This window comes from Bacillus rossius, chromosome 8 (assembly GCF_032445375.1).
Source record: "Bacillus rossius redtenbacheri isolate Brsri chromosome 8, Brsri_v3, whole genome shotgun sequence".
NCBI classification, from domain to species: domain Eukaryota; kingdom Metazoa; phylum Arthropoda; class Insecta; order Phasmatodea; family Bacillidae; genus Bacillus; species Bacillus rossius.
The window spans coordinates 39,950,536-40,425,690 of NC_086336.1; the positions used below are offsets into that span (position 1 = coordinate 39,950,536).

Here is a 475,155-nt window from a genome sequence, read left to right on the forward strand (position 1 = left end):
CGGAATCGGGTATATCACGGGTCAAACCATGTCCCCCAGTCAGAAATGAATAATAATAATGGAATAAATGGTTGACAGCCGATTATGATAATTTTGCGTTGTAACTAACAAACTAAGCATCGGGCAGAAAAAAGCCTAGGCGTAGAAAATGTCCGCAGTAAAATTCTAAACAAGATATCTCCGTACATTATTCCTCTATCTTGTAGGGTTTTCAAATTATGGTCCAATCCAGCCCAGTGATATTTTCTGAAACACTAGTTCTTAACGTCGCTTTATCTCACAAATGAAGCATCGGACAGGGGACCTGATAAAGCCCACCGTCCAGTGACATTATCCAGCGTGACTCGGCTGGGGATTGATGTTGGATAGGCTTGGTTGTCGGCAAGCGCTGGGTAGGGAGAGGCGAGCCGAGAATATGGAGAGAGGTAGAGATTAGAGCGGGCAGAAACTTGACGAGGGGGAGTGGGGGAGGGAATGTGTTCACGCAGCACACAGGCAGAGCATGAGTCACTTGACTGAGCAGCGTCGCTGCGTACAAGGCAAAATCAGGTAGTCCGGTGTTTAAAATTCCACTCCAGAATCTTAATTGGTACTTTACTGGACATCTGTATATAAATGTTTTGTTACAACTTAAACCTACAGACGTAATATTATTGGGTAATTCATTGTATTATACAAGTTCATCTTTTTACTTTGGTATAATGTTTTAACATTAAATAGTAAAGTAAATCGGCTAGCGTATTTTTAATCTTTGCCCAGGAATTCCCAGTGGTCCAATATTTACTTGAACCATACTGTACCACTTTTGCCGTGAGGTAGTAAACAAGTCCCGGAAATGTTTATGTGTAGCGGTCTCCCGACCTTTAAACAGAGGCTGGGGAATATAACACTTGCCGATCCGAGCCACACACACTCAGCAACTCGACACAGCTTTTGGTGAAATAAGTAAAGACAAAGTTTAACACGGTTTTTAATACGGTGTCACTGATTGCACTAAAATTAAATTGGCGCAATTTTTGTTTCCCACATGTGACCATTTATAATTTACTGTAAGCATGGGTAATAAAGTTTAACCACTTGACACGAAAGACGATTCTTTATTTTTTATTGTACGAATGCTAGAATCGTTTTTTTCCTGTATCTGCGGCCTGCTTCTACAAAAGACAAGCTATCTGTAAGTAAATCTAGAATTTTTATTTTGTCAATCAAACTCGGTACTTTGCGATTCATATTCGGTTTGAAGTATCACTACGGCCTTTCTTTTTAGAAGACTTTGACCACAGAATCGTGTGTAACCGCACACACTGCGCTTACTTTGTTACGGACACTGACGAAGCAGATACTGTGGCTAACACCACGAGACTGGCAGCAGCAGCTTGTGTGCCGCACGTGTGTATGGCGGCGTGTGGCGCGCTCGTAGGCCGTGCGACAAACTGTGCGCGGCACGCGGAAAAATAAAAACAATTCAACATTTAATATTTATCTTTAAAATTTATTATTTTTATTTTTTCACCCGTGTTTAGTGGAAACTGCGGATGCAAAGTCCGCACAAAGGCGGGCTGTCTATACTGTGCGTGCTTGCCGACCTATTAGAACACAGGCGGTGTTTTATGCCTTTTGACCTTGGTCACATCGAAACATCGCGGTTATGCAACAACGCGGGTAAAAGTTATGTCCCCCGACAACCGCGTTAAATAGGGAGTGTACTGTATCAAGTATACTATCTTTGGTTTTAACATTGAAGTTGTTTACATAGCTTGGTGAGTCCACTGGTACAAAGCTCGAACATTGTTAAGTGCTAAAATGAGATTTCCTGCTTATAACGTTTTCCTGCTTATAATGTTTTTTTCTTGTGCTCCCTTGAAAAACATTATTACAGGGTTCTACTGTATTCGATTTGATTCGCAAAGGCCTACTCGTTTTCAGGGGAGTACTAAAAGACTTTCTCACCTTTTATTTTTATTTAGGTACGTCATGAAAAATGAAGAGGGAATTTTTATTTTGCGCATGCACCATGCAATGAATTTTCACAGATGAAAAAAAAGCAACATACGAATAAAAATTATATACCTATGTGATTTTAAATCTTATACTTTAGTGATTGATTTTTAATACTGGTCCATATTGTTAAAAACATTTATTGTGAATATTAGTGATATAAATTGTGTTCATAAACTTTTTCATGCCAGAACACCCTGCGGTGTTGTAAAGTCTGTTCTCATTAGTGTATAGTGAAATTCCATTACAACGTACTTCAGAATAACGTATCTTTCAGTTCAACGTATGATTTTAAATTTCCGCTCAAAACACCAATGTAAATAATTTAAAAATATTTCACTTAAACATTAAAAACGTATCCTACCTTTCAATACAATGACCATTCTTTTCCAGTTACGTATCAGGAAAATTTTACATAATTGTTTTTTGCGCAGGAGTTCTTTAATATAAATGTACATTATGATTAATTTTTATTGCTTTCAAGAATCGTTAACAACTATAAAACATAAACAAACAATGTCTCAACGATTCATAGAATCATAGTTCAGTATAACGTGCCATTCTTCCTCCTCCATGGATCACACACTTTAGTGCACGAGACGATCTAAACAATCGATTGCTGTCTCGCCCCTCTTCAAGACTTGTTTTTAGCTGCACCAGCTTTTGGTTATTTGTAGAGCAGGTTTTAAAAGTTTTTATTAACGCAGATACAAACGTTAAATAAAAATTATATTTCAACTTATATACGTAATAGAAAATCCAATGTTAATTTATGCAGGTTAAGTTTTGAACTTTTTGTGTCACAACATGGCTGACACGCTTTAATTGTGTTGCCAAGAAGATTTGGAATGTCGCCTGGCACAGCCATGCTCGCGACGCGCGCTACTAGTGCGGCGCTATGGTTATCTATGGATGCGAGGTTTGTTTATGTTTACGTTTGACGTGTCGCGAGGCAAACAATATTGTTGATTGAATATTTTAATCAGGGATGATGGCCAAAAAGATAAAAAGAAACTCAAGCAGTTCACATTGAAGGAGAAATGCAGACGTGCCACTATCATTTTGTTTGGTGCTCACTACACTATCAACAATAATAAAAGATCGCTAAAAAGTTATTAAAATTTATGAACAGTCATCTTTACCTGCTGGTCGCAAGAGACTTCGCCTTTTTTTTTAATTTTTGTTGTTTTACAAATATTTGCTTCCAAGCTAATGTAACATTTGATCCCCTACTACTTTATTTTTAAAAATTCAAAAATACTATGTTTTAAAGGTAAATATATAGACTTTCAGAATAAAGTACTTTCATTACTAAGTATAAAAGTTGGGGCTTTATTGATGTACTTTATAATGAGATTTTACTGTATATTTTTAAGGCCAATGCAACAGCCATTTACCTTTATTAAAAACTGTATAAATTATTATGAATCAGACATTAAATTTTTCTAAAAACATGAACGAGTACACATTTTTTATTAGTCACACAGCAGTATTTGTGCTGGAAAATCACAAACATCAAAATTTCTTTGATAGAAAAATTTAGCAGGGCCGTAAAAATATTTATTTTACCACCAACAAACCATACTCAATTTTCCCTTTGTATTCCAACTTTTTTGGCACATGACTCATAGCAATTGCATCTGTTGGCAATGTGAGAGAAGAAAAGAAATTGTCAAATAGAGTAGCGACTTTCTCCCTCTTACGGCTAATCGCCGGCAATTCTTAACACATGTCACATTCCTTACATCTCCTGGGGAGGTTTGCCAGTAAACAGTGCTCAAAAATGGCATAAATGACAAAAGTTCGTAGGCCGAGCAGTTTCTTCTCAACTCTGTACAAACAAATAATCCCATAAGGCTTTAAAAAAATTCACTGGTTTCTTGCACTAAAATGTACAGTATATTTAAATGAATTTGTTTTATTTCAACTGCACATGTTTTAGAAAAAATAACCAAGAACCAGACACCTGGCGACATCGTCAACATAGCAAACACAGCTTGATATGGCCAGTGACACCTGAGATGCTTGTGTAGCAAACATCGTGAAAATAGCAAGTATAGCGTCCTGTGTGGCAATAGCTGATATGGCTATTTTTGTTTGTCCTATTCATTCTACCAAGGCGTCATAAGCTGAGAAGAGGTTTACCAATAATTGATTTACTATAAATTAAAAGACTGTACTTGCCGAACACACTTGGGAATGCGAGGTAGTAACTTGCGTGATTAAGTTTTCAGCCCAGGAATATTGTATTGTGTGTTTAAATTTGAACAGAATATGATCTACGTGCCTCCTGGATTTAATAATGAAGTCCTGGGCGCAATGGACAAGGGCACAAAAAACCCATTGTAGTCTCAGGTGAATATGGAGCCTCTATTCTTACCTGGGCGTCATTAAGGTTCAGCTTCCGAGTGTCATTGATGCCCCAGATGCGTGCTGCCAGACGACGAGCTCCAACTCTACTGGTAGCCCTGGCCTCGAGCGTACACAAAATTTCATTTCTTTTCCCACTGTGAGCTCTCAAATTCTTTCCATTTGTTGGTCGAAATATTTTTTTGACGTGACGTCTAATAAATTGATGAATGCCGGCTGCACGCACGAAAAAGTGTCTTGTTACGCACATTGTCCCATTACACTGTGTCCCGTTACGCTCATTGTACGCTTGCGCCACATTTATCTCTCTTCCATCGATTTGACTTTTTCAAGGCACATTAAACTTGAAACACTCCCATTCGTTTCCTACTTTTCCTATCATCATCCTATCCTTAACAGAATAACACAGATTGGAAGAAGTTAAATAGCAAACATGTATTAAAGTTATAGTTAAAATAATCCCTTCGTTAAAGTAATAAACATATTTGAATTAATGAGTGCAAATAAAAGTAAATTTATCAATTAAATTGTAGATTTCATTTGACTCCTCCTTTGTATCCATACAAAATAGTGATAGTTCAATAAAAATGATTCAATTTTATTCATAAAAGTATGCAATAATTTATCAATGTTTTGTTATGACATCATGTTAAACTATCGTCCATAAACCGACTTTAAAGATAACCAATTTTTTTAAGAATTTTTTTTTAAGGGGGTATACACCCCCTGGGTATACCCCTGGTCCTGGGACTGCATGCATTTGCTGCTACATTCTTTTGCGTGGTCAATGTTGTTACCACGCTTGTCAGACCATTTTATTGGTCCCAACTGATAACATAGCAGCCAAAACATAAGCGAGTGCACAGTTGGCCATGTGCAATACTGTGCGAAATCAGTTACAATTGAAACAATACAGTTAATATTAGAAAAAGGTGCACTTGTCCAGTTGGGCTCATTAGTAGGCCTGTGCAAAGCTTTGACTACGCAAATCAATTGAAGCTCTTTTAATTTGATTTCCCCAGGAAATTTGCTATTCGTTTTATATGAAGATTCATTGTGATGCAAAGTTTCGTGTCTGATGTGAAGCTAGGTGTTTGTTGTGAAGCTTTAAAACATAGAAGCCTAATATTCGCTCATGAAAATACTTATCTTTGTGTGTGTTATGTATGTTTTGCACAAATAGAGTTGGGTATTTAAAAAATATATATGGCATTGAGGGTTGCTTTTATAATACTCAATATTAATATAATGCATGTTTAGTTTGTAATTTTTATTTAATAGTGCACACTTGATTAATCACGTTAATTATTTCAAACAGTACAAACATTAAAATATTTTAACCTCAATCCAGTATTTTATAAAATAAGTGTAATACAGCATTGCTGAGAACAATATTCACAATGTGATTTGACTTTGTGAATATTTTAAAAAATTCATTATAATTTGCTTTGCATCAAAAATCTAGTATTTGCACAGACCTAATCATTAGTAAATAAAAAAAAAAAACATTCACTAATTGGAAATATGCTAAACAAGAATTAAGACCCCATGAAAAGCTTGTTTGCTGTCCCAGAAGTTTGTTTCTGTGTTTGAAAATAAGTCAGATGATCATATTCAACTGAACACCCAACTGAAAAAAAAAATATATGTAGAGAGAAGCTTACTCCCATTGTTATCACTATTTTGTTTTGTGGACGAGAGGGTTTACCTCTGAGAGGGCACAAGGATTATGTAAATAATGATGGTAAATTTAGGGTAAAGTTAAGATTCAGAACTGAAGCAGGAGATGTAACATTGAAAATCCATCTTGACAATGCAAGTGCAAATGCAGCTTACCAAAGCAAAGGTATTCCGAATGAGATTACTGATGGGGCTAGTGATTTGGTGTGCAAATGAATTGTGCAGAGCATAAACAACTCTCACTATTTCAGTATCGTGGCATATGAAACTGCTGATGTTTCTGGAACGGAGAAGTTTGCAGTTTGTGCTTGCTATGTTGATAAAGACAAAACAGGCGATTTCATAGTTCCTGAGGATTTTCTCAAGATTTGTTCCTATGTTTGATCTTTGCAAACCTGCTTTGGCTAATGTTTTAAAAGAAAACCTAATTTGGAGTTAAATTTGAACAATAATAACGGATTGGGTTTTGATGGAGCTGCTAATACGAGTGGCAAATTTAATGGTTGTGCAGCAATTTACATTCATTGTGCTAACTATTCGTTAAATTTAGCTTTGAGTCATTCATGTACATACTGTCTCTGCAATCAAGAACTGTTTAGGCAACATAAACAAAATAAAATTTTTCATAACTTCACCGAAGAGGGTAAAGGTTTTGAGGACAGTATTGCAGGTTGATGCTAAGGCAAGAACAATAAGACTATGAAATTCTGCGAGACTTGGTGCGTAGAGAGACTGAGATCTTCTTATTTGTAGAATTTTTTCCTCTCATTTTCATTTCTGGCAGTCATACCAATATTCTGGTTCCTATGGTTGTTGCAAGCAATATTTTTGAATGTCAAATAGTTTAGCCAGTCTTCTGCAGCCAAAAGCAGATGGAGCTTAACAGATGTGTTCAGTTGTACAATTTTGCAAAATGTGCTGGAGTTACACTGCAGATTTCAAGAACTACAGGAAGACAAACACATTCCTGAAGACATTTCCGTGAATGGCCGGGATTACCCACTACGGGAAAGGAGCAGACTGTACAGCCAGCGACTCAACGGCAAGTATCGGGCGGTGGAAAATACCTGAATGTCTACATGGTCCAATGGCTTTGGGTGGAGGAAACTTTGTAGGAGGGTGTTGAGCCCAGTGGTGGAGGAAATGCTACTGGAAACTCAGCATGGTGGGAGGAATTGCAGCTCCCACCATTATTGGTGTGAGGCTGAAGATGAACGACCTCAGTAAGGCTCACATTCAGATAGTAGCAAGCATGGATGACATCTTTTAGTGGCTGCTACACTGCTTGGACACAGTCACATCAGCCTGATGAAGGACACAACAGGCCTAGTAAGCTGGCGACCAAAATTATAATTCTACTGGAGCAAATAAAGTGAGATGCCGGATGGCTAAACCTGGAAAAAGACTCAAGCTACAATTAGGGACATTGAATATTAGTACTCTTACAGAGAGGATAAGAGTAAATTGTGGATTATATGACAAATAGGAGGTTAGATGTTTTTGATCTGAAATAAACAAAGTGGAGAAGTAGTGGGCAGATGGAACTGAGAGATGGCTATAAGCTATATTGGATTAAAAATGATGAGGGGAGGAGAAACGGAGTAGGCCTGGTAGTGGAGGTAGAAGGCATCAGTGACCGGATTATAAAAATGATATTGTGTGGCAAAAGAAAGAAACTGGAGGTGTTCTACGTGTATGCTGCATAGCCGAGGAGAAGTTTCAAGAAGAACTGGAGAAACAATTGGGCAGAGAATGGCAGATAGTAATGGGAGATCTTAAAACACATGTGGGCAAAGATAGAAAAGGTTTTGAGGAAGTTTTAGGAAGTAAAGGGTGGGGAGAAAGAAACAATGAAGGTAAGAAGTTGCTGGAATTATGTGCAAGAAATGGAATGAAGGTTGGGAACAGTTGATACAGGAAAATGAGACATACATGATAACGAGATACATTTGAGGTGGTGAATATAAATCCATCATAGATTACTCACTGCTGGAAAAAAATGTTAATCAGCAAATTAAAAATATTAAAGTGACACCAAGTGTGGCCATTGGTGGGGACCACAGGTTGTTAGTAGCAGACTCAAAAGAACTGGACATGCAAAAAGGAAGTAACCCAAATAAAGAGAAGAAAATAAGGGTGTGGAGACTGAAGAATGAAGAGGAGAGACAGAAATATATAAGGAAGGTAAAGAATTACCTTCCCACGGATGAGATACAAGGTTCGAGAAAGACTGGTAAAGGTTTAAGAAATACCTGGTAGGAGTTGCAGAGGAGATGTGTGGAAGAACAAGCAATATAAAGAAATAGAAGGGAGCATGGTGGAATGAGAGATCAAGCGAAGCAGTGAAGGAGAAGGATGCCTTAAGAATATGGTTTAAAAGCAGGTGATGTTCCAATACAGAAAAGGAGTAGGTATAAGGAAAAGAAAAGAGAAGCAAAGAAAGTGGTAGAAGAGGAGAGAAAAAAATGGATGCAAAAATGGACAGAGATGCTAGAAAAATGATTGAGTGAGATCACTTTTGATGTGCTACTCTGCAAAGGTATACGAGAAGATCTTAGAAAAGAAGATAAGGAAGGGCATGACAGGAAAATGGTGTGGGGAGCAGCATGGGTTCAGAGAGGGAAGGTCTACCATAGGCATGATTTTGCCATACAACATGGACAGAAGATAAGAATTTTGGAAAGATCTAGTAATGATATTCCTGGATGTGGAGAAGGCATACGACAGTGTAAAATGACTGTGTTTGGCAAACTATGAAAGAAGCTGGGATTAAAGAAGAATTAATAAGTAGAGTGAAGAGTATATACAAGGAAAAAAGAAGCAGTGTGAGAACTGGAAGAGGGATGACGAAGTTGTTAAATAAGCCAACAGAGTGAAGCAGGGTAGTCATTGACCCCATTGCTATTTATAAGTGTTAGAAAGAATTACAAAGATAGTGGAAGAAAATACCGTAGAAGGAAAGATGAAGGCCATGCTATTGCTGAAGATTTGATGGTGTGGGGAGAAAAGGAAGGTAAGGTGCAAGAGCAACTAATGGCAAGTGAGGAAGTGAGGAAATATGGTATGAGATTCAGCACTAAAAAAAGTGAAGTGATGGTCATGACAAGGAACAATAATGCAGTTAGAAGATGCATTGAATTAGATGGTGTTGAGTAAAAACAGGTATAAATCCTCAAGCATCTAGGACGTATAATGGAAGGAGGGGGCAAAACGAGGAAATTGTAAGGAGATGCATTCTACAGGTATGTGAGAGATTTGGTATGGAAGAGGGAGGTGCCATTAACAATGCAAACAGCAGTTGTACAATACCAACTATGTGCCCTGTGCCATTAATTTGTAAATTCGACACAATATATTTTAAATTTTTATTATGATTTTAAATTTTTGTGTGGAAATTTTATTTGCTCTACTATAGTGTAATTTTAATATGTTAGTCCGGTGTACTCCTCTGAGTTAAACTTTGTCTCAGTGCCCTGAAGCCCCTTTCCCATCGGCGTATCGGATATTCTGCTGGCCTAATCACTGACTGGCAGACCGCTTACCATTTCCCCTGCCTTCAGTCACGCCTCAAGCCTGTAATATTATTTCCCTTCGTGACCCTAACTGCCTAAGCAAGCCTGTAGCTTGCAGGCGACCAGTTCGCAGAGACGAGCTGAGATTCGCCTTTTTCATCACGTCGTAGTGTTATATTCGCCCCTCTGTAGCCACGACGGGGCGTAGTTTTCCATCAGCGTTGCATTTTACCCCACCTCCCCCCCTTCTCAGTTCCAAGTAAGACCAATGACCGGTCGTAACCCCCTGGACACCAGTGACCGTTCTCAAGGTCTTCTCGCAAAAGCGAGTGCGCCAAAACTGATCACAAGCGCTTCCTAGCGGCCAAGTCGCGAACTTCTCCGCTTGCCTACCCTATAGGGCACCAGAGAGCAGCACCGCTCTCCCTTGAGTTATATGGACACCCGGCGCGAGTCGATTCTTTTCAACTCAGCCGCCTCCGACAGAGTTCTCTACGGTCGCCCAGTGTGGCCAACTTCAAGACTCCTGCTAGAGTTTTTTTTCCGCCCGCGTTCGGGCAAGTTCGGTATTTTTCGGCGGGCCACACACCCCCCCTTCCACCTGTTAGAGCCGGTGGGCACTTTTTAATTACGAGACGCCGTTTACCGCGAGACAGATCAACTCGCGTCGCGGCTGCAGACAGACCTCCATCGAGTATCGGCGAATCGGGTAGATTTCATCCGACCGTTAACGAATATGTAGTCGCCTTGTATAAGGGATGCTATCCCTCAAGTCCATTTTAGTAGATTAGTCTGTCTGCATAGTTTAGTTATTTGCCTTAGAAATTTTTCTCTTTGAAATTTATTATTATGAAGAAATCATCCGCGTCCTGCCGCGCAATTCGCGAGCTCCCGAGCCTGGCTGACTCCACGACTGCAGCGTGCTGGGCAACTCCCCTGTTTTGGTGAGTGATAATTCGCGAACCCTCCTTTTTCCCTTTAAATTTTTTTTCCGGGCATTTTCTGCCCCATAGACTGCCTGTATACCAGTTCTAATCAGTTTTGATTTGGACTGTTGCAGACAGGGTTCGATGACCGGGAGAAATTGATGCTCTCATCTCGTGGCCTCCCCCCCTTCCCTGTTCCGTGGGAAGAAACATTAGAAGAAACTTTTCTACCACCCGAAGTGATCGTTTGAAGACCCCGGGTGGTAATGTAAATTCAACATTTCCCCCTTACCGAGCTACGAACTATCTTAAGCGGACGACCAACCCACCAGTGACCAGTGTTTTTCCCAAGGAAAATGTAAAACAAATAGAACTTATTATCAATGTAATCATCGGATCCATCCAACTTTGGGTGTAAAACTCATAATGCAAATGTTTATAGTTCAAACTAAAAATGTAAATTATTCTCAGTAAGCCGGGCCGGCCCCAATTTCGTGTTCCTTTTGTTAATCTTGGAAAATTGTTAAATCTTTTGTATGTATGTTAAAATAATTGAAACATGATATACATCAGGGCAAATAAAACAGGGAAACTATAGATCAAGTTAATCGTGTAGTTTTTATTTTATTGATTATAACGATCCCCCAACTTCCCCTTTGCTTGTTACAGGAAGTTCCTAAATTGTGTTTGTTCCCACCTCGTGTCGCCTCTGGTAAATCATTTCATTTAACGTATTTTTTTTTTCCAGCTTGTTTCCAAGGCTCTTTTAATTAATTCCAAATAATTCTATTTTGAGGCACGAGGGGTGTTACAGCCCATAGTCACTTATGGAGCAGAGACTTGGACTGTAGGTATGCAAGATGCTGGGAAGATCAAAGCAAAAGGAATGAAGTATGTTGGCAGTTACGAGGCGAAGCAGGTTCAGGAATGAAATGGTGCAAGTAAGAGCAGTACAGGACTTGAATGAGTCATTGAAAAAGCAAGAATGAGATGGTGGGGCCATGTCCAGTGAATTGGAAAAGAGAGGCTGCCTAGGTAAATGATGGAGTTGGAACACACAGGAAGAAAACCTCAAGGAAGACCAAGGAGGTGATGGGAAGAGCAGACAGTTAATGGAGTGCAGGAGAGAGGAGAATTCTGGAATACTGTGAATGAGTAATGAGAATGAGGACTAATGGAGACACATAGGAAAATGGAGGCATTCAAAATTGCTGACCAGCCCACAGGCTGGAAGTAGCTGATGATGATGATGATTATTCCTGAAGAGTATTTTAGGTTGTTAGATTTTCTTCCCTTCATTGACTATTTCATCAGCTAACTCAAGGATAGATTTTTAAACCATAAATTTATTCTAAAATCAATGCACTCTTTGCTGCCTAATTAACATAGTGCAAACTACAGACAAAGAATTACATGCTGTCACGGATGCTGCTGTTAACCATTGGCCGTATGATACTGATGTATCACCAAAGTCAATTTTAATGAGCTAAAAATGTGGAGAAGAAATTTCCATTACATTACATTACATTACATAAAGACTTTCACCTTGTGCCGTCTGATTTTATTTCATCCCTCAACATGCACAGTGACATTTTCCCCTGCATTCACATGCTGCTGAAACTGTTTAGTACAACACCAGTAACCATAGCAATGCCAGAATGTTTCTTTTCTACGCTGCATTATTTTAAGACATATTTAAGGAGCATAATGGGGACAGATCGATTAAATGGGCTGGCACTATTGTTTGTACACCTATCCCTCACTTAGCTCGACTAATTCATTCCTAAAAATGCTAGTGTTATTCGAAATCACGTATTTTGAAGCATTAGTTTCCATAAACAGCAAGGCGAATTTATTTAATGTGTTCCAAAATTGTGTAGGAAAATATACTTTATGTAATATAAATGCGTTGAATAACACTCAACTATAAATATGTCACACAATTTATCTTTATATGCATCCCATCGCACTTTGTACTATGACAAATACGACGCAGCGTAACGGGAGACGTGGTTATGTACTTTATCATCAGTCGGTTGGCTGACTTGCCCGCCCGGGCGTGACCTTCAATTCACGTTGTGTACCTTTCCAAAACATCCTTTACTGACAGTGAAACCGATATTACTGTCCGGAGTTACATTTTAATTTTTCAAACATTATAGTACTTATTCGCGTATCACCACCTGGTTCACACCACTCCTGTCAGGCCAATGATTATTTTTTTCATTGCAACATTCATTTAACAACCTTTTCTACGTGAATCATATGTTCATTTCTGTTCCGGTATCTAATGTCAAATATATTCCCGCTAGTACAACCAACAGCATCAGACTTATATAAACACTAGATAATGCCCGGCATGCGTTGCAATGCCTCAATCAATTTTTTAAACGTATACTAAGCATCTCTCTTTATCTCTATAATTCTATATCTCTCTATGTATATCTCTATAACTCTCTATCTTTCTATTTATATCTCTATCTCTATATATCTTTCTACATATATATATATCTCTATATATCTTTCTAGCGGACCCGACAGACATTGTCCTGCCCAAATGTACATATGGCGGTAAGTATTTCTACGCTGGACATTTTGTATCTTCTCATTATACATACCCCTCCTCTTGGGCACGCCACTGCCGTTACCAAAAACCTTTCCCATGTTTACGCAGAAGGCAACAACAATGCAAAAGCCCGTTGCCATGGAGGCTAATTATCAACAATGCTTAGTGTTTTTGCTTTTAAAGCGTGTTTTTTTAGTTTTTTCTTAACTCAGAATCGAGATAAAATATCCAATTGTGAATATAAACCATCCTCGAATCCCCGTGAACTCACACAAAAAATTTCATCAAAATCGGTCCAGCTGTCTAGGAGGAGTTCAGTAACATACACACGCACACAAGAAATATATATATATTGTTACGATCGCGCTTGGCTGCAGTGCATGGCATCGCCGCACTCGTTCGGCCTGTCTGCGCCCCCTTCCACCCGCATCCTCTCCCTGGTATCTCGTGTCATACTATCTCGCTACATCCTGACCGTCGCAGCGCGCACCTGCCTCAGATCGGGTTACTTAAAAGAGGCCGCACTGCGGAATAAAATGACTCAGACGCCTTTATCGGCGTTCTTAGAGCAGCCACCGCGTCCTTCGAGGACTCACGATGCGTTTCTGGGCATTTCGACGGCGAAGGTCGCGCGATATCTCGGAGACATGCCCGATTGTTCTGGATGGGAACCCAAGGGCTATTTAAGGAGGTTGGGCCGACCTTCGAGTCAGAGTCAGAGAGAGAGTCTGAGTGGGGAGTTCTCCCGCGGCGGAGTTTCCGGGCGATAGTGCCGCAGGTGCGGCAGAGTGGCGAAGTCCTTGGACGAAGGTTCCAGGGCAGGGAGTGAGTGAGTTCAGTGGAGTCGGGAGTTTCCGGGCGATAGAGTCGCGGGCGCGGCGGAGTCCCGAGTGAAGTGGCGAGCGAGTCGCCGAGTGGGATCTCGGCAAAGGGTGTGACGGCGGCGGCGGAGTGCGGCGACGGAGTCCCGCGGCGGAGACCCACGAGGGGTGCTGCGGCGAGAGTTGCGCCGGAAGTGCGGCCCAGCGAGGTGTGTGAAACGAGTGACTGGGGAATTGACATTTCTTTACGTGTAATTAATTATCTGCCAATTTAGAAGATTATTTGTAAGTGGCAAGTAGTAGTAATAAATAAAACTGTGTGTGTGGAATAAAATCTATTAATTGGGCTATCCTTACGAACCCGCAGGGAAATCGTAACATTTTGGTGTCAGAAGTGGGATAGCCCTATTTATTAGATTTAGGATTAGATTTAAGAAATTTAAAATTAAAATAATAATAGAATTACCTTTTTCTAGAATAAAGTTAGTATTAGGAATTGTAGGTAGTTAAGCACATAGGTGATAAATAGTGTAGTGATAGAACAATAGTGACAGCGAAAGACTAATAGTGTATGTTGACAAGAAAGATGGCTGCTGACAAGTTGGAAAACATAGTGGCTTTCTTGGCCGAAATGAATAATAAAATTGATAAAGGTCAGGAATAACTGAAGAATGAAATGAAGAGTAACAGGGAAGAAATGAAGAATGGCCAGGAGAAAATGGAGAATAGGCTGGACGAGATGAAGAGTAGCCAGGAAGAAATGAAGAATGAAATGAAGAGTAACAGGGAAGAAATAAAGAATGGCCAGGAGAAAATGGAGAATAGGCTGGACGAGATGAAGAGTAGCCAGGAAGAAATGAAGAATGAAATGAAGAATAGCCAGGAGAAAATGGAGAATAGGCTGGACGAGATGAAGAGTAGCCAGGAAGAAATTAAGAATGAAATGAAGAGTGGCCAGGAAAAAATGAAGAATAAGATTGATAATTGCCAAGAAGAGATGAAAAAGAAGATCGATGAAACCAGCAACCAGTTGGAAGGCAAAGTACAGTGTTTAGAGCAACATGTGGCAGAACATGAAGAACTAGTAGCACAACAGCTGGCCCAACTCGAGCACACCACAGAACAGCGAATATCAGCGGTAACCGAAGAATGGCATCGGATGCTAAAGGATGCTACATGTGCTACGAAACGAAGCAGTTATTCTGGAGATGTGAAGGTGGAAGCCGCAACCTGTCATTCAAAGTTCAAGCCACCCACCTTCGATGGCCAAACCTCGTGGGCTGTCTACAGAAGACAGTTTGAAGCAGCTTCTGAGGTAAATGGCTGGGACGAGGAGGAGAAGGCTACAGCACTCATCCTGGCCCTGCGAGGACCTCCACTCGAGCTGCTTCAGACCATACCAGTACCAGAGCAGAAGAACTATGCGGTACTGGTGGAAGCTCTCGAGCTAAGGTATGGCGACCGACACATGGGCGAGGTATACAGAACAGCCCTGAAGACACGTCAGCAGCGGCCCTCAGAAACATTCCAGGAATTCGAGGCAGACATCGAGCGTCTTGTGTACCTCGCTTACCCAGATGCACCAACAGAATTTCGACAACAGCTGGCAACCAGTGCATTTATAGACGGGATCAGAGATGCAGAAGTACAGCAGACTCTTCGTTTGGCCCGGCACAAGAAGAGCTGCGATGCCTTGGTCCATGCCTTAGAAATTGAAGCGGCACGCAGTGCTTCAAGAAACACCAGCATTAGGACAAGGAGAACTGGACTGGAGCCATATACTGAAGGAAATGCCAGAAACAACACTAATGAAGGAGATATCATCAGGGCATTGAAGAAGTTGCTAAATGATTCTCCGGGTACCCAGGCCCGAAGAGTAGGACGCCCACGGTGCTTTGTCTGCCAAGAATTAGGACACATCCAGCGGGAATGCCCGACACACAAGAAGACATCACAGAAAGAAGACAAGCGAGAAGAACAGGGAAACGGGCAGTAGCTGGTGTGAGGGGGCACACGCCAGCTCTACGGGAAATGGTAGCCCCTAGGGTTTTCCCAGTATCCTTACTTCGCAGAGGTCAGGACAGTTTGTTGCTTAATGGATGGATCAATGGTAGACAGTGTTTACTCACTGTTGACACAGGGGCATCAGTGTCTATCATCCGCTCAGACCTTGTGAGTAGGGACAAACTGAAGAGAACACCCATTCCATACAGGCTTAAAACAGCCACTGGGGACACTGCACCAGTGCATGGATGGTTGGAATCGGAAGTAAGGATTGGGACTTGGACATTACCACAGAAATTTCTTGTTGCCGATATCACTGATGAAGTAATTCTAGGAGTGGACATAATGAATCAGTATGGATTTGTTATTGACATGGAGGGACAGGTACTGCGTATAAAAGGGGAAGAGGTGGCTTTGTTTACCCCTGATCAATTGGAAGTTCCTGTAATGCAGGTAGTAGTTAGCGAATCTGTGTCAATTCCAGCAAACCATGAGCAGATTGTAGCTGCTAGAATAATGGGAGACCCTAGGGGCAACATGAGCTACCTGATTGAGCCGGATATGACTTTAGGATTGGAGAAGCTCCTGATTGCTCGAAGCATTGCTAAGGTCGGCGAGGTTGTACCAGTCAGGGTAGCCAACCTTGATTCGCGAACGAGGGTTCTGAAACAGGGAGACCCAATAGCTAGCTGTGAACCAGTCTCTTGGGTAGGCCTGTGTGAGTCTTCTTCACCTAGCATACATACCGAGCAGAGACTTAATCCTAATTTAGAACAGTTATTGGAGCGAAGCCAAGATAATCTGACAAGTGAAGAGATGGAAGAAGTTACTTCTTTCCTGTTGAGAAATCAAGATGTTTTTTCCTTAGGGGACACTGACCTTGGAAGAACCAGCATCGTGTATCACCGCATTAACACTGGCGATACCGAACCAATCCGACAAGCACAACGGCGACTTCCTCTAGCGAAACAGGAAGAGGCAGAGAAGATGATTGCAAGTATGATGGAGGGTGGTGTCATAGAGCCTTCTGCAAGTCCTTGGGCTTCCCCAGTCGTTCTGGTAGCGAAGAAGGATGGCCAACTGAGGTTCTGTGTGGATTACCGGAAGCTGAATGATGTCACCAAAAAGGACAGCTACCCCCTCCCACGTATCGATGACACTTGACACACTCTTTGGCACCAGATGGTTCTCTACGCTGGACCTAAAGAGTGGTTACTGGCAAGTGTAGCTGCACCCCAAGGATAAAGAGAAGACTGCTTTCTCAACAGGAAGTGGGCTGTTTCAGTTTACTGTGTTACCATTCGGATTATGTAATGCACCCGCAACCTTTGAGAGATTGATGGAACTTGTGCTGCATGGCTTGACTTGGAAAACATGTCTAGTGTACCTGGACGACATTATTGTGGTGGGAAATACTGTAAAGGAGCATTTAAAGAACCAGGACGTATTTGACAGGCTTCGCCATGCACAGCTCAAGTTAAGTCCTAAGAAGTGCTTCTTGTTTCAACATGAGGTAACATTCCTCGGACATATTGTATCACAGGTTGGGGTCCGAACAGACCCTGAGAAGATCCGGTCTGTAAAGGAGTGGCCACGGCCTGAAAACAAGCATGATGTATGGAGCTTCTTGGGTCTCTGTATCTACTATAGGAGGTTTGTACCTGGGTTCGCAGCCATTGCAAAGCCTCTGCATGAGCTGACCGAGGAAAGGAGGCAATTTCTGTGGACGCCAACATGCGAGACTTCCTTTCAAGACCTCAAGAAAGCCCTGTGTACAAGCCCTATTCTCGCCTATCCCCGTCAACATGGAGACTATATCCTTGACACAGATGCAAGTGGAAGGGGGTTGGGAGCTGTACTTTCCCAAGTCCAGGATGGGAATGAAAGAGTCATAGCATACTACAGTAAAGTTTTGTCTAAGCCTGAAAGTAACTATTGTGTCACAAGAAGAGAACTTCTGGCTGTAGTAAAATCCTTCCGACATTTCCACAAATATCTGTATGGTAGGAGATTCCTTTTACGAACTGACCATGCTGCACTTAAGTGGCTGTTACAGTTCAAGAATCCAGAGGGACAACTTGCTAGGTGGATTGAACAGATACAGCAATATGATTGTAAGATTGAACACAGGAAGGGCCGAATTCATAGCAATGCCGATGCTCTTTCTCGAAGACCTTGCAAGGTAGACTGCAACCACTGCAAAAGAGCAGAGGAAAATGAGGGAATCGAAGATATTCGGCGAACTACTATAACAAACGGTGAAGACAAATGGGACAATGCCAGCTTGAAATCGGCTCAGCATCAAGACCCTGACCTGGGACCCATTATAAGCTGGATGGAAAAGGGTACTGGACGTCCATCATGGCAGGAGGTATCTAGTGACCGAAAGGAAGTGAAGGCTTATTGGGCACAATGGGATTCTTTAAGGCTTGTGGATGGGCTGCTGATGAGGGCATGGGAAAGTCCAAATGGAAAAGTAGTTAAGATGCAACTATTACTTCCAAGGAGTCTAGTAGCAGAGGTGTTGAAAGAAATCCACGATGGTACTTCTGGCGGACACCTAGGAATTAACAAAACTCTGGGTAAGACCCACCTACGCTACTATTGGTTGAAATGTCGCCAGGACGTGGAGGCATGGTGTAGAAAATGCGAAACATGCTCGGCTAGGAAAAGACCACAACATTGTAGTCGCGGAATAATGCAAGCCTATAATGTGGGAGCTCCATTTGAAAGGATAGCAATCGACATCGCTGGGCCATTCCCCAAGACTAAAGATGGTAACCGGTATATTCTGGTAGTGATGGATTACTTCAGTAAGTGGCCAGAGGCGTATGCACTTCCCAACCAGGAGGCTACCACCATTGCAGATACACTAGTCAACAACTTCATTTGTAGATTTGGGGTACCAATGGAGCTTCACTCAGACCAAGGCCGCAACTTCGAGTCCACAGTGTTTCAGGAGGTGTGCCGGTTACTAGGCATAAATAAAACCAGGACTACAGCCCTACATCCTCAGTCGGATGGCATGGTGGAAAGGTTCAACCGAACTCTAGAGGAACACCTTGCCAAGGTCGTGGCCGAACATCAGCAAGATTGGGATCAACATATTCAGTTATTCCTAATGGCTTATAGGGCTGCCATTCATGACTCGACAGGGCAGACTCCTGCAAGTATTGTATTTGGACAGGAGTTGAGGCTACCCTGTGACATCAAGTTCGGTCATCCTCACCAAGAGTCGACCAGCACTACCGACTATGTCAATCGCTTGGAGGAACGAATGACATTTATACATGACGAAGCCCGTAGGAACCTCCGAATAGCGACAAACCGAATGAAGACAAGGTACGACATGAAGGCTAACTCGGCAGGATATCACGAAGGCGATTTAGTGTGGCTGTATAACCCTCAGCGAAGGAAGGGCAGGTGTCCTAAGCTTCAAAAAGCATGGGAAGGCCCGTATGAAGTATTGAAACGGCTAAATGATGTGGTGTACCGTATCCAGAGGGGGAAAAGAGGACGAATGAAAGTGGTGCATCTAGACCGATTGAAGGGATATGCGGGAAGAAATGAATTACCTGTTCGGGACGAACAGGTTTAAGGAGGGGGCAATGTTACGATCGCGCTTGGCTGCAGTGCATGGCATCGCCGCACTCGTTCGGCCTGTCTGCGCCCCCTTCCACCCGCATCCTCTCCCTGGTATCTCGTGTCATACTATCTCGCTACATCCTGACCGTCGCAGCGCGCACCTGCCTCAGATCGGGTTACTTAAAAGAGGCCGCACTGCGGAATAAAATGACTCAGACGCCTTTATCGGCGTTCTTAGAGCAGCCACCGCGTCCTTCGAGGACTCACGATGCGTTTCTGGGCATTTCGACGGCGAAGGTCGCGCGATATCTCGGAGACATGCCCGATTGTTCTGGATGGGAACCCAAGGGCTATTTAAGGAGGTTGGGCCGACCTTCGAGTCAGAGTCAGAGAGAGAGTCTGAGTGGGGAGTTCTCCCGCGGCGGAGTTTCCGGGCGATAGTGCCGCAGGTGCGGCAGAGTGGCGAAGTCCTTGGACGAAGGTTCCAGGGCAGGGAGTGAGTGAGTTCAGTGGAGTCGGGAGTTTCCGGGCGATAGAGTCGCGGGCGCGGCGGAGTCCCGAGTGAAGTGGCGAGCGAGTCGCCGAGTGGGATCTCGGCGAAGGGTGTGACGGCGGCGGCGGAGTGCGGCGACGGAGTCCCGCGGCGGAGACCCACGAGGGGTGCTGCGGTGAGAGTTGCGCCGGAAGTGCGGCCCAGCGAGGTGTGTGAAACGAGTGACTGGGGAATTGACATTTCTTTACGTGTAATTAATTATCTGCCAATTTAGAAGATTATTTGTAAGTGGCAAGTAGTAGTAATAAATAAAACTGTGTGTGTGGAATAAAATCTATTAATTGGGCTATCCTTACGAACCCGCAGGGAAATCGTAACATTTTGGTGTCAGAAGTGGGATAGCCCTATTTATTAGATTTAGGATTAGATTTAAGAAATTTAAAATTAAAATAATAATAGAATTACCTTTTTCTAGAATAAAGTTAGTATTAGGAATTGTAGGTAGTTAAGCACATAGGTGATAAATAGTGTAGTGATAGAACAATAGTGACAGCGAAAGACTAATAGTGTATGTTGACAAGAAAGATGGCTGCTGACAAGTTGGAAAACATAGTGGCTTTCTTGGCCGAAATGAATAATAAAATTGATAAAGGTCAGGAATAACTGAAGAATGAAATGAAGAGTAACAGGGAAGAAATGAAGAATGGCCAGGAGAAAATGGAGAATAGGCTGGACGAGATGAAGAGTAGCCAGGAAGAAATGAAGAATGAAATGAAGAGTAACAGGGAAGAAATAAAGAATGGCCAGGAGAAAATGGAGAATAGGCTGGACGAGATGAAGAGTAGCCAGGAAGAAATGAAGAATGAAATGAAGAATAGCCAGGAGAAAATGGAGAATAGGCTGGACGAGATGAAGAGTAGCCAGGAAGAAATTAAGAATGAAATGAAGAGTGGCCAGGAAGAAATGAAGAATAAAATTGATAATTGCCAAGAAGAGATGAAAAAGAAGATCGATGAAACCAGCAACCAGTTGGAAGGCAAAGTACAGTGTTTAGAGCAACATGTGGCAGAACATGAAGAACTAGTAGCACAACAGCTGGCCCAACTCGAGCACACCACAGAACAGCGAATATCAGCGGTAACCGAAGAATGGCGTCGGATGCTAAAGGATGCTACATGTGCTACGAAACGAAGCAGTTATTCTGGAGATGTGAAGGTGGAAGCCGCAACCTGTCATTCAAAGTTCAAGCCACCCACCTTCGATGGCCAAACCTCGTGGGCTGTCTACAGAAGACAGTTTGAAGCAGCTTCTGAGGTAAATGGCTGGGACGAGGAGGAGAAGGCTACAGCACTCATCCTGGCCCTGCGAGGACCTCCACTCGAGCTGCTTCAGACCATACCAGTACCAGAGCAGAAGAACTATGCGGTACTGGTGGAAGCTCTCGAGCTAAGGTATGGCGACCGACACATGGGCGAGGTATACAGAACAGCCCTGAAGACACGTCAGCAGCGGCCCTCAGAAACATTCCAGGAATTCGAGGCAGACATCGAGCGTCTTGTGTACCTCGCTTACCCAGATGCACCAACAGAATTTCGACAACAGCTGGCAACCAGTGCATTTATAGACGGGATCAGAGATGCAGAAGTACAGCAGACTCTTCGTTTGGCCCGGCACAAGAAGAGCTGCGATGCCTTGGTCCATGCCTTAGAAATTGAAGCGGCACGCAGTGCTTCAAGAAACACCAGCATTAGGACAAGGAGAACTGGACTGGAGCCATATACTGAAGGAAATGCCAGAAACAACACTAATGAAGGAGATATCATCAGGGCATTGAAGAAGTTGCTAAATGATTCTCCGGGTACCCAGGCCCGAAGAGTAGGACGCCCACGGTGCTTTGTCTGCCAAGAATTAGGACACATCCAGCGGGAATGCCCGACACACAAGAAGACATCACAGAAAGAAGACAAGCGAGAAGAACAGGGAAACGGGCAGTAGCTGGTGTGAGGGGGCACACGCCAGCTCTACGGGAAATGGTAGCCCCTAGGGTTTTCCCAGTATCCTTACTTCGCAGAGGTCAGGACAGTTTGTTGCTTAATGGATGGATCAATGGTAGACAGTGTTTACTCACTGTTGACACAGGGGCATCAGTGTCTATCATCCGCTCAGACCTTGTGAGTAGGGACAAACTGAAGAGAACACCCATTCCATACAGGCTTAAAACAGCCACTGGGGACACTGCACCAGTGCATGGATGGTTGGAATCGGAAGGATTGGGACTTGGACATTACCACAGAAATTTCTTGTTGCCGATATCACTGATGAAGTAATTCTAGGAGTGGACATAATGAATCAGTATGGATTTGTTATTGACATGGAGGGACAGGTACTGCGTATAAAAGGGGAAGAGGTGGCTTTGTTTACCCCTGATCAATTGGAAGTTCCTGTAATGCAGGTAGTAGTTAGCGAATCTGTGTCAATTCCAGCAAACCATGAGCAGATTGTAGCTGCTAGAATAATGGGAGACCCTAGGGGCAACATGAGCTACCTGATTGAGCCGGATATGACTTTAGGATTGGAGAAGCTCCTGATTGCTCGAAGCATTGCTAAGGTCGGCGAGGTTGTACCAGTCAGGGTAGCCAACCTTGATTCGCGAACGAGGGTTCTGAAACAGGGAGACCCAATAGCTAGCTGTGAACCAGTCTCTTGGGTAGGCCTGTGTGAGTCTTCTTCACCTAGCATACATACCGAGCAGAGACTTAATCCTAATTTAGACAGTTATTGGAGCGAAGCCAAGATAATCTGACAAGTGAAGAGATGGAAGAAGTTACTTCTTTCCTGTTGAGAAATCAAGATGTTTTTTCCTTAGGGGACACTGACCTTGGAAGAACCAGCATCGTGTATCACCGCATTAACACTGGCGATACCGAACCAATCCGACAAGCACAACGGCGACTTCCTCTAGCGAAACAGGAAGAGGCAGAGAAGATGATTGCAAGTATGATGGAGGGTGGTGTCATAGAGCCTTCTGCAAGTCCTTGGGCTTCCCCAGTCGTTCTGGTAGCGAAGAAGGATGGCCAACTGAGGTTCTGTGTGGATTACCGGAAGCTGAATGATGTCACCAAAAAGGACAGCTACCCCCTCCCACGTATCGATGACACACTTGACACACTCTTTGGCACCAGATGGTTCTCTACGCTGGACCTAAAGAGTGGTTACTGGCAAGTGGAGCTGCACCCCAAGGATAAAGAGAAGACTGCTTTCTCAACAGGAAGTGGGCTGTTTCAGTTTACTGTGTTACCATTCGGATTATGTAATGCACCCGCAACCTTTGAGAGATTGATGGAACTTGTGCTGCATGGCTTGACTTGGAAAACATGTCTAGTGTACCTGGACGACATTATTGTGGTGGGAAATACTGTAAAGGAGCATTTAAAGAACCTCCAGGACGTATTTGACAGGCTTCGCCATGCACAGCTCAAGTTAAGTCCTAAGAAGTGCTTCTTGTTTCAACATGAGGTAACATTCCTCGGACATATTGTATCACAGGTTGGGGTCCGAACAGACCCTGAGAAGATCCGGTCTGTAAAGGAGTGGCCACGGCCTGAAAACAAGCATGATGTAAGGAGCTTCTTGGGTCTCTGTATCTACTATAGGAGGTTTGTACCTGGGTTCGCAGCCATTGCAAAGCCTCTGCATGAGCTGACCGAGGAAAGGAGGCAATTTCTGTGGACGCCAACATGCGAGACTTCCTTTCAAGACCTCAAGAAAGCCCTGTGTACAAGCCCTATTCTCGCCTATCCCCGTCAACATGGAGACTATATCCTTGACACAGATGCAAGTGGAAGGGGGTTGGGAGCTGTACTTTCCCAAGTCCAGGATGGGAATGAAAGAGTCATAGCATACTACAGTAAAGTTTTGTCTAAGCCTGAAAGTAACTATTGTGTCACAAGAAGAGAACTTCTGGCTGTAGTAAAATCCTTCCGACATTTCCACAAATATCTGTATGGTAGGAGATTCCTTTTACGAACTGACCATGCTGCACTTAAGTGGCTGTTACAGTTCAAGAATCCAGAGGGACAACTTGCTAGGTGGATTGAACAGATACAGCAATATGATTGTAAGATTGAACACAGGAAGGGCCGAATTCATAGCAATGCCGATGCTCTTTCTCGAAGACCTTGCAAGGTAGACTGCAACCACTGCAAAAGAGCAGAGGAAAATGAGGGAATCGAAGATATTCGGCGAACTACTATAACAAACGGTGAAGACAAATGGGACAATGCCAGCTTGAAATCGGCTCAGCATCAAGACCCTGACCTGGGACCCATTATAAGCTGGATGGAAAAGGGTACTGGACGTCCATCATGGCAGGAGGTATCTAGTGACCGAAGGGAAGTGAAGGCTTATTCGGCACAATGGGATTCTTTAAGGCTTGTGGATGGGCTGCTGATGAGGGCATGGGAAAGTCCAAATGGAAAAGTAGTTAAGATGCAACTATTACTTCCAAAGAGTCTAGTAGCAGAGGTGTTGAAAGAAATCCACGATGGTACTTCTGGCGGACACCTAGGAATTAACAAAACTCTGGGTAAGACCCGCCTACGCTACTATTGGTTGAAATGTCGCCAGGACGTGGAGGCATGGTGTAGAAAATGCGAAACATGCTCGGCTAGGAAAAGACCACAACATTGTAGTCGCGGAAAAATGCAAGCCTATAATGTGGGAGCTCCATTTGAAAGGATAGCAATCGACATCGCTGGGCCATTCCCCAAGACTAAAGATGGTAACCGGTATATTCTGGTAGTGATGGATTACTTCAGTAAGTGGCCAGAGGCGTATGCACTTCCCAACCAGGAGGCTACCACCATTGCAGATACACTAGTCAACAACTTCATTTGTAGATTTGGGGTACCAATGGAGCTTCACTCAGACCAAGGCCGCAACTTCGAGTCCACAGTGTTTCAGGAGGTGTGCCGGTTACTAGGCATAAATAAAACCAGGACTACAGCCCTACATCCTCAGTCGGATGGCATGGTGGAAAGGTTCAACCGAACTCTAGAGGAACACCTTGCCAAGGTCGTGGCCGAACATCAGCAAGATTGGGATCAACATATTCAGTTATTCCTAATGGCTTATAGGGCTGCCATTCATGACTCGACAGGGCAGACTCCTGCAAGTATTGTATTTGGACAGGAGTTGAGGCTACCCTGTGACATCAAGTTCGGTCATCCTCACCAAGAGTCGACCAGCACTACCGACTATGTCAATCGCTTGGAGGAACGAATGACATTTATACATGACGAAGCCCGTAGGAACCTCCGAATAGCGACAAACCGAATGAAGACAAGGTACGACATGAAGGCTAACTCGGCAGGATATCACGAAGGCGATTTAGTGTGGCTGTATAACCCTCAGCGAAGGAAGGGCAGGTGTCCTAAGCTTCAAAAAGCATGGGAAGGCCCGTATGAAGTATTGAAACGGCTAAATGATGTGGTGTACCGTATCCAGAGGGGGAAAAGAGGACGAATGAAAGTGGTGCATCTAGACCGATTGAAGGGATATGGTTTAAGGAGGGGGCAATGTTACGATCGCGCTTGGCTGCAGTGCATGGCATCGCCGCACTCGTTCGGCCTGTCTGCGCCCCCTTCCACCCGCATCCTCTCCCTGGTATCTCGTGTCATACTATCTCGCTACATCCTGACCGTCGCAGCGCGCACCTGCCTCAGATCGGGTTACTTAAAAGAGGCCGCACTGCGGAATAAAATGACTCAGACGCCTTTATCGGCGTTCTTAGAGCAGCCACCGCGTCCTTCGAGGACTCACGATGCGTTTCTGGGCATTTCGACGGCGAAGGTCGCGCGATATCTCGGAGACATGCCCGATTGTTCTGGATGGGAACCCAAGGGCTATTTAAGGAGGTTGGGCCGACCTTCGAGTCAGAGTCAGAGAGAGAGTCTGAGTGGGGAGTTCTCCCGCGGCGGAGTTTCCGGGCGATAGTGCCGCAGGTGCGGCAGAGTGGCGAAGTCCTTGGACGAAGGTTCCAGGGCAGGGAGTGAGTGAGTTCAGTGGAGTCGGGAGTTTCCGGGCGATAGAGTCGCGGGCGCGGCGGAGTCCCGAGTGAAGTGGCGAGCGAGTCGCCGAGTGGGATCTCGGCGAAGGGTGTGACGGCGGCGGCGGAGTGCGGCGACGGAGTCCCGCGGCGGAGACCCACGAGGGGTGCTGCGGTGAGAGTTGCGCCGGAAGTGCGGCCCAGCGAGGTGTGTGAAACGAGTGACTGGGGAATTGACATTTCTTTACGTGTAATTAATTATCTGCCAATTTAGAAGATTATTTGTAAGTGGCAAGTAGTAGTAATAAATAAAACTGTGTGTGTGGAATAAAATCTATTAATTGGGCTATCCTTACGAACCCGCAGGGAAATCGTAACAATATATATATATATATAAAGACTAGATAATGCCCGGCATGCGTTGCAATGCCTCAATCAATTTTTTAAACGTATACTAAGCATCTCTCTTTATCTCTATAATTCTCTATCTCTCTATGTATATCTCTATAACTCTCTCTATCTTTCTATTTATATCTCTATCTCTATATATCTTTCTACATATATATATCTCTATATATATTTCTAGCGGACCCGACAGACATTGTCCTGCCCAAATGTACATATGGCGGTAAGTATTTCTACGCTGGACATTTTGTATCTTCTCATTATACATACCCCTCCTCTTGGGCACGCCACTGCCGTTACCAAAAACCTTTCCCAGAAGGCAACAACAATGCAAAAGCCCGTTGCCATGGAGGCTAATTATCAACAATGCTTAGTGTTTTTGCTTTTAAAGCGTGTTTTTTTAGTTTTTTCTTAACTCAGAATCGAGATAAAATATCCAATTGTGAATCTAAACCATCCTCGAATCCCCGTGAACTCACACAAAAAATTTCATCAAAATCGGTCCAGCCGTCTAGGAGGAGTTCAGTGACACACACACACGCACACAAGAAATATATATATAAAGATTTGGTAAGAGTCCCTATTTCGTACGATTATGCGCACAGTTGACTTGCTTAAAATTAAAACTAAAGTGCGACCAACATAAGCGTGGCCTTCATGATAATCTGCGTGCCGAAATACTTCTAGTTTTGTCTCAAATACTTGAACACGATGCATTATAAGTTTATGAGTGATCAAGCACGTACAGTTACCGGCAGCTGAATGGGCAGATGTTGCTTTTGTTTGAGTGAATTCCCTGCCACTGGCTAGACTGAGCTCACGGCCCGGTCTGTGGCCAGGAGACAACGGTATGGCACGGCGGCATACGCGCAGACGTAAAAACGCTTGGTCCTTTACACTCCATAGCCGCAATTTAACTTGCCATAGCTGATGTTTGTACAACAGCCGATAGCGTAGACAGACCTGCGAGCGCATCTCTTCCCCCTTGTTTGGCTAACTGTATCCCACAACACATCTGTTGTTTACAGAAGTTGAAACAGACTTTTTTTTTTCTGCCGAGATTTTGTGCTAACTGAAATTTACAGATGTGCTATTCAAGACGGGGACACTAAAATTCACATCACGCTAAATGAATCCGTGCAATCTGAAGACGTTCTAAGTGAGGGATAGGTGTACATAAAAAAGTATAAATAAACGCATGTGAAGTACTAGACAAGATGTTTAGAAAGCAGCATCGCTTACACTTTCCTCTGTTAGGACCAAATGTGTACTTTTCGTCATTATTAACAAAGATTTTTAAATACACAGTTAAAATTTTAAAAAAAATTTTCACCTCTCACCCACTCGACAAAAATTCCTGTATCTGTCACTGCCTGTTGCTGTGTGTAAATTTAATGCCGCTTCTTCACACTAAGCCTAACTTATTTTGGATTCTCGACTGAGGAAGAGGAAAATATTTTATAGATGTGTGTATATAAAAAATGATCAAATTTTTTTTATGACATCCTGAAAAATTATGTTGTATACATAAATCAATACATGAAACTTTTTTTTAACCTTATTTAATATTATGAATTGTAAAAAAAATTCCCATTTTCTATTATTATTTATGAATCTTATGGTTATGATGGAATATATTGAACAGCTAAATAAACAATCCCAAAATGTAATGGACTCTTTAGCGGCAACTTTATTCTTATATCACAAAATTTATTGTCACATTTTCTGACACTTAGTAATATACAACATCAAAATTATTAAGAAAATATATATACATCTAATTACAACAACAAACTGTGTTTGATGCAAAAAAAAAATTTTGTGTAACAATAACGTTACCAGTACTCAACAATTTACATTTGCATTAAAATTCATTGCTTCTGAATAATGTAACAATTTCAGTGCTATACAAATATGGCAATTATCAATCACTATCAATATAATAGTATTCATATTTATTTATCTCTTAAAACTATTTTAAATTGGACAAATAATACTATAAAAAGCTTAAATGGCAGTCAAATAACAATCATATGTTAAGTACAAAATAAACATTTGGTAGCTGCTAACTAGCATATAAACACTTGTAGATTCTTCTAACAATGGGTAATATGTATAGTGATATGTCATGGCAAATAATTAAGGTATTTGTAAAATAAGACATTTAAAGTAGTTTAACTTTTATTCTAATATGGCAATATTATACGGAGCTATAGCAAACCTTGTGAAAGTAAATGTTTTCTTGTGCTGAATAGCACATTGTACTAAAGGTTATTTCAAAATAATCATAAATGTAAAATTGTTATAGTTATCTTTAAAAAACCACCGAGAGAACTTAACGTTAAATTGCTCTGTGAAATTTTTTTTTTTTTTTTTTTTGTGACGTGAATGGTTGACGAAAAGAAAACTGGGTTTGGTTAACCATGTGCAGCATTATACATTAGGAACTACAAGGCAAGTTCTCTCCTGTTCTTATATAAAGTGGGTTGGGCTTCAAATGTGCTGTGCACGTGAAACATAGGCTTTGATAACAATGGAATGGTACATGGTCTGCCATGGTTTTGCTTTAAACAAAGTTCAGGAATGTAATGTATTTTTAACATGTTTTACAATTATTATTTAAACTGTGTAGATAGTTACCAATAGTTCAGTCACATATATGGATAGGAAAACCACAACTACAGAAATTAAAATTGTAGGGCATCATAACTTCAATTCATTTGCACAATTATTACATAATGAGGCAGAACGTTCATTTCAAATAGACGTGGGTATTGTACTCTGAATGAAAAAACAGCATAATGATTGGTGTGATGGTTTAAACAAACCTGGATACATGGTTGTTTTCTAAGAAACTATTTTCTTGAGAGAAATCTGAAACTATCTGGATGACTTGCACTTTCCATTCCCTCAAGATAGTTCTACATATGACTGAGTACAAACAACATAACAATGTACTTGGAATACTGAGATTACAATAAATGTTTTTTTCCCTCTTTAATTACGAGCATAATGCAGTCTACCTGGAGACCCAAACATGCACATTGATATGATTGTACAGGTTAATTAATATCTGGCATTATTAACCTTTTATCACAAAACAAAAACCACGCAACGTATTGTAAAGCAAAGAACATGGCCATAAAAGAAAAAAAATTACAAAGAAGTTCTTGTAAGTGTGTGTCAAACATTTAAACACAAAATAATAATTTTTTGTACTGACCTTCTTATAGCCATGTTCTTGTCTTGGCAATGCACAGTGTGAGATTTGTTTGAATGTGATATTCTGAAAAATAGTTTAATTGTGCTAAATAATATTTAACATGTAAAACCTTATCCCAGCAGATGGCTGGGTTTCCATGTAGGCAGTTTATTTATGTAGTGTGTTGTCAGCTCTGATATTTAACTAAAACAGAAAGCTCTGAAAAATACAAGTGATCCTTCGAAAACACCAACACAAAACTCTGCACTCGTACTGAACAAGTGCATTGGAGTTTAGAGGTTCAGTTGTGTTACTGTGTTTACCCGGGGAGCAACGAGTATAGTAAACACATCTGATACAACACAGCACAAAGGTTTCAGTCAAACACTTGATCACAACAGTCAACAGATCAACATACCAATGTAAAAGAAAAATATTTGTGACGTAAATTTCGATGGTTTTTGAATTATTCAGTAAAGCTTAAAATTACTACTTAAAATATTGGTCTAAGAGATCACTCTAGGTTTAAATAATTCTATACTACAATCTCAAAAAGACAATTTTTACGGGAGGTTAATTTTAACCAAAGTAACTGCGTCTATGAATTCACAGACTTTGTCATTGCTCTGAGCAACTTCATTTATAATGTTATGAAATAAATTTAAATCTTACAAAAAATAAATAACATGAAATATAAAAAAACTCAATTTATAAATTACATTTCAAGACCTCTTAAATTTTAAACAGTGAAAATTAAAATAATGCTGTAGATATTTTATTGACTGCAGTATTGTCAACTACAGGATTAAAATTTTCAAGAATGTACACTTTATGGATGAAATACATAATTTCAAAACCTACTTATGATATTCTATCAAAATGTTGAAAAATTTCTAAGAAAGATCTTCTGAGCAACTGTTGCAGAAAATTATTATAGTATATGTAATGTAATTGTAACATTAATAATATTAGTTGATTGAATATGAAAGTCACAATGTCATTACATGGCATTAGAATGATTCAGCTTTACGTTAAATACATGAAGAAGTTTGAGATAACTGTACAAAATATTTTTCATAAGAATAAAAGTACTGGAAGCACAGCTAGGTAACAGACAAAAAATGTTTGGCACTTTTTCTCTGTCATGAGAACAGATAAAGATTTTACAGAGAATTCAGTCATTTTGTACCACTAGCATACACGAAAATTTACCAAACATTTTGGTTTGTAAAGCTGTAAACCTGGTTGACACAGAGAGTTCTATCACAAAGTTCTGTCACAAGAGTGAACGATAGTTACGTTGTGAAAGTATCTGTTTCGATGTGCATAAAAGACTTCTGCTCAATGGTTAATGGGGTGTCGCTTACTTTGTGGCAAAAATGGTTTCATTGTCATAATAGCAACAAAAAAAAACCATAAGGGAAAGATTTGTATATCAGTTTGTTAAAAAGAGCACAATGCAGCATAAGAAGCCAACTATTAGACACACTAATCAACATGGAATGTGTGTTCAGGCAAAGTACACAAACATGATAATGTGGAGCATTCTCACGAGTATGTACTCTCTCAACTAAATAACTCAACATGATGTCAGAAGTGCACGTGTACTGTTATTAGAACAAGAACAGAGGTAGAGCCAGCTGTTTTTTTGGTACCAACTCACATTTTATGACCATCAAAGCTTTTAAAAATAGGAGATGGGGAAGGGGGCTATCAACTCATTTTTGCCACCTGGATCCACCACTATGCAAGATGAGAGTATTGTGATAGTATCAAAAACAATAGTAATTATCGCCATGTCAACGAGGCTTTAGAAATACCATGAAACATGTATTTCACAGCTCACACTGTGCAATAAAAGGGGACTGCAGATCGCTGGACTGGCGGGCTAGGTGTGCTTCAGGGAGAAGTGTACGACGTCTCCCTGCAGCTTGCCGATGACGTGTCTGACCCAGCCCTTGCCCCCTCCCGTGCCGCCGTCCTCCACCACCCTGACCTCCACCACCGTGGATGCAGCGGAGTGCTGGGAGCTGGTGTCGTCCTCCCGCGATGCCTTCCAGCGCTCCAGCTCGCGCCGCCTCTCGCGCACGGAGCTGCTGATGCCCTCCAGCCCCCGCACCAGCCGCTCCTCGGGCCGCAGCCGCGGGGGCTTCGCGGGCACCGGGGGCCGCACCTTGCGAGGCTTGTCGGCCGCCGCATCTTCCTGGTCGCTGAACACCGCCGAGTCCCTCAGCGCGTCCGTCTCCATCAGCGACTCGATGGCCTCGAACGACCTCTCGTAGTAGCTGTCTGCCGACCCGTCGCTCACGTTGAAGTCTTCCGAGCTCGGCGAGGCGGACATCATGCTTGACGGAGGGAGACACGTCTCGCTCTGCGGTGGGGTCGTTCTGCGGCAAACATCCGCATTCTGTGCTGAAGATTTATCTCCTTCGCTGGAGGACCAGGTGGGAACGTAAGACTTGAAATTCATGTCCGAGGTCGTCTTCTGCCCTATGTTCGGAAAGAGGATGCGAGGATTGGCGTAGTCTGAACAATGTGCGATTCGAGCACCGAGGCTAGAGCTCCCTTGTTTGTAGATGGGGAGCTGAGAGTTGTGAGTGGCGGGTGTTGCGAGGTTGGGAGTGTTGTAAATCTCTTCCGTCTCGTCGCCCACGAGATTCCGAATACGCTGCCGCAACATGTTGCCGTACTGGCGAGCGAAAGCGTGCACGAACTTGCTCGCTCGCCTTTCCCGCCGCAAGATCTTTTCTCTCTCCGTTTCCGCATCGAGGGTTTCCGAACTCGCCCGCAAACTTGCCAACTTGCTACTCACGCTCGATATCATGTATTTTAATGATATGCTAGGTCTGTAGATTTTGTAGTCGGGATGGACGTTTAGCTCGTCCAGGCTACGGTTGGGAGTTGTTGCGTATTCAGTCGTACTATCCTCTTCTGTCGTGTCTCCGTGAAGAGGGAACCTGTTTCGAGTGTGCGCTGTGTTACTTTGTTCGATGTAACGCTCAATATCGTCAAAGTTTATCTCCTGAGGTTTGTCCGAGGCGATCGTGAAAGGCCTGTCCGAGCATGGTTTCCCATCTCTGGTCAGCAGCCGAGGCCTGAAACTAGATCTATCTGTCTCGTTGCCCACCTGAAAGCTGCGAGGCAGGGACCCGGACTTTTGAGTGGACACCGCCAGGTGCTCTCCTTGTTGTTTCAGCCACACCGCCGGCAAGTTGGGACTCAGCACCCGCGGGGGAACACTTGGAGGCAGCTTGTCACCTTCAACTGCGTTCGCCAGGACCTGGATCTCCTCCTGCTGCTTGCGGACTGTCTCCCAGATGCGCTCCAGATTGTCATAGTTTCCGAAACCCTCCTGCTCTTCATTCTCAAGTCTCGATTGATTTTGGACCCAAATGCTACTCTTCCTTTCTTCGTCTGCATTTAATATGGCATCTCCTACAAGTGCATCTGCAGATTTAGTGCTTCGAAGAACACAAGGTGAATGTTTCTGTCCTGGAACTTGCAGCAATGCATTTTGGCTCTGCCTGTGGTACATTAACGTGACATAGTCGCCATCACTTTCTGGATGAAATTCATTTCGCCTCGAGGAGAGAATTTTATGTTCATTACGCAACAGTCTCATGTGGGCATGACGATGGGCTCGATAAGCTGGCCCTTGCAAACTGCAAGGAGCAGGAGATGGTGGAGCGAATGTTTCGTACAGACCCTCGTCATCATCACTGGTCTCGTCCTTAGAGAGCTTGCTCACGCCTGGAGGAACCCAGCGACTCCTCTGATTCAAGTGACGCTGCTGCCTCTTGAGGATCTTCTGGAACTCTAAGTTCTCCATCAGCAGTTGGCCTACGATATCTTCGAGTGTTTTCGATTCATCGCCAGCCTCTGCTATATTTTCCTTACTTTCTGCCAACTCGCCATCACTTTCAGCAGCAACCTGTAATCCCGGCGAGATGTCCACATTGCTATTTGCATTCTCCTCTCCTGGGCCGCGATCTGGTGGTATTTCTGGCGACGCGAGACCTGCTTCGACGTTGAGAGTCCCGTCGTCGTGAGCTATGCTCAGTTTGCTGTGATCTAGAGACGGCGAGGCCGGGGCAGAACTCGTGTAACAGCCTGGCTCGGACTTGCGCCTCCAGCTACCAAACCTCTCCTGAAACAAAAGCAAAACATATGACACATGGCAGTAATCACGTGTGTTCATGTACAGTACTTCCTCGATTAACGAACTTTTTTTATAACAGACACAATATTTTGTTGCCTTTTATTTGGTTAATAGCACTCTTTACTGTGGACATGTCCGCGTCGCAACTTATGAATGATTTGGGTTGGTACTACTTGAATAGTCTGTATCTACATTCATGTCATATCTAAGTGCTGCACTGTGCATGCCCGTGAATAATTCTTGCACGCATGCATAATGGTTATTGAAGGACGACAGAACTGTTTGGAAAGATTGTCGGCGTCTCTTTTCTTCCGCACCTGTAAAAAAAGGAGGTTAAGACGCAGGGCTAATCTTTACGATCCACGTGGCAAAGAAAATAACAGCCAACTCATCCCTTCCACCGGCCCATGCATTCTGTTATGACAATTGAATCTGTGCAGGTCGTTCGCTGCATTGCTGGACGGTGATGTACACAAGCCATTCTATTCCAATTTTGTTTTTAACTAGCCATTGGTCCTTCATTATACAGGCTCTGTATGTTCGCAGTATTTTTACCCAAAGTAAAAAACGAAACAGATTAAGATATTATTAAAGTTTGTTTCGTTCAGTGAAATCTAATAATGTAAGCGTTTATTTCTATGTAACTTATTGTTTGTCAGATTTAGGCTTAGCGTATATGTTGTTTGATAATGTCTATGCAACAGGCTGGCCCTGCTGCTACTCCATCAAAGGCATGTGAGGGGACACTGCCACTTGTCACGTGCTCTCACTCACTTCCTCGTGTTCATTTTCTCACCCTCGCTCTTGTCAAAGTCACCGGACTAATCTGTTTACAAACTTTACGCTTGCTTCATCTAGTTGACAAAGTTTCAATTTTTTGGCTGTGCTACGATGTGTTGACAACCCTTACCACCACCCTGCAATTACGAGCCGGCAGTAAAGTTTTTACGTCAAAGGTTAATTTAATAAGATTATAAGTCATTTATTACATACCGTATTTGGTTGCATTTATAACTGTCAAATATGTAATCAGAAGTTTGTTATGTATATTTAGACAGTCAAAAATAAAAGCAGCATTTTTTAAAGGTCTGGGAACATACATAACCTGGTACATTAACATTTTTTCTTATAAAGAAAGTAATTTGATTAATGCACCTTTTTCTTACTGGACCATTTCCAGGAATGTAATAGGTCTGTAATTCCAGGACTTACTGGAAATTATTACTTTTGATTATTAAGAACATCAGTGTCAGCCGTAGACTTTCTGGTTGCAATTTAACATCAGAGTTTTAATGTTGAGGACACAAATAAGCTGGGTGTTATAATGCAGTACTGGATTAGTTTATCCTATGAATGCTACTGGGTTATAAATTTGTTTTACTGACTTTCTGATTGTAATTATTTCAAAGCAAAACTTGTTTGGCTAGATGCATGTATGAGCCAAGCTGACCTTATATACATGACACACATTGAAATGTTTCTGCCGAGAGTGATAACATGATCACAAGCATGGTCACCTAACAGTCAGAGAATAATGCACGTCTTCAGTATGAAAGATGAAGCCATAAAACCACCCAGCCTGTCAAAATGACAAAATTAATTGTTCAGAATGGAACGATACCACATGTCAATATTTACATTGTAGTAGAAACATATCAATCAATCCCTTTAATCCAAACTGTGCACACCTTGTGCTATTTTCTGGGAAAAATTAAATTTATTAAATGGTTCTGAGTGGCACGTTCCCTTGGTAGGTACATCGCTCACAAGCACTCACCTTAATTTTGATCGGGGTGGAGCTGGGCTCTCTGCTCTGACTGCGGTCGCAACTGCTGCTGGAAGCTCGCCGCTCACGCCTGTCCGCATCGGACTGCACACAAGTACACACGCTTACACAACAGTTGGAATTTAATTTATGATCACTGTCAACAAATTTCCAGGTTAAACATACAAATATGTTGGTTTTGATCAGCTAGTTTCTTTCATGGATAACTATATGTTTGTCTGTCTATAGCAGGGAATGTTTGAATCAGTTCAGAAATAGTAGTAAAAAAAAGTAGTAGTATACTCAAAAATATTGAAATAAATCAGTCTCAGTAAAATAAAACATATAATTTTGTTATCTCATCTTATACAACTTGGGTACCTATCCTTACACTTTTCTGTACTTTATATTGCATTTCTTTTGTTGGAAATTAGCAATATTTAAATATCAGTTTTTTATTATTATTCTTCAAAAGAGTTGTTTCTCAGGTAAAAATATTAAATAAGTATCAACCTAAGCAAAGCATATTGCTAGATAAATCATAAATTTTAAAGACAGTTTGGCCTCACCAAAAAATAATACACTTTTCACCTAACCCTCTCTTCCATAACACCACAAAATTTTTATTTATAAGTGAGATACTGAATAGTAACTTCATAAATATTTCTTGAGGTTTTCCCACAAGTGCTGGAAGGGGCAAGATACAGGAGGCTGGGGGTGACTGCAGAGTGACCTGGCTTGGGAGAAACAGGTTCAGAGAGTGGTAGAAAAAGGGGAGAGAAGTGAGGTGCCTGGGGGAACTCTGAAAGGAACAGGAAGAAGGGCAAATAAAAAGCATACTTGACCTTTGCTCCAGCATGCAGCAGCGATTTGGGACCTGTATCTAGTGACGGAATTAAAAGAGTTGGAGAAGATACAGCGCAGTGAGATATGTGATGAAAGCCACCAAACATTTTATGAGTAACTTAAGTTTTTATATTTAAAAAAAAAGGAAGGGGGAATTATTTATGTACTTCTCTTGAAAAGTATTCAAGCAAAAGACTTTGTACTAATCTGAGCAATTAATTTAAAATGAAATCCCATTTGGGTAAATCCAAAGCAAAGCATTAAAATGCCAGGGTTGGACAAATCCACAATACATGCGCTGAAGTTGATGGGTAATGGTTTGGTTGCCAAATGCTGGGAGACGATGCCACTCCTTGCCGTCCGCCGCGGTCTCGTGTTCGAGGTCGGGCGCAGGTCCTAGTAAGGTGGCTGGCTTTCTTAGAGATTTCTGTTCCGGGAGGGCGCCAGGCTAGCTCGGTGTCTAACCGTGTGATGGTCATGGGTTCGTTGCCCCAGCGTGGCCCGCTAGAACCGTCGGTGGTGATGGAATTTGTTTCCTGATTAGGTTGGGTTGTTTAGGTTAATTTACATACACTGTTCTGGTTGTTCTACGGGTCGCACGTCGCGCACGGGAGGTGCGGGGTGGACGTTTTATTGTTCACGATTTACACTGGTTCATTACATTGGGCGCGAGGTCTACTCGGCGGTACATGACTGCCAGTGAGGCGTCGGAACACGTAGAAGTTTTGATTACACTATTATTACAATTACACTTGACAAAACGGCACCCTGTGGTGCTCTTACGTACACGATTACACTCCACACGTTATCTGAGAGGGACACCTGCGTGCCTCTAAGTGTGTTTACTTATTAAGCCCTCACGCCAGTCGCAGTTGAGGGAGAGTGTTCGATTAGTATCGGCTAATCTCGTAATCGGTAAATTGCGACGCGCGGGCCCACCTGTGTGGACCGCGGCTCGCTACTAAATTAAAAACACTTCTAAGCTTGTAGCCTGTGCCTGTGCACTGGGCGATTAATTAAAGTTCTGGGGTGGCGGGAGACGGCCCGTACCGTATACTGCACGGCCCCACGTAATGCTTTGTGTGGGGCGTGTTAAATTTACGCGGCTGGGTTAGGCCCTACACCGGAAAAAGGACCGGGCGCACACGGGGAGTATTTAAAAAAACGTTTTGGTTGTGACTATAATTACCAGATGGACGTTCAGTGAAACAAAGAAATGCTGGCTCCCTGTGGGACGTGCGTCCGTCCCGGTCCGCGAGTCGCGCTGTACTGGCATCTGGCCCTGGCGCGAGGGGAGGGGTGAGCTCCCTGTCGCGCCAGAGTTTCTAAAGTTCCGTTATTCGTAAAAAATTACATTAATAATAAAAAGCAAGTGGCTCTAAATTCATACAATAAAACTTAATGATTAACTTAATATCTATACATGTTTTAGAATTGACATTTAATAAGTTTGTCTAAAATAAGTTTGAATATTAGAGTCAAGCTGGAGACTGTCTGTTTCTTGATAACTACTCCAGTGGCGAATGATAATGCTAATTTGGGGCAGTTTGCGTTACGTCCCACATTTCACTACTGAATTTAGGCTGAAGGCCGCAAGGGTTGCACTCACAGCTGTTTTAGTAGAAAGCTACAGGTGAGTGACCCGGGCACTCCTACGTCGCACTCTATTAGTTAGGGGCTTTTGTTTGTTTCTGATTACTTTATTATTGTGTGGGGAATTTTGTAGGCACGGGGAGTGCGTTGCATGTGTAATTAAAATGGTTCGCTATTCTCTACCTTGGGCTGCGGTCCGCTCACTTGACTCAGGTGGGCCATGGCTAGGGGTGCTTTCCGTTAGCGGAGCCGAGTACTGGCGGGTGCAGGTCGGGCTTTGGGGTGGCCTTCGGCCGTACGATGTCATCCTCACCTTGCCAACATTCCTGGCCTCGGACTTCCTACTGCGGTGCAGCCTGTTCCGCAGGCCTGTCTCCGACTTCCTGCGCTGTCGCTCCTGCTTCCTCTTCTCCAGGTACTCTGGCGCAGAGTGTTGTCGCTTCGGAGTGCTCTTCTCCGCCATTATCTCATCTGAAACGAGAGCAATGCTACTGTGGCCTCCCCTCACACCGCTCCCAACTGGAGAATATATTATGCTTTTAGCCTCGTAGACAGGGGCCAAAATCTGTAGGGGCCAGCGGAATTAACCCCCCCTTCACAGTTACGATTTTGCAAGCGGGGTGGGATTTACGCCCATGCGAGTAGAGATGACCTCTGTCCACAAGTCACAAATGTCCCCTGTTCCATACTACCAGTTGTATTCATGAGCTAGACTGCTATCTTATTAAAGATGACGACGGGTGTGACCTTGCATACATCACTACACGGATGAAGTATTTATTTGTCCAGCTGTGGGATACCCACACCATCGCATTAAGTTTGCGTTGTGGTAAAAGGTTCAAAAGACTGTACTTTATGGAAGTGACTGTTATTGAGAATATAAATTTTGATTCCTACTTATCAACACAATGAAATTATTTGTTCCCAGACCATTAGTTTCTCCAGATGACCTGGATACATGGATATAATGCAAGCCAGGTGCTACGACTTTACAGCATGCTGCATTACCGTCAGTGCGGCTCTGCCCCAGCTCCATGACGAGCTGACGAGCATGCGACGGGATCACCACGTTGTAGTTCTCCAGTATCACTCGCTTCAACTGGAGCGTCCACTCCCGCTTCTGCTCCAAGTTGCGGGCCTGCAGACATTCCCCACTCGCCGTCAGCAACCTTGGTATCCATCACCGCACATCTGTACAACTCAGCCCACAAACCTGTGAAATGCCCGCTCATGGGATGCAAGAAACCATTCATTCTGACAACATGTTGGTATCAGGCGATTTCATGGTATAAACTGGTAATTAATCAAAAAATGGATTTAAATGCACTTAGGCAAAAAAAAAATACTTTTCAAATACTGATGCATTACATTAACTTACAATCTACTTACATCCATTAAATGTGCTTACAAACATTTTTACAAGAAAAAAAGTTTAGTCAAACCATAAGCACAAGCTGGTGCGGAATATGGTTCCTTTGCTAAAACCATACTAGTGTGTGACAGATGGCATTTACAAACAATTTCAAGGCAATTAGAGGAGAAAAAACATGATGTCATTGGCAACCTTAATTTAATTAGCACAACTTTTAATGTGAGCAGTGCAGGGTAGTTATTAGGAAAACATAACAGTGCTTCACAGCAGCGCAGAGTGCTTTGACCATTCAAAGTGCTACCCACCCACACAAGACACAGTGGCACATGTGAAAATCCTTCTCAGGGGAGAATGAAGAGTTAAAAAATAACAGTACAAAAAAACACTCCACTGGCTATTACTGATTTAAGTCTTAAACTTTAGGAACTTATGCCAACAGTATCTACGAAGAGAAACACTGGCTCTGAATGCCGTTGTAGCAAGTATTTGAAGTTAGTAAAATTGGTCACATCCTCCCAGTGCAGAGAAAGACTACAAGCAATTAACAGATAGATTACAGGGATTAAGCACTTAAAAACCGACCAAAGTGTTGCTAGGCTGTGTTAGGCTGAGGTGGTGTAGGAACTACGGCTGAGAAAGCATCCACAAAAGCGTGAACAAGAGGTTCTGCACAACGAATGAATGACCCAAAACACAACTCCAGTTACCTGTAACGTGTACTGCACACGAGGATTGTCGAACGGGATGGCGTGGAAGCTGAACGGTTCCCCAGGTACGCTCTCTATCAGCATCAAGTTTGAGCACTGCAAGCACACAAACACATTATAGAAAATACAAAAACAAAATTAATTACAGTAGAGTCCCGCTGATCCAGACCCTGTCCGAATCACTGAAAGTCCGGATTAAACTAAATTTACTTTAAGTTGCATGTAATACAAGTTTTATATGGGTAAAACTATAAACATTTATGGTTTTTTTTTTCATACATAAAATTTTTCCTACTTCTTAATTTTATTTTTAATACTAATGTAAACATAAAACTAAGATTGTACCTACTCCCGTCCAGATTAATTGGATGTCCAGATGAGCAGGGTCTGGATTAGCAAGACTCTACTCTACAAGTTGCTACACAATGAGATTGTCAGCACATTTTGGTACGACAATGTGTACTAATTTTTATTTAGCAGTTCCCGTGTAAAATCACTTCAGTGCAACAACCTGGGCTGACTGCAATTTTCACAAGATAGCATCACAATATAAAGGTAGGGTGTTTGCAGTACACGGTTATGTGCAGATATATTTAATGTGACAGTATAGTCAAGGTTAATGTAGGCTCTGAACTACTTGGGTACCTGACGTGAACATAAGGAAGGATGATGGGGGTGATGTACCCCTCCTTCCAAAGTTATGAAAATATTTTATATATTTTGATGAAAAGGTGTTATTTATGGTGATGCGGGTTGAACTGTCACAACATCTGAAACAACAAGCTATACAGGAAGTGACTATGTTGAGACTGATAATGTTGACAGTCCAAGCACCCCTTATTGTTGACGTTACGTTTTTTTAAATAACAAAATTTTTATTTTTTTAATTTTTTTGCCCCCCCCCCCCCCCCCCCCCCCCCCCCCCCGCACCCAAAAAAAATGTATCCGCCACTGTTTGCTGTTTGGTACTGATCAAGTACTCATAAACAGTTATGCTGTACGGTAAGCGCATATGACTGACCCTTGCAACAAAAGTGATTCTTCAGCCGGCACTGCCACAGCTGGCCTTTTGAAAATTTTACAGACTCTACTAAAATAAGTTTTATTCTTCCTCATTTTAGTTTGTCCATCCCTTGAACTCCAACCTACAACTGCTAGTAAACTTCAGCAACATTTTGCTAAACTAAGTTCAGTGTCTTTATTTGTGAATGGTACAGGCATGTTCTTCCACTTCATGTACACATAATATTTGTTCATATAATCTAGCTCGTGCTAATAAATTCAGCACACTAATCCCTAGCTATTAATGCAAAATGAAAAATTATTCAACAGATAAATTTCATTTTTGCAATGTAAATATGGTACACACATTAAATTCAATTCATTAAAATTACTTTAGATAAACCAAAACCTCTGTAAAATAATGTTTCATGATTGTAAGGAGATAGTAATTTATATTTATAGCTTTCAAACATCAATAAAAGACAAATCTGCACAAATATGATTAACAACTTTAATTCACAAACATATGACATTTTGCCTTGAAGTTCCTCATATTCATGTACATCAAATAACAATCATATCAAACCCAAACTATTTATATAGGTACAGTAAACTCCCGGTATATCGCGCCTCGATTGATCGCGGAATCGGGTATATCGCGGGTCAAACCATGTCCCCCAGTCAGAAATGAATAATAATAATGGAATAAATGGTTGACAGCCGATTAGGATAATTTTGCGTTGTAACTAACAAACTAAGCATCGGGCAGAAAAAAGCCTAGGCGTAGAAAATGTCCGCAGTAAAATTCTAAACAAGATATCTCCGTACATTATTCCTCTATCTTGTAGGGTTTTCAAATTATGGTCCAATCCAGCCCAGTGATATTTTCTGAAACACTAGTTCTTAACGTCGTTTTATCTCACAAATGAAGCATTGGACAGGGGACCTGATAAAGCCCACCGTCCAGCGACATCCAGCGTGACTCGGCTGGGGATTGATGTTGGATAGGCTTGGTTGTCGGCAAGCGCGGGGTAGGGAGAGGCGAGCCGAGAATATGGAGAGAGGTAGAGATTAGAGCGGGCAGAATCACGAGGGGGAGTGGGGGAGGGAATGTGTTCACGCAGCACACAGGCAGAGCATGAGTCACTTGACTGAGCAGCGTCGCTGCGTACAAGGCAAAATCAGGTAGTCCGGTGTTTAAAATTCCACTCCAGAATCTTAATTGGTACTTTACTGGACATCTGTATATAAATGTTTTGTTACAACTTAAACCTACAAACGTAATATTATTGGGTAATTCATTGTATTATACAAGTTCATCTTTTTACTTTGGTATAATGTTTTAACATTAAATAGTAAAGTAAATCGGCTAGCGTATTTTTAATCTTTGCCCAGGAATTCCCAGTGGTCCAATATTTACGTGAACCATACTGTACCACTTTTGCCGTGAGGTAGTAAACAAGTCCCGGAAATGTTTATGTGTAGCGGTCTCTCGACCTTTAACCAGAGGCTGGGGAATATAACACTTGCCGATCCGAGCCACACACACTCAGCAACTCGACACAGCGTTTGGTGAAATAAGTAAAGACAAAGTTTAACACGGTTTTTAATACGGCGTCACTGATTGCGCTAAAATTAAATTGGCGCAATTTTTGTTTCCCACATGTGACCATTTATAATTTACTGTAAGTATGGATAATAAAGTTTAACCACTTGACACGATAGACGATTCTTTATTTTTTATTGTACGAATGCTAGAATCGTTTTTTTCCTGTATCTGCGGCCTGCTTCTACAAAAGACAAGCTATCTGTAAGTAAATATAGAATTTTTATTTTGTCAATCAAACTCGGTACTTTGCGATTCATATTCGGTTTGAAGTATCACTACGGCCTTTCTTTTTAGAAGACTTTGACCACAGAATCGTGTGTAACCGCACACACTGCACTTACTTTGTTACGGACACTGACGAAGCAGATACTGTGGCTAACACCACGAGACTGGCAGCAGCAGCTTGTGTGCCGCACATGTGTATGGCGGCGTGTGGCGCGCTCGTAGGCCGTGCGACAAACTGTGCGCGGCACGCGGAAAAATATAAACAATTCAACATTTAATATTTATCTTTAAAATTTATTATTTTACTTTTTTCACCCGTGTTTAATGAAAACTACGGATGCAAAGTCCGCACAAAGGCCGTCTATACTGTGCGTGCTTGCCGACCTATTAGAACACAGGCGGTGTTTTATGCCTTTTGACCTTGGTCACATCGAAACATCGCGGTTATGCAACAACGCGGGTAAAAGTTATGTCCCCCGACGACCGCGTTAAATAGGGAGTGTACGTAGTATAATGCAGTAAGTGTTTCAAGATTATACACACCTTGCAAATAGTTGATAAACCTACAGTGATATCTTAGGGACAGTATAGAAAGTATCAAGTAAAGGGGATTAAAGAAGCAAGTCTTACCATGATGTGAGCCTTGTAGCCCAAGGTAGCTTCTTCCTTCTTCTTCGTGATGAGAAGCATCTTGTCGAAGAGAAAGACATGCCGCAGTGCTTTCGCCCCAGACATCCGGAACGTTCCCTCCGCACACAGCTCCCCGAACGTTGTCAGATCTTCGCCCTGCCACGTGCACACACAACCACCTATGGTGCAGTAGTGTTATAACATACGCATGTTGCAACATACACAGGCTTCCCTGAAAACAGTAATGATTAGAGCCACAATTACTTTCTTGTCGCTTCAGGCTGGACCTTTACTAAAGAGTGGCCAACCATCAGGGCCCGCATCAGCACGTTCTCATTTTCTTTTTCCTTGTCTGCCCAGTTTTCTGTGACAATGTGGACTTTTTTTATAATGCTGTGTGGGAAAGGATTTTTTGATTCAGGAAATTTTCGGATGGGAAAAATATTTTTTCGCGGGAAATGGGAACGGGATCATTTTTTGTATATTGTAAAATATTTTTTTATTTAATATCCTTCACCATAGTAAAATATAAATTAGGCTTAGGGCTAGTTGGAGAGTATGGGCAAAGCAGTTTAATATTCCTGCCATTGTCAGTTTAAGAAGGTCTCAGTCATAATTTCAATAAGTTCGTCACCGATTGCAGCAGCTGTGCGACTTCCCGAGAAACAAACACATCCCAAACAATACTTGGACACCGCAAAGTTTTCAACAAAATGGCATGTAACTGCCATGTAGGCATCATTGCTGTGTGATGTCCACGAATCACATGAGGCGGACATAGAAGTGATGGTAGCATTAGCAACAGCCTTAGAAATGTTGTTCAACAGTTTTGCTTGCACTGAATTGTACAAACGAGGTACAACTGACCTAGAAAAAGTTGTACGCGATGGAACTTTGTAAAAGGGCTGTGCAAATTGTAAAATTTTCTTGAAGTGCACATTATCCACAACATTGTAGGGCACCACAGAACCAGCAATCCACTCTCCACTTCACTCCCAAAATCATTTGGAATTACTCGTTCATCTAGTGATAATTAAGAATGCACTTGGTTGCAACAAAAACAAGCCGCGGCGTATTTAGAACACATTCAAGGGAGGGGTGCACAGTAGGTTCCTATTTTGTTCAAAATTTTATTCCAGCCATATAAAATTCAATTTTTCCCTAGAAAACAATGAAAGTTTCCAACCATTACCTATTTAACACCCATTTTACCATAAATTATATTATTTAATAATAAAAAATTACACTTCAGGGCACACTGCGGAGCTTCAGTATTTACTTACTGACTTCTAGTTTAAGGTAGGGAGAGAGGCCCTGGCCCTCAGAGAGAAGCCAACCTGGAACTTTAATTTTGACGATGATTTTACTAATTGTCTTAAAAAAAATTGTCATCCTTTCCTGATAAATTACACTCAGGTTGGTTTTATGACTGCTTATGATCAAATTCCATGTAAATTATGCCATTATATGATGCAATAATCTCTAATCAATAATGCAATATCTTTACACACTTATTACAATTTAATTCTTCCGTTTCCAATATACATAAATGTTTCATATTTTTCACAGAAAACTGGACAAACACGAAAAATGAAACTGTAATCACGCTGCCGCGAGCCCTGAGCAGGTTACCAGCTTGCCCAACTCTGGAGCCGCGTCTGTGTGTGTACATTTCCTTAATATTCACGTTACATTTTCAACCTTTCAGAAATAACCAATTTTTGATGTTATGTTATGTTATACTTCTCAGAATTAACATTCAAAATTGAGCTTTTTTTTGTTTGTCTCCCAGCATTTATTCTTTTGGAAAAGAGGGGGGAAAGGGGGGGCACATGCTGCTTCTACCGCCTCCTTAAATACCACCCCTGAAGACAAGGTGTACCAACCTCCCAGCCGTAGAGGAGAGACTGTATCTCCTGCACTCGGATGGCGTGCTCGTGTCGCCGCTTCATGTTGTTGATGTGGTGAGCGATGCCCGTCATGGCCGCCAGCGCATCCACGATGTCCGAGTAGCCTGCTGCTTCCCCCGAGGAGTTCTTCACGATGTTCTGAAGCAACCACAGAAACACAATCCCTTTAGCAGTTCAGCCCGCAAACGGTGTGGATAGCTTCAGAAGAAACCCGGAGTTTTAAAAACTGCTCAAAATATTGAATGGGGTCCATTTACCAAACACATTTAAGAATACACTGATGGCAGATGAGTAGTTCTGTTTACGTATTTAGTTTTATACTGTATTTTTTTAAGAGTAAGAACAGCTAATATGCATGCTTTCAGAACACGTTTTAGGTATGAAACACCGGTTACAGACTCTTCAAAGCACTCAAGGGACTTGAGGTACACATTTTATCTTCATTTCTCCGCCATATAATTTTATGGTTACTGCTCAAATCTCATAGTTGCCCTCTGCATGACGAGATGACTGCGCGCCAATCCACAGTATTGTGCTTAGAGGCGATACCGCGCAAGAAGCATCAGCAAGCGACACTCATATCATCCCTCACTAACACAAATACCCCTTTACTAGACGTGCCCCACAACAGTTAGTATTATTCTTGAAGCAAAGAATTTGCCAGTTCACAGAAAAAAACTGGTAGGATCAAATTAGCGAACCAATTTGTTTTATACTCAAGCTGAGTATCTCGATGAAAATGAGGTGGTCATTGTAGAAACAGCAACACAAAATTATAAAAAAACAGAAGTATTGGGGAAGGAAACTGCCATGGTCTATCATTATAAAGAACCATATAAAACCAAAATCAGGTTGTCGAGTCCGGAATTAAAAATCAGATCCTCTGGAATGTGAGTTTAGTGTCTTCACCACTGAGCCTCTGTGCTTCATGCAAACAGATATGTTAGCCACAAGTGAAAATTCTACAGACATTAAATTACTCATTAATAAGGATTTTTTTTTTTCCTTTTTAATTAATGACACATCATCAGCAATGGCTCCTTAGAGACATATTTGACTCCATTGGAAACTGAACCTGGATCACCTTGATAGGAGGGAAGTGATATGGCAACTAAACCATCAAGAACACTTTTCAATAATTATGAAAGCACTTTTACATTTACAAAATGTTTGTGATTTCTATACAATAAGTATGGATCAGAAAAGTATTTCAATATCAGATACAAAAAAAATTGTATCTCTGACACAATAGCATAAACATTTCCAGCATTGTCAGCATATTTCACATAAGAAAATAGTTTTGCCATTTTAAATTGCAAATCTTACTGTATGTACACTGTTCTAAAGTAAATTCTTCAAGACATACGTCATTTCTGGTTTTCACTGCATGTTATAGAGAAATCACAAGAATATTAAAGAAAGATGAATACAAATCTCAAAGAAAAAAAAAAAACAAGTAAAAATTTGCCGATGTAAATTGTTAAATTCATAGACAGCACCGAGAATAATATATAAGGAATTAGTCAGAAAAATATCAAGGCACAGATGAACATAAGTGGAGTGACAACGAGGAGACAGTTGGAAAAAACAGCAACAAACAGGCAAACCCAATGATGAAACAGAAACACATAATTGGACATATAGTGAAAACAAACAGTGGCGTATGCCCATAAAAATGTTTAAAATAAATGTTCTCCACAGAAAGAAACATTCAAAGAGTGTAAAAATGCTTCAAACCTAACATACTAATATTTTCAAAGAGTAAGTATTTGGCCCGCATGTAACTGGCACAGCAAGGCAACAGGGATATAGGTACATCCAACTGTGACGACGGCAGGCATACAATAGTGATCTGAGAGTACTCCAAAAATATTCAATTTTCATGAATAATATATTTGATTTAACGTTTTAAATCATATGTAAATTTTTTAAATTGTTTGTTACAAAAAAAATTACTGGAAAAAAAATGTAACATGTATGTATGAGAGGCTAAGGTGATATATTGATAAAATTAGATTTGTTTTCTGTAAAGTTCACACTTTTTTTTTATATTCAACATATAACATGTCAGTGATTTATGATTTAAATTTATAAATAATACTATATTTTATGTATGTATCAGTTATTTATTTGATTTATTTATTTATTTGTAATATGCCTACCAACAGTTTTAAAACTGAAGGGGTAGGCACAGCATAGACAAAAAAAAACAATATAGATAAAATGACAATACAAAAAAGACACAAACACAGATAACACAACATACACAAATATAAATTATCTAAAAGATTCAAGCAGTAACATTTGCCATTACAACATACAGAGTGATTTACTACACAAAAAAAAAACTACAGTATAATATAAATTAGACAACTACTAATGTATGGATAAATAAATATGAGTAAATAAAGTCAAATTCAGATCTAATTACAGTTAAAAGTTATTGGAACAATAAAGAATACTGTATCATAAAAAACTAATTGTAAAGTAAGATTCTGATACTCATGTTCCACTAAACTGCAAGTTCATTCTATTAAAGTTTGAAATTAATCTATAAATAAGATCATTGTTCTTGTGTAGGGTACACAGAGAAGATAACAGGTGATTACTAAATTGGGGGACTCTCAAACCAGTATTCATAAGGACATAGTTTTATTTTATTTTAAAGTTATAACATTTTTGAACAAAAAAAAAGCATCTATTTGAATTCTACGATCAGAAAGGGGAGTTACCTAAGTGTTGGTTGGGAAGATTCTTTGTATTATTTAATTTAATTATTTTGTTTTGAATACTTTCTATTTTATTACAATCTGTTGTAGGTATTAATATTATTCCAAATAATAGAGCAATATTCTGTTTTGGTTATAATTAAAGCAAAAAAAAAAAGCGATACGATTGAATCAGAATTATTAGCATAAAAAGTAATGTTTTTATTTCTTTAATACAAATAGGTTGTAGAGCTTTTCAAGTTATTTAGATTATAGTTATAATTGATTGGGTTAAGTTTTCTAGTGAAGGAAATTCTCTTAGTTTTATTAGTATTAAGAGTAACCACATTTCTAGTACACCAATTAATAACGTGAATAATGTCATTTTGGATTAGAATGTAATCATTTGGTGAAGTAATTTTCAGGTAATTTCTAAGGTTATCTGCAAAAAGAATGCCTGTTGAGTGATTGAGAACATTGGTGATGTCATTAAAAAAAAGATGTTTAAAAGAGTGGTGAAAGTGTATCGTTTTTTAGTCCATTAGATTTTGTTTCTATTATTTCAAAATTTCACTAGTTTGTGAAAATTATAAAAACAACAGTACATGTTGTTACTTCGTTTGTAGAGTTTATGGAAATTTTTCTTTTATTTCAAAACTTGAATTAATTTGTTAGAAAATCAAGCAGAATGTTTAGGTTTTTTTTGTTAATATAAAGCTGTTTATATTACCATTAATACAAGTGTATAAATGATCAACGAGCTCATTGACATCATTACATTTATAAAAATTCTGCCAATCATGGTTTTTAATTGAATGAAAATTGCCATTTTTATAATTTCTTAGCACAGAAGATATGTTAATAATACGAGGGAAATTGTCTACTGTTATGTTGATGGCTAAAGCTGGATGATACATATCTTCGTTAATAAGCACTTATACAGTATACGTAACAGTACATGTAGAAATATTAGATAAACTGAGTTCTAAAAGATTTTGCATTGGCTTAGTATTATTGTATTGAATAAGACAGAGACTTGAAGTAAAGCTGAGTAAGAACTGAGCCTTTGAATGTGATGGTGGATGATATTGTCAATATTATTATTTGACCAATTGACTCCAGGAACGTTAAAATCATCTAGTACAAACAAATTATCTTGACAGGTGACAAGTTTATCTTCAAGTGTCTCAAAATAGACTTGGTATGTATAAGAAGTTACTTTAGGAGGTAAGTAAATATTGCCGAGAGCGAGAAAATTGGAAGGTGAGATTTTGTTTCTAAGCCAAACATCTTCAAATTCCTGGGAAATCAATATTATCATTAGGTTGAACAGATAACAATTTATATTTTTTAACAGCAATTAAAGCACTGCAAAGTAAGTAGAGAGTTCCTGTCATTTCTAAAAAAAATAAGGTATTGGTGTGTGAAATAATGTGAGTTAATACTGTTTTTGTTGAACCACATTTCTGTGAGACAGATAATGTCATTAGTGGAGTTAATAAGGTTTTCAAAGAATTCTAGAGATTTTGTTCAAAGTCCCCTGGTGTTTTCGTTAAGTAATTACCCAATCTCTGCTAGAGGACTGCACTGAAGGACACTAAAATGCTCCTCCTGGCACCGGGGATGAAGTAGAGGCAATCATACTGGTAGAAGGATTCTCTGGTAGAGGATATTCACTGGTAATGGAAGGTTTGGAGGTCGCGTTGCTAGCATATTAGGCTCCTTAGTGATTAAGACATTGCTGGCTATTTGGTCCGGATGGAGTTGCCCATAAGAAGGACTTATAAGACATCCATTCAGCCAGAAAACAAATATTGTTTAATCCGTCAAAATCCACTTCCAAGACGAAAACATGGGAAAATGCACACGTGCTGAATTTCGTACAAAGTTTCGTCACTTTAATTTGAGCTATGTTAACTTCCTGTGAAATGTAGTCAATAATTTATTTTTTCTCGTACGTTTCGGTTCAAAACGCGTGACAAATAGGGCTATAGTCTTTTTTTGTGGATTGGTTTAGAGACTGTTTTTAAAGTAGAGATATTTCTAATTCCAACATTAATTGGTGTTTTATTTCGGTCTTGAACACGTTTCAAACTTCAAAATTTAACTGTATGCCCCTTTTTTTTTTTTTTTTTTTAATTTTCCTACATTTTACACATCTCTGTTATGGTGCCATGTATATTCCTCTTTTTTTTTTTTTTTTGCTGTATTTTGGATCAATTGTTCCTGCACTCCCGTGTGAAGTGCGGGGAGTACCTGCAGCAGCAGGTGGTACTTGAGGATCCGCTGGACGGGCTTGAGCAGGTAGGAGCCGAGCGGCAGGGTGTGGCGCAGGCTGGACTGCCTCTCCCTGAAGCAGCACACCGTGGCCTCCTGCCTCATCAGCTCCGTGAGCACCGACACCGTCCTGCAACACAGCACCGCCGCGTGAACCCCCGCTCCACGTCTACCTCCATCACACACACCCTGTACTTGTTAAGGGCCCGGTATAGTCAGAGGTGTACACGTGTTGGTGAGGCGTCCTAGGATATATTTTTTGGGGGGGACTTCAATTGATTTAGTTGTTGAGGAATATCCATCCCCTGGAAAAAAAAAACCGGGGGCTGCGGGGGTCCTCCCCCGGGAAAATTTGGGGTTCGAAGGTGCAAAAAGGTGGTTTTTAGGCATTTTTCTTTCCTAAATATTCTAATTATAGTTGGTTGCAATTATTAATTTATTTTTTCCAAAAAAATGTTTTCAGAGAACAAATTTGTAAAAACACAGTTAATATATCTGTATTCGGTATCGGACCTGATTTTGATTTCACACGAAGATCGAATTAAAAAGTGCTCACATTACCCCGATTGGACTAAATGCATCATGCGCAACATTATATGGCATAGAAATTAAGGTAAATGTGCAATGCAAGTCTATTAAGTGCTTTCAAGAATCTATACCGGTTGTTTCATGCCCAAAAATTACTATGAAAACACGCCTTTTAGGCATTTTAACTATTCTAAAATTACACTTTAAAAACTTAAACCGAAATCAAAAGTATTTTTCGGCCCTCAGAAGATAATTCTTAAATGCTTTACGTAAACAGACCCCACTCGGACATCTTGAGAAGTTTTGAAATCCCGTTGTTTTTCCCGAAGCTCTGCGCACCGTATGATAGGTAGCCTACCACAGATTTACAAAAAAAAAAAACTATGGGGAAACATTTTTTCAGCGCAGAATCATTGTCTCTGCGTTTTGCTGACTTATCCGACTTTATTATGTGTTGGCGATAGTATTTCAGACTGAAAATAGGTTTCAAATACTTAATTAAGGTTTTAAAATACTTAATTTAAAGTTTTTTTTATTGGGTCCTTAGACTTAGTGCTGTATACCACTATAAAAAGTATAGCGTGTAGGTTTAAATGATTACAGTAAATAGTACATTTTAACCAATAAAAAAATGACTTAGCATATTATTTCTCCAAGGTACAGAGTTGTACTGCAAGAGAATGGAAGGAAGGTTCTGATGGTTGAAAGCATTTAAAAAAAAATGAATGTGTGTACATACTTACAAATATGTTCACACGGGCAACAAAACGAGTGTGTGTGTGTGTGTGTGTGTGTGTGTGTATGCGTGTATGTGTCTACACATACACACAAACACAAATATTAAACAATTTAAAATAAATTGCCATCAAATGTAACACTTGATGTACCTGTTTACTAGTGCCGTATCAAGTTATGGTGTTTGTGTTGTTTTCTCATACATATACACACACACACATACACAAAATTGCAGTACTAGTTAGTCAGGCACATCAAGTATTACAGTGGTTGCACAGAACTGTTTCAAATATCGCACCAATGAGTTATGGCAACATGAACTGAGCAGCTCGCGATGCACACCTGGGGTAGTTGGTGCAGTACTGGGTGTACACGGAGAAGCCGGCGTTGTTGCCCACGAACACCCGCGCCACCCGCGCCGGGTCCAGTCCGCACAGCTCCAGCTCCCTCAAGAAGCCACTGCAAGCAACAACGGGCCGACCACCGGAGTCAGCGACTGTCCTTCCCTTCCCTTCCCTTCCCTTCCCTTCCCGACACCCACACTCCGCACATCACCAGTCTCCCGAAGAACAAAGCCTGTCAGAATTCAAGCCAGAGATGCATGGGGGGCTACGCAGGAAGGCGAGACGGAGGAGTAACTGTTCTCCCCCTCAAAAAAAAAAAAAAAAAAAAAAAAAAAAAACTATTATTTCCACTAAAAAAAAATTTAAACAATTTGAAAGTAACCACAGAGAAAAGTGTTTTTATCATCCTCTCTCTCTCTCTCTCTCTCTCTCTCTCTCCCCCCCCCCACCCCCAAATGAAATTCTGTGTAAGCTCCTGATGAGGTGACCCTGAACTCACATTCCAGAGGGACCTGGGTTCGAATTCCGGTTCAGCCATCACGATTTCTGTTTTCAATGGTTTTCCCAATATCACTACACGCCTTGGTCTATTTTTAGTTGCCCGAAACCCCTTGTTTATACAGTTGTATGTTGAACCGTCTCCAACTACCTCCCTGTCGACACACGTTTTAACACAAGTTGGAAAAATTATTTTTTAGCATTTCTGTTAACAGCAATTTTTAATAACAAACACTATTCAAGAGACCATTAAAGAAATGTGTGTAAATATACACGACATGAAAATTACCAGGCCAATCTGTACAGAATTGCTGCAATTCGTGTGCTAACAGTAGAGACGTACATGAGAAAAACTCAAACAATCACGAAACACAGACGATCTTCGATGTTTTAACACACTGCTACTTACAAAATTGTTTTGCTAAAAATACACGTTCCTTCACAAATTAGGAACAAGTTCAAAGTTTATAAAATATGAACATAACAAATATTCGAATATTTAGTGATTCTTGCACTAGAAAAGATTAATTCAGAACAGCCGATGTCTGATTTTGGCTTGTTTTTCCGTGTGTTTGTGAATTCATCTTTCTTGTCCATTCTTGTGGTTTCTCTATTACAGATTTTTTTTTTACCTTCTTGAATAGGCGACCCCTTTACAATTTAGAAATAGTCTGGCGACCCCCCAGACTTAATGCCCCGTTCTGAATGCCGACTATGGATTTCCATGATGCAGTCCTTGATTCCGAGCGATACAACTAACGCAAAGAGAATATAACGCTACGCTAGAATTATGCGATCTTTGTAAACGATATTGGCGATGTGCGATCTGTCTAACAACTGACAGACAACTGTCAAACAACTGACAGTTATTTCAAACGTGCTTAGCAAAGAGTATATAACGCTGGGGCTAAGGTTACATTAAAAAAGTTTATTATAAAGGTAGTCGTTAAGTTTTCTTAAATTTTCTAAGTTTCTGCGCAATTTTTTTTTTTTTAATGTAAGAACCTTACCTGAACCTGGAATAAAACTATTCCAGTGATTTTAAAAACTACATATTTAACTGTCTTTCTGTTGAGACCTAAATATCGATCGAAAAACCAATTGTACTGTGCAAATAAGTCGCGAGAGCCCTGCAAATAGTGACTTTACCGCGAGGTTGACGCGGGAGGCGGGAGGTGGGAAACAGGAGACGGGGAGCGGGAGACAAGTGGCGCCACCCACTTTTGTTTCTGTCAGTTGTCCGAGTGCGCCAACAAACACGGACGTTATTGTATTGTCTTTGCACTTTGCTCCGCGCGAGCATAACATGGGAACAAGTTTCTCAAAAGATCGCAGCCCTCCACGTCTGGACAAGTTGCAGCGACGGAAGCAGGGGGCGAATATTTATTCTGTGCAAGCAGTGTAAGCAGTGCTTACAATTTAAAAGCATAGTATACATGTTTGATGGAACTAAAAGCTTTATTAAGTGGCTCGTTTCAACTATACGCGCTTCACTGGCGAAGAGACAAGTCACTCCAATACCACGTCTGTCTCGTCAATTCTTACTCTTCGCGATCTTTGATTGTAATTACTGGACACCCCTCTACAGCGGAGGGCTTGCCCTGCGCGGCAGCGAGCTCCCGTCGTGGACACCCCTCAGCACTACTCCTCTTGAATACAGGCGGCTTTGAACTCTTATTGGCCAGACCGTCACCCCCCACTCTCGAGTGCGCGTGCCAGAGGGTGGGTGGAGGTTCGTTCAGACTGGGCATCCCGTTACCAACCGCCTGGATGTCGACAACCCAGCTGTACACGCTGCAAGCATTCTGCTTCCCGCTTGCAGCCAGTACTGGCCGACTGGAAATTTGAGACCAAGACAGGAGGAGGAAACATTATCCTCCAGTTTTTTTTTTTTTTTTTGGTGCCGTACAGTGATATTAGAAATGTTGTGTTTAAATGCAAGATCTAATAAACACATCGAGAAAAAAGTTTTTAAGAACTTTATTTTCGTGTAGTTTAAAAAATGGCGTATGCAGCTCGATTCTTGTAATTATAGTAGTTTGTTGACGTAAATGCTAGTAGTAAGCTTGTAATTTTTAGTAATTTACGTAAGGACGGTTTGATTCTATGCTTACACATGCACTGTATCTACGCCTCGCCACTGGACGGAAGTGAATCAAAACGTAAAATTAAAAAAATAATTAAAAACGACAATTAATTGAAATACGGGTTTACTGTCGTGAATAATAAACCTCAATGTGTAATTTGCGGCGATGCATTATCACGTGAAAGTATGAAACCATCAAAGCTTATGCTGGATTTCTTTGAACGTAAGCTAAAAAACCTTTCACCAGCAGCAAAATACTATGATTCAGGTAACCAAACCAAAAATAGCATTGTTATTTGGTGATTGAAAACATTATTTTTATTTCTCAGTTATTTATTTTTCAGATTTTTTGCATGTTTTTAGGCAACCAGTGTCAACGAAAACGCATTGTTAGCTACAGAGTTGCATACAGAGTTGCATACCGAGTTGCTAAAGCAGGGAAGCCGCATACAGTTGCCGAAAATATTATTTTGCCAGTTGAAATTATGTTAGTTACGCAGGAGGCCAGCAAGCTAAGAAGCACGCCACTTTCTGACAATACTATTGAACGCAGAATAAACGATATGGTCAGTAACATTCGAGAACAAGTAGTCGAGAAATAAAAGAAGAGTCCACATTTTGCTTTGCAGTTTGACGAATCTACTGATGTTTCAGATTGTGCGCAGTATGTGATACTAGTGCGCTTTGAAGCAAATGAAAGTATCACAGAATACATTTTATTTTGCAGAGCACTTCCTGCAAACACTACAGGTCAGTGTTTGTACATTTTTTAGAAAGCACTCGCAACTACGAGACTGATTGGACAAAATGTTTCGCCATTTGTAGCGATGGCGCTAAAGCTATGACTGGACAAAAAAAAAAGCGGACTCGTTGCGAAATTAAAATCAATAATGCCAAATGTCTCATGGACACACTGCTTTCTCAATCGACAAGCTCTGTCAGCCAAAGTTTTACCCCTTCTGATTTTAATGGCGTGCTTAAAGAGTGATCAAAATTGTGAACTCTATTAAAGGTGAAGCCTTGCAAACCAGACTGTTCAGAATCATTTGTGAAGACATGGGTTCGCTCCATAAAAATCTCCTTTATCAAACAGAGGTCAAGTAGCTATCCAAAAGAAAGGTATTGACAACAGTTCTAGAACTGAAAGCTGAATTGTTAATGTTTTTACAAGATGCTCATCTGAATATGCAAATTATTTATGTGACACTGTTTGGCTCCTAAAATTAGCATTCTTTCTGGGTTTTTTTTTTGAGCCACCAGAATATTTTAAACAACGACCTCTAACGGAGAGAAGAAAACACTGTAACAGCTAAGGATAAAATCAAAGGATTCCTCGTAAAACTTCGTTTGTGGTCAACATCTTTGCAATATAATCTCTGTGTGTGTGTATTTCCCTTGTGTTCAGAAGATTGTCGAAGAAACTGCAATGGACCAAACGTTGGTAAGTTCTCACATTCCTTGCATGATACAGAACTTGCATAATTTGGAAGAGAAACTATTAAATTATTTTCCAGAACTGGACTTCGAAGCTGACAATGGGCATAGATGGATACTAAATCCTTTCTTGAATGTGTCAGTACAACTGGCTGTTCTAAACACGAAGATGAACGAAAATCTTAGCAGAAAATTTAATAAATTGTTGGTATATCTGTTATTAACTAAAGGAATTTAAAAAGTAAGATGACTTATTGGTAACGTTGCTTCTGTACCACGAAATAATTTTTGTCGTACATGCCTGAAAACCAAAAAAGTATTTTCGTGGCAGTTTAGTTTGAAGTTTTCTAGGTTTGTAATAAGTAAACAAAAAAACGAATTGACTGAATGTACCAAATGTCTACAGCAATGAAACTTTATTTTTACGGTAGCATTATGCAATCAGTAAGTAATAATGGCAACTTCCTAACCAATCGAACTTTTACCTAAGTGGTGGCTACAAGGAAGAAGCTCCTTTTGAAGGGCTGAAGTCTCCCACCTCCCTTCTATATTCTTTATATCTGGCTTGATCTGTACTAATTAATAACTGCAAGGAAGGCAATAGCAGGAGGAAGATACTACACGGTGTCAGACTCTCACTGAAGCAGAGCCAGGAGGAAATGTTGGCAGCCTAGCCGTGTGCTCTGAGGGTGTGAGGAGGCGCAGGATCACCTGTTGAAGTTGTAAATGTCCTCAATGTTGCTGAACAGGTCAGCCAGTTGCTTCTCGGAGACGGGGCAGTCCGCTGCTGAACGCCACCTGCGCAGGTAGCCCTGCAACCAACACGCGAGAGCTGGTCCACATTGTCCGCGAAGAAAACGGGCAAAGCAAAACAAGTCTGAGGACCATTAGTTCTAATTTTTCACCATTCGCATATTGGCAGTCGGAAGCGCCAAAAAGTTACTTCAGCTGCACTTTCCCAAAAAGTAGAAGAAATGTACAATTAGTTGGCTATTTTTTTATTTTGGTGAAATAGTAAACCATGTTACTTTACTGCTAATGTGTAAAATATTTAAAAAAATATGCTTTACCTAGCAAAGAAAACATTGAATCTTTTTTTTTGTTAAGCAAAGGGCACTTTTAGTACACAAATAAGCATTTATAAAGAGCACAAAAAAAAATTCAATTTTAAATATTCGTCAAAATTCTGGTAATTTTAACATATACCTACCAACCAAGGGCAGGTCCATAATGAAGGTCAGGGGAGGGCCAAATTATATTTTCTAATACTATTTTACTGAATTTTGAATTGAAATCTTTAGTAGCCAACATTTTATTTTAAGGTTCAAAAACGTCCTATTATCCATAGCACTGCAGTAAAATATTACTCAAGTAAGTTTGGAAAACTATGATTAAGAACTGAGAAAAAAATATGAAAATTATTCCAGGGTTTAGGGAGGGGCCATGCCCAACCCTCCCCCCCCCCCCCCCCCCCCACAATTCTCAACCCGGTACCCACCAGTGCTACTAACAGTAGTCGAATGTAAAGTTTCCGAACAATACATCTTAAGATCTGCATGAGCTACGTAAAAACTGATGAAATCGCTTCAAGGCGACGATGAGAAGAGAGGAAACAGCGCGCACCTCGATGATCTGCTGCAGATCGTGCACGTAGACTCTCTCGGTCTCGACGACCTCCATCACGATGCGGTCCATGTAGCTGAGGTGGGGGTCGCAGCAGCGAGGCCTGGCCGGCGGCGGGCACGAGGAACTGACGTTGCTGCAGGGACTGTACACGCCGCTGTCCCCGGAGCCTGCAACAGTAACACCTGCATAGTAGGCAAAGGTGCCCACCCCCCAAAAAACTATGACTCACCCCCCCCCCCCCTAACCTAATGATGCGCCCCCCCCCCCCGAAATTTTTTTATGCTATTTTCTCAATTATTTACTCAATTATTTTATAATATTATACTTTTTTAGTATTATATTTTATCATATTTTGCATTAATTAAAACTTATTTTCTAATAATAATTTTGGTCATATCAGGTTATATTTCCATCCTGAACCTACAGATGCCAAACTGCTTTTGTTGAGGAAAGTGCGGGGTTGCCAATTTGATTTACAAGATCCCTTTCAATTATCAAAGCACCAGAAACGTATTTTCACATTAGAAGCTATAATTATGTAAATAATATATACATTTTTCTCGTCTTTTAACCACCCCCCCCCCCCCCCCCTGAAATTTTAATGACGCAGTCTGCGTCGTTACCCCCCCCTTGTGGGCATCCCTGTAGTAGGTACCACGCAGCTAGTAGTTTGTCAGTGAAAACAGAACACACCGTGCAACGAAGTATTACATTTTTCGAGAAAACTCAACATATGAAATAAGTTTAAATCAGAAATCAACTATACGAAGATATGCTCAGAAAGAGTACACGTCGTTTTGCCTAAAGTCATTTAGCCTAAAATGTTCTTTAGGCAAAATGACTTTAGGCAAAACGATTTTAGGCAAAACGACGCGCCCCCCTGAGAAACACACACACAAAAAAAATTGTATGTAACATTAATAATTATTCTCATCCTGTGAATGCTGACGTCATTAAGTTTGCCAAAAGTTATGTCGTGTGGTTTCTTCGTGCCGTAAAATTAAATATTACATTACTTTATAACACAAGCTGAGGCTAAGGCTTAAAAAAAATTGAAGCCAAATGGCAGACCATACAACCTGTGAAACCACACAGGGCTGTCAACAGTTACCAAGTCCCTGGAGGAAAATAATTTCGTCGGCCCCTCTTAATCATCAACTTTTCAAACCTCCAAAATTAAAATTTTAAAAATTTCGGACATTCAAATATTACCATGGCCGTAGCTGTTTATGTGATCGGAAGGTATCGCATAATTGTTAAAGTTTCCATTTCATTATACCAGCAATATAATTATACTACATAAGTATAAACTCATGAGTTAAAAAATATCATGAATCATTACCGGGCCCCCTGATGCATGGGCCCTCCACCCCTCAATCTCTCGACAGCCCAGAACCCAGAAAGAAGACCCTTACGCCAATGAGATAACAACACGCCCAAGGCACGCGCTATTATAATTGCGCCGGAACCAAGGTGGTGTTGTCTTCCTTTTCGGCATGTACAACTTCAATGCCATTACCGAGCTCCATCAGTCTTCTGACGCGTGTCAATGTTTAATCTCAAACATCCTTGTACCCCCTAACAACTGTTAAAAAAATTGTCTTACGAAATCGGTTGAATCGTGTACAAATAGTTTACAGCATTATAACATTAATTTTTGCAAACGTTTTTGTGCTAAATCTATACATATAAAACAAAGTCGGGTTCCACTCGTGACTATATCATCCTGTGGACTAGGCTGTTCCACGCTGATAACGGAATGCCGAGAGACCTGCCGCCCACCACCAGTGACGCAGGGGTCGTTACCACAACACCGAAATACCACAACGCCGAAATACCACAACGCCGAACGTACAATAACGCCGAATACCATAACGCCGAATACCATAACGCCGAATACCATAACGCCGATTACCATAACGCCGAATGCCAAATTGACCGCAACGCCGACAGCTAGAAAACTGTTGTGTACCACAACGCCGAAATACAGTAACGCCGAAAAATGTAGATGCGGGGAAGGGGGGGGGCACAGGAGCAAAATAAAAAAACAACTGAATGAATTTTTGTACCTAACCTAACCTAACTTTTGTGGCAGTCCTGCAATGACATTTTTCGGCGTTAATGTATTTCAGCGTTGTGGTAATTCGGCGTTGTGGTACACAGCAGTTTTCTAGCTGTCGGCGTTGTAGTCAATTTGGCATTCGGCGTTATGGTTTTCGGCGTTATTGTACGTTCGGCGTTGTGGTACACAGAAGTTTTCTAGCTGTCGGCGTTGTAGTCAATTTGGCATTCGGCGTTATTGTACGTTCGGCGTTGTGGTATTTCGGCGTTGTGGTGCGTCCCCGTGACGCAGCTGTGTCCCGGCGCCAGCGCGCCAGTGACGTCACCCACGATGCACATGCAGTGACGCAGTCTGCGGCCGGCCGTTCCGTCGCCGATGATTCACCGCGGAGGATTCACCGGCAGAATCGAGGCCCGCCAAGTCAGCGGTGCACGCGTGTTGGCGAGGCGGGATGATAGGGGCGATGCTCGCGCGGTGTCGCCTCTAGTCTTCTCGTCGTGCATGGGATCTGACCGGTAACCATAGTAGATGAAGGTGTGATGCAAAACCCTCGAGTGCTTAAAAGAATCTGCACCTACCTGCCTAGAGTTTCATGGCTGAAAATTATTCTGAAAACCTGCGTTTTAACCATTTTCGCTCTTTTAAAAATACATTTTAAAAACGAAACTACGAACCGCCCTCAGCACACCATGCTAGCCGTCACCTTTATGTTCCTCTACCTTTCCTTATCCGTGCGTGTCATCATTTTAAATGCCTCATTTCACGCCTTTAACTACAGCGGTAAATCAACGTAATTTCGTTCATAATTAGTGGTCATTTAGTTTTTACACTTCACTTTTTTTCCTTCGTTGATTTTTTTCACGAGCGAAGTTGAAAACGCCCAGAAATATGAAAGTTTTCAAAATTCGTCTGAATAGAAGTCTTTATTTTCTTCCAGTTTAAGCTCATACACTGACACAATCATTCGGGGAGAGATAAAGGGGGTAAAAATTAGTGTATGATAGAAAATTCCTGAGGAATTACGTTTGGAAGCCGTGCATTTGTCAGGGAACTTGCATTAAATGCGTATCTTCACTCGACATATATATATCCCAGTCGGCTACGTTAAGCAGTTTTTAGATAGCTTGATTTTTTTTCTGAAGCTCTGCACGTCGTGTGGTGTCCGGGTAGGCGCACTGCGATAAAAATCACTAGTGACAAGTAAATATGTGACGTGCACTACAATAAAGCAATTGAACTCTGTACGTTGTTGTTTACATTTATCATACGAAATAACAGCTTATAAAATGGAGTCCATGTCAAAATAAGTCACCAAGGACATTTTGAAACTTAAATAAGTAAGCTGGGCTCACAATGATTCGTCACATACGTTCGTTTCCCGTCCGTCAACATCCGTGACCTCAAGCCAATCATAAGGCCCAGAAAATTCCATTCGCCCGCCCGTCCAAAGCTTCCCAAGCTTTAAATTTCGACGGACGGACAGATAGACGGATGGATGAGATTATAACGAACGAAATGTTTGCAAGGTACTACCGGAAACTTTTATTATCTTGAAATGTTTTGATTTTGGTTTATTTGTGTAGCTGCTTCCATTACACGTTTTTAACTTACGTTTGATCACATTTTTAAGTTTGATATTTGAAATGTACGGTAAATCGAAAAAAAAAAAATTATTAGAGGGAAAAAATTAAGTTTAATGATTTATAAGTGCTTAACTTACATGATCATCAATCGTAATGTTCACAATTCAAGACTTCCAGCATCAAAATTTAAAATGATAATGTCGGACGTACGGAGTGTTGTGAATCGCTCGGCTTTCTGACGGACCTACGGGAGGCGGGCGGATCGAAGGATCACTGAGAGTCCAGCTTTACTGATGCCATGCTATTAACGACATAACAAAGCATAAATGTTTTTATGTGTGACAGCTTAGCTCTTGTAATACGGCATTTGGTAGGAAACATTTCGTGAATTGAAAGGAAGTCACATGGAACGGAAACGTGTCACCATTGTGCTGCCATCTGTGGCATATGGGGGCGAACAGAAATTCACGAAGCCAAAATTAAACTTATAGTATTAACTGTTTAATGAATTTTACCAAGACTGGCAGAACTTTTTTATAAAATCCTTGTCGAAAACCAGGTCCAAAGCCGGTGTTTAGTATTTTTTTTCAAATCTGTTTCGCTTTCATCGGAACCGTTTCAATGTATAGTTTAACATTTCCCTCTGCAAAATCACGATTCAATAGTCGACTTAGCTGCTCCGGCAGATAATTCTAGTGGAGGGTGCGGAAACTACGTGTGGTTCGCTATTGAAAACACAATATGCTTATATTTATCACGCTCGGCATTCTTTTTAAGAATCCTGCGTTAAAATATGTGTCCGAGTTTCGTATTATAAGAGTGCATTTGCAACATAAGAACATAATGATTTTGCTCGTTACCGAGGTTAGATGTTGCACATTTCTGGCGAGTACTCAAAGACTCGCCCACATTTTTTTTTGTACTTGACGTCTGATCGACAGCGCAAAGAAACAAAGGAATAAAGAGCCGTGTGACAGGTAGGTTCGCCCTACAGCTCTGTGTGTGAGGCCGCAACTGCAACGCTGCAGTGGAGTCGGAGGCAGGCGGGCAGCGGAGGAAGGAAAAGGCGCGAGGGACGAAAGCGAAGCTCCCAGCTTTTGTCAGATGGCACCGTCTCTGGTTATTGCAGGCAGGAAGGAACCGCTCTAAAAATAGACGCAGACGCCTAATCTGTTCCTTGCGTCTGACCGAAATGCACGCGGAGGAAAAAAACGAAAGCACGGCAAAAAAAAAAATCACCCGCGCGTGTAAAGCAGGATGTGCCGTCTACACACGCGATGCAAGTGGAAGCTGCGCTCATGGAGCCACCAGAATCCAGGAAGCTCTTCGATTCTCTCTTTTTTTTTTAAAGTGAAACTTCTTAAAAGCGCGATGAGAATACAATTTAACGGGCCGAATTTTTATGCAACGTTTTCGTGAAACATTGATGTGAAAATTTCTGACGCGAAAAGGACAGAGAATAGGAACTTGGACACAGAGATATAAAGAGAGCACGACATTGCTGGGCTCACTTTCGTTCTACTCTCTGTGCGATGATTCGTTCTTCGGCACATATATATATATATATATATATATATATATATATATATATATATATATAAAACCGAGATGGATGAACGAAATAATAAGACAGAAAATGTACGCATGCGCTTTTTTCAGAAAATAGATATAGATATCCCATACAATCAGCTGTGAGTGCCTTCAATATGATATTCGCTACCTTATTACACCTTGCTATTATATTTGCGCTCACGTTCCTCCTTGTTCAACCAGCAGCGCATAGAGAGCTGTTGAGACAGTCCCTTTATTTCCCGCATAGATAGCGCTAACTGTTATGAATTTCATATTTCGTTCAGAGTTTTGGCAGAATTGTTTGAAGAAACACAAACACGCACAGTTTTTCTTCATGGTGAGAGTATTTCAACCGTGAATAATATTATTTTGTTAATTAATCATTATTTGAAAATTGTCTTCTCTCTTTCTCTCTCTCTCTTTCTCTCTCTCTCTTTCTCTCTCTCTCTCTCTCTTTCTGCCGAGTCGAGGTTTGAACTGCCAAAGAAGTTTCACTTCTATCACGTGTTACACGCGCTCTTTTTTCTTGTTCACACCAAACGCGCAAGAAACGTCAGACCATTGTTGCCGGAAACATCTCGTAAATTGCTGTTTCAAACACTCTTTACCACGCAGAGATATCAAAGTATGTAGTAGATCAACACACCATTCCGTTACGTAGCGCAATGAGCCGGCGTGATGATAGCAACCCCGAACTGGCATTCCGGAGTTCGAGTACCGACACGGCCAACCTGATCTCTTGTCGACGGCTTCCCGAAATAACTCCAGGCGTTCCTTACTAACTCCCGTGGCCGAGTCATTTCTCAAATTTCTATACAAATTGTGTTGCGATTGTCTCTACTAACCTCGCAGTCTATGACATGTTGGCTGATCATATACATATATATGACTCCCACACATATCTAGCGGGGAAAACCGTGGCCCAAATCTCTTGCAAAACGAAAACTCTCTGATAAACCCCCCACTCCACCCCCCATTTTCACTTCTGGCTCTTCCCCCCCCCCCCCCCCCCCACAAACAAACACACTCTTTTTCAACAGGTGACCCTCTTTCACTGATGGCAGTGAGTCGGCAATGCCTCTGCCTCTACCTCTACCATCTACCTATGCACATTCTTCCTCACTAATTATTACAAAGGGACATTTTCTTTTCGGAGAGGAGTGGCGTAATGTTCGCCACGAAAGAAAGTGGGCTTATAATTTAATTACCTCGGTAATTTTTTCAAGCTTCGCAGCAGTAGAAATAATTAGGTTTACAGTTTTCCTCTTGCCCCTTTTACACTTTCCAAAGCATTCGCTGGGTCCAACGTGTAATTAAAGGGGGGAAAAAAAAAATTACCAACAACTACTTTCACTGCAGGTACGAGGGAATAATAACATGTGCTCCCAGGGGCACCAAAATGTTTTTACAGTTCGCTGCTAGCTTGCATGAATTATTTACAGGAACTACGCGAACTCAGGACTTTTTGAAGCACAAGGGAAGGGGTTCTCGGTGGTCGCAGTCGCTGCCGGGGGTCCGACTTGACTGAAGTTACTTTGCAATTTAGATTCTGAATTTTGTCATTTAAATAATTTCTGTGTTCTTTTACTGGCGCGCGCTAGGAATACACAGTAGTTATATTGCGCTCTGCAACATCCGTAACATTTTTTTCAATGATGCGCTAATCACTGAAAGCAATAAGTAAGCAAGAAACTCTTCATTTAGGCACGGCATCAGGCACCATTTGGTCAAAGTCACCTCAGGGTGGAACAGTGCGCGTGGAAAGAGCTGTGGTCCAAGATACCATTATCGTTTCGGTTTTAATACACTGTGTCCATAAAATAATGTCCCAGTTATAAATTTTAATAGTATAAACTGTAAGCGTTATAGTGTGTTGTTTCGTCACAATTACAGAGTAACTCAAAACAGTTTTAGATAAGCGCATGCGCTAGTACTGCTTTGTTGTTTTCTCGCTTGCAAAGCCACCTACGCAAAATGGCGACTCCTGATCTTTATTTCCCTAACTAGTAGAGGGTGAACCTGTAAACTTTATTTGGCAACATTGTAATCTCTTTGTACGAGATTGGTTGAACGTCGAAGTCCCTGACCGTTAGATTTGTCGTAATGGTATAGACAACAGAGCTCTTTTTCGCTGGCCTCCACGTTTGCCTGACACAACGCCATGCGATTTTTTTTTCTTTGGGGCTTTATAAAAGATCGTCTCTACATTCCGCCGCTACATAATGATTTGCCAGAGTTTACAGAATTGAAGAGACTACTGCTTACATTACCCCGGACTTGTAAATCAAAGTATGGGAAGAATTGGACTTTCGGTTGGATATGTGCCGTATAACTAAATATGCACACGTATTAAACATACGTAAGAAAAACTAGTTTAGATTACCTTCGATTTGAGGTATGATTTGTTGTAAATAGTCTACATTAAGCTGATATAATATACCATTAAAACTGTGACATTATTTTATGGACACCCTGTACTCTACTGCACATGGTTACGCTTACAACAATTATACACTTATGTCTGATCAAACAATCGATGAGCTAACATGACCCACGTGACTTGAGACAATTATGAACCTTTAGCGCTTCCGTTTCCTTTAATTAATTAATTGTTGTTGATTTGAAATATTTACATAGTCGACAGCCAGTTAATTTCAGGCACTGTCACACAAAGCCGCTGACCGGAGATATCGGGTGAAGAACCAGCACAGTCTACTCTATGAGCCAGACCATCAATCGAATGGAGTGATATAGAGAAAAACGTGAACAAAACTGAAATCATAGACTGGGGTGAGGTTCGAGCCCGGGTTCTTAAGGCTCGGTCTACCACGTCATGTTTTTTTTTCTTTCGATTTTTCGTCATTAATATTATTTAAGGACTATTCCTAAAATTTTAACTCGATACATCTCTTATTTGATGTTTTGTTCATCCACGCTAATGATGATAATTATTACAAAGACTTGCGCGACACCCATGATATTACACTAAGTGAATACCTGTTGAAAGAAAAATGTGAGCGTGTATTTCAGTACTCGCCAGTGATCTGCAAACATCTCACCTCGGTTAACGAGCAAATTATGTGTTCTCGTCTTGTTCTTGTTGCAAATAAATTTATCATACGAAACTCGGAAACGAAATTTAAGTTGGAATTCTTTAAGATAATAACGAGCGCAAATAAACTGATAAATAAAATAAGTCGCTTTTCAAATAACAAAATTTTATGGATGCCAATAACACACGTACATGTCGCGCCCGCCGCTAGAATTCGCTGCTTGAATCGTAAACGTTGCTCGCCACCATCAAACGAAGACAGCAGTTGGCAGCACGAAACAATAGGAAAATTTAAACTATTTGAAACTAATCCGATAAAAACCCTGCTTTGGACCCGATTTTCGACGAAGAAGTTTATTAAAATACAGCCCATCTTGTAAAAATGCAATAAAGTTTCCGTTATACTTCAATGACATTAATGAAATATTAACCTGAAACAATCTAAAACACATATCATAGCACTCAGTATCTGTTTGTATGTATTTTTTTTGTTTTTACTTAAATTAGTGAAATCAGTCTTTAAACATTTCATACAAACAAACATTAAGCTTATTAAGCTGATTCAACATTTTTTAATTATAATGTTATTTTAAAAAGTAAAAAAAAAAAGACTGACAAGATCTGAACCACGCCCCTTGAGGTTACCAAGCGCCTGCTCTACCGCTGCGCTAATACGCCTCTTAGAGAATGTTTTTAGGAGAATATGTATTGTAAGCATTGTAATGACAGTTTTCTTAGGCATTTTAAAACTTGTAATTACTTTTTACTATGACTATTTTAGTTCACCAAATATATTCCAGGGTAGTTTCATCATCATAAAGTTTTGTTTGGCACCTCTCTCTCTATTATATATATATATATATATACATACCTAAAATAAAAGTAAATACAAAAATAAACAAAAATAATATGTTATGGGACCGAGCCTAAAGAGACCTTCTACCCGTGCACACATGCGGTGTACAAAGCTAGATTTGTAAACGACTCAAGATATAAAGAGTGGTGTCTGTTTACGAAAAAAGATTTAAGAATACGCTGAGGGTGGATGAGTAGTTCTGTTTCCGTATTTCGATTTCAACCTGTATTCATAGGAGAGTGAAAGGGGATAAAACGCAGGTTTCCAGAATAATCTTTAAGCATGAAACATCCGGTACCGACTCTTGAAAACACTCAATGGATTTCCGTTTACACATTAATCTCCATTTCTACGTCACACAATGTGATGATTACGTACCGCTCAAAAAATCACAGTTGCCCTACGCATGACGGGAAGACTGCGAGCCAGTCCACAGCCTTGGAGCTTAGAGGCGATACCGCGCTAGAAGCACCAGCGAGCGTCGCACTTATCATCCCGCCTCACTAACACAAATACACCCCTGACTAAGCGGGCATTTAAGAAACAGTTCAGTGTATTATTACGGCGCCACCTTTCGCTGTAATTTTTTTTTGTCAATTGCATTATTAGCTGGCGTTCGTACGCGTACAACGAGACAAATAAACAAAACCTATATTTTACGCGCGCGAAAAACTTGCACAGTGTATTCCTAAAAAGGTGTAGACTCATCGTAAGAATGAATACATTCATTTTCTTACGTACTCGGTCCTGCTTTTTTTTATCTTTACCGTGAACGAAGCTCAAGTGCCTTGTTGACTTCAGTTCCCCTGCAGTGACATGTTCACGACATGCTAGTTGTTATAAAATATGAGCGCTCCGTCCCTGGCTTCTGACCATGCTGATACAAGGTTCCATTTGGCGCCAATTGCTTCATCGGAACAACCGCCGACAAAAAGATGAAAAATTATGTTGGGGGGGAGGGGAGACAGGGCGTAAACGGCGACAGGAAAAAACAGCATAGAAAACTTATTAAATAAACATCAAGGCGAATATGGATGTAATAAAGGTAAAATACTTCTGTGAAGATCTTAACACGGGAAACAATTATTTAATATCAACATAATGTTTGCTCCATAATAAGAGCTTTTTCGATAGACATATATATATATATATATACACACACACGCGCGCGCGCGCGTAAGTTTTGATAAAACGCTAAGCAGGTATAGGGTACACTTACGAGGATTATTAAAATTTAACAAATAAAATCCCTGTTGATAACGCACACTGAATGTGAAGTTTAAACAATTAATTAATTAATTGAAGCTTAGCGTTGTCGACAACGTCATTAGCAACGATAACATGTAAATCGATGAAAAAATTAGAAGGGAAAACAGGAGTACCCCAAAGAACCTACCGCCAGATGGCAACGTCCACCACGTTTCCCACTTGCGAAATAATTCTGGTTGAAACCTGCCGACAATCGAACCCCAATCGCTTTTCTGTTGATGCCTCGAAGACTGAAACGATATGGTCTACATTCTATCATATGAATACACTACCTACGTAATAACGAGAAAGTGAACACGAGACAACTTCGTTATGAAGTCAAAAGGTGACAGCAGGCAGGCAGTTTGAGCACATTTAATTCGTCTGTAAAGAAAAACTGGAAAAAGCGATGTATCGAGAAAATCGATATAAGACTTTTAAAAGCATGCAATCATATTTATTTCCGCTGTCCCTTCCGCAATTTACATAATATTTTTATTTAGTTTCAAAGATAGCAGCTTACTCACTTGGTTCGATTTAAAAACCTGTTACGATGAACCACTACAATGTACTGAGACGATGGTGAGACGGCACTCAAAATCTCGATAAGTGAATTAGTAGTATATAACTGTTCCTCCGTGGCCAGGTTCCAGGCTGTGATGAGTGGTACCGACCGAACCTCTGACATCACGTCCGACCTCTGATGTTACAGCCGACATGACATCAAGTATGCCATCTTGGATTGTGAAGTCACGGCGACCATCTTAAATTACCTAGACCTTACCCTTGGACCTTGACCCCGGAAGACATTTTGAATCCACCATCTTGGAACCACCATATTTGATTTTGCCATTTATTAATTTAACACTTTAGTATGTGTATTTTTACATATACACCAAATGCGTAATACAACACAGAAATTAATGAACAACTTATGAAATTAATAAAATAACTTCACTATTTTAACCGTGGTCTGTAGTAAAATTTGGGTTTTCGAAAACCAATCTGTGTATTGCCGTCACGCGCGATAGAAGTGAAACTTCCCATTTGAACGATAAAACAGAGTATTGAGTAATCCACTTAACTACACAATGAAGGTCGCACCTGAAGTTGCCAAATGTAACAAACATGACGATTAACCTGAAAAGAGTCTTGCATTTGAATGACTTTCCACTTTATTCGTTATTGCCCCCTCCCCTTATCAATCACTACCAAAAAACTCCTGAGAGTTGCACTTTTCGTTACGCTCTTATAATTATGAGTTATCGTTTCCAAAATGTAATTTTTAAATCACTAACAAAATATAGCATTATTACACATTTGTACATGTCATTTTACGAGTTTCCTCCCCACCCCCTCCCCCAATAATCTTTGAGCTGATGCTCCGGACGTTTCAATCGAATGTTTATCGAACCAAAACAAAAACAAAACAAAAAACCTTGAGCGAGTCTTTCAGTAGTTACCAGTGTAGTGTAAACATCTAACCTAAGTAACAGTAAATTAATGTGTTCTCATGTTGTTCATATTGAAAATAAACTTACAAAACGAAACTAGGTCACGAAATTTAAAGTAGAATTCTTTAAAATAATGCCGAGCGTGATAAACGTACTTATTAATAAAATATTATCTTCTCAAGTACATGCCAAAATTTCTAGAAGCGAAACACACACTTACTTTCTGAGTCAGCCGCTAGAATTCGCTGTCTGACACGTAAACGTTTCTTGCCACCATCTTACGCAGACAGCAGCACGAAACAAACGGGAATTTTAAACTATTAGAGATAGCTCCAACTAAAGCGAAAAAGTCTTGAAAAAATCCTTAACCCCGGCTTCGGACATGACATTCGACAAGGAATTTTATTAAAGTGCTGTCCATCTTGTTAAAATTCACTAAACAGTTAATTTTATAGAGTTTCCCTACTCTTTGTAAGTTATACTTATATGGCATTACTAAAATATTAACCTTAAACATTTTGGAACGCGTATTATAACAGTAGGTAGGCCTATATGTTTGTATATTTGTGTTTGCTTAAACGATTGAAATCAGTCTGTAAATACTACCTACAAACAATCTTTAACCTTAATGAGCTGATTAAACAATATTATAAAATATTATTAAAGTATAGTGTGATTTAAATAGTAAAAAAAATTCCAGTGACGAGATAAGAACTATGTCCTTTGACGTAAACAAGAGCGCGCTCTACCGCTGTGCTAGTAATACTATTGATAATGTAGCATGAGAATATATAATATCATTCTAATTCCAGTTTTCTTAGGTGTTTTAAAACTTCGGATTATTTTTTACCATGGCCATTTTAGTTTACCGAATATATTCACTACCATAAAGTTTCATCTGGCACACCAATACGGTTGGCATGTCTCCTGACGTTTACGAAAGTGCCTATATACAGGTTTATTTTTTCTACACGTGGGTCCGCCATCTTTGTGTCAATTTCCGTTCATCGTCTTCCGTTCCATTCACGAAATGACTCGTACCAAACGCCATATACCAAAAGCTAAGATGTTTACACGTAAAAAAAAAAAACGTCCGCAGTGCCCCCGGGAGCGCGGGCGACGGGCGAACAGCCATGACCCAATTTCGGGACGCCCAGGTTGTTTGGGCGAGAGACAATAGAAATGAACTTCGACTCGGAGAGATAACAATCTGGAGACGCTAGACGCCGACACACAACACCCGGCTCGCGACCAACAAGCGTGGTCCTTGATCCGTCAAGCCCGAACCCACGCTTCAGTGTGCCGCTCGACGTGGGGCGTAACTCCCAGGGGCCAGCCAACCCCCCCTTCCCCCCACTCCTGGAGTAAAGAAACCCGTAACTTACGGGAGACTGCCTGCACTTGCAAAAGGGTGACTGTGAAACGGGTTTGATGTCGAAACTATGTCTAAACGGAGAGGAGAAACTTTCTGTACATTTTTAAGTTGGTTATTGCACGCATTTAGGTCCAAATATGGGCAGTATACAACATGCAAGCTCCGAATTCAGAGATAACGTGTCGGTTAAGGCCCCCGCCTACCCGGGCACACACACGGTGCGCAGAGCTTCAGGAAAAACAACGCGCTTTCAATACTACTCAAGATATCCGAGTGGGGTCTGCTTACGAAAAGCATTTAAGAGTTCACTGAGGGCCGAAAAGTACTTTTGATTTCCGATTAAGTTTTGAAACTATATTTTTAGAAAAGTTAAAATTGCTAAAAACGCACGTTTTCAGAGTAATTTTTAAGCGTAAAACAACCAGTACAGATTCTTGAAATAACTTAAGGCTAAGATCCTTAGTTTTGCAGCCTCCAAGAAAATTATTTCTCCCATGAATATCGTAGTAGATAAAAAAATTAATAAACAGTAGAATTGTAAATAAAACTTTGAATTTTGTAAATATGATGATGAAAATTTTCTCAAAAAATTCTTTCTTATTTAATTTTAATTTAGAAATTTTCAAAACTAAATATTAGGTATATATTTAAACTGTACACGGCTGTTACTTTGCACACAACTTAAAGGAGGTACAATGAACAATTCTTCGGTTTAATTTTTTTAATACAACGTACAGAATTTAAATAATCTGAGTACAAAATATTGTGATTTAACTGTCACTTGCCGCTGATGAAAGGAACGAGTTCAACAGTTTGCCGCTAGAGCTCCGGTTGGTTCCGAGTTTACTCACTAGATGCCTCGAATATCGCAGGAGTTCAGGCGGGAATATTATCGCTTCGAAACGGTCAAAACACAACACTAGTATCAGCAATAGTAAGTGGACGTGTATTTAAAATGAAGCACAGCAGGAAATGGAAAGAAGCCCATCGACGCCAACTTGAGTAAGTATTTTTATGTACTTGTTCTACATTGTAATCACATATTGTATTTTTTTTTCCCCCGGAAAAGTAATTCCAGTCCATTCATATGTATATATTTATGTTATATATATTTATATTATTAGCCGTTTTATTGGTTTAGAGTTTAAAGAATTTATTAATTTATAACTAGCGGTAATTTTTTTTTTAAATAATTACATTACCCTTTTCTTGTACATACTGTGTTGGTGTTAAAATCAATGGCATTATATTAAAAATCCCTTTCGCCCGTATATTTTGTAGTATTTATTTATTTGATAAAGGTTTGAGATAGTATTTAGAATTTTTATAAAAAATTAAGACGTATATATTATATAGCGTAGTTACTCAAACAATGATTTTTTTTTTTGTTATTTCACCCATTGCAGTGATGCTTGGTTATATAAAAATTTAAAAATATGAATATTCTTTTAATGTGATACATGTTTCCTAGTAACTGCAACACCTCAAATTAAATAACAAATTGATATAGCAATGAAAGAGATTGTGTTTATTCAATATTTCCCCATAGTTTTTTGCTATAGCGAAAATTAAGGATAACTCTGCAATGATTGGGTGTATCTAAAATTGTTTCAGACAAAATTTTTTGATAACGTTTATAAGATTTACAAACAGTTAGAACATATTCGATGGTGTGCCTACTAAGGGAGCAATGATTTTTTTTTTGTCAATTCCTGTTTAACCCCTGCAAAAATGGTTCGTCTAATCAAAAATTGTTTCCGACAAAAGATTTAGTTAAAAAATTACAAGGTTTTTGAAGAATTATAACGGATTCGATAGTATGCAATAATAAGAGAGTTACGATTTTTTTGGTCCGAAACACTTAAATTTTTACACCCCTTGCAGTTATGGTTGGTCGTATCAAAAACTTATTCAGACAAAAGTTCTTCCTATTTTTTCCTTTAAGCTTTATGTTCACACGGATGCGATATGCATCATATTATGGAAGTTGTTGCGATTTTTCTGTTAAAAAAAACCTTCCCCATTTCTACCCCTATGGACTGATTTTGTCCATTGACGAACTCGATCGAGATTTTCCATTACTTGATTTTATGTATCAGTTTGGAATTGATGTGCGAAAAATTACGGCAGTTATCGTGTTCATAAAATTGTGATATATATATATATATACATACATATACATATAACTTTAGAACTGATGATGGTTATGGGTTTCTTGGACTATGAAACGTAAAACTACATAAAATCTTTCAGGAAGTCGCACCGCTGCGCTGGTACGTTGAAAATTCTATATTTTTTTTAATGATTTTTCCTTGCGTATTTGAAATTTTCTAAAGAAAGTAATGTAAGGAATAAGAATTAGATACAAAATGCACGTTTTATATGCCATAAAAAAACATTGGTGTGCTAAAACAAAATGAATGCAAACAAAACAAATATCGTAGCAGGACTGTATTTGATACGGGGGAGTTTAGACTAGGAAATCAAATTTGTATAAATGAGTGCATACGTATTAGTCCGCGGCAATTATTATATAGTTATCGATGGTTTTCATGCATTCTACGCGGCACAAACATATTATGAATTTTTAAACTTAAGTACTTACTTAAAAATTCCATTTGAGTTGTAACTGTTCGTTCTAACCTGGGAAATACAACCTAAATGACAAGACAAATCATATTACATGTCGTACATCGTTCCATTAAGTCAAAGTTTATAGTATATTCCTATAACAAATGCGTATATAAAATACAGTATATAATGCACTAAAAACAAGCAGGCCATTTAGAAAAATTTTATTTTCTGTTGACAGTTTACGTGCACAAAAACATAACATTTAATCGTCTCTGGCACGTTATGAGATTAAGTTTATTTTAGATACTTCCTCTTTCGAAAAAAACAAACAAACAATTTCGTCACATACTGTTTTTTTCTTCTGATTCCAGCAATCCTTCAACTCATTGTCTTACAGAATACCAACATTTCATTACAAGTTTTTCGCTGAAATGGCCCATTATTAAATTAAATCTTGACTAATTTTATTAAAAAAATATTTAACCATAATCACGATGATATCCGTGTATGTAAACAGTTACGTAACACTACAAATGTGAAAATGTACCCACACACAAACGAAATTTCGTTTTGTAGCATAAAGATTAATACAGTAGATAAATATTTTTCAAGTTTAGTTTTGTAATATTTACTTTTTATTTCCGAAGGTACAACTACTGTTTGCAAAAATAATGAAAAAAAATTAAGTACTATTAAAGAGCATCTACAGGTTTAAAATTTGCCAAATGTAATACTATATGAATTCTGAGCAACATATTAAGTTATTGACAACATCTTTTATAGTTACGTAAAATTCAGTAACATGCTAAAGGTGGTTCAGAATAGAATTCAAAATTCCAAAGACAGTTTAAGCATTTTTAAATACAAATGCGTAATTAATCACATAAAAAACATGTTAGACATTTTACCGTGCCACCTATTGGTCGAAACTTATGCTATAATGTGTAGTAAATAAATCAAAATTTCCGCAAAAATTGCTATAAGTGCACCCAGAAAAAACCTTAAACAATTCGAGAGTAAAATCAACAAACAAAAACCACTTAACTCAGAAATATTTTAAAAAATATTACAGATGAAAATAGACAACAGAGAGATTAATGATTAATGGACTAAATCTAGGCAAACAGCAGATGAATCACAAAAAAAAGAAGGGGGGGGGGACAGGCTATTTTTAATTAAATAGTTTCCTTTAAATAAATTTTTAATAAATCTTAAACTAGCAAACTTAATGAATATTAAAGCAAAGGCAAATTAAAATTCTTTAACTACTCTAATGAATTATATTATTTCACTTAGGCTTGCAACATTAGCGAGAAAAAAGAAGAAGCTGGGGTTGACACAGAACCCTCTGCCTGCTGGTGATGGTCCTGCAACACCAACCTTGCCAGAGAGCCCAGGCGGTGAAAGTTCGGTCCCCACAGTGCCAGATGTAACCACCATGGCGTCTTCAGTGGCGGCGTGTACATCACGCAACACTGATGACAGTACACATACTCTGTCCGATGACTATCAAGGGTAAGCTTTACACTTACATATCTTGTTTGTGATATGACAGGTAAATTTAGAATTCATGTGATAATACTCATATGAATAAAAATTATTGTATGGGCTATGTTTCTTAAAAGGGAATAACTCTTCTAGGAATGATGACCTTCCTCCGCTGATAGTGGTTTACGAGCCTCCATTGCCACAGACAGATCCGGGACTCAGTATGTTAGAGGGTCGAATGATGGTTGACGTTCGTCACTTCATGGTGCAATGCCGTCTTCTGGAGAGACACAGGTAAAAATTGTTTTATGTAAAATTGAGTTATTTAGATTTTTTTCCACTACTGTTTACCGCCTTCTGAACGTTTAACCGGCTGGAAGGTTGAAAATTCTTCTACAAACTTATTGACTTCATTAGTTAGTAAGTAAATAGGATAGATATGTAACAATACCGATTTAAATTAATAAATGTTGAAAATAAAAGGAAAATATATTTGAGCCATATTGACGAGGAGAGATAAATAGCCAATGTAATCACAGCTAACGCATATATCGAGTGAACTGTGGTGGAGCTACTTACTAACGTAGTAAGCCTTTATTCGATAAGAGGTTAAACACTATAGTGGAAAAAAAATTGCACACCATATAAAATTTTCATCGGGGAAAGATGGACTTTTGCCCCAACAAACAAAAAAAATAATTACTATGCTAAAAAATTACAGGGTTCCATTTTTATCGTATAGTTTTACACTAAGCAATGCAAAGTTGAATTGCAGTACGAACAATATTATGTTTTTCTTTTAATTTCATACTTTTGGCAGCCGCGCAAAGGAACCCCCCTGCGCGCCGAGCGGACCAGCCGCCTACGGCCACTTCCTCCCGTAATTATTTAGTTATGTATATAACGATACAAAAATAAGGGCCAATCTCTCGATGCTGTCGTTCAACAATGGATTTTTCACTACCCAAGCATTTATTGTATCACTAACCCCTAGCAGTTACACATTTTCGTTAGTTATACAAGTTCGTTAGAAACACAATTACAAGGCAGTGGCGATTCTTTTTTTTTTTTTGCTTTTGGGGTCTGTAAAATTTTGTTTGTAAACAAATATTGGCCAGAAAGAATTATATATTTTTCAATTTAACTTCCGCTACATTATTTGCAACTATAAATGATCATAGAAACATAAGTTCCACGTGCGCGCACACACAACAAGTGAAATGAGGAGTTTTAGCAAATAAACATTGAGGTAATTTTCCAAAATACAATTTTAAAGACCTTTATACTGTGTTCTTACATTTGCAGTTAGATTTATTTAAATTCTTTGGCAAATGTTACAATTTAAAAACTTTGTTTAAGTATGTCCAGTTATTTTTTTAGGTAATTTTATTTGTTACAAGAAACCGAAGACCTTGCTGAAGTAAAATTATTATGTATAGAAATTGTGTTTAAATGGGTGTGTAATACTTAGATGAAATTGATACAGAATTATATGAAATAAAATTCTATTGTTTTACCAGCCTTTGAGCTTTCTGGCTGACGTGAAATTGTTATAATTAAACTTAGGGCCTAAATTTAGAATTGCTCGAATATGCAAAAAGTAATTCACTCGCTCACAGAATGGCCTATACAAATTCCAACCCACTGTCAAAAGGGCTGGAAACTTTAAATTTGGGTCGCAGCCTCAATGATGAAAGTGGGAAAAGTACCAATTTTTATTTTCTAATTACTAAAAAAATAAAATTAAAAAGTAGGCACGCACCTTTAAAATCGGTGTATACCTTCTTTCGGAAGAACGTTGTTGCAGAAATTTTTTAAGAAACATAGTAAAAGGAACAAGATAAATATATTTTTTAATAATTTAAAAACGTAATATTCTAATTGTGCATATTCTTGTTACTTATAAGAAGATAGCATCATAACATTTGCACGCTTGGCTTACGACAGTTGGACGTGCCAACGTGTCTGCCGATATGGCGATAGTACCTATCTGTTCTACGAGTAAGTAACATTTTAATACCTCAACGTAAATATCCAATTTATTTTTTATTAATTTTTTATTATTAATTTTTTGGAGGTGAAGACGATGACGATCGAAATAGTGTTTTACTATACCATGATGTGTAAGAGGGCAAATGCGCGAATAAATGTGGCCATGGCCACATGGCTTCTTGCAGCACAGTGAAATGCAAATGAAAATTGTATCCTTTTCTTGAACAACATTTCAGACTTACATTAAAATAGCATAATTTTTAAGCATGTAAAATGTATATCTGTTCGAGCCATGTCACAATTATTTTTTTATTTAATTGTGACATGCACATCAACAGTTTGGGAAAACTGTAGTGGTGTGCATGTTATTATATTGATAAGTACAAAGATAAAGAAGCTTCTGTTCATATTCAAAAATTAGCGAACCTACTGGCATGTAAGTTTATCTCTTTCATTTTATTCTGTTCACATGTCACTCGACAGAGCTCAGGAGCTGCTAAGATTATTGTGTATGGTGAAACGAGGTAACACCCGTACTGATAACATGACCACCTTACCTCAGTGCACTTCAACGTACATTTACGTATATATAGAATAATCTTTTATCACAAAGAGTCGGGCAGATCTTTCAGGATTCACTGCAAGCTATTTATGTTCGATTTTAACGACAGTAGTTTGGATGTATGCAATATTATGCTGTTAGAGCAGTTGTATGAAATTAATAAAATCACAACCTAACAGCTTGAGTACCAATGTATAGCAATAGTTATAGCTAAATTGCCGATGCTAGTAAAAAATTGTCTTGTTTATTGTGTGAAAGCCAAACGGGTAACAAATGTTTTTGGGAGATGTTACCAGAAATTATTATTATGTTGGTTTTACAGGTGTCCCATTTCATCTTCAGGAACATATTTTCTGGAAAGTGTCAACAGGTACGGTCTGCTGACAAATTTTAAATTTAAGTGCACTCACTGCAATCAAGAGCAGCAGTTCAAATCTGAGCCTGTGGAATGCCTTCCAGTGGGAAGAAAAAGAAAATGCAAAATCGATACCAACTTAGATATCAACGATAAGATTGTTTGGGGCGCAATTTCGGTTGGTCTAGGCTACGGACCATTGTATGAACTATTGTCACTAATTGATATGCATCCTATGAGCCCGGGTTGCTTTTCTTATCACGAGAACAGAATCGGAGAGCACTGGAAGGCAATGTTGCAGAAGGAAATGGAAGATGCTGCACTGGAAGAGTTCTCTATGGCGAAAGATGATGGACGCATCTGTATGGTTGGAAATGAGGAATATGCTTGGACCATAGGAATTTTGGATGGAGGTTGGAGCCAAAGATCCTATGGTCATAGGTATTCTGCTAAGTCTGGATGTGCTATAATAATTGGCTTCTACACTAAGAAATTGTTATTCCTTGGTGTGAGAAACAAATATTGTACCGCATGCATTCGGAGCGAACAGATGGAAAAGGAACCCACGCCTCACCTGTGTTTCCGGAACTGGACTGATTCTTCCACTGCAATGGAGGCAGACATTATAGTGGAAGGTTTCCGGTTCTGTGAAGCCAAGTACAAACTTCAATTTAAGAAGTTTGTTGGTGATGGGGATTCAAGTGTGCATGCAGCCATAGTTGCAAATGTTTCGTACGGAAGAGATGTTGAAAAGATTGAATGTGCTAACCATGTCGTGAAGAATCTCAAAAAGAATCTTTATGCCATAGCCAAGGGCATCCATATGCGGCATCTCAGCCAGTCGAAAATCAAAGCCCTCTGTCGCTGTGCAAGAGGTTGTATCAGCAACTGTGGGGGTGATGCTATGCTACTTCAATCAACACTTCTAAATGTGCCCAACCATGTGTTTGGAGACCATAAGTTATGCAATTTAGATGTGTGTGAGAGAGCTGGTAAAACAGCAAATCCCTGCAGTTATGACGCATTGCCTCGTGAATTGATTGTGGGAATCAAACAAGCTTTTGACCGAGTGAGAGCAAAGTCACAAGCACTTGTAATGGATCTCACAACCAACCAAGCAGAAATGTACATGTCATTAGTTGCAAGGATGGCTGGCGGTAAGCAGATAAACCGTTCACAGCAGGGGTCTTACAGCCGTAGGGCTACTGCTGCTGGTTTGTCTTTCCAACTTCGCTACAAATGGCATGGACAAACTATGAAGGCGATCACAGGTCACAGCCCTGGAGTGACTGTGAAGCGATTAATGGCAAAAAGACAGAAACAGCAGGCGAACTGTAGGCGAAGGTTGGATATGAATCCGCATGTACCACGGAAATCGGAATCATTTAAACCACAGGGTGATAAGAGCTATGGTCCTCATGCAACTCAGCCTCCAGCTTCTGGTCTTGAACTAGAAATTCTGACTGAGTCTGTGATGAGAAGCATAGAGCTTACAGTGCAAGAAAGGAATGATCTGGAGGTGCAGACACGAGATCAAGGAAGCAGTCAGTTGTGGATGAAGGAGCGGAGAAAACGAGTCACTGCTTCCTTTTTCGGACGTGTCTGTAAAATGAGGGAAAATACTTCGTGTAAAGTGACAGTGGAAGCGATTGTGTACAGTCGTGTATTGGAGAATGCTGCCACAATACATGGTCTAGCAAACGAGCGCATAGCTGTCGCTTTATACGAAGAACAAACAGGCCATACTGTTAAACAATGTGGTCTCTTCGTTGACCTTCAGCATTGCTTTCTTGCAGCTTCTCCTGATGGTTTAGTTGATGAAGATGGTTTGGTGGAGGTGAAATGTCCATACTCTGCAAGGGAACTTAACCCTTTAGATGCAGCAATGCAGCTGAAAACGTTCTTTTGCAGAGTTGTCGACGGCGAGCTTTGCTTGAATCGCTCTCACAATTACTACTATCAAGTGCAAGGGCAATTACACATCACACGAAGAAAGTGGTGTGATTTTGTCGTTTGGACAACGAAAGGCATTTCAATAGAAAGAATTGTGAGAGATGATTGTTTCTGGCTTGAGAAAATGGAGTCAAAATTGTTGCGATTTTTTAACAACTGCTTGTTGCCAGAGCTTGCTGATCCATGTCGTCCCAGGGGACAACCGATTCGTGAGCCAGAATATATTATACAGGCACAAGAAAGTCGTTCAAAGAAACGCAAAATTTCAGATGTGTGAATTTTGAGAGACAGAAATTGTGTGGCTGACGAGAACTCTTTTTTTTAATTTGATACAGTGATGCTTTATATCTGATAAAAAAATTCTAATTATTGTTTACTTCTCATGCTTGTACAAATTGAACAGTACTGTAAATGTATTTGATGACATAAGCAATAGTAAGTTATTAGCTGATATTGAATACAAACATTTTTTTTTCATGACTACAAAAAATAAGGTTCTCTGGTTGGCGAGTGATTATTTTATACTAATGTCAAAAAGATGTTATCGGGAAAAAATAAATGAAGTTATTTTATACCACTGATTCACTACCCATAAAATCAAACTGTAACGTCTTTGCAACTAGTATCTCATACAATAAATATATAACATATTCGTGCTTCATTTTGCATAAAAATAAAACACATATATAATATCGGGAGACAGCCTTGAAAATCGTGCATATCACCAACATGGCCAATCAGACTCACAGTCATGTTTACGATAGCAAGACAGCTAGCAAACCAGTTCAGTTTATATGCAGTTTAACTGAAAAATTTATTCAATATTTTCGGGGTGGTTTTACGCTCAAAATTAATACAAAACCAAATCAGCAATCCTTGTATTATCATTTATAATACTACAAAATATCTTCCATTTCCTTCGAATTGTATTGAGCACTAAAATATTGATTTACTTTTGGCCCAGATTTTATTCGACGATACTCTGTAGAGTTTAGCTTGTTTGCATTCTTTATTTATTAGGTTTAAATCATGGCCAAATTTATTGAAGTGTAACACAAATTATATATTTGTGTGTGCCTGGTTAGGAATTTGTATGATGTACTTACTAGAAAAACTATGTCATATCAGTGTAATAGTTGTACCCTTACAAGCGTTGAATATTTATGAAACATTTTATTTCTTTTGTTTTTAAAGCCGCAGACTTGTATTTTATTTATTGCATTTAGACAACAACATGCGTCCGTGTTTTCTACATTGCACGCTCTGTAATATTTTGAATGTTATAGTAATTTTTGCTTTTTAAAATCTGTGATTTATGTGCAGTAGAATGATTTGTAATTTATGATTATTTCTTTTCATATTTTTAATGAGCCATTTGCTAATATTATATACACTTCTCCATTTATTATAATAAACACATATTCCATTATTGGAATTATTTCAGAATGGGAATCACAAGACTACAAAAACTATTCTCCTGCATAAGAAAGGTGATAATACCAGTAAAGAAAATTATCGTCCGAGAGCAATTATGTCTTATATTTAGGGACACCTGTATTTCGCTAATACATTTCGTGTCAAGGTATTTAACAAAACACTGTAGATTTTTCTTGTAATTATTGGCTGTGGTCGGTGAAGGCTGTTTTCCCGCACTTGACGGGGCCAATGAGGACGTAGTTACCGTACTGCTGCACGCCCGCAATTCGCCAAACCTCTAAGAAAAAAAAGCTACAGTTATGTGTGAAATAGCCTGACACGAGATGTATTCACGAAATACAGGTGTCCTTAATTATATCGAAAAATATTTGAACATTGTATGATAATTTTAAGTATGAAAAGTACAAAATACTTTCAAATTTAATACATGGTTTTACATCAACTCTAAGCACTAAAACCCATACTGCTTATTATCTACAAAATAAATCTATACACGGCAACTGATTATGAATCAGATGAGTTTTTTTTATAAAGCATCTAAGGCCTTGATTGTATAAATATATTGTTGGATAAATTAACTAAACTAGGAATACTATAAAATGCCACAAAAATAGAAGAGTTTGATCTCAATGACATAAAGCATAATTTATCTATTTAGCACAGCCTGTATAATTGCTTCCCCATTGTCAAGACTAAAATTAAAAAAACTGCGAAAGAAGCAGTATAAAATATCTATCTCATTATCTTTGCGGGTGACTCAAATATCATACAAACAAAACGAAACGCAAGAAAGCATATTTTAAACACTGTAAATAACTTAGATTTTAAATAAAAGGATAATAATCAGTATGTAAAATTTAGTTTTAACGATGAGTTGTAAACAGAACATCAAACATATATCATAGGTGTTACTGCGAACAGAGAACTCTCACAAACAATACAATTCCTTTCTGCGCAACCTGCAAGCTCCGGTACCTTCTGTAAAAAAAATATATAAATGTAAAACTTTTCCGGAAGTCGTACCATGGTAATGACTAAAATATGTAGCCTTACTTCTAAATCTAATTATCTAGAGAACAAATTGTATTACATTATTTTCATGATTTAAACGGTAGCAAAATTAACACCTACATACGAACAGAAGTTTGCTCTTTTATTCATTTTTTTAGTTACGTGATAATTTTTTTGAGTTATAAAGAAATCCAACTTAAACAGTAAAAAAGAAAGGCTTTTAATGAAAAAACCTACTCAGTCATTATAGATAACTGTTCAAACCATTTAAGATTCATCCTGTTACATAAATTTTTATATTCATATACATCTAATGTATACACATATCAGAAAAAAGGCAATAAATTCATATTAACTTCATTATCAAACTATAATAAAACACAAAATACACTTGCAGAGAACCACCAAATATATTGCGTAAGTGTTTCTGCAATGAGTTAAACTTTAAAATTGACTTTATTATTTCAAAAAAATAATTTAAAACTCCAAGCAAATGTAAGAACACGTCTTCTAGATATAATGTAAGATTATAATGCCGTGTCCGAATTCGCCTGAAGAATATACTTGTAGATACTTTGGAAGTGACTTTGCAAGACTGTCAGAAATGGACGTGAAGTATGTATGCTATGCAATACGCAAGTAAATGAGTCTGTGTAATTCTCGCGTACTTGAAGTTGAAAATACTTCTTCATTTGAAATATTTTTGGTCATATTTTATATATCATTTAAATAATTTAAGAGGACGTAAAATAAATATAATTTATTTTGTATTTTACTGGTATCTATAAATAAATTGACAAAATTAATTTATGTATATGGATGTTTAAAACGAAGTTTCAACAAACACATGTACATATTTAGCCTACAGATCGTTACTACAAAACAAAAGTACAATAATAATGTATGTTGCCGTAAATTCACGTGACAGCGATGAAGTGTTAAAAAAAAAAAGGACTAATTTCACATGCGTTTAAAAATAAAATCTAAACATCCTTTTCGGCTGGCTAAACATTGAACTTATCCGGATTCGTTAAAGGCAAGTGAAGTACGTAAGGTTGCAAACATGTAACTGCATTACTTTCTGATTAATTTTAATAAAATTATGCATATATCCAAAAAATGTTCAGTTAAAATTAGTATTGTATTGTATTGTATTTTATTTTATTGTATTGGTGTTTGTATCTGGGTATATTTTATTGTGTGTTTAAGATTTATTGACTTTTGTGCCTCATGTACTTTTGGTGAAAAATGAAAATGTAATTATGTATTATTATCAGGGCCCAAAGCAAAACTATTTGTTCGTTGGCCGAAAATGAAATGTAGTTATACTTGTATATCTAAGAAAAATATTTGTATTTTGTATGAATGTAAGTATTTTATTATGTAAATTTTTATTACTTACAAATATTTCGTACTCATAATATCTAGTTTCCATTTGTCTTAAGACATAATAAAATGATATACTAAGCAAAAAATGTTTATTGGTTCGCAATTTTTCATTGTTACAATATTTTAAAATGAAAAATTTGCTATTCAGCAATATCAACTTCTAAAACGTGAGTAAAAATTATCATTAAATTATATCAATGGAATATTAATTGCATTAGTATTCCTTGCTCCTAATCACTTACTCTGGTTGATTACCTTCCTTATAACCTCAGTGATCTCGTAATTTATGTACACCTTTTTCCCACTAAGACGATTCAGGTGCAGATTCTGGAGCAGTGTTTTTTTTTTATGTACGGATGTGCCAATAAATCCATCAGTTTGGTGGTGGTGTTGGGGGGGGGGGGGGGGATAATACTACTCTTAAAATATCACTTTATCTGTATGCACGATAAAATATCCTTGGTTAGCTCCCTCCGAAATATTCTTATACAACCTATGACGTGTAGCCTACTCCTTAGATATTTTAAAACACGTTTGATTGCGTAGAGAAGGCGATTCTTCGAGTATGTGACCCTTTCATAATTAAATTATTATTATTATTATTAGTTACAACTGATGTTTATTTCGAGCCTCTTTGACATCCAGTTCATACATAAAAAACGAACTACCAGTGATGCTTGACGTCACCAGTAGGGATAGCGTGAAGGAGCTCCTCATTTCGCCAGACGCGACTGGCATACACAAGTATTTATATTGCAATAATAAATTACTAAATGATAGTTTAATTTTCGAAAATATGATTATATTTTTTACAAGAAGTACGAATGCCAGGACATTTACTAATAACGTTTTTAAACATCACATATAAAAAAAAAGTGTAATCAAAAGCCACAGGTCAGCTAAAAAAGCAAACAAAAACTTTTTTCTAGCTCTAGCCTCATGTATACATACATAAAAACATAATACATTTAAAACACTAAAATTAATGCAATAACCTGCAATATTTTGAAGACAGATATTCAGCTACAAAAAATTATCCGATAGTATAAAAAGTTCGCCTGTATATATATATATATATATATATATATAGTTGCACAGAAAAATACAGTTCTAATCAGATATCAATATAGCAAATAATACCGTTTTGCAACATAAAGTCATGCTATTAGATGGTCAACGTTCAACTGTTTGTATAATACACATACGCACACACCTGTGACAAAATGTGGAAAAAAAAAAATAATTTTGTAGAAGCGCAAAACCTTTGTAGTACTCAGTTAAAAATTATTATTTTTTTTTACAGGGGCAGGAAAACTACATTACTGGCCAGTTTATTTGAATGTAGTGGTTAGCTGTGAACGTGCGTTCTTGCAAAAGAGACCAAATCTGACAGTTTTGGCCACATAATCACCGCAGTAAAACATACAATTTGTATATCGTATATGTGTAGTGCACCAAATTAATATTTATTATAATTACCTTGGGTTGCACTCGGTTACGTACAGGTTTCTAACTGAAATGTACCAAAAATAGTAATATTTATTCTGTATTCCCTTGCGCTTTGTTGAGGATCGAGTAGTCTTGAGTGGGTGTGGTGGAAAGGGACAGAATGGCAAAGGGATTGGAAATCTAAATGCTCGCCGAGGCAGAGTACACTCTTCCCCCACCCCCCTCTTCCAGACCTGTCGTAAACATGACACCCCGCTGGGAGATAAGAATTCTGAGAACAGCGTCCTCTTTCCCCCCCCCCCCCCCCCCCGCAATCCTTTTTCAGCGCGTCACTACATCGTTCAGCCGTACTACTAGTGCGCTCTGTTGAGGACAAAGATAACTACGCGTGTCTTTGCCAGCTCGCGAGAAACTCAGGATCTTTTACACCTTTATCTTCATTTCTGGGCCATATAATGTTACGGTCACCGCTCAAATTTCACAGTTATCCTGTGACGACGAGAAGACTGCGCGCCGGTTCAGAGCCTTGCGCTTAGAGGCTATATCGCGCTAGAAGCACCAGCGAGCGTCGCGCTTATCATCCCGCCTCACTAACACACATACACCCCTGACGAGGCGGGCCCCTTAACTCCACCCCCCTGGAAATCCCTCCACCCCCAACCCCATCACCCTTGCCACTCACTGCCGTCGTCATAAGCAACCACAGAGGCTCAGCAGAATTATTTACGTGAGGGAATTGTAAAAATATATAAATTTTAAAAAAATTCACGCCATCAAGGGGTTTGGATTTCTGCATTATCATTCTTAACACGCGTCACTTTCCTGTGTATTTTGTGGTTCACCGGTGTTGCAACAGCTCACTTTGTTATCACTCAAAATAACATACATTCTCACCGAAATCCCGCATGTATTGACATAACTTCTGGGAAGGGATACATCCCGAACTATCTATCTCCCCCCCCCCCCCCCCTTGCGGCCGCCACTAAGGTTCAGCTAGAGTCTCTGTAATTTCTAAAAAAAAAAAAAAAAATAGTACCAACAGTGCATTTCCCAAGTGTCACTTGCAAAGGTTCTCACAACGTTTGTTTACGATCACTGACAAGCAGGGACGCAAGCAGGAGGGAAATTAGAGGGGTATATCCTCCTCTCCCCCCCCCCCCCCCCGATTTTAAAACATTCTATTACTCCCCCCAACAAAATAATTTGAAAGCAAACGGCGGGCAAAGTGGTTCTGCGAACGCTCCTGCTGACAGCCGCATGAAAGTTGTTTACAAATAGAGTTGGCAGAGCAACAGCAGCAGAAGGATACGTGGCAGACCCCTCGCGAGGCCTTCGAGGACTGCCGAGTGTGAGACACTACAGCCGAGCCCAGCCCAGACCACGGGCTCGCTCGCCGTGACTGGGGCATGTCCCGCCACACAAAACAACACGCCTCATCATTTTATATAGAACAAAGTAACACATTTCAATGCGTAAATTATGTTTCCAATTTTCTACAGATGAGAGTTGTGATTCTATAGAGTGTCTCTCTTTTGGTTTGCAGTACGGAGGAAATGGCACGTATGTACTGTAAATTATATAAAGTTTTAATTTATTTTAAAATTTTAATATATTTTTTTTATATTTTTAGGCTACAAAATAGTGTACTGAAGTGTCATTACAGTTGTATTTATTGTGAAAACACCAGTTCAATACTAAACGCCCATCACTTTCACACGAGATACTATTTGTAACAGCCTATAACTATTATTAACAGTAGGTATTCCATCAAATCATGTGCTATGCTGGAACAGAGCTCAACAGACATTAGGAAAGGATACAGATGTAGCATTAGCCTTCAGAAGTGAAGCCTTTTTTTACCCATTTTTTATGATTTTCACATACCAATATGGCAGGCGTTTGTTTATATTTGTATGACCTGCTTTTACTAACGACTGTAGTTAAGCTGTTCGGAAGAAAATTAAATAAAAATATTACTGGTTAGTATGTTTTTATATATGAAAAGTCCAAAATGAATCATAATAATACAAATATAATAAATGATATGAGTTGAAATTTTCTCCATATTTAACCTCCAGCACAGTTAGAGCATATACATTTGTAAACAAACGACCGCCATAATGGTACGTGTAGTACAATGAAATTCCCCTTTCCTATTGGCTTCACTTCCCCCCCCCCCCTCTAGAATCGGACCTTATGCTCCATCTGCATGTTTCCCTAATCTCTGGAGCCAAAATGTTAATATTAATTTGTGAAAAATAAAGTTGTTGACAAAGGCATATGAAACCAGGATGGCAACATTCGGTTCTGTCTACTTGGAATGAAGAAGATATATTTTGTTTTTGAAGAAATCCTACATGAAGATGCATTATTTCCCAAATACTAATTTAAAATTTCACTTTACAGCATACTCTATTTGAGAATTTTCTATTAAAAAGGTTTCACGAACTTCCAGAAACGAAATTTTTATGAAAAATGGCAAAGTTGTGTCAAAATTTTGTGATATATTTCTGGCATTAGCGCTAGTAACAGAAATCGTGTATTGGGAATGGAGAGTGAATGTTCTTACATGGCGAACTAATGACGGGACACGCTATAGTGATCACGATGCTCAGATGTCAAAATTACACAGCAAGGTAAAACAAGAAGAGGGTGGTGGTGGTGTTAGTTGTTGATAATAAGCATAACATACAAGATACAATGGCCCGCAATGGTAAGTCGTTAGATTAGCGCTCTCGGGAGGTCCCGTGTTGGAATCCCGCTGCACCCATCCATATTTCTGCAGTGTCAGTCCTATTGGAGGGGCGTTAGGGGCGATCCGCCCCTAAAAGAAACATTATCCATAGATCAAGATCGCATGCTTTCGCGGTCATTGTCTGAAGTAGCTTGGCTTCTGGGTTGTAGCAGCGTCCAAGGCGAATATATCGCCGACGTTTCGGTTGACGTTGCAGTCGCCATCAACAGGATAGAGTTACCAGTCAAGCTACTTCACAATCCATAGATGACCAAAAAATAGAAAATAGCTGGAGGTATGACAAAAAATCTAACCCTGACCGCATCCAACTTGAGATGTAAAAATTTATCATTTTATATTCTTAGTACTACTCTGCTGTGCATAAATTTGTTTACCTTAATTAATCTAAAACAATTAGATAAAACCGTTGTCATGTAATGTAGCTTTGTAAAGAATTCTTGAAATAGGTTTAGAATTTTTCGAGGTCTTCGGACAGCCTAACAAAAAACCTCACTCTCTTTTTTAATATTTTACAGGTATGATGTTCAGTTGCTTTGTGCTTATGTTTCACCAAACATAAACCAAAATGGCAAGAAATCAGATGGACAGGGATTGGAAGCGTTTGTTTACAGTAAAAGTTATAACATATTTAAGATAAATAATTACTAAATTAAAACAATTATTAAATTTTGTAATATTGTCCCTGACTATTTAAAGATTTGCCCATTCCTTCACTAGGTCATGGGCGACTATATTCCCAGTTCCTATTAGGCTTCTTGGAGAGTATAATGTGTTGTTTTATATTCTTTTTTTGTCTGATTTGATACATTCATTACATTTTCTGTATGATTATATATTTGCCATCATTTAAGTTTTCTCTTTTTAATGTTTTGTGGACATTAAAGTACACAAGGGAAAAAAACCTCATGACTTGATGTAAGTTTTTGGACATACGCCATTGCTAAGAACTTTTCCAACTTCCTCAGAGAAATATGCATACCGGGTCCATACCGGGCATTGATATTATCTTTGAAAGATTTGTGCAATGGGAGTGCATGACTTGATGTAAGTTTTTGGACATACGCCATTGCTAAGTTCTTAGCAAATGACTTGATGTAAGTTTTTGGACATACGCAATTGCTAAGTTCTTAGCAATGGCGTATGTCCAAAAACTTACATCAAGTCATGCACTCCCATTGCACAAATCTTTCAAAGATAATAAAAAAAACTCATGTTTTAAATTAAATAATGTAATTATATTAGTTAGTGGTTACGTCAGGGGTCCAAGGGTCAGGGATGTGTTTGTGTCAGTGAGGCGGGATGTTCGTTAGTTAGTCTGAGCGGTAATGGAACATTATATGGCCTTGGATATGAAGATTGATGTGTAATTCAAGTCCCATGGGTGCTTTCAATAAAAAAAAAACATGTACCGGATGATTGAAAACACGCGTTCACTGTTGACGGAAACACACAGACCTCACTAGGACATTGCTCAGGTGGTGGGTGGGGCGCACGGCCCCTGACGGAGGATGGAGGGGGGGGGGGGTTACGTCACACAGAGGGCAGCAGTGTGCTCGGGGCGCGTCTCCGCGATGGCTGGGCGGGATAGGCGGCGCGCACAGGCCGGCGCCTTGTGCTGCCGCGCCGCGGCCGGTCGCGCAGATACCATCGACCTTGCGGCCCCACCCTTCTCCCAACCCCACTAGCTCCACCCCTCCTCCCTCACGTTCCCAGGGAAGGATATATCAGCTGCATTTCATTTCAACTATACGGGCTCGTGTTCTTTAAATGATTTCCGCCAGGGGCGCAACAACTAAATTTTCAAAAGGGTGGGGGGATATACCTTTTTATAAAGAATCATCGATCCCCCCTATTGAAGCGGGGGATCCGGGGGTCCCCCCCCCCCCCGGGAAAATTTGTATTGAAAGGTGAAAAATGGTGCTATTTAAGCAGTTTTATTATCTAAAAATTGATTACACAGCACTTTCTTTGCCCCCGTTTGCCCCCACTTCAATGTTTCAGGAGGGGGGGGGTGGGGGGGGCAAAATACTCTTGCTCCCCCCCCCCCCATGTTGTTGCGTTGCGCACCTGGTTCCCACAGTGGGGAATTTTGATTTAACACAATTTTTTTTGGGACATACGCCATCGCAGTTTTACACTGTTTTGTCGTGGGGGGAAAAATCGAGACTGCGAAATGATAAATAAAAAAAAAACCAACGATGAATCTAAGCAGGTATTACGAACAACACGACGACGACAGCACCGACGAACACGGGAGGTTTCCTATGACGACAACAGTTCCAGGAACTGAGTCCTGAACAGGCTGAGTCCGAATTCGACCGACTAACTTCAGCTGCAGATTTCACCACGATTAAATGAGTTGGAAACATACATACGACTTAAGAGGCCGTGTCACAAATTTGCGCTCCTATCTATATCAATGTTATTTTAAAAGGCAGTTTTTCTCAAAGTCTATAAGAGGTAGGGGCCGGAAATTTTGCCTACTGAAAGTATACAATACATTTAACATAACCGCTTTTTTCAAATTTAGTTATCATATCATATATTATTTCTGTGATGAAAATAATATTATCAATATTTTGATTTGTCCAGATACATTGAAATTTTGCTTATATTTATAATTATTTAGCAAAAACTGAAAACGCCATTGAAATGTATTGCACATTACCTTTCGATCAGTGTCTTCATGATCATGATGGGTTTATAAACCTGGGTGTAATCAAGTCTTTAACTATTACATGACAACATTTATACTTAATAATTTGGAGATATGCCTTTTCTATCCTCAGCCCCTGAGCTTTTACTATCTGGTCTGGCGACCGACCTGACACTCTTCAACCACCCCAGGGGTCTCCGATTGCACATCTTATCAAAAAAAAAAAGCTGTTCGTTCATTTGTTTTTGTGTTCGAGCGAAGGTTTACTTCTCCATAAGTGCCACAGACTTCACACATTTATGCCAAGGGAATATTCCGCTGATGTGACGCCATACGAATGTATTATTTGCGACCATACAACTTTTTTGTTTGTCATCGGGAAAATGACGCCGCAGTTTGATTTTTTGTGGTGATATAAAATAAATTTTCTTGCTAGGGAATGTTCATTTTGAATTGAGCATTTTCAAATGTCAGCGTAGAATATGCTTATCTGCCCATTTTGTTTCTTTCCATAATAATGAGTAAAGTTAACATTGTCATAGACATTTTATTATATTCGTTTGCCGTCCAAGTACAAATATCACACTATATCGCACGTAATTATATTTTTTACTAATTTGTTAGTTGTCATTTTATTTAAGTTATAAATAACAGTAATAAAAATTATTTTTTAATAGTCCAGAATAGAGATTGAGTTATTATTCATTTAATAGGGGTTTAAAATATGGTACTACATACATATTTATATTATCTTGTTGTCTTCTTTGTAACTTTACTGGAAGAATGGCATTTGGTATGTATGTTAACTCACAATGAAAATACTTCAGAAGTACTCAATTAACAGTGAACAACCTAGGGCCTATACTAATTTCATTATGTTCATGAAATATAATTGATATTACTAATAATGAACTGTATGTGTTTTGCGTAGAGATATCGTACGAACTGTATGTGGTACAGACCAACATTAGCTAAGACTCTGTAAATAAGTAATTTCAGTTAATGTGTAGAGAATATTAAAAGTTAGAAATAATGATATATATATAAAACAATGCAGAGTTATCAGCATAAAAATAGAAGTTGTTTTTACGTAGCGCCTACTGGAATGTATATTTTGTGTTGAATTATGTGGTATGATTAGTATTCTCTTATTGTAAGTGTGTTTTGTTAAAATCTTATAAAACATCACTTACTGTTCAAGGATTTTCATTTTTTTTGTGATGATCTTACTTAAACAAGTTTTAATTATATTACACATGTATATTTTAAAATCATTTTAATGTATACTTATAGAATTGTAATAGGCTTTATACGGACTCTCACGATGCATGTGAGCATCTATAATTAATAGAGACCGGAAAAATTCGCGGATTCATTAGGCGATAGGCTAGAAATCAAATACATATACCTTTTAGATGATTTTGCTATTGGCTTACTGTTCATCTGGACGAATCTCAACCAATTATAAAACACCAACCAAAGATGGATCGAATCACAGACAAACAAGCTGAGACGACTAACAAGTCAGCAGCAAATGAACTGCCGTTATTTGCCCGAGTGTACAGGGGAATGTGCAGTCTATCCTGAAGGCCGTCGAAACCGCGAATTTTTCCGGTCCCTAATCTACATCAATATTATGGCCGTTTCACAAGATCAAATATTTATTGAATTCAATCTTTTGCATTCATTGTACATGATTTTCGATATGTACATTGAATTCAATACAAATTGAAGATGTTACTCAACTAAGCTTATTCTTATTAACTTATAAGTATTTTGTTTGTTCAGTACATAAAAGTAAAAGATTCGTTATTATTTAAATAATGAGCATCTTTAAGCAATAACGTTTTCAAAATATTTACATAAACATAATGGAATATATTTTTTAAATACTTTATATCTACGATCACATCAACGGCAGTATTATGTAATCAATGAGGTAATGAAATATCTTGAAAGGATATTTTCTTCTCTGTAAAGTAAATTTGTAATGCAGCCCTCTTAATGTTAGTCTTGTGAGTTATTTCGTCTTCTAATATGCTACAGCAATGTATAAAATTAAGTTTTGTTAGTTTTTTTAGTCTTGTGTAATGTTAAAGTGTAATGTGATAAATTCAATAATTTTTTTGTAAGTTCGTATTCATAAAGGTAGGCTACATATCGTATTAAGATAAATAGTAATATTTGTAAATTTAAATTCTTTGAAACAACGTCGATAAGAGGTTCACCTACCTCTGTTAAACTGTATGATGGTGCATTGTAAAAAATTAGGTAGTCTGACTTAAGTGAGATTGTATTTAGATTGTGTGTGATGCATATGCAATATATAAGCATATGCATTTATGTTATTATCCTTTTAAAACGTTACATGATGAATTTCGTATACTTTTTAATGTCAACTAACATTATTTTTCACGGACTATTACATCCAGATAAAGAATAATTACCACATGTTTGAAGATTAATTGTATTCCGATACGTTTAAAGTATTAAAATTTTTAGTTTTAGTTTTAGATACGACTCATACTACATTTGTTAAAGTGAGGTTTCTTGATTCTGAATCCCTGCATCCGCAATTTCCTAGTGAGCCGCCGGTCAGATTGTCATCCTCTCAGATTGTCGAGGAACCAGATACATTTTTCGTCGAGTAAACTCGAGCTGTCAACCTTCCCACTAATCCTGTGATAAGGGTATAGTAGCTTTATCACGCGCTGCGGCTACAGTTCCTTCGGTTGAAAAAGCCACTAAATCTCACTGTTAAAAGAGAGAACTTCTAGAGCAGAATATTGGAAATAAACATTTACTGACACGGCCTCTTAAGTCTGAAGTGCTTCCCAAGTCTGACACGCGTCTTTGAATCTGGAGCTGAACATTTTTTTTAATTGTAAACAATAGAGAACGTATTTTGAGATAGAATAATAAGCGTCTGAATGATGTATAACTGAACAAAGTTATAAAACCACCACGAATTTGGTCGCTAACGTAAAATTATTTCATTGAAATAATTGGGGGATAACCCCTTTATTTTTCACATATTTTTGTAGCGTGTTACTACCACAAAGCGTGGGGTTCTTGATATCAGTTGTCTTCAATTTTCTGTCACTAGTGTCTATTCGTTATGATAGAGTGATTATTTATATGGAAGAAGAGATAACCCTGCGCTTTATTTCAACAGAATTATGTTATACAGAGTTGTGGTACATCCTATTCCTGTTGAACAAATTGCTTGAATTTAAATTTTTTTTTTTTACTTTCGATTTCATACAACAATAAAAGATTGTTTCTCAGTTTTTAATATTTTTTGTTTACTGTTTAGTTCACATTGTAATAGTTTTTTATAAATGATGTTCTTACTTTTGTTATTATTTATTATTGTGTGGTACCATAGAACCTCCTCCTCTATTAAAGTGGTTGAATTCCAACAAAAACTCCTCCGCGCAGCGCGACTTCTGGACAGTCCACACAGAGATGCTCGAGGCACGGTCAGTGAGGCGGGACGATAAGGTCGACGCTCGATGGTGCTTCTAGCGCGGTGTCGCTCTAAGCGCAAGGCTCTGAACTGGCACGCAGTCTTCTCGTCGCGCACAAGGTAAACGTATATCATTATATAGCGGTGAAATAAAGATAAAGGTGCAAGGCAAGTCCCTTGAAGGTAAAAAAAAAAAAAAACCTTTACCGTGTTTTTCATGCCTGAAAAATATCACGATAACACGCTTTTTAGGTATTTTCACTTTCATAAAAATTTAGTTTACGAAAACAACTACTTATCCGCCGTCGGTGAATCAATACTTTTCGTAAACAGACACTACTCGAATATGTTTGTTTTTTTTAAAAAAAAAGCTCTGCACACCGTTATATACGCCCAGGTAGGAGCCATTACAGGCTCAGGCATACGCCATGTATTTGAAGGCTATTCCTGCAAATGTATCGCAACAGCATTCTAACAGTTTACGTTTCACCTCAAACTACGCCTACATACAATTACTATCAGCTACCAGTTATAGCTGTAAAAGAAAAACAAGCAAATATTCGGAAATAGAGTTTAGTAAATACCTGGTGAGACAATTTGTGACCCACCAACAAACGCAAGAGAACTATAGGAATACATTTACAGGAGAATCGCTTGATTAATAGTAATGCCAAATTTTTCAACCACGTTTACAAAATACTTTTTATAACAGTGTACCTATTGTTTATGTTTGTCCAGTCCAAGACTGTTGCTGCCCGACTGACGCTTCAATGATTCCAGATCGTAGATTCGTTTAGAATATGTCGTTGTTGGTTAAATACAGCCTATGTATAGCCTGTGCCATGCTACTTGTCTTCAATTTGACAGTTCTCGAAGAGCAGTACCAGAGAAAGCATCACATCATGTTTGTTGACAGAACAACCGTGTCAGAAGCATGGATACGTACAAGGTGGTCGAAAGAGAGCAGTCTGGAAGGGGGAGGGAGGGTTGGCGAATCAGTTTCGAGATTGGAAATATAATTCATACGTAACCTTTTAAAGTTATGCAATAAAGGAAGATCACACAGTTATGGCCACAATAAAGTTTACGGGTATTTGGATTTTTTTACAATTGTAAATATTGAAAAGTTTTACAACAAACAACATTTTTCTCTCGACGACCCTGGATACGTATATCATTTTAAAAGTACGGTGGGGCAAAGGGACGCACTTAAGGGGAGATTAGAGTAAACGGGTCAGCAACTAGGGCAAGTAACACGAACGATTACACAGGACCCACGTGTGGCAACATACACCCGTAAATATTCCCTTTCGCGAACATAGGGGGATTAACTAAGCGTATTGGTGTGCCAAAGTAAACTTTATGGCAGTGAAACTATCCTGAAATAAATTTTGTAATCTTGTATAGGTTCTAAAAATACCAATAATTTATTAGCCAGGAAAATTGTGTTGGAACAAACAAGGCGTGAAACATATTTTACATTTTGTTGGTTATCTATAGCATTATTAACGCGGCGAAATCTTAATTAAAAGTTGGCAGTGCAATAGATACATTAAAACAAAATTAACCCCCAAAAATTTTTAAAACACACATAATAACACTAAGAATATGTACGTATATTTGTTTTTGCTTCGAGTTAAAACGATCTGTAGATAAATACTTCCCACAAACAAGCCTTAAACTTACTGAGCTGATTAAACAGCAAAAATCAGTAATAATCTGATCATGAAATTATCGGCGTCGAATATATGTAGACTAACAATTTCTTTAGTCTCTACAGTATGACGAACACTACGCTATCTCTACATTTCAATAAAAACTAATGATTGTCAAAACTGTAATGCTTATTTTTCAAGTTGTCAAATCTTTTTGTGATCATAAATTACAAATATATAAAGTACTAACGGATACTGTACTATTATTAAATTTATTTTGGCACACTAATACGCTCAGTGTATTCCCCGATGTGCGCGAAATTTAATATATACGGATGAATCACGCGGGTCCTCCATCTTTTCGAGATTTCTTGAGGCTTCCACAGATGGCAGCACCGTGTTTACACATTTCCGTTCCATTCACGGAATTACTCCTACCAAATGCCGTCTACCGAGAGCTAAAGAAGTTTACACATAATAAAAAAAAACTCAAATATATGTCATAAAATTTTATAAACCAAACAAATTACTAACTATGGAAACTCTTCCTTAAAGATACAAATACAATGAGGGGGAATTGACGTATTTGTTTGAAATTATACGTGATATGAATCACAACATACTAGTTTTGAAAACTGTCAAATTTGAGGCAACTTTCGTGACTGTGGTTTGTCAATGTTGGATATATATATTATATATATATATATGTGCTTGTATAAAACATTATAATTTTTTTTAAAACTGGTTAGGACTGTTGCTACCCGGGAGCCGCCACGGGCGGAACTGCCGGAAGTGCGATGACGTGATATCCTCTCAGCGGCGTCGGCGCGGAGAAAAAAAGGGTGCGCGCGCATCGGGAAGGTCATCTCTCATCTTGTACACAGCAGAATGAAGGGGGGGGGGGGGGGGAGGTGGTTGTCTTCGTCGTTAGGCGGACCGCGCGGCGCGCACAAAGGCGCGTGTTGTTGATATCGCGCGGAGCACGCTGGACGTCATAGCGTTCCGGGAAACCACGTGAGAAAAAAAGAAATCTCAAGAGAAGTGGAGTGATCAGGGATTAGCATGGTTCTGAAAAATATACAGTCTAACATTTTTTTTTTTTTTTGCGAGTTTATGTTTGGGCGTTAGAAGAACTCAAAAGTTTACGCGTTTTGATTTCGCTGTCAGGATAACACTTTCGCAAATTTCGTGGCGATTTTGTTTTGCAGTGTCAAATAAGCGGCTTGACTGAGACGCCCACCTTGATTGCATAAACTCTCAGGACTTCGAAACAGATCCTGATCACTACCGGTAGCAAAAAAAAAATTGTTCCTACAAAAAAAATAATAATAATGGAAAAAATAAAATGAGATTATTTCAAATGAATGGGCTTAAAGTGACGTCGACATCGAGGCGATGAGAATGAGTGGGGAAACGGGAGCTCACATGCTCACGGCAACGTCCGCCACATTTCCTACCAGCGCAGTAACCCGGGGTTTATACTCCTGTCGGCAATTGAACACGAATCGTCTCGTGGGGGAGACGAGTGATCTGACCTCTCAACCACAGATTGCTCAGCGAACAAGGTTGCTCGCTGCTTAACGAGCCGGAATTGATGGCAACTACTTCCTGGTACTCTGGTACTCTGGTGGATCCAGGAGAAGGGGGGGGGGGATTTGCGGCATCCCAGCCCCCGGAACACTAAGTAATTTTCATATTTACTCCTAATTCCTGATCATAGTTTTTCAAAATTACTAAAGTATTATTTTACTGCAGTGCTATAGATAACAAAACTTTTTGAGCTACATATAAAAGTTACTAAATATTGAAATTGTATTAGAAATTTTAATATGACCCTCCCCTGAGCTACATTCTGGACCCGCCCTTGGCCTGGTAGGGCTGGATCACCACCGACAAGGGCTCCCAAGAGCCACAGGGAGACGGGTAAGCCATTTCCTCGCGACATGGACGTGTTTAGAGGAGGAGCTGCATCGCCTGCCACTCACCCTTAAGGGGCCTCCCTAGTAGCATCAGAAGTTAGCGGAACACTATGTTTTTTAAAATAATGATGGGACTTTATTAATCGACACTACGAATCTGAAAATTTTTCACCCACGAGAAGATAATACACGAACTGTCTGTATACTTTTACATTTTTGTTTTTTTCTATCAAAATATGAAATAAAAAATCACCAACTTGTCCAACTTTGGGGCCATTTTATACTGCTTAGGAGAATGACAGAAAAAAAGTACAAGTCTAGAAAAAAAGATAATTTTTTTCTGAAGAAATTCATGTATTTAAAACATATAGTCATCGCTTTGAATTCCGAGATATCTTTTCCACAATTTCTGCAAATCCTGAAAGTTTTCCACCGTCTCGTGCTGCCGCTCGGCGAAGCCAGCTAGCAGCCCACAGCTCAGGTAGCGTGATGGGGGAACCCGGGCCCGGAGGGGAGGCAGGCTACCTGTGTGTGCGTGCGTGCGTGAGAGGGTGACAACCCACAAAGGTAAGATAATCCCGTGACCGAAAGAAATTCTCAGAATTGCTTTCAGTGTGCCTCGCCACAGTACCATGTGCTCGACTTACTCTGTGACTATATTCGTGTATCTCTAAAACATTTATTTTGTTTAAACTACAAATATCCTAAAGCTTACCATACTAGATCATGTATTACGAAATAAAGTATTGAAACTAATCAATCAACACATTGAAAGTTGTCCTACAAACTATTTATTGGTGGCTTTACAGTCTCGCTAGCTAATTCGACAAAATTTATATTTAATTCTTAACATGAAAATACACTTCATTGTTTTTCCTTTTATTTTTAATAAAAATTCAAGAAACAATTATTATACTACCCAATATTTTTTAAAATTATTTTAGTTTTCCAAAATGATTTTACACATCTTACAACGCCGGGGAAAAATTTTATACTGGTATTAACCAAATGGTTAACTATTTACAAAAGTTTTGATACTTAAAAATGTAGGTTTTATATAAAATGTATTTTAAATTAAAAGAAAAATCGTATTTTGAAAACTAAATGTCATTTTGCTATGCTTTTTGGTTAGATCTGATTGTCTGCACTGTTTTAAAAATGTTCATGGAATGATAAATAAAAAATAAAAACTAGGGAAGTTCTATATTAAATAAGCTAGTCAGAATTATGTAAATGTTCCTCCTGGCGCAGGAATCACGAGGAGGATTGAAGATGAGGTCAGTGACCGATTGCACACATATGTAGTTATGGATGGTACGTTATTAATTACAAAATTCAAAAACCATTTTGAAGTTAAAAAGTATAATTAGTGGCAATGTTTAATAAAGATGACGTAAATTTTCAGATAAACTTATTTCTACAGCTCAATTAATTAATAATGGCAGGAAATAAATTTTTTACAGCAATTATACAAAATTATTAAAAAAATTTAAACCACAATTAATTTATCCAAAAACCAAAATTAAGTAAATATTGCCCACACATTACAACATCCACGAAAGAACCTTGCAAATTATTTTTGTTGGATGCATTATTTTGCATTCAAGTTCTTTATTTTTTTATACTTCACCTACTTATAATTGTTACATATTTGGCACATGGTCCGTCACGCCCAATTAAAGGGCCTGAATAAGTAGAACGCGTTTCTGATCAAATTGCACGCCTGTTACTTTACCTGCAACCCGGAGCGGTGTGAAATAAATTATTGTACATTCGTGACGTTGGCAATCAACTTAAATATTTATGAGTTAAAACCAAACATAATTATAACGGATAATCAAAGAAATTTTGAAATTTTGAAAGCTTGTTCTGTTTTTATATAGTACACAAATCAGTTAAACCATAAATTATTTGTTGTTGAAAAAAAATAATCCTTAACCTTTCATGCTTTTTGTCATTTATTTTTATTACCAGATATTTCCGTTGAAGTAATACTTATATATATATATATATATATATATAACAATATAGCAATTTAGAAAAAAAAATTAAGGTAGCCTTATTCCAAATATGTTATGATAGACGTTAGTTAACTAAGAATATAAATTCGCTTTACAACCACAGCTTGTACACAAGTAAAAAAAACATGGTTCTACTTACAGGCCGTATTGAACGTAGGGTAGGTTAATAACAAATACAACAGCAATAAACATATGGCTGAGTCTGCTTTCATGTACACTTTTTTTTTAAGTTATCACTTTTTAAGCGGGTAAAGGGTACCTATCAAGTAGCTTACCCAAAGTGAATGTCGTGCTCCAGAAAATGTTCGAACTATGTAATATTTGTATCACTGTTGCGTTACAGACCTGCAACTTTTTTCAGTGCGCGATGTCACTCTCATGTAAAAATATGTCGTGTTTAGCGCAAACGTGTTCGAATGAATCCACATCGAGCTGCCAAAGAATACCTATCGATGTCGGCAACATACATAAGTATACAAACCAACGTTTACAAGTGTATTCATACGTAAGTATAAAACTGGCGGCGGGCCATGATGCAGTTGGTTCTTCGCGTACAGTCCACTGACGGGATAAGAAGCGTCAAAGATCTTATATGGCTATTCTGTAAACTTGTATGTCATTTCACTGCCTGCTTTAGACAAACAACATCCATTACTTTTAGCTTTGGCTTGAAAAGAATTACTCCGGCCGGCTTTCTTATATGACTTATTTCAGCTCCTCGTGCGACCAGTGTGTATAATTTGTCCGCGGCCTTATCTTTGGGTGAAAGTTATTTGTAAGGGAAGTTGTATCGGTAATGTTCATCATGTATTACATAACAATTCGACTTAGATACGCACATGTGTTTTTAAAATATATGTTTAATAACTTGCAATACAAAGTATGTGTTGAATTTCATGTACTGAATTTTTTTTACATTATGTACGAACATAATAATCACAATATTTCATGAGAAATTTTTAAAACATTTTACAAAGCAATCTCTAATTTCTTCCACACCTCATGGTTAACCTTACTATTTTATTTCATGTTTCATTTGATTTAAACTGTTTGGAATCATAATATGACGGACAATGAAGAATATTAGTTTCAGTAAATTTTATGAGAGAATTTACTTATTACATTAAATATACCTCAATTTTTACCTCAAAGGAAAATAGTTGCATATCATTAAATGATAAATATTTGTTTCCCATTAATATAGTTTATGAACATAACTTATTGTTATAATACCTACATTAGTTAAATTGTGTTTTTGTAATGCTCTCCTATTTCAGTAAAATTTTTGGGCAAATTGAATAGCATATAGTCGATCTTTAACGTAAGCTTTTGGAATACATAAATATAATAAATTATGTTCTCGTGATTTTAACAATTAAATATTTCTTCGCATGAAAAAATTAATTAACTAAAAAATATTTCAGTAATTTATACTTAAGGACTTAAAAATTTTATTTTTATAATATAATAATATTGTATGTATGTATACTTTTCTGAAAAAAGTAGATTCAAGAAAACAAATTTTCTTTTTTTTAATTTTGTCCTTGAACTTACTTGACAAGCGATATTGAACTTCAACTTTATACTTTCGGTATAGCACTTTTCGATTTATTTTCTCCCAACGGGAATTAAAAGTAAAGAATAAATAACATTTTCCTCTATAATTATTGCAGCCGTATACTGAAAAGTTTAACTTTCCTTTATTTGCATGACGCGGAGCTCCTAACTACACAAAATTTTTGTTATTTATTTTGAACGTTGTATTTATGTTTCCTTATAAACTTAAATGAACCTCTTAACATTGAATTTCATCAAAAGTTATACAATATAAGTATCAAGTTAAAATATTTTTAAGTGTAGTTGTGGCTATTTTGTTGTTGAAAATGACACTCATAAGTTTGAATGAAAGTGATATATGATATATTTGTAGTTAAAAACAGATCATTCATTTCAAATTCAATCTTTTGTTACATGCATATTTCCAAATAAATTTGACAATATATTAAATTCTATGCATTTGAATCTATTCGTATATTCTGCAGCATTAATTCCTATAAGCAAATACTTATTACGTACAATGTACTTTTAGTCATGTCGTATAGTTATGCAAAAAAATTGTATCAAAAGTATTGTTTCTTCTATGCGGTTATGGTTTAAAAAGAAAAAAAAAGTAATTTAATTTATTTTTAAATTCTGTTGTCAGTAAGAACACGTATTTAGTGTAATACGACATATATTATTCTGTTTATTAAAACATTACTATCGATAACTCTATTTTAGAGTTATCTGTCTATGTTATATTTCAAATTGATTCTTTTTCTTCGGCTTATGACAGCAGCAAATTTAGTTTTATCGCATATGTAATGTTTTTATGTTTTGCATATTATAATTAATGAGTTAGTATTGTTGGCGGGTGAGGCTTTTTCACAAATGGACGCGTTCTTGGCGGCTAGCAGGTAGGACGCGTGTATTACGCAGGCTGGATAGGGAAGTACGACTGCGGGCGAGCTCCATGATAGAAGCAACGGGAGTAGTAGCACTCGGCTATTTGTATAGGTTGGGATAGCTGTGCGAATGGTTGAACAGACCACGGGTCTATGGTGAGGAAAAAGGTCCCAAGCTCGACATCCGACGATGAGACCGTTTACGAACTGTCGATGGATCATCAGGAAAGTTAACAACTTCTTCAGAAACTTGAGTCCCTCTTTCAAAATTCAGTTTAATACCTGGATATGACTATATTCGGTGTTCTACCAAGCGAAGCATACTCTTAATTCATTACTAGTTGTGTTTAATATTTTGACGCAAAATAAAATTGTGAATCAGCTTACTTTGCTCATGCCAGGTTTTACAAGTTTTGTCAAAGTTAATTAAATGAATAAAAATTGTGTCCCTTTGTTGCTGGCTACCCGCAAGAAATTATCATGGTGAATAATAATAATTTTAAGTCGACATGTAATATTATGATTTTTATGGGATTGTGTTTTGGTAATGGTGTGTGTAACTGTCTTGTGTATGTTATTACATTCACTTCACGTAATGAATTGTCTGAACGTAATGTTATTGTTTGTTTGTTTTAATATTTCGTTTTATTGAACAAAGATACATAGTTTGCCACTTCGAGCGACTACAGAAATGACAATACAATTAGTTTACAGTGTTCCAAACATTTTAGTTTCCTCTACTGTACATGGGGCGAATATTTTTTATGTTATGTTTACTGAAACCATTTTACGCGCTAAGTGAGATGTTGCGATTGAGTAGAAGGGAAAATATGTCTTAAAACCCTGCGTAATGTTATGAATTCCATTCATTCGTTTACTCTGTGATCCGGAGGGTCTAATGTTAAGAGTGAATACATGTGCACTTCCTCTATGTAGAGTGGCTTCATTGAGATGAAAGCAAAGCTCACGTTGATGAAGTACTTATTAATTAAAAAATAAAAATGTTGTTTTATGCTTCAATTTCTGTTAGTGTCGTACACAGATTAAAAATGTAATGCAGAGTTCCTCAGTTTTATGTATATTGAAATTTGCTCATGTGTAGAGTAGTTATTAAAAGCATAAAAAACATATATGACGAATTGTTGTGTATTATTTCCATTAGGCGTGACCATGAAAATAGATAAGATTTTTTATCATTATGTGAAATCTACATTTTAAATGTTGGCGTTTAAATATTTATGAAAGCGTGTGATCTTAAAGCACTATTTATCTATTTAGGAAGTAGGTAGTTTCTTTGATTTTAGAAGGGTTTTTTAAACAAACAACTAAATTAATTCAAAAATTTGAACTACTGCAAGCAAAAAATACTTTATTCCATTTTTATTTTAAAATTAGCCATTGTATTCTACCTTGCTTACACTCTATTATCGAAAAAGATTTTTTTTTTGACAGAGATGAATACCGTAAATTAATACACAAAACATACATGTTTTCGTATGATACAATAACAGCTAGTGACAGTGACGAAACCAAAATTATTTTGATAGTTTGTATAGAAAATCCCCAACAGTAGTGGTGGTATATTTAGGGATTTCTTTGTAGATGGGTACTATTCCACAATAAAAAGGAGTTATCGTCAATTATCAAAGCAGCCATATTTCGTATCTTCTTTGACAGCCTAAATACAGCACCAAATGACGTACTTGGCTAAAAATTAATTCCAGCTGCATGCGTAGATTCCGGGAGGAGGGGAGAATCTCAGGGTGGCCCGAACCTCCCTGAAATAAAAAAGTCCGTCTGAGGGGGCCCGCTTGCATTTGCAAAATCTTCACGTTATCCCGTGGTCCTCATGGGAATCCTACAAATTTTCGCCCGTGATTCCAGCTATACATTTCACTGACACCTTGAGCACAACAGTCAGTGCACACTGAGTTCTTCCAAACCACCCGCACTTGTCTTCGATAAAATCTGAACTCAGGTGGATTCAGCGTGACTGACTAAGCCTGCAGTCTGAATCCACCTGTAGGCCGCTGTTGCAACAGCTAATAAATTTACACTGCTCGTAGTGAACAGTCTGTATGTAACTCGAAACGGGATTCCAGTTCATTCGTGTATACTTATTCATCATATTATGCAACGTTAAAGTCATTAAAAAAATATGCAAAAATAAAATAAAATGCTAAACATGTAATAAGAGCCAGAAAATAATAATATGCAGTAATATTTAGTGTAACTAAATACGACGTGAACCCTAGAATACAAAGTTGACGATGTGTCGTTGGTGGGAACACTTGTTTGTTCCTGACATTTTTTTTCTTTACAGAATTTAAAAGTAAGTTTGACATGCACTTTTTCTTCAGGAAGTAAGTTAAAAATTTATTTGTCGTTATTGCGATTTAAAAAGTTGATTTGTGTCTAAGAGTAAAAATAATTAATATTATTTTCATCATTTTATTCCCAGTTTTATTACTCAATTATTAGTAGAACGTGATTTCTCGTCGCGGTGCGGAATACTTTTATGAATGAAAGCATTACTGTTCGTGCAAAACCATTCATCACACAAATGTCAGTTCGAAAGTATAATGTTGGAAATTTTTGCATTCCCCCCCCCCCCCCCTGAAAACACAAGCTAACACATCGATTGTTGGTGACAGCATTTTTTGTAATGTATGTAAATCTCTTAATTATGTAGAACGTTAATTAAAAAATAAAAATACATGTTTTAAACAGAATTGACGATTGTTTGCATTTCATGGATATGGACTGGATCGCAACACTAATTACAAACACTGTCAGGAAGCAAGCAAGGCAATGCGAGAACATTATCCTTTCGGTTGAATGTAGCGAAAGGGAAAAACAGTCACCTTTCTTGCCACGATCTTGTTCGCAGATAACGCAGGTATAAGTAGTAAATGGACTCCACACAATGACAACCCTCCCATTTTTCCGCCCCCCTCGCTGAAACGCCCTCTCCCCCCCTCCACCACGGCGCAGGCGACAGGCTCAGGTATATCGCCCCGCCCAACCACTGGCCGTAGCACGTGGCCAGTGGCCCACCGCGCTAAAAATTTTTACTAGGGAGGCCCGTTAACCCACTCAGCTGAACTGTGTTCGACTCTAAAGTTGTCCAAGTCTTGTCACATCTCCGGGACCTCCCAGACAGCCCCTAGAGCCTGTGGCCTGGTCGAAGTGCCTCCAGTACCCACCAGCTGTCCAGGCTAGCACCGGAGCTGTGTCGCCGCTCACCGCGTCCGCCCGTCAACGGAGTGGGGACCCCTCCGGACGTGCTCTGGCGATCAGAGCTATAGGACATTCGGAACCGCAGCCGACTTTCAGAACCGGGAGTATCGGTATCAGTCTTCAACGGAACCGAGAATACCATGTACTTTTTTTTTCCCATCAATGGTGCAGCAGTCGGTGATCGAAGAGGTAATAGTTCGTTTTTAACGATTAAACAAGTTTTAGTGACCAAAATTTAAAAGATATGCATTTGTGTTACAATTATTTTTACTGAAAAAAGTATCCAATAACGTGAACAAATCACTTTACTCTCAGTCTTACTCTCAATCTTCCACTTTGGACAAAAAAATGTTTAGCAAATAATAGTTTTAATGAATGCAAAATCACAGTAGATATTATTAACATAAAACAACCTTTACTGTATTCATTACAAACTTAAAAGAATAAACTATCGTTATTTAAGGAATATCGGCTCGACAACCACAGGCGCACACACAGCAGTCCGGACACCACTGCCGACTGAGGAGCGACAGACTCACTCCCCTCACTTGATCGCCTCGCCAGAGGAGTGTGTCAGATGAAAGTATGCTGTCGATGACTAGTCCCGAAACTACCGAAAGAATCGAAAATAAGAGTTTGAATTCTTTTACTACGTCAAGAGCGCCGGGAATTCCTGGTACTTTGTGGGGCCGGGGTCTCCCGGTTCCGAGCCCTCATCAGAGCCACGCGACCCGGGTCAGCGGACACTCCCGGCGTCAACAAGGGACGTCCTCCCGACTACAGTCGCCCCTCCGAGGTTACGCCCCTCTTGAGGTCGTGAATCTGAGTTACGCCGCGGCCCTCGCCGTCGTAGTTCCAGGAAACTTCAGGCTCACTCCGAAACACCAAGCCTGTGTCTGGTCGCAGCTCGGGTTCAAGCGCACCACCCACTGTGCGCCTGGACTCCACAGGAGCAGGTAACTTCCACAATTTCGCTTGTGGAGTAGTGGGGTCATACCCCGCCATAGTGAATTTGTCCATTTCTATTTTAAATTATTTCTTCAAAATAATGGTAGGGCCTACGACAAAGCACAACTAATGATGTTTCTAATCTTATATTCGTTGATTTCGTCTGGTTTTAATGAGCAGGCTTCAGTATGAAACAGTCGGAAGGATATAAATAACTAATTATTTCACGTGGAGGACCCCAGTCCACGAATGTTCACATCAAAAAGTTCCCAAACTTTTTAAGACCTGGTTTGACGAGCAATAAGTTGAATTAATGAAATTATAGAGAAAGTTGCGCCCATATTTTTTTTAAAATCAAATATCGAGTCTCACAGGACTAGTTGGTAACTTCATTTTCTCGTAACTACTATTAACCAAGGGATTGTCATATAAATGTATTCCGATACCTCTCTTGCATTTGTTGTCGTGTCACCTAATTTGTCACCATATATTTACTTAATGTAATTTTAAGTTGTAAAAACGTCACGCAAGTAATCAGAACTATGAAAAGCATTCGTACCACTCTGTCCCTATTAGAAAATAATTAGTATTATATTTTTGATAAATTTTTTGAGAAAATTACGTCAAATGACTACGAACCGGAAAAATTCGCGGGTTCAATGATCTGCAGGATGAACTCCACAGTTCTACGTACACTCGGTCAAATGCCACCCACCCATTGGCTGCTGTCTTGTGAGACGTTCCAACGTAGCAGCCTGTGGTTCGATAAAGCTTTTGTTGGGTGTTTCTCATTGGCCCAGAGTCATCCAGGTGAGTTGCGAGCCAATGGCAGAGGAAGCACTGAGGTATAACTATTTGTATTTTAGCCTATCGCGAAATTAATTCGTGAATTTTTTCCGGTCTCTACAAATGACATAACGCTACGGTAATAAAATTAGAGGAAAAGCCCTCAAATAATAGTAACGAATAGAAAAAATAATAAACATGGTGTGTTCGATCGAACCTTAAATTTGGTTACTACGTTAGTACGCAAGCCGTGACACGTACCCGTCAGTAAGATCCGCTCATAAAACTCGATTGGTTGAGAGTGGGAAGAAGAGAGGGGGGGGGGGGGGGTTTGCCGTGTGTGCAGCACCACGCCGGTGTTGCGACAGCCGCGGCTGGAATCCGCCCACGCAAGCGACTCGTAAGAGCGACCTTGGCACCGGCACCGGAAACGACGGGCCGTCCTTCTGCCGACGGAATGCGGCTACGCGCGCGACGACGGACGGAGTGCCACAAAAACACGCGCGAAGCGTTTCCCCGATTCGGATCGAACACGGCCATCTTACGATTGCGAAGGCCACGGGGGGCTGTTAGCCTCATTGACCAAAGCTCTTTACACGACGCGAAGTTCTTACATACGTGAATGTGCAAGGCCGTGGCAGTTACGTACTAGCTATACCCTGCGTATACTTTGTACTCACAATACCCTTGTGTTGTTCTGATCCCTTGTGGTGGTCTAATTCAGCTCAAACGTACATACATGTTGTATGTACAAATTGCATCAGTCAGCCAAACAGGTTATTAACAATAGTAAAAAAAAATCTACATGTAGTTTTCCGCCTCGGGCAGGGTCTACGTGGATGGAATGGGGCGCATGCAGTAGACAACTGATGACGTTCACTAACAATTTTATTGCACTGCAAATGATATGAACTGCTGTGTGAGTTTTCTCAACGACACTATTTACTATTTATGGCCCCAAATTTTTCGTTCTAAATCTTACAACTTAGTTCATACGTGTTAAAAATCATCAATCACAATTTATTTTTAGGGCAATCTGTATGGGGTTGAGAATCTTTATGGGGTTACAAATCTCTACAGGGCTAGAAGAATTTCTTCATACTTATTTGTCCGTTTCATAAACGTTTGTTACCAGTTAAAATATACTATTTTATTTAATTAGTATTATGACATGGCAACACCATTATATAAGTATTCAAGTCACTTCAAGGGTAGCTGTGCCACGAGTTATTTTTAGCCCAACAAGGGTGCGGACTCGAAAAAGGTTTGAGAAGCGCTGATATAGAGCCTGGCCTCAGTGGTTTATGGTTCAACAACTAGTCATGACTACTAGTCCCACCCCAGGCATGGAAGTTTATGAAATTAGTTTATATGCCGTCTCCCACTAAACCTACAGCAAGCTAGAACATAATACTTACACTCATATAAAAAAATTATGTATATACATACAAACACACCTGGAATAATATTATTAAATATTTGTAGGGATTTCAGGACCAGCGGGCATGATACACCCATGTTAAGTTCAACTTTCAGCACTTTTCTTACGTTGCTGATCAGTGTGCGTTCAAGCTGTACATACTTCACATATCCAAAGGCGTAGACAGAAAGGAGCAGAGAGGGGCCAGCCTAAAATTGACTAATGCATGGCTCACTTTATGGCCACCGAATACTAAACACGCACCCGGACACATAACTACAAGCAGTGCTATTGTGTGGATCCACATTTCATAAGCAGCACTTTACGATATGCAGATTGCCTGAAAGATAAAGCTTTTTTTTTTTAATTTTCCGAGAGAGGACCTCACGTGTTTAGAGGTATTCCATATAATATTATCATCGTCCTTCCACCCGACCCCAAATAGGCCTATAAAAAAATTGATCCTTATAGCTTCCTTTCACAAATCCTGGCTACGTCCACGCATGTAATCATCAAAAACCTTTGCAACACACATACGTTAATGAGTATGAAGTTTCCCACTTTGCATGCAAAAAAAAAGCAATAATAGTATTTGAGAATGATTTCAGAATGTCATAACTGACAATAGGAGAGTAAATATTAAAAAAATAAAGTACGAGATCCTCGGCGGACGGTATTGAAACTATCCAGCTAGTAGGAGCCAGGGAAGCAATCTCTCGTCTCGGACAGAGGGGGGGGGGGGGGGGGGGGGGGGGGGGCACACGAGCCGCCGGCACTCGGCGACGTGACGTATTGCTGGCCGCCGCGTCGTGACGGGGCTCCATTGTTCGCGCGCCCGTGCGAGCACGCGTGTACTTAGGCCCTTCGGCCCTGCCGCTCCTCCGGCGAGCGTCGCGTCTCGACCTGCAGAGCTGCAGCCGGCAACAATGGCAACCCCCCTACTCCCGCCTCCATCCTAACTGAACACGCGCCCAAGCTGCGCAGGAAAAAAAAATTCTTCACTCATACAAAATATTCCTTTGTAAACCAGTTGCCAAGAACTAGTTTGTAATACTACAAGAAATACATTCTAACTTTCTAAAACACATACCTACGGTAAATTTTTCATATATTTTTCGAGAGAGTACTGATCATTACGAAAATTGTCGCATAATTTAATATTTTATATATGCTTAATTCAAGCATAATTATTTCAACCATGGAAAATATAATTAAATATTAAACCATTGGTTTTTATTTTGTTTTATTATGATTATTAATTCAGGGGAACGGTTTAACTGTTAGAGGTACTGGGACAATATAAAGCATAAATGTCCGGGTAGCACACATCAGAATTTTTACATCAATATTTCTGTTCCGTTTACAAAAAAAAATTACTGTGTGTGAACTCGTTCTGTTCTGCCGTTACCTTGTGGGTGTCCAGAAGTTTTACTAAACTCGTTAATTCGTGACAGTTGGCATACCACCTGATTTGTAAGCTGCGACAGGAAATTAGTCTCCTGGTCTGAAATAATTGCATCTGGAACTCCAAACTTAAGAATCCAACCAATCCAAACAATAAGCGTGATGACCAAGTATCTGGGAAAATTATCGATAATCGTTAAAATCTAACGACTTTCTCGTGCGGGTTTTGACATAGGACCAACGATGTCGAGACCTAACCTCTGAAAAGTTATTTCAGTTTCAGGCAACTCAAATAGTTTTGCTCCAGGTTTCCTATGAGTAGTACGACGATAACAAGAAATGGATGAAAATTTTCCGGGGCCCCATTACCAAGTTCCGAAATATTTTGTTTGTGTTTGCCCAGATACGTAGTATGACAAAATTTACAATTTTAAGAAAGTTCATTGGAAACCTTACAAGTTATGCAATTCTTCCTTATCACATTTACACTTATGACCACTGTAACTATTAGTCTTTAAATATGTTTTTTTTTTTAAATCGTGGTGTTTGAAAAATTGTACATTATTTTCCCCAGACCTCTAGTTTCTCTCGACTGCTCTGGGACTACGTATCCTTCTGCCACAGTTATGTCAACCCTGTTCATAAGCAACTTATCAAGGTTGTCACTGCTTGTAAACAAACATCATGCGACGTTCTGCGAGTGATTTTTTGGTAAACGAGAATTGCTGGTACGACGTTTGAGTTCTGTCAAATTTGAGTCAAGTTACATGTCACAGACTATAGAACTGTCAAAAAAAAAAGTGTGTCGAGGCATACGGTTATCGGGCAGACTCGATGGCTCGTTATCACTCTGAACGTTTTGAGCCTGGTCTACAATGGCAGTGGCAGACGTGTTTCGTAAGCTCGTAACAGGAGTCGTCGGGTTTCGCATGGTCGTAGATTGCTAGTCGTAAAACCTTGCGACTACGACTGCCACCGCTAGCCAATAAGCGCCCGGCCGAAACATCACGAGGATCAAAACAAGTTGTGTAAAGTAGCTACGTACGTTTCAAAATACACTTTTTAAAAAATAACTTTTTTTCATATTTAAGCTAATTTCTATTACGTGACAGTCTTTGTCTAAATTGGTTCTTATACAAGGCGTTTAAGAGCCGGGCAACGTAGATTTTTTTTAATGCTCTGCTTCCACTACTGTTACAACCCACGAAGTCATTGTATATCAAGACTTCAGTTTATATGCAGTAAAGTGTCTGATATTTCGAGTACGGCACGAGAGATCTACGTTGAAACGTGAACTGTGTGTGTGACTGATGCAGTATGCCACTCGTGACCGACAACGAACTTTTGCATCGTATGGATGTTGCCTGCCAAGTTGTTGGCGGAACGCAGGCCAGTGTGGGTTTCCACGCGCATCTTCGCGGGTAGAGACTGCCGATACTTCAGCTGCGGAGAAACCGCAGCAACTTGCGGTCCATGAGCTAAGGCACGATTTACTACACTCGGTTCAAGACAAGGCCTCACTTTCTCACGGGTGATTCTGCTCTACAGGATGTACGATACACAAACAAAAAGTTTCCACGCGCTGTTATAATAAGACAATCTCCCTGAGTTATCCATGAATTTCCTGTCTAAACAAGCATTTTTCCCTGTGTCATTAATCAATCTCGCAAGATAACTAGATACAAATATTTATCGAAACAACTATTGTTTCACAATAAACAAAGTTTGCATTGTCATTTCTACCAATGCTATGCAACCAACGTCGCAGGCTTGAAGTACAAACAAACTATATTCGATCAAACTTAGACACAATACTTTGTTGATTGCGACCACGTGCTTCCATTATTTAAATCATTACACATTTGCTTCAGTTACTATTTCTGTTACACTTAAGTAATTACGAAAACAAGAGGATTTTAAAGTACTTATGACTTTATTTGAGATTTTTCTTGGACATATGCCATTGCTGGTTACACGAATGTCATAAGTAACCTCAATAATGGACAATAAAGAAGAATATGCGTACACACAAAAATAAACAAGCCAAAATCAGCCGATGTCAAAAAAAATTAAAAACATATACAGAACAGAACATTCTGTTTGTGCCTTAGGAATGAAACAAATCTCATTTGCCGAAACGTCGCAACTGTTGTCTAAGGTAGTCTACTGTGTTGTCTTCGTTGTGGGTGTCCAGAATAAATATTTTTGTCACATCCTGGAGTTCGCCTGTACGTCTCTGTGTTGTCGTTGTGCTGTCTACCTTATCTGTTTAGTGTCATTGTTGGGTTCGTTTGTTTTTTTGCTGTGTTTTCCCGGTCTTTTTTGTCTTTATGTATTGTTCTTGTTGCCACTGTCTCGTGGTTAGTCTGCTGTGTCCGTCTGTGTTTTTTTTTATATATCATCTGATTTTGACTTGTTTTCTGTGTGCATGCATATTCATCTTTACTTATGACATATAGTGTAACCAAAAATAGCGCATGTCTCATATCAATCTTTCCCACTGCAAGAACAATTCAAAGACAATACGAATGAATTAGTGATCAAAATAGACTGGTTTTAAGAAATAAAAGAGCATTTTGGAATTAAAAATAACTAACCCAGTTTTGCCAGTTCCCCTGTGTTTTCCAGGTTTTGAAAACACATTTTCAAATCTCCCAGTGATTCCCCTGTTTTAGACATTTTTCTGTCTGCGGGAACCGTGACAAATTATAAATTTTTTTAAAAATGCACGAAAGACACTTTTTCCATAAATTCCTTCTAATTTCTCCTCGACTTAGTCAATGCGCAATAGCAAATGTTCACGGTTACGCTGAGTCGAACATTTCGAAGGACTTTTTCACTCCACATGTTATCAGACACAACCTAGGACGGCACCTAATACTACCAAGGCGAACTCGAAAGATTGGCCAGCCCTACGCTGTTAAAAAAAAAATGTTCACCTTCAGTTTACGAAGGTATAAGATATCCAGGGAGATCTTCGTCAATTTTGACGGATCTCGAATGTCTTCGCACATTTATTGGTTCTGAGTTTATTGAATTCGAACATAAACTCACCAATAAAAAATGAGAGCGAATCTTTCAGTCCTCGCCACAGATGTGTAACATCTAACCTCGGTAACGAGAAAATTCATGTGTTCTCGTGTTGCAAAGAACACGTATAGTAAGAAACTCGGACACGAAATTTAACGGATAATTTTTTTTAAAATAATGCAGAGCGCGATAAATATACGAAAGTTGTTTTTTAAACTACATTTATTGACGCGAATCACACGTAGTTTCCACACCCGCCGCTAGAATTCGCTGCCGGAGCAGCTACGTCGACTATATAATGTTATTAGCAGACAGAAATTTTAAACAATATAATGAAACGGCTGCGATAAAAGCGAAAAAGACTAGAAAAAAAAATACTAAACCCCGGCTTTGCACCTGATTGTCGATAATGAATTTTTATTAAAATACTTCACATCTTGTTAAAATTCATTAAAAAGTAAATGCTATGACGTTTCCCTTTGGCTTTGTGAACTTTGGTTCGCGCCATCCGCCATAGAAGACTTCGTTTATTTAAGGTGCATTATCAGTTCAAAAGCCCGTAAATTTACCGCAATTTCTAATAGTGTACAGCCTACCCAAGTAAAGATTGCGTGTTCTCTGCGGAACTCAAATACTACTCGGAAATGAACGGCGCACATCGATAACCGCTCACTTCACCGGAACAGTTACCAAGACCCGTGTCACAACGAACTTCCAGAGAACACGGGAACTACTGGTGTTCCCACACTTTCACGATGATTTACCGTTTCCTCTGGACAAAGGTAACAATAAAAAAAAAGGGAGTGCCAGACCGTGACCAATAATCCAACGCGGCAAGAACATCAGTTTACGACCCGGCAATTTGTAATCGTCCGGCCACAGCTACCACGCTCCAAAAACGATTAATCCAGCAACACTGTGAGTAATTGCACGTAATTCGCGATCGAGTCGGCCTGTAGTTATTAGTCAGTCTGAACGACACCGCTCGCGACAACTGTACGCACAGCTGAAACAGTAACGCTCCGTTTAAAACTACGATCCTCTCAAAAAATTGGATTGTATGAACATTGGTTTTGACGGTTTCTAAGAAAAAAAATATAGTTATCGTTAGAGACCTGCAAAATTCGCGGATTCAATGACCTCCAGGATAGACTCTACTACACTCTACACACTCGGGCAAATGCCACCTGTTCATTGGCTGCTCACCTGTGAGTCGTCTCGACCGAGTGTCTGTGATTCGACACTTCTTTGAGCGAGGGTTTCTAATTGGCCCTCATTACTCCAGATTAACAGTGAACCAATTGCAGAAGCAGCTCTAAGGTATAATTATTTGAATTGTAGCATATCACGAAATGAATACGCGAATTTTGCAGGTCTCTAGTTATCGTTTGAATTACGAATATCTCCCGACATCAATTAATTTTTTTACCACTCAAAGTGGTGATTTACATTCCTCAACAAGCTGTTTGTAAATACGTCAATCAACAAATTATTTTTTTAACTCAAAATATATAGCTGATATTTATTAAAATATTTTGAGTTGTTAAAAATGTGTTCAAACGTAAGTTTAAACATTTTAATGGATGCAGTTAAAACTAAAAAAACACACGCGCACTTAAAAACTTTTTAGGATTAGTAAAGGTTGCCAGCATGCTCACATTTTGGAGGTTAATTCATTTGTCCTTCCGTTCGTCGAAAGTTAAAGCTTGGTAAGGTTTTGACGGACGGACGGACGGACAGACGGATAGAATTTTCCGGGCCATCTGATTGGCTGCTGGTCAAGTGATTGACGGACGGGTGAGACGGATCACTGGGAGTCCCGTTCCAGGTCTTATTTTACTTTTACCTTTACCACGGTTAAACTTGTAGACTTTTTGATTGGCCGAACTTCAACAAAATGCAAATATATAAAGTGTATACATTTTTTGCTTAATTGGCTGGCAAAGTTTAATTTTTTTTTACATTTCTGTGCAGTAAGGATAAGGAGAACCAAATGGAATAAATAACTGAAAATACTTGGGTTTAAAGTCAATGATGGTGGCTACTACGTGGTATGGTTTTAAATTTTTTCAGAAATATTTAATTTTATTTAGCCTTTTAAAAATCATAAAAATATCTTAAGATTTTTAAGGCCAGGTAAAATTAACTTTTTTTTGAAAGAAATTAAATAATATCACATAGCAGCCAGTAGAGGTGTAAGTAGAGCCAGTCAAAAAGTCGGCCAGTTTAACCGTGTGGGACGTAAATATAAAAATAATGACCTGGAACGAGACGTACGCTCTTAACGGCGACGTATTTCTTTCTTGTGGCGGCCCCAAGCTCGCAGCACGCGCGGTCCAGGAGAGACGGGCCAGGCGCCGGGTGCCACAGAGAGACAGAGAGACAGAGAGACAGAGAGAGACAGAGAGAGACAGAGAGAGACACAGATAGAGAGACAGATAGAGAGACAGAGAGACAGAGAGACAGAGAGAGAGAGAGAGACATAGACTGTCAAAGGGGTTTCCCCCCCTTTTGGTTTGTTAACCCAGCGCTCTTAGCTTTCGCCCTACCGCCCTGGGGCCCCCACGGGCGTGGATGCGGATACGCCGCATACGCAACCAGGAAGAGCGTTAGAGCTTTTGGCTATGCAAAGGGACTGAGGCTACCCATCTCAGTTTATGCACCACCTCCGGCCCCCTACTCCACTCAGCTAACCAGCAAGTTGGATGCTCCCTTAGACAGAGAGAGAGAGAGAGAGAGAGAGAGAGAGAGAGACAGACAGAGAGAGAGACAGAGAGACAGAGAGACAGAGAGAGAGACGCTCGCCGAGGACTACAGACAGCCACGCGCCGACCACGCGACTCGTATCGACGACGTGAAAGCCGGTGAGAAGGCGCCTGGTTCCCCCCAGAGTCGTCGGGCGAGAAAGCGGCTAACGAGAAACAAATACCAAGCGACGGACGAGACAAGAAGCTCCAGAGAGACGGCAGGTTGGTGGCGGCTGAGGGCAGGCGACGGGAAATCACCTGCACGCGGTCAAACCACCCAACTCACAACACCTCAGGGTCTCCATAAAAACGTAATATATATTTTCACAACTAGAGGTAGTGGGCGGCAATCCCGTGGCCTGGAACTCTACGTGGGCCCGCGGTTCGATGCCCGGATCTTGCATTCGGACCTCGAGGCCCGCAATGGCTGTGATGACAGTACAGTTGCAGCTTACCCTGCGGCGGTATTGCCTGATTAAGCAACAAGTCTGAACCTGCACGCGGTACAAATACCTTCCTAGACCAGGGCCCGGGGGTGAATAATCCCCCCCCCCCCAATTACTTCAAGCTCGGTCTCTCACACGCCATGTTGAATATTCTCATTTTCACGTCATTGATATTGGTTAAGGTATTTTTATGACATTTTAACACGATGCCTCCATTGCATTTGTTGTTCTTACAAAAAAATATTCAACAGATGGTCACTAAGTGTTATGTAATAGCCTTAAAAAGTCGCGCAAGTGATAATAATAACGAACACATTGCGCGACTTTTTACACTCAGTCATTAAACTCAGTGAATGTCTGTTGAAAATAATTGCGGCAGAACAAATGCAAGGGAGGTATCGTGTTGAAATTCCAGAAACAGAACTTTATAATGATAGCAACAACGAGAAAATGAAGAAATCAAACGTGACGCGAGCGACCGAGACTAAGTTACAACGTTTCACAACAACGTGATTTCAAAAGATGTCAAGACCATAAATTTTACCGAAGCCATAACTACTAAGTACAACGTTATATACGCATTTAGAATAATTCGTGAGGTTTCCAATGAATTCATTTGACAGACGTAATTTTCGACCTGCTACCAACGGAAACTTGCGCATTAAAAAAAAAAAAAACACGACCGGGCAATGGCGATTTGCCCCCCCCCCCCCTTTTTTTTTCACCCCAAAAAAATCTAAGGCTAAGTCTAGGGCATGTGACTTAGCGTCAAGCAACAAGGTCACCAACCTTTGCCTTAGAACTAAGTTTAGGCGATCACCTCGGTATCATTAGGAGATTGTATTTCCCCTTCATCCTGAAAGGATCAAACTTTGGAGGACACCTCATTACTCCATACGAACTAAAAAAAAGTCCCATACACACGTGTCACTTTTTTTCTTTTTGGACTCTGAGAAAAGCTGGCACAGGTGAATGAGACTGCAGAGGACACATTTTGTTTAGGTATTTTGCTAATGGAGACTAAACCAAAAAAAATCGACCACAAATTATATAAATAAGTACAATTTTTCCCCTTTCAATTAAACAGTAAAAATGGCTCTAGGCCAGAGGAATTTACCAGAGAAATACCACTGAGTATTCAGTGCCTGACTTGCAATGCCTCAACGCTGATTCACCGTTGCCATGTGCGTTGGTGAGGGCTGCGGATAACCTTCACCTATCATTTCATCTCCGGCAACAGCATATCTGAGATAGCTACCGTAGAACTCATGTTTCTAGTCCTGTGCCAGTGTTCGGATAAAATTTATTTATACGGCATCCAGATATGTTCAAATGTACACCAACACAATTTCGTGTTTAGCGAAATTCTACATATAGAGCAGTGATGACCAACTTCACTCTTTTCGATGGCAATAATTTATTTTTGAAACTAATCCGAGGGCCAGACACATTTGAAGAAATATGTTTAATTTCTTACAACATTTTTTTTACGTCGTATTATTCTGCAGAATTGGTGCGGCATGTGATGAAGAAACGCGAAATAACGTATCTTAAAAATAATATTTCAAAAAAAAATAATATAAAAAGAATTACTATTAAAACATATTACAAAATATACAAACAAATTTTTTTAACTATTTCTGTGAGAACATCAAGGCTTTAAAATGGTACTCTTCTACATACGCAAAGACGGCTTAACACACGACATTTACCTAATATCTCTTTATGGAGATATTTTTCAGGCGAGCCTGAAACTACATCGAAACTTAGGGGATTTAAACACCTGGTGACGAAGCCAGACAAATATTCCTCTGATGGCATGAGTCCAGCTAGACAAGGCAGTTTCATCACAAATTCTTCAGGTGAAGAATGCGGAGAGATAGGCTAAAGTGAGGAAGCTCACATAACTCCCCCGTTCCCACCTCTTCGGATAAGCCCGGCGGGTCAAGACTCCCGTCTCCCAAGGTCACTGGACGCTCTCACTGATAAACCAGCCATTCGTGTCGCAACAGTACAGTTTTGTTTCAAGGCACGGTCTCGACGCCATCTTAGTTATTTAGTTATTTAGTTGTTTAGTTATTCCTACACTGTAGATCTGATTTGTAAATGCAACATATCAGGGGCGCAAGAACAGGGGGGGGGGGGGGGGCAAGGGTATTTTGCCCCCCCTCTGAAACCTTGAAGTGGGGGCAAACGGGGGCAAAGAAAAAGCTGTGTAATCAAGTTTTAGATAATAAAACTACTGCTTAAATAGCACCATTTTCCACCTTGAAATACAAATTTTCCCGGGGGAAGACCCCACCCCCGCTTCAATAGGGGGGATCGATGATTCTTTATAAAAAGGTATATCCCCCCCCCCCCTTTTGAAAATTTAGTTGTTGCGCCCCTGGAACAGATGTATTCGTGTAAATTTACAGATATATGTGAATTTGTACATTTACGTGAAAACAACTGTATCCCTACAAAACAGTATTCGTAGTAATACTTTGTTCGGATTCATACCCAGGAATTCATGCTTTGTGTTGTTCTAAGCACTTCCAAAAGTTAAGTTATTTGTAAATCGTTCCCTGAATAGCTTTCCAGTATTAAATGCGTACATTATAAGTATGATACAGTAAAATAAAGTCCAATTATTAAATATTCGATTATCTTTTCCTTGGTTTACAAAAGTTATGCTTGAATAAAACATCAGTTAAAATATAAAATTATGCCCCAATTTCCGTTAGAAATGCTGAGTATTATTATTATATAATACGTGCATAACCCTAGTCATGTGTTGTACAAAGTTATAACATCTTAAAAACTATTTCTTGGCAACTGGTCTTTGCAGGAATATTTGGTAAAAGTACAGAATTTTTTCCTAGGTATTTATTTGATGATTACTCTATACACTGATCACGATAACTCTTTCGCATTTGTCATTTTGTCGCAATTTTCGTAACGTTATTTGCGAGGTGTGAACTGTGGCGCGAATGATCGTAGTTATGAACTTTTGAATGAACTTTCACTCCTATTGGATTTGGATAAGACTTAAATATCTGGCGACGAAATTTGTAACAAAGCATACAAAGAGAGCTACTTTGATAAATTCACAGGAATAGCCCTTAAATAATAGTAGTGAACAAAACATCAAATAGCCAACGAGTCCAAACAACACGAAACTACTGAAGTGCACTGACATAACATTTTTTTTTTTCAACAACCATCAGCTGTAATCAGCAGATGGTCGTGTTAGAGCGTCTCGTTGGTAATCAAGACGTCCTGAGCTTACTGCGATCATCAGGGCCCATTGCTCGAAGGTCCTGCATTTTAACTCCCAAATTTAAAACACGTTTTAATTAACCATGCCGGCAGACACGTCGCGGACATTTTAAAAAGTGGACCACTTACTCCGAAACCAAAAAGACATCAAACTAGTTAGCCGCAGCAAGAAGACGCGTAAAAAAAAGTATAGATGAAACGGAAGAGATGGATGGGGAGAACAAATGGAGGTTATGCTGAAAAACGACTCTCGAGGAAGACATGACTGGGAATGAAACGTGAACAATTAACTGGAGAAATGGGGAGGATATCAATCAAAGAACAGGCCTTTAAGGTCACGAAGTGTCCTCCCTTCTAGGATTTAAAAAAAAATTGAGGACACAATAAGAAAATTATGGCAACCTAGCTACATAAGGTTACAGATATTATTTTGGAAGAATTGATTATTGTAATCCTTATAGTGGGCTACAATAATGTATTTCCTCCCCATTACAGCCCGACCTGCCTCATACACGAAAGCGCCAGGAATTATACTTGCAAGTAGTCTGTGATGCAAGTTTTCACGCGTGTTTTTTGTAAGCATGTCTGTCATACAAACAAGATGTGTGCATTAATGTATTAAACAGTATTGTGTATTTATGATGTGTTTTAACGAAATCAGAGAATCGAAAACAATTAATTTTAAAAAAATGCCCGTTGTCTTTTCTTAAGTCAAATCTTTACACGTATTTCTATGTGTAAATGGTGGCGTTATAAAAGTCCATTATTCCATAAGATTTTAAAGTTACCATTAATTTTATTTTAAATAAATTATAGAGAAACTAACTCACAAAAATGATAAAATAGTTATCGTGGAACCCCTCCTTCACAAAATCCTGGCTACGGCTCTGCTCGGAACATCATGATCATTATAAATATCCTCTGCAACTAAAGCTTACAAACATATTAACATTACTCGTGTGGTACACCTAACATCGTGTATAAAAAGAATGAGTGTCGGCATCGATATAAATCGACTTATCCCCATTAATTTCATACTGTGTTTATCGGAAAGTTATGGTGTATTTAGACAATGAAAATAAATATCGAATTGGTATTCTATTTCCGACTGGGTGGTCTGTAAACTACACGGGATTATGTCAACAAGCTACAGCGATGAAAGCTAAGAGAATCGTTAATCAACATACAGAAAGTTCCCTCACATTACAAAAATCCGCAGTGTATCCAACTTAAATTCTTAAAATTTATCAACGATACAAAAATATACAAAAGGAAGGAACCTATTCATCTTAAAAGGGGATTATACCCATCACCTTGCTTTTTTTTTTTTTTAATTTCGCTATAGGTACGGTAACTTCAATTTTGAGTTATTTATCAGAAATTCTGGAAATACAGGAAATAAATAATGTATTACAAACCTATTATACCTCCTTCCAAACCTGAATTTTACTAATTTTCGGGAGAAAATAGCTGATTATTTCACGGGACCAACTACAAATTAGGGGGATCCGTAAGCATAGTGGTGTTTCGTCAAAACATTTTCAGCTTTGAGTCAGCTACATATTTCACCTCTGAAACGTCAAAACTATTATTTTGTATGGAAAACTCAAATATGCAATTATTATTTTTAATTCACTATGTTCTAGAGTCCCTCATTTGCTGTAATCATTGCAAAAGTCAACTGATGCTGGCTTCTGCAAGTGCTTAAAGCAAAGTTCTGTGTCATGTTGAGCCACAAGATGTAACAAGGAAGTTGAACTGCTAGCTAGCTAAGATGGCGAGGTTTAATGAACGTAAGAATTCTAATTTTCGAGCACCTCCCCCGTTTAGAGCAGCTGCAACGACATTGCCGACTGAAACCCATCTACTTATTCAACTGAAAGACACTTCAAAGTCGCTCAACATCATTTACTCGCGTTACAATCGAAATACAATTGCTGTTTCATAAATACAGTGGGCTGTAATCTGCAGCCTTGAACCCTCCCCTCGCCAAGCGGTTCGATGCCAGGATCTGGCGGTCGGACCACGAGGCAGGCAGTGGCTATGATGGCACAGTTGCAGTTTACCCTGCACCTGGTCGGGTGCACGAGTTCTAAAAGAGCGAGGGCGCTAAGGTCGACAATGGCTCGCGCCCCATACGCCCCTTCGCCTCTATGCGAACTGGCGTGCGGTCTACTCGTCGGTTAACGTAACGTGCCTCTATGGGACTTCAAGAAGTGACCGTTTAATTTTATGCCGGAATATTAAAAAAATAATCCATGCACTTCTCTAAAAACTTACAAGTCTTTGTTTTAAAAAAAAAATTTCATACCTATAAACGTATTAGAAAACACCAGTTTTAGCCTTTTCTTCACTGTCCAAAAAAAAAAAAATACCCGTTTACGAATAAACCATAAAACGAAGATGGTTATTAGATGTTATTCGTAATCAGTAGGGGCAGGCATTTTTCGCGAAAAAAGATCTGAACGCTTGATAGACCGCAACAAGGTATACCCGAACCTGTGGTTTATTCCTTGTGATTGGCGTCCGTATGCGAGAGAAGTCGTTGCCTTTATTTGACCGAGCCATTCAGGACGCGTTTGCTTTCGCACTGAATTACTGTGATTGGTGTTGTTACAGAAATATGCATGCCCCTAGTAATCAGACGCTATCAATAAATAGGGACCGGAAAAATTCGCTGGTTCAATGACCTCCAGGATGAACTCCATAGTTATACGTACACTCGGTCAAATGTCACCCACTCATTGGCTGCTGTCTTGTGAGACGTCCCAACGTAGCAGCTTGTGATTCTATAAAGCTTTGGTTTGGTGTTTAAAATTGGCCCAGAGTCATCCAAGTGAGTTGCGAGCCAATAGCAGAGGCAGCACTGAGGTATAACTATTTGTATTTTAGCCTATCGCGAAATGCATAGCTGCCAACCTCAAATCACACCCATCAGTAATGACAATTATATGAAGAAAAAAAAGTACGCGTAAATAATGCACGATAAATGTTTCCTGGGGAATTATGACACATACAAGATAAAACAAGGAAAATAAAATGCAAAAAAAAAATGAAAAATATAGGCCTATAGGTATATATGAATACAATGCAAATTAATGAATAAAAAAAACTATTTGAACAATACATTCATCTGAATATGTAAGAAATGTCAATAATTTTACTGGAAAGTTTGAACCTTCAATTCAAAGTATTCAAAGTTAAACTTGTGAACAACTGTCTTTTTATTTGCTTCTTTTATCCTGGTTGGATTAGAACTTCCTTGTAAACAAACAACAGAAGACAAACAAAAGAACTTGTAAACAATAACTCTGCGTTCGTTACTTTCGTTTCTTCAGATGTAGCGAAAAAAACGACGATATAGATATATTAATCGTCATGGCTATAAAATGTTCCGCATGTTTCTTTGATTCAATATGCCGTTTACAGTCATCCCTTCCACCATGTGCAATCGAAAAGTCACACGTGCATACATTACAAAACGCGTGGTGTTCCAAAACATTTGAAGACGACAAGCATGGCCATTCTTTTGAATAGTTTAAGTCGAAAGTTCTGAAGAATTGCGTTCTTTTTTTCCCCCCAGAAACACTTGTTCTGTCACACGCTTCATTTCTACAACCGGCACTGAAGAACAAAACACTATCGAAAAACATTAAAAAAAATTTCACGTCTGTAGAAAGACAAAAACACTATGATGAAAAAAATGGCTTTCAAAAAAAATTAAAACACAGGTTAGCCAAAGTACCGTGCAAAAATTATCGTGATGTAAGTAGCCGAAAAACGAAAAGTCCGAGAATATGTACTAGTTTTGTCGTACAACGGACGTAATACCATCCCATTACTATTTGAAAACACGAGAATTAATCTACTAATTTCAATAGTACATGCGCACACATACTAGTTCCGTTATTTGCGCAACCACGCGATGTATTCGAACTGCGTTCACGAAACCGCACAGCAGAAACTGAATTTTTTCCGTCTCCGTGCAGCACAACGCCTCGTTTCCGTAATACACCAGCGATGTTCCGTAATTCCGTAATTCGGTGTTAAATCCGTAATAATTACGGAAAATCCGTAATGGTTGGCAGCTATGGAAATGAATTCGCGAATTTTCCCGGTCTCTAGTTATTGGTGTTGTTACAGAAATCCGCATGCCCCTAATAATCAGACGCTATCAATAAATGGTTTGAGTGGTTTGTGGATGGCGCGCTCTGGGCGATGGACGGCGCGGTGCAGGGAGGGGGAGAGGACTGACCTTGGGAGCCGGTGAACCTCTTGCGGCGCTCCTCGGCGTCTTCGTCGCTGTCCTCCAGCGACTCGATGGACGCCAGGTAGGCGGACGACTTGGGCGCCGAGCCCAGCAGCTTGCCGTCGCCGCAGAAGCTGCTGGTGCCTGGCGGGACAACATTCAAACTCATAAGCCTTTACTTATGCATTTTTACACGGATTGTTCGATAGCAGTTGGTACTCCAGCAATCGGTGCTCTTTTACCAAAGGACATCACTAGAGTCCCGGAAATTTCGCGGATTCCTCTGGCCTCAGGATAGAATTCAAAGTTATAGGTGTGCTCGACCCATGTTTACTTTCCCATCGGTTGATTTCTTAGCGAAAATTTTTTTATCCTTGTTATTTGGCACTACCTGATTCGCTTACTTCTCTCCTAGCTGGACATCGTTGGCTCACGGTCGTAGAGGGGCGTGTCCAGATAACTGCGGTTCAATCATGAACACAGTGCGACAGTGTGGAGGTTTGCATTCTAGCTTGCGACTAAATGAATGCGCGAAAATTCCGTGGCTCTAGACATTACATGTTTTGTTAACATTATAACTATTCTCACATATACATACATTTAAATTATTTACATGTTTTACAGGATAATCGTGAAGGAAATTTAAAAAAAAAAAAACTTCTGCATTAATTGGAGCCCGGGGCTCAATGTTTTTGTTTGCCTGGACACTAGTTGTAGAAAGCACTAGATAGGAGTTTATTCGGTATTACATGCATTATGGCGGGACAGAGCAGCGACCAATCACCATCTCGCGCGCGGCGCCGGCACGCTCACAGGCCGCGTGCGTAAAGATGCTCGAGGAACGGTAACGACACATTCAGCGCAATTAGGAGACTGCATTTATGAAATACTTTTTTCGAGATAATATTGAGTATTTAATACGAAAATAGGCGCATAATTTTATATTATAATTGATTTTTCATAATAGCATAATTTTGTAAACCATGGAAAAGATACTAGAACATCCCATAGTTGGCCTTTATTTTATTGTGCTTATTAATGTGCCCAGCAAATACTTGAAAGCTTCCAGGGAAAAGTTTAAAAATAAACTTTAACTATTGGAGGTACTGGGACAATGCAAGGCATAAATAACGCCCGGGTACAAATCGGAACAAATATTACTTACAAACATCTGTAATTTTACGTGAATATTACTGTTACATTCATAAGCAACATTTTACGCAGCATGCTTACCACTTGCTTTTTTTTTTAACGCTAAGTAAGTATGTGCGAGGCTACTTGCAGGTCATCAGGAACTCGAGACGGAATCGGAGGCCCGCCCTCGCACTTGGCCTCACCCCCCCCCCCCCCCCCCCCCACCCCACACACACACACACTGCTGCAGTCCGCGCATGCGCAATGAGACCCCCATTATTCTCGGGGGGCAGGGAGACGTGGGCAGCTCATCAAGCGAGCCGGGGCGAGCCGCGCGTGGGGGAACCGGCGCTCGAGGCTGCGACACCCGCCACCAGGCGCGCTGCTTGCCACACGGCGCGTCTCAGGGACACGCGGCCCCCGACCCTACAATCTGACTGCATTTCAGCCGGCTTGCTTTACATTTCAACAGGCACTGGACACCAAAAGACCCACAAAAAGATTTTTTTGAAGCTCACTTTTTTTTACGTGACAACGTCTAATAAATCGATGAACGCCGGCTGCACGCACGAAAAAGTGTCCCGTTACACTCATTGTACGCTTGCGCCGCATCTATCTCTCTTCCACTCTATTGGAACAACCATCGATTTGACTTTTTCGAGGCACATTAAACTTGTAACACTCCCATTCGTTTCCTATTTTTCCTATCATCGTCCTATCCTTAACAGAATAACACAGATTGGAAGAAGTTAAATTGCAAACATGTATAAAGGTTATAGTTAAAATAATCTCTTCGTTAAAGTAATAAACATATTTGAATTAATGAGTGCAAATAAAAGAAAATTTATCAATTAAATTGTAGATTTCATTTCACTCCTTTGTATCCATACAAAATAGTGATAATTCAATAAAACTGATTCAATTTTATTCATAAAAGTATGCAATCATTTCATCAATGTTTTATTATGACGTTGTGACGTTAAACTATCGTCCGTAAACCGACTTTACAGACAACCATTTTTTTACGTGAATACGTCTTTAAAATGTTTTCCATAGTAGGAGGCAATAAAAAAAACAAACGAATGATAACAAAATCGGGGGATACAGTTTGGTGTTGCACCTACACATCTATCATCTCCATCCAAAATTTAATCCACTGGATAGCTAAAGACTTTGACGCATCGCGCGCGGAGGAGGGGGAAGCGCCGCCATTTTGAGGTCATTTTGCTGCGTTTCGAGATTTTCATTTAGTATAACTTTTGACTCTGAGAATCTACGACGTTCGTTTGAGTTTCAATCGTCAGCTCTCGTCAAAATCTATCGATTACTCATATAAAACATTAGTGTAAAATAGTTACAGTGAATTCAGATAGTGTTAAAATAAAAATTTGCGTATTTTATATTTTGTATAGAAAATATTACCTGTTACGTACACGTATTCACGTGCAACACAAGGCCGTGTCCATGACACAGCCACACCCCATTTTTTACAGTCGGTAGGGTATTTCGAGGCGATGACTCAGAGCGTAACGAAACGTGCAACGCTTAGGAGGTGAACGAATAAAGTTAAGAGCACGACTCTTCGTAATGAGAGTTTTTCTTCGCCATGGTTGTCATAGTTGTGAATCTACATTGAGTACTTTATTGTTTGGTTATACCGTTAACTATTAAATAATAACCGTGTGCCCGATGGGAAAGTATTTGATCCTCATTTCTGACGAATTACCATAAACGCTGTAACAACCGACTATTATTTAAAAAAAAAAAAAAACCGGAAGCCTAAATACCAATTTCCACATTTCTAACTTCAGAAATGACAAACTTCCATCCCCTATTTAACCCCCTTCCTTACTTAATGCTCACCTACCTTATATAAGGAACTCCTATGCCAAATTTCATGCTTATAGACCCACCGATTTAAGCTGTGTGTTGTATATCAGTTAGTGTCAAGAATTTTATTGAGTAGATTTTGTTTGATTGTTCAAGTGGATTGTAAAGTCTGAAGTTTCTCTTCTGACGTGACGGCCACGCATCTATTGTTTTTTTTAAAGATTGTTTTTGAAACACTAAAAAAAAGCGTCTGAAATTTTTTTATCACCTTATTTACCACCAAAAAAAAAGCCAAGTAAGTAATTGCAATATTGTTGGCACGATTACGGACGTTCAACTTTTTTTCCCCATAACTGAGCATAAGCTGCAGATCCTGTAAGCCGAGGGCACACGAGCCAATCTCTTACGGGCGAATGTCCGCCTCAAACGTGTGGGGCAGTCGTGCATGCTAGCGACTAGCACACAAGGACGTGTGCAGTATACTAGCTGGTGCGGCACAGCAACAGTTCTAGTTTCCACTCTCTTGCTTCTACAAGTACATTCAAAACGAACCGAAAATTATCCACGGCAATGTCAGAAAAAATATACTTAACATGTAGGTACATTCATGCAATAATTAAATAAATTTTAGTACAAAATTTAAAATTCCGCCGGAAATACTGATTACATAAAGTAGTAAGTACCATGTGTATCATCAACTAACTTTCTTGCATACTGGCTATAACTGGAACTAGTGTTCACTTTTTTTTCGCATCGTATGTTATATTTAGAGACCTACAGAAGTCTCGTTATTTCTTGGCACTAGGCTAAACTCCACACACTTCAACATAAACAGATTAATGTCTTTTGTCCGCATTGTACATAGTTGGATCCTATAAATTTTGTTATTTTCTTACTGACTCTTGTTCTTCGTTTGAGCCCCGATATCGTGGATTCATATGGTAGCAAAGTAGACTTGAAGCTCATATACATTTTTGGTTGATCATACTACAGCGTTCTTGACATGGCCTGACGACACTTAGTTATAAACATGCACTGTAATTTTTTTTAAATATATCAAATATATTAATGTAAACGTAGATATTTTTAAATTTGCAAATTTACATAAAAACAACTGTATCACTGTATAATTTCCAGAATTAACTGTGCATATTAATAAGCACAGTAAAAAAAGCCAAACAGTACAATATTTGATTATCTCTTCCATTACTTCAAAAATTAAAATATATAATATAAAATTATGCGCCAATTTTCGTAAGAAATACTCAGTAGTATTTCCATGCAAAAATAACCATAGACATGTGTTGTACAAATTTTTACAATATATTTCTTGTGGTATTGCAAACTATTTCTTGGCAAAGAAATCTTTTGTAAAAGTAAGTACATTTTTTTTGTGTAACCATTCACGTGCGACCGTGAAAAAAAAAAAGGAAGCTTGATTATGTTGCGTCTAGCCTGGAGGAAAATAGATCCGCGAAATAACAGTGGCCGTACCCATGATCCAACGAAAAATTACATTTATAATAATTAGTTTGCTCGCGTGCTGAAGCAAGGGGCTACAGAGCGGGTAGCGGTCTCGTCTAGACGGGGAGAGAGAGAGAGAGTAGCCGGCCGAGCAGGTTGGCACACGCACACGCACCGCCGCACAGCGAGTCGACGAGAGTTACAGCGAGCTTGTGGCGACGGAGCGTAGGCGGGCCAGGCCATAGCGCGGCGTCTGGCAGCTCTCCCGCGAGTTCCCGCCCACAGGCAGGGCCGTCGACGGAGAGGGGGAGAGTGGGGGCAAAACCCCCGGACCCCGGGCACCAAGCGTTAGGGATGGTTGGGGGGACGGCGTTTCCCTCGGTTGAGTTTCTAGATATGTTTAATGCATTAGTTTCACCGTGAGAGTAGGTCAAAATTACGGGGTCTTCTGCTAATATGATTAATTGTAATCCTTGCAAGTTATGCAATACGCAAAAGTCACGGCAACCTCGGATGAACAAAATGTGGACAACACGGACGGAGTAAGAAAATCGCTTGGTTTTCAGCTGGCCTAGTGGTGTCATTTATCGGGCTAGTGTATTGTTCTAGATTTTCTTCAGTTTATACATTCATTTGCCCGAAACAGTAAATGGCTTCAGATCATTATCTAGTCCTCAAAAATTTTTTCCAGAGTTTTTTTGTAAGACACGTACACATCACATCACGTCAGTATACTGGCAAAAGTAACCAAGTCAAAAAAGTAGCAAATAATATTAAAGGTAGAGGTATACTTTCCGAAAAAAAATGCCCAAGTCAGTATCTCAATCATTAGATAAAACATCGCTATTTTCGCTAAGTTTCAATAACTAATAAAGTGTTAGGAAAAAATGATAATGTTTTTAATTCAATTTTTTTACAATTTTTTTTACTTGGTCACCTTGGAGGCATAAGGCACTATGTCACAAAAAAAAATTTCGTGAGAGTACTTTTAAAGAATTTTAAATACTGCCTCACTTGTTTACTTAACAACATTTTTTTTTACCCTAAATATGTGAAATTTTGAATGACGTAGATGTTAGTGTTGTTTGTCGCTAGAAATAACGTAAAACAGTGGTTAAGTCTGCGGTTAAGGTTAAAAGTGCATTTTGACCTGCAGTGGACACAGTAGAGATGTAATGAAGGGATTGAGAAGTGGTGCAGTAACGAATACAGAAGGGGTGAACGGCCTTGCAGCCATTATATATTTTTTTTATGAGAAAGTTTTCTTTATGACTAAATTTTGAAGGAAAATTGGTTACTACATTGAAATATCAGGAAAAGTAGACTTTTATCCGAACGTTTACACATAGAAATATAAGTTATGATTTTCCTTCAGAATGGTAAACTAAACATTTTTTAAAGAGGTTTTTATTTAATTGTTTTTGTTCGAATAATTTGTCATAAGTACTTATTTAATAATGTGCTATGTTTGTATGACATTCAACGTAAGACTACTTGAACACACGATTCCTGCCGCATATCGGAGGAAATGCATTATTGTGGACCGCTAAAGATTACAATAACCCCTCTGCGAACCTAATGCAGCTAGGTTGATCGCCTGGTTCCTGCTGTTCTGAATCCTGGACGGTGAGGGGTCTGACCCTCCATGGACCTCGTGCCACGGCCCCGAGGCCTCAGACATGAAGTCAAACATGCTACAGAACCCTCTGCAGATAGCTGTAGCGAACTCGACATCGGGGGGTGAGGGGCGCGGTGCTGGCCCGCCATTAGCCGCGACTGCTCCCAGTCCAAGCTTTGAATATATATACTGTATAGAAGTCGCGAGTGGATAGGATTTACTCTAAGTTTTTCAGGAGCGTATGATGAGCAGCTTGGGAACTTCACCGCTGCAGTGCGCTGCCGTAACGCCCTGTATCATCTTAGTTGTTATTTACACGTTAGAGCGCAGACCTGTCGCCCGCTGTCATTCCCCGCACCCCCCGCCCAACATTCACTGCAGCTCAAGGTCGTTCAACTGGAGGGGGAAGGGGTGTTTGAAGAGTTCGACACTTGACCGCTAGGGACCACCACAAGTCGATGCCCTAGAGATGGTGGCGATTGCGGCGGTGAATTGACCAACTACCTCAAAACCGTATTAGAAATTTTAACCTGGGCTGGCGACTTCCCGCCCATTGCTTGGTAGTTTATTTCTACTCTGTCCAAATTTTCTTTCGGAACTATCCTTCTGTTTCCTCTAACCAACCTGCTTGTTATTAATGCATGAAATTTTTTTTTGCATCCCGCATGTAAGTGCCCAGGGTTCTCCCTGTGTCTATGCAGGTTTTACCTGGGCCCAACTTAATCTAGTTTTAGTCTAGGATAGTCAGTGAGGGGAGTTAGTCATGGCTGGCCAATCCCCTCCTAGCACATGATACATGCTACCTCTCCTGCATGATTAGAGCGTATAGGCTTGGGCATGAGACGCACTTGGAACCCATCCCTAACCCAGACCCCTACCAAATACACTTAGTAAGGAAAAGAGAGAGAGAGACTCACCCGAGGACGACGATGACGACGTGGAGGAGGCGATGGAGCTGGCGCTGAGCGGGCGCGCGCCGGGGCGGGCCGAGGCCTGGCCGCGGGGGGAGGCCTGCGACGGCCGCCCCACCAGGGCGTCGTACATGCCGAGCAGGGTGGGCACCAGGTCCGCCGAGGGCGACGAGCCTGCGGAACACACACACACGCGTCAGTACAGCCAGTACTACCACTACAACCACTGCACTGTCGACATCTCGCCTCATGTTGCGAATACACTCACAATTAGTAGAGACCTGCAAAATTCGCGATTTCAAATCCCTAAAGGATAGACTCCATGATCCTCTGTGCACTCGTGCAAATTACATCTGCTGATTGGTTACCGACTCGTTAACACCTGTTGACTGGAATGATCGTGATTCGCTAATTCTTCTGTTAAAGATTTTTCATTGGCCCGGAGTCCTTCAGATAAACTGTGGCCCAATCACTGAAGCAAAATAATGTCAAAAGTATTTGGACTCTATCCTATCGCGAAATGAATCCGCGAATTTTACAGGTCTCTATCAATTAGAGAACGGAAAAATTCACGGATTCATTAGGCGATAAGTCTAAAGTTCGAATACATGTAGCTTTTACTTCGCATGTTGCAAATACACTTATAATTAGAGAACGGGAAAATTCTCGTATTCATTTCGCGATAGTCTAAAATCAAATACATGAGGCTATTCCTATTGGCTCACCGTTCGCATAGACGACCATAGGTTAATGAAGAAACCCTCAACCAAAGAAGTATCGAATCAACAGGCAAACCAGTAGAGATCTCTCAAGAGTCAGCAGCCAATGAACTGGCGTTATTTTCCCGAGTATACAGAGGACTGTGTATAGACTATCCTGAAGGTCATCGAAACCGCGAATTTCTCCGGTACCTACTTAAAGTACGAAATTTTACGTGGATTGTTTTTTTTAAATAATGCTAAGCGTGATGAATATACGCAAATTGTATTTTCAACTAAATTCCTGGGCGCGATTCACGTGTAGTTTCCGCACCCGCCGCTAGAATTCGCTGCCGGAGCAACTACGTCGACTGTCGAATCATTCAATATAAAAATTCATCCCTATGTATTTGTGAACTTTGTTTCTCGCCATCCGGCCTAGATAACACATTTCCGTTATTTTACTTCCGTCGCATACACCAAATGTCGTAGACAGTGTGTGCTTAAACATCACATTCTTCGTAGTTTCAGGAAACTGAATCACTGAAGAAATTAAGCCAAGTCTCGATTCCCAAGTTCTGTGTTGCGTTGTAACTAGTATATATACGAACTTGGAAAGAGCAGTGTTTTAAGTTAAGTTTTTGAAAGTTTTATTACTATACGCACAGTGTCCATAAATTACGAAGATCCCACAATGATTTGTAAGCAGTGTTCTTAGTAAAAATTAAGGTGAAACTTTTTACTGTACAGCAGCGACGGTCCTACAGGAGGGGCAATGAGGCCCATCACCCCCCCCCCCCCCCAACCCATAATCCCTAGAATCAAACAAAACAGCTGGAGAACAAACCAAAAAAATAATCCACCCTAGTCCGCATCCTACCTGTAATTTCATTTTTTTGTAAACATTTGTTATGTTTCCTTTTTTTTAGTGCTACTCTACTGTCTGTAAATAAGAGACACTTAAATGATCATAAAAATGAGATAAAACGATAGTTTCAATGAAATTTCAAGACAGAAATTCTTTGAAGAGATTTTTAAGAGGTTATTTCTTTAAAAAATTACGAATTCCTCTTTAACTGGGAGTTACATATCCACACAACCCAAAACCCTTAAGTCAGCCGCGCTCCTCAAATTTTCAAGCCGCGTCCGACACTATGAGCAGATACCGTTGGGAAAAGTTTACTGTTTTCCTTGACAACATATCTGCTCGTGCAAGGCGAAATAAATACATACATTTGATTCAAACAAATGTTTTGCAGTGAAGGAAGATTTTATTGATCCAACTAAATTGTTTCAGACCCGACTGTGCATCCTATTAGGCGTACAAAATAAACTTTGTTATGCGTCAAAATTTGGTTAGGCCAACACAAAATTTTCTTTCAGCAAATAATAAATAATTTGTTTCACCGTACACAAAAAAAAAAATCTGTTTGTATTGATGGACTTAAAAACATAGACGTTTTAAAAGTCAGGAGCCAATGCAGTGCGATGAAATTGGCCAGCAGTGTGAAGAGAACTGTGCAGTCTATCCTGGAGGAGGGGGGAAGGCACCGAGCCCGTGAATTTTTTCATGAGCGCAAAAAAAACGGATCAGATGTATGTTCAGTAGTTGCACAAGATTTCACTCACAAGCGTTTCCAGAAGCACTAGAAGTCAGCTCACTTTCCGACGCTGCGATCGCACCGGGGAATTCACGGTGTTGAAGGAAAATGTTATCTCTGATCAAGGCTAGAGGGTCCTATACTATTGGTGCACTGCCGTGCCTTTGCGCCACCAATCGCTCCATCGCACGAGCGTACGCAGAATTACATTTGATGAAGAAGGGAGGGGGGGGGGGGAAGGGACGGGAAATAGAACTTCTTTGCCTGGTGTTTCCTTTCACATTCTTTCCTATTGTTGGTGGGAACGAAAGATTTTTTTTTCAGGGGAGGGAGGGGGTGAAATATCCCCTCTCCATTTACCACCCTCCCGTTAGTACGCCCCTGCTCTATCGATCGGCAACGTATTTCTGAGGCACGATCTACAATAACACGAAAACCACGTAGACGGAAACGGATCTCCCGGAAAAATTCACTGTCGCGTCTGCTGCTTCCACAATGCACGGAAACGTAAAAAATGGCAACCAATCAGATCGCATTTCAAGGTTACGAAATATTAATTTAATAAAATAAAATGATATGCTTCTAGAGCATAGCGCAGGTAGAATTTACATATATATTAAAAAATAAACGACTAAGTAATGGTAGAACACTAGATATTATTGTTCATGAAACAATTTTTAATGTATTGTACAGAAACAACATGGCTACCACCGCAGCCAATTACTCGGCTTCTATTGGTCAGCACTACCGAACTAATCCCTACGGGTCCGTCTGCGTATGCGTGCTATTGTATAAACTCTGTTACGCGAGATCCGTCTCAGTTCACGTGATCCGTCTCCGTTTCCGTGTCATTGTAGAACTGACCTAAAGCACGCATTCACGGAGCAGGAAAACCTCGAAAAGTGTTTGATGAACGCAAAGCAGGAATACTGTCTATACTTGGCCCATTGGCTTGCAGAACTTGCCTACTGCGACGAGGGTTTCCTGACAGAGATGTGAAAGGACGTGCGGAATGTAGAGATTACGAGAGGAGGTGGCGAGAGAGGAGAAATAGCGTAGGCGAGTGCCTCCCCCCCCCCCCCTCTTTAACCAATGACGTGGGAAAGGGAGGACAAGTGGCGATGACACTGCATTTCCTTAACCCCTCCGCCCCTCCAATCAGCCCACCCCATTATCCTCTTTACAAAATATTCAGAGCATAGCCAATTCATCGCATCCCATTTAATGCAACACAGGTGCGAACGGTCTGATGGTCCTGCTTGTTAGTACAAAGCTTGTGATTTAAGCTGAGTGGTCTAAACTAGCCTATTTCTTATGACTCGCTAAACTTATTGATTACCCTGAGACGTTTTAGACAATTTTAACGCCAATGTGACAATGCATGTGATGATTGTGATAATTTTATAAAACATTGAAATTCCTGCTGTAAAATTTAATCGGCAACACTGGAGTGTAATAATAAACAATAAATTATTAATAAAATAACTATTTTAAAGACTTGTACGTTTAACTGATGAAAATTACATTAATTTTATCCAAGTTTTGAATCACAAAAACAATTTTTTTTCCAAAACAACTAATATGATTAAAACATGTTGAAAGGCAAGGAAACAACTGAAAAGATTCTCAAACGAACAGGAAGTAAAGCTTCGTTAGTGAAATAAGGGCTCCATTAGCGTGAGTACAGTAAAGATGCTAACAGCTACGTTTATTTTGAGAACATGAGGTAATTAGCGTTGCCGTAGTTTCCGTTGTCTAAAACATTTTTTTAAACAAAAAAAAACATAGGTAAAGGCCTACTTACACTAACCTTGCCAGATAACTATACGTAGGGCAGTTTTTTTTGCAAAAAAAATTAACTGCTCATTAGAAGGAGTTCCTTTTTTGTCATTGGTGACAGTCTACAAGAGAAGCCATTGCCTTATTTGGCCAGGCTATTCAGGACGAGTTTGCTTCCGCACGGAATCGCTGCGATTAGCGTGCCGAGGGTCGACATTTACTGAAAAGTAAAACAACCAATCACGAGACACAGGCAATGCTGCACTGTGTGGAAGCCCTGCGGCGCGAGCCAGTTAGCGTCGGCGCGTTGGACCGGGAGCGCAAATGAATCATTTCCGAAGCAGCCAATTAGAGGAGCCGTGAGCCATTCACGACGGCGCGGCGCTCGCAACCACTCTGTGCTGAGGCCCAGCTGTCCAGAGGACAGCGCACGACATGACTCACCGCTGCGCTCAATAGCCTCGTATCTGCGGCTTACGCGACGCTCCGATGTAGAGAGAGAGAGAGAGAGAGAGAGAGAGAGAGAAAAGTAAAAGAGCCGTTTCGTCGTGCTCTGACGTAGTGAGTTGTACTAGCTACAGTTCATGTGGGCATACTACTTTCTGATCTTGTTCAAGGTTTCAACGGGGCAAAGTCCCCGTCAAGACGACGACTTCAACCCAAACAGCACTTCTAACAGTAACTAAAGAAATAAGTACAGTTATGGACAATAAACACTGACTTCAGTAAAACGCTCAACACAGTTGATAACAATATCATATTAGTAGCCTAACTGTCACCTTGAGTGCATACCTGTAGTTTGACTTATACCAAATATTGTACAGGACGATATAGGAAAGTCGAAAAAAAATGGACGTAGCGCATTCTAGCGGCAGCGCCTGATCCTATCGCGTTAGCGCATTTGCGATAAGGGTATTTTGGCACTTTTGAATGTACGTTTTTCCCCACTGTTATGAAGTTGTAATTATTTATTATGGTTGGAAAAGTTCGAGCAATGTTTTATTGTAACGATTACGATATTGCTAAACTGTCCCAAGTAGTTTTGTAGTTTTTCTTTAGCCATGTTAGTGCCGAGGTCGTCTGCATGTGGCGACAGTAACCTATTTTATATTCTTTTACATAAACACCGAGGGACATATCAAATGTTATCGGTGTGCCAACTAAATCTCTGTGATAGCAAAAACATTCTGGTATAAATTTTATAGCCCTTAATAGTCACACAAAGAAATACTAGCAGCTTAAAAAATATATTTTTTGTATTACAACGTTAATCCAATATTTTACTAACATTTTGGTTTTTAGCATTCTGGTATCATGCGTGGCTGGTAATTGGAAGTTAATGGGATCAAATCCCGGTATATCACATTTCTTAAAACCTTTTCTTATATGACTCATTATTACATTTAACACCGTAGTTAAAGGTAATCATATTATTACTTTTTATTTGTTTAAGTGTTATAAAAAAACTTTAAATTCACAGCCCAGTCAGTTGGATTTGTTATTTTACACTAGGTAGGCATATGTAACATTAATATTTTACTGACAAAACGAATAAATCTTATAAATATATTCCCAATGATTGATTGGGAATACGTTAATATGTGTATATACATACATATAAAAAAGAGCTTATGTTTGTTTACTATTTACAATCCTAAAAATTGCTTCCAAAATGTCTAGTAAGCAAATTTAAACGGGAAACACTGATACATAAATACGTTTCATTGTGTGCAACACAAAAAGACTGACCCGTATGAAGTCTAAATGAAGTAATTTTAGTATAAAAGAAAGATAAATTTGCTTCTCGTAAGTTTATTTTACGAAGTTAATGGCCAATAACTATGAAAAGAAAATAATTTACTTTCTAAATGCAACGGCCAGAAAACTACTACATGCTGTATTTTTTTATGAAATATTAATGTAAAATTACATAAATATTTGTAAATTTATACATTTATATGAAAACAACTGTATCATCACAAAATAGTGTTCGCAGTAATACTGGGGTCGCATTGTTACCTGGGCATTTGTGCTTTGTGTTGTCCCAGTACCTCCAATAATTATTTGAAAACCGTTCCCTGAATAACTTTCCAGTATTAACTGCGCACATAATAAACATGATACAAGAAAATAAAGTCAAATTGTTGAATATTCGATTATATTTTCCGTGGTTTAAAATAAAGTATGCTTAAATGAAATATCAATTAAAATATAAAATTATGGGCATTTTTCGTAAGAAATAATCAGTATTATCTCGAAAAACTTATTTTATACATGCAAAAAATAACCATAGCAATGTGTTTTCTTGTAGTATTATAAACTTATTTCTTGGCAACTGGTTTCCAAAGGAATCTTTTCTAAAATATTTTTTTTGTGTGTATAGCTCTTTTTTCGGTAAACTAATTATAATACTGAGATTCAAGAAGACAGGGAAAAGAACTATGCTGTTTGCGTCGTGATGAACTAGTTAGACAAGTGTATCACGTGGACGCGTGAAAAAAGAAACACACAGTTATGTTTGTCGCGAAATGAATCAGCGAATTTTTTTCCGGACCTTACTCATCTGAGTTTTCTGTGAGTAATTCAAAGCACAGAAGTTTAACTTCAAAAAATATAGTGCATGGTTCGTGCCCTATAGTGCAATCAAAAATCAAGGAGTTTTTAACGACCCATTTACTTCATCGCATTCGCCACTATCAAGAGGTATAAAACCATTTGTAATGTCACGAAATACCTCAAGAAAATACCATTATTAAATAGTCAATGCACAAGAAATCATTTCTTTGATTAGTTCCATTCTTACATATAAGACCCTATTGTCCAGAATTATATTTTAACTGAAGCATTGTGTCTAGCTGAAAGTTATAGATGTAACATTCAATTTGATCACTAATTACTTTTACTTTATAAGCTCAAAGAAAGTAAAACATATCTTTTCAGTAATGGGCATGCTCAAAGCGTCGTTTCCTGTCAAGCCAGAAACAGAGAAAATTAAAATTCCCGAGTTTATCCCTTACTTGCATGCTATCAGTCTTTATTAATGATTATCAGTCTAATTCAATGACTTTAAAGCGCCGTTATTAAATTAATGGCACGTTAAGGACTTTCGAAGGATATTGAGGAGGCGCAAGAACCCTACAGTGTGTGTTGTGTGCGAGGCGCGACTCATAGAACAAGGAGGGAGATATATAAGTGCGATTTTTACAGTGGAAACTGAAACCTTGTTTTGCGCGACATGTGACGCTATCTATCAACACAAAAAATCGTACGGAGGTTCCTATCCAGTTAGGTTTATACTGATTTAACTACTTGAACAATTGCTCCGAAACAGATATTTAAAATGTGCGAGAAACACTCAATGCTGCTTTGTAATAATAATAAAAAAAAAAAGCACGTTTAATATTAATAAGGAGATGCAAAATTTCCGGTTTGCCGCACAAAATATGTGGCTAACAATATATAAGGTAATTAATTTCCAGTGGTTTGTTTGCTTGTTTGATGAAAGATTCTCACAATCACTATAGCTATGTTAGTAATAAACGATGAATGCTCCTATCTAGCGGATGGGCCCGAAACTTCTTCAAAAAAAATTGGTAAAGTCGGTTTACGGACGATAATTTAACGTGACAACGTCATAACAAAACATTGATGAAAAAAATTGCATACTTTTATGAATAAAATTGAATCATTTTTATTGAATTATCACTATTTTTTATGGATACAAAGAAGGAGTGAAATTAAATATACAATTTAAATGATAAATGTACTTTTATTTGCACTCATTAATTCAAATATGTTTATTACTTTAACGAAGAGATTATTTTAACTATAACTTTTTATACATGTTTGCTATTTAACTTCTTCCAATCTGTGTTACTCTGTTAAGGATAGGACGATGATGGGAAAAGTAGGAAACGAATGGGAGTGTTTCAATGTGCCTCGAAAAAAGTCGAATCGATGGTTGTTCCAATCGTGTGGAAGAGAGACAGATGCGGCGCAAGCGTACAATGAGCGTAAAGTGACAATGAGTCATCCTTTTCCGTGCGTGCAGCCGGCGTTCGTCGATTTATTAGACGTTGTCACGTCAAAAACCCACGTGTCAGCCTCGGCGGTTGGGAGGCTCGGGACACCCCTGGGAGGCGGGCGCCAGGCACTGCACATCCGGCGGGCGGCGCGGACCGCGATCTTCGGGGAGACTGGGGTCGCCCCTCCCTGCCTCCCCGTCATTCATCCCCCCTTCCCCCATCATAACCATGCCGAGCCTGTCGCCTCTGCATCCGGCGGACCGTCCCCCGCCGCCCACAAGCTGCGTCCGAACTCATCTCGCTTCTGATACTTCACGTCTCTGTACGAGATTTAAAAAAAACAATTCGTAATACCGCTACATTGAATTGTTCATAAAAAAGCCTTCATTTAATACTGAACAAGCCATTAACTAAGGTTTTTAATAAACGTAAAAGCAACATTTTTTTTATATGTCAGTCCCAGCCTGTACGGAAATCATGAAATCCCGTGATATACAGTCTAAAAAAATTATTTTTTACTAAATCATTCATAAATTAATAAATATTTTTAAAACGAATTATACATATGATTGGTTAAACCAAAGCTGCGTGCCTCATGATTGAATGTTTTCCGTATACTAGGACTGACATGAAAATTTACCTTTAGCTTCTTAAAAAAACATTAAGGCATTTTTAGTAGAAAAAACTTTTATGAACAATTAAATATCGTCATTGCAATGAAAATTTTTTTTTCTAGTGTGCAAAAACACGAAATACAAAAGAAACAAAATGATTTAAGAAACTAACCCTTTAACGTTGTCATCGTTACAACAGGATTTAAGGTGTATTTTAAAAACGTGAACGCAGTGCAAGTTCTTTGCTAGGGCATGTTCGGGAGACCAGCAGTAATCGATTAGCTATGTCGCCGGGATGTTAAAAGTTTATCTAGATTTGACAGAAATGTATTTATTTATTTACTAGCTGGTGCACCCGTGCTTCGCTACGGCAGTCTGCAGAACCAACTCGCTTTAGTCATTATACACATGCCCCTCCCCATGAACTAATTCTAATTTTGAATACCAACCTATGAAACAAATAAAAATCACGCATACCAACGACGCCGACTTGCATTCAAATTCGCATTTACTTAATACTGTGTCAATATAATTGTAAAAATGAAAAAACAGAAAGCAAACAAAGCGTTCACTAGACTTTATGATAAAGTAGGTAAGATAATTAAAAAACAGAAATTTGAATTCTAACTACATGTTAACAAGATAAAAGCTAAATAGAAAAATAATTCATGTTACGTAACTCGAAATCAAGCATAGGCATACGCATACTAAAACGGATATCAGTGTTTTCAAGTCATTCGTTGCCAATATAAGACGAAATATGATAAAATTACAAAATTCACACACAGATATATGAAGTAGGTAAGCCACGGACAAAGAAGGATGAACACACAGAGTACAACTGTATTAAAAACCAATTGTAATGAGCTGTTCTATGGCCATAAAAAATTTAACATAGGCCGATATTGTTTAAACAATTTCTTGTATGACGTAGGTCCGTGATTCAGACCATATCAGGAGATAAGACTGAGGAACAGTGAGCGCGACTAGCGGCGCACCTGGCGGCCAGACCCGACAACAGACGCCAAGTTCATCCGCGGAAAAGCCCCAACGCAAGCGGCCCGCTCGGTGCCGGATTACATACAGTATATACCAAACAGAAAAATGCCGTTGTAAGAACGCCCACTGTATGTAAAGGATACCAATGATTCACAATTTAAGAAAAAAAAAAACTGACAGTAACGAATTCGTTCCCGCAGTGAAAAACATACTCAAGTAAAATTAAGCTCTGCAAACGGAAAAAAAAAACTTAGCAAACTTCTAACACAAGCTGAAAAAAATATGTTCAATACCCAACTAACATGATCATTTCTAGGGGTACATACTTCATAAAAGTTAACCCATTTTCTTTTTTTATTAATTGGAAGCGTGTATTTTTTTTTTATTTAACTGCAGCAGGTGTATGCCTATACTTAATTTAGATTAACGTGTAAATTAGCTTTTAGCCGGAGTTTACTTTTTAACTCTTGTTCTTGAACATTTAATTTGAGTCTAGGTTTGTTTTCTAGCATATTTCAGTTTGGCACGTTCTGTAATCCGGCACCATTCGAGTCGCTCGCGTTTAAGATGTGTTCGGGCGCATTCCAGGCTGTTTGTTCACCTTGGCCGAAATGTCGCAACACTGCACTGTCGGCGTCTTCAGTTCGCTCAGTTTATCGTTATTTCGGTTTGTACTTCAGTACAGTTTTTCCTGCTTTCCAGCGGATTTCATTTTCATTGGTACTCCAGTGGACACTATATTGACGTTCGATGATCCGGCATGATCGCTAGTCCCGATTGGCAGCAGTCCCGAGCGTGACGAGTTAAAGACCTTTCACTATTTGTTCTATCATCTGATGTGTTGTGTCAAAATTGTTTATTTTGAAAAGCTATTGCAAAGGTGGTTAACTTAATAAATGTAGTTACACTCAGGGCCGACATTTCCACCAACAAAAGGAAATAATTTTAAAGCAAACAGCGGGCAAAGTGGTTGTAACACCCACCCCCCACCCCCCCGGCCATTCCAAAATGAAATTCAGCGTAAGCTCCAGGTTATGCAATCTACAAAGACATTAAATTTAAAAATAATATATGTAATTTTATTTATTTAATTTAGTCTCCTTTAAAAAAAAACTTTGACAATAATTCAGTAAATTAAATACGAAAATTAGCGCTCACAAAAGTTAGCTTATGTGTGAGTGCATAGTCACTTTAAACTCGTGCGGTATTTTGACGAATGTAAATATTTTGAAAATTGTAGTACAATTAACAAATAAAAAATAACTTAAGCAAGCTTACATCAGAATTAATAAAGTTAAAATTTTTAATACAAGATAAAGTAAAAAATTATTTCATAAAAAATCCATACACAAAAACTAAACAATTAATATTTAAATGAAATAGTGCACGTATATGAGTTACAACAGTATATACAAACTCAATTTTAAAAAATGGGTGCCTGCACTTGTGTACGCGCGTGAGAAGTTATACTTCTTTGGCATCATTAAAAATAGTTTTTAATTGCATGCAAATAATTAATTACAATAAAATAATAAAAGGGCTGGAAAAAGATAGTCAACACAGTCAATAAAGATCAGTTTAAATTTGAAATAATTAAATAAATAAAATTTAGAGAATAATAAATATATGACATAATTTGTACTAAATATTATGATTCTTAATTTTAAATATTTATTATTGATTATTTAATATTTCTAAAGAAAATAAATAAATTAAATAAATTCTAAAATTTAATTTAAGTTTATTCATTTTTTAAATATTTATTATTTTCTTAGTTTAATATTCACTTTTCATTTTTAACAAAAAGTTTTCATTAAATTTGTTCATTTATTTTTATAAAATGATTTATTAAATTTATTTTTTTATTTTGTAAATATTAAATAACCAATAATAAATATTTAACACTAATAATTTAATAATAGTTAGTATTAATTATATTAAATAATAATATTTTAATTTATATCAATAAATAATAGATACGGATAGTTAACCTCAATTATATTGGAGCACTTGAAAAAATATAATGGCACAATTTTTTGTTACTAATATTTACGAATAGTAAAAAATATTAATCAAAATATTCTATTTAAATCACTACTGAATATAATTTATTAGCACATATATAATTCGCATTTGTATGAAACTAAAACACGTGTTGTGAATGTAGAAACTAGAAACATGTGGATAAATATTATAAATATGAAAACAGTGATCAGAGGCGACGAGCGTGCCAACATGCGCGACTAATAGAGGTTATATTTCTATTTTGTTGGTAGCTTTTTTTTCGAGACTTAATGAGCGGTTTAGCGGGCAGCTTCAACCTGTTAAATTTGTGTTACAGTGATGGGCGCGCATATTAAAATTTCACTCTCATCATTTTTCATAACGCGCCTAAAGAAGTATAACTTCAAAAAAGTAAAAAAAAAAAAAAAAAAAAAAAAAAACCTACCGCCAAGTTTTGAACCACGGCCCTTCAGCATATTGACCGCGCAGTATAACCACTGCTCTGACAAAAGGTTACGAGGAAAATGTGTATTATATTTTATGTAATACCAAAAAATGTGTTTTTTTTAAACCTTGGAATTTACTCTTTACTATAACTATTTTAGTTTACCAAAATAAATTCCATGGTAAATTCACTACCATAAAGTTTCATTTGGCACACCAATACGTTTGGTATGTCCCCTAATGTGGGTTTAGGTTCATACACGTGGGTCCGCCATCTTCATGTGAAAATGTCGTCACATGGTCCGCGCGCAGCTTCAACCTGTTAATTTTTTGTTACAGTATTGCGCGCATCTTAAAATTTTCCTCTCATAATTTTTTCATAACGCGCCGAAAGAAGTATAAGTTCAAAAAACAGAAGTTGAAATGAAACACAGAAGATACCGAGGCCTTGGACGTGCGCAAGTAGGACAGTACCACAGGTGACGAGCACACGCGGACTGCCAGTCGCGACAGCAGCGCCATGACGCACCACAGCGGCGCCGTCTCGCTCACCCTCTAGGCGCCTCCCGGAGGCGCAAGAGATACACCCGCGTCTCCCGGAGGCGACAGAGAAACACCGGAGTTTCGCGGAGGAGAAATAGAAACACCCGCGCCTCCCGGAGGCGACAAACACCGGAGTTTCCCGGAGGCGAAATAGAAACACCCGCGCCTCCCGGAGGCGACAGAGAAACACTGGAGATTCCCGGAGGCAAAATAGAAACACCCGCGCCTCCCGGAGGCGACAGAGAAACACTGGAGTTTCCCGGAGGCAAAATAGAACACCTGCGCCTCCCGGAGGCGACAGAGAAACACTGGAGTTTCCCGGAGGCAAAATAGAACACCTGCGCCTCCCGGAGGCGACAGAGAAACACTGGAGTTTCCCGGAGGCAAAATAGAACACCTGCGCCTCCCGGAGGCGACAGAGAAACACTGGAGTTTCCCGGAGGCAAAATAGAACACCTGCGCCTCCAGGAGGCAACAGAGAAACACTGGAGTTTCCCGGAGGCAAAATAGAAACACCCGCGCCTCCCGGAGGCGACAGAGAAACACTGGAGTTTCCCGGAGGCAAAATAGAACACCTGCGCCTCCCGGAGGCGACAGAGAAACACTGGAGTTTCCCGGAGGCAAAATAGAACACCTGCGCCTCCAGGAGGCAACAGAGAAACACTGGAGTTTCCCGGAGGCAAAATAGAACACCTGCGCCTCCCGGAGGCGACAGAGAAACACTGGAGTTTCCCGGAGGCAAAATAGAACACCTGCGCCTCCCGGAGGCGACAGAGAAACACTGGAGTTTCCCGGAGGCAAAATAGAACACCTGCGCCTCCAGGAGGCAACAGAGAAACACTGGAGTTTCCCGGAGGCAAAATAGAAACACCCGCGCCTCCCGGAGGCGACAGAGAAACACCGGAGTCTCCCGGAGGCGCAAGAGAAACACTGGAGTCTCCCGGAGGCGACAGAGAAACACCGGAGTCTCCCGGAGGAGAAATAGAAACACCCGCGCCTCCCGGAGGCGCAAGAGTAACACCGGAGTCTCCCGGAGGCAAAAGAGAAACACGTGCCAAAGAGATATCGTGCATGCAATGGCGAATCGATGATCTAAATTGCCAAACGTGCCATGAGCGGCTGTCGGGTATTTACTCTACCGTCCATATGTCGCAAAATATCGTTTAAAGCACATAAAAGAGATCCATATGTTTATCTATTACTTATAAAATCATAGCCACACATTAATAAATAAAACTAAAGTTAAAAAATAGAATTTATTTTTGGCTAATAAAGGAATTGCAAGAAAATTTATAAAAATATAATTACCACTGCGGAAGCTATAGACGGAAAACTAAGACAATTAAATGACCAACTCTTTCGATTGTGAGAGCGAGACTTAAAATTAGATTTTCCCAAAACCCTGAGTAATTCAGGTTTCAATGGTTGTGGAAAAACTTATTTTTTATTGATTTAATATGTTTTAAGTAGAAGGTTGCATACAAATTAAATATACAGCAATATTTCATGCTTTCAGTACATGCTAGCACTGATATAAAATTCTACGTTTAAGTTCATAAAAACATTTAATTATGGTCTTGTATGGTGTAAATAGGGTGTTTATAAACAGTTAAATGTTGTGTCCGAAAAGTTTTTTCTACATTAGAAGCAAAATAATTCAAGGTATCGTCTACCTTAACGTATCGTTGACAGAGAGCCAACCCAGTATTTGCCTAGCGTGATGTCGAGGAAACACGTCACAAACGTTATCTGGATGGCCGGACACGGGACTGCAGCGCGGGTCGTCAGGAAGTGCAGTGTGTTACCACTACACCTCGCCCCGCTGCAGTCGGTAGAAACAACAGGCGAGTTACAAAAAATACAAAAAATAATAATTTCCGTGATTGCGGATAAATTTTATTTCTGGTCTGCAGTCGAAATTCCATTAGTTTCAAGCAATTTCCTATCGTATTTTATTTTTTTGATTTTTTTAAATATTGGTAGAAGGTAGAAGAGAGAGTTGCACTCGCGCATATCAAATTACACGCGCCATTTATTTTAAAAGCGATTTCAGCCAGCCCAGACCGAACGAAAGAGAACTGACGTGGATTTAAATCGATAAATCAACGCAGCTTATACTTCCGACTCGTTTGAATATTCAGTTAAAAATTTGATAAACGTTACCGCACGGCCACTTTTTTTTCTTTTACACGAGACACATCAATATATATATATTTTTTTAGTGTCCGCGCGTCTTTCGTTTTCGACAAAAGAACACACATCCCCCCCCCCCCCCCCCCAAGCCATAGACGAAACTGAACCAACGACCCACATACATATTGATCCCCGCTACACCAACAGCAAGACGTCGAGTTTCACGAAGGCGTGTTTTTCATTTGAACGTGCGAAGACAAAGAGTAGTTCTTACATAACCACACCGCGAGTTGGGCAAGAGCTAAATAAATAAACCTCCGAAGCGGCGGTGCAGTCAAGACTCGACGACTCTCGGTCCTCGCGCTCAAAGCACACACGACACTGTTTTCCTTGCGAAACAAGCATTTTCTTTTCCCATCACGCCAAGTTGTGATAAACAGATTTAGGCAAGGACAAGATTAAAATTCGTTGACGATACTAAAATAAAGTACACATACAAAATAATAATAATAAAAACACTGGAGCACTGACACGAGATTTTTGCGGTCGTTGTCATTTAAGCTGTCTTGGATTTCGAGGTTAAACGGCTTCAGAGTGGTCATGTAATGGATTCGTAAAAATACCGAATAGCAAAAAATATCCATCTCAGTGATATTTGTCCTGATAACGATGACGATTATTATTATGTTGATGGGTTGATTGGCCAGGAGACTGATGGACTCCCCCAGCCATCACCACGGGGCCAATACGAACGCGTATTGGGCGAAATGATTCTACGGGGTTTCTCCGTTGTCTTACGTGTGTGCTTGTGCTGTCTATTATGTATGTGTGTGTGTATATATATTATGTATATATGCATACATTAAAAATACATAAAAAATTAACAATAAGTCTGAAGCAATAAATTACGGTGATAGAAATCCAAAGGCCTTAAGAAACCCAGTAGTGAAGAATCAGAATTTAAGATCACAGATAAGATAGCGCATTCTCCTAATACACCCTAATTGGTTTAGCACCTAGGAAAGAAGCAAGGATTCAAAGCCTTAAGAATAATCTGTCTTTCGCAGTATGGATTTGAGGGGCGACTCGAGATTTAGGGAATAAAATTTTCAACAAGTGAATAAACAATCCCCTACTCAACCGCGAATCGAACTGAGAACTTCAGCTCACCAGCCAGAAGATCTAGCCTCTTGTTAAATTTCACTTTTTTCTTTGTTTGGCTCATTCGTGAATTTTAATCTCCAATGAGACAAACAACCCCCCCCCCCCCCTTTTTTAAATGACTGTTTCTTTGACTTACGTTTTCGCGACAAATTTTGACGATTACAAATTCCCACTCATGTCTTACCCAGGATTCGAACCCAGGACGCCAACGTGCCTCCTACTGCGCTAGTTGTTTTTTTAAAGTGGAATAGGGCAACACCCGAAGGTGTGCGTGCTTAGGTGTTATTTATGTAATTAAAGATACCCGCAATATTTCTCTATCCTCCACATACATTGCAAGAATTGTATGACGCCAAGGGCACAGTTTGAAAACTAAAACGTCTTAGTGAAACGAAACAAACTACAGGATGAGCACAAATGATCAGTACATATTCAAAAAAAAAAATCATAAAAACTAAACGGTGTGGACGATTTATCTAAAACTTCTTTCAGTCGATAGAGAATACCTGAAAGTTTTTTTTTTTTGCAGATGTTTCTGATTCGTTTGTTGCAGGTTGCCTCCGCTATAAGCAGCTAGTGTTTATGATGGCGCCTACCGCACAGCAGAAGAGTTGGTGTTTGCTTTAGTTGGCGGAAACGGAGCCAGTAACTGTAGTGCAACATGGAGGGAACACCTACACACGTATCTCTGATCGGGGAGATGGCTCTGTCGTGCAGGTGTCGACGATGCGGCGTTTGGCAGGAGCCACCGCGATCACCAGACTCAACCCCATGCGATTTATATCAGTGTGGTTATGTCAAGGACAAGGTGTTCGTGCCAGGGCCCCCACATGGCCGGTGCTACCGTTGCTGCGGCAACGAGGCCCACGATCTAGGGGGGGGGGGGGGGGGTGAGTCTAGGGGCCCTGCGAAGGAAAGAAGAAACAAATCAAAACAAAAAAAGGTACATAATTTTAAAATAAATCATAGAAGACAATTAAACAATCAGGCCTAATTTCAGTTACCGACGAAATATCACACCAGAGTAATATGATTCGGAACACAGAACGTGTCTGATTCTACAACTGTGAGTAACAAAACCACCAACATCCGACGTGACACCATGTTACACTCATTTATTTGCCATTATTCAACATAAATTTACGTTGACAATCTAAACACTGACTTAAAACTAGTTTCAATGTGTGTTTGGAAAATAATTGTGATTAATGTTAAGAATTAATATGACTAAAACAATATAGTACATAGAAGCCAAAAAATTTTAAAAATCTTTTTAGTATAAAAACCATTTGGGGGGGGGGGGGGGGGGAGACATAATGACCTCTAGCAACGGGGCCCACAGATTTCTCCAATAAATAATAAAGGCATATTTCTATTGCTTCGTTCCTATATGTAATCCCTGTTAGGGTATAATAGGAGATTTATCAATCTAGTAATAGTTTTATCTTCAAATCATATAATCTTTATATTAACTTATTTTCAAAAGGTTTATCGGGGTTAGTGAGAGATTATATTGACTTGTCCCCATAGTTAATGTTATATGCATATTATATATCTTCATGTAAGATTAATTTCCTCTATCCAAATAAATGTTAAAGTAAACAAAATAAATATTATTAAACAAAAATTTTCTTCTTTCTTCAGAATCTTCTGAATATATGCCATCACCAAAAATTATAATAAATATTTTCTTCACCTAAAAATGGGTTTTAGACTATTATATTTATCACATCATGAAAGTGAACAAATTTTCCTTCTTGCTTCAAAAACCTTAATTATATTCCATAACCAGAACTAAATTTTCTTCATCTATATTTAGAGTTTATCTTCATAATGTTTATCACATAAATCAACTGGAGAGAAATTCTTCTAAAATTTTCTTACAGTCAATCTTCATCGCTGTCCGTTTCCACAGATGCATACCACCGGTCAAATTCTTCTAACCGTTTCCCCATTTCTGTTACTAGGTTTCTCCAAATTTCAAAAGAATTCTTATTATGGATAAGACTTCGAAGATCTTGAAAGTCATATCCTAGTGTCAGTAATTCTTGAGTATAGTTTTCTCTGATATCTTCTGTCTTCTTACATTGATTTAAAACATGCAGTACTGTATCTTCTACTTCACAAATCTGACAAAGAGGTGACTGTACTAATCCGAGTGAATAGAGTTTTGCTTTAAAATTTCCGTGGCCACTGAGAAATTGCGATACATAATAGTCCGGTGTGATCCACCGACATTTAAGTCTTGCGTTAATGTCAGGTATAATATTGTATGTATGTCTTCCTGTTGTTGAGGAGTCCCAAGTTTCCTGCCATCTTGATATAACATTCCGCCGAAGTTCCTTCTTCTCTGCCACAGAGATCTTCCTATCCCTATTTAACTGGGATACTTGCCCACGTTCATATATAACTAGGCCAATGGGTATGAGTCCGGCTATAACTAGGAGTGCATCTGTTGAAATTGTTCTATAAGATTTAGTTATAGCAATAAGTACAGTTCGTTGGCTGGATAATAAAGTTCTTCGAGGATGAACTTGACAAGCAATGCGACTCCAAGCACCAGCTGCATATGTTAAAATACTCACATAAACTCCTTTATAAATAATCTCTAGGGTCTTATAGTTTAAGCCCCAATTAACAGGTGTAGTAGATCGTAATCGGTGGAATAATATTGCAGATTTCTTCGTTATGTACTTGATATGCTCGTGGAATCGGAATCCAGTCCCAATCTGTACTCCCAAATATTTAACAAGTTGTTTAATTCTTACAACACGTCCCTCGTAGCGAACTGTGGGAGGTCTATTAACACTAAGTTTACCCTTGAGTAAAATACCTTCCATTTTTTTCTGGAGCAATCTTTAGTTTAGAAGCAGTTGCCCATTGGTAAACAATACCTAAAGCCTCTTCAGACTTCTTTTCTAGCATGAATCTTGAATTAGCAGGGATTAATAAAAATCCATCATCAGCGTATCCATATATGACACAATCTTCTGGTAACTCTTCTCTAAGAAGTGGATCAAATAGCACATTCCAAAGAAGTGGACCAAGGACTGAGCCTTGAGGACAGCCTTTGGTTAATGTCTTATTATATACTATGTGTCCCTGTTGACATGTACATTCTCTATCACATAAGAAATCAAGTATCACTTTATAAATGTTTGAGGGACACCTCAGTTGCTTCAATCGAAACATAATCTGGGGCCACCAAGCATTATCGAAGGCCCCAGATATGTCGATTGTTATTCCCATTATATATTCATATGAGCTTGATTCAACTGTAGAAAGCACATCCATCAGAGCCAGCTCTGTACTTTTACCTCTGCGAAATCCGTATTGGCGATTATGTAAACCATGAACTTTCTCCAAATAAGCATGTAGTCTTTTACTTATTAGGCGCTCATATATTTTACCCAAAATGGGTAACATAGTAAGAGGCCTGTAAGATTTAACCAGCGAAGGGTCCTTCCCATATCCTTTGTATATGACTTTCAATAAACCCTTTTTCCAGGCACTGGGGAAAACTTCTTGGAACAAGGCCCTATTATACATTTTCAACAATACATCTTCCATTCTAGTATATACTCTCCAGAGCATTTCTACAGTTACATTATCCTGTCCAGGTGCTTTCTTCGGCTTTAGCTCCTTTATAATTTTCCTTAACTCCTGTATTGTAAACTCAGGTATGGGAAGAGTAGCAGGAACTTGATTCATTTCTTCCCTCTTCTGTTTGCATAATTCATCCTCGTCTGCAGAACAATCATCCGGTAGAAGTCCATCCAGAATAATTTTTAAATTCTTTGATATAGAGCATATCTGTAATCCATCAACAACAAGGCCTGGTATTTCTGTAGGAAGCTTATTCTTCTCAGCACATAATCGATATATTACACCCCAAGGATCTTCATTTCCTTTCTTGGTAACTAAATTAAGCCAAGATGATCTTCTTTTTTCTCTAATTAACATTTTGTATTTTTTCTTCGTATCTTTATAATTTTCTTTAAGTGTGTGCATTACTTCATGAGTCCACATCTGTTTCAATTTTCTTCTTAAATTTTTAAGTTTGATCCTTAGTTTCTCAAGTTCATCATCCCACCAAGGATGTTCAGGGCTTTTGGGGTGCAAAAATTTTAGAGTATTTTTCAAATAATTCAATTATTAATGCAGTTACATTATGAACAAATAATTCTATATCGTCAGGAGTATCTTCCAGTAATATTTGCGATCTTCTGCCACGGGGCCCACAGAATGATGTGGGGGCCTGGTTCGTGCCACCTCTGCCACTAACTATGCCGGATCTGAGACCGCGAATCACAGTGCCAGTTGAGTCCGCCGCCGCCGACACATTGCACACGAGGTGTGGGGCGAGTTTGAATACCGCCTCGAGGTTTGCCGCGTAACTCGAGGAGCGCAAACTGAGTCACTGTAACTTGTGATACTTTATCTCAAAATTAAACATAAAATATTTTGGCGACAGATTGGGCAGTCCTTACAAGAACGCTTACAAACAATTCAGACTTTTCAAACACTGTCAGTAAACCTTGAAGCAGCTCTAGCATCGAAACGGAACAGGAGTTTTAAATATAAAAAAATATAAATGCATATTTATTTTTACTTTCAATATCGCATCCTATAAATACTGTTTCGTACGAAAGAAATTTTTTTTCGTTCGATTTACCTTTTTACCAGAAGACAGTGGCGGAAAGAACAATACGACGTGTTTCACACGAAGCAGTAGGACATGCTCCAGTTACGCCCATTAGAGCGCAGCAAGAATTTCTGCGGCCATCCTCTACGGCGCCTAGAAACACGTGAAACGTTCTCTTGACCATCAGCATCATGGACATATACCGAGAAAAATTTTTTTTTTAAATGTAAACTTCATCTAATCGACACAAACGATGCAGTAAATCACACATGCTTTAAAACTGATAATTATTTCATTGGTATTCACGTTTCATTACCATAAAAATATCTCAAAACATAAAATGTAAAATATTCAATGTTTTTTGCCAGTTAAAAACCCGTATATTTATACATAATTAAATATTTAAAAATGTGTTAGTTGCTCTGGCATTAAAATGAATCCAACAATACATAAATATGCAAAAAAAATTGTATTTCTCATCGTAGCCAACCATAGCGACAGTGAAAGTGAAAGTGTAAATATATGTAAAATAATGTAAATATATATTCTTAGTGTAATACCATGTAAAAGGAAAAATTAAATGTATTCAGAGATGTGGACAAAGTTAGCATTAATGACATTGAGCCAATGGCTCCGGACACATAATGAAGGTTTTTTAAACTTTTTCCTTCAATAACTATCATTCTAAAACTACTGTAAACCTGTAAATATTATATATAACCAATGTTCACTTACCTTTAAATTATCAATGTATTTATCAATGGCAAAAGAGCACAATGTGCTAGCATGTCAAATGTACCTATGTAAAGTGCACGTGCATGATAATACCAGAATAAAGAACTTCTGAAATTGAAAAAAAAAAAAAATTGAATTGAATCGTAGTTCACAATAAGATATTATATAATATTATCAGAAAATTAAACTTATGAAAACCTTCTTCTTCACCATTAACCAATGACACGCAGGCACAAAGAGTAGTTTATGCGCTACGCATACGTCATCGTAAACACTCGCAAATAGCGCGTGCGAAACTTGGATTGCTACCAGAGTACAGTATTACAGTATTCATAGCAAAATTCAAGAAAATTTTAAGGACTCATAAGCAGTGAAAATTAAATTAAGAGGCCCGCCCATTCAATGGTGTATTTGTGTTTGAGACGGAATGGTAAGTGCGAAGCTCGCTGGTGCTTCTAGCGTGGTGTCGCCTCTAAGAGCAATGCTGTGGACTGGCACGCAGTCTTCTTGTCGAGCATAGGGCAACTATGAGATTTGAGTGGTGACCATAACATTATATGGCGGAGAAATTGAGATAAAGGTATAACACAAGACTTGAGTGGTTTCAATACCAGGAATTTCGTGGCTAAAAGAGGTATTCTGAAAAAACAAGCGTTTTAACGTTTTAACCATTTCGACTCTCCTAAAAACACGGCTAAAAAACGAATTTTTTGAAACAGAACTACTGTTCAATTCTCAGCGTATTTTTAATGCTTTTCATAAACGGACCCCACTCAAATATGTAAAACAGTTTTTTTTTTAAAAAAAAATGCGTGGTTTTTCCTGAAACTCTGCACACCGTACGTGTGCCCCGGTGCATGGCATCTCTCTTCCACTCGATTGGAACAACCATCGATTTGACTTTTCAATAATATTTTCGTCGTTTGAATTATTAATATTATGTAATTTAACGATCGTCCACCTATTTTCAGCACAATCGGTACTGTTATTTAAAATAATGTTGAATATTCAAATACGTTTTTAACGAACAATGGTGTTTTACAGTTACACATAATAATTCAAATTACACCCGGGATCTTTTGCACAATGTTTTAAAAAATAGTAGGGGAGCCCTTCAGGTGTTTATAGAGACGTGCGTGCATGCGCACTCCGCGGAGCGGTTACGTCACCGGAGCCCGCGGCGGGACCCGCCGGGCCGCGACTTGCAGCAGACGACTCGCGGGCCATCCGTCACTTTCACGTCGGCGCCTCGCGGTCGGCACATCACAGCCGAGGCGGACAAAGCCGCCCGCAGTGTCGCTGCTTCTTCTTTTTTTTAATGCCGTTATTTCTCTTCCCGTTCGCCCTGGAGCGAGCGTTCTCCCGCCGGGTTACGTCATCAACCAAACACAGAGCTAGCCGTGGGAGAAAAAAAAACCGCACTCATTTCCGCTACGGCTGGTACATCAGTAAAATTCCTAAACCGTTCTAGCGATCTTTCGGCGGCCCCCCGCCTATACCTAGGCACACATTCGGTGCGCAGAGTTTCAGGAAAAAACCACGCGATTACTGCTAAATTGATGAGTAGTCTGTTTCCGGATTTTTCAAAAGAGCCTTTTTAAAAGAGCGAAAATTGCTAAAAACGCGTTTTTTCAGAATAGTTTTAAGGCATGCAACACCCGGTACAGATTATTGCATTACACCTTTATGATCATTTCTCCACCATATGTTATGGTTACCGCACAGCCCAATCCACAGCTTTGCGCTTTACAGGCGACACCGTGCTAGAAACACCAGCGAGCTTCGCACTTATCATCCCGCCTCATTAACCCCTGACAAGGTTGACCCCTTAACTAGCACGTATTTGAACCATATACGTATCAAAATGTGTCAGATTATTTTATATATCAAAGGAGTCCCAGATACAAATACAATTTAGGTGAAAGGGGAAAAAAAATTAATAAATGCTTATACAAAAGTGATAAACTTTAACATATCAAAATTTTATTTTAAATATTTTATTAGAATTTTTTGCATAATTTCGCGAATGTCAACTTATTATCCATCAGGATTCATTACAGGCTTGATTGTTAGACGCTAGACTAACTCACGTTCTTGGTAATAAATGGTTCGATTCACGACAGCCCACGTCAATATGTACATTATGGTGTGTATAATATATGTATCTATATACAAACCGAAGCTACAACATTTATAAAGTTACAATAACGGCAATATTAATGACGAGCGAACCTTGAGCAACGAGCAACTTGAAAACACTTGAATGTATGGAAAGCTGTCATAACTTGAAAACACACAACTCAGAGATATATAGGTAACTTAAAAACACACAAGATAGAATATTCTAAGTTATGAAAGTTCTAATTTATGTGGGGTTTTTTTCCCTCAAGAATTCTAAGTTATAATGGTTCTAACTTATACGGGTATCCCCTAATATATAAATTAGGGCATGGGCTGGGTTAATAAAATAAGCAAGGAACGCAACACCGTAACATAAGCATAAAAGCGCAAGAAAATTACGATCGCTTATAAAGCACGCAAGTCGCAAGACGTCACTAACAGAAAACAGTTTCTACCCCGAGCTTATTTTGATTATTCGTGTTTATAAACTTAGCATGTGGTAGTTGCTTTCATTGCGAGAGGCGTACAATAAAACAAGAACAGCGTAGCCTTCTACAAATATAACGTCTGCGTCTCTTCCCTCATTCGTAAGTGTTCATGGGCTAGATTGTGTTAAAGCTCCGTGGAAGCCACACTACAATATTATGTGTGAATATTCGCAGCCGGTACAGATTGTGTATTGTGCTTAGTTGCGGTGTGTGCCTTCTGCGGCATACCAAGCATAGCTGTACCTTATAAGATTCCCTCCACAATGTGTACCGCTGACCCGTCGCCTGGTAGACTATTAATATGAATGAAAAAACCGTGTTTTGTTTATTGCCAAATTCTTACGTGTAGAATGCTCTCTAAAATTTCAGTACGCTGAAAAGTGTTCCTCATTTTATTATAAAAATATGGACGCAATTACAGCTGATAATATTATTTTTCTCAGTTAACCATGTAAGCGACCAGGTGATAAAGCCACCCTATATGTATGATCGGTTGTAAATAAGCTTCACTTAAATAAATTCAATAATTCACTCCAAACTATTAAATTAAACAATAAGTTCACAATTAAGTATATTCACAATTGGAACAAACATGGCAACAAAATCCTGAAAAACGCATTACTACTAAAAAAAAGCCATACAATAACAATAAATAATATTTTATTTCGAGTTTATTTTTTTACTGACATTTACCATTTATACTTTTAGTTGAGGGAGAAAAATATTCATCTGATATTTCATCATGAATACCGACGCGATCTATGAATCTTCAAAAGACTGGTTCGCTACAGTGGTGCTATCTACAGCGGGTGATTCGAAACGTTGGCTGGGTGCGTAAAAAGGACTGTTCGCCTTCGGCGAGTGCTCTTTGACGGACAAGCCTGGCCGGCGACCCCTCGTGCTTGTCCGTGACGCACCGGACAGGAGGGGGAGGGGGGAAGAGAGGGCGGCCTCGACCGTGGCGACAGAGATCAACGCACGGACACGGGAGAGAAAGGAGAGAGAAGCAGAGAAGAAAAGGAGGAGGGCGATCACGGGTGAGTGCCAACGCGATGAGGAGCGACACACGTGCATAACAATGGGGGGCCTCCGCCGACGCCGCCAGCAGACCACTCCCACGCCCCGAGACTACGAGACTACGTGACCGTGCAGCGCACGTCTGCAGACATCCAGGCTTGCCACGGAGAGGCGATCTCATAACTGCGGTCGCAGTTCATCAAATAAAAAAAAAACCCTTCCAATGGCACGAAGGAACCACGTATTTTTCTCGAAAACAATATGTTCGCTCATTAGACGCGCTACCTTGCAATCGGCTGCCGTCTGCAAGAGAAGCCATTGCCATATTTGGCCGGGCCATTTCAGGACGTGTTTGCTTTGCTTCCGCGCTGGAGGGCTGTGTGATTGGTGTTCTGACAATAGGCATGCACCTGAAATAGACTCAGCCAACCACGAAACACAGGTAATGCTACGAAGTTCTAACACACAGCTGGTGTGGATATCGTTTCGCGAAGAATTCCCATTAGAGATGTGAGAGAGAACGTGTCTTGGTAAAAAAAAAAGAATAAGAACAATCATATTTTCCTTGAAGATTTTCCTTTGCCAGCATAGATTTAAAAAATTGAAGATAGGTTGATACAGGATATACGGTAATTTATTTTATGCAGATTGGTTCTACTCAAATCATAAATAAGTAAGCCATTGGGTAGTAAAGAAAGACAAAATGTGTTCTTTATTGTTTGTTTCTGTTTGCATAACAAAGTTGATACGATTTATTTGTATGTTTCTGTGAAAGTATAACTCGTTGGAAAATACTCCCAAAAATACTTGTCAGGAAAACTTCACATCTCTATTCACCGTTCCTCATTATTGGTGTGACGTATCGTCTGTGTCAAGTACCAGAGATACCCATTCCCCAACTAACACTTGCAAAGCAACACACTTTTTTCACGAACACTGACTATATCACCTAAAGTTCGTTTACAAACACTGTTTACAGAACAACAGTGGCAGAAGGATTCGTAAGAATTCATAAGTACTTATGACAACTGTCATTCTGAGGCAAGTTACGCGAGCCAGAATATACGACTGAAATTGATCCGTACACATGACTTTCTTGTAAGTGGGCAATTTAACACAATATTGAAGTCAGTTTTTCATTGATACATATATTAAAATATTAATTAATGAACTTAACTCAATATGTAACCTACGTAAACATTCATCATATTTACATATTTTTTAACGTGTTTTATTTATTTCCAGAAACTTTATTTTTCTTGCTGTTGTATCTCTCCCGTCATGAACTTTCACATTATTATTAATGTTTCGGGAATCCCTCTGGATTTCGAACTATAGCGTTGTTTAATTGCTTTACAAGTAGTATCTGTATGCTTTATAGCATTCATATTTTTATAAAACAATATTAGTTTCAAAAAATGTTTCATAAAAACTTCACATTAGAGAAGAAAATGGGAATCAACAAATTTTTCGCTACACAATAACTCCTATTTGCCTAACTTTAATTCATTCTTCGCTATAATATTTTCGTATTTTAAAATTTTGGTAAGATGCTTAAACAATAAAGGTTTGGCGTAATATAACACCTCCAAACTCTTTTCATGTTGGATTGTTTTTTTGCCTTTGTTTACCTATACCAATACCAGGTTTTTATTTAGAAATGTTTGAATAATGAGACCGCTGAAAATATAAGTAACTATGTAGGCATGTCCCAGTTGTCAAGGGCGTACGCGTGGGGTGATGGGGAGAGAGAATAACAACCTCCTCCCCGCGAAATCCTAAGAAATCGTATAATTCCTGCCAACAAAAGGAAATAATTTAAAATCAAACAACGGACAAAATGGTTGTACTCACACACTCACGCCTCCCCCAATCCGCTCAACGAAAGTCCGCGCACGCTCTTTCCAGCTGTAGAAACTCAGAAAAGATACATGGTAGATGTATACAGAAGCATCAGTCATACAAAAAAAATGGTTGTCTGTAAAGTCGGTTTACGGACGATAGTTTAACGTGACAACGTCATAACAAAACATTGATGAAATGATTGCATACTTTTATGAATAAAATTGAATCATTTTTATTTTAATAATAAAATAATAAATACTTGAAATTATACTAGTAATCAGATTTATTTATTTATTGCCGAAATTTTTGTTGTAATAAGCAATGAAAACCACATTAACTTTTCACTTCACTTTATAAACAGTCGACGAAACAGTTCACGTGTAGATGACTTGTAATTAATTTTAAAAACTGGCGTTTAGTTATAAAGTTTAAATATAATTATGAACAAGTCTTCATATAAATAAACTGTAGTCAAATATCTATCATTAATTATATCAATCACCATAATTTTTTAGTCAATTGTAACATAACCTATTATTACTGCACTCGCCGACAGAAGCTACTTTTTTTAATAATAAAAGAATAAATACTTGAAATTATACTAGTAATCAGATTTTTAAAATGCAAGAATAATTATCCTTTATTGCCAAAATTGTTGTTGTAATAAGCGATCAAAACCACATATTAAAATTCGTCGAGAATATTTTACGGTTTTATGTATTCCAGTGCTCAAAATGATATGCAATTGTGGCCCCGGGCACGAAATTTTATTTATAATTCATTAATAATAATGCCCCTCGCAATAAACAAAGGAAAATATGTATTAACGAGTGCCTGGTTCCCGCGGCAGCTGCTAGAGAGCACGACTCATTCGGTTCGCGTCCGTCACCGTATATTGCAGCACGGTAGGGGAATAATATTATTTAGTTTTTATAATACGATTTTATAACAAATACGCATCCCAAATACACCAAACTTATTTATAATGTGTTACAATCTTATTAAAGCATTGTGCAAAAGATCCCGGGTGTAATTTGAATTATTATGTGTAACTGTAATACACCATTGTTCGTTAAAAAACGTATTTGAAAATTAAATTCAACATTAATTTTAAATAACCGAACCGATTGTGCTGAAAATCGGTGGACGATCGTTAAATCATATAATATTAATAATTCAAACGACGAAAACATGATTGAAAAGTCAAATCGATGGTTGTTCCAATCGAGTGGGAGTACGGCGCATGCGTACAATGAGCGTAACGGGACACATCCGTAGTGGGACAATGTGCGTTACGGGACACTTTTTCGTGCATGCAGCCGGCGTTCATCGATTTATTAGACGTTGTCACGTCAAAAATGTTAACTCCAATATTTGTCAGACTCTTTAGAAAATAGCAATGCCGATACAGTATAACACTGAGATTGACCTATATTAGGGATAGGAAAAATTCGCGGGTTCAATGACCTGCAGGATGAACTCCATAGTTCTACGTACACTCGGTCAAATGCCACCCACCCATTGGCTGCCGTCTTGTGAGACGTTCAACGTAGCAGCCTGTGATTCGATAAAGCATTGGTCGGGCGTTTCTAATTGGCCCAGAGTCATCCAGGTGAGTTGTGAGCCAATAGCAGAGGCAGCACTGAGGTGTAACTATTTGGATTTTAGCCTGTCGCGAAATGAACCCGCGAATTTTTCCTATCCCTATGCTATATTTAATAATCATAACTTCTTGCAGTGGAAAATATTAATTTGAAACATTATGTCATGCATGTATTTAAAAAAATATATATATTCTAGCTTACACTGTGTGTAACAAGAGAAAAACCTGAACAACAGACGACAAACGTTATTTGACATCGGCTGATTTTGGGTAGGTTTTCTCTGCGTGTGTGTGTTTGTGTATTCATGTTTTGTTAGTCCGTTGTTCATGTTTTCTGCATGTCACACAATGGCGTACGACCAACATGTTCTGGATCAACTCGAGATGACGCACGAAGCTCCTCCTCCTGCAGGTAGTTCGCATCGGGTCGTTACCACAACGCCGAACGTATAATAACGCCGAATGCCACATTGACCGCAACGCCGACAGCTAGAAAACTGCTGTGTACCACAGCGCCGAAATACAGTAACGCCGAAAAATGATGCTGCGGGGAGGGGGCCACAGGAGCAAAATGAAAAACAACTGAATGAATTTGTGTACCTAACCTTACCTAACCTAACCTTTGTGGCAGTCCTGCAATGACATTTTTCGGGGATAATGTATTTCGGCGTTGTGGTACACAGCAGTTTTCTAGCTGTCGGCGTTGTGGTCAATTTGGCATTTTGGCGTTATGGTTTTCGGCGTTATTGTACGTTCGGCGTTATTGTACGTTCGGCGTTGTGGTATTTCGGCGTTGTGGTGCGTCCCCGTTCGCATCGCGGAAGGTACCGTAAATATCGAGGGAGGGGCGGTGTTGGGGGGGTAGGAGTGGCGGCGGGTGAGGTAACCAACGAGGCTCCAGAGACGGGCGTCGCGGCGCCAGGAAGCCTGTGGTCGGCGAGAGACGCGGCGTCCGCTCGGCGCCGAGTGAGGTCAGGCAGGCGGCACACGCGATCCGGGTAGCACTCACCTCTACGTGCGGGTACTTTCCGGAGCAGGACGTTCCCAGTTCGGGTGTCATTCGGGTGCACACACAAAAAAAGTGTGAAAAAAAATAATTTCTGTCTTTATTTTAATACGTTTATCATGTAAACCGCATGACAAAATTGTATGGTTTAAATACAATATTGACTCCACTGCTGAGAGCCGTGCGTGGGATTTTAAAATTCGTCGTTGAGAGAACGGAAGGGGCAAAAGGGGTGATGTGAACGTTTAATACTACTATTTCAGCCACACGTGAAAAAATAATATTTTCAGGTTAAATTTTGGTGTAAAATTATTCTAAATATTATCTCTATAACAATTAAGGCGACGTAAATTTGTATTGTGCTTTAATAGTGCAGCCGAGACTTTTTTTCAATGAGAGATATCCCTGATTCTAATGTAGCCACCCTACTGTTTAATTTATACCAAATTCAACATGATCCTGTAGATCTCCAGAGATCCCTAGGATATTTAATGCCGGTATGTTACGGCCAGATTAAAAACTGATTCACCACACAAAATTGGTTTTCCATTCCAAGTCAATATTTTTGAACTATTAATATTCAGTTTCGAGTACATTTGCGTACCTGAGCAGATATTCTCGGATACAGATATTGTAATTTGGGTACTGTACACTAATTCTGGTACGTCTGGCAACACTGGCAGACAGTGGGAGGCCACAATGAAAATAATGGTACAGTCGTACGAAATAATGATACCCTAACACCGGTACCATGTGCACATAAAATGTATCTTATTCAGTTTATGTCGAAGAAAAGATCTCAATTTTTTATTAAATACATGTTATATGTTTGTCGTTCAAAAAATAATACACTGTTAGTTCACTGAACGGTTCTTTCAATACGAAAGATTAATTTTAAATGTTTATTTTTTTTTGTTGACACACGCCATTGCTGGTTATACTGTAAGTCATAAGAAACCTCAAAAAACAGGGGAAAATTTTATGAATATGCAAACACACCGAGAACATGCCAAAATCAGGCGATCAGTCTGTTTGTGCCTAAGGATGGGAACAGATCTCAGTTCCCGAAACGTCGAAACTGTTTTGTCTTAGTTCTACGTTCGTCTGTGACGTCGTTGTGGTGTCCAGAATATAATGTTTAGTATCATCGCTGGGTTCGTCTGTTTGTCACTGTGTGTTGTCCGAGGTTCTTTGTCTTTATTCACTGCTCTTATGGTAACTGTCTCGTCGTTGTTAGTCCTCTGTGTTCGTCTGTGCTGTCTATGCATTTAACTTTTGACATCGGCCGATTATGACTTACATGTTTGCATTTTCGTCATTTTTTTTGTAATTTTTTTTAGGTTTCTTTATGTCCTGCTGTGAAACTAGAAAAGGCGTAAATTAAAAAAAATTAAAAATTATACACTTTGTTCCAGATAAGTAGAGCCTTTTTATACAGGTTCTTCAGGGAATATTCAAACTTTGACAGCTGAACACTGTGACGCAGTAACCAAAACAAACACAGGTTCACGTGGCACCGGACTATCCAAGCATCTCGAAGACAGCCGACGCCAAGTGGACTGACCGTCTCTGACGCTACACAACACTGTAGAGTCTACGACTCGTGTTGTCGCGAACTGACTGTGTCACCACCGCCGAGGCGAGCCGTCCGGTCCGCAAGCCGTCACTGCGGCATCGAGGGGAGTCCCAGGCCGCGAAATGCTGTCCATCACCTCTTAGGGGTCGTCCATTAATCACGTGATGTTTATTTTTAGCAATTTTTTTAACCCCCCCTCCCCCCTAGTGATTTGTGGTGAGGTTTTAGATTTACCCCCCCCCCCCCCTCAATAAATCACGTGTATTTTTTTGGTACAAAATATTTTTAAAAATTTCAGAATATTATCTTTAAATATAGGTATAATCAAATTTAATTCTGGAAAATTAAGCACAGCATGTATATTCGGCGCCAAAATCCCAGTCTTACTGGAGACTGGCAAGCCGAGCTGGGTGGTTCATGTTGCGGCGGGCGGGGATATTGTTGCCTGGCTACGGCGAGTCAAGGTCACGCATCGCTTGTAGAAATCGCGCGAAAAAATTAATACACGTGATATCTCTCTACACCCCTCCTCCTCCCCCCTTGTGATATTTCGTGATTTTTCCCGAACCCCCCCCCCCCCCCTTTTTCGAGCCTCACGTGATTAATGGACGATCCCTTAGGTGCCATCTAGTTCTCTGCAATTGGGCTTTACTTGGAATAATGGTTGACGGGGCGCGGGGCGGCCAGGGCCCGAGGTAAGGTGCACGACAAGGGGTCTGCTCAGCCCTCAGCATGGACCCCTGGTGTCAGACGGGGGTCGAGAGAGTGTGTGCGCTGAAGCCTTTATTTTTCCCTAACCTAACTTAAAACTAAGTGAATTTGGGAGGGGTCTGGGTTCGGGAGAGACTCTAAGTGCGTCTCAGGTCGAAGCCTATACGCTCTAATCATGCAGGGTTTAATCCATGCAGGAGAGGAAGCATGCATCATGTGCTAGGAGGGTATTGTACAGCCATGGCTGCGGTTGGCGCCATGACTGACTCCCCTCACTGACTATCCTAGACTAAAACTAGATAAGTTGGGCACAGGTAAAACCTGCATGGACGCAGGGAAACCCTGGGCACTTACATGCAGGATGCAAAAGTTTCATGCATTAATAATTAACAAGAAGGTTGGTTACAGGAAACAGAAGGATGGTTCCCGAAGAAGAGTTGGACAGAGAGTAGAAATAAACTACCGAGCAAAGGGCGGGAACTTGTACATTTCTGTTCGCACTTCATTGGGTGGCATTGGTTGTTTCGGGGGCAATGGCGGATCCAGAGGTTCATCTCGGAGGAACTCTAGGTTTTCAGAATAGCCAGAGAAAAAAATGTCTTAAAATTACTAAATTCGTATTTAATCTACTCACACTACACATAACATCCAACCACCATATTTTATGATTCAACAAGAAATTCATTAATTATATTAAAATATTCTATTGGTTTCAGAAACAATAATTTTTGTCGGCAATATTAATGTAGCAGACAACTGTTTTTTTCGGGGAGGGCACTTGCCCCTGGTGCAGGGGCGTAGCCAGGGGGGGGGGGTTTAGGGGTTAAACCCCCCCCCCCCCCTTAGCACCAAATCTTTAATTAATTTCTTATTCATCACTCAAACAAATTTCATATTAAAATTAATAAAATTTTTACCATTAAAATATTTAAATTTAAGTACCGAAAACTGCTAAAATAGCACTATTTTACACCTTAAAATCCAAATTTTCCCGGGGGAGGACCCCCCGACCGCCGCTTTCATACGGGGGGGGGGGGGGGGGGGGGGGGGGGAGCATGCTTTGTAACACACCCCATACACAAATCCTGGCTACGCCACTGCCCTGGTGCCCCCCCCCCCCTCCTGGATCCGCCACTGTTCGGGGGCGACTTTCGTCGTTAACCCGCCGGGCTGCCGGCCGCCTAATGCTGAAGCTCTCGCTCCGACCGGAGTGTACGCCGCGCCGACCCGACGGGCCCCGAGGGGGGAAACGGGGCGGGCTCTCACGACTTTCCAGCCCGTCGGCGGGCCGAGAGACCCAGACGCCCGTGATTACCCGGGCCGGCGCCACGGCGGCGCCTGTCCCGACCGACGACCGCCCGCCCCGGTGCGCAACCAGCCTCCACCTCCGGGAGAGTTCTTCCCGGTGTCGCGGAACACCTCCCAGTTCACTTGACGAAAGTTATCATCTTTAAGGAGATGACGAATCGGAGGGCCAACGAAGATACCAACTTTAACTTTAGCATCGCTGATATGTGGAAATAGTCCTCTTGAGGTACTGTAAAGCTCATCTGCCCTGTTCCTTCTCTTTTACAAAGTTCTTCACGAATTCGAGATTTATGTGTAGAGGTGGCAAAAGATTTTGGTTCTTTCTACCAGAGGATCATGTTGAAGATTTTTCTCTCCGGGGCAGAAATTTTCCCTTGGGGGCCAGACCTTTACCTTGTAGTGAGATGACCTAACCCGACTGTCCCACTGACAGAGGAAACAGCAGTATGTACTTTACGTATCCCAACAGCATGCTCAGCAATATTCCAATGACCATGTTTCCACAAATTTGCCACTGATGGTAGGTGTACTTAATTGGTGTCAGAAGTGTTTTCATATTTTCATAAGTTTTTTTCATGTGGACAGCATGGCCTATAGTAACTGAAGAGAATCGCCATCGTGTAAAAGAACAGCTTTTAAACTTAACTTTGAAGAATCTATGAATAGTCTCCAGTAATTTGGATTTTACTCCAAATGTAAAGCTGTCATCAAACTACTATCATTAGAACAGGTAACATGAATATTTTCCTTTCTAAAGTACTGACTTAAAATCTTTTTGCCCAGTCCTGTACACATACACTTTCACATTAGACGGTCTGCCTGTAGCACTCCAAAATAGTGATAATATATTGTCTTTATGATTTGAGTAATTAGACGTTTCTGAGGAGAAAATGTCACTTCACCTCACACAAGACAATTACGTGGCATCATGGATTCTATCTGTCCTGAAATAAAAACTTCATTTTTTTTCAAATAATGTCTCCCCCTCCCCCAACCAACCCCCGCCCCCTTCTCCTGAAAAATAAAAAACAGAACCAAAATCTAAGTATCTTTTTGCTATTCCTCCTCCAGCCAAGATTCTATCTGTCCTGAAATAAAAACTTCATTTTTTTCAGAATATAGAGTATCTTAAATTTACACACGTACTGAAAAAAACTCAATATAATTCAATATATAAAACAAATTATACATGAATGACACAAAACATTAGCAAGAATGAAAAATTTCACAAAACATTAGCAGGAATGACAAATTTTACAAAATATTAGCATACATGACTGATGATTCCTGAATTCAGTTGTGCCAACATTATCTCTAGACTCCAAATTTTCCTATTAGTTATAAAAATTACCCTTGACCCATCACTGCTGTGCTCAGATGAGCCAACAATCTTTCGCGTCAAATTTCGTAAAAATTATCCTTATAACTTGAATGGGCTATATTTGAGAACTAAGAGATAATTGAAAGTTTTAAATGTCATTTTCGTTTTTTCCAAGATGAAATTAATTAGAAGTAGCTATTTTCAAGTCGTAAAGATTTTCACTGTTGACCAGTGTAATTATATATATTTACAACACAATGATTGGCCTAAGCAAAACGTTAGTAATTTTCAAATAACTTTCAAAATATTCATGATCATTTTTAAAATATTTAAAATATAATTTAATGTTGAATTTGATATAATTCAGCATAGTACAGAAGTTTTTATACACTTCACTATAAAAGTAGGATAAACTTTTTTTCAGGAAATTCTATGAGTAAGGTCCTAAACAATTCTATTTTCGAACACCAAGGTAGAATCCATATTCTTGTACTAAAACAGAACGTTGTCATGTATTGATAGGCTGCTGCAACAGTTTACCCTCTATGATGACCGGTTAACACGTTGTTTACAAGCTTGTTATTAGCTTAGAGTCCTTTAAAAAGTGACAAAAAAAACACCATGAACGAATGCCAACGGTGATTAAGACGAATGAGGTATATTTGTCACAAAGCTTACTGTGTTCATCCGTGCTGTCGTCGCTGTGTTGTCCAAGGTTGTTATTATTCTGTATTTACTGTTATTGTAACAACTGTCTCGTCAGCTTACTGAGTTCGTCTCTACTGTAATAATTTTTTTCTGGCTAAATTCTTTCAAACAGAATTCTCTGTGCTGTATAAGACATTTAAAATTTGACATCAGTTGATATTCACTTGTTCTCCGTTGTTTATGTATTCATCTTTGTTGTCCATTACTGAGGTTTTTTCTATTACAACTAGTGTAAACCAGCAATGGTGTATGTCCATTAAATTATTATAGTTAATTGTTAAATTGTTTGGTGTGTAATTGATTATTGGATTATTATAACCAGTAATTATGTAATTCATGTGTGAAGTAAAGTGCCTGTGGGGGAAAAGGAGAGGAAAATAATCTCACATGGATCTTTGGTGGCACGTGACAACGGTAGACAGTTCGTTATCAACCCACGGCATGACTCAATTTACTTATTAATTTATTTATCTATTCAGGGCCGAATTCAGCCTTTGGCTGTTTTACAATTGGTACGTGACAAATATCAATTTCGCTATGAATACATTACTAATTATTAGATTAGTCACATACTAATACAGTTAAAACAAAAATATTATAGTATAACATTTTATAATTTCCTTTAATTAAATTGGTTTGGAAGTATGAGGGACCTATATAATTCCCTGAACGAGAAAAATGAAATATGTTTTTATCTCTTCCGGTAGGTCATTCCATATATCAAATGCCACACAGGTGAACAGAGGCACGGAACCGTGAATCAAGAGGTTCGGAGACGACTCACATATGTTTATGGATGGAAGTTGCCGTAGCTCTACGCCTTCCCGCGCACAAACGCACGACGCAAAACCACTGCCTTCGCCTTAATAATTTGAAAAAAGCGCGAGGCCATGTCCCTTCGGCGCTTTCGAGATTCCAGAACGCTTCATGCTTAAAAAGTAATCTGAAAACACAAGTTTTAGCCATTTTCACTCTTCGAAAAATACAGAGTTTAAAAAGAATGTGTGTAGTGAAAAATAAGGGAAGTGAGAATGAGAGGTGAGGACGGAAAGTACCCCTCGAAAACAGAAACCTAAGCGTCGTACTGTCCACAAAACAACCATAATCAGAAATTTCTAGGCTTCGTCGTTGCATCGGAGCTAACGTTAATGAGGCGAATTGAAGGTGTATAATTTAGTGGCATTTCCTGTTTTCGTGATGGCAAATATAAACTTTGTTAAACGCAGAAAATATCTCAACAACTTACTACATTAGGTATAAACCAGTTCGTGAGGTCATCGATTCATTTTTACACGCCACTTGTTTTGAAATGAAGTGCAGTGCAAACCCTCCGAAAATTTCTTTAACGCTGCGTATACTTATTTTAAACCATAAACGTTTTCAATATATTTTAATTTTGCAAAAAAAAATATTCTACTTTTGTTTCGGGGGACTTTCAGTGTTTCGTTTTAGTTAAGTGTTGGCCTGGCGACAGTGGCGTAGCCTGGATTTGTGTATGGGGGGGTGTTCAGAAGCATGTCCCCCCTCCCCCCCTGTATTAAAGCGGGGGGTCCGGGGGTCCTCCCCCGGGAAAATTTGGATTTTAAGGTGTAAAATAGTGCTATTTTAGCAGTTTTTGGTACTTAAATTTAAATATTGTAATGGTATTTTATTAATTTTAATATGAAATTTGTTGGAGTGATGAATCAGAAATTAATTAAAGATTTGGTGCTAAGGGAAGGGGGGTTGAACCCCTAAACCCCCCCCCCCCCCCGGCTACGCCCCTGCTGGCGGACATGCAGAGAGACCCATCTCGGCAGGATGGTTCGTGGTAACCGTCACTTCAGAAGGAGAAACGCGCCGATGTACAGAGACGTCTGTGATGCTGCTCGCTCTGTCTTCAAGTGAGTGCGGCGGTCCGAGTTGAAAAGGCGAGCCCCTCCGTCCACAAAACACCACGGTAACCCCCTTCCCATCCCCTTTTTTTTTTTCAATCCTCACCACCAGGGGGCACGACACCGTTCTCGGGCAGAGCCGGTGCTAACGAGCGATTAAAGAAGGAGTTCGGGTTACCAACTGTGCCGCGCGATGACACAGACTGATGCGCCGGGCGGAGCCATACGGACGATCCTTCCGTGCCTCTGTTCGGGGTTACCACGCGAGCGTGCGTGCATTCTGTGTGTGTGCTCGTTACTGTCGTTGCCTCGTCGCCCATTAGTACAGTCTGGCTGAAGCTGGCACGACTGCGGAAGACGCTACAATGGTCACATGGAAGGGGCCCGCCTAGTCACGGTTGTTTTTGTGTTGGTGTGGCGGGACGGTAAGGTCGACGCCCGCTGGTGCTTCTAGCGCGATATCGTCTCAAGTGAGCTGGCACGCAGTCTTCTCGTCGTGCACAGAACTACTATGAGATCTGAGCGGTAACCATAACATTATATAGCGGAGAAATGAAGATGAATGTGTGATTCAAGTACCTTCGGTGCTTTCGAGATTCCAGAACGCTTCATGCCTAAAAGAAGTAATCAGAATTTTCACTCTTCTAAAAATACAGAGTTTAAAACACAACACGGGAACAGAACTACTCATCCGCCCTCAGAATATTCTTAAATGCTTTTCACAAAGAGACCCCCACGTTGATATCTTGAGAAATTTTTAATTTCACGTGGTCTTTTCAGGAGCTCTGCTCTGTATATGAGCCATCATGTGCAGATACAGGATGGCCTCAAAACACATCTTAGAGCGGCCTTTACCAGACATATTTTAATCCGCATACCATCTACACAGACACGAACCGAAATTCACTGCTCTCGAACTTTTGGTAGCTAGATGATTATCCTTGCAATGTGCCGGTTTTCTGAGAAGCCTTCTGTGTCGCTGTTTTTAACTTAGTACGTGAACATCGTGTTTCCCATCTAAACAACAAGACACCCGATTTCTGTCAATACTTGAAAAATAAAATCAATATTCCTGTAGAATGTCACTTCCTTATCTGCGATGTAGCAATGATGAAACGAAGATAATGAATCAGAAATAGCACTTTTTAAATTTGAGCGTTATAAATATCAAGCTAATGTGTATTTAGATTTGAATTGAAAATAAATCGTTTTAATTATTAAAAACAGTAATTAAACATAAAAGTCCCAAGACCTGAATGATCTTTCAGCACTTTTCTCCACGAGTTTATTAGAACTTACTGTCGTATTTTTATTCAATGCGAATAAAAATTTTACAATAATATTACATCAATTCTTACCCTCAATATTGAGGATTTATCTCAGTATTCCAAACACAATCAATGACGAACCACTACCGCAAGTAACCAACCACACTAAATGTTTTTACATCTCCACATGTATTGATACAGTAGAATAATGCGATAATAACTAATTGTAAATCTGTTTTACGTATTTCTGTCTAAAAAAAAATCCTTCGCTAACTCTGATGTAACGTTGCTATATAAATTAATCATTAATTGAAAGATTATGGAATTGCATGGCGCATGGACACACTCATCACCAAGTTGCCTACCTACACTAAAGCAGGACGTCAAAATAAATCATTAATTTCCAATAAGTATCCATGATAACCCACCCGATGATTAATAGTCAAGTTATGACATAATATTTAACTAATCACTGTAAGCATCCTGTAGACTTCTAACTTCAATTACACCATGCATCTCTCACACTGCCTTTTTTCCCCTAGATTTAAGCCCAGATCTCCAATGCGCCACAGATTAAGGATTGATACAGACAACAGAACGTGTGCGTTTGTGTTACTCGAAGAGACAGGGCCGTCCAGAGGTTCAGATTGTGTTAATATAAATCATAGGAAACCTTACAAGTTACGTTATATGTGCAGATCACATTTTCAGCTATAACTGTGGAGTTTGTACAATAACTAAAAAAAAAGACACAACAAAATTTTTACAAAACCCCCCCCCCCCCCCCCCCCCACCCCACGGTTATGATTTCTGTCTACGTACCTGTTAAGAGACGCGTGTTTTTTGTTTAAATTATGCAACGTGAAGTATAAAATTTAACGAAGAACTTGCTTGAATGCACTAGTAATGAAATATCAAACATTTCGTGCACTGAAACTCAAGACCATACAAAGTGATACGAGACAATACTTTCGGTATAACAACACTCAGAAACGCAGTAACTGCGTCTGTCAAAACACAATTTTTTTTTTGTAAATAAGCCTTCAAATTTTGGGCTCAAAAATATTTCTACCGCGCGCACCGTCTAATTCGCACAAGATAAGACACTCAATAATACGTCGCGTACGCCCGTCCGTTCGCCTAATAACTGGCCGACCGATTCACAAAACTCCTGAGAAGGCTAATTTTGGATGAACTATCACCTATAAAGGTAGATTAGTTTGACAATAATGCAAGCCAAGCATTCTTACGTAATTAAATTCAACCTTACGTTATTAATAACATTTGTGTGTCTTGGTTAGCGTTTATTTCAAATATCAACTTTTAAAAAGTGTTGGAACGTGAGTTTAAAAAAAAAAGTGTTACGGAACCAGCTAATCAAATAAACAAACTTCAAAGCATTTCAACATAGTAAAAGTTGGCTGCAATGCCTTGCAAACATTTTGGAGGTCGTAATTTCGTCCCTCCGTTGAAAGTTAAATCTAAGGAAGCTTTTCGACTGACCAACGGACGGACGGACGGCAATTTCAAGTCGTTCTGATTGGTCTGAGGTCGCGACACTGACGGACGGATGGTAATTTCAGGACGTTCTGATTGGCCTGAGGTCGCGACATTGACGGACGGATGGGAAACGGACAGCCGGAGCCTATGCGACCTTGACCTCGGGCTCGGCCACAAAGTAAGTGGCGCTTACAAAGAAAATCGGTAACGCAGTAGTTGAGTTGCCTGCTGGATTTCTCGTGCGTTTAATAACGCCAGTGAAAGTAAATTACAGAGCCGTGGCACCACCAGGGGTCGAAACCGAACACAGCCGCTGGGTCCGAGGCGAGGCAGTACCTGCTATCGCGGCGATCTACAAAGATCCCTCCTCCTCCCCCGTGGACAGCCAATCAGTGGCATAGTGTCCCTCCACTTTCACCGCAGCGGGAAGAAAATTTCGGTATTCCCACCCATGTCCCTCGACTAACGAAAAGAAACTAATCAATTGTAAGCGTCCATGGAGGTAAAAAGTTATAGGGAGTGGGCGTGTTATCGCAGTGCTGCCAACTTCTAGAAACACCAACCATTGATGCACACAATAAAACACAAGTGAAGCAAAGTTGACGCCAAATAGTAATCTCTACACGGTAATTAATTCTCACTACTATACTGTAACAAGCAAATCTATATTAAAAAAAATACAAATGTGTGGAAAAAAAATGTTTAAATCAGTTTCAGAACTTAAATTCATGTTTAGTACTTTAAAAAAGTTTACTTTTAAACTATATGAGCTATATAAGCTAGATTTATCGTACTAAACGCTGATACACACTCTATTTCACACATTTCGTTAAAAATAAAGTCAGTAATATTTACGAAAAAATCCGTAACACTTGGCAGCATTGAATCTTTATAATGTTGATAATTGAATCGGTCTGTTTAAAAAGCCATATCTCCATTTTTTTTAAACTTATTTAGGGCATTTACATATACCTGGCGAAATAATTCTAAGAATCTTCCAAAATATAAAAATAAAAATTCCTACAATTTTTTTTATCAAAGGGAGTAGGGGCGAAAATCTGTATGATTACTAGAGGAGGAGGTGAAAAAAAAGGGGGAGGGGTGGAGATTACGTTTATCATTACCGTTCCAGAGTTACTATTTTTAAATAGCAAGCATGTCACCTTAGTGAGAAGCCCTGCCCCTCCTCCCTTCCCGGATTTACGCCCACGCTGAAGATACTATATACACGTAAGTATACATAAACCAAAACTAAACATGAGCAAATGCAATACGAAAATTTTCTACAATTCGTAGGAACGTACCGATTTTTAAGTTAGAAAGCTGAAACCTTTTCAGAGATAATTTCCACGTGATTTAAATGGACTGTCCCAAACTATTTTACATAAACTGAATGAGGCGTCAAAAAACAAAAGGCAAGTTAGCAAAAGGGCGGCCGGAAATTAAAGATTTGTGACTTCTGGCACCATAGCTGTTTATTTAGGAACTTTTGCACGACTACCGTGACCTTTGGACACCCTGCAACTAAATTCATTTTACGACTGCGCTCTAATGACGCCGAATCGTGTTCCTTTTGACAATGCCAATTCTATATCTCTTCTGTGTAGCTCCAATATGTAGCAGATCACGGAGGAATGGCCTTTTTTATTTGATCCCCTGACAAATTTCATTTGAAGGCGATACGGCATTTCCGAAGAGACTGATTCAATTGACATCAAAATTATAAAAATTATAACGACTTCGCCTTCCCGAAACCTTTTCTAGATAGCAAAATGTCTGTGGTTATAACGGATTAAAATGCTAATTCCCGCGGCTGGCTTTAATTGATGTCATGTTTGTCCGCCCCACAATCCCTACAAGATGGCGTTTGTACTGTTCTTCTACGCGTGTTCTTTCTAGCTATCAAACAAAACTCTGAGCATCTACAGCTTGTTTTACTAACAAACTGCTAACCACAGCGACTTCACCATTTTTAGGTTTTTTGTTACAATTTTTTTAAATCCAACTTTTTTTTACATGAACATGCAGAGTCCTGTAATAAACTATGGTGTATTACCGCCATGGCTAAACATCTACTTAATAAAACCCTAACACTGACTGAATGACAGAAAACACACAGCTTAAACCGGCGGGTCTAATTACAACGCAGACGAACACAATGGGCTGACAACGGAAAGATATATTTGCAACAAGAACGGTAAATACAACCCGGACAATACAGCGACGCACAGACTAACCCAGTGATTAAACTAAACAGATAATCTGTAGAATTTCTATTTCGTCATAGAAAGTCCACTGTGTTCGCCTTTGGTATCATTTTTTTTTCTAACTAAATTAACACGGAGTTCACGTCTTTGTTACGACAATTGGCGTAAACCAACAATGGTATTGTCCAAGATATTAAGTTAAATTACGCTCGCTCTATTCAGGGATTATTGCTTGGCTGTTCTCTTATCACAGTGTGGTGACGTCCTACGACGCGGCCCGGTACGACGATGTGCAAGTGACGTCAGCGGACAGATGACTGTCAGGGTCCGTCCACAACAGTCCGAACCTGTGGGTGGTTTAGTTTCCTTATCCTAATGTTAACGACGTCACATTGTTACACGGAAAATTGCCCTGTCGTCAACTGTGTATGTCCGATGTTCGAATCTATTGATTTATAAAGTAGTCACCAAAGCGCAGTAAATATAGGTACAGCGCCAAAATATGTATTTGACGATTTTTTTTGTTTATTGTTTTCGTAAATTGTACAACAGACCGCGCAGCTACGTTTTGAATATTTGTCTTACTTTCGAAAATTGTGGGGGTTCGAAATATTTAATAATTTATTTCGTTTTAAGAGCACATTTTTGAAACGGGAATATTAAATACGTTTCTCGAGTTAATTAATACTGTGTATTTCTTACGAAAATTGGTGCCTAATTTTATATTTTGATGTTTCATTCAAGCATATATATATATATATATATATAGTATATATATATATAGTATATATATATAGTATATATATATATATATATATATATATAGTATATATATAAACTTTGGAACAGAAAATCGAATATGAACTAATTAGACTTTTTAATTTTATTATGCTTATTAATGTGAGCCGTTAATACAGGGACCGTTTAACAAATAACTTAAACTAATGGCAGCACGGGGACCACACAAAGCATAAATGCCCGGGTAATAATCCGACCCAGCATTACTGCGAACACTATTTTGTATATATACAGTAGTTTTCATGCAAATGTATAAATTTAAAAATATTTGTAATTTTACATGACTAATTACTGTTCCGTTTACAGAAAAAAAATTCCAGTGCATGTACCAATCAGCGATGAGTGGCCGTCGGACACAATTCGGGACATTGCTATTGTAGACAGCACGGGACGGGACCTCTTGTCGGCCACAGGACGTCCGCCAGCTGTGTCCAGGCGGACGCCGTCTGCCGCAAGGAGCATTGTCTGGTCGCGGCCCATTGTCACCGCTTCCGTCCGCCCTCGCCCGGCTACGCCTCCGACTTGAGCGGCGACTCCTCGGAAAGAGCGGCGACTCCTCGGAATGAGCGGCGACTCCTCGGAATGAGCGGCGACTAGGAATGAGCGGCGTCTAGGAATGAGCGGCGACTAGGAATGAGCGGCGACTAGGAATGAGCGGCGACTAGGAATGAGCGGCGACTAGGAATGAGCGGCGACTCGGAATGAGCGGCGACTCGGAATGAGAGGCGATTAGGAATGAGCGGCGACTCGGAATGAGCGGCGATTAGGAATGAGCGGCATAGGCATTGTATAGACTAGTATGGCTGTTAAATGAATGACATTTATATATTTATTATTTTATTTATGGTCTCTATTGGTGGAACGGTTCAGGCGATATGCCTTTTCTTACTCTAACCACATTTTCTGCTATTACATCATACATTGAAGTTTTTTTAAAAGCATAACATTCACAAAAATAGATGATAAGATAGGTTACGATAGAAAGCAGGATAAGGCTATAACTAAATTTGCAAAGATAAGAGGTAACCATAAAAAAATTTAACCATATTTAATTTAATAGGTACTAACTCAAAATTAACCATAGGCATACACGTGCTGGAAAGTATTTAACACTTTAAAAATTCCAGCCAAAACAAGATACATAATAAGTAGTATTAACTTAAAACCAGTCACACAGTCACACACAGATTCAAGCAGCAGGTACGCCGCGAAATTATCGTGGTATGGTTTTTTTTTCCAGTCTGTTTGAAATAAGCTTCTTTTTTTTTATTTCATTGCTGCCTGGTCTAGTTCATTCCATAGCACTTTTATTAATGTTGAACGGTGTGTAAATGCCGCATTCACACCAGGTCGCGCTGGTAGGGCTGGTTATCTCGCGCCCATGAAACTGCAAGTGCCGCTCAGCGAACCAGCTTCTACTGGCTGTTTAATTCAATCATTTCCTGCTAGACTGGGTCGTCGAGAGAAACTAAGGGCCAGGGGCGAATAATTTTGACACCCCCCTCCATATTGCAACTTTTTAAGACCACACAATTAAAAAAAATTGCATAGCCGCGGTCATGACTGTAAACGTGATATTCACGTATTGCATAAATGGTAAGGTTTACAATTAATTATAGTATAAATAGATTTTTAACTTTCGTCCTACTCTCAAGATAAACTCAAGCAATTTTTTTTAAAGAATCTCGATAATCAACCCCCTTCCCCCCAACCCCATTGATCCCTTCCCACTCGAAAGATCTGATACTAGATGCCATACATGCATGCAGGCATTAGTTCTTGATAAGTAGCTTTAGCGTTTTTTTTATTCACAAAGGGCATTTTCTTGTTCAGGCCACTTCGCAATGTCTCAAGCTTCTTAATTAAAAAACGTTCTGTAGCAATATGCGTCGTTATCCATATAGACACATTATCTAATCAAATCTACGCAAGAACAATACTAACAAAGTAAAAAAAAAAAACTGTCATTGATACTACTTAAAAGCAGCCACCAGAGTCCATCAGCATAAAAAGGAATGGTAAAAAGGCGCTGGTGAGACATGGTAGAAGCTGGTAGCTGGAAGATAGGCGCCACCAACTCCAGCAACAAATTGCAACCAGCTTACACTGTGTTACCTCCCATTTGACTATATGTGAACATTTCAAAGGCTGGTCGACATGGGTTGCTGGTGTCAAAAACAAAACGTTAACTGTGTGGCAGACATTACGATCTGGAGGACTTTGGATACACTAACTTCATCCTGACTGCTACGAATCAAGAATCTCTCGCCAGCTTGATAAGTAAATACAGTTTCAAAAACAAATGGTATAAATTAAAAAAAAAAAAAAAAAGGTGCGTGGCCGCCACGTGCGTTTTAAGTGAAAATCTACTTGAAAGATTAAAAATAACTCAATTCACGTGAACGATAAAACTAAACCACACGCCTCGTATTTTTCCGTAATGTAATTGAGAAACGAGCTAAAATCGAGCAAACGCGTCCTGAATGGCTCGGCCAAATACGGCAAGTCGTTTGCAGACGGCCGCCAATTACAAGGAAGTAACCGTAGGCGTGGACATAATCTTACCAAGGTCTAGTGAGCGTACAGGTTAATACAGAAGTCGAGTTTTTCAAAAGCGGTACTTCAACAAAATTTGTTACTGAACAGCCTCTTCCAGGATGCTAGACACCAACGGTCTACACAGATATTTAAAAAAAAAAATCTTATTTAAAAAACACGCTCTCTAAATTCACAGACACGTAATCAAGGGAATACTGAATGAATGAGTGTGTGAGAGAATGACTATCATAATAAGAATTTTAATTGTATTCAAAACAATATTTAATATAAGTTAAAATTTTATTTTTATATTACATACATTATTTTCAAATTGTTTATGTCAGTACTAAACTTGGTAATTTGTTAGTATGTAATTTTATGGTTGAATCCTAGACATAACTGACTACGTTGTCTTTGTCTTCGTGGTTCAGTGTAAGAGAAGGCGTATACGCCTTAAGAGGCCGTGTCAGTAAATGTTTATTTCCAATATTCTTCTCTAGAAGTTCTCTCTTTTATCAGTGAGATTTAGTGGCTTATTCAACCGAAGTAACTGTAGCCGCAGCGCGTGATAAAGCTACGAAAAATGTATCTGGTTCCTCGACAATCTGAGAGGATGACAATCTGACCGGCGGCTCACAAGGAAATTGCGGATGCAGGGATTCAGAATCAAGAAACCTCACATTTACAACTGTAGTATCAGTCGTATATAAAAATTTTAATACTTTAAACGTATCGGAATACAATTAATCTTCAAACATGTGGTAATTATTCTTTATCTGGATGTAATATTCCGTGAAAAATAATGTTAGTTGACATTACAAAGTATCTATACGAAAATCATTATCATGTAACGTTTTAAAAGGATAATAACATAAATTCATATGCTTAGATATTGCATAAGCATTACGCACAATCTAAATACAATCTCATTTAAGTCAGACTACCTAATTTTTTAAAATGCACCATCATACAGTTTAACAGAGGTAGGAGAACCTCTTATCGACGTTGTTTCAAAGAATTTAAATTTACAAATATTACTATTTATCTTATTACGATATGTATCTTTATGAATACGAATTTACAAAAAAAAAAATATTGAATTGATTACATTACACTTTAACATTACACAAGACTAAAACACTAACAAAACTTAATTTTATATATTGCTGTATCATATTAGAAGACGAAATAACTCACAAGACTAACATTAAGAGGGCTGCATTACAAATTTACTTTACAGAGGAGAAAATATCCTTTAAAGATATTCATTACCTCATCGATTACATAATACTGCCGTTGATGTGATCGTAGATATAAAGTATTGAAAAAATATATTCCATTATGTTTATGTAAATATTTAGAAAACGTTATTGCTTATAGATGTTCATTATTTAAATAATAAAGAATATTTTACTTGTATGTACTGAACAAACAAAATACTTATAAGTTAATAAGAATAAGCTTAGTTGAGTAACATCTTCAATTTGTATTGAATTCAATGTACATATCGAAAATCATGTACAATGAATGCAACTGATTGAATTCAATAAATATTTTATCTTGTGAAACGGCCATAATGATAATGTAGATAATTATATGTGCTCACATGCATTTTGAGAGTCCGTATAAAGCTTATTACAATTCTATAAGTATACATTAAAATGCTTTTAAAATAGACATGTGTAATATAATTAAAACTTGTTTAAGTAAGATCATCACAAAAAAATGAAAACCTTCAACAGTAAGTTATGTTTTATAAGATTTTAACAAAACATACATACCATAAGAGAATAGGCTATTAATCATGCCACATAATTCAACACAAAATACTCATTCTAGTAGGCGCTACGTAAAAATAACTTCTATTTTTATGCTGATAGCTTTGCATTGTTATATATATATATATCATATCATTATTTCTAACTTTTAATATTCTCTACACATTAACTGAAATTAATTATTTACAGAGTCTTAGCAAATGTTGGTCTGTACCACATACAGTTCGTACGATATCTCTACGTGAAACACATACAGTTCATTATTAGTAATTTCAATTATATTTCCACGAACATAATGAAATTAGTATAGGGCCTAGGTTGTTCACTGTTAATTGAGTACTTCTGAAGTATTTTCATTGTGAGTTAACATACATACATACCAAATGCCATTCTTCCAATAAAGTTACAAAGAAGACAACAAGATAATATAATGTATGTAGTACCATATTTTAAACCCCTATTAAATGAATAATAACTCAATCTCTTTTCTGGACTATTAAGTAATAATTTTTTATAACTGTTATTTGTAACTTAAATAAAATGACAACTAACAAATTAGTAAAATATATAATTACGTGCGATATAGTGTGACATTTTTACTTGGACTGCAAAGGAATATAATAAAATGTCTATGACAATGTTAACTTTACTCATTATTATGGAAAGAAACAAAATGGGCAGATAAGCATATTCTACACTGACATTTAAAAATGCTTAGTTCAAAATGAACATTTCTTCCCGATGACAAACAAAAAAGTTGTATGGTCGCGAATAATACATTCGTATGGCGTCACATCAGCGGAATATTCCCTTGGCATAAATGTGTGAAGTCTGTGGCACTTGTGGAGAAGTAAACCTTCGCTCGAACACAAAAACAAATGGACGAACCGCTTTTTTTTATGGGATGTGCAATCGGAGACCCCTGGGGTGGTTGAAGTGTCAGGTCGGTCGCCAGACCAGATAGTGAAAGCTCAGGGGCTGAGGATAGAAAAGGCCTATCTCCAAATTATTAAGTATAAATGTTGTCATGTAATAGTTAAAGACTTGATTACACCCAGGTTTTTAAACCCATCATGATCATGAAGACACTGATCGGAAGGTAATGTGCAATACATTTCAATGGCCTTTTCAGTTTATGCTAAATAATTATAAATATAAGCAAAATTTCACTTTATCTGGACAAATCAAAATATTGATAATATTATTTTCATCACAGAAATAATATATGATATGATAACTAAATTTGAAAAAAGCGGTTATGTTAAATGTATTGTATACTTTCAGTAGGCAAAATTTCCGGCCCCTACCTCTTATAGACTTTGAGAAAAACTGCCTTTTAAAATAACATTGATATAAATAGGAGCGCAAATTTGTGACACGGCCTCTTAACTGCGCCAAACACAAGTCCAAATAAATACATAAGTTTTGGAGGAACAGAGTAGGTTTCACCTCCCCACTCCTTGCACGTACACAGATCAATAAGGGAGGGGGGGGGGGACCCCGCCCCACTGTTCCGATGTCGCCGAGACCACGCCCGACGCTAACTGGCGCATTTCCTTTTACGCGCCGCTTGGTGCACTGCGGGACGACAGAGAGAGAGGGGAGAGAGAGAGAGAGGGGAGAGAGAGAGGCAGAGGGCGTCTCTCGTCACCTCGACAACCTTGCGCGCTGCCTGAGAGCTATTGTGTTCGCCACGGGCCGCGGGCTGGCTGGTCCCGTCTGCGCTTGCAAGGGAGTTGGCGTGTGACCTCCAGTGTTGCCAGCCATAGCACACACGATTTGGATACACTCAACCTGGTTATCTGGGCGAGGTACGGGGCTGAGGCGGCGACTATGCTGGGTTGGTGGCCCCAGCCACTGGTCATTGCCGAAGCCCTAATACCTTCCCGATCAAACAAGAGGGATTGATCCCTAACAGTTCTGTTTTAAATAAGCTCTGGAATATATATATATATATATATATATATAACGAACTGGAATGCTACTCCCACCCTACCCTGATTAGGGCGCACATGTGGGAGGGGAATGTGAGAATGCCGGTCGTAGGTCGGAACAATCTGTACATTCGGGCACAGTTCGAGTGTCATTCAGGAGCACCAAAATATTGCTGTCTTATACAAATATCACATACACTGTTCTGTTAAATCTCATAATTGCGTGACAAATTAAATGTTATAATTTAAATGCAATATTGGCTCTACTGCTAAGGTCCATGCATAGTATTTTGAAGTGCATCGTTGATTATAAAAGGGATGGGATAATGTAAACCAGAATACAATCATTCCAGCAACACGTGGAAAATATAATTTCAGGTTAAATTAATGTTCGTGGATATCACGTCTCAAAATGGCTACTTTATCATTAATACGACCAACTGTTAACAGGTGATAATAGCAGTAAAGTATTCGTATGTCATCCATCCATTAGAAATGCATCCTTTACATTATGTCTGCATTTTCTAAGGGATGTAGGTATGTGTGTACTGCGGACGCATCTCTATGTATTCGGATACAAACATACTCTTTGCAGGGCCGTCAAGAATGAGGAAAATGAGGGGGAAAAGGAGGGGGGAACAAAAATTCCCGAGTTTCGAGATATTTTTAAGGCCTGGGTTTACCTTGGAATAACGAAAATTACAAATATATTGGTAATAGAATTAATAGGGAGGAAACCTTGCAATTTATGCGATCCGATCATACCACGTTTACAATTCACAGTAACCTATATTCTTAAGTTTTTTTAACTATGCGGTTACAAAAGTGATACATTAAACTGTAGGGAGAAGACCCGAGCCATTGGTTTCTCTCGATGGCTCATTGGCTCTGCGTCATCTCAAATAAGAATATGATGCAGACTGTAGTCATGGAATCATGTATACCGTCCCAATTAAGTTATGTAGGTGATTTGTAAAATGTGCAAGAAATATAAATACAAATGTTTTAAAATCTGGTTTGGATTAGGTATATCTTGAAAACAGAAGGTGACAAACACATGACAATTAAAGAAGTTATGTAGATTGAATAACTAAAATAATGATAAAATGAATGTCGTACGTAAAATAATGTTATATGTATAAAAAAATTGTGTCAACTTTGAAATACATTGACTCATTATTTTATTATGTAACAAGTATTAGTTTGATTTATTTTAAAATGTTTTAATTGTTAAGTAATGTAGGAAAATCATAATAAATTCCATTTTTTTATTCAACGAAGTGTTAAATTACATTAATTTCAAAACAAGATTAAAATTTAAAAACAAAAATGTTAGCTCAGACCAATAATACACTTTGGTAGTGTGGTAAGACTTAAACCTGTTTGAGGTTATCTGCTATCTGTACCAACTTTATCTGGTGGAGAAAATTAAAATTCATTTTTCCTCAAATTTTTCTCCTCCAACTCTGTTTTCATGTGTAGCTGAGACGAAAATATGACAGTACGAAGGGCCTACAGCTCACAGCCAATACACGCGAAAAATAAACTTTTTTATGACTGCTACGAAATATACTGTAGTACGTATGTATTTATACTCCCGTGATTAATTATTTTATCACATACGTATTATAAGTATTTTTAAATAGAGATGTTATAGTCTTTACTCATTTAAGCGCTTAGCTTACATGATCGTCAGACTGGAAAAACTTTACAAGAGAAATTTCCTCAAACATCTGGCGACTTTCTGTCGCAGCGACTGGGCGACAGAAAGTCGCTGCTTCAGGCGACCTTTTACACGAACGTTACTTCTGTCGCAGTATCAAGATGGATTTCGTAGGATTAGCATTCCTTCCTGTACTCCTTGTTTGGAACGCGCGTGCTAAAAGAAATAGAAAAAATGAAGACAGCAATGGGTGCACCTGTTAGTAAGTCACCGAATGATTAAAATCTTTTTGATAAATAAAGTTTTCTGCCTTTCTCTTTGTTCTCTTCTACACCCAGGTCATGCCAGTTTTTGATAACACCCTGCCCACAACTTGAGTTTCCAAATGTTTGTCACATATTTATAATGCACAATTATAGAATTCAGGTGGTTTATCCACCTCTGAAATTAACAGTTCATATTCTACATGCATTGCTGAATGCCTTATGGGTGCACCACGGGGCACGAGCGCCCTGCTGTGGCGTGCCGGCTCGCGGCAGTCGCTGCTACAGCTCTGTCGCCCGTGTGAAGGGATGCGTGTTTCCATTGTCCGTGGCGATCTCTCAGGAACGGGACGAGTTGCTTCTTTTTAGTCGCGGCGATTTAAAAAATAAAAAGTAGCTTGCGGGCATGGATCAATCACAAAGCATTTGTTCCAACAAGAGTGACTTTTAAGTCGCTGCGACTGAGCGACAGAAAAATAGCCCGTGTGCGAGTGCCCAAATGGAACAAGTTGCGTCTCTTTAGTCGCGGCGATAAAAAAAAAAGTCGTTCGTGTGCATGGATAAATCACAAAGCATTGGTTTCATCAAGAGTGACTTTTAAGTCATCTCAATAGAGCGAAGGAAAGTCGCCCGTGTGAAAGAGCCCTTATAGTTGTCGGCAGCACCCCAAGTAGAAAAATATTATGACGGACACGCAGATCAATGTGAATCGCTCGGATGTTGACGGACGGACGGATGACGGACGGACACGGACGGACGCGACGGATCATTGTGAATCCAATAAATTCACAAATCGCAGTAACAATAAAACTGTGCAAAAATATCTTAACGCGAGCGACTAGGTTGGTGCCGGATTACAGATCTTTCGCCGTACAACGTCAAAAATAGAAAGTCTCAATGAATTGTGGCGGGTGTGATATAGTTCTACAATCATGCATGGTGGTTCACGTCCTAACTAGCCCCTAATTGTCGAGTGTAAACCACGAACTTCAGCGACAACTAGAACTAGGCGCTTCCGGATGTTTACACCGGCGTCATTGCGCTATCAGTCCAAGAGTAGGCTACACAGGCGACACTCGCAAGCAGATGACAGCAAGATAACGAGGTACCTTCTTGCCGCGCGCGCACGCTTATCTCGTTACTGGGAATCCATCGCTCAGCACATCAAACGTCATGTCTGGATGGCACGTCGGCTACTTCCTGCTGCAAGAGTCATAGCTTTCGCAAGGAGCGTGCAGTCACAGACGTCCGCTGGCGTCTGTCAAGTTGGCCACGCCACACACGGAGGACATCAATTTTCTGGAATAGTTTCTGAGTCACGAAGAAGTGCTCAGTTTTGTCCTGCTCTCAGCTCAAATTTTTTAAATGTGTCAATCAGAATACAAGAATACGTCCGTGTAAGGGCGGTGTCGCAACGTACACTCTAAGTAAAAGCGATCGGAAGAACACTAAAAAAAAATGTAAGCGAGTCGTTCAGTACTCGCCAATCAAGTGTACCATCTGACCTCGGTAACGAGCAAACTCGTGTTTTCTCATGTTGCAAATACAATTATAATACGAGATTCGGACCCGAAATTTAACACATAATTCTTTTAAAAAAAATGCTGAGCATGATAAATATACGCTAATTGTGTTTTAAACTACATTTCTGGACGTGAATCACACGTAGTTTATGCACCCGCCTCTAGAATTTGTTGCCGGAGCAGCCACGTCGACGATAAAATCATATTCGATTTGCAGAGCCAAAATTTTCAAACTATATAATGAAACGGATCCTATACAGTCGAAAAAGACCCGGCTACGGACCTGTTTTCGACCAGGAATTTTATTAAAAATTTTGCCCATCTTGTTTAAATTCATAAAACAGTAAGTGCCATTAAGTTTACGTTTGGCTTTATTTGGCCATGCAACTTCCGTTTCGTTCACGCAATCACACCCGCCAAGTCCCGTACACAGATATCTATGATGTTAACACACGTTAGATAAAACAACGCAGATGAATTTTCAACCGCAGCGGGAGAAACGCGCGTGCCTCTGTATTTGCCTCACACGACGTTGAGAGTTGGAGTTGGGTAAGCGGAGTCCACTTCTACATTGCGGGGTCGCGTCACACATCGAGGGCCCCGCCCCTACAGGGGCACACATAAGGTGTGCAGGAAAAAAAAAAACACACAGACCTGATTTGAAATTTCCTCAGGATATCCAGATGGCGTCAGTTTGTGAAAAATCATTTGAGGATGAGTGTTTCTGATTTAATATACGCCATACATACGTCGCGGAACAGGCAGCCGGGACCATGGGCGTCGCAACCGGGGGGGGGGGGGGGGACGGGGGGGGGGGGACACGTCCCTCCCCAAAAAAAAATAAAAGTCTTCAATTTCGTCCCCTCCAATAATATATTTAGTTTCATAGTTTCGTAGTTTCTTCTGATGTTTAAATTAATGATTTTGTGTGGATATAGCTACTGCAGATATGTTAACTGTGTTTTTTTACAAATTTGTTCTCGGAAAATATTTGTTATAAAACATAAATTATATAGTGCAACCAACTATAATTAGAATATTTAGGAAAGAAAAATGCCTAAAAACCACCTTTTTTGCACCTTCAAACCCCAAATTTTCCCGGAGGAAGACCCCCGGACCCCCCCGCTTTTTTTTCTCTCCAGGGGATGGATATTCCTCAAACAACTAAATCAATTGAAACTCCCCCCCCCCCCAAAAAAAAATATATCCCTGCGACGCCCATGCGCGTGGCGGGTGCCACCAGGTGTGGTTGCGTCACGGTCCTGACGGTATAGGAAGCTGTCCGGAGGAGGAGGGGGGCGAGACGCCGTGGGCATTGAACCCACACCGGGCGCGCGCGCCGTGATCTCCGGCGGAGTCAAGGCCGCGCCGGCACAACAGCTGGCAGTCACGGCCGGATGTGTCCCAGCCCGGCTCGTTAGCGCCCCGACCTGTCGTGAGCGGGGCTCCTAGCGGTCTCCGAGTCGCTACCATGACACTACACACGGCGGCGGAATTAAGTTAAAAGTGACATGATGTAAACTTTTGGACATACGCCATTGCTATGCACATGTAGGTCTGTAGAAGAAAACTACAAAAAACACAAATGACAAAAACACAAATTAAGCAAAAAAAATTGCTGATGTCAGGATATAAACACCACACAATACTCCACAACAGGAATATGGTCAACAAAGAAAAATAAAGAAAATGGACTAACAGAACGAAAAAAAAAACCACAAATGACGACAGCACAAAAATACCAAACCCAAAAAATTCAGCACAAAAGATACAGCACAAAAATATTGAACAAAAAAAATTCAGCACAACAGTCAAAACGAGACAAAAAAAACACGACAAAACGAAAAGACGAAACAAACACAACAGTTTTCTAAAACAGAAACAAGCGACGTTTCGGGAACTGCTATCTGCTCCCGTCCTCAGGCAAAGACGCACATGGTACGAAAACACAGGTGCGAAGTTAAAAGTGCTTTCAAGAATCTGTACCCGGTGGTTCCATGCGCACAAGCGCGCGCGCGCGCACACACACACACACACACACACACACACACATATATATCCTGAAAACACGCGTTTTTAGCCACACTCACTCTCCTACAATACAGTTTAAAAACGAAATCCCGGAAATTTTGTTTTAAAACAATTTTTTTTTTGGACATACGCCATTATATTACAACTGGTGATGGGAACATATGCCGGTTATCGAAACGTCGCAACTGTTTTTTTGTCACAGTAAAACTACTGTGTTCGTAGGTGCTGTCCATAATACATGTTTAAGTTTCATCATTTGTGTCCATCTGTTCGACATCAGTTGATTTAGACTTGTTCTCTGTGGGTCTGTTTTATGTTTTATTTCGAATTATTGAATTTATTTCCATGATAAACAGTGCGAAATTGCAATGGCGTACGTCTAAAAAAAATTGTATTAAATCAGAAACACTCATCCTCAAATGCTTTTCGCAAACTGACGCCACCTGGATATCCTGAGCAAATTTCAAATCGGGTGTTTTTTTTTTATTTCTGCACACCTTATGAGTGCCCCTGTAGGGGCGGGGCCCTCAATGCGACGCGACCGCGCAAGGTGGAAGTGGACTCCGCATACCCAACTCCTCAACTCGTCGTGTGAGGCAAATGCAGAGGTACGACCGCAAGAGGATACCGTGGACTAATTTGACTTCAAAATAGACTTGAAACACATTTATATATTTTTTTACTTCGATTACATTACTGCAGTTCCCTTGGCACGCCTTGTATGACCATGTGCCAGTAATAAACAAAGATAAGAAACTTCGGCCCAATCATGTGCGATCCAGTCCAAAGGACAAAAAAAAAACCTCTGACCTTTGTATTGACCAACAAGCACACACACAAAAAAAGTTGTTTTAACCATATGTAGGGCAGTTTAACCTACCCAGGCGTGAAAATAGTTCGTGAAATTATCATGGCACTAGCCAATTGCTGTTCTTGATCAGAATGAAATTTCACGAAAAGATTTCCACACCAGCTGTTTGTTAAAACTTTGCCCGTGTTTCGCGATTGGCTGGGTTTATTTCAGGTGCGTGTCTACTGTAGACACACCAATCAAAGCCATCCAGCGCGGAAGCAAACACGTCGTTGAATGGCGCGGCCAAACAGAGCAATGGCTTCTCTTGCAGACGGCCGCCGATTACAAGGGAACAATCGCTAGCGCAGGCACACCTTTTTGCAGTCTAATAGCAGCAATAGAGAGACGCCTGCACAATTCGCGTTATTTTCTGGTGTTTCAATCTAAACTCAATAAACGTGTGAGTAATCAAATAGATGGAATTTGTTCATCGGCTGCTGTCACGTTTTTATTTTATTTCGGGTCGCACATGATTTAGTCACATGTTTTATAGGTAGGGACCGGAAAAATTCGCGGGTTCAAATGCCCTGTAGGATGAACTCCATAGTTATACATACACTCGGCCAAATGTCACCCACTCATTGGCTGCTATCTTGTGAGACGTCCAAACGTAGCAGCCTGTGATTCGATAAAGCTTTGGTTTGGTGTTTCTAATTGGCCCAGAGTCATCCAGGTGAGTTGCGAGCCAATAGCAGAGACAGCACTGAAGTATAACTATTTGTATTTTAGCCTATCGCGAAATTTCCTATCTCTATTTATAGGTGCTTTGTCATTTTGGCTTCCAATCCTTTGGCCTGTATCAAATATCCCGTGGATCAATTACAAGCGTTGTGGAAGCGTAGACAGTTGCATTCTAGACTGTCGGAAAATAAAAACGCGAAAATTTGCACGTCTATAATCATAATTTGCTGAGCGTTGATTAACAACCATGAATAAATGAGGAACGTAATAGATTCATGCTTACATAAGCATAGGCAAGAAATATAACAAACTATTCTTGGTAATCACTGATAAGTAGAGACCGGAAATTTCGCGCTTCGACGACCTTCAGGATAAACTAATCAGTCCTCTGTATACTCGGGCAAATAACACCAGTTCGTTGGTTGCTGACTTGTGACCAGTCTCAACTGGATTGTCTGTAACTGGATACTGCTTTGATTGAGGGTTTATCGTTGTCCCAGAGCCCTCCATGTAAACAGTGAGCCAATAGCGAAAGCAGCTCAAAGGTATATACATACATGTATTTGAATTTTATCCTATCGCGAAATGAAACCTTTCTGGTCTCTAGTGATAAGTAGGGGTGCACGTAGAGGGAAGTAGAGGGGGGGGGGGAGGGAGAACAAGCTATATCTCCTCCCCTGCCCCCCAAAAAAATCCTTTAAAAACTCTATCATTCCCACCAACAAAAGGAAAGAAATTAAAAGCAAAACAGCGGACAAAGTGGTTCTATTGACCCCTCCCCGCCCCGGGCGTGAAATGAAATTCTGCGTACGCTCTTTCTGATAAGATAAGAAGCGAAGTCCACTTGTTCCGAACAGATGACAAAACGGGTTAGGCAATTTCAATTCCTAGCTTTTAAATCGTTATTTCAAACGACTGACAACCTACTGGTTGGAAGACTTGGCAACCTACCAACATGGCGGTAGCTTAAGTGACTTCAATCATGGTTTTTAATATTTAAAAAAAAAATGGGAAAATGAATTGCTCGCCGTTTAAGGAGAATCAAGAAGCTCGCTCCACGCGTAACCCAGCTACGGCCGTGACGTAGGCGGAACAACCGGTTGCTGAGGCACGGGCAGGTGTTAAACCTGTTTACTTTTTTTTTGTTGCATCGGAAACGTGTTGGAAACACACGTGTCACGTCTCGAGGCTCAGCAAACACATGTCACTTCCATACGTTCCCCCAACCCCCAACACATCAGCTCTGATAAGTTTGTGAGCTCGAATGAAAATTTGCTAAGAAAAAATGCTGCCATTCTACACCAATTTTTTAGTTTTTTTCCCAGTTGTTTCTCAATCGCAACACTCAAGTGAAGTCAATGGAGACCAGTGAGAGCATTTGGTAGCGCCAAGGACCGTTCTACAATGACACAGAAACTCACACGGATCATATGAACGGATACGTAAATAACGGGATAGAATAACTACAATGGCACGCATGCAAACAAACACAGACGAGTACGGATGGGCTAGACGATGTCCATCTTTTCCGTTTGCGTTGCTCCTTGTGACCAATAGAAGACGATGCATTTGACCGCTATGTTAGCCATGTTTGTTTACGTTTGCAATACGTATTTTTTTTTAATACACGACTATCTCAATAAGGCCAGTGTTATATAAATATTTGTGCTTTATTTTTCATTATATAAGTAGGTAAATGACCACCATGTTCTTTGCAAAAAAATTCAATTTTTACAGTCGCAGTTGTTAGTCGCAAAATTTCCAAACTTTCTTATTGGTTGCTGTTTGTTATGTTTGCATGCATCATGGAATCAGCAGACTAGAATGTAAAAGCAAGTATCTTGCGCTTTCGTGATCCGTTTCGTTCCGTGTCATTATGGAACGGCCTTAAAAACGCCGTAACGTACCTACTTCAGAAACAAGCCAGCTGCATTTTTCCATGACGCGCGTACCAATTTACCGCGCGAAAATGGGTACGCCTTGCTTTTTCGCAACGGAGGTTAGAAAGTACGACGATGCAACATTTCATCTTGCAAGATGGCTGCAACGAGCTGGGAAAGTCGGCCATGTTCGCCTTATTTCCCTCCCCCCTTCTCCATCTGTATCGCCCCTCTAGACACCGTCGTTACTCTCTACTCGGAGTAACGCATCATTATACATATTCGAAATGAAAGTGTTCGATTCTGCAATTCGACACTACGCGTAGCTTTCTACAGCGACAAAACTCTCACACGATAAAAGCAACACCACTTTAAACAATCTAAACCATAAATACTACGTAAACACGTGATCAAAACACCGTTATGCAAGTATTCACAACAAATTTTAAACATACGTAAACCCTATTTGTAGTGGGAATTATGCGAAAGAATTTATATTTTCAATGCGAATAAGAAGAAACGCGTTTAAAGGTAAACACAACCATGCAGAAAGACTAGAGAGAGAAAAAAAACGACGGGGCACCTGTTGCTAAACTAGTTTCATACAACATTATAATAACGATTTTGGTAGGCAAAATACACACAGAAACAAATTAATAGACGAAAACTATAAATACAACGTTTTAACGTGTTTTCCGACATTGACTTCAGCAGATAAATATGTTTGTATTTGGAAGAGTATAATAAACTCACGTATATTAGATTTAGTTACTTAGAACTTAAACAAATTTAAGTTACTACTTAAATTCGAATCAACAGGTTACTTTATGTTACAAGAAGTAAACACCAGCATCGAAAAACACGAGTATGCTGTTATTGTTTTTACAAACACTCATCGTGCACACAAGCAGCTGTTTCGCCAGGATAGGTTCCGAGGAAAAAACAAACGAAACGCCAAAATAAACAGCTGATTCACCAGTTGCGTTACTCACCTGCGAATATAACGCTTCCAGAAGGGCTTCCCGGGCACCGGTATACACGCCCCGCACACAAACACACACACGCCCGCGCGCGCAAGTTTTCTCGGGTTGTTGTTCACGAGACCGCGCGCCGCCACAGCGCTCGGCTCAGGTGCGATCGCAGACTGGCAGATACGAAGATAGCGCGACAGGACAAAGCCAGCGACACGAGGCGTCTCCCCCACCGGCGCACTCTCTAGCGGCGCGCGCCGACACCACTTTCAGCCGGCCGCGCGGCTTCACCTGCTTGGCAACTCCACCCCACTTTATTTCCCCCGTCTTTTTTTTTTTTGCGACGTTCCCGGGATGAGAGCTTTTCACGCCGTGGTACGCGTTAAATCACACGACAAACATGGCCCCCACAAGGGTGGGGCTGTGGACCCCTGGACCCAGCCCTGTTTATTTTTATCTCAGTATTTGAAATAAATATACATACTCGCTATGGTTACTTTAAAGTAAAATAATTCTATAAATAAAGCTTAGTTTGGACTTATAAAATAGTAACCATAATTTTACCCTGTATTTTCAGGTTAAATAAGATTACAAAATGAGTGTAGGTAAGAAATAACCATGTAATTATAATGTAGCACGTGACTGTAAAATTGTGTGTGTGTGTGTGTGTGGGGGGGGGGGGGGGGGATTCTCTGATTCTGGGTCCAGGACCCGTAATCGAATGTGGGGGCCATGCAGACAAATGATGGCTGTAGAAATGTTCTCGTCTTACGCGCACGGGGCTAACGTCGCCTTGCGATAAATCGACAGAACTTTCAAATCCAGCTGACGTAAACATAACCACGTGCGTTTTTGTTTACAACTGCAAAATTCGCGTTATTTGCTGGAACCAATGGGTGAAATCCACATACTTGTACATGGCTAAGCCGGTGTATGCTGTCCACTGGCTGACGCCAATTTCACCATCCGGCCGAATTGCACGTTGTTAGGTCTTTTTGAATTTGGTGATTTTGGAACTGATTTCCTGTCCTTCGGCACGTGACGAAACTATCTATGGTCCAATGAGAATGCTTTCCAGCCTCTCACCAAATGATAAAGCGATAGTTGCAGGTCTCTAACATTTGATAATCTAAACAGTAACCCCTTTATATCATGTGTAAACATCTTAGCTTTCGGTATACGGCAATTTAGTAGGAATAATTTCTTGAATGGAACAGAAGTCGCATGGAACGGAAATGTGTAACCACGGTGCATGTCATCTGTGGCGGATGGTGCGGAGCAAAGTTCACAAACCCAAAGGGAATCTTTATAGTATTAACTGTTTAGTGAATTTTAACATGGGCAGTATATTAAATAAAATCCTTGTCGAAAATCAGGACCAATGCATGGGTTTAGTATTTTTTCAAGACATTTTGCTTTTATCGGAGCCGTTTCATTTTTAGTTTAACCTTTCTCTCAAAATTGAACGTTTCGATAGTCGCTGTAGCTGCTCCGCCAGCGAATCCTAGCGGGCGGGTGCGGAGACTACGTGTGATTCGAGTTAATAAATGTAGTTGAAAACAAAATTTTCGTATTATCTGTTCATTTGCAACATGAAAACAAATTAATTTGCTCGTTATTAAGGTTAGATATGTTTACACATCACTGACGACTACTGAAAGACTAGCATACCTTTTTTTGTTAAGTTATACATTGTAAAATTTCAGTATCACGAAGAAAATTTATATAAATGCACTCGTAATAAAGAGTCCTGCAAAATTCGATTTTTTTTTTTTTTACTTGGAAACAGGCTAGAATGTATACAATCGTAGGTTTGAATTCATTTTCATTGGGTCACGAGTATGAGCATGTATTTTTTTGGAAAATATTTCGAGTCTAGCTGAGAGTAAAAAAAAGCCGTATCTTAGTCTGTGTTTCGTGATTGGTCAAGCTTTTTTTCAGGTACATGTCTACTCTCAGCACACCAATCACACTTAATTTTGCGCGGAAGCAAAAGCCTCCCCAAGAGCTCGGTCAAAGTCTAATGGGCGTTCAAATTTTTTCCTGATCTATGTGTTGAACGTTCCCCACGAACTATAGTTACACAACTTGACGACGGCAAATGGAGGCTATTCTAGCTCCGACCTGCACTTACTGCGAATTTTTCCGCGTACGTTAAAAAATTGCAGTTAAAACTTCAGATTTCGCATTTCTGCAGACATTTTAACAATGCTATGCATTCAGCTTTACTAGGTACATATCTAAGAACACATATTATATTGTTACATTTATTTAAAAACAATAAATAATAATCGTCGTGAGAAAACTACTGGGTTCGTAATGGATAGCCCAATTAAAGATTTTACTACACAGTTTTATTTATTTCCAATATTTACATCACAAACGAATAATCTTCTCGAAATGTCTAATAATAAATTACACTTTAAAATGTTTACACCCCAGTCACTCGTTTTTACACACCGCACACCTCGCTAGGCCGCACCTCTGGCGCAACTCTAGCCGCAGCACCCCTCGTGGACCTCCGTCACGTGACTCCGTCGCCGCACTCATCCTCCGCCGCCGTCGCACTTCCCTTCGCCGAGGTCCGCTCGACGCTTCGCTGGGAACTTTGCTCGTGACACTCGCCGCACCCGCGGCACTATCGCCGAGGAACTCACTCGCCGAGGAACTCCTCGCCCAGGAATTCCGCCGCACCCGCGGCACTCTTCACCCCACCCGCATCACTATCGCCCAGACTATCGCCGCGGAACTCCGCCGCACCCGCGACACTATCACGCAGACTCTCTCGCCCCCGAACTCTCGCCCAGATTCTCGCCCCGGAACTCCGCCGAACCCGCGGCACTATCGCCCGGGTAAAATCTCCCGGAGGCCGGCGTCCTGGGCTTATATAGGCCTAGGCGCCACTTCTAGAATTCACGAGCGCGGTTGGGGCCAGTCGCGTCATTCCGCGCCGACCCGACTCCAGATTTATCGAGAAAGGCATCGGGAGCTTGCGCGACAGCTGCCAGGTGTCAGGTAACGGCGCCGAAGCAGAGCTCCGCGCGCGGAGTGGAGGGCTGGAGGGAGGGGAATCGTCAACCCTTGAAATCTACCAGGCGCGCGCGGCATGTCTCACGTTGCGGTGGCCACGTGATGTCAGTGGCAGTGCGGAACCGCCAGCCAGCTCCGAACCTGCACGCACCGCAGCCCTGCTCATGTTCGTAACAATTTTAATAATAATAAAAAATTACAAGCGAGCGGCGAACTAAGGATATGTTCGGAACTGATAAGATGTTTAGTGAGCCTTACGCCGGGTTTATAAACTACGCAAGGAACGCAACGACGCAACACGTAACCAAAGCAAGAAAATCACGGTTGTTCATAAACCACGCAAGTCGCAAGACGTCTCCAACCCCACATTTTGGAATTGTAAAACAGTATAAAACGAATTTCTCCCACATGCTTCTTTTGATAATTCATATTTTTCATGAAAACACACGAAAATGTCAATAATTTTATTTAAAAGTGTTTACTTTATTTCAATGTGCGAAAGTTTAATGAGTTTTTAACATCACGTATCAAATGAAAACAACTCCGTGACCCTATACATTACGTCTGGGCCTTTAAAAGTTTCCGGGGCGCTTCACTTCAAATATGGAAGGGAGGAAACGCAAGAAGTTGAAGGTTGCGTTGCGTGTTGCGTACTTTACAAAAGAGTACCTATTTGAAAAAGTAATATTTATAACTGTTTGTGTGTTGCGTTACTGCGTAGTATATAAAGCCGGCCGCGGGCGCTTTCCTTCGTGAGTGGGCCTGTGCTTTGGCACAGGGGCCTGGCGCCTTGCGCGGTGTGTCAAAGGGTGTGGCAGATCCTGCTCCCTCCCCCAACCACTCTTCCGCAGACCATCCTCTTTTGTCGAGCCAGTTAATTACTGCTATCTCAACTAACGCGGCTGCGAAGTGGCGCACATCAGAGCTTTCGGCTCCCAAACCTCGCAGCCGGGGTGTCGTGATGTGCTACAGCACATTCGAAATAGCTGTGCAATGGCACCGAATAATAATATATTTGTGACCAAGCTCAGTACATTTCATTTATATTATATTTTAAAAGTAGTAAAAAAAATTACATAGCTAGATAGTGATATACGAGGCTTTTTTTTAAAAGTATGTACCGTTGAAAAAAAAAGTAGATTTTTCTTAACAATTTTATTTTTACATAAAGACTGTACCTCTATCTACTTTTCTACATGATTTCCACCTATATTAAGGCATTGATCGTACCGTACAATCAGTTTTTTGAACCCCATCTTCATTGAAGTCTGATTTAACAACCACTGCAGCACGGCCGTTTTGACATCATCGTTGTCGCTCTCTTTCACTTCTTCGTCAACTTTCTGCATCAAATGTTCAGCAACGACAGAAGGTCGCATCATGAACATTCGTGTGGCCATCTTTAAAAGCTTTGATCCATTTCCATACCATTCCATAGGTTATGATGTTTTCTCCACACACTTCACTGATCTGATGATGGTGATTTTCTGCCGCTATCGCGCCTTTAGCACTAAGAAAACGATCAGTTGAATTGAACCTCAACTTTTGCCTTTTAAGCATTTTAACGTTGTATTTTGAATACCCCATGGGCACAGTAGAACTTTATTCAATTAAACATAACCCAGACGTCCAGTGTTCCATCTTAAATACTTTCTCTATATTATTTACAATAAAAAAATGTGGTTCAACCCTAACCTCAAAGACGTATAGGTACCAGTTTTGGGAAGCAATTTAGACGATAAGTCGTATAAATGTTTCCAACTTATTTTGTCGCGAAGAAGCTGCAACTGAAGTCTGTCGGTCGAATTAAGGCTCATTCTGTATGTACGGTGTACGTGTAGGCTGGCTACTCCTAGCGACTACGCAGATGGGCGTGGCCGCTCTCATCATGCCAGAAGGAACCCAATAGCGCTGCAACTTCTCCCCCTTCCCCCCTTACCAACCGCCACCAATCAGGTTAATGAAGACGGTCACAAATTCTGCTGAGAGAGAGAGAGAGAGGGAGAGAGGGAGAGGAATGGAATGAGAGTCACCTCGTAAAAAAGAAGCCTCTTCCTAATGAACGAACTCCAGACACTTTTTTTTTTTCAACAAAGGAACTCCGTTTTCCATTAGTAAACAATCCCTTATTTTCCCAAAGTTTTTTTAAATTTAAATTTTGGTAATCACGTTAACGACTTTGCAGTGACAAAAAATGCAAATACGGAGAAAAAAAAGGTCTCGTCTTTCCCTTGTAACTATCATTCTTCGAAATGAACTCTTTTGATCAAAATGATTTTTTCCTGTAGGCGTCTTTCCTTAGAAAGGTGACGAGAAAAAAACCTGTTATCAATTTAAAAAAAAAAAAAATAGTGCACACACAGGATGCCATCCATGTACACTTCTATGCACAAAAACTGTGCGAAAGTGAATCCACAATTGAATTCTTAAGCGTTAATTTTAAACCAATGAAACCTTGCGATGATTCTGGAACCTAAGAAAAATTTAGTACATTTTATGTACATTCATAGCTACTCATTTATCTAGATAATTACCATGATTTGTATTTTAAAAAGGAATTACCCGAATGATGTGATAGCTCGAAAATTTCTTACAACGATCTGATGAATTTAAACAGTTCCACCTCCCAAAATGCCATCTTACCCTGCGTCAGTAAGATAAATAAACCGTATATTTCCCTCGTATGCGCAAGACCTCTCTCCCATGCCCACAGACGTACTATTGGTGGTTATAAATCAATCGGTTCGAAATCATGGCGGTCAAATATTGAGCACACATACTCTTATGTTACTTTTTTTTTTTCAATTTTGAAAATAACGGAATGCAATTGAAGGGAAACGGGAGCACCCCGAATTAACCTCACCGCAACGTCCGTCACGTTTCCCACGAGCGAATATACGTATTTAAGCCCAGAGGGCTTAGAACCTTTGATCGCTGTGGTGGAAGGCGTCTAGTCTGACCACTTCACCGCTACACTGAACCTGACTACAGGGCGAGCCTGAATTCGACCGACAAACTTCGAATGCAGGTTCAATCACAAAAAAAGAATATTTTGAAATAAATTGGAATAACAAAATGTCACAAAAAATTTAAAATACATAATTATTTCAATGAAATCATTTGACGACAGTGACAAATTTTGGGTTGATTGTGGACCTCAGTTCAACTGAACATTATCCAAGAGCTTAGTGTTCCAGTTTAAATATGTTCTCTAGTAGGTATTGGTAATAAACCAGTTGTTCGGACACGACCGTCAAAATGACACAAAAAAAAGGGGGGGGGGGGGCGGAGATCCCCGGGGCACAGGCACCAAGGGACCCGGTTAAATTGTAACGGGGAAGACGCCCATTACTTATCCTCCCGAGTCGCCAAGCGAGTTATCTGACTCACGTCTCCGAACGAAAGGCGGGAACGAGTTCAGCGAGCCTCGCATCTCTGCTCGCCTAGCTTAGACCAGTACATAAGGCCGCCAAGCAGGCTCATACATCAATGGTCACGTCACGAGGTGCATGGACGTGCGACGGCGTCCGAAACCGGCCGAAGACCAGGTCAAAGCCACCGAGGAGGGGGTCAGGGCGCTGGTCGGCGCGGCGAAGAAACGTAGCGGACGACGCCAGAGAGGAGTGTTTGAGAGGTTCGCTTGTGGGTTTGAGTCCTGCACCCACGAGCGATTACTCGCTGGGGGAGTAGAGAGCCCGACCACGAGTTAACACTCGCAGTCGACGCTGTTGCTACAATCGACGTCACAGCTCGAGCACGGGTTCGAGTCCAACGCCCGTGACCTGTCGCTCGCTGGACGAGTGTCCGTATGCGAGCGAGTGCTGAGGAGCAACGCGAACACCCGGGGAAGTAACTTCGAGCCAAGCAGTCGCGAGTGGGCTACTAGTTGCACGAGTAGTTGCGACTGCGGACCAGGACAACGGGACGAATGGAGCGTCCGGCGAGGTAGCTGGTTGGAATCCAGAGCTAACTACCATCCACTCGTCCAGAGAGAGCAGTTCATGGGTGGAGTCATCGACGAGCCGTATCAGAGCACGCCGAGTACCAACACTCGCCGACTCCGTTCCACAATGGCGGACGACGGGAGACCTGTCAGCTAGGAGCGGTGTAGTTCCTCGATGCCCCGACAACGAACTCGCTGGAATACGCGACGCAACCAAAGGCGAGTACTCAACCTGAAATCGGCCGCGCTTTCCGGCCGCAATTAGCGAACCTGCATAAGAACTTGGATTCTCAATTAACGTTAACTTCCACTTGAGAGATAACTGTATCATGGTATATAGTCGTCATGAACTTCAAATGGTGGAGGACTTTCAATATTACCTTTTTAAATATTTTTTTTAAGGAAGTCTAAATAGTGCGTTTGCATTGCATATCAATAATGTCAAAGTATTCCCATTAATGTGTTTGGTATCGATTTGCATAACTTTGCATGGGGATGCAAAAGAGACCCAATTACCACTACACAAAAGCATGGAATGTTATTTGTCATTAATGCAACACGCCTTTTATAGAGACACGAGTGGTTTTGAACCCTGGCGCTTCATAAGCTACCCCAGATGTTTCTCCCTTAGTGGTTCTTTTGTTTCCTTAATGTGTCAACATTGTTTTCATTTTGACGTGTATAATAATTGTATTAAAATAAATGAACCTCCAGTGCTACTGCTTATCGACCGCCCGTGTTCCATAGCCCAACAAAATATCGTGATGTTTCTTAACGCAAGAGCTTACAATGAGAGAATACAAAATTATACACAATTACTGCTATAACAGAGTGGAAACTTTACAAATAATTCGATACGCTTCGATCACATTTACAGCTATGATCACAGCACATTTGAAGACTTTTTTTTATTATTAAAGAGGTTTAAAAAATTTTTCCATTATGTAATGGGGAGGGAGCCCGACAAATTACATGCTTCCTTGACAATCCTGCGTTCAGCTTCAACTTTAAAAGCTTATACCAGCTTTGGAGATTATAAATAGTACATACTTCTGTTTGCAAATTAATTTTTTGTGGTGACATTGCAGCCGTAGTTTGGCGTTCGAATCAAGAGTCAACTTCGTCGTTAACTGCGCAACGCTGAAGTTGAACATATGAACATATACTTGCGCATGTTCCAAATGACGAGCTAGGACAACATTAGCGGAAATGCACTGTGGATGGTTTCCTTCACATTGTTTCCTTCACATCTGTTCTCGGTGCGAGAAGCAGAGGTCGACCCGGCGAAAACAAAACTCACCTGAAACAAAAAACAAACACAGCAAATATTAGATCAAAAATATTTGGTGAATCAAACGAATTAAATATGTAACATATTTTCACTGGACTACTCTTTAACGACTACAGGCCTTGAATTTTCAATGTATGTTTTTTTTTACTTCAGCGTGTAAATCATTAATAAATATATTTGTACCTTAAATTATACTTATACCAAATCTTTTTTAACATAACCTGGAAAATAATTTAAAAATCGCGTAAATGACATTTTAGTAAGTATTTATCGGCATGTATTTCATCTCCTGAAAACCACCGTGAGGAAAAAATATTACGGTTACTGGATGAATTCTATGATTGACACATTCAAGCATTGTCTTGTCTTTCGTGGTTGAGTTTTTCTCAGATACATGTCAGTGTGGAAGAAAACTTGGCAATGTCTTTACCTGCAGAGAGCTTTGCTTCGGCGCAGAGACTTGATGGCTACGACTCAGCGAGTGCGGATGTGTCCGCACAAAACAATATTGTGATACTGCAATTTTAAAGCAAGTTGTGTGTGACATGCTGTGGAAGCTTGTTAAGCTGTTCAAATGAGTGTTGTATGGTAAAACATGCAAAATGGGCGTGGAAACGATGTTAGCTACTGCGTCCAGGATAAATACAGAATGGTCTCTATTAATATCGTCCACCGATTATTTGTCGCTGTGAATCTACACCGACATCTTGGAGTTTCGTCGAAAGGGAATGTTGCATTGTGGTGTGCAACAGCTGGCCATGTTGGTGCAGAAATGAAATAGCAAGCTGCAGTGTCCGCCACTTCATGTTCATTGGCTACAGCTGATGAATAATTATGCGGGAATGAATTTATTTCATGCGAGAATCTTCGTCCAGTGATTCAAACTAAGTTTCCCTCCCTAAGTGTTTATGTGGGTTTCGCAAAATTGTTTTGGTGGTTAGTACATTGAGTTTTACAATCAAAAGAAATCATCGCATTTATTTTTTGATAAAAATAATGTATGCCATGGATATTGTCTCAAACAAAGCGAAATGCCTGCTGGCACTAATACTTAAATCTGCGCTATCATGAAAATTTAGATTCAAAATGATGTTTAATGATAAATACAATATTTTGTATTATTATGGTTGGTTTTAAAATACCAGATAATGAGAAGGTTGTTGTAAACAACACTTTAAAAGTGAAGTCAAAGTAAAAACAATGCTTCTGAGTGGAATTTATCCAGTTGTCGGTGCTCACAAACAAGACTTTAGGCTTTTAAATAATTTGTTTGAAAGACATTACAGTGAGAATTTCTAATTCCTTGAGATAATTAATATTTATTGTTATAAAGTATTAATTTGTTTGAAAGACAGTATTATGAGAATGTCTTATAATTTGGTCTCTCTAATATTTCTTGTGAAAAAGTAAAAGTTTGTTGGAAATACATTATAGTGATATTTGCCTTCATCATGAGCTCATTAATACTTAATGGTAATACAGTAAATAAAGCTGCGTAAGAGAGAATTGTTTGATAAAAGGGCTCACAATTAAGTGTATTATTACATATTTATTTCAATATTATATTTTTAATAAATTTTCGATTGAATGTATTTATATTTATGTATGAAATTATTTATATCTACAGTTAAGTAAAAATAGGGCCTAAGAGAAAATTGTTTGGTACAAAGGCTCACAATTGAGTGTGTTATTATTATTAATTTTAATATTCTATTTTTAATCAATTCTTCATGTAATGTATTTATATTTATACATGAGATTATTTACATTTACATAATGTTATATGTGTGAAGCATGAGTTGGCCAAGCGATGGTGTTTCATACAGTGGCTTGGTGCTTCAAAGTAAATTTTGTCAACATATATATCAATTGCAAGTAATGGTTATTGAGGGGTACGATTAAACAGTGCAGAGCATTAAGTGTGTTGCACAGTGATGCAGAAAAATTACCTGTACGTGACAAGTGCTTTTTAGAGTTCCCTGTTTTAATTTTAAATTATCTGAGTTATTGAATAGCACATTTGCAATTGGTGAGTTAATTTTTTTTTCCCGCTTGAAAGTAAATGTTATTGGTTTCACGAAGTGCTTTAAATTTGTTGATTTGAAAGAGGTTAAGATTTTGAGAAAAACACCAATAAAGCTAACTGGTCTTTACACTATTTTTTGACGTGAGAACGTCTAATAAATCGATGAACGCCGGCTGCACGCACGAAATCAGTGTCCCGCATCGCACATTGTCCCGTTACGCTTTGTCCCGTTACGCTCATTGTACGCTTGCGCCGCATCCATCTCTCTTCCACTCGATTGGAACAACCATCGATTTGACTTTTTCGAGGTACATTAAACTTGAAACACTCCCATTCGTTTCCTACTTTTCCCATCATCGTCCTATCCTTAACAGAATAACACAGATTGGAAGAAGTTAAATAACAAACATGTATAAAAGATATACTTAGTTAAAATAATCTCTTCGTTAAAGTAATAAACATATTTGAATTAATGAGTGCAAATAAAAGTAATTTTATCAATTAAATTGTAGATTTAATTTCACTCATTCTTTGTATCCATACAAAATAGAGATAATTCAATAAAAATGATTCAATTTTATTCATAAAAGTATGCAATCATTTCATCAATGTTTTTTTATGACGTTGTGACGTTAAACTATCGTCCGTAAACCGACTTTACAGACAACCAATTTTTTTTATTTGGTATTACTACTTAGCCCAGCCTTCCCTTTGCTCGAAATTATGAGAAGGTCCAAAGCAAGGTAGTATGTAGCGGACCCTCACAGTGCAGGGAAGCGGGGTTTGCCCCGGGATCTACGCCCGTCGCGTCGCTGGAAGCGAGGAAAGCCGGATTGCAGGCAGTTCGCTGGCTCCGCTCCCGGGCTGGACTCCAACACATGATCTACCGCGGCGGTGGCGCGGACTGCCGACGCGGCAACCAGCCAACAGGTAGCGGGCGCCGCGTCTGGCACTACGTCTGGCGCCACGACAGCGCCAATACGTTTGACAAGGGGGAGGAGGAAGGGAGGCGAACTTCTATTTTATATTGATTCATATATATATATATATATATATATATATATGTATATGTATATATATATAATTTTTATACCAAAAAAAATTAAGCACTACCTCGGTTAATTTTTTGGGGGGCAAAGGGGGGCAAATAAATTAAAAATAACAATCAAAAATTATTTTGGGTACCACTGTAAGTATTACAGCATACTACACAGCACTATTATAGACAGAAATAATAGTCAAAATATAGGTACAGTTGGTGATAATATGCTAGGTGTAAAGGTTCACATTTCCAGAGCGACGCCACTGTCAATGCTGCTGAGAACGTGCTATTTTTATTTTTTTTATTTTTGAAGAAGATCAAGAAAACGTGTTTTGGGATCTGCGTTAGGAATTACTGTACGCAACGTCTCGCGGGTGTCATTGAAGACGATAAAGTAATGACGAGATGTGATGAGAAAAATCAATTACTGGGAGAGGAGAGAGAAAGAGAGGAACAAAGAGAAAGAGAGAGAGAGAAAGGAAAAAGACAAAAGAGAAAGAGAGGTATTGTTTGTTGTTGATACTAGTGAGATGTGAGATCGTAAACATTGGCCCACACTTGGCCCTGACAACTTAAAGGTTGGTATAAATCAAGGGTTTCCAATTTGTAAGGGCTGAGGGCCACAATGGAAAACTTAGGCATGATTGTGGGCCGCACTTTAAAAATACGAACATTTCCATCAAATTCCGAAAATAGAACAGAGGTTTGCTACAAACTCTGAATTACAAAATTCCCTTACTTTTCCAAATTATCCTGATCTTAATCGTCAGGTTTCCCTAAACTTGCAGACACGAATAATAAACCCGCAGTCCACTTAGGGTTCTTTTCTGGAGAAAAATGAGGTTGTGTATTCAATTCAAATGTGTCACCTTAGCAATATTAAGACGTTTTAGATATATACACGTGTTTGTAAACAAAACTATTGAATGTAGGCTATCGAAATTGTATGTAAACATGCGGAAATAATAGTTTTCCCCCCACTGTGTTTACTGCAAAAAAACCCGGGATTTCACTAAAAGTAAAATCAACGAAATTTCATCATATTAAAAGTTTTAACATTTTCTGAGGTACCTAAACATCATCTCAAGCAGTATTTTCTGTTTAATTATGACGCCATGATGCCACAAGAAAATAATTCCAGAATATTTGGTTATTTCCCTAACTTTTCCAGGTATTCTCTGACTTGTCCCTGTTTGATATAGATACATGTAGCAACCCTGCAGTATAAAATAACAATAATAGCTTAGTTGGCATAAGGGTTAATAATTTTAATTGTTTTAAACACTATTTTACAACTGAGGAGTTCTGGAGAAGACGGGCCCATATTGCAAATGTGCATTTTGCGCAAAATGCATTTGAAATTCCATTACACTAGCATTTGATTACGCTAATAGTATATGCACGATGATTATAATAAATATTTCGTTTCACGTGTCTACAATTTATTTTTGGAATAAATTCTCAAACTATTTTTTCTACAAATTATATGTTTATATTTATGTAAGGATAAGTGATGGACCCTTTCTCCCCCAAAGAATTAATATTATTTTGGAGTAAAGTTTGTTGTATACTTTCTGCAGCTTAACGCAAGACAAATATTATTACGTTAATTTAATATCTTATATAACTAAGAATGTTTATTACCTACAGCACTAACTTTTAATCATTTTTTTAAATCCTATTCAGAGTGTCTTCTTTCCAATTTCCTTTTGAAAATACATGGACTTACATCAACGTTATTGACATATTTTACCACTTCATATCAAACTGCATCACAAAACACAGACTGCCATAACCCCTCAACAAGAATAAAAACAAAACAACTATTATGTGGAAAAAGGTTCGCACAAAAAAAATATCCTTCACTCCGGTGTTATATCTTACTAAAATTTGGTACACTAGTGAAATAAATCATGGCGGATTATTTAAAACATTTTGGGCGGAAAAATGTGCCAATAGCAATATCGGCCCTTCTTCCCCAGAACTCCTCAATTGCATAAAAATAGCTAAAATAAAAATAAACAAAAACTATCAATAACAAGAACAATTTTAAATTCTGAAGAGAACTACTCAACACTTTCAGATATTTTCGAACTAATATTTAACCATAGCAAAAATAAAATAAAAATTAATAACGAGCTATAACATATATTTTCGTATTTTTTCTATACATTTTTTATTTTGTTTTTCAAAAGCTTTCAGCGGGCCGCAAAAATGGGACGTCGCGGACCGCCATCTGTGTTCCAACCTATGGTCGGCACACTCGAACTGTCCTCCAAAATATGTGCCCTTTGGGATAGGTTGGGAGTCGGCTTGCAGATCAATTTTTATACATTCCAGAACAAGTAATATTGAGACAACGATGTCAAGGGTACAGACCGGAAAAATTCGCCGATTCTTTCAGCGATAGGCTAAAATTCAAATAAATATCCCTTTTAGATGATTTTGCTATTGGCTTACTGTTCATCTGGACAAATCTCAACCAATTATAAACCCTCAACCAAAGAAGGATCGAATCCCAGACAAACCAGCTGAGACTACTTACAAGTCAGCAGCCAATGAACTTGCGTTATTTGCCCGAGCGTACAGGGGAACGTGCAGTCTACCCTAAAGGCCATTGAAACCGCGTATTTTTCCGGTCCCTAGTCAAGGGATTACTCCCACCTTTGATCAGGAAGGTGTTAGAGCTTCAGCCATGACCAGGGGCATAGTCATCACCCTAGCCTCCTGCCTTACTCAGCTAACGCCAGTCTGCACAGAAACAACCTCTGCGTGTCGCGAACGTGACAGCCAGGGGCTCCAGATGTCTGGGCAGAGTGCTTGCCGCAGGTGGGCACGGCAGCTGCCGCCACCGCCCGAGAGGGGGTGGTGATGGGGATGTGGGGAGGGCGGTGGTGCCGCGCCCACCGCAACACACGGCCAGTCAGTCCCACAGAGGGACACGGTCGAGCAGTTTCTGCCCGCCGACACGGCACAGACAGCAGACACAGCCCGGGATGTCCCCCCCCCCCCTCCCTCGTACCGACGCGTGCACCGCGCCCCCACGGCCCTATTAGGGGTGTCCCGACCTCGGAGCGCCTCGCCACACCCCACGGGCAATGCCGTTCCTAGTAACGGAACGAACAAAAACACGCTCCAAATTACACCGTGAAATTCATTTATTTAATGTTCCATGAAATTAAGTCCCCCACACACAATTTACGAAGTCACAACTTAGAACAACCATATCTTATAATTCTCGAGAAAAATAAATCCACCTAACCTTGGAACTTAGAAACAGATAACTTAGTACCATCATTAACTTCACAAATCACGCAATGTAACAGTCACAAACTTTGAGAAATCGTAACTTAAAGCGGTTGAAACTTATAAAACTCACAACCTGCACAAACTGGCAATTTCGTAACTTAGAAAATAACATAGAACCATAAAAACTTATGACTTTTATAACATAGAAACACACAACGCTGAACTACATAACTTCAAAACACGCTACGTAAAACTATCATAATTTAGATATATGTATCTTAGAACTTTGAAGAATTACAAGCACATTACTCATAACTTACAAAATTATATCTTGGTTGTTTAAAATTAGTATATTTCTAAGTTATTACAGCACCTAATTAATCTACGGAACTTTCGTTACTTGTTTTATTATTACTTTACACTTTTTTCCCTCGGTTAAAGTAATGTAATTTTTAAAAATGTTTTATTTTTGTGATTTGGGAAGTGAATTGTACAAATTTGTGCCTAAACAAAGGAGTTCATTAGTCGGTCACGCTTATCATTACACTAACACACCCAATAGCCTTATACGTGAAAAGTTGGCATTTAAATTCGAACAATAGCAGATTCCTGTTATGTAGTAGTGTGATGAACTCAACTTCAAATTAAGAACGAGTACTTTCGGGCTTCAAAAGCAGAAAAGACTTCGTCTACCTTCTGCAATGTCCATCTTTGAGTCCGGAAGCAGCGATCAATAGTCCAGTCAGTAGCCTACTTCCCTTGCAAAAGGTGGGGTGAATATATATTTTAATTTTTTTTTGCATGTAAATATCTTAGTGGGAGTAATCTAGTGAATGGAACAAGCATTTGGAACGGAAATGTGTAAACACGGCGCTGTCATCTGTGGAATTCTATGAAATCTCGTAAGGATGGCGGACCGGCGTGATTCAGCTATATATTATACTTCGCGAACATCGGGGATGTAGGCACTAAGTGTATCGGTGTGCCAAAATAAACTTTAATATAATAAAACTCACCTTTAATACTTTATGTTATAATTTATAGTCATAAAAAGAAATAATGACATACTTAAAGATTTTAAAGTAGAGTTTCATCGCTATTTTTTCTCTAGACATTGTCAGTGGCGTGGCGTAGTGGTCAAACACTGTCTGTAAGTCTATCGGCTCGGGTTCGAAACCCGCACCAACCTTTTTTATTTTATTTTTTTATTTCTCGCAATATCTTATTATTATTTACAGAAATTAAATAAATAAACAGTTAAATGTATATGTTTAAAATTATTGTATTCAAGTTAGTTAAGTTTACCGTAAATTTAATTAATACATTAATTTAAATAGAAATTGTTTTACATGATACATTTTTGAATTGTATTTACTGTCAAGCGTGGTTTGTGATTTTAAATTTTGTCCTTCAATAGCAAAGTTTAGTAACGTTTTTTTGTCGTCATATTCCTAGTTAATCCTTTTTTTTATTTTCTTACTTGCGTCCACAGCACGTGACTTGCGGCTGTTTCAAATCCCCTGTATTCTATACCTATTTTCCTATTGTTTGTAACAGTCTATATTGTTGTGAACAGCGTCTCTCCACATGTATGCAATGATTTGCCATAAAAAAACGTATTATTATATCGGAAAATGGAAAATAATTATATTTTCTTCTGATAATAACTAAAAAGCATAGTAGATAATTACTTGCTAACATTTTCGTCGATGTTTATTTTATTCAAACCCTAGCCCAATTATGTAATTTAACTGTTTAAACATGTTTAAATTCTGTAATTAATAATTTAATATTGCAAGATTGAAAGAAAAGAAAAAGGCATCAGTGGGTAACGAACCCGAGCCAGCAAATTGGTAGACCAAGCAATTGACCACTGCGCCACGCCACTTATTTGAAAATACTGAAAAATATCTTTCAAAGTCTCTTTAAAAGGCGATTTTTCTCGCATCTTAGGGCCCACACAGTTTAAGCCAAATCGGTGAGCCCCGACTAGGACTCTCCCTTTGTTAAATAATATAGAAAGAAAAAAAAAGACACTTACTTGAAGATTAAAATATAACGAATGTTCTTGATTTAAATACGCACTTAACATTTAAAACATGCTTTCTTTTCAGCGATCCCAGTTTGGGAATTTCATTCTCAAGACTTCTAAGCGACAACTACGGCAAAGTTACAAGTTATTACTATGCATTTAACCCCGAAAAAGCTTCCAAATAAATTTTAATACATCCGTAACTGTAACCGACGTTTACTACAAAACAGAGTTTTTAAAAATATGCCCACTTTTTAAACTCCTATTTAACACAATGTTAATGATGTGTTCCACTACTACTAGCGCCGCGAGCTTCACTAAACCGACGGAGAATGAAGGTATTAAGTTACCAGACCTATCTATGTGACCGTGATATTGGCACTACATGTTTTTGGTGAAACATTCACCCCCCCCCCCCCCCCCCCCCGGTTATGCATGCCTCAATAATATACATAATACATTATATACATAAATCTATGAACTTTCAAAGCAGCTTGCGAAGTTTGAGTAGATAAAAAATTCTGTATTCGAAAAATTTGAAGATTATTTTTTTGCTGACATTACAGACCATGTTTTCATAAATTTGGAGAATTTATAATAGCGTAACTGACCAGAAACATGGCGGAACACAATTTGCCAATCAGTGACCACAGGAGCGATCTTCCCAAGTTCCAGGTGGCCAACAAAACCAATGCTTAGTTAATGGGAAAATTCGCAGGTTCACTGACATCTATGATAGTGCCTACTCGGGCAATAATATACCTGTTCATCGGCTTCTGACTTGGGAAGACGTGTGTATTCGGTTTATCTATGATTCGATACTTCTTTGATTGAGGTATGCCAATTGGCTGATAGCAAATATCATAATGGGAAACTCTGACAAATCAGCGTTGGCGAAGCGCGAGACACTTAACTGCGTTGCTTTCTAGCTTTTTTCCACTCAACTCTGTAACTATTATCACGCACTTAAAACACACATTGTACCAAAACGTAGGTACATTCACCGCTGACATTACTTGTCTCGCGTATTTTTTTACCAGTTTCCCATATCGCCCCTATTACAACATTTGCCGATAGCCATCCACATGAGGAGTTGATTGACCATTTAAAGAAGCGACACAAAAGTAAGAGCTTTTAAATTTCAACCTATTTGGAAATGGATCTGCGAAGTTTTTTTTTTTTTTTCGGCATGGTGGACTCTAAGCAAACACACATCTGCTCGACTCTGATGAATGGGCCACAGTTCTGTTGCTCAGCCCTGGATGACCCTGTCTCCGGGATAAACAGAGAGAAGCAGTGTGACCCAAATGAGCGCGACCCTGTTCAAAGGTTGAAACGCCTCTGACTTTTGGAGACTGCCCGTGAGCACACTGTGCTGGCTTGAGTACGTCAAGTTCAGTTCAGTCTAGCCAAAGAGCGAATATACTTAGAGTATTTGTTAGCACAACGTAAAGTAAAATTAAATAAATCGATAAAGTTTTAATTCTACTGGCACATAGCGGCTTCTTAATGGACGTCCGCATCACTCGATGCCCTTGTCATGTTACTTGTCTCAAATTTGACATTTCTCAAAAGTAGTATCGACGAAACCCATTTCCCAAATTCCACTTGCAAGGTAGCACATGGTGGTTAATAATGAACACTAACAATCATATGACGTTGTTCTCAAACAATATTCACAGAAATAATCATTTAAATTACAGATAGTTTTAAATTTGCACATTTACATGAAAAAAAACTGTAAATATGTAGTATATAATAGCCGGTCCGAGCCATGGGTTCTGGGTGAGGAGCCGAGGAGCCGATCTTGAATAGTGACGTCAGAGCGGCCATCTTGGACGAAAATTACCTTTTAATTGGACCCGGCTGCTATCTTGGAACCACCATCTTGGATTCCCATTTTGTTTTCCACCATTCTGGATTCTAGAACTTTCCACCATTTTAAATTATGCCATCATCGTTGCAATTTTCGTTACAGGCGCCACCTTGAAAATCCGTAATTATTATCAAAAAATTGGGAAAAACTAAAAATATATAAAAACTTCAATAATAAAATTTTAATAAAATATTAATTATAAAACACACATCATGAAGCTCTAGTCCTCAATTCGAATCTGGTAAGAGCAAAAATAAAAATGGCGACCGATCCTTCCTCCACGGAAACCACCAGCAGACTGAGCTCCCACCACTATACCAAGATATGTATAGATGTATCGCCAGCTAGTATGATGTCACATCCGCTACCTTGGTTTCATCTGCTGAAGGCCGCCATCTTGTTTTCGCATACTAGAGTGCACTGCTGCCATGTTAGTTTAATGTTTATCTGCTAGAGTGCAATAATCATTTATCACATCGGCGCTCGCCATCTTGAAATTTAAGTGCCATCTTGAAAATTAGTAATTATTTGGCTATAAATTCGGGAAAAAATTCCAAAATTCATTAAAACATCTTAAATTAATATACTGATTGATTCGATTGATTCCTGCCCTTGGTTAGATACTTAATTGATGCAAAAAATTTAATTTATGGAAAATATTAATTTTAATAAATATGGCGGATATTCACGAAGGAAACTTAAATTCCTCTACTACTAGCCTCCAGTAAGCCGATGATGACATATTGACCGCCATCTTGATATTCTCTAATTATTAAGCTATAAATTCGAAAAATTTCCAAAAATCATCATTAATTTAATGATTGATGTCTGTCCTTGCATAGATCCTTGGTCATGCAAAAAATAATACTTTAATTTTAAAATACCATAAAAGTGAAAATTTCGAGAAGTACAACTGTAAAAGTCCTTTAAAAAAAATTATTAGATAAATTCTACACTACTATAAGTATAAAAAAATAAGCAAATTACTAAAGTCTTTATCCTTTTTTTTTTATTTCTGCATCTGCTACCCACGAATTAAATATAGGTGGGAAGCCCCACCACTCGACGTAGGTTCGACCATTTCTTCGTTTGAGAATATTCTACACCAAGTAAGTATCGGGATACAACATAGGCTGAATCTATTTGACATAGAAGCCACCACGAATAGGCTTGTGTTCCAAATCTTTGAGGTAGTAGGTCCTAGGCTCAGATTCGCGGACGTAGGTCACACGGAAAGGCAGTAAAACCTTTCTCAAAGACACTTTTCAGCTTGGAGATCCTCACAATGTTACCGATGTTGGCTTTACGCTTTCGTGGATTTTTCTTCATGTTGGAACACACAGTTTGAAGGAGGGGTTATCTTTTATGTCTGTAGGCTTTTTTTTCGTGGTAGAATGCACTTTGGAATTGTATTATTTTATTAGTTTCAACAATATGCCCAGCAACTTGTAATTTCCGTTAGCCGTCAACTGTCGCCACATCTTGATGCGCAAAGTTCTGTTAAAAATTTCAACAACGGAGGCTTTGACATTACTAAATGTACATTAGTGTTTGATGCCATACTTCTTCATCGAAGCCTTGAAGGTTGCATTGTAGAATTATTTGCCGAGACCATTTGCAGGTACGACGGTACTCATCCATCGCGCAAAATATTGGCCATGGCCTTGGTTACTTCAGTTGCAGTCTTAGATTTTACAGGTCTATCCCAAGCGAACTTGCTATACACATCGATGACTTTCATTTACTTGACACCTTTATTCCATCGGAATATGGTATCATCTCAACAAGGTCCGCCTGGAATAAATCATCAAGTCAACGACTATGACTTTGCGCCGAAGGTATTTTCATCTCGTAGGAGCATAAAGTTCGTGAACGATTCCAGTTCGACTCATTCTAAGAAGTCAGCTTTTCTCAGTTCTTCGAGTATGGAGACTATTTCGTTGATGTGCGAATAGTTTCCTGCACTAAGCGAAGCATGTAGAAGTCTTAACCTGTCCACTAATTCGTCTGGGTCGTCCTAATACACAGAGTCAAAGTTCCGAAAACTTTCTAGCTTTTTTAAACGTTCACTATGTACTGCTAGTTCACTAAATGTCTAAATAAGCCAAGTGTTATATTTTGCAGACATTAAAAAAATCTTTGTGAAGCCAAACAAATAGTCGGATTTTACAGCCATGTAACATTTGTAACAATTAAAAAAAAAAAAGTTCGCAACAAAAATTCCGACTAACTAACAACCAAATTTTCCCGCGTACGCAAGATGCAAGATTTAGAGGGGGGGAAATTCTCCCTCCCTCCCCCCTTCACACACACACAAATTAAATTCTACTTACGCTCATGTCCGGAGGTAAACGAGACACAATACCCATACAGATTTGACACTGTTACAAAACAAATTATCATCTTGAAAATAATTTTTTTTTGGCCGATAAAGATTACCAAAAATAACGTAATGAAGTTTCATAAAGTAATTTCTATTAACCGTGGAGAAACTTGAAAATAAGTTAGTAACAAAACTTGCTCTCCTGGAAAATTAAGAGTTTTGGACCATGGTTTGCTTTTACATCTGGAAAATATAATTGTCTCCAGCCATTAGCAGATTGTTTTAAACAATAAACATATTCTCTAAGGTTATAAACCAATTTAAAAAAAAATCCTTGTAAATAAAACAAAACGGCATCTCGCCGTGGGCGAAGCTTGTCCTTGAGAACGAGGTGAATTCCTCACTCGTGAGTCACGCCCGTGAACCCTGCCGCGGGGCGAAGTGTAGCCACGACGCCGTAATTAAATCTGTGAGAAAATCTCCAGTCTGCTGGGAGGATCATTTCTGGTCGCCCGCGGGGCTTGGTCGACTTCCACGACACCCGGTTATCGCGCCACTCTCAGACGTCTTCTTCGGCGTGTCGAGAACGTGACGGGGAACGACGTCCGCTCTCTCGGCGCTCGCATCTGCTCTTCCGCCGAACAGGGCGAGACGCAATCTGGGTCGAGGCCACGTCAGTGGGAATGTTTACGTATGCGTAGAGACCGGAAAAATTAGGCGGATTCATTTCGTGATAGGCTGAAATTCAAACATGTGTACAATTCTGCTGGTTCTGCTATCGGCTCGCAGTTTAACTGGAGCTCTCTGGGCCAATGAGAGACTATCGACCAAAGAGGCGTCGAATCACAAGCTACCCAGTGGAGACGCCTCACAATTTAGTACCCAATGAACACGCGTGTTTATTTGAGAAATGCAGAGGATAATGGAGGCTATACTAGAGGTCATTGAATCCGCGAATTTTTCCGGTCCCTACGTATGCGTGACGTTTCGCCATGTCTGTCATAATATGCAGGTTCTGCGGCAGGGTCCAGGGTGAAGAGTTAGGGGAGCGGAGTCCGCCATCATGGATTGTAACGTCGCGGCCGCCATCTTGGATGACATTGCCCTTGACCGCTGCCGTTATCTCGGATGACCTTAACGTCATATGAACCTGAACTCAGCTACCATTTTGGATTATAGAAAATTCCGCTATTTTAGATACTATGTAGTTATAACATTCCGCCATCTTTGATGATGTCATGATCGCCATCTTATTTTCGTCTGATGAATGCCGCCATATTGTTTTCATCAGCTCATTGCTCTCATATTTTTATTTGTCGTTTGTTTCCAGAGTGCGTCAGTGTCGCTCTGCCTCGTGCAAAGGTCGATGTTCCATTACCTACCAGCAGGGGCGCAAATCTGTAGGAATCGCAATTGGAGGACCCGCGCGTTAACTAACACGTATTCTCTGTATGTTGTATAATACCCATTTGTTGGCCTACATACATGCAATAAGCAGAAAACTTTAAAATATACCTACGGTAAGTTTTCCATAAGACACAGTATTGACATCAAACCCGTTTCACAGTCATGATTTTGCAAGTACAGGTAGGCCCCCTCAGTGAGGGGCTTCTTAATTCCAGGGGGCCCAGGCCCCACATCCACGCCTACCAGTGTTATTATGAATACTATAAACATACTGTAGTATATATTTTATATAAAATATATCAGAAGCGAAGTGATTAGAACCATGATAGGTCGGACCTCTGGCATGGAAAAGTGATGCCTTCGGCCACACGGCCATAGAAACAAACAACAGGGATAAAGATGGGGCATTTAGGAGATAAGAACAATATGGCGGCTTTCAGCTGACGAATGGAATGTTCTTGAATCCAAAATGGCGTAATTTTCTATATTCCAATATGGCAGCCCGGGTCAAGGTCGTCATCCAAGATGGTGGCCGGGGTCTATGTCATCCAATATGGCGGCCGTGACTTCACAATTTAAACTGGTGAACTCCGCCACCTAATGCCTCACCCTGTACAATACCCATGTTGTTAATCGCCCCTGAAGCTGGCTGCAATAAGGCATGCCGAAACTTCAGTACGCCATCATTTCCACGGAAGTAACCTCGACCAAGAAGCCAAGTAGAATTTAATACGTTCAGTTTTCGGAGTGTTTTTGCACGTCGTTAACTTGTTTCATTCGTTCGTTGAAAATTTATGGACTCATAAACAGTTTTTAATAACAGTTGCTAACATTTGATGTACATACACAATCGCTGAAGTAGTAATACCAGGCTTAAAGTGTACAGTAGAAATTCATGATATCACCAGTTCACCAGTAACTTTTTTCTGGATAAAATGGAAACAGCTTCCTATCCATTTGTCCTGGTAGGGACCATGATGGTTGAGTGAAATATTATCACTGGCCTCACACTAAGGCAAACCGGGTTCCATTCCTAGAGGGATCAAAACTGGAATTTTTCACAAATATAAAATGTGGCGGACGTCGCCGTGAGACGGTTTTCTTAGGGTAATCCCGTTTCCATTCTCTTCTCATCTTAGACCAACCTTCTTTAGCAGGTATAGGTTTGGACTAGGGTAGACGGCCACTAAGTAGGAATCGAAGTAAGCACCAACCATAAAAATACTCACCGGATGCTAAAAAACAGTTCCGTTATTTTGTAAGACTGCTGTGAAACGGGACACACAACTATTTATTTCTCTTCAAAGTCATTCATCTGTTCTCGAGGTTACACTCGCTCCGAACGAGTTGCGATAGCAATCATTTCTTGTTCGAAGTAAACTGGTTGTGAAAGTACAGCGAAACGACCTGTCTTGCATGCCGCGGCCCGGTTGGTTGCAGTGCAATTGAGTATGTACGGTGCAGCAAAGAGGGCTGGGACTGGGAATGTTCTGCTGCAACTGGATTCAGTCTCATGTGTAATATTTCAGCCCTCGGTACACGGCATTTGTTAGGAGTCATTTTGTGAATGGAACGGAAATGTGTAACCACGGTGCTGACATCTGTGGCTGATGGCGCGAAACAACTTCCCAAAGCCAAAAGAAATGTTTGTAGTATTAACTGTTTAATGAATTTTAACAATATTGGCAGTATTTTAATAAAATTCATTGTCGAAAATCAGGTCCAATGCCGGGGTTTAGTATTTTAGCGGCGGGTGTCAATAAATGTACCTAGTTGAAAACACAATTTGCGTACATGTTTATCAAACTCGGCATTATTAAAAATAATTCTACATTAAAATTTAGTGTCCGAGGTATGACAAGTGTATTTGCAACACGAGAGCACACGAATTTGCTCGTTACCGAGGTTAGATGCTACACATCTCTGGCGAGTACTAAAAAATAGCTCTTTTATTTTATTTTTTAATTTCTTGTCAATACATTTATTTAAACGTTATTTATAAAAAATTTTCTCCATACCTCTCTTGCACTTGTTGTTGTCACAAAAATATTTTCAATATTTAATCAGTGTAATATTGTGTACTTAACAGATCGCGTGTCCTCGTAATTACTTTCACTTGCACGACTTTTTACACCCATAATAGTTGGAAGCAATTCGGTGTTCATCATATCAACTGCGTGAGACAAACGCATGGGGAATTTCACCAGATGCATCCTCTAATGAGAAATTATTCAATTTTTTTTCTTTAATGCGCGAGAATTAGTGGCGACTTATCCCCCCCCCCCCCCCTAACCCAAATTTATGAAACATAATCTCAAAATATCAGTCAAGTCGGTATGTTAATGTGTAAGAAACCACATCACCTACGGCTCTACTACTGTAGGCCAAAATGCCAGTGTGTTAATGCCAACAGTAATGTCAGTTTATATAATACATGCGTTAAAATTGTAATTTTTCCCCATTTTTCCAACTCCACCTTCCCAAGAAAAAATTTTTTATCATCCCGCCCCTGACCGCGCGTGGCCTTCCATAAGACACGAGGCAGGAGATGGCTGATACCACAGTTGGATCCCACCAAAATAAAGTATCAACAACGCCTCGTGTGACGGCGAGCTTAGTCCGCGCGTCATTTATGATCTTCTCGACTCGGGAGAAGCTGACAGTAACTGGACCCCGCTACTCTCCCCTTCTGAGATCCAGTAACAGACGACTTATCCGACATGAGATCACGTGTTTCCGTTGCGGGAGTCTCTTGCCTCGGGGCGTATCCACTACAATTACAGATCTTTACGTTTGAAGTTCTGTCACGTGTTCTCCACGAGCACACAGGAGTAGAATTCTTTTTTTTTTTTACCCTCCAGGAAACAAAGAAGTTACGGACGATGGCATCGAGACTATAAATTTCGAGTTGAAGAAGCTCGGGAGTTTAAGACAAGGACACGATAAACAGAGTTGTTCAAAACCTAGAGGTGTTTATTAACGTAAAATACGAAAGCGCAGAAAAAAACTCTATTTAGTACCTTATTTTATAAAATTAAATAAGCAACAAACTGCAAAACAGTTATGCTTCAAAGTAGACACACAGCTCCACACCTATGATGCCGATAACTTTCAAGTAAATTCTGCATAAATAATCTTCTCAAAATATGATAATGAGCATTCTCACCTTTTCAGCCTTTTTTATTTCCACGTATTAAATCTATAAAGAATTCCGTGTTATTAAACACAAACTTACTTTTCGGTATGAGGCAAGAGAAATATTCACAGGGGTACCAAATCTGGCAAGCAGGTTTCTCCTTCAAAACAAATTTTCCACGGATAGATAGATTCCGGGAAAAGGGAGCGTTAAGTGAATAAATGAATAAATCAATGAGTTAGTGATTAACAGCTTGTCGACATCTACATAGGTCATTAGACTCGGACGAGGGAGGTAACGGCGAGATGGGAGCAGCGACGGAGTGGGGGGATAGACCGGAGTACTCCGAGAAAACTTCAACACATTTTCATCAAAGTCCACCACGTTTCCCGAAAATTTGAGTTTTGACCCCGTCGGAAAGTGAACCCATTGGTTGTATGAGAGTTTTTTGACCACTCAACCGCAATGACCCCTGGAATAAACGGAAGTGTTTGGTTTACGACACGAGAGGGTCATTTCCTGAAAAATTGCCAGCGTATATATATATATATATATATATATATATATATATATATATATATATGGCATGCATAATTCGCGAAAAGATTACGAGTCTAGGTATATGAAAGTTAAAACACTGTAGCATCGTCTGTGTTTCGTGATTGGGTAAGTTTATTTCAGTTACATATCTAGTTTTAGAACACCAATCACAGGTATTCAGCGCGGAAGCAAACGAGTCCTGAGTGGCTATTTCAAATAAGGCAACTTGTTGCAGTCTAATATAATATGCCTTCAGATTTTTTTTCGCGGAAAATGCCTGCCCCTAATTGTAATCAATCAGCGGGTAACGTCAACAAACAATGATCATTATGTTACACCAGCAGACATGGGCGTAGATCCTGGGGGGGCCAGGGGGGCCCGGGCCCCCCCTGGAATTAATGGGCCCCTCCTTGGGGGGGCCCACTTATTGATTTTAAAGTTAATGGTGTACACAACATATATATATGTATATATATAAGATTATTATTTACAACGACGACAGACACTTTGACATGCTTTACATTCCTACCTTCGAGTTCCGTAGTTATTTTCCCCTTACCCCTTCTGCGAAAGCCATGGTATGAAGTTTTCCAGTGAGAACTTTGAAACCCTTAATTCCTAGAAACCGTTCATTCCAAAGGACGAAGCTAGGGTAGGGTTCCGTTAGCATTTCCTCCCCATTGTTACCCACACTACCTTGTCATCTGAAACGACAGTATTATAGGTTTCAGGTAGTCTGTTTTTAAAGTGGTTTTGCTCTCGTGTGCGGCAGTCTTCTGCTTTCTTGGCAAACATCAACATGGATAAGTTCGTGACGCGGAAGAAACGGAAAACAGAATCTGATTCTCACCTGGTAAGCTTGATTGTTTTATAAGTAGTGACTATTATTTAGATAATATATTTTATTTAAGCGATTATGTAACGTTATTTTTTCCAGTAAATAAACAACTTAATACTTTAACAGTAATTATAGCAGAATTTAGTTTATTTACGAACTGAACTTATATACCATTTTCTGGAATTTTTTAGCTCATCTCCATTCTGTAAGGCTAGCTGCTCTGTACGTTACATGTGAATATACAGGGAATGTATATTTTTTCCTCATCAATATGGAATTTAAAATCACTCCCCTTTTATTATCAAACGATAATTTTCACAATTCATGGCCGATAATCACTTTATAACATTTGTTATTTGATAACTGCAACACTGCCCGAGTAAACAGAAGTAAGAGTGAGAAAGAAGTATTTAAACGTTACACATCCGTATTTAAGTTAATAAGAAAGCAAACGCGTCTCTTTAATAACTAATCAAGCGGCATATTTTAACTAAATAATTCACTGCCAAAATACTGATTATACTAAATATAAGCCGAGAAATGTATGTGGTTCAATTAGCTGTAGGATAAATTTCATAGTTCTATCTCCGAGATTTTTCATTTGTGTCATTAAGTTTTTTTCTTTTTTACCTGGTTGATGCATTTACTAAATAAAATAGTCTTTAAGGGTTTTAATATGATTCGATCGTTCATTTGATGTTGATCCGTTTATTAGCTTTGGCGCTTTGGGTTTTTGGGGCGCATCAAAAACTGTGAACAAAGAATTTCACGAACAGCATTTGAATCGCAGTAATTATGTGATTTGGCATTTAAAAAAAAACCGACGAAGTGCGAGTCGAACTCGCGCACGAAGGGTTCCGTACCATTATCTATAAAAACGGCAAAAAAATAATAATGTCTGTTGTATGGGAGCCCCACTTAAATATTTATTTTATTCTGTTTTAGTATTTCTTGTTACAGCGGCAACAGAAATACATCATTTGTAAAATTTTATTCTGTTTTCACGTTTGTTGTATGGGAGCCCCCCTTAAATATTTGTTTTATTTTAATTTAATCATTTATTTTTAAATTGAAATTAGAATAAACACTTTTGGAAAATAGTAATGTATGGGTGGGGTGTTATCTATTTGCATTACATTCACGTATATTATTTTTATAGATTTTTTCATGGATATTTTATGTATTTAGGTTATCAAATTATTCAAACATGTTTGAGAGATCACTTTTTATAGTCATTAATTAATAATTACTAAAACATATGTTGCTCTGCTTTATTGTTAATATCACTTACGCAAAAATAAAGTGTATAACATACGAGCTTATCATCCAGAGAAGACTTGTTTCGGTTGACCTCTAGCGCAAAATTCTTAAACCACAGAATTCACGGCCCCCCCCCTGGAAATCCTACAGATTTGCGCCCATGCCAGCAGAGTCTGGAATTGAAACATTATTTGTACGCCACTCTCTTACGATTGGACTGTCGGTAACTTGCCAAGCCTAACACAACTTGGAGCCAACGAACGTCCTGTCCCGTTCTTGAGCTGCCGAATCCCGCACAGCCGACTCGAGCAGGGAGGTAACTTGACGTAACTTCCAACAGTGAAGGCCGCCAACGAATGGCTAACAGTTCTCGAGTTTGTGTAGGTATGTGGAGTCCAGCCTCGTAGTCAAATATCCTGTACTGAGGAACACGAAACTATAGTCAGAAATAAGTTTCGGAGGAGCACCAATACTTACATATCTATATAAGCTGTGTTCGCTTAACGTAATAAAATTATAATCTTACTTTATTTAATCAGAAGATATTTTAAAAAAATTGAATATATTTTAATATATACTTATTAAGACTTGTTAACAGTTAGTTGCATCTCAGTGCGTATAATATTAAAAAAAACATTGACAAATTCGTTATGTTACGTACGCTGCATCAGACTAAAATACCTTGGCTTCGTAATAATGGGATTGCAAACAAATATCATTTCAAAAATAAATAGGTAACTGCATATAGCAATTTTCAGTTAATAAAAAAAAATAATGTTTCTGTTTTGACGTAAGATAAGAAGAATACGGCCCTTTTGTTGTGTATTCTTACGAATGCCAGGCGCATTAGAAGTGAAACTTCACACTTCAACCATAGGCGTGCGCACGGTAGGTGCCACAGGTGCCTTGGCACCACCATTAGGATTTACGTTATTTTGTTTTTTACAAGCACAAATAATACCTACATACTTACAAAAATCCGTATTATTTCCAAAAAAAATATGTTTTCCAATCGTGTAGAGTTACAGATATGTGCTCATAACACTATCAGTATATCAATTATCAATCGAACCAACTATACTAACCTTTGAATATATTCAAAGATACTAACGGAAACAAGCCAGTTGCAATTACTTGTGTTGTACACGCGGGCCGCGGCTGCGCGGCTACGAAACTTCTGAAATGTAAATACTTCTCATAGTTCTCCTCGAATTACATAGAATGCGCGCTCGGTGTCCACTGTTCACTCGGCAGGCGCACGGAATAATAGCCGCCGTCCGCCAGGGTTTATTTAAAAAAAGAGAGTTTTTGTTGTATTCCAAAAGTTAAAACTTTTGCCCACTCTTATTTGTGTATTGTTATTATTTTAATATCTTGCATATTTTAGGTATGTTACAAAAACTCCCTTCATTTGTTGATTTTAAAACTTAACATTTGAGAATGTTTTTTCTAGCATTTATTTGGCGTCTTCAGAAAACATATAAGTACGGTATTTCAAAGCCACCAGCATGAATTCCATGCAAACAATTTCTGCAATTTACTTTATGGCTTAACAAAGCTTAAAACTGTAAATAGTTTAGTAGTTTTCCTGGTGATTACAACGTTCAAAGCCATAATTTGTCATAAAAAATGTTAAAATTTTTACATCTGCGTATTTAATGATTTTGTTCGGAAACACCTTAAATAGCATCATTTTGCGCTATAAAATACAAATTTTTCCGGGGGAGGACCCCCGGACCCACCCGCTTTAGGCTCGGGGTCCGTGAATGACAGGGCTGTTGTGTAATCTGGCACCACCAATACTGAAGTCCTGCGCACACCTATGACTTCAACAATCCACTTGACCGACAAAACCAAGAAATAAATGACACAACGAAGTTACACCCGGGAGACTCACAACTGTAACGAACACGGCGAAGCAAAACCTGCAATGATTCTAACAGTTAATCTCTACTTTATTCTTACTCCCCCCTCCCGCAATCCACCGTCGAGCGCCCCCCTCCTGTGCTCTTTCCATTACGCGCTGATGAGTCATCGCCGAAGTTTAAACTTCAAAAATATTGGCCGGAAAGCAATTGAGAGTTGGAGGGTGGAGGGTGAAGGGGGGAGGATGGATGGGGGGGAGGAATGAGGGGGAGGATGTAGGGGGAGGAATGAGGGGGGAGGATGGATGGGGGGGAGGAATGAGGGGGAGGATGGAGGGGGAGGATGGAGGGGGAGGAATGAGGGGGGAGGGGGAGGGGGGAGGGGGAGAGGGTGGGGATAGGAGGCCCGGGCACCAGGCGTGCCCCGTTGAATTTAGAAAAAAAAATTCCCTGAGAGAACGGAATTACAAGTCTACTACTGCTGATAGAAGTCATTGGAATCCTTAGAAGATATGCAATACGCACAGGTCATATTTAAAGATATGGTCATTGTAACGTTTACAGCCTTAATAAACTTTTTTTTTTAAAATTGGGATTTGAAAAATTGTATAAGTAAGGCTGGGTTCACAATTGGAAAAATAACATTAACAGTAATTAACAAGATTTGACCGCCATGGTTTTTACACTACTGATTCACAACACCGCATCGGACGGTCGTGTGCATGGGAGAGAGGTCGTGCGCATAGGAAGGAAATGTATATATTTTATTTATGTTACGAACGCACGGTGCAATAGCCAATGAGGTTAAGAGTAGGGCGACATTTTTGGCGGTACTTGAGAACAGTTTTTATTTGTCATTCATACTGTGGTAAAAAAAAAAAATTGTCGAGATATTACACTGTGCAGCTTTCTGAAAAAAAAAATATATTGCATTTACTTAGAAATTGTCATTAGCGATTAATGCAAATAAAAAAATAGTGATTATTATAGTTATCTAATAATTTTACATAACCCAAATTAATTTATATGTTGAATAACTGTGATTAAAAACTGCTGGTCATACGTCACGGGATAATAATCGTTAGAGCCACGGAAATTTTGCGGATTCATTTAGTCGCAAGCTAGAATGCAAACATCCACACTGTCGCACTGTGTTCATGATTGGACCGCAGTTATCTGGACACGCCCCTCTACGACCGTGAGCCAACGATGTCCAGCTAGGAGAAAAGTAAGCGAATCAGGTAGTATCAAATAACAAGAATAAAAATGTTCTCGCTAAGAAATCAACCAATGGTAAAGTAAACATGGGTCGAGCACACCTATAACTTTCAATTCTATCTTGAGGCCCGAGGAATCCGCGAAATTTCCGGGACTCTAATAATCATGTGATAGTTAATATTACTAACATTACCAAAAGACGTCGGATTCAGCGAAATGTAATTGGCTGAAATTAACAGTAATATTTAAAACGTGAACCTAACACGCACAGGTCGTGTGCACTCGCTTCAGTGTCCACCCAGCTGTACGGGGGAGTGGGCCCCCGACCCCAAGTTCCTCTCAACGGGCCCCAGAGCCGGGCACACCCCTGGCCGGGTCCCTGCTCGAGGCGCGAACACGGGTGTTACCTGCGTGGCCTTGAAGCGACGCGAGAGGTCTCCCGCGGCGACGCATTCCCCGCGCGTCACGCCGCGCCGCATTCTGCAGCGCCGGGCCACAGAACGGACGACCTCCCAGAAGAGAAACGACGGGACGGATCACTTTCGTTTTTGACTTCTAATCGGTCGTTCACTGGCTGAAATGAAAAAATTATCTCGTGTCCATTCCTACGATCGCAGAATCGGCACCTCGAGACTAGTTGGGAGTTGCAACACTGTAACATCGTCTGTGTTTATCGTGATTTCGTACATTTTTAACTGTTGGTACACGAATAGCAGCCACTCAGCGTGGAAGCAAACGCGTCCTGAATGGCCTGATCAAATGAAGCAATTGCTTCTCTTGTAAACAGAATAAACCCTAGCGTGGGCATACCTCATTGCAATCCAACGAGCGTTCAGATTTTTTTTTTCGAAAAAATACATGGCCCTATGTATTACATGCTGGTTATATAAGTGGTATGGCATGAAAAAAAATAACAGGTTCAATGACCTCCACGAGGGCTCCACACACTGACGAAAATGACCAAATAAAGGTTAACAGAATCATTCTGCAATAGATTGCCCAAATTCATCAACATCAACTTAATGATTTTTGTACACAACATTCTAAACCATATTTAATAACATTTCCAAGTGCTGCTGGGAACAGATGTATGTTATCAACAAGCAATCAAATGACTGCCCCTGTATAAAGGACCGCCTGACTGGGCGTTAAAGGTGACAATGGCTCGCGCATCACACGCCTATTCGCCACTACGCGCCAGGCATTGAACTGGCGTGCAGTTTATGCGCCTATTTGGGACTTAACGCGCTGGCCCTGAATTTTACAAAACTTGTGTTTAGAAGTTTGGCTCATGGGATTTAGCCCGTCTAGGGCTAAGGTTTCACCAAAGTTACTGTCGACATTGTAGGGTAAGATCCTACCGAGGGTCTTAATGTTCTGTTGCCTTTATATTCTCTTGTATGGTATATATGCGTTTCCTAGTTGGCTGGGTCATCTGGCAAGCTAGAGGCAATCAGTAGGTACCGGATAAAATTTGCTGTTTCAGTGACCTCAACTTCATCTACATACTTGAACAAATACCCCTCCTAATTGGCTGCTGACTCGAGAGTTGTCTAGACAGGGTTGCCCTTAATTCGACACTTCTTTGGCCCAGGGTCTCTCACTGGTCCAGAGTTATACAGGTAAACTGCGAAATAATAGAAGGATCGCAAAGGTATGCGTATTTGAATTTTAGCCTTTCACGAAATGAATACGCGATTTATTCTGGTCTTTAGCAATCAGTCTTCAAGTTAATTAGTTTCTGAAAAAGAGGTTCCAAGATTCTTATCAGGTTGTCATCATTCTCCCAGTTAATGTTCGATGAAAGTTTTAATATTTATGTCTTCAAGATGAATTCATTTATGAAACGAAACCATGAAACGAAACTTGTATAGGCCATCGCAGTGTAATCAGATACTTTCAAGAAATCTTGAGCGGTTTGTATGGCGCGTAAACACCAGCATCTCTGCAAGCCGTACAGAACTTTGGTCGTAGTTTGCTGCAACCATGACATTTATCATAGAGCAGTCTCAAAAGTCCCTTGTTCGTTAGCCGCTCACTTGAAGAGTGATGCTGTAACGGTTGCACTAACCCACGTGCACTTATTTCAAACGCGTGTCCTATGCCCTTTGGAGCCGTAAGTAGTAACACGGAAGCCGTACTGAAAACTGTGGCTGAATAGATGGAAAATACAGGATGGCCTCAACTATAATCCTTTTTAATGCCGAAAGCTTAACCCGGATGAGGTAGAAGGAAGATCCCGGGGAAGGGCTGAGAGGAGACTTTTCAAACGAGACTTCACTTGAACTTTCTACAAAAGACGCCTCACGCTCCCAAGGCCACATTCCATTTTCTACTGTCAGCAAGTGAGATCACCAGGCGAGTGTTTCTTTACATCCCGTCGCTACTCGCGGCTGCTGAGAGATGGCGCTGTGGCGTCTGGGTTTGGGGCTATGCTTCCCAGTGGTTGGTACCGAAGCTCCTATATGAGGGGCCTCGTGTTCAAAAACTAATGTCTTCTCCAGTTATCTCCCCCCCCCCCCCCCCCCCGCCACCACTAAGAAAAGTATTTTAAACCTGTATAAGTTGCGATCAGTCCCTGGAGATGCTGGTTTGAGGCAGGATTGGCACTCTTCAGCAGTAGACTTTAGCGTAAAATGGCGGAGATCCAAACCTACTGCTTGATTTAAAAATAAATAAATAAATAAAGTTTCATAATTGCTATACCGAAGTTAAAATTTGATTGAATAATCAATTTAAATAAAATTCACTATGAATTTGTTAACATTTATTTTTTTGGTAATTGATCCTTATTGCTTATCCGGTTAGTGTAAGTTTTATAATTTTGTCGCAAACACATTAAAATGCTTACTTTATTTTAATAGTTTACTTTAAAATACAACTGGATACGTTACACGGCACAATTCCTCCCCGGTTACAATTATTTTTATCGCGTATCATATTTTAAAAATCAAAAATATTTTGGTAATTTATTGTAAAGTTTCAAATCATAAACACGTTTTACTGCTTATTTTATTTTAATTTGTTACATTTAAATACAATTGCTTCCGAGAACAATGGTCCTCAAGTTTTATACATATTTCCAAAATCAAATACGTTTTTGTAATCATACATATTTGCTTCACAAATACAACATATTTTTTTATATCTTAGATACAACTGGATACGCAATAAGAAACCATAGGTTTTTCTTTTTACTAAATGTAACCAGCATCAGTTCGTCAGCCACAGCAAACACTATTATTTGTACCTACTGCCGACACGGCTGACGTTCCCAGATGGTTAGATAAACAATTACGCAAACGTTTATTGTCTTCAATCCAGAAAAAAGACAACTGTTTTATATGTACTCAAGCCTTTTTAGTGGGTTCATTGGCCGATACCAAAGCCAGAGTCTTTTCATATATATGGACCAAGTCGCACATGATTGGATTAACATCTCTTATTCCCCGTCTTGTTCCGGTCCTCCAAGAAAAATTAAGTCCAGTCATTAGAGACCCAGAAAAATCGCGGGTCTAATAACGTACAGGATGCAGGATAAATTTCAAGGTGCTGTGTTTACTCGAACCTTAATTTTTTTTAAATTTCCATTGGCTGCTATCATAGCCTGGAATCGTTGCTCCGTTGGACCTGGATTTTTAATGGTTTAGAGATTAGATTATCTTTGGGGGCGTGTAAAATTGTTGCTCAATTAATTGAAGAGATCGCAAAAACCTGTAAGTGTTTGGAATTTAACTTGTCGTTGAATGAACCTACGAAAATTCACGGTCTTGGCCATAATTTAAGTAAAGAAGATATATACTGACTTGAAGCCTACGTTGCTGACTCAAGAATCCACGAGAACTTAATGTGTCTGAAAAAATGGCTAAAACCTCTATAGCTTTGTTGTATATTCGACTAAATGGCTGGCCTTCAAACAATTGTGTTTCCTCCTCTTGAATGATTGCTAGAACACATGCAAAATTTCTGTTGCCAGGTATGGACTCCACGAACAAGTCGATTTCACGTGTCCATTGACCGCTGCCAGACTTTCACCTTCTTTCCGAGTCGCACGTGATTTGGCTAGATGTTTCATAGGTAGAGCCGCGTACTACCACGAAAAGATTTCCAGATCAGCTGTGTGTTATAACTTTGTAGCATTGTCTGTGTTTCGTGGCTGGCTGGGTTTTGTTATATATACATGTCTATTCACAGCACACCAATCATAGTAATACAGTGCGGAAGCACTCTCTTCCTGAATAGCCCGGCCAAATAGGGGAAATGGCTTCTCTTGCAAACTGCCGTCAATTACAAGGGAATGATCATAGTAAGGGCATACCTTACTGCAGTACGATGAGCAAAAAGATTATTTCGCGAAAAATACTTGATGAACTGGACATTTTATCGTTAACGCCCCCGCAAAAATTTGTAGAACTTATTGTTTAAGAACGTGAACGTGAAATTATGATCTTTAACGCCCTATAAACTCACATTGATAGCTGATTTTCGTAAAATCCTTTAACGAATGTTTACGTAGCGAAATGAATATACGTGCCAAATTCAAGTCTGTATGTCTAACAGTCACTGAGAATTCGTGATGATCGAGTCAGTCAGTGAGTGGTATTTCTATTTTTAGAGAGAGAGAGAGAGAGAGAGAGAGAGAGAGAGAGAGAGATGGGCATATATTTTTCGCAAAAATAAAATCTGATCGCACATTACACTGCAAAAAGGTGTGCCCGCGCTAGCGATTGTTCCCTTGTAATCGGCGGCCGTCTGCAAGAGAAGCCATCACCCTATTTGGCCGGGCAATTCAGGACGTGTTTGCTTCCATGCTTTACTTGGCTTGCTGATAGTGGCTACAACCACGAAACACAGGCAATGGTACTAAGTTTCAACAGACAGCTGTTCTGGAAATCTTTTCACGAAAAATGCATGGCTATACATATATAAACTTTTTTATGAAACGAAAAACCAGGTAGAAATTTTCCGGAGGTCACACGGTGTGTGCTGACAACAGGTAGTCTCTCTTCAAAAACCAACATTAAAAATGGGGGGTGCGGCCAGAGCCCTAAAATGGGGTTCCTTTCACCGGGCGCCGGCCACGCCCGGGAGGTCGGCGTGCTAACCGGAGGAGCAAACCGAAGGGCTCCTCCCGGAGGTGGAAGGATACAACACATCCCCGGCTGTGGGGCAACAGGTTGTCCGGCGATGAGAGAGCATCCCGCCGGCAGGCGCCTGTTTACACTGACTCGGGAGGGCTTAACACATCCACCGCCCCCTTCCCCCTGTGCGACGGACCGCTCCGCCCACGGCATAGGGGCACACGCGCCCAGTCCTGCCAACACTTGCAGCTCGTCCCAGCTCACCTCAACACTCTTGGAGCGATTCCTGAAGGACGTCTACGTCAACAACCGCGCACACGCCATTATCACACACTTATTCCTTTTTTAATATTTTACTGTCATAAAAAAAAACTACTTTAGTTATACGATTGAAAGACATTTACAAACAGCAGATAACTACCAGGACCTTAAAATTGGGCGAAAATATTTCCACACCAGCCGTGTGTTTAAAACCTTCGTAGTATTATCTGCGTTTCGTGGTCGGCCGGGTTTAATTCAGGCGCATGTCTACTGTCAGAACACCAATCATAGCCATTCATTGGGAAGCAAACGCATCATGAATGGCCCCGGCCAAACAAGGCAATGGCTTCTCTCGCAGACGGCCGCAAATTAAAAGTAAATAATCGCTAGCGCGGACATGCCCCATTGCAGTCTGACTAGCGATCAGATGTTTTTGCGAGAAATACATGCCTCTCCAGATAACATGTAGCATAAAGGTACCTAGCGACAAAAAAATAACATTTTTACGGCATGTTTTTACCCTCAATTATTTCAAAGAAATCATTTTAAAACAGCGACAAAATTTGGCGGTAGTTATAAAGCTTTGTTCAATCGGACATTATCAAGACGCACAGTGCTTCCATCTTGAATACTTTATCTATTATTCCCAGTAAAATATGTTCAGCTCAAAATTCTAAGGACTTGGGGTAGCACTGTAGACCATGAGTTGTGATATGTTGTCAACATTTTATGTTTCCGCTGAAATTTGTCGGTCGAATTCTAACTCCTATGTGGTGTAAAATCCGTAGTGTTACCCTACAAACAAAATATTTCTTTGAAAGTACCCAACCTTAATATTATCATGGAATGTACTCACCAAATCTGACATCACAATACGTATTTAATTAACGTAAAATTTATTGTATGATTTTACTTCATAAGTTTTTCACACAGGCTAGGGGATTTCCAAGAAAATATTGGGCTACGAACAACTTGGATACACAAAAACTATGTGCTCATCAATTATTTTCCTAAACTAATTTGACGATAAAGAGACTTGGTATGAGTAGTAGCAGAGATACGTTCAATTATTACACTTTGTTCAAACAAACATGTAGTCCATTTAAAATACGTTTATTAATACATCAACACATTAGTTTCAGTTATACACTGAAAAGCTGTTACAATCCCATTTAACAGGAAATGTAAACTAAATGCGTTGTATTTTTTTTTAAAGTTATATAGGAGATAATTAATTTACACCCTTACAGACACTCTGCATGAGGGTCTGTACATAAAATGCATATTAAAATCTCATGAACAAAAAAAATTAAATCTTTAAAATTGAGCAGCAGTTTAGCAGTGGCCAAATATAAATTGGATTAATGTCCTATGTCCTTATAATTGATTTATATATCACGAACCTATAAAGCGTATTTCTAATAGGTGGAAATACTAACGCACTTTCAATTTCAATTACATGTGACTGGAACTTTCTGAGAATTTCATATAAGTTATGCGATAAATTTATGTAGTGTTTTCGAAACTAAATTATTATTTACTAATATTATAAAGAGAGAGAGAGAGTGTGTGAGTTTTTTTATTTATCTGTAAGAAGTAAACCTGAACTCTATGACACCGACTTCAAAAATTCTGTCACTGTTATAAAGCGACATTATTCTAGTTGGACATTAGTTATGTTTTCAGATTTTAATTCAGTCTTTCTCTAATTATCATTGCCACCATATCGACGAAACATTGGCTGAATGAATTTTAACTCGAAGGCTACAAAGAAAACGTAGTTGCAAATTGACATCAATTTATATTTTTACATTTTTTTATAAAAAACTTTCCCTGTTAAGAAATCTTAATCCGCCCCTGTGAAACCAGTTACCAACAACGAGTTAACAAGCCTATTCGTCCACTGAAATGGACCATTTATATCTTAATGATAACGCGAAGTTTAATAAACCTTGAATGTGAAATTAATACAATTTATTTTACTTTTATTAACTACTATAAAAAAGTACACATTAAGATTGTAGCGTAAAATTACTAACACTAAAAAAAAATACAAAATGGTCTGGTTACAATAAAAATAATAAAAATAATGTATGTTTTAGGAATTGACAAAGTGTGACCGAAAGGGTTAACAAAATACGCTTAGTCAAACGGCTGGGTATTCCGCAGTTTCGAATCAACCTGTAGTTGGCGGTTACGTTACGAGGGACTCCGGCCAGAGTTCTACGAGAGGGAGAACAACGAAACATTCAATTGTCCGCCAACAGCTCGTCCCCCCCCCTCCCCTCCTCCAGTGTTTAAATCCCATTCATAGCGAGCCCGTGCTCGTCTCCTCACAACCTTCCCGTCGTTCCCAAGTATGGGACCCGCCACAGCGCGCCCACGCTGAGTCCTCAACACAAACTAGTCCCGGCGCTTTTACGACCCAGCGGCCCAGCTACGGGAATTGTGTGGGCATGTGTATTACATATACCATGAGTAGAGACTGGAAAAATTCGCGCTTTCAATGACCTCTAGGATAGACTCCAAGATCCTCTATGTACTAGGACAAATTGCGCTTGCTCATTGGACACGTGTTACCTGGGAAGCTTGTAATTTGATACTTCTTTTGTTGAAGGCTTAGAGTCCTTCAGGTAAACGGTGGTCCAATCACTGACCCAGAATGAAGGTGAACGAGTTTGGAGTCTAGCCTACTGCGAAATGAATACGCGAATTTTTCCGGTCTCTAACCATGAGGTAAGAAGTCAGGGAGTGCGTGGGTGTGTGCAATCCATGGTAATAATTAGGGGCAGGCATTTTTCGCGAGAAAGATCTGAACGCCTATTAGACTGCAAAAAGGTATACATACCCGCACCTGTGGTTTCTTCCTTGTGATTGGCGGCCCGTCTGCAAGAGAAGTCGTTGCCTTATTTGACCGAGCCACTCAGGACGCGTTTACTTCCGCACTGAATCACTGTGATTGGTGTTGTTACAGTCGATTTGTACCTCGGAGAAACTCCACGCAGTCACGAAACACAGACTGTGCTACAGTGTTTTAACTTTCATCCAGTCTCGAAATCTTTTCGCGAAATCTGCACGCCCCTAGTAATAATTGAAGTTAAAAATGAGAATGCCCCCCCCCCCCCCCCCCCAGGGTGTGGCCACGTCTACATGATTTCACGGTAACAGAGTGAATCCCTTTTTTTTTTCAGCTCGTGGTCTGGTTCATGTTGGTTAGACGCCCTAAACAACTGGCTGAAGTATAGTGCACTGTGGAAACAGTTTTGAAGGACTGTACTTTATGGAAGCGACTTGAGTTTAGTAACGAAGGAGTGTCTAATTTATACTTACTAACCATCGTAAAATTTCAGGAATGTTTTTAACGTTACAATGTGGCGATGGCGAAGCTGCGTCACATCATGCCGTCTACTGACAGTTCCTAACTCCGTGGAATTTCCAATCCCCTTTCCCATATTCTCACCAAAACATTATTTTGGTTACAATGAAGGTTTTTTTATAACACTAATTCCTTGCTTGTCTGTTGTTAACATCTTTGTTTAACGAATACTTACTTCATGAAGTCCTTTTTAAGAGTACCTATTCCAAGCGAGTTCCTTCCAAAATATTTAACATACTACTTCTAGCATCAGCCTTTACACAGCTACGGTTTGTTTTGCTCACTAATTGCTAATCAGAGTGAATTAAGCTTTTGAACCCAGAACCACCTTCCTTTCTCGTGTTAGGAGAAAACTGAAAAGAACAAAAACAACACTACACAAAAATTAAGAAACTTTTTTTTAACGAATAACAAGAATAATTTAGTGACAAAATAAAAATGTTATTGGAATTAATTTTGTAAAGACGAATTATATAATAAGTGAAAATCAGACAAACCTTCTTTCTTACCTGGGAAATAAATTATAAATGTCTAGCTACGCTCCATCTCGAGTGTGTAGAGCTGAGACGTGGCGGTTTCCTGATTCGAAGGTAGCACACGCTCTGTTGTCGATCTCAGATTACATACTTGCGCATGCGCAGTAAGTTTTGGAGGGCGGCCACAGCTTCCTTCGAAAGAAAAAAAAAAACTTTCTTTTCTCCGGCCACAATGCGTCGAACAAACATGGCTCGCGCGGAAAGCACACTAAAATGTCTTCAGGCCCCCGTCCTACCCGGGCACACACCATCAGGAAAAACCGCGCGTTTTAAAAACTGCTCAAGATATCAGATATGTCATTTTACGAAAAGCATTTAAGAATACGCTGAGAGTGGATGAGTAGTTGTGATTCCGTAGTTCGTTTTTTAAAACTGTATTTTTAAGAGGGTGAAAAAAGGTTAAAACTCGCGTTTTCAGAATAATTATGTTTAGGCATGAAACACTCGGTAAATATTCTTGAAAGTACTAAAAGGACTTTAATTACACCTTTACCTTTATTTCTCCGCTGTAATTGTCTGGTTACCAATAAAATCTCACGGCTGTCCTATTCACGACGAGAAGACCGTGCTGTAAGCACCAGCGAGCGTCGCAGTTATCATCCAGCCTCACCAACACACACCGCTAGACGGGCCCTTAATATCAGCAACATAGTAACAACGTTTGTGGCTGGGCATCGTCCGCCATTTTGGGTTATTTTGTTTTTATGCCGCCGTTTTTTTTTGTTTCAGGACAGAAATGCAATTGGATGAATCGCTCAACATAAAGAATGCATCTCCAGTTTCATCCGAAATAGTTCAGCTGATATTCACCAAACGATAATAAAAGTTCGCGGGCTTTCGGGGCAATTATCTGAAGCTTCTTGACTAGTAGGATTAAGCCGCGTCGAGATCTAAGGTTTCACCGACTTTTCGGTCGCCATTGAAATCATCGTCATCAGGGTATAATCGGATCCAACAAGTCAAGATATTTTACCAAACGTCTGTTCGATAACTATGAACACCGCAACATTTGCCTTAACGTGAGATAAGAAATCGTCATCGTAATCAATTAAAATAAATATTTTATGGATGTCATAACTTTGTAGTTTAAACATCCTCCCTCACTTATTATCTAGGGTCATGTATTTTTCCATAAAAATATTTATTATCAATAGTGTGTTAAAATTTTTGCAGCATCGCCAGTGTTTCGTGGTTTGTTGGGTTTATTTCAGGCACATGTCTACTATCAGCTCATCGAATAGGGCAATGGCTTCTCTTGCAAACGGCCGCAAATTGCAAGGGAACAATCGCTAGCGCAGGGCATATACCTTATTGCAGTCTAACGAGAGATCAGATAATTTTTTTTTCTCTCGAAGAATACATGCTCCTATTTACAGGTCTTACAAGGAAAGTATTCTCCTGTTTTCGTCGTCTCGTCTTGCATCAGTCGCGCGGTTAGTAAAATTCACCGTGACAAAGGACCCGCCACATTCCGACTGTCGCGTCTGTCTGGCGTGTCGGAGCCGACCGGTGCAGATGCGGTCGCGGCATTTGATTGGCCCACGTGACCTGTGACGTCCTGTGCTGATGGCGCAGTCACTTGGAGCAGATCTGTCCGGCCAGAGCTGGCGAACTTGAACTTTCGAGGTCAACATCTGACGTCATGAACAATACTCGGCAATGAGAAGCATGATGAGTACGAACTGTAAACTAGCGAGAGACAAACATTATTTCCAAACAATAGTTGTAGGTTTTTACCATTTCTTCTTGGACACGATTTTGTTGTAATTGTTTTCTGTTAAGTTGTTATGAAACGAAAAAGGAAGTATTCGAAAATGTAAATAATAATTATGATGTGTGTAGGCATGAAACTAACAGGTTTAAACCAAATATATAATATCTAAATTAAGTGTTCTTTATTCTATATTTTGCTTTAAAGAAAACCATATAAATATCTACTGCAATCTACCGTGCAGCCCTCTACGTAATATCACGTGAACCAGAACTATCAGACACGTGAAATGTAGCACGCTGCTACATAAAACGGAAAGCCTACGATCCACAAAGGCGTTTCGGCGCGCCCAAATATTTACCTTAGTGTAGCTTGGTGGCCCGAACAGTTCCGAAGTTTACCGAAGTTCGCAACTCACATCGGAATAGATGCCGAGGTCGTCTTTTATAGACTTTATAGACGGAGAAATTAAAATAATATTCAGGCTACATTAAAAATACTTTAAAATAGTGTGGACGGTTGGTTAGGTTAGCTACAATAAAAATACTGTGACGTCGTGTGAACAGTTGGTATTATAAAATAATACGTGCAATTTATTTCGTTAAGTAGACTACGTTTTACATTGACATTTCCTAACTAACCAGCCGGCTACAAAATTAAAAGTATTTTTAATGTAAGTAAGCTTCCCTAACCTACCATTCTCACGATATCACAAATGTGTAATATCTACACCAAACAAACCACTCGCTAAAATTGTAAACTACTAACATTTTGTAATTTTTAACGTTTATTTTCAAAAAAGTGGTGTGCCTTCAGAATTACCGATGTTTTAATCAATTTTTCAACTAAATATTTCACATATGCTATAAATGGATTTTAATGTTAACTACTCGATGTTTTAAATTTGGATAAACACACACACACACACACACACACACACACACAGAGAGAGAGAGAGAGAGAGAGAGAGAGAAACGCGACAGGTTCTGATTTTTAAGGTCCCTGTCATTATTGCAGCACGCTGTTTGCTAGCACAGTAGGAAAGCATAAAAAAAGGCCCAAGTTACACGAAGGTAAATACTTAAACGTGCCCAAAATTCTTTGTGTTCCTTATGGCCCGTCTACAATAGCAATGTCCTAAACTGTGTCCGAAGGACACTCGTCGCTGATTGGTCCACGTGATTCTCTGACGTCATGCGTCAAGTGGGCGAAGGTCCGAACCTACCTGGTCTGAAGACATTCGTCAATTTGAACTTTTTGTCCCAACCTGTGTACTTCGGACACAGAAAAAGAACAGAACACTCACGATATTTGAATTTCCGGTTCCCGTTTGAAAACGTGGTGTTTGTTTTTGTTATTGAAGGAAATGGAAGGTGTTGTAAGTCACTTATAACTTACATAACTTTAATAAGTTCAATCTCAAACTACAAAGCATCAAAACAATAAACAAAAACATTTGGTTTGGCACATTTACTGCGCTCTGGTGACAACTTTAGAAATCAATACATTCGGACATCGGACATCGCAATTGTGGACAGGGCAGTTTTCACTGAGACAATGTGACGTCACTCACATTCGGATAAGGACACGGACCACGCACAGGTTCGGCCTATTGTAGACGGGCTCTTACGCTTCCCTGCGAGAAACTGATCAGACACCATGGGACGACAGGGCAAGCAGAGACGCGACACGGCGCCCCGCATCACGCAAAGGACGGGGAAGGGGGGGGGGATCGCCGGCACGCGCGGTCGGGGGAACCAGTCACGTGACACGCACACATCCTCCAAGGTGACCCCTCGCACCGGCGGCCCACACGTGTATTAATAGCGTGGGGGTGCTGCCTCCAGGGCGGGGCGGGGAGAGCCGTCATGATGTAGGGAGACTGGGGGGCAGAGACCCCTCTCCACCTCCCCCCCGCTCCGAAGACACGCGCATGCGCCTTTTAGCCCCTAGATGGCACACCAGCCTTCTCCGGCGACCGCAGCCGCACACGACGACGAAGAGAGGGTGTGTGTGTGACGTGTACAAGATAAGAGTGGGGTAGGGGAGGGGGGGTCAACTGCAGCGCGTGGGCACGTAGCAGACACAATAAAACAACAACGGCTAGGACGTCTGGGACTCCGAGTCACAGCCTCACACTGACGATCACACAGTAATAAAGTACTGGTACAGAGTGGCCACTCAATGATATCGAGTCTACAAATGACGCGTGTTATTCATAAACTATATATTTAAATGCTATCATTTTATGTAGATATACAATTAAGTCAAATGTGTATAAAAGCTGTACGAATAAAATAGGGACCTTTTCGTTAGCTCGTGAAATAGTAGCCCGGAAAATTATTTATATAGCTTTGTAACATTTTATTTAGCTGATATAACGTAATGAGTTTGGAAAAAAAAACATATCAATGTATTTATTCTTCTGTCCTTGTGGTGCAACACACATACCCTATCTCTGAATGAGATTCTTTGCAGCTAGCACACCTATCACTTTCATCACGCCATGTTGTTTTCATCGTTTTGCCAATATTGAACACGTGCAACATGTAATAAAAATGTGATAAAAAAAAAGTCCGTTTCTCATATTTAAAATTCATAACAATATTAAGAGTTTTATAAAGTTGGCACTCTTTAGAATGTAAGTCTTAAATATGCGGAATATACGACAGTTTGAAAAGTTTCAATATTTTTTTTTTCGAGGTTCGATTTAGCGTTTTAGTTTTCAACGATCTTTGTGCCCTGCGCATGAGGACCATCGTTGGATTACGATTTGCCATCCAAAGAACTGTTGAAATCCGCTGCTGTCTACCAACGAACGGACACCATTATTATTCCCTATAAAAAAAATTGATTGTCTGTAAAGTCGGTTTACGGACGATAGTCTAACGTGACGTCATAACAAAACATTGATGAAATGATTGCATGCTTTTATGAATAAAATTGAATCATTTTTATTGAATTATCACTATTTTGTATGGATACAAAGAAGGAGTGAAATGAAATCTACAATTTAATTGATAAATTTACTTTTATATGTTTATTACTTTAACGAAGAGATTATTTTAACTATAACTTTTATACATGTTTGCTATTTAACTTCTTCCAATCTGTGTTATTCTGTTAAGGATAGGACGTTGATAGGAAAAGTAGGAAACGAATGGGAGTGTTTCAAGTTTAATGTGCCTCGAAAAAGTAAAATCGATGGTTGTTCCAATCGAGTGGAAGAGAATTAGATGCGGCGCAAGCTTACAATGAGCGTAACGGGACAATGTGCGTAACGGGACACCTTTTCGTGCGTGCAGCCGGCGTTCATCGATTTATTAGACGTTGTCACGTCAAAAATGAACGTGACTCATCTCGGCGTCAGCACACAAACAATATTTTCTAAGTTTGACGGGCGACGCTGGCTCTCACTGCGGGAGCGAGACGAGGAGACCGCGAAGGCCAGGCGTCATAAGGTCGAGTCTGCAGCGCGGTGTGTCTGCACTGCGACACAGGCAGACCCTTCATCCACCCCGTGCACACAACCGAGGGGACGGGATACCGCGTTGCTGGGATGGGACGTCTGATGGTTTTTGAATATTTGTGTCAGCTTCGTGCAAACACACGTTCAATTTTTCAACATTTTCAATCACAGTATAAAATAATTTGATGCAGGAAGGGAATTCTCAACTTTTGAAAGATAAAAAAAGCTTATAACTCGAAAACGTTGACACTATTTTTTTTCTTCAGAACCGTCATTATATGATGGCCTATTGCTTGTTCTCGGCTTGACGGTTGAGTTCTGGGACATGCTGTATATAAATGTACAGAACCCACAACGTCGTATGAAGCTCGCATGTTATTTTTTTTCTTGATGGTGTTGTCCTCGTGTATGCAACTTGAGTTTCTCACTACTGTGGTGATCTTGTGATGTCTTCGTTGTGTCGCCCAGCGCTGTTTTGTCTGTTTTGTACTTGTTTCGTCCATGTTATCACTTGTTCCGTTCTTTACCGTGTATTGTTTCGTATGGTTTTACTTATCCCATTCCTTCTTGGATATTCAGTAAGTGCTTACTTATTTATTTGTGCAAAAACTTAACCTCTGCGTAATGTTCAGTATGTTCAATTTAAATTCTGGAAGATTACCGTTTGCAAATTATTCCGGGATCTTCGTAAATTGACGGATGCCTTCGTAAATTCACAGAAATCTTGTAAAATTCACGGATATCTTAATAAATTCACTAATATCTTCGTCAATTCACAGATATCTTCATAAATTTGAAGGGTTACAGTTCCCATATATTGGATATGAACTCACAAAACTCATCTTTGAGTCCTACTGATAACATCCTTCAATAATTAAGTGTACAGCAAAGAAAAATCGTCATTTTCCCACGTTCTTGTTTGGAACTCGGTAGCAACAGAACATTAAACTCGATGTCCGACATACTTTCTACAAATATTCAGCTATTTGAATTTATAAAAAAAAAAACTTTGGGTATTTAATTTAACTTCTTCGTTGAAATAACACAATTGCACTAACCATAAAAAAATTGTAAAGAGCCCCGACCTACCTTCTATAATTTGCACTATGAGAGCCCAGAAGGCGAAAGCGACAAGGGCAAAATGACAAGAGCATCAGAAGCAACATTGCCAGCTATCGATAGACGGGTTGGGGGGGGGGGGGGTGTTTAATGCCTACACTTTGTTCTCACCTTCGCCAGTCGGGAATGTAGCAACCGACGGCGAATACAAGTTTTATCACACCAGTGTCGCACTATCTCCGCTATACCTTGCGATAAGAAATCCGGGAACTAGGAAGCCACGAAAGAAAATACGAGAAAAATTGCAGTTGATTTCAGAGACGATGATCAAAATACTTAGTTTATTATTTATTCTGAGCTACGTAAATCCTCAGGCGATTTAAATGAAAAGGTTGGACCAGTATAAAGAGAGCTCTGCTTCCAAACATTCGAAAATTTGCTTGATAGTGAAGTATGAAAATAATATTTAATTGGAACACATGTTTAGCCTGCATATCAATTCAAGTTTGACGTCAGGCTAATCATTTCCGGTGGCTTTCAACAGGAGTGAAGTGTTCCATGGTTGTATTCAATATGAGTGAACTTGATACTAATGTTTGGACGTTGCAAATGAACTCTTGAGAGGAAAGACCATGAAGTTCATCCAATGTTTTCAATGAAATACAAAAATAATTATATATATATATATATATATATAAAATCACCCCTGTTTCATCCTTTCTCACTAAAAGAGGATGTACCCAAAAAAGTATTTTTCTCTTAGATTTTTTTTTGTGTCTTTGGACCAAACTTAGCACAGCGCATAATTTATGTATTCTGTCCACGGCTGGAACAACCGATGAAACCCCGGACGAACATGGTGTAGTGTGAAAGTGACGGGAAAAAATCACTAAGTCTTGGTTGACAATGAAAAATATAATCAAATTAAAGATAATTTGACTTTATTTTGTTTCATTATGCTTATTAATACGCGGAGTTTATTACTGGAAATCTATTCACAGAACGGTTTAGAAATTACTTTCAACTAACGTAGGTACTGGGACAAAACAAATAATAAATGTCCAGATAAGAATACGAACCCAGTATAATTTTTTTTAGTAATACAGTTTCTTTCATGTACATGAACATATTAACAAATATCTGAAATCTAAAGTGAATACTTCAGTTCCATTAACAAAACAAATAGCAGTGTAGTAATTCTCTGAAAGAAATATGATATATTAAACATGTAGCTGCTTACTGTTAAAGTTACCGTGAATAGTCTTGTTCTTATATAAATGACAACAAATGATCGCAATAAAACAACTATGAAAAGTGCATAAATAAACATTGTAGAAGCCGTGAATAAAGAATCACAGGTTTATACATAATAAGATCATTTACTTACATACCGTCAACGTCATAAAGTGATTATAATTATAATACTAAAGTGATTACTCGATATTAAAGATAACTTTTTAGATCACAGTTTTTAAATTAACTATAGTAAAGTATTTACAGCTTAGCAAGACATTAGCGAATTATATTTTCTTATAACTGAAATCTCACACCAGTGAAAACGTAGTCAGCAAAATCAATCCAAGCCATTAATTAAATTTAGGTGGCCAAACATTTTTTTAAAGTTATGTGATTTATGAAGAAAATTTATACTTTGTTGTTTTGAATAATTCTGAATACATGACCTGGTATACACGCAGTGTAACAGTGTGTTTATATATATATACATACATATATATATATATATATATATATACATACACACACACATATATATATATATATATATATATATATATATATATATATATATATATATATATATAATGCTTCTGTTGTCACTCGACCAAAGCCATCATGGTCTTTGTTTTCTAAGCTGAACGCATCCTTATACGTCTTCGAATCAAAAAACAGAAAGGTATTTTTTTCATTTTCTCGACCAGTCTTCGTGCGTGAAAAACAATAAGCTGTCGCGTGATGCCTGTCGAATTCCTATTTCGCGAGAACACTTCACGTTGCGGACGTCGATACCGACTGTTCCCTTTCTGCGTTGATATGACCTGCGCGTGCGGTCCACCACAAGGAAAGATTTAGTCGTTGTTCACACAGACGGTGCGGCAGATATGCGCTGATAAGAGATAACAGAGTTTGCAAACATCGGAACCGAGTTCGCTGTTGTATATCAACGTTCTTTATTAACCAAAGATTTCCGCGAGTTATTACTTATTACATAACTGTGGCTTCATGCTTGCTGGTAGAACCTCCCCGAGTCAAGAACTATCGATATATATGATTCGGATCAAAAAGTAGAGTCTGAAGTCATGTAACGCGTTTTAAAATTTGACAGTTGTCACAAGCAGTATCCTTCTGACAACTGTATTTGTCAACAACTTCATGTATCGGTCAAAGTTTGCTGGTGTTGTTGGTAGATTGGTATCCCTATTTAAATATTAAATAGTCAAATATTATAACAAGTTACGTGTCAAAAGACTACAGCGTCGCAGGCGAGGAGGACTGGACGATTTTAAAACGGACAAAATATCTTTCAACCGTTGGATGTAAACTGTGCGGATGTTTACGTAATTAAAAACACTCAAGTCAGCCCTGTAAATAAATAAATAAAATTCATAGTTGATACAATACTGAAAAAAAATATATATATATATTATCAGGTCGCTTCTAAACATACACTCCACAAAATATGTTTTGGCGCCGGTCAAAAAAAAAAATGTTTCTGCCACTAATAAGCCACTTCGCGAAAAACCAGAAAAAAAATTTTTGTCGCTACAAAACATTTGGTAGGGTGTACATCTGAAAGGCCAGCGAAACCAGTGTAATAGTTGCGTTGACTGATACCGCAGTAGGAAAGACAAAAAAACACCGCCACTTGTCATGGATATTTGAAACGCATGTTACAGCAATGGTCGAATGCGACGGAGTTGGCTACTGCTCTCATCCAGACTAAACAGAAGCGGTTTTACAACTCGGGTCTCTTTTAACACACACACACACGTTCTTCGACGCGTCGCTTCAACCGGCGGTTGTTTTTAGCCCCTCTCGGAGGTTTCCTCCAGGTCCCGTGAACGGACGGCGGACCGCGGAGCGCCAGAACGACTATGTACTTCGCGCCTCCGCAGTTGGCACGACTGGTGGAAGGAAGACGATTGTGACGTCGGACCGGAGGGCGGCTTGGTGAAGGGTGGAGGAGGGTGATGGATGATTTGGCCCACGCACATGTGCTGGGGTTTCGTGAGCCATGTGCGGCGAGCTGAGTTTCTCTCACACACGTCTGAGCGCGGAGGCCAACAGCTGTCCCGCGCTTACCACTCACTGTGTGCTTGAGTCAACAAATTTACCCGCGCTCTCATGCTCTTTTACAAAACATTTTTTTTTTTTAGAAACCAGTTGCCAAGATAAAATATTGCAAATGTTAAAACATTTTGCTGTGGTTACTTTTGTATATATGAAACAAGTTTTTTTTTGGAAACTTACGAAAAATGGCGCATAATTTCATACAAGCATAATATTTTTTAAACACGTAAAAGAGAATAAAATATTCAAACAATTGTAATTTATGTTTTATGATGCTTATTAATGCACGGAGTTAATACTTGAAAGCTTTTCATGGAACGGTTTACAAATAACTTCAACTAATGTAGGTAACTGGGACAAAACAAAGCCGGGGCAATAATCCGAACCCAGGACTAATGCGAACATTTTTTTTGAAGCGATACAGTAGCTTTCGTCGTGTAAATGTACAAATAATATACAAATATATGTACTTCAGTTTCATTTTAAAAAAAAATAGCAGTTTAAATTCTCGGAAAGAAAAATGATCTGTTAAACATGTAGCTGCTTTCCGTTTAGGTTACCGTGAGTATTCTTGTTCGTTTTTTATATAAATTACAATAAATTATCACAATAAAACAACAATGTAATGTGCATAAATAAACATTGCAGAAACTGTGAGTGAAGTATCACATGATATATTATTCCATGAAAAATATCAACAGCTGTTTTTAAAACGACTCGGGAAGCCGTTTTGTTAAAAGGTTTTATTAGAGCATGTTAATAAAAATTGTTACCTTCTAAAAAATCTCGGCACAGCATACAGGCGTAGGTAGATTTATTTCAAAGTACCATTTTCTTCTGAAAATGTTTTGGAAACATCTATAAACATTCCTCTATAACAATCTATGGATTCTACAAAATTCTAAAATTATCGTTTAACATTATCTCATATTACATACAGTAAAAATATTTGGAATGCTTTTAACTTAACGCATTCAGCATTGAATATCTTAGAACGAAATTTATATTATGCCTTCTAAAGTAGATATACAACTTTTTTTTACATTCAAAACCTATTTTTATCCCATGCAGTGATACGTGGTCGTATAAAAATTTTCTTTGGACCAAGGATAGGATAATATTAAAATAGTTTTAAATAATTTCAAACTAATTTGATACTAAGGAATAATTGAATTTTTTTTAAAGATCCTTTTTTACTGTAATAGTTCATCAAAAATTATGACACCGAAAGGTTTCAAGTATAAGTTTAGGATTTTCATAATAAATTTAAACGAATTTGATAGTATTTACTTTTTTTTCTTTCAATCCTTGTTATTTCCACCCATTGCAGTAATGGTTTATTACATATAAATTTACTTAAGTCAAATGTTTTAGACATTATTTAAAAAGCTAAACCAAAATTAGAATGGATTCGAAAGTGTACATGGTAGGAAAGTTTTATTTATTTTATTATTTCAACTACAGGTTTTTTCAACCCCTTGCAGATATTGTTCTTATTATCAAAAATTGTTCCAGACAAAAGTTTTAGATAAAAATGATAAGGTTTACAGACAATTTGAACGAATTGGAATGTGTACTTACTAAGGGAAATATGGATTTTTGTTTAATTGTTTAACCCCCTGCAGCAAAGGTTCGTATTATCAAAAAAATTGTTTCAGATAAAAATTATAAGATTAAAAAACTATTTGGACTGATTCTATGGTGTTATTACGAAGGGAGTTATGAATTTTTTTGTCCCTAAATCTTTGTTTTTTCCACCCCTTGCAGTTATGGTTTTCGAATTAAAAATTTATTTGGACAAAAGTTTTTGGTATTACTTCTACGAGTTATAATAAGTTCAAACGGATATGATATTCGTCATATGACAGTTATAGTGATTTTTCTTTTCGTTAAAAAACCTTAATTTCTACCCCTTTGGTCGGATATTGTCCATTAAGGGGCCTCCCTAGTAGCATCAAAAGTTAGTGAACACTCTTTTTTTTGGAACATGATAGCACATTACTTATCGTCACTACGAATCAAAAAATATTTCTCCCACGAAAAGAAATTACAACAATTGTGCGCATGGTTTTAATTATTTTTTTTTTTAATTTTTATCTGTCAAACTATAAAATAAAATAAAATCACCAAATGTCAAAATTTGGGCAAATTTTGTACTGTTTGGGAGACTGAAAGAGTAAAACAATAGTCAGAAATGTAATTTTTTTTCTGAAGAAATTTATGCATTAAAACCCTATAGTAATCGTTTTAAATTCCGATAATTTCTTTTCCGCTGTTTCTGACAATATTGGTAGTTTTCCACCCGTCTCGTGCTGCAGCTCGGCGAAGCCAGCCCCGAGTCCGCCGCTCAGTTAAAGAAGGGGAGGGGGGGGGGAGAACCCCGTGGTGGAGGGGAAGCGTGCGTGGGGGGAGGAAGATAACGGCAACGAAAACGATACCCTTGTGACTGAAATAAATTCACAATGAATGCTTTCAGTACGCCTGTCCAAAGTACCACGTGCTTGCTGGGGGGAAACCAGTTTGTAACTACACTGCTCACCACCGCCACACGGCATCCATGGCGGCATGCCGCGCGCGCGACGCCAAAGGAAGAACACAGATGACACGCGCACAAACTAACACAACTCGGATGGGTTTCCATAGCATTCCGTGCGCGCACATTTGTACCTAATATAAATATGAAGATTTAAAAAATATATATATTTTTTTGGAGTTTGTAATAAAACATTTGATCATCCAGCCATGGTGTCGCAAGTCCTTTCCTTGTGTATTTTCATGAAAATGATGTTACAAACTTTTTTTAACATATGCAATTATGAACAATATGTCATTAATTACAAAAAAAATATTAATCATTTTAAAATTAGCTGTATAAACAGTCACTACAACTCGATTAAGTAATAAAAGGTAGGAAATACATCTGTGTAACAGCAAAGTATGCACTAAAAAGTTGTAAATTTTATTAAGTAAAATTGATTTATTTAAAAAACAAAAATTAAATCAATATTGCCAATGCAACACATGAAAGAAATGACCCTGAAAACTAATTTTAATTAAATGCATTATTTTGCGTTAAACTTATTAATTTTTAATACTTCAACTACTTATAGTAATTCTTGCGTATTTGCTGTACGGTCTGCTACTTCCGATTAAAGGTCCTGTATGAGTTAAACGCTTTAATCTGTTGCTTTAGTTGCAAGTCAGAGCGGTATGAAATAATTGATTTTACATTCGTACCATTGTAAATAAAGCTAAATATTTTTTGAAATATGATAGCACATAACTTATCGACACTACGAATCTGAAACATTTTCTCCCATGAAAAGAAACTATAACAATTATGAGTATGGTTTTAAAATTTTAATATTATGTATCAAAATAGAATAAAATAATAAGAACTCATCAAATGTACAAATTTTTTACTGTTTGGAAGTGATTTTATGTATCAGTTTGGAAGAGATTTGTGAAAAATTACGGTTATATATATATATATATGTATATTTATATACGGCGATATACAGGCTGTTCCAAAAGTAGTAAACCAAATTTAAAATAAAGATACTATAGTTAATAATAAAGTTACAACGGAAAGGTTTATATTATTTTGCAGCTTATAGTCAGGGGTTTATTAATGAAAAACATTGGGCATATGCTCACCATTCACATATTGGCAGTGGCGAATCCTTAGCACTACATGTTGCATGACCTTCGCCAAGATTTCTTGGGAAATGTCGAGGATTGCCATGCGAATGTTGTCTTTGAAGGTAGCAAGTGTCCGTGGTTTATTTCTGTAGACACTGTCCTTGAGAAAACCCCACAGAAAGAAATCGGGGGCGGTGAGATCCGGTGACCTCGGCGGCCAGTCAATGTCTCCATTACGGGACATGACCCCACCTGGAAACATCTTCTGAAGAAGTGTCATCGTCAGCCGAGCGGTATGGCAGGTTGCACCGTCTTGCTGAAACCAGACCTAGTCATTTTCCATAGCCAATAATGGTCTGAGAAATGTGCTCAAAATGTCACGGTAGCGTTAACCATTCACAGTGACGGCCACCCCGTCAGGTTTACAAAACCTCTTTAAATACAATGTTGGAAGTGATGATGTGATCATCGTTCACTTTTTGGTTGTACGTATCTTCAATACTAACTGATGCTATCAACAGTAATTTCAAAAGTACTTACTTATAATAAAAGTCTGACGTGCCAGAAGTTTTGGTTAAGTGTTTTTTTGGTGGAATTTTTTGGTTAAGTTGAAGGATCCTCTAAGATTTCTTTATCATAAGTTCTGTTTATTACGACGAAAGTGCAATTTAAAAAAGAATATGTAAACGCTGATGTTTCAAGTGGATATCCGATTCCATATTTATCGCATCCGATTCGATATATATCGAAAAATCGACGCATCCATTAAAGGACCTCTTCTTAAATGATTTTAAATCTCAAATTTAAGAGAAGCGGTACATTTTTAGACCGTAGGTCTATTTTTCGTCATTATCCGGCACGATAAGCTTTAAAATGAGGGGTAAATCATGGAATTTGATAACGAAATAAAGAACATCTCGCGGACCGACAGAAAAACCGGCTAGAGAAATAATATATAAGATAAGCAAAACAAAATCCTTAAATAAGCACACTTAACGTTTATTACGATAAAAATCTAAGTTTCGTAACAAAAATACATAGTATACATGTACTATTTTATTTACAAGACTTTATATATATATATATATATATATATATATATATATATATATATATAACTGTTAACATAATTTCTTAACAAAGAATTCGTACACTTTCTTCTGTTTCAAACGTGAATGACGTTTCAATGAGGCATGCTGACGCAAACGCTTTATCACCAATATAGTTCAGCTGGAGCGGTGTCGGGCTGACTGAAGGTCCAAGTACGCCATGATGTTTGTCACCTGGGGTGCTTTCTTAAACTCAACAAAAAGCATTTTATTACCATAATTCTACAATATATGCAGGAATTGTACATTGAATCGAACTAAAAAAAAAACGAATATATGGCGTACTTACAGTTATGTTCTTGTTAACGCAGTAAAAAATATTTATGTGAACATTAAATAAAATGTCTACGAATCTGATCCGGATTATCCAGAGGGCCGGATAAATGTACGGCCATAATTGTGCATTTTTGATGCACGATCAAAAATTATTTCGTCGCTATTCAATTCAATTGCACGCCTGGCGTTTTATCAAAGAATGCCCCTGCATTTAGATAAGATACGGAACGCTTGCTGCGGAGGTGAGATCAAACAACGTGGGTTCCCTTCCAGTCTTCTGCTGTGTTCGTGCGTCACGAATTTTCTTCATCGTGAACGCACTGCAAGCATAACATAACACCGGCTTTACGTCCAGCGTCGTACAGTTTAGGCTTCCTTAGAACGAAAATCTAAGAAATGCTGCCATTACGTCCATCGTCGTACAGTCTAAGAAATGCTGCCACTAACTCTGATCTGGGTGGCATTCGTGTTTCTCTTAGCTCGAATCCCGGCTGTCATGGCTGTAAGTGACATCTTTGGACTAAGGGTTGGTTGCATTCAGAAAGAAAGCAGTCTCGTGATTATCATACGGGCACAAGAACCCAACAAAAACTACTTTGTTCTGACTCGTGTAATTTCTTATTTCCAAACCGACGAAATTTTTTGTGCTGCGATAAATTCAAAGTAAGTGGTGCTACTTGAAGGTTTTTACTCGCACTACGTGTCCCGAAGTGCTCTTAAAAGGCTCCAGCCACGAGGAGTGTTCAAGATACGTAAAGTGCAAGTGGCGTCGGTGGCGACCCAAGTGTTTCCGTAAGGCGCCATGTAGCGGTGGATGCACGCATGTTCAGCCTGTAGGCACATTCATCACAGAGCCATTATGACTCACGCGTAACAAGTGAAAAAAAAAAAACTTTAAACACCGTTATGATTCCGACTGAATCTTCGATACAATGAACATCTAGATGTCACACAAGTGAGCATGTGCGTAGATCCCGAATGAGAGGGGGGGCAGGGCCCCCTGGAATTAAGAAGCCCCTCCCTGTGGGGACCCGCTGGCCCGCTTGCGCTTGCCAGACTGTGACTATGAAAAGGGTTCGACAAAAATAATAATGTCAAAACTTTATTTTAAGACATTTTCTGTACATTCAATTTTCGGGAGCTCAGTGCACGCATATAGTTCAAATTAAGGGCAGTATAAAACATACAAGCACCGTATCCAGAGACGACATGCGCAAAATGTACAAAATGATTGTTTTACAATCATCTTTACACTTTATGTGTACTGTACGTAAAAAAAAAGGTGGTAATGCATGCCCGAAAAAAAAAGGTAGCACCCCACTAAAATTTTTATATCTATCCTCATTTTTAAGCCGGCTTGTACATTCACGTAAAGAAAATATAAGAAAAAACTGAACAGGATAGTCAAATAAATGTGCGATTTGAAACCCAATATTTTTACCCTTTTTTAAAATGAGACACTAGGGTGAGTTAGGGTCTTTAACAAACACCGTTACTTAGGGGCGCAACAACTAAATTTTCAAAGGGGGGGCAATATACCTTTTTATAAAGAATCATCGATCCCCCCTATTGAAGCGGGGGGTCCGGGGGTCCTCCCCCGGGAAAATTTGTATTTCAAGGTGGAAAATGGTGCTATTTAAGCAGTTTTAATATATAATAATTGATTACACAGCTAGTGGAAATAACATATCCGACTTGTACAGAACTTTCTTTGCCCCCGTTTGCCCCCACTTCAAGGTTTCAAGGAGGGGGGGGGGGCAAAATACCCTTCCCCCCCCCCCTGTAGTTGCGCCACTGCCGTTACTCAAGCTCTTGATGGATTCAGGGCGCTACAGAGCTGACACGACGAGAGTATCTTCTGCCCCATGGTCGCGCAGCACAAGGTCCGCGCGAGACTGTGACCCCGGGCGACGTCAGAGCCGACGAGACAGGCGCGGGCATTGTGGTCGGCGGGGCGCCTCTCAAAACATCGGGGCGCGCTTCCTGTGCGCGGCGCACCTGCCGACTGCAAAGTGCAAACAACCCGGCGGCAGCTGCACCCGCTCCCTCCGCGCGCGCGCGGCGGTGCACGAGGGAGGTGAGGGAGGGAAATGTCAAGAATCACGGCTTCTGGGAAACGAGGCGACCAATAAAGTAAAAGGTTGGTTAGGTTAGGTGATCTACTTTAACATGTATATTTATCGAGATATTATAATAATGGAATGGAAAAAAAAAGTTTTTAATTTAAACATGAATAAAAAGCATGTTTAAATCTTTTCACTTTATTTTATAGAAACCGTTGGGTCGCAGCAGTAGACCGACATGTCAAGTCAAATAAATGACTTCCGGTCTAGTCCACCCCAAGCTGCGACCCTATACATGATGCGAGAGAAATGGCGATTTAGAAAGAGTAGTTCGGCCAGTGGCGCGTCTATATATTTGATAAAGTGAGGGGCCCCAAATTTTGGAGTGAAACTTCTTCGGGCGCGATAGGTGTAAAATTTCAAGGACGATTTTTAATGCAACGTTTTCGTGAAACATTGTTTTGAAACAGTTTCTAACGTTATATATATATAATTTACAAGCCGAGGTTTAAATTCCAAAGAAGTTTCACTTTTATCACGTGTACTGAGTCACACGCGCTCTTTTTACTGCGCTTTTATTAGCTTGACCTGTATTATGTATGAATTGACTATGTAATAAAATCTTTCCATTACAATTTTTTATCCACTTTTCGACGTCCGAATGTGTTTAAATTTTGCATAAATATAAAGAACATCTGACAATACAATATTTTGATAACTTAAGGTTCTTAGAGTTTAGGGGTCGTCAGAGGGCCAATAATCAAAAATTTCGAGCTTTGGATAATCCCAATGATTATGTGTATCCATGAGATAAGAGCGTAACGCCCCTAAATTTCGAAAATTTTAAAAATATAATCTTTTCGACTTAGAGTGTTTCCGAGGTCGGGTTATGGTGGCAGGCAAATGTGCTCTAGGTTCGACTTCATCCCGCTCTGCGGGGAATAGGTTAATGACACTAAATTTAGAAAATTTTAAAAATTTATTCTTTTTTATTTGGAGTGTTTCCGATCCTACAGATTGAGTTATGGTTAGAGACCTGCAAAATTCTCGGATTCATTCGGTGATAGGCTAGAATTCAAACACATATACCTCTTAGATAATTTTGGTATTGGCTTACTGTTCATCTTGGCGAATTTCAACCAATTATAAACCCTCAAGCAAAGAAGGATCGAATCACAGACAAACCAGCTGAGTCTACTTACAAGTCAACAACCAATGAACTTGCGTTATTTGCCCAGTGTACAGGAGAATGTGCAGTCTATTCTGAAGGCCATCGAAACCGCAAATTTTGCAGGTCTCTAGTTATGGTGGAAAATGAGCCGGGGGAGGGGTTAAATCCCCAAAATATTTAACGCTGCCATCACCCGCCTTGGAGGCTGGTTTTAGGAAAACCCCGTGTTCAGTTAATGTGTATGCAATATAAAGAACATCCCAGGGGAGTTTCAAGTCTGTGTACATATACTTGAAAGAAGGTCAAACGCTTTCATTTTATCTAGAACTCACAATTTTAGGTCAGACTTCCTTTAATTTTTTTCTTCAAAACCATAAACGTTTGTTATTTAAACATAAACCACACACTTGCATGAAAAACGACACTGCATTAAGATGTAAATGTAACTTTCCACGACAGCAATGCAGTGAGACTCGAATAGTTTCTCATTCTTCTGATGATTTTATTCGTAATGGAGGAAACATTTGCCCACTTAAACGCCGAAAGGAAGATGCTTGGGTTAATAATTATCATCCAGATCTACTGAACATATCGAGTGGCAATATGGATATTCAGCCATGCGGTTCAAACGAAGCAATTGTTTACAATATTGCCAAGTACTTGTCAAAAGCAGAGTCCAGAGGAGCAGACACATAAATAGTGCAGGCAATACCACAAACACAGCGTGAAGAATCCGATATCTCACAAACTATCAGGGATTTGTATGAAGATTTTTAATGAATGACAAGTATCAGCTGCTGAATATGCTTATCGTCTCTTGTCACATTCCTTTACGTGATAGTTAGCTAAGTCATGTGTTTCTTAACACTATAAAACCGGAACAGCTATATAGTGTGTTGCAATTTGACAAGACTGGGCACACCAATGGATATTGTAAAAACATTTTTGAAAGGTATGAAAAACGTCCTTTGGAACATCCTGATTATAGTTTATCAAATATGAGTCATGCAGAACTTGCGATGTTGTTCGAACCCTTCTAAATAAAAAAAACGAAACAGAAGAATTTTTTGCTCAAGACGCTTATGAATATCTATCAAAGAACCGTTGTCAACTAATCACATTGAGAGATTGCAGCAAAATGACTGTAAGAAATGTCTCTGCAGTTGTAACAGTGCTAATTTTTTTTACAGCTTGCTAATTCAATAAATGCCTTATTGATCAGGAATGGAATTACTCGAAGGGTTTGATAATGCAAAAGATGTTTGTTTTTTTTTAGCTCGAGAAGATTAACTGAAAGCAATATGCAAACATATGCAGCAACATCGAGAATGTGACCAACAACTTGAAAACACACACAATCAAGTGCATGGTCTAAGCTAACAAGAACATTTCCATGTAATGTTGACGCATGAGCTGAAATGACTAGTTAACGTGGACATTAATAACTAATTTTAATTTCATTGTTACAAATAAAGTCTTTAACCAATCATATTAGGTATTTTCATTATGTTTTAGGTACTCATATTCAATATTTTTATTTTATTTTGATACTGAAAAGAATAATATAAACTTATAGTTTAAACTTTGTATAATTAAAAGCGTGGGGTGCTTGATATCATGTGACTTAAATTTTATATCAGTAGGATATAGTCAATACGAAAATTTTAGGATAAAGTCATCACGAAAATGTCAATATGAACCTAATAACAGTAACGAAATTAAAATTAGTTTTAGTGCTTGACATCATTTGGCTTAAATTTTCTATCACTATTTTTAGGATGCAAAAAAATTTTAGGATATAGTCTTCACGAAAATTAAAGAAGAGCGCACCACATGCTGTTAGTTGTACAGAGTTGTGGTGATTATTTGGCTGTTAGACAAAAATCTAATACATATATATATATATATATATATATATATATATATATATATATATATAGTAGTATAGCTTGGCCGGTCCGGAAACAGGCCTCAGGCGGTGGAGCCGAGAGCCGATCCACATCTCTGACGTCACATCCATCTCTGACGTCACGGCGGCCATCTTGGATAAGCGTAACGTGACAATGTGCGTAACGTGACACTTTTTCGTGCATGCAGCAGGTGTAACGGGACACAGCGTAACGGGACAAAGCGCAACGGGACATAATGTAACGGGACATAATGTAACGGGACATAACTTAACGGGGCAAGTAGATCACGGCGGCCATTTTGGATCCGCCATCTTTGATCCGCCATTTTGGATGACGTAATTGTGTGTTCTAGAAAATTCCGGTGATGTGTTTTCCGCCATTTCGAATTATGACGTCGCCGTTGCAATTTTCGTTACGGTCGCCATCTTGAAATTTGGACGCCATCTTGAAAATCTTTATTTATTATCCGATTTTAATGAAAAAAATTCCAAAATTCATCAAAAAATTAACATATTTGAATTCTGTTTGATTATATCGATGTACGTCCTTGGTTCGATTCCCGACGAGAGTAAACAGTCGATCCTTCCTCCATGAAAGCTACCTAGACTGATCTATCACCACCAATACCAAGGTATATATCGTCAACTGGTATGACATCATGTCCTCCATCTTGTCTTCATCCACTGGAGACCACCATCTTGTTTTCATCTGCTAGATTGTGCCGATATCATGTAGTATAATTATCTGGTCACCACACCTTTGACCTTGACCTTGAAATTTGGCCTTGACCTTGAAATTTGACCTTGACCTTGAAATTTGACCTTGACCTTGAAATTTGACCTTGACCTTGGAATTTGACCTTGACCTTGAAATTTGACCTTGACCTTGAACTTTGACCTTGAAATTTGACCTTGACCTTGAAATTTGACTTTGACCTTGAAATTTTATTTTGTCCTTGAAATTTGACTTTGTCCTAGTCGACCATCATGGATCCGACATTTTATGTTCAGTACATGCTACTAGGAGCGACTACCTGCTGGAGTACACTATCTTGTGCGTGTACTCGTATTATAGAGTACATTTCCATCTGGTTAATTTTATTCTAACCCGCTACATTGCAGTAATCATTTATTACCGAGGTGCCCCCGCCATCCTGAAATTTGGGCGACATCTTGGAATAGTGTAATTATTTAGCTAGAAATGCGGGAAAAATTCCAATAGTCTCCGAAAAAAAAAATCATTTAATTCACCAATTGAATCGATGGATCCCTGTCCACGGTTCGATTCTTGACCAGAGACAGTTGTAACTAATTATTAAATAAATGTTAGGTTCTGTTTTCCATTACCTTTCGCGGAGTTTATTAATCATTCACTCTACGAAAATCAACTCAAGTCAATATACCGGACCAACGAATTAAATCAGTGCCGATTAGCCTATTATGAAAGTCTAATTTTTCAATAATCTGAATAACATATAAGCCGTTCATGTACAAAGCCACACATATAGATCAATTGCCTTCAGTCCATGAGACAGAGTCATGTCATTATCAAACGTATAGGCTAGTCATTTCAGGACCACATGACCTTCGTAATCCATCGTGGCATTTTTATACATTCTAAAGGACCAAGTAACCTTGTAAAATATTTTAGTAACACCAAGAGGTGATAAACTAGTAAATATTCAATCACTACATTTTGTACTACGCACAGTCAACAAAAAAGGAAGCACCAACAACGAAAAGGCAGCACATTTTGGACGCACCGACAACGAAAAGGCAGCACATTTGGAAGCACCGACAACGAAAAGGCAGCACATTTGGAAGCACCGACAACGAAAAGGCAGCACATTTGGAAGCACCGACAACGAAAAGGCAGCACATTTGGAAGCACCGACAACGAAAAGGCAGCACATTTGGAAGCACCGACAACGAAAAGGCAGCACATTTGGAAGCACCGACTACGAAAAGGCAGCACATTTGGAAGCACCGACTACGAAAAGGCAGCACATTTGGAAGCACCGACAACGAAAAGGCAGCACATTTGGAAGCACCGACAACGAAAAGGCAGCACATTTGGAAGCACCGACAACGAAAAGGCAGCACATTTGGAAGCACCGACAACGAAAAGGCAGCACATTTGGAAGCACCGACAACGAAAAGGCAGCACATTGGAAGCACCGACAACGAAAAGGCAGCACATTTGGAAGCACCGCCAACGAAAAGGCAGCACATTTTGGATGCATCATCGAATAAGGAAGCACATTTGGAAGCTCCATCAACTAAAAAAGGCAAAAAGGAAGCACAAGTTACGAGATCTATGTCTTAGTAAGAAATCATAATACAAGAAATAAAAACATTACATTCTTATAATTTAATTTTTTTATTTTATTGCTTTACATTATACAAATGCGAGTAAAACAAGTCAATATTGTATGTAGCCAGCATTCCTCAGTTCCTTGAGTATGAAGGATATTTCTTTGATGCACGAATAGTTTCCTGCACAAAGCGAACCATGTAGTAGTCTTAGCCGGTCAACCAATATGTTTGGATCTTTCCATGATGTGTAATCATTCTCTTCTACCACCATATTCCTTGCACCTTTATAATAAATATTATGATCTCTGGTGTCTTCCGTATTACCACCAACCTCAGGGTAACTTTCATGTTTGAGACGGTGATCATCACAAGCTTGATCAGATTTATTTAATATATTACATCGTTTCCATCGTTTCGGTCTCAGGACACCGCCACATTCTTCGATCTTGGCAGCTTTAGGTGCTTCATCATAGTCTATGTCTTTGTCAACAGCCTCAGAGTCACTGTAACAATCACCGTAGAAGGAATCGTCTTCACCCAATTTACCGTAATAATTCGATGTTGATGATGTTGAAGTGTCTTCATCGTCTTCGTGCTTCCTTTTTAGGAGTCCATCATTTTTACAAAGTAGGAAAGATCTACTTGAATTCGGCTGGAATATATTCTCACTTTTCACGTTAAGGATTCTTCCATTGTCTTCATTCTTCCGTAAATCGTCAACCTTCTTCAATTTAAGTTCTTTGTCGAGATCGGAAGAGCCAAGAAAATTATTGTCGTAATGCAGATCACTCTTCCTTAGGCTAGTAGATTCATCGTTGTCCTCTAGCTTGTACGCAGGCTTGGCGCTACAAGTTCTGCCATGTCTTTTTAGGCTCTCTCTCCGTGTAAACGACTTGCTACATCGAACACAACTTATCATATTGCGCAGTGGATTTTTAACACAGTCATTCTTCTCGTGTTGTCTTTTATTCTTTCTCAAGATAAACTCTTTACTGCAAAACTTACACCTATGTTCTTTCGAAACAGCGTCAGATCCCAAATCGGAATTCATATTAGTTACTGAGACTAATGCCAGATACCAATTGAGTGTTTTAAATTAGATTCAATACTTAAATAGAAATTTTTTCATATTTCATCAGCGAGAATTAATATATCTCATGCAAAAGTACTTTATGCATGTAGTTCTGCTTTTCAACAACAGATATCGCCACATGTTGCTTGCAGGTAAATAATATTTAGTTATTTTATGCGGGATGCGGGATGCTCACTAACGATCGCAAAAGAAGGATGGCTTCGTTAGACTCCAAGGAAAAGGAAGTTCGTCTTGCATGTTGGTGCTCCACAGATGTCTCATGGCGTAATATTAATTTGACTGAGTAATGATATTTGTTAATTCCACCTGATAAAAAATATTGCAAGTTTTGATTTAGTAGCAGAAATTATCGAATTAAATGTAACTCCAAATAAAATGACATGTCTCATTAGAACAAAAAAAAATCCATGCAGAGAGCGGTTTCTCAGAATAGTCAGAAACACTTGAAGAAACCACAGGAATGATTGCAAGAACACGGGAAAAACCATCAAAATATTGTCAAGAATAATCAGGAGCACACTGAGAAAACCACTATAATATTAACAATAATAATCGGAAGCACACGGAGAAAACCATCATAATATTGGCAAGAATAATCAGGAGCACACGAAGAAAACCGCCACAAGTTTTCTTTGATATCATTAAAATACAAAAAAAAAAATTAATAAAAAATAAAAACGAAAAAAAATTCAAACATTCTGGCTTGTACTAGAACTCTATCTTTGCTCAACAATAAGAAGTTCACAAGCTAGCAGAATGTTTGAATTTTTTTTCGTTTTTATTTTTTATTAATTTTTTTTTGTATTTTAATGATATCAAAGAAAACTTGTGGCGGTTTTCTTCGTGTGCTCCTGATTATTCTTGCCAATATTATGATGGTTTTCTCCGTGTGCTTCCGATTATTATTGTTAATATTATAGTGGTTTTCTCAGTGTGCTCCTGATTATTCTTGACAATATTTTGATGGTTTTTCCCGTGTTCTTGCAATCATTCCTGTGGTTTCTTCAAGTGTTTCTGACTATTCTGAGAAACCGCTCTCTGCATGGATTTTTTTTTGTTCTAATGAGACATGTCATTTTATTTGGAGTTACATTTAATTCGATAATTTCTGCTACTAAATCAAAACTTGCAATATTTTTATCAGGTGGAATTAACAAATATCATTACTCAGTCAAATTAATATTACGCCATGAGACATCTGTGGAGCACCAACATGCAAGACGAACTTCCTTTTCCTTGGAGTCTAACGAAGCCATCCTTCTTTTGCGATCGTTAGTGAGCATCCCGCATCCCGCATAAAATAACTAAATATTATTTACCTGCAAGCAACATGTGGCGATATATGTTGTTGAAAAGCAGAACTACATGCATAAAGTACTTTTGCATGAGATATATTAATTCTCGCTGATGAAATATGAAAAAATTTCTATTTAAGTATTGAATCTAATTTAAAACACTCAATTGGTATCTGGCATTAGTCTCAGTAACTAATATGAATTCCGATTTGGGATCTGACGCTGTTTCGAAAGAACATAGGTGTAAGTTTTGCAGTAAAGAGTTTATCTTGAGAAAGAATAAAAGACAACACGAGAAGAATGACTGTGTTAAAAATCCACTGCGCAATATGATAAGTTGTGTTCGATGTAGCAAGTCTACACGGAGAGAGAGCCTAAAAAGACATGGCAGAACTTGTAGCGCCAAGCCTGCGTACAAGCTAGAGGACAACGATGAATCTACTAGCCTAAGGAAGAGTGATCTGCATTACGACAATAATTTTCTTGGCTCTTCCGATCTCGACAAAGAACTTAAATTGAAGAAGGTTGATGATTTACGGAAGAATGAAGACAATGGAAGAATCCTTAATGTGAAAAGTGAGAATATATTCCAGCCGAATTCAAGTAGATCTTTCCTAATTTGTAAAAATGATGGACTCCTAAAAAGGAAGCACGAAGACGATGAAGACACTTCAACATCATCAACATCGAATTATTACGGTAAATTGGGTGAAGACGATTCCTTCTACGGTGATTGTTACAGTGACTCTGAGGCTGTTGACAAAGACATAGACTATGATGAAGCACCTAAAGCTGCCAAGATCGAAGAATGTGGCGGTGTCCTGAGACCGAAACGATGGAAACGATGTAATATATTAAATAAATCTGATCAAGCTTGTGATGATCACCGTCTCAAACATGAAAGTTACCCTGAGGTTGGTGGTAAAACGGAAGACACCAGAGATCATAATATTTATTATAAAGGTGCAAGGAAGATGGTGGTAGAAGAGAATGATTACACATCATGGAAAGATCCAAACATATTGGTTGACCGGCTAAGACTACTACATGGTTCGCTTTGTGCAGGAAACTATTCGTGCATCAAAGAAATATCCTTCATACTCAAGGAACTGAGGAATGCTGGCTACATACAATATTGACTTGTTTTACTCGCATTTGTATAATGTAAAGCAATAAAATAAAAAAATTAAATTATAAGAATGTAATGTTTTTATTTCTTGTATTATGATTTCTTACTAAGACATAGATCTCGTAACTTGTGCTTCCTTTTTGCCTTTTTTAGTTGATGGAGCTTCCAAATGTGCTTCCTTATTCGATGATGCATCCAAAATGTGCTGCCTTTTCGTTGGCGGTGCTTCCAAATGTGCTGCCTTTTCGTTGTCGGTGATTCCAATGTGCTGCCTTTTCGTTGTCGGTGCTTCCAAATGTGCTGCCTTTTCGTTGTCGGTGCTTCCAAATGTGCTGCCTTTTCGTTGTCGGTGCTTCCAAATGTGCTGCCTTTTCGTTGTCGGTGCTTCCAAATGTGCTGCCTTTTCGTTGTCGGTGCTTCCAAATGTGCTGCCTTTTCGTAGTCGGTGCTTCCAAATGTGCTGCCTTTTCGTAGTCGGTGCTTCCAAATGTGCTGCCTTTTCGTTGTCGGTGCTTCCAAATGTGCTGCCTTTTCGTTGTCGGTGCTTCCAAATGTGCTGCCTTTTTGTTGTCGGTGCTTCCAAATGTGCTGCCTTTTCGTTGTCGGTGCTTCCAAATGTGCTGCCTTTTCGTTGTCGGTGCTTCCAAATGTGCTGCCTTTTCGTTGTCGGTGCTTCCAAATGTGCTGCCTTTACGTTGTCGGTGCTTCCAAATGTGCTGCCTTTTCGTTGTCGGTGCTTCCAAATGTGCTGCCTTTTCGTTGTCGGTGCTTCCAAATGTGCTGCCTTTTCGTTGTCGGTGCTTCCAAATGTGCTGCCTTTTCGTTGTCGGTGCGTCCAAAATGTGCTGCCTTTTCGTTGTTGGTGCTTCCTTTTTTGTTGACTGTGCGTAGTACAAAATGTAGTGATTGAATATTTACTAGTTTATCACCTCTTGGTGTTACTAAAATATTTTACAAGGTTACTTGGTCCTTTAGAATGTATAAAAATGCCACGATGGATTACGAAGGTCATGTGGTCCTGAAATGACTAGCCTATACGTTTGATAATGACATGACTCTGTCTCATGGACTGAAGGCAATTGATCTATATGTGTGGCTTTGTACATGAACGGCTTATATGTTATTCAGATTATTGAAAAATTAGACTTTCATAATAGGCTAATCGGCACTGATTTAATTCGTTGGTCCGGTATATTGACTTGAGTTGATTTTCGTAGAGTGAATGATTAATAAACTCCGCGAAAGGTAATGGAAAACAGAACCTAACATTTATTTAATAATTAGTTACAACTGTCTCTGGTCAAGAATCGAACCGTGGACAGGGATCCATCGATTCAATTTGTGAATTAATTGATTTTTTTTTCGGAGACTATTGGAATTTTTCCCGCATTTCTAGCTAAATAATTACACTATTCCAAGATGTCGCCCAAATTTCAGGATGGCGGGGGCACCTCGGTAATAAATGATTACTGCAATGTAGCGGGTTAGAATAAAATTAACCAGATGGAAATGTACTCTATAATACGAGTACACGCACAAGATGGTGTACTCCAGCAGGTAGTCGCTCCTAGTAGCATGTACTGAACATAAAATGTCGGATCCATGATGGTCGACTAGGACAAAGTCAAATTTCAAGGACAAAATAAAATTTCAAGGTCAAAGTCAAATTTCAAGGTCAAGGTCAAATTTCAAGGTCAAAGTTCAAGGTCAAGGTCAAATTTCAAGGTCAAGGTCAAATTCCAAGGTCAAGGTCAAATTTTTAAAGGTCAAGGTCAAATTTCAAGGTCAAGGTCAAATTTCACGGTCAAGGCCAAATTTCAAGGTCAAGGTCAAAGGTGTGGTGACCAGATAATTATACTACATGATATCGGCACAATCTAGCAGATGAAAACAAGATGGTGGTCTCCAGTGGATGAAGACAAGATGGCGGACATGATGTCATACCAGTTGACGATATATACCTTGGTATTGGTGGTGATAGATCAGTCTAGGTAGCTTTCATGGAGGAAGGATCGACTGTTTACTCTCGTCGGGAATCGAACCAAGGACGTACATCGATATAATCAAACAGAATTCAAATATGTTAATTTTTTGATGAATTTTGGAATTTTTTTCATTAAAATCGGATAATAAATAAAGATTTTCAAGATGGCGTCCAAATTTCAAGATGGCGACCGTAACGAAAATTGCAACGGTGACGTCATAATTCAAAATGGCGGAAAACACATCACCGGAATTTTCTAGAACACACAATTACGTCATCCAAAATGGCGGATCAAAGATGGCGGATCCAAAATGGCCGCCGTGATCTACTTGCCCCGTTACGTTATGTCCCGTAACATTATGTCCCGTTACGCTGTGTCCCGTTACGCTGTGTCCCGTTACGCTGTGTCCCGTTACGCCTGCTGCACGCACGAAAAAGTGTCACGTTACGCACATTGTCACGTTACGCTTATCCAAGATGGCCGCCGTGACGTCAGAGATGGATGTGACGTCAGAGATGTGGATCGGCTCTCGGCTCCACCGCCTGAGGCCTGTTTCCGGACCGGCCAAGCTATACTACTATATATGAATAAATTGTTAGTTCATTCAAAGATAAAAGCTATTTTTTAAAGATATTTTTGAACTATAAGTTTATTTACAAGCAGCTGACTGGCAGCTGGGCGGGTTGACGAATGTAGTCACCCGCACCCCAACCCAGGATTGGGCAACCTAAGGTCCAAGTTCCCAACCCCCGCATGGTTGATTCTTCTGATCCACCCAACTCTTCTTACCTTCACCTTCTTCCCCCTTGTCCAGTATCTACCTGCTGGCTTTAATGCATTATTAGTTGATCCCAGCGTGAACCGGCCCAGGGTTTTACCTGGGTCACATTAGCTAGCTTTGAGCTAGGGCGACCAATGGGGCGTCAGCCACGGCATCAATCGCTGCCATGACTGGCCAATAAACTCCAGCACGCAACCTTTTGCCGCATGTTTGAAACGCAGCATGAGTAGAGTGTGTAGGCTTCAAGGGGCCCGCCTCGTCAGGGGTGGATCTGTGTTTGTGAGGCGGGATGATAAGCGCGACTCTCGCTGGTGCTTCTAGCGCGGTGTCGCTTCTAAGCCCAAGGCTCTAAACTGGCGTGCAGTCTTCTAACTTTGAAATTTGAGCGGTGACCGTAACATTATACTGAGGAGAAATGAAGATAAAGGTGTAATGCAAGGCCCTTAAGTGCTTTCAAGAATCTGTACCGGTTGTTTCACGCCTAAAAATTGCTCTGAAAACATGTGTTTTAACCATTTTTTAACTCATCTTAAAATACAGTTTAAAAACTTGATCCGAAATCAAAAAGTGATTTTCGGCCCTCAGCGAATTCTTAAATGCTATTCGTAAGAAGAACCCAGTCGGATATCTTGAGTAGTTTTGAAATCGCGTTCTTTTTCCTGAAGCTCTGCGCACCGCGTGTGTGCCCGGCTAGTCTGAGACACGCCTCCCCGCACACTATACATTTAACTTAGGCTCAGGGCCGGCGCGTCTATATAGGCGAACTAGGCAACCGCCTAGGGCGCCAAGTAGCTGGGGGGGGGGGGGCGCAGCACGACACACAACAGCTGATATAATATGTTTTAAAGATTATTGAAACTAGATGAAAATGGATTTTTTGCAACAGTTTGGAATGTTTATATTGATATAAGTAATTATTTAAAGTCCACGGTGACCTGTTTATGATTTGTAATAAGTAAAAAAGTAAAATCAAAAACACAAGCCTGCTTACATTTGATTGTTGACAAAATCTTAGGCTTACGTGATGTATTTTGAGGCAAGAAAAATTTTTTTGGGGTGTCCGGCTCGGGGGGGAAGGGGGGGGGGGGCAATTAAGGTTTTTCGCCTAGGGCGCTAATTTACCTTGCACCGTCCCTGCTTAGGCTAGAGGAAAAAAGTAGTTACGCGAAATCGTTCGGTCAAAATTCGGCCTCGAAGAAGTTGAACTCGTGAGAAATGAAATGCACGTGTGTGCAGGTAGTCTGTATTTGCACGGCGGGCGGCGTACAGAGAAGTAGGAGGTGCTAGGGGGCGCGCGACGTGACGAGCACCAGCTGCCTGTGCTGCTGCAGCAGCTGCAGCAGCCGGCGCGCCGCCTGGCGCACGGAGCCCTCCTCGGAGCCGGCCAGCGCCAGCTGCAGCTGGTGGCGCCGCACGGCGTCCGCCAGGTCCGCGACCCTCAGCCGCGCCCTGCAGATGCGCCGCCGCGCCACCGCGCCGCCGCCGCGCCGCCGCCGGCACCACCGGCACCACCGGGCCCACGACCTGCCGGGCCGCCCCCCCACTCGCACACACTGCCAGCTGTGATTCCTACGGGCATGCTGATTTCGCGAGAAAAGATTTCGGGACTAGATGAAAGTCAAAACACTGCAGCATCGTCTTGTGTTTCGTGATTGGGTGGAGTTTCTCCCAGGTACACATCGATTGTAACAACACCAATCGCTAGGGACCGGAAAAATTCGCGGATTCAATGACCTCTAGGATAGCCTCAATTATCCTCTGCATTTCTCAAATAAACACGCGTGTTCATTGGGTACTAAATTGTGAGGCGTCTCCACTGGGTAGCTTGTGATTCGACGCTTCTTTGGTCGATAGTCTCTCATTGGCCCAGAGAGCTCCAGTTATACTGCGAGCCAATAGCAGAACCAGCAGAATTGTACACATGTTTGAATTTCAGCCTATCACGAAATGAATCCGCGAATTTTTCCGGTCTCTACCAATCGCATTGATTCAGTGCGGAAGTAAACGTGTCCTGAGTGGCTCCGGTCAAATAAGGCAACGACTTCCCTCGCTAGACGGCCGCCAATCACAAGGAAGAAACCACATTTGCGGGGGTGTACCTCGTTGCAGTCTAATAATAAGTGTTCAGATCTTTTTCGCGAAATCTTCATGCCCCTAGCTGATTCCAAAAAAAGAAGCAACGTGATCGAAAGCAACGGGTGGCAACTCAAATAGCCCGATACTTCATAGAGAGCGATAATATTTCTAATCAAATAAATAGTAGTAAAAAATTATTATTTAACATTATTGTTCATTAAATATGTATTCTTACGGTCATGTGTTACAGACCGGTATATATATATAGTTCATAATGTAAAAAAGTGTTTTTTTTTTTAAAGAAAAAAAAATTCTGCGTTCTGAAATTTTATCGAGCATCCTGGCAGTAATGAAGTCTGGAGGCAATGTTCGCAGGCTTTCACGGCCATTATCATAAGTAGCTTGGCTTCTGGGTTGTAGCCGTGTCCTTGGCAAATAATTTACCGACGTTTCGGTCGACATTGCAGTCGCCATCTTCAGGGAGCAGTTACCTACAGAGGTTCTTACCAGTTGTCCTGCCTTTATATATACTCTCGCCTCAGGCAGGACAACTGGTAAGAACCTCAGTAGGTAACTGCTCCCTGAAGATGGCGACTGCAATGTCGACCGAAACGTCAGTAAATTATTTGCCAGGGACACGGCTACACCCCAGAAGCCAAGCTACTTCAAGTCTAGAGGCGTTTATTATTATTAATACGCTACTATGCGAGAATGATATAGTTAAATAGTGACATTTTTCGAACTTAAAAAAAACTCTTACAATATATATTTTTTAATACATTCAATCGTCACGCACTTTAGATCACGTTGCTTCATTTTGTATATTCATAGACGGCAGTTAGTAGGTGATTGTATGCGGGTACAGAAAAACGACGTTGAGTTTCCAGTCATTCAGAGATACATGGTCGTTCATCGAAAGTGCGTGATAATAGAATGTATTGAAAAAAATATATATTTTCAACGGAATTTTTTTAACTCGAACGGAGATAACTATCAGTCTCACATAGTAAACGCTCAAGACTTGTTTATTGTCAGTATGCTCGGTACAATTTCAGAACGCTGATTTTTTTTTCGTTTAAAAAAAACACCTTTTTTACATTATGAACTATATTATACCGGCCTATTTCATTTTCTTCAGTTATTATAGAATCGATCAGATGGTAACACATAACCGTTAAAAAACCACATTTAACAAAAAATAATACTGAATAAGATTAATGTTTTCTACTACTATTTGTTATTTAATTAAAACATTTAATTCCGTCATAAACATTTCAATTAATGTTTAACTATAACTATGCTCTCTATTAATTAACAAAAGAACTGTCTAGCTATAGGCTATTAGTGCTATCTATAGTGTAGATTTGAATACTTATCGGGTACTTACGGGGCTGTTTCCTTGTAACAGGGCAGCTTACGACAGCTAGTTTAAAATTGGTACTGTATTGTAATATTTATTTTGTACTCCAAATAAAATTATATTGGCGTTCAACAATCCGCTAAAATCATTACTCCGGGAACGGCCGCGGTCCGAAACATGCCGGATTACAGAGCCTTTACTATTATATTAGTGGATTTGAAACTGGTGTGCTGTACCCGTAACTGAGCGCATGAATGTTAAGGGGGATCAGGCCTCACCATCTTCCAATAACAAATATTTTGTGTCCGCTTGAAATAAAGCCTCCGTGCTAAATTTATTTGGTTGGCAGGGCTTAGAACCTAGTTTTGGCTAGTTGTTGAAGCTGACACTTGTGAGCTAGTGTGATTATTGTTTCATGCGGGCGACTACAACTGCCGTGATACTGTTACGAACGCAGGACCGCGACACGAGCCAGCCCTGCACGGCCACGAGTCACGCGCCGTGTCACGTGTCGGCTTGCCACGCGCGCCTGGTCGGATTACAAGGGTCGTCGCTACCCCCTCCGTCCCGCAACCCGCGCATCGTCCTGCCTAGGCGCTTTTATCGATCGCTGAATGGCCTTGAGAATTCCGCGGGCCGTCGCGCGGAGTAAGCGAGAATGAACGCCGCCCTTCTGGACCGTTCGGGCATCGGGTCGGCCCAGAACGACGCGACTCGTCACAGCTGCTCTCATCGGGCGTCTCAAGTACCTAAGCAGCGACGCCGGCCTAGGCGGGAGTTCCTAGCGAATTCCGAGCGAAGGGAAGTGCGAAATCGGCGAGAGAAACCACTCCCCCCCCCCCCCCCCGCGAAGAGTGGCGCGACGCGGAGTCCGACTGGATCGTGGGAGAGGTGGCGACGAGTGGCGCGAGACTATGTGTGTGTGTGTGTGTGTGTGTGGGGACAGGCGCGAAGTAAGGGGCAATTCACTGTTGAGCCTAGCTACAGTGAGTGCGAACTGCGGAACTTGACACACATTTAGTGACTTGAGAATAAACATTTTTTAAGTGCCAGTGATTTGTGATCGGACATTAAGCACGATTATTTATTATTAATGTAAATATAAGTAATCAATAAAACTGTAACAGAACTAAATTGGGCTATTCCTTACGAACACAGTTCCCTCCACATTATAAAGTCGTAACAATACGTTTGTTGTAACTAAGTAAAGAAGGTCTGGGAGATATGATTTACGCCTTTGACATGCCAAAAATTGGGATAGATGGTTCGAAATCATAATTATAGCAAACATATGGATAACTCCAAAATGGCGGGGCCTAATCCCCCATTAAGTAACATCCCCTTGTCATGCGTTCCGTGTATAGTTAGTGGCATACGTCACAAGACAAGTTTGGTTAAGCTTGCATGTGCCCCTCTCCCCTTCCACCCAAATGCTAACTACTTTTCCAAAAATTAACCTCGATATGGCCTTGACAGTCTCTACATCGACATATAAAATTCTGCTTGAATATTTTATTAAAATACGTCAAGTTATTTCATTAAAATATTAATATTTAAAAAATCGTTATGCAGTTAAGTAGGTATTAAAAAAAATGGTTGTCTGTAAAGTCGGTTTACGGACGATAGTTTAACGTGACAACGTCATAACAAAATATTATTAAATGATAGTTTAGTTAAAAGTACTAAATTTAAAAGCTACTTTTGAAAAGCCCGCCTTAACCTTTTTAATATATGTAATAGTATATTCATAGGCCAATCGAGTGGAAGAGAGATAGATTCGGCGCAAGCGTACAATGAGCGTAACGGGACAATGTGTGTAACGGGACACTTTTTCGTGCGTGCAGCCGGCGTTCATCGATTTATTAGACGTTCCGTCACGTCAATAATAATTTAAAATGCCAAACGCAATTTTTGTTCACGGTAGGGGAATAATATTATTTCGTTTTATAACACGATTTTATAACAAATACGCATCCCAAATACACCAAACTTATTTATAATGTGTTACAATATTTTTTTTTAAAAATTGTGCATAAGATCCCGGGTGTAATTTGAATTATTATGTGTTAACTGTAAAACACCATTGTTGGTTCAAAACGTATTTGAATATTCAACATTACCTTTAAATAACCGTACCGATTGTGCTGAAAATCGGTGGACGATCGTTAAATTACATAATATTAATAATTCAAACGACGAAAACATGATTGAAAAGTCAAATGGTTGTTCCAATCGAGTGGAAGAGAGATGTGGCGCAAGCGTACAATGAGCGTAATGGGACACATCGTAGTGGGACAATGTGCGTTACGGGACACTTTTTCGTGCGTGCAGCCGGCGTTCATCGATTTATTAGACGTTGTCACGTCGATGATAATTTAAAATGCCAAACGCATCACAACTCGGCTTTGTCGTGACATGAAATGCTCGCACGGCCGCCATAGCTATACCTGGAGGACGCCTGCGACCGACAGCAGGAGGACGTAGCGCTGACGCTGCTCCCGGTGGCCGATGGCACGGACCACACGTCCAGCGTGCTGGCGCTCGCGGAGGGCCTCGGGTCCGCAACGGCAGCTCCCCTACTGGCGGTCCCCGGGTCTCCCGCCGCGCGGCTGACGCTGCTGCCCGTCGCAGAGGTCACTGACCACACGTCCAGCGTGCTGGCGCTCGGCGCCGCGGCCAGCCCGTCTCCCGCGGCGCCACGGCACGGGGTAGACGGCGACCGGCTTGCGTCTCGCGGCCCGCCGTCTTCATCCTCCTCCTCCTCTACAGCTCTCGGCGTGGCCGCGTCACTACTCCGCGCCGTCTCGTCTTCGCCGTCGCCGCGATCGCTCGCTGCCCGACGGCCGACCTCCCTGGAACCAGGTGCTCCACCTCTCGTGTCGCCGGACTGCAGGACGTCACCGTCGCCCGACGGATCCGCGTCATCTGATGATGCACTTCCAGAAACCTCGGCTCCGTGACAGTCGCACCTGTTCAGCTCAACAAATTCCGATTCGTCTTTACGATCAAAACATTTTCCTCTGCGTTCCGTCCGCGAATTTCGGTTCGCTTTCCCACCAGCGTTGCATTTTTCTGGAACTAATAGTTTACGAAAAGTATTTTGCACTATTAATTTACACATTTCTTCAACCGACATCCCGTCACGAACATTAACACCGCCGAACTGAATTTCGAGAGCGCTTTGCAAAGCAGCTTGCAGTGACGATAACTTCACACAAATCTTCCGGGCCTCGGGACATACGTGGAGGTCTGAAGGTTGGCACGATTTGGGGATCGAAGCAGTTCCGCATTCAGATGCCGTTTTATCCCGCAATCTGGCACTTAAGTTTTCAATATCGTATTGCTTGTTGTTTGTGATGTTTTCAGCAGGCTTCGTGGTCATACATTTCGATGATATCCTCTGATTTTTCAGTTCTGTTGCTAACTTGTCAATTTCACCACAATCACCTTTGGCTGCAAAATTTTCATCTTGAAAAATGCCTTGCTTCGATCTTGGGCTACATATTTGGAACAGTGCTACATATTCATTTCTGTCAGTTGTTTTACAATGTTCTCGTTCACTGTCAGAAAGTCCTGCTTCTTTGTAAAAAAATTTAATGCCGTACAGTGTCACTTTCTCCGCGAAGTCGTCACATGAGACATTTTTTTTGCAGTCGAAATTTTCACATGAGCAGCAAGACGTGGACTTTGCTGGTCGCGAGTTCACGTGATGTATTTGTAGATTTTGATCTTCTTTTATATTTTTCAGCTTTAATAAGGAATGCAGCATTAAGTGGCATTCAGAAACGTCCTGAGATACATCGTCAATCAAGTCTGTGGCCAATAACCTCGTAGACCTTGGTTTGCTCGCCTCCGGTTCTGAACTGTCCTCTACGTGGAATCTGTACTCGTGCTGTTTAAAAAGCTCTATCTCCATTAGAGCGATTTCCTTTTCGAGGTCTCTAGACTTAATTTTTGAAATATAGTGATTAAACTCCTTCATAACTTTATCGAATTGGTCCTTGAAATTTTCAACACAATCCGATTGTTTTCTGTGTTCGTACTCACTTCTGCTTGATAGATGACCATTGGAAACATCAGGAATCTCTGTTGCACCGGTGTTTTCGATTTTCGATGTCATGAGTGTTTGGTGATGTTTCCCTTTGCATTCATCTTCCATCTTGAAATCTTCCTTGGGTACATCTTCATCGACTGAGGGCGAGTTTGTGATCAAGGTGACTTCAACGACCGAATCTGAAGATCTGGGACTGTACGCCACCAGATCGGCGCACATACTGTCTGAAATATTCAACTCTAGCAAAGTACTGAAGTCCCGATCATCCAGACCTGGTACCTCCACTGGAAACATCAGGTACTTCTCGTTGCAAGCGTGTTTCTTCCCCTCGCGCGCATCCATGCCGCATCCAGGTAGAACAGGTCCTATCCTGCATGAACTCATAAATTTTCATGGACAACACACTTCACGGAAGCAATACAATTCTGAACACACTATTCGTCTATATCTAAAATAATACATACCAAGCAGTCAGAAAATTAGACACGAAGAAGTTTTTATAACTACATACAACATCACAAAAGTGCGATGAAATCCTTCACTAAGACCATATGAATAAAAATAAATGTTTTACGTGAATCATTCAGAAATTTTTTGTACATGTACACTACAAAACAGACTGACTTTACATTCAGCACAAAGATAAATAATGGCACAAACGAAGCAAAGGTTTACTACTGCTAAATAAAACTACAATAGGTAAATATGTGTTGGGAACTTTTATACACTACTTCCTCTTTGTATATTCTCAGGTCGCATTATTCAGGTGCAATGTCATAAGTATTGTATTATTTATAACTAGGAGGTTATGATGTGCTTAGGTGCCTCATAACAAACACTTCAATTTACTGTACACGACATTTTTATTAAAAATTCAATTTCTTTTAATGCTATGTGTGTAGTGCTCGTGTTGAGGTAGTAGTAGCGTCTTATTATGTTATACATGGTTGCGTATGCCGCCTGCCACTCGGTGCTATATTCCGCTGTAGTGTGGGTGCTGTGTTGCACAATACAGTCGTGGTAGGATTGAGTATACTGAAGTTTGTGTTGTGGTACTGACCGTGTACGGGGTTCTGATCTAGAAGTCAACCCACTTCAGCCAAGTAAAACACAAGTAATGCAATAGCAATAATAAACAAAAACAACACACATTTGCTTATAACTTGTCACGAAATCCTAAGTGTAAGACAAGGATGCTTATATACATTGAACAAAATACTTATGTTTTTAAAATATATTTTTTATATGGCTCCATAATTATACTTTTTCCAACATAAATACCAAAGCTACCAGGGTAGTTTGCAAAACCTTTGACTGACGAAACAATAAAAATCTTTGTTGATAGCTAACAGTGTAAACAAGGCTCGCTCAGGCTGTAAACAAAACACTATAGGTCAGTCCTTCAACAAAACAAGGATAAGTAGTCTCTGTCAGACGAATGCAAATTAAAACTAATAAATAATTTTGTACTTAAAAATGTAAATGTTTATTCGTAAGTCACTCAATGCCTGTCAAGTTCCACAGTTCGCACTCCTCACTGGAGCTATGCTCAACTGTGTTTCGCCCCTTACCACGCGCCTGTCCGCACACAGTCTCGCGCCACTCAGTTGCACTCTCACGGTCCCGTCGCTCCTCGTCGCGCCGCTCGCAAAAGGGGGGGTAGTCTCTCGTCCTCCTCGCCGAACTCGCACTTCACTCCACTCGCCTGTTGGAACTCTCGGAACTCCCGCGGAGGTCCGCTACGCAGCTTTAATACCCTTGAAAGTCATTCTGGAACCGACTGGAGTGGTTGCGACGTGTCGCGTCATGCCGGATCGACCCGACGCTCGAAGCATCCAGAATAATGACGCTTGTTCACGCCACTCCAAGCGGAATTCCCAGGCCACCAAGGGCGCCGAGGAAGGAGGACGCGGGGGCAACTGGAGGAAGAGTGGCGAGGTCGGGCCGCTCTGCAAAGAGGCCGAGGGCTTTCGTCCTCAACGACAGAGGACGAGGTGTTACAGGACGCTGTGAACAGCGAGTGGGAGACATCGGTGAAGTTGGGGTGATCCGACGTCACGGCTGGTTCGAGTCGCAGTGCGACTAGCTGAGGCCGTTCAGCTGGGAGGAAGACGACGACTCCTCCTGGTGATGGCGAGACGTGAAGGTCGGCGAGCTCTTCTCTTCCCGGAGCCGCGGCGAGCGGAGAGAGCGAGTTCCTCGCCCCACGGAGCGCATACTTGGCGGTGTTTACAGTAACATCCGAGTTAAAGAATAAAGACGGTGGTAAATAATTTAAATACTGGTTATTTTGAGATGATTTCTGAGCTGCATTTGGAGCAGATTTGTAAATAGTCTCATACATTTTAAGGGAGAGTTATTCCGTGCTTGCAGATAATATATTAACTGTCTATGGCAACATACTGACAACGCTTAATTTGTATTGAATCATGTACTGGAGTATGAATTTTAAGCCCCACTGCTACGTGTTGTAAATATTTTAATGCCTATTGTTAACACCCATATTATTTGTGTTCACAGCTGATGAATAGTGACGGACGGCATTGTGAAGTCGTCAGTGCGGCACGAGTATCCCATATGTTTAATGAAAGTTTATAATCGGGTGGACTATGTCAAAAAGTGTTTTGTTTTAACTTTTGTGTTTTGGCACACAAACATTTTTGCACATCCCATATATTTCGTTCCTAACAGTGAACAACACATAAGTGTAATTAATCACATGTGGTAAAAATAAAATATTTTAAATATATTGATAAATATCAGATGGAAAACCATTTGAGTAGATGGATTTATAAGTGCTTAGCTTACGTTATCGACAGTCAAATCAACCTACACAAGATAAATTTTCACCGGCACGTAAGCCTTCCAGTCCGTTGACAGCAGCAAAATGGGAAAAAGTATTTGAAGGACGTGTGGATCGTTGCGAGTCGCTTGGCTGGTTGACGGAAGGGCGTATGGCGGATCATCGACGGTCCACTTTTACGCCCAGGAGCGCCCGAGGTCGCGCTGGGCCCGACGGAAGCGCTCCTGAACCAACCAGCCGCGCCAGGGGAAGGGCAACCAATCGGCGACGCCCTAGCGAGCGCCGCCTCCGAGCTGCCCGCTTAGTGAGCTCACGGTGCGCTAGTGCTCGTCCGCGACACATTACTAGAGACAGGAAAAAATCGCGGATTCATTTCACGATATGCTAGAATCCAAACAACTGTACATTTATATTGATTCTGTAATTGGCTTACAGTTTATCTGAAGGACGTTTAGCCAATGGGAAACATTCAACCAAAAAAGGTATCGAATCGCAAGCGTCCCAGTTGACAAGTGTCACGAGTCAATAGCCAATGAGCAAGTGGCATTTACCTGAGTATGTAGAGGGTTGTGGAGTCTATCCTAGAGGTAATCGAAAGCGCGAATTTTTCCGGTCTCTACACATTACGAGCCTATCCTTCAATTATACCACTCGGCGCATGAACGTGGGTCGATAAACGACGTGTAGAGCCTCAAACAGAACACTCTCGACATATCCGAGAGAAACAAATTGTCAAGAAACGGCGCGCATAAAAATATTAAGAAAGAAAAAAAAGTATTTTTTTTTTACTTTTAATCTTTCTATAAAAAGGGCATTGCGATGCTGCACCAGTAGTTCACCTTTTTTATCGGTTGCCGAGGATAGGTTAGCTACATTTAAAATACTGTAAAATAGTTGTTTAGAAATCACCTATTTTTTAGACGTAGTTAACCTAACCTAATCAAACCGTTCAATATTTTAAACGTTATTTTTAATGACTAACTTAACCTAACCGACAGTAAAAACGGTAAGACACCAAATAAGTAGGTATTTGACGTATGACAATGCCATTTAACCAATTGGTTAGAAAAATGTCAAGAACTATATATATATATATATATATATATATTTCAGATCCTTTCCTTGACAATTACCATGACTGTATTTGAGAAAATGCTGAGCTCGGAATCAGGGTGTCCACAAATACCTGTTGAACCAATTTAAAGACTTTCGCAAACTTTAAATAAATAAAGTTTTTATACAACGTTTTTGTCATGGGGGTCATTTTATTCGAACATTATATGAAATACAGCTACAATTCCTAGTAAAGTGCCAATATAATGTTAGAAAGATGGAACAATTTTCAGAGATAATTCCCACATGATTCTATTCAGACAGTCTCGAACCATTTACATTTAATGTACGAGTATAAACTGAACTGAGGAATCAAATTTTAGTGGCAATTCATCCTTTTTCATTATTTTTTTTCCGCGACTTTTGGTGACCTATAAACACCGCGGGATTTTTTTAAAAGTAGATCTTCAGTTCTAGCGTTCAAGCTAACTGATTTTCGCATTTTCTATTTATTTATATGCTCATTACAATTTGAGTTTCACAATTCTCTAATATTATCCATCCCACGAACCACCCACACCCACACCCACACCCACACACACACACACACACACACACACACACACATATATATATATAAAATATCAACGTTTTTAATTTTAAAATTATTTTTCTTGCATAATTTATGAAAAAAAATATTTATAAATGTTTGGCTAGTTCTTTGGAAAACAAAGTAGGTACGTTATTTTGTTTAATGTAATAATTTGTGTGCTTAATGCGTCGCGTGAATTCACCAATCAGGTGCACTTGTTAATGAGATGAACTTTTATAATCGTACTAGTGTGCCCGATGGAATTTCCCAATCTTTCATTCCCTATTTACCCCCCTTCGGGGGAAGAGTTTTCGAAAATCCTTTCTTAATGCTTATACCCCTATGCAAAATTTCATACTTCTAGACATACCGGTTTAAGCTGTGCGTTGCCTGTCTGTCAGTTAGTGTTAAGAGTTTTATTAAGTAGATCTGTTGGGTTCCGCTCATGTATTAATTTATTATGGAGGCATGCATGAAGTGCTTGTGTATTTGTATACTATCAACCCCTAACTAATGTAACAGTAATTTTTGAAGCATTCCCTATACACGTAAGGGCCACGTCCACAGCTTGCCTCTGGGATGTTTGCTGAAATAAATCCAACGCAGCACGGATGGCGAAGGTTCCTACAGTCGCCCACTCACGGAATGCCATCATGCACCACTATGGCAGCGACAAATATTTAACGACATCGCCCGCGAGATAACGGAGTAGGTATAAGACTTATCAGAATGCCAGTCGTTCTGGGTCATCAACACCCCGGCTGGCAATGCAGATAACAGTTCAGCGTTCCACTATGTTCCAGTTACAGACGTCACTTGGCAGTCCACATTCCCTTCTTTCATCGCGACATGCAGTTCACATTCGCTCGAGCGATTCCCAAATCAGTGCTGCGAACAAAGCCCTAGTACTTGCTTTGTTAACGAATTTCATTCGGAAGGGGAGCTCAAAAATCCGTGAAAACCACGTATGTATGTACTGAGACCACAACTCTGAACCTACATTTTAAAAGTGTATGTTTTTACATAAATCTCTAAATTCTAAAAATAAAAAGTCCAAATTTGATGAGAAATATATTGCAAAATTTGAACGTGTTCGTAAACCAGCAGTAACGATATGGCAGCCTTTACTAAGGCAACACACTGTAATTAGTAGGGGCAGGCATTTTTCGCGAGAAAATCTGAAGGCATATTAGACTGCAACAAGGCACACCCGCACCAGAGGTTTCTTCCTTGTGATTGGCATCTGTATGTGAAATAAGTCGTTGCCTTATTTGAAATAGCAAATCAGGGCGCGTTTGCTTCCGCACTGAATAGCTGTGATTGGTGTTCTAAAAATAGATATGTAACTGAAAGAAACTCGCCCAATCACGCAACACAGACGATGCTACAATGTTTTAACTTTCACATAGACTCGGAATCTTTTCGCGAAATATGCATGCCCCTAGTAATAAGTAGAGACCTGCAAAATTCGCGGATTCATTCGATGATAGGCTAGAATGCAAACACTAATACCTCTTAGATAATTTTGCTATTGGTTTACTGTTCATCTGGACGAATCTCAACCAGTTATAAACACTCAACCAAAGAAGGATCGAATCACAGACAAACCAGCTGAGACGACTTACAAGTCGGCAGCCAATGAACTTGCGTTATTTGCCCGAGAGTACAGGGGTATGTGCAGTCTATCCTGAAGGCCATCGAAACCGCGAATTTTGCAGGTCTCTAGTAATAAGTATGTTTCTCGTGTCTTCATGTCTGGACAATTTTTGTCCCTGGGTGTTACTGCGACCTCATTTCTGTGAAAAGCCGCGAAGGTTTTGGACGACGTTAACAGATGTTGGAAGAGGGTCGGGATGACGTTGCGTGGGAGGGACTAGGAGAGCTCGAAATGTGCGGAAGTCCTGCTCTTGATGAGCACGGAGTCGCGGGTTCGACACAGGAGTCGCTGGTCCCCGCGATGTGCGTCGTGCACTTTGGTTTCCGAACAGGTGTGCCGATACAAGCCGGGTCTTGCAGAGACCGCTGCACCGCGCCACCTTACCCTCTTTCTGGCAGGTAATGGGGCTCGCTCGACGGACAGTGTACTGGTTTCTCCGCGGACGGGTTCGCGGCATTTCGCGGATATCGGCCGCCGCCGCCGCCGTCGACTTCACAGCCCGCCGGAAAATTAGCTTCAATTACCGCCCGGGGATTTAGTTTCCACGCCGCGGGCACCGAACCTCGCCGCGGGCCGCTTCTCGGCCAACGAGTTCCAGGAGCTTCAAGCACGGGTGCACTTCGATCTATCGCCTTCCAGAGTCGATACAGCTACAGTCCGTCCCACGCTTGGAGTGCAATGGCGCCCACTGTTGACAGATTGACACCACCCTACTAACATTAGAATTCTTATTTTATATACTATCCATAATTATAATGAGTTTTGGCATAATGTTGATTTTATTCTAATTTACCAAGTGTTGAGTTTTCCAAGGCCATTAAATAGTTATTTTGATGGTATATATTTATTACACTTGCATACATTCTCAAGGAAAAAATTTCAACTCTAAACACCAATGATTATTTCACAGGAGAAACTATTTGTATAAGTCATTCAGGCACTATAAATAACATGGCATTCCATTTATTATATCCTATGGTCAAAGAGAGAGAATATTTGTAATAATGAATTAAATGAAAACATATTTTAAAAAAGGTTGAAATAAAGATAGCATATTTCTGTTACGTTTCCTTAGGAGAATTTAATATTACCAGATTATGCTCTTGGTGAAATACAACCACAAATATATTTTTAAAATTATCATTCCAAATTTTCCTTTACAAAATAAATATTTTTAAAGTACATTTTAAAACGTTTTCATTGCATTATTAAGTTGTGTCCTAATCTTTTGTGCTTTTAGGATGTATCTGGCAACAGTACAATGAAACAAGGAACAAGGACAGCTCTAATACCAGATGTCGTGCATTGGCCTGAGAAAGTGAATGCCGATGTAAATGCAAATTACAACCTAGCTGTTTCATTCCTAGTTTGCAGTAAAAATTTTAAGGAATTTACTTTCTCTTTTCAATGCACGATTTTTGTCATTAGCGCTGTCCTTGTTTCGGTGTGCTCTGTTGCCAGATATACGCCAGAGATCACAACATTTTTGGACAACTTTATAATTTAATGAAAACATTTATTAGTGTATTTGAAGCATTGTGTTTTACAAAGTAAAATTTAGGATGAGAATTTTGGAATTACATTTTCCCTGTTGTATTTCATCAAGCGCATCATATGACAATATTCAATTCTTACTTCAATGGAGACTTAAATGAAACACGCCATCTTGGTTTCAACCATTTGTCAACAATATTTTTATATAATTTAATATTAAAAATGTTGGCTCTTTTGAGCACAGCACACAGTTTTATGGAGTGCCTTGTTATTGATAGTGACAGACTTAAACAAATAATAGCTCCTATAAAATAATATTTGATGTTTAGCAAATGAATTTTTTTTTTCTGTCAGAATTGACTACAACTGTCAATAGAAACTAATTTATGGTCTGTGAAAAATCCAACAAATAGTAAAATTAAATGAAATACTAAAACTTATTATAGTTAACTATTAAAAATAATATGTTCAATGTTATCAATCCGGGTAGTATTAATCAGTGTCGCCAATTACTCTGTGCTGCAAGCTAAGCGTCGCTCCAAAGTATACCGAAGAGAAGGATTGGCTGACGTCACGGGAATTTGGTTAATTGGTGCCAATAAAACCGAAGGTTGTTATATCAACCAAACTTTTTTTTTAAAAAAAGTCAAGGCGATGACGTCATCACAGCGTAATGAAAACTGAAACTGAGATGGCAACGAAAATTGCAACAATAAGGAGTGGGACGCTCAATGGCGGATAGACGTGTACTTCAGGAGTGGGGCGCTTGATGGCACGTTTCCATTGTAGTACACTCGCATATTTGGGGAACTTCATACTTGCGTACTTCCGTGAGGTTTCACTTCAAACGCGCATGGCAGCCACACACCCATGTGTTTTTTTTAATAAGATATATCTTAAAAACATAAAATGTTCTATTGACTAATATCAGTTTTCTGAAAACCTAATATTAATTGAATTAGGAACGATAAGCCTTTAATAACATTAAGAGTTTGAAGACGGAGTCTTCATACGAACGGTTAATTCAAAACTGTATACATGATTTCAGTTCATACTAGGACTGACATAAAAAAACAACTAAATGATGACTTTAATAGAAAAAAAATAGAAACAATTAAATATGATTATATTATGAATTTGTTTAAAAATATGTCCGAAAGCACGAAATAATTAAAAGAAAATATTTTGTTTGGGATACCCCACCTTAAAGTGTTAAATGAGAATGAGTGTCTACACTGTTCAAAAAATGTTTACCTTCAATTTACGAAGAACGCTGGTAACAAAATTATACAGGAATTTTTCGTGAATCTCCAACTACCTTCGTAAATTTACCAACACTTAACGTGAGTCCAAAAATATATTCTTGGTATATTACCAAAACTTTCAGAAACTGGTTGAGTTTGTGTCCAAGTGTGTGTTTAACCTTGTTTTGAACGAAACACACAACTCGGGAGTCAAAAAAACACGGCGTAGTTTCCTGCGAAGATTCGTTCGTGGGGGCCCGCCTCGTCAGGGGTGTATGTGTGCTAGTGGGGCGGAATGATAAGCGCGACGCTCGCAGGAGCTTCTAGCGCGGTATCGCCTCTAAGCGCAAGGCTCTGAAATGGCGCGCAGTCTTCTCGTCATCCATTGGCCAACTGTGAAATTTGAGCGGTGACCGTAACATCCTACGGCGTAGAATTGAAGGTCAAGGCGTATTGCAAATCCTTCAAGTGCTTTCAAGAATCTGCACCCGTTGTTTTACGCCTGAAAATTACTCTGAAAACACACCCTTTTAGCGGTTTTAACTCTTCTAAGAAAACAGTTTAAAAACTTAATCCTAAATCAAAAGTACTTTTCGGCCCTCAGCGAACTCTTTAAATGCTTTTCGTAAGCAGACTCCACTCGGCTATCTTCAGTAGTTTTGAAATCGCGTTGTTTTTCCTGAAGCTCTGCGCACCGTATGTGTGACCGGGCGTACATTGACTGTGATCTCCAACAGAACAGTTGTGGACGCGGAGCTCCCAACAAGGCCACGTGACGTCCGTAATGCCCGTCGTCTTCGCGGGAAGTCTGGACGAGCGGGCTCACGGGGTGTTCCGAGTGCAGGAAGTCTTGAGTTTAAATTAGCAGCTGCTTGATACGAGTCCAGCCTGCACTTGACTCGCGCTTTTATAAATCTCTCTCCGACTCGAGCCTGATCGCGGGCCTTCCTGCATTCCACCGCCGAGAGCCCCTACTGGAACATCGGTGGTCTGCGCCGTCGAAGGGTCGTTGTTAGGGGAAATGTATTTTACGCGAAAAAAAAAAATCTGATCGCTTATTGGACGCGCGATTATCTCCTATGTAACTGACGGCCGTCTGCAAGAGAAACCTGTCCATTCAGGACGCGTTTGCTTCCTCACTGGATAGCTGTGATTGGTGCGCTGACAGTAGACATGCACCTGAAATAGAACACAGACAATGCTGCAACGTTCTGACACACAGCTGGTGTGGAAATCTTTTCGCGAAAAACGACTGGCCATGGTAATTGTATAAACTATTTATAATCATTCGGACACTTACTTTAAAATGCACGGACAAAAATAAATAAATTATGAATGGTAATGATGGTGTTCTTTGAATGATTCTAGCAATGGGATAGATGGATTAAAATCATTATTTTGTACACACATTCACCATTGCTAGTCTGCACTATGTCATGGAGAAAACCCGAAGAACGGACAAAGACAGAAGATTACACAAACCTACAGAAAACAAGACCAAAATAAGCCGAAGTCAAATGTTAAATGTAAGGACAGCACAGATAATTCCGCGGAAGAAATTAGTCAAAACAATATCACAGCGGAGACGAACACAATGGGCTGACAATTGGACAAGTGGAACAAGATCAGTAAATACAGACAAATCACAACTTTGGACAACAGAAGAACCCAACGATGATACTAAACAGACAACGTACAGACCATACAGCGATGAAATTAACGAGATGTTCTGACAACACAACGACGACAGCAGGTTTCCTTAGACAAAACAGTAGCGGCGTTTATGGAACTAAGATGTTTCCGTCATCAGGCATACACAGAAAAGTCTACTGTGTTCGCTCGTACTATGATAATGTTTTGAATAATTCCTTTAACATAATTTTTGTGTGCTGTCTTTACATTTTACGTTTGGCACTTATGGCTTGTTTTATTGTAAGTTTGAGTAATCATCCTTTTTTTTTTGTTCGTCCTTTAGACTTTCTCTATGACATACAGTAGGAAATAGCAGTTGCGCAATGCTCAAAATGATTTAAATAATAAAGATATTTTTCCATTAGTCATTTAAATCTCTACTATGTTATCAAACAACTACACCTTGGCTTCTGCGTTTAGATCACGTCCGTGGAAATGTTGGTGTGCTCGACGTTTCAGCATGCCTTGTTGCAACCATCTTCAATGGCGATCAACAACTGGCACGCCGTGTCTTGTACAGCGTAGCTTACTTCAGTACGTTTCTTCCTTTGTCCAGGAATGCCTACTCTGCCTCGATATTAGGCAGCTTTTAAATGTAGTGGATTGTATGTCTGAACTCAGGGGGCGACAGCGCATGCACTGCTACATGAAAACTGCGTGAAGTAGCTTTTCATCCAGCTGATGGTCTAAACCATGTCTGTTAGACGCCCGAAACATTGGAGGAAGTGTAGAGTTTGCATTGTGGAAACAGTTTTACTAAACGACTGTATTTCACGGCAGTGACTTGTGTATGATAGTGTCAGTGTGGCAATATGACAAGTGTGACGCTCGCTGGTGCTAATAGAGCGGCATCGCCTCTAAGCGCAAAGCTCTGAACATTATAAGGCGGAGAAATAAAAAAAATGTGTAATGTAAGTCCCGTGAATGCTTTCAAGGATCTGCACAGGTTATTTTCGTGCCTATAATTTTTTTCTTCTTCCGAAAACAAGCGTTTTAGCTATTCAATCTTCTAAAAATACAGCTTAAAAACAAAATCCAGAAATAGAACTACTCATTCAACCTCAGCGCATTTATTCTTAAATGTTTTTTTTTTTCCTAAACAGACACCACACGATAGCTATATTAAGCGGTTTACAAATCACTTGTTTATTTTCTGAAGCTCTGCACACCATAGGATACGTGGTCCCGGGTAGGCGGGGCACTCACCGACGGAAATTATCATTCATACTTGTTAACGAATTATCACCAGGTGTGGTCATATGACGATGTAGAGGTAGAAAGCGACTTGAATCACGTCACAGCGTGCATGGGGGAGAAACTAACTACAGAAACTGAGACCTAGTTTCTTGAAGTAGTTTTGGGCCCACCCTTAGATAGTAGCTTTCATGATATGTTACCAACACAGATACAATAACTGTGATAAGTAATTAAAACAATTAAAATTATTTAATACAATTAATTAATTCACTTTATTTTGGTGGATATACATTTTGTGGTGTAGCGTACCACAAATTTTGCATCTCCTACTAATTTACATAGAACATGCTCTTTTTAATTACAAAACGGCATTGAGTGTTCCTCACACAGTTTAATGTCTGTTACTAAGCAATTAGTCGTCAAGTTGTAAGAATTAAAATCTAAATCTAATACTTTGGAAACGACCACCAGCGCCAGTAACACTGATGAGAAAAATACTAGGTACCATATAAGAACACTGTCAAGTACTTAGGTGTGATCATGGACCATACGATAACTTGGAAAACGCACGTCACGACATCTGTGCAGAAGATGGAAACTTTACATCGTATTCTACGTCCTTTACTTTGTGCTGTCTATCCTGTTGCAGAGTGCCTACGACTTTATCATGTGTTGCCAGTGCTCTGTATGCAGTTGCCACTTGGGCATATATCCCGAGGACCTGCTAGCGCCAAGTAACTTGCATCTTTAAGAGGCCGTGTCACAAATTTGCGCTCCTATCTATATCAATGTTATTTTAAAAGGCAGTTTTTCTCAAAGTCTATAAGAGGTAGAGGCCGGAAATTTTGCCTACTGAAAGTATACAATACATTTAACATAACCGCTTTTTTCAAATTTAGTTATCATATCATATATTATTTCTGTGATGAAAATAATATTATCAATATTTTGATTTGTCCAGATACATTGAAATTTTGCTTATATTTATAATTATTTAGCAAAAACTGAAAACGCCATTGAAATGTATTGCACATTACCTTCCGATCAGTGTCTTCATGATCATGATGGGTTTATAAACCTGGGTGTAATCAAGTCTTTAACAATTACATGACAACATTTATACTTAATAATTTGGAGATATGCCTTTTCTATCCTCAGCCCCTGAGCTTTTACTATCTGGTCTGGCGACGGACCTGACACTCTTCAACCACCCCAGGGGTCTCCGATTGCACATCTTATCAAAAAAAAAAAAGCTGTTCGTTCATTTGTTTTTGTGTTCGAGCGAAGGTTTACTTCTCCATAAGTGCCACAGACTTCACACATTTATGCCAAGGGAATATTCCGCTGATGTGACGCTATACGAATGTATTATTCGCGACCATACAACTTTTTTGTTTGTCATCGGGAAAATGACGCCGCAGTTTGATTTTTTGTGGTGATATAAAATAAATTTTCTTGCTAGGGAATGTTCATTTTGAATTGAGCATTTTTAAATGTCAGCGTAGAATATGCTTATCTGCCCATTTTGTTTCTTTCCATAATAATGAGTAAAGTTAACATTGTCATAGACATTTTATTATATTCGTTTGCCGTCCAAGTACAAATGTCACACTATATCGCACGTAATTCTATTTTTTACTAATTTGTTAGTTGTCATTTTATTTAAGTTATAAATAACAGTAATAAAAATTATTACTTAATAGTCCAGAATAGAGATTGAGTTATTTTTCATTTAATAGGAGTTTAAAATATGGTACTACATACATATTTATATTATCTTGTTGTCTTCTTTGTAACTTTACTGGAAGAATGGCATTTGGTATGTATGTTAACTCACAATGAAAATACTTCAGAAGTACTCAATTAACAGTGAACAACCTAGGGCCTATACTAATTTCATTATGTTCATGAAATATAATTGATATTACTAATAATGAACTGTATGTGTTTTGCGTAGAGATATCGTACGAACTGTATGTGGTACAGACCAACATTAGCTAAGACTCTGTAAATAAGTAATTTCAGTTAATGTGTAGAGAATATTAAAAGTTATAAATAATGATATATATATAAAACAATGCAGAGTAATCAGCATAAAAATAGAAGTTGTTTTTACGTAGCGCCTACTGGAATGTATATTTTGTGTTGAATTATGTGGTATGATTAGTATTCTCTTATTGTAAGATGTGTTTTGTTAAAATCTTATAAAACATCACTTACTGTTGAAGGATTTTCATTTTTTTTGTGATGATCTTACTTAAACAAGTTTTAATTATATTACACATGTATATTTTAAAAGCATTTTAATGTATACTTATAGAATTGTAATAGGCTTTATACGGACTCTCACGATGCATGTGAGCATCTATAATTAATAGAGACCGGAAAAATTCGCGGATTCATTCGGCGATAGGCTAGAAGTCAAATACATATACCTTTTAGATGATTTTGCTATTGGCTTACTGTTCATCTGGACGAATCTCAACCAATTATAAAACACCAACCAAAGAAGGATCGAATCACAGACAAACAAGCTGAGACGACTAACAAGTCAGCAGCAAATGAACTGCCGTTATTTGCCCGAGTGTACAGGGGAATGTGCAGTCTATCCTGAAGGCCGTCGAAACCGCGAATTTTTCCGGTCCCTAATCTACATCAATATTATGGCCGTTTCACAAGATCAAATATTTATTGAATTCAATCTGTTGCATTCATTGTACATGATTTTCGATATGTACATTGAATTCAATACAAATTGAAGATGTTACTCAACTAAGCTTATTCTTATTAACTTATAAGTATTTTGTTTGTTCAGTACATAAAAGTAAAAGATTCGTTATTATTTAAATAATGAGCATCTTTAAGCAATAACGTTTTCAAAATATTTACATAAACATAATGGAATATATTTTTTAAATACTTTATATCTACGATCACATCAACGGCAGTATTATGTAATCAATGAGGTAATGAAATATCCTGAAAGGATATTTTCTTCTCTGTAAAGTAAATTTGTAATGCAGCCCTCTTAATGTTAGTCTTGTGAGTTATTTCGTCTTCTAATATGCTACAGCAATGTATAAAATTAAGTTTTGTTAGTGTTTTAGTCTTGTGTAATGTGATAAATTCAATATTTTTTTTGTATGTTCGTATTCATAAAGGTAGGCTACATATCGTATTAAGATAAATAGTAATATTTGTAAATTTAAATTCTTTGAAACAACGTCGATAAGAGGTTCACCTACCTCTGTTAAACTGTATGATGGTGCATTGTAAAAAATTAGGTAGTCTGACTTAAGTGAGATTGTATTTAGATTGTGTGTGATGCATATGCAATATCTAAGCATATGCATTTATGTTATTATCCTTTTAAAACGTTACATGATGAATTTCGTATACTTTTTAATGTCAACTAACATTATTTTTCACGGACTATTACATCCAGATAAAGAATAATTACCACATGTTTGAAGATTAATTGTATTCCGATACGTTTAAAGTATTAAAATTTTTAGTTTTAGTTTTAGATACGACTCATACTACATTTGTTAAAGTGAGGTTTCTTGATTCTGAATCCCTGCATCTGCAATTTCCTAGTGAGCCGCCGGTCAGATTGTCATCCTCTCAGATTGTCGAGGAACCAGATACATTTTTCGTCGAGTAAACTCGAGCTGTCAACCTTCCCACTAATCCTGTGATAAGGGTATAGTAGCTTTATCACGCGCTGCGGCTACAGTTCCTTCGGTTGAAAAAGCCACTAAATCTCACTGTTAAAAGAGAGAACTTCTAGAGCAGAATATTGGAAATAAACATTTACTGACACGGCCTCTTAACGCCGGCCTACGTATGTTTCTCGAGTATCCGTTGCAGACATCCGTGGATCTACTGTACCGCCTGTCTGGTTATATGACCCCCTGCGAAACAGGCATTTCACGTCGCTGTCAATTTTTTCCACCGTTCCTTCCGTCATCATAACCCTGTAGTTGCAACACTTGTTGAAAACCTCACGCTCGTTTTAAGGACTCGCTGAAACAACATCCTCCTTAACAATACTAATAGTCATCGATGACCCCGGAGAATTGTTAAAACAGCTTGTTTCGTTTTATATTAGTGTTGGTATTAAAATTGTGAGTATTGTGTTTCTTTTTTACACCAGAGCTCAAGTATATGTTCATGTTTTATCATCATAGATAGTATTCTTTTAAGAAACGAATATTTTTTTTGTCCTTATGTTCTTCACGAATCAGCTATATCAAAAATGATCCACAAAGAACTAAGAAAAAAAAATTCTTACCAAACAAAACACCAAGTTTCTATTTTATATTTGTGATGTTGAAATTACATTTAATTGTTATAATGAAAAAAAAAAACTTTTCCTCTGTATATTTTCCTGTGTGTCTGTATATATTTATGCTAAGGGTTTTTTTTGTAATGTTTTCCCCCAAATATTTCCTTTACACTAAGTCAAACATATTAATTATAGTTGTATAGTATATACAAATATGTGTGTGTGGAAGAGCGTTGTACGACTGGGAAGCGCATTTTAACATGTATGTAACCTAAGTATTGTCCTGTATGTGGATAAATAATCTGAATATGATCTTGGATTTTGACCTCCCGTCTGGTGGTTATGGGCTCACTCAACGGGCGCGGGCGGCGGGAAGCCTAAGATGTACATCAAGCTCTGTCCCTGCCCGAACACGCCCGAATATTCACCTTAGGCCAACCTTGGGTTCATTTATACCTATATATTTATATTTCTCTGTTTATTTTAATGTAGCTATACTAACCTAACTAACCGTTCATAGTGTTTTAAAGTGTTTTAAATGTAGCTAACCTAACCGACCACTACTTTTAATATCTGAATTCATTTTTCCTGCGCAAAAATAAAACAAATCCCGAGGTTGGCCGAAGGTGAACATTCGGGCGTGTTCGGGCAGGGACAGAGCTTGACGTACATCTTAGGCTTCTCGCGGGCGGCGCGACGTGTCACAGCCCTGGCGACACTCGACTCTTGACCCCCGCCCGACTGGTGCCGAGTCGGGCGGCGCGGCATCACAAGATTCCCCCGGATGACGCGACCGGCGGTCAAGTGGTCTCCGCCCGCCGTGCGCTTCCTCGTCGGCGCGACGCCTTCCGAGTCGTCTGTGTGTGGGGGGGGGGGGGGGGGGGCACGTGCGGCGCCGTCGACGGAGGCCGGACGACGAAAGCGTGAAAGCCTTTCCGGCGCCATGGGTCCCCGTCGAAGGTCGCGCCGCACAACGCGCGCTCTGTTTCGTCGTCTGCGGTCATTTTTTTTATTTTTTAGTTATCAGCGGTGGCAGTGATAGCCGATACGTATAGCGCGCACGAGGCGAGGTCGGTGCTGTAATATGGATAGCCGTGAACATGTGACGTAAATACACACGTCTAACCTTTTGGATGTCCGTGATACAGCTCATGCTAATTTCACACCTACCCGGCTGTTGGGTAATTCTGCAGCCGGCGCCGACACGGGCTGAGTGGTTCTTCACATCCACCCGACAGCAACACGTCCACAAGGAAACACACCGTAAGGAAATACGAAGCGAGATTACAGACGATACGTGACGGTTAGGTGTGCTCCGATACCTCGCAGCCCCCGCTCCTTGGCCGACAGGAACACCTGACCCTCGCCGTCGGCCTCCCTCGCCGATAGCACGACAGTCGGGAGTCGTCTACCCCACCAGCACTTTCATCGGGCAAGCATAACACATCTCACATGCTTCTGTTCCCCACATGCTTGGGCGTAGATAACCGGAGGCAAGGGGGCCCGAGCCAAGTCTGTAATTTGAAAGCCCCTCATTGATTTTTTGTTTCGGTAAAACCCTACACTGTGAAACATTAGTGTAATTTCAAACTTCCGGTGTTAGTGCATATTTTTTTTTTGCGTTCGGTAAAAATACACTAAGGTAATTATTTTATTTCAATAAACTATGTGTTGAATAAGACATATGGATATACTGTATATGAGAAATAATACATACAAACTTACGTCATTGTAAAAGAGAACAAAATCTGTCACAGTAAACTTAACAACGACCAAAAATACAATTTATTTCACCATTCATACTGGCGAAATTTATTTTACTTTAGTTTATGAAATCGCATTCCAATTCCTTCATTACCGTTATTGCGGGGTTAGAGTTCTTGACTCGCAATCAACAGTTGGAAGGTTCGATCCTCCGCCAAGTCATTCAGGTTATAGGAAATAATTACTTGCTCATTAAAAGGTTAAAAATATTACACGTTATTCAGTAACAGCTATAATCTACAAAGTGTAAAACATTATTGTAAGTAGAGAAAATTTATATTTTCATTATTTGAAATTTAGTAAATTTTAACTGACAGTTGCATTTGTAAAAAAAAAAATGCACCAAAAGCTCATGACATATTTACCAAACCGTAGAAATTGTAATTTCACATTAAATGTATGTGTCTCCACAGACGTTAGTATAATTTTACACCTGCACGTGTTGGTGTATTTTTATTTCCACGCAAGCCAAATACATTTTGTGTGTAATAACATTTTTTACAGTGTACGTGCAAAAACCCTTAGACCGTAGATTCCGCACCCCCTTCCCTTACGAACCCTTCAGATCTGCGCCCTTTGCCATTAGTACACTTGTCGCACTGTCCACGAGATTTCGCCACAGTCATTTTCCACTTTGCCAGTCACAGCCCGAGAACGAGATACGTCACGGTTCCATTTGGAACATTTTTTCAGCCTGGCCGACCTTCGCGGCTAAGGTCGTCCTGTTGTGGACCTTCGACGCGAGGGATTCTGGGTTCAGTCGCGCGCGAGGCAAGGAACCCTGCAGTCTGTCGCAACTCGAGTTCGCGATTGGTTGAACGGTAAGACTTCCTGCCGCAGCAGTATACACAGGAATGATTCGTCCTGCTTCGCCGGAGCTTGTCACAACATGTCCATTGTAAGCTATAGTTTGTCTTACGCTTAGTTAGCAGTGGAGAACAAATGACCCAACGTTCACAGACTGATACTACCTGGCATGCTAACATTTAAATATAATTTCGTATACCATAATTAATTATAATAAGTTTAAATTTTTTGAATTTACTATTTATCGATTTCTATAAGACCATAAAAGAGTGTCTGGTCAAAGTTTTATTACAGTTGTAATCATTCTGAAAGCCAGAACAATTTTTCAATGCTAAACACCAATTATCATTTCAAGAAGAAACTATTTATAGCATTCGGTCACTATTATCAATAACCAGACATAACTTTAAATTATGTGCTATGCTCAAACAGAGAAAAAAAAAATTGTAATGTCAAATTAAATAAAAAAAATTTTTTTTGGAACTGTTGAGACCACGTTGGCGTCTTTCCGTTATTTCCTTAGAGCTACAAATTTAAATGTTATCAGATTATGCTCTTGATAACATACAAGAAAATGTATTTCAAAAATACTCATTACAAATTTTACATTATGAAATACAATATTTCAAATATAATTTTTAAAAAAATTCATTACACTGTACAGTTGTGTCTAATACGTTTGTGCTCTATGCAGGATATCTGGCAATATAGCACAATGAAACAACAAACAAGGATAGCCATAATGGCAGTAATCGTGCATTGGAAAGAGAGATTAAATGCCCAATAAAATGCACATTGCAAACTAAGAATGAAACACGCTAAATGAGAAGCCCCTAGTTAAGCTACACACTAAAAAAATTGGTAACGTGCCTAAAAATGTACCTAATGATATTTGTTAACCTTAATTGCTAGAGGACTTTCTAGAAATTCATGATTATCTAATGATTTGTCTAAAAATAGTCATTTGCATGATACATTTTCCGTACAATTACATGTTTAGGAATATTAACACAATTTTATTATAGTGTATGAACGCCTTTTCCACCTCTTTCCTATATTTCCTTCGCAACCCATAAGGACAAAAGCTTTATGAAGTTACAGCGAGCTAGGTGGCGCAAAGGTTAAACGTTGTACTTGCATTTGAGAGGATTCGTGTTCGAGTCCCGTTCACTCCCTAATGATTTCTTTTTGACGTGTAAAGATCTTAGCTCTCGGTATACGGCATTGGATAGGAGTCATTTCGTGAATTAAACGGAAGATGGAAAATGGAATGTGTAAACACGTTTCTGCCGTCTGTGGAAGTCTCAGAAATCTCGAAAAGATGGCGGAACCGCGTGATTCATCCGTATAAATTAACTTTCGCGAACATCGGGGTCTGTACTAAGCGTATTGGTGTGCCAAACTAAACTTTATAATAGTACAATTAACCTTAAGTACTTGATCATTTATGGTCATATAAAGAAATAAATACAACGTAAAAAATACGCATTACAATTTTACACTCCTTAGTTAACATTGAAATATAGAGATAGCGCAGCGTTCGTCAGACTGTAGATACACAAGAAATTGTTTGCCTAAGTATATTCGACGCCATGTTGAATAAAATAATTTCGTGATTTAATTATTACTATTAAATCTTTAATGTTGTATCAGCTCAATAAGGCTAAGTTTTGTTTCTAGGTAATATTTATAGACTGATTTCTGTCGAATCAAAATATATTTGGTGTTCTAATGTGGACTGCAACTTTTAGTTTGAAAAATACTAAAAGATAGCGCCGCGTTCTTATTGCTTTAGAGAACCACCAAAATATTAAATATCTTTGACGCCATGTTTGCTCAAACAGAATTTTCGTGGCTAATAAATTATACGTATTTTTAGAGGTGCGATGCGTTGTTATGACTATTCAAGTTTACAAAATGTATTTCAGGATAGTTTCAGTACCATGAAGTTTTCTTTGACACACCAATACGCTTGGTACATCAGCCGATGTTCGCGAAAGTAAATATACACGGGTGCATGTTGCCACACGTGGTTCCACCATCTCGACGACTTCGGCTCGTGGCTATAGCAGTTTCTGGATGCGTGCGCATTGGACTTTAAACCTGTCAAATTTACGTTGTGTTTTGCGTACTTATTCCATCGCATTCCTGGTGCATACTAACATTTCCCCCTCGACGCGACTAAAGAAATATAACTTAAAAAACGCAGGCCATGAAAGTTCCTGTCTAGAGGGAAATAATCGCCGAGGAATTTTTACATACGACGGCGTTCGGTAATGCCCTGAGAAACCAACAATTAAACAGAATTATAGTTAAGTATTGAAAAGGGGGAAAAAAATAACTTTTTTTCCCTCCTAAAATGAATATTTTATGTATATTTATCACGTTCGTAATTGTTTTAAAGAATTTTACGTTAAATTTCGTGTCTCAGTTTCGTATTATATAAGTTTATTGGTAACCGGAGAACAAATGAATTTGTTATCGGGGTTAGATGTTTACACATCATGGCTCACTAACAATTCTTCCCCCCCCCCCTCCAATGTTACCCGGATCACCCTTGTGACAGAGCGTCAGGAATCCCCGCCCTTTGTTTTTTTTTTGTTTCACTATATCGAGCTAAGATCTACAACAGGGTTCGTGTCGGGACACGTGTAAGGTTGTTAGCGTCCACGTGTTCTCGGCCTTGCGAGCACTCTCGAGAGGGCGGGCAGTGAACAGGGGAGGAGAGGCTAATGTAATAACCGCGCCCCGGACGAGCAGGAGAGTGGAATGCCGGGATAACGGAAGCCGTCTCCCTGTCTTCCGAGAGAGAGAGAGAGAGATACTCGACGTTCACCTGTCTCGTGGGGTCATGTTTGCCCCCCCCGCCCCCTCCCCCCCACCACAATCCTGTCTCGGTGCACGGGGACCGCAAGCTACCATCGACCCGGCCCCGCTTCCGACAGTTATTGACAGTAGGCCCAATACACGTGTAACGTGGGGCTCTAGCCCAACTGCTGATCCGCTAAATTAAAACTTACCGAGCTATTTTCTCAAATAACTAGCTAAGTTATTACAGCAGTATGAATAGTCAAATTTACCTGATTTAAAAAAAAAAAATTGTCGCGAAAGTCATGCAAAGAATTTTCCTTCCAAAACTACATACTCGTATATATAGCATTTTGTTACTGGTCGTAGAGTTATTCACGATCGCGCAACAAAAATATAGTCACAGAACCAAAAAATTCTATACAACGTAGGGATTTTAAAAATCTTTTAAATGCCAACAACACCGAAACCACGATACTTTAAACATTTTTTTTATTCAGAACCGTTTTTAATCGGCCTTGTAATTGTTCTCGTATTGACGCTGAGTTCTGGGATATGCTGTATATATGATGGAGCTGAACTACTGATTTATTGCAAAGCTAAAAAAAAGAGTAATTGTTTCAGATGAACATTAGGCGTTTGGATAATGTTTTATTGAACACAGTTATACGACAACCGCCAAACGTGTCGCTGTCGTAAATTTTATTTACAGAAGCAATTCGTGTCAGCGCCCTAATTGCCCCCTTTTTTTTACACGCGGAAGAAAATGTGCGTTTTAAAGGCGCATTGTTGATCTGCATGTCAAACACGGCTTATGATATTAATAAAATGTTTTATTAAACGTCATTTCATTGACGTGTACCTTACAAAACAATCAGTGAACCTGATTGCAGCGGTTTTTCGTTTCAAACTTGATACTAGAATTTCTCGAAAACGAGAAGAGAAGAAGGGGGGGAGGGTGGAACAGATGATAAGACGATATTTTACATTCTGTTCAAACGCTTGGCGTCCCGTAAAAAACACTCTCTCAATTGTTTGACACAAACCAGCATAAGGTAATTTTTTTTTTCGTGCCGAACTGCAGCGGGAGATTGCCTGCGGAGCGACGCGATAGACCGGTGGGGTGGAGGGGGGGGGGGGGCGCAAGCGGTCCAAGAGCTACCGCGGCAGATACGGCACGTGTCACCCACTCTCTCCGCAGGCAGTCGATAACCTCGACGGGCAGTCGATATCCTCGGTCGAGCTATCGCCCGAACACGTGTCTCGACCGGCGGTCGACCGAGCGTCAGCCGCCCGGAAGGGGGGGGGGGGGGGGTAGGCCACGTCTGCGCGATTACGTGGCACCCCTGGGTGAAGCTGTTCCTCCCTCCCCCTTCCTCATGTTCTCTGCGCCACGTTGGCTAGACGCCCAGAAACATTGGCCAAATCGTAGTGTATGCAATATGGAAACAGTTTTAAATGACTGTTTTCGTGACGCGAAATGAAAAGTGCGACGCTCGCCGGTGCTTCCACGCGGTGTCGCCTCTGGACTGGCGCGCGGTCTTCTCGTCATATGGCGGAGAAATAAAGATAAAGGTGTAACACACGTCACTTGAGTTGTTTCAACAATCTGTACCATGCATTCCATGCCTAAAATGTATTCTGAAAAGAAAAAAAAAACGCCTTTTTCACTCTCCTAAAACAAACAGTTTAAAAACGAAATCCGGAAACACAACTACTCATCCGCTTTCAACGTATTCTTAAATGCTTTTCGTACGTCTTGAGCAGTTTTCGAATTGCGTGGTTTCTTCTGAAACTCTGCAAACCGTAAGTGTTCCCAGACAGGCGGGGAGCTGATCGACGGACATTCTAATTAATACTTCATGCGTGGTCAAGCGCAATTTTCTCAATGTTTTGGCCGTGACAACATGGCGGTGGCAAGGTAAAAAAAAAAAGGTTACTTCAACTACGTCCCAGAATGCAGTCTCCTGACGGTGAAAAAAAAAATGGATACGTAGCCGTACAGGGATATGTGCAAGTATGTGAGTGTGCAAATACGCAGGCGTGCTATAATGCAAATATGCCATCGAGCGTCCCACTCCTCTCATCCCCGCCACTGGGCAACGCCCCACTGCTGAACGTTGCACTTTTCATTGGCATTTTGAGCGTTACACTTTCGTTACGCTCGGGTGACGTCGTCGCCTCCAATGTACCCAATTGCTGTAAAGAAAAGTCACTTAAAAACTTACGCCTATAACACACCATTAAAATTATTGTGAAATAAAAGTGGATATCGAGAAAGACAACCAAGAAACAAGCAAACTGCAGTCGCTCGAAGAAGTTTAACTTAGTTTACAGTAACAGGGTGATCACACAAACTAAAAATTTCCCTGACGATTTTTCAAAAACAATTTACATATTTTGCAATTTTCTGAAATAAATAAAGATAATCTAGCCTAAAACATAGTTGTACTGGTTGCAAACAGAACCTTGCCTATGCCATCTTACAGTGTGTACGACTGTGCACTAAAATACCACCTGAAAATAAACAAAGTCTAGGTAAAGGCATACGGGAGCATGACACTAATCCATCAAATTACTATCACTGAGGAATCTCCATGACTTTTCCAGGTTTTAGAGTTAATTCCCTGACTTTCTGAATGTGGACATCCTGATAACATGATCAGGGAGGTATTTGTCCAAGGAGGCAGACATGTAATTTAGCTTATCCCTACTAATATTATAAATGCACAGCAACGGATGGACATAATATTTTAACATATATATAGTTTATGGACCGAAGAGTGACATGGACGACATATAATTATGAAATACCATCTCCAAGGGAGTGAAAAAGGGGTGAATTCAGTTTTATAATAGAAAATCACGGGAGATAGATCATAGACACACAAGCAGTCTGTGTAATTACTTTATGTCTATCACACGGTCATATAGTAAGGTCTGGCCACTTCCTATCCTCCTTGGCGCAACCCATTCGCTTAGTGAAGCTCGCGTCTGCTAGCGAACTAAAGGAGCTAGTAACAGTTTAGTTTAGAATTTCGTAAATAGATGGCGTTGCCTTGAATTTGTAACGCGCTATCGTTTGGTGCGTCCGTCACGTCTTGCCAAGGGGTTACCTGCCTTCTCACAAAATGAAGCTGAAGATTGGCGTCCCAGTTTTGCTGATGAGTAACCTTGATGCACGGAGATAGTGCAACTAAACGGGACTTTAAAATCAAAATTTCCCTTTTTTCACGTGTGTGTCCTACAGATTTGAAACTCGGAAGTGATGTTTCTTATATTGTGATGTGTTTAGCCCTGGCAACGCCAGGTACTTCAGCTAGTGTGTATGTAACTCACGTCGCTGTTGTAATATTCTGATAGGTCCACCGGCTGTAAAGCTTCGGAGGGCATCAGCCGCAGGCGGGCAGACGGGTCGATGGACGGAGCACAACCGGTTTTAAAACATACCCTCCCTGCCCACTTCAAGGACTTCGTTTCGGAGGAAGAATGCGGATAAAAAATAGTGTAACAGATTTCTGAAATAATTTACGAGGGTTGCGTACGCCGCGAAACAGCCGGGCGCAACCGCACTACACGGACGCCTGCGATGATGTTCGACGAAAACCATTTCAACCGGGTCTGTGGCTCGCAGGAAACCGGCCATAGCCAATCACGTTAGACGCATCTTTGAAGGCAGTGCGACAAAATTCGTGGACGCAACGTCACTGAAATGGGCGTCGAAATTCATTTTTCGAATGATGGTTAGAATGGCGCGTTATTATTATTATTATTATTATTTTAAAGTTCTGTTTACTAAATCTATCTGCGAAATTTTTTTTAACGTGTTCATGAGCACACGATTCATTCGAATGAACGTTAAAATGGGATAAAACGTTTTTTTTCTTTCAAATATTCCGATCAAATAAACTTTGTGAACATTGATGGCTGCCGTGTGTGCGATGCAAATGTAATAGCCAAAGACATTTTATAGATTATATATATATATATATATATATATATATATATATTAATTTACGCTCGGGTAAATCAGAGTGTTCACAATAAGGCGATACCTTACTGTTGCATTGCGTCGTTTGCATCGAGTCCATCGCTCAATTGTGATTCCAACATACCTACCAAAACGATACGTTACTACTTTCTCCAAATATGACGTGATTGGAAATTCCTGAGGCCACAGAATAAGATTTTTAAACCAAAATAAAATAGAAAAGCGTTGCAATGTTAAAATAGTTTATAGGACTAGAGAAATAATAAATCCGCATAATAAAATCCTATATGGAAGCCTTTTTGAAATTACCCTTCGTCGCAAAACTTCGCGTTATTTTAGAGTGCCAGGTTAGACTCCAAACACTGTCATGTCAAATAAAACACGATCCAGTAACAAGCAGGGACCATGCAATTTCGCGGAATATTTAACCACCATGCTGTAATAAAAACATTTGTGCATTTCCACGTATTGGATTATTGCAATTTTTCACTAAAAATCCACCAGAATGCCCCGAACCAATTGGAAATAATGTAGTGCCGGTGTCACACTATGCGGTCGAACCAGAGAGGTTGCCAGTTTCTACTCTGTGATTTATTCTGGATCAATTTTTTACATGTTAGATATTGATAAATGTACTCCGTGCATTCTTGAGAGACCTGCATTGTGCACTCTAAAGGCCCCCACACACGATCAGTCCAGTTCCCAGTTCGGACTACCTCTGCCCGAACTGACAGTTTGGATTGAACTGAGGCCTCCTGCACATACGATCAGTTCAGGTTCTCAGTTCGTAATGAACTGAAGCCTACTCCACACACGATCAGTCTTGTGGTTGCTGTTGGATGTATCGTTTCGTCGTAGAACATGGAAGAAACTTTGGATGTTGCAATTGCAGTTGCGCTTTTAGTTTGAAAAAGGAGAGGAAAATAGCACGTAACCAAAGAGTATGTCTGCCACGACTCTCAGCTGATGGACGTATGGACTGATTGTTTGAACTGAAGGTTTGGACTGGTGATACGCTTGTTCCCACACACGGCAGTTCGGACTGAGGGCTCTCGAACCCACAGTCCGATTTGATGGGAAGGCCATCAGTTCGTCAGTCCATAATTTCCGACTTATCAGTCCACCGTCCTTGCACACACACGACAGTTCCGACTGATAAGTCCGAGTGGTGGCCTTAAGGAAACCTGTCGAAAGAACATTCAGCAAAAAAAAAAAACTCTGCGGAAGTTTCAGCCGCCGCGGCAGAAACGCAACGTGTGACAAACCTAAGCCATTAGTCGTGCACATCCCAAGCGAATTGGTTAAAAGACGAAACCGACTTCTTACACAAGAGACAAGCAAATGAACAATCAAACATCCCTCGAGTATTAATAAGACTGGCGGTAAAAAAATCCCGCAAAATGATAGATAAGATATCTCGGGACATGTCCCCCCCCCCCCCCCCGCGCGAAATAATCTGATCGCTCATTAGGCTGCAATAAGGTATGCCCGGGCTAGCGATAGTTCCGACTGTTTCCTTGTAATTGGCGGCCGTCTGCAAGAGAAGCCATCGCCCTTTTTGGCCGGGCCATTCAGGACGCATTTGCTTCCCATTGGATTGCTATGATTGGTGTGCTTACAGACATGTACCTGAAATAAAACCCAGCCAACCACCGAACCCATACAATGCTACAAAGTTTTAACACACAACTGATCTGGAAATCATTTAGGGAAAAGTACATAGCCATATAGATATCTCTAAATTATAAGTATGAGTAATAGGAAACAAACGTTTGCAATTTTGCCTACTGCTAATATTAATAATGCGAATTCTCAGGTTCCTAGCTTACACGTAGAATACTGTAAAACACGTTCCCATTTACGTTCCCTGCGATTTGTTCTATTTACATAAAACTGATACCGCTTACACTATTTTCAAAAGTCAACCTCCTCCACAAAAAAAAAGTGATACATTTTAGAGGTAAAGGCCCGGCTATCTGGACACACATAAGGGTGCAGAACTTCAGAAAAAAGAAACACACGAATTAAAAACTGCTCAAATTGTGTATGTTTACAAAAAGCATTAAAAAATACGCTGTGGCCGGACAAAAAAGTCTTGTTTTCGTATTTCGTTTTCAAACTGTATTTTCAGAGTTAAAATTACTAAAACGCGTATTTTTAGGACACTTATAAGGCATAAAACACCCGGTTCTTAGTGAAAGCACCCAATGGACTTGCATTACACCGTCTTCTTTTCTCCGTCACATGATGTTTTTGTTACCGCTCAAATTTCATAGTTGTCCTGTGCACGACCAGAATTCAACGCGCCGGCCCACAGCCTCGCGCTTAGAGGCGATACCGCGCTAGAAGCACCAGTGTGCGTCGCACTTATCTTCCCCGCCTCTCACGACTTGAGTAGGCGGGGTCCCTAAACGAGGCGCCTGCTAGGCGCGCGCGTCCCCTTGACAGGACTCAAGGTCACTCCCGCATCGCCGTGAACCCTGCTCTTATCTCTACCAACTGATCTCATCTTTGGTCTCCCAGCGCTCGCACGCAATGCGTACAAAACAGCTCCGGATGCATCTGCCGTCAACACACTTCAACGCGGCAGAACTGCACAAAGACAGGAAGTATGTGTGTCAGTGAGGCAAGACGCGACGCTCGCTGATATTTGTAGCGCGGTATAGCCTCCAGGCGCAAGGCTCTGAACTGGCGCGCAGTCTTCTAGTCGAAACAGGAAAACTGTGTCTGCGCGGTGGCACTAAAGTTATATGGCGGAGAAATGGAAATAAAGGTGTTATGCAAGTCCCTTGAGTGCTTTCAAGAATCTGTACCGGTTTTTTTACGCCTAAAAATTACTCCGAAAACACGCGTTTTAGCCATTTAACTCTTATAAAAACACAGTTTAAAAACTTAATCCGAAATTAAAAGTATTTTTTCGGCCCTCAGCGAATTCGTAAATGCTTCTCGTAAACATACCCCACTAGGATATCTTGAAGAGTTTTGAAATCGCGTTGTTTTTCCTGAAGCTAAGCGCGTTGTTCGAGTTTTGTTCGTTTAAGAAAAACATTTTAAAACACGCTGTGGTTATATGAGTAGTTCTGAATCGTACTTCGTTTTTAAAGTGTTTAATTTTTTTTATAAAAGTTAAAACTGCTCAAACGCGTGTTTTCAGGGTAATTTTTAGGCACGAACACCCGGTACAGATTTTTGAAAGCACTCAAGAGGCTTGCATTACATCTTTCTTTATCATAGTTTCTCCCCCATAAAATATTATGGTTAACACTAAAATCTCATATTTGCGCTATGCACGACGAAAAGTCTGCGCGTCAGTCCACATATCGTGCTAGAAGCATCAGTGAGCGTCGACCTTATCATCGTGTTCACTAGCACAAACACACCCCTGACCAGGGGAGGTACTTGAACACTGATTACAAATAATTTCATGGGCATACGTCATCTCTATTGAGAGGAAAAATTCGCCGATTCATTCCTCTATAGGCTGTATTTCTAACACACGAACCATTGTGCTGCCTCTTCAAATGGCTCACAGTTCGTTTGGAGGTCTCGGGCCAGTAAGAAACCTTCAATGACAAGATAGACGAATCACAGGATACTCCCAATTGATACGTTCTTACACGTGAGCAGTCAATGTGCGTGAGTGTGCAGAAGACCACGGGGTCTATCCTGAGGTCACTGAACCCACGAATAGTTCCAGTCCCTAGCTCGGTTAAACTGGTTTTCATTGAGACACCTCAAGAATGGGTAACAAAGATGCATACACAAACATACGGAAAACAAAGCCAAAATCAGCTGACGTCAAATGTTACATGCTTAGACGGCATAGCGAATCCCATTGAAAAAATTACAGCATAGACGAATACAGTGGTTATGGTGTGTGTCTGTTGGTATGTGTGCGACTGTCTCTCTGTGTGTGTGTCTGTGTGCGTGAGACTGTCTCTGTGTGCGTGAGACTATCTCTGTGTGCGTGAGACTATCTCTGTGTGCGTGAGACTATCTCTGTGTGCGTGAGACTATCTCTGTGTGCGTGAGACTGTCTCTGTGCGTGAGACTGTCTCTGAGTGCGTGAGACTGTCTCTGTGTGCGTGAGTGTCTCTGTGTGCGTGAGACTGTCTCTGTGTGCGTGAGTGTCTCTGTGTGCGTGCATGTGCTTCACAGTATCTGTAATCATTATGTGTAGGGGGGGGGATTTTAAAAGTTTTGAAAAAAAAATTGTGTATAACACGAAAACTACACTTTTTGAATTTTTTTTATATTCAGAACCGTGATTAATTAGCCTATCAACTGTTCTAGGTTTGTAGTCGAGTTTTGGGACATTTTTGCTTACGCGCGAGACCTACCTACGTCTTAACTGAGTCTAAGGTTGGGTAACCACCGGTACGAGCTGCGTCCTCCCCCTCAGGATAATTGACCAAATTAGCACCCCTTCCGGCTGTACGTCTTGCTGGCGCGCGGCGACCTCCGGCCGTCAACGGGCCCTTGCATCGTCCCTGTCTGGGCGGGTACCTGTGCGGAGAGATACCTTTCCATCCTGGATGGTTTGCATGGACCTACTTCACAGATAAACCATTGCCACCCGCGTAGTCAGGAGTGTATTTGTTGTTACTGAAACGGACTGGTAAGTGCGAAGCTCGCTCGCTGGTGCTTCTAGCGCGGTGTCGTCTCTGAACTGGCGCGCAGTCTTCTCGTCGTGCATACGCCGACTATTGCATTTGTGTAGTTGAATAACCGTAACATTAAACGGCTGGGAAATGAAGTTTAAGGTGCAATGCAAGTCCCTCGAGTGCTTTAAAGATTTTGTACCACGTGTTTCATGTATAAAAATTACTCTGAAAACACACGTTTTAGCCACTTTCACTCATGTAAAAATACAGTTTAAAAACGAATTAAGAAAACAGAACTACCCATCCGTCCTCAGCGCATTCTTAAACGCTTTTCGTAAACAGACACCGCTCTGACATCTCATAGCAGTTTTCAAATCGCGTGGTTTGTACTGAAGCTCTGCACGCCCTGTGTGTGTCCGGGTAGGCGGGGGCCTTAATGCATTAATGACAAGGGCTTAACGTCTCCTCATCTTCGAGCTCATTAGACAAGACGGGGAGGGATGATGAGATGGTGGTGGAACGCTGACGAAATGAATGTCTGGATGAGAAACGTTAGCACCCCGAAAAAAATCTTTTTTCGGCCGTTCGGCCGAGTTAATTAATCCAAAGATATTACTTTTACTGATGGTAACATTTTCCTTTGATTTTGACATTATCAGTTGTCCATGGTTAAAATAAACTTTAAGGTAATTGCATTAACTTCGTCATCAAGAAAGTTATTATACTATATTTATTTACTGCAGATTAAATGTCGAGCAAACATTTTGATGGCAGCAACATTACTTTGAACTGACTCATTTCTATGCAAACCTTTGCTTGCTGTGGTAAAGAAAGTGATTCTATACTGGGAAAAGTGAGGGGGGGGGGGGGGGGAAGGAAGAAAGAGAGAGATATATATACCTATCCACTCTAGAACCGGCAAGTTTTGCAAATTTAAAAGCGTACGATATGTACGAACAAAAAAAATGTGTGTAAAACAACTTTAGCGCGGGACCTGTATGAAAAAGCGCTATACAAGATGAAATCGAAATGACGGACCAGTTCGACTTGCCCATAAAGACCAGCCACAAAACAAGATGGATGAGTTCATAGAAACCAAAACCTTTATCTCGAATACAGCAACGTACTGCATTTATGAAACAGGAGCTGGGTAAAAAAAAATCTTTCGCGTGCAATAAATCGAGACACGTGGAACTCTATCGGGTTGTGCTCCTCTGACTATAGCACGCATGCCAATGCGCGGCGAAAGAATTTTCGCTGCCAACAAACAAACCAACCAGGGGAAAAAAAGTACGAGGTTGTCATGCATTCTGTGCTGCCCGGAACGAATTTATGATTCTTTTTAAAATATGAGTTTCGCTCTCAACATTCACACCTGCTATTTGCAAAAAAGGCGGGGTTGGCGTGATACAGCTAAAACTGTGTGCCTTCAATGCAGAAACTCAAAGTTTGCAGCAACAGCAGCGTGTGGTGCAGAACGTTATGTTTTTGTTATACAATCTTTATATATAGCGTTTGTTTCTTATAAACATCTAAAATTTTACTCCGAACAATACGATGAAATTTTACACACTTGACCCTCGAAACACGAGGAAGAAATTTTCGCACTTCTTGATGAAATTTGCGCTAACTGTTTTGTTGATGCTTTCATTTTCTCCGCGACAACGACTATTGCATTGCTGATGCCTTCTGCGTCTCTTGGCAACGACCAATGGATTGCTGGTCTTCGTCTTCAAGCGAATGCAGTCTCCCAGTTTTACATTCGCTACACCAACAAGGCACGCGGGGCAATCAATCAACTTTGGATGGCAGATCTTATATTAACTCGCAAACGCCATGTTTCTGACACGGGACAACTATACGTGGCTTGCTCAAGAGTCAGCACGCCGGTTTGTTTGTTTGTTTGTTTGTTCAAGTTTACGCTCGGATGAAGAAATGAATACCTTTGTGTACCCCTCAAGCTTTCAAATAAAATAAGAGGTTTTTATTTACCGATAAGTATGTGCAAATGCCGAAGCAGCACTCAGGTCGCTGTCTTCCCCCCCTCCCCACACCTTATCGCAAAGTGAACCACCGCCTTACCATGAATTCTCTCTCGTCTCGCGCGAGCGTCGAGCTGATAAGTATTTTTTTTTTTTTTTTTTTGCTGCAGCGAGTTCAGTGTGTATGTTTAGCACGCTCCAGAGATGGCTGTTTTCGGACCGATGTTAGGCGAGTAATTAAGTAGTTACGCAGCGACAAGGTTTTGTCGCTAAGAGACTAGCGTAAGAGTTAAGATCCGGCAAGACCTAGTCGTGCGGCTCAGTTTATTCGCGAGACCGAGGTCCTGTGTACGAGTCTCTGCTGGAGCAGCAGCACCCAGCGACACGACTCGTCCATGTACAGGACAGAACAGCGTTAAGCGAGACTAAAGGCATTACTTAAACGTCAAGTGCGAGAATCAAGACCTCACAGCCCGATCCAATCCCGAAACCCCCTCCCTTACCATACCCCAACTCCTACCACATCCCTTTCCTTCCAGTGGAAACATAACGATAACTGCCCCCCCTTACACGTGGTGCCATAACATGCATAATATAAATGTATTTTTAATAATATCTACTGTCTACACGAGGTTTCGAATAAAAACCCATCCCCATCTTATTAAAAGAAGCCTTTTCACAATGAATAAAGCCCGGGCATGGCCGGGTACTTCAGCTAGTTATAAATAACTATTGTTTAGTATCGTAGTGTAAGAACTGTTGACCCAGATGCAGGTTCTGATGGTCTCCGGATTCGATTCCCCACCGACCGAGTTGGGAGATTCTTCATTCACTCGTGGGGAACCCCCCCCCCCCTCCCCCTCGCGGGTTAACCTACAATACTGCGGAAGACAACACCAAACATCGCAGAATCATCCTGTCACGATAACCCGAGGGTCACCGAGCTCGGACACGGAGTATCAAGATTACATAATTATTTATTTAAAAAAAAACTTGGAACTTTTTTTAATGTCAATTAAATGTACGGGTCCCGGCCCAGCCCCGTTTATTTTCATCTCAGTGTGTGAAATAAGTATACATACTCGTGGTTCTTTTAAAGTAAAATAATTTTATAAATAATGCTTAGTTTGGACTTATAAAATGGTAACCAAAATTTTACCCTGTATTTCAGGCTAAATAAATTCTAAAAAGAATGTAGGTAAGAAATAACCATGCAATTATGTAGCACGTGACTGTAAAATTGTGTTGGGGGGGGGGGGGGGGGGGAGGACGTCTCCGATCCTGGGTCCAGGGCCTGTAATCGAATGTGGAGGCCATGCGTAAAAGTATCATGAATTTGTTCGGGAGCACACACTGACCACATAAATATGGTAGCGCCTAGCATGTTTATTCGTGCGCATAAAAGAAGAGTAGGTGTTAATAGTTTTCCGATTTGTTGTAAATTAATACTTTTTCGGCTCAATTTTCTTAAAAGTTGACCACTCACTATACGGTTAATGTTTTTTTTTTGGTTCGACTTTTTAATGAGTCATGGCTTAAGCTATTTCGAGCCAATGGTAGCGCAGGAGAAAATGAAAAAAAAAAGTAAAAAAAAAGTTTCGTTGTTTGATTATCATACATACGGCTGTGAAAAATAATTTTAGGATGCATAAGTGATCTAATAAAACAATACTTACAGTTATAGTAATGACTTGATTGTAACGTGTCCTTACCACCAAATATTTAATTGAAATAAATTTTCGATACCGATTAGTTTTAGGGTGGTTGTAAAACAGTGTTGAATCAAACATTTCCCGAGCGCTCAGTGTTACATTTAAAAAAAGGGGGGGTTGTCTGTAAAGTCGGTTTACGGACGATAATTTTACGTGATAACGTCATAAGAAAACATTGATGAAAAATTGCATACTTTCTAATTTTCAAATATTATTTACAGTTTTTGCAAATTTAATTTAAATAATTTGTTTAAATATAATCACGAACAATTAGTTATAGAAATAAACTGAAATCAAATCAATGTCAATAAATTGTTAATTTGAAATGACGAAATTGGACGAATAAATAATTTTTTTTTTTAAAAAGCCCGCCTTAACCTGTTTCATATTATAGAAGATTTTCTCGCACGGCGGTTGGCCGGTTCTTGCACGCTCGGCTCAGGCGGAACGTGCCAATGAGTCATGCTTTTTCATGCGTGCAGCCGGCGTTCATCGATTTATAAGACGTTATCGCGTCAAAAAAATACTTCATTGTTGTTCATCTCAAACTTCAAAAGGGTATGCCAGCCTTGGGAAGCACTTTAGCCGTAACATTTTTTTTCGAGACGAATCTGCAGCCGAAGTTCGTCGACGGAGTTCAGACTACAAAGCTCTGTCCGGCCGCACGGCGTGAAATAAAATCTCTCGCAATTTCTCACGCGCCCACAAACACGACCACGACGTAGAGGCACAGCCTAAACGTCACGTACACGTTGAACATAAACCGCGCTGCAAACGTACTTTACGTCTTCCGTTTTTTTTATTTTCCTCCCCAGCCAAGAGTGACCTTATAAGGCTCGGTTTCGAGGCTCCGGCAGGCCATTGGGACGCCACGTCCTACGTGCTGGGCTCCGTTCTGCACGAAGGCAACGGTCACACCAGTAGTATAGGAATGGGGCCCCTAGGACACGGCTTCAGGCTGAGGTGCCGAGGTGCCGACCGCCATATTGGATTGTGACGTCACGGCGGCCATCTTGGATGAGCGTAACGGGATACAGCGTAACGGGACATAACGTAACGGGACAAGTAGATCACGGCGGCCATTTTGGATCCGCCATCTTGGATGACGTCATTGTGTTCTCGAAAATTCTGGCATTGTGTTTTCCGCCATTTTGAATGATGACGTCACCGTTGCAATTTCCGTTACGGCCGCCATCTTTAACTTTTTTATTTATTATCCGATTTTAACTAATTTTTTTTTAAATTTATAAAAAAATGAAATAATAAAATTTTAATAAAATACTTTTACGACACGGAGTTCGGAGTCCTCGGTTCGAACCCGACGAGTGCAAAAAAAAATAAAAATGGCGACCGATCCTTCCTCCGCAGAGGTTGCAGGCAGACTGACTCCCACCACTTTTTCAAAGCATATATATCGTCACCTAGTATGACGTCATGTCCGCCATCTTGAAATTTGGACACCATCTTGAAAATCTTTATTTACTATCCGATTTTAATGAAAAAAATTCCAAAATTTATCAAAAAATTAACGTATTTGAATTTGTTTGATTATATCGTTGTACGTCCTTGGTTCGATTCCCGGCGAGAGTAAATGATGTACACAAACGTGTACGTGATGAAACTAAGATTTTCCATTTTTAATTACTCAGAACGTTATTCCAGGACTTAATACTAGGGCGCCAGAGGTCATCAAGAATTAAAAACAAAATAACACAAAAAAACTTATTTTATTGTTTTAATCATAATGAGAAACCTCGAGTCATGGAAATAATAACCAAACAAACAAATATTAAATAAAGTCTATGGGATGTCGTAGATAACCTGACTCTTGAAAAAAAATACAAAATAAATAAAGTTCCTGAAATTATTCACTGAGTAAAAGTTTTGGTGTTTTGCTCCGGCTTGCTCGAGCATGAAACGCCTAACCAAAATACTTCTGGACTTGTGTACATATAGTTTGTGCTAATGTGAGTAAATTTGCCGTTAATCGCCGAAAGTCAATGTTCTACTAATTTTATGATAATCCAAAGTTTATATAATTATAGTTCGCGTATGTTGACGGTAAAATTTACGCCAATTTTAATATATAGCGATGATGCAGACCATACCTTAACTCGGGATGCTTAATGTCGTTCGTAAAATACTTCGTCGCTCACGTGAATTGAATGCGATTATTCTGCATTCAATTACAGGGCGTCAATTAACATTGCCCAGTATTTTGACGTAATTTCCAGATCAATAACGCCGAAATTAGCATCGCCACGAACGAAATATTCCCAGAGGGAATACACTACCACACGCACTAAATGGCGTCATTTTCCACTCTTTCTCTTCTCTCTTGCCGAAATTAAATTGTTAATTGAAAAGGGCCAATCACGGCCGCGACACGTTAGCGTCCTTTTTAATGAAGCCAATGAAATGTCAATATCAATCAAGCATAGGCTCGTTAAAGCTGTTCCGAACGCCGCGCGATTATTTATTTTAGCAGTTGTCATGACGACACAGCACGAGATGCGCGCGCCGCCATGCGTGGAACAAAACAAAACACTGCCGAAAGTATCGGGAAGCGGTATTAACCTCGAACGTAAAACAATAATAAACAGTTTCAGTTAGTCTGATAATACCGTAGTATTACAGTGCCGCTCCCGATATAAATTTATATTTCACTGTCCAAAACGTTAAATTCAATTTAGATCGTTAAAACAAATAACTGGAACTGGTTACTTCACAAGTTGGCAACATTGCGATGAAAGTTGAAAAACGTTATTCTCTTGCCAAACGACACTACTCTTCGTAGGCTGGACAGTCGCACTGTTGTTTGTAAACATGATCTGTCTAAATGTTGTGGAGTATCAGTTACCTGATTAGGCGAAGCAAGGATGTAGAAGAAGGCTCACCAATCTCCATACATGGTAAGTGACAGCTGAGCTGAGAGGTCTACTGCGGTGTAAACCACAGTGCTGGGATGGCGGTTCAGCCAACAATACACTGTTGTAGGCGATCGACGTCGTGAAGACTGCTGGACCAGTGTGCTGTTCATCGATGATCGCATCACCTGATGTCACCAATGACATCACGATGGATGCTGTGGTGTCGTGCTGATGCGGACCCACCGGGTCTGCGGCGTGTTCGCTGGGGTCGTACCAACTGGTACGAGCTGCTGAGTCAAATGTCCAACACATGACTCTACATGTGCCTTGGACTACTGCTGCTGCTGCTGCTGCAGCTGCATCTACTGCTGCAGACGGTGTCGAAGGGGACCGCAACAAAACTCGTTCAGTTCGTCGGCAATCAGAAGACACACACACGTTAATCACACGTCCTATAACAGTTCTTATCACTTGCGCAATATGAATATACAGCGTCCTGTGATCGTGCCTCATGCTATCACTAACCCCTCTTCTTCTCTTGCTCCCCTACTCTAACATAAATTAAATGACTCGAGATTCCTCAAACTCATAAAATTAATAATTCATAACAACTTAATAATAAATATACATAATAACTCTGTTAAATAATAAGGTAATGAAATAAACAGTATTTGCAACAATAACATTGCATAGTGCTTTTCAATAACAAGAACAGGTTATTGTTTACCTTTGTTGTAGGTGATGAATAAAGAAAATATATTTTATGGATGTTATCAACATAATATCCTCACCTAGTAAATAATTACATTCAATTTCTTAATTGATACTTGTCAATAATATTGTGCTTTCAATAACATATTAGCATATTTAATATGCTTCTCACATATATGTGAATATTTTCCTTCATCACATGTTATACAATAGCTACACTTATTTACAAGAAGAGACATTATTTGCTTCTCAGCTATGAAATAATGACAATAACCTCAAGATAAATATTATTGATTGAGTGCTAGTGTATAGTGTTTATGTTTTTAAAGCTGTTCATTAAAGATAATCTTTAAAATTCTTTATCTTTCATTTCTTCTTTTCTCAATATAAAGTGGAGTGTTTTTACATCCTATTCATAAGAGTGTGGATGAAGTTGATATCCACTTATAGTTTCGGGTGTCCTGTGGGAACCCAATTAAAGTGCATTATTAACTACTAGACGATGAAGAAGCATAGGTAGGGGCAAGGCAGTAGCCTGGATCAAACTGTAAGTACTCATACCAACAAGTGTGTTCATTTAGTAGGATATTAGTCAACTAATCTTTAGGCCATTAATTATATGTAGTATTTAGTTGTGTGTTGCATTTGTTATACATTGTAATATGTCACATAATGTTTGTACACATCTTATGCCAAATTTTATTTAAACCTCACGTGTATATCCATTGCTAATACGGTCGAACTCGACTAATAGGGTGATAATAACTGTGTCTCAACACAGTAACTGTACACACAGTACATAATATTTGGTATGTCCCTCTAGGACAATGTACCAAACCAACGCTCAGGCAACACATATGCTCCAAGCACAAATATCAGTTGGAATAAAATCATCAACTGACAAACACCCTAATTCTTCGAATATAAATTACCATATCGAAGCAATGAGGTACCTATACACCTGGATTACCTCTATCAACTTACGAGGATATATATAATTAAATTTCCTTAGTAACATAAACAATACAATGATTTTTTAGCATAACACAAGTAATAATGGTACATATTTGGTGTTCTAATTCACCACAGGTGTTTTGTAAGGCCTAAGCTGACTCAAATTGTAATTTCCTACAATTTTTCCTGTATCAGGGTCCTGTAGAGTGTAGCAGTTACATTTCTCCACAGCTACTACTTTGTAGGGACCTGAGTACAATAAAAATAGTTTCTTCGCTAGATGAGCCCACTTGTTACTAGTTGGTGCTGTACGGCGTAGAACTAAGTCTCCTACAGTGAATTTACTGATCCTAGATGCTGGCTTCCTCTTCTTCCTAAGGTCGGCTTCTCTTGTTAAATTGTCTCGTACTAGTTCTTCTATTTCTTCTTCTATTCACTCTTTCTGTTATTAGCCCCTCCATGTCATGTCCAGGTGTGTTACTTCCGGGTATAAGGTTGGTGGTAATACATACAACCTTACTGAGCATAATTATTTTGATGCTCCTCAATTACAGCTTGAGAGTAGCTGCAATTCGCAGTCTGCTGAGGCTGCGTTCCAGTGCAGTTGGGTGGGATCGTTTGTTGCCGAGCAAAATATCCTCGCTGCATGGGGTACGAAGTGGTTGGAGGATGGTTGAGTGTAGAGAAACTCGCTGGTGATTGATTCACAGGAGCGGTGTCTGCTACAGGGGGATGCAACATAAGCTGTTGCATATTGTTGGGCGGCTGACGGTTAGAGTAACTCCTGTACTCCCACCTGGGTGGCCTTCCATTTTGATCTTCAGGACGGTACTGCTTTCCCCACCACTGGTTTTGGTTGTGGGTGTAGGGTTTCTTCGGCTGGCGGTTTCCTTGATGTTGAGGTTGGAATTCCCTCCTGGTCTTCCACTTCCCTGTCCGGTACTGTTTCGCAGGCTGCCATGACGTGCAGTGGACGTTGGCCTTGCCGCCGTCGTTACCACGCTGCCAGGGTGTGTAGAGTGGTGCTGCCTTCTGATGTGCTGGCTTGAGGTCTTTCTCCACCTCACTATTGTTGTTCCTGGACAGCCGCTCCAGCCGGTCGAAAGCGAGGACCTGTTCGCGGAACTCTGTGATATTGTGGAAGCTGCGCCCTGTCAAATGTACTTGGTACTTGATGGGTAGCTGGGAGGTCACCATCGCCATGAACTCAATATCACCCATCTCTGGTTCGAGGTAGCGCGTCCTCTCGAACATTTGAGACAAGTGTGTCTCCAGAGTTCGGTTCTTCTTGCTATCATACCGCTCGGTATGCAGGCGTGCTCTCAATGTTCCCTGTATTTTCACATTCCAAAACTGCTGTTTGAAATGGCTTTTGAATTCTTGGTAGGAAGTGATGGTACTTTGTAATAACTCCCACCAGTAATACGCATGGTCCCTCAGTGCAGTTGCCATGCATTTCAGGCGTTCAGTATCACTTAGCCTGAACATGTCAGCGTATTCCTCGAAACGTCGAAGGAATCTCATTGGATTCTCTCCTTCATGGGCAGAGAACCTAGGCATCGCCTCTGACCATTGGCGTGCCGGGTGGTGCATCACTGCAACGGGATCCAAGGTGGTGTGTGTGTTAGCGGGGTTGGAGCGTGTGATTGGGAGCTCAGGTTGCTCAACTTGCGGTGAATCACAGCTACTGAGGATTTCATTGGCATTGGTGTTCAGGGCTGGGGCCAATGCTACATGGTGACTGGAGGTGCGAGTAAGATTGTCTACCCTCAACTGCAATACCTTCTCTTGTAGCTTGCCTACCTGCTGCTCTATGTCCATTGAAAACTCTGTCTGCCTTTTCACTAATGTGTCCACCTGCTCCCTCATGTCTGTGGTGTGATTGATTACCACATTTTCAATCATGGTCTGGCATGTAGATTGAATTTGTTCCAGGCCACAGCTGTTCTGAGCAGCTTGCTCAGCTAATTGATTTAACCTGTCATTCAGCTGGCTGGTCTGGGTAGTTAACTCTGCTGCTAACCTAGTTGTTGTACTACTACACTGTTGTTGTATTAGCTGCAACTGTGTCTCAGTGTAACTCTCATGTTCTGCCAACCGCACAGAAATAGCAGACACATTACTCTTAACTTCACCCATTTCCCTTTGAAGTGTGCTATTAATAGATTCCTTAGTGTCCCTGAGACCTTCCTCCAATCTAGCATTTTGTTCCTCCATCCTAGCACTCTGTTCTTGTTGTTGTTTGTCTAATTGCTGCTTAATACTATCTTTAGCACTATTGAGATTTTCCTCCAACTTAGCACTCTGTTTTTCTAAACTAGCTTGTTGTTGTTTGTGGTTAGCTTTCACCTCCTGCCACATGCTCTGCAGCATGATGAGCAAGCTAGCACTTGTTTCATTACTTATTGCAGCTGGCAATACAGGTAAGTGTGTGTGTGGTGTGGTGGTAGCTTGGGGTTGTGTCACATCTACTCTAGCCGCTCCAGCATGTGTTACTGGGGTAACAAAATCTGTGTTAGGTACTTGGCTAGGTGATGTGGGAACAAATACATCCACAGAGTGTGTAGACTCCACACTGCTGTCCCTGGAGCTGTCCTGACTGACACGTCTACTCCTTCCCCTAGTTTCCATATTTACTGTTATAACTTACCACACAAAACACAATACAAATATGCACACTATCGGCCCCACAGTTCGTGCGCCAGAAAAAAAATGTCGTGTCTCTTATTCCCTTCTGTACACAAACGTGTACGTGATGAAACTAAGATTTTCCATTTTTAATTACTCAGAACGTTATTCCAGGACTTAATACTAGGGCGCCAGAGGTCATCAAGAATTAAAAACAAAATAACACAAAAAAACTTATTTTATTGTTTTAATCATAATGAGAAACCTCGAGTCATGGAAATAATAACCAAACAAACAAATATTAAATAAAGTCTATGGGATGTCGTAGATAACCTGACTCTTGAAAAAAAATACAAAATAAATAAAGTTCCTGAAATTATTCACTGAGTAAAAGTTTTGGTGTTTTGCTCCGGCTTGCTCGAGCATGAAACGCCTAACCAAAAGACTTCTGGACTTGTGTACATATAGTTTGTGCTAATGTGAGTAAATTTGCCGTTAATCGCCGAAAGTCAATGTTCTACTAATTTTATGATAATCCAAAGTTTATATAATTATAGTTCGCGTATGTTGACGGTAAAATTTACGCCAATTTTAATATATAGCGATGATGCAGACCATACCTTAACTCGGGATGCTTAATGTCGTTCGTAAAATACTTCGTCGCTCACGTGAATTGAATGCGATTATTCTGCATTCAATTACAGGGCGTCAATTAACATTGCCCAGTATTTTGACGTAATTTCCAGATCAATAACGCCGAAATTAGCATCGCCACGAACGAAATATTCCCAGAGGGAATACACTACCACACGCACTAAATGGCGTCATTTTCCACTCTTTCTCTTCTCTCTTGCCGAAATTAAATTGTTAATTGAAAAGGGCCAATCACGGCCGCGACACGTTAGCGTCCTTTTTAATGAAGCCAATGAAATGTCAATATCAATCAAGCATAGGCTCGTTAAAGCTGTTCCGAACACCGCGCGATTATTTATTTTAGCAGTTGTCATGACGACACAGCACGAGATGCGCGCGCCGCCATGCGTGGAACAAAACAAAACACTGCCGAAAGTATCGGGAAGCGGTATTAACCTCGAACGTAAAACAATAATAAACAGTTTCAGTTAGTCTGATAATACCGTAGTATTACAATGATCGATCCTTCCTCCATGATAGCTACCTAGACTGATCTACCACCACCAGTACCAAGGTATATATCATCAACTGGTATGACATCATGTCCGCCATCTTGTCTTTATCCGCAGGAGACCACCATCTTGTTTTCGTCTGCTAGAGTGTGCCGATACCATGTAGTATAATTATCTGGTCACCAAACCTTTGACCTTGACCTTGAAATTTGACCTTGACCTTGAACTTTGACCTTGACCTTGAACTTGACCTTGACCTTGAAATTTGACCTTGACCTTGAAATTTGACCTTGACCTTGAAATTTGACCTTGACCTTGAAATTTGACCTTGACCTTGAAATTTGACTTTGTCCTTGAAATTTGACTTTGTCCTTGTCGTCCATCATGGATCCGACATTTTATGTTCAGTAAATGCTACCAGGAGCTACCACCTGCTGGAGTACGCCATATTGTGTGTGTACTTGTATTATAGAGTACATTTCCATCTGGATAATTTTATTCTAACCCGCTACAGTGCAGTAATCATTTATTATGGAGGTGCCCCCCGCCATCTTGAAATTCGGCCGCCATCTTGAAATCATGTAATAATGTAGCTAGAAAAGCGGGAAAAAAATCCAAAATTCATTAAATAAATTAGTAATCCATATAATGATTGATCGGATCGACTAAGGTCCTTGGTAAGATCCCTGGCCGATACAAAACAACTTCAATTTAAAAAAATACTAAAAAAAGTGTTAGGTTTGAGAAAATAAAAACACCGCAAGTTCTATTTAAAAAATTTTATTACATAAATTCAATACACTACTACAAGTACAAAAAAAAACACTGACAAATTACCAAAGCCTTTTGGATTCCTCGATTCAAACAGTCTTCTTATTGTACGGACTAAGCCTTTTACATGACTTTAAATGTCTATCCGATCCGTTCATCACCACAGCCAGAGACGGACTGAAGTTCATAGTACTTATATAGTCTCATTAGCCGGTACAACACATGAGTCAAATCAATAACCATGTTCATTATACTTCTCGGAGCATTTTTTATAATGACGATGTAAGCTATCGAGACGTGAAATTAGTTTATTGCACTTATTACACTGAAATTGTATTCTTTGAACATTATTAGAACAACCGCTTCTTTCATGTCTGCGAGCATTTGAGGTGATAGTAAATGATGCACCACAGTATTTGCACTGATGCGAAGTACGCTCTTCATTAATTGAAGTATTCAATGCTGATGAAACTTCAGCTGATGGTGGAACAACACATATCGAAGTCTCCTCCAGTGTTGTCAGAGGCGTTGCCAACGGGATCTGCTCCAACATCGGCGCTGACGTCATGGTTCCCGTAGTCGATGGTACATCCTCCATCGAGTACGACGTTAAAGTCGGTAAAGATGCCATCGAAGTCTCAAGAACAGGCAATTACACGACTTATGCACCAGAAGAAACAAACTAGGTGATCCCTACACCACCGTCGCCAGTAACAAACTGAGCGTCCTGCTGTCTAGGACTCGCTTATATACATGCACCGTATGGAATAATACGCTAGTCAAATCAAGAACCATCTACAGTAATACTAGAGTCAAAACATCGTTAAAAATAGAAGCACCGACTACGAAAAGGCAGCACATTTGGCAGCACCGACAACGAAAAGGCAGCACATTTGGAAGCACCGACAACGAAAAGGCAGCACATTTGGAAGCACCGACAACGAAAAGGCAGCACATTTGGAAGCACCGACAACGAAAAGGCAGCACATTTGGAAGCACCGACAACGAAAATGGCAGCACATTCTGGAAGCACCGACAACGAAAAGGCAGCACATTCGGAAGCACCGACAACGAAAAGGCAGCACATTTGGAAGCACCGACAACGAAAATGGCAGCACATTCTGGAAGCACCGACAACGAAAAGGCAGCACATTCGGAAGCACCGACAACGAAAAGGCAACACATTCGGAAGCACCGACAACGAAAAGGCAGCACATTTGGAAGCACCGACAACGAAAAGGCAGCACATTTGGCAGCACCGACAACGAAATGGCAGCACATTTGGAAGCACCGACAACGAAAAGGCAGCACATTTGGAAGCACCGACAACGAAAAGGCAGCACATTTGGCAGCACCGACAACGAAAAGGCAGCACATTTGGAAGCACCGACAACGAAAAGGCAGCACATTTGGAAGCACCGACAACGAAAAGGCAGCACATTTGGCAGCACCGACAACGAAAAGGCAGCACATTTGGCAGCACCGACAACGAAAAGGCAGCACATTTGGAAGCACCGACAACGAAAAGGCAGCACATTTGTAAGCACCGACAACGAAAAGGCAGCACATTTGGAAGCACCATCGAATAAGGAAGCACATTTTGGAAGCACCATCGAATAAGGAATCACACTTGGAAGCTCCATCGAATAAGGAAGCACACTTGGAAGCTCCATCAACAAAAAAAAAAGGCAAAAAGGAAGCACAAGTTACGAGATCTAAGTCTTAGTTAGAAATCAGAATACAAGAAATAAAAACCTTAAATTTTTATAATTTAAATAATTTATTTTATTTCTTTACATTATACAAATGCAAGTAAAACAAGCCATTATTGTATGTAGCCAGCTTTCCTCAGTTCCTTGAGTATGAAGGATATTTCTTTGATGCACAAATAGTTTCCTGCACAAAGCGAACCATGTAGAAGTCTTAGCCGGTCAACCAATATGTTTGGATCTTTCCATGATGTGTAATCATTCTCCTCTACCACCATCTTCCTTGCACCTTTATAATAAATATTATGATCTCTGGTGTCTTCCGTTTTACCACCAACCTCAGGGTAACTTTCATGTTTGAGACGGTGATCATCACAAGCTTGATCAGATTTATTTAATATATCACGACGTTTCCACCGTTTCGGTCTCAGGACACCTCCACATTCTTCGATCTTGGCAGCTCTAGGCGTTTCATCATAGTCTATGTCTTTGTCGACAGCCTCAGAGTCACTGTAACAATCACTGTAGAAGGAATCGTCTTCACCCAATTTACCGTAATAATTCGATGTTGATGATGTTGAAGTGTCTTCATCGTCTTCATGCTTCCTTTTTAGGAGTCCATCATTTTTACAAAGTAGGAAAGATCTACTTGAATTCGGCTGGAATATATTCTCACTTTTCACGTTAAGGATTCTTCCATTGTCTTCATTCTTCCGTAAATCATCAACCTCCTTCAATTTAAGTTCTTTGTCGAGATCGGAAGAGCCAAGAAAATTATTGTGATGATGCAGATCACTCTTCCTTAGGCTAGTAGATTCATCGTTGTCCTCTTGCTTGTACGCAGGCTTGGCGCTACAAGTTCTGCCATGTCTTTTTAGGCTCTCTCTCCGCGTAAACGACTTGCTACATCGAACACAACTTATCATATTGCGCAGAGGATTTTTAACACAGTCATTCTTCTCGTGTTGTCTTTTATTCTTTCTCAAGATAAACTCTTTACTGCAAAACTTACACCTATGTTCTTTCGATACAGCGTCAGATCCCAAATCGGAATTCATATTAGTTACTGAGACTAATGCCAGATACCAATTGAGTGTTTTAAATTAAATCCAATACTTAAATAGAAATTTTTTCATATTTCATCAGCGAGAATTAATATATCTCATGCAAAAGTACTTTATGCATGTAGTTCTGCTTTTCAACAACAGATGTCGCCACATGTTGCTTGCAGGTAAATAATATTTAGTTCTTTTATGCGGGATGCGGGATGCTCACTAACGATCGCAAAAGAAGGATGGCTTCGCTAGACTCAAAGGAAAAGGAAGTTCGTCTTGCATGTTGGTGCTCCACAGATGTCTCATGGCGTAATATTAATTTGACTGAGTAATGATATTTTTTAATTCCACCTGATAAAAATATTGCAAGTTTTGATTTAGTAGCAGAAATTATCGAATTAAATGTAACTCCAAATAAAATGACATGTCTCATTAGACAAAAAAAAATCCATGCAGAGATAGATCTCTCACAAATAATCAGGAGCACTCGGTGAAAACCATCAGATGTATAGTCAGGAATAATCAGAAACACTTGGAGAAAGCCATCAATATAATAACAAGAATAATCAGGAGCACACGGATAAAACTACCATAATATTGTCAAGAATAATCAGGAGCACACGGATAAATCCACCATAATACTGTCAAGAATAAACGGGAGCACACGGAGAAAACCACCATAATATTGACAAGAATAATCAGGAGCACACGGAGGAAACCGCCACAAGTTTTCTTTGATATCATAAAATTTCAGAAAAAAAAAATGAAATAAAAAAATACATAAAATTCTGGCTTGTACTAGAACTATATCTTTGCTCAACAATGAGAAGTTCACAAGCTAGCAGAATCTATTTATGTATTTTTTTATTTCATTTTTTTTTCTGAAATTTTATGATATCAAAGAAAACTTGTGGCGGTTTCCTCCGTGTGCTCCTGATTATTCTTGTCAATATTATGGTGGTTTTCTCCGTGTGCTCCCGTTTATTCTTGACAGTATTATGGTGGATTTATCCGTGTGCTCCTGATTATTCTTGACAATATTATGGTAGTTTTATCCGTGTGCTCCTGATTATTCTTGTTATTATATTGATGGCTTTCTCCAAGTGTTTCTGATTATTCCTGACTATACATCTGATGGTTTTCACCGAGTGCTCCTGATTATTTGTGAGAGATCTATCTCTTAATGGATTTTTTTTTGTCTAATGAGAGATGTCATTTTATTTGGAGTTACATTTAATTCGATAATTTCTGCTACTAAATCAAAACTTGCAATATTTTTATCAGGTGGAATTAAAAAATATCATTACTCAGTCAAATTAATATTACGCCATGAGACATCTGTGGAGCACCAACATGCAAGACGAACTTCCTTTTCCTTTGAGTCTAGCGAAGCCATCCTTCTTTTGCGATCGTTAGTGAGCATCCCGCATCCCGCATAAAAGAACTAAATATTATTTACCTGCAAGCAACATGTGGCGACATCTGTTGTTGAAAAGCAGAACTACATGCATAAAGTACTTTTGCATGAGATATATTAATTCTCGCTGATGAAATATGAAAAAATTTCTATTTAAGTATTGGATTTAATTTAAAACACTCAATTGGTATCTGGCATTAGTCTCAGTAACTAATATGAATTCCGATTTGGGATCTGACGCTGTATCGAAAGAACATAGGTGTAAGTTTTGCAGTAAAGAGTTTATCTTGAGAAAGAATAAAAGACAACACGAGAAGAATGACTGTGTTAAAATTCCTCCGCGCAATATGATAAGTTGTGTTCGATGTAGCAAGTCGTTTACGAGGAGAGAGAGCCTAAAAAGACATGGCAGAACTTGTAGCGCCAAGCCTGCGTACAAGCAAGAGGACAACGATGAATCTACTAGCCTAAGGAAGAGTGATCTGCATCATCACAATAATTTTCTTGGCTCTTCCGATCTCGACAAAGAACTTAAATTGAAGGAGGTTGATGATTTACGGAAGAATGAAGACAATGGAAGAATCCTTAACGTGAAAAGTGAGAATATATTCCAGCCGAATTCAAGTAGATCTTTCCTACTTTGTAAAAATGATGGACTCCTAAAAAGGAAGCATGAAGACGATGAAGACACTTCTACATCATCAACATCGAATTATTACGGTAAATTGGGTGAAGACGATTCCTTCTACAGTGATTGTTACAGTGACTCTGAGGCTGTCGACAAAGACATAGACTATGATGAAACGCCTAGAGCTGCCAAGATCGAAGAATGTGGAGGTGTCCTGAGACCGAAACGGTGGAAACGTCGTGATATATTAAATAAATCTGATCAAGCTTGTGATGATCACCGTCTCAAACATGAAAGTTACCCTGAGGTTGGTGGTAAAACGGAAGACACCAGAGATCATAATATTTATTATAAAGGTGCAAGGAAGATGGTGGTAGAGGAGAATGATTACACATCATGGAAAGATCCAAACATATTGGTTGACCGGCTAAGACTTCTACATGGTTCGCTTTGTGCAGGAAACTATTTGTGCATCAAAGAAATATCCTTCATACTCAAGGAACTGAGGAAAGCTGGCTACATACAATAATGGCTTGTTTTACTTGCATTTGTATAATGTAAAGAAATAAAATAAATTATTTAAATTATAAAAATTTAAGGTTTTTATTTCTTGTATTCTGATTTCTAACTAAGACTTAGATCTCGTAACTTGTGCTTCCTTTTTGCCTTTTTTTTTGTTGATGGAGCTTCCAAGTGTGCTTCCTTATTCGATGGAGCTTCCAAGTGTGATTCCTTATTCGATGGTGCTTCCAAAATGTGCTTCCTTATTCGATGGTGCTTCCAAATGTGCTGCCTTTTCGTTGTCGGTGCTTCCAAATGTGCTGCCTTTTCGTTGTCGGTGCTTCCAAATGTGCTGCCTTTTCGTTGTCAGTGCTGCCAAATGTGCTGCCTTTTCGTTGTCGGTGCTTCCAAATGTGCTGCCTTTTCGTTGTCGGTGCTTCCAAATGTGCTGCCTTTTCGTTGTCGGTGCTGCCAAATGTGCTGCCTTTTCGTTGTCGGTGCTTCCAAATGTGCTGCCTTTTCGTTGTCGGTGCTTCCAAATGTGCTGCCTTTTCGTTGTCGGTGCTGCCAAATGTGCTGCCTTTTCGTTGTCGGTGCTTCCAAATGTGCTGCCTTTTCGTTGTCGGTGCTTCCGAATGTGCTGCCTTTTCGTTGTCGGTGCTTCCGAATGTGCTGCCTTTTCGTTGTCGGTGCTTCCAGAATGTGCTGCCATTTTCGTTGTCGGTGCTTCCAAATGTGCTGCCCTTTCGTTGTCGGTGCTTCCGAATGTGCTGCCTTTTCGTTGTCGGTGCTTCCAGAATGTGCTGCCATTTTCGTTGTCGGTGCTTCCAAATGTGCTGCCTTTTCGTTGTCGGTGCTTCCAAAAGTGCTGCCTTTTCGTTGTCGGTGCTTCCAAATGTGCTGCCTTTTCGTTGTCGGTGCTGCCAAATGTGCTGCCTTTTCGTTGTCGGTGCTTCCAAATGTGCTGCCTTTTCGTTGTCGGTGCTTCCGAATGTGCTGCCTTTTCGTTGTCGGTGCTTCCGAATGTGCTGCCTTTTCGTTGTCGGTGCTTCCAGAATGTGCTGCCATTTTCGTTGTCGGTGCTTCCAAATGTGCTGCCTTTTCGTTGTCGGTGCTTCCGAATGTGCTGCCTTTTCGTTGTCGGTGCTTCCAGAATGTGCTGCCATTTTCGTTGTCGGTGCTTCCAAATGTGCTGCCTTTTCGTTGTCGGTGCTTCCAAATGTGCTGCCTTTTCGTTGTCGGTGCTTCCAAATGTGCTGTTTTTTCGTTGTCGGTGCTTCCAAATGTGCTGCCTTTTCGTTGTCGGTGCTTCCAAATGTGCTGCCTTTTCGTTGTCGGTGCTTCCAAATGTGCTGCCTTTTCGTTGTCGGTGCTGCCAAATGTGCTGCCTTTTCGTTGTCGGTGCTTCCAAATGTGCTGCCTTTTCGTTGTCGGTGCTTCCAAATGTGCTGCCTTTTCGTTGTCGGTGCTGCCAAATGTGCTGCCTTTTCGTTGTCGGTGCTTCCAAATGTGCTGCCTTTTCGTTGTCGGTGCTTCCAAATGTGCTGCCTTTTCGTTGTCGGTGCTGCCAAATGTGCTGCCTTTTCGTTGTCGGTGCTTCCAAATGTGCTGCCTTTTCGTTGTCGGTGCTTCCGAATGTGCTGCCTTTTCGTTGTCGGTGCTTCCGAATGTGCTGCCTTTTCGTTGTCGGTGCTTCCAGAATGTGCTGCCATTTTCGTTGTCGGTGCTTCCAAATGTGCTGCCTTTTCGTTGTCGGTGCTTCCGAATGTGCTGCCTTTTCGTTGTCGGTGCTTCCAGAATGTGCTGCCATTTTCGTTGTCGGTGCTTCCAAATGTGCTGCCTTTTCGTTGTCGGTGCTTCCAAATGTGCTGCCTTTTCGTTGTCGGTGCTTCCAAATGTGCTGCCTTTTCGTTGTCGGTGCTTCCAAATGTGCTGCCTTTTCGTTGTCGGTGCTGCCAAATGTGCTGCCTTTTCGTAGTCGGTGCTTCTATTTTTAACGATGTTTTGACTCTAGTATTATTGTAGATGGTTCTTGATTTGACTAGCGTATTATTCCATACGGTGCATGTATATAAGCGAGTCCTAGACAGCAGGACGCTCAGTTTGTTACTGGCGACGGTGGTGTAGGGATCACCTAGTTTGTTTCTTCTGGTGCATAAGTCGTGTAATTGCCTGTTCTTGAGACTTCGATGGCATCTTTACCGACTTTAACGTCGTACTCGATGGAGGATGTACCATCGACTACGGGAACCATGACGTCAGCGCCGATGTTGGAGCAGATCCCGTTGGCAACGCCTCTGACAACACTGGAGGAGACTTCGATATGTGCTGTTCCACCATCAGCTGAAGTTTCATCAGCATTGAATACTTCAATTAATGAAGAGCGTACTTCGCATCAGTGCAAATACTGTGGTGCATCATTTACTATCACCTCAAATGCTCGCAGACATGAAAGAAGCGGTTGTTCTAATAATGTTCAAAGAATACAATTTCAGTGTAATAAGTGCAATAAACTAATTTCACGTCTCGATAGCTTACATCGTCATTATAAAAAATGCTCCGAGAAGTATAATGAACATGGTTATTGATTTGACTCATGTGTTGTACCGGCTAATGAGACTATATAAGTACTATGAACTTCAGTCCGTCTCTGGCTGTGGTGATGAACGGATCGGATAGACATTTAAAGTCATGTAAAAGGCTTAGTCCGTACAATAAGAAGACTGTTTGAATCGAGGAATCCAAAAGGCTTTGGTAATTCGTCAGTGTTTTTTTTTGTACTTGTAGTAGTGTATTGAATTTATGTAATAAAATTTTTTAAATAGAACTTGCGGTGTTTTTATTTTCTCAAACCTAACACTTTTTTTAGTATTTTTTTAAATTGAAGTTGTTTTGTATCGGCCAGGGATCTTACCAAGGACCTTAGTCGATCCGATCAATCATTATATGGATTACTAATTTATTTAATGAATTTTGGATTTTTTCCCGCTTTTCTAGCTACATTATTACATGATTTCAAGATGGCGGCCGAATTTCAAGATGGCGGGGGGCACCTCCATAATAAATGATTACTGCACTGTAGCGGGTTAGAATAAAATTATCCAGATGGAAATGTACTCTATAATACAAGTACACACACAATATGGCGTACTCCAGCAGGTGGTAGCTCCTGGTAGCATGTACTGAACATAAAATGTCGGATCCATGATGGACGACAAGGACAAAGTCAAATTTCAAGGACAAAGTCAAATTTCAAGGTCAAGGTCAAATTTCAAGGTCAAGGTCAAATTTCAAGGTCAAGGTCAAATTTCAAGGTCAAGGTCAAATTTCAAGGTCAAGGTCAAATTTCAAGGTCAAGGTCAAATTTCAAGGTCAAGGTCAAGGTCAAAGTTCAAGGTCAAGGTCAAATTTCAAGGTCAAAGGTTTGGTGACCAGATAATTATACTACATGGTATCGGCACACTCTAGCAGACGAAAACAAGATGGTGGTCTCCTGCGGATAAAGACAAGATGGCGGACATGATGTCATACCAGTTGATGATATATACCTTGGTACTGGTGGTGGTAGATCAGTCTAGGTAGCTATCATGGAGGAAGGATCGATCATTTACTCTCGCCGGGAATCGAACCAAGGACGTACAACGATATAATCAAACAAATTCAAATACGTTAATTTTTTGATAAATTTTGGAATTTTTTTCATTAAAATCGGATAGTAAATAAAGATTTTCAAGATGGTGTCCAAATTTCAAGATGGCGGACATGACGTCATACTAGGTGACGATATATATGCTTTGAAAAAGTGGTGGGAGTCAGTCTGCCTGCAACCTCTGCGGAGGAAGGATCGGTCGCCATTTTTATTTTTTTTTGCACTCGTCGGGTTCGAACCGAGGACTCCGAACTCCGTGTCGTAAAAGTATTTTATTAAAATTTTATTATTTCATTTTTTTATAAATTTAAAAAAAAAATTAGTTAAAACCGGATAATAAATAAAAAAGTTAAAGATGGCGGCCGTAACGGAAATTGCAACGGTGACGTCATCATTCAAAATGGCGGAAAACACAATGCCAGAATTTTCGAGAACACAATGACGTCATCCAAGATGGCGGATACAAGATGGCGGATCCAAAATGGCCGCCGTGATCTACTTGTCCCGTTACGTTATGTCCCGTTACGCTGTGTCCCGTTACGCTCATCCAAGATGGCCGCCGTGACGTCACAATCCAATATGGCGGTCGGCACCTCGGCACCTCAGCCTGAAGCCGTGTCCTAGGGGCCCCATTCCTATACTACTCACACCCGCGAAGTGATGTCCCGTTTATCTTGTGGGGAAGCCTACAACTCACGTAGTTTCGGTTCCCTACCACGTTCGTGCAGCTTCGGATTTCTCTCAAAAATTGAAATTAAAAAAAAATCGAAGGGTTAGGTTAGGTTAGGTCAGTCACAACATGCTTGTTTTCATTGGAAACTTCTGATTTTAGCGGCTGAAGTGGCCTTAATACCAAAAAGCAAAACTTCGGAAATCTTCGGAAATTCTTGCAGGGAACCGAAACTACGTGAGTTGTAGGCTTCCCTTATCTTGTGCTCGACGTGCGGGCTGCGTCATGGTCGGCCCGTCTCGAATTTGACAGTTCCCGAAAATAGCATCCTTCTTTCACGTCTCATCCGTACCTCTGCACGGGTTATGCAACCAGCGCTGTCCTTGTTTGGATGTAGTACTCTTGTTTCCAGACATACGCCATTTTCGAGCACGTAACTTAGGAATGCCTTGCTATTCATACCAACTGACTTCTACAAATAGTTTCTCCTGTGAAATAACAACTGGTGTCTGACATTACGTTTTTTTTTTCCCTTTCAGAATGAAAACTGTAGTAATACTGTCAATATATATTTTTGTGGTCTTAAAAATCAACAAATTTAGTCAATTATATTCAACGATGGTATACAATATAATTATGTTAACAAGCCATTTAAACAACTTCATGTGGTTTTCACCTACAGCGTATGCATCTGAAAACGGAAGGGGGTAGGAGGCATTTTTCGGAAGAGTTGTAATCATACGAGAAATCACACACGTTGTAGTTCTTATGACAGCTCACTGATGACGTTTTAAACTTATTTTTTTCACTTCTGAAAGGGAGGAGGGGGAAACTGATTCTCTCTCTCTCCCCCCCCCCCCCAATTACGCCTTGGGCTGCCGGTGTTCGAAAGGTGGGATAACGGAACACTCACTGCGCTGATGTTAGTAAAATGGACGAAGCGCTCACATCCAATCACTAAGTTAATGCATTAAGTACTACATACAGGGCCGTCTCGACAATGGGCAGGGGGGCAACATCTCGGGGACCCGGTTGAGTTTCGAAATTTTTTTAAATCCGCGAATTGACCCAGAGAGTAGTGGGGCATTACATGTTGATTGCTGATAGACAAGTTATGCAATACTCGCAGTTTAAACTACGGTAACGTTTAGTAATTAAATTTGTGGTATTTGAAATAAAAAATTGTACATTAAGGGGAATTACGCCCCCACCATTTCGGATTTTTACATCGTTTCGCGGTGATTATAATTTTGAACTATTTATCTCAATTTTTTGGCATGTCAAAGCATAAATCTTATCTCCCACCACATATTTACTAACGGGGTTTAGCCTGTAAACGACGAGAGGAAATAACTTATTATTTTACCCGGGTGACCACAACAGTAGTTGGAAAAGGGGGGTTCAAGCACAGGCGCAGGAGCCAGGAGCCGGCCGCCATCTTGGATGACGTCATTTTTGACCCAAAATTCCTCAAAATTCCTCAAAAATGACTCAAAATGACTCAAAATTTCCCGTTTTCGAGGGAAAAATTCCCGTTTCGAGGGAAAAAATTCCCGTTTCGAGGGAAAATTTCCCGTTTTATTCCGTAAAAATCCCAGTGGATAGAAAAGTCCTAAAAGTGGCTGAATCATCCCTAACGCAAGCCACTGTTAAGCCGCTATCAGGACTTGACCTTTGACCTTGCTAATCTATGCTAATCTATGCCAATCTATGCCAATCTACGCTAATCTATGCCAATCTATGCCAATCTATGCTAATCTATGCCAATCTATGCTAATCTATGCCAATCTATGCTAATCCGTATGCTAATCTATGCTAATCTGTATGCTAATCCATACTAATCTGTATGCCAATCCATGCTAATCCATCCGCCATTTTGTATTTCTAGAAATTTCCACAAACTTCGAATCGTGACGTCACCGTTGCACTTTGTGTCACGGACGCCATCTTGGATTTGAATTTTTTTTTTTTCGAACTTTGAAATTCGATGTAAACATCAACCACCATCTTGTTTTCGTCTGCTGGTGGCCGCCATATTGTTTTCGTCTGCTGGTGGCAGCCATCTTGTTTTCGTCTGCTGGTGGCCGCCATCTTGTTTTCGTCTGCTGGAGGCAGCCATCTTGTGAGAGTGCGCTCACGCCATGTTAGTTTAATTCTTACCCGCTAGAGTGCAGTAATCATTTATTATTACTGTGACACCCACCATCTTGTCATTTGGCCACCATCTTGAAAATCCATAATTATTTAGCTAGGAATTCGGGAAAGATTCCAAAATTTATTAAATAAATCACCCATTAATTTATTTATTGAATCGCTGGATTCCAGTCCTTTGTTCGATACCTGATCGATGCAATAATGTTTAATTTTATGTAAAATAATAATAATTTCAATAAACCATCTTCAACATTCTTAAAGAGACTTTAAAACCTCTACTACCATCATCCTATAAGCCATCAACACCACCATCTTGGAAAATTCGTAATTATATTGCTAGAGATTCGGGAAAAAGTTACAAATTCATTAAATAAATTTGCAAACAATAAAATGATTAATTAGGTCGACTCAGGCCCTTGACACGATTCGGAATGAAGATGGAAAAAAATAAACATAATATAATAGTGGCAGGTTCGAGAAAGAAAACAACACAAGTTCTTTCACAAAATAAACTTTATTACATAATTTCTACTTTACTACACGAACACTTGCGAAAGCCAGCAATCTTATAATCATTTAGGTCCGCAGCGGCGTGAAATGACTAATTCTTAGCTCCAATCGGCTTATACTAGAAAGAGTCCAGCCAGAACCTTTACAGACATAGTCCTCCTCTTCTTGACAGAGTTTCTGGATACCGTTTTTAACAGTATGCTTCACATCGTTAGAACTGTAAATTACTGCAGCCGATGTCTTGAATGCACACTTCTTCACTTCGTCTTCGAATGGATACGGCTTTCCATATATACAGTCCAACCACAAGTTGTATTTTAATGAACCGTTTGTTGCTACATCATCAGTAAGCTGATTGATTATGTTCTCTTTGATATCATCAAGAAAATTACAAATGTCTTTCGACTCACCTAACGTATTTGGATAATAGTAGTCTTTCAATGTCCCACGAAATGCAGACTGCGCCAAGTAGAACCCATTATCATTCACTTGTAATGAGCCGAACACAGTCTTAGGTTTATTTTCATGTTCAGACGTCATACCAATCGGTTGCTGCACATCGGTTTTCTTGCTTGTTCTCTTACGAGTCTCCAATCTAAAGCGAGGAGTCGAAGTTTCTACAGGTAGTTCTTCAGTAGACACACGGACTTTACCGTTGCATTTTTTCACATGTCGTCGCAAACTGTCAATACGTGTAAACCATTCATGACACCCATCACAGCGAAACTTTATACGAGATGGATTCTTCTTGCATTTACTCCGCTCATGTCTTCGTGCATCATGAGAAAATGCGAACGACATATCACAGTAGCTGCAAGGATACCGTGGTGATGAAGACGATCCTTTCAGACCCGAACCAGATGATGTTGTTGCAGCAGTTACACCATCTCCAGGCATACTCATATGAACATCAATACATCGTTGCTGCACCGAAACCTTTACTTTCTGCCGCACAGCAGGTCCTTTGCATGTCTTCATGTGCGTTTTCATATTATCTTGTCTTGCAAATTGCTTGTGACATTTCTCACAAACAAACATTTTACGATAAGGGTTCTTAGCGCATTCTCTCCTCTCGTGTCGTCGAGTATTGCTGCTGTTTGTGAAAATCTTGTCACAGTAACAGCACCGATGTTCGTTAGTCGGTGTTGAATCACCAGTCATTGAAGTTTCCATCGAGGGCGAAACGAAGTTCGACGAGTTTTCCTGCGTAGTCAGCACCAACGGCATTAAAGTCTCTCCTGCTGACGGTATCGCGACTGTTGAAATCTCCTCTTTTGATGACGTCGTCTTTGCCGACGGGATCTGCACCTTCTCCACCGTAGCTGACGTCAGGGTTCCCGTAGACGATGGTGCGTCGTCCATCAAGTTCGACGTTTTAGATGGTAAAGATGCCATCGAAGTCTCAAGAACAGGCAATTACACGACGTATGCACCAGTAGAATCAAACTAGGTGATCCTTACACCGACGACGTCAGTAACAAACTGAGCGACCTGCTGTCCAGGACTCGCTTATATACACGCACCGGTTGGAATAATACTCTAGTCAAATCAAGAACCAATTACTATAATACTCGAGTCAAAACACCATTGAAAGAAGAAGCGCACCAAAATAAGGTAACGCATTTGGAAACAAATTCATCAAATGAAATGAACACGCAATGCACGCACTTGCAGCTTTCATCTCAAGGTATCATTTAAATTTCATTCAAGCGAAGTATCAAGCCAATGTCATACTATCCTCAAAATATAACAGTCTTATAAATCACACCAGTTATAGAAGGACTTATAGTTTATAACACACATCATTTCAGCCATTGTTCTTTAACAAATTCGAATTTAAAAATGTAAAATGTAAGTACTTGTTAAGTTGAAGAACCAGGTACGTAAATATATTATATACTTTATGGACACTGTAGGCACAAAAACCATGAAAGTACATATGTAAGAATGATATTTAATAAAACTAATATTAGCTCTATACCCACACGACTATGTGTTGACTGCTGTGTCTAGGGTGTTGACCTCAATTTATACCGCTAGGACCTCCCTCCAGTCCAGTCACGTGTACCGTTGCTTCCGCTGTTGTCCCCCGCCTTGCTGGCGGCCTCCAATATTCGAACGAGGTGATCAACCATCCAAACCCTAAACATGTTCGCATTGTGTCTTGAGATCGGACCTGGACATCCAAGTTACATAGAGTATAATATACTCTGAAATACATAATAAAGAGAAAATTGATATAAATAACATTATACTTTGCTTAATAGTTCCAGAAGTAATGAACGCACTGCTTGACCAGTGACAGGTGTAACTAAATATTAAATATATTTTATTTTCCATTACCTTTCGTGGAATTTATTAATCATTCACTCTACGAAAAACAACTCAAGACAATATACCTGACCATAGAATTAAAATACAGTACCGCTATGCCTTACATGAAAGTCTAATTATTCGATAATCTGAATAACCTATAAATCGTTCATGTACAAAGCCACACATACAGGCCAATTGTCTATGGACCATCAGACCGAGTCATGACAATATCAGACGTATAGGTTAGAATTTTCAGAACCACAGGACCTTCTTCGTCTTTAGATAATTACAGTCATTTAGACCATCATGAAATCTTAATACATACTAAAGGACCAAGCGACCTTGAAAAATATTTTAGTAACACCAAGAGGTTTTGAACTAGTAAATATTCAGTCACTACATATTTTACTATGCGCAATCAACAAAAAGGAAGCACCATCAACGAAAAGACAGCACATTTGTAAACACCATCAACAAAAAGGAAGCACATTCATAGAAAAGGAAGCACAATCGGAAGCACAATCACAAAAAGGAAGCACATTTGGAAGCACAATCACAAAAAGGAAGCACATTTGGAAGCACAATCCACAAAAAGGAAGCACATTTGGAAGCACATTCAACGAAAAAGGAAGCACAATCATAGAAACAACGCACAATCGGAAGCACAATCAACAAAAAGGAAGCACATTCGGAAGCACATTCACAGAAAAGGAAGCACAATCGGAAGCACAATCACAAAAAGGAAGCACATTTGGAAGCACAACCACAAAAAGGAAGCACATTTGGAAGCACAACCACAAAAAGGAAGCACATTTGGAAGCACAATCCACAAAAAGGAAGCACATTTGGAAGCACATTCAACGAAAAAGGAAGCACAATCATAGAAACCACGCACAATCGGAAGCACAATCAACAAAAAGGAAGCACATTTTGGAAGCACCATCAAAAAGGCAGCACATTTTGGAAGCACCATCAAAAAGGCAGCACATTTTGGAAGCACAATCAAAAAAGGCAGCACATTTGGAAGCACCATCAACAAAAGAAGGAAACACATTTTGGAAGCACAATCAAAAAAGGCAGCACATTTGGAAGCACCATCAACAAAAAGAAGAAAGCACATTTTGGAAGCACCATCAAAAGGCAGCACATTTGGTAACACAAGTTACGAGAACTAAGTCTTAGTTAGAAATCAGAATGAAAGAAATAAAAACATTAAATTTTTACTTTTAATATTTAATTTATTTCTTAAGATTATACAAATAGAAGTAAAATAAGCCATTATTGTATGTAGCCAGCTTTCCTCAGTTCTTCGAGTATGAAGGATATTTCTTTTATGCACGAATAGTTTCCTGCACAAAGCGAGCCATGTAGAAGTCTTAGCCGGTCAACCAATAAGTTTGGATCTTTCCACGATGTGTACTCAATCTCTTCTACCACCATCTCACTTGCTTGTTTATTATAAATACTTTTAATATCACAATCGCCCCAGTGATCATAATAAGCGTTATCAGATTTATTTATTATAACACGTCGTTTCCATCGTTTCGGTCTCAGGACACCGTTACATTCTCCGATCTTGTCAGCTTTAGGTGCTTCATCACAGTCTATGCTTTTGTCAACAGCCTCAGAGTCACTGTTACAATCACTGTAGAAGACATCCTCTTCACCCAGATTACCATATGAATTCGATATCGATGATGTCGAAGTGCCATTATCGTCTTCATGCTTCCTTTTTAGGAGTCCATCATTTTTACAAAGTAAGAAAGATCTACTTGAATTCGGCTGGAATGTATTCTCACTTTTCACGTTAAGGATTCTTCCATTGTCTTCATTCTTCCATAAATCATCATCGTCCTTCAATTTAAGTTCTTTGTCGAGATCGGAAGAGCCACGAACATAATCTCTCTCAAGACAAGGAAAATTATTGTCGTAATGCAGATCACTATTCCTTAGTCTAGTAGATCCACCGTTGTACTCTGGCTTGTACGCAGGCTTAACGTTACAAGTTCTGTCATGTCTTTTTAAGCTCTCTCTCCGCGTAAACGACTTGTTACATCGAACGCAACTTATCATATTGCGTAGCGGATTTTTTACACAGTCATTCTTCTGGTGTTGTCTTCCATTCTTTCTCAAGATAAATTCTTTGCTGCAAAACTTACACCTGTGTCCTTTCGATACAGCGACAGACACCGAATCAGGATTCATATTAGTTACTGTGACTAATGTTAGATACAAACAGACAGTTTTCCAATTGGAACCATTACTTAAATATAATTTTTTAAATATTTCTTAAGCGATAGTTATCTCATGCAAAGGTACTTGTTGTAAGTAGTTCTGCTTTTCAACAACAGATGACACCACGTATTGCTTGCAGGTAAATATTATTTCTTTCTTTCATGCGGGATGCAGGATTCTCACTAACGATCGCAATAGAGGTATGGCATCGCTAGACTCCAAGGAGAAGGTAGTTTGTTCTTCCAGTTAGTGTTTCTCAGATTTCTCAGGGTATATATTATTATTTGACTGAATAATGATTTTTTTTTAAATTCCACCTAATAAAAATAAAATAGAAGCACTCAGAGAAAACCATCAGGGATGATGTCGTTTATAAACATCATAAATTACCATTTTTTTTAAAAAAAGTCCAAATTTAATCCTGCTTAAGCAAAGAGTTCTAGCACAAACGGGCTTGTGAACTCTTTGCTTAAGCAACATGAGAGTTCTAGCACAAGCCCCGCTTGTGAACTCTTTGCTTAAGCAACATGAGAGTTCTAGCACAAGCCCGCTTGTGAACTCTTTGCTTAAGCAACATGAGAGTTCTAGCACAAGCCCGCTTGTGAACTCTTTGCTTAAGCAACATGAGAGTTCTAGCACAAGCGGGCTTGTGAACTCTTTGCTTAAGCAACATGAGAGTTCTAGCACAAGCCCGCTTGTGAACTCTTTGCTTAAGCAACATGAGAGTTCTAGCACAAGCGGGCTTGTGAACTCTTTGCTTAAGCAACATGAGAGTTCTAGCACAAGCCCCGCTTGTGAACTCTTTGCTTAAGCAACATGAGAGTTCTAGCACAAGCCCGCTTGTGAACTCTTTGCTTAAGCAACATGAGAGTTCTAGCACAAGCCCGCTTGTGAACTCTTTGCTTAAGCAACATGAGAGTTCTAGCACAAGCGGGCTTGTGAACTCTTTGCTTAAGCAACATGAGAGTTCTAGCACAAGCGGGCTTGTGAACAGGATTAAATTTGGACTTTTTTTTAAAAAAATGGTAATTTATGATGTTTATAAACGACATCATCCCTGATGGTTTTCTCTGAGTGCTTCTATTTTATTTTTATTAGGTGGAATTTAAAAAAAAATCATTATTCAGTCAAATAATAATATATACCCTGAGAAATCTGAGAAACACTAACTGGAAGAACAAACTACCTTCTCCTTGGAGTCTAGCGATGCCATACCTCTATTGCGATCGTTAGTGAGAATCCTGCATCCCGCATGAAAGAAAGAAATAATATTTACCTGCAAGCAATACGTGGTGTCATCTGTTGTTGAAAAGCAGAACTACTTACAACAAGTACCTTTGCATGAGATAACTATCGCTTAAGAAATATTTAAAAAATTATATTTAAGTAATGGTTCCAATTGGAAAACTGTCTGTTTGTATCTAACATTAGTCACAGTAACTAATATGAATCCTGATTCGGTGTCTGTCGCTGTATCGAAAGGACACAGGTGTAAGTTTTGCAGCAAAGAATTTATCTTGAGAAAGAATGGAAGACAACACCAGAAGAATGACTGTGTAAAAAATCCGCTACGCAATATGATAAGTTGCGTTCGATGTAACAAGTCGTTTACGCGGAGAGAGAGCTTAAAAAGACATGACAGAACTTGTAACGTTAAGCCTGCGTACAAGCCAGAGTACAACGGTGGATCTACTAGACTAAGGAATAGTGATCTGCATTACGACAATAATTTTCCTTGTCTTGAGAGAGATTATGTTCGTGGCTCTTCCGATCTCGACAAAGAACTTAAATTGAAGGACGATGATGATTTATGGAAGAATGAAGACAATGGAAGAATCCTTAACGTGAAAAGTGAGAATACATTCCAGCCGAATTCAAGTAGATCTTTCTTACTTTGTAAAAATGATGGACTCCTAAAAAGGAAGCATGAAGACGATAATGGCACTTCGACATCATCGATATCGAATTCATATGGTAATCTGGGTGAAGAGGATGTCTTCTACAGTGATTGTAACAGTGACTCTGAGGCTGTTGACAAAAGCATAGACTGTGATGAAGCACCTAAAGCTGACAAGATCGGAGAATGTAACGGTGTCCTGAGACCGAAACGATGGAAACGACGTGTTATAATAAATAAATCTGATAACGCTTATTATGATCACTGGGGCGATTGTGATATTAAAAGTATTTATAATAAACAAGCAAGTGAGATGGTGGTAGAAGAGATTGAGTACACATCGTGGAAAGATCCAAACTTATTGGTTGACCGGCTAAGACTTCTACATGGCTCGCTTTGTGCAGGAAACTATTCGTGCATAAAAGAAATATCCTTCATACTCGAAGAACTGAGGAAAGCTGGCTACATACAATAATGGCTTATTTTACTTCTATTTGTATAATCTTAAGAAATAAATTAAATATTAAAAGTAAAAATTTAATGTTTTTATTTCTTTCATTCTGATTTCTAACTAAGACTTAGTTCTCGTAACTTGTGTTACCAAATGTGCTGCCTTTTGATGGTGCTTCCAAAATGTGCTTTCTTCTTTTTGTTGATGGTGCTTCCAAATGTGCTGCCTTTTTTGATTGTGCTTCCAAAATGTGTTTCCTTCTTTTGTTGATGGTGCTTCCAAATGTGCTGCCTTTTTTGATTGTGCTTCCAAAATGTGCTGCCTTTTTGATGGTGCTTCCAAAATGTGCTGCCTTTTTGATGGTGCTTCCAAAATGTGCTTCCTTTTTGTTGATTGTGCTTCCGATTGTGCGTGGTTTCTATGATTGTGCTTCCTTTTTCGTTGAATGTGCTTCCAAATGTGCTTCCTTTTTGTGGATTGTGCTTCCAAATGTGCTTCCTTTTTGTGGTTGTGCTTCCAAATGTGCTTCCTTTTTGTGGTTGTGCTTCCAAATGTGCTTCCTTTTTGTGATTGTGCTTCCGATTGTGCTTCCTTTTCTGTGAATTGTGCTTCCGAATGTGCTTCCTTTTTGTTGATTGTGCTTCCGATTGTGCGTTGTTTCTATGATTGTGCTTCCTTTTTCGTTGAATGTGCTTCCAAATGTGCTTCCTTTTTGTGGATTGTGCTTCCAAATGTGCTTCCTTTTTGTGATTGTGCTTCCAAATGTGCTTCCTTTTTGTGATTGTGCTTCCGATTGTGCTTCCTTTTCTATGAATGTGCTTCCTTTTTGTTGATGGTGTTTACAAATGTGCTGTCTTTTCGTTGATGGTGCTTCCTTTTTGTTGATTGCGCATAGTAAAATATGTAGTGACTGAATATTTACTAGTTCAAAACCTCTTGGTGTTACTAAAATATTTTTCAAGGTCGCTTGGTCCTTTAGTATGTATTAAGATTTCATGATGGTCTAAATGACTGTAATTATCTAAAGACGAAGAAGGTCCTGTGGTTCTGAAAATTCTAACCTATACGTCTGATATTGTCATGACTCGGTCTGATGGTCCATAGACAATTGGCCTGTATGTGTGGCTTTGTACATGAACGATTTATAGGTTATTCAGATTATCGAATAATTAGACTTTCATGTAAGGCATAGCGGTACTGTATTTTAATTCTATGGTCAGGTATATTGTCTTGAGTTGTTTTTCGTAGAGTGAATGATTAATAAATTCCACGAAAGGTAATGGAAAATAAAATATATTTAATATTTAGTTACACCTGTCACTGGTCAAGCAGTGCGTTCATTACTTCTGGAACTATTAAGCAAAGTATAATGTTATTTATATCAATTTTCTCTTTATTATGTATTTCAGAGTATATTATACTCTATGTAACTTGGATGTCCAGGTCCGATCTCAAGACACAATGCGAACATGTTTAGGGTTTGGATGGTTGATCACCTCGTTCGAATATTGGAGGCCGCCAGCAAGGCGGGGGACAACAGCGGAAGCAACGGTACACGTGACTGGACTGGAGGGAGGTCCTAGCGGTATAAATTGAGGTCAACACCCTAGACACAGCAGTCAACACATAGTCGTGTGGGTATAGAGCTAATATTAGTTTTATTAAATATCATTCTTACATATGTACTTTCATGGTTTTTGTGCCTACAGTGTCCATAAAGTATATAATATATTTACGTACCTGGTTCTTCAACTTAACAAGTACTTACATTTTACATTTTTAAATTCGAATTTGTTAAAGAACAATGGCTGAAATGATGTGTGTTATAAACTATAAGTCCTTCTATAACTGGTGTGATTTATAAGACTGTTATATTTTGAGGATAGTATGACCAATAGGATGATAATATGATGTGACATTGGCTTGATACTTCGCTTGAATGAAATTTAAATGATACCTTGAGATGAAAGCTGCAAGTGCGTGCATTGCGTGTTCATTTCATTTGATGAATTTGTTTCCAAATGCGTTACCTTATTTTGGTGCGCTTCTTCTTTCAATGGTGTTTTGACTCGAGTATTATAGTAATTGGTTCTTGATTTGACTAGAGTATTATTCCAACCGGTGCGTGTATATAAGCGAGTCCTGGACAGCAGGTCGCTCAGTTTGTTACTGACGTCGTCGGTGTAAGGATCACCTAGTTTGATTCTACTGGTGCATACGTCGTGTAATTGCCTGTTCTTGAGACTTCGATGGCATCTTTACCATCTAAAACGTCGAACTTGATGGACGACGCACCATCGTCTACGGGAACCCTGACGTCAGCTACGGTGGAGAAGGTGCAGATCCCGTCGGCAAAGACGACGTCATCAAAAGAGGAGATTTCAACAGTCGCGATACCGTCAGCAGGAGAGACTTTAATGCCGTTGGTGCTGACTACGCAGGAAAACTCGTCGAACTTCGTTTCGCCCTCGATGGAAACTTCAATGACTGGTGATTCAACACCGACTAACGAACATCGGTGCTGTTACTGTGACAAGATTTTCACAAACAGCAGCAATACTCGACGACACGAGAGGAGAGAATGCGCTAAGAACCCTTATCGTAAAATGTTTGTTTGTGAGAAATGTCACAAGCAATTTGCAAGACAAGATAATATGAAAACGCACATGAAGACATGCAAAGGACCTGCTGTGCGGCAGAAAGTAAAGGTTTCGGTGCAGCAACGATGTATTGATGTTCATATGAGTATGCCTGGAGATGGTGTAACTGCTGCAACAACATCATCTGGTTCGGGTCTGAAAGGATCGTCTTCATCACCACGGTATCCTTGCAGCTACTGTGATATGTCGTTCGCATTTTCTCATGATGCACGAAGACATGAGCGGAGTAAATGCAAGAAGAATCCATCTCGTATAAAGTTTCGCTGTGATGGGTGTCATGAATGGTTTACACATATTGACAGTTTGCGACGACATGTGAAAAAATGCAACGGTAAAGTCCGTGTGTCTACTGAAGAACTACCTGTAGAAACTTCGACTCCTCGCTTTAGATTGGAGACTCGTAAGAGAACAAGCAAGAAAACCGATGTGCAGCAACCGATTGGTATGACGTCTGAACATGAAAATAAACCTAAGACTGTGTTCGGCTCATTACAAGTGAATGATAATGGGTTCTACTTGGCGCAGTCTGCATTTCGTGGGACATTGAAAGACTACTATTATCCAAATACGTTAGGTGAGTCGAAAGACATTTGTAATTTTCTTGATGATATCAAAGAGAACATAATCAATCAGCTTACTGATGATGTAGCAACAAACGGTTCATTAAAATACAACTTGTGGTTGGACTGTATATATGGAAAGCCGTATCCATTCGAAGACGAAGTGAAGAAGTGTGCATTCAAGACATCGGCTGCAGTAATTTACAGTTCTAACGATGTGAAGCATACTGTTAAAAACGGTATCCAGAAACTCTGTCAAGAAGAGGAGGACTATGTCTGTAAAGGTTCTGGCTGGACTCTTTCTAGTATAAGCCGATTGGAGCTAAGAATTAGTCATTTCACGCCGCTGCGGACCTAAATGATTATAAGATTGCTGGCTTTCGCAAGTGTTCGTGTAGTAAAGTAGAAATTATGTAATAAAGTTTATTTTGTGAAAGAACTTGTGTTGTTTTCTTTCTCGAACCTGCCACTATTATATTATGTTTATTTTTTTCCATCTTCATTCCGAATCGTGTCAAGGGCCTGAGTCGACCTAATTAATCATTTTATTGTTTGCAAATTTATTTAATGAATTTGTAACTTTTTCCCGAATCTCTAGCAATATAATTACGAATTTTCCAAGATGGTGGTGTTGATGGCTTATAGGATGATGGTAGTAGAGGTTTTAAAGTCTCTTTAAGAATGTTGAAGATGGTTTATTGAAATTATTATTATTTTACATAAAATTAAACATTATTGCATCGATCAGGTATCGAACAAAGGACTGGAATCCAGCGATTCAATAAATAAATTAATGGGTGATTTATTTAATAAATTTTGGAATCTTTCCCGAATTCCTAGCTAAATAATTATGGATTTTCAAGATGGTGGCCAAATGACAAGATGGTGGGTGTCACAGTAATAATAAATGATTACTGCACTCTAGCGGGTAAGAATTAAACTAACATGGCGTGAGCGCACTCTCACAAGATGGCTGCCTCCAGCAGACGAAAACAAGATGGCGGCCACCAGCAGACGAAAACAAGATGGCTGCCACCAGCAGACGAAAACAATATGGCGGCCACCAGCAGACGAAAACAAGATGGTGGTTGATGTTTACATCGAATTTCAAAGTTCGAAAAAAAAAAAATTCAAATCCAAGATGGCGTCCGTGACACAAAGTGCAACGGTGACGTCACGATTCGAAGTTTGTGGAAATTTCTAGAAATACAAAATGGCGGATGGATTAGCATGGATTGGCATACAGATTAGTATGGATTAGCATACAGATTAGCATAGATTAGCATACGGATTAGCATAGATTGGCATAGATTAGCATAGATTGGCATAGATTAGCATAGATTGGCATAGATTGGCATAGATTAGCGTAGATTGGCATAGATTGGCATAGATTAGCATAGATTAGCAAGGTCAAAGGTCAAGTCCTGATAGCGGCTTAACAGTGGCTTGCGTTAGGGATGATTCAGCCACTTTTAGGACTTTTCTATCCACTGGGATTTTTACGGAATAAAACGGGAAATTTTCCCTCGAAACGGGAATTTTTTCCCTCGAAACGGGAATTTTTCCCTCGAAAACGGGAAATTTTGAGTCATTTTGAGTCATTTTTGAGGAATTTTGAGGAATTTTGGGTCAAAAATGACGTCATCCAAGATGGCGGCCGGCTCCTGGCTCCTGCGCCTGTGCTTGAACCCCCCTTTTCCAACTACTCACAACCATTGAATTTATATATATTCAATGCCACAAATGTCATGATAACCACACCATTTCACAAGTATTGACTTCGACAAGTAGCCAAAGTTACGTCCTATGCCACGTAAAAAAGGGGGTATTAAAATATTCAAAATTACAAGATGGCGAGTCCTAAACCGCCCTAAGTATTGAGTACGCGTCCCCCCCCCCCCCTCTTCCCAAAAATACAACAAATTTCTGAAAAATACGTTAATAGATTGGTTCTTGGTATTTAAGGGGGTTCAGGCCTCGCCATCTTGTATTTTTCCTTATTTATTTATCTTGATATATTTCTCCCAATTTTTGGCATATTAAGGCATAAGTCATGTTTCCCAGACATATTTTTTACCTTGTTAAACAACATTTTTTACAACAGGCTCTAGTCTGTAAGCTCCGGAAGGAAATGACATTATCTCACACGGGCGACTACAACTACCGTGATAATTACACAAGTGTAGACTTCAACATGCAGCCAAAGCTAAGTCCTATGCTATGTCGGACCAAAAGAAATGTCACACGAAAGAAGATGTAGTATAAAAGCGGTATCAAATTATTTGAAATTGCAAGATGGTGAGGCCTAGTTCCCCTTAAACACTTTGAAAGAAAATGTAAGGCGCAGCAGTGCGACGTTTAAGGTGCGCGGTGAGAGACCCAACTAAATTATTTAACCCCCCCGCCGCGGGACTATTAGTTTATCTGGACGGCCCTTTGAGTTCGGCCATATTCACGCCACAGATGTTTACCCAGCATCGTCAAGTGTCCCTCCCGCGCCCCACCAATTACGTCCCATCATCGACAGTCAATTAACTCGCCAAGCTTAATAGACGGCAGGTTCGCGTCAGCAGTTCTCGCCGCCACGCGATGTCAGCGAGTCAAACACTGCTATCTTGAGGGCCCCACCTACCTGGACACACATACGGTGTACAGAGCTTAAAAAAAAAATATGTATATATATAAACACTTCTACAGATATCCGCGCTGTGTCTGCTCACGAAAATCATTTATGAATAAGAGGGCGGATGAATAGTTCTGTTTCCTTATTTCGTATTTAAAATGTATTTTCAGAAGCGTGAAAAATCGACTAAATCGCTAGTTTTCAGATATATATATATATATATATATATATATATGGCATGAAACATGATCAGATTCTTGAAAGCATTCAAGGGACTCGCGATACACCATATTTATTTCTCCGCCATATAATGCTATGGTTACCTCTCAAAACTGATACTCCAACAGCCTAGCGCTTAGGAAAGTCGCGAAAGTCTTTGTAATTATCATCACTTGCGTGCCTTTTCCCACCCATTAAATTACACTACGTGCATTTATCTTTTGAAAATATTTGGGACTGAACCAAATGCCAGGGAGGTATCAAGTTAAAATGCTAAAAATAGCCTTTAAACTTTAAATAAAAGTAATAACGAAGGAAAAAAGACAAAACAACAAGGTGTGACGCCGAGCCGTAACAGAAAATGATGAGGGGGGGGGGGGGAAGCAGGTACATAAAAACAGCATTTGCGTGTCCGCCAAGCCCACACGCCGGACGATGGCTGAACTTATTACCGTGTCTACTTTCCATTGTGTGGGCTTGTATTTATCAGTGCGGACTCTTCAAGTTCCCAGCATCACGTACACGTCAGATAGCATAGACTTTCACGGAGATAAGTACGTGAGGATGGTTGAAGAATAACAATGATAAGGGGGGGGGGGGGTTATGGAACAGATTTCAGTTTGCCGTGTACCTTGACAAACTTTCGCCTGACGTCTGCGGGGAATTCGCATGCCATCCAATGCCTCAGTAAAAAAAAAAAAAAATAATAATTTATCTACTTGCATGTAAACATTAACGGCAATTTTGACTAATGATTAAGAAAAAAAATAAAAACTTAAGAATTAATTAGTTTAATAATAAATAAAAAATATAAAAATACTGACAGAGAACGGGTTCTATTTATAATTAATATTTTTGAGTATATGTGCTATTTCTTTTGTAATTTCTTATGACTATTACCGCTAAATATTACTAAAAGTTTTATGAAACCCTGAACATGTTTGTAATAATCATATATATTACTTTTATTAGTATTTGACGTGTGTGGTAAAACGTAATAATGTATGTGTATAGGCTATTTTGATATTGATAACCATACGGATACATGTGTTTATGTTGATGTATATACGTTGTACATTGTATGTATAGTCCCCCAGCATGAGCTTTCAGCTCTTTGGGACAAGATGCAATAAAGTTAAAAAAAAAAAATAAAAAAAAAAAAGTATATTGACGCGCGTATAACAGGCGGGTGGAAAAAAGGGGAGAGGAAGAAGGCAGGGAGGAGGGGGGGGAATTTTTCAGATCTAAACTTTCAGCAAGGTGTCAAAGTAGTCCTATCCTACCGCCTGTGAGTGGCGCCTTAGTCTCTTAGAAATTACAGTAAATTTACGAACATTTCAACGAAAAATTCACCTCAAATAAACGAAGAGTTAGTTAAGTTATTTGTAATTTCATATGACTGGTTCTTCGTAGAAGTTACGGCGTATTTCAACGTCCTAATTCTGTTATTTCCTTATAAACAGGGAACAAACACTTGAAGAAATATTTTTGTTTTGCATGAGGCTTAATCAGTTTTTGAATGTTTTTCCTTCTTAAATACAAACATTAATCTTGTAAGTGAACAAGAATCAAAGGAGTGAATTTTTGACCCACATATTTATGAAGATAACGATACAATTACGAAGATCCCTAGATAACTTACAACCGGCGTTCTTCGTCGATTTAAGGTGAACAGTTCTTACAGTGTAGACTGGTGTCACCGTGCATTTAGACCGGAGCAATTGCCAGTTTCGGAATTTCTTCTGGATATGCTAGATTTTGGTAAATTTACTTAGCGCATTCTCGAGAGACCTGCGTTGTACAGTCCAAGAACAACGGGAGAAAGAATGTTCTGCCAAAACACGTGTGGACGTTGCAGCCAAGCGGGAGAAATTCACAATGTGACACCGGCGCTCGCGGCCACAGTAGAAAGATTCATGCCGAAGGATGGGTTACACGATGTAAACGAAATATAGGCAAAGTACAGTCCACGAACAAGTGCACTTTTGCTAACAGGTTTTTGTTAGCTGAATATTCTTCCATCGTTTCTGGGAAATATTCTGTTAAGTGGTCGGCGAAGCAAGTTCTTTAAAGAGACTACTTAATTAAATTTAATATTATGATTTGTGTGTAATGACAGCTTAATGCCTCAAATCGTCTTTCAAAGTGTTTAGATACAAGAAAAAAATAGGTTGATATGTTTTCCAAAATTTGTTGTATGCTGCTTTTTGTTCAATTCCCCATCGGATACGCCCTTGCGTTTGTTAGATAGACGACCTCGCACCTTCTGAACCAATCCCACCACTCCGCCAGGCAGCAGCTCCAATGACAAGGAAGCAGATGAGCGACACTGAAAACTGCCGTGGTGTCGTAACACGCAGCTGCAATGGGACGCACGCGTACGGATACTCGCAACGAAGATAGTGAGTAAACGCCCAAGCTCTTACATGTTCTTGAATCCGTGTGGCCAACAGGGGCTCACTATCTGGTCGCGGTGGTTGTGATATTTGTTGGCTTTTTTTATTACGTTAGAATTACGTAGATAGATAGATGTGTTTACACGACTGGTGTTTATATAATTACGTTGTGATTTGATTTTATCCTTTAGTCTACGTACCTATATCCCAGCGGTTATTTTCTTGGCTATAAATAGATAGGCTATAATCATATAACGTGGTTTCAATTCTCGTAATTTGTTTTCCAATGACAAGCCTTGGCCTTCATTAAACGTAGGCACATATATCTGTTGTATTATTACGTAACGGATACAGGAATTTTTTCTGAGGGAGGGGGAAGGGGAAGGTATTAAAAAAATTAAATTTGAAAAAAAAAAAAAAACTTGCATTACTATTAAAACTAACACACTGACATAATGGCCTGCAGTAGAAGCCGTGGGCGACGTGGTTTCTCACAGAGTAACATAGAACTGTCTTCGCTGGTATTTTGAAAATTTTTTCATAACTTCAGGGGGGAAAAAAGATTTTTCTTCTATCCCTCCTGCAACCGCCACTGCAGACACCTCTTGCTCTTACAAAATTTAAAAAATGTAACTAGGAAACCGTCCCAGCGTTTTAGGCGTATGCAATTTCGTTTCGTCCCACACAGCAGAGACATTTCGGACAGGCTTTTGTAACACTACAATGTTTCAGTCTTCTGAAATAGTGAGTGCGGAATGGGGTGAACAGCGAGGTCATTAGCGACAGTAACACAACGATACTTAAAATAAACTGATATAACCAATATTATCTAACCAATCCAGTGTTTGCTTGGAGTTATTTTGGAAAACGACGGAAAAACAGAAATAAAAAATGGCCCGACCGGGATTCGAACACGCGTTTTTCTCCCTCCAGAATGCGAGTTCTATGTTTTCACCATTGAGCCAGGCTCAGTGAAACCATAGAAGTATATTTCACACGAAAAGAATGAAGAATACACAATATATTAAGTTTTATTTCACCAAACGTATAATTACAATTGTCAAGTTTCCTTTATTCTTGGCTAAGAGCTGAAGAGAATAGAACAGATGAAATTCTGTACACAAAAATATTTGGTCTGTAGCTCATTCGCTTTTTTATGAGCCACCTAGAACGATACAAACCCATGTTTTTCTTACCGCAGCTCTTCCTGTACGTTAGTTAGCCCATGAAATCTAATACTAAGATGCTGATTAAAACACTACCGGCTTTGCCTATTGAATTAGCTATATATACGAATACGTATGTACCAGTACCGGTGTCATAACTACGGCCAGTATGAACTTATATTTTAAATAATTTTCAACAAAGTAACCACAAATATACTAGGTAATTATCAACACTAGTACCGGTAATGCTTCGGCGCATACTAGCAACAAACCATTAGACATAGTAAAAAATGAGAGATAATTCATAGACACAGTACGCGAGGCTTTTTTATGCAGCCTGCAATACCACATTAATACGATTTTGGGCATACTAACGTAACGAAATTAACTGTGTGATTTCAAATAACAATATACTATTCGTTAATTCAGACTGGTGTAGAACAACAATGTGGTTCATCAAACAAAATGGAAATCAACCCACGGATCAACGAATTCACAGTAGCACGATTAAAATTGTATTGAATTTCTGTGTTAGTCGGTGGTCCTAAATAAGAGATGAATATTTCATTGTTACATTGATTTTAACCAAGATGAGAATATACTGACATACTCATCACTCACGTACTAAAAATTTAAATAAAATATTATGTACGTAGTTACATATTTATACGAAATGGCACATAAACCTTTATTTTTAAATATATGTACATATAATACCAACAAATAAATTAGTCAGTTTACATTATTTAGCCGAGGTGAAACGTGCTACAATTTCAATTACTTTTTTTTTGAACAGACGCCGGTATTTTCCATACAGTACTTATTGACAACATGAATAGGTTGGTTTACTCCTGACACTACCGGGTCGGGGGGGGAAAAAAAAAATACTACGTAAAATTTGAAATATGGGCTCACTCACCAAAGAAATCCTCCCAGCTGAGAGAGCCATCTGAATCGCAATCCTCGGAAGCAGACACCTGGCCTGAGGTCATTCTGCCACCCAGAAAAATTTTTCACGCACTCGTCACATCACAATATTTCGACCAACGGTCAAACGCCTCCCCCCGCACTCGGCCACAACACGCTTCACGCCCTCGCCCACTGCGCTCACAACACAACAATCGACTGGCTGCCTACGCTATTCAGTCAGGATCACTCATATTTACAGATTTTTCCTACCCGCGCGGCACCCAGCGCCATCCCTCGGCGATACACTGAACTACATGCACATCGCTCGAACGGCTTTCTCAATCGCTTCCGCGCGGGGCGGTACGGGTATGACGCATGAAATTGTTCATTCAGTATGTACCACATTCAATATCGCTGATTTCGCATTGATAATTAATACGAGTTTTTCAACTTTCACACTGAATTTTAAATTTCGATCAATCACTAATCAGCCGTACAAAAACTTCTTCTTAGAAAAAGTATTCTTACTTTATACACACACACAAACAATTTTTTTTTATATCTGTACATATTCAGAAATGACTTCAGGCATCAAAACCATCGTGCTCGCTTATATAATACATGTCCAACAAGTATGCAGTTCACCCAGGCTCATTAGAATTTTGTTTGAAAGCAGGGGTATTTCAATTTCATCATTTTAGAAAATACTCTTTACAGCAGACTGATTTTAATAAAGAGCAGCAATGAAACTATTGCAAACTACCTAGTTTCTAGTGTATGTAGGGACAGCGCATCGGATAAGTATCGATAATTTACTCATGAGTAGTATCGGAAGAAAAGTATCATACTCATGAAAGTATCAATACTTTTCTTTAGCATTTTTAAAATTTTATTATAACAAGCATTAAATTAATCAAAAGCCAAGTTTTTATTTCAATTATCTACCAATTTTGTCTTAGCACAAACTCTGTCATCTTAAAAGTGAATATTTTTAATCTTGGGTCTTGAAAGCAGGACATTGCAATCAAATGATAACTTCAATGCATTTAAATATATTGAATGTTTAATTAGGGTACCTCATTCTTACATTTCACACTTTTTGTAGTCACTCAAAATCAATTATCTATCCAGTCGTTTCGGTGATAATCTGTTTCATGTATTTGACAATATACTGCCTGCCTTCGAAAATAAACATTCGGAGGGGACTGATGTCGCTGGAACTGCTATAAATTCATTGGCTAGTTTATTTGGCAATACAGATTTCACATCTTCTCATTAGTCCAAAGGATCAGTCAATAGTGATAATGGTGTTGCCAAATATAAGCTAATTTCATCTTTTTCATCTGCAGACTAAATAGACTGTAAAGAGCCTGTTCTACCTTTGCCTTTTTCTTTGCTGTGCAGTAAGGACATGTGATGACTCCAGAAATCATATACTCATTTTGTGTCAACAGAAGAATCACTATCTGAATCACTAATGGTGACATTTACTGCTGCTGAACGCCTAACCATAAATACTGTCTTAGCATAAGCTATGGCATCTTGAAAGTGAATGTTTTTGAATTCTGGGTCTAGCAAACAGGAGATAGCAATCAAATGATTTATCTTCAATGTATTCAAATATATGTTGTATGTATTTGTATTATTACCTCGTACTTCACCTGACTCTGCTACACTGCTGTCACTAGGAACTCTTGGATCATTGATCTGTGCTTTGAGGCAGTTGACTATCGGTATGATTTTGCTGATAGTTAAATACTTCTCACCAGACCGTTTTTTGGTGATGTAATCTATTGGCTTCAAAATGTTGAGCAATAGTTTAATATTCTGTACTTCTAAAGCCGAGGGAGTAGGTGGTGAATTCGTGTTTAGCATCACAATTTGGTGTATATTAGGAGCCAGTTCAACATACCTCTTGAGTATGTAATAAACAGAATTCCAATGGGTCTTTACATCCAATATCAACTTAAGAGAGATTCCCATTTGTTGTTTCCTCAATAAATCACTCTGAATGACACTTTTAAGAAAAACAAAACTTATTTTATCCATAGTAAGATATATTGATTATTTTGTTTAAAACCATAATAGGTATCTAGTAGAATACCAATACAAACAGTGTAATGTGTGTGTGACATAGGACAGGGTGAATATTGAATTTGATATTTTGTTGAGAGATTGGGGTTCGATACCTGCCAAAAAGTACTCACATGAGTAAAGTATCAAATTAAAAATATCTGTATTAAAAAAAAAAGTACTAAATACCAAATGTATGTATGTATATATAAATATGTTAGCAACCACATTAGCCACAATTGTAAATAAAACCTAAGTATATTACATAACAAGTTTTTCCAAATAATTTTTTTTAGCAATAGATGTAATATCACCTTACTTCATGTATACCCAAGCATTAAAAAAAAATAATCCAGAACTCAACCAGGCCCGAGATATTACCCCCCCCCCCCTTTTTTTTCCCCCACGACAGCCAAATCCACATAGTGGACCCTGTAAGTGTATTATTACAACCCCCCCCCTCCCCCTTAATTTCTTCCAACCAAATTATTTAACACATTTGTGCTATCTGGAATGATGTCATTTAACAGAAAATCAGTATCCCCCTAATACAACAGACATCCTTTTTTTTTATATTTGTTACTATTCAAATAAGAACATCTTATGTTTTCTGTCACAGACAGGACAAATATGGCAGATGTTATAGTCAGCTGCCTAACCATAGGGACTGTACTTAGGTATCATTTGTACAGACTATCTTACAAAAGTATGTTCTCTATCAGTATTCCTGTGCTTTGATTTAAACCATTTTAACTTGAAACATTAACAATAGTGACGTTTTGTTTAGCAAACAAAACATTGCAATGCATACTTCTTTATGCAGGGATTGTTTTCCTTGCAGTTGCTGATAATGGTTACAGTGAATAATAATGTCTTACAATACTTATCACGTAATTTTCACAGAAATCTAAGAAATCCAGTAATTTTACAGCTTGTTTGTCATTTTAACAAAAATCATTACTTCAAATTCATTCTCTCTCTCTCTTTTGGTGTAACTACTGATATTCATGCAGTAAAATCTTTACTTACATTTTTAATAGTGCAATTGAGTTTGTATTAAGTGTTATTCAAGCTAGTTATGGTACCACCTTACTTGAAAAAGTAATGCAAATATGCCTGAATTTCAATTAATCTTATCTCTCAGTCAATCCAATACAGTCAGTTGTAAATATAATTCCTCCCTGGAAGTTACAAATAAATATGCAATATCTTGGTGAAGGCAATGTTATTTTAGGTGATATGAGTTGTTTATTCAAAGCCTGAATTAACAGGCAGTGATGCAAATTGAAAATAATGATGTAGCTGTCCAAATACCTTTATGTTAATCTTTATTACAAAATCCCCTCCAACAAAAAAATTCCCTCATGTGCCATAGATGAGGTTATATAACTTATTTACATGAATTAAGTCATAACTTTAATGATAAAACTCAAACTTCCTACACAAAATTTTCATTTTCTTTACATGCCATTTAAATAAACTTAATTTTTCATAAAAATTTGTCACTGTAACTTACATTTATTTTGTAAACAAAATTGGCAAATTCCAAAATTACTACTCCAAGATATTACTGTACAACTATGCCCATATCATTAATACCTCACAGAGTGCAGAGGCAAACACTACAAGCTCATGTGGTAAGTATGTGACAAAGCTGTGTCATGGTACACAGAGAAGCATATGCAGAATTTATTTTCAGGGGGAGGAGATGTATAATATACCCACCCTTCCCTGCGCATTTGCCCCTGGGCAGAGAATATGTCTTGCTTTTCAAACTCGTTGGCATGATTCTTGATGCTGATGTAACATATCACTGCAATGACAGCCACAGTACAGCAGACAGCACACAAACTACATGCCAGCCAATACACCATACACAGAGGCATGAATGCAAGGAATACGAAAATAATCTTTCACAATGATAGCGTTGAAAAGCTGACTAGATTTATCGCACAAAAAATTATCTTCAAATGTTACACAATAAAAACAATTACCTGCAATGAGACGAACCTCTTAAGCAATGTTTTTCCCTGCAATCATTCATCCATTAATGTTTTAATGAGGAACAAAATTTACATCCTAGTTAATGAGTGTGAAATAATAGTTCATTGCAAGTAAAAGGAAAAAGCATAGTTTATTGAATAAATAACACTATAAAAAATAGTTAATAGGAGTTATTTGGCAACATACAAAATCTTCACATTTAATATTACTACCTATTTATTCTTTCACCAAAATAAAATGCACTATATATGCACAATTCCAAAACAATGTTTAGTCCATTAGTACATTGAAGACTTATTTACTAGCAAAAAGTCTAACCCCTGTTTTTCAATTTTCTGAACAATTTTTTTTGTTTAATTCAGTCAAGTTTGAAATTTCCAAGGAAATCAGGTATACCTAGTTGAAGTAAAATGATTGAAAATGTCAATTTAGTTTCAAGACATAGTTTAGTTTTCAGACTGTAGAAAACCAAGCCTTTAGAAACCGAGGGTATAAAAATGAAGAATTCTCTAGTTATAAGGTGACTGCAGTTGGCTTCATCAGTTTCAAATATTTCTTAATTTTTTTTCAAACAGCTTATGTACCCTCATATTAATGGGCCAAATTGAAAAAATATAGTGAATGGTCCTTAGCCAGGAACATTTGAGGACCACAGTCATAGTACATTTTTCAATTTTTTCAGATTATAAAATATAGATAGTTAAGGGGGCAAAATCAAGGAGGAAATTGTAAAGAGAGAATAATAACGGGATGCATTCTACAGGTGGTATGGAAGAGGGAGGTGCCATTAAAATGCTAACAATACTTCCTATGTGGCAATAGCCATTTAGGGAGAAGACACTTTGTAGATAAGAGATGCTGGGAAGATCAAAGCAAAAGGAATAAGTATGTTGGTAGTTACGAGGCGAGGCAGGTTCAGGAATGAAATGGTTCAAGCAAAAGCAGGAGTGCAGCAGGGGCGGCTCCAGGAAGGCTTTTCGGTGGGGGCTATCGTAGCAATACAAATGAAGTTGTAAAAAATTATTTTTAACATACCACCAGTTGGCCATTAAATATTTACAAATTTATAGTCTCAAATATTGAACTTAACATACTTTTATACACATTTTCAAACAAGTAAATGTAACACAGGGCACATGAATGTAAATGTTGGTGATATGACATACTCTAAAATAAAGAATATAAAAAGGACACAAACAAATAAATATTTACAAATATCTACCTATGTGATAACATTGAAACAACAAGGAAACTGAATAAGTAATTCATTTACATTAGACGACAAAATCTAATCTTCTTTTACCTTTCTTGGCAAATCTTTCAATAATATTATCAATATTTATCGAAATGTCTCTGTGTATATGAAGAAGGCATAGTCCATTAAGTCTTTCTTCTAGAATTCTTGATCTCAGCCATGTTTTTGACCTTCGAAGTGTTGAGAACGACCTTTCTGCAGTAGCTACACTAATTGGTAATGTCACTAAAATTTTTAGTAGCTTAAATATTGTAGGAAACATTTCCTCTTCACACTTCAAAATAGCTTCCATTGCAGTTTTCGGTACTTCTACTTCGTCTGATGCCTTAAGCTCACGAAACCACTTGGCCTCCCATACACAGACTTCACCTTCAAGCTTCGCAAACAAAACACTTTCTTGATTATCCTGAATAAAAGAAAAACGAGAAGCAATAGCTTTTAGTCGCTCTCTGAAATCAACATCTTTACTTCTATTGAGAAGAATATGTGGTACCAGCAAACGAATGTCAAATGATTTCAAACAGTCTTCTGAAAAACGGGACTTCATATCGATGAGTATAAAATCCAACATGGAATTATAAATGGCTCTGTAGTAACATTCTGCATCATCAGTATCATAGTTCTCTCTATGTATCTGTTTTGCAGTTGTCCGAGGTTTTCTTATTTCTACATCGAGTTTTGAAGCCAAGGTTTTTGCTTCAGAAAACACTACATGAAAAGTATTGTCACTGTTTTCTCTCCTAGTCTTGAGAACAGATAAAGTATCCCTAACAGCATTTGAAGCTTCGTGCATATCAAGTGATTCTGCTTGAAGGAGGGTACTCAATGGAAGTGTAATCTTCAAAACATCCAGGAGAGAGAGCATTGCTAGGATAAATTCACTGGTTAGTAAGGAATTAAGTAGAGTTAATGCTTTTGAGGCCGATTTCGAGTCTTGCCATGATGTTATAGCAGAGAGTGCCTTCACAATACTAGGTAAATGCTCGCGAAACTGGAGTAACGAAGTGTGTCTTTCAACCCACCTGGTCTCACATAAGCTGGCAATATTTGAGGACGAAAATTTCCTTAAAACCTTGTGTCTTTTGGCAGATTGGTTGAAGAAAGAAATGCATGTTTTTATTATGGAAACAGTATTGCGAATTGATGACACTTTGGATGATTGGGAAATTGAGTTGTTTAGACAATGGTTTTGACACGAACATCTGGTGGCATTTTTCGTAACTCCCATTATTTCTGTAACTGCACCTGAACTTTCAGAAACCATTACACTGCAACTGTCTGTAGAAATACCAACACAAAGACGTGGATCTAGATCGCTATCTGATAGCATCTGTACGACAAGTTTTCCTATAGATTTGCCTGTTAGACGTGGTTCAAGTATAACCTCACTTTCACAATCAGAACCAATTTCTTTGTTTTCTCCTATGTGTTGCCAATTTCCATCTATTGCTTTACAGGCATCAATAAACATTATAAAGTCTTCAATGATAGTCATTTCATAAAAATACCTGACACTAAGACTTAGTTGCTCAATGTGTGCTACATCTGTAGTTTCATCAAATATAATTGCATAGAACCCAGCTTTTTTTATTCTGCCTAAAATAATTGATTGAATTTCATCACCACAACATTCTATCAGCTCATTCTGAGTATTTTTCCCAATGTAAGTTGCTCTAGATGATGCACAAGAGAGATGGTTCTCCAACTCTTTGTCACCTGATGCTACTTTGAATCTTAATAATTCCCTGAAATTACCCTCATTGTTTGCTGGTGTACAATCATCCAGTAGGACACCATCATCTCTGTGCCCTCGTAGGGGTATATTCTGGCGACCACAAAAGATTATGGTTTCAATAATAGGTCGCAATCTAGCTCGATTTTCATTTACTTGTTGAAGACGTTGAGAATTAATCAGGTTAATGACTTCAAACTCAGGATTATGGTAGGATTGTAGGAATCGTTTACCCGCAATGACATTCTGGTTATGATATTCAGTTTTATCATGAACTTCCAAATCACCATCTTTTCCAGTCAGCTTTGAAAATTTGGTAAGTGGCTCCGTCACCAACTTCCCTAGTTTCATACCGTTATTGTGACCAGCAGCATGGGCAGAGAAGAGAGAACAGTACACACAAAATAGTCCTTTCTTTGCATGTGAGAAAACCACCCAATGAAACATATCAATATGTTTTTTGGACAAATACCTCTTATATTCTCTACATTTCTCTTTTTTAACAGAAAAAGGAAATGAGTAGTCGCAAGGTGGAGTCCAATGATTTTCCAGCAACTGGCATTTTGTGTAGTCACTTATAAGGGTTCCTACCCCTATGTGTAGCCCTACATCATTTTGGTGGGAAGGATGATTAACTGAATTATAATTTACTGAACCTGATTCACTCGCACCTACATTGCAGTCAACAGCTTCAGCACAATCCACTGAAGACCCATTGAATCGTGCAATGGCTCCTTGTTGCTCTTGAGCATCCATGGCATCTCTTTGCTCACTTCCTGAATTAGCTGCTGCTTGTGTTGATAATTCTTGTGGTTGTTGACTCGTTGAAGATGAGGCTCTTGAAAAATATGACTCAATATTTTTGGTAAAGCCCAATGAGCCAAGCTTAGGCCTTTTTGGTACTTTTGCCTGTGAAAAAAATGTATAAATTAATTTAAATATTTTATGCTTTCAAAAGAAAGTTAAAACATGTTAAATACAGAACATTTGCTAATTATTGCGGGACAGAAATTTAATGGGTAGCAGGGAATGGAAATACAAGTAAATTTTCAAAGAAGAATAAAAAAGGAAATGCAACTTTACAATTTTTTAAGCGCGAATAGTAGAATGCAAACTTGATTTTCATACGAATATGGGCACTACATCTACATCATTGGCTGAGAGGGAGCGCAGACGCAGCGCAGTGACGTCACACGCTCTGCGGGAAGCACACGACAAGCGGAGTGCAGATGTTTAGAATTAGTTAGACATGTGTACTAGCAATCAGCGGTCACTCTTCGTGGTGTGGACAGTCGCTAATGAAGCCGTATTCCTATTCGGAATACTTCTTTTGTGAAAATGCTCTTTGTAAATGCGCTGCAATATTTTTTTTTCGCCTCTACATACCTCTAGCCCATTAGCATTATCAGCCACCTCTGTGAATGAAAGTTCGCCATGTTATTACTGTTACCCGAATATGTAAGCGCAACACCGTATTCACTAACAGTCAAAACTGCGCTCTTCGCCCAAAGCCGAATGTTTAAACCTACTACGTTACTTAACAAAAACTGCTTGTTTTGGCATACCCTAACGTACATTAAATTTGTGCCCTGCATAAACCGAACACGCTATATAAGTTTTCAAAAAATATATAAATTTTCTAAAATTGAGGTTTTATGGCAGTTGTGAACTCGAAATAGATACACCAATTTTTGTAGTTTCTTAATTAATATATTACTCTTATTTTTCTCTAAGGGGAGCTTTGAGGGGTGACAATCTGGCTATTTTCACGTGTTTTATCGTCCAAGGGGTCCTATTGTTACTACTCTAAGAGCGGCGCTAAGTTTTACGTTTGTGCCTTGTGCCCGACCATGCATAACATAATGCCTTTGACGATTCGATTTATTCTGTAAGTTGATGTTCGTGCTGTGCGTTAAAATGTTCTCGAGCAGACAGTCTTCGCGCCACAGTCGCAACTCGGCAGTTGGCCGGACTGTCACTAAAAGTATTTATAAACAAACGATGTAATCAGTTATTTTGGTTTATTAAGGGGTATCCACCTACTTCATTTTTGTGGTTTAATTTACGATCTGTCATTAAATATTTGCTACCTTTTATAAGTAAATTATATAATTAATTCTTAAGAAAAGAAATAACAATAGTGTTTTCCTAAAAGTGATGATGGATATAAGTATGACCAATTTTTAAGAGCAATAAATAACAAATGTCTGAGTCGGAAAATATAATTTTCAAATATATAAAAATGCAATTGCTCAGAGAGGGAAGGGGCTAATTAATGTCACGATCCTTCCAGTTTCAAGAGGAATAAAACAACTCATTTATAATAAAATTTGAAAGACGACTTTCATGGTCGATACAGTTTAGACGTTATTATTTTCTTATCACTATTTATAGTTCTAAAGACCTGGTAATCATTGGTCATTTAGGTTTGGCTTTGAAAAAAATTACGATAAATTACAGCTACTAAAACTAGGACTTATTTACATTAAGTAGACCACAGTTATTAATGCTTGAGAAATTAAAATGGCAAAAAACACAATCTCTTTCCTGGTCTTCTCGTATGTGCCGGCTTTATAACCACACACAATAAAAGTAGTCTAAATTGTTACTTTCATCTAATATTTTATTGATTATATATTTCACTAAAGAAAAGCTTTACAATTCAAGTAATTTGGTACCTACTAATAAATAGAATTTTTCCTTTTCCAAAATTTATCAAGTCAGATATTAAAACATTTTCACACCACGGTGGGAAAACTTATCTTAAATTAGGAAAATATTTGTGAGTCCCTCAGCATACATACAAATGACACAAATGTCAGGAAACTGTGAATCGTCTTACATTTGATTATTTGAGTTTTTAATTTTTTTTACCAAATATTTAAAATCCATATCATGCCATTAAATTATTTTCTTGAAATTATCTTTGTCGTCTTGCTTGTTTTGGTTGTACATTTTCGTCAGACTTGCATGTAAAAAGAAGGAAAAAAGGCAGCTTCTGAGCTTATCTCAAACAATTCTCAGTCTTTATAGAATATATTTAGCAAAATTTGAATTTAATATGTGGGGGGAAAAAAGCAAAAAAATCATTCAGTGTTTCAAAAACTCTTTTTTAAACCTATATTTTTATTTATTATTTATGACCTTGTTTTGCACTTTATATTCACCTCATAATAATTGCAAATATAAATTTTGTTTTCAACGGTATTACAAACTGGAAAAAGAGTTTCCGTTTGAAACAGTGAATTCTACGAAAATATAACAGTAAACTTTAATAGATAACACGATTTTAGATAGATTTCGAAGACAGACTACCTCTTGTAGCCGTTACCATGGTGCGAATAATAATAATAATAAAATATTTTTTTTTTACTTGTGTTCATGTGTAATTCGCTTACAATAAAATACACTAACCACCTCATGTTGACTTTGGATTATAATACTTACAACTGTATAGCGTTACTTCGCAGTAAAGGACAAAGTTGTCTTATGAGAGTCAATTTAAAAGTACTTGTCAAATTGTCAAAACACGAAGCAAGAATGAGGTGTGAAGTGATGAGAATGAAGAGACTTACGTCGCACAGCTATGCAGAGAGTCTTCACGACTTGGCTGCCAAAATTTTACTCATAAATTGACACATTTCGGGGGTTGGAATCGATCCCATGACCATCACCACATAAGTGTGAACTTTAACGATTACGGCAACCAAGTACGATTGGATGGAGAAGTGATAAAATAGGAGTAACTCGAGAAAACTCGTTGGCTTACGGCAATGTGAACCTTTCAAACTTGAGAAAATACGTGTTTAACCTTGTGGCAACCAAATTTAAATATTTAGGGTAAGAGGCATGTCATTTGATCACACTCAAAATCCTTGAACTCTTAACACTGAAGCCAAATGCTGTTGCTGGCAATATTTGATTTTTAACATTTACAAGATGCCACCAAACATAGTCCTGAAATTTAACACAGCAATGTTTTATAGCAGATATATAAATAAGTACTCACCATTTCGTAGAAAATATCAAATGATTAAGTGAGAGAAATTCATTGTTGTTAGTTCTTGATCGACCACAAGCACACCAGTTCTGTAAAAAAACTAGATAGTTTGTCACGGTCCGCAGCACAGCAAGGCACAGCTTGGACAATACTGAGTACTGAGAAGTTCTGGCAACAACTGAACAAAGTGTGCCACTGTAGCGAGTGCCCCTACTTCCCCTTCACGAAGGTTTGGCCCTTCCCGTGCGGGTGCAATAAAACTGTCAGCTTCAGGCCATTTATGGACCCCCCCCCCCCCTCCATTGTAGTAAATGCCTTCCCACTCCAGACCAAAATTCCACTGCATTTTCAGCTTTCTGTCACATTTCTTTGTGCCCTCTGCGACCGCGTGGGTTGAGACTTCCTGCTACCTGCTACCTACTAGGCTTGCTAGCCTACACGCTGACAGTGAAGTGGTACCCTATATTTACTAGGGTAATTCAAATTTCCAAGACCAACTTCTAGATTGGTTTGGTTTAATATATTGAGAAAGTTATAATGAAAGGGAATAAAAGTAAACACTCTTAAACAAAAATAATGTCTCGGGTCTCGGGGGGGGGGCTATCGCCCCCCCTCTGGAGCCGCGCCTGGAGTGCAGGAGTTGAATGAGAGTTGAAAAAGCAAGAATGAGATGCTAGGGCCAGGTCCAGAGAATTGGAAAAGAGAGGCCGCCTAGGAAAATGATGGAGTTGAAGTACACAGGAAGAAGACCTCGAGGAAGACCAAGGAGTCAGTGAGAAGAGCAGACAGTTAAAGGAGTGCTCAGTGAGATAGAAGCCTGGAATAAATTGAAGGATGAGGAATGGTGGAGAGGTAGAGGAAGATGGAAGCATTTTACTTTTCTGATCTGGCCACAGTTTTTAAGCAGTAGTACATGAATAGTTTTGACACGAATACCAAAGAAAAATATTCAGTAAAATGTTATTCAAAACAATTTGTAAAAAGCTCTTCCACAGAGAAAAAAAAAAATCATAGCTAGGAAACAATGTATACTGAAATGAAAACTGACAGTAACAAAAAACTCTTTTTCTTTTAAAGACTTTTCAAACATTATAAACTATCTTTTTGTCTTCGCTACCGACTGAACTAAAAAACTAAGCAGCGCAGTATGCAACACTAGCGACAGAGCTCAATAACCACAAATCGCCTGCCAAATCTAAAACCAAGCTTGGTTCGGTGAAAAATTACAAAGAAATGAAACACATTATTTTGGATTATACACTTTACTGCAAATAGAAAAGGGGCGATGGAAACTGGCAGAACCATGCTCCCAAAGGTTTGTCCAACTTGGTGGTACAATATGAAACTACATAACATTTTTCGCTCACTTGACTCAGCAATGTAGAGATAGGCTATTGCCGCTATTGGTATACACAAAAAAAAATATATGCATAATTTAGCCAGAAATTTGCAATGTTCTGATCTAATATATACAAAAAGTATTAGGGATTTTAAATTAAGAAATACAACTACATATTGCAACTAATTTTAAGCAAAAAAAGTCACAACAAAAAATATTTTTGTTCAATATTTGTTTTCTAGGGAAATGTTTAGCTAAAATCTGCTACACTTCTTTCTAGCTGGCAAAACCCAAATTGCAAAATATTTTGGACTCCACTAACTTGCACATAAAATTTTTTTGGAGACTCTTAGAAAAATTAGTATGCACAGTAGTACATTCAAGTTTCCTTGCTGAAACAATGTAATTTATCAACAGTTCTTAATCCCATGCACTGAAAAATAGGAAATACTATTTTAATTACTGAGGTTCAGTTACCAGTCTTTCAAAATTAGTTTTATGTCTCACTACTGTGCCAATCACAGCGTGGAAAAGATTCAAAACACTCACACTATCAGTTTTATTGCTGTAAAATTAATTGAAAATGAAGTACATAAAAAAAGTACAGTAAAACATTTGTAAACGTGAGAATATAGAAAGTTGGCACAGTTTAAATATTATAAGGCTCTAAGTACAAGTTGGAATTGGTACCTACATCAGGAATGGCGACAAATAAAACTCCATTGTCCAGTAAGAACTAATTTTTATTTTACCTCAGATCACCTAGCTTACAGTGTAGAATGCTCAGGCTTACTCACTTCTATACTAAGCACAAGTTGATCATCTACTAAAAAACAAACAACCAAATCATCTGAAACAGGCAAAAAACTACAAAAACAGTATGCAAAAATAGACATTTCAAGGAAACACACACAAAAAAAGACTCTGCAAGACTTAACATCCATCCCATTGGTTAGGGAAATGACAGGAATTTTCAAGGCAACTAGGTATGGGAGTAAGTGAAGTTTGTTGTTAGTGAGAGTTAGTGATAGAGGGGAGGCATGGTGGAGTTATAAAAGATCCTAAAATCACTACAAATTTAGGAATGGCTACACAGTCAGTCTCTAAATTCTCATTCAATACACTGATGGTTTACAACACTGTTCCAATGAGTTACGCTATCGGAAATGTCTCCCCAGTTATAATGGCACTTGGTTGAGTTTCCGCTAATCTCTCCCCGCTACCTGCTTGTCTTGATCCATTCCAATGGTGAGAAATAACTAAAAAAATTATGTAACTTGCCCGATAAAAGCACACGGAGAGTAAACAACCCCTCCCTCCACTACAAAAATGTTCGCTAACAAATACTTCTCAAAAATGTTGATTCTCATGCAACAAATGGATCACAGAAGCTAGCTTGTGCATATTCATTAGTTTCCTCGCCAACGCGAAGCTCAGAACTTGTCCGAAATGTAGCACGATACATTTAACGCTGATTACAGCGTCTTTCTGCAAGCATTACAGAAACACGTAGCCCCAAATACAATTATCAGCCATTCACAACTGTGACAAAAATACATCTGTGATACAGGCAGATGCAAAATCCAAGAAAAACATTTAAAATACTGACATATTATTCAATGATGGGTGATACATGGGATATTTCTTTTGCAGTGGTCCCTTCTACTACCTCGAAGGGAAAAGTAATCCTTTTTTCTATTTAAAAAGGCAGTGATTTCCCCAAAATCTTCAATCCTCTCTGCTAAGAACAGTAATCCCTTTCCTCCAGATTAAATATTCTTAAAAATTAGTGCCCCTCATAGCATTTATAAACTAGAAAATTCCTTTGAGATTCTTGCAATAATTATCAGTAGTATTGTCACAAAAAACCACTTAAGACAATTTTTTTTTTCCATTAGCCAGTTTACTATTATGTTCTGAAACAAGGGCACTACATTAAAATTTTTCAATTGAATTGGACATTAAAACGATTAGTTAGAGAAAATACACGCAAACTTAAAAAATATATATCCTTACACTTACAAGATTTAACGCCCCACTTATTTTCACGCCCGACACGAAAGCGGCTGATTTGAAAAAAGCTTTTTGTATGCTCCTTGCTCGGAAGGGGTTCAAGAGGGGAGAAAAGGGGTTGAGCGACGGCAGCGAGGAGGCGACTAGCCAGAGGATGCGGTCTGCTGCTCTTCCGACTGGGAGGCAAGTCGCTCCTTGTTCTGGCGCACCATCTCGGCACGGCGCTCCTGCCAACACAACAAGCACACCACCGTCAGCCTCGCGGTCCTCAATACAACACACGGCTGTCACGAGGGACCACCACTTGCCAGCACCTTCAAGTTACACTAGAAAATTGCAATATTAGGATACTAGACAAAGCTACGAAAAAATAAAAAAATTGAAATCCCCTCAATCTGAATCACTGTTTATAAGATTAAACAGTTGTATGGAGTCCAAAGTAACCTCGAAGACAAGGATGACATGCAAAAACATATAAATACAAAAACTCAATAAAAAAAAATACAACTCAATACACACATACTGAGGACACACTTTGCCTCTTTTGTCTTCTGACTTGCAAGCACAGGCCTTTCTTCCAGATTTCGTAATTAATGCTATTCTTTTTCTCTTATCAAATACTCTGGGGGAAAAAACTTAGGTATACTTGAGTACATATTGAGAGTACAATCACACTGTTCCTCCATAAAAAAGAAATACAGTGGAGTCCTGCTAATCAAAACAAGTTTAAATTATATTTTATGTCTTAACCAAAGTATTTAAATAACACGTTTAGTGAATTCATGCTTGTAAAATTTTATAGGCTGCATTACGCTACAACTAACGCCAATGAAAATAAACGCTGTTGCATTACGGCAATGGTTAAGCTATCAGCAAAATGTGGTCATCTGAATAGGTCTCCGTCCCAATTAGTTAGGTTTTGTTGGTATTTCAGCGTATAAAATTCATGAACCTCAATTAACTTTATTGATCATTTTTATATTAAAACGACATGCAAGTAAATTAATATCTAACATGGTTTACAGTACGGTAAACTACTGATTATCCGTATTAATTGAAATCTATATATGCCCGTATAATATCCCATAAAAAAAATCCATTTCACATTAAGGGCCCCCCTCGAATTTGGGCGCACCATACATTTGTCTTCAGTAGAATCCTGAGCATAAGCAAATTCTTTGTTTATAGTCTCAGTTTATTGGAATATAAAACCCATGACAATGTGTCGCCATTGGTCCTCCATCTACTGGACCGCCCCCCTTCCGTATTTAATTTTTCTACATCTTGGGTGGCACATTTCTTCTCGCAGAAAACTAGCATGCAGAGAAACTTATACCAGCCTGGAGAAATATATAAGAAGCACTTAAATACACCAACTCTCCAGAGCTTTCTTTTCATGGACATACCAGAAAAGTTTCCATAGATCATAGATCGTGCACATTTTGTGAAGCCATGGCGGCAGTGTCCGTCACGAAATGTTGCAGTTAACGTTGAGCATTTTTCAAGAAACTAACATTTTATATGTAGGCATACTAGCTGTAACCAGGATGCTTCGCAAAGCCACGTTAATATAAGTATTTTATTTGTTTACTCTGTTTATTGAAGTGCTTTTGGATACACATTATTTTAGTTTTCCCATTCCTAGCACCTTGTTGATGGTCATTGTAAAAGCACGTCACACCGGAAACTGCAAGCGTTTCAACTCGAATGGCATTATCTGCCAGAATCATTGGGAAGCGTGGCAACAGTACATCATCTTTTAAATTTTCCTTTTAAAACTGGAGCTTCACAGAAAGTCTGGTACCATTGCAGTCGCAGTGGATTGATGTTTTGGCCAATTTCTAATGTCAACACGTTGGCAGCATTCCTGGCACTTCAAATGAATTCAAAAAGTCACTTGTATAATTAACTACTCCATCTTGATATATTACAATATAAATTGTATTGGAAGTTCTCGTCTCGCCAGGTATTTTGTTTTGAATGCTGAATTTGGTTGCATTGAAATTGCTGTTTAGCTGGTAATATAGCACGTTCACAAAGCCACCAATGACTCTGGTAGTCTGATATTTTGAAAAACTTTGTCAATAAATTTGCTGTTGTTGCTATGATTTTACATAATCTAGATGACTATACCAAAAATTCATTTCATAAAATCAACACTGCATATGTAAAATATTCTGTTAACGATCAGAAATATTTTAAGTATTTTTGTACATTAACTTTTTTTTTTTAAATATTTATGCAAACTTACTAATCCTACTAGATGCACGGTACTAAACTAATTATGGGTTCAAAACTACTTTGCACAAATTTAATTCCAATAGCAATTATTTGAACAGTGAATGTAAATTTTTTTAGTTTCAAGCACATGTATGCTTCGGAAAGTGATGTTACCGCATAAATAGTTAAGAGACATTATTTTTTTAAAAATATAAATGGTGTTTTCTTTGTTAGTATTTCTAAGAATACTTCCTAATTCAAACCCAAGGTTAAGTTAAATTCCATTTAACTTTTGTTACAGTTATAACTTTTATTTTCACTGTTCACTTAGATGACTTTAAATTGGGTTAGTGATTAACTTTTTTGATACCCAATTATCCATTTTTAACAGGTTTGTTTTTGCTGTAGCAGGTCGAACTTAGACTGATGGCTAGCAATAAAGTTAAAACACACTCTAGGATAAGCAAATGTGGTAAGTTTTTCAAACATTTGCAATAGTTGTACATGCCATTATTTAAAAATTAGTAAAATTCACTGAATAACACACGCAAATAATGGTAAAGTAAATAAACATCTTCCGTGCAAGAAAAAACACACATTCGAAAATACTACAATACTTAAAGTAAGTCCTTGGGTTATTTGACAAGTGTGTAGATAGATTTTAGAACGAATACTAACATGCATATGCATTATCATTAATTATTGATGCATATTAATCAAAACATTTTTTCCACATGCAAAAGACATTCAAACACCAAGCATTAATATACGTTTAAAAAAAAAAAAAAAAAGGGGGGGGGGGGGGGGGTCCAGCCATGCGACATGCAGCTCCTGGGAGTAGCGAAGACCAGAAGTTCAGGCGGACGCAAGAAAACTCCTAAGCATTTTTTTTTTTTAATTTTTAGAACCTACGCTCTCCTTCAATTTCTCTAGTTTCTTCTGGATTTCCTTCCCGCGGTTCGTTTCAGCGACCTCCAACCTGTCTTGCAGCTCCTTGGCCGTTTTCTCTATCTTCAGGATATCGTTACCTTCTACAGCCTGGCGCACTTCTGCTAGCTTCACCACGTTCTGCCAAAACACACGCTTCGACAATGCGGCAAAACAAGTCTCCGACAAGGCACGAGAGACGTGCATTCCCAAACTACAAACCAGATGCTAAAGAACCACAGAAAACACTCATTTGTCATGCAGAAAGTAACAACATAAACAGAATTGATTTAAAACTACTTTCTCACACACCAAAACACCAAGCTTTAACAACAATAACAGAGGTTTTGGAAATGCATAACCACTATAACAGTACCTTTCATCATACAAGATGCAATAGTTACCTGATTTTGCCTTACCTCATAGCACCATTACAGATATATGTAAGTAATTAAAGAAACATTTGTTCTTACTAGCACATGCATTAAATGATTTAAGAAAACAAATAATCCATTAAAATATTTTGTAATATTTGCCTACACTCCCTTTATTCACCTACAAATTATATTAGTTTCTTAACTAATCATCATCTTCAAAAATAATCCTACAAGTCATGTACAGAATATTATGCTATTGGGCCTATTACTGCACAACAAAATGTATATAATCAAGTTGATTTTTAGTTGAACTGTATTTTTACTTGCATGTCTTCTGTATCACATTAAACTGAAAAATTAGCCTGTAAAAACAATTATTTTGGATTATTAGTCTCACTTTCTCTTGAATAATAGAACCTTTTCTTGAGCACTGCACATATTCCCATAAGAATTTGTCAGTCATGACCAAGAATTGGATGAGCAAAAGCATGTAGCCATTCCAGACTGGCCCATGACCAACCCCGTAACACACAGCCAAAATTTCTGTCAATTCAGTAATTTTCTTACATTTAGAATCCAATCATGAATGTTTGACGTAGCTGTAATATTTAAGCATCAAACAATATATTACCTTTGTACAATAAGAAAGTTTGGCCTAGATTTAACATAATTAGCAAGTATCAAAAAATGTTGAGCAATTGTGAAGAAGCCAGCGTGATCATTCCTAAGCCTTGTTGATGATAGTAAATATTTTATATACTGCAAACCAAAATTTATTAAAATATTCCCAATAACAATTTAAGGAAAAAAAAAAAAAATTATCTCATGTACCTTTATTTAGACACATCAGGATTACCAGCACACAAGCGAAATTCCAAAAAAAATACATTCAAAACCTGAAGCATAGGTTAGTCAATAGTTTCATGGTTTGTACCGTTAACAATACATAAAAGTTAAGGGGTTTTAAAGGTGCCCTTCAAGGATTTTAATGACTTCAGATGTACACAGACATCAATAAATTGCTTTTAACTAGGGCTGGGCCGATGCCGATCACAATAATCGGCCGATTTTACATCGGCATCGATACCGATCTGCAAATTATTTACCGATCACCAAACGCCGATCATTACATACTACAGTAGAACCTCGATGATACGTTCCCGTTTCATACATTTTCCCGTGTCATACGCCGATTAATGGTTTACTTTCCCAGAACATACACTTATAAAATCATTAATTTCCCCGTTTCATACGTTTTTACGAAGCGGAAGAGTCCTAAAATTCACAAATGTTTTTTTATATTCCTACTTATAAACTACGTTTTAATGCTTTTATTTTGAAAAACGTTCATTGTTTACCTTTGCAAACGTAAGAAAATAACTCTATCACACCATAGATATGGATAGTATCAGGAAGACTGTGCACTTCACTAGTAGCATCTATGGCCAGCACCAAGCGAGACTAGTGGCGCAAGCTAGCAATGAAAATGGTGTACGTGCTTTACCAAGGCGCGGATCTCATATTTTGTGCATTCATTAATCTTTGAACTGAATATACCCGTTTGTTATTGTTTTATTTCGATCGGATTGTTTTGTATTTTAAGTTTCTCAAGTTAAAATTTTATTGAAAATTGTTTTCTTGCATAAAGTTGTTTGTAAAATAAAACAAACAAGCAAAAATTTCTGATTTTTTTTAACAATAGCCTAATTTTTTTAATTTTTAATTTAGGCTTGGTGCTTTTACATGCTGCAAGATCTGCACTGCATTATTTAGACAAAAACTTAATATTTATTTTGAAACTAACCCACAAAGAGTTGTCAACTGTTAAATGTTTTGTGTGCATTGGTTAACAAAGTAAATCTTAAATATCAACACATGATATACTGTTTATTTTCAAAACAATTCATCAAGAATTACCATGTGTGTCACTGAATTTGTGTATTGCATATTGTGTTGCACTCTTAGTATTGCAGTAGCGTTTAGTTATTAATAGGGCCAATGAAAAATGGTAAATAAAAAAGGCCCATTTCGGTGAATAAAAAGAGTTATTTCGGTGCCAAATTTCGGTGAAAAAAAAATTGTTTAGTTAGAAAAAATAACTATTTCGTCATTATAATTTTATACACATGTATATGTTTGATGGAATAATTGTTTTATTTGGTCGAAATTTATCAAAAACAATGTTTTGAAGTACATTCACATCTAAAATTTAGCACGCTGCATTTGTAATTAAAATTCTCAAGATTACATACAAAAAAATCGGAAACTGATCATAAACGTTAGTGGCTCAAGTCCATTTTGACTACCTATCTCTGAAAATCAGCTATTATATGTTTCCTGCAAACTAGTCCCCACCAAAACACTGTACTTATTCAACAGTACAGAGTATTGTTTTTTTTTGTTTACTTTTTCATCGCCTCAACTGCGTGTGCGGTATTTGTTCATGTATATGTTGGCACTCTTGGCCGGCATTTATTTTCGTGCATTGCCGTGACAACTACGAAAATAAATAGTCGCCTCGGCTAGGACGCCCAAATACAACAATTAACATTTTGAAAGTTATGATTTGATTGGCTAATATGGAAGTGACGCTATTTTTCTGGACTGCGCTTGGCCGATTCAGAGAAAGGAACAAAGATTGAGTTAAGGCCTATCGACGATTGCGTCACCAGACGCATTTGTGGTCGGCAAAATAATGTCATTTTTGCCGTTTTATGGCCTTCTACGTCTCGTAGGAACGTGTGCGACGACGGAGACTGAGTAGGCGTACGTCTGGATGTAATAATTTTCATTCGTGAAATATATGGTTCTAGAGTAACTTGACGCTTAGTTCCAGAACCCGATGCTTTGTTCACCTTGTGCGATGCTCGAAATTTACAGTGTTTTCACACGTGTATTTTATTTTCCAGTCGACTTACACATTACAGAACTTGCACATCATGATGCCTTTTTCTTTACTGATTACGTAAAATCCTTCAGCTCTTTCGAAAACACAACTTTCGGCATTTTATACGTTTATCCAGTGACCACGGTAATATGACCAAAATGACACAAAAACTTTCAACGGAAAACGATCATAGATGCGGAAGAGAGACATATTGCATCCACTCGGAAATAAAGAACTTAAACTCGACAGACACGCACTCGTGAAAACAAAATCATAGAACATTTCGACACTCGTAACTACCAACGCCATCTGTTGATTTGTACACCAGTAGCTAAAGTGATAATGTTTATTGCCACGCTCTACTCTATGGGTGCTAGAGAAAAACAAAAGCAAAGATGGCGTCTCACATATAACCTCTTGGAATAATAAACGTTTTGTGCAAGTTCCCGAATGATTCAACGTGATTTTTCGCGATAAAAAAGGTTAATTTCGCACGAATATCGCGATTTCGTCATATTTCGTGAAAAACTACGGATTTCGCGCATCACAGCAAATTTCGTTAAAACGAAATGCAGTATATTAACGTCTTATCACTACCAAGTAAGGTTATTTGTATTACACATCATGTGCAAGTGATTTTTTTAAAATTTCGCGATTTCGTCATTAACGAAATTTGACTACCCCTAGTTATTAATTTGGAAAATCTTTTGTAGATATTATAAAGCACTTATTTTCAAGACCTGTGAAAAGTGTCATATGGGTACTTTGGTTTGTGGGGTGGGAAGTAGGGTTCTGCGAATATTCGAAATTACCGAATTCGAGTTCGAATTTTTTGATATTCGATTCGTAAATTCGAATCGAATTCATTTTACAATAATTCAACAAGACATCCTCCTCCCCCAATTTTAAAAGAAATGTAAATGGACGATTACATCTTCCACTTACAAAAAATTATACATCGAAACCCCTTATTTACGTTACCGTTATTTACGTTTTCACGTTATTTGAACCATTTTATTTCTGTCCCGTTTTAACCTCATTGGATGTAAAGCAATGAATTCCCGTTGTTTACAACACGCCTATTGCTTTATGCAGTTTACGCCGTTCGTTTTGATAAAACTGCTTACTAACTAAATTAATCCTATTACAAAGTAATCTGATATGTAAATCGTGTTTTAAATACTTAAACGTAAACAGCACCAGTTTGGTTGTGTTGATTCCTGTATTTCTGTATAGAGCGCGCGCACATAGTCGAAAATTGATGTTGATAGCTCGCAGACTGCATGCACGCGAGCACTCTGTCAATAACCAAGTTAACCCGCACGATCGTTATGCGTATAGTTACAAATCAAGTTCTTGTTACGGATTACTTTTTTTTTTATGTTGAATAAAATGGTTTTATTGCATCACTCATTAATTTAAATTATTTAGCTTGCTTTCGCAAAGTCTACTTTTTAAATAAACGTACTTTCCATGAAAAGGTCTTGTTTTTATGGATTACTTTACATTTTTTTTTGCATAATAGTATTCTCCGTTCACTCTTACCTGAGTTTTGGAATAAACAAAGCCTCTTGTAAACAAACATTTTCATTTTTTTTTTTTTAAATTTTTGAGAATATGGTTGTGCTTCTTCAAAATAGTCTCACTTTAATTTTAGTTATGTGATTTAAACTGTGAATTATGAGACAAGTTTTTCAAAGGAGGTATGTTAGAAATTTTTTATGATCATGTTATTTTAATAAATATTCCCAAATTCGATTCGAATTCGAACTGAAAAATCACAATTCGCAGATGTCTAGTGGGAAGGTCTAGAAATAGTAGAAATAGGAAATACTTAGCTTACATTATATTTTTGTTCATTTTTAAAAACCAATGAACAAATTGTCTTCTGTCAGAAGTGTTAAATAAATGGTAAGTTATCATAAGGTAACTTTTTCATTAAAATTTTTTTTAGATTTTTATTTTTAACATCAAACAAGCTATATAATTCTTAATTTATCTGATCGGCAATGATCGGCGCAAATGATCGGTATTGGAATGATCGGCAAATTTAGTGATCGGCCCAGCCATACTTTTAACCTCATAGCAGAGACGTGCATTTATGTTTTTATTTTATGGCACAAAGTGGTGTTATTTTTAGATGAAAGTGGTGGTGTTATCCCCAATTATTAGGCAGTAAATTTTTACATCCTTTTCAAAATACCAATAAAATTATTTAATTTCTACAGCACTACAGCTGACTGCTAATAGCAACAGTACAAGTAATGAAATGCTCAACAAAATTATATCTACATATACACAATAAAAATGGCAAAACTGCACACTTTGCTTAGGAAGGAAAGAGTTGATATTTTCGAGATTTTTCTGGTAAAATGTGAATGTAATGGTGGGAGAAGAAACTAAATCTGAAGTTATTTTTAAAGATTTTAGAACGTAATTCAAACAAAATTATTTAACTTGGTACTAGAGGCTTGGTGTACAAGTAAAACCTCTATCATATTTCAGGGAACCAGCACAATTACGATGTGTACAGTCACAAAATGTGCATCCTTTGCTTTGGGGTAGAACTAACTTAAAAAAGTAGGGGGCAAAAATTATAATTACTACCTAATCTCTAAAGTAGGATCACAAAATCCACATACAACCCACTGCTTAGGAAATCACTTTTTTCCTAACAATTTTTCTCATTTATTTAATAATTTCTTAACAGTTCATCCTGCCCGAGATCTCACTTTTTTTAAAGGCCGAGTCATGATCACAAGTTTAATGAACACTGTAAGTTGTGAATCTCACTTTTATATACTTTTACTTTGATTGCCATTATTTATAAATGTAACAATAATCCTATAAACCAAACATGAACACGGAATGAGAATAAAGTATGCATAGAACCCCAGATACAGAGGAAAGCACTTCCTTCTCAAATGGTTGCTGGTCGTAACAAAATACAGCATAGAGAACTCTAAATATTGAACCAACTATCAATTGTGTAGCTTTCAGCGTCTAGCTGCTTGCATTTACGTTGTTGAGTATTGAAGCATATATTTGGTGGTTGCCGTATTTTAATCAAATGTTACGGATGGCTATATAAAAAAAAAGCAGACATTTCTCACCATTTTCTTAAAAATCTTTTACCCAAATTATAATTTAATTTTAAATAAAATTTATGTTTGGTTTTAAAATTAAATTTTGCAGTATTCTGAGTATTTGGAGATTAATCCAGTATTTTAAAAAAAAAAATTTACACTCTCTCACAACAAAAATTCCCTATTTCTTCACCGACAAAAGAAATGCAGGCACAGAGATTTTATGAGCTGAACGGCACTGTAGAACACTCACAAGGTGCATGTGCGAAACATTTCTTGCTGCCAAAGTCCAAAAACAAAGTAAGAATCCCACACAACACAATTCATGCAATGGGAATAAAATGTCTGTTAAGGAGTTTTATAATATGATATCCATTGTCAAATTCAACGACATTTAAGGACTCCCTAGCAATGAAAAAGTCCACGGACATTTTGAGGTGATTAAGGAGGCGTACAAAGAAACCAAGTTCTTTCGGAATATCGAGAGTCGTACGAGTTCAGCGCGGCGAAAGGCGAAGACAACGAGGGAGAACCCTGACAACTCACGTGCTCACGCAGCTTCTCGCGCTGCTCTTGCTCGATGGCCTGGCGCCGGACCTCGGCCAGCGACAGCCGCGTCTGGATCTGCTGCTCCAGCTGAGCCACCTTGTCCTCCATGGTGGAGCGCACGCGCTTCACAGACTCCTCCTGTTGCCCCCAAACACCCGCCCCAAGAGTGCGCTCAGCACGCGTGCCACAACGTCCGCATGCATCGGCCAGCAGCACCACCATCATACTTCACTCACTCACAAGGGACACGGCAACACCGGCTCTCGTCCAAACACGCTTCAGAACAAGAAACACCTATCGGTTTAGAATATTTGTGCAGTAATAAATTGTAAGTTAAGAACAAGATAAGAGAAAGGGGAAAATAAAAGAGAAGATATAAAGTAGGAGAAAAAGAGAAAAAAAAAGAAAGGAAAAAATGGAATACATAACAGCACAAGAGAACAAACAGGAGAAAAAGAACAAAAAAAGTAACAATGAGTGAACATAAAAAAAAAAAGAGTAACACATAGAGAAAGGGCACTCAAAAACACTTATCAGAACCCTGATGGTTAAAATACATTCTAATTTTCTAGTTTCGGAACTTTTGCTCCCATTTATTTATTATTTACACCAATCCCTCATTTTGCAAATCTTAAAATTGCGCAAATACATTTAGCGTGATGATTTTACTGTCCCAGTCTTGAACATCAAATTTCAGTTAGCACAAAATCGCCACAGGGGAAAAAAAGTCTTGCATGATGCTACAGTCTGTATCAACTATACAAGGGGGGGAAGAGGTGCGCTCGCAGGTCTGATTACATTATCGGCTGTTGTACAAACTCAGCTATGGCACGTTCAGTTGTGGCTATTGAGTGTAAAGGACCAAATGTTTTTTTTTGTCGGCACATATACTGCCGGGCCGTATCACTGTCGCCCAGCCACAGATACAGTCGTGATGAACTTAAGCCCAGCCACTGGCAGGTAACTCTCACGCATAAACACAAAGCAATGTCTGCCCATTGGTCTGCTAGTAACTAAATGCACAAGCACCTGCAGTTGGAATCAAAGTGGAATTATGACTTTCACATAAGAGCATAATGCATCGTGCAGAATGTCATGAAGGCCACACTTATGTTGGTCGCAATTCAGTTATAAGCAAGTCAACTGTGTGCACAATTGTACAGAATCAGGAGACTATCAAACATTTATATAAGTCTGATGCTGTTGGTTGTACTAGCAGGAATATATTTGACATTAGATACTGGAACAGAAATGAACAGAACACAGAAAAAGTTGTTAAATGAATGGTGCAATTTAGGAAGGGGGGAGGGGGGGGGAATCAAAAGCCTGATGGATTGGTGTGAACCAAGTGGTGATATATGGGAATAACCACTTTAATTTTTGAAAAATTAGAATGAAAATATCGGGACATTCATATCGGTTTCAATGACAGTAAAGGATTGTGTGGAAAGTATGAGGAAAGGTATGCGAAGTAAGTTGAAAGTCACACCCGGGTGGGAAAGCCAACCAGTCGACTGACAAATTCCTCACTTTACACTGTGTCGTATTTGTCATACAAAGTAGTTAATGGTAGGCTAATAAAGATAAATGGTGTGACATATTTATCATTGAGTGTTATTCTACACATTTATATTGAATAAAGAATATTTACCTACATATTTTGTAACACATTAAGTACATTAGCCTTGCTATTTATGGAGACATGCTTCAGAATATGCGATTTTGAACAACACAAAAATTTTTTAGGAACGCATTAGTCGTTTTAAGTGAGGGATTGGTGTATTTTCTTACAATTCAAAAGTAATTTGTGGCAACATTCCAACTGGCAAAAAACAGTACCACTATCATATAAAAGGAACTGAAGTACGCTGTATTGTTTCAATGATGTTTGTGGCATAACAGTGTTTCAATATTATTTGAATTTCTTCTCGTTTCAGCAGAGATCACACGAAAAAAATGTACGTAGGAGCCAATCACTATGAACCTCAGGAATAATAAAAAAACCTCCAAGACAAAACTGATTTAAAATATGAAGAAAGAAAGAAAAAAAGAAGAAAATGAAATTAAGAGATAGCATCTTTTGGCACCTACATTTTCACAAACTGATTGTAACTTTAATCTGCGATATTAATTTTTTGTACATTATATTGTGAGAATGGTAACAGAACCTTATAAAAATTACCCAGAACCGAAGATTTGGAAGGTCTTTTACAGTTCCGGTATTTTAAAAGAACTGAAAAAATTTTGGAATCCCATTGGGCCAATTTTAATTGTTTTATATATATATATATTATATATATATTTTTTCCTGACACTTGTAATATCTGTACCAGTCATATCACACATAGGAATATCTATTAAAGATGTTAAATTTTAAATAACAACCTTACTTCATAGCCTTGAGAGAAAAAAAATTCTGTTTATTACAATTTTTGAGTTTGCTGTTCAGTATGAGTGCAATTATTTATATATTTAATTACATACATTAATGTGGGACTGTGAAAATTTCTGAAAATTGGAATTTTGAAAAATCATTTCAAAAACTAATACTGTATATTAAAACTTCAAACAAAATAGTGTTCATCCCATAGTGGTATTTCACTAAATTATAAATTATTGTAACAGGACAAGTCATTTCTCTTTTAATTTACATATCCTATACTCTATGAACAATAACAAACACATAAATTAATCCTGTAACTGCACTTAGCATGATTTAACAAAATAAAGTCATTACAAATATCTTATTAAAAGATATAAAACAAGATATATAAGTAGTAAAAAAGCTATGTGATGAAAACACCCTGTCCCAAGGAGTGTCTTTATACACAATAACTTTAAATTACACATTTGTGTGTTTCTCATTTCAAGCAATAAGCATTTTACTGTAAGAATTTCTAGAGAACTTCACAACATAAAGCATTCGATTTCTGACCTATGCATTCACTAAGGATATGTATTTATATGGCTATTTTTACAAATTTACACACCAGAGATTTGAAGCAGTAACTAACCCTACTAAATTGGAATATCTCTAGGCAGCCAGATATGCAATAATTAATGGGACACCAAATCTAAAAAGTATTATCAAATTTTTAAAAATAATTTTATCAAACATTTCAAGCTTACAAAACCTGAGTAATAAATTTAATGCAATACATACATCCAATATTAATGATTTACTTTTGAAAGAAAAAAAAAACACACACACCTCTTTACCCAAAACTACAATATGTTACACTGTTTAGATACTTCAGTTCCTTACCTATAAATAATAAATTAAAAAAACCATCAAAATTTTTTCTAAAAATTAGTTAGTTACATTACTCTCAAAACTAACTTCACGTGCCACTTCATCCTGTTTAGTAAAATGGTCACATATTTTTTTTCTCCATTCTTACGAAATATGATCTGCACTCAATGCTGGTGTTGGAAATACTGAGCTCTTTCGCACTTTTGAAATCATTAATTGTATTTTCAGACATTACCACCAAACTGTTTCTACAGTACAATTTGCAGCACCTTCTAATTAAATGTAAAGAAATCTAGTTTTAGTACATCTGGCCAAGTATGAAGAGCCGTCAGTTTTCGGCAACAGCCAGTGAAGTATGATATTTGGTATTACAACAGTAGCACAGCTAAAATATGCCCACAAATTCCTACCAAAGCACTAACTGTGAATTACACAAATTTCAAACATCAAATTTGAAAATGCTCCAAACAAAAATAAACTGGTGAAAGTTTAAATCATGCACAAGTGACACATATGCTAAGGCCATAAATGAAACGAGGGACAAGTTAATTTTAAGTTCGAGAAAAATAATAATTGGAAAACTACAAAACAAGACAACTGAAATATTACACAAGCTTTACAATACTTAAATGTCGCTCGCTTCAAATTTGGACCTTTGCAAAAGCTAAACTAGTGTACATTCAAGCACATGAAACAATTACCTAGATCCTTCCAGAATCCGAAGGAAAACGTATACTTGAGTGGACCCTGTGAGAAACATCAGCACGTGAAAGCCACAGCAGACACCAAGCATGCAGCTGTGGACTTACCGGACCTGCACCCCACGACAAGGTCTACTCAGGGGGGAGGGGACTCACGTGTTCCCGCAGGCGATCCAGCATCTTCTTCAGGTTCTCATCCCTCTGGGCGGCGGCGCTTTTCAACTTCTCCTCCACCGCGTTCCTCACCTCCTCCGTCTGCTGGTCCAGGGCTGCCCGAGTCTTCTCCACGCTCTCCAACTGGCACGGCAACACGTCAAAGGCTTGGATATTCTCAGCACGGGACTGGGAGGTTGTTTTTCCTCCTTCGAGTCAACCAGTAATTATATTGATCAAGGTTGTAGTATCCTAAATTATTTCGCTTCTTTGATTTAGTGTTTTCGCTCATTATTTTAAATATAAAGTCATAATTAGAGACACCTGTATTTCGCGATTTCATTTCATGTCAAGGTATTTGACAAAACACTGTAGCTTTTTCTAAGAGTCATAGCAAATTGTGAGGGTGCAGCAGTACGGTGACCACATTCTCATTGGCCCCGTCAAGAGCGGGACGACACACCTCGCCGACCTCGGCCAATAACCACAGGAAAAAAGCTACAGTATTTGTGAAATACCTTGACACGAAATGTTTTCGCGAAATACAGGTGTCCCTAGTCATAATATAACCATCTTAATTGTTCATAAAGTTAAGTATTTATATAGTGGTTTTTAGAAACTCAAAGGACAATTTTTATGTTAATCCTAGCATGTAATCGTGTTGCATGCCGTTTTAAATTAATTGTTTATGTGTAGCCTCCGACATGTATTACTTAATTTTTCATATATAATTCAAAACTCAATAAAAATTTGGACTCCCCAAAACCCTGAAAAACTCAGGTTTGTAAGATTGTACGAAAAACCAATTTTTTTATTAATATGATTGATGTGATTGAAATATATACAAAAAATTAATTTAGACATGTCAAGGACTACACACAAATGATTAATTTAAAGCTATATAGGCCTACAACAACATTACATGCTCTTAGTTCATGCTAGGGTGGACATAAAATTGGCCTCTTAAGTTTATATAACAACAATCACCTTTGACCAATTTCAGGAATTTTCAGGAAATTTAAATAAAATGTTGTAGAACCATTTTTATACCACAGGGTCATTTTTTATATATAATCAAAAACTTAAACATAATGCGTAATAGATATACTCTTAGGAGAAAAAAAAGCCAATTTGAATGTAAGAAACAAACAATTTCAGAGATAATTTTCACATGATAAAAAGGTGAACGGCCTCTCACTATTCATTTCTGATGTCCGACTACAAACTGAAGGGAGGCATCAAAACCAATTGTGAGGTAACAAAAGGCTGTCGGGAATTGGAAGTTTCAAGCACTTTTATTTATTTCAGGACTTTTTCATGACTTGTAGACACCCTGCACAACTAATACAGAGTTCAAAAAGGTCAGCTTACGTGATCCTTCAGCTTTGATCGCAGATCACTTATGTACACCTCCCTCTTCTCCTCGTGGGTGCCCATCTTCTGCTCCAGTGCCTCCCGCGTCTGGGAGATGAACACGCTTTCCAGCTCATCCCTCTTCTTGGACGCTTCCTCAATCTTAGACATCTTGGCTGCCAACTGTGCCATCTTGGTAGCCTCCATAATCTGGAAAAATGCTCTACTCTGTAATATCACTGCTACAACACAGCGGGAGCTGCCAACAGGCAAACAACACTATGAATGGACGGGCTGGGAAACAAATTAGACTTTAAAATCGAGTCATCTATGTGATTTATAGACTGATGGTGTGTACAGCAGTGAGAGCAGCGATGAAATGCATTGGTAAGGAGGAAAGAAAAGGGGGGGGGGGGGGGAAGAGAACAAAAAAAATATATGTTTAGATTTTTTGAAGTAAACTACAAAACACAATTATATATTAATAGATTTTGCAACAATTGCAATTTAAGATCATACCATACAATTCTTAATCAATTCATATCATCGCTGCATGATGAAACGAATGTTAAAAAGAGAATTTGCATTTTGTTCCACAAATATGACGCCAACACTGAAGAATGTGTACCTGTCTCCTCTCTTCAGCAGCTTTCAACTTGTCCTCAATATCTTCGACAGATACATTCTTGCTGTTGGGCGAAGAGGGCCTTCTAGGCGGCGTGACTGTTACAGGGTCGGCCAAGATCACCTCGTACGCCAGACCTCCTTTAGACTTCTCCTTCAGCTTGATTTCAGTTGCTGCAACAAGGACATCATGCTTTACTGCTCACGCAACGGTGATGCAATATTGTGGACAGATGATATATAAGCTGATGTTTTGATGTCATGATGACCAACTTGCCACTTATTTTTGATTGGCTTCAGTGACAATAAGAATTGAAATGATGTAAAGACAGTAAACTCATTAAATGCAATTAATGTGTAAACCCTTATGAGCAAGTAAACATGTTTTAACTCGCTCTGTGTAATCAATATTTACTCCTGTTTTAACACAATAGCTTACAACTTTTTATTGGAGACTACTAACTAGTGAACTTGCTCAATGTACCCGATTGAGGCTTTAGTCGTGTTTTAAATTGAGTATTGATGTTAATTAAGGTGGTTATCATATTTTTCTGCAACAACAACTATTAGAAAGTAGCACAGAGTCCATTAAAAAGTAGCAAATAGCAAAGCTTATCCAGGGGGTAGTTGTAAAAAAAAAGACGGTGAGGGGGGCATCTGCCCATTACTAAGCTTCAAAAAATAAGAAATAAATGTAAGCGCACACACACTCATACAAACAAACAAACAAACAAACAAACAAACAGGTTGAGGTTGGTCGTTGGTATTTTCAACACTTTGATAGACAATTTATGTCTGAGAGAAGCCACCATTAAAGAGGTTGAATCACCCCTCTTCTCATTGGGTAGGACTAGAGATGTAAAATACCCAGGTATATATAATTAAGGGTAAATACCTTGGGTACTTACCCAGGTAAATACCTAAATTTCATAAATACCTGGGTATTTACATTAAATCAATGATAATTTTAATTTTGTTGAGTTTTAATAATTTCACAAAGTAATATGTTACATACACAATGTTAATGAAAGTATGTTGCAAACTTTAGCAGGTGATTCCTTATCAAAAACATGGAATAGTTATACGCCACCATTTTTTCCAAGAACAATTCTTTCGGGGGAAAAGCAACAGTGTGAAATATTTAGAAAAACCAGACAACTAAATTTTTATTTTGGGGAATAACAAATAAGGTAACCTGACCTGACCTATTATTATCATGAAGGGGAGAGTTTTATTGTAAGTTTTTCCCCCCCCCCCGAAAGTTGGATAATTCAATAATTTATCAAAATATTGTAATTTTACTCTACATCATTTTCCATACTTTGTCAATATTAACCATTTTAAATTTTTAAACTACAAATTTTCCCTAGAGAATAGTACTACGCAAAAAAAATGGCATAGTGTAACTCTAAGACTTGACTACCTTGTTTTTGGAAGAAGGGATCACCTTTCAAAGTTGTAGCATACTTTCATTAACATCATGCATTCAACACAGAAGCACACAATATTACATAACTAATCATATTTACATTTTTGTTTTTTAAGTTTCTGTTTTTAATTTATCTTTTTGTAGTTTTATTTTAATTCATCTGTTATTACTTTCCAGTCCTTACTTAAATCTCACATTAATTAACCTACAAAGTTATTTAACTTACACAATATCAAAATAAAAAGTAAACAAGTATTTTCAAAATTTTCTAATAATAGCTGAGAAATTAATTGCATTTTTATTTGTTCTTCACTCTTCATCTGTGCAAAATGGACTAAAAGTTAAAAATATTCCTCGACTAATATTTTTAATAATACTCTTCCAAGTTTAAGTTTGTCTTCATTCACTAACCACTTCACTATCACTTTCACTAGTAAGTTCCAGCTTGTCATCTTCCTGTGTGTCATCTTCCTCTGTGTCATCTTCATCTTCACTGTCAGTATTGCTGTGGTTCTTGTATGGAGATACCTTATTTCTCTCTCTCTCTTTTTGTTTTCCTTCTGTCTCGGTAGTACTGTTTAGTAATTTCCAGTTATGAGATACATACGTTATCTTGGCAGCACGTAAGGTTGTTAACCTGTTTCTTTTCTTGTCATGAATCCAGCTAAGGTACTGAATGTTCGTTCTGTAGCAGCTGATGTGACAGGAGCCCCAAGGATTCTTATCACTACATCAGCTAACACACAAGTTCCACGTAGGCCCCTCCACCATAATATTGGGCTCAATTCATTGTTACCCACACCATCCCAAATGAACTGGTGCCTCCACAGTCCTTCTTTATCCCTGTAGTCAGCCAAATATTGCCGAATCTTCATTACATTCAAGGCCATGTGGTGACCAACTTCACAGATAAAACCCAAGGCATCAACCAATTCTGTTGGTTTCAATTCATTACCTTGTACTGCAGGATTCAAAAGATTTGCTGCTTGGTGAATTTCGCCAATACCAAATGTTTTCCGTTTTGAGAATTTTTCCAAAATGTTTCTCTCTTCAGCTTTTTGGAGTGGAGACAGGGGAACTGCTTCATTTAAGGTAGATGTAACTCAGCAAATACAGTATATACTTTGTGTATCTGGGGGATGTTTGATTCCATTGCAGTTATCATGTGTAATGAATATGCCATATGATTATACACTTAAAAAGTGATTTTATTTTAAAAACCCTCATTTTGGGTATTTACCAGAGGCAGGGGTAAGTACCTAGGTAAATACCCATTTATAAATACCCTACCCACAGGGTATTTACCCAACTCACAACACTAGGTAGGACACACCCTTGACCAGTAATGCAACAAGTCTCGTCACTTCTCGTAAAATTCACATTCCGGTGTTTAATTATAATAGTGGTCGCCTGTAAGCAATAAATAACAGAACAACACAGTATAAAACCTTGGAAATATTTTTATACCTTCTCACACCAAAAACCGATTAACTCCAAATTTTTTTGTTAGAGAAAATTTTTTGAAAAGAAGATGGCAGGAATCAGTCCCATTTAAGACAGTGTCCAAACTCATCATGAGAGTTCTCTCTCACTAAATCTCATCATCAAGAGAGGGAGCCACCTCACTGTCCAAACTTAAGGGGGAGAAGACGAAAGGGAGAGTAAGCAAATGTGTTATTCACAACACACACTCCCATCCTTTTCAATAGTCATCCTGGTTTTGAAAGCAGGCAGATTCGTACATTATATAGATACATAAAATTCATTTTTAAGTAATAATGTTTTAACATGCAACTTTGCCATCACACAATTATAAATCAAACACCCGGTGTTGCCCAGACTTTACGCAGAGCAAAGAGGCTTCATTTACTTGAATGAGGGTAATTTTTTTGAATCCCAAGTAAAGTGATTTTCCTCTATTTCAGTTCAAGGCCAATGGTACAAAATTTCAACAAGATTAAATAAAACAGTTGACCAAACAAACACATTTATAACATTTTATTGTAGAGCTTGAGGTTTTATCTTTGTCAAGAGTACCTAGAGATGTAGACAAATTTTTGTAACAACAAGTGTGCAAAATTAAATAAATGAGTACCAAAATTCTGCTTTACACGGTGAGAAAAGGAAATTGGGGGGGTGGGGGTGTTTATATTTAAAATCTCATGTAGACAGTGGCGTTGCTCTTGTTTTGATCAAGCATGCAAAATTTCATCAAGCTCAGAGTAAAACTGTATCTGCATAAATAGCATACCCTCATACTGTCACATATATAATCTACGTAAAAAAAATTCTGCTAGGATTGTCACGGTTAAAATGATACTCGGTTAAGTTTTAGATGTGAGTTACAATCAACGTAAGCACGCAGTGAACTGTTTTCAATGAAATGTGACGTTTGGTAATAAAACCTCTGGGTGTTGCTGTTCAAACGACACGCAAAACACATAGATAAAAAGCATTATATAATTCTCTCTCCAAGCCTTTTTTAAAAGGCTCCGGACCCGCAAGATATTTACGTTTCACTATCCTTCTGCTGCTTCCACAATAAGCGTAAAGGTAACAAACGGTAAACAAGGAGATTCGCGGTCAAAAATAATTTATTAAATTGGAAAAAAAATTGAGATAAGAGAGCAAAACAATGTCAGGATTTACTTCAATAATAAAAATAAACCCTCAAAGTAACGATGGAGCACTAGATATTATTGAAACCAAACAATATTTAAAGTTTTTAAAGCATAAAAAACCATGGCTGCTGACAGCCAAATACTCTTCCTCCATTAGTCGCAAGGAGTAAAGTGGACGCAAGAGCTGGGCATTGCCGAGATAATCCGCACGGGTCAGTATCCGCATGCGTGTCATAGCAGATGTTCCGTGAGATGACAGTTTGTGATCCTTCTCCGCCTGTACGTCACTGTGGATCGGCCTGCATGCGTGACGCAGCAAAATGTAAGCAGGAAAAAAAACCCTGTAAATACTATCGTAACTGTGATGAGTCGTCGATGCAGTATGTGTCACGTAGCTTGTCTAAAATTTGACAAGTCCTCAAAAGTAGTTTCACTGTCTACGTATTCTGTCATAGTTGTTCTGATAACAGTGTGAGTAACAACTTTCATGTGCTTCTCAGTGATGTAATCAAATAACATGTAACACTTTGCAAGCGAGTTTGAAAATGGGTACCACGGGCACTACCGTTGACGCTAAGCTTCTTGAAAGTAATTAGTGAGGGGGTGAGGTAGAACATCTACAGTGGGTTTCCGGGTGAAAAAGGGGATGAAACTTTTTTTCTTCTTCGCGTACCCACTCCTAGCTTTGTACAATTAAAAAAAAAAAACATTCGGCTCAAAACGAATGTTCTTATTCGCCGAATAAAGTTCTCAATATCGAGTGACGAACGTCAAAAGCGTGAAATTTGATTCGACATTAATAAAAAATAACAGTAACATAGAACATCGGCAGCACATTCGACCGCCATGATTTCGCACATACCGATTCAAGACTTCTAAAGCGCCCCATACACTAGCGGATATGCTCGCCGACTTGGCTCTGCGAGCATGTTCGCTAGTGTATGGGCTGGTCCGGCCTCTGTCAGACCGAGCATGATCGGCTCGCCGTCTGATGGCAATTCCCTCAGAGCCGAGCCCCGGACCGAGCATATCCGCCAGTGTGTGACAGATCCCAGCATGCTTGCCCCGAGCCCACAGGGAGTGTACTGTCTGTTGTCGCATCAGCAGTCTTTTAATGACAAAGTTTTTTGGGACGAGTTCATAAATTTATATCGCACTCTTCGACCAGTGTGGGATATAAGGAGTAAGGAATATACCAATAGGCATATAAAACGAGAAAACTACGAAAAGCTAGAAAAAAAAGCTTAGATATATGTTTCAAAACGCCGACGTCGACTCTGTGAAGAAACAAATTGACAATTTACGTGCAAGCTTTCGTCGTGAACTGCGAAAAATTAAAATATCCAAAACAGGAAGTGGCGAAAGGATGATCTTTACCAGCCGACATTGTAGTAGTATTTTAATTTACTACATTTTACTGTTGACCAAGAATGTGTGCGCAAAGGAATTTCTTCATTGCAGACAAAGAGGAGTGCTGAAGGATATGTTGCAGAGACATGATGGAGAAACTGAAGATGTATACAACAGCCCAGTAAGTGTATATATTTACTTCAATCCAAATACTATAAATATGGCGGAGCAGGTCTCCGGAATAGTTCGTCCAAGCAACAGAGGGGAAACAGCACAGCTGAACTTCAAAATCTTCGTAACTTCTGCCAGTAGCTAGGAAGCACAGGGTAGCAATTAGTCGTTCTTCTAGGCTTACTGATTCTCGTAACTTAGTGTTCATTTTTCTTATTATTTTTATTTACAAGATTTAATAAAACATTGACTGTACATTTATCCATCCTCAAAAAATAATGCAGGTCTGTTGGCTCTGACATTTCCAGCTCTCTCAGCAGTGACATATCACTATAACGATTTCGCCCCACAAGTCACCTTTTAAACCAAACTCTTCGTTTCTTTTTTAGTGGCTCTTCATTCAAACAAAATAATTCGCCAAACAGTGCAATGCTGCTTGCAGCCATTGCGCAAGTATAACACCGACTGTCTTTATAGAGAAAGAGACGCGCATGCTCGTGTAGTGTGTGGTAGCGGCCATGCGCCAAGCAGTCCGCTAGTGTATGTATATCCGTGAGGTCGTTCGCATAGCAGGGAAATCATATTTAATTTTTCTAATGGCGCATGGGGCAAAAAAGAATGAGCAGAGGAAGTTTGCTTTTTGGTGGTAGAATGGAAACTCTTTACATCTATTTCATATGTGTAAATAAATTATAAATATATTAGCCTACAATTATCAGTTAAGTTCCGTTACAAAAATAATCATTATGCAAATATCTCGATAAGTAGCCCCGATAAATGTACATTAAGTATACTATTTAACCTTTAATGTCTTTTTTTTATTGCATATTAGAGCTGCTAGTCAGCGTTTCGGGAGAATAATACTTATTTAACATACCAACAAATGTTATTTTTCCATACAAAAAGATTACTGTCTTAAATGTATGCATAACTCAATTGTGGACCAATTTTGAACATGTCTTGTGCAGTCGTATGCATGGCCTGCCATTCTGCTGTGCACTTACTTATGTTTCATAATTATGCACCCAGCTGACATTAACGAGCGAGCAGTCTAATAGAAACTTGCTACGAAGACGTCAAAAATAAGTGTTGACTTTTAACTAGTAAGCAGGGTAACTGAGATGGCTACGAAATATATATACATATATATATATATTATATATATGCAAATGATCTACCAAAATTAACATCTGAATCTGGTTTAACGAAAATTTATCAATTCAACTTACGTAATGTAAATTACCTTTTATAAAGTCGTCACATTACGTCACTTGAACAAACTATTTTAGTTAATAGTTAACAGCACAATGTTTGCAGGGCTAATATCCTAATGGTATGTTATTGTGAAGGAGGCGTAGTTTTACCAGCGGGAAGCACAAGGGAGGCGAACCTTCAAGACGTTTGGCGACAACAGTATTGGGCAAGTTAGTTTAGGGGGAAAAAAATCGAGAACGAAAAATTTAAAAGCCAAGTTTACACGACAAGGCTATACCTCTACCCCTGCGACTAGAATTGTTACAAAATTATTTATAAAACTATGAAACTAATAAAAGGCACTTTTTCAAGGTGAACAACTATTTAAACGTTCTAAAAATAGCCGATAAATGTAATCGAACTACGGACGGGGTCCAACCAGTTCCAAAGGTATGGTTCATAGAGGCTCCAACTTTGCTTCATATGAAATGCCAACGCTAAATAGACCAATACGTTTATAATAAAGTTATCGGGGCCAAATATTAACGCATGAAAGAATGAAATATTAAAAAGTCCATTAGCTAATGCGTTGTTCTAAAGGTAAAAGTTTGGTACAAATGAAAAATACTTTAAAACCGATTGTAATTGTTTATTAATAAAAAAATTGCATTTAACATACCTTCCATGACAGAGTTTATATTGCTATTATCCATATGAAATTATGTTAGCACTAAATAATAAGCTTCCAGAGGTTCTTCAATAACTTAAAAATTCACTAATTGGCATAGATATACATGAAAATAATTCAGTACGGCAACCAGACTAAAATTAAGGTGACAATATTATCACTTGTGACCGGAACAAGTTATTGCCTTGCTCTTTGGCGTACATAAACTATACCAAATACAGTACGGATTGTATCAGTATTATAGGCCTGCTGCCTATAATAGCTTATGCTAATTTGAATTAAAATGCAATTGATCGATTCCGAACGAAGTAGTTGGCTGAACTATGAACTGCAAAATATGAGTTAAATGATCTATTAAAGGTAGTTGTTACTTTTTTGCAGCAAAGTAATTAGAGAATTATATAAACTGGGTTACGGATAGACTATCGCTTTTCCCTGTAGATTTCGGGAGATAGTGAAAATCAGAAAGCCTGAGAGAAATTCGAACCAGAATCCTCGAAATGGGAGCCTAACGTTTAAGTTTTTTTTTTTTAAAGATCTTACTGGAGCGAAGGACGGAAATGGGAAGGAATTCTAAGGTTGTGAGAACGTTATGGGATGGAATGTATTGGAGGAATGTGTGTTGGCCGGAAGTGAAACCCAATTCAGAAGAAGTAGGGGGGGGGGGATGCTTGGCACCGGGTTTTTGCCCATTTGCAGCAAAAAAACAAAACAATAATAACAACAGTTGCAACACCTAAGACCGTTTTCCGATGGAATAAACTACGTCCAAAATGCATCTGTAAAATAAGGAGCTTAAAAAAATTGGTACGATTGGCAGAAGACCCTACCGGTATTAGCAAATATTTGTCTTCAGTCCCTGCAGTGTCGCATAGTCTGTAGCCAATTATCATCATTTCACAGAGCAAGAATAACGTACTAACTTCATGTCACGGACCCCCCTCCCCCCAACAATAACAAATAAGACCCCCGCATAGTCAGGAGTGTATCTGTGTTAGTGAGGCGGGATGACAGATGGTACATCTAATGCGGTGCCGCCTCTAAGAGCAAGGCTATTTACTGACTGGTGCGCTGTCTCGTGCATAGGGTAACTATGATATTTGCATTATACGGCGGAGAAACGAGGATGATAAAGGTGTAATGCAAGTCCCTCGAGTGCTTTCAAGAACCTATCCAGGTGTTCCATGCCTAAAAATTCTGAAAACACGTCTTTTAGCAATAACTTATTCACTCTCCCAAAAATACGGTTTTAAATCTAAATCCGGAAGCAGAACCACTCAACAGCTCTCAGCATATTCTTAAATGCGTTTCGTTTACAGACCCCACTCGGATATGTTGAGCAGTTTTCAAATCACGTGTTTTCTTCTGAAGCTCTGCACATCACATGTGTACCCACTTAAGACGGGGCCCTAAACACAAACTGAACTTCATATTAAAATAAATATAGTTTAAAAAACTAAAGAAACATGCTTTTTAAGATTATCAAACTAAAAAGTAAAAAATAATTTTAAAATTTAATTTATGACAATAGTATATAAGCAATACTAGTATAAATGAGAAAAAAGCTTGAGGCGCTTTGTGCCATATTTTTTTGTATATTAAGCGCCCCATGCTTTTTTCTCATTTATACTAGTATTGCTTATATACTATTGTCATAAATTAAATTTTAAAATTTTTTTTACTTTTTAGTTTGATAATCTTTAAAAGCATGTTTCTTTAGTTTTTTAAACTATATTTATTTTTAACTTTTTAGTTTGATATTCTTTAAAAGCATGTTTTTTTAGTTTTTTAAACTATATTTATGTATAATTATCATAGGGAAATGAGTTACCGACACTACCTATTACCATCTGAGATAACTATTTGGAGTTGCAACGTCACAAAGAAATGGTAAAGTCTCTCCGAATCATTTACAGTTAGATGTATGGATATAATCTTAGAATTTACCGAAAAAAAAAATTGTTTCGGCGTGGCCGGGAGTAGAACCAACGATCGCTGAATCCGAAAGCTGTCGTCACCGCGCACCTTAAACCGCTCGGCTAACGAACGTAATGAAATTGGTGGGACATTTTATAGTGATAAGCCACTCACTCTTAGTCGAAAGAGTTACAGACGGACAGACAAACATACAGGTGAAGCTAATATAAAGCATGTAATAGGTATTATTATAATTTCTATTTAAGTTTGACTATGCTTCATTCTACACACTGTCCACTCCCGACTACGGACAATGTATCGGCGAAAGAGCTGTCGCATGACCACAAACACCACGTTTCGTCCTTACTCCCATCGATATTTTTTAGGGTAGGCCACACCAACGTTATTATTCATGAAACCCCCACTGGGCACGGTAAACGTGGTTGCCAGGATACAGTACGCTCCGATTGCGACACCAGGGAGACGGTCAGACAGACAGTGGTCTGAATTCACTAAACTCACAAAAATCATACAGAGTACTTATCAGTAGAGACCGGAAAAATTCGCGGTTTCGATGGCCTTCAGGATAGACTGCACATTCCCCTGAACACTTGGGCAAATAACGCAAGTTCATTGGCTGCCGACTTGTGAGTCGTCTCATCTGGTTTGTCTGTGATACGATACTTATTTGGTTGAGGGTTTATGATTGGCTGAGATGCGTCCAGATGAACAGTAAGCCAAGCAAAATCATTATAAATTTATATGTATTTGAATACTAGCCTATCGCCGAATGAATCTGCGAATTAGTCTAACAAGTTTGAATCTGGTGTAGGTTTTTAAAAATAAGCCACACGAAACTACGAAGAAACCACCATTCATTTCAGGTGTATCATTCGCCTCAAATTCAGTACATTTTATGTTAGTTCTAGCAGTGTAGACTCGCACTGATGAGGGTCCGGGTTCGAATCTCGATCCGACGATTTGACGAAATCGCGCCAAGAGAAAATTGATCGCGGAAATGTTCATTACCAGCCCACGACCGATTTATTGTCCAACAATTTCTGATGCTCTGTCACTCGCCGAGTTTGTCATCACATTCTGTGCTATTTACTCATATTTCTGGGTTTTTCGAAGGAAAAAAATGTATTCCTGTACCTCTCTTGCAGTTTAATGTTTTGTCTTAAAATATTCTCAAAATATGTTAACTAAATATTATCTGATAGCTGCAAACTCACGCAAATGTTCATAATAATGACAACTTGTGTGACATCTTACAGCTCGAAAAAAAAAAGTTAAATATCTGGTGAAAAAAATGTGTGACCCAACTACAAATGCCAGGGAGGTATAGGAATAAATTTACAGGTAAAGCAAACAAAAGTAATGACCAGAAATTTAAATAATCAACTAACTCGGCGAGTGAGACCGAGTTATTAAGGCCGCTACAGTCTGTTGTTCCTTGTCTGTAAATTAATATTTATTTTATTTATTAATTTCTACTTAAGTTAAGCGCAGTTAAGGCGTGTAAGCCTGCTCTTACACTGAACCATGAGACAAACAATATATAAGCTTTGTCTAGGACTCAAAACATAAAATTACATACTAACAAATTACAGCAATTACTGATGAATCATATACCAGTTTAACATCAAGTTTAGTACTAATGCAAACCCTATAAATAAAGTATTAAATATAAAAAAAGATATAATCAAATACAAACCTAAAACACATTAAATATAGTTTTAAATTCTGAGAATATTTTATAGGGCAGTTTTTACCACTTAAATAGGGAGGATATGGTGCAGTGCTACAAAACTCCAGCGAGAATCTCGCCTGTCCGCCCGCGCGCTAGCCTGCGGGCATGATGTAAAGAAGAGGAGGTGAAACCGTGCGCAGGTTTTCCCCCTCCACGCGCTCCCTCGCTACGTCACCTTGGTTGTAGCCAGCGCTCTTCTTCCAGGCGCTTCCCATCCATTTCATCTGCGTCTCGTGCGAACGTAGTTTTATGTATTTGAAATGCCAAATTGTGCAGTGTTCGGATGTCAATCATTTCAAAAATACTCGAGATTATGGCATAAAATATTTTTCTTTTCCAAAAAATGAAGATCTTTGCAACGTATGAACGTATGAAAAAGGAAGGGCACATTCTGTGATAGCAGAGGTATGTTTAAACAAACGTGATTTTAAGTAGAAATGTCACTTGTTTTATAATACGAGTATTTATTTTTAATTTTTTATATGATTAACTGTAGGTTAATATTGGGCCAAGGAATATATTTCGTGCAAAATACTGAGTTATTATCTATAATAATAATATCTTTCGCGGTAAAAAGGTTATTTATTGAATTAATTTATTAAAAATTAAATCTCAACGTATATATACCCATTAATAAAAACTCACATCAATTGTTTTTAAAATGTTTGTGTGTTCGGGCATGAGCGAGAACTACAGAATTTATTTCAATTTAACTTTTTATTCTTGTTTGTTATAGAACTAACCTAAACACTAGGTTGTGTAGTATTAATAAAGGGGGGAAAATATTTCATCAATGCATGTAAACAAATCGAATGAAAGTAGGAATGTGAACCCCCTATACATCAAAAAGAAACATGCACATTTTTCCTATTGTTCAAAATGTTCTCTTTAATGGAGTGGGGAGGACATATGATATCATTACGTTTAAATATATTTAAGTATACACGCAAAACCGTGAGATAAGAATTATAAAATATATAAAAAAAATATAGAGGCTTACATACAACCACTTTTGAAATTCGAGGTCTAATATGATTGTTTTAAATGAATTCGTTTAGGCTTTGGAAAAAGTTAATTTTTATTTCATTACGATATGTATTTAACTTAATAATGTTAAAGCAAAATACCACTCAAAATGCGGTTCGTGAAAGTGAATTACTTTTCTTGTTGCATGTGATGATACTGATTTTAATAATATGTTAGTTACCTAATGGTATTTTAAGATTTCAGCATTACAATCTGCTTGTGTTGTGTTATGTTGTTGGTTTACACAAAATAATGAAAATTAACGTAAATGAATTCTTTGTTATCTAATTTTGTCTTTGCCAATTTTTCCATTCAAGCGTTTAGATAATGGTACAATTTTGTTTCGTCTCTCCATGTAAGAGTTTGTGTTTACGCCTTAAATAGCATTTAACGCGTAAAAAAACTGACGTTTTAAATACTTAAAAATAATGTTTGCAGGGACCATAGCTCAGTACATTCTCAGCGCACGTGCGTGTGTGCTCCATAGGTGAATCCAAAAGGGGGGGGGGGGGCACGTGCCCTCCCACCCATCTAAGGGGAAAATATACATTGATTAATAACGACTTTTGCACTAATAAACAGGTATCATACTAAGCCCAGACTCACGGTCCCCCCCCCCCCCCCAGTAATTCCTGGATCCGCCCCTACTGTGTCTACAATCCTAACACTAACACATCTCGGCTATAACTAAAAACAGTGTAGCACATAAGTTTGCATGTTTGTAGGTATTCATTTTTCTTTATTCTTTAACTATAAAGCGGATGAGATATATAAAAACACAGCTATGTATTTAAAATTGTACATGTGGACATTTGCCGCGCGGCCTTGGAATAGTATTTATGGAGGGAAGCGGCTTTTCCGTAAAACTAGATATAAGTGGAAAAATGGTATTTCGATTACAATGATTTTATTATATTTCAATTTTTTATATATTTTTAATGTTTTTATCTCACCATTTCCCTTGAATTTATTGCCTTAAAATCATTTTAGTATTACAGAATCCAGGAGGAATTTTGAAACGCCAATTTTAAGGGGAATTAGATGAATTTAGATATTTATTTTGTAATATTTTTCCATGGAAAGGCCGTGACTCTCTTCAATTGTCTTATCAAATTATGCGAGTGCCTGCAAATGCACAATGTACAGGCGGTAAAACAATACTTATTTTGTTATAACATGGAATTCTCAGTAATCAAAATTATAGCAAGCAACATTTTTGAGTTTTCAGAAGTTTACGTTATAAAAATGGAGAAAGAAACACCTGCAGCCAAGATACACGCGTTAAAATTACATTCAAATACCTATGAGGGACGGGAGTTCTTCAAGCCATTATGAATCGATTTTGGCTTTAATAAAAATGTAATGTAGAAGGCATACGGGTTTTGTGAAATATTTACTGGCGAATTATTTTGCAATTGAGTTATTTTTAGTAATCAACCAACAATTATACAAATATATGTTTTAACGCACAATGTGATGGGGGATTTGAAAACTATTAGGTTTTTCCTCTACAAGATAATAAACAAATCCAACCTTTTCGTTTTCTTTGCCGTGAAATTTTTTTTGTAATGCCTGCAAGCGGTTTTTTGCTGATTATTGTAGAGCTATTGAGATATTTGGTTTAATAATATGTTTTAAATATATTTTTTTAATATACTTTCTATCATTATTTACCCTTTTGTTTATTGTTTTTAACGTAATAAAATTAAAATTAGTAAATAAATCAATAGCGCTTATGTTTATGTAAATTACAAATACGTATTTATAGAAACTTTGCTTTTGTCAGATGATTTTTTTGTAATATGTTTGTATTATTATTTGTCGCCTGCATCCTCAATGTTTATTATATCTATTTTATTAATATTCATAATAAATATTTTAGAAGTATATTCATTCCAATTCCCATTAACAGTCTGTGTTTACAAGACCCAATCTACATTTTGAAGTGATGAAACAGCAGAAAAATATTGCTTCGTTGATTTTATTATTAATATAAACCCCGTGTTTGCTTGCTAATACATTTATTTAAACTGTATGTTCTAAATGCATGCTATACAATGTACATAGCAAAGTCTTTTTACGCTTCGTGGTCACTCCTACTATTCAAACGATTGTAAATGAACTGTCTGTGCGTCGTATTCCCGTAAGCGCGCTGCGTGTAGACCGGGCGGTGCGACCAAGGTGACGTAGTGCGCAGTGGAGGACGAGTTTGGGCGGCCGGACGGTTTCACCTCCTCTTCTTTACATCATGCCTGCGGGCGAGGCGCAGTCCATTTCTGCTACACGCCTAATCCGATTACCACGGGAACCTCATCCCCCCCCCCCTCTCGCCATCACTTCACCCTTCCTCGACACACTCTCATTGAGAGCGGAGGACTCTGCGGATCTAGAGACCCACCAGCGTGAAGTGGCGTGACTAGGATGCCAAGTGAGGGAAGAGGGCGACCCCTTGGTGAACGAACATGGAGGGCGGGCGACAGAAGCATTCGGGACTGTGGTGGGTATGCGGTGGACGAGTGAGTAGTGAGAGGCAGTGTGTTAAGACAGAGGTGAGCGGTAGGAGAAGAGCAGTAGGGAGAGAGCCATTGTCGAGCCGAGCTCCAGTGGCAGTGGGGAGAGCCAATTGTGGACCTTATGAAAGATAGCAAGAGGATAGATCTATTGTTATGTAACTTATTTTTTAAATACTGGGTAACAAATAAAATGCTAGTTAATTAATTCGGCTATCCTTTTCGAACATTTTTTTTTTCCCGTTCGTAACAATGGGTTTTTGGATTTCTCGTCGACAATGACGTCAAACGAAAGAAACCTGCCTTCAGTTAAAAGCCACCCAATACAACATCTGGCAGAAAACAAAATCGGGATCTGAACTAGTGTCTGTAAACCATCTAGTTCCGTACCATATGGATATATATTTTAGGAAAATTTACGTCAGCAATGCAAATTAACTTACAAATAGAGAATTAGTGCAGATCTTGTACGATTACCTATGTCATCCAAGTTTTTTTTCCAACTCCCTGAGATACGTCAGTTTTCCAGATTCATCAGTCTTGGGCAACCTTGCGGGTTCATAAGGTTATGTTTGCATAAATTTTTCTTCGACCACTTAATATGGGTAATGTGCACGATATTTGGCAAGCTTGTAACCCGACATCTGTTCTCTTAATAGTGTTTTTCTTGCAATTTTACCTTGGAAGATGTCTAAAAAGGACTATCAGTTCCCGAACTCCTCTTCAAGCCGATTTTTTTTTTACGGGTTTGGCCATACTTCTCATGCAACTCCTTCCTACCTTTTTCCAGAACGTTGTATTTAAGTTATTCTGATACAAATATCATAAAAAGAAATAATATTTTGTAGTCTTATGACTTCATTTCTTCTTTCGCGATGATCAACCATTTTCAGTCATAACTGCCTTGCTTCTTTTACATTTTATATTAAACTCCGACGGAGCACACTTATATGAAGAAAGATGGAGAGTTTAAAAGCAATTGTGGCAATCAAAAAGTATGAAGATTTCAGATACAGTTTAGTACTAGCTGCTTCCCTCCCCTTTGCCAAATTCCCCTTTCCCACGCACTAAATTTTACGCATACATTAAGGTTATAGGTTATAGTAATACTTATTTGTAACGTCTACAAACAGGTACCCACTTTTACACTCGATAATTTCACTTGAGTTTTTCCATTTCCCCTGTCCAACCAAATTATTTTCCCAATCTCATCGATTGATCTTACAATATATCATAAATATAGCAAACTACAAAATATTTTCCTGCATAATACACAGTATGATTTCAATCAACATGCCAATCTGTTATATAAAACCACTACAGTTGATCAAACTTTCAAACAATACGTATTGATGGTGACCAGGTGAATGCCTACTGACTTTTCATTTACAGACTTTTTGTGTTTAATTAATGATGAAAGATTGGTTTTTGACTACACAAGAATTTGTAATAATAAACATAGTTTCAAGACCTGAAAGGAACATAATAGTATTAAAAATTACTAACTAAATTGGTAACTAAAATGTTGACTTCCCCTGCTTTCCAGGTTTTGAAGACTACTTTTTAGTTCCCAGCGTTTTCAAGATATTCCGTTTGCTGGAACCCTAACAAACGAGAGGTGTTATTACGGGAAACCAAATTTTCAATCGTATGCTTTTCTAAAGGGATGCCCAGTTATGTGATCTTCGCTAGCATAAAGCCTACACCATTTGCGCCGTGTTATGCTAGACTCTCGATGATGCGTCAACAAGCCGTCAACAGCATTCACAATGATACGAACGTCCATCACATTTATCTCCTTCAAAGCTGCCAACAACTATAAACGATTTTTTTTAAGAAATTTCATTTTTAAAGGTTTACCAGTTCGACGATCCTGTACGTTAAGCACTTACAAATATTTCTTTAAATATATTTTAGAGTTACAGTGCATTATCAATTACTTTCGTGTCTCAAGACAATTATTGTTTTAGATATTTCTAACTCAAAACGTGTTCATAGTTAACAAATAAACTAACATTTTATTTTTTTAAACGAAGATAACGCCTTTAGACATTGAGGTTTTAATTCCATCCGTCCGACAATCGAAAGTTAAAAAGGTTTGGCGAGGTTTTGACGGGCCATCTGATTAGCTGAATGCCACGTGATTGACGGACGAGACACACGCAGTCGAACAGCCCGCAGGGGCCCCGAGGCAACAGACGGTGGCTTCACGAACTGCAGAAGAGGTCGATGGAGGCCCTGCCTCCCGCGCCGTGGCGCAGCGAGGGAACTAACTGCATTGCGCGCGCCAAGTCGGCGCCTACGCGGCCCCGCACGTTAGCGCGGTGCAGCCACCGGTCAATATGTGGAGCGAGGCGGCGCAGCGGTAAGGCACTGCACCCGCACTCCGGAGGATCCTAGATTGGCTTCCCCGAGACCAGTCCACGCCAACCTGATGACCAACTTCTCTTTTTGAGGGAGAAACACACACGCATTCATGGTGCATTTCTAACAATTTTTTTTTTAAGTCTGTATGTTCTGTACAGTGACTAACAAATAAAAATAACATCCCTGGTGTTATGTATGTGTGACCTACAGTCTCCACTGACCTCGCTGCTGGGCAGATTAAATGAACGAAGTATGAAAAATATTAAAAGAAAAACGTTTTACAAGCGGGCAAGGAAGTGTAAACAGAAAAAAAAATTACGGACATCAATTGCATGGAAGTAGAACTCCCCGGAAAGGGGGGGGGGGGGGTGAGAGAGAGATATGTCCCCTCAGGAAATAAGAAGCGCCTCATTGTGCCCCCCCCCCTCCTTTAGCTTCCAAAATCGTAACTGTGAAACGGTATTAATAAACGTAAAAGCCAAAACAATGTTTATGGAAAACTTTCAATAGATTTTAGTTTCTAGCTTTTTGCATGCATATAGGAAGTATACAACATACAAGCACTGTATCCAGAGATGATTAGTGTCAGTTACAAACCATGCGCAAAACTCCCCCATCCCCTTCCCCTCCCTGCAAATGCTAATGATTTGCGCCCCTTTCACGTGCAAAAAAAATTACAATGGCACCAAGGTTATTCAGAAAAAAAGTATTTAATATCAAATTTAATTCCTCAGAAATCACGAGTTGATTTTCTTTAAAACAGGGACGGGGCGTATCCCCTTCCAAACGCATGCGCATTGGATGCGGAGAAACGTCATGGCCGCTGATGACGAAAAATCAAGGCTAATAAAAAAAATCTTAGTGTGAGATTTTCTAATTACTAAATATTTAATATTACATATTAAATCGAATTATTGCATACTAAATATTCAGGTACATACACCTAATATAAAGGTGACGTTTATGTTGTCCAAGCGAAACTACTAAAAACTCCAGGATCAATTTATTCAACTTAATTGCAATATAAAGAATTGTTACCGAGATATGACGGTAATTATACACAGGATTTTTCCCCCCGTAAAGCTATACAACGCGGAGTTGTAACTTGACCGCATATTGTTTGTATATATATAATATATCATTGTGTGTGATATTGTCCACGCGAACGAAATCGCGGCTAGACTTATGTTTAACAATATTGTTTCACACACAATATTGCCAAGGAAACAGCATCACGTGTTTCACACCCATTTCTACAAATACTGCCAAGGAAACAGCATCACGGGTGTGTTTTTCGCACGGGAAACGAATACTCGTGCGCCTCGATACAGCGCTTCCGAGCGAGTCTACTCGCAGAGCGGATATACTTACTGATGAATTTCACTTTCTTGGGTTGCTTGGAGCGGGGCTTGTTCTTGGACTTCTTCATGGGGGCGGACCGGCGGTTCACTGCAAAAACAATTCACGAGTGGGACCCGAGGCGCGGAGGGCGAGGCCAGAACCAGGACACACGCGCGTAGTCGTGTTCGCGGAGGAGGAGTCGTCGGCTTTCCGGACACGCATCCCTGATGACTTCGAGAACCATGCTCTGTATTTTATTATCTCGAAACCATACATCTAAAAAGGCAGAAGCAAGAAGAAAAAAAAGTCATCGGTGTTAACAGCAATGACTTGATTTTTCAGAATTATTTTTCCCTCCCCGGTTAACTAGCTCGCCCTACGACATATTCTACCCGATTTTTTTTTTTTTTTTAAATTTCAGAATTTTAATCGAAAAGACAAAATCATGCTGACGCGTGAAGGAAAAAAAAATATATATTAACCGCTTCGTGGCTTCTGGGAACGAGGGCCACATCTGCGAAAACACGTCCCAAGTGCGCGACGACTTGTCTCGGAACGCCTCGTCGCAGTCGGAACTGCAACGCGACTTGCCGAAACGCGGTCGGGCACTGACGTGGCCAGTGGAGGATCCAGAGGGGTAGGCTAAGGGGCTCAAGCCCCCTCCAAAAGCATCTGGGTCCACTATTGTTTTAGTGTTTGCCTTGATAAAGCCTAGCCTCAGCTGGGCCGAGCCCCTCACAAACCAAAATCCTGGATCCGCCACTGGACGTGGCCTCGAGTCCGGAAGTCCGGCGGGGGACGGACGGACGGACAACCCGGCAGGTGTTGCGGGTGGTCCCGTCAGCTCGCGTCAAGGTCCGCCGGAACACCCTCCCTTCTCCCCTCCTCCTCCGCACGACCTGCTCCCCCGGGGCTCCGGCCTTACCGACGGCGGGCAGCGGCGCCCTGCACGTGTGGCAGAAGCACTGCATCACCGAGTCCTTCACGAGGTTTATCAGCATGGCGGCGTGGCGAAGGGGGGAAAAACTGACCGCGCGCTACGATGCCCGGACACCGAGTGACTGAGGCGCCCGCCCTCTCCCCCCGAGCGAGCCTGCGCGCAACGTCCACCCCTCCTCACACCCCCTTCCCCGGCGCCAAGGGCCCGAACGGTCTGGGGGCGCTCGATACTGACGCCGTCAGCCATCGCGACACCCCCCCCCCCTTCTCCGGACAAACCTAGGGGCACACCACGCCTGACTCACCAAACACTACAGGGGCACTAATTCACGACACTATAGACCCGTATGGAACGCTGAAACAAAGCGCCATTGTTTCTGCAGGGAGAAAAAAAAATATTAATCGTTTTATTAAGATTTTAGTATAAAATATAAATAATTTTGTTTATTATTTTTTTTAACAAGTTCTACGACATCTAAAAAATTAATAACAGATATCGGTAGAAATAAAACTTAGTTCATATCCTGCTCTCTCCCTTAAGGCACGAAATAAATAAAAACTTAAATTCTTTTGAAAAAATAATCTTTTCCTTCTAGCTTCATTTTCGAAACGTAATTTTTTTTGACACTGAAAATTGCTAAACCTGTTGTTTTAAAGACGAACGTGTATCACTTATAAGAAAAATCTGGCATTCAAAACTACTGTTAAGACAGGTGATCAGAGAGACACTAATATTATATCCTTCGGCTACAAAATTCACTAGGCCACGGTTTAAAACCGCTTAGTGGCGGAACAGGCGTGTAATGGTGCGAACCAGTGTGGTCCTCAGAGTTGACTAGCTACTCGCTTGACTGCGAGGAAAGCCGCGCAGCAGCGAGCGAGTTGCCACTAGCTAAGCGAGCACAACTCGCTTACTCGTTCTCCCGCGAGAGCTCTTTCATGAGGTAGAATTCTTAAATAACCTTTCCTCTAATTTCTCTCTCTTAATTTCGTATTTAATTTCTCATTAAAACAATAACACTTAACTATATGATTCAAATGCGTAACTAAACTTTAACACCATTAATAAACAAACTATGACAAGAGTAGCAAGATAAACAAATGCAGTTTCAATAGATTATCTGATTAAACTTCTTGTCAAAAACTGCACATAAGCCTGCATGTTCCAATTGAAAAAAGTATAAGGGAAATTGTGCAGTCTAATTTTCAGAAGCATTATTGACTAAATACATATTAAAGGACCCGCCTATTCAAAGCTGTATGTTTGGTAATGCAGGGTGATAAGTACGACGCTCGCTGGTGATTCTAGCTCGGTGTCGCCTCTGAACTAGCGCGTAGTCTTCTCATCGTGCATGGATCAACTATGAGATTTGGGTGGTAACCATAACATCATATGGCGAAATTTTGAAGGTAAAAGTTGTAATGCAAGTCTCTTAGTGTTTTCAAGAAGTAAAGTGTGTTTCAAGCCTAAAAATTAAGAAAACGCCGCGTTTTATTGACTACTTATCCGCCCTCGGTGTATTATGTAATGCTTTTCGTGAATAGACACCAGTCTGATATTTTAAGCAGATTTTTTTTTCTCGTGTTCGTTCAGATAAGGTGGGAATGCCCGCAGCTAGTTTACAAGCTTGGCGTGATCAGGGTGTCTACAAATACCTCGTGAACCAATTAAAACTTTTTCAGGCCACTTTAATAAAAATTTCTTACAACTATTTTTTTACCACAGGGTCATTTTCATGTATAATTTAAAAAAAGATATCTTATCTACAATTGGCATGAACTTGCCCATTTTTTTTTGGGTTAGCTAAAACCACCCCAACGATAATGTCCACAGGATTCAAGTGGACATTTTCCAATTATTTATATTTAATGAGACACTACAAATCGAAGTGAGGCGTCAAAAAAAAATTAAAATGCAAGTTAGCAGGAGACTGCTGGAAATTTTTTTAAAGTTTCGTGACTTAAATTCCAGGTCATTCCGGGGTGAATTTCGTGACCAGTCCTTCATTTCGGTCACTTTCCCCGTGATGTCCAACGACACTGTTGACCCGCCAGCCGCGGGCTCGGGCGAGACACGCGGCGTCAGGGAGGGGGAGGCAAGCGCCCCCCCACAATCAATATACAGCCGGCGGCCATGGCGCCGCGCGGCGGCCGCGAGGGGGGCGGGGGTTCGAGCCCCGGATCGATGGGGCAGCCGGGTGAGTCACCGACAGCCAGGGGCCGCGGCGTCTGGTCGGGAAGACGGCGCCACCAGACGCGTGCGCATCCCCCCCCCCTCCACCCCACACCAATTACTTTCCACCACACACGCCCAAATATGTCGTGCGACAATCAAAAAATATATATAAAGAATAATTTACAGGATCGCCTACAAACAAATTTCATGACTTCCAGGTCATTTAAATAACATGTCCTTGCACTTTTTTTTTGCACCACATGTTCATAAAGCTGAACTACCGTGCGTTTACCTGGGCTTCACGCAGACAGAAGAGGCTTCAAATTTAAAAGGGAAAGTTACCCCATTTCCCTAAATGAACGATCAGCAAGTGATAACCAGAAAATTCTACTTTTAAGGGACAGGGAAAGGAATATTACGGTGATTTTTCGATATCTCATGTGGATAATGACCTTCCGCTTAGTTTGAAGGTTAAATGTGCAACATTTCAAGCAAGGTATAGTATAGAAACAATACCCACTGACTTATTTATAATAGATCTAATGTTCGCAGGAAACTGTGTATTTTTACGTTATAATTTAAAACATTTTCAGAGATACTTTCCTCTTGACTCAAATAGAATGCCTCCTACTATTTATGATTAATGTGGGCTATTAAAGTGGGAAATTAAAGTGGGCTATTAATTTAAGTGAGGCGTCAAAAAAATGCAAGTAAACAAAATGTTAGTCACACTGTTAAAAGAAATTCAACTGTACTAATCGTTACTATGTAACTTCCAAAATGATCCGTTATAAAACTATACACAAATTCGAATTAGGTTGTGGTTGTTTTCCTTTGGATAACTATTATATTTTAAAAAATCAGTGCTTTATTTATTGCCGAAAGCGACCCAAAGTGTCGCAACGGACAAAATGTAGGCACATTTGGAACGAAATCGATAGTTGCCCCACACACTCGACTTCAGCTACTTTCCTTGAGTTTTTGTAGTTTTCCCAGTACCATAAAAAAAAAATACCATGTCTTGTCTACAAAAAAAACATGTAAAATTGCCTATATTTTCCCCCTGTTAAAATATGAAGTTACAATTACTTTCATCAACACTATGCAACCAATATTGTTAGCACAAAAATCGATTAATTAAACTTTAAATATATGCACTACAGATAGCGATCATGCGCAATACTGTGCTTTAAATTACCAAAGCACAACTTTATAAATAAAATACATTCGGTTTTAAGTCATCGCTGTTTAAAAAATAGCGCCAGTTTTCATTGTTATCACGTTACACTCATTGAAGTACACTTATTGAATCTGTTGAAAATATTAGTCACATAACAAATGCAAGGGAAATATCGCGTTAATATTCTAGAAGCAGCACTTAAATAATAGTAATGACGATAAAATCGGAAATTAACACAGCATGTGAGACCGAGCCTAAGTTTGAATAGCTATCAGTAGCAACGCACGAATCTGGCACGACAAAAGCACAGCAAATGAGTGATTTTCGCTTTCTCGCTTACCAGGTCCGTCATAAGGTTATACATTCTACGCCTAATTATGTTCGTACCTACCTGTATGTTTTAAAATATTAATAGTTTAAAAAAATATAATGCCAATATTGTTATTTGATTTCGCGTTCTAAATATCTATCGAGAATCTAAAAACTTCCAAGCACTTAGCTAACTTCACTCGCTGGAGCAAAAAGAGCTACAGCACGTGTTAGCCAGCACGTGCAATTATATTTAGCGAGTTCGTCCGCAACGAGTGTCATTAATTATATCTAGTCTAATGAAGGTAGTAAATTGTTCATTGATCTCCAGTATTCTGAGATTACAAAATTAAAGATGACGTGGCGAAAACATGATTATTTAATTCGCAAAGTGCAATCAAACACTTGTGTAAAACTATAGTTTTTGCTTCCGATGTAGAAAAAAAACGTGAGCGAGTCTTAAGTTTCCCCCTTGTCTTTGTGAATTATGGTTCGCGCCATTCACAACAGTGGTTGTTGCGCATTTCCGATCCTCGACTTCCGTCACATTCACGAAATTACTCCCACCAAATGCCGTATATCGAGAGCTAGGATGTTACACAACAAAAAAATTGGTTGTCTGTAAAGTCGGTTTACGGACGATAGTTTAACGTTACGTCATAACAAAACATTGATGAAATGATCGCATACTTTTATGAATAAAATTGAATCATTTTTATTTTAATAATAAAAGAATAAATACTTGAAATTATACTAGTAATCAGATTTTAAAAATACAAGAATAGTTAACCTTTATTGCCGGAATTATTGTTGTAATAAGCAATGAAAACCACATTAACTTTTCACTTCACTTTATAGACAGTCGACGAAACAGTTCACGTGTAGATGACTTGTAATTAATTTTAAAAACTGGCGTTTGGCTATAAAGTTTAAATATAATTATGAACAGGTTTTCATATAAATAAACTGTAATCAAATATCTATCATCAATTATATGAATCACCATATTTTTTTTTAGTCAATTGTAACATAACCTATTATTACTGCACTCGCCGACAGCGTAACGGAATAATGAACGTAACGGGACACAGCGTAACGGGACACTTTTTCGTGCGTGCAGCCGGCGTTCATCATTTATTAGACGTTGTCACGTCAAGAACGTTCACTTAGGCCACGTGTCGAGATGGGTCATTTCATTTACTGGTCTACTTCGTGATAAAATTTACTCGAAAATGAAATAACCAACATGGCGTGCAAGACCGAGATGTCTACAAATAACAGACACGTCAACTTTCCCAAGACAAAGCCGCGCACGAACTTTGTGAACGGCCTGTTGTACGCATCGACGTGGCAACAGCGCGGCTGACAAAACCCCAGCTAGCGACCGAGCGACAAACACTCCCCGAACACAGACGAATATGGAGGGCCTACAAAGAGTGAGAAAAAAAAAGGGAGACGGGAAAGAAAAAAAAAACCGCCCGATCTTTCCTTCAACGTGTTATCATCAGAGCTGCGCTCTCCAATTCTGATCCCTGTTGAGAGTATAGTCTTGTGCTCATGCAACGTGTCTCCAACTTCACACATTTCTAGTAACTACCAGTGGTATCAATTTCTTCAAATGTCACTTGCAAAGCATCAAAATATTGTTCGTTACGAACATTGACCGTTACATGAAATTGTTTAAAATGTTTACAGAACAGTGGAAGGGGGATACATGGACCAATTGTACCAAGTCTGATAACTGTACAGTTTAACACGACACACACTATACTATACACACGCACGTTTTTTTCTAACTCTTCCACTTCGCCCCACCCTGTGGCTGATATCCGGGGAGGGGTGAAGGCGGGGATAAGTTGGAAGGGTATGTTATATCACCCCCCCCCCCCACACACACACACACTTTTTTTTACAAGCTTTGATGGAGAGGTAACGTATGTTAAAAACTTGCTGCATTTAATAATTTTTAGGTAAATACAAATTGATAAACCAGAACAATACAAACACGTGAAAAATAAATGGTGACAATTGTGAAAAACTAAAATCATACGTAACTTATCAGTTACCAAGTTCCATTTAGGAGGATTATCTAGCGTTCCGCTTCATGTTTATTTAACAGAAAAAACCAATTATCTCACAAAATAATGTGGAAACCGTGCTTGTCTCTCCAAACCACAAAACAACACTTCCCCTACTTTATGTCCGTAATGCCAATAAAACTAACCACAACACGCCACGTAACAGCGCAGTGCGCGGTTATGGTAAAGGTGACTTGAGATGCGCACTTTGGGTCCATCTATTGTCTTTCGCCCAGGAAGTCCCTGCCCAGAAGTCGGTTGTGTTGGGTTACGGAACCGCGCTTGGATGGGCACGAGGCGCCGAGAAAAAAATAACACGTCATATTAAAACTTAAAAAAAAAAAAAGTGCCTGGTAACCAATCAAGCTCACTGATTGAAAAAAAAATCATAATATTAATTAATACTTTATTTATTATGTAAAGGTCAAAAACCAGAATTTTTTTTTTTCGTTTCCAAAGCTGGGTGAAATATTTGATTTCAGCTATACATTCACATTAAATATATATATTTATTTTTGTTATATCTCCCAAAACAACTAGAAACCAAAGTTGGTGCATGAAGACCAACTGTTTGTTGTCTTCCAGGGTTGCAGAAGCAGAATACATCCTTGCGGAGGGAGCGGACAGGATGTGGGTGCAGGCTGGCTTTGCTAGCAGGGAGGCAGGAAACAGCTGGGACCTTGAAGTAAGGGAGAGGTGTACATGTAGGGTCAGGCCTCGTTTGTTCCCACCGACCTATGACCTATACCCTATACTCGGTAAGCACAGTTGTACCAGACACTACCGCATATTGTCACGCTGGATTTGTGAACTATGCTAGAACAAAAAAAACCCAAGACATCACCAATCTTGTAAAACCGTTGAAATTTTTTTTTCACCTGGTTTGTTCCCATGATTTGTTTTCACGAGAATTAATGTATAATTATTAAAATTTAATTAAAAAAAATAACTTGCTTTCACTGTGGGATATTTTAGTAATTGAAATTTTGCTGCACGAGAAAGAAAAACCTTAGCCTTCTGAACATATTACGTCCACATCTTTAAATCTTTTTTGCAATACTTCACTTGAAATATAGAAAGGTGGAAATGCAAGATAAAAAGCAAATTGAAAATTGGGCAATGCTTGTGATTTTTTTGCACAATTTATAAACAGGTAATTTTAAATGCTGTCCTTACACTTGGGAAAAGGTTGAGCTAAAAAATGACATATTAACTTTCTATGTATACATAATTATGCATTAACAAATTTAACAAATACATCACATGTTAAGAAAATTTTCACCCTTGCATCTCAATAGCAAAGTCATTAACGATAGATACAAAATAATCATAGCCAGGAAATTGGGGAACAGGATAGTGGTTTTTGATTAAATTTATACTTTATTAACCCTATTTAATAAATCACTCTTGTCCATTTATTTTCTATTAATAATTTTCATGCAAAATTAGTTAATTTCTTTTTTATCACACCAAGTAAGTATAACTTTTAACGTTGTACATAAGTACATGCACCCATTTTTTTAAATATTAAATTCACGCCACTTAATGTTACAGGTGTGACAGATTTTTTACACTTTTGCTTAGGCTGTCAACATTTGTCTTTAATTCTCAGCATTATATTTGATATTTCCCTTTTCATCATGCATTCTGCTTCTTTTTGTCTGTAATTAAGTATTATTTTCAAACATTTCTTCTCATCTTGTAGCTTCTTTAAATTCTTCACACAATTCCTCAGAGCTAGTTGTGGCATTTCAATCCAATTAGAGCTTTTATAATATTTATATATTATTGATAAATATAAACATGGCCTTGATTTGTGAACATTTGATAGTTTCCGTTAGATACTAAAATACAAGAAGTTATTTCAATTCTTATGATCTCAGTATAATGTAAATTGTGCAGTAAAAGCAACAATAGTGATGTTTTTATTTTAATGCTAATAATTACAGAGCTTAATGAATACATACAAATCAATCACTTGCAATTTGTAAATAAAAATCACGTACACGCCAAGTTTTTCGAAGTGAATTAAAGTGATCAATACAATATTATTACTCTCTTAGGGCCAAAATATTAAAATATAAGTAAACTATAGCATGATTTGTGTTACTTGTGTTACTAATTATGTTCTTGAAAAGTTAGTCATTTTTCAATTTTCTACTAGAAAGCTACAGGTCTGTTGGATTATAGAAGACTTTCTTTACTCATAATACTGTCTTGAAATAATAGCATAGTTGATAGTCAAAAATAACCAGAAAGTTTGAGTTTAAAAATAATACCAAAAAAACTGATTTACCTAAAAATTTCTACATGTTTAGAAATAATATTAGCACTGGCTTCATAATAACTTAATATTTTAAACATAAGACTCATTTCACGTTGAATGGCCCATTTAAAATTGGATGGGTTATTGTATAAAAGGTAACTGAGATCCAGTTAAGAAATTGCAAGAAAAATGTAAAAACTGATTAACAAGAAAATTGCTGGATTTGTTGGCTGTGTTGACTAGTGAAGTCAACAGTTCAGCACAAAAATATTTTTCATCCCACATGGAAATCAGTACTTAAATAAATAATATTTCTCAAACTTCCTAAATGGCACTCTGATACTTTTTTTTTTTTTTTTTTTTTTTTTACCAAATATTCGATTATATGTGCTTATTGATATTACTGCACAGAGTATCTACAAATATCTATGTTTCAGGACCTTTTAATTAAATGTTCTTACATTTTATATCACATATTTTTATATAAAAGCGAAATTTTTTATATAAATATGTATAAAATAGATTTACATTAGCAGTTCATGGCATTTTTAATGTTTGAAAGCTAAAAACTTTCCCCAGATAATTTCCGCATTTTATTCGTAATAATGTATTCAAGAAGTAGAAGTTATATCCCCTTCTCCTTCCCTTCCATCCAGGATAAATTTACAACAAGATCAATGAAATGACAGCCAAAATTCAGTTACAGAACATTATGAAAAAGCTTACGAGTTGGATGTCAAAAAATAAACTTTCTTTGATTTAATTGATTCCGTTATAGTGTCTGCCATTAATCGACACCTCCTGGTGATTCTAACAATTATACGGTCATGATTCTCTATACCAGGGGTTCCCAATATTTTAGCTGACATTTTTTAAAATTTTTGTGTACCACTAGGTCTACTAAATTCAGGAAAAAATAAAATGATTGCAAAATGGCAGTTTTATTTAACACACATAGTTCTGAAAACAAATAATTTTAAACAACTATTTTAAATTGAGTCCAAAAATCAAGATCCATAACAAACAGCTATCTTTAGTGGGAAACTGGTTGGTGTTTGTCCATTATCAAACTTTCAATATCAGGGTCAAAAAAATAGACTAATGTACATGCACCCGACAATATGTCAAAATGTCCGCATTTGATCGCGTTCCACCTCAACGTTGCCACATACCACTAGTGGTAACCGTATCCTAGGAAACCTGCTCTAGACCTTGTAATTTATTACCCCATTTGTATATTTACCTAACAACCAAATGGCAACTAATAAACATATTTTTTAATGTTCTGTTATTCTGACTCAGTGGCCAAATATGTGAACCCACTTTGTAAAAATGTGAGTATACAAATATTTTCATTAATACATGTAGGATTCAAGGTTTTAGTTTCATTGAAAGCACAAGGAAAACAAAAATTACTTGTCATTTAAAAGAATAATCCTGATCACAGAAGCCTGTATTTTACAAGAACATCATTATTTCTTCTTTTTACAGACATTCACCTACACACAGCCCTTCAAGAATTAGTTGCTTCATCCATTCCCCCCTCTCAAGGTCATCCACCCCACATAACTTTCTATTTTCATCATGCTGTTTATCACAACCACACTCATGCAAAGCAGAAAATTAACACACAAAGAATTTTTTTATGCGATGAAGGCCACAGGATCATAAATATACTTAATTAGAATAAGAGTATTACTAAATAAATTATATTTTCCAGACATTTTTAATTACAATTCATACCACATGACCCATAAATAAATTCAAACACAGCCATGACAAGTATCTTTTAAAAACTTGTAAAATAATACCTTGTTTACTTATTCATGTAAAGTAACTTATGGTTATACAGTTAGTTTTTTTTTGCATAAGTAGACCCTTAAATAAGTAACTAATTTGTCACTCTTTAACAGATGTACCCCAAATCCAATAATCTGTTACATCCACCACATTTCTCACTAGTGAAAAGTTTGTTTGACCACACAAATTGAATCTGGATCACTTATATAATGCAAGTGATCTGACCAATAACAAAATCACCGTAGCTCTCAAATGTAAGCAGTAAAAGTTTTAAATCAATTTCTAAAGTATTTGGTTTAAAGCCTAATATTTTAAAGTGCACTGCAATAGTTAGTATAAACAAACATTTCCCCTTGACAAGTATTATTAAAAATCAGATCATTACCGTACGTTAAAAACTTGTACCAAATGTTTTCTTTCACTGTAACTGTCGAGTGTAAAAAAAAAACTTGTCCTAATGTTAGTCGGGAAATGTACAGGGCGAAATATGTTTAATTTGAATTTCTGGGATTTTTGACCAGTATCACAACTGAAGGTCACTTCAAAATGTCCAGATTAGCTGAACTGTACTTAGTATTCATACTGATATACTTCTCACTTCATTCATCCTTTTTTTAGTTCAAATGAAAATTTCATGAATAAAATTATCATCCCTAAATTTACAAAGGTGATGGCTTAACCTTTATAGGGGCAAAATTTATAGGATTCCCAGAAGGGGGAGGGGGGGGTGAGAGATTACATTTATCATTCCCATTTCACAGTTTAGATTTTTTCAAGAGCAAGCAGACCCAATTATTAAAGTGTGTGTAAAATATAGTGCATTTTACATACGGTAAGGCTGAATATTTTTTTTAAAATATAAACTAAAACATGCACATTATAGGAATCACATTCAGCCACACCAAGAGCTACAAGAGTGGTGGTATCAGCAGATCTCCAAACTTCAAATTTCATAGATTAAAATCTTCACTCTCTCGACCCAGGGAAGTAGCCAGGGTGTTTTTTTTTTGGGTTCAACCACACCCCACACCCCTCCCCCCCCCCCCCAGCACCAAATCTTTAATTAATTTCTTATTCATCATTCAAACAAATTTCATATTGAAATTAATAAAATTTTTACCATTACAATATTTAAATTTAAGTACTGAAAACTGCTAAAATAGCACTATTTTACACCTTAAAATACAAATTTTCCCGGGGAGGACCCCCGGACCCACCGCTTTAATACGGGGGGGGGGGGGGGGACATGCTTCTTAACACCCCCCATACACTAATCCTGGCTACGCCACTGTCTCGACCCCAGGACGGGGTCGACGACCTACAACAAACACGGGAAGCCTCGCCATTGGTCGCCCAGCGACGGGGCGCCAAGTTCGAAAAAGAAAAGTTCGCACAACGGCGGGGGGCCGGGAAACTTTACCTTCGGCGTCGGCGCGCTCGACGTCTGACATGGCGGCGGATGTGTGCGTTCTTCAGCTGGTGGCTTTCCGGACGGGAGTGGAGTCGACGACAAAGCCAGGCGGAGGACACCGGGGGTCGTCGCTGCTGCTGCTGCTTGCTGGCGGCGCTGCGGGGTCGCTAGACGAGGCAACAGAAAGAGAGGGGGGACCGGCCTCAGTGTCCGAGCGAGAAAGAGCGTGCCGCAGTCCCCGCGAGGGGAAGTCAGCTGGGAGGAGGAGAGGGAATGCCTGCACTGCCGGTCTACCACCTGCACCCCTCCCCCCTTCCTCAACCAAAGCTCCGTCGACCCCTCTCCAAAAAACATCCACATGCATCCTGTCTGGCGTCCCGGCAACGCTGCGCCCCGAGACGGAACGTGTCACGGAAATGTGAGCACCAAGTCTCCGAAAATAAAACACTCTCTCTCCATATAAGCACTCCACAATACCTTACGGCCGAGTTTAACTAGCTGCTCTAACCCGAGAGTTCATTCAGCTGCCACTTGACTCGTTCCGAGTATGACGCGCGATCGAGTTAAACGTAAAAAGTTAGAAGACTCTTCTATCTTCTAATCTACTAGGTACTCGCCTGCTATAGTTACGTTGTTCTATTGGCTGGTTTCTCAAATTCATCACCAATATATCACATATTATATATTTTTATTCGCTCTGTGTAATCAACACTAGATAGATAGTGAACAATACTCGCATGCACACACGAGAAAACTCGAGTAATGTAATCGAGGCTTTACAAAAAGAAAGCCAGGACAATTCAATTCATCAACTTTTTATAGCAAAATGTGTGTTTTTTTTAATTTAATGCACATCACTGAACATAATATAATATAAAGATCTATTATAATAGGAACGTGCTTATTTTTTTTTTTACAAAGCTAAAATCTTCTCGGAGATGATTCCAAATTATTTACCTAAATGGGCAGTCTCCAAACATTTATATTACATGTGCGACAAAATGAAAGTTAGAAAAAAGGCTAGATTTTCGTGGCATACAGCACCGTTACAGTTTACTTGGGGATTTTTTTTTCGAAACTTTGGTGACTTCCGTGACCTATAGACATCCTGATTAATTAATAATACATGATGGATACATTCCACTGCTGAGATCTGCAATACATCAATGACTACTTGCGTGTAACGGCAGTGGCTTTATAAATATGGTTCAGTGTAAGAACTTCGCTACCAATAAAGAACTTAAAATAAATAATGTCAGAAGTAGTAACGTCCAATCTTGCTAAAGGGAATACATTTTTGACAAATGTCCAAGATTAAATTATTATCTCTTATAAAAAGTTTTCTTGCAGAGGAAAATTTGAATAGCCACTGAACTGGCATTGCTGATTGTCCACTCAACACAAGTTACTCAGGGGTGCCCACAAGGGGGGGTAACGACGCAGACTGCGTCATTAAAATTTTAGGGGGGGGGGTGGTTAAAAGACGAGAAAAATGTATATATTATTTACATAATTATAGCTTCGAATGTGAAAATACGTTTCTGGTGCATTGATAATTGAAAGGGATCTTGTAAATCAAATTGACAACCCCGCACTTTCCTCAACAAAAGCAGTTTGGTATCTGTCGGTTCAGGATGGAAATATTACCTGATATGACCAAAATTATTATTAGAAAATCAGTTTTAATTAATGCAAAATGTGATAAAATATAATACTAAAAAAGTATAATATTATAAAATAATTGAGTAAATCATTGAGAAAATGGCAAAAAAAAAATTCGGGGGGGGGGGGGGGGGTTGCGCATCATTATTCATTAGGTTAGGGGGGGTGAGTCATAGTGTTTGGGGGGGTGGGCACCTCTGAGTTACTCTCCCATTAGTTCCTTCCCGCTAATGAATGCGCGAGGATTTGCATGCCTGTCTTGTCCTGCCTGCGAGGTCAACAAAACAAAGACAACGGGATTTTTAATTGCACATTTTCGTTGAAACAGAATGGTTATGCCACTTGAAAAAAAAAATTCTCAGATAAAACTTACTTTCCCAAATAGGAACGTTTAAAAACGCAATAAAAAAACTTAGAACATTAACTTTTTTATGTTTGATGGGGGGAAGAGGAGATAGGAGCTTACCAACTCTAGCGGCATGCGATCATTCTTTTTTGCACGAACAACTAGTGACAAGATAGACCAAATAAACGGTTTAATAGGAACAAGTCTTGAAAATCTTAAAAACCTGGGGCGAATTTAAACGGTACTCGCATGTGAATACACTTGACTCCAAACTCGTTCGATGTAAGTTCACTGGCTACATAAAGCAAGTTTTGCTCCAGCGAGTACAGTTGAAGACAAAATTCATGAAAATAAACAATTACGTTACTGTGGCAGTTTAAAATAAAACACACAATAAACCATCGCAAGTAAGCTAATGTATAATAAATTAACGTTTATCATGAGCAACAACACCTTAGTTCTCGGTGTTTGGCATTTGGTAGGAGTAATTTCGTGAATGGAACGGAGATGTGTAACCACGGTTCTGCCATCTGTGGCAGAAGACGCGAACCAAAGTTAACAAAGCCAAAGGAAAACTTATTATTAACTGTAACAAATTTTAACAAGATGGGTAGTATTTTAATACATAATTCCTTGTCGAAAATCAGGTCCGAAACCGGGGTTTAGTATTTTTTTAAATTCTTATTCACTTCATCGGAGCAGTTTCATTATATAGTTTAAAATTTCGGTCTGCTTATCAAATGATTCAATAGTCGACATAGCTGCTCCAGGAGCGAATTCTAGCGGCGCGTGCGGAAACTACGTGTAATTCGCGGCAAGAAATGTAGTTGAAAACACAATTTGCGTATATTTAACACGCTCAGCATTATTTTAAAGAATTCTACGTTAAATTTTGTGTCCGAGTTTCGAATTATAAGTATTTGCAACATATCATGAATTTGCTAGTTACCGAAGTTAGATGTGGCGAGTACTGAAAGACAGCTCACTTTTTTTCTACAGCTTTTAATACCCAATAGCTGTACTTCACTGTTGTTATGAATAAATGGTTAGTTCTAATAATAAATACTGTTAGGTCACACGTTCATGAGTAGCGAGCTGATTCGCCGTTAAAATTCCACAGGGAACACACTCATGTACAGTCTTCGCTATCAATCAAAAATTTAAAAAAAAAAAATCGTCGTAAATTAACAATTGACGGTGTTTAACGTAACAATTTCCAGCCGTTCCAGTCATTACTTTGCTGAAGAAGTAGCTGAGTTGGTGGCTGCGAAGCACGTTATTTTGAACGCCAACTCATTAGGCGGGGAAAAAAAATCCTCGACTCTGGATGTTTAGCGTCCACATTTATTTAATTATCACAAGGAAGAGGAGGGGGGGAGAGGGGACTGAATGAGGATGCCCGAAAACGAAAACGTGACTGTCAAAATTGCACACTGGAGTGAACATACAGACGGTAATATGTAAAATTTTCTTGCCCTTTCCCAACACAGTAAAAAAACACACAGCCCAAGGATCCTTACTGGATTGCCCATGCAGCATTTCATGTGAGTACGAGTCGCTCACGTACATTCATGCAACCTTTTAGCCTTTGAGGGTTTGGTGACTTAGTTAAAATGTAACGATAGTATGTTGCGTTAGCCAGCTGTTATCTACGCCCTTTTATGTTTATATATTATTGTCAAATTATTACTTCACGGGCGGCCAAGGCCGGCATATATCAAGGGTCCTGCGCCGGCCATTTTCTATTTTTATGATCCCTGTTTAGTCTAGTTTTTCTGTGAAAGATAAGGGCATTAATGGGAAAACAATTTTTTTTAAAATCAAATTTAGGTAATATAAAGTGATGACCCAATACCTTTCGATTTAAATTGAGTTTCCCATTATTTCATATAATAAAAACCTTCAAAGATTTTAATGTCTCACAATGACGTTATTTCACAGGAATTAGATTTGTTTGCATTAATGAAAGTAACCCGACGTAGGTTTTTTCTAGAAAGAACATCAAAATTTTCTTAAGATAGATGAGAAAAATAACGGTCGAATTATAAGTTCCAGAGTGGATTAAAAACCTTGTTTTCGAGAGTTTATTAAAAAAAAAAGTCTTCCAGCCTTTTCATTAGGGGGCTATTCTACCCCTCCCCCCCTTACCGGCAGGCTTTCGGTTAGGCCCTTCTCCATCATTTTAGAACCCTGAAAAAGTTAATGGCCCAGGGCCACGAAAACTAGGACTGCCACTGATCAACATAAACGTTTATAAATTGAAATTTGCTCGAAAATTGTGAGTCAAAAATTACTGCCGAAAAAGTATTTATTTATTGATACACCAAGTTGCGTTAGCATAGAATGAAGTAGTGTATCCTTCCATGGCTAGTTTGCCACTGAATGCAGCCTTGATATTAAAGGATCCTTAGGTTTGGGAAACATTGGCAAAGGGCACGCCCTTGAAATGTCGGAAAACAGCATTTCGAAGAGACTCAAAGACACCTCGCTGGGGCCTCCTTCTTCAGCATGCTTCTGGTCCTAGTCAGCTCATTGTGCTGCACTCTCCAGCCAGAACGAAAAGGGCGGAGTCCCTGGCCTTTATTAAAACGGCAGGCGAGGCGAACCGCCCCAACACGTCCTCCAATGGTAACTGCTCTGCATGGCGGAGCTTGCGCCCAACCTCCTCCAACGAGCACAGAGTCGGTATGCACGATTACTTTTATAGAGTCGGAGAGATCTAGAACGTCCATTTTGGGAAGAGCCGCTAACCTGCCTGTCGCCTTTTACGTCCGCACTGCCTGCAGACTTGCCAGAACTTAAACTCGCAGGTTTTCCACAGATGGAATTTAAATTGCTGAAGTTTAGGAACGGGGTCACACTAGCGACAGGTTTTAAGGTTCACACGTCGATAAATGTAGAAATAAATATTTTATTTCTTCCCTAAACAACCTCGAATACATGATCTGAATAACGTTTGGGGATTGGAGACCACAAAGACAAAGGTGAGGGTTTGCATAGCAGTTTTGTCTCCCAAGATTATATATAGTGTAGTGGGCAAATGTGGAAGTTTAAAAAATGCGTACTATATAAACAGAGTGCCCCAGAACTTAACGTCAAACCGAGAACAGTTGATGACCAATTAATTATGATTTGAAATAAAAAATGACGTAGTTTTTTTCCTTCAAGTTTTGCAATCCCTACCCTACACCAAAATTAGATACCTACTGTGACTACAAAAGTTTTTGTCTCGAAATCATGATTAAACCTACTAATAAAAAAAGGGGGGGGGGGGGTGCCAAAGTCGGTTTACGGACGATAATTTTACGTGATAACGTCATATGAAAACATGGATGAAAAATTGCATACTTTTTAATTTTCAAATATTATTTAGTTTTTGCAAATCTAATTTAAATAAATTTGTTAAAATATAATCACGAACAATTAATTATAGAAATAAACTGAAATCAAATCAATGTCAATAAATTGTTAATTTGAAATGAAGAATTTGGACAAATAAATCAATTTTTTTTAAAATTGCTGCTTTTAATAAGCCGCCTTAAAATGTGTGATATTATAGAAGATTTTCTCGCACGGTGGTTGGCCGGTTCTTGCACGCTCGGCTTCAGGCGGAACGTGACAATGAGTCATGCTTTTACGTGCGTGCAGCCGCCGTTCATCGATTTATAAGACGTTATCACGTCAAAAACGTTGTTGCCCATAAGTCACTAAAGATTTTTTTTTTCACTCGTATGCCAGGTTTTAATTTTTATATTTATTTGTTGTAAATAATAGGGTTATTCATGATTGTATAACAAACCATTTGCAATCACTGTATCTAATGCACAGTGGGAGTTTAAAGAATTTGAAGAGGAAGAATTGGAGGGGGGGGGGGATAAGTCCGTAACTTAAAAACTAGCTATGACTTCAGTTTTTTTTTAATTCAGAACCGTAATCAACTGGCCTATCATCATTTGTTCTCAGCTTAACGTTGAGTTCTAGGCCATCCGGTATATGACACTTGAGCCGCTTCATCTCAAATGTTTTTTTTTAAATATATACGTATATTTATATATTTTAATATGTGAACATGAAGTATAAAAATTATAATCCAAACACTATTTTGTTAAGTCCTCCGGTTGCAGTATTCACTAACTTAACAGCCTCATGCGGCGAGGGTCGCGGGTTGGATCCCACCGCCCCTGCATGACTCGTGCAGAAAAAATTGATGAGCACCGAAATTAAAATGAAGACTGCCAAAATCAAATTCAAGAAATTTCAGGGCACGTTCGGAACGAAAAATTCTTAAGATTTCAAACCACTGAATTCCTTGAAACGTCAAGATGGTCACAGTTATGACGTTCGAGTGAAGCCATGCGACATTCAAGGGATCGAACTACAGGATATATTTAATTTGATTTGTACCAACTGTTAATTGTGTGCTAAGGCTTTAAGAGAGGAAATAGAGGAGAGGGGTTTAGAATGAACTGTAATGCTCAACAAGTCGCTATCCATGTTAGTCGTGTTACGTCCAACTTTATAATATAATCTATTTCGAATACTTCATCTTATTTATTACTTCGTAATCAAACGAACAAACCTCAGTTAAAATGTTTAGGGGGACGCGAAGGCAAGCGATGAAACGACATTCTGTAAGGCTGAATGCTGGTTTCGCGTGTGTCAAGTTGCAGCTGATAAAAATCGCAGGCGAACTCATTAGTTGAATGATCCCTTCGCCACTAGTAAAGTGGCGAAAAACGTACCCTCAACGTGCCCCCCCCCCCCCCAAATTAGTGGTCTAAGAGTATATAGTAACAGGGCATGAAAAGACACGCGTAATGAACGAGTTGATTTGATGCCTTATCTGACGAACTACAAAGAATAACAATTTGAACATTTCAACACGAACAGTTATGAGTTATAATTTCCAGACACGCATATTTACTTCCCCGAATTTCACATACAAACCTGGGAGTCGGATAAGTACATTTTAAATAAAAAATATGCCCCAGCACCAATGACTCCTTTGTACGGAAAAAACACACTTTTCGCCAAAAGGTGAGGAGGTCCCCCACCCCCCCTTGAAATCTTACAAAAAAAAATCTATCATTCTTACCAACAAAAGAAAATAAAACAGCGGACAAAGTGGTTACATACAAACACACCCCCCCCCCCCCCCAGGAAATTAACTGCATACACTCCTAAAACATTATTTGTAGTAACTATGAGTACGGTCTGCAAAACACTCTTGAGCATTCACAATGTTCCAGAGTTGGTAAGCATAAAAACACAACACAACACACTAGAACATGCTCACAGTGCTCACGTATCGAGAGGGTTGTGTGCATAACAATCAGAAATTTACAATTTTTTCTATGTTATTTTAAACTATAAAAAAAATTCTAGAAAACACCACAAAAGGTTGAAAAATTAATTATGTATTAAATGGGATACACTATTAATGCAAAAACCTTCTAACATTATGGTAACTTGCATTATTATCAATTCTTGAATTTTACAGTTATGTTTATTGGATGGTGTTATTTCTGGTTACATACTAATATGTGCTCTGACATTATCTACTGTACCTTTAAAAGTGAAAACTACATCCTGATAAAATTCAAATTAATAAAATGCTATGTTAACATTCAGGATTGGTAATGAATAAAAATTCTCACAAGAGTTATCACATTGTCATATTGCTTCACACTAAAATCTTTCTAGAGTGTATTTCCGACCAAACCCTTAACACATACTTTGTTCCTTGAAAAGTATAAATATATTCTAATTAGGTGGCTGTTTTTTCTTCTTAACCAGTCAATTCCTTAACATTTAATTGCAAAGCAGCAATTGCAGAAACAGAAGAGGACTGAACACAGTCTGAACTTATTGGCCAAAAACCCTCAATGTGGATGCAAAACATCAGTTCACATGTTTATAACACTTCCACACAAATTTATTTATTTTTACTTAACTTAGTACTAATGGTGACTAATAAGAAAGTACTCACATCACAATTAAAAGTGAAGTACATGGGTTTACACCATTGAGCATAGCAATCAGTGGTGGATTTACAAATTTTCAAGGTATAGGCTGTAAAGTTTTTGCCACTTTGCCTCTACAATTTTCATGTCCTAGATTAATTTTACAATCTAACTATTTCGTTGAAATGGCACGTAAAATAATTTTTGGGTATATTTTTGAGCTAATGAAAGCTCAATCATGTACTATTAATAAGGCGGGGTAATGCATGTTACTTACACAATAATGTACATTTGGTAAATGTAAATAAATAATCTTTAATGTGCTTACAAACAGTTAAAAATAATCAACTTAGTCAAGTTATAAAAGTTTGTTACAATACCTTTTGGCGCAATTTTTTGTTGGCAAAATCATCGATAATATCATCATACTAATCTTGTTCATTAATTCCGACTATGCACAAAAGAGCTAAAGTGTTTAATTTTTCATGGCTCAAGGTCAATCTCAGATAATTTTTTACCATTTTTATACAAGAAAACCTCTCACCCGAACTCATTCAAAGTGTGGGCAGAGGGCGCAGATGTCGATTACTGGTTTGGGGGGGGGGGGGGGGGGGACTAGCTGTTTTACTCTAGAATATGGAAGTTTGCTACACGGATTCACGGAACGTACAATGACAAGGGAGAGGGGGAAAGTCATCGGCAAAATTTGTTGCAGACTTCTATATGCAAATCATCAGAAAACCGTCATACAGAAAACTTTTTTGATTTCTATGAGGTAGCAAAAAAAAAAAAAAACATTTGTCACCAAATTTGTTGTCCCAAAAATCTGCCGCCCTAGGCTCAAGACTACTCAGCCTGATGGTAAATTCGTCACTGATAGCAATAATAAATCCTTGTAACTTTTGAATGTGAAAGTGTAACTTTTTAATGTGAAAGTTTACAAACTTACATATGTCTGAATGCAACTGGTGTTTCAGAGCATACAAGGTTTGTGGTAAATTAAAAACTTTCAAAAGCCCTAGCAAAATCCATTTGTTTAATGTATTTGATATACATTCAAAGAAAATGTGTAGGGTATTTGTAAAAAATAAAATAAAAATAGAGGCATTTGGATGTGGTTTGCAAAGGTGTGTAAAACTGTTTCTTGGGCATAATTACAAACAAAAATTAAAATAATCAATATTCCTATTGATTCTAAAGTGTGTTCATTAATTTAGTCTCAAATAAAACTATAATTACCACTTGATTTAGGATGTTCCAATTTATTAACTGGGGCTCTAAATTAATGTAACCAAGTTAGGGCCAATTATACCTGTAAAAAAAAAAAAACACTATTTACTGCTAGTACAAAAAGAACCAAAACAGGCACGCCTTTCATCCCTAAATTCATCGCATATGCTACCTAAGGTGAAATCACAACTAAATGTAAAGAAAACTTTGTTTTTTTATTTTTTACTGGTTGTTTCACACAATCCTAACAATTCCATTATGTTCATGTTTGTATATGAATGGTAAGTTTAATATTCACAGAGCCTTCTGCGCATGCGAGAATACCAAAAGCGTACCCTGATCACTTCGAAAACAGCATGTGCTACCAGCTATAACTCAAATTCATACCTATTTCTATTTCTTATCAAGTTTATTATAAGTACTCAGTATAACAATTTCAATGTTAATTTATATTAATTTTTCAAGTAAAAATATAATTTTCTATATGGGCCTACTCCAATTTTAATTAAAACTATATTATCAATAAATTGAGGTTGTACTGTTACTCGCACATTTGGCAATGTCTCAATAATACAAATTTAGAAACAATTGACAATGGCCATGCTGCACTGTGAGAGTAAATCTTAAGTTGATTTGTGAATGTGCAATTTTAAAGAAAAATTTTATTGTGGAATTTGATATTGTTAAATCTTACAATTTGTTACATTAAAATTATGTTATTATTTCAGTGAATTCATGTTAAGACACATATTTCCCGACAAACACTAATAGTTGTAAGATTGGTAATAAGACATAGGTATGTACCTTCTTCGAAATAGATGAGTTTTTGTAAATTTTACTTGCATTCCTGTTACTTCAATAGTGTGTTGTTTTTACATGTGCTGTTTTTTGCTGTGATTCTTACACCTAGTGGCCTCATTTTACTAAAGATAAGATTTTGTTACATCTGATTAGCAACCTATAAAATTTGCTGAAAGTGTTTGCGGTGGTGGCGGGGGGGGGGGGGGGGGGGGGGGGGAGAGGAGAGAATGTATTTAATTCTGACCGAATTCTCAAAAACTTGCTAAGATATGAAAAGTAAAATTGTGCACTTTGATTTTTAAAAATGAATAAATGTTGATCGAAAAGTATTTTACTGTTCATCAAGAGATAAATAAAAAACTTTAATATTTTTATCCAGTGATAGCCAATTTCACTCTTTCAGGGCCTGATAACCTTCAAACCAATTCAAGGGCAACACACCTTATGTGAATAAATATTACTTTTATAACAAAGATTTTTTAATGTTTTATTATTCTGTAGTGCAAATAGTAAATGTACTAGTATGTGGCCTGTCATGAAGAAAAAAGAAATTAATTAATTTTTAACATAGTATTCACAAAAAATAACAAAGAAAAACCTTTTCACCTAAAAATTATCATGAGACAATATAATGTTTTTATACACACACACACACACATATATATATATTTCGGAGAGAATATTATGACAAACTATCCTACAAATAGACAAACCAAGATTGTTAATACAAAAGAGTATACATGATATTTTATTGACATATTCTTTAAGCGGGCAGTACGAAACTGTCATGGACCATGTCCTGCTCACTGGCCGCCAGTTGGCCATTCACTACACAGAACCCTTTGCTGCTTCAAGCATTTACTATTAACAAAATCAATTTACTATGATTGTAATATTTTGGGGTTCTAACAATACTATGCCAAAAAGTTAATTATTACAAAAAATGTAGGGTAAAAACGTAGGATTGGTAATTAAGTTAGCACCACTATAGTGATATTAATATTTTTATGGTATCGTGTTGTAAACTATTCCCTTGATTATACGCAAATGGTATGTTTTTGTAGAGATGATTTATTTTACTGCAGTTTTATTTTTGAGGATAGGTGATGAATTACTCTGGGTGATCATAACTAAAGTAACCGGTTGGTTAGGTTAACAAATTAGAATACTCCAAAACTGTGAAAATATATTAAATTTAGAAAGAATTTTATTCTAACTAGATTCTGTAAACCTCAATAGTTATGCAAAGCCTTGAAGTTGATTAAAAATAACAAATATTGATGGAAAATTATTGAAATTACCAATTTACATTTTATAGTGATCATAATAATTTTCACTTCAATATTTTCTTATTTATTTATGCTTTTTTTAGTAGGTACTTATTTTCCTGAAGTCCTTTGCTTTTTCCACTACCAGGTATTTCTGAAACCAGCAGTAATTTAAAAACGACCTCTTTGCAAGACTATCAAGTATGTAACATTAATAGTACTAACAAATTGTAGTTAAAAAAGGTTTTAAAAAAATAATCTGTTAGTAATTTCCTCTTAAATACACTTATCTTACTTTTAGCAAATTATGTGGACTACATTACATAAATTATATTTGAACTAAAGTACTGAGGTATCCTGGGTGCATATTATTAAACTGGTGCTCGTTATTTAATAAGTTAGCAAATATCCAATATAAGGAATACAAATACTTTGAGTAACTTAACCGTTCAGAAAAAGATGTGGATAGCAGAGGCAATTTGCATACACTAACAAGACTTTTGTTTATATCAACCGCAGGATTCTTATGACAAAACCTATGTTAGTTCACCAAAATGTACACAAAACTCTACTCTATGTACATGCTTGCTGGTTCTGGGGCAGATACCTAATAAATTGACTACCTTTGCAGTTGTCGAATTTCCATAAAAATTATCTGAATAAATATTAAAGATATCATTCATTGCGTGTATCACGAGAATGAGAAATATTTGCGTTTGTTTATGTACAATTCAAAGCGCTACGTCCTTTCTTGTAAAAATTTAACTCCAGACAAAGAACGTTAGACATATACTATAAATAATTCAATTATTCCTACACAACAATTTAACATTTACAAAACATCAATATTATAAATAATAAAGGTGGATAAAACGGAATAACCTTCTCGTACTTTACCAAGAATTTAAAAAAATTGCCAAAAATTACTTGACAAACTGTCCTATGGCGGATGTGATACAAATTAATCTTCCTTACACTTTGAACTAAAACAAGTTAATTTTAAATAAAACTATTTCGCAAGTATGTTATGACTTACCTAAACACTCGACGCAGAATGACACCACCAAAATAACACCCAACAAAACTTGAAACCGTCTAACACAAGCAGAACTTTAGCAATCGTCATGTATTGAAAGTTCCCTCGCTTTTATAAAGTTTACAAAGTGAACGGTAAGGCAAAGAGATGAACAGCGACCAAACAAATTTTCTCATTGGCTGTTTCAAAATACTGGATTATGATTGGTCCATTCCCCGCGAATTCAAATTGACTTCCCACTCCCTTTAGCAGAATTCCCGACAAGCTTTTCAGAACACTTGTCATGACCAAGAACGGTTTATTCAATAGTCTCCTTAGAAAATTATCATCAACAAATGAAATTGTACTGTTCAATAAATAATTATTAACATAATATATTTTTGTAAGTCCGCAAATTTGTTTCGAACACGTTTCGACAATGCACTGAACTTGCCCTGAACTTGTGCTATGTAATCACATAAACACTCGTGATTTTTATCATGTTGTTTTGTCTTTCAGACATCTAAAATATGGAGATGCAAGTTTTAAATGTTTGCAACTTTCAAAAGACCAAGAAAATTAATGGATGTTAGAATTCTTTTAACGTGTGTAACAATTCGCATTAGTGAAAAAGTATATTTATTTACTAAATATACTATTTAATAAAATTAGTATTTGCATAGAAATAAAATAAATTGTAAAATAATTGTATAGACATGTCCAATACGGTGATGTGCAAAACATATATACTGTATTTACTGGACAAAATAAAATGAAAAAATGAAATACTTGCTATATTTTACATATTCATATATCTGTAATCTGTAATAACCTTAACCCGCAGTTGCGAAGAAATATAACGGCCTTCTGCGTTACATATGCAGTTATGCTCGTGCTCTTCCCATGAGCATATTTATCAATTTCCCCCCTTCTTTTTCAAGCATTCATAGGTATGTGCTCATGTATAAATTCCTGTATACTTAAAATAATTTGTGTTTTATTAGTTCATGTTTACTATCTTTAAGTTAATAACTATATCAACCATCACATAAAATATGATTGAAGACAGATTTATGCATATTTTCAAATAGTCTACACACATGTGTGGCATAACCATTGCGATAAATAAATTAGAGCCCCCTTTCTCTAGCTAAATTGTTAAATACACCATTGCCCAATATTTTTCTTTATTCGTTCTTTCACGCACGAATTAAGGGGGGGGGGGGGGTGGATGTGAAGATGGATGCTACATACACTCCGTATATTCTCCATTTCCGTATCATCACCCTCCCCTACGTCCCTAATAACCCTGACTTCAACGAGCTATTAAGCCATAATTCATTCATTCATTCATTCATTCAAAGCAACGGACACATTTCAGCCGGTGTTTCTAGCGGGTATGACCGCACGGCTGCAAGGCTGTGAAATGACGCGCTGTATTCTCGTCGTGCGTAGGGCCACTATGATATTTGAGCAGTAATCATAACATTATTATATAGCGAATAAATGAAGATAAAAGTGTAATGCAAGTTCCTTGAGTTCTTTCAAGAATCTGTACCTGTTGTTCTATGCCTAAAAATTATTCTGGAAACACGCGTTTAACCATTCTCACCCTTATAACAATACAGTTGAAAAACGAAATCGAGAAAAGAACTACTCATTCGCCCTCAGCATATCCTTAAATGCTTTTCGTAAACAGACGCCACTCTTATATATTGCGCAGTTTTCAAATAACTATTATTATTATTTTTAACTTGTACGTTGCTGATTCAGGAAACCACAGGAAATCAAAATCAGGATATTTTTTATTTTATTTTTTATTGTCATAAAACAGCAAAAATACATGCTATATAACTAGTCACATCTGTGTAAAAAAATATATACACACATATAAATATTTAAAAAAAAGTACATGATACAAATATTACATATACATACATCTATTATATTACAATGGAGAGATACACAACAATTTAACATAATTATGCCATATTCAGATATTCAGATGCACTATACTATGATCCATTTAAAAGAAATTTAAATAAGTGTTTTTTAAACAATTTAGGCTTATTTATCATTTTTATATTAGATGGGAGTTTATTAAACAATCTAACTCCATTGTTTTTTGTTGAATTGAATGTATCATTTTTATAAACAAAATTTAAATGAAAATCACTTTTAATACGTGTATTATATTTGTGAATATCATAATTTTTTATGGTAAACACTGTTTTTATGTATATTAAGTAATAATTTATAAATATAAATACAAGGTACAGGCAAAATTCACATTACCTTGAAGAGATTTCTACAACTATCAGTAGGGCGAAGATGCAACATAATGATAGCTAAACCGAGCTTTGAATCCGGTTTATACCAAATGCGAATCCACTGTCTCACCGTTGCGCCACTTCGGTGTAAATAGAATAATCTCTGAACAGTATTAAACGTGTCAGTCTGTGTTCGCTTACTTATTCTAAACTATGCGATCATAGGAGGATTCAGGAGGGAGGGCACGGGTGTACGTACACCCCCCCCCCCCCCAGAAGGGTAAAATATGACTGGATAAACGACCTCTAAAGTAATAAACAGGTGTTATACTGAGTCCAGGTGCCCCCCCCCCCTCCTCCAAAATAAGACAATTCGGGATCCACCTCTAAATGCAGTGGATTATGATGCGGTTTCCACCATAATTTAGAGAATTTCTTCTGAAGGTTTATGTGTTTTAATACATTAATATTAAATTTTAACATTTCAAAGAAATCTCGATGTTTTGAAATGAAGTCATATAAGACTTTTAGGGCGCTTACATGGCTTGCACTGTCTTATAGGGTAAAGTAAGGTAATTTCGTGATAAAATTAATTTTTCGCTAATAAATATTGTTTTATTCAACAATTACTGTCGTATTTGGCCAAAATTGTTTAACATTTGTGTAATACTAACATTATAAGTAATATACTTAATATTATATACATATTTTCAACACAAAATTTAATTTCAAATTTTAAATGGTTTGACAGGTAATTTCGTGATATGGGTATCTAATTTCGTGATAGGGGTTAGGCAATTTCGTGATACAATAACAATACAAATATTTTCAAACAAATACCAACTATAATAACAAATAATATAATTTTAACTTGTAACATGCATTCTAGTTGCTGTTTTCTTCATTTCATCATAAAAAATGTTCAAATAACCTTCGAAAAATTAGGTTTAGTCTAGTTTTTTTTAGATGCTTACCTCGCTCAACTCACTTTCAGCATTAGCACAATTATCACACATGAAAACTAGTTCCCCAGAATCAGCAGGTTGGCACTCTTCATGATAAGGCATCAAGCAATAACAGCATTGTACCCATTTAGCGCCATTTCTTATTTGAACGTCTCTGAAATAACTGTTCCCGCACATACCACAGATCCAATCTTCAAGAATTTGGACTTCCTTTGGATTTTGTCTTGCATTCGCGAAGTTCTGGACCAGATATGGACGGTTCTAATGTTGGTGTCGAAGCTTTTGAAGTTGATGGAACATCTTGGAAGTTGATGGAACAGCCTTGGAAGTTGATGGGACAATCTTGGAAGTTGATGGGACAGCCTTGGAAGTTGAGGGTAGCCTTAGTAGTTGATGGGACAGCCTTGGAAGTTGATGGGATAGCCTTAGTAGTTGATGGGACAGCCTTGGAAGTTGATGGGACAGCCTTAGTAGTTGATGGGACAGCCTTGGACGTTGATGGTTAGCCTTAGTAGTTGATGGGACAGCCTTGGAATTTGATAGGGTAGCCTTAGTAGTTGATGGGACAGCCTTGGACGTTGATGGGGTAGCCTTAGTAGTTGATGGGACAGCCTTGTAAGTGGATGGGGTAGCCTTAGTAGTTGATGGGACAGCCTTGGACGTTGATGAGGTAACCTTAGTAGTTGATGGGACAGCCTTGGAAGTTGATGGGGTAGCCTTAGTAGTTGATGGGACAGCCTTAGACGTTGATGGGGTAGCCTTAGTAGTTGATGGGACAGCCTTGGAAGTTGATGGGGTAGCCTTAGTAGTTGATGGGACAGCCTTGGACGTTGATGGGGTAGCCTTTGTGGTTGATAAAATATCCTTCGATGATGACATTACAGGATTCGATGTTGGTAGGGCAGCATCTAAAGTTGAAGTGGCAGGTCTCAATGATGCGTATTTTATTGACCCCAAGGTGGTAATTTCTCCTACTGGAGTAAGGCATCTTGCACTTGAGTCTCGCTTTCTCTTTCCTTTGTTAATGAGGGTGTCTCTTGACATTGATGGCAGGACCAAGATCTTGTCAACTACCAATATCTGATCCTTTTCCGGCTGTTCTTGAGGTAGAGGCTTGTTTGTTAGTTTGGAGGGTTCAAAAGCTTCCTTAGGAATAGCACACTTGTTGAATGGATAAATTCCCATTTTATTGAAATAATTTGTAATGTTCTTAGTGCAGAAGCTCTCAATAAAGGCAGTATTCATAATCGTATGAAAATTTGTTCTATTTGGTTTTTCCGTTGGATTTTACTTCATGTAGGAGTTAAGACGTTGACCCCAATGTGATTTTAGGGATTTGTAAACTCCTACATGTAACGGTTGCAACAAATGAGTTCTATGGGCTGGGAAAGTAAATAAGAAAATCTGATTTTCTTTCGCAAACGAAATAACTTCAGGGTTAATATGCGATGCGTGTGAATCCATGAAGAGGATGACTGGTCGAGCAGGAGGAATGGAGGCTACAAAGAACTGGAACCATTCAAAGAACAGATCACTGTTAATCCACCCTTTTGGAGACAACTTCACTATTGCATTGGGCAAACAATCTCTCTTTAGGTTATCGTTCCACCTGTCACCTTTGAAAATAATCATAGGCGGAATCCATGTCCCATTTGCGCACACACATCCCTAAAGTGTAAGTGATTCTCCCCTGTCTGCATGAACTCTCTTATAAACATATCGCTTTCCCACTGCTGTTACAACTTTGTTTGCTTTCACGACATACGAAAGACCTGTTTCGTCACAGTTCCATAGCCTATCACGTGCTTCTTTGATATCCAATCTGTCCAGTAATTCCTCTAATTTAATATAAAAATCCCCAATGATTTCTTCATTTGCCATAGAAGCCCTGTATACTGCAAGGCTTTCTGGAGCTCTTAATGAGAGGTTGTACCTACTCTTGAAATTTGTCCACCACCATTTGCTTGCACTTTCACTGTCGGAATTTAATAAATTATCACGGCCGGCACTTTTTGCGAGTTCATGTGCTACTTTCCTTACTGTAGAAACAGTTAAACCGAATCCTAACTCTTGCATCTCTATGATGTAATTATACAGACTAATTTCTAGGTTTGAAGTTAGAGCGAATGGTCTTCCTAGTTTTGGCAGAGGTTAATTTCTGTTTTCACAGGGGCTATTTTTTTTTAGATAGTCTCTTAGTGTACTCCATGGCACACCCATTTCCTTGGAGGCTTTATAAAGTGAACAATTTTGTTGTTTAACTAATTCAGCAGCTGCAATTAACTGTCTGGAGTCATATTTTCTGTATTTACTTCTTGCTTTATTCATCATTCAAATGAAAAATAAAAAAAGAGCCAATGTATTTTTGTGATAGCATATAGCCTAGGTAATTTCGTGATATAGGTAATTTCTTGATATAGGTAATTGCGTGATATAGGTAATTTCGTGACACACTTTAATTAGCTTTCTAAGTGAAACTAAGTTATTGTAAACTTAATTTACAACACAAACTCTCATAATAATTTTGTTCTAACAAGCTTAGAAAACTTACAATATCAATTCATATTAAAGGCTTTGAAAATTTATCTTTAGCAAGGACAAAAATGCTAAGAGAAGCCATGAACAACATAAGCAATAACAACTGTATGAAGACGTGCAATATCATAAAATTATTAACACTGTAAGAGGTTTAGATTCTCTACAAAACTGTGTATTAAATGCTAACATACCATGTACATGGATCCTTTTATGAATATTCGAAGTTAAACCTGCAAAAGAGTACTCAAATTTAACGACACTTTGCTCGCTTTTACGAAAACTTTTGTTTTGTGACGTTGACGCATTTCAAGACACTAACGATACATACCACACTATCTAGCGGAGAACGCTGAAACTACCAGACCAAAATGCAGCTCCAAAAAACCGCTGGTATTTTCGTTACAAACGTCATAAAAAATGTCACGAAATTACCTGTGTCACGAAATTACCTTACTTTACCTACATGACTGATACATCAAAAATTAACTACAGAATTATATGTCTTAAAAAGGAAATAATTTGAGCATTGAGTACTTTTCACATGGACAGCTGCTATATGTAGCTGTTTTACGTGTGACTTCTAAACAAAATCTGTTTATGTTATCTCATGAAAAGTAAACCGTCAACATTGTTAGTAGTATATTTTGGAGGCTCCTGGGACAGATGTAGGAGTGAGTTGTTAATGTCTATGTCCACCATTTTGTATTGTGAATTCACGGCGGCCAACTTGGATGGCCTTGATGCTAACTTTGATCTTGACCTTGACCCCAGCTACCATTTTAAATCCGCGATTTTGGATTTCACTACTTTGAATTCTAGAACATCTCTGCCATTTTGTTGTTCGCCATTTTTTATCTTGGAATCGAATGCTTCACTCCTGTGCGTTGCATTTTTTTATATGTCCGCTATCTTGAAAATCCATATTTTTAATGCTACAAAATAGGGGAAAAAAATTTTAATTAATAGAAAATAATTAATAAAATTTTGATATACAAACATTTCTCCATCTTGAATTCGGACATCACGACAGCCACATTGAATTATATGTCACTATTTTACTTTTCGTTATGGCCGCCATCTTAGATGTGTATTATGTCAACATTGCACTTTGCGTTACGGCCACCATATTAGATGTGTATGACATCATCGTTGCACTTTTCGTTATGGTCGCCATCTTTAATTCTAATGCCATGTCCACTAATTCGGATCTGACATCATGGCCACTTTTTATATACTGTCGACACAGCCGTTTTTGTCTACTGGAGGTCGCCATATTGGATGATTTCATGATCACCATCTTTGCAGGTGTATCGAAGTTTTACTCAGTCACGCGGTAAAACTTAGATTGAGTTAGAAACTTAGAATTAGCGTATATTTTCCACACATTCGTGTATTATTTTCCTTACTAATTGGGCAGCTATAATCAACCGATTTGAGAAACATATTTCAAATTGTATATATATATATATATATATATATATATATATATATATATATCATATATTTATTCATCTATGTATAAAACCTTATGTGGAAGTTGGAGCTTGGGAGCAAATCCATCCAAGAGGATGTTTGGGAGGTAAAATTTCAACTTTATCGCTCATTTGCCGTTAGAATTCGTATATAAGTCAGTAAGTGAGTCGCACGTGGTGCTATATATATAAACTTTTGAGTTGACGATAGTTTTAGGGTCTAGGGACCAGGAAACTGTGGAAAACCTTGGTAACGACTTCAACATGTAGTCTTTCTTCGAAATCTACGTAAAAGGTTTTGTAATATTTCTGTACGCTGTATACCTACTGGTTTAATTATATCTATCACACATACTAGACAGATACACACGCACTTCATTTATTCCAAAATAATCTCCTACCATTCGGTGTACATCCCGTCAGTTGCAGACGAAATAACCGTAATAAGTATACTGAGTCGCCCGCCTGTTCAGGGTTTTACTTGTGCTAGTGAAACGGGATGATAAATAATGAAACGCTCGATGATTGATGTGTCGCCTATGAACTGGCACGCAGTCTTCTCGTCGTGCACAGGACAACTGTGAGATTCGACTGGTAACCATGCCACCGTATGGTGAGAAGGGAAGTTAAAAGGTGTGATGCAAGTCCGTTGAGTGCTTTGAAGAATATTTGACCAATGTTTCACGTCTATAAAATACGGGTTAAAAACGAAATACGCAGTGAAGCAGTTTTCAAATTACGTGTTTTTTTTTTTTTTTCCTTTCGCTGAAGCTCTGCACATCGTGTGTGTGTGCGCAGGAAGGCGGGGCCCTTGTGAATTTCATGCTAATGAAACATTGTTGTGATCACAATCTTTTTTTTTGACGTGACAACGTCTGATAAATAGATGTACGCCGGCTGCACGCACGAAAAAGTGTCCCGTTACGCACATTGTCCCGTTACGCTGCGTCCCGTTACTCGATTGGAACAACCATCGATTTGACTTTTTCGAGGCACATTAAACTTTAAACACCTCCATTCGTTTCCTACTTTTCCTATCATCGTCCTATCCTTAACAGAATAACACAGATTGGAAGACGTTAAATAGCAAACATGTACAAAAGTTATAGTTAAAATAATCTCTTTAGTTAAAGTAATAAACATATTTGAATTAATGAGTGCAATTAAAAGTAAATTTATCAATTAAATTGTAGATTTAATTTCACTCCTTCTTTGTATCCGTACAAAATAGTGATAATTCAATAAAAAAATGATTCAATTTTATTCATAAAAGTATGCAATCATTTCATGAATGTTTTGTTATGACGTTGTCACGTTGAACTATCGTCCGTAAACCGACTTTACAGACAACCAATTTTTTTTTTCTTGAACGCCGAATCCAAGCTCCGGCGAGGCAGCGGGTGCCCCCGCAGACAAGCCCTGGCGCGGCCCCGGATCAATACGCCCGTGGCGCAATGTGACGCGGGACACCCCTGGGAGACCGGCGCCACGCGCTCTGCCGCGTCTCTATGCTCGGCGGACATTCCGTGCGCGCTTCGCTCCCTTACCCCTCCTCATTCTCTCAACCATCCTTCACCCGGGTTATAAATGCAGCCAAATAATGCAGCATTTTTTTTTGTTATAAATTTCCCAACTCAACTAAAACTAAAATGTATTTGTTTGACTGGGATCTGGGTTAACAAAGACTCTCAAGTGCGTCTCAGAACCGAAGCCTATGCGCCGTATACACTGCGGGGTTTTAACCGTTATAAAGGTAATTTCTACACTTTATAACAATCGGTTTATTTATTTTATTCACGCTTAACATTTTCATCAGTTTAAATTATGGTTCGCTTATTCTATGCAATTGTGTGTGATTTGAAAAGTATTTTGCTTTGTCTATGATTATGATTTTATCTTTGGTCATAAACCTTAAATTTTATTTTAATTCATTTTTTTTTCTCTGCATTTGTAAAGAATAGGAGTTTTCATTACTTAATTTCTGGACAAACAGTTCATGTTTTGTCAAAATATAGAGAAACGCGTTGTTATTAACAAGATAGAGAAAAAGGTTCTTTTAGAATGTTTGGCAGTTAAGCACGTTTTAAGTTAGATTCTCCAAATATATACTACAAGAAATAAGACGATATTAACTATTTCAAGCTGGATTGCTGAAAATTAGAGATTTATTGATATTTGCAAGAAATTAAGTGGATTTATATAAAATTATTTACGAAGAATTACCAGTTATTATCAACGAGTCCTGAAACATTAGCTGCGGATATCGACTTGTAGAAAATAACTTACCAGGAATATATAATTTTGAGGATAATCTAAAATTGACCTGCGAAAGAATAATCGACAAATCCAATGAAGGTTTGATGTCCGAGTCTACTTCTGTCCTGTCCAACAACGACTGACTGAAGGAAGGTGTGGAAGAACGTTTTCAACTCGACGATGGAGTATCCGGAGAAGGACGGTCCGTGAGCCAGTCCGACGACCAGCCCCAGGAGACCGTTCGAGAGGAGTGCCCGGAGGACTGTTTCTACCAGTAACGAGAGTGATGGAGGTCGCTGTCCGTTGATCGCGCCGTGCAGTGGTCACCGAGTAATGCCTATTTTCCCTGGTGTGGTTTGCTGAAACCGAGGTTGGTTTATCCCAGTCCCATCCCGTCGCTGTATAAACTTTCATCGTTACGTTCAAGATTTCTATCCACGTTAATAAACAATCATTCATTCAAAGAGACTTAAAGAATTGAAAGTTTTAAACTAAAATTGTAACTCCTATTCTGCATACATACTAACTTGGCTAATTTAATTTATCGTATATTATACCGGGATCCCAGTATTAGTTTAAACGTAGTACATGATTGGAATTCATTTTGGAGTTAGTAACTATTGAGTAGGATGTTTATTCTGGTGTAGTATGTTTTCACTGAAACCCAGAGGTTTGCTCACCGTCTGATTACTAGACGGCACACACTCATATATAATTGATTTTAGCTTATTGTCACTTTCAGCATGAACTAAACTTAAAAGGAGAGATAATTTTTAGTTTTTTTTTTTGATCTGAAGTAACTAATTTACACCTTTGCCTAAATATTAATATTAGGAACTTGATTACTACTTTGCACTTGGATTGATGAATAACTAAAACCCCTGAAAGAATTCCAATTATCTTATATTAGCAAATAATTTTACTTATACTATAGTGTGACTTATTAATTCTGTGAATCAAATATGTTGTACAATTGTTATGTCAACGATACAACAACACTTTGATAATACACTACCATTTGTTACAGATATCATATACTATTATTTACCACAGATAAAATAGTTACACCAAGAAATATTTTCAGTTTGGATTCTAGTAGGGTTAATTTACACTCTTCAATTCGTTCATCCTGGCAGGACACCACAGATGTTAGGAAATTGATAATAAATAATTAATAATTTCCGTTTGACACATCGTTGGGTTCCGCTCACCGTGCATGAAAGGTAGCATGCATCGTGTGCCAGCCAATTGCAGCGATTGATGACACGACCTTAACTCCCCTATCTTAAACTCTAGACTGTAACTAGTTAAGTTGGCCCCAGGGCTCGTCCATGCGGGGTTAGATAGTGCCCAACCTCGGTGGCGGATCAAACTTCTTTTTCATCTAGGTTATAAAGATTGGGGGGGGGGGGGGGCAGTATGGAGAGTCTCAAAATTATGGAAAATAATCACTTCAAAAAGCTTAAAATATTATTTTAACGCATTTATGACGTCTCGAAATAAATTTATCAAAATTACAGGATATATATATATATGTTATCTCTGCATTTATATATATATATGTGTGTGTATATATATGTATATATACATATATATGTATATATAAATGAGTTTGCAATTGTGGCCGTGGCCCTCCCCACAGGACTCTGCCAACGCAGTCCGAATACAGTGTATTCCCCCACTGTAAAACTACTTTCTTTATGGCAAATAAAAATGAATAAATATACAAAAAACATCTGTTAACGAAAATAGTTAGAAAAAATTCTAATTAAAGATTGTACATTTTTGGTATCATAAAATTAGGTTATTTATTAATTAAATTGCAATACTGTGTCTTGTAAACAAACCTTTATTAGCTTCACTAGATAAATTTATCAAACAAAACCTTATTATTACCAATACCACAGTCTAATTACCTTCCCAAATCAAAATTCTTATGCTCTTTCCAGGAAAGTCGCATCCGCGACGCGATGAAAATAGAAAATATTTTTACTCGGAAAGTCTGTCGCACCTCTATTTTTTTTAGCTGACGTCACAGATGTGTTGAACGTGATTGGTTAGAAAAATATTTTATTTGCGTTGCGTTGATATAGTCGCGCCCGTCGCTCTATGGTTCCAGCGTTAGTCGCCAAAACTTAAGGGCCCTAACTTGAACAGTCTAGTTTAGACATAAAATATTAATCAGAACACGTTACTAAATGTTCATTTGAACAATATGGTTTTTTTAACTTGCTTTCAAATTGTGCAGTTGTCTAGTGCTAGTTACACCGTCGTGGTGATTTTTTTTACTTGCTATGGTGGTCATATTTTGTCAAAATTATGCTTTGTGCGTGCAATTTCAAATATTTTGATACCGCTTGCAATAAATCTTCCGTGCTAATTTTTTTTGGTTAGACGTGACATAAGACTTAGCTTTTGTGACTTGAAGTCAACACTTGCGAACTGGTGTGATTATCACGGCAGTTGTAGTCGCCCGCGAGAAATAATAAGTTATTTCCTCGCGACGCTTACATACTGAGCCTGGTAGCATTGAATATATATTCAATGCTGGTAGTAAATATGTGGTTGCGACCGGGAGATATGATCCATGCTTTGACATGCCAAAAAATTGGGCTAAATATTTCGAAAGTAGAATTATAGCAAAATGATGTAAAAATCCAAGATGGAGAGGCCTAATCCCCTTAACCTTGAAATTTAGGTGGTGGTTTTTGGAATTTTTAAATGTGCGTGACGTGAACTACGTAGGCACGATTTTGCATTGGCGTGAAAGTTAACAATAGGTAGTTATCGAGTTAATGCTGGCAAGTCATGCGACGCGTTTAAAATCAAATGGTAATTTAATACCTTGCACAAAACGTCCTTCAAGGTCTCAATTTTTTTTTTTTATAAATTCACGTTACCCTCTTGACTTGGTGGAACAACAATGTTGTTGTCACTAAGCATAACGAAAATACATTTTTCTTGCGATTAACATCTGGCCTTTTTTGTTTTAACGCCAAAATTAACAAACGCTTTATACCGCAATGGTTGCATACAAGTTAACTTTAACTCGAAAGATTGTAAATTTTGGGGTAGGTTCAAAAGTACGAATTTAGTTTGTTACTCTTAACGATTGGCAAGTCGCTGAACATGCCGTACTTGTACAAAAATTACTTTTTAGTTTAAATAGATCCCACCTTCACATATGTTGACAATGTATAGGTATTTTATTTATGTAAATATACTTTATTTTGTTATTCTTGAGATGTTGTTTTCCAATGCTTAATAACGCAACGTATAGGATCATAATTTACTGAACTGTATAAGCATGACTAGATAAATCAGAAGTGAATTAAGGGGGAATATAGCAGGAAAAAAACCCATTCTCCTTATGTTTTAACTAGTTTACCGTCCAAATGGAATAAATTCTTTCTTAATGGTAGGCACCAACATGTTTCATCGCGACTTATGTACATCTCACACACAAAAAAAAACTTGAACTGTGATTGATACACGACAGTACTGCTCAGAACATCAACTGCCTTCGACAGCGCTTGGTGAGTGGTCAAGATCACTCACCTTCCACCCATGCGATCCAAGCCCCATTCCTGGAGGGGTCGAATGGGAAATGTGGCGGACGTTGCCGCGTGCCGGTGGGTTTCCTGGGTGTGTTCCCGCTATCCCCCTCTCCCCCTCCATTCACTCCGTCAAGGCTACATTCTCGTCACATCAGTCCTCGTCGTCACATAGGCCCACTGCCTGAAGTTATTGATGGAAACGGTATTATCTCTTCCTCCTTTCCCTTATTTTAGAATAATACTTTAAGAGGCCCACCTAGACATGAGTTTGTAAGGCGGGATGATAAGTGTAACGCTCGCTGGTGGTTCTAGCGCGGTATCGCCTCTAAGCGCAAGGCTCTGAACTGGCGCGCAGCCTTTCCATCGTGCATAGGACAACTATGAGATTTGAGCGGTAACCATAACATTATATGGAGGAGAAATGAAGATAAAGATGTAATGCAAGTCCCTTGAGTGCTTTCAATAACCTCTACAGGATGTTTCATGTATAAAAATTATTCTGCTAACACGCGTTTTAGCCATTTTCGCACTCCTTAAAATACAGTTTAGAAACCAAATTGGGAAACAGAACTACTCATTCACCCTCAACGTATTTTAAAACAATTTTTGGGGTTCGAACCAAGGACTCTATGATGTATGTGCACATTTTATTATAATTTTATTAAAATTTGATTAATGTTTTTTTCCAATTTTTTTCTGATAATAATTACGGGTTTTTAAGATGACAGTCGTGACGACATAATCCAAGATGGCGGAGTATTTTATATAAATTTTTATCATTTTTTTATAAATTTTAAAAAATTTCCCGATTTTCTAGCATAAAAAAAGTGATTTTCAATATGGCGGCTGTAACGAAAATTACAACGATTTATAATCTTAGATGGTGTCCGTCACGAAATACGCAACGATGACATCATACACAACCAAGAAGCGGACGTAACGAAAAGTGCAACGTTTCAAGAATTCAAGATGGTGACTTTAACGATATGTGAAACGGTGATGTCTAATTCAAGATGGCAAAATTTTTTTATTGAAATTTTATTAATTAAATTTTTTATCAATTACAAATTTTTTCCCTTTTTTTCATAATGAATACGGATTCTCAAGATGGCGGCCGTAACGATAATTGTAACAGTTACGTCATATTTCTAAATGGCAGTCATGGCATCCTAATTGTCGAGGTAATGACCTCGGAGTCATAGGGAGACTTGTAGATATGGATTCTTAAGCCTTATTACGGACCTTTCAAGCCGTTGGCAGTTTTGAGGACTCAAACGGGAAATGTTCCCTCAAAATGGGAATTTTTCCCTCGAAATAGAGAATTTTTTTTTATTTTTCGAGATTTTTTTGGTGGAATTAAATAAAACTGGAAATTTGGGCAGATTTTTGGCGAATTTTGGGTATATTGGGCAAATTTCGGGTCATTTTTGGTAAATTTTGAAGGTAAAGGTCAAGGGTTTAGGTCAAGGTCATCCAAGATGGCCGTCGAGAAGTCAGAGAGGTCGGTCATTGACCCGCTCTCGACTCCACAGCCAGAAGCCAGGGCCAGGAGGAACATTTTTATACTACTTTGAACCTTACTTTTCAGTGCCGAGTATTTTAAGCGTGACAAGTTCAGGCCTGTGCCTTTTCTGTCGTTCCCCGAATTTACATTTCTATTAAACTATATCAATAAAACACCACCAAAAGCACCTTTTTCCACTAAGAAAAAAAAATAGCTAGAGATTATTTGTTTTTGATAACAAATACAGTTTTGAATCGTGTTCATCTAGTAATTTCATTTTCAACATCATTGCAAACCTTTGCTATATCGAATTCCATAATTGTGTATCAATCGAAATCTCTCCCTGGTTTAAATAATTATTCAAAATTATTTTTTAAAAAAATCCCTTCCCGCCTTAACAGGATAGTTGGCACGTACCTAAACAAGGTTATATCCTTCCACAGTATTGAAATTTGTGAGGTTTTTAAATACCGTTAGTAATTCGCCTCCTTGAAAAATTTTAGGATTTTTTTTTTAGAACTGTAATTTTATTCTTATAACTGAATCTTTGCAGGTTGTTTGGTGGCCCACTCAGGGCCTAGTCAATCTTCGCACCCTAAAAATTTTAAGTTACCTATGTTGGAGCCACCATTGGGTGGCGAAGTAGACTGGAAGCATATATGTACATATATAAACAGATATGTTGGACTACAGTGCTCTTTGACGACCCCTGAAAACCAGGTGTCAAAAACGAGAAAAAGGGGTTACCAAAAACTCACGTATACCTCGCCGAAGTATATGACCTCGTTATCAACTAACGGGTACTCTAGAAAAAAAAAGGGGGGGGGGGGTGATTATGTATGGTCAAGTTGAGTCTAGCTTAGAATGAAACGAATCCGCGATTCTAAAAAAAAAAAAAATTATAATTGAGGATTCTTTCAGTAACAAGCAAATTCGTGTTTTTTATGTGTTGCAAATACACTTATAATACGAAACTTGGACACAAAATTGAACGTAGAATTTTTTTTTAAATATTGCCGAGCGTGATAAATATACGCAAATTGTTTTTTCAAATATATTTCTTGGCGCGAATCACACGTAGTTTCCGCACCTGCCGCTAGAATTCGCTGTTGCAGCAGCTAGGATGACTGCTGAATCGTTCGATTAGAAGACAGAAAGTTTAAACTATATAATGAAACAGCTCCAACAACAGCGAAAAAGATTAAAAAAAAAAAAAAATTAATCCCGGCCCTGCAGCTGATTTTCGAAAATTAATTTTATTAAAACACTGCCCATTTTATTATTATTATTATTATTTTTAATTTTTGAAGTGAAATTTTCTTTAGCCGCATTGGGCGATTTTTGGTAGGGGCAAAACTTCTGGGTTCACATCACCGACATGCTAGTGACGTGTTGCGCCAGACTGGCGACGCGCAGCGGCCTGTGTACATGTATACGCATATATACAGTAATACATTGAATATACTCGACTATCATGTGTGTGTTGGACTCTTTTTGAATGGGTAAAATCTTGTGAGTTAGCATCACCGATATGCTGAAGTAGCAGTAAGTGAAATTATATTGACCGCGTTGAGCAATTTTCTTTTGTTTATTTATTTACACAGTGAATGTTGATTATTTGTGGATTTAAGTTCATAGTTTTTATTTTTTTATTTTTCAATGATATACTTAACTTCATCTATTCTAATTTTAAAGTTATAAGCTTTTTATTTTATTTTTATTTTCCTAGGAAATTTTAACGTTATTGTGTGGTACATATTGCAAGTATTGGCTATTTTTAGTAGGTAGTTAAGTTGAGGTATTTTTTTATCTTTTGCTGATTTATTTACGTAGTGTTTTTATTCAAATGTCAGGTTATTGATTAATGAGTGGTAATGTTGATTTTTTGTGGATTCAAGTTCCTTTTTTTTAATGATAAAACTTTTTTATTCAAATTTTAAATTTATTATTGTTAGGGCAAAAACTTATGGGTTCGGGTCCTCGACATGCTAGTGATATAATACCAAAATGATTTTATTACGTACATTTGACAAAGAAATGATACACAGTTAAAAACAATGTTTTAAGTTTTTACTTCTGTCGACAGTCCCCATGACTGCCTTTAAAAAAAGAATAGTTAATAATATAAAGTTTCCCTTTGGCTTTGCAAACTTATTGTTCGCGCCACAGATAGCAGCACCGCCGTTGCACATTTCCGTTCCATTCTCGAAACTAGACGGAGATACCGAGAGCTAAGATGCTAGTCGCAGGGTGTCCACAGTTAGTACTTTCGTACTAGATCTAGTACTTTTATAACTTTTTTAGTGGTCTAGTACAGATATAGTACATTTTTCTTTAATATAATAATATTATAGTAACTCCAATATGTTTTATTATTAAGCGTAATTATTTTTAAAAACTATGGAATGTATGTGTGTGTGGTGTGATATTTAAGTTCGAGCATTGCAATGTCATAATAACTTCCTAAATTGTTAAAAACGATAACAAATTATAATTTAGTACTTTTTTTTTTTCAAATCTAGTGCTTTTTTCTCGCCTAAGTTGGTACGAAATCTTTTTACCTTGTGGACACCCTGGCTAGTCGTGGCTGTACCGAACGGCGCGGCGGTTCGGAACACGGCGCGGCGTTCGCCGGCGGGTGGAAGACGGGGGCCCGACCAGTTAACGGCGCGGCGGTTGGAACGTCTCTCTCGGGTTGCGGGGGCTGGCTGGATGATGGAAGGAGTTGAGGAGGGGGGGGGGGACGGTTGGTCGGTTGCCTCCTGTGGGAGCCGATCCCCGGCCTCTGCTGTATATGGGCAGGACGGGGGCCGTGCCGCGGCGGTTGCGCTCCGAGCGACCGTTACGCCGGCGCCGATGAATCACCCCGCCTTCGCCTTCCGCGGCCTGCGGTCGCCTCGCGTCGCTCGAGCACGTAGATGCGCAGCTCTGCGGGGCGAGTCTGATCCAGACCGGGATCCACACATAACTTAGAAACACAGGTTTAGAACAGGCTTAACTTGGAATTCTCGGAAAAAAAAATTCCACATAACTTACGTAGAAATGTCATAAGTTAGAAAGATCTTAACTTATAAACACGTAACTTAGAAACACGTAACTTAGAAACACAACGCCGAACCACACAACTTCGAAACGTCTTAACTTAGAAAATCATAACGTAGGGAACACACAACTTAGAAAATTCTATGGCTGGTATTTATAGTTGCATCTTGAGCAATGTCTTGAGACCGTCTTGACGAAGACGGTCTTGTTTCTCAAGGCAGCGATTTCAATCTCCATGTTTCATAGTCCGCGAACAAGACGAGCTTCATGAAGACTGCATGCTCAAGCAAGAGCTTGTTTGCCGTACTTATGGCTTGACGAAGCACTTACTTGAGACAGCCGAAAATACACGAGCATACACGAACTTTGCCGATTGAACTGTTTTCGTTAAATATTCTGGTACTATTCACACCAAGCACTGAAACCCCATAATTTGAGGCTATTTATAGTAACAAGATTTAGTGAGTATATATCACTACATTCGAAGTGCGTTTGTACGTTGATGTGAGGAATTCGTTTATTGTTTTAATACTCTTGAATCACACATGGAAAAATTGATTTTTTGCGACCACAAATATGCATACCTTCTAGTACATCTCAGCTTGTGTCACTTGAGATGAATGAAATTAAGAACTTTATAGACTTTTGTCTTTCCTGTGCAAGTTTAACATTAAGAAATTATGTATCTAAAGATTTAATAATACCCTTTTAAAAATAATAAAATTAAGTTAGTATCTTCAGAACTGTTAATACTGAATTACTACTTGTTTAAAAGCTACCTGTCTTTACAGAATTTTAAAAAATATATTTCAGGTAGTGAAAAACTTTTTTTTGAGAAAATGTCACTCTGCATTCAGCTTCAGGATAAGGTACAGTAAATGTTAGTTTAATAAAAATATCAGATTTAACTACACAGTAAAATAAATTTTTTAATTTAAGTAAGAAAAATGTATGTTTAGAATTATAACAATAAGTTTGAATGAATCTGATAAGGGTACATAGTAAGGAACTTAAAAATTTGTAAACCCCTTTATAAAGTGTTTGTTCATCAATAATATAAGACATTAATTTCCTCATATAATAGGTTAATTTTTCTTGTTCAAGTTACTTGTGATTCTATAATTTAATCGTATTATAAGTAAAATATATAGACTACAGTATGTCCCAAAGCCTACTGAGTATGAAATAACCAAATCATTAAATTGAGCTATGTATTTAAATATATTAGGCTATAACAATTAGATTTTAAAAAATTAATCTTATAAAATTTCTCTTAAAGTTATATTTGCATTTTTCATTTACTGTAACTAAATATATATATATATATATATATATATATATATATATTGTTCATGCCAGGATTTGAGCCACATTCGCATTGTTTTCTCCATAAACGGACTTGAAATCCAGCTCCCTAACCATTACACTACGAAACCTCTAACGAGTTATTGAGGAAAATTATGGTATATCAATAGTGTAATGCCTAGGGACCGGACAAATTCGCGGGTTCAATGACCTGTAGGATGAACTCCATAGTTATACGTACTCTCGGTCAAATGTCACCCACCCATTGGCTGCTGTCTTGTGAGACGCCCCAACGTAGCAGCCTGTGATTCGATACAGCTTTGGTTGGGTGTTTCTCATTGGCCCAGAGTCATCCAGGTGAGTTGTGAGCCAATAGCAGAGGCAGCACTGAGGTATAACTGTTTGTATTTTAGCCTATCGCGAAATGAATTCGCGAATTTTTCCGGTCTCTAGTAATGCCACTTTTTCTTAAATTATTTTTAATGTATTTTGGGTGTCACGAAAGTAGAATTAAATTTTCTGATTGTGATATGTACCATCAACCATCATTAAACGCATCGTTTTACACATCCATTGTACTCGTTCTGTGATCGATACGTAAATAAACGTGACTGTTTAGCACTTGAAAATGTAACCACTGGTCACAAACAAACACTAAACTCATTTAAAATACATATAAAATTGCTTCAGCACTTCATACAGTATTTATTTAAGTTTAAAAATACGAGGTTCACGAGAATCCGCCATTTTATACATTGCGATCAGAACAAGCAATTGCTTGAGACATGCCTGCAGTGGTCTTGGCAAAGACAATCTTATTCGTGTTCTTAAGCACTGTCTCAGCGACTATGAAACATGCTTCTACGATGGTGTTCTCAAGCAACGACTATGAGACAGGAGAATGCCCTCTCATAAATAAGAAATATGTGACTATCATAAGATGGTCTTCATCAAGATTGTCTTGTTTGCGATCACTTGAGATCATCTCAAGCAACCTCTATGACATACAAATGTTAAATAAGAATGCATATAAGAATTTCTTGACGAAGGAATTGCTCAAGACGTGAATATAAATACCACCCTATGTTGTGTGTTTTTTAAGTTGTGTGTTTCTAAGTTATTACAGCAACCCATCTAGACCGACTAACTTCAACGCGCAAAAAAAGTATCTTTCAAATATAAATACGATCAGGGCCGTCAAAAGAAACCAAGAGCCGAGGGGGCGACAGAAGTCTACCATACTGGAAAACTACCATAATGGAAATATTCCGCCTGGCCTCTTCGAAATAGGCGGAAAAGTACCATAACGGAAAATTGCAATAATTAAAAAAAAAAAAAAAAAGGACGAGGCGGAATTCTGCCATATTTTCTTATACATTCCATGGAATGAGTACAGCTGCTTTTATCTCGAAGTAGTGTGAAGAATACATCGCTAGGTAGCACTGTTAACCCCATAGTTGTTTCTTAGGTTAACTTTAAAGGTTACAGATAGCGCTTCTGATGGTGACTTTCTGTAACTCCAGTCATAAATCAACTCAACAGATCGTGCACTAATAGAAACAAAAATTTCCAAAAATGGGCTATAGGAAGCAGCACTGTATACTTATAACCACGATCTGTAAAAATAAAAATATGGTAGTTTTCCACTATGACACATTTCCTCCCGTTTTGACGGGGGTCGACGGAAGACTGCCATACTGGAAGACTACCATTATCGAAGAATTCCGCCGGGGGGCAACTGAAAGGTGCCATAATATAAAACTACCATAAGTTAAAACGCGACTAAACAGTCCTAATACTAACGACAAGATTAAATTATGTCTATTATCTTAGAAATAATTTGTATAAATAATTAGCATACAAAGTCTTGTGATTCTAATTAATGTTTTAACTCCAGGTCACTAGTTGAAATGAAATGCAATCTAGTTATCGAAAATCACAATTACCTGACAACCGACGATTAAGTAAGTAAAATATTGCATGATTTATATAATATGTTTGAAATGCCACGACAGATTATCCCCATCAGGTGTATAGTCATCTATAGTACTGAGGTGGCAATTCAATTGAGTTTATTTTACGTCATGTCTATCAAAAGAACGATAAACTAATCTTAAGAATGAATTATTTCACAAAAAAAATTGTTTATGTTACTACATCTTTAATAATACCCACATTATGTTTCTGATGGGCTGTTGGGGTTCACTTTTCATGGGCTGACTTCACTACGACCTTACTTCTTAATGGCTGTGGTGTTGTTTTTGTCATCTCGGGGCTGTTACAGGGTATTGTGATTCCAGCATTATGTTTTTAGCATGTGCTGTGAAAAACATTAGAAAAGTATTTTAAGATATAGATGTACAGAAAAACAATTGCCATTAAGATTAGACCAAAAACAATCATAAATGTGAATACGGAATACTGAGAGCGATTCATGTTTGCTGTTTACGTTTTATTGATTAAGTAGTTGTGACATTAGGCCTATATTTTAACTGCGTCAATAACTACGAAATTATTTCAGAATATTAATTTATGAAAGCCTTGAAATCAGTTTTATATTTGTTTACCAGGAGAATAGCCTATTTCCGTTATTATTTTTCTTCTTTTTCTGAAATGCTTGCTTGTCCGTAAACATATTAATAGCGAGGCCAATGCAGACGAAAAAACACAACGCCACAGTAGAGCAACTATGTGAAAGGAATTATACATGACCTACAGTAAGGAACCATCCTACCAATTTTCTAGAAAAAATCGGCGGGGCTGTATCGACACTCACTGCCGTTGGTTTCACGTGGAACCTCTATGTCAGCGAGTCGCTTTTAGTGTAATGGTTTAAAATAAAAATAATAAAAACGAAACATTGTCTACATACTAAATATTTTAATTCAAAACAGACACTAAATGGTAGCTTACTATTCATTTTAATTAATATTGGACGAAAATTTTTATTTAACATTGGCCTGATATGAGATATCGAAGGCATAATATCAACATTAATGTTTTTTTGGTGAACGCACAATATGTACAGCCCAGTGTTGTCGGTTTTCTTTACACAAACACACGAATCACCGCGCTATCACGTCTGTGTCGTGAGCAACACTGAACATAATTTTTTCTTAACCTAAATTAAAACTAAGTGTACCTATTTGGGAGGTCTAGGTAGGAAAGACTCTTAAGTGCGTCTCAGGCCGAAGCCTATATAGTTAGGAGAATATTAAAGCAAGATGATACATTTTCTTCTGTTCTGGTACCCATATGTTTTGCTGTGATTTTTAAGACTCTTCACATCAAAACGATATGACAATGGCCAGCCGGGATTTGAACCAGTGTTCTATGGGATACTAATCTAGTGTCTTACGACTCGGTCGATAAACTTCGATAATCGATAATAATGTATCTTTTCTCATCTTCAAATTGCCTTGTAGTGATGCCTCATGCTACAGGCGTGAGTGTACTATCATTGCATAACATTACAAATACATATTTTCAGACTATAGTACTCCACGTAGGCTATCATCACATGTCTTGACAAATTATTGATATCTAATATTATAAGTAAACTATTAAAAATTACAGTCACGATAATTTTAATTCACGTCTATTGAGTATATCGTGTAGTAGTGCGTGTAACTACATGTGATTTTGTTTACACATTTACCATGGGTGTAAACAGTATTTGTGGAAGGGGAGGACAGAAGCCAGTCACTCATCCGGAAACTCTTTTACAAAGATAATGCTTGAAAATACATTTTTAGGCTATTTGACGATCCCTTAAGTGCTTTTGAAACTCCTGCCATTGTAATTTTTGTAAAATAATTTTTTTTTGTCTAAACAAATCTGGCCACCCTACTGCTACCCCCCTCTTTTTTTTACTACGTTCTGAACACTTATTGTTACAAAAACAGGTTCCTCTTTTGAGTAAGTTTCTCTGCACTTATACCTGTGCCTTGTTAATAGAAGTGTAAACAAATATACACATAAAACAAAACAAAATACAAATCTGTTTAAAGAAAGTCAGTATCTAAGTGAATTTCAAAAACAGTGTAGTTCATTGAATAACATTTCAACTGACAAACAACATTTTAAATAATAGGTAAATTAATTCAAGACGTAGTTTCGGACATACACTATTACTCATTAAACTGTATGTCATGAGAAACCTCAGTCTGTTTGTGTTTTAAGAAGGGAATTGATCTCTCTCCCGAAACGTCGCAACTGTTGTCTTGGAAAAAACATACTGAGTTATTCTGTGCTACCATCGTTGTGGTTTCAAAAATATCTGTTTTGTCGCTCAACTGTGTCTTGCGGTGTTCGTCTGTGCTGTCGTCGCTGTTTTGTAACATCGCTGGGTTCACCTGTGCGTCTCTATATAGCCCTCTTTTCTTTTTTTCTTTTTTCAATTTTTATCTGTTAAGTTTCATAGTTGGGTTATTCCGTTTGCCGTTGTGCACAGTAAATTTTCTTTGTAAATGGAACAGAAGTATTCATGTAAACTTACATATTTGTTAATTTGTACATTTACATGAAAATAACAGTATCACTACTAAATAGTGTTACCATTTATGTTTTGTGTTGCCCCAGTACCTCCAATATTTAAAAGTTATTTGTAAACCCTTATTTGAATAGCTTTCCAGTATTAACTGCGCATATTAAGCACGGTAAAACAAAAGAAAGCCAATTTGTTGAATATTTGATCGATTATCTTTTCCATGTTTTTTTTTTTTAAATTGCCGAATGTAAATACACATCAAAAAATAACCAAAGCTATATAATATCTTTCTTTTAGTATTGCAATAGTTTTCCAATATAATCTTTTATAAAAGTACTGAAAAATCAATTCTGTGAGTTTTCCAAAGTGTTTTTTGTATTTATTTACTGTTATGTTGCTAATGTCTCGTCGTTGTTAGCCCACTGTGTCTGTCTGTGCTGACATAATTTTTTTTACCAATTCTCTCTACGTTCCGTCTATGTTTTAAATGTTTTAATTTTCCCTGAGTTTCGCTTGTTTTCTGTATGTGTGCACATTATTGAGTTTTCTTATGACATACATTATAATCAGCAATGGTGGATGTCCTAAATTATATATATAATCAATCTCCCCAATTTCAAGAACCATAAAAAAAAGCAAAATTAAAGGTTTTTTTTTTTGGTATTTGAAACCCGTACGTTTGCAAAAAAAAATGTATTTAAAATAAAATAATTTATTATTTCGTAATAATCTCAAAATATCAATGTTAGTATGTATGGAGAATTTAATTTCATAACGAAATTATTATATCTACTTAAGTTGTTGACCTGAAGTAAAGGTTCGGCCATAATAATTTAAAACAACAAAATTATAAGAAAAGTGAAATATCTTGTTGTAGGATATTTTTTTTGTACAACATATTTTTTTGGACAAAAATAAACATACACAACCATTAAAAGAACTTTTGATACTGTAACAGTTAAAAAAATAATACATGTTTTATACAATAACACGTAGAAACACCCAATTCCAATTTTTGTTACAATTAAAATTGCAAATGATTAAATAGCGATGTCACTGCGATGTGCACAAATATTAAATAAAAACTTTCTGTAGTTGTGTACTCAAAGAAGTTCATGTTTAATAATCCCGATGATTTAATTAAGTTTCTGAGGGTTTCATTGTATGAAATAAAACATTAATGCTCCTGCTTAACCCTGAGGTAAGCTATTACCAAGAATTCTGTACTCAGGAGTACTGCAAGTTCCAAAAATATATAATTGTATTAAAATAATCTGAATATTTCTAAATAAGTAAGCAATTCTCACAAAACTAGTGTCATCTAAATTCTTAGTCTTCAGAAACTGATCGATTTAAGGTCAGTACGGTACTATCATTACCTAAAATTCCGGCGATGTCAGTATGAAATGTATTTTTTAATTTGACATCTCCAACACTATCATTGATTTAGTACTTAATTTAAGATTTTGAAAATTCCTATTTGCAAATAGTTGTTTGAATAGCTTTCCAGTATTAGCTGCGCATATTAAGCACGGTGAAACAAAAAAAAAAAAGTCAAATGTGATATAACAAGGTTAACTTTTCTGTGGCTTTAAAACCAAATAAATAAAATTTTATACAATAACTTCATGCTTGTAAGCACACACATATTTTAACAAAACACACTCTTTTAATAGCTAAAATTTATTTCAAAATGACTTTACCATCGACAGTGCAAGCTCTTTACATATTTTTTTACTAGTGTATAAATCTATATAATTATTGTACAGCGGGACTGTAAGGTTTTTTTGCAGAAAATCAAATAAAAAATTGCCAGACTAGTTATACAAATTATATTTCACTGTTATGAAATTACATAATTCATGCTGAACGAAGAACATAAGAATACATAAATTTGTTCGTGACCGAGGTTAGATGTTACTGCACGTATTGCACGTGTTAATGACATATCAGTGTTAAGAAGACTGCAAGTATCCGCTCTACCACTCTGGTTATGGGGTAGAGCGCCTGCCTTGTGACTTGTAGGACCCGAATTCGCGCCCCGGCTCCTCCAAGGTGGATTGCCCAGACAAAATGGTGGCATTTTCTCTGGTAGGAATACAATCCCTTGTAACAAGTCAGGCTACCCAAGAAACGGTGAGTGGAACAGAAAATAACCTTCCAGGTGGCTTCCAAATGGGGAGCCCGTTACTTTTCTTGGGCTCCCCATGCGGTGGCCATTCCGGGGGTTTCTCCGGGGGAACGGAGTTTTGCAAAAAATATTTTTTGTAGTATTGTAGCGTTTTAGTTTTTAGTAACTGTAGCATTATCATTCCACTATGTTATAAATAAAGCTCAAACAAAATGTATTATGTATATATACACATTATACTATCTTCCTGATTGAAAACTACGTGGTTTTTCAGAAATAACATTTATAGGAATAAAATTCATGTGCCTATAAATATTTTTTGTCAAAAATAAAACATAATAAAGATATTGGTCAATAGTTTCAACAGGCCTGTTTACGAATTACTTATGGTCAAAAATGTTCCCCCAAGGCTAGTGTGGCTAGTATAGGCCTTTGAAGTTGAAGCTAAAAAACTTTATTTATTTATATGCAGAAAATAATAAAGAGGCATTGAAGCTGGAACACTGAGGTTCTGGTTGATGTTCCACAGAACAAATTCCTACGACCACAGCACAAAATTTACGACTGTCTTAAAAAAAACAAAACAAAAAAAACATATCTTTGAAATAAATGGTGGAAAACAATAGCGGTTGCCCTCAATTATTTGAATAATTTTTTTTTTCCGACAGCGGAAAGTTTTTGCGGTGGTTGTAGAATTTTATTAAATTAAATATCAAACATGCGCTTAGGCTGGTGTCGCACTACGCTGTTGGCCCGGAGCGTTTATAGTTTCCTACTCGACGATACCTAACGGACCAATTGTTTACAAGCGCGATTTTGATAAATCTTCTTGTTGCGTTTGTGCACTCTAAGAAAAGCGGTCGAAAAGAGTATTCAGCAAAAAAAAAAAAAAAAAAAAGAAACGCTGTGAATGTTTTAGCCGCAGCGAAGTAGACACATAGTTGTGACATCGGCGTTAATACTTTATCTAGTATTTGCACTAAGAAAGAGTGGCCCAGCTCCAATGTCAAAGGCGTAGTACCCACACCAGCCTCGAGAAGCACTAGATACAAGTCCTATTATACGTCATCAACTAATTTTTTTTTATTTGTAATAAACATGTAGCCGAACTTATTGGTATAATTCAGACTAATTCCGAAGTCTACACCAGTGTTTCCCAGGAGCGTACGCAGAAATTCTTTTTTTTTATTTGGTGAAGAGAAAAAAAAAGGGGGGGGGGGGAAATGATAAAACCAGTTTTCCCGGGGTTTACTTCCAAATTCTTTCCGTTTGTTGGTGTCAATGATAGATATTTTATTATTTACCGGGAGTGTTGTATATTCCCCAATACCACCCCCTCCCTGTTTTTTTACATACACCCTTATTGTTTCCCTACCATTATGCTGCGGCACACATGAAGCCTCTAGTTGTGCCGCAATAAATGAGGTAAATAATAAAATATTTATGTCAAAAATGTATCAAGGTACTACTGATAAATTTTTTTACTAACCATCACTGAATACTAGAATGAAATTTTTTTCTTTATAGTAAAGCTTTTAAAATTATAAAACCCAGAAAAAAGTGGTGTGTAAATATAACGGTGCAGAATATCAGTCTGCCCATTTCAGCAAATTATGGTTTGGTTACAGTAATGTAAAAAAAAGTTTTAAAATTTTGGTCTACACCTTAATGTGTGTCAGATTCCCCCATTAATCATACACTTTTTCCCCCTCTTTTTCGATGCTAGATTTATCTGAGACGGATCCATAAGCTTTCGAAAATAACATATGTATTGCCCAATATTTCCCCCCGGAAAATGTCATTTTAACCAGCAAAATTTGCAATGAACTAAAATCATCCAATGATGCGAACTTTATTTCACGTCAGGACATAACGAACAGTTTGATATTTCACAGGTTTCTTTTCTCTGTGAATATCAGCAAGATAGCCATCTTTCTTCTCTCCACTTTTAAAATATATTAAAGTGTTTATTAACTATTGTAGTTCACCCACACATCACTGCGACGAAAATTTGGTCGCATCATGGCTCGTTTGTTGTAAACGAAAAGGGATTGGCAAGAATTTCTAATGGTACGTAACCGGGCCGTTGTGTGTATAGTCTACCATGTAACTTGTCTCGAATTCGACAGATCTCAAAAGTAGAATACCCAGCCCCCGCTATGGGCACATTATCTTTAGCCCCCCATTTTTTTTCCTTTTACAGTTACCCCCCAAATTTTACAAATTCAAGCTTATTTAATACAATTTTTAAAACAGTACATTGTGCCTCTAAAAGCAGTTTATCTTTTTTTCTTATTTAAATTTAATAAGTGTTTGTTGCAGTTTTTTACGGCTGTTATAACTACCGTAATAACGAGTTTATATATATATATATATACATTTTTTTTCCGCATCTCAAATTCTCCCGCTCTTCAGAAACTGGCGGTCTGGGCAAATACCCGGTTGATCCGTTTTTAAATCGTGGCCAGAGTATACCATTGGCTTACGTATCGTTCTCCCAACGGTTTCCAGGCGGTCGCCAGTGTTGGTACACAAACATCGCGTGACGCTTTGAGAGTGGCGGTTGGGAACAGTTTGCAACTGGAGGGACGTAGCAAGGGGTATTACGCGATACAGAATCAGAAAATAACAGCAATTTAGCTACATAAGGTTACAAATATATCTATAATTTTGTAAATGTTATTGCAATCCTTAGCGTGATACATTAGTGTATTTCCTCCGCATTACAGCCCTCATACACAGAAACGGCAGGAATTGTGTTATATTTGATGCCAGTTTGCACATTTATAAAAATGTCCTTCATACAAACATGACATTTGTGTTTAATGTATTTATTAACATTAATATACATGTATTTAGGACTTGTCTTAACGAAAAAAAAACATTAAATAAAAATAAACATAACATGAAATGTCAATCCAGTTTTCTTTTCTCAAGAAAATTCTATGTAAAATTAAAAATTCTATGTGTAAACTTTGGCATAGTCTACTAAAATGTTACCGTTCCCTGAGATTTTAGAGTGCCAAACGATTTTCATTTTAAAATTCCCAAAACTCCACTATAAAGAATACTTACGTGTTGTTACGCTGTTGCGTTCCTCGCGTGTGGTTTATAAACCCAGGTATGCACCTGTCTACCTGGCACTGAATAGTATGCTGACGCTGAAGACTTCGAATAGCACTTAACGAAACGTAATAGGTATACATAAACATGAGCCAGTTTTCTTCGATGTTCGCTAAAATATATAGTATTTACGAGAGTGTCAAAGCTGGTAAAACGGATATCTTCGAAGTATGTAGTTTTTACATGAGAAATATAACGTTTATTGGTAGATCCAGGGTTATTTCGCGGATTAATTGGTTAGCAAAGAGACTTGCAGCACGTATACACATCTTACAGGAATGGTTTCAGAGGGTAGGTTTTTTTGGGCTATATTTTAGTTTAGTTAAATACTGAAATTCATATATAAGTTATTCTTTCATTGTAACCTCTCGTGTCAAACGCAAGAGGAACAAGGGGTGATATGGTAGACAGAGGTGTGCTAAGTGTTAGATATCAACTGTTTTATTCTTCAAATACACATACCCTTCATCAGAAACTAATATTAACTTCAAGATATAAACAAATCACATTTGTATCCAGAGCTTTCACTTGTTACACAGCTGTGCCTCTGTGAACATAAAATACAAAAATGATTAGGACAGCCCTTACTTAAGTGAAAGCGCCTTATACACAAAACACTGCGCTTGGGGCTACTCAACTAGTACATAACGCCCGCGGCAATGCGTCGGGTTACACTGTCAAGTCAAATTGCGTGAATTTACAACAAAATACATGAAGCGACAATAAACCATACTTTAATGCTGAAGGCAGAACATTGATGCACGTTAACGAAATATATTACAAGAATAAGGATATCAGCAGTTCCTTGAAGAACGAATAGTAAACAAGTTTTATTATTTTCAAACACACAAATCTAAAACTCTTATCATTTACGTTAACGCTCTTACGTATGATATTAATTCTTAGGAACATAATTATTAAACTTCACTAAACCAAGCGAAGGAGTGACTGCTAAGTTGAAGTCCTCAATGTTCAAAATTCTTCTTGTATCTCCATTTACGTGTTAGTTTATTTATAACTGAAAAACACGTAGTTCTGACTGTTGAATCCGGGAGTTACTGTTATTTGTCGAATCAAAGAAAATGTCTCTTCTGGGTGGTTTTAAGCTCAAACACCGTCATCTCCAAACCATGCCGCCGTCAACGCTACCCCCTCTTCTGAATTTTATAAGTATTGATCCAACTGGTATCGCTGTCTTAACGCTGTTGATCTTAGCTGGGCAAACAGTTTTACGTATGTGTCTTACCAAGTGGTTCGAAGTTGCTCGGGCAGCGTGACAGCAGGCAGGCGAGATTTCTGACGGTGTAGCAGTCGCGGGCAGCAGCTCCCCGCCTCGGTTGTCGTCTCGGAGCTGTCTCTCTCCCAGGGCCTTATATACCTACTCTGGAACTCGAGGTAAAAAACATCGGAGATTGTTCTGGGCCTACATGACCGGAACACGCCGTATACCCGATGTCCGGTACAAAGCCCGCCCAACGAAGTTCGCCGAGCATTTCCGAACGGCTCCGATGCTTTCCGCGCAGCGCGCGACAACTGGAGTTAAACATGTTGCATCCAGCGCGCGGTTAGGCGCCGCGCTGGCGTCATCAATGTACGTATGCCGGGCATACGTAACATCATCAAAAGTGTTGTATGAAACTGTTAAAGTTCGGTATTTGAGGCTATACATCTCGTAAATATTCAAAGGCCTATCTCTGATTTATTTATGTCATGTTTTGCAACTGCGTCCTTTCTTCGTACGGTAGCCCCTCTCGAGAAGTCTTCCTGGAGTCGCCTGTGCCTTCGCGTTGATGATTGGACTACAGTGTTGTTGACACGCCCTCGGCTGCTCTGAGATGGTTACAAACAAGGAGAAGAAGTGGTTATCCGGCAATCACGTGCAACCCGCCAAAGGATGCGACCTTGCTTTAAGCCGAGGCCACACAGAAAGCTACGCGATGTTCGCTATGTTCACGATGTTCGCAATGTTCGCTATGTTCGCTGCACCAGGTGGCCGGACAGGATAGTCTAGTTCGCGATGTCGGAGAGACGCATGCCGTGGGATTCGAGCAATTATTCCGACGATGATGATGATATTCTGCTGGCTCTCACGGTAAGTAAACGTAAAATAAGAAACGGGGTTATGATGTTAGTAGTATATGAATGACGGTCCGGCGGCAGGCTTTAAGGCTGTGGAGCCGAGAGCCGGTCCGCTATCTTGGATTGTGACGTCACGGCGGCCATCTTGGAGGGGTGTAACGGGACATAGCGTAACGGGACAAGTTTGACCTTGACCTTTGACCCTCAAAATTCGCCAAAATTGGGCAAAAATTACCCAAAATTCCTCAAAAACAGTCAAAATTTACATTTCTGTGAAAAAAATTCCGCCAAAAATTCTCAAAAAATTCCACAATCCAAAAATTAGAATTTCGAAAAATCCTCAAAAGTCGTTTTGCCCTAGAAAGAACCCAAATTCCTAAAAGCGGCTTAAAACTCCTAAGAGCTAGCCGCTCTAAGCCGCCGAGGTCATGACCTTGAAAACTAGGATGTCATGACAGCCATATTGGATGATGACGTCACCGTTGCAATTTCCGTTACGGCCGCCATCTTTAAAATCTTTATTTATTATCCGATTTTAATGAATTTTTTTTTAAAATTTTAAAAAAAAATTCAATTAATAAAAATTTAATAAAAAATATTTAAAAATCATACATTAACGACACGGAGCTCGGAGTCCTCAGTTCGAACCCGACGAGCACAAAAAAAAATAAAAATGGCGACCGATCCTTCCCCCGTGGTGACTTTTGGCAGACTGACTCCCACCACTTTTCTTAAAGCATATATATCCTCACCTAGTATGACGTCATGTCCGCCATCTTGTCTTCGTTGCTGGAGACCACCATCTTGTTTTCGTCGGCGAGAGTGCGCTGACGCCATGTTAGTTTAGTTCTTATCCGCTAGAGTGCAGTAATCATTTATTACTGTGACACCCGCCATCTTGAAATTTGGCCGCCATCTTGAAAATCCGTAATTATTTAGCTAGAAATTCGGGAATAGTTCCAAAATTCATTAAATAAATCACTCATTAACTTACATATCGATTCGATCCGCTCCTGTTCTCGGTTCGATACCCGATCGATGCAATAATGTTTAATTTTATGAAAAAATTATAATTTCAATAAACCATGTTAAACTTTCGTAAAGAGACTCTAAATCCTCTACTACCATCATCCTATCAGACATCAAGACTACCATATTGGAAATTCGTAATTAAAATGCTAGAGATTCGGGAAAAAGTTCAAAATTCATTAAATAAATTTGTAATCTATATACTGATTGATTAGATCGAATAAGGTCCTTGGTTCGATCCCTGGCCGATACAAAACAACTTTAATTTTAAAAAATACCACAATAGCGACAGGTTTGAGAAAATAAAAACACAAGTTCTTTTAAAAAAATTTATTACATAAATTCAATACACTACTACAAGTACAAAAAAAAACACTGACAAATTACCAAAGCCTTTTGGATTCCTCGATTCAAACAGTCTTCTTATTGTACGGACTAAGCCTTTTACATGACTTTAAATGTCTATCCGATCCGTTCATCACCACAGCCAGAGACGGACTGAAGTTCATATCACTTATATAGTCTCATTAGACGGTACAACACATGAGTCAAATCGAAAACCATGTTCAGTATACTTCTCGGAGCATTTTTTATAATGTCGATGTAAGCTATCGATACGTGAAATTAGTTTATTGCACTTATTGCACTGAAATTGTATTCTTTGAACATTATTAGAACAACCGCTTCTTTCATGTCTGCGAGCATTTGAGGTGATAGTAAATGATGCACCACAGTATTTGCACTGATGCGAAGTACGCTCTTCATTAATTGAAGTATTCAATGCTGATGAAACTTCAGCTGATGGTGGAACAGCACATATCGAAGTCTCCTCCAGTGTTGTCAGAGGCGTTGCCAACGGGATCTGCTCCAACATCGTCGGCGCTGACGTCATGGTTCCCGTAGTCGATGGTACATCCTCCATCGAGTACGACGTTAAAGTCGGTAAAGATGCCATCGAAGTCTCAAGAACAGGCAATTACACGACTTATGCACCAGAAGAAACAAACTAGGTGATCCCTACACCGCCGTCGCCAGTAACAAACTGAGCGTCCTGCTGTCTAGGACTCGCTTATATACATGCACCATATGGAATAATACGCTAGTCAAATCAAGAACCATCTACAATAATACTAGAGTCAAAACAACGTTAAAAATAGAAGGACCATCAACAAAAAAGGAAGCACATTCTGGAAGCACCGACAACGAAAAGGCAGCACATTTGAAAGCACCGACAACGAAAAGGCAGCACATTTGGAAGCACCGACAACGAAAAGGCAGCACATTTGGAAGCACCGACAACGAAATGGCAGCACATTTGGAAGCACCGACAACGAAAATGGCAGCACATTTGGAAGCACCGACTACGAAAAGGCAACACATTCTGGAAGCACCGTCAACGAAAAGGCAGCACATTTGGAAGCACCGACAACGAAAAGGCAGCACATTTGGAAGCACCGACAACGAAAAGGCAGCACATTTGGAAGCACCGACAACGAAAATGGCAGCACATTTGGAAGCACCGACTACGAAAAGGCAGCACATTTGGAAGCAAATGTGCTGCCTTTTCGTAGTCGGTGCTTCCAAATGTGCTGCCATTTTCGTTGTCGGTGCTTCCAAATGTGCTGTCTTTTCGATGGCGGTGCTGCCAAATGTGCTGAGTAGTATACGAATGTATGTTCTGGAACATGGCTTCTGGCTGTGGTGCCTGTGGTGACACCCGCCATCTTGGATTGTGACGTCACGGCGGCCATCTTGGATGACCTTGACCTTGACCTTTGACCTTGACCTTTAATTTGATCCTCAAAAATCGGCAAAAATTGACAAAATTGGGCAAAATTTGCCCAAAATTCCTCAAAATTCGCCAAAATTTCCATTTCTGTGGAAAAAAATTCCGCCAAAAAATCTCAAAAAATTCCACAAATTAAAAATTTCTCTTTTCGAGGGAAAAATTTCCCGTTTCGAGGGAAAAATTACCGTTTTTAGTCCTTAAAAATCCCAGCGGCTGAAAATTCCTAAAACTGGCTTAAGCATCCTTAACTCAAACCTCAGTTAAGCCATTTATAGGATTATGACGTCACCGTTGCATTTTCCGTTACGCCCGCCATCTTTAACTTTTTTATTTATTATTCAATTTTAATAGAAATTTTTTAAAAATTATAAAAAAAAAAATTAATAAAATTTTAATATATTTTTTTTAAAAATTGTACTTTTTAGACACGGAGTTCGGAGTCCTCGGTTCGAACCCGGTGAGGGCAAAAAAATTAAAAATGGCGACCGATCCTTCCCCCCGTGGTGTGTGCTAGCAGACTGACTCCCACCACTTTTTTTTCAAAGCATATAGATCGTCATCTAGTATGACGTCATGTCCGCCATCTTGTCTTTGATGCTGGAAGCCATCATCAATGTATCGTCGGCGAGAGTGCGCTCACGCCATGTTAGTTTAGTTCTTATCCGATAGAGTGCAGTAATCATTTATTACTGTGACACCCGCCATCTTGAAATTTGGCAGCCATCTTGAAAATCCGTAATTATTTAGCTAGAAATTCGGGAAAAGTTCCAAAATTCATTAAATAAATCACTCATTAATTTACATATTGATTCGATCGATTCACGTCCTCGGTTCGATACCCGATCGATGCAATAATGTTTAATTTTATGAAAAAATAATAATTTCAATAAACCATGTTAAACTTTCGTAAAGAGACTTTAAATCCTCTACTACCATCATCCTATCAGACGTCAAGACTACCATATTGGAAATTCGTAATTTTAATGCTAGAGATTCGGGAAAAAGTTCAAAATTCATTAAATAAATTTGTAATCAATATACTGATTGATTGGATCGACTAAGGTCCGTGGTTCGATCCCTTGTCGATACAAAACAACATTAATATTTTAAACAAGTACCACTAAAGTGTAAGGTTTGAGAAAATAAAAAACACCGCAAGTTCTTTTAAAAAAAATTTTATTTCATACATACTACACTACTACAAGAACAAAAAAAAAACACTGACAAATTACTAAAGTTTTGTGGATTTCTCGATTCAAACAGTCTTCTTATTGTACGGACTAAGCCTTTTACATGACTTTAAATGTCTATACGATACGTTCATCACCACAGCCAGAGACGGACTGAAGTTCATATCACTTATATAGTCTCATTAGACGGTACAACACATGAGTCGAAACAATAACCATGTTCATTATACGTCTCGGAGCATTTTTTATAATGACGATGTAAGCTATCGAGACGTGAAAATAGTTTATTACATTTTATACACTGAAATTGTATTCTTTGATCATTATTAGAACAACCGCTCCTTTCATGTCTGCGCGCATTTGAAGTTCTAGTAAATGATGCGTCACAATATTTTCACTGATGCGATGCACGCTCTTCATGAATTGAAGTCTGGAATGCAGATGGTGAAACTTCAGCTGATGGTGGAACAGCACATATCGAAGTCTCCTCCAGCGTTGTCAGAGGCGTTGCCAACGGGATCTGCTCCAACATCGTCGGCGCCGACGTCATGGTTCTCGTAGTCGATGGTACATCCTCCATCGAGTACGACGTTAAAGTCGGTAAAGATGCCATCGAAGTCTCAAGAACAGGCAATTACGCGACTTATACACCAGAAGAAACAAACTAGGTGATCCGTACACCGTCAACGGCAGTAACAAACTAAGCGTCCTGCTGTATAGGACTCGTTTATATACATTAACCGGTTTGAATAATACGCTAGTCAAATCAAGAACAATTTAATAAAATACTAGAGTCAAAACAACATTAAAAAATAGAAGCACCATCAACAAAAAAGGAAGCACATTTGGAAGCACCTTCAAAAAAGGAAAAACAATAGGAAACACCGACAACGAAAAGGCAGCACATTTGGAAGCACCAACTACGAAAAGGCAGCACATTTGGAAGCACCGACAACGAAAAGGCAGCACATTTGACAGCACCGACAACGAAAAGGCAGCACATTTGGAAGCACCGACTACGAAAAGGCAGCACATTTGACAGCACCGACAACGAAAAGGCAGCACATTTGGAAGCACCAACTACGAAAAGGCAGCACATTTGGAAGCACCGACAACGAAAAGGCAGCACATTTGGAAGCACCGACAACGAAAAGGCAGCACATTTGGAAGCACCGACTACGAAAAGGCAGCACATTTGGCAGCACCGACAACGAAAAGTCAGCACATTTGGAAGCACCGACTACGAAAAGGCAGCACATTTGACAGCACCGACAACGAAAAGGCAGCACATTTGGAAGCACCAAAAACGAAAAGGCAGCACATTTGGTAGCACCGACAACGAACAGGCAGCACATTTGGAAGCACCGACAACGAAAAGGCAGCTCATTTTGGATGCACTATCATAAAGGAAGCACATTTTGGAAGCACCATCGAATAAGGAAGCACATTTGGAAGCTCCATCAACAAAAAAAAAAAAAAAAAAAAAAAGGCAAAAGGATGCAAAATTTACGAGATCTAAGTCTTAGTTAGAAATCAGAATACAAGAAATAAAAACAATAAATTCTTATAATTTAAATTATTTATTTTATTTCTTTACATTATACAAATGCAAGTAAATCAAGCCATTATTGTATGTAGCCAGCTTCCCTCAGTTCCTTGAGTATGAAGGATATTTCTTTGATGCACGAATAGTTTCCTGCACAAAGCGAACCATGTAGAAGTCTTAACCGGTCAACCAATATGTTTGGATCTTTCCATGATGTGTAATCATTCTCTTCTATCAACATCTTCCTTGCACCTTTATAATAAATATTATGGTCTCTGGTGTCTTCCGTTTTACCACCAACCTCAGGGTAACTTTCATGTTTGAGACGGTGATCATCACAAGCTTGATCAGATTTATTTGATATATCACGTCGTTTCCATCGTTTCGGTCTCAGGACACCGCCACATTCTTCGATCTTGGCAGCTTTAGGTGCTTCATCATAGGCTATGTCTTTGTCAGCAGCCTCAGAGTCACTGTAACAATCACCGTAGAAGGAATCGTCTTCACCCAATTTACCATAATAATTCGATGTTGATGATGTTGAAGTGTCTTCATCGTCTTCATGCTTCCTTTTTAGGAGTCCATCATTTTTACAAAGTAGGAAAGAACTACTTGAATTCGGCTGGAATATATTCTCACTTTTCACGTTAAGGATTCTTCCATTGTCTTCATTCTTCCGTAAATCATCATCCTCCTTCAATTTTAGTTCTTTGTCGAGATCGGAAGATCCAAGAAAATTATTGTCGTAATGCAGATCACTCTTCCTTAGGCTAGTAGATTCATCGTTGTCCTCTAGCTTGTACGCAGGCTTGGCGCTACAAGTTCTGCCATGTCTTTTTAGGCTCCCTCTCCGCGTAAACGACTTGCTACATCGAACACAACTTATCATATTGCGCAGTGGATTTTTAACGCAGTCATTCTTCTCGTGTTGTCTTTTATTCTTTCTCAAGATAAATCTTTACTGCAAAACTTACACCTATGTTCTTTCGATACAGCGTCAGATCCCAAATCGGAATTCATATTAGTTACTGAGACTAATGTCAGATGCAAACTAAGAGTTTTAAATTAGATATATTACTTAAATATAATTTTTTAATTATTTCATCAGCGATAATTAATATATCTCATGCAAAAGTACTTTATGCATGTAGTTCTGCTTTTCAACAACAGATGTCGACACATGTTGCTTGCAGGTAAATAATATTTAGTTCTTTTATGCGGGATGCCTGATGCTCACTATCGATCGCAAAAGAAGGATGGCTTCGATAGACTCCAAGGAAAAGGAAGTTCGTCTTGCATGTTGGTGCTCCACAGATGTCTCATGGCGTAATATTAATTTGACTGAGTAATGATATTTGTCAATTTCACCTGATAAAAAAAAAATTGCAAGTTTTGATTTAGTAGCAGAAATTATCGAATTAAATGTAACTCCAATTAAAATGACATGTCTCATTAGACAAAAAAAAAATCCATGCAGAGAGCGGTTCCTCAGAATAGTCAGAAACACTTGAAGAAACCACAGGAATGATTGCAAGAACACGGGAAAAACCATCAAAATATTGACATTAATAATCAGGAGCACACGGAGAAAACCATCATAATATTGGCAAGAATAATCAGGAGCACACGGAGAAAACCATCATAATACTGACCAGATTAATCAGAAGTACTCGGAGAAAACCACCACATGTTTTCCTTGATATCATAAAATTACAGGAAAAAATATTTAAAAATAAAAATAAATTAAAAAAAAAAATAAAAAAATGCATAAATTTCTGGCTTGTACAAGAACTCTATCTTTGCTCAACAATGATAAGTTTACAAGCTATCAGAAACTGTTTATGCATTTTTTTATTTTTTTTTTTAAATTTATTTTTATTTTTAAATATTTTTTCCTGTAATTTTATGATATCAAGGAAAACATGTGGTGGTTTTCTCCGAGTACTTCTGATTAATCTGGTCAGTATTATGATGGTTTTCTCCGTGTGCTCCTGATTATTCTTGCCAATATTATGATGGTTTTCTCCGTGTGCTCCTGATTATTAATGTCAATATTTTGATGGTTTTTCCCGTGTTCTTGCAATCATTCCTGTGGTTTCTTCAAGTGTTTCTGACTATTCTGAGGAACCGCTCTCTGCATGGATTTTTTTTTTGTCTAATGAGACATGTCATTTTAATTGGAGTTACATTTAATTCGATAATTTCTGCTACTAAATCAAAACTTGCAATTTTTTTTTTATCAGGTGAAATTGACAAATATCATTACTCAGTCAAATTAATATTACGCCATGAGACATCTGTGGAGCACCAACATGCAAGACGAACTTCCTTTTCCTTGGAGTCTATCGAAGCCATCCTTCTTTTGCGATCGATAGTGAGCATCAGGCATCCCGCATAAAAGAACTAAATATTATTTACCTACAAGCAACATGTGTCGACATCTGTTGTTGAAAAGCAGAACTACATGCATAAAGTACTTTTGCATGAGATATATTAATTATCGCTGATGAAATAATTAAAAAATTATATTTAAGTAATATATCTAATTTAAAACTCTTAGTTTGCATCTGACATTAGTCTCAGTAACTAATATGAATTCCGATTTGGGATCTGACGCTGTATCGAAAGAACATAGGTGTAAGTTTTGCAGTAAAGAGTTTATCTTGAGAAAGAATAAAAGACAACACGAGAAGAATGACTGTGTTAAAAATCCACTGCGCAATATGATAAGTTGTGTTCGATGTAGCAAGTCGTTTACGCGGAGAGGGAGCCTAAAAAGACATGGCAGAACTTGTAGCGCCAAGCCTGCGTACAAGCTAGAGGACAACGATGAATCTACTAGCCTAAGGAAGAGTGATCTGCATTACGACAATAATTTTCTTGGATCTTCCGATCTCGACAAAGAACTAAAATTGAAGGAGGATGATGATTTACGGAAGAATGAAGACAATGGAAGAATCCTTAACGTGAAAAGTGAGAATATATTCCAGCCGAATTCAAGTAGTTCTTTCCTACTTTGTAAAAATGATGGACTCCTAAAAAGGAAGCATGAAGACGATGAAGACACTTCAACATCATCAACATCGAATTATTATGGTAAATTGGGTGAAGACGATTCCTTCTACGGTGATTGTTACAGTGACTCTGAGGCTGCTGACAAAGACATAGCCTATGATGAAGCACCTAAAGCTGCCAAGATCGAAGAATGTGGCGGTGTCCTGAGACCGAAACGATGGAAACGACGTGATATATCAAATAAATCTGATCAAGCTTGTGATGATCACCGTCTCAAACATGAAAGTTACCCTGAGGTTGGTGGTAAAACGGAAGACACCAGAGACCATAATATTTATTATAAAGGTGCAAGGAAGATGTTGATAGAAGAGAATGATTACACATCATGGAAAGATCCAAACATATTGGTTGACCGGTTAAGACTTCTACATGGTTCGCTTTGTGCAGGAAACTATTCGTGCATCAAAGAAATATCCTTCATACTCAAGGAACTGAGGGAAGCTGGCTACATACAATAATGGCTTGTTTTACTTGCATTTGTATAATGTAAAGAAATAAAATAAATAATTTAAATTATAAGAATTTATTGTTTTTATTTCTTGTATTCTGATTTCTAACTAAGACTTAGATCTCGTAAATTTTGCATCCTTTTGCCTTTTTTTTTTTTTTTTGTTGATGGAGCTTCCAAATGTGCTTCCTTATTCGATGGTGCTTCCAAAATGTGCTTCCTTTATGATAGTGCATCCAAAATGAGCTGCCTTTTCGTTGTCGGTGCTTCCAAATGTGCTGCCTGTTCGTTGTCGGTGCTACCAAATGTGCTGCCTTTTCGTTTTTGGTGCTTCCAAATGTGCCGCCTTTTCGTTGTCGGTGCTGTCAAATGTGCTGCCTTTTCGTAGTCGGTGCTTCCAAATGTGCTGACTTTTCGTTGTCGGTGCTGCCAAATGTGCTGCCTTTTCGTAGTCGGTGCTTCCAAATGTGCTGCCTTTTCGTTGTCGGTGCTTCCAAATGTGCTGCCTTTTCGTTGTCGGTGCTTCCAAATGTGCTGCCTTTTCGTAGTTGGTGCTTCCAAATGTGCTGCCTTTTCGTTGTCGGTGCTGTCAAATGTGCTGCCTTTTCGTAGTCGGTGCTTCCAAATGTGCTGCCTTTTCGTTGTCGGTGCTGTCAAATGTGCTGCCTTTTCGTTGTCGGTGCTTCCAAATGTGCTGCCTTTTCGTAGTTGGTGCTTCCAAATGTGCTGCCTTTTCGTTGTCGGTGTTTCCTATTGTTTTTCCTTTTTTGAAGGTGCTTCCAAATGTGCTTCCTTTTTTGTTGATGGTGCTTCTATTTTTTAATGTTGTTTTGACTCTAGTATTTTATTAAATTGTTCTTGATTTGACTAGCGTATTATTCAAACCGGTTAATGTATATAAACGAGTCCTATACAGCAGGACGCTTAGTTTGTTACTGCCGTTGACGGTGTACGGATCACCTAGTTTGTTTCTTCTGGTGTATAAGTCGCGTAATTGCCTGTTCTTGAGACTTCGATGGCATCTTTACCGACTTTAACGTCGTACTCGATGGAGGATGTACCATCGACTACGAGAACCATGACGTCGGCGCCGACGATGTTGGAGCAGATCCCGTTGGCAACGCCTCTGACAACGCTGGAGGAGACTTCGATATGTGCTGTTCCACCATCAGCTGAAGTTTCACCATCTGCATTCCAGACTTCAATTCATGAAGAGCGTGCATCGCATCAGTGCAAATATTGTGACGCATCATTTACTAGAACTTCAAATGCGCGCAGACATGAAAGGAGCGGTTGTTCTAATAATGATCAAAGAATACAATTTCAGTGTATAAAATGTAATAAACTAATTTCACGTCTCGATAGCTTACATCGTCATTATAAAAAATGCTCCGAGACGTATAATGAACATGGTTATTGTTTCGACTCATGTGTTGTACCGTCTAATGAGACTATATAAGTGATATGAACTTCAGTCCGTCTCTGGCTGTGGTGATGAACGGATCGTATAGACATTTAAATTCATGTAAAAGGCTTAGTCCGTACAATAAGAAGACTGTTTGAATCGAGAAATCCACAAAACTTTAGTAATTTGTCAGTGTTTTTTTTTTGTTCTTGTAGTAGTGTAGTATGTATGAAATAAAAGTTTTTTTAAAAGAACTTGCGGTGTTTTTTATTTTCTCAAACCTTACACTTAAGTGGTACTTTTTTAAAATATTAATGTTGTTTTGTATCGACAAGGGATCGAACCACGGACCTTAGTCGATCCAATCAATCAGTATATTGATTACAAATTTATTTAATGAATTTTGAACTTTTTCCCGAATCTCTAGCATTAAAATTACGAATTTCCAATATGGTAGTCTTGACGTCTGATAGGATGATGGTAGTAGAGGATTTAAAGTCTCTTTACGAAAGTTTAACATGGTTTATTGAAATTATTATTTTTTCATAAAATTAAACATTATTGCATCGATCGGGTATCGAACCGAGAACGTGAATCGATCGAATCAATATGTAAATTAATGAGTGATTTATTTAATGAATTTTGGAACTTTTCCCGAATTTCTAGCTAAATAATTACGGATTTTCAAGATGGCTGCCAAATTTCAAGATGGCGGGTGTCACAGTAATAAATGATTACTGCACTCTATCGGATAAGAACTAAACTAACATGGCGTGAGCGCACTCTCGCCGACGATACATTGATGATGGCTTCCAGCATCAAAGACAAGATGGCGGACATGACGTCATACTAGATGACGATCTATATGCTTTGAAAAAAAAGTGGTGGGAGTCAGTCTGCTAGCACACACCACGGGGGGAAGGATCGGTCGCCATTTTTAATTTTTTTGCCCTCACCGGGTTCGAACCGAGGACTCCGAACTCCGTGTCTAAAAAGTACAATTTTTAAAAAAAATATATTAAAATTTTATTAATTTAATTTTTTTATAATTTTTAAAAATTTTTTATTAAAATTGAATAATAAATAAAAAAGTTAAAGATGGCGGGCGTAACGGAAAATGCAACGGTGACGTCATAATCCTATAAATGGCTTAACTGAGGTTTGAGTTAAGGATGCTTAAGCCAGTTTTAGGAATTTTCAGCCGCTGGGATTTTTAAGGACTAAAAACGGTAATTTTTCCCTCGAAACGGGAAATTTTTCCCTCGAAAAGAGAAATTTTTAATTTGTGGAATTTTTTGAGATTTTTTGGCGGAATTTTTTTCCACAGAAATGGAAATTTTGGCGAATTTTGAGGAATTTTGGGCAAATTTTGCCCAATTTTGGCGGATTTTGGCGATTTTTGAGGATCAAATTAAAGGTCAAGGTCATCCAAGATGGCCGCCGTGACGTCACAATCCAAGATGGCGGGTGTCACCACAGGCACCACAGCCAGAAGCCATGTTCCAGAACATACATTCGTATACTACTGTGCTGCCTTTTCGTTGTCGGTGCTTCCAAATGTGCTGCCTTTTCGTTGTCGGTGCTTCCAAATGTGCTGCCTTTTCGTTGTCGGTGCTTCCAAATGTGCTGCCTTTTCGTTGACGGTGCTTCCAGAATGTGTTGCCTTTTCGTAGTCGGTGCTTCCAAATGTGCTGCCATTTTCGTTGTCGGTGCTTCCAAATGTGCTGCCATTTCGTTGTCGGTGCTTCCAAATGTGCTGCCTTTTCGTTGTCGGTGCTTCCAAATGTGCTGCCTTTTCGTTGTCGGTGCTTTCAAATGTGCTGCCTTTTCGTTGTCGGTGCTTTCAAATGTGCTGCCTTTTCGTTGTCGGTGCTTCCAGAATGTGCTTCCTTTTTTGTTGATGGTCCTTCTATTTTTAACGTTGTTTTGACTCTAGTATTATTGTAGATGGTTCTTGATTTGACTAGCGTATTATTCCATATGGTGCATGTATATAAGCGAGTCCTAGACAGCAGGACGCTCAGTTTGTTACTGGCGACGGCGGTGTAGGGATCACCTAGTTTGTTTCTTCTGGTGCATAAGTCGTGTAATTGCCTGTTCTTGAGACTTCGATGGCATCTTTACCGACTTTAACGTCGTACTCGATGGAGGATGTACCATCGACTACGGGAACCATGACGTCAGCGCCGACGATGTTGGAGCAGATCCCGTTGGCAACGCCTCTGACAACACTGGAGGAGACTTCGATATGTGCTGTTCCACCATCAGCTGAAGTTTCATCAGCATTGAATACTTCAATTAATGAAGAGCGTACTTCGCATCAGTGCAAATACTGTGGTGCATCATTTACTATCACCTCAAATGCTCGCAGACATGAAAGAAGCGGTTGTTCTAATAATGTTCAAAGAATACAATTTCAGTGCAATAAGTGCAATAAACTAATTTCACGTATCGATAGCTTACATCGACATTATAAAAAATGCTCCGAGAAGTATACTGAACATGGTTTTCGATTTGACTCATGTGTTGTACCGTCTAATGAGACTATATAAGTGATATGAACTTCAGTCCGTCTCTGGCTGTGGTGATGAACGGATCGGATAGACATTTAAAGTCATGTAAAAGGCTTAGTCCGTACAATAAGAAGACTGTTTGAATCGAGGAATCCAAAAGGCTTTGGTAATTTGTCAGTGTTTTTTTTTGTACTTGTAGTAGTGTATTGAATTTATGTAATAAATTTTTTTAAAAGAACTTGTGTTTTTATTTTCTCAAACCTGTCGCTATTGTGGTATTTTTTAAAATTAAAGTTGTTTTGTATCGGCCAGGGATCGAACCAAGGACCTTATTCGATCTAATCAATCAGTATATAGATTACAAATTTATTTAATGAATTTTGAACTTTTTCCCGAATCTCTAGCATTTTAATTACGAATTTCCAATATGGTAGTCTTGATGTCTGATAGGATGATGGTAGTAGAGGATTTAGAGTCTCTTTACGAAAGTTTAACATGGTTTATTGAAATTATAATTTTTTCATAAAATTAAACATTATTGCATCGATCGGGTATCGAACCGAGAACAGGAGCGGATCGAATCGATATGTAAGTTAATGAGTGATTTATTTAATGAATTTTGGAACTATTCCCGAATTTCTAGCTAAATAATTACGGATTTTCAAGATGGCGGCCAAATTTCAAGATGGCGGGTGTCACAGTAATAAATGATTACTGCACTCTAGCGGATAAGAACTAAACTAACATGGCGTCAGCGCACTCTCGCCGACGAAAACAAGATGGTGGTCTCCAGCAACGAAGACAAGATGGCGGACATGACGTCATACTAGGTGAGGATATATATGCTTTAAGAAAAGTGGTGGGAGTCAGTCTGCCAAAAGTCACCACGGGGGAAGGATCGGTCGCCATTTTTATTTTTTTTTTGTGCTCGTCGGGTTCGAACTGAGGACTCCGAGCTCCGTGTCGTTAATGTATGATTTTTAAATATTTTTTATTAAATTTTTATTAATTGAATTTTTTTTTTAAATTTTAAAAACAATTTCATTAAAATCGGATAATAAATAAAGATTTTAAAGATGGCGGCCGTAACGGAAATTGCAACGGTGACGTCATCATCCAATATGGCTGTCATGACATCCTAGTTTTCAAGGTCATGACCTCGGCGGCTTAGAGCGGCTAGCTCTTAGGAGTTTTAAGCCGCTTTTAGGAATTTGGGTTCTTTCTAGGGCAAAACGACTTTTGAGGATTTTTCGAAATTCTAATTTTTGGATTGTGGAATTTTTTGAGAATTTTTGGCGGAATTTTTTTCAAAGAAATGTAAATTTTGAGGTATTTTGGGTAATTTTTGCCCAATTTTGGCGAATTTTGAGGGTCAAAGGTCAAGGTCAAACTTGTCCCGTTACGCTATGTCCCGTTACACCCCTCCAAGATGGCCGCCGTGACGTCACAATCCAAGATGGCGGACCGGCTCTCGGCTCCACAGCCTTAAAGCCTGCCGCCGGACCGTCATTCATATACTACTGATGTTATTACAAAAATAAACGAATTTGGAGAATTTCATTTGATGAAGCAGTTGCGTGAGGACGAAGCAAAATTATGAACTATTTCGGAATAAATGTAACTCACAATCAGTTTGATAGCATTTCCTTGAAATCAAATCCTAAGGGATTGTCCTGCATATCCTGCCTTCTGTATTCTTCCATCGATTTATTTCATAAACGTGTATATTTTCGTACATCTTCAAGAAAATTTTCCGTCGACATGATACTATGTAATTTAAAGCAAACACAGAAGTGCAGCACAATTCCGCGCGAAAACCGGCGTTTTTGTTTATCTGCGCATGCGCGAAGTCAGCGACGTTTTAGAAAAAAAATTGGTTGTCTGTAAAGTCTGTTTACGGACGATAGTTTAACGTGACAACGTCATAACAAAACATTGATGAAATGATTGCATACTTTTATGAATAAAATTGAATCATTTTTATTGAATTATCACTATTTTGAATGGATACAAAGAAGAGGTGAAATGAAATCTACAATTTAATTGATAGATTTACTTTTATTTGAACTCACTAATTCAAATATGTTTATTACTTTAACGAACAGATTACTTTAACTATAACTTTTATACATGTTTGCTATTTAACATCTTCCAATCTGTGTTATTCTGTTAAGGATAGGACGATGATAGGAAAAGTAGGAAACGAATGGGAGTGTTTCAAGTTTAATGTGCCTCGATAAAGTCAAATCGATGGTTGTTCCAATCGAATGGAAGAGAGATAGATGCGGCGCAAGCGTACAATGAGCGTAACGGGACAAAGCGTAATTGAACAATGTGCGTAACGGTACAATGAGTCATCCTTTTTCGTGCGTGCAGCCGGCGTTCATCGATTTATTAGACGTTGTCACGTCAAAAAATAGCCGAGAACACCTGGCGACGTCGCCAACATGGCAAACATCATGGCGAACACAGCTTTGTGTGGCCAGTGACATCTGAGATGCAGCTGACTGTGTTTTACTCGCATAGCAAACATCACGAACATTGCGAGCATAGCGTCCTGGTTGGTCGCAGCTTACATCGACCGCAAATACATTCTGCCCATTGATCATCACCAGTGGGCATTATAAAAGAAAAACCTTGATTTTGTGCACATGCGAGTTGTGTCTAGTCATTTGTCACGTAGGCATACGTAAAGCTACAGGATCTCTCGCACCACGAAGGAAATGGCTGCGCGCCAGTTCACAGTTTTGCGTGTAGAGACGACGGGACGCTTTACGCTCGCGTGAGTGTCGCCCTTATCGCCAAGGACGTCGGAACAGCGGGAGTGAGCTTTGATCTGTGTGCGGAGGGTGGGAACTATGTACAAATCGATCCCTCGCCATTTCTTCCAAAACTCACTGTAAAAAAAATAGCCAAGAAGAAAATAAAAATCATCAAGAACAAAGCAAGTAATGTTCAATTTTTGCTCTGCATATAATATCTATATTTTCGAATTTTTATTCATCACATAATATTTTAAATTCATAAAATAGTAACTATACCAGCATCAAGTAACTTCATATTCTCATAATAAGTAACTAGACAGTATGGAACTAAACCAAGACCAACTCAACTTATTAAATTAGTATTACAATTATTATCATTCTATAATAAATAAACATTAGTACTAAAAATATTAAAAAATATATCACCACACATATAATCCTTTCTATTAAAAAAACAAATCTCATAAAAATTATATCCTACATTCAAACAAAATCAGTCCATTCTACCACTTCGAAGATTTACTTCTTTTGAATCCTGTTTCTGGAAAGCTTATTTTTGTTATGTTTTGATAAAAATTGTTTTAGTTGAAAATGCGTATATTTTCACAATGGGGGAAAAAAACTTTATCAACAATACGTTAATGTTTAGGATCTCCTTCACACGATACCGTTGTCAATAGCTCTCCTTGCCTCAGGTATACTCTGTTCGAGACAAAGTGAAACCTTATTGGCAGCTGCTAGACTGGAGACATGTGAAATCGTGTTTGTTTCGTTTGTTACGTCACAGCCAATATGTTGGCCGGACCACCTCAAATATGTTTTAAATAATGTCACACTATCAACGTTCTTTTGTGTAAACTATTTCAAACTTTTCAGGTTTAATTTGATTTTGAAATTAAATCATGCATCACAGTGCTTGATGGAATTTTTGAACTTGTTATGTAATTTGTGCATTTTTAAGTTTTTTAAACATGTATTATAATATTTTTCTTACATAATATTCAGTGATTTTTTTAAGTCATAGAAACATAATTTCCTTTTTACACACGAAATTATTTCGATTACTACATTCATATTAACATTATTTTAGTTATTTTACTTATATAAACTACTTAGTCGCCCTTGTTTTCTACGCCATTTTAAAGATACGTTGTGACGGAAACGAATGTAATCCCGGTTTTCGCTAGGCGCAATTTTGATTGGAGTAACAGGCGATTTGCCTAAAGGCGGTTTGCCTAGACATGAATTCGTTACGGCGATTTGCCTAAAGTCATTTCGCCTAAAGGCGTTTTGCCTAACGTCGAATTGCCTAACGGCTATTTGCCTAAAGGCGATTTGCCTAAAGGCGATTTGCCTAAAGGCGTTTTGCCTAACGGCGTTTTCCCTAACGGAGTTCTGCCTGACGGCGATTTGCCTAACGGCGTTTTGCCTAACTCCGATTTGCCAAACGGCGTTTTGCCTAACGGCGAATTGCCTAACGGCGTTTTGTCTAATAACGAATTGCCTAACGGCGTTTTGTCTAATGGCGAATTGCCTAACGGAATTTTGCCTAACTACCATTTGGCCAATGGCGTTTTGCCTAATGGCGATTTGCCTAACGGCGTTTTGCCTAATGGCGATTTGCCTAACGGCGTTTTGCCTAACATAACCTAACCGCGTTTTGCCTATCGGCGTTTTGCCTAACGGCGTTTCGCCTAACGGCGTTTTGCCTAACGCTGAATTGCCTAATGACGTTTTGCCTAAAAGAGGAAAAAGCGTTTTGCCTAACGGCGAATTGCCTAATGGCGATTTGCCTAACGGAGTTTTTCCTAACTTCTATTTGGCCAACGGCGTTTTCCCTAACGGCGATTTTACTAACGGCGTTTTGCCTAACGACGTTTTGATAAACGGCGTTTTGCCTAAAATTAGGCAAAACGCCTTTAGCCAAATCGACACATGCCCGCTGATTGCATCAAACAGCCAACATATTATAGAACCCGTCCTATATGCGGGAACGTGACTAGACTATATTCCACCCGAGACAAGAACTCATTTTGGAGCCCCCTCCCCCCCCCCATTTTTTTCAAACCAAACAATAACACCTCGTATCGCCACCCCACATTAATTCCACAATTCCAAATATTTTTTAATCAATTTGGATGGGTGATCAATAAATATATTTAATTGCAGTCATTCATTTTTAATACATCGCAAGTTGGATAGTACGCGAAAAATACCAGTTTATTTTTAAATATTTGGCGATATACATGTGTGAATCTTTCAATACATTTATGATTATGTTCATCTGCCCTCCAACTTTTTTTTTATTCTAACACTACGATATCCACGTAAATATCTATAGTAAAAATTACTGTTCCAGTTTAACGGGTCTCTCTCCCCCCCCCCCCCCGCCCTCACACCCCAAATGTGGCTCCTGTCTGCCGTCCTACATTTACGTCCCTGCCTATATTCGAAATATTTCATGGCAACTCAAAGTCATCAAACTCGTAAAACAAACACGGCTGCGCTGGTTACATTTTTCGGTGACGTGATAACCCTCCAACTTTATTCGACACATGTGTTGGAAGGTGTTGGAAGCGAAGTTTGGCAGTACGGACAGGCAGTGGCGTAGCCAGGATTAGTGTATGGGGGGGTGTTAAGAAGCATGGCCCCCCATATTAAAGCTGGGGGTCCGGGGTCCTCCCCTGGGAAAATTTGGATTTTAAGGTGTAAAATAGTACTATTTTAGGAGTTTTCGGTACTTAAATTTAAATATTGTAATGGTAAAAATTTTATTAATTTTTAATATGAAATTTGTTTGAGTGATTAATAAGATATTAATTAATGATTTGGTGCTAAGGGGGGGGGGGTTGAACCCCTACCACCGCCCCCCCCCCCCCCCCCCCGCTGGCTACGCCCATGCGGACAGGGCCTTAAGGGTCCCGCCTACCTGGGCACACATACGGTGTGCAGAGCTTCAGGAAAAACAACGCGATTTCAAAACTACTCAAGATATCCGAGTGGGGCCTATTTACGAATAGCATTTAAGAGTTCGCTGAGGGCCGAAAAGTACTTTTAAGTTCGGATTAAGTTTTTAAACTGTGTTTTTAGAAGCGTTAAAATGCCTAAAACGCGTTTTTTCATAGTAATTTTTAGACATAAAACAATCAGTACAGATTCTTGAAAGCACTTAAGGGGCCCGCCTACCTGGGCACACATACGGTGTGCAGAGCTTCAGGAAAAACAACGCGATTTCAAAACTACTCAAGATATCCGAGTGGGGCCTATTTACGAATAGCATTTAAGAGTTCGCTGAGGACCGAAAAGTACTTTTAATTTCGGATTAAGTTTTTAAACTGTATTTTTAGAAGCGTTAAAATGCCTAAAACGGGTGTTTTAAGAGTAATTTTTAGGCATAAAACAATCAGTACATATTCTTGAAAGCACTTAAGGGGCTTGCATAACACCTTTATCTTCATTTCTCCACCATATAATGTTACGGTCACCGCTCAAATTTCACAGTTATCCTGTGACGACGAGAAGACTGCGCGCCAGTTCAGAGCCTTGCGCTTAGAGGCTATACCGCGCTGGAAGCACCAGCGAGCGTCGCGCTTATCATCCCGCCTCACTAACACACATACACCCCTGACGAGGCGGGCCCCTTAAGGGGCTTGCATAACACCTTTATCTTCATTTCTCTGCCATATTATGTTACGGTCACCGCTCAAATTTCACAGTTATCCTGTGACGACGAGACGAATGCGCGCCAGTTCAGAGACTTGCGCTTAGAGGCTATACCGCGCTGGAAGCACCAGCGAGCGTCGCGCGTATCATCCCGCCTCTCTAACACACATACACCCCTGACGAGGCGGGCCCCTTAAAAGAAAGGCCCCCCCCACCCTCGTCTTGAACACAGTGTTGGAAAGAAGAAGGGGGGGGGGGGAAGGTGTCGAGTGGCTGTCGAGGAAGAACTCGGTCAAGTGCCCGAGTGTGCCATCGCCTCGTGACTCAGCCGCCCCTGTCGAGTCGGAAGCCCTCCAGTGTGTTTCCTCGACCTCCCGACACCGCTCCACGTTATAACGGGATAAGAGTTGAGCTGGTATTTTCTCAGCCATCCTTGACCTCGTCGCTTGCAGCGATGATGATGGCGAATCCTCCCCACATCCCCTTACTTACCTAGGACACATTGAATTAGATAGTGTCCAACAAGGTGGTCCGGGGGTCCTGACCCAGGCAATTTTTGAAAATAAGTTTATCAAAATCGTTTTTTAATACAAATATAAAACTAAAATATTAAGCGAAATAATATTGCAAATTCGGGATAATTGTCAACTGATAAACACATTTATATTTAGTGTTTTTGTTCTTATCCCCTCAAATGTTTGAAATTTTCTCCCAAAATGTTCTTAATGGCGCAATTTGCGCCATACATCCTCCCTGTGGTCAGCCCTGGCTGAAGAAGTGAGCCAGTTTTTTTTTAATAGCTCAACGTTTATTAAAATCTTGGATATATACTTTAAAGATTTCAAGCTACTCTATTTTACTTATATTTAAGTCATCAAGTATTTTTTTTGTATTTATTTTCAACTTTTAAAAAATCAAAAATTGTAATTACTTTTAGAAATGAGAAATTTAATTTATATTAGTTTTTATTATGTGTTGCATATTTCACGAAAGTTATTATCACTGAATGAGATTTCTTGCTGCTAGCTGCAAGAAATCTCATTCAGTGATAAGAACTTTCGTGAAATATGCGTAAATTTGATATGTATTGTGTGTTATACTACAAACACAGAAGATGAAACATTGATTTGCTTTTATTCAATATCACAACGTTAAATCAGCCAAATCAAATTTACAAAACGCTATTAATAAAATGCCGGGCTGTTACTCCACATTTTAACGAGAAAAAAAACTAGTCTCTTAATACAGATTTTAACACATTTTGACTGTTTATTGTATACCTACACATGACAGCATTTAAACGCATAGTTTGTGAATAACACACATTGTTAATTGATTTGCGACCCGTTTATTGTACGTGAAAAGCGCGACAAATACAGTATTTCAGTTTACGTTTGTCAAGTTTGCGTTCTTGTAGCACATTTGTGGAGAATAAATGCTTTTAGTACTTTATTTACTCTATGGCTTACAGTACTGACGTCAACAGCCTATTTGCTGCTACCGTGCGAAATACTCGCAACTTTGCACACCCCGAATTATTCTCGGCACTCGTGTTTAAAAAAGTATGATGATTTTTGGGCAACACAGGGCAAAATTTAGGAAGGAATAGTTCTTGATCAATAGTAGTGAACCATTCCAGCGTTGGCATGGAGTGATTTCTGGAAAGCTCAGGTAAACCGAAATCAGCGTGATCGGGATTCTAGCCCGGGTTCTACAGGGAGCACCAGGTTGCTTTTCCCCCCGACGACGATTTGCGGGAACGTTAGGCAATACCCAGTCGGGAAAACAGCCGTTTGGGAAAACTAAGTTAGGCTTATCGCAGTTACAGGTAGGGAAGAAAGAAGGCCCGCCTAGTCAGGGGTGTATTTGTGTTAGCGAGGCGGGATCATAAAGTGGTGCTTCTGGCGCGGTGTCGCCTCTGATCTGGTGCGCAGTCTTCTCGTCGTGCATTAAGTTTACCACGAGGTCTGAGCGGTAACCGTAATATTATATGGCGGGGAAATGAGGGGCTTTGAAGAATTTGTACCGGCGCGGCGGTTTCACGCCTAAAAATTATCATTAAAAAAAAACCACGCGTTTTAGCCATTCTCTTTTATCTACGAATACAGTTTGAAAACGAAATACGGAAACAGAACAACTTCACTCGCCCTCGGCGTATCTTTAAATGCTTTTCGTAAACACATACCTCACTCGAATATCTTAAAACAGTTTTTTTTATTGCCTTTTTTTCCCTTCTTCTGAAGCTCTGCATAACGTATGTGTACCCAGGTGGGCGAGGACCCTAAATAAAACGTTGTTAAACAAAACGAATACACAAAATATGAGAAGTTAAGACTATAAATTGTTTCGAACTGAAAAAAAAAAGTTTTGTGATCGCACAAAATATTATTTTGTCAATCGACATCACCTAATCAAATATCTTATGGCGATGAAATAATTTCATACGGTCCACGATGTGGCTTATTAACATTTTTGTGGTAAAGTTATTCTGTCACTTATGAATGTGTTTTGTTGAAAAAAAAATATTTTATTGTAATCCCAAAATATTTACTAGGTTGTGTATTGTCAAAATATTTTATGGCAGCCATTAAACGCATTTATCTCTCTTTCTCTCTCTCTCTCTTCCCCCCTCCCCCCAAGCAAGTGCGTACAGTTAGACCTATTCGTATAACTGTTTTGAGTAAAGTACTTTCGTATCTCGCACGGACCAACCAACGTTTTTCCCCCCATCTTTTTTCCATTGAACGAACCGTGCACCTGCGTCAAACCTATGGCCAGGCTCCGCTCAATTTTTTCAAACCAGTGCGCGAATTGGCAAGCAGCTGGCAAGTGTGCGCGTTATAAGTAAGTACCTGTTTTATACTCGTGTCTGAACACGCTGGAGGTATAAAAAAAAAAAAGCATATACATAAGTATCGATTCGCGGCCCCCGCACGTTGCCATGTCGACCGCCGTTACATTTAAGAGGCGCTGTCCATCGATTCGCAGGAGTTCTCCGGCGCGGATCGAGTGTCGCGGGACATAATTCCCGAGAGCTGCACACTGTGTTTCAGCGGGAGTCACCGCCAATCACAGGGCTTGTCGCTCGCGTCATTTGAAGCTGTAATACGCCATGTAAATGTAGGTCCCATTCAGTGGCGGACGCAGAGGGAGGGATAGGGGAGATATATCCCCCTCCTCCCCTTAAGTAATGAAAAAAATATGCGATATCTCGACGAAGGCAGTACGAACGTTATTTTTGGGTGATGCAATGTGAGCTGTTACGACAACCTGAAATCACAAACCAGAATAATGACATAACTGTCCAAAAACCTTGTTGTTCGAAAGTGTTTTAATATAATTTTTTATAGATGTGCAACATCTTAGCTCTCAGTATACAACAAAAAAAAAATAATTTTCGCTTTATATTTTCCCAGGAATAAAAAAAATTTAACGTGTTTATGTCGACGGCTCAACAAATACATGGAAAATACAGAATGTAAATTTCGACTGTCATGTTTTTTGTAATTTTGTGTAAAAAATAAATTCTGATTAAAATTTTTACTGTATTTATTGAAACAAACAAAAATTAACTACCTGTTTAGCTGGCCAATGCAATTTGTAGTTGGCGAATAAATGACACACATCTTAAACAGCTCTAGTTTTCCACAAGAGCAGGTGAAGTGTGCGGGGTGGTAAGTATACATAACTAAGTATACTTGAGTTCGAACACGGCTTTAGTTTCTGACCTTCTAGAGCTCAGTCAGCGAGAGGAAGCTTATCTGAATAACGAAGTCTTCCATCTGCCAGCGGAGGGGGGGGGGGGGACATTAATGATTGACGCCGGTCACGGGAGGGGGGAGATAGAGATAATGTATTCCCCCTACTCATTTCCAATTTATGGGGCCGGGCCCTAGGGGATACTGTTTGAGGGCGATTCTCTCTTTCCCCCTCCCCCCAAATAGGTAAAACAAAAAAAAATTGTAGCGGTAAAAAAATATATTTCAGGTGAATAGGGGAATAGGAGGGATATATCCAACTGCAAAATATCAGTGACGACAGAATGTTACTGTGTGAGAAGCCACAGCCACGTCACCTACGGCTAGTACAGTAGGCCCATATGTCAGTATGACAGTGTTGTCAATAGTAATGTAAGATTTTTTCAAATACTTGTGTTCGAATGATAGTTTTTTTAAAATTCCTTTTCGCCTTCTCCCCCTCCCAATTCGAAAAACAAATCTGCCATTGATCCACCCCCTCCCAAAACTTGAAGCTGGGCCCATCAAAGATAGTAGAAGAAAATTATAACATCTATTGTTAATTGAATTCATTGGAAACCTTACAAGTTATGCAATTAGCGCAGATAACGTTTATAGTTATGAACACGTAACCGTGTTTTTTTAATTTTTTAAATTATTTATAACTGTGAAGGGTTTGAAAAATTGTACATAAACAGAGGGTTCCCAACAAATTATTTTGCCCCCCCCCCCCCCCACACACACACAAGGAAATAACTAATATAAATACGTTTATCACTGACTCACTGACTTATAACGCTGTTTGAATTCTGTTTTCACGCGCTTACAGCGTAACATTTTCATTGCTCTTTGCTAACCTGTTCCTCCTAGCATTGCTGCCGAGTCCGTGGCGCACGGGGGCATAGCGTCGTATTTTAACGAGGCAGATAGTTTCAGAATTTTTCAGTGAATAAAGTAGCGAGCCGTGGCTTGGTTTGCCAAGTTTTCGCCGCGTATAACTGTTTAATACAATTCAAGTTGTTGGCTTCCACTTGCAAATATGTCCAGCGCTAAAGATAGGATTAAATTGATCGCGATTAGATGTCAAGGTACGTTTGAATTTTAGCATGCTAACGTTGTTGCGAACTCTATTCAATGAAGCACCTTCATACGAATCGCACCGTCAAAATGGTTGCCATCTTGGTTGAATAGAATCCATATCAAGGAAGATTATAGAATGACCAGAGACAATTAACGCGCAATGTAATTTTTCAAGAGTCGGCTTCATTAAAAACAATTTTTTGTCAAATATTTTTTTTATCATTTCATGTATATAAACATTTATATAACTTATATCAAAATAATTTTCATTTGATATTAAAATAAATCGAAATGTAATAAATATTACGTGTATATTATATTAAAACAGTTGTTATATTCATTTTTCAATGGGTGCCTACAACTAACTATTTATATATAAAAAAAAGGTTGGGCGGGAAGTCTACATGCGACAGAAGTGAAACTTCTTGGTTATTAGTTATAAGTAATAAAAGTATTTTTTTTAATTGAACAAGGGATAATAATTGAGAGTAGTAATGATGTGGATATAATCTCAAATAAAAAAATTGAAAAAAAAAAAAAACTGAGTAGATAAACACGAGCAGCATTACGATAATTACGTAGCTTCAGTGCTGCGTCATTTCTACCTCTCCCCTGCCGTCTTCCCATTTGACGGCTAGCGCATGCTTGGAGTGGGGGACGCACCACAACGCCGAAATACCACAACGCTGAACGTACAATAACGCCGAAAACCATAACGCCGAATGCCAAATTGACTACAACGCCGACAGCTAGAAAACTGCGGTGTACCACAACGCCGAAATACATTAACGCCGAAAAATGTCATTGCAGGACTGCCACAAAGGTTAGGTTAGGTTAGGTTAGGTTAGCACACAAATTCATTCAGTTGTTTTTCATTTTGCTCCTGTAGCCCCCCCCCCCCCTCCCCAGAGTAACATTTTTCGGCGTAACTGTATTTCGGCATTGTGTTACACAGCAGTTTTCTAGCTGTCGGCGTTGCGGTCAATTTGGTATTCGGCGTTATGGTATTCGGCGTTATTGTACGTTCGGCGTTGTGGTAACGACCCCTTGGAGTGGCGTATCTGCTGACGCACTCTCCTGCTCTACCGGTTCCCCCACCACGTATCTATTCCCCTCATGCGAACAGATTTTTCGTGACGCTCGAAAATCGTAGCCCCTTCAGCAAAGAAGTTTCACTTCAAAAACTTTAATAGTATCAACTGTAAGCATTGCAGTATTGGTTCAAGGTCACAATTAAAGAGTAACTCAGTTTTAGATAAGCGCATGCGCGAATACTGTTTTGTTGTTTTCTCGTTTGCAGCGCGGAAGGAATGCCCTTTCACCAATTAGTAGTGGGTGAACCTGTAAACTTTATTAGGCAACAGGATGGAGCCCCTCCCCATTGGAATCTCTTAGTACGAGAGTGGTAGAACGTCGAAGTCCCTGACCGTTGGATTGGTCTTGATTGTCGAGACGACAGATCTCTTTTTTCGCCGGCCTCCACGTTCACCTGACATAACGCCATGCAATTGTTTTTCCTTTGGGGCTTTAAAGAAGATCGTATCTACGTTTGCCGCTACCTAGTGATCTGCCAGAGTTGAGACAGAATGAAAGAGGCTATTGCTTCCATTACTCCGGACAAGTTAACCTAAGTGTGTGAACAGAGGCGCACCCATGATTTTTTTTTTTTTGGGGGGGGGGGGTGGTTTGAAGTTTTTTTTATGAAGGAACACCGGTTTCAAAAATAATTTTTAGTATGGTACTAAATTTTGTTTTCGACATGAATCAAACAAAGATACCTTTATCGAACCCAGGGTCTCGTCCGCTCAAAATCAGTATTATTTTAATACCATGAGAATCATAGCATGCATTAAAGTCCACATTCGGTGCAACTTAAATCACTGACAATGATGGTTTGCTTTTTACTGCATTCACACACACAAATTAAGTTCACTCTACGAGTAAAAACAAAGGGTATAAAATTCACACATATGTCTAGTTAAAACTGCAAAAAACACAGTCCAAAATTATGCAACAATTGAGATAAACGTAGCGCACAAACCATTCTTAGTTTTTATATTACACAAACTAATTTGTAAAAAAAAAATTAAAATAATTTACGTTAGCAGACTACAAATGTAATACTAACATCATAATGTATACCTACACTGACGTAAAAACTTCTCACAAAGTTTGGTAGATTGAGCGCTGCCCATAGACCATAGTACCTATTTTGCTGGGACTGGGAATGTTTTTACTTTTTCCATTCTAGATTTTTTCTTCACATTTTCGGAGGGGGTTTAAACCCCCAAATTCCCCGCCCCCCCTGGGTGCGCCATTGTGTGTGAAGAATTGGACTTTAGATTGGATATGTGGCGAATAACTAAAGGTGTCTATATTGAACATTTGTAAAAAATAAAAATAAAAAACTATGTCAGTTTAACTTCAATGTGATGCATGATTTGTTATAATATACCACATTGAAACTGGGACACACTGTATTAAGTAAACGTTATCAGAATTTTAATAATGCTAAAAATCATTTATTGTCCTCATTATTTATCTGTTGTATTGTCATCATCTTAACCATCGTCGATATTTAAGTTATTTTGTTTGCTTAAAAACGTTGTTTTAAAGAGTTTTCTTGTGTCGGGGACTGTCCCACACCGGCTGACCTCTCGGTGAGGCTCGTATCCAAATATTGTGGCCCCTAAGAAGCAAATGAAACGACCCAGGGCCCCGCAAAGTCTAGGGCCGTCAGGGACGTAACAGAGGACGGCAGACGGAGCTTGTGCTCCGAGCGCCGCATTTGAAGAGGCGCTAAACCGGCACGGTAATATTTTACTATAGATATCTACTTGAACATCGCAGTTTTAGAACAAACCGAATTATTTGTACTGAAAGATACATGCGTGTGTACCGTCAAAAATGGGTATTTTCCTTGTACTCTTCAATGTATTAAAAATTAAATGACTCCAAATAATTATATTTGTTTACCATCTACAGAGAAAAAAAAAAAGGTGAAGAGGTGTGGCTGTGTCATGGACACGGCCCGGCCGTGTGTTGTACGTGAATACGTATACGTAACAGGTAATATTTTCTATACATAATATAAAACCCGCTATTTTTTTAATTTTATTTTAACACCATATATATTCACTTTAACTATTTTACACAAATGTTTTATATATGTAATCGATAGATTTTGACGAGAGCTGACGATTGAAACTCAAACGAACGTCGAAGCTTCTCAGAGTCAAAAGTTATACCAAATGGATATCTCGAAACGAAGCAAAATGACCTCAAATTGACGGCACTTCCCCCTCCACCTCTCTTAGCGTAACGTAATTCTTTGATCCTTTAGCTATCCAGTGGTGTAATTAAATATTTTGGATGGAGATGATAGATATGTAGCTGCAACACCAAATTCTATCCCCCGATTTTGTTATCATTCGTTTTTTTTTTTAATTGCCTCCCACTATGGAAGCAATTTTAAAGACGTATTCACGTATTTGAAATGGCGGAATTAATACGTGGTGGCGATATGAGGTACATATTGTCGGGAAAGGTTCTGGTCCGAGTTCTCGGGGTGTCCGCGGGTGGAAACCAGTCCGGACACGTCCCTGAGGGCCGCCGTTGGTCGGGAGCAACACCCCTCCTCCCACCAGGCGGACGGAACGGGGAGGGTCCGGGCCGGAGGGCGCCAAGGCCGCGAGGCGCGCGCAGACGGCCGCCGGGAAGGCGCCGCCGCCATCGAACGCCCCCCCCCCCCCCCCCGCGGCAGACGTCACGCGGACGCCGCCTTCTGCCAACACGCGCAACCCCCTTCCCCCCTTCCCGACGTTAGGTCGATAGCACCCGCGATACGTGCCTTTTGCCATACACCCTGTCGCAGGTGGGGCCCAGGGACTTACGCGCGGGCAGGGGCGCAAAAACAGGGGGGGGAAAGGGTATTTTGCCCCCCCCCCCTTCTGAAACCATGAAGTGGGGTAAATGGGGGCAAAGAAAGTACTGTGTAATCAATTTTTAGATAATAAAACTGCTTAAATAGCACCATTTTCCACCTTGAAATACCCCCGAACCCCCCCCCCCCCCCTTCAATAGGGGGATCAATGATTCTTTATAAAAAGGTATATTGCCGCCCCCCCCCCCCCCCCCTTTGGAAATTTAGTTGTTGCGCCCCTGCGTGCGGGATATCTCTCCCCTCCCACTACCCCGAAATCTTGAACAAACTTTCATCAGCAACAACTGATGTCAATAATCTGAACCAAAAAATTGTGAGGAAAATTGTTTTATACACCCCTTCCCCTTTCCCAATGACATTCTGCATACCTACACTCCTTTTCCAGGTTCATTAACTATGTGAAAAGAACGCAACGACACAGTAATGCAGCTAAAGTCAAGGCCTTTCACAAAGCACGGAAGTCTCAAGACATCCATAAAACCCTACAACTTAAAAATGTAAAACAGTAATTCGCCCCCCCCCCCCCCCGGGCTACTGCATTAGAGAATTCATGTTTATCACGGGAAAAGTTGATGTATAAGTATAAAATAAAAGCAATATTCTGGGCTTCTATAAACTTCACTACAAAAAAAAAATAATAGGGAAGTTGGAAATGCAAGAAGTTGGAAGTTGGCCAATGTTTGCATTGTGTTTTTTAAATTTTGCATCATGTGTTTCTTCTGTAGTTTCAAAACCCAGCCTAAGGCTGGAACCACAATGGCCCGTTGCCTGAGTCTGTCCGTCAACTTTTGACTGGCAGACATTAAATTAAATTATAAACTCCAAAATATTTGTAAGGTATTGCCTGTCAACCGTTATCATCTTAAAAGGTTTTTTATGCAAGTTTATTTGTTGAGATGCTTCCATCCATAAACATATTTTTTACTTGCGTTTGAACACATTATAAAGTTAGATATTTAAAACAAAGAAATGACAGAATAACAGAAGTTTTGGTAATTAAGTTCAGATACAAAGAAAACATTAATAAATAAGAAAATAAAAATGAACCGCTTTGTAAGTGCTTAGCAAAATACTTATTCTCCAAAAATTAGACTTCTCATATGTTGGCAGCATTGAAATGGAAAATTAAGCTGGTTTCACAATTGAATAAATAAGCTAGGTCATAGCATGTTATGCACATAATTGTCTGAACAACCTGTACAAATTCTTGTTCATGTTAATTTTAGCCAATGAAATTTGTCAATACATCTATTGGTAATATTCGTAAATAAATATTTTACGTATCTGGTAATTATTCCACGACTGCTGACCAGCAGCCGATAAAAAATGATATTGAATATATAAATTAATTTAGGTTATAATAAATTAAGTAAAAGTTCCAGTGAGCAATTCTAGCCTTGCAACACTTTTTTATTTTTCAATCAAATTTTTGCTAGTATTATTTTGCAGATAATTTACACAATTTATTTTCAAAGCAGGAACTATGTGAGCAATGCAATATCTCAACAATTTCTTATCCCCACTTGATAAATATAAACAGTTCTCAACTCCCACCAAAATGCCACCCTACTCTGCATCCATTACAGAAATAAATTATATTAAATTTCCCTCCTGTCAGCACAACCTCTCCCATGTGTAAAACTTTATGATGCATAGTTGTGAATCAGAAAGTTCAAAATCATGGCGGTCAAATCTTGTACACATGAACCATGTTCTACGTTATAATTTTTTTTCTTTCAATTGTGACTCCACCTTCATAACGAATGTGCGGAGTGTTGTAAATCGCTGCAGCAAGTTGACGGATGGACATGACACATCATATAAGCGTCCAGCTTAATGTACCCCCCCTTTTTTTGACAGGTGCTTCAGCCAACATCCATACTTTGACTGCAGAATATTCTTAAAGAAATTATCAAAATGCTTGTTAATAGGTACACGAATAGCTTATCTGGTGCTACATGAATGTGTTAGTTTGATTTTATTATTTTCGAATATTCACCTGTCAAAGTCTGAATGTTCGCTGAAGTCAATAGAGTTGCTAAGACACATCTACATAGAACATGGATATTGAAGGAGTCAGCCATGACATATAGCAAGGAATCGTCCCAGCCCTTGCCTCATTGATTTCAAGAAACCGTGCCCAGATTCGAACACAGGACTCGGAAACGTCGGGAACCCACCCTTCTGGGATTAAAAAAAAAGGCTAAGCAGAATAACACAATAATAGCAACCTAGGTATATAAAGCTACAGAGATGTTATTTTAAAAAGATTTTTTTTTATCCTTAGTGGGTTACAATAATGATCCTTCCCATTGCAGCCCAACATACCTCACACACAAAAGCATCAGGAATTGTATTTCCAAGTAGTTTATATTTAATTCCGGTTTGCACATGCATTTTGTAAGAACACTTGACATGAGTGTTTCATATATTTAATAACATTAATATATATATGTATTGTTATGATTTACTGTGAGTTCGTAAAGGATAGCCCAATTAAAGATTTTGATCACACACAGTTTTATTTATTGCCACTATTTACATTACTAGCTAATAATCTAAAAATGCCAATTAATCAATTGTATTTAAAAAATAATGTTGCTTCCTCCAGTCACTCGTTTCTTACAATCCACACACCTCGCTGGACCGCACCTCTGGCGCACCTCTCGCCGCAGCACCCCTCGTGGTCCTCCGTCGCGGGACTCCGCCGCCGCCGCCGTCGCACTTCCCCTTCGCCGAGATCCCACTCGACGCCTTCGCTCGGGACTCCGCCGCACCCGCGGCACTATCGCCCAGAAACTCCGCCGCGGGTAAACTCCCGACTCCACTCACTCACTCACTCACTCACTCACTCACTGCCCTGGAACCTTCATCCAAGGACTTCGCCACTCTGCCGCACTATCGCCCCGGAGGCTCCAACGCGGGAAGGCTGCCGCCTGAATTCTCTCTCTGAACTCCACTGACTCACTGACCTGACGTCCTTGGGCATATATATAATTCCAGAACTTATGACAGCGGCCGGGGCCAGTCGTGTCATTCCAAGCCGTCCCGACGGAAGAAATCGTGTTGGCGGCTCGCGTAACTCCGCAACTGGCAGGTTTCGGATGTCAAACTAACAGTGCCGTGCGGGGAAAACGGAGGGCTGGAGGGAGATAAAGCTGCGACCCAGGTGCGCACGGCACATCTCATGTTACGGCGGCATGTGATGCAGCTCAGCTAGCTCTGCACCTGCGCGTGACGTGGCCTTGCTTACGTTCGTAACAGTATTTATAACTTGTTTAAAGGAATTATTCAATTAATTGACTTAAGAACAACGTATTAAAACAATTAAATAAAAAGCAAAATAAATAATGTTCATTTTTTCTTTACTCAAGCCCAATCATTACTTATATTTTGGTGTGCAAATGTTGGAGTTATAAAAGCCCACTATTCACAGGGATTCAACTATAAAGAAAACTTACTCATAAAAAAATATATAATGGTTAAACCGGACCCCCCTCCTTCACAAAATCCTGGCTACGACCCCGCAGGGCTTCTGGAAAATTCCATTCCTGCCACAACACCAACATCACCACCTCACTAAGTGTAATTTTTTTTTGTAAAAGTACAGTTTTTTCTGTTGAATGAAACACAAACAAATGCTCAGTGTTACAAGCTACCCTAATACAGCACTTTCAAGCATTGCTACATGTTGCTTACTTCCCAGATATTTATTTACAGACGACAAGGTAACTGTTCAGTAGGTTATTTTGCTCGGTTCTTAGAACAGACATTTATCAGTGACAAACTGGAAAACCCTCTGGCCATTTTCAATACAATTGCTATTCAACTCTAATATAATATAATTAAGAGTTCCTTATATATATTTTAATATAATTTTTAAAATCTATAAGTGGCATTAATTCAATCAGACCGTGAGTTTGGCCATAATTAACTCCAAACATTGGAAAGGTATACTGTAATCTTGTCACCAGGAGCCATTAAAACTGCATTCTCTAATTCCCACACCAAGATATAAATATATATATTTTTTTGTACAAAATGTATTTTCACATTCTATTAATGGTTTCTGTATTATATTAAACTTATGATTTGGCAATGGCAATGCTAATTATTGGTACCCGCAAGCCATTGAAATGGTAAAACATTTACAAAAGGTTGCAGTCCTAAGTTCTTTCTAAGTACGTATTAAAACTATGCTCATACAAAATTTCAGCTCCATCAGCAGAGTACCTATTGCACAAAAGAATAACATACAGTTAGACAGACAGAACTAGATTGTTAAATACGTACCAGTATTATATGGTAAAATAAACTCATGGTTTTCCTACAGAATTTGGGGGTCAAATTTCCCTCACTTTTCCAGGATTTCATCATTTTTGCTTAAATAGTAGGTACAGTATCTAACTTAATGTCTGAGAAATGTGGCTCCTTGGAATAAACATCCCCTTGTCTACACCTTATCTGATGGACTACTACAAGAATACTTTCCACTAAAGGTGTACACAATCCTCTATAGGACTATAGGTTCCCTTTCTTGGGTGGTGAGTGATCGCTACTGCTGTAGTGAACGACTGGGTAGCCTACACATAAGCGGAAGCAATTGCTGAAAAATTTAAATTTCTTACCTTTCAATAATTTGATGATTGCCAATTAAATGTTTGCTAATGAACTAGACAGTGCAAGTTTTAACATTATGAGATAGATTACTACAGTTAAATGATATGGTAAAAATTTATAAAGTACTCCACAAATTATCACTCCGACCTAAATTCTGAGAGTAAACGAGCAATTCTGGTTGGGTGTACTGCTTGTAAATTTTCGTCACTCCACTGGAGGTTTATAGGAGAGTTTATTTACTACCCCAGCAAGTGTAAAGTAGACTCACTTGTTAATGTTCAAACAGTAATAAATAGGGATCAGC

General features: G+C 38.9%; 4 protein-coding genes across 10 annotated transcripts; 1 reads left to right on the forward strand and 3 right to left on the reverse strand.

The window, feature by feature from the left end:
• Positions 1-28,081: 28,081 nt before the first annotated feature.
• Positions 28,082-338,171, reverse strand: LOC134534785 (uncharacterized). 3 transcript variants are annotated; one of them, XM_063373363.1, is made up of 14 exons: positions 337,971-338,171; positions 130,488-130,655; positions 123,531-123,668; positions 57,660-57,829; positions 56,748-56,848; positions 52,017-52,133; positions 50,391-50,541; positions 45,403-45,564; positions 43,517-43,672; positions 40,051-40,146; positions 38,980-39,109; positions 38,285-38,442; positions 35,545-35,637; positions 28,082-33,755 (listed from the first exon to the last, which is right to left on the reverse strand). In XM_063373363.1, exons 1-14 carry the CDS (start codon positions 338,041-338,043, stop codon positions 31,497-31,499), a joined length of 3,972 nt encoding a protein of 1,323 aa, XP_063229433.1. In that variant the 5' UTR covers positions 338,044-338,171; the 3' UTR covers positions 28,082-31,496. The 3 variants fall into 3 exon arrangements, with proteins under 3 accessions (XP_063229433.1, XP_063229434.1, XP_063229435.1); XM_063373364.1 differs by lacking the exon at positions 337,971-338,171 and adding an exon at positions 189,353-189,486; XM_063373365.1 differs by lacking the exon at positions 337,971-338,171 and adding an exon at positions 151,161-151,222.
• LOC134534784 (uncharacterized) lies at positions 73,186-80,439 on the forward strand. Its single transcript, XM_063373361.1, has 3 exons — positions 73,186-74,953; positions 75,080-75,220; positions 77,803-80,439. Exons 1-3 carry the CDS (start codon positions 74,712-74,714, stop codon positions 80,063-80,065), a joined length of 2,646 nt encoding a protein of 881 aa, XP_063229431.1. The 5' UTR covers positions 73,186-74,711; the 3' UTR covers positions 80,066-80,439.
• Positions 338,172-342,750: 4,579 nt separating the features above from the next.
• On the reverse strand, positions 342,751-349,313 carry LOC134534786 (52 kDa repressor of the inhibitor of the protein kinase-like). The gene is made up of 2 exons (XM_063373366.1): positions 349,034-349,313; positions 342,751-345,933 (listed from the first exon to the last, which is right to left on the reverse strand). Exons 1-2 carry the CDS (start codon positions 349,034-349,036, stop codon positions 343,312-343,314), a joined length of 2,625 nt encoding a protein of 874 aa, XP_063229436.1. The 5' UTR covers positions 349,037-349,313; the 3' UTR covers positions 342,751-343,311.
• Positions 349,314-351,085: 1,772 nt separating this feature from the next.
• On the reverse strand, positions 351,086-411,780 carry LOC134534787 (uncharacterized). Of its 5 annotated transcripts, none has more exons than XM_063373369.1 (8): positions 411,339-411,780; positions 399,042-399,199; positions 368,511-368,680; positions 367,901-368,092; positions 366,533-366,673; positions 362,420-362,560; positions 355,509-355,664; positions 351,086-352,603 (listed from the first exon to the last, which is right to left on the reverse strand). In XM_063373369.1, the coding sequence occupies exons 2-8, from the start codon at positions 399,070-399,072 to the stop codon at positions 352,520-352,522; spliced, it is 915 nt and encodes a 304-aa protein (XP_063229439.1). In that variant the 5' UTR covers positions 399,073-399,199; positions 411,339-411,780; the 3' UTR covers positions 351,086-352,519. The 5 variants fall into 5 exon arrangements, with proteins under 5 accessions (XP_063229439.1, XP_063229438.1, XP_063229437.1 ...); XM_063373368.1 differs by lacking the exon at positions 411,339-411,780 and adding an exon at positions 411,200-411,260; XM_063373367.1 differs by lacking the exons at positions 399,042-399,199; positions 411,339-411,780 and adding exons at positions 386,904-386,981; positions 387,799-387,956.
• Between the last annotated feature and the right edge of the window lie 63,375 nt (positions 411,781-475,155).

Bases quoted from the DNA above. Each gene is read 5' to 3' on its own strand.
- LOC134534784 (XM_063373361.1), top strand. From the start codon at position 74,712: ATGAATTATATTATTTCACTTAGGCTTGCAACATTAGCGAGAAAAAAG. The intron at 74,954-75,079 runs GTAAGCTTTACA...TAACTCTTCTAG, and splicing joins CTGTCCGATGACTATCAAGG to GAATGATGACCTTCCTCCGC. The intron at 75,221-77,802 runs GTAAAAATTGTT...TTGGTTTTACAG, and splicing joins CGTCTTCTGGAGAGACACAG to GTGTCCCATTTCATCTTCAG.
- LOC134534787 (XM_063373367.1), bottom strand. From the start codon at position 387,874: ATGCTGATAAACCTCGTGAAGGACTCGGTGATGCAGTGCTTCTGCCAC. The intron at 386,982-387,798 runs GTAAGGCCGGAG...TTGTTTTTGCAG, and splicing joins GGCGCCGCTGCCCGCCGTCG to TGAACCGCCGGTCCGCCCCC. The intron at 362,561-366,532 runs GTGAGTCCCCTC...TGGGGGCAACAG, and splicing joins TGGATCGCCTGCGGGAACAC to GAGGAGTCTGTGAAGCGCGT.
- LOC134534785 (XM_063373363.1), bottom strand. From the start codon at position 338,043: ATGACCTCAGGCCAGGTGTCTGCTTCCGAGGATTGCGATTCAGATGGC. The intron at 130,656-337,970 runs GTGAGTGAGCCC...TGTGTTCCGCAG, and splicing joins CAGCTGGGAGGATTTCTTTG to GCTCGTCGCCCTCGGCGGAC. The intron at 50,542-52,016 runs GTGTGCATCGCG...GCTGTGTTGCAG, and splicing joins TACTGCACCAACTACCCCAG to GACGGTGTCGGTGCTCACGG.